Genomic DNA, 499,215 nt, shown 5'->3' with positions numbered 1-499,215 from the left:
GGAAGCTCGTTCCACACAGCTACCACTCTCTGAGTAAAAAAGTTTCCCCTCATGTTACCCCTAAACTTTTGCCCTTTAACTCTCCACTCATGTCCTCTTGTTTAAATCTCCCCCACTCTCAATGGAAAAAGCCTATCCACGTCAACTCTATCTATTCCCCTCATAATTTTAAATACCTCTATTAAGTCACCTCTCAACCTTCTACGCTCCAAAGAATAAAGACCCAACTTGCTCAACCTTTCTCTGTAACTTAGGTAATGAAACCCAGGCAACAGTCTAGTAAATCTTCTCAGTACTCTCTATTTTGTTGACATCTTTCCTATAATTCAGTGACCAAAACTGTACACAATACTCCAAATTTGGCCTCACCAATGCCCTGTACAATTTCAATATTACATCCCAACTCATATTCTCAATGCTCTGATTTATAAAGGCCAGCATACCAAAAGCTTTCTTCACCACCCTATCCACATGAGATTCCAACTTCAGGGAACTATGCACCATTATTCCTAGATCCCTCTTGTCTACTGCATTCTTCAATGCCCTACCATTTACCATGTGTGTCCTATTTTGATTAGTCCTACCAAAATGTAGCACCTCACATTTATCAGCATTAAACTCCATCTGCCATCTTTCAGCCCACTCTTCTAACTGGTCTAAATCTCTTTGCAAGCTTTGAAAACCTACTTCATTATCCACAACTCCACCTATCTTAGTATCATCTGCATACTTGCTGATCCAATTTACCACCCCATCATCCAGATCATTAATGTATATGACAAACAACATTGGACCCAGTACAGATCCCTGAGGCACACCACTAGTCACCAGCCTCCAATCTGACAAACAGTTATCCACCACTACTCTCTGGTGTTTCCCATCCAGCCACTGCTGAATTCATTTTACTACTTCAATACTAATACTTAACTATTGAACCCTCCTAACTAACTTTCCATATGGAACCTTGTCAAGAGTCTTACTGAAGTCCATATAGACAACTGCTTTACCTTCATCAACTTTCCTAGTAACCTCTTCAAAATATTCAATAAGATTTGTCAAACATGACCTTCCACGCACAAATCCATGTTGACTGTTCCTAATCAGACCCTGTCTATCCAGATAATTATATATACCGTCTCTAAGAATACTTTCCATCAATTTACCCACCACTTATGTCAAACTCACAGGCCGATAATTGCTAGGTTTATTCTTAGAACCCTTTTTAAACAATGGAACAACATGAGCAATACGACAATCCTCCAGCACCATCCCCGTTTCTAATGACATTTGAAATATTTCTGTCAGAGCCCCTGCTATTTCCACACTAACTTCCCTCAGGGTCCTAGGAAATATCCTGTCAGGACCCAGACACTTATCCACTTCTATATTCCTTAAAAGCGCCAATACTTCCTCTTCTTTAATCATCATAGTTTCCATAACTATCCTACCTGTTTCCCTTATCATACACAATTCAATATCCTTCTCCTTAGTGAAAACCGAAGAAAATAAATTGTTCAGAATCTCCCCCATCTCTTTTGGCTCCACACATAGCTGTCCACTCTGATTCTCTAAGGGACCAATTTTTTTTATCCCTTACTATCCTTTTGCTATTAATATAATGGTAGAAACCCTTGGAATTTATTTTCACCTTACTTGCCAAAGCAACCTCATATCTTCTTTTAGCTTTTCTAATTTCTTTCTTAAGATTCTTTTTACATTCTTTATATTCCTCGAGCACCTCATTTACTCCATGCTTCCTATATTTATTGCAGATATCTCTCTTCTCCGAACCAAGTTTCCAATATCTCTTGAAAACCATGGCTCTCTCAAACTTTTAACCTTTCCTTTCAACCTAACAGGAACATAAAGATTCTGTGCCCTCAAAATTTCACCTTTAAATGACCACCATTTCTCTATTACATTCCTCCCATAAAACAAATTGTCCCAATCCACTCCTTCTAAATCCTTTCACATCTCCTCAAAGTTAGCCTTTCTCCAATCAAAAATCTCAAGCCTGGGTCCAGTCCTATCCTTCTCCATAATTATATTGAAACTAATAGCATTGTGATCACTGGACCCGAAGTGCTCCCCAACACAAACCTCCGTCACTTGACCTATCTCATTCCCTAAGAGGAGATCCTACACTGCCCCTTCTCCAGTTGGTACCTCTATGCATTGCTGCAAAAAACTATCCTGCACACATTTTACAAACTCCAAACCATCCAGCCTTTTTACATTATGGGCTTCCCAGTCTATGTGTGGAAAATTAAAATCTCCCACAATCACAACCTTGTGCTTACTACAAATATCTGCTATCTCCTTACAAATTTGCTCCTCCAATTCTCATTCCCCATTTGGTCGTCTAATAAGTGTGAATTCTTTAAACCAAGCATCACTTGCTGTGGTCACACCATTGACATACAAGAATTACACAGTGTGCTGAGAGAATTCAAGCAGTGGTGGATGCCCCAAGGCCAAGGGATGTGTCACAGCTGTGGTCCTTTTTAGGATTTGTCAATTACTATAACAGGTTCCTATCAAACTTGGCTTTTGTGCTCTACCCCTTGAACTGAAAACTACAGATCGGAAAGAAATGACAATGGAAAAAGTACTATCAGCTGACTTTCAAGGTGGTAAAAGAAACAGTGACTACAGACACTACACCCACATATTATGATCCACATCATTCTGTGACGCCTCACCTTATAGTATAGGTGCAGTCATGTCACATTATGAGAGATGCAAGTGAATGCCCCATAGCCTTTGCACACGTTCCCTTACAGCTGCAGAGAAAAATTATACACAGATTTATAGAGAGGCCTTGAGTCTGGTTTAGGGTGTAAGAAGTTTCAACCAGCACCTGTATGGGAAAGAGTTTACTCTCATTACTGATCATCGACTACCAGTGTCCATTTTCAATACCCGGAAGGGTGTTCCACTAACATTAGCAGAACAAATGCAGAGATAGGCTCTCTTTCTCGAAGGACACAGAATTCATGGAAATGCTGATGGATTGTCCTGTTTACCTTTGAAAAAGAAATTACCTGAAAAATTACAAAAATAGTCACTCCTTGTGACATATTCTCCCTAATGCAAATCAAAGGTCCCCCTATTAAGGAAGAGATGATCCAAAGTGAAAACAGGAAAAAACCTAACAGGTCTACATGGTGACTCAAAGTGGCTGGAGTTTGCAGCAGAAACCCCAGATCCCCCATTTTTCCAGCAGCAGAATGAACTTGACTTGACGCAGATTGTCTTATGTGGTGATTAAGAGTGTTGTACCATCCAAGCTGAGAGCTAAAGTGCTGGAGGAGCTACATGCCGGTCACCCAGGCATAGTCAAAATGAAAGCATTAGTTCAAAGTTTTGTCTGGTGGCCTTGGATAGATCAGTGAATTGAGCAGTTTGCTGTGCACTGTTTGGGATGCCGACACATCCTGAAGAAAGGTGTCCACAAGGTGTCAGATCTGCTTCCTGCAGTCCCAGCGTTAACTCCTACAGCTGCCACTGTGGAGGCCCCAGAATCCAGCTACACGTCTCAGGAAAGACATTATCCCACAAGAGTGCAAAATCATCCACAGCAATTAAGTCTTGGGCCTAAATGGGTCAATTGAAAATTTACTATACGGTAGATGTGTATATCGTAGTTGTATTTTATAATATACTGTACAAGTTGAGATGCGTTCTATATTGAGTTGGAGGTTTTAGCTAAGCAGGGAGGAGTGATGCATATTTAATATTTCAATAATATTTGAAGAATATTGTAACTATATTGTTTGATTAAACATTCTTTGTTGTTTAAATATTTCATTATTGGTTATATGTAAAAGTACATGAACGGCATACTGTATGTCATTATGCCACCACATCATATGTGTGCTTCCTGCTTATTGTAATAACAAAACTGGACCCCCATTACAGACTCACTCATTTTTTTCTTTCAATTGGGTTTTATGTCTTGGAGTTACAAAACACTGACTGCATCAGAGAAGAGACGACATAATCAAAGACCCCTCCCACCACTTCCACCCTGGACAGTCTCTCTTCTCCCCTTGCATCAGACGGAAGATACAAAAGCCTGAAAATATGTGCCACCACCAGGCCTAAGGACCCTTTCTATCCTTCTATAAGACCATTGAATCATGTATGATAAGATGGACTCTTGACCTCACAATCTACGTCATCATGGCACCTTATTGTCTGCCTATGTTGCACTTCTACTGTAACTGTATTCCTTTATTTACATGCTTTTCCTTGGTACCCTCTCAATGTACTGATGTGATGAAATTATCTGTATGGTTAGCATGCAAAACGAAGTTTTTTCACTGTACATCAGTACACAGGACAATAATAAACCAGTTTACTACTTGGCCGCTTCAAGTATACATAAAGTTAATGCAGTGCTTAACCAGTCTTCAGTTTCCCAGTAAAAGAAAACATAGTGCAGCCAAAGCAGATTAGCAATCGGATGCAAGATTATTTGGCATTTGGCAAATCTGCTAACAAATGCGAGGAGGTCCCTTGTGCTTCTGGTCACTGTTGATACAAAGAGGCACTGGAAGTGTACACTGAGAAATGGTATTGTTTTGACCATTTGACTCAGTTCGATAACCACATCTTCTTCATACTCAAACCTCAGAAGAGAAAATTCTGCAAATTCTGGAAATCTTGAGCAACACATATAAAATGCTGTAGGAAGCCAGCAGCTCAGGCAGCAAACCTCACTGTGTTGCAAGCAAATTCAAATTCTGTTGTTTTCCAACAGTGCTACCAAAATTGCCACAATGACTTCTTTGGTATGTCCTGAGGTCACAGAAACATGCTGTATATATGCAAGTTTTTCCAAACAATGCCTATCCTATTTTTCATTCGAGACCCTGCTTCTTTAGAGGTATTTTCAATGTCCCTTTCACTATCAGTTCTTTGCTGTCAGAAAGGAACAAAGTAAATGACAGAAGTGATGAACAAGGAGAACCAGGTGAAAATTGCTATGAGCTGCTCATAGAAATCATTTAGATTCAAAGTAAGGAACAACGCACTATTGTAAATCATGGGAGAAAATGGATATTTGTAACACTAGTATCTTAAAAATGGTGTTTACCTTTGAAGGCCTAGTCATGATTTCTCAAGATGGAGTCATTATAAAGATACCCAAGGAAAAGCAAAAATCATAAAGATCCTGTTAATAAAATGTATATTGAAATGAATTGAATTGACTTTATTTCTTACATCCTTCATATAAATGAGGAGTAAAAGTCTTTACGTTATGTCTCCGTCTAAATGTGGAATGTGCAATTTATAGTAATTTATAATAAATAGTATGTACAACATTTGGAGACATATAATATGATTAGGAATAGTCAGCATAGCTTTGCCAAAGGCAAGTCGTGCCTTACGAACCTGATTTAATTTTTTGAGGATATGACTAAACACGTTGATGAAGGTAGGCCAGTAGATGTCGTGTATATGGATTTCAGCGAGGCATTTGATAAGGTATCCCATGTAAGAATTATTGAGAAAGTAAGGAAGCATGGGATCCAAGGGGACATTGCTTTGTGGATCCAGAATTGGCTTGCCCACAGAAGGCAAAGAGTGGTTGTAGATGGGTCATATTCTACATGGAGGCCGGTGACCAGTGGTGTGCCTCAGGGATCTGTTCTGGGACCCCTACTCTTCATAATTTTTATAAATGACCTGGATGAGGAAGTGGAGGGTTGGGTAGTAAATTTGCTGATGACACAAAGGTTGGAAGTGTTGTGGATAGTGCGGAGGGCTGTCAAAGGTTTCAGTGGGACATTGATATGATGCAAAACTGGGCTGAAAAATGGCAGATGGAGTTCAACCCAAATAAGTGTGAGGTGGTTCATTTTGGTAGGTCAAATATGATGGCGGAATTTAGTATTAATGGTAAGACTCTTGGCAGTGTGGAGGATCAGAGGGATCTTGGGGTCTGAGTCCATAGGACACTCAAAGCTGCTGCGCAGGTTGACTCTGTGGTTAAGAAGGCATTCGGTGCATTGGCCTTCATCAATCGTGGGATTGAATTTAGGAGCCAAGAGGTAATGTTGCAGCTATATAGGACCCTGGTCAGACACCACATGGAATACTGTGCTCAGTTCTGGTCCCCTCACTACAGGAAAGATGTGGAAACCATAGAAAGGGTGCAGAGGAGATTTACAAAGATGTTACCTGGTTTGGAGGGCATGCCTTATGAGAGTAGGTTGAGTGAACTCGGCCTTTTCTCCTTGGAGCGAGGGCGGATGAGAGGTGACCTGATAGAGGTGTATAAAGTAATGAGAAACATTGATCGTGTGTATAGTCAGAGGCTTTTTCCCAGGACTGAAATGTCTAACACGAGAGGGCACAATTTTTAGGTGCTTGGAAGCAGGTACAGAGGAAATGTCAGGGGTAAGTTTTTTACACAGAGAGTGGTGAATGCATAGAATGGACTGCCGGCGATGTTGGTGGAGGCAGATACAATAGAATCGTTTAAGAGACTTCTGGATAGGTATATGGAGCTTAGAAAAATAGAGGGCTATGGGTATCCCTACGTGAATTCTAAAGTAAGGACATGGACACATCTTTGTGGGCCAAAGGGCCTGTATTGTGCTGTAGGTTTTCTATATTCTATGATTTGGGGGTGTGGGCACGTGGCCAAGTGGTTAAAGCATTCGACTAGCGATCTGAAGGTCGTGAGTTCGAGCCCCAGGCGAGGCAGCGTGTTGTGTCCTTGAGCAAGGCACTTAATCACACAGTGCTCTGCGACGACACTGGTGCCAAGCTGTATGGGTCCTAATGCCCTTCCCTTGGACAACATCGGTGTCGTGGAGAGGGGAGACTTGCAGCATGGGCTGGTCTTCCATATAACCTTGCCCAGGCCTGCGCCCTGGAGGTTGAAGACTTTCCAGGTGCAGATCCATGGTCTCGCAAGACTAACGGATGCCTTTAATGATTTGGGGACCCATACCAAACTTCTTCAACTGCCTGAGGTATATACAGACCATGTAAGATCCTCGGGGATGTGTATGCCGATGAACTTAAAGCTGTTCACCCTGTCAACTCCAGATCCATTGATGTCATAGGGGTTAGTCTATCTCCATTCCTCCAGTAATCCACCTGCTCACATTTCCTACCTATGTCGTTGTTGCCAATATGTACCAAGGCTTCTGGCTGCACACCCTCCCCCTTAAGAATGCCAAGATCCCTTACCCTGACACCTGGGATGCCACATACCATCCAGGTGTCTCCATCACGCCTATAGAATCTGGTCTCTGCTTCTCTGACTATGGAACTCTGTTCCTCTCCTATCACCATTGTAGTCTTCACCTCCCTTCTCTTCTGAGCCACAGCACCAGACCCAGTCGTTGCTGCTCCCTCCCACAGGTCATCCCCCTCAACAGTATCCAATGTGGTATACTTATGGTTGAAGTGAACAGCCACAGTGGTAATCTGAACTGGCTGCCCATTTCTCTTCCTTCTCTTGACAGTCACCCAGTTACCTGCCTCCTGCAACCAAAGGGTAACTACCTCCCTGTAGCGCCTACTTATCACCTCCTTATTCTTCTATATGAGTCAAAGGTCCAGTTCCTTAATATGTCCAGTGAGGAGCTGCAGCTTGGTTCACCTGGTGCAGGTGTGGTTATCCGGGAGGCTGGATGTCTCCCAGAATTTCCACGCCTCACATGCAGAACAAAACACAGCTCCTGGAGCCATTCTCACTGCTCTAACTCTGCCCTAACAGACAAAGAACGAAGAATTAAGAAGGAAAAGAGAAACTTACCAGATGCTTACCTTGCCCAAGCCCGACGAACTAACGCCACTCCAGACACTGGCCCACTCACAATAATAGCCGCTCCAAGAATGGCCACTCCGCTTGCACTTGCTTTATTTTTATTGGCCCTTTCTAATGAATCCTGCTCAGTGATTGGTCACAGTCCAACTCCAAAAAACGGCTGTGAAGTTTTGCCTTTTTAATCCTGAGTGCGAGCCCGATTGAGAAGGGAGCTCCCTTCTCGCGCTCCCACTCAGTGATTGATCACAGTCCAACTCCTACATGGGAACTCAGTCCAAAGATCAGCAGCAAACAAAGGTGGAGTGTCCACAACCAAGGATGATAGTCTCAAAAAAAATGGTTTAGAACAGTGATGAGAGAAAAAACATCTTTCCAGCAGAGGGCCCTGAAGTACATTCAAGATTGAAACTTAAAAGGAAGCAAGAGGTGCTGAGGTAAAAGATCAGCCACGTTCAATGTTTCCTCTAATTTGTAATGACCAGTTTGCACTAAAATCTTGTGACAACAACAAGAGCACACTGAATTTTATATATAGAGGTATTCATTTTAACAGCTAGCAAAACACTATCAATAAAAACATTGATCTCCTATGGTCTTGATTGTTTTCACTTTCGTTCATCTGCACTCTCACAAACCATACGTAGCAGGCCTGTAGCAGGTAATGAAGAATTTGATCGCCAGAACTCTTGCACATCGTCCATATGTGACTTGCTTGCCAAATGACCTTTAAGAAGTCAGATTTCCAAATAGCAGTCCACTTCTTCCCACATGCAAATTCTCCAGCAAATTTTGCATCATGACAGTACACACAGGTAACACCATTTTCTGTATTGTACATAAATATTTTTCGTAGCTGCAGGTTCCTGACCTCATGAGCTTTCGGTATAGCAGTCATTCCGCTTTAAATGAACTAGCAGTTCTTTTGTGCTTTAACGTCCTTTGCTTCTTTGGAATTCAACATAGTGAATCAATAAAGGCATCCGTTAGTCTTGCAAGACCATGGATCTGCGCCTGGAAAGTCTTCACTCTCCTGGGCGCAGGCCTGGGCAAGGTTGTATGAAAGACCAGCAGTTGTCCATGCTGCAAGTCTCCCCTCTCCACGACACCGATGTTGTCCAAGGGAAGGGCATTAGGACCCATACAGCTTGGCACCGGTGTCGTCGCAGAGCACTGTGTGATTAAGTGCCTTGCTCAAAGACACAACATGTTGCCTTGGCTGGGGCTCGAACTCACGACCTTCAGATCGCTAGTCGAATGCCTTAACCACTTGGCCACGTGCCCATAGTGAATCAATAATTTCTTCAATAAAAACAGTATAAATAAGCCATTTCTAAAATCTGCAGTCAAGTCATTGCAAACTCCATGTTATCAACACCATCTATATCAGAAATCGGAAAAGGAAGTGTGATTGTGTACGATTGTGAAATATGCTTAACATGCCAACGAGATAAAGGGTGATAACCTTTTGTGTGCAGTTTAAATTCCTTTGTGCGTTAGCAGCAAGATGTGCACACTTTAGAGGGAACGCTGGCCGTGTTTGTTTTGAATAGTTCAGCAGACACAAGAAGTGAATGCCCTGCTCCTGCTTCTGATTGTCATGTTCGAATACCACTGCAACAAGAAGTGTAGAGGCACCCCCGATTATGATGCTTAAGCAACACGTAGATACGTACAGGGATCAAAACGCTTTAGAAGGATATGGGCCAAATGCAGGCAAATTGGATGAGCTCGGACAGACATTTTGAATAACATCTCTATATATGCACATATGCTACAAAATCCCCATCCCTGCAATGATGGCTCAGATCCCATTTTGTTTGTGGCAATCAATTAGCTAGGCAGCAGAAGCAATGATACAGGGTTTATGACAACGAAGGTTCTGCAGTGACTGATAGCAGAGAGAGCTGTGTGGTGCTCAGAGACTCAAGCTCTGATGAGGCCATCGGAAAGAAACAACCCTCTGTCAGTTCGAAGAAAAGAACAGTTATGCAAATGACACATAGAGATTGAAGTCCATTCCTAAGAGATTGGGGTAGGAGTCTCATTGGCCGGCACCTGTCAAACCCATAGTGTCAGAGAGTAATACATCATGGAAACAGGCACTCTGGCCCAACTGGTGCATGCCATCACAGCACACTCTCTGTTTGTGTATTCAGTCCATAACTCTCCAAGCCTCTCCCCTCCATATACCTATTCAAATGCCTCTGAAATGTTGCTATTGTACCCATCTTGACCACTTTATCTGGAACTCAATGCCCTCTGCGTAAAGAATTGACTTTCTAAAAATCTCCTTTAAATCTTTCTCCTTTCTCCGCTCTTCTACTTTAGGACTCCCCAACCCTAGAGAAAAGAATCAGAATCAGATTTATTATCACTGGCACTTGTCATGAAATTTGTTGTTTTGTGGCCGCAGTACAGAACAAGGCATAAAAATTATTATAAGTTACAAAAATATATAAAAGCACAAAAGACAATAATGAGGTATTGCTCATGGAAACATAGACCATTCAGATGGTGGAGGGGAAAAATCTGTTCTTAAAACGTTGTGTGTTGGTCTTCAGGCTCCTGTACTTGGAAACGCGAAGAGGGCATGTACTGATGGTGAGGGTCCTTACTGATGGATGCCACCCTCTTAAGGCAGAGCCTTTTGAAGATGTTTCAGTAGTGCAGAGGTTTGTGCTGGCTGAGACTACAACTTTCCTGCAGCCTCTTTCAAAGCTGCACATTGGAGCCTCCATACTGGGCAATGATGCAACCAGTCAGAATGCTCTTCACCGTGCATTGTAGAAAAGTGCTCGATTCTTTGCTGACATACTAAAGATCCTTAAACTCTTAATGAAGTAGAGCACTTGACATGCCTTCTTTAAGGTTGCATCAATGTGTTTGGCTGAGGATAACTCCCCTGGGATCGATCTGGAAAGGACTGTCCACCTTATCCACAACCCTCGCGGTTTTATAAACTACTATGAGGTCACCCCTCATTCTCTTGCACTCCAGAGAATATAGGTTCAGCGTGGACAAAGATTCCCCATAACACAGACCCTTTAGTCCTGGCAGCATCCTCGTAAATCTCCTCTGCACCCTCGTAAGCTTGACAATGTCTTTCCTCTAACAGGGTGATGAAAGCTGTCACTTTTTCCCTTTATCGTCTGCCCCTCTGGAACAGATGTCCAGCACAGAGAACGTCAGCCAACATGAGGGTGAGTTGAGTCAAACTTGGCACAAATGGTCTGGGCCAAAATATTACAGCAGATAATTAGTATTGCACAATCCACAGCTTCTGCAAATTTACACTGTAGATAGCACATTATCCAAGAGGAATGTCAAGTATAGTATTAATTCCTCTTCATTTCCTCTGCAATTACAAATCCCATGCCACAGGGGCGTGATACTCCATTTAATTTAGCAGTAATTGGAAGATTACACTTTCTTTATTTTCATGTTGCACTTGTTATGTGCCCGTTATTGATCAAAAGCAAAAGATCAGGAAATTCATTGTAGCTGAGATATAAAACAGTATGTTTGCATTTGCAGTGATCACTGATTATTTGAACATGAAACATACAATGCTACAGCGCTGGAATAGACCCACAACGTCTGTGCCAACCTTGAAGCCAATTTAAAATAATTCCCTGTAAGGCTGCTGGACCAGATAACACCCCAGGCTGAGTAATCAGGGATTGTGCACAACAACCCACTGACATCCTCACTGACATCTTCAATACTTCTCTCATCCAGTCTACTGCTCCCACATGCTTCAAATAAGCCACCATTATCCCTGTACCAAAGAACTCTACACCTTCAGAACTAAACAATACTCTACGGTGGCACTGATGCCATTTGGGAAGTGTTGTGAATGGCTGGTAATGGCACCAACCAAAAACTCCATTCCTCCACATTGGACACTCACCGATATGCTTACCAACAGAACCGCTCTAGGACAGATGCCATAGGATCCGTCATGCACCCAGCCCTGGCACAGCTAGAAAACAAGTTTGCTTACTGTATGTCAGGATGCTCTTTCTGGATTTCAGTATGGCATTCAACACTATTGACCCACAGACCTTGGTAAACAAATTCCAACTCCTCTGTCTAAATAAACCACTGTGTTGGACTTCCTGACCAACAGAACTCAGATAGTCAGAAATATATTTCGTCTCCTTTTCACTTGCACACTGGAAATAATATTAAACAATCTTGAATCTTGTTCCCACTGTACAGATATAGACTTACTTGCAACTTGATGCTCCCAATCTACCTTGTCAAGTTCATAGAATCAGAGTTACAAAATACACGTGGACTAAGATGTTAACTGTCCTGTGCTATCACCAGTGGGATCACCAGTTGATCTGGCACCTGGCTTCAGGAGTTTTGGCCCATTTATGATCAAGACTCCCTCGAGGTGGTGGGCCAGCAGTGCTAAAGCATCACCTCCCACTGGTGAGCTTAAAAACCTGGCATCTGCCTCTATCAGAGTTGTTGGTCACTTCCATCCAACAGATAGTCTGCTCTTCAGGTGTCTATGCAACTACTGAAGGGTTTGCAAAATGTGTACACTGTCTGACTATCTGCCCCTCTGGACGTACTTGGTCCACACCCATGCTGATCCTTTCTCTGCTGCCTCAGCTACAGCCCCGCTGATTGACTTGATTTCTCTTCTAGTGAAGCCAAGGTCACGCAGCCACTTCTGGAAAGTGAACGCAATAAACTGACGGCAGCCTACTTCGAATGGATAGCATGAGACCTTCCACCCTCTGTCTCTGCACTCTGATATAGAAACCTACAGCACATTACAGGCCCTTTGGCCCACAATGATGTGCGGACCATCTACTCTAGAAACTAACTAGAATTACCCCACCACATAGCCCTCTATTTTTCTAAGCTCCATGTACATATCTAAGAGACTCTTAAAAGACCTTACTGTATTATTATATTGAAATTGGTCTTTCCCCAGTTTAAGACTTTTACTCCTGGTCTATCCCTTTCATTTTCTTTAAACACGTTGAAACATACAAAGTTATAGTCACTATCTACCTCCAAACTGCTCCTATGCTGACACTTCCTTCACACCTGATAATGTCAAGACTGTTCCTTCCCATATTGATCTATCTACATCTTGTGTCAAAAGGCTCTCCTGGAGACACCTCAAAAATTCTACCCACTCTGACCATTTAACTCTCAGGCAATCCCAATTAATATTTGGGAAAATGACACATCCCAATTACAGTAACCCTGTTTTTACCACACTTCTCTGATATCGGCCCATATATCTGTTCTTCTATCTCCTGCTGGATGTTGGAAGGGCTCCCAAGAAAGTGACAACACATTTTCTATTCTATCCATAAAGAGCAACAAACAGAACACTGAACGAACCCCGCATCAACCAGCACCTGTAGAGGCAGAAGATGTATGTCAATATTTTGGGCCAAGACCTTGCAATTCATTGAGAGGAAAGAGGAAAGATTGCCTGTATATAGAAATTTTAGTGGAGTGGTGGTGGGGGGTGCAAGTAAGAGATGGAAATAGGTACATTATAGGTGGGTGATGGGCAGATGGAAGCAGGTAGGGGAGGGGATATGGGAGATGTGAACAAGAGAAGTAAATGTGTGTGTGGGAGAATACTAACCAGTATGTGTGTTACCTGAAATTAGAAAATCCAATGTTCATACTGTTAGGTTGTACACAAGCAGAATATGCGATGTCACAAAAAATCTGCTGGAGGAACTCAATGGGTCGAACAGCATCTGTGGGAGGAAAGGATTTAAGATATTATATGAAATACAGTATATAAAATGCTGTTTTTCCAGTTTCCATTTGGTGTCTTTGTAGCAATGCAGAAAGCTGAGGACAGACATGTTGGTGTGGGGGCGGTGGGGGGGGAGCAGAATTAAAATGATAAGCAAACGAAAGCTCAAGATGGCCTCTGAAGACAGAGCATTGGTGCTCTACAAAATGATGGCCTATAGTCTATGCTTGGCTCCATCAATATAGAAGAGGCCACGCTGTGAGTACTGAATGTTCTCAGTCAAGTTGGAAGAGATGCAGGTGAACTTCTTCCTCACCTGGAAGAGCTGTTTAGGTTCCTGGATGGCGGAGGTGAGGTGTGTAGGGACACCTCTTGTGGCTGCAGGGTGAAGTGCTTGGGAATGGAGAGGGTGGTTCCTGCAGAAAGCAGAAAGCTGACAGGGTGGGGGAATGGGAAGATATGACAGGTGGTGGAACATTTTTACAGCTGGCTGAAAGGCAGAGGTGATATTCTAGATGAGGTGTTGGTAGAGTGAAGGGTGAGCACCGAAGGATTCTGTGTCTGGTCTATCTGAGGGAAGGGAGGGCTGAGAGCAGACATGCTGGAAATGGAGGAAACATGTATGAGAGTTCCATCAGCTATAGCAGGGGGAAGCCATTTTGGAAGCCTGGAACTGAAGGCCTCAAATAGAGAACGGATGGAGAAATTGAAAAAAAAGGGATAGCATTCTTACAGGAGATAGGGTGGAAGGAGGTATAGTCACAATAGCTGTGGGAGTCGATTGGTTTAATGGACAGCAGTGCAGACACAGTAGAAGCGTTCCCACGCAGGTCTGGAGTGGAGCTTCAAAAATCCACTCTCTATAAATAAGAGGTACCGTCAGGTGGAGCAATCGTCATGGGAGCAGCCTGAGCCAGAGTAGTAAGGCTTAAGCACATCAGAGCTTCAGTGAGAACAAGTGGAGGTGAGGTAAGTAGGTACATTTATTTCTTATTTCTTTTTCTTATTTATCTCTTGAAAGACAGAGTACAAAGTAAATGGCAGGATACTTGGTAGTGTGGAGGAGCAGAGGGATCTGGGGGTACATGTCCACAGATCCCTGAAAGTTGCCTCACAGGTAGATAGGGTAGTTAAGAAAGCTTATGGGGTGTTAGCTTTCATAAGTTGAGGGATGGAGTTTAAGAGTCGCGATGTAATGATGCAGCTCTATAAAACTCTGGTTAGGCCACACTTGGAGTACTGTGTCCAGTCCTGGTCACCTCACTATAAGAAGGATGTGGAAGCATTGGACAGGATACAGAGGAGATTTACCAGGACGCTGCCTGGTTTAGAGAGTATGCATTATGATCAGAGATTAAGGGAGCTAGGGCTTTACTCTTTGGAGAGAAGGAGGATGAAAGGAGACATGATAGAGGTGTACAAGATAATAAGATGGTTAGCCAGCGCCCCTTCCCCAGGACACCACTGCTCAATACAAGAGGACATGGCCTTAAGGTAAGGGGTGGGAAGTTCAAGGGGGTATTAGAGGAAGGTTTTTTACTCAGAGAGTGGTTGGTGTGTGGAATGCACTGCCTGAGTCAGTGGTGGAGGCAGATACGCTAGCGAAGTTTAAGAGACTACTAGACAGGTATATGGAGGAATTTAAGGTGGGGGCTTATATGGGAGGCAGGGCTTGAGGGTAGGCACAACATTGTGGGCTGAAGGGCCTGTACTGTGCTGTACTATTCTATGTTCTATGTTCTAGAAAAGGGGGTGTGTCTGCAGGGCCAAAGTTATGTTCTGTGTGTCAGATGTGGGATTTCCAGGAGACTTCCAGCCTCCCCAGTGGCGACATCTGCACCAGATCCATCAAGATGCAACTCCTTAGAGACTGTGTTAAGGAACTGGAGCTGCAGCTCGATGACCTTCAACTTGTTAACGGAAAGTGAGGAGGTGATAGACAGGAGCTACAGGGGGTGGTCACCCCAAGGCTACAGGAGACAGATAAATGATTGACTGTCAAGAGAGGGAAGGGGGGACATCAGATAGTGGAGAACACCCCTGTGGTCATCCACCTCAACAATGAGTACTCCATTTTCAGTACCGTTGGGGAGCGTTGACCTACCTGGGGGAAGCAACAGTGCCTGTGCCTCTGGCACTGAGTCTGGCCCTGTGGCTCAGAAGGGTAGGGAAAGGAAGAGGATGGCAGCAGTGATAGGGGACTCTATAGTTAGTGGGACAGACAGGCAATTCTGTGGATGTGAAAAAGAAATGCAGATGGTAATTTGCCTCCTAGGTGCCAGTGTCCGCGATGTTTCTGAACACGTCCACAACATTCTGAAAAGGGAGGGTGAGCAGCCAAAGGTCGTGGTACTTATTGGTACCGATGACATGGGTAGAAAAAGGGAAGAGGTCCTGAAAACGGAATACAGGGATTTAGGAAGAAAGCTGAGAAGCAGAACCTCAAGGGTAGTAATCTCAGGATCGCTGCCTGGGCTACACAACAGTGAGTATAGGAATAGAATGAGGTGGCAGATAAATGCGTGGCTGAAGAATTGGAGCAGGGACAGGGATTCAGATTTCCCGATCATTGGGACCTCTTCTAGGGCAGGTGTGACCAGTACAAAAGGGACAGGTTGCACTTGAATCTGAGGGGGACCAACATCCTTTTGGGCAGGTTTGATAGAACTGTTGGGGGTGATTTAAACTAATATGGCAGGGAGACGGGAACCAGTATGATGGAGCTGAGGATGAGCCAGCAGGTTTACGAGTAGATGATGGGTGTACATGAATGTAACAAAGGACAAGTCAATGACTGGGTACAAATGCAGATGCAGCAAAGAGTTAAATTGTACCATCCAGAGGAAAAATTCAAAAGGGCAAAGAATGCAGGACTGAAGGTGCTGTATTTAAATGCACATAGCACTTGGAATAAGGTGGATGAACTCGTGGCACAATTAGAGATTGGTCAGTATGATGTTGTGGGCATCACTGAGTCGTGGCTGAAAGAAGATCATATTTGGGAGCTTAATATCAAAGGGTATAATTTGTATCGAAAGGACAGGCAGAAAGGCATAGGCGGTGGTGTGGCTCTGTTGGTAAAAGATGGAATTAAATCTTTAGAAAGAGGTGAAATAGGGTCAGAGAATGTTGAATCTTTACAGGTGGAGTTAAGAAACTGCAAGGGTAAAAAACACATTATGGGAATCATATACAGCATAGGCTTTCAAATAGTAGACAAGATATAGGGTTGTGATTGCACTGGGAGCTGGAAAGGGCATGTAATAAGGGTAATGTCACAACTGTGATGGGGGACTTCAATATGCAAGGGGATTGAGAAAATCAGGTTGGTGTCAGATCGCAAGCGGGGGGGTGGAATTTGTTGAGTGACTACGAGATGGCGTTTTAGAGTAGCTTGTGCTTGTGCCTACCTGGGGAAAGGTCATCTTAGTTTGGGTGTTAGGTAATAATCCAGATTTTATGAGGAAGCTTAGGAGGCAGTGATCATAATATGATTGAATTCATACTGCAATTTGAGAGGGACAAGCATAAGTCATATTATCAGTATTTCAATGGAATAAAGGGAATTACAGAGACATGACAGAGGAGCTTGCCCAGGTAGATTGTAGGAGGACACTGGAGGGGATGACGGCAGAGCAGAGGTGGTTGAAGTTTCTGGGAATAGTTCACAAGTCACAGGATAGGTATGTCCCCAAGAAGAACAAGTTATCAAGTGGCAGGGATAGGCAACTGTGGCTGAGAAGGGAAGTTAAGGACTTCATAAAAGCCAAGGAAAGGGCATATAATGTAGCAAAAGTGAGTGGGAAGTTGGATGATTAGGAAGTTTTTAAAATCTATCAAAAGGCAATCTAAAAAGTTATAAGAAGGGAAAAGTTGCAATATGAGGGCAAACTAGCCAATTATGTAAAGCAGGATACTAAAAGTTTTTTTTAGTTATATAAAGAGTAAAAGGCAGGTGAGTGTTAATATTGGATCACTGGAAAATGATGCTGGTGAGGTAGTAATAGGGGAAAAAGAAATGGTGGATGAACTTAATAAGTATGTTGCACCAGTCTTCACTGTGGAAGACACTAACAGTGTGCCAGAGGTCCATGAGTGTCAGGGAGCAGGAGTGAGTGCCATTGCTATTACAAAGGAAAAAGTGCTAGGCAAACTGCAAGGTTTTAGGGTGGATAAGTTACCTGGACCAGATGGACTACATCCTAGAGTTCTGAAACAGGCTGCTAAAGAGATAGCAGATGCATTAGTTATGATCTTTCAAGAATCACTCGGTTCTGGAGGATTGGAAAATTGCAAATATCACTTCACTCTTTTAAGAAGGGCAGAAGGCAAAAGAAAGGACATTGTAAGTCAGATAATGGATGCTTTGGTCATGATCTTTCAGGAATCACCTGATTCTGGTATGGTCCGGAAGGACTGGAAAATGGCAATTGTCACTCCACTTTAAGAAGGGAGAAAGGCAAAAAAAAGGAAATTATAGGCCAGTTAGCCCAAACTCGATGTTTGGGAAAGTGATGGAGTCCATTATTAAGGATGAGGTTTCAGGGTACTTGGAGACTAATGATAAAATAAGTCAAAGTCAGCATGGTTTCTGTAAAGGGAAATCTTGCCTGATGAATCTGTTAGAGTTCTTTGAGGAAGTAACAAGAAGGGTGGATGTCATTTACTTGGATTTTCAGAAGGCATTTGATAAGGTGCCACGCATGAGGCTGCTTAATAAGATAAAATCCCATGCATTATAGGAAAGATACTGACATGGATAGAGGAACGGCTGACAGGCAGGAGGCAGTGAGTGGGAATAAAGGGGGCTTTTTCTGGTTGGCTGCCTGTAACTAGTGGTGTTCCTCAGGGGTCAGTATCGGAACCGCTACTTTTCACATTGTTTTTCAGTGATTTAGATAATGGGATTGATGGCTTTGTAGCAAAGTTTGCAGATGATATGAAAATAAGTGAAAGGGTAGTTAGTGCTGAGGAAGCAATGTGATTGCAGAAGGACTTAGACAAATTGGAAGAATAGGCAAAAAAGTGGCAGATGGAATACAGTCTTAGGAAATGTATGATAAAAAGAACAAACATGCAGACTGTTATCTAAATGGGGAGAAAATTCAAACATCAGAGTACAAAGTGACTTAGGAGTCCTCGTGCAAGACTACGAGAAGGTTAATTAACAGGTTGAGTCTGTGGTAAACAAGGCAAATGCAATGTTGACATTTATTTCAAGGGGAATAGAATATAAAACCAGGGAGATAATGCTGAGGCTTTATAAGACACTAGTCAGGCCACATTTGGAGTATTGTCAACAGTATTGGGCCCCATATCTCAGAAAGGATTTGTTGTCATTGGAGAGGGTCCAGAGGAGGTTCACGAGGATGATTCCAGGGTTGACATATGATGAGCGTTTGACAGCTTTGGGCCTTTACTCACTAGAATTTAGAAGAATGTGGAGGAATCTTATTGAAACCCACCAAATATTGAAAGGACGAGATAAGGTAGAGGTGGAGTAAATGTTTCCAATGGTGGGGTATCCAGAATTAGAGGGCACAGCCTCAGAATTGAAGGGCAACCCTTTAGAACCAAGGTAAGAAGGAAATTTTTAGCCAGAGAGTAGTGAATCTGTGAAATGCTCTGCCACAGACAGCTGTGGCAGCCAAGACCATGGGTATATTTAAAGCAAAAAATTGATAGTTTCCTAGATTATGGTGAGAAGGCAGGTATATAGAGTTGAGTGAGATCCCGGATCATCCATGATGGAATGGTGGAGCAGACTTGATGGGCTGAATGGCCTAATTCTGCTCCTTTGTCTTATGGTCTTATAGAACATGTCAGTTGCAAGCTCTCTACCTTTGTCAACCTCCCCATCTTGTTCCACCTATCACCTGCCAGCCTCTGTCTCACCTGAAACTTCTGTTAGTCTCGATACCTAGTTACCAGTACTGCCATGTTTTTGTAATGGCAACAATAATATATTAATTAAAGCTTTGAACTCATTTACCTTAAAAGTAAGCTCCTTGCATTAAAATAGATGCAATTTAGCTTTGTATTCCCCTCACGTGCGTTTACACTCCTGTTTTCCCAACAGTACTTACTAACCTTTTCTCTTTCAGGTTGAAGTAACACCCCATCTAACCATTACTCAGAGCTCCAATACACACAGCAACATATAATGACATCTTTGTGTTTTCCATTGTGGAAGGCTCAATTGTTGTGTGGCAATATGGGATCCTTGAATGCCAGTAAATCAGGTCCCATCATCAAACAGAATACATGAGAAATGAATAACCTGACATCTATCTTAACTGGATGCAGCTCGCAATCCAGAGCAGCTTTCTGAGCTTTGAGAATGCTCTAAGACTACAGCATGTACTTCATTATGTGGCCACTGACAATTTTTCAGCAAACCAGGTGAAGGTTGCATATTTAGAGAAATCCGTGCCAATTTTCACAGTCAACCTTCTGCTTAGAATTTTGATGGATCTATTTTCACCAGGATTTAGAAAAATGAGAAGCAATTGAGGGTGGAACACCAGAGAGAGTGACACACAAAGTGCAAGAGCAGGGGCTCCCAACCTGGAGAACATGGACCCCTTGGTTGATGGTAGGATCCATGGCATAAAAAAATGGTTGGGAACCCCTGTGCTACAGGAAAATGTCAAGTTGATCCTCAGTGCAATTTTTTCAGAAGCATCAACACATTAGTTTCTTTATAGAAATCATTCAAAAGATGGATTAGTGAATGAACCTTGCTGGTAACATGATTTAGTTTGTGCAATTCCATGCAAGCTTTCCACCTGCATGAATTTTACTTCTGTTAAGCAACTAGTCGGTTCATTATTGAGTACAGCTTTCTTATGGAACATTCTTAGTTTTATCAATTGAGTATGATCCTTTACAACTGTCTGTAGTAAAATCTTCAGGGTTTCTGTCGTATCAAATGGAACAGTGGTGAGGTACTCCCTGCCATTTTCTTGTGGCAAAGGTAGTTTTCAATATGGAATATGGAACAGATATACTTCAAAATATTCAGCAGGTGAGACAGTATCTGTGGACAGCGAATCAGTGTTATTTTATTAGAGTCTATGATGTTTCATCTGAGAAAACCTTCATCAAATGGAAACATTAATTCAAATCATATTTTATCCCTCTTAATCATATCAAATCATATCTTATTAAAATAATTGCTTAAGAAATTGTTTGCTGAAGTCATGTAAATTGCTTCTTCTTTTAGATTCAAGTAAATAACATATTTTAATCTTGATTTATGGCATATTTGTTTAACTCCCATCATAATCAAATCTAACAAGCTACTGAGCCATATAGATCAGATAGAATTTAGTTCAGGATTATAGAGCACCTGCTTAATTGGATAAAATAACCACATTTAATTTGCTAAGTAAATGGACCCAGATATTGCAGTTGTAAATGCACTGAAACTGTCAACATCTGTCATTATTTCACAGTGAAGCAGACAGCAACATCTGGAGTTAGCACATGCACAGTTAATTGTGAAATCCTGAACTTGCTGTCAGTGATTCCCAGCTCAATCTTGCAACTTTCCCCAGCAGAAGAAGGGAAGTCAGCAATTCAATGAGAACTGAAGGAGTTTCACCACTATTCCCACTTGGGTGTGACATTTTCATTTAACACTATCTTACCCTTGATATGTTTGAGTTTTCCAGTGCTATCCCTGAACACTGCTGTGGTATCATCCAGTCCCTTTCTTAATCTGCTTTTCAATTGACTTTATCACAGTTCAAAGTTCAAATTTCAAAGTTCAAAGTAAACCTATTATCAAAGTACATATATGTCACACTTACAACCCTGAGATTCATGTTTGTGGGTATCCTCAATCATAGTGGAATAATAACTATAATAGAACCAATGAAATACCACACCAACTCAGAATTCAACCGGGGTGCAAAAGACAACAAACCATGCAAATACAAAAAGAAAATAAATAAATAAATAAATAAACAAACAATAAATATCGAAAACATGGGATGAAACGTCCTTGAAAGTGAGTCCATTGGTTCTGGGAACATTTCAGTGATGGGGCAAATGAAGATGAATGAAGCTATCCCCTTTAGTTCAAGAGCCTGATGATTGAGGGGTAATAACTATTAGAGCATAAAAAATAGAACACCTACAACACAATACAGGCCCTTCAGCCCACAATGCTGTGCCGAACATGTACTTACTTTAGAAATTACCTCGGGTTACCCATAGCCCTCTAGTTTTCTAGGCTCCATGTACCTATCCAAGAGTCTCTTAAAAGACCCTACTTTATCGCCTCAACCGCCGTCGCTGGCAGCCCATTCCACGCACTCACCACTCTCTGTGTAAAAAAACTCTCTGGTGATGTGGATGGATCTTCAATCAAGTTGTAGATGACTCAGCCAATCATGGCCCTACAACTCTGGACCTCCTGTTTTTAACAAATACAAGTCCAATGTGGCTTGTCAGTTGTTGTATTGCACTGTTGCAAATGTCATTTCCACCAGTGTTACTTTTTCTCCAGTGTATAAGTTCTTAGTTGGATTTCTGAAGCCTTCAGTTCAGTGTCTTTGAAGTGCTTTTAAATCGATGTTATGTAATGACTGAATCAGCCCAGCCAATGTCCGATTCCATTTTAACTAATTTGTCATTCACTTCTGGTGTAAAGCCAGATCGCTTGTCTCCTGTTATTTTTCACATTGTAAATCTCTAGGCTTCGCAGTCCTGAGTCACTCTTATCATTCTCAGATGTTTCATTAACAGCATGCAGATTAGTGCTCTTTTTGAAACTGCAACTTAGCATCTTTTTCTCTTCCCTGGACAGTCCCTTTTATTTTTGTCTGCCTGACACGCTCTTTGTATCTGTCCTACTTTGTTACATTTTCTGCAGGTTTTACCTTTAAATCTACAATGGTCTGGTGTACGTGGGCCACTGCCACAATGGTAACATGATTTGTTTAGCCTGCCAGTTATCTGCTGAGACATTGTAATTTTGTTTACACTCACTTTCATTCCGGACTGTAACTCAATTGTGCCTCTGTTTGCGGTTTCCATTGATACAGTGATTTCAACTGCTCTTTTAATTGTGAGTAGTGCTTCAGTTAGCAGCCATGTTTGAATGCTTGCTTGTAAGTTTTCACAAACTAAGTAATCTCTCAGTGCACCATTAAGCCCATCACTGCACAGACAATGTTCGGACATTCTCTTCAATACAGCCAAGTAAGCTGAAATGGGCTTCCCTTCCTTTTGGTTCCACTTATGAAAGCTAAAGTGTTCTGCAATCAACAATAGTTTTGGTTCTAAATATTCCTGCGTAACTTTCACCATTATCAGTAAAGCTGGTGTGGTTAGAGCAGTCAAACCTCTTAGCAAACTGTATGTTCTTCCACCTTTTGCACTTGGTAACAATGACACTTGCTTTTCATTGGCTTCAAAATACTGCTCGATTCCTTCAGTATACATCACCCGATTATGATGGCTGATTGGTAGGAGGCAGCAAGTAGGAATAAAATGATCCTTTTCTGGTTGGCTGCCAGTGACGTATGAGAAACATTTGATGGCTCTGGACCTGTACTCATTGGAGTTAGAAGAATGAGGGGGATCTCATTGAAACCTATCAAATGTTGAGAGACCTATATAGAGTGGACATAGAGAGGATGTTTCCTGTAGTGGGGAAGTCTAGAACTAAAATACACGCCCTCAGAGTAGAAAGACCTTCCTTTAGAACAGAGATGAGGAGGGATTAGCTTGGCCAGAGAGTGGTGAATCTGTGGAATTCATTGCTACAGATGGCTGTGGAGGCAAATTCATTGGATATATTTAAAGTGGAAGTTGATTGGCTCTTAACTAGGAAGGGTGTCAGAAGTTACAGGAGAATGTGTTTGAGAGGGCTAATAAATCAGCCATGATGGAATGATGGAGCAGACTCGATGGGTCAAATGTCTTATGGTAGAAAGTCAGAGTTGTTTCCCCCCCACCCCAGGGTGAAAATCTCCAGTACTAGAGGATATAACTTTAAGGTGATGTGGGGACAGTTTAAATAAAATTTGCGGAGTATGTTTTTCAGCAGAGAGGGTAGTTGCCTGGAGCACTCTGCCAGGGAAATATTGCAGAAGCAGATAAGATAGCAACATTTGAGATGCATTTAGACAGGCACATGAACAAGCAGAAACAGGAAAGGAGGCATAGAAATCAAGGTCAGGCAGCTGCTTGGCACAATCGTCATGGGCCAAAAGGCCTGTCCTTGTGCTGTATTATTTTACGATCTATGCTCTACCTGAAGTAACTAAATTGCAGAGTATAGAACAAGTCAGCCAAATCACTGAGACTTGTAGAGATAATTTTCCCTGGAATTGACAGAGTAGTAAATGCTGGCCTTGCAATTTACGCTTTCATCCTATATCTAAAAAAATATTAAAAATTAGATGTCATCCAGGACTGGATGTAAAGGTTTATTTTAGCAAAGCCAGGAAATAAGGCCCAGAGTAATGATAATCTTATAACTAAAAGCTGAATATAATTTAGCAAACAGGCTTTTCAGACTTACCAATTTAAGGAAGTGACTGTCATCTAGTGGTACAAAAGTTTACCTGTCTTTAAAACAACAGGAATTCTTAATCAGCAAGTAAGCTGCAACACTAAAAGGGTGAAGGATGTGATCTGTGCATGCCCTTGAAGCAAACAATATGATGAGCTATTTGACTTTTCCTCATTCATACTTCCTTACATTTTTATTTAAATGTAAACTACAAAAAGGCTCTTTTCTTTAGAGGCAAGTCTGAGTTTTGGACACTCTTGGATATCTTTAACACTAAAGTGCTCGATAAACTTAGCATAAAGATAGTTTAGGTCTAGATGCAGTAGGCGTGGAGAGGATGTTTCCTATAATGGGGAGTCTAGGACCAGAGGGCACAGCCTCTGAATACAAGAACGGAAATGAGGAGGAATTTCTTTCGCTGTAAAATTCACTGCCACAGATGACTGTGGAGGCCTAATCATGGGGTATATTTAAAGCAGAGGATGATAGGTTCTTGATTACTAAGCACATCAAAGGTTTCAGGAAGAAGACAGACGAATGGGATTGAGAGGGATAATAAATCAGCCATGATGGAATGGCGGAGCAGACTCAATGGTTCAATTGTCTTAATTCTGCTCATAAATCATATGGTCTTATAAAGAAAAGGGTTCTGTTTATAGGGGATTCAAAACAAGAGGTTTTAGATACGGTAAATTTATTAATAATTTATTTTTAAGGAAGTCGGGATAACTCATATCTCCAAAGAGTGGTTAGAGTACAAAACTTGTTACCACATGAAATACTTGAGACAAATAGCACAGATAGATGCATATTAGGAGAAGCTAGATAAACACAGAGAGGGGAATAAACTGTCATAATTATAGGATTATAAATAAAATAGGACAAGATTTCTAAAATAATCACACCAGTATAGACCAGTTGGATGGAATGATCTGTTACTGTAAAGTAACTTCCATTGAAAAACCATGAAAATTTGTTGAAATTTAGGATGGAAAATACAATGTAATTTTTCTTGTGTTATAATTATTCTCCATGAAGGTTGAGTATATTGATTGGAAAGTACAATATTTGTCATAGAATGTACTTTAGAAACTTATATATGTGAGAAGTGACAAATGTGTTAAAAGTGAAGTATTGATCAAGGTGGAATTGGTTCAAAAATCAACTATGATGGAGCATATATAATTTATGCTCACTAGTCTGGTGATGTCAGTGCTAAGGAATAAAACAGAAAACAATGGAAACACTCAGAAAGTCAGGAAACATTTATGGAAAGAGAAACAGTTAACTTTTCTGGTCTTAGAACCTTCATCAGAATTGGGAAAGAGGAAAACAAGTTAGTTGTTGGTTGTAAGGAAGGTAGGGAAGCAAGGCTTGAATAAAGAGAATGGTGCTGGTGTGATCGTTGGAAGCAGATCATGCTGCTTTGGTCCCGCTGTGTCAAAGTCAAGGTCAAGTTCATTACCATATGCACAAATACATGAACGCACAATGAAAAATATTGCAGGCACGTAGCATCATACAAGCAGCATTCACAAGAAAAACATGAATGGAACACATATTAAACACAATTTTTACAAGGAAGATCACAATTCAAACAAAAACGTTCATTTTGGTATTGCGCAGTTGTGGAACAGGGCCAGTACATCAGTCAGTTGTAACATAGGAATTAAGCAGAACAAAATCACAGGATGACTGGCAGAAATGGCCACTTCTGATGCACAACAGAAAAAAAAAGTGAGGTAACTAAAGTCGGAGTCTGGAATGTGTAATGTGTCTAGACAGAAGATGAATTGTCCCTCAAATTTGCCTTGGGCCTCATAATAGTGCAAGAGGCCAAAGACAGATGTGTCAAAAAGGAATTAAAGTGACAGGCACATGGGAACTTATGGTCACTCTTGCAGACTAGATACATGCACTCCATAATACAGTCACCCAACTTGCATTTGTTTCTCCAGTGTACAGGGAACCACATTGTGAACACTAGATACTGTACACTACATTGGAAGAAATGGAAGTGAGTCACTACTTCACTTCTCTCCTCCTCCCCTCCAGTTTTCTTTTTCCCACAGTACAGCTTAGCCTGTTGGGCATGTCCCATTGCCCTGCTTTAGAAACACATCGTCCAAGCAAAGTAGTACAGCCTTTCTAATTCTGACATAATTTTGTCTCACCCAGTCATGGATGTTTCCTTTGCACTCCCCATAATCTCCCACTTTCTCTATGACAAAGACTGGTATTTTCTCTCCCAATTCTGACTAAGGAAGAGGGGAGCTGAAATGTTTACTCCATTACTCTTTCTACAAGTTATGCCTGACCTGCTGTTCAATCTTCAAGTTCCTAGGTGTAAATATCATCAACAGCTTATCCTGGTCCAATCACATAGATGTTAGGGCAAAGAAGGCACCTCCACTTCCTCAGAAGGCTAAGGAAATTCAACATGTCCCCATTGGTGCTCACCAATTCCTATGGACAATGGAAAGCCTTCTATCTGGATGCATCACCGGTTGGTATGGAAGCTGCTCTGCCCTAGGCTTCAAGAGTGGATGCGTTCCAGTCCATCACATAAAGCAGCTTCCCCTCCATTGACTTCGTCTACACTTCCCACTGACTGCATCAAGAACGAAGAAGAAAACCCTTAACTCCGAGTGGAGTCATTGGGACGCCATCATGACGGCTTTTTTTTTTGCAGGCTTTCTTATTTTTACGAGGCCAAGTTGCTAGCTCGACGTTCAACCCAGCACAGATGGAAAGCGTGCAAGGGAGCCGGCTGGATTTGAACTCAGGAGCTTTTGCTCCAAAGTCCAGCACTAATGCTACTACGCCAGGGGTCCCCAACCTTTTTTGCACCATGGACTGGTTTAATATTGACAATATTCTTGCAGACTGGCCGACTGGGGGCGGGGGGGGGGTGTTAATCACGAGAGGAATATAGGTGATAAGTCAACTATAAGTCACTTACAAGTGGCTAATACGCTCAATTTTGTTTCTAAAAGGGTTTGTCGAATGAATTTAATATTAAACACACAGCGCATATTTTCCTTGCATGAATATGGTGATAAGTCAATTATAAGTCACTTATAAGTCAATAGCATCATAATATTTTAAGTAATGTTTGGATATTAAACACAGCGCATATTTTCCTCGTATGAACATAAGTGCGGGGTGCTTGGACTCAAGATGCCGAAGCAGTTTTGAGGGCTTCATTGCTTCATTAGACAGCTTGTCTCCACGTATCACACACAGGCGGCTTGGAGCATGCAAGTCACCAGTCACAATAAAGCCATACTTTATGTACGACTCGTCGTATTTTCTGTTGAAGGAAGCTTTCTTTTTTTTTGCAGTCTCAGCCTCAGCTGTCTCTGCGTTATCATCATCATTAGGCCTTTTATGTCCCCTACCACCTCTTCCAAAGAAACTCTCAAGCGACGTTTGTTTTTTACTCATCGAATAGTCGTAGGTTAATGACCGACTGATGACCTCGTGTGTGTTCAAGTTCAACAGTGGGCGTGACAGGGAATGAGGAAAGGTGCAGCAGACTCATATCGTTTCATATCGCCAAATCATATCGTTTCCCTGCGGCCCGATGCCGATCTGCGGCCCGGTGGTTGGGGACCACTCCACTATGCCACCAGCCGGTGTCAACAAAGCAGCCAACCTATTCAAGGACCCCACCCACCCCAGACATTCTCTCTTCTGCCCCTTCTTCGGGGCCATTGAGTAAGGAACTGCGGGACGTAGTCCAAGACCCCAACTATTGGAGTATTTTTGCTTTGGTTTATATTACCAAATCTCTTCAACACCAGACTCAGTCAATGGTTCATTGATGTCAAGGGCAATAATTCTCCTGTCACCTCTGTAATTAATCTTAGTCCATATTTGAACCAAGCCTTTAATGATATTTTGAGCTGAAACCCAAATGTGCTACTTGATGAAAGAAAAGGTCTGATGGGCGGCAGGGAGAGAGCAACAGAGCAAAGATTGAAAATACATATTGTCATACATCAACACAGATAGAATGTAGGAAAGTCAACAATGTTGAAAGAAAATGAAAAAGTTTGCAATAGATTAGATACATCGTTAGAGCTTATTCTCAGTAACATGCAGTAACTGGCTTTATTTAAATGTCATCAACTTTCACTGGAATGATAAATTGCTTCTATATCATTAAACCACTTCAGAGCTGAAGGCTTTATTCAGTCAGCACTTCCTGGGCTTCAGTGTCCTTTAAATGTTATTAATATGCTTGGTTTGGGGAATTAATCTAAATTAGTAAAAGGAAATCTTGTTCACTGATGCATTGGACACATTTTTTGTAGCTCTCTAACAATATTTTCTTGACATTGTCATGTCACTTACCACAACACACCAGCGGGATAATTGTTCTGTGATCAGATGACTGTTTCTGTTATGACACCGGATGACATTACAAGAGCCATTGCTGGCAAAGTCAAACCAAGTTTTACACTGAACCTCAAGTTAGAGGTTAGAACAAACTCCATGAAAATTTCACTTGGCCACTAAGTTTTATTAAGCTGGCAATGGGACTAGCTTGGGACATCTGGTCAGCACGGACTGGTTAGGCCGAAGGGCCTGTTTCTGTGATGTACGACTCTGTGACTCTCAAGTTTTAAGCAACCATTCAAAATTGGTGAATTGAATTGAATTGACTTTATTACTTACATCCTTCATATATATGAGTAAAAAATCTTTACGTTACATCTCCATCAAAATGAGCAATGTGCAATTTATAGTAATTTATAATAAATAGTATGTACAACAGGACAGTCAATATAACATAGAAATACAATTGTGTCAGCATGAATTTATCAGTCTGGTGGAAGAAGCTGTTCCAGAGCCTGTTGGTCCTGACTCTTGTGCTGCGGTATCGTTTGCTGGATGGTAGCAGCTAGAAAAGTTTGTAGCTGGGGTGACTCAGGTCCCAAATGATCTTTCAGGCCCTTTTAACACACCTGTCTTTGTAAATGTCCTGAATAGTGGGAAGTTCACAACTACAGGTGCGCTGGGCTGTCCGCACCACTCTCTGCAGAGTCCTGTGATTGAGGGAAGTACAGTTCCCATATCAGGCAGTGATGCAGCCAGTCAGGATGCTCTCAATTGTGCCCCTGTAGAAAGTTCTTAGGATTTGGGGGCCCATACCAAACTTCTTCAACTGTCTGAGGCGGAAGAGGCGCTGTTGTGCCTTTTTCACCGCACAGCCAGTATGTACAGACCACATGAGATCCTTGGTGATGTGTATGCTGAGGAACTTAAAGCTGTTCACCCTCTCAACCCCAGATCCATTGATGTCAATAGGGGTCATTGACGTTAATTGAAAATGAAACAATATCATGTGCTGAAACACACCCAAAATGCTGAAGGAACTCAGCAGGTCAATTCCTGTGTTGAAATCGTGCCTTTTCAAATAGAATGGAAGTCACCATTTTCATGACCCTGTGTAGAATTATAATTCCAAAAAATATTTGTGTTATCAGTAATGGTTGCCCCACTGTGGTCTTAGACAGAGATTCCAAGATTTTGACTGAGCAATGATGTGTGAACAGGAACATACGGTCGAGTCGGAATGGTGTGCAGTCCAGAGATAATGCATTACCTTTCGCCTGGCAACGGGTCCTTCTCAGCAGTGCAGGTTATATGGTGAGGTGGTGATGAAAGATTCTTGACGTGTTGCTATAGACCCTGCAGCTGCTTTGTGGAGTTGGTGGAAGTAATGCTGTGGATTGCCTCACAGACCAGATAAGTTGAAGGGCCGGTTTTGGTGCTGTAGTGTTCTACGACTCCTGGATGGTGATAATGTTACAGCAGAAAAATGACCATCATTTTTAATGCAAAGTTACACTTGAGGTGTAGGGAATTAGTAAAGCCCAGCAAGCAATTATTGTATGAGCAGATTATTGTTAATGACCACACTGAGATTAGCACACTCATATGATTAGCTAGCAAATAATATTTCCCTTATTGTGCCTTGCTCTGTGTTCATTGAGGCCTTTAAAGTCACCACAAACATCTTACATGATTTTCATATATACTTACATCTTCTACATCTTCCACCATCTGCATTATTTCATTTTCTGTTCCCGAGGAAATCTTCTGTTTCTAATTGCTATCCCTGGCATAAACGCAGCATCCATTTTGCTGTGTTAAGGGGATGTAGCAAAGACATGAAATATCTAGCATCAGAGAGTAGCACAGGACAAGGCATATTTGATCACCATGACTGCACCAGTCATGTTGACTATATCATCAGCAGCAGCGATCACTCATAGTCGAGTATGATGGTGGTTGATCTGGTCACTTGTGGGTCTTGAGATGACTGAGGAGGCCAATCCGTGATCCACAAGTCCTATTGCAGAGTTGGCAGGTGTAGGCCATTGAAGTGGTGGTGAATGTATCTGGTTGGGCCTTTCCCAATCTCTCCTTACGTTGAAGCAGCTTAGTCTCAGTGGCCCGATGGAGGTGTTCTTCGAGCTGCGCTGTCCCTCATAGACAGTCCGTCTCCAGCTTTTCCTGTCCTGTGCTAATTTCTCCCATCCATTCAGGCTGATGTGGCACTTCCCCAGGTGGGTCTTGATGTCGTCCTTGAACCGCTTTTTCTGCCCTCCAGGTGTGCACTTTGCACCCTGGAGTTGGCTGAACAGGAGTTGTTCAGGGAGGTGGGAGTCAGGCATACAGATGATCTGGCTAACCCATCACTATTGGTGTTGAGTCATGATTGTGGCTACAGAGTTGATGTTAGCTTCCTCCAGGATGCTGGAGTTGGAATGCCTGTTCTCCTAGCTAACTCTCAGAATCTTTCGGAGATATCTTTGATGGTAAGTTTCTCAGAATCATGTAATCATGTTGACTGTATGACATAGGAACAGAATTAAGCCATTCAGCCCATTGAGTTTCCTCCCCCATTCAATCATAGCTGATTTCTTTTTTAAAGAAAGATTTTAAAGATCATATTTCTTTTTTAAAGAAAGGGGCTTCCCTTCCTCCACCATCAACTCTGCTCTCAAATGTATCTCTCCCATTTCAGGCACATCTGCCCTCACCCCATCCTCCCGCCACCCCACTAGGAGTAGGGTTGCCCTTGTCCTCACCTACCACCCCACCAGCCTCCGGGTCCAACATATTATTCTCCGTAACTTCCGCCACCTCCATCGGGATCCCACCACTCAGCACATTTTTCCCTCCCCCATCGCCCCTGCTTTCCACAGGGATCGCTCCCTACACGACTCCCTTGTCCATTCGTCCCCCCCATCCCTCCCCACCGATCTCCCTCCCGGCACTTATCCTTGTAAGCGGAACAAGTGCTACACATGCCCTTACACTTCCTCCCTCACTACCGTTCAGGCCCCAGACAGTCCTTGCAGGTGAGGCGACACTTCACCTGTGAGTCGGCTGGTGTGATATACTGCGTCCAGTGCTCCCGATGTGGTCTTTTATATATTGGCAAGACCCGATGCAGGCTGGGAGACCATTTCGCTGAACACCTACGCTCTGTCAGCCAGAGAAAGCAGGATCTCCCAGGGGTCATATATTTTAATTCCATGTCCCATTCCCATTCTGATATGTCTATCCACGGCCTCCTCTACTGTCAAGATGAAGCCACACTCAGGTTGGAGGAACAACACCTTATATTCCGTCTGAGTAGCCTCCAACCTGATGGCATGAACATCGACTTCTCTAACTTCCGTTATTGCCCCACCTCCCCTTCATACCCCATCTGTTATTTATTTATCTTTTATTATTTTTTTTCTCTCTCTCCTTTTTCTCCCTCTGTCCCTCTCACTATACTCCTTACCCATCCTCTGGGCTTCCCCCTCCCCCTTTCTTTCTCCCTAGGCCTCCTGTCAGTTCCATTATCCTCTCATATCCCGTTCGCCAATCAACTTTCCAGCTGTCAGCTCCATCCCTCCCCCTCCTGTCTTCTCCTATCATTTCGGATCTCCCCCTCCCCCTCCCACTTTCAAATCTCTTACTATCTCTTCTTTCAGTTAGTGCTGACGAAGGGTCTCGGCCCGAAACGTCAACTGTACTTCTTCCTATAGATGCTGCCTGGCCTGCTGCGTTCACCAGCGATTTTTATGTGTGTTGCTTGAAATTCCAGCATCTGCAGATTTCTTCGTGTTTGCAATCATAGCTGATTTATTTTCTCTCAAATCCCTGAAACCTTTACTGTTCAAGAACCTATCAACATTTGCTTTAAATATACCTAATGACTTAGCAACCACAGCCACCTGTGGCAATGAATTCCACAGATTCACTACCCTCTGGCTAAAGAAATTTCTGTTCTAAAGGGACATATTTGTACACTGAGGCTATACATTCTGGTCCTACATTCCCCCCACTAATGGAAAACTCCTCTCCATAATGATGCCAGTCTAAACTAATCGCATCTGTCTGAACATGCCCTGAACCCCTCTATTCCTCGTCTGTTCACATATCTGTCATAATGCCTCTTAATTGTTGCTTTTGTTGCACTTCTCCTGGCAGTGCATCCTGGCTTAGAGGTTGCATTGGAGCAATGGAAGTTGAGGAACAACCTGATGGAAATGCATAAACTTTTGAGAGCATAAATGGGGTAGATAATCAGGGTCTGTTTCCAGATTAGAAATATCAAATTCTAGAGGGCATAAAAGGAAGGGGAAAGGGGGAAAGTGTAGCTCAGATTTGTGAGGGAAGATTTTCACATGTACTGGTAGGTGCTTGGAATGCACTGCCAGGGGATGTGGTAGAAGCAAAAAAGGCATTTAGACAGACACATAACGAGTTAGGGAATAGAGGTACATTAATGCTCCTAAGGTCTTGCCATTTACTACATATTAAGGTTTCTACATAATTGTATCTATTTCAAATAGTATTACACAAAAATTGTTGATGAATTATTTGACAAGTACGTAAAAAAAGTATTTGTAAGATCTGGTTATTGTTAGAAATAGAAGCAAGAAATGCAATGAAGTACAAAGCATTCTACCAAAATAGTGCAATATTTGTTCTGCATAGTAAGATAGATTATTGCAGAGGCGTTTGCCGTTTAAGGGAAACCATAACAAAATACTTTATTGTAAACCAAACACAGAACATAAAGTGTGGTTAAAAAAAACTTCACATCATCCTGTCATCACGTCAGACCAGCCTCTTAAAGTGAACCCCAACTCATTGTTGGTTGTTGTGAATTATGCATATGTTTCGGCCAATTACATTACACTACACTAGCAATTACTTAGAATGGTTTGTAGAACAGATAAGTGCACTGCTAATCACTGATTCCATTCCTCTACTTAGCTTTCTCCTCTGAATCTGAACAAGACTGCTCACAGTCCTAGTGTCAAGTGATTATTGAAATACTTTTCTCAAAGGATATGTGGCACAAATATAAATGCTTGCCCATTAGCACTGGACTTCATTATATTTAATCTTTCAATTAACTTGTCTAATTATGGAATATTAACAAGTATTTGTTTGACTTAATAAAGGTTCATTTAAAAAATTCTGAAGTAAATTATATTTTGGTAACTAAGTATTCGTATGCTAATGTGTGCATGATAGATAAAACTATGAAAGGTTTTTGCTGAATAAGATTATGTAAAGAGCTCATTATTTCTAAATTCATTAAAATCATTCAACCGAGGCAACAGATGCTTTCAAAAAAATATGGGCACATCTCACCAAGCTTGATTTTGCAATATCTAAGGAGCTTAATTAAATAATACTGCAAAATGGTAACTTTTAACTGTTCCACAAAAGGTATATGTTTTTGCGTGAACAAAGTCACCAGAGAGAGGTACTGGGAGATATGAGGCAGTCTCTTTATTCAACAAAATGAGCTACAGCAAGCATCATATTGAGGCCCCTTTCAGAGCAAGAGGCCTGTTCGACCCAACACCACTCAACATTTTATGTGCTAAAGATCAAAGGAAAATTCTATATTTACAATGCATCTGCAACGCTTCCTTTGAACTACACACAAAATTCACAGCTCCCACTTCACACCTACACCACAGACATTTTAATCAGCGTTGTCTGGTCTTCCCATTAACTGTGATTCACGGCTTTTAGGGACCCATTGTTCAGAGCAGCATTTTAAATTTAATCTACAATCTATATTCAGATTTGAAGACTGGTGGTTGAAGCTAGTTGCTTCAAGTTATTTGCTATATGTGCTAACACCCAGAAGCACCCTAACAGCAGCTGTTCATAATCTGAAATAAAACACTGAAAAGGTGAAATGCTCAGCATGACAGGCAGAATCTGTGGAGAGAGAGAAAGAAAGGAGCAGAGTTATTGTTTCAGATCAAAAACCTTCCCACAGAAACTGGAAAATTAAGAGATAAGCAAGGAGAGGGATGAAGAAAGAACACTGACCAGAATCTCAACTGACTGACCACATAAATATAGTGGATATGGGAGATTATCCTGTGGAGACTGACTCGCGTCCTGACACCCCAGAAACTTTACACCAGCTACCACAAACAAATCAGGGGTGTTGCTTGAATGACAAACAATAACCAAGGATCTCAGCACCACCCAAGACAAACCAATCCACTTGATTGAGTACTCCACAAATCACAGTCCTAATGATTCATTCCCTCCACCATCAGTACACAGTGCACTGTGTACCATCTACAACAAGCACTGCTGCTTCTTGCTTAGGCTACTCTGACAGGAACTTCTAAACCCGAGAAAAAACCTTTACTTCCTTCTTAATTGGCCAATTATCTTAAATTTGTTGTTATTAACTCTGCTGAATAAAGGAAGAAGTTTACCTTTATTTAACTGTGCTAAGACTTAACACAATTTCAAACATTTCTATTAAATCTCTCCCTATCCAATTTAATTCCTCATGTCTCTGTATGTGCTCTTGGCAGCAGTCCATCAAATCTCCTCTGCAGCCTTTCCACGGGTCTAAGATTCTTCTGAAGTGCAGTTGTACAAAATGGGACATCGTTCAGGCCTAATCAGTACTTTATGAATATTTAACTACTTTCTATTCATGAATATACTTGCTGATTTAAACCAAACCTCAGACAGCTTCTTGTGATTCCACAGCTGAGCTAAGCACTATCAGGAGTCTGACAGGAAAGGTTTTCCATTCACATGGGACTTGTATTGCCCCTTTCTATACATCCTTTCATCTGCCTTCAGTTAACTCAGTGGAGGACATGTCTCATTACTCAAAGAATATTCAGTGACAGATTTGTCTCGGGTGCCAGAGATCATGGAATAATTATTGCTGTTGCCATGGTAATGGCGGTTCTAATTTCAGATTTTTGCTTTCAATAATACACAAGTGTATTAGAGACCAAGTTGCATTAGACCATGCATTTTTATTTTGAATGAATAGAATTCAAAGTGACATTCAATAAACAAAATGGTTTAAGTCTAGTTCTTGTTTTTTTTTCTCTCCCTCTATTCTTTGCCAAAATACCATTGGCAACAGGGTGGATATTCTTGAAAGTTTGAAACATGTAAGCAGCACCAATTATACTCTTCCCTGTGTTCATTACTGAAAATGTAAATGAGCAATGTAACATGATATGCTGCTGTCTATTCTACCTTATCATAAGAACATAACTTGATTCACCCAATCAATGTGCAAGTTAAAGTTCCCTATGACAACCACCATTCCATTCTTACATACATTGCATATTTCTTGGTTTATTGCCCATCCCATTGTAATATTTCATTTGGTGGCCTATAGACAACTTCCACCAGTGATTCTTTTCCCTCTACTATTCCTAATCTCCCTAATTCCTATATTCCTAATTACTATTCATTAGGACATTGAAGGGAGAGAGAGTCATTGAGATTAAATTCTTTGGCATTATTTTATCAAAGGACCTGTCCTGGACTCAGTATTCCAGTGTCATCACAAAGGAGGCATGACAGCACCTCTACTGTCTTGGAGGTTTGCACAGATCCAGCATGTCAACCAAAGCTTTAACAAACTTCTGTAGATGCACGGTGGGGAGTACCTTAACTAGTTGCATCATGGTCTGGTAAGGGACACCAATGCCCAAGAATGGAAAAGCTCACAAGATGTAGTGGATGCAGTCCAGTCAATCACAGAGAAAGCCCTTCCTACCATTGAACATACCTGCAAGGAGTGTTACCACAAGAAAGCAGCATCCATCATCAAGGACCCCCACCATCCAGGCCATGTTCGCTTTTCCCTGCTGCCTTTGGGATGGAGTAGAGGGCTCTTAAGTCCCACACCACCACATTCATCCCACCTTCAACCATCAGGCTTCTGAAACACTGTAGATAACTGCACTTACCTCAATGCTGAACTGATTTCACAAACTATAGACTCACTTTCAATGACTCTACAACTCATGCTCTCAGTATTATTTATTTATATTTATTATTGTTTGTACAGTGGATTCCTATTAATTGGGCCACAGTTCATTGGGGCAGATGCTTACTTGAGACAACTCTTGAATAACAAAAACTAATTAAGAAAGTAGCCAGGTTTTCATTTGTTTATTTGCCACTTAATTGGCACAGAGGACTTTCTAACTAGTCTCAGTCATTGCACTTGTGTGGTCATTAGACATTACGCTGTGCTTAGAGCAAACAGTTCTTAAATAGTGTCAGTTGCTTGAGGTTGAGTTCAAAAAGCAGTGGTTTTTGTCACCATTAATTGGTGAGAAATAAGCAGTAAGACAATTCAGAACCGTTTTGCTCACTGTAGTTTCAAGCATTCAGCCTTGGAGATGCCAGAGATGGCTGTTAGATATTGCGGAATGAAGAGTTTTTAAATAGTGTCTGCTATGCGTGCTTGTGTAAAGCACACGTAACTGACACTATTTATCCATTTGGGCTGACAGATGTTGATTCAAAAAGCAATGATTTTTGATCACTTTGTGTTTATTTTGACTTTATGCAGGAAGGAAATGAAAGTAATCCATTATCTAGGCTAGGTGTCTGACTTGATTTTGTTTATTTATAATCAATCAAAAGAACACGAAAGTGATGAATTAGAATATTTTGACAAGAACATGCCTTTCAGCCCAACAAAGCCTGCCAAATTCCTATTCATATAGTGTGTTGAAATAACTATCGAGTTTAGATTTGAAATTCTCTAATGCAGTCGTCCCCAACCTTCGGGCCGCAGACCGATACCGGGCCACGAGAAAAGCCGAAATAAACAAGCTAATTAATTAGGTGCCGCCCGGCACGTAAATGTCGGCCCAGATCAAAGGCAATTGCCAGGCGGCATCTAATTAATTAGCTTGTTTATTTCGGCTTTTTTCTTAAAGATGAGCTGGGTGCGTCCCAGCTACCACTGCACCCCTGCATGCTTCACGGCCCAGTATCGGTCAGGTTGGGGACCACTGCTCTAAGGTACTATTCTCAACTAAACAACCAGCTAGCTTGTTCTATGTGTCCACAACTCACTGTATAAAGAAATGTTTCCTGCTGTTAACCTGAAATTTCTGCTTAATCAGTCTCCACCTACGGCCTCGTGTCCTTGATGATGTTTTCATTTTAGGACAACCACAACGTCTTTGTTGTTTGTCCTTCTTTTTTCATTCCTTGTTCTTGTGACACCTGATAAATAACCATAACCACCAAGTTTTATGCCTCATTCTTGACTTCCAAAGAATCTGCGGATCAATACCACCAGATCCAATAGCACGGACCAGATGGCTGAACGGCTGCCAGTCATGGCCCTCTACCTTAAACCTTCTCTTTAAGTTAGATATGCTTTCTGTCATGCTGATAATGGATAATGATCTTCTGATTTACAATTCATCCAGCAATCAGAGCAAAGAGCGGTCCTTGCCAAGCCATGGCATAAATAAAGAGAGCAATCCAATACATGTGATACTGTGCTGTCAAACTAATCAGGGCTCACACCATTAGCTGATATGAGTTTAACAAACATTATAGGGTTAAAGTGCAAAATAGGATGGAAGTATCAATTATTTTATTTAAAGATACAGTGCGGAACAAGCCCTTCCCGGACAAGCTGCACCACCTGCACCCCCCTGCTGTTTAATACCAGCCTAATCACAGGACAATTTAAAATGACCTATCAACCTACTAATGGGTCGGTATGTCTTTGGACTGTGGGAGGCAATCAGAGCACCTAGATGAAACCAACGCGGTCACGGGGAGAACGTACAAACTCTTTACAGACGGCGCCAGAATTGAACTCCAAATTCCGATGCCCCGAGCTGTAGTAGGGTCACGCTAACCGCTGCCCTACCATCGTGCCCATTATGTCATTATATGATTGGACAAGTAACCCAAAAGCTTCTAATAATTCAGCATGTGGACTAACCATTTGGAAATATGAGTTCAAATCCCCACATGGTAAATGAAACATTTAAATTCAATTAGTTGAATAACTCAGAATAAAAAGCTGTTATCACTCATAATGATCATAAGACTACCAGACTGCTGTAAGAACAACTGGTCAGTACGTGACTCCAAACCCACAGCAACAAATGGTGTCTAGCGCCTCTTTGACAGCAGTGCGATGGGATACATGTTCGAACTACAGTCTCTCTAAGGCAACTTCTCCAGGTCATGTACAAATGTAGAACTTCTGAGTAGTGGAGGAAAAGAAACGCATCCCCCATAAATTCAAGGCAGTTGAGACCAGCCCAGTCTTTCATAACTTCAACACCAGACACCTCCAATTTTCCACTCCCATTCGGACAGGTCAGTTCTGTCTCCTGCCACAAGGAGGCACCCACAGGTTGGAGGAGCAACACCTCATATTCAAAACATTGAGTTCTTTAATTCCTGTAATTTCTCCCTCATCCCTCATCTCCCATTTTCCACTCCATGTCCTGGTTTCCCTCTTAACCCTTCTCTTTTCTTCCCTACTTCTGGTACCCCTCCTCCTCCCCTTTCTCCCACGGTCCACTCTTCACTCCTGTGAGATTCCTTCTGCCTTTTACCGTTACCACCTCCACTTCAACACCCCAGCCATCTACTCTATCACCTGGCTTTACCGATCACCTGCCAGCTTGTGCTCTGTCCCCTCCCCACTCCACCTTACCATCCTGGCTTCTCCCCCTTCCTTTCCAAGTCCTGACGAAGGGTCTCAGCCCAGAATATCAACTGTTTGTTCCCCTCCGTAGAAGCTCAGAATCAGAATTATTATCACCAGCATGTGACGTGAAATTTGTTAACTCAGCTGCCTGACCTGCTGAGTTCCTTCAGCATTTTGTGTGTGTTACTCTGGATTTCCAGCATCTGCAGAATCTCTTGTGTTTAACACAAGACACCCTGTTATTTTATTTTTACAGAAGGTGAACTATTTAGAGTGATCATTTCACTCACCAGCTCACAAGGTACTTCATACCAGTACGCTGTCATTCTTGATCCCAATTATCCTGTTTGCTTTACCTTTCCACCCAACTTTTCCCAAAACTACTACCTTAAATTTAGTATAATTTTGGTCAGCTGCAAAACACAGAATATATTTTATGTTGAGGAGCAAGAGACAAACAGGAAGGTCCTGCCCAGCACCATCCACAGTGAAAATGCTAACACACACCAGGAGAGGGAGACTGTTGCACATCTTTCCATGAGAGTAAAGAAACATTTACATGTATTTGGCATCTTTCACAACCTCCAAATTTCCCGAAGTGCTTTACCTCCAATAGTGCTTTTAAAGCGTGATAAAACAGTGATGTAATCATAGCCAGGCCAATTGTTTTTAATGAATATAGAACATAGAACAGTGCCATACATCACAACAACATGTCCTACAGCCTATAGTGTCTGTACTGAACTTGATGCAGAATTAAGCTAGTTCACTTCTGTCTGCACGTGAGGCATGTCTGCCATACCCTGCATATTCATGTGTCTATCTAATGGCTTCGAAAAAAAACACTATATTATCAGCTTTCACCACTACCCCTGACAGCCTGTCCCAGGCAAATACCGTTCTGTGTTAAATAAAAACTTTGCCCCACACATTTCCCTTTAACTTTCTCCCTCTCACCTTAGACCATAAAACCATAAGATATAGGAGCAGAATTGGGCTATTCAGCCAAGCAAGTCTGCTCCAGCATTCCATCATGTCTGATTTATTATCCCTCTCAACCCCCATGCTCTGCCTTCCCCCATAATCTTTGACACCTGGACTAATCAAGAACCTATCGACTTCTGATTTAAATATACTCGGTGACCTGCCCTCCACAGCCATCTGTGGCACTGAATTCCACAGATTCACCAGCTGCTGCCTGGACAAATTCCTCCTCATCTCTGTTTTAAATGGACATCCCCCTATTGTGTGGCTGTACCCTCATGACCTTGATTCACCACCAAAGGAAACATCCTCTCCATATTCACTCTATCTAGGCCTTTCAATATTTGATATGTTGCAATGAGATTTCTTCACCGGGCCCCCCCCCGTTCTTCTAAACTCCAGTGAGTATGGGCTCAGAGCCATCAAATGCTCCTCATACATTAACCTTTTCATTCCCAGAATCAATCTCATGAACCTCCTCTAGACCCTCTCCAATGCCAGCACATCCTTTCTGAGATGGGCCCAAAACTGTTCACAATACTCCAAGTGTGATCTGAACAATGTCTTATAAAGCCTCAGAATGATATCCTTGTTCTTGTATTCTTGTCCTCTCAAAATGAATCCTAACATTGCATTTGCCTTCCTTACCACCGATTCAACCTGCAAGTTAACCTATAGTAAACCCTGCACACAGACTCCCAAGTTCCTCTGCACCTCTGATCTTTGAATTTTGTCCCCGTTTAGAAAATATTCTACGCCTTAATTCCTTCTATGTAAGTGCATGACCATACATTTCCCTACGCTATATTCTATCTGCCACATTTTTGCCCATTCTCCTAATCTGTCCAATTCCTTCTGCAGACTCCCTGCTTCCTCAATATTACCTGCCCCATCACCTATCTTCATATCACCTGCAAACGACCACAAGGCCAACAATTCCATCATCCAAATCACTGACATATAACGTAAAAAGAAATAGTCCCAACACCGGCTCCTAGTCACCAGCAGCCATTCAGAAAAGGCTCCCTTTATTCCACCCCCCCACCACCCGCCTTGCCTCCTGCCAGTCGGCCTATCTTCTATCCATGCTAGTAAATCCACCTTAAATATACGTCTTCTAGTACTTGAGAATTCTATCCTAGGAAAACAATTCTGATGGTTTAACCTATCATTGCCTCTCATAATTTTATCAATATTCATCAGGTCTCCTCTCAGCCTCAGATACTCCAGGGAAAACAACCCTAGTTTGTCTAATCTCACCCTAAACGCATAATTTCTAATCCAGGCAGCATCCTGGTAAACATCTTATGCACCTTTCCAAAGCATCCACACCATTGCTATTATCTACAGGAGGCTCTGCCTGAAAAGGGAACATCTGTCAATTGTCTCCACCATCTGGGCCATACCACCTTTTCGTAACTACCGTCCGTCAGGACGTATGGATGTCTGAAGTCCCACACCAGAAGAGATACTTCCCTTCAACCACCGAATGTTGATGTGGTTTGTCTGTCATGTCTGACAATGACAGGAAACCTGTGCTGGAGGGTCTTTAAAGTGGAAAAGCCATTGCACTGTGGCACGTCTGCGCTCTCAACCTCAGAAGTCCGGGTACGAACAAATGTCACAAACTGGGGTCTTCCCTGGTTGTAGTGGATGACCATGACGTCTCCTGTGCTTTGTCATGCCCTTCGCTGTCCATGGAGAGTTGCAGAATCATCTTCCTGGCTGTTGTATCTCGCTGAAGATCTCATGCGAGATCTCCATGGACAGCGAAGCTGGAGCTGACTTCACATGCTAGGACAGGCATGTCCCTATTTCACCGGGGTATGATGCGGCCGGCTACCCTCACCCAGCTTAGCCCGCCTGTTGAAGTGGTGTACCGGGGTGTGGCCTCTGTTGCAGCCACCTACTTGGAGCCACAAGTGAGAGCTGAGTGTCCAGTGGGGACCAAAGGTGGGTGAGTTGCCCCAGAGTGGACAGGACAAGCCCCTTCACCAGAGGTGGTACCCCTCCTTGGACACGCCATACACCCCAGTCAGTGCTGAAACAAAAGGCAAAATTCCAAGCACTACAGCTCAGTAACACTTCCATCACTTTGCATGAAAATAGACTTGGTTTATTTGTTTAAATTCTGGTTTCCTAAATAAAATTTGTGTATAGCTGATGTTTAATTCATGTTTTTTTCTTGTGATTCTTCTGCAAGCAAATTTTTCATTGCATCTGTGCATACATGTAGTTGTGGCCTTGACTTTGAGTCTAACAGGGTAACCAGAACAACATACATAAAAAATGCAAAAGCTAAACCTGCAATTTTTAACTAAATAAAGAGCTGACAGAAATTCTGCTTTCTCCCACTCCACATGGAACAGCAGAGGCAATCTCATTCTGTGTTGATGTGATATGGGTGAGAAATTGTCCACTTCATACTTTGCAAATCGGGGTTTAGGAATGAGTGCAGTTACCCTTACCAGATCCATGTGGGTGAAGTTTACCAGTGACCGGATCTCTGGCACCGAGTCTGGCTCCATGGCTTAGAAGGACAGTGGGAGGGTTCGAGAAGCACAGTAGTGATAGGGGATTCCTTAGTTAAAGGAGCAAACAGGAGGTTGGGTGGACATGAAAAGACATCCGGACGGTATATGGATTCCAGGTGTCTCAGATCAGGTCCACAGCATTCCAAAGGGGGAAGGCGAGCAGCCAGAAGTCGTAGTGCATATTGGTACCAATGACATAGGTAAGAAATGGGAGAAGGTCCTAAGGAGAGAATATAGGAGTTGGGTAGAAGGCTGAAAAGTAGCACCTCCAGGGTAGCAATCTCTGGATTGCTGTCTGTGCCATGCACTGGTGACTGGAAGAATAGGATGATTTGGCAGATGAGGCAGGAGTGGCTGAGCTATTGGTGCAGGGGGCAGGGTTTCAGATTTTTGGATCATTTGGATCTCTTCTGGGGAAAGTATGATCTGTAAAAAAAAAGAAAGGGTTATATCTGAACCCGAGGGGAACAAATATCCTTGTGGGAAGGTGTGTTAGAGTTGCTGGTGAGGGTTTAAACTAATCTGGCAGGGGAATGGGAATGATAGGGTTGTGGATGGGGCAGCTGGTGTATACGTAGTGATGAAATGTTTGGAGAGGTTGGTGATGGAACACATCAACCTCTGCCAGAGAAGCGACTTTTGGGTCTGCTCCAATTTGCCTACCAGAGCAACAGGTCCACAGCAGATGCTATTTCATTTGCTCTTCACTCAGCACTGGAACATCTGGACAGCAAAGATGCATACATCAGGATGCTCTTTATCAACTACAGCTCAGCATTCAATACTATCATCCTCTTGAAACTAATCAATAAGCTTCAAGACCTTGGCCTCAGAACCTCCTTGTGCAATTGGATCCTCAATTTTCGCACTTATGTTCAGTTCAATTCTCACATTCAAGTTTGCTGACGACACCACTGTCATAGGACAAACAAAAATGGTGACAGGTCAGCAAACAGGAGGGAGATTGAAAATCTGGCTGAGTGGGGTCATAACAACAACCTCTTACTCAATGTCAGCAAGACCAAGGAACTGATTATTGACTTCAGGAGGAGGAAAACAAAAGTCTATGAGCCAATCCTCATCACAGGATCAGAGGTTCATCTGCTAGAAAATGACGCTGGAAAGATAGTAAAGGGGGATAAAGAAATGGCGGACAAACTTAATAAGTATTTTGTATCAGTTTTCACTGTATGCCAGAAATTCAAGTGTGTCGGAGGGCAGAAGTGAGTGTGGTTGCAATTGAGAATGGAGTGAGGGTGTCACAAAGGGGGGGGGCAGAGAGAGCAAGAGTGGACCCAAATGCAAGACACATCTTGTGAGGTTAATTAAATTTAGTTTATTGTTCGATACCAGGAGAGCAAGGCAGGAGCAGGAATAGCGAACTGGACAAGAACTCAGGACTATGACTAGGCTGGGACTAAGTGTCTGGGCTAGGACTCAGAAACGGATCCCAAAACTAGACAGACATGAAGAGGCTACGGTATGGACTCCGAGCCAGGGACTGGGCAAGGACCCAGTACCTGGGTCTTGCCTTGGGCTCGGACTCCAGCACCAGGCATGGACATGACATGGGCTAGGGAGAGGAGGAACATGGGAACACAGAGACTCGGTCTCGGGGAGCAGGTACATGGAACCATGAACACATACACAAAACACAGAGCTGGGACCTCTCCTTGGTACAGGACATAGGGCCGAGACTCACACACAGAACAGAGAGCCAGAACCCCTCCTTGGGTACTGGACATAGGGCTGGGACTCATGACCTCCCGTGGGGCAATGGCAAGACGGCCTGACTTACCCCACGGAGGCGAGGATGAGACAAGGCAAGACATGACCCCCCCACAGGGCAACGGCAAGACGGCCTGACTTACCCCATGGAGGCCAGGACAAGACAAGACCAACACAAAAGAACACCAGACAGTACCTATCTAGCTCCGGCAATAGAACTAGACTGAGGTGCAGGCAAGGGCTGCAGACGAGGGCTAGAGGGATTCAGACAGGGGGGTAGGACAGGAATCACAGACCGCCAGGGCTAGGATTTGAATCGGAACTTGGAAGCCGCCAGGGCCAGGACTTGACTCGGTACTTGGATGCCGCCAGGGCCAGGACTTGACTCGGTACTTGGAAGCCGCCAGGACCGGGACTTGACTCGGAACTTGGATGCCGCCAGGGCCAGGACTTGACTTGGAGCCTCCGGGTAGTGGCGAGCTCTCGACTCGGCCCGGGAACAGTAGACAGCGGTTCTTGATTCCGTCCGGCAGGTTAACTGACGGACCCACTTCGGTGAGGAAACTTTGCAGGCTTGCTTTGGTGAGGTAACTTGACAGGGTTGCTCCAGTGAGGAGAGGCGAATTACCGGCACTCACTTTGGCGGAGGCTATGCTTGCTCCAGCCAGATGACATTGGCACGCCATACCTTTAGTGAATTTGCAGGCGCTCTCACGCCGAACAGCTGAAAGCCGGAGACTATAAACTACCGGTTCAGCCGAGAGTAAATTGCCTCTAATCACCAAAGCCAAGGGACACCGGAAAACAGGGAACCAAAGGGAAACAGGGAGTCAACAGTCCGGATCGTAACATAAACAAAGTAAATTTAAAGAGAACCCGATCTGGACCATGACAGAGGGGGGGTCTCATTGAAACCTATCAAATATTTAAAGGCCTAGTTAGAGAGGATGTGGAGAGGATGTTTTCTATAGCAGACAACCCACACTGCAAAAACTCATTTCAGGGAGGTAGCACCATCAATTTGCGGGAGACTCCTGGAACTTCTGGGAGAGGTGGGATGTCTGCAATAGAGTAGCTCGTTAGCAGCTAGCCAGCTAGTTTAAATAACATTAGCTATGCTAATGAACGAATGACACCTGTTAAACTCACCTCAACATGTCTTTTACAGTCTTAACCCACCATGGGCAATAGAAAAGTCACTGTTGCAAACAGTGCAGCAAGCAACACTGTCATTATTTTTGACCTCTATTATGCAGGGGTACTCTTTAGGGTCATCTGGGGTGACGTACGTTTTATATTTTCTTTTTTTGGAACACTCTCCCATGGCTCGCTCTCTCGCTCTCTCGCTCTCTCTCACGCTCTCTCTTGCTCTCTCTCTCTCTTTCTCTCTCTCACACTCTCGCACTCTCTCGCTCGCTCTCAAAAAAATTGATTTCTGGAATATTGTATATAATTTACGGGCATCAGGGAGCCACTATTAATATGCGGGAGACTCCCGGAACTTCCGGGAGAGGTGGGATGTCTGCTACAGTGTGTGAGTCTTTGACCAGAGGGCACAGCATAGGTGCCTGATAGTCAGTGCGACAAAAGTTCTGGGAGAAAGCAGGAGAATGAGATTGAGAGGGATAATAAATCAGCCAAGATGGAATAAGGATAGCAAACTCGATGGGCCGGATAGCCTAATTCCGTTCCTCTGTCTCCTGGCCTTATGGTTCTCTGTTCTTAATAATGAATATTCTTTTAGGGGCAAATAAAACCTAATCTCTAAATACATATATGAAGGTAGATGTTGCACTAATCACTAGATACTAGGCGAAGAATATCAATTTCACATGTTAGCTTGGCCAAATGCTAGTTAAACTAAAATGTTTCATATTTGAAGCTTTCCACTGTTTGAGAGTTATCTTAGAATGCTGTTTAGCTGTGACTTTATTCTCTATATTTTTTAAAGAGAAATCAGCATATATACAATGCCATTTGAGTCTCTTACAGAATGGCCCGCAGTGCTTCACACCTAGTGACGTGCTTCTGTGACTTAGTTACTGTTGTGATGTAAGAGTTGTGGACTTCGAAGTATTTATATCAAGTTCCCTGAAAACAGCATTGCAATAATCACTACATATAATAATACTCCGATCATTTGCTTTCCCATTATTCTTAAATCCTGAAGGTTCAGCATCTGGTTCTCTTGGTGCTGTGGGCTCACTTAAGCCCTATTTCCTGGATTTTCTTCAAGCTCCCTAGGTCCCCATTTTCCGTGGAACCTTTAAATTCCCCAGGATCCCAGTTCCCATGCTTGCTTTAAACCCACTCGGGCTTATTTCCATGCTCTGTTTAAACTCACCTATTTCACTGAAAGATTTATTGTAGTACTGTGTTACATCTTACAAAATTGTGCATTGGAGTCTTAATGGAAACAACATCAAATAGTCTGGAACGTCTGCCAGTCTGGAGCAGGATGGATTATCAAAGCTTTTCCGCTAACCTTTTCATTTAGTTCATGGTGGTTGAGGGAGAAACGTTGGCCAGCACAGAAGGATAATTTGAATAAAAGCAGTCAATCTTGGAAATACAAGTCAGCTCAGGTAGCATCAGTTGAGAAACGGTTATTTCAACGACATTCATATAAACATGCAAATTAGGGGTCGGAGATGGTTACTCAGCCCCTCACGTAGCTCTGCCGCTTAGTAAAATTGTGGTTGATCTAATTGTAAACTTAACTCAATAGGTTTCAATAGGTAGATTTAATGTCAGAGAAATGCATACAACATACATCCTGAAATTCTTTTACCCTGACTCCCTGGCTTTTCAAGACCAGATTAGCATAAGGAGTAGGAACAAGAGTAGGCCATTCAGCCCCATGAGTGTGTTCTGTCAACAGGATGATGGCTGGTCTGTCATTCCTCAAGTCCTCTGTCCTGCCTTCCCCATCAGCTTGAACTCCATGATTACAGTAGAAATCCATCTCAGACTTAAATGTGCAAAAGGACTCTACCCCCGCAGGTCCCTGGGACAAGACTCACAAGCTTATGGAAGAAAAATTCTTCCTCATCTTAGTCTTGAATGGAGACTCTTATTCTGGCATTATGCCTTTGATTTTGGACTGTCCCACGAGGGGAAATATCTCTCAGCATTTACCCTGTCCAGCCTCATAAGATCACCTCTCATTCTTCTAAACTCCAATGAGTAGAGACACAACCTGCTTAACCTTTCCTTCCAGGACAACATCGCCCCCACCACCAAAAATTCCAGCAAACCTTCTTGGAACCAGGTGTGGCTTAGGAGCATGGTGGTTAGCATAATGCTTTACAGTGCCAGTGATCAGGTATTGGGATTCAATCCCTGCCGCTGTCTGTGATGAATTTATACCTTCTCCATGTGACCACATCGGTTTCCGGTTTCCTCCCGCAACCCAAAGGTGTACAGGTTAGGATTAGTGAGTTGCGGGCATGCAATGTTGGTGCAAGAAACATGGTGGTATTTATGGGTACCCCAGCACATTCTCAAACTGCTTTGGTCATTGACATAAATGATGCATTTCACTCTATGTTTCAATGTCTTGCTGTACGTGTGAAAAATAAAACTAATCTTTAATTTTTAACATCCTTCCTTAAATACTGAGATCAAAGCTGTTTATAATAGTCCAGACACAAACTCCAGCAAATGAATGAAAACCCCCACTTCATACTCTCCATCCTCTCCTTCACAGTCAGACATCAGGAAGTGAGACTTAATGGTTATATGAGCACCAACAGGCAGATATCAACTGGAGCACCACAGGGCTCGGTTATCTCACCAGTCTTGTTCACACTGTACACAGACAACTGCAGAAGCTCACACCCAGGCACGCAGTACATCAAGTACTCAGATGACACAGTCATCATTGACACCACCAACTCTGATGACCGCATCAACGAGGAAATCAATAAACTTGCCAGATGGTGCACAAACAACTATCTTGACCAGAACTCCAGTAAAACTGAGGAAATGGTAGTGGACCTTAGAAAACAACAGTACACTGGCCCAAACCTGGAGATGAGTAGCCAGTCGACAGAGCGTGTTGGAGAATACAAGTACCCCAGCAGAACCATAAATAACAAAATCGTCTTCAAGACCAATGGTGTTTTGATGCTCTCCAAGTGCCAACAACGGCTATTCTTCCTTCAGAAGATGCGGAAACCTCCGGTCCAGCCATCATAGACATTTTATAAATGCTTCATTGAATCAATATTAACACGATGGCATGGTTCAGAGCAATGAGCAACTATCAGCCTCAGCCCACTCAACAGAATTGTCAGCATAAGTAGTGAAACCCTTGGCTAGGAACAAGAATCACTCAGCAGCATCCATAAGAGACGGACGATGAAGAAGGCACAATTCACAGTAGAGGACATTACACATACACTGCAAACATACTACACTCTCATACCATCTGGATGCTGCAGCAGAAGAGCCTTAGCCAATTTTCTGCCTTCCTCCATTTGCACTCCTCAACACCCAATAATGTGGTAAAAACAGTAAAGACCTTTGACAGAGAAAACAGTCAGTTTTATTATGTGTATTTGAATTTAAATTACATGCTTTAATTTTTAGTATTTATTATCTATTGTGAGTATTTTACATTGTGTCTAACTATATGTAGTGTGGTGTTGTGTGTCTTATGTTCAGTGACGTTCTTACCACTGCATAAGCAAAGTTCCTCATAGAAAATAAAGTGAATTGAATGAGGTATGGTCTTACTCAGTTGCAAAAAGCTTTCCCCACATTTTTACTTCAACCCCCTTGAAATAAAAGCCGGTACTCCACTAATTTCCCCTATTTCCTGCTGTACTTGTGTGGCAGCATTCAGTATATCAGGAACAAGCAGCCCCAAATCCCTTGTGCATTAGCTTTCTGCAATTTTTCTCATTTAAAGTAATACTCTGCTCTTTATTTCTTGCTTCCAAAACAAACAACTTCACATTTTCACATATTATACCCTATTTGCCAATTTCTGCCCACTTGTCTAACCTGCCAATAGTTCCCCATAGATTGTTGCCTTCTCTCGCCAAGTATGTTGTTCACAAATGCAATGACCATACTTCCACTTCTTTCTCTTGTCATTAATATCTATGTAAATGTTTACACCTCCACCAATAATCCCTGAGACATCCAACTGGTCAGAAGTTACCAACCTGAAAATGACCCCCTTATACCTACTATCCGTTTCCATTCCGATTAGTCAACCCCGTCAGCGCCAATAAGTTAACACCAACACCACGAGCTCTTATCTATTGAATTAACCTCTAACAGAACTCCTAATCAAAATATTTTGGAAATTTAAATGAAAAGCATCTATTCACTCCAGTAGAGACTTCCTCAAAAAAAAGAGTGCGACTTTATGACTCTGTACAGCATAGAAACAGGCCTGTTAGTGAAACTCGTCCATGGCAACTAAATTGCTTTCCTGAGCTACTCCCATTTGCTGTCATTTGGGCCACATCCCTCTAAACATTTCCTATTCAGAAACCGGTCTAAATGCCCTTTAGACAATGTAATTGTACCCCACTAATACAGCTCATTCTATATCCCTGCGGTGCTCTGTGTGAGAAATTTGCATCCTCTTTAGTTGCATCTTATTATCTGCCTGGACTGGGCTTTTTCTGCAACTGTAAGATTTTATTCTGCATTCCCTTACTGTATTCCTTGGCACTATCTCAATGCACTGACATGATGAAATGATCATAGGGATGGTGTGCAAATCAAAGATTTCCACTCTACCTCAGCACGTGCTTCTTCTCCTCTGCCATCCAATTCCTAAATGGGCATTGAACACTACCTCACTTTTTTTAATGTATATCTGTTCTTGCACGATTTTTAGTCTATTCAATATATGTATACTGCAACTGATTTACTTATTTATTATTATTATTTTCTTCTAGATTATGTATTGCATTGAATGGCTGCTGCTAAGTTAACAAATTTCACAACACATGCCGATGATAATAAACCTGATTCTGTCATGGTCCGGTCCGTGAAATCCGCATTCCGGTTCACAGTCCGGTCCGTGGACTCAGGACTCCGGGTCATCCAGCTGTCCCTTGTTTTGATTGAGTTAAGCATAGGCACCTGATTCCCATCTTGAGGCTTGGAATATAAGTAGTCTTAGGGTTGAGTGTGGGTTGCTGGTTTGTCTTATCAGTCCCCCTTGGAGCAATCTGTTGATGAAAGGCTAGTAAAACTATTTGTGATCTCTAGGCCTGGTTGGAGGACCACTGCTTCATGGAGCCTTGTTGCCACTTGTTGGAGTAGTCACTATAGTATGGACTTGGCTGTTTCTGTAGCCAGCCAAGGTTACTGGCTGCCCTGAGACTCAGAGCCACCCTGGATTGAGACCTTTTCCGGTCCTTGCCTCTGTTGGGTAAGCCAGGCTGATTGCTGTTACCCTGCAGTTGGGTCTGTCCCTCCCTGTCCCTTGCCTCTGGGGTGAAGTTCTGTGTCCTGCCCAGGAGTAGCTCCAAGAACCCAAGCTGAAAGACCCTAGCCTCTAGACCCCAGCCATGTCCTGTCCTTGCCTGGTTCTGGGGCCTGAGCCTGAGGCAAGACCCAGGTTCTGGGTCTTTGTCCAGTCTCTGGCTTGGAACCCAAGCCCAGGCTCCTAGTGCATAGTTCCTTGTCCGGGTTCCCTGTCTTGTCCATGCCCTAGCGTAAGTCTGCGTTCTTGCTCCAGCTCCTTGTCTGTATCCTGTCATGTCCCTATTCTAGTCAAGTCCTGTTCCTTGTACTTCAGTGTCTGTGTCTTACATTTGAGTCTGTTCTCAGCACCCCATTGTGACAGATTCTGATGTGACAATAACTAATTTTCATATTTACCAATCTGTGCCCCCTAGTTCTAGATATCCTATCCTGGGAAAAAGACTGTGACCAACTGACCATCCACATTATGACCTTAGGCCACCACTTGTTCTTTCACTCTGAGGAAAACTGTCACAGCCTATTCAGTCTCTCCTTATACTTCAAGCCCTCCAGTTCTGGCAACACCCTTTGGAATCTTTCCTGCATTGTCTTTAGCTTAATCATATATTTCCAACAGTATGGCAGCCAGAACTGCACACAATATTCCAAGTTTGATCTCACCAGCTTTCAGTACCACTGAAGCATGATGCCCTGGTGTTTGTTTCAATGCCCCCCAATCTGACAAAGGCAAGTGTGCAAAATACCTCCTTCACCACCTTGTCTAGCTGCATCACCACTTTCAGGGAACTATGTACCTGTTCACCAAGGTCTCATTGTTCAACATCATTCCCCAGGGCGCTGTCATTTACCATGTAAGTTCCACCCCGGCTTCACCTCCCAAACTGCATCAATCCTCACTCACCTGCTTAATTCTATCTGCCATTCTTTTGCCCAGTTTCCTTGTTTTTCTTGTGATCAAGTATCTTCAGGAAGCTCAAATACAAAACATCTACTGATTGCCCTCGATCCACTCTGGTAAAGACTTCCTCAGCAGAACTTCAATAATTTGTCAGACACCATTTCCCCTTCATTAAGCAGTGCTGACTCTGTCTGATTAGATTATAATTTCTCAAGTGTTCTTAAATAATGGTCTTAAAAATCCCAACATAGATATTAGGTTAATTGGCCTATAATTAACACAATTTTCCTCACTACCTTTTTGAATAGGAGTGTCACATTGGCAGTTTTTTAATCATTTGGCATTTCTGCAGAATCAAAGTAGTTTTCAAAGATTACTACAAATTCATCTACTAACTCATTGGTTCTTTCTTTTAGGTGTAAGTTTCTCAGCCGGGAGACTTGTCAGTCTTTCACCCAATAGTTTGCCTATTCCTGTAGTGATGCTGATGATAATTGATTCCTCTCCAGCATTATTCAATGTTAATAAAGTCAAGAACCTATCTCGTATCTAACCTACCTCAGCAAAAAGCAATGGAAAACTACAGACCACCTCTTGTGCTACCACAGAGGTATGATTGTGTCCTTTTTCTGGAATGAGCTCTTATTTTTTTCTTTTTCTCTGTCTCTCTCTGTCTCCTATCTTATATAATATGTATAATTTATATTCTGTGTGTTGACTATACTTACTTGCTGGTGATGCTGTTGTATCAATAAAAGTTTTTCATTGTAGCTTACCTCACTGTATTTGTGCATATGACAAAATTCAAGTTGACAACTTGACTTCATCTACCTCTACCTTAAAAATCTTCAAAGACTCCTTCTCTTGAGGAAAAAGTCTCAAATATGCACAACTAACTGACAGACTGGCCTTCTTGTAGTGAAGGCGAATGATCTGGAGGGAGGCTTGAAGTGTTGGTGCTCATATGTCTTTTTTTGCCACTTTGCTCTGGGACATCAACTGGAAACATTAACTCTGCTTCTCTCTTCAGAGGTACTGTCTGAATTGCTAAGTATTCAAACTGGTTCAACTTAATATCAGAGAATGTACACAGTATACACCCTGAAATTCTTACTCTTTGCAGACATCCACAAAACAAGAAACCCGATCGAATGAATGATAGAAACATCAGGAACCCAAAGACCCCTCCCACCTCCCACCTCCCACCTCCCACCTCCCATCACACAAGTGACAGCAGAGGCAACTACCTCCCTGCCACCCCCTCACCGTGCAAGCAATAGAAAATCCCCCCAAAGAGACTTTGATCCAAAGTCCATCAAACAATGATTCTGGCATTTTGTAATTTGTTCTGAGATTCACAGCTTCAGAAATATTTGGCTTTCGGAGTACAACAGATAACTTCCCACATGTCAATGTGGATCTTATTTACATCCACTTATAAGTGGACAGGCCCTGGTCTACCACCTCACTGGGAGGACGCGATCTAAGTGGAGACTGGAACGAACGTTTGCAGCAATGTGCGAAGCTCTCCTAGGCAGCAGGGAAAGAATGTGGAGTTATCTGTGGCAACAAAGACATACGAGAGCCAACACATCAATCCTCCCTCCAAATCGTCCACCTTCACTAAATTGAATTCATGTGACAAACTCAAAATGCCCCTTCTGAAGTCACTTCATAACAGAGACAGCACCATTCTGTAAACATGCTCAGTCACTGAGCACATGGAAGATGGACAAAGATACATTTCTGGGCAGGATGGGAACTATGAGGTTGGTAATTGCTGGGGAGAGAGAGGAACCACTGGATTGGTGGAACAGATTCAAGAGCTTGTTCTCATGCTTCTGATCTTGTACTACAATCTTGTTTTTCTCTCACTCTCTCCCTCCCTCTCTCTCCCTCTCTCCTCCTCTCTCTCCTTCTCTCTCTCCCTCACCCTCTCTTTTTCCCTCTTTCTCTCTCTCTCACTCCCCCTCTCCCTCTCTCCCTCTCTCCCCTGCCTCAGCAGCCATTTCTCCCAACTCCACTTCCCTTCTTCACCTGGTTCCAGCAATGAACTACCAGACCCTGTCTCTCCCTTCCTCCTCACTTCTTTCAGCTGACCATCTCCTCTCTACACACTCATTCCTGATTCAGGGTCTTCACCCAAAATGTCTGTAACCCCGTAACCTCCACAGACGCTGCTCCTCTCACAGAGTTCTTCCGGCAGTTTGTCGTTGGCTTCATCTTCTGACAGCCTGTAAAACTGCCCACAGGGGCAAAATGTATACCCTGCCTAGGTTTAATAATATTCAGCTCTGCCCACAGGGGCAAAATGTATACCCTGCCTAGGTTTAATAATATTAATTTGGTAATATCATAACCCATGAATTACTTTTACACATGGACATTAGATTTTCAGGAACAAAGTTTTTACTGCCTCTTTGAAAATCTTCACTGTAAAATGTGCCATGGGAACCGGTAATGCCTGGTTTTCCTTTTAAGAACATAAAGACATAATAAATTAGAAGCAGAGGTAAGGCAAGTGGCCCCTCGAACCTGCTCTACAATTTAATATGATCACAGACAATCATGTTGTCTTTCCCAACCAACCTCCATTTCTTCAAAATTGCTTGGTGTCTGAAAGTTTATAGTTTTTTCCATTTTGAATGCATTTGAACAAACACCCAAAGCCCTTTGCAACTGAGAAATCCACAAAGACTCACGCTTGCTGCATAATAACATTTCTATATTCGGGCATAACTGGCTGATCCAAAGCCAGGGGAAGCAGCCTCTTCACAACCCCCCTGTCAATGCCTCCCAGGATCTTGCATGCTCATTCTTCATCATTCCAACATTGATAGTTTTTATTTGTCTCACCTCATGGGACCACCCCACCATTGCTGAAACCAATCCAGTAAATCTATACTAAATTGACTGCAAGGCAAGGATAACATTAACGAGCTTTGGATATGGGAACTGCAAGAACATCAATGGAACCTGCGGAATTCATTGCCACAGGCAGCTGTGGAGGCCAGGTCACTGGCAGTTGACAGGTTCTTGATTAGTCAGAGCGTGAAAGTTTATAGGGAGAAGGCAGGAGAATGTGGTTGAGAGCGAAATGTATCAGCCATGATGGAATGGCAGAGCAGACTCAATGGACCGAATGGCCTAATTCTGCTCCAATGTCTTATGGTCTTATTGTCAAATGAGTATTGTTTCCAACTGCTAGTGAAATTACTTTAACTACGCAATCTCAGTAAGTTGCCTGATGCAAATGTTTGCATAAATATCATAAACTGCTGAACTGGCAATGCAGGACACGGGACTACAGATTCGGAAACGTGAGTTCAGATCCCACCACCAGAGCTTAGGAACTCACCAATTTTGTTTCAGTAAATAAAGCAGAGTCAGCGATGTTTTGTCAATCGTGTTCATTAGATCTGCCCTTTGTGACCCCAGGCACACATCAACGTGTTTGCGAATTATTGGCTCTTTGAACTGCCCCAGCATGCACTTCGGAGCAATTATGGATGAGTAGTTAATACTAGTCTTATTTGCATTCTGCCAATGAACACAAATATATCATGCGGGAAGTACTGAATTATGTCTAGTCTTTGTCAAACTATCTAATGAAGTTAATATTTCTGAACTAACTTCGATGTGGTAGCATGAAGAGTTAACTAGCAGCCAGTGGTAAAACAGCACTGATCAAAGGGTTTGAGTGCTCAAATAATGCTGGAATTTTTACATTCTCAATAATAAAAAAAAATAAAATAAAAAAATTAAAAAAATAATAATTATTATCGAGCTACCAGATGCGCAAAAACTCCATCTATTTGTTCATTTCAATCCTATGTATATATAGATTGTTGTGTTCTATGTTTGAAGGAGACGTGGCTTACTCTCAGCTTGCCAGATAGATATGTTGAGCAGACCCGTAGGCTTTTCGATTCAGAGGATGGATCGAACTGCTGATTCCGAAAAGGCAAAAGGTGGAGGTGTGTGTTTCATGATAAGCTCTCAGTGGTGTTCCAATGTGGCGGTTTGTCAGACTCACGTTCCCCTAACCTTGAACACTTAATGATCAAATATTGTCCGTTCTTTTTTACTCAGGGAATTCTCCTCTGTAATACTGACTGCAGTTTACATACCACCAGTGAGTGACTACAATAAAATGCTTGATGCCGTCTCCAAACAAGAAACGACACATTTCAAGTCACAGTCAGGGATTCAGCCAGGCTGGTTTGAAGAAGACCCAGCTCATTGACCATCAGCATGTAACCTGTAGCACCAGAGGTCCCAACACACTCGACCACTGTTACACTCAGGGAAGGAATGCCTACCATTCCATGCCTAGGCCATGTTTCAGTAAATCTGATCACTTGGCTATCCCCCTCCTACCTGCATACAGGCAGAGGCTAAAGAACAAGGCTCCAGAGATTAGGACAACATAGAGGTGTTCGCGGGAGGCAGAGGAGCGGCTATGGGATTGCTTCGAGTCGGTGGACTGGGCCGTGTTCAAGGACTCAGCAGTGAGTCTGAATGAAACAGATCAACTCCTGCCTGAGAATTAACTTACTGTATTCATTCAGATCCACAGATCAGTTCTTGAACACACGGCCCAATCCACCGACTCGAAGCTATCCCGTAGCCACTCCTTTGCCATGATGTATTTTAATAAATCAGTTGTAGTTGAGTGTGTTCCCACAAAATCATTCAGTCTTCCCCAACAGAAGCCCTGGATGAACCATGAGATCTGCAATCTGCTGAGGGCCAGATCTGTGGCATTCAGGTCTGGAGACCCAGAAAGTTACAAGTATGATCTCCAAAAAACCATCTCACAGGGGAAGTGTCAATTCTGGACTAAACATGAATCAATGAAGGATGCTCAACAGTTGTGGCAGGGCTTGAATATTATCACTTCTTATAAAGTTAAATCAAATAACTTGAAGGCCTTGAACTTCCAGATGAGCTCAATGCCTTCTGTACTCGATTTGACCTTCAAAATGTGGAGAAACTGTCACAAACTCCCACAGACCCCGATGGTCCTGAGATTTAATTCTCTGAGGCCAACATGCAAGCAACCTTAACGAGGACGAACCCATGAAAAGCATCCAGGTCCAATGGGGTACCTGGCCAAGAACTGAAGACCTGTGCTGATCAACTGGCTTCAAGCAGACTTCAATTAAATCAGTGCCTGATAATAATGCGGTAACCTGCCACCCTGCTCAATGACTATCGTCCGGTAGCACTCAAGTCTACGGTGATGAAGTGTTCTGAGAGGTTGGTGATGAAGCATATCAACTCCTGCCTGAGAAATAGCTTGGATCTTCTCCAATTTGCCTATCAGAGCAACAGGTCCACAGCAAATACCATCTCATTTGCTCTTCACTCAACCCTGGAACATCTGGACAGCAAAGATGCATACTTCAGGATGCTCCTTATCAAGTATATTGGCTGAATACACAAGCTGGTGTGGTCTTGTATTAATTCTACTACAACTATTATGGATTTACTGCGTATGCCCACAAGAAAATTAATCTCAGGGTTGTAAATGGTGACATATATGTACTTTGTGTGGGCACGTGGCCAAGTGGTTAAGGCATTAGACTAGCGACCTGAAGGTCGTGAGTTCGAGCCCCAGCTGAGGCAACGTGTTGTGTCCTTGAGCAAGGCACTTAATCACACATTGCTCTGCAACGACACTGGTGCCAAGCTGTACGGGTCCTAATGTCCTTCCCTTGGACAACATTGGTGTCGCGGAGAGGGAGACTTGCAGCATGGGCAACTGCTGGTCTTCCATACAACCTTGCCCAGGCCTGTGCCCTGGAGAGTGAAGACTTTCCAGACACAGATCCATGGTCTCGCAAGACTAACGGATGCCTTTTTATATGTACTTTGATAATACATTTACCTTGAACTTTGAACTATCGCGACTGACAAGGAAAGTCAAAGACAGCATAAAAGCAAAAGAGAGGACATATAATATAACAAAAACAGCAGGAGGTTGGAGGATTGGGAAGCTTTTAAAAACAACAGAAAGCAACTAAGAAGACTATAAAGAGAGAAAAGATGAAAATATGAAGAGAAGTTAGCTAATTAATATAAAAGAGGAGACTACAACATTTTTCAGATATAAAAAGAAGAAAGGAAATTATAAGCTGGTTAGCCTGACATCAGCGGTTGGGGAAATGTTAGAGTCCAATATTAATGTTGAGGTTTTGGTACTTGGAGGCTCATGATAAAGTAAGCTCACATCAGCATAGTTTCCTTAGTGGGAAATTTTCTCTGGCAAATCTGTTGGAATTCTTTGAGGAATTAACAGGCAGGATGGACAAAGGATATTGATTAGTTGGATTTTCAGAAGGCCTTTGACGAGGTGCTGTACATGAGTCTGCTTAACAAGATAAGAACTCATGGTATAACAGAAAAGATACTAACATGAATAGAAAACAACAGGAATTCTGCAGATGCTGGAAATTCAAGCAACACACATCAAAGTTGCTGGTGAACGCAGCAGGCCAGGCAGCATCTGTAGGAAGAGGTGCAGTCGATGTTTCAGGCCGAGACCCTTCGTCAGGACCTGTACTGTGCTGTACTATTCTATGTTCTATGTAAATAGAATAAAGGCATAGAGTATTTTCTAAATGGTGAGAAATTTCAAAAATCAGAGGTGCAAAAGAACATAGGTGTTCTTGTGCAGAATTCCTTAAAGGTTAACTTGCAGGTTGAATGAGTGATAAGGAAGGCAAATCCGATGTTGGCATCCATTTTGAGAGGACTAGAATATCTATTTTATTTAGAGATGCAGCATAGAACCCTGATCCTCCCAGTGCTTTGAGCTGCGCCACCCAGCAACCCATTAATTTAACCCTAGCCTAATTACACCACAAATTATAATGGCCAATTAACTTACTAAATGGTAGGTCTTTGGACTGTGGGAGGAAACGAGAGCATCTGGAGGAAACTATGCAGTTACAGAAAAAACATACAACCGTTCCTACAGGGGGCACCAGAATTGAATTCCAACGTTGCTGTAACAATGTTGAGCTAACCGCTATGCTGCCGGCCGGTGGAGTAGTGGCATCCACACCTGACTTCAAGGAGAGTGGTCCTGTGTTCGAATCTGGCTGGCTCCTTGCACTCTCTCCATCCTTGCTGGGTTGAGCGTTGAGGTAGCAATTTGGCCTAGTAAGAAGCACACTGAAGTGTTGAAGAAACGGCAAGGTTGCCGGCCAATGTGCCACAAGGCACAGAAAGGAACAAAGGCATCAACCACTATGGCGCCCTACAGGAGCAAGGGTGTAATGCTGAGGCTTTGTAAGGCACTGGTGAGACCACACTTGGAGTATTGTGAACAGTTTTGGATCCCTGATCTATAAGAAAAGATCTGCTAGCATTGGAGGGGGTCCAGTGGAGGTTCACAAGAATTATTCCAGGAATGAAAGGGTTAAAGTACGATGAAAATTTGTTGTCTCTGGACCTGCACTCACTGGAGTTTAGAAGAATGAGGGGGAATATCACTAAGGCCTATCGAATTTTGAAAGGCCTATATAGTGTGGATGTGGAGAAGGTGTTTCATATTGTAGGTGAGTCTGTGACCAGAGGCCACAGCCTCAGAATAGAGGAACATCCTTTTAAAGTAGAGATGTGGAGGAATCTATTTAGCGAGAGGGTGGTGAATTTGTGGAATTCATTGCTATGGGTGGCTGTGGAAACCAGGTCATTAAGTATATTTAAAGTGGAGGTTGATAAGTTCTTCAATCGTCAGAATGTAAAGGTTACAGGGAGAAGGCGGGAGAGTGGGGTTGAGAGGGTTAATAAATTTGCCATGTTGGAATGGCAGAGCGGACTCAATGGGCCAAATGGCCTAATTTTGCTCCTATGTTTTATATATATAATTTCAGATCCACCAATGTGGTTTACTGTTAACTGTTCTGTCTGTCAGATACTTTCAACTAGAAGTTTCAGGCAGATAGCCAGGGAAACATTTTTGGGGTGGAAACCTATGCCCTCTACAGGAGACGATATCAGGAAGTCACATCACAAATCCAATCAGAACTTCTGCACTCAAAGCATCAACACTGCCTACTTCTGTAGGAAGTTTCTCTCTTCCTTGCCTATGTGGAAAGTCCTTGCTTTTTAAAAAAATATTGAGTCCATACTCCAGAAGACTCTTTAACACCGCACTCTATTTGTAGAATACTGTAAATTCAGCAGCTGTTTCCACTTGCTCATTTCTTCATTGTCCAAGGCACTGGCTGTTAGTCAGCCACTCTTCCACCAGGTGGCAGCGCAGACAATAAAAATCACAGTCAAGGCCATTAGCTAATGATAAACCCAAGAAAATCTGCAGATACTGGAAATTCTAGAGCAAGGTGCACAAAATGCTGGAGGAACTCAGCAGGTCAGTATTATTAAACCTGATTCTGATTCTTATTCTGGAAATGGGTGGAATTTCAGTTCGAATCGAGGTGGAATGAATTGGAAATGGAGATATTTGTATTTTCTGCTTTCATCCCCAGTTCTGGACTTCACTCCCCGAACTTGATAAAAGGCATTGATAAAGTGGACAGCCAGCAACTTGTTCCCAGGGCAGATATAGCTAATATAAGAGGGCATAATGTTAAGGAGATTGGAAGAGAGTATTGCGGGGGGGGGGAATGTCCGAGGTAAGTTTTTTACACAGAGAGTGGTGATTGTGTGGAACGCACTGCCGGGGTGGCGGCAGAGACAGATACATTGGGGACATTTAAGAGACTCTTGGATAGGCACATGGATGAAAGAAAAATGGATAGATCAGTGGGAGAGAAGGGTTAAATTGATGTTGGGATTGGCATAACATCATGGCCAAAGGGCCTGTGCTGCACTGAACTATTTTATGTCCTACGTTCGACCTCCTCCTTGGTTAAAGATTTTGGCCATCCGTCCTTTTCAAGTCATGTAATTCTGATTGTGTAATAAATGCATTTCATTATGTTAAAGATGCTGATTCCTGTCAAAATGGCAGGAATATAAAAAGTTGTATGTGATGTGCAGAGTTAGGACCAATGTTATTTCAGCCTTGAGTTGACACTTAAGGGGGAAAACATACTCACAGTTGAAACATTATCTCGAGAGGATGTACAGTGACCATAAAAAGTATTCATCCCCGTTTGGAAATTTTCATGTTTTACTGTTTTACAATGTTGAATCACAGTGGATTTAATTTGGTTTTTTTGTCACTGATCAACAGAAAAAGACACATTTGTGTCAAAGTGAAAACAGATCTCTACAAAGTGATTCTAAATTAATTACAAATATAACACATAAAATAATTGATTGCATTAAGTATTCACCACCCCCCCCCCTTTAAAATGACACACCAGATCATCACTGGTGCAGCCAATTGGTTTTAGAAGCCACATAATTAATTAAATGGAGATCACCTGTGTGCAGTCAAGGTGTTTCAATTAATTGTAGTAAAAGTACACCTGTATCTGGAAGGTCTGACTGCTGGTGAGTCAGTATCTTGGCAAAAACTACACCAGGAAGTCAAAAGAACACTCCAAGCAACTCCGTGAAAAGGTTATTGAAAAGCACATGTCAGGAGTTGGGTACAAGAAAATTTCCAAGTTACTGAATATCCCTTGGAGTACGGTTAAGTCAATTATCAAGAAATGGAAAGAATATGGTACAGCTGTAAATCTGCCTACAGCAGGCGATCCTCAAAAACTGAGTGATTGTGCAAGAAGGGGACTAGTGAGGGAGGCCACCAAGAGACCTATGATAACTCTGGAGGAGTTACAAGCTTCAGTAGCTGAGATGGGAGAGAGCGCACATACAATTGTTGCCCGGGTGCTCCACCTGTCACAGCTTTATGGGAGAGTGGCAAAGAGAAAGCCACTGTTGGAAAAAAAATTCATATAAAATCTCGGCTACAGTTTGCCAAAAGGTATGTGGGAAACTCTGAAGTCAACTGAAAGAAGTTTCTAAGGTCTGATGAAACCAAAATTGAGCTTTTTGGTCACCATGGTCACTATGTTTGGTGTAAGGCAAACACTGCACAAGATCAAAAACACACTCTCCCTACCACGAAGCATGGTGGTGGCTGCACCATGCTATGGGGATGCTTCACTGCAGCAGGTCCTGGAAGGCTTGTGAAGGTAGAGAGTCAAATGAATGCAGCAAAATACAGGAAAATCCTGGCGGAAAAGCTGATGCAGTCTACAAGAGAACTGCGACATGGAAGAAGCAGCACACACAAAATGCTGCAGGAACTCAGCAGGCCCTGCAGCATTTATGGGAAAGAGTACGGTTGATGTTTCAGGCCGGGACCCTTTGGCAGAAGATTTGTTTTCCAGCAAGACAATGACCCCAAGCATAAAGCCAAACCTACACAGGAATGGCTTAAAAACAACAAAGTTAATGTCCTAGAGTGGCCAAGTCAGAGTCCAGACCTCAATCCAAATGAGAATTTGTGGCTGGAATTGAAAGGGCTGTTCACTCATGATCCCCATGCAATCTGACAGAGCTTGAGCAGTTTTGTAAAGAAGAATGGGGAAAAATTGCAGTGTTCAGTTGTGCAAAGCTGATAGAGACCGATCCACACAGACTCAAGGCTGTAATTGCTGCCAAAGGTGCATCTACTAAATACTGACTTGAAGGGGGTTCTATATTACACAATCAATTATTTTGTGTTTTGTATTTGTAAATAATTTAAATCACTTTGTAGAGAGCTATTTTCACTTTGACACAAAAGTTCATGATGTCAAAAAAAGCCAAATTAAATCCACTGTGATTCAATGTTGTAAAACAATAAAACATGAAAACTTCTAAGGGGGGGGTGAATACTTTTTATAGGCACTGTAAATAGAGAATGTACTCGATGACTTTCACTGCTCCTGAAGCGAGAAGACACTTCAAACAGGAACTAGAAGAGTGACTGATTGCTCCATATTTTTCTTGTGATCTTTGAAGGACAATTAATGACCTAATAATCAAAAAAACTGTTGCCCTTCTCAAATCTGGGATCAGAGCCAATATTTCACACCATTTGATTGTTTTTAATTGTTTTGATTGTGGTCTGAATAATTTTTGAACTGCTTTTTCTTGATTCAAAAAGGAACATCAGAGCGATTTGCTAGCTGAGGGAGGCTTTATAAATATATTGTCAGCCCACCTAGCCAACATCCCCAATGCAGAGACCCAAATAACACTCAGTCAATTCCCCTGGGCACTGTTGTACAGATTTCTTCTCCCCAAAGTGGATGCTCCTTTCCCAGCCCTGTCACAGCAAGAGGTAACCAGGCAGGTACAGATTAAGGCTTCCAAGAAAAAAAATTGCAGTGACCCCACTGGCTGATGTGAATCTTTGATCAGTGCTTTGGTTCAATGTTGATAAGGGACATTTCAGATGGTCCTACACGAGAGGATCAAAAAGAGCAACTTCCTTTCAACCATTTGGTTGTTGAACTAACTGGCACAACTCTAACCTCAGTATAGCAATGACAAGATCACTTTGTGCTACAATGGATTTATTTAATCTTGTGTTCTTCCTTGTATAATTCATATAATTTATGTTTCCCTTGTAAATATTGTGTGTCTAATGACATGTACCCATCATACAAGTTTTCACAGCCTCTGTGCATATGATAATAAACTCGACTTCAGATTGTTGAATTTGATCACCTTCTTTAATCCCATCTGCTTCGATCACAGCCGAGATCCTTCAATGTGTGCAGCAGGACGTTGGAGATCTTTTACCAGTCTGTTGTAGCGAGTGCAGTCTTCTTTGCCTCTTTATGCTGGGGGAGCAGCATCGGTGCTGGTGATGCAAAAAGACTAAATAAACTCATCAAAAAGGCTGGATCAATTCTTGGCTACAACCCAGACTCTTTTGAGTTAGTGGTGGAGAGGAGGTCACTTAACAAACTGTTATCCATTATGGACAATCTGGCACATCCTCTCCATGACCTACTGAATTAGCAGCGGAGCGCCCTTTCGAACAAACCCATTCAGCTCCACTGTCACAAGGATCGCTACAGAAAATCTTTCCTGCCAAATGCAATGAGCGTATACAACAGCTCATCTCTGTGTGATAGGGGAACACACATCATAGTACAATAGTCTCTGTTTTATTATTCCATCCATTATTATTGCACATTGGTAAATTATTATTGTGTATTTCATTATTCTGTACTTTTCTTATTAGTTAAGTCTGCACACTGCTAAGTGTGTTTTTAAATGTCGCTGCTGTAACAAAAGAATTTCCCATTCAGGATCAATAAAGTATTATTATTATTACACAACGAGGTGAGTCCATTATTTACTACCAATCCTACATGGTCGTTCAGAGATCAGTACAGTGAGGGTGCTTCCACAGAACTACTAGGCAGGAAGAACCAATGATCATGTAAAGAAGGAGAACAGTGTCCATGCTCCTGCTGCTTGGTGGTCAGGAATGTGCACTCGTATTTAAACATGGCTACCTTTGAATGGGGACACAGCGGCTTAACAGCTCCAGGGATAATGGTTCAGTCCCGACACCTGGCATCATCTGTGTGGAGTCTCCACATTTTCCCTGTGACCCCATAGATTTCCTCCAGGTGCTCCAGTTTCTTCCCACAGACAGGTTGGGAGGCTGACTGGCAATTGTAGATTGTCCCAGCTTAGGTAGGTGTTAGAATTTGAGGCAGTTGATTGAAATGTAGTCGCACAAGTAGACATAGCTTGCAGGGAGTTTGTGAGGAAGGATAGGCAGATGATAGAGCAAAGATGCACTCAGTCAGATGGTTTGAGACGTGTCTATTTTAATGCAAGGAGTTTCATAAACAAGGTGGAGAGAGTGTGGATCAATTTGTGGAACTATGACGTTGTGGTCATTACAAAGACTTGGATGTCTTGGGGCAGGAATGGCTGCTGAGTGTGCTGGACTTTAGATGTTTCAAAAAGGACAGGGAGGGAGGCAAAAGAGGTGGGGGAGTGACATAGCTAATTGGGGATAGCCACGGCTATAGAAAAGGAGGAAGTCATGGAAGGATTGTCTACTGAGTCATTGTGGGTGGAAGTCAGAAACAGGTACTGGGTGTTATTTATAGACCACCCAATAGTAACAGGGATATCGAGGAGCAGATAGGGAGGTAGATTCTGGAACAGTGCAATAATAATAGTGTTGTTGTGATGGATATTTTAACTTTCCTAACATTGACTGGCATCTCCTTAAAGCAAGTGGTTTAGATGGGGTGCAGTTTGTTAGGTGTGTTCAGGTTTCCTGATGCAATATCCAACTAGAGGAGAGGCTGTACTTGATCTGGTATTGAGAAATGAACCTAGTCAGGGGTCAGGTCACTCAGTGGGAGAGCATTTTGGAGGCAATGATCACAACTCTATCTCCTATACTATAGCAGTGGAGAGGGATAGGAGCCCACAATTTGGGAAAAGATTTAATTCGGGTAGGGGGAAATATGAGGCTAGTAGGCAGGAACTTGGGAACATAAATTGGAAGCAAATATTCTCAAGGAAATGCACGGCAAAAATGCGGTCAATGTTCAGGGAACATTTGCATAGCGTTCTGCATAGGCATGCTCCACTGAGGCAGGGAAAGGGTGGTAGGATTAAAGAACCATGGTGTGCAAGGATGTAGAAAGTCTCGTCAAGAAAAAAAGAAAAGCTTATGAAAGGTTCAAGAGACTAGGTACCGTTACAGTTCTAGAATATTACAAGGGTGCCAGGAAGGAGCTCAAGAATGAAATTAGGAGAGCTGGAAGGGGCCATGAAAGGACTTAGTGAGCAGGATTAAGGAAAGCTCCAAGGCGTTCTACAAATATGTGAAGAGCAAGAGAGAATAGGACCAATCAGGTGTGATAATGGAAACGTGTGCATGGAGTCAGAGGAGGTAGCAGAGGTACGTAATGAATACTTTGCTTCAGTATTCACCAAAGAAAAGGACTTTGGTAATTGTGGGGATGATGTACAGTGGACTGAAATGCTGGAATGTATAGACATTAAGAAAGAGGACGCGCTGGAGCTTTTGAAAGGTATTAAGTTAGATAAACTGCCGGGACTGTACGAGATACACCCCAGGCTACTGTGGAAAGTAAGGGAGGAGATTGCCGAGCCTCTGGCGATGATCCTTGCATCAATAGGGATGGGAGAAGTACCCAAGGATTGGAAGGTTGCAAACATTGTTCCCTTGTTCAAGAAAGGGTGTAGAGATAACCCAGGAAATTATAGACCAGTGAGTCTTATTTCAGTGGTGGGCAAGTTGTTGGAGAACATCCTGAGAGGCAGGATTTATGAGCATTTGGAGAGACATAATCTGATTAGAGATAGTCAGCATAGCTTTGCCAAGGACACGTCATGCCTTACAAGCCTAATTGAATTCTTTGAGGATGAACAATACATATTAATGAAGGTAGAGCTGTGGATGTAGTGTATGTGGATTTCAGTAAGGCATTTGATAAGGTTCCCCATGCAAAGCCCATTCAGAAAGTAATGAGGCATGGAATCCAAGGAGGCCTTGCTTTATGGATCCAGAATTGGCTTGCCCACACAAGGCAAAGGGTGGTTGTAGATGGTTTGCATTCTGCATGGAGGTTGGTGACCAGTGGTGTTCCACGGAGATTTGTTCCGGGACCACCTCCTTTTTGTGATTTTTATAAATGACCTAGGTAAGGAAGTAGAAGGGTGGGTTAGTAAGTTTGCTGATGACACAAAAGTTCAAGGTGTTGTGGATAGTCTGGAGGGTTGTCAGAGGTTACAGGACATCGATAGGATGCAGAACTGGGCTGAGAATGGGCAGATGGAGTTCAACCCAGGGAAGAGTGAAGTGGTTCATTTCAGTAGATCAGATTTGAAGACAGAATACAATATTAATGTTAAGACTCTTGGCAGTGTGGAGTATCAGCAAGATCTTGGGGTCTGTGTCTATGGGACACTCAAAGCTTCTGAGCCAGTTTGATAGTGTTGTTAAGAAGGCATTCATCAACCATGGGATTGAGTTCAAGAGCCATGAGGTAATGATAAAACTGTATAAGACATTAGTTAGACCCCACTTGGAGTACTGTACTGTGTTCAGTTTTGGTCACCTCACTACAGGAAGGATGTGTATACTATAGAGAGAGTGCAGAGGGGATTTACAAGGATGCTGACTGGATTGGAGAGTGTGCCTTATGAGAATAGGTTGAGTGAAATTGGCCTTTTCTCCTTGGACTGACGGAGGATGAGAAGTGACCTGATAGAGGTGTAAAAGAGGATGAGGGGCATTGATGGTGTGGAGAGGCAGAAAGTTTTACTCAAGGCTGAAATGGCTAACATGAGGGGGCATAGTTTTAAGGTGCTTGAAAGTAGGTACAAGGGGGATGTCAGGGGTAAGTTTTTCACACAGAAAGAATGTGGATGTGTGGAATGCACTGCCAGCGGCAGTGGTGGAAGTGGATACAATAGGGTCTTTTAAGAGCCTCTTAGATAGGTACATGGAGCTTATAAAAATAGAGGACTATGTGCTAGGGAAATTCTAGGCAGTTTGTAGTGTAGGTTACATGGTCGGCACAACATTGTGGGCCGAAGGGCCTGAAATCTGCTGCAGATTTTCTGTGCTCTATGTTCTATGTGGGAAGAAAAGATTACAGGGAAAATCAGTGGGGTGAATGTGATTGTTTCGAGAGCCAGTATAGGGCCGAACTGGCCTTTTCTATATTGTGTGGAAGCATGAAAGGTGGAATACTCGTTTGTGTTTTGTGTGTCTGGCGCTTACTGGGAGCCCATGTCCCTGTTGTACAACAAGTTCCATCACCTCCTGTGCACGCACGTCTCCTTTAGGTCGCAGTTTCATGTCTGGGGGCCGCAGTCAAAATTGCTCAGGTAGGTAAAGACTGTACAACCATAAGACATAGGAGAAGAATTAAGCCGTTTGGCCCATCGAGTCTGTCCCGACATTCCAACATGGCTGATTTATTATCCATCTCAATCCCATTCTCCCACCTTCTCTCCATAAACTTTGATTAATCAAGAATCTATCAACCTCCAGTTTAAATATACCTAGTGACTTGGTCTCCACAGTCATCTGTGGCAAGGAATTTCATGGATTTATCCCCTTCTGTCTAAAGAAATTCCTCCTAAAGGGACATTCTAAATGCAGTCATTTCACTGAAGTATACAGTAGAGAGGGTTCATGTTTAGGATAATGAATGTGGTGCCAATCAGGCAAAGTGCTTGAAGCCTCTAGTCTGCTGCAATACAGAGCGAAGCGAGTTAATTATATTGTGGAACTCCATTCCTTTCTTAAACAGCAACATTGGTGACTGCATTCTGCAATGTGATTATTGTGCAGATTAATGCTTGGATGGCAGCTGTTGGAGTTGTTGGCACAGACTCTCTGGTGAGATGCAGCAACACAAACAGGGTCACAGCGGATGGACAGGAGGCAACGAGCTGGAGTAAGTTGGTGCTGATCCAAATTGAGGATGGATTACAGGTGGTGGCCCCCAGGGGTCAGTGCTGAGCCTGTAATTACCAGGCAGGGCTTGAAGCCAATACAGGCACAGTTTAAGCACACGATTCCCTGACAGTGCGAGAGGTCAATTGTTTTGACCAGAAATCTAAACAGCCCTCTCATAAATACTGTTACCGCAAGAGAAGGTCAGAGGTTGCACACCCACTGCCAGGTGACTTGGCTTCTGCCATCAAGCAGAAGAGGCAACCAGCTGAAAACACGCTCAAGGACAGCTTCTGTCCTGTCATCATAGGGCTACTGGATGGACCCCTGTTACAGTAACATGGACCCTTGACCTCACAATCTACCTTGTCACGGCCTCGCACCTTATCATCTCACTGAACTGCACTTTCTCTGTAACCGTAACACTTTATTCTGCATCCTGTTACTGTCTTTCCCTCATGCTACCTCAACTAATGTGATAAAATTATGTATGGATTGCATGCAAAACTCAGAATTTTGCTGTATCTTGGTACATGAAACAGTAATAAATCAATTACTAATTCTGAAACATCAAAATACTTCCAGCCACAGCAAAGCAGTGTGGTGAAGCACGCTCCCCTTGTGTTAAAGAGGTTAGTCTGGTGTAGATCAGACACGGTGATATTGAGTGGTAGCGGTAGGCTCCCAGAGGTAAGTGGCTACTCTTCGTATTCTGCCAAAGGGTCTTGGCCCAAAAAGTCAACTGTTCACTCTTTTCCATAGATGCTGCCTGGCCTGCTGAGTTCCTCCTGCATTTTGTGTGTGTCGCTTTGGATTTCCAGCATCTGCAGATTTTTCTCTTGCCCGTGACCTCTTATTCACGTGTTCTGCCTGAAGGAACTCCCCCTCACTATGCTCCTGGGGAGGGAGTTGCAGGATTTAGACCCAGCAACAGTGAAAGACTGGTGATACACTCGCACATTAGGATTGTGTGCAAATTGGAGGGGAATCTACAGATAGTGGTGACTCAAGTGTCCCCTGCCCTTGTCCTTCATGGGTTAGAGGTTTTGGGTTTACTAGATGGTGTTGGAGCAGGCTGGCTGAGAAAATGCAGCACATTTTGTAATGGTGAACACTAGAATCACAGTCTGGGACTGTTTAGGACAGCAGCTGGGATGCTTTGTCCTGGATGCAAGTTTCTTGTGAGTTATCGGCACAGCATTTAACCAGGCATTTCATAGCAGTCCAGAAATGTGCTTTGTAAGTCGTGGAAAAGTCTAACAGTGCCAGGAGGCAAGACACTCACCACAGCTTCTAGTCTGCTCTTAATAAATGCCACAGCATTCAACTGGCTCTTTCTGTTGAGTTTCTGGCCACTAGTGTTCCACAGGATATTGATGGCGGGGGGCCCAGCAGGGGTAATAGGTGGTTAAGTTGTCTCTTGTGGAAGATGGCCATTGACTGGCACTTTATCAATGTTACCTGCAACCTGCACGTTACCAGGGTCCTGCTACCTGCTTCATTTGCTGCAGAGTAGTGAATAGCGTTTAACATCGTGTAAACAACAGCGACCCTCCCCACACCTGACCTCTGGAAGCAAGGGAAGGTGTCGATGAAGCAGCTGAACCTGGCTGGGCGTGGGACGCTGCTCTGTGGTGCAGCCAGTAGGGGCCTTTGCCTCTCAGCACCAAAGGCCCAGGTCCCTTGTCTTGTCTCTACGTGGGTTTTCTCAGGGGGTTCTCATTTCCTCCCACACCCCTAAGGTGTCTAGGGCTTTTTTTTAGGTTAAGTGGCTATGGCAAATTGTGTGTAGGTGACTAGCAGATTTTGGGGCTGGGGGTGGTAGGGTGCATTGATGAGTGCATGGGGGAGAATGGGGGAAAAAGCATTTAGTGTTGGGGTGGTTGATGGTTGGCATGGGCTTGGTAGGCCACGGGGCCTGTTTGCATGCAGTACCTTTCCTGCTGTGATGTCCTGGGATTGGGCTGATTGACCACAACAACGGTACAAGGTATGATTCCAGCCATTCGGGTGCTTTTCCTTTGATGGCTGTTGAGGTCAGTTTTTTCCTCCCCCAGAGTGCCTTAATGCCACTCTCAGTCGAATGCTGTCTTAACACCAAAATCTCTTACACGACTTCTCCACGTTTAGAGCTAGGCTATGATAAGGTCCAGAGGCAAATAGTGCTGGCAGAACTCTGACTGTGCCCCAGTGAGCGGGTTGTGGTGAGTAAGTGCCGTTTGATTGCAATGTCAATGGCACCATCCATCACTTTGCTGATGATTGAGAATAAACTGATGGGATTGTCATGAACGGTTCGGATTTTTCTTCTTTTTCTGAATAGAATGCACTTGGGCAATTTTACACATTGAATGATAGATGACGGTGTTGTAACTGTGCTGGAACAGCTTAGCTAAGGTTCAAAGTTCAAAGTAAATTTATTATCAAAGAATGTATTCTGCTTGTTACCATATACTAGCTTAAGATTCATTTACTTTTGGGCATTTACTGGAAAAAAGAAATATAATATAATTTTATGAAAAACTATACATAAACATTCCCCATCTCCTCACCATTCCCCTTTTCCTTTTCCCTCTGTCACCTTATTTCCTTGCCTACCCATCGCCTCCCTCTGATGCTCTCTTTTCTTTCTTCGATGGCCTTTTGTCCTCTCTTATGAGATTCCCCCTTCTCCACCCCGTATCTCTTTCAGCAATCAACTTCCCAACTCTTTACCTCACCCCCCCCCCACCCCCGGTTTCACCTATCACCTTGTGTATCTCCCTCTCCTGCCCCCACCCACCCTCTCACTCTGCTCCTCATCCTGTTTTTCTCCAGTCCTGCTGAAGTCGGTCTGAAACATCGACCGTACTCTTTCCCATAGATGCTACCTGGCCGGCTGGGTTCCTGCAGCATTTTGTGTGTGACGCTTGGACTTCCAGCACCTGCAGATTTTCTCTTGTTCATAAACAGACAAAAGCTGGCAAACACCAACATGCAAAAGAAGAGAAATTGTGTAAATAAAAATAATACTGACTACACGAGTTGTCAGAGAAAGTCCTTGAAAGTGAGTCTGTAGATTGTAGAATCAGTTCGGAGTAGTGGTGGATGAAGTTATCTACCACTCTATGGGAGACTGATGGTTGTAGGGTAACAACCTTTTCTGAACCTGGTAGTGTGGTTGCTAAGACTCCTGTACTTCCTTCCCAATGGTAGTAGTGAGAAAACGGCATGGTCTGGATAGTGGGGGTCTTTGATGAAGGGCACATTTAGTTTTGAAACACAGATCATTATGAGACTACTGAAGAAACCTCCTGGATGATAAGAAGGACACTTGATCTCACAATCCACTTCGTTGTGGCCTTGCGCAGATTGTTCCCCTGCACTGTACCTTCTCTGTAGCTGTAACACGACTGTATCTCTGGTATCGCTTTTCTCTTGTAATACCTCAATAAAATGAAATTATGTGTATGGATGGCATGGAAAACATGAAAAAATTTTCACCGTACCTCAATACATGTGACAATAAACCAATTACAAATTGGTCATATTGTTACAAATACCAACATTAGGCAGTTCACTGTTTCACTGCAGATATTACAATATCCCAACCCCTCCAATATTACTATAGGTACTCACCTGAGAAATTCCCACACACTCATCCTCTTACCACCATTTCTTTAAATTGGGTTATTCAGGTTTCTTGCTTTGTGGCTACCTGTAAGCAGACAAATTTCAAAGTGTATAATTTATATGTTCTTTGAATCTTTGAAAGAAGAATGATTGGTATTGGTTTATTATAGTCACATGTACCATGATACAGTGAGAAGGCTGTCTTGCGTATTGTTCATACAGATCAAATCATTACACAGTGCATTGAGCTAAAGTAAGATAGACCATTAAAAAATGCAGAATAAAATGTAAAAACTACCAAAAGAGTGCAGAACAGATAAGGGATAAAATGCAAGATCATAATGAGACAGCTTGCAAGGCCAAGAGTGCCTTTTATTGTACAATGGGTCTGTTCAGGAGTCTGATAACAATGGGATAGATGCTGTCATAGTCATAGTCATACTTTATTGATCCCAAGGGAAATTGGTTTTCCTTACAGTTTCACCATAAATAATTAAATAGTAATAAAACCATAAATAATTAAATAGTAATATGTAAATTACGCCAGGAAATGTCCAGGACCAGCCTATTGGCTCAGGGTGTCTGACCCTCCAAGGGAGGAGTCCTTGAGCCTGCTTTCAGGCTGTTGTATCTTCTGTCTGATGGGAGAGAATTCTGGAGTTGGTGGAGTCTTTGATTATGCCAACTGCCTTATTAAGGCAGTGAAAAGTGTAGACAGATTCCACAGAGTTGGGTTGGTACAGAGAAGCATCATTTCCTGCAGGTTCCTGATGTTGCTGGGTCTAAATCCAGAAATTACCTTCCAACAATCCTGAAGGAATATCTCCAACAGATGAACTACAGAAGTTCAACAGTGCTGCTCACTACCACCTACTAAATGGTAATCGAGGATGTCCAATAAATGCTCTCTTCATTTCATCAATCGTTATAAAATAACTCAATGGCTTTTCACTTTATAAAACAGTGTAGAGAATAAAGAAGCAACAGTGAAATCAGAGCAAATACTGCTTTAGCCACAGTCAAAGCATTCTGGGCATCTTTAGGATTCCCATTGTAGAAAGGGCACTGTGAATGGAGACATTAGGGGAAAGTTCTCATCATATCCATCCACCAGGAAACCAATTGGATTGCCTGCCTTCACCATCAATTTTATTTTCTTTTAACATCTATCCTTGCTGTTATGAACCCCTAGGGCTACTTCTTTTGGAGCAGAGGGGAAGAACAATCGATAGTTTGCAGCAAGTCCCCGGGGAGTATGTTCCACCAATTACTCGCTCACACACTGAAATGCTGTTTCCACAAATTTGCAGCAAGAAGCATCAATTTGTAGAAGTCCATTGGATGTTTTGCCTAAAGTGATTATCTGTGCTATTTCCTTCAGTGCTATTCAGTGCCACCACAGAGTGCTAGTACTGGGTGGGGGGGGGGGGGGAACAGGAATTCAATGCTGTGTATATCCCCCCTCCCCCCACTGCTTCTAAAAATAAAGGGACTGAAAAAAAAAGTTTCAAACAGTGTTGTCCAATTCTTCAGTGTAAAAACAGGTTCAACTTCAAGAACTTTGTGTGTTACTTAGGTCCTGGTATCTCCAGGTAGCTGAGAGTCATCAGTCAGCCCTTAAGGACAGACACACACAATGCCACCAGCACTCTTCCTGATACTGGAGATGCGCTCCTGAAGGCTGGAATGTAATGCTTGCTTTATTAACCGAGCCCTACAATGTGGTGTACTCTGTTCAAAGTGGCTGTAGCTAAACCTCCAGGATCACAGTCGAGGCAGGAGATTGCCAGGGATGCCCCCACGAGGCTGAGTCCAGCTTGCACATGACCGCCCTTTCAAGATGCTGCAAGTGCATGCGCCAGCACTCTGTTCCTGTGGGTAGACTGGAGAATAGGAGCAGGAAAGTGTCAATGATCCCTTCCAGTGCAGCAGTAATCAGTAGCCTGAGATATACTGTATGACAAGCATCAGCGGATGAAGACTGCAATGACCAAAAGGACATCAGCTGCAGTCTACCATCACTGCAGGACTTGTAGGTGTCCAGGACAAAGAAATGGGCAGGTGAAATCATTGTGAACACTCCCCACCCCGCAAACTGCCTTTTCCAAAAGCACTTTAAACCAACCACTTTTTATAATGCTCTTTACAGTGTAAGTACACGCTTGTATTTATTCCATATCTGTGCTTCTGACTTTATTTTTATATAATTTATTATCTTTTATAATTGTTGAATGTTGTCAGTTTTTGGTGCACATAGTGGCAACACACTCCCCCAAGTTCCTAAAACATATAAATATGTATAGCGATGAAGTTGATCTTTGATCTTTGTCGCACTGGAGGGCGGAGTTACGGAGGTGCCAGGTGTCTGCCTCTCCGAGCTCACCTGCAGAAACAGTTCAAATTCCTCTCTTTAGTGTCTCTTTTTTCCCCTTTTCAAGGTGGTTGGGTTATATCGAGGTCCTGATCTGCAATGGCACTCAAAACTGTTTTTTTTTTAACGCCGGATGAGTTCCCGTTGCTGGAGCTCGCCAGCCGACCATTTTCCGACGTTCTCCAGGTGCGGCTTGAAGTTGGTGCCTCCGGGTTCGGTCCTGTGGACGACTGATTCCGGGATGAGGTTGCTGACCGAGGCGCCACGGGAGAAGGGACTGCGGTGGATGTATGGACAGAGGTCTCTGTAGTCAAGCAAAAACACTCCCTCTTTCTCTGTCTCTCAATAATGGGGGGAGTTTGCGGCCAATTCCTGAGTCGGAGAATCTCGGAATAAAAAAACCACGCAACAGACTAATATTGTAAAAGCGACTGTCAGTCTTTCCTTTCGTTGTGAAATGGGCGATATCTCTCTGTCCCGTGTTAGTGAGAGAGAACGAGAGAGCCTGTGACATGTCCAGTTGTTGGGTAAACAATAGCTTTTGTTGAATGCAGATCATTCTCTCTCTTTGGGTGCCTTGCTGTTGCTTGGTAGATGTTAGGCGCCGACTCATTTTGCTGAAACGGGCGGCAGGGAGGTTGATGCTTGTGCAGGGGAGGGAGGAGAGGGGGCTTTGGGGTTCTAACAGTCATTCTTTCTTTTGCGGTTAGAAACAGAAAACATGGAAACAGAAAACCTACAGCACAATACAGGCCCCTAGGCCCAAAAAACTGTGCGGAACATGTCCTTACCTTAGAAATTCCCAGGCTTACCCATAGCCCTCTATTTTCTAAGCTCCATGTACCCATCCAGGAGTCTCCTAAAAGACCCTATCATTTCCACCTCCACCACCGCCGCCGGCAGCCCATTCCACACACTCACCACTCTCTACATAAAAAACTTACCCCTGACATCTCCTCTGTACCTACTCCCAAGCACCTTAAAACTGTGCCCTCTCTGTTAGCCATTTCAACCCTGGGAAAAAGCCTCTGACTACCCACACGATCAATGCCTCTCATTAACTTGTACACCTCTATCAGGTCACCTCTCACCCTCAGTCGCTCCAAGGAGGTAAGGCCGAGTTCACTCAACCTATTCTCATAAATCATGCTCCCCAATCCAGGCAACATCCTTGTAAATCTTCTCTGCATCCTTTCTATGGTTTCCACGTCCTTCCTGTAGTGAGGCGACCAGAATTGAGCACAGTACTCCAAGTGGGGTCTAACTAGGGTCCTATATAGCTGTAACATTACCTCTCTCGGCTCCTAAACTCAATCCTCTATTGTTTTTTGTAGATGTCTGTTCAGGTTGTATACCATATATATTCTCTGATAATAAACGGAACTATTTGAACCATTGATCTTTAATGGTCCTAAACCCGGGGAGTTTGTGTGACCCAGAGAGTGCAATACCAGCTCATATAGGAGTTTGAATCTGAGGGTGCACGAGGTTACAGATAGCATTGCTCCTCCTGGAAGTATAGATCAGAGCCTGGCTCCCAGTGAAACCTATGGGTGGATGGAATGTTAGATGCTGCACCTCTGTGCTCTAATGTAAAGCCAATAGACATGGTATGTGCCTGGGATCTGTTGGTTTCATGTCTGTGTCATCCATGAAGAAGCGTCAAGCCAATGCTGGACATTGGAAGGGATTCTGGATGCAGCAGAATGTTTGAGATGCAAGTGTGAACAGCCAAATATTATGCATTCTTTATTGATGTAACCAGTTGACTGATCTCCTTAGTCTGTTTGAGCAGCTCAAATCCTGCTGCTCCATACATCTCCTAACTCCTTAAACTCTCTGTGCTAACCTTTGTCTCTTTTTCAACCTTAGTCATTGGCTACAATGTGGATCACAACATCTGGTTGTTTATCTTCTCCTTTCAGAATCTCTGCAGCCAGTTCATGGCATCCTTGATTCTAACACCAGGGAGACAACAGAGTACCCTCCAACCACACCTGCAGCTGCAAAACATGCCAATCAGTTTTAAACATAGAAACATAGAAAATAGGTGCAGGAGTAGGCCATTCGGCCCTTCGAGCCTGCACCGCCATTCAGTACGATCATGGCTGATCATCCAACTCAGAACCCTGCCCCAGCCTTCCCCCCATACCCCCTGATCCCTTTAGCCACAAGGGCCATATCCAACTCCCTCTTAAATATAGCCAATGAACTGGCCTCAACTGTTTCCTGTGGCAGAGAATTCCACAGATTCACCACTCTCTGTGTGAAGAAGTTTTTCCTCATCTCGGTCCTAAAAGGCTTCCCCTTTATCCTCAAACTGTGACCCCTCGTTCTGGACTTCCCCAACATCAGGAACAATCTTCCTACATCTAGCCTGTCCAATGCCTTTAGGATTTTATACGTTTCAATAAGATCCCCCCTCAATCTTCTAGATTCCAGAGAGTATAAGGCTAGTCGATCCAGTCTTTCATCATATGAAAGTCCTGCCATCCCAGGAATCAATCTGGTGAACCTTCTTTGTACTCCCTCTATGGCAAGGATGTCTTTCCTCAGATTAGGGGACCAAAACTGCACACAATACTCCAGGTGTGGTCTCACCAATGCCTTGTACAACTGCAGTAGTACCTCCCTGCTCCTGTACTTGAATCCTCTCGCTATAAATGCCAGCATACCATTTGCCTTTTTCACCGCCTGCTGTACCTGCATGCCCACTTTCAATAACTGGTGTATAATGACACCCAGGTCACGTTGCACCTCCCCTTTTCCTAATCGGCCACCATTCAGATAATAATCTGTTTTCCTGTTCTTGCCACCAAAGTGGATAACCTCACATTTATCCACATTAAATTGCATCTGCCATGAATTTGCCCACTCACCCAACCTATCCAAGTCACCCTGCATCCTCCATTTTCCTGTCAATGGGACCCGTGTTGCTGCAGTTGTACACTCTCTTCCTTCCCCTCCTGTGTAACAGAGCATTCCACTTTGCCACAAACCATTGTCTTTGCCTCAGAATCCATCACCCTCCCATACAGGATTGAGAACTATAATTGTTTGACAAGGCATTGGCTACAAGAGATTCCTTCCTCTACCTAGCTCTTTGTCCTTCAACTTTCTACCTCACTCCCACTCTGACCCGCCTCTCTTTGCTCTCTTACACTATGACAGCAAAGCTCAAGAAACAACAACTTGCTAAGTTAACAAACTTCAATACCTCTGAACTCAACATCCTATTGAGCCTATAACTGGCTATTCCATTTTGTATGGAGACTTTAACTTGTTTTTTGTTCTTTCCATACAACCTATCTGACTTGTTGGGTAGATCCGGCATTCTTTTCTATTTTATATCCGCAGCATTTGCTGCAGTTTGTATTTCACAGTACCAACGTTATTAATTTTCTCTGTCCTTATTCTTCTCCCTCTATTGACTGTCCTTCAGATCAGCTCCAATCGACATGCCTCTGTCACAGGGAGAGAAGAGGCACGCCATGGTGATAGGGGATTTGTTAGGGGAACAGAAACGAAGTTCTGCGGATGTGAACGAGATTCCCAGATGGTATGTTGCCTCCTGGGTACCAGGGTCCAGGACAGCTCGAAGTCCTCAGCATTCTTAATTTTCAGTAGGTGCACTTAATGTCGGAGAAATGTATACAGTATACATCCTGAAATTCTTTTTCTTTGCAGACATCCACAAAAGTATAGGAGTGCCCCAAAGAATGAATGACAGTTCAAACATTAGCACCACAAAGCCCCCACCCCACAAATTGCCCTCCCAGGCATGAGCAGCAGCAAGGTCATGTCCCCGTTTCACAGTGAGGGGGGAGACATAACAACTTGCTGATTTACAATGTTAGAAGTCTGTTGCGTCACACTTTCCGAGCTCTGCACCTGGAGAGTTGGCACCAAAAGGGCACAGCTCTCGGGGCACATGACCCCCAGTAGCTAACCCGCTGCCCCTGATGTTTTGTGTCTTCCCATGACGCTTCAGTCAGGGGCACCAGACTAGAATCAGCACGTCCCCCAAGACACAAAACCCCAAAACCCTGAAGGCGTGCTTGTCTTCCAGACCACTCAGAGGTAACACCAGGTCAGGGTCTTCAAAAGAACCTTGAAAAGGAAAAACAGTTATCAAAGATAGAAATAGAGCTGTTTCCAAAGATACAAGCAAGGGAGTCGCCATTTAGCACCATCTTAACTTCACCCTGCCTTCAGTGCTGTGGTACATGCAGGTACCAATGACATAGGTAGGAAGAGTGACTTCAGGGATTTACGTTCTAAGTTAAAGAGCAGGAACTCCAGGGTTGTGATCTCAGGATTGCTACCTGTGCAACGTGCTCGTGAGGCCAGAACTAGGAAGATTATACAGTTTAACATGTGGCTAAGGAGTTGATGTAGGAAGAACGGCATAAGATTTTTGGGTCATTCTCTTCCAGGGAAGGTGGGACCTGTACAGAAGAGACGGTTTGCAGCTGAACTGGAAGGGAACTAATGTCCTAGTGGGAAGGTTGGCCAGTACTGCATGCGGAGTTGCAAGAGGATGGGAACCAGAATGCCAGAACCGGTTGTGGGTTGTGGAGCAGATGTTGTTCAGCCCAGGACAAAGTCAGGAATCAAAGGGTTGAGCATGTTGCGACTAATGTCCTGAGCTGTGTATATTTCAATGCAAGAACTTTCATAGGAAAGGCAGATGAGCTCAGGGCATGGGTCAACACCCGGAATTATGTTATTGTAGCCATTACTGAGACTTGGTTGCAGGAGGATAGGACTGCGAGCTCAATATTCTGGGGTTCTGTTGTTTTAGACATGACAGAGCAGGAGCGATTAAAGGAAGAGAGGTGGCGTTACTAGTCAGAGAAAATGTCATGGCAGTAGTCAGTCAGGTCAGATTGGAGAACTTGACTAGTCAAGCATCATGAAGACCCTGGAGAGACTTGTTCTGGAGCAGCTCTGGCCTATGGTTAGGCCACACTTAGATCCACTCCAGTTCACCTACCAGCCCCGACTAGGAGTTAAGGATGCCATCGTCTACCTGCTGAAGCGTGTCTACGTCCACCTGGACAAGCCAGCGAGCACTGCGAGGGTCATGTTTTTTGACTTCTCCAGTGCATTCAACACCATCTGCCCTGCTCTGCTGGGGGAGAAGCTGACAGCAATGCAGGTGGATGCTCTCCTGGTGTCATGAATTATTGATTACCTGACTGGCAGACCACAGTACGTGTGCTTGTAACACTGTGTGTCCAACAGAGTGATCAGCAGCACTGGGGCTCCACAGGGGACTGCCTTGCCTCCTTTTCTCTTCACCATCTATACCTTGGACTTCAACTACTGCACAGAGTCTTGCCATCTTCAGAAGTTTTCTGATGACTCTGCCATAGTTGGATGCATCAGCAAGGGAGATGAGGTTGAGTACAGGGCTACGGTGGGAAACTTTGTCACATGGTGTGAGCAGAATTATCTACAGCTTAATGTGAAAAAGACTAAGGAGCTGGTGGTGGACCTGAGGAGGGCTAAGGCACCGGTGACCCGTTTCCAACCAGGGGGTCATTGTGGACATGGTGGAGGATTACAAATACCTGAGGATACGAATTGACAATAAACTGGACCGGTCAAAGAACACTGAGGCTGTCTACAAGAAGCGTCAGAGCCGTCTCTATTTCCTGAGGAGATTAAGGTCCTTTAACATCTGTCGGACGATGCTGAGGATGTTCTACGAGTCTGTGGTGGCTAGTGCTATCATGTTTGCTGTTGTGTGCTGAGGCAGCAGGCTGAGGGTAACAGACACCAACAGAATCAACAAACTCATTCGTAAGGCCAGTGATGTTGTGGGGATGGAACTGGACTCTCTGACGGTGGTGTCTGAAAAGAGGATGCTGTCCAAGTTGCATGCCATCTTGGACAATGTCTCCCATCCACTACATAATGTACTGGTTGGGCACAGGAGTACATTCAGCCAGAGACTCATTCCACTGAGATGCAACACTGAGTGTCATAGGAAGTCATTCCAGCCTGTGGCCATCAAACTTTACAACTCCTCCCTTGGAGGGTCAGACACTCTGAGCCAATAGGCTGGTTCTGGACTTATTTCCATCTGGCATAATTTACATATTATTATTTAATTATTTATGGTTTAATATTGCTATACTTATACTCTATTCTTGGTTGGTGCAACTGTAACGAAACCCAATTTCCCTCGGGATCAATAAAGTATGTCTGTCTATCTATCTATCTATCTATTATAAGTGGAATTGAGAAATAAGAAAGGTGTGACCACGATAATGGGGCTATTTTACAAGGCGCTCAGCAGTCCAAGGGATTTGGAGGAACAAATTTGCAGAGAGATTGCAGACTGTTGCAAGAAACATAAGGTTGTTATAACAGGTGATTTTTAACTTTCCACATTGACTGGGACTCCCATACTGTAAAAGGACTAGATGGGATAGAGTTTGTCAAATGTATCCAGGAAAATTTCCTTCTGTATGTGGAAGTCCCAACCAATGTGCAGTACTTGATGTGCTATTTGGGAATAAGACAGGGCAGCTGACAGAAGTTTGTGTAGGTGAACGCCTTGCACCTAGTGATCACAATGCCGTTAGTTTCAAAGTAAATATGCAAAAAGGTAAGTCAGGGCCGCCGGTTGCTATTTGAAATTGAAGAAAGGTCAGCTTTGATGGTATTAGAAAGGATCTGGCAAGTGTGGATTGGGGCATGCTGTTTTCTGGCAAAAGTGTAGTTGGTAAATGGGAGACCTTCAAAAGTGAAATTTTGAGAGTACAAGGTTTGTATGTGCCTGTTAGAATAAAAGGTAAAGATAGCAGGTGGGGGGATGTCATGTTGAAGTTGTACAAGGCATTAGTGAGGCCTAGTTTGGATTTGTTTGTGCAGCTTTGGTCACCTGCCTACAGGAGAGATGTAAACAGAGGGCAGAGACAATATATAAGGATTTTGCTGCATCTGGAAGACTTGAGTTAAAAAGGAAAGATTGAATAGGTTAGGGCTTTATTCCTTAGAATGTAGAAAATTGAGGGGAGATTTGATTAGGTATGCAAAATTATGATGGTATATATTGGCTAAATGTAAGCAGGCTTTTTCCACTGAGGTTGGGTGAGACTACAACCAGAGATGATGGGTTAAGGATGAAAGGTGAAAAGTTCAAGGGGATCATGAGGGGAAACTTCTTCACTCAGAGGATTGTGAGAGTGTGGAACAAGCTGCCAGCCAATGTGGTGCATGCAAGCTTGATTTCAACATTTAAGAGAAGTTTGGATAAGTACATGGTTAGTAGGGGTATGGCGGGCTATGGTTTGCAGATCAATAGGAGTAGGCAGTTTAAATGGTTTTGCATGTACTAGATGGGCCAAAGGAACTGTTTTGTGCTCTACTTTTCTATGACTCCATGACCTTATCTCAGGCATTGAACATAGAACAGTACAGCACAGGACAGGTGCCAAACGTGATATCTGTTTGTAGTTTATATCCCTCAATTCCTTGCCTGTTCTTGTATACAGTGCCTATAAAAAGTATTCATCCCCTTCGGAAATTTTCATGTTTTATTGTTTTACAACATTGAATCGCAGTGGATTTAATTTGGCTTTTTTTTTGACACTGATCAACAGAAAAAAACTGTTTGTGTCTAAGTGAAAACAGATCTCTACAAAGTGATTTAGATTAATTACAAATATAAAACACAAAATAATTGATTGTATAAGTATTCACCTCCTTTAATATGACACACCAAATCATCACTGGTGCAGCCGATTGGTTTGAGAAGTCAGATGATTAGTTAAATGGCGATCACCTGTGTGCAGTCAATGTGTTTCAATTGACTGTAGTAAAAAATACACCTGTAGCTGGAAGCTCCACAACTGCTCAAGTTGATGTTAACATGTTGGGTTAACGTGAGGGGCAGAGGAATGAGTACCTTGTTAAAAGTGTGTTGGAAGACAGTTGGGAACATCACAAGAAAAGTTTTTAGTTTTGGGTGGCTGGGTTTGCATCATGCTAGGAATATGGGTTTGTTGGATTTTGTAATTTATCACACTATAGCTTTTATAGTAACCCCACTGTGTTATTTTCCAATGGCTTTAGTTGATTTTAGGTTGCATGATTTAATGAAATCCAAGGATCCTGATATGCCTGAAAGTCTGTTGGTTCATCAGTATGTTAAGGGAAATTATTGTGATATGTTAACCATTTTTACTGATGCACCAAAAGATAATTTAACAGGGAATGTTGATGTGGCTGCTTTTGTACCTGAATTACAGTTAACAATAAAGAAACATCTTACTGCAGTGTATACTAAGAAATGGTTGCCATTATTTTGGGCTTACAGTGGGTGGAGGAAATCTGTCCTTGCAAAGTTATAATTTGTTCAGATTCTTTTTTCAGTTTTGACTAGTCTTAAAACAGGCCATTATAGCCGTAGTTCAGATTTACTGCTAGCAGCTCTTGAAACTTTATTTCACACCGAAGGTATTGGTCTGCATGTCTCCTCCTTCTGTGTTCTTGCACATAGAGGTGTTGAAGGAACGAGCAAGTTGATTATTTGGCCAAAAAAACTGTTAAAAGTTCATCTATGGATGCAAATCAGAAGCTAAGTGGTTAGTGGGGCTAAGAATTAAGGGATTATGGCAAGACTTGTGGGATAATGGGCATAAGGGGAGACCCCTTTACAGAATACACAAAACTGCTGGATTGATGGGAGAAGGGGGTAAGACAGGAAGGGAAGGAATTGTATTGACTTGCCGGAGAATTGGGCATTCTATGCTTAATTATTCTTTGTATCTTGTTGGAAAACATCACTCTGGGGTGTGTAGGTGTTGCCATCATTATGAAACAGCTGAACAAATTCTTTCAGGATGTGAAGCATGTAAGGTTGAAAGAAAGCAAATGCAGGCTGCCCCACTGGCTTTGGGGGGTTGACAGGTTTTATTTAAAAGCTTTACTAAGTTATGGAAGTGACTTTAATTCACAATATTGTCTTTCATTATTTAAGATCTATAAGGCTTTTTGGGGTAATTCAGTTTTCATTTGATAAAGAACTAGTAAGGGTTTTATTTCCCAACTCTCTACACCACATTCTAGTCCAGTTGGTGGCGGTAATGTACCTTTAAGTTGGACTGGCAACCACCATTAAAAATCAGAAGAAGAAGAAGGGCCAACTGCTGGTGAGTCAGTATCCTGGCAAAAACTACACTAGGAAGGTAAAAGAACACTCCAAGCAACTCTGTGAAAAGATTATTGAAAAGTACAAGTCAGGAGATGGTAACAACAAATTTCCAAGTCACTGAATATCCCTTGGAATACTGTTAAGTCAATCATCAAGAAATGGGAAGAATATGGCACCACTGTAAATCTGCCTAGAGCAGGCCATCCTCAAAACCTGAGTGACTGTGCAAGAAGGGGGTTAGCAAGGGGGGGGCACCAAGAGACCTGTGACAACACTGGAGGAGTTGCAAGCTTCAGTGGCTGAGATGGGATAGACTGCGGATACAACTTTGCCCGGGTGCTTCACCAGTTGCAGCTTTATGGGAGAGTGACAAAGAGAAAGCCACTGTTCAAAAATATTCGCATGAAATCTCGGCTAGAGTTTGCCAGAAGGGATGTGGGAGACTGAAGTCAGCTGGAAGAAGGTTCTATGGGCTGATTGAAACCAAAACAGAGCTTTTTTGGCCATCAGACTACACGGTATGTTTGGCGTAAGCCAAATACCACACATAATCAAAAACACACCATCCCTCCTGTAAAGCATGCTGGTGGCTATGGGGATGCTTCACTGCAGCGAGCCCTGGTAGACCTGTGAAGGTAGAGGGTAAAATTAATGCAGCAAAATACAGAGAAATCCTGATGCAGTCCACAAGAGAACTGTGACTTGGGAGAAGATTTGTTTTCGAGCCAGACAATAACCCCAAACGTAAAGCCAAAGCTACGCAGGAATGGCTTAAAAGCAACAAAGTTAATGTCCTGGAGTGGCCAATCCAACTGAGAATTTGGGGCTGGACTTGAAAAGTGCTGTTCATTCGTGATCCCCATGAGAGAGCTTGAGCAGATTTGTAAAGAAGAATGGGGGAAAATTGCAATGACCAGATGTGCAAAGCTGATAGAGACCTATCCACACAGACTTAAGGGTATAACTGCTGCTGAAGGTTCACCTACTAAGTACTAACTTGAAGGAGGTGAGTGATTATGCAATGAATAATTTTATGTTTAATAATTGTAATAAATTTAGGCCAATTTGTCAAAATTTGTTTTCACTTTGACCCAAAAGAGTTTTACTGTTGATCAGTATTTTAAAAAAGCCAAATTAAATCCACTGTGATTTGATGTTGTAAAACAATAGAACATGAAAACTTCCAAGGGAGGAGGTGAAGACTTTTTGTAGCCACTGTATGACTAAATGCCTCTTAAACATTGCTATCATATTTACATCCACCACCTACTCTGACAGCACATTTCAGGCACATACCACATATATGAAAAAATCTTTCCTCTTAAAACTCCTTTAAGCTTTCCCTCTCTCACCTGAAACCTATGCCCCCAGTATTTAATGTTTCCTGGGAGAAAGACGGATCTCTTCCAGTCCAGAGAAAGGGTCTTGACCTGAAATGTCGAGTGCCCATTTCCCTCCATAAGCTGCCTGATCCACTGAATTTCTCCAGCGTTTTGTGTGTTGCTCTACGCTTCTCACCACCATTCTTTGCATCACGGTTTTTCTTGGTTTCACCACATTTCAGGCTTTCTCTTCATCTCTCTCCACCCCATCCCCTTCCTAATAACCAGCTTCTTCCCTTACTTTTTCACAGTTCTGATGAAAGGTCGTCAACCTGAAATGTTAACTCTGTTTTCCACTCCGCAGGTGCTGTCTGGCCTGCAGAGTTCTTCCAGCACTTTCTGGTTTTATTTCTATTAGTTATTGCCTTGAAACCAAAGGGATTCTGTTTCATCTCACCTCCATAAATTAGCACTGTCAGCTCAACAGAGCAGAAAGCCTGGAGGACTATAGAATATGCAGAACTGAAACAGAAAGAAATTGGGAACCCAAAGAGAGTTCATGAAAAATATAAACATGAGGAATTCTGCAGATGCTGGAAATTCAAGCAACACACATCAAATTTGCTGGTGAACGCAGCAGGCCAGGCAGCATCTATAGGAAGAGGTACAGTCGACGTTTTGGGCCGAGACCCTTCGTCAGGACTAACGGAAGGAAGAGTGAGTAAGAGATTTGAAGGGGGAGGGGGAGATGCAAAATGACAGGAGAAGACAGGAGGGGGAGGGATGGAGCCAAGAGCTGGACAGGTGATAGGCAAAAGGGATATGAGAGGATCATGGGACCTATAGTCTCAGCTTGCTCCTGCCCCACCGAACTCGTTTCTGCATACCTCGACACGGTTTTATCCCCCCTTGTTCAATCCCTTCCAACCTATGTTCGTGACACTTCTCACGCTCTTAAACTTTTCAATGATTTTAAGTTCCCTGGCCCCCACCGCTTTATTTTCACCATGGATGTCCAGTCCCTATATACTTCCATCCCCCATCAGGAAGGTCTCAAAGCTCTCCGCTTCGTTTTGGATTCCAGACCTAATCAGTTCCCCTCTACCACCACTCTGCTCCGTCTAGCAGAATTAGTCCTTACTCTTAATAATTTCTCCTTTGGCTCCTCCCACTTCCTCCAAACTAAAGGTGTAGCTATGGGCACCCGTATGGGTCCTAGCTATACCTGTCTTTTTGTTGGCTTTGTGGAACAATCTATGTTCCACATCTATTCTGGTATCTGTCCCCAACTTTTCCTTCGCTACATGGACGACTGCATTGGCGCTGCTTCCTGCGTGCATGCTGAGCTCGTTGACTTCATTAACTTTGCCTCCAACTTTCACCCTGCCCTCAAGTTTACCTGGTCCATTTCCGACACCTCCCTCCCCTTTCTAGATCTTTCTGTCTCTGTCTCTGGAGACAGCTTATCCACTGATGTCTACTATAAGCCTACTGACTCTCACAGCTATCTGGACTATTCCTCTTCTCACCGTCTCTTGCAAAAATGCCATCCCCTTCTCGCAATTCCTCCGTCTCTGCTGCATCTGCTCTCAGGATAAGGCTTTTCATTCCAGGACGAGGGAGATGTCCTCCTTTTTTTAAAGAAAGGGGCGTCCCTTCCTTCACCATCAACTCTGCTCTCAAACGCATCTCCCCCATTTCACGCACATCTGCTCTCACTCCATCCTCCCGTCACCCCACTAGGAATAGGGTTCCCCTGGTCCTCACCTACCACCCCACCAGCCTCCGGGTCCAACATATTATTCTCCGTAACTTCCGCCACCTCCAACGGGATCCCACCACTAAGCACATCTTCTCCCCCCGGCTTTCCACAGGGATCGCTCCCTACGCGACTCCCTTGTCCATTCGTTCCCCCCCCCATCCCTCCCCACTGATCTCCCTCCTGGCACTTATCCGTGTAAGCGGAACAAGTGCTACACATGCCCTTACACTTCTTCCCTCACCACCATTCAGGGCCCCAAACAGTCCTTCCAGGCGAGGCGACACTTCACCTGTGAGTCAGCTGGGGTGATATACTGTGTCCGGTGCTCCCGATGTGTCCTTTTATATATTGGCGAGACCCAACGCAGACTGAGAGATCGTTTTGCTGAACACCTACGCTCTGTCCGCCAGAGAAAGCAGGATCTCCCAGTGGCCACATATTTTAATTCCATGTCCCATTCCCATTCTGACATGTCTATCCACGGCCTCCTCTACTGTAAAGATGAAGCCACACTTAGGTTGGAGGAACAACACCTTATATTCCGCCTGGGTAGCCTCCAACCTGATGGCATGAACATTGACTTCTCAAACTTCCGCTAATGCCCCACCTCCTCCTCGTACCCCAACCGTTATTTATTTATATACACACATTCTTTCTCTCTCTCCTTTTTCTCCCTCTGTCCCTCTGCCTATACCCCTTGCCCATCCTCTGGGGTTCCCCCCGTCCCCCTTTTCCTTCTCCCTGGGCCTCCTGTCCCATGATCCTCTCATATCCCTTTTGCCAATCACCTGTCCAGATCTTGGCTCCATCCCTCCCCCTCCCACTTTCAAATCTCTTACTAGCTCTTCCTTCCGTTAGTCCTGACGAAGGGTCTCGGCCCGAAATGTCAACTGTACCTCTTCCTAGAGATGCTACCTGGCCTGCTGCGTTCACCAGCAAATTTGATCATGAAAAATATTGCCAGGTCAAATCAAGATATTAAAAAAAAATAGGTATAGATAAAATCCTTTATTTTGTAATTAACACTATTCTTTGCATTTCTGGTCAGAAGCTAACTGCATTTCATTGGCTTTGTATCTGTACTCGACACAATGACAATAAAGTTGCATCTAATCTAATCTCATCTCATCCTAACCATGGACCTTTTACTCTCCTCCCATTTGGTAGGCGCTACAGGAGCCTCCACTCCCGCACCAGCAGGAACAGGAAGAGCTTCTTCCCTGAGGCTGTGACCCTGCTGAACCTCACATCACAGCGCTAAGCAGTATTGCACCCATATTGTACTGTCTCAGTACTTTTATATTTGTGTGCTGTAGCACTTACTTTTTATTCGCAGTTATTTTGTAAATAACACTATTCTTTGCATTTCTGGTTTGATGCTAGCTGCATTTCATTGACTTTGTATCTGTACTCGGCACAATGACGATAAAGTTGAATCTAATCTAATCTAATATAGAAAAATAGCAGTCAGGCAGTAAAATGTTCCTCCTGCAAGATGTGGAAAGTCAGGGAGCCTCACAATCTCCTTGATGACTACATCTGAGTAAAGCCCACCCAGGTGCAGCTCCTGGTGGACTGGGTCAAGGAAGTGGAGCTGGAGCTGGATGTACTCAGGATCTGGGATTTAGAAAGCAGAATTTCAGGGTGTGCCATCTCAGCATTACTACTCATACCGGTGCTAGTGAGGTGAGGATATCATAAATAAGAATTTTCGTGAGGTGAGGAGATCATAAATAAGAATTTTTGTGAGGTGATCATACGTCAGGTACAGCTTGTGGATCTTTAGGTGACCACCAAGAAAAAGAAGCAGTAGATACAGACAGAACATGACTTCCCTTCAGTAACAGGTGTATCCCTTTGGGTACTGTTGGAAGGATGAACTTTCAGAGGCCAGCCAGGTCAGTGGCACTGAAAGGGAGCAAAGAAAGGAAAGGATGAAGCTAGGCAGGGAATAATGACACGGAACTCAATAGTAACAGGCAAAGGTGGGTGTTCCTGTGGCTGCATTGGAGACTCCAGGATGGTGTTTTGCCTCTCTGGGTCCAGGGTCAAAGATGTCTCGTAGGATATTCTGACATTCAGAGGAGGGTGAATGACCAGAGGTTGTGGTCACACAACATTGGCAGGAACAGGGAAGTGTTCCTGCAAAGGGATTTTGGGGACCTAGCTGGAAAGTTTAGAAAACAGAATTTCAGGGTGTGTAATCTCAGCATTACTACTTATGCCATGTGCTAGTGAGGTGAGAAATAGATATGAAGTGTAGTGGCTAAGGAGATGGTGCAGGAGGAGAGCTTCAGATTTACGGATCATTGGGCCCTCTTCCAGGGCAGGTGGGATTTGTACAAACAAAACAGTTTGCAGCTGAACTGGAGAGGACCAATATCCTCACTGGGAGGTTTGTAGTGCTACTCAGGAGGACTGAAACTAGAGTAGAGAGTGGGAACCTCAGCAGAAGATTTGAGGGTAAAAAAGGTGGTATGATGAGTAAGCAGGCTAATATATTTGGTGGGCTAAAATGTGTTTATTATTGGTGAGGAGGATGAACTTTGAGCTTGGATCAGTACATGGATTTACGATGCTGTTGCCATTTGAGGGACCTGGATGCAGGACCAGCAGCTCAACATTCCAGCATTTCATTGTTTTAAACGTGATAGAGAGGGGAAGTAAAGGAGGAAGAAGGGTGTTGCACTACTGCTAAGGGAAAATTTAACAGCAGAACTCAGAGAGGAGATACCGGAAGGTGCATCCACAGAAGCAATTTGTGTAGTGTTCAGAAATAGGAGAGGTGCAATTACACCAAAAGGATTATGCTGTAGGATCTCAATAGCCAGTGAGTGGCCAAGAACAGATATGTAGACAGATTATGGAAAGGTGCAGAGACAACAGTGTTGTCATGATGAAGGACTTCACTTTTCCCAATATTGACTGGAATTTCCTTAATACAATACGCTTAGATGGGGTGCATCCAAGAAGGGTTCTTGAAATGGTATGTGGAGAGACCAACTAGAGGACAGAACATACTGGACTTGCTTTAGGGAAATGAGCCAAGCCAGGTGACAGACCTGATAATGAGTGAAGATTTTGGAAATAGTGACCACAATGTAATTGTACTCTGACCAGCGACCGACCCAGACATCAGACGTTTGCGAGGAGATGATTTCACTCAGGTCCACTGCCCGAGTAGAAAAAGGCAGCGACGGATCTTAGCAGCGTTATTGAGCTCTGATCAGTGACCAATTAGCATTTGGGACTGAATAGCAAGAGCAAATTAAAGGAAGGCAGGGGCAAGCACAGCAGCCATACTTGGAGTGGACAGAGTTACAGTGGTGATCTTCGAAGCTTCCATCAGAAAGCAAAAAAAGAAAAGTTCTAGGTAGTTTTTTTCTTTTCCCTTCTTTTGGAAGGCTTTTAACAAGGCACCACCAATGAGGCTTTTTACCAAGTTAGGAGCCCATGGTTTTACAGGAAAGTTACTGGCATAGTTAGAGTATTGGCTGATTTCCAACAAGTGGGAATAAAAGGATCCTTTTCTCGTTGGCTGCCAGTTACTAGTGGTGTTCCGCAGGGGTCGGTGTTGGGACCGCTTCCTTTTATGCTGAATATCATTGATTTGGGTGATAGAATAAGTGGATTTGTTGCCAAGTTTTCAGAGGATATAAAGATTGGTGAAGGGGCAGGTAGTGTTGAGGAAACAGGAAGGCTGCAGAAGGACTTGGACAGATGAGGAGAATGGGCAAGAGAATGGCACATGAAATACAATGTTGGAAAATGCATGGTCATGCACTTTGGTAGTAGAAATAAATGTGCAGATTATTTTCTAAACAGGGAGAAAATCCAAAAGTCTGAGATGCAAAGGGACTTGGGAATCCTTGTGCAGAACACCCTAAAGGTTAACTTGCAGGTTGAGTGAATGGTCAAATGATGCACTTATGGAGTACAAAAAATGCAAAAGAATATTTAAGAAAGATGCCAGGAAAGCTAAAATAAGGCATGAGGTTGCTCTAGTGGACAAGGTAAAGGAGAATCCTAAGGAATTCTACAGCTATGTTAAAAGCAAAAGGATTGCAAGGAATAAAAATTGGTCCTCCGGAAGACCAGAATGGTAATCCATGTGTGGAGCTGAAAGAAATAGTGGAGATCTTATCTTTGCACTTCAGAGGGACCAATCATGGTAGGTCCTACACAGTGAAGGGTAGCGCACTGAGGAGTGTCGTAGAACAAAAAGATCTGGAAATACAGGTCTATAGTCCATTAAAAGTGGTGTCACAAGTAAATAGGATCAAAAAGAAAGCTTTTGACACATAAATCAAAGTATTGAGCACTGGAGACGGGATATTATGTTGAAGTTGTGTAAGACATTGGTGGGGCCTAATTTGGAGTATTGTGTACAGTTTTGGTCACCTACCTACGGGAAAGATGTAAATAAGGTTGAAAGAATACAGAGAAAATTCACAAGGATGTTGCCGAGTGTGGAGGACCTGAGTTACAAGGAGAGGTTGAATAGGTTAGGACTGTATTCTTTAGAACGTAGAAGATTGAGAGGAGATTTGATAGAGGTGTACACAATTATGAGGGGTATAGATGGGGTAAATGAAAGCAGGCTTTTTCCACTGAGATTGGGTGGTACTACAGCCAGAGATCATGGGTTAATAGTGAAAGGTTTCTCTCTCCTCATTCTTCTTTTCTTGACCTGTCTCTCGAATTGGCTCCAATTGAAATGACTCTGTCATGCTACTTCAGGCATAGAACATTGAGTACTAGGACCCAGGATCGGGATCTTCAGCTCACGATGCTTGTGCCGACCATAATGCCCATATGTGGTCTGCATCCATCAATCGTTCATCTGTCTCTCTAAATGGCACTTAAGTATTGCTATCATATCTTCTTTCACCACCTCCTCTGGCAGTCCACTTAAGGCACTTCCTACTCACCTTGCCTCACAAGTCTCCTTTAAACCTTGCCCCTCTCTCCTAAAACCTATGCCCTCTAGTATTTGATATTCCTATCCTAAGAGAAAGGCCCTACAGCTAACTACCAATCCTGACAAAGACTCTCAACTTGAAATGTCAAGTGTCCATTTCCCTCCGTGGAAACTGCCTGACCTGTGGAGTTTCTCCAGCGTTTTTTGGTGTTGCTCTACCTCCTCTGTCTATGCTTCTTGCCACCATTCTTTGCATTCAGTTTCTCTTGGTCTCACCGTATTCTAGGCTTTCCCTTTGTTTCTCTCCACCCCAATCTTCTTCTTTATAATTTATCATCTTTTCTTATTTTTTTTCCACAGTTCTAATGAAAGGTTGTCAACCTGAAATGTTAACTCTTATTCTCGCTCCATAGGTGCTGTCTGCCCTGCTGAGTATTTCCAGCACCTCCTGGTTTTATTTCTGTCATGTGTCGCCTGGATACTAAAGGGAATCTGTTTCATGTCACCTCTTAGGAATTAGAGCTGTCAGCTCAACAGCAGAAAGCCCGGAGGAGCACAGAACGGTGCGAAACACTATATATATTAAAAAAAAATCCTTGAGTGCCAGTTCTGTGGGTGAACGGAAGTCAGAGGAGAATGGCCAGACTAGTTCAAGCAGAGAGGAAGATGACAGTGATTCAAATAACTATGCATTACAACTGTGATGTTGTAATTTGAACCAGGTTCGTGGGTCCGGCAAGTGAGACAAGAAATGCATGGATTTCAAATAGGTACATTAATCATTTATTTACAAACACTAAGAATTTGTCCAAGCTTTCACATTCCCCAAGTTACAGACACTACAAAGCTGAATATTCAACAAACATACTCAGCAAAAAGTGCACACAGAGCATACCTTCTCAATGGTCATGTCTTAAACAGAGGAAGAAGAGAGCAAGCCCCTTCCATGTGCTATTTTATATACCCAGGATATTTGAAACTGGACACCAGGCATCTGTCCAATGGGAAAGGCAGCTGCAGCTTCTAAATTAACCAATCATAACAGAAGGGATTTTTGCCAATCAGAATAAGGCATGCCCCCACAGGACGGATGTGCAGAAGAGCATCTCTGAACACACAACCCATCGAACCTTGAAGTGGATGGGTGACATGAGCAGAAGATCACGAACATACACTCAGTGTCCATTTTATTAGAGTCACTACAGGCAGCATGATTCTCAGATACTTTTCAGTAAACTATTACAATTTTCAATGTGCATGGATCCAAAAGAATATAGAACATTACAGCACAGTGCAGGCCCTTCACCCCACAATGTTGTGCTGACCTTTTAACCTATTCCAAGTTTAACCTAACCCTTCATTATTCTATCACCCATGTGTCCATCCAAGAGTTTCTTAAATGTCCAAAAGGAAGAGGGGACTTGGCAATGAAATCAACTTCTTGACTTTAACATTTAAAAATTCATTCTAACATCTCAAACTTTACTATGATTATTTAACTGGGCATTTCTTAATCAAGGTCTATGAAGTATTTGTGCTCAGAGAAGTAAATTGGGTAAATTTTAAGTAAGTGGTCCTGGTACTCTTAGAGGAAGTATCCTATCAGCATTTATCCAATTTTTAAAAACCCTCAGAATCTTATGGAGACACAAACTTCTCAGGGGAGAACAAAAACAATGGGGTTACCAACATGTCAAGAGAATGTGGGGAGTGAAACAATAAGTACTGTTAAGGTCAATAACCATTGATCAGAACTGGAAAAATAACAAAATTAATGAATTTAAGTTGCAGAAGCAATTACTTGGCACCTGTGTACAACGCTCCTTTGGTCGACGTCTTCTGGATGGATCATGGAACCATCTTTTCCGCTTCTTTTATGTCTTTTACATTTGTATCTCCTCTTGAATGTGCTTCTAGAACTGCTGGAGCCTGTGTTTTGTTGTTTGGATATTGTTTGGGTGCTGCAGCACTCTGTGGTCTCCGAAAGGATTCTGGGATGCAGAGGCAGCGTGTGTGAAACTCGTAAGAGGTAAGCTGCAGGACAGAGTGCAGGCCGATATTTGGCTCCATTTCTCTGATTGTTCATGGATTAAAGCGACGAGGGAGATTGAAGCATCAAAGCGAGTGCAGAGGGTGAGCACCGACTGCCTGCCTTTTGATCGGTTGCTCTGTACCAGAGGGGGGAAACCTGCCACTGCTTCCAGAGAGTGTTGCTCAGGTTTTTTCTGCGTTTTGGATGAGGACTTGGACTATAGACTTTTTTTTCAGTCTTACAGTCTTTATAGTCTGCAGTTTTTTTTTTGGCCTGATCTTCTCTTTTTTGTGTGTGGAGGGGGATTTGGGGTTGATGTTTCTGATCTGTTTTTTTATGGGGAAGGGGATTTGGGGGTTGATGTTTCTGAACTTTTTTTATGGGGGGGGATTAGGGGGTTGATGATTGTGCTTGCTTCCTGGCTACCCGGGGAATTGAAGAATTTCAGAGTTGTGTACTTTGTTAATAAATGAACCACTTGAACGTACTTTTGAATAAAACTACAGTGGAGGCAGAAAATAAACTGAAACAGAAAGGCCACGTCTGTTGAAATAGGAACAAAAGGGAAGCAATTATCCAAAACCTTTAAATTAAATATCAACTCCTGGGGACTACAATGCATGGAGGAGGACAGGACCTGCTCTTGGAACTTGCACTAGGTAGCCACTTTATTCAGTACACTTGCTTGTTAATGCAAATATCTAATCAGCCAATCATGTGGCAGCAACTCAATACATAAATCCACATGGTCAAAAGGTTCAGTTGTTATTCAGACTAAACTTCAGATTGGGGAAGAAATGTGATCTAAGTGACTTTGACCATGGAATGATTGTTGGTGCCAGATGGGGTGGTTTGAGCATCTCAGAAATTGCTGATCTCCACGGATTGTCACTCACAACAGTCTCTAGAGTTTACTGTGAATGGTGTGGATAAACATAAAACATCCAGTGAGCGGCAGTTCGATGGGCAAAAATGCCTTGTTAATGAGCGGGATCAGAAGGGAATGGCCAAACTGGCTCAAGCCGACATGATGGCAATGGTCACTCAAATAATGTTGCAATAGTGATGTACAGAAAGGCATTTCTGAATGCACAACATGTCAAACCTTGAAGTAACTGGGCTACAGCAGCAGAAGACACCACCAGATTCAACCCTGTAGCCACTTTATTAGGTACACTGCTATACCTAATAAAGAAACCACTGAGTGTATGTTGGACATTGCTAAAACAATGATGGACTAAGAGTATCAAAGTGGGAGTAGGATAGATATTAGGTACATCATTACATTAGGTGGCTTAGCAAGTTTGCAGATGACACTAAAATTGTAGGATCTGTGTTCACTGTGAAAGACTACCAAAGAATACAGTGGGATATCAATCTGTTGGGCAGAGAAGTAGCAGATGGAGTTGAATCTGGGCAAGTCTGAGGTATTGCACTGTGGGAATCAAATAGAATCAGAAAGTATATAGTTAATAGTAGACGACACAATAGCATTGAGCTGCAGCGGTATCTTAGGGTTCAAGTCCATAGTTCACTGAAAGCACTGTAGTCATGTAAGTCGATAAGGTGGTCTAAAAGGCATGTGGAATTCTTGTCTTCATTGGCAGGGGTGCTTTGTACAAGAGTAAGGAAGCTATATAAAACTTCAGTCAAACCACACTTGGAGTGTTATGTGCATTTCTGGTTGCCCCATAAAAGGAAGGGTGTGGAGGATATAGAAAGGCTGCAGAAGTTCACCAGGATGCTGGTTTGATTAGAGGGTATGAGGTACAAGGACAGGTTGGACAAACTTGAGTTGTTGTCCTTCATCAGAGGCTCAGAGAGCATATATAGATAGTCAGAATCTTTTCTTCAGGGTAGAAAAGTCAAACACCAGAGGACATGCCTTTTAAGGTTGCCGGGGTGGGGGGGGGGAGAGAGGGCAGTTTGAAGGCGATGTGCATGCCAAGATTTTTGCATGATGAGTGATAGGTACCTGGAATGGGTTGACAGGCATGGTCGTGGCACCAGTGAGTTTGGTGGAGTTTGAGGCTTTTAGACACCAGAAGGGAATGGAGGGATATGGGTGGTATATAGGAGGAGGATATTTAGTATAAATTGGCATGAAGACCTAACATAGGTCATGGGAGATGATTGGAAGGCAATCTAAGGGACATGGAGTATAAGTATTCGGATAGACAGGGCTTGATTAGGGTTAGTTAACATAGCTCTGTACATGGTAGGTCCTGTCTAACCAATCTTACAGTTTTTCAGAGTTACTAAGAAGGTTGATGAAAAAAAGGTGAACACATCTACGTGTATTTTAGCAAGGCCTTTGACAAAGGTCCACATGGGAGGCAGATGCAGAAGGTTAAGCTGTTTGGCATTCAGGATGAAGTAGCTAACTGGATCCAATATTGGTTTAGCAAGAGAAAATGGAGAATGGTAGTAGATGGTTGTCTCTCTGACCAGAGGCCTATGACAAGTGGTATGCTGCAAGTACTGGTGCAGTCTCCATCTAACATTAATGACAGATGATAATGTGGTAAACTGGATCAGCAAATTTGCTGAGAATATTGTGTGCAGTTCTGGTCACCTACCTACAGAAAAGATAACAATAAGTTCAAAAGAATGCAGATATACCTAACAAGGATGTTGTCAGGTCTTCAGGACCTGAGTCTTATAGAAAGGTTGAATAGGTTAGGACTTTATTTGCTGGAGTGCAGGAGAATGAGGGAAGATCTTATGAAGGTATACAAAATTATAAAGAGTATAGATAGGGTGAATGCACACAGGCTTTTTCCCTTCAGGTTGGGTGAGATGTGAATTAGAGGCCATAATTTAGAATTAAAGGTGAAATGTTTAAGGGAAATCTGAAAGGAAGCTTCTTCACTCATAGTGTGGGACAAGCTGCCAGTGGATGTGGTAGATGTGGGTTCAATTGTAACGTTTAAGATAAATTTAGATGGGAGGGGTTTGGAGGAAAATAGTCCAGTTGAAGGTAGGGGGGATGAGGCAGAAGATCAAGTCAGTATGGACTAGATGGGCCAAAGGCCTGTTTCTGGGCTGTAGTATTCTGTGACTCTATAAAATTGGCACAACACTGTAGCCTGAAATCCCGTTCAGTGCTGTTCTCTTCTATGTTCCAAATATGTTAAACAAAAGCGCTTTGGAAAGGAAAGAGTGGATTTGCAAACAAAAACACAGAAGAATCTCGGTATGTGTGCCAAGAAATGTGTTAAGTTCTTAGATAAAAGCTTTACATTCATCTTCACAGATAAAAGAGCTAATAAAGGTTTTGACATTAACGATAAAGAAAATGAAGTATTAGAAATGATAAAAATTGAAAGAAAAGGTACATATTAAAGGGTATATCATCTATAAAAGTAGATAAATTAGCAAACATGTAAATGTACCTCCATATTTCTAAGAGTAAGAAAAGAAAATGATTAAGATTTAGCTGTAATTTTCCAATGCTTTTTCATAAAGAGATGAAGCTACAAGACTAACATTTGCTGATATTTTGTATTGTTGTTTAAAATCGGAGCAAAGATAGAACAAGTAACTATAGGGCACAGTCTGTCGGAGGAGTGACAAATCCACGTGTAGAGAGTTGCAGCTTAATCAGCATGAATTTGTTAGGAGAAGGTCATGCCTGACTAACTTAATTGAACCTTTGGAGAAGGTCAATAATCTATCATATAGCTCCAATGTACATTTATGGTTCAAATATTTTGAATGCAGGGCCCTTGCACTACAAGATTTCCACTCCTATAAATTAGAAATAGTGCTAACCTTGTCTAGATCTTCCAGGTTTGGGTTCACATTCAGCCATAATTTTGATCTGGAGTGGGCTGCTGCTGAGAGAGCACATTGTGGGGGAGAGTGTAAAATCTGGCACAGCTTTAGCTGCAGCTGCCACTTAAAAGGTAAAATCAATTTGTTGGAATTAAGACAATCGTAGGCAGCAAGTGAATCACTGGAACGCAATGGCACAGCTGTGCATAAGCTCTAGTGTCCAATTTTTCAGCTGTGGAAATGGGCCAAGTGTAAATTTCTGCATTTGGCTCTGAAGGACAGGCTTCCCAAACGGCAACTGTAGGAACTGCAAGAGGTTAACGCAGCCCAAAAGCAACGTGGATAATGATCAGATAATCTCCATCGGTGATACTCAAGCAGCAAACGTTGGCCAGGGCAACTGGGGATAACTCCCCTACCTTTCACATTTAATGGACCTGGAATCAGATGATGAGGCAGTTTGCTAACCTCAGGTTATCAGCCAAGGATCTTTAGCGTTTCTCTGCGGAAAGAATGTCACAAAGAATTTCCTTTTGTACTGATACTTCATGCAAAAGCACAGACACCTATCAGCTCTCACAAATGTACTGGGCCACACATATCAGAATGACTTAAATAATTGCATTGGTCTTCCTGGAAGAAAAAGATTTGCATTTATAAAGCTTTTTTCACAAGCAAGAGGCATCCCGAATCACTTTGCAGCCTCTGAAGTCACAGTTGCAATCGGGGGAATGCAGCAGTGGGTGTGCACAGAGCGTTCAGCAATGTGGTTGTAGCCAAACCCTCTCTGCATGGAATGTTGACTGGAGGATCAACATTATTCAGGATACTGACGGAAGATGCCCCTACCTTTTTCAGTACATTTGTTTTTGAGATATTTACTTGTCCAGCTGGGATATTCTGAAACTGCAGCACTTTCCTCAATGTGGAGCATCAACCTAGATTTGTACTTTAGTGTCATAGGTAGGAATTGAACACGAGTTACGACTCTAGAAGAGTTCGACAGCCTCACTACCAGCTCCTTGTGTCTGCCCGGTCTGTAGCATTCACGTTGGGAATACAGCACAGAATGAAGCACATTGCATGAATGGGCAGGGCAAGTGACTGGGTAGAAGTAGGTTAGCAAGAATCCGCTGCTCATTGGATCAGTTCATATCCTGCCCAAGTGTCGTGAGGTATGGATTTCACTGGGACTGCCTGTGATTATCACCTCTGGAACTCTGGCTCACTTTTTATGCATCCTCTGGAGACTGAGGTAAGCAAGGCTCCCTGATCCCATTCTAAACACGTTCTTCCAGAGTGCCGTCGAGTGTGCCCTGACCAGATGTATCACCGTCTGGTGTGCTGCAGCGGGTTGTGAGGATTGCCAAGAGAATCCTACCACCCAGGACATGTGCCAGTAGCAGAGACCTCCGCATCATCAAGGACCTCTCCCATCCATCATCTCTTTGACTTCCTACTGTCAGGCAGAAGGTACTGCAGTATATACTACAGTAGGAACTGCAGGGGTAAGACGACCCTGATGGGAGTTGTATACAGACCCCCAAACAGTGGTCTACAAATTGCAACGGGAGATAGAAAATGCATGCCAAAAGGGCAGTGTTGCAATAATTATAGGGGATTTCAATATGCAGCTAGATCGGGAAAATCAGATTGGTGCCAGATTCCAAGCGGGGGAGTTTCTAGAATGCCTAGGAGATGGCTTTTTAGAGTAGCTTGTGGTTGAGTCCACTCGGGGATCAGTTATTCTGGACTGGGTGTTGTGCAATGAGCCAGAATTGATTAGAGTGCTTAAGGTAAAAGAACCCTTAGGGGTGCGTGATCATAATATGATCAAATTCATCCTTAAATTTGAGGAGGAGAAGCTAAGGTCAGATGTATCATTATTACAGTGGAATAAAGGGAATAATAGAGGCATGAGAGAGGAGATGGCCAGAATTGATTGGAAAAGAACACTGGCAGAGATGACAGCAGAGCAACAATGGCTTGAATTTCTGGAAGCAACTCAGAACGCATGGCATAAAAACATCCCAAAGAGGAAGAATATTCTAAAGGAAAGATGACAGAACTGTGGCTTACAGGAGAAGTCAAAACCAACATAAAAGCCAAAGAGAGGGCACATAATACTGCAAAAATTAGTTGGAAGTCAGAACACTGGGAGTACCAACAGAAGGCAACTAAAAAAGTTATTTAAGAAGGTAAAGCTGGAATACAAATGTAAACTAGCCAACAATGTTAAAGAGGATACTAGCAGTTTTTTCAGATATATAAAATGTAAAAGAGGCGAGAGCGGATATTGGACCACTGGAAAACGATGTTGGAAATGTAGTAAGGAGTGACAGGGAAATGATGGACAACCTGAATAAGTATTTTGCATCAGTCTTCACAGTGGAAGACACTAGCAGTATGGTGGAAGTTCTAGGTGTCAGTGAGCCTGAAGTGTGTGAAGTTGCCATAACTAGAGAGATGGTTCTTGGGAAACTGAAAGGTCTGAAGGTAGATAAGTCGCCTGGAGTAGATGGCAGACACCCCAGGGTTCTGAAAGAGGTGGCTGAAGAGATTGTGGAAGCATTAGTAATGATGTTTCAATTATCACTAGATTCTGGAATAGTTCTGGAATACTGGAAAATTGCAAATGTCACTCCACTCTTCAAGAAGGGAGAGAGACAGAAGAAAGGAAACTATAGGCCAATTAGTCCAACCTCAGTGGTTGGGAAGATGTTGAATTCAATTATTAAGAATGAGGTCTCAGGGTACTTGGAGGTATATGATAAAATAAACCATGGTCAGCATGGTTTCCTCAAGTAAAAATCTTGCCTGAGAAATCTGTTGGAATTCTCTGAAGAAATAACAAGCAGGATAGACAATGCAGAATCAGATGATGATGTGTACTTGGATTTTCAGAAGGCCTTTGACAAGGTGCCACACATGAAGCTGCTTAACAAGCTAGGAGCCCATTATATTACAGAAAAGATACTATCATGGATAAAGCAGTGGCTGATTGGCAGGAGGCAAAGAGTGGGAATAAAAGAAGCCTTTTCTGGTTGGCTGCCAGTGACTAGTGGTGTTTCACAGGGGTCTGTGTTGGGACTGATTCTTTTTACATTATATATCAATGATTTGGATGATAGAATTGATGGTATTGTTGCAAAGTTTGCAGATGATATGAAGACAGGTGGAGGGGCAGGTTGTTTTGAGGAATTAGGCTACAGAAGGACTTAGACAGATTAGGAGAATGGGCAAAGAAATAACAGATGAAATACAATGTCGGGAAGTGTATGGTCATGCATTTTGGTACAAGAAATAAAGGGTAGACTATTTTCTAAATGGAGAGAAAATATAAAAAAACTGAGGTGCAAAGGGACTTGAGAGTCCTTGTGCGCCTACAGGTTTAGTTGCAGGTTGAGACCCTAGTGAGGAAGGCAAATCTGATATTAGCATTCATTTCAGGAGGACTAAAATATAAAAGCAAGGATATAATGTTGTGACTTTATAAAGCACTGATGAGGCCTCACTTGGAGTATTGTGAGCAATTTTGGGCCCCTTATCTTAGAAAGGATGTGCTGACATTGGAGAGGGTTCAAAGAATAAAATAGAATAGAACAGTACAGCACATTACAGGCCCTTCAGCCCACAATGTTGTGCCGACCCTCAAACCCTGCCTCCCATATAACCCCCCACCTTAAATTCCTCCATATACCTGTCTAGTAGTCTCTTAAACTTCACTAGTGTATCTGCCTCCACCACTGACTCAGGCAGTGCATTCCACGCACCAACCACTCTCTGAGTAAAAAAACTTCCTCTAATATCCCCCTTGAACTTCCCACCCCTTAACTTAAAGCCATGTCCTCTTGTATTGAGCAGTGGTGCCCTGGGGAAGAGGTGCTGGCTATCCACTCTATCTATTCCTCTTAATATCTTGTATACCTCTATCATGTCTCCTCTCATCCTCCTTCTCTCCAAAGAGTAAAGCCCTAGCTCCCTTAATCTCTGATCATAATGCATACTCTCTAAGCTAGCAGCATCCTGGTAAATCTCCTCCGTTCTCTTTCCAATGCTTCCACATCCTTCGTATAGTGAGGTGACCAGAACTGGACACAGTACTCCAAGTGTGGCCTAACAAGAGTTTTGTAGAGCTACATCATTACATCGCGACTCTTAAACTCTATCCCTCGACTTATGAAACCTAACACCCCATAGGTTTTCTTAACTACCCTATCTACTTGTGAGGCAACTTTCAGGGATCTGTGGACATGTACCCCCAGATCCCTCTGCTCTTCCACACTACCAAGTACCCTGCCATTTACTTTGTACTCTGCCTTGGAGTTTGTCCTTCCAAAGTGTACCACCTCACACTTCTCCGGGTTGAACTCCATCTGCCACTTCTCAGCCCACTTCTGCATCCTATTAATGTCTCTGCAATCTTCAACAATCCTCTACACTATCTACAACACCACCAACCTTTGTGTCGTCTGCAAATTTGCCAACCCACCCTTCTACTCCCACATCCAGGTCGTTAATAAAAATCACGAAAAGTAGAGGTCCCAGAACAGATCCTTGTGGGACACCACTAGTCACAATCCTCCAATCTGAATGTACCCTATCTAAACCCTTGGAACTAATCAGGTGCCAATCAATATTAGGGAAGTTAAAGTCACCCATGATAACAACCCTGTTATTTTTGCATCTTTCTAAAATCTGCCTCCCAATCTGCTCCTCTGTATCTCTGCTGCTACCAGGGGGCCTATAGAATACCCCCAATAGAGTAACTGCTCCCTTCCTGTTCCCAACTTCCACCCATACTGACTTAAAAGAGGATCCTGCTACATTACCCACCCTTTCTGTAGCTGTAATAGTATCCCTGACCAGTAATGCCACCCCTCCTCCCCCTACCCCACCCCCCGTATCCCTTTTAACTGAAATCCAGGAATATTGAGAATCCATTCCTGCCCTGGTGCCAGCCAAGTCTCTGTAATGGCCACTTATTATAGATCCATGTATGTATCCAAGCTCTCAGTTCATCACCTTTGTTCCTGATGCTTCTTGCATTGAGGTACACACACTTCACTTCAGCCCTTCTACCTTACTGTCTTTACACCATTTATTCTGCTTCTCTTTCCTCAAAGCCTCTCTGTATGTTAGATCTGGCTTTACTCCATGCACGTCTTTCACTGCTCTATTGCTTCGGGTCCCATCCCCCTTGCAAATTAGTTTAAACCCTCCCGAACCATGCTAGCAAACCTACCTGCAAGGATATTGCTCCCCCTCGAGTTCAAGTGCAACCCATCCAATCTGTACAGGTCCCTCCTTCCCCAGAAGAGATCCTAATGATCCAAAAATCTAAAACCCTGCTCCCTGCACCAACTCCTCAGCCACACATTCAACTGCCATCTCCTCCAATTCTTACCATCACTATCACATAGCACTGGTAGCAATCCTGAGAACGCCACCCTTGAGGTCCCGTTCTTCAGTCAAGGAGGTTCACAAATATGATTCCAGGACTCAATGGCTTGTCATATTAAGAATGTTTGGCTCTGAGCCTGTATTCACTAGAATTTGGAAGACTGAGGGGTGACCTCATTGAAACCTATCTCATGGTGAAAGGCCTTGATCAAGTGGATGTGGAGAGGATGTTTCCTATGGTGGGCGAGTCTAAAACCAAAGGACACAGCCTCAGACCAGAGGGGTGTATTTTTAGAATGAAGATAAGGAGGAATTTCTTCAGCCAGAGAGTGGTGAATCTGTGAAATTCTTTGCCACAGGCAGCTGTGGAGGTATGTGGGGAGAGGGCAGGAGATCGTGCTGAGAGGAAAATTGGATCAGCCATGATGAAATGATGGAGCAGACTCGATGGGCCAAATGGCCTAATTCTGCTCCCTTATCCTATGGCCTTATAGAGAAAAGGTCTGTTAGGCTGGGTAACAGCATCTTTCCCCAAACAGTGAGGCTTCTGGATACCCTGCTACCACCCACTACACAGTATTTACCACAGCGCCAATTATACTGTGGTATATTTAACTATGTCATGTTTACACTTCATCTGAACTTGTATAACTACAGAATATTTTTATCATATGTTAATATTATTTTAAGTGCTGTATTGGATCTGACTGTTTAACTTTCATTATTATTTTCTTTGCAGTTTAACAATTATCTGCTTGTATTTTAAGTAGTCTTTATATACACAAGAGTTTAATATGCCTCTTGTGACTGTAAAAAGTATGATTCTGGAGCATCTTTGTTCTTTCATTAAGTGAATGAGTACTTTCTTATTGGTTAATTTACTGCAGTATTGAATAAATATTTTCTAATTGGATTATTGTTATCTATGGAATTTTCTTATCTTTTGGTATAAAAGTAGCTGTTTTATGCTAGGGGCCATCCTGAGTTCCTCCCTTCTAATAATAAGACCCCTATCACTGTTCTGTTCCTGTTCCCTTTGTTCTATCAACTGGGAATAAAATGATCATAAAACAACGAGTTTTATGCTTCCTTCCTGACTTCTAAAAGAACCTTGGATTTAAACATCAGAATGCAACAGCTGTATGTGATAAAGGATCTATGATATGCACTTTGATCCAAAGGAACATTGTTTCATTTAACTGGTATACCTACGTAAGGTTGAATATTAATAAACTTGAACTCTGGTCTGAGTGACATAGTTGGTTTGAAGGATTAACTCTGAGAAACAATCTACATTTACTTTGCAACAAGCAGAGGGGCAGGCAATTACAGGAATCGCCACCTTGTTGAAGGAAGGAAGGAGTGGGGCATGCTAATGTGCAGGGACATTTTGAGATTAAGGATTAGTGTTGGAACTTCTGAAAAGTGTTAAGGTCGATAAATCCCAGTATATTGGAAAGGCATAGCCTGCTTAGGGTCAGTCAGCATGGTTTTGAGCACAGCAGGCCATGCCTTACAAACTTGATTGAACTTTTCAAAGAGGTGACAAGGGGTAAGGCAGTGGACGTTATCTGCATGAACTTCAGTAAAGTGTTTGATAGGTTACATCATGGTGGGTTGATTCAAAAGATAAATATGTATAGGATCCAGGGTGAATTGTACTCTTCAATTAAGAAGTGGCTTGACAATATAAGACAGAGTAGGGATGGAAGGCTGTTACTCTGGCTAGAGGTTTGTGACCGATGGTGTTCCACAAGGATCAGTGCTGAGATATCTGTCATTTGTGATATACAGCATACCAATGATTTGAATGAAAATGTTGATGTGTGCATTAGCCAGTTTGCAGATGACACCAAGACTGATGGAGCTCTGGACAGTGTAAAGAACTGTGAAAGAATACAGCAGGATATACACTCATTGGCAGCTACTCAATATATAAAAACATGCAGACATCGTCAAAAGGTTCAGTTGTTGTTCAGGCCAAACATCAGAATGGGGAAGAGATGTGATCTAAGTGACTGAGTGTGGGATGATTCGAGATGCCAGATGGGGTCATCCTCTAGAGCTTACAGAGAATGGTGTGAACATCCCGTGAGCAGTCCAGTGGGTGAAAATGCCCTGTTAATGCAAGAGGTCAGAGGAGAATGGGCAGACTGGTTCAAACTGACAGGAAGGTGACAGTAACTCAAGTAACTACACATTACAACAGTGGCGTGCAGAAGAACATCTCCGAACATGCAGCACATCCAACCTTCTACAGCAGCAGAAGATTACAAACCCACACTCAGTGGCCACTCTTTAGGTGCAGGTAGTAAGAGCTAGTTCTATATGCAGAGTGTTAGGTGCTTGGAATACTTTATCAGGAGCAATGAAATCAAGCAGCTTGCTGGAGCTTGCAGGCTTTTACTTATGAAAGAATATGAATGAATGTGACAGGAATGGCGGGATGAGGATGATACACAAGACAAAGACATTTATTATAAATTGGAATCAAGTTCACAACATTGTGAACTGAATTACCTCTTCAGTGAACTGTTCTAGGTTCTAAGATTCACTATTTACTGAGTAAAGAAATGCTTTGTCCATATTGTGAATGACAGATGTAAAAAAAAACTGCAAAAATCAGACTGCTGTGGAATTCAGTGGGCTGAGCATCATCTGCTGGCGGACAGGTATTGTAAACAGTTTAGACATCCTGATTCAGGGCTTCATCCTAAAATGCTGACAGTTTTAAGACAGCTATTGATAAAAAAAAAATAAGAGTTGTCCTTGCAGGAGTGGGGAAGCATTACATTTAGTTGAGGAAGGAACTGTGGAGAGTAGATTAGGAGCAGGTGTTTTTCAGTAGGTCGTCATCTGGCGGGGAAGTCATTTAAAGGTCAGCCAGTCAGGATGCAGGAGCAACATGATCCTGTGAGAAAGTAAGTTCAGGATGATAAGGTCCAGGAAAATGGATGATGAAAGATGATGCAAATTTATGCAGAAAGAATTTTTTAAAAAGCGTACATAAGCTGATGTGGGACATGACCCTTAAGAAATAAAGAAGGTGCAGAAAACAACTCATCAAGTCAAGTTTATTGTTATTTCGACCGTAAGCTGCTGGTACAGTACACAGTAAAAACGAAACAACGTTCCTCCGGGATCCTGGTGCTGCATGAAACAACACAAAACTACACTAGACTATGTAAAACAACATAAAAACTGCACTAGACTACAGACCTGCACAGGACTACATAAAGTGCACAAAACAGTACAGGGCAGTACAATAATTAATAAACAAGACAACCGGCACAGTAGAGGAGAAATTACAATATAATAATAAATGATGTAGATGTCAGTCTAGACTCTGAGTATTGAGGAGTCTGATGGCTTGGAGGAAGAAACTGTTACATAGTCTGATCGTGACAGCACAAATGCTTCGGTACCTTTTGCCGGATGGCAGGAGGGAGAAGAGTTTGTGTGAGGGGTGCGTGGGATCCTTCACAATACTGTTAGCTTTGTGGGTGCAGCATGTGGTGTAAATGTCTGTAATAGTGGGAAGAGAGACTCCGATGATCTTCTCAGCTGACCTCACCATCCGCTGCAGGGTCTTGTGATGCGAGACAGTGCAATTTCCGAACCAGGCAGTGATGCAGCTGCTGAGGATGCTCTCGATACCTCCTCTGTAGAATGTGGTGAGGATGGGGGCGTGGGAGATGGACTTTTCTCAGCCTTCGCAGAAAGTCAGGGAGTAATTGTTGATGTTCTGGAATATTCTCATGTCTAGGAGGAAATGTCAGATATCTTGAAAAATATTAGGTGGATAAATCCCTTGGGCCTGGTGGAGTCCATCCCAGACTATTGAGAGAGACAGGAGAGATTACTTGATGGAGGTCTTTGTATCCTCTTTAGCCACAGGTGAAGGCGGCTCAGGAGGCTGGAGAATATCCAGTGATCTTCCTTTGTTTAAGAAAGACAATAATGGTAATCCAGCAAATTATAAATTGGTGAGCCTTACATCAGTGGGTCCGAAATTTTTGGAGGAGATTTTTAGGGATAGGGCCTACTCGCAAGACAGATGGAAGTGGTGGTGGGACATTTCTCCAACTAGAGTATGTGACCAGTAATTTCCACAGATGAAAAGTAGGTGGGGAGATTAATAAATTCGCTGATGCTACAAAAATTGGTGGAGTTGTGGTTTGTGAGTACTGTTGTCTAAGGACACAGAAAGTCATAAATTAGTTACCAATACAGGTGGGAAAAATGGCAGCTGGAATTTAATCAGGACAAGTATGTGCTGTTGTACTACAGGAGGTCATAAATAAATGTACAGTATACAGTAAATGGCAAGACCTTTAAGAGCATACAAGGATAGCAGATCCATAAATCCCTGAAAGTGGCAAGTAAATTAGCTGGTAAAGATGATGTACAGAATACTTACCTTCATCAGTCAGGGTATGTCCTGAGCAGCCTTTTGAGGCAGTTTGTAGATAGACCAATGAAGGAGTGTTACTAGATCTTATCTTGAGGAATGCAGCTCATCAAATGAAGGAAGTGTCAGGATCATATTGGAGGTGGTGACTATAACTCCGTATTTTTTAGAATGATTATGGAAAATGACACTGATGGGCCAGAAACAAAGGTTGTAAATACAGAGAAGACCTGGCAAACTCAGACTGGGAGCATCTACTTGCCAGTAGATCTATATCCGCACAATGGAAGCATTCAAAGGAATAGTTTAAGTTCAAGGTCAACATGTTCTTGTCCAGTTAATGCCAGGGTAACAAGTATACTGAACCCAGGATATAAATGGTTGGATAAAGAGAAAAAAAGGAAGTGTATGACAGTTTTTGGGACTAAAGACAGGGAAGACATGACAATACAGTAAAAAGTGTAGGGAGGCAATAAAAAGAAAATTTGGAGGCTAATCGAAGTCATAAAACATCATTACATTAAGATAAATCTGAAGGATATTTAGGGCAAATAACTAACAGGAAAAATAGGAGATGACGTGAACAGTCTGTGTTTTGAGCCAGGAAATATAGCTGAGGTCCCAAACAACTGATATTCACAAAAGGCTCTGGCTGAGATTTTTCAATCTCCTCTGGACACGTGATATCAGATGACTGGAGGACAGCAAACTGATGTGGCTCAACTGGCTCTGCAACCCCCACCCCCACCCCCTACCCCCCAACCTTTCAAGGAAGGCAGCAAAGAAAAACCTGGTAACTGTAGATTTGTATGCCTAGCATCGATGGTAGGGAAAATATACCCAGCAACCTGACCTCCACAGCCACCTGTGGCAACAAATTCCACAGATTCACCCCTCTCTGGCTAAATAAATACCTCTTCATCTCCCTTCTAAACTGATGTTCCTCTATCTTAAGGCAGTGCTCTCAGGTTCACACTTTCACACCATAGGAAACACCCTCTCCACATCCACTCCATCTAAGCCTTCCAACAATCGTGATCCAACCCCCCTCATTTTCCTAAATTCCAGTGTGTAAAGACCCAGAATCAGTCATTCCTCATACGATAACCTCTTCATTCCTGGAATCATTCTTGTGAACTTCCTCTGAACCCTCTCCAATATCAGGACATTCTCTTTGAGATAAGGGGCCAAAAACTGCTCACAATACTCCAAGTGAGGCCTCACCAGTGCCTTATAAAGCCTCAGCATTACATCCTTGTTTTTATATTCTAGTTCTCTCAGAATGAATGCTAACATTGCATCTGCCTTCCTCACCACTGACTCAACCTGCAAATTAACTGCTAGAGGACTCCCACATCCCTTTGCACCTTGGATTTTTGATTTTTCTCCTTGCTTAGAAAATGTGATTTTATTCCTTCTACCAAAGTGCATCGCCATACACTTCCTGACACTGCATTCCACTTGTCACTTTTTTGCCCATTCTCCTAACCTGTCCACGTCCTTCTGCAGACTCCCTGCTTCCTCAACACTACCTACCCCTCAATTCCGTCATCCAAATCATTGATATAAGACATGAAAAGAAGCTCCCTGAACACCGACTCCTGTAGGACACCACTAGTTACCGGCACCCAATCCAAAATGTTCCCTTTATTCCCACTCTTTGCCTCCTGCCAATCAGTAATGCTTTATCTATGCTACGTTTTTTTAACGTAATACCATGGGCTTTTATCTTGTTAAGCAGACCCATGTATGGCACCTTGTCAAAAGTCTTCTGAAAATCCAAGTACATAACATCCACTGGTTCTCCTTTGTCTATCCTGCTTATTATTTTCTCAAAAAATTCTAATAGATTAGTCAGGCAAGAGGTTCCCTTAAGGAAATCATACTGACTTTGGCCTATTTTATCATGCACCTTCAAGTGCCCTGAAACCACATCCTAACAATCGACTCCAACATCTTCCCACTACTGAGGTCAGGCTAACTGGCCTATAATTTCATTTCTTCTGCCCCTCTCCTTTCTTGAAGAGTGGAAGGACATTTGCAATTTTACAGTCCTCTAGAACTATTCCAGAATATAGTGATTCTTGAAAGATTATTACTAATGCCTCTACAATCTCTTCAGCTATCTCTTTCAGAACCCTGGAGTGTAGTCCATCTGGGTCCAGGTGACTTATCTACCTTCAGACCTTTCAGCTTCCCAAGCATCTACAACTGCACTCACTTCTTCCCCTGACACTCTCAAACTTCCACAGTGTAGACTGATGCAAAATATACGTATTCAGTTTATCCGCCATTTCCTTGTCCCCATTACTCCAGCGCCATTTTCCAGTCGTCCAATATCTCTTGCCTTTTTTACTCTTTACATATCTGAGAAAACTCTTAATATTCTCTTTGATATTGTTGGCTAGATTACATTCATATTTTATCTTTACAAACCTCATGGCTTTTTAGTTTCTTTCTGTTGGATTTTAACAGTTGCCCAATCCTCTAACTTGGTACTAATGCCATCTAACGTCATTATACGCCATTTCGTTTGCTTTTATATTGGTTTTGACTTCTGATGTCAGCCATGGTTGTGACATTCTGCTTTTAGACTACTTCGTCTTCTTTGTGATGTATCTATTCTGCGTCTTTCAAATTGCTCCCAGAAACTCCAGCCATTACTGCTATGCCGTCATCTTTGCTACCGTCCCCTACCAATGAACTTTGGCCAGCTCCTCTCTCATGCCTCTGTAATTCCCTTTACTGCACGGTAATACTGAAACATCTGACTCTAGCTTCTTCCTCTCCAATTGCAGGGTGAATTTTATCATATTGTGATTAGTGCCTCTGAGGGCTCCTTTATCTGAAACCTCTCTAATCAAATCCAGTTCATTACACAACACCTAACCCAGAATAGTTGATACTCTAGTGGGCTCAACCACAAGTTGCTCTAAAAAGCCATCTTGTAGGCATTCTACAAATTCTCTCTCTTGGGATCCAGCACCAACCTAATTTTCCCAATCTACCTGCATACTTAAATACCCCATGACTATCGTAACATTGCCCTTTTGACATGACTTTTCTATCTCCTGTTCTTATTTGTAACCCACATCCTGGCTACTGTTTGGAGGCCTGCACATAATTCCCATCAGGGTCTTTTTACCCCTTGCAGTTTCTTAAATCTACCCACAAAATTCTATGTTTTCTGATCATGTGTCACCTCTTTCAAAGGATTTGATTTCATTTTTCATTTACCAACGGAGCCTCACCAACCCTTTGCCTAATTGCCCGTCCCTTCAAATTCAAGGTGTATCCTTAGATATTTACCTCCCAGTTATACTCTGCTTTCAGCCATGATTCAGTGATGCCCATGTTATACCTGCCAATCTCTAACTGTGCTACAAGATCATTTACTTTATTCCGTATACTACATACATTCAAATATAACACCTTCAGTCCTTTATGTCACCCTTTTCACTTTTGTCCCGCTTTTACACTGCAAATCATCCCACTGACTGCAATGTTGCCTTATCATCTGTCCTTCCTGACAATCTCACTGCACACTACCTCTCCTTGTAAAAAAAAAACAACCCTCTCTTCAGCCCTATCACTATTGTTCCGGCCCCTCCTTGCCAAATTAGTTTAAATCCTTCCCAACAGCTCTAGCAAACCTGCCCCCTCGGGTTCAGGTGTAACCTGCTCCTTTTGTACACATCTTACCTACCATAGAAGAGATCCCAATGATCCAGAAATCTGAAACCCTGAGCCCTGCACCAAGTTCTCAGCCATGGACCTCTCTGCCAAATCATCCTATTCTTACCTTCACTGGAATGTAAGAATAGGGTGACTTTTTACCCTGGAGGTCCTGCTTTTCGGTTTTCTATCTTGCTCCCTAAATTCTCTCTTCAGGACCTCCTCGCTTTCCCCACCTAGGTCATTGGCGCCAATATGTACCAAGACCTCTGGCTGCTCACCCTCCCCCTTCAGAATGCCATGGGCACAGTCCGAGATATCCCTGACCTTGGCACCTGGGAAGCAACACATCATCCGTGTGTCTCTAATGCGTCCACAGAATCTTGTGTCTACTCCTCTCGTATTACGACTGCAATCCTTTTCTCCTCCCTTCCCTTCTGAACCACTGTACCTGACTCAGTGCCAGAGACTCTTTTGTAGCAGCTCCCTCCTGGTAGGTCGTGCCCCTCAACAAAGCCGTATATATATTATTGAGGGGAGCGGCCACAGGGGTACTCTGTACTGGCTACATATTTCCCTTCCCTCTCCTGACAGTCACCTGCCTCCTGCAACTTAGGGGTGACTACCTCCCTGTAGTTCCTATCTGTCATTTCCTCAGTTTCCCATTTGAGCTAAAGGTCATTAAGCATGTTCTTTGAAGAGCTGCAGCTCGGTGCACCTGGTGCAGATGTGGGTATACAGGAGGCTAGTAGTCTCCCAGATTTCCCACATCTCACACAAAGAACACAACACAACTCTAACTATGTACTAACAATGAATGAAGATTGAATAAGAAGGAACTTACCAGTTATATACATCAGGCCTGATGACCCAAAGCCTCCCCACTTTAACACTGGTGCACTCCAACAATGGCTGCTCCACTTGTCCCTGCCTTATTTTTATCTGTACTTGCTAATGAATCATGTCCAGACCGTCAAAAAAAGCCAGAATCCTGCGAAAGCTCCTTTATTTAAATCTCTTGCTCCCCGACCTGGTGAGGCCTCCAGTGCTGATTCGACTGCACACCAGAAAAGCAAAAAAGAATTCAAAATTGAATGAAAGCTTTTCAGTTGGGCAGGGAAAACAAGGAATCAGAAACAGAACCCGATTTCTTATCACTAGCACATGGTGTGAAGTTTTGTTGTTCTGCGGTAGCAGTACAGTGCAATATATGAAAATCACTATTACAAAACAAACTGTGCAAAAGATGAATGTTGAGGCCGTGTTCATGGAACACTTACTAAATCTGTTAGCGTAGTTAAAGAAGCTTTTCCTAAAATGCTGAGTGTGGGTTGTTAAGCTCCTGTAGCTCCTCCCTGAGGTAAAGCAGGCATGCTCCAGACATTGAGGGTCTTTAACGGTGGATGCGGCCTTCTTAAGGCATCAACTCTTAAAGGTGTCCTTGATGACATAGGGGGTTGTGCCCTTGATGGAACTGGCTGACTCTACAACCCTCTGCAGCCGTTTGCAATCGTGTGCACTGGAGCTCCGTACCAGGCTGTGATGCAACCAGTCAGAATGCCCTCCGCCATAGGTCCCTAGAAATTTGCAAGAATATTTGGTGACGTACCAAGTCTCCTCTTCCAAGGAAAACAACCTGTACACAGTAAGATAACACAAACAACAAAAGAATGAATAATTAGATCATCTCTTTTGGTATCATATAACGGATACAGCATGAGGCTATTTAACCTACTGGGTCTGTAAATATATAACATAAGAGAAATCCAGTTTGACACTCCCAATTCTTTCAACATGCTTTCAGATATAATCCAGCTCCCTCTGAACAATAAAATTGAATCTGCCTTCAATACTATCCATTGCAGTGCATCCTAGATCCTAACACTTACTAAGTAAAAATATTTTCCTCAGGTTACTATTTTTTTTGCTACTTACTGTCACTCCTTGTCCCCTTGTTCTTGGTTCTTCAAAGTTCAAAGTAAATTTATTATATATATGTCACCATATACTACACGGAAGTTGAAAGTGAGTCTATAGGATGTGGAATCAGTTCAGAGTCAAGCTGAGTGGTTATCCCCCACTGGTTCAGGATGGTTGAAGCTGCATTATCGTCTGGAATGGTGGGGGCTACTGCACAGGATCGAAAGAAGCTGCAGAAAGTTAGTCAGCTCCATCATGGGTACTAGCCTCCATAGTATCCAAGACATCTTCAAGAAGCAGTGCGTCAGAAAGGCGGTGTCCATTATTAAGGACCCCCATCACCCAGGACATGCCCTCTTCTCATTGTTATCATCAGGAGGGAGGTACAGAAGCCTGAAAGTACTTACATATGTGTGCGTGTGTGTGTGTGTGTGTGTGTGTGTGTGTGTGTATATATACACACACACACACTGTAATTGATTTATTTTCTATATTATCATGTATTGCATTGTACTGCTGCTGCTAAGTTAACAAATTTCACGATATATGCCAGTGATGCTAAACCTGATTCTGAACAGTTCATGAACCTGATGGTGTGGGATCTAAAGTTCCTGTACCTCCCTCCAGATGGAAGCAGCGAGAAGAGAGCACGGCCTGGATGGTGGGCATCCTTGACGATGGATGCTGCTTTCATTGTGGTAGCACTCCTTGTAAATGGGTTCAATCCACTGAAGCTGTATCCACTACTTTCTGTAGGCTTTTCCATTTCAGAGTATTGGTGTTTCCAAACCAGGTCGACTTGCAATCAGTCAGGATATTTTCCACTGTGCATCTATAGAAGTTTGTCAAAATTTTAGGTGACTTGCTGAATCTGTGCAAACATCTAAGAAAGTAGAAGCATTGCCATGCTTCTTTGAGACAGTGGATTGAGCGGACGAGACCAATGGAAGGTCCAACAATCAAGAAGGCGGTCTCTGCAAGTGTTGTGGAACGTGTAGAGTAGGACAAGGCACAGAAGATGTCGTGGTCATCCACTGCACCTAGTCCCATCTCCAGTCGTCTCGACTCTTGTCTTGCCACTGGATCCATATGGGAATTGGGAAGAAAGAGTGAGGCTGATGCTGCGCAACTCTCCATCACCTAAATCCAAATCAAGCGCTAGTCTCGCTATCAAGCGCTATCATCATAATGGTGTTGAGCTCTTCATCGACGATGACAACGGATGAACAACTTACATTCTGGTCCTAGGAGAGATCCTCTGATATGGTAACACCAAGGAACTTAATGTTACTGAGCCTATCCATCTCCAATTTCCTAACAAGAACTTGTACATGGACCTTTCTATCTCCCATAGTTAATAATCAGCTCTTTGGTTTTGCTGTTATTGAGTGAGACGTTTCTGTGACACCATTCAACCAGATTTTCAATCTCCCTCCTCTATGCCAATTCATCACCACCTTTGATTCAGCCAAGAGCAGTGGTGTTGTCAGCAAACTTCAATACTGTATGCTATTGGAGCTGTACTCCAATAGGAACCATTTCTCTCTGTCGTTCATGATGTTGCCTGTTTATATCCTTTAAGTTGTCGCCTATATGGATTTCAGGAAGGGTTTTGACGAGGTCCTGTCTGGTACGCTGGTCTGGAAGTTACATCACATGAATTCCAATGTGAGCTAGCTTGGTGGAAAGAGAAAGAGGGGTCATTGTGTTGGGCTAAGGTTCAGATTGGGGACCTGTAACCAGTGGAGTACCAGAGGAATAATGCTGAATCCACTGCTGTTTCTTACTTATATTAATGACTTGGATGACAATGTTGTTAACGTGGTTAGTAGTTTAACTAAATTTGTGGTACAATGGACAGTGAAGAAGGCTATTGAATATTACAGTAGGATCTGGGTAAACTTTGAAGTGGGCCAAGGAATGGTAGATAGAATTTAACATAGAACATAGAATAGTACAGCACAGTACAGGCCCTTCGGCCCACAATGTTGTGCCGACCCTTAAACCCCGCCTCGCATATAACCCCCCCACCTTAAATTACTCCATATACCTGTATAGTAGTCTCTTAAATTTCACTAGTGTATCTGCCTCAACCACTGACTCAGTATACTGCGCATTCCACGCACCAACCACTCTCTGAGTAAAAAACCTTCCTCTAATATCCCCCTTGAACTTCCCACCCCTTAACTTAAAGCCATGTCCTCTTGTATTGAGCAGTGGTGCCCTGGGGAAGAGGCACTGGCTGTCCACTCTATCTATTCCTCTTAATATCTTGTATACCTCTATCATGTCTCCTCTCATCCTCCTTCTCTCCAAAGAGTAAAGCCCTAGCTCCCTTAATCTCTGATCATAATGCATACTCTCTAAACAAGGCAGCATTCTGGTAAATTTCCTCTGTACCCTTTCCAATGCTTCCCACATCCTTCCTATAGTGAGGTGACCAGAAATGGACACAGTACTCCAAGTGTGGCCTAACCAGAGTCTTATAGAGCTGCATCATTACATCGCGACTCTTAAACCCTATCCCTCGACTTCTGAAGGCTAACACCCCATAAGCTTTCTTAACTACCCTATCTACCTGTGAGGCAACTTTCAGGGATCTGTGGACATGTACCCCCAGATCCCTCTGCTCCTCCACACTACCAAGTATCCTGCCATTTACTTTGTACCCTGCCTTGGAGTTTGTCCTTCCAAAGTGTACCACCTCACACTTCTCTGGGTTGAACTCCATCTGCCACTTCTCAGCCCACTTCTGCATCCTATCCAAGTCTCTCTGCAACCTTCTGACATTCCTCTACACTATCCACAACACCACCAAACTTTGTGTCGTCTGCAAACTTGCCAACCTACCCTTCTACCCCCACATCCAGGTCGTTAATAAAAATCACAAAAAGTAGGGGTCCCACAACCGATCCTTGTGGGACACCACTAGTCACAATCCTCCAATCTGAATGTACTCCCTCCCCTATGACCCTCTGCTTTCTGCAGGCAAGCCAATTCTGAATCCACCTGGCGAAACTTCCCTGGATCCCACGCCTTCTGACTTTCTGAATAAGCCTACCGTGTGGAACCTTGTCAAATGCCTTACTAAAATCCATGTAGATCACATCCACTGCACTACCCTCATCTATATGCCTGGTCACCTCCTCAAAGAACTCTATCAGGCTTGTTAAGACACGATCTGCCCTTCACAAAGCCACGCTGACTGTCCCTGATCAGACCATGATTCTCTAAAATGCCCGTAGATCCTATCTCCATGAATATTTTCCAACAGCTTTCCCACCACAGATGTAAGGCTCACTGGTCTATAATTACCTGGACTATCCCTACTACCCTTTTTGAACAAGGGGACAACATTCGCCTCCCTCCAATCCTCTGGTACCATTCCCGTAGAAAACAAGGACATAAAAATCCCAGCCAGAGGCTCAGCAATCTCTTCCCTCACCTCATGGAGCAGCCTGGGGAATATTCTGTCAGGCCCCAGGGACTTATCCGTCCTAATGTATTTTAACAACTCCAACACCTCCTCTCCCTTAATATCAACATGCTTCAGAGCATCAACCTCACTCATATTGTCCTCACCATCATCAAGTTCCCTCTCATTGGTGAATACTGAAGAGAAGTATTAATTGAGGACCTCCCTCACATCCACAGCCTCCACGCACATTTTCCCACCTTTATCTCTAATCAGTCCTACCTTCACTCCTGTCATCCTTTTGTTCTTCACATAATAGAAGAATGCCTTGGGGTTTTCCTTTACCCTACTCGCCAAGGCCTTCTCATGCCCCCTTCTTGCTCTTCTCAACCCCTTCTTAAGCTCCTTTCTTGCTTCCCTATATTCCTCAATAGACCCATCTGGTCCTTGTTTCCTAAACCTCATGTATGCTGCTTTCTTCCACCTGACTAGATTTTCCACCTCACTTGTCACCCATGGTTCCTTCACCCTACCATTCTTTATCTTCCTCACCAGGACAAATTTATCCCTAACATCACGCAAGAGATCTCTAAACATCGACCACATGTCCATAGTACATTTCCCTGCAAAAGCATCATCCCAATTCACACCCGCAAGTTCTAGCCTTATATCCTCATAATTTGCCCTTCCCCAGTTAAAAATTTTCCTGTCCTCTCTGATTCTATCCTTTTCCATGATAATGCTAAAGGCCAGGGAGCGGTGGTCACTGTCCCCCAGATGCTCACCCACTGAGAGATCTGTGACCTGACCTGGTTTACTACCTAGTACTAGATCTAGTATGGTATTCCCCCTAGTTGGCCTGTCAACATACTGTGACAGGAATCCGTCCTGGACACATTTAACAAACTCTGCCCTATCTAAACCCTTGGAACTAATCAGGTGCCAATCAATATTAGGGAAGTTAAAGTCACCCATGATAACAACCCTGTTATTTTTGCACCTTTCTGAAATCTGCCTCCCAATCTGCTCCTCTGTATCTCTGCTGCTACCAGGGGGCCTATAGAATACCCCCAATAGAGTAACTGCTCCCTTCCTGTTCCCAACTTCCACCCATACTGACTCAAAAGAGGATCCTGCCACATTACTCACCCTTTCTGTAGCTGTAATAGTATCCCTGACCAGTAATGCCACCCCTCCTCCCCTTTTTCCCCCCTCTGTATCCCTTTTAAAGCACTGAAATCCAGGAGTATTGAGAATCCATTCCTGCCCTGGTGCCAGCCAAGTCTCTGTAATGGCCACTACATCATAATTCCATGTATGTATCCAAGCTGTCAGTTCATCACCTGTGGTAAACCATGTATATATGTTGTAACTCGGTTACCTGTCTGGACATACACCTCTGCTGACTGCCCCTGTGGCTCCTCTGACTGCCCCTGTGGCTCCTCCCACAGAGTCCTGTATAAAGGTGTTCGCCTTGCCCCTCCCCCTCAGTCCGGGGGCAGATAAAAGCCTTTCAGTATTTTACCAAACCTCAGTCTTTTGGAGTAATTGAAGGTGCTTCAATTTTATTCGCTGTACAATACGACCTCCACAGTGAGTGTCTGCCCCTGGACTGAGGGGGAGGGGCAAGGCGAACACCTTTATACAGGACTCTGTGGGAGGAGCCACAGGGGCAGTCAGCAGAGGTGTATGTCCAGACAGGTAACCGAGTTACAACATATATACATGGTTTACCACATCACCTTTGTTCCTGATGCTTCTTGCATTTAAGTACACGCACTTTAGCCCTTCTACCTTACTATCTTTACACCCTTTATTCTGTTTCTTTTTCCCCAAAGCCTCTTTGTATGTTAGATCTGGCTTTACTCCATGCACTATACTTGCAGTTCTCGCATGACCTTTATCCTCCTCCACCTCACTATCTGCTCTAACACTCTGGTTCCCCTCCCCCTGCAAATCTAGTTTAAACCCCCTGGAGCAGCACTAGCAAACCTTCCTGCAAGGATGTTAGTCCCCCTCCAGTTCAGGTGCAACCCGTCCCGTCGGAACAGGTCCCACCTTCCCTGGAACAAGGCCCAATTGTCCAGAAACATGAAGCCCTCCCTCCTGCACCAACTCCTTGGCCACGTATTTAGCTGCATTATCTTTCTAATTCTAGCCTCACTAGCACGTGGCACGGGTAGCAATCCTGAGACTGCAACCCTGGAGGTCCTGTCCTTCAAATTTGCACCTAACTCCCTAAACTCTCTTTGCAGGACCTCCTCCTTCTTCCTATCCACGTCATTGGTCCCTACATGGACCACGACATCTGGCTGCTCACCCTCCCTCTTAAGAATACTGAGAACTCGATCCGAGATATTGCGGACTCTGGCACTATGGAGGCAACAGACCATCCGGGATTCTCAATCTCTCCCACAGAACTTCTTATCTGTCCCCCTAACTATCGAATCCCCTATCACTACTGCTCTCCTCTTTTCCCTCCTTCCCTTCTGAGCTGAGGGTCCAGTCTCGGTGCCAGAGACGCGACCACTGCAACTTGTTCCTGGTAGGTCGTCCCCATCAACAGTATCCAAAACAGGATACTTATTATTGATGGGAATGGCCACGGGGGTGCTCTGCTCATTCTGTCTATTCCCCTTCCCTCTCCTGACAGGCACCCTGAAACTCCTGTCTATTTCTGCCTCTGCCTCATGAATGATCTAAAGTGCATCCAGCTCAAGTTCCCTAACTCGGTTTGTCAGCAGCTGCAGCTGGATGCACCTTTTACAGGTGTAGTCATCAGGGACAATTGTGCTTGCCCTGACTTCCTACATACTGCAAACTTGGACAATTATAAGGCATTGCATTTTCGCAATGTAAGCTAGGGCCAGACTTATACAGTAAATGATAGGGCACCAGAGAGCATCATAGATCAGAGGGAATATGTACCTATGGGTACATATTGTAGATCCTTGTAAGTGGTGACACAGGTAGATAGGGTGGTGAAGAAGCCATCTGGCACACTTGCCTTCATTGGTCAGGGCACTGAGTAGAGGATTTGGGACATCAAGCTGTAATTGCACAAGACGTTGATGAGACCATACTTGATATTTTGTGCACCGTTCTGTTTATTTGGCTATTAAGCTGAATAAGCCAAATTAAAGTGAGGACATCATTAAGCAGGAAACTGTGCAGGAAACATTCGTAAAGATGTTACCAGAACTGGAGGGCTTGAGTTATGAGAGACTGAGTAGCCTATGACTTTTTTTCTGGAACAAAGGAGGTGGGAGGAGGGAAGAGAGTACATATAATCAAGTGAATGGTCACAAGTCTTCTTCTCAGCATATGGGAGTCCAGAGGACATAAATTTGAGGTGAGAAGGTAAAGATTTAAAAGGGACCAGAGGGGAATGAAGGGGAACATTTACACATAGAGGACGGAGGGTATATGAAATGGGCTGCCAGAGAAAGCGGTAGAGATAGGTGTAATACCTCTATTAGACCTCTGTACCATCTTCCCCATTCCAAGAAGAAAAACCACGGTTTATCCAGCCTATCTACATAACTAAAGGTCTTCATTCCTTGAATCAGTTGGCTAAATTTTTCCTGCACTCTGTCCAATGACATATTTTTCCCAAAACATGGCAGAGGGAGGACTGTTGCCCTTCCACACTAGGGCCTCAGTTTTACGTGCTATTGCCAACAGTACATCACTCAGTTAATATAAGATTAAAGAGAGTCATACAAGAACACATTGCTTCACTAAACCTGAAAGGGTTAAGTAGCATACTTCTAATCCTGAGCCTATCCCTTTTTGTATGCAGCATTTTACATTTAACTCTTACTAGGAGGGTCAAAACAAACAGTGGGCCCATTCGGATTTTTTTCTTCCACTGGAAGCAGTCAAGCTAACTTAACAGTTATCCTGGTAATGTCACTGGTCCTGGTCAGCTTCTGAATGCCCTGTGTTGTGAGAGAAGCTGAACTGGCACAGGATCAAGGCTTGTGAGACTGTAAGACATAGAAGCAGAGATAGGCCATTTTCAGCCCATCAAGTCTGCTCTGCCATTCCATCATGGCTGATTTATTATCCCTCCTAAACACATTCTCCTCTCCTTCTCCCCGTAACCTTTGATGCCATGAACAATCACGAACCTATCAATCTCTGCCTTAAATATACTCGATGACTTGGCCTCCATAGTCATCTGTGGCAATGAATTCCACACACTCATTACCCTCTGGCTAAAGAAATTCCTCCTCATCTCAGTTCTAAATGGACGTCCCACTATTCTGAGACTGTGCCCCCTGGACCTACTCTTCCACCATAGGAAACATTCTCCCCACATCCACGCCATCCATGCATTCCAATATTCAATAGGTTTCAGTGAGATACCCTCTCATTCTTCTAAGCTCCAGCAAGTACAGGCCCAGAGCCATCACATAGTCCTCATATGTTATCCCTTTCATTCCCAAAATCATTCTTGTGAAACTCCTCTGGACTCTCTCCAATGCCAGCATAACTTTTCTTAGATCAGGAGCCCAAAACTGCTCACTATGCTCCAAGTGTGGTCTGACCAATCCCTTATCAAGCTTTAGCATCACATCATTCCTCATATATGCTAGTCCTCTTGAAATGAATGCTAATATTGCCTTTGCTTTCCTTACCACCGACTCAACTTTTAGGGAATACTGCACAAAGATTCCCAAGTCCCTTTGCACCTCCATATTTTGAATTTTGTCCCTGTTTAGAACAGTATAAGTTTAGAATTAAATATCCAGTGGGATCTGATCATATTTTCTCTGCCGTCATTCCCAAATCTCATTCATTAACACCGTTCAGCTAGGTGGAAAACTTGCCCTTCCATGCCTTGAGTCATGCATAAAGGGCGACAAGGGGCAAGAAGGACAGTAATATCTGTGGCCACAAAAGAGAGGAGAGAATTGGAAATAAATAAAGTAAATTATCTCTGAGGAAGAAGCAGTGAAACTGATATAACGAGCTGCATCCTGGACAAAGCAGTAATCATGAAAAAACCCTTTGACATCATTGTCTAACTAATTCCCACCCTGGCTGATAACTGGAAAGTGCCACAAAAGGTGAGCATCAAAACCTTCACTGGCACCAGCCTGGTGAAATTTGTGCAAAGCTGCCTGTTCAGTCGCTCCTGTCACACATGTCAAGCAGCGCTTACTTATTAAATCTAGGGCTCTGAATCATTGGTTGTCAGATCAATAAACTTAATGTGATGATTGTAAATCCTGGGGGAAGCCTGTTTTCGTGTAATGTCTGCATGGCTGTACTAATAGGCATTCTGAAATCAGCAGCAAAGAATACAGAAATATATATACTGTGGCATTATTTATTGATGAATCCAAAGCTGTGCCATTTTATGCCTCTAAATTTTCATTGTGTGCTGCAACCTCATTAACAAACATCTAAAAATAATTTATCACAAAATTAACAGAAATCCTGAAAGTATCTAACAATGACTCATCAAGGCATCAAATACTCAATTGTACATTTTAACCCTGCGTATTAAGAAATTCATTGCATTTGTAAATCTAAAAGTGAAAACAGCAATGCATATTTACTGTTTGAAATCAGGTAGGTACAGAAAACCTTCATTATATGAGGGAGAAGTTTTCTGATTTGCAAGTGTGATTTTTGTAAAGTGCAGGCATTTTGGATTTATACCTGGTAAAAATTTAGTTATATCTGGGGGGGGGGGGGAAATCAAATATAATCGGAAGAAAAATATTAAGGCTATAAATCATTCATGGCAAAACTGAAACCACCATCGAAGGAAACAAAACGATTTTCTGTGCGATACTCTGTGTGATTTAATGGTGAGCTGCTGCCACTCAGCAATGGGTTTGTATAAGGCTGAATAAATTTACTTGTACTGCAGCCTTATTAATCCATATTAATTCCAAATGGTCTAAATGATCCTCCGCACTTACATTTTTCTTCATAAGTCAATGCAGTTTTCTCCATCTTCCTTCCTTGACAGCCGCTCCTTCCTGTCACGTCGTATTAGACTTATCCACACCCTCTTCTAGAAATCTCTATCTTAACCTTGGCATCCTGCCTTCTGAACTAAAAGAGGAGGAACAATGAAAAGGATAGACAAATTAAGCACTAGTATCAGAGACATGTACAGGTAGGCCAAAAAGATCTCCACAATAAATATTCATCTTCTAATTAGTCTTTCTTATTAAATAAAGATGAAGGGTATATTTTGCAGTACTGGTGAAAAGTGATTTGTATCCATTTAACAAATGACAGGTGACGGCCTGAGTGAATTGCACAAATGAGACATAATTATCCCATGGTTCTATATAATGTGATCTGCTTATACAATACATCCAAAAATAATCAGGATTTAACTGACAATTAGAAAAAGTGGATTGAATGACAAATTTCCATTTCACTACAGCTGGATTAATTCCATGTAAAATTAATTTAAAAATTATATCACATTCTGGACAAAAGGTAATAAAGATGTGAGCACAGATAAGAACTGTGGCATCAGAGACAATAGTTCAGACCTTGATGTTAACTTAGGCCTAAATCCTAGACCTTTTTATCTAATAAGATAGTTGCAAGGGGGTGTGGGGTGATGGAAGAATTCAGCTGATCAAGCAGCATCTGTGGAGGCAAAAGGTGTATGTCAACATTTTGAGTCGATACCCTAAGTCAAGACAGTAGGAGTATCTTCACCAGCACTGGTAGGTAGTTCAAACAGGCTCACCATTACTTTGTCACAGTCTGATCGATCTTGCTGCCTAGACAATCTATATCGAGCAATTCACTCAATGGTTGAGAAAGACACAGGAGGAAATACATGAACAATTGAGTTATCAATGCAGTGGCAAGACACTAACTCAAGTTTTCCTAGTCCAGATGAGGCCAGATATCATAAATTCACTGTGTCTGATTCAAGTGAAGTAGCACATCTGACGCCAACTTTTCAATAGCCTTTTGATATTGTGGTGTAAACACCTTGCAAAGTCTGAGGACTACCACAAAGGAGCCTATTGATGCATACAGCACTGTTTGGTTGTCAAAGCAAATTGCAGTGGTGGGTATAGCGGATCTTTCCAGAGCCATCTGTACACGTGACAGACTCTCTAGTGAGAGGTCTGACTGGACCAGTATCAGTATTTACTCAGGAAACTGGCATAGCGTATATGGAAGGAAGGGAAAACAAGGAGTAGTGTCATGGAACATATAGAGATTAAAGAGGAGGAGGTGCTTGCTGCCTTACAGCAAATAAAGGTAGATAAATCCCCCGGGCCTGACATGGTATTTCCTTGGACCTTGAGAAAGACTAGTGTAGAAATTGCAGGGGCCCTGGCAGAAACATTTAAACTGATCCTTAGCCACGGGTGCGGTGCCAGAGGATTGGAGGGTAGCTCATGGTGTTTCATTGTTTAAAAAGGCTCCAAAAGTAAACCAGGTAATTACAGGCTGATGAGCCTGACATCAGTAGTAGGTAAATTATTGGAAGGTGTTCTGAGAGATTGGATATACAAGTACTTGGACAGTCAAGGGCTGATTAAGGATAGTCAGCATGGCTTTGTGTGTGGCAGATCATGTTTAACGAATCTTGTAGAGTTTTTCAAGGAGGTTACCAAGAAATTAGATGAAGGAAAGGCTGTGGATGTTATCTACATGGACTTTAGTAAGGCCTTTGACAAAGTCCCACATCGGAGGTTAGTTCTGAAGGTTCAGACACAAGGTATCCATGGAGAGGTTGTAAACTGGATTCAAAATTGGCTGTGTGGGAGAAGACAGAGAGTGGTAGTGGATGATTGATTCTCAGACTGGAGGCCTGTGACTAGTGGTGTGCCTCAGGGATCTGTGCTGGGACCATTGTTGTTTGTTGCCTAAACCAATGATCTAGATGATAATGTGGTAAATTGGATCAGCAAGTTTGCTGATGGCACTAAGATTGGAGGTGTTGTGGACAGCGAGGAAGGCTTTCAAAGCTTGCAGAGGGATCTGGACCAACTGGAAAAGTGGGCCAGAAAATGGCATATGGAATTTAATGCAGACAAGTGTGAGATGTTGCATTTTGGAAGGACAAATCAAGGTAGGACATACACAGTAAATGGTAGGGTACTGAGGAGTGCAGAGGAACAAAAGGATCTGGGAGTTCAGATGCATAATTCCCTGAAAGTAGCGTCACAGGTAGACAGGGTTATAAAGAAGGCTTTTGGCATCCTGGCATTCATAAATCAAAGCATCGAGTATAGGAGTTGGGATGTTATGGTGAGGTTATATAAGACATTGGTGAGGCAAAACTTGGAGTATTGTGTGCAGTTCTGGTCACCTAACTATAGGAAGGATATCAGTCAGATTGAAAGAGTGCAGAGAAGATTTACTAGGATGTTGCTAGCTGAGTTACAGGGAAAGATTGAACAGGTTAGGACTTTATTCCTTGGAGTGTAGAAGAATGAGGGGGGATTTGAGAGAGGTTTACAAAATTATGAGGGGTATAGACAGAGTAAATGCGATTGGGCTCTTTCCACTTAGATTAGGAGAAGTAAATACGACAGGACACGGCTTTAGGGTGAAAGAGGAAAGGTTTAGGGGGAACTTCTTCACTCAGAGTGGTGGAAGTGTGGAACAAGCTGCCAACTGACGTGGTTAATGCAGGCTCACTCTTAAGTTTTAAGAATAAATTGGATAGATACATGGATGAGAGAGGTCTGGAGGGTTATGGACTGGGTGCAGATCAATAGGACTAGCGGAATAAAGTTTTGGCACAGACTACAAGGGCCAAATGGCCTGTTTTCTGTGCTGTAGTGTTCTATGGTTCTATGGAGTTACAGTCATATTAGGCTCAACTCAGTCTGGTAAGTTCATGCGCACAGGCAGAATAAGGTAACTGCAGAAGAATTAATTAATATCTCTGGAAGCCGATAATGAATAGATGTCAATGGAATTGATCCATTTTAAACAGATAATTGTGAATGTCAATTTTTGGACATGTCTGGGACAGGTTCATAGAGGCTTCACTTAATTGTGCCTAAAATGGAGGTTCACCATTTGAAAACTGAGTTATCATCAGCATAGAAGTGGAATATTTATTACAAATATGTAAATGTAGCACTTCTTTCCCTATAAATTGTACCCTTTATTTTCAACAGTGCTTCTTAGCCCTACAAGCTCATCCATAAATAACTACAAACAACAAGTTAATTGGATCACAATTAACTTTCTATACATACATTCCATACTTCCTTCTGACACAGAAAACTCTTCGACCAATCATGTCTATGCTGATGTGCAGACCAACCCCAATTCCCCCATTTACTGTCCATGTAACCTATTCCCCCACATTCCCATCAATACTTGCCCCAAGTATTACCACGTACTGTATCTATATACAGGGGGGCAATTTAGCCTGCCTTTAACCTATCGACTGGAGGAAACTGGAGCACCTGGAGGAAACACACACAATTACAGGAAGAACGTGCAAGCTTCATAGAGAGAGCAGAGGGGTTGAACCTGGGTCACTGACACCACGCGGCAGCAGTCCTACTAATTGCACCACTGTGCCGCGGTTTCATACTACACATCATCTTACATGCACATTTCGCAACTGTCCCTTGAATTCCCTATCTGAAGCTACTGTAGAAAGCCCCAGCAGAACAAGAACTGAAAACTTTGACAAGCTTCTATAAATGCACAGTGGAGAGCACCCTAACTGGCTGCATCATGGTCAGGTAGGGAAACTCCGATGCCCAAGAAGGGAAAAGGCTACAGAAAGTGGTAGATACGGCTCAGTCCATCACAGGCAAAACCCTCCTCACCAATGAGTATATTTACATGGAGCGCTGCCACAACAAAACAGCATCCATCAAAGACCCCCCTCCCCTTCTCATTACTTCCATCGAGCGGGACATGCAGAAGCTTTGGGTTTCTGCAAGTTCACGAACAGTTATTACCCTACAACCATCAGGCTCCTGAACCCGGTGGATAACTGGACTCGCCATTCCTTTGAACTGATTCCACGACCTATGGGCTCACTTTCAAGAACTCTTTACTACTCGTGTTCTCAGTATTATTTTTATTTGCAGTCCATCGCCTTTTGTACATTGGTTGTCAATTACATTTTTTCATATAATTCTATTGTATTTCTTTTTTTCCTGCAATATGCCTGTAAGAAAATGAATCTCAAGGTAGCATAAGGTAACATATTCATAATTTGATAATAAATTTGCTTCAAATTTTGAAACAATTCACAAAGGGGGTTCATCAGCAGATTCCTCAGAGCAGCTCAAAATGAGCAAAAATTACATGGTTGTTCTTGCATTCAATGTTCTCATTCCGGGGCCTGTTATCATCAGGTTCTCCTTCCCATTGATGCTGAATGTTTGTGAATCTCTTACACATTGGACTATGGTACCTTTGAAATATACGGCCATGAGTTACAAGATTTATATTTACATAATGCACTATTATGTGCTTCATAAATATTTCAAAGCACCTCCAACTACTATATGTAATTTTGAACTTCCATTTCAGGCAGAATTAATTGAAGCATGCTGCTTGAGTGTGACTGGAATACCGTCCACATTTACCAGCAATGTCACATCTGCAGGAGTCAAGTCAGTACATGTACATTCTGATTGCATTGCCCACTCTTGGACCTCAGAACATAGTCTTAGATGGACACTGTTAATGCCCATTTGTACAGTGACCGAGACTGCCACAGTACCTCCCAGCACTCATTGAAACGTATTCTGCAGAAGTCTGAAAATCTACAGATGCTGTAAGTATGTGATAAAACAGAGAATTCTGCAAACTCTCAACAGGTCAGAGAGGTTGCAGAGTACTATAGCACAAAAAACAAAGCCTTTGGCTCAACTGATCCATTCCGGCCACTGCAGTCTCCCTGCTAGTTCGAGTTGCCTGTGTTTGCCCCATTATCCTCCATGCTTCTCCCCTGCATGTACCTATCCAAAGCCCCTTAAAAGTTGCAACTAGACCTGCCTTGACCACTCCCTCTGGCACCTCATTCCAGGTATTGTTGCATTCTGTGTGAAGTAATTCCTCTCGGGTCTCTTTTAAAGCTTTCCTCTCTTAACAATGTCCTCTAGTTTTGGACTCCCCAACCCTGGGGAAAAGACTATAGCTGTCCACCTTATCCATACCCCTCATGATTTTATAAACTTCTTTGAGGTCACTCTCCGCTGCTCCAGGAAAAATGATCCAGCATACCCAAACTCTCCCTGGAACTAACACCTTCCTCTTAAACCTCCTCAGCACTCTCTCCAGCTTAAGTATGTTTTTCCTATAAAAGGGTGACCAAAACTGTAGACAATACTCCAAGTGCAGCCTCAGCAGAGCCTTATATAACTGCAACATAATGCCCCCACTCCCAAACTCGATGCCCCGACCGATGAAGGCCAGCATGCTCCCGCCTTCTTCTACTTGGCTGGTATTGGTGAACTGAGCACAAGAACTCTCAGGTTCCTCTCCTCCACAACACTCACCAGTGCCCTAGTATTCACTGCTTAAGTGCTACCCTGGTTTGACGGCCTAAGATGCATCATTCACGCCTACCTAAGTTGAAATCCTCAGCTATCTTCTTAACTTGCAATTCTTTGTAACCTATCAATGAGACTCCTAATTTTGTATCATCTGTAGATTTACTAATCATGCCATGTACATTCATATCCAAATAATTTACATAAATAATGAATAACAGAAGTCCCAACACTGATCCCCTGGTACACACCATTAATTAGGGGCCTCTGTTCAGAGAATAAATCTTCAACCATCACCCTCTGCTCCTATCATCAAGCTCATTCTGAATCTGCTTCACTGGCTCCCCACGCAACCAAACATTCCAGATCAACCTTGTCAAAGGTCTTACTAAAAACCAGACAGAGAACATCCACTGCCTTACCTTCACCTATTCTCTTAGTTACTTCTTTGAAAAACTCCCAAAAGATTCATCAGACATGACTTCCCATGCACAGAACCAGATTGACTATTCCTGATCAGGCCTCGACTATCCAAGTGATGGTAGATCTTGTCCCTCAGAATTCCCTCCAGTAACTTCCCTACAAGTGAAGTCAGACTCCACTGGCCTGTAGTTCAGTGGCCTATCCTTGTTAACCATCTTGAACAATGCAACAACTTTAACCTATCACCAGTCCCCTAAAACTTCACCAACAGCTAACAATAAATTAACTACAAAACCACCATTATTTCTTCCTTGGCCTCCTACAAGATCTGGGGGTGCACTTGGTCTGGCCCTATTGATATACACACCTTAATGCACTTCAAGGCTGCAAGTACCTTCTTCCTCACAATATGCATCGGATCAAAGACTTCACTACTCGTCCTCATTTCTTTGACATATTCTCATCAGTAAACAGCAAGGAGAAATAGACACTAAAAATCTCAGCCATTTCCTGCAACTCCAGACACAGGTTCCCTGCTGATCTTTAAGCCTCTGCCTAGTCACTCTTTTACTGTTAATATAAGTGAAGAACCTCTTGGGATTATCTTTAACCCTGCCGGCCAGATCCATCTCATAGCCTCCTTTTGCCCTCCTGATTTCCCTCTTAAAACTGCTCTTAAACTTTGTATATTCATTGAGGGATTGATTTGTATCCAGCTATCTAAATATGATGTATGCTTTCTTTTTTCACTCTTCACCCTAACAAGAACATGCTGCACCTGGTCTCTTGTATGATCCTTTTCAAAGCTTCCCACTTGCCAACCTTCCTCTACCTTGAAATAGAGTCACCTAATTGACCCCAGCTAGCTTCTGCTTAATGCCCTCAAAGTTGGCCCTGCTCGAGTTCAGGACTTTGAGCCATGTACCTGTTCCAACTTTTTCCATAACTATTTAGAATTATATCACTGGACCCAAAGTGTTTCCCAACTGTCACTTTAGTTACTTGGCCTGCCTCGTTCTCTAAGAGGAGGCCCAACGTTGCTCCTCTCCAAATGGTTTCCTCTAAATATTGCATGAGGGAACTCTTTTTGATGTACCCCACAAATTCAACCCATCCAGGCTCTTTGCACTCTGTGATCCAGTCAACAGCAGGAAAATTGAAATCTCCCACTAGCACTACCCTACTATTCCCACGAGTGTGTGCTATTCCTCAACATCTGCTCCTCAGGATTCTGCTGACTGTTAGGTGGTTTATAACGTAGCCCTACCAAGGAGACCATTCCCTCCTTATTCCTGAGACCTACCCAAATGGCCTTGTTAGGTGATCCCCCAAGAATACCCTCTCTAAGCACCGCTGATATGTACTCCCTTTTCAAAAAGACAACATTCGCTCCATTCTTACCCGTTCCTCTATCTTGCCTAAAGCATCGGTGCCCCAACACACTGAACAGTCACTCCTGCCCTTCTTGTAGCCACGTTTCCACTATGGCCACAATACCCCAGTCCCTTCAGGAAATTCACACCCTCAGTTAGTCTGCTTTGCCAGTTAAGCTATGTGCATTGAAATACAAAGCCGTGTAGATGCAATTTATATCAGTGGTCCTATATGATCGTTAACTGTAAACATGACTATTCCGATTGCTAGGCTTTGGTTGCTGCGCGTAATCATGTCTTCTCACTGTGCTTGCTTTCTCAAATGCCCCCACCCCCATACCAATCTAGTTGAAATCCTCCCTGCAAACAAAAGCCCATAGTTCGATCTCCATATTAATGAAGTTTATGGAAAAGATGACACCGAACACAAACACAAGAGCTTGAAAGGGAAGAGATTTTCCTGTCTTAAAAAATGCTCAAAATTAACTTGCAAAAGCTCTACTTGTTTATAGAGCTGAACAAGTTATTTCCACTTGTTTGAATTACAAACCTTGGATTAAACAAAATTTGTGACACTTGTGACTTTTGCGCTTGGGAGCTCAACTATTTCTTAATTTGACAAGTCAGACAGATAAATTACCAATCTTCCCATAAACTTAAGTTAGCTGCAATTATGGCATAAATCAGAATCAGGTTTATTACCGTCAGCATGTGTTGTGAAATTTGTTAACTCAGCAGCAACAGTTCAGTGCAGTACATGATAATATAGAAAGAAAACAACTAAATAAGAAAATCAATTACAGTAAGTATATATAAAGTGTATTGAATAGATTAAAATAGTGCAAAAACAGAAATAATATATGTAGTTCGATGTCCATTTAGGAATCGTACGGCAAAGGGAAAGAAACTGTTCCTGAATTGCTGAGTGGGTGCCTTCAGGTTTCTGTATCTCCTTCCTCACAATCAGAATCAGAATCAGAATCAGGTTTATTATCACTGGCATGTGACATGAAATTTGTTAACTTAGCAGCAGCAGTTCAATGCAATACATAATCTAGCAGAGAGAAAAAAAACATATTAATAATAAATAAACAAGTAAATCAATTACGTATGTTGAATAGATTTTTTTAAATGTGCAAGAACAGAAATATTGTATATTTTTTAAAAAGCGAGGTGGTGTCCAAAGCTTCAATGTCCATTTAGGAATCAGGTGGCAGAGGGGAAGAGGCTGTTCCTGAATCGCTGAGTGTGTGCCTTCAGGCTTCTGTACCTTCTACCTGATGGTAACAGTGAGAAGAGGGCATGCTCTGGGTGGTGGGGTCATTACTAATGGACGTTGCCTTTCTGAGGCACCGCTCCTTGAAGACATCTTGGATACTATGAAGACTAGTACCCAAGGTGCAGTTGACTAACTTTACAACTTTTTGTATCTCCTTATCGTCCTGCGCAGTAGCCCCTCCCCATACCAGACAGTGATGCAGCCTGTCAGAATGCTCTCTACGATACATCTATAGAAGTTTTTGAGTGTTTTAGTTGACAAACCAAATCTCTTCAAACTCCTAATGAAATATAGCCACTGTCTTGCCTTCTTTATAGCTGCATTGACGTGTTGAGACCAGGTTAGATCCTCAGAGATCTTGACAACCTGGAACTTGAAATTGCTCAATCTCTTCACCTCTCATCTCCCCATGAGGATTGGTTTGTGTTCCCTCCTCTTACCCTTCCTGAAGTCCACAATCAGCTCTTTTGTCTTACTGACATTGAATCAGTATGTGGAACTTCCAGGATAATGGGCTTGGTTCTCATTATCCTCACATTTGCAGATATACAAATATCCTGGAAGATGGACACATCTGCTGCCAGTGGCTACTTTTGTTGGAATTTACTGTGCATGTTAGATTGGTTTAAGTTCAGGCACATCTAACGTGCAGCCTTAATTCTGAAAGGGCCTGTTACCATGGTGCATCTCTAAAGAAGGAAGTAATGAAAATTACTTTTCTCAAGTCCCCTTAGTTTAGTCAGCAGTGAAGTTATATTGGGGATAAAGCTGGCTGTGGTAGTGTAGGATAGGGGTGGACACCTAACACTTATTTTTTTTTAAATAATTATGACTCATATTTTAACTAAATACCATTTATTTAACAATGGTGGAAAATAACTGAGGTGTCTAGTTCCTGACCAGTGTCTGCCAGTTGAAGACCAACTGAGTTTGGAGCTTTAAGTTTGAGTTTGGTATTGGTGCAGAAATGAACATGTTAGGTAGAAGGCTATCTTGGGTCGAAGGTACTTTCTTTCAGTCAGCAAAACAGTAAGTAATGGGGCTGAGGAGAAAGCTTGTCAGAGTAAGGATCAATGAATACTGTAATGTTAACTTGCACTTTGCCCCTCAATACAAAAATTCTATCTCCAATAACTGTACTGTAGCATTCATCAAATATCTATCTTCTTTCTGAGGTAAATGTCTACACTCTCTTTGCCCTGAACTAACAGGGTTACTAAGACCTACATCAAGGCGGCTCCTGTGAAATAATTACAGTATATCATGAGCTTTCAAACACATAATGAATGATCAGTGATCAAATGCATAAAATAATACCAGATTATTTAGTTATTTTAGTATAATTATCAATTGTTTCTGCAGATACACACAGAGAGCTACAGTGTACTGATATGTACTAAATATTGCACTGTACAGAATCCACTACAATATACTGTGGTGGTTGTGCGTCGATGACAGGAAACCTGTGTGGGTGATTTTTTAAAGTGGAAAAGCAGTTCCACTCTTTTGAGCTGACTTGTCCATTAGTGACAGTAGTGCTTTCTTAACTTTCATTTTTTGGAACTGGGAAGGCCAGAATTTATTGCTCATCCCCAGTGTCCTTGAATAGGTTATGGTAATTGCCTTATTTTACCAAGACAGTCTTTCTGGTGAAGGTACTCCCACATTGCTATTAAGGGAGATCCAGGATTTCTGTCCAGTGATGATGAAGGATTAGTAACAAATTGTCAAATACAGGAAGGTATGCAACTCAGAGAGGAACCCAAAGGATGTGTTGTTCCTATGCAACTGCTGACGTCGTCCTACATGGAGGCAGAAGTCAAGGTTCGGAATAGCCTGGCTGGGCAATTGCAGAGTATTTTGTAGAAGGTACATGCTGTGCAGCAGTAGCGGAATAAATTAATATTTAGGGTGTTTGAGGATGTTGTCGAGAATATTCAGGGTAACATAGACAAAATAAGTAGCATCATTCCTGTCGAGGGGTGGCCAGAATTGAGAATATTCTAAATGTGGCCTCACCAATGTCTTGTACAACATCTATACTCAGTGCACTGACAGATGAAGGCAAACTTCATCTTATGCTTTCTTCACCACTCTGTCTATCTGTGATGCCACTTTCAGGGTACCCAGTTTTTGCACTCATAGGTCCCTCTATTCTACAAAGCTCCCCAGTGCCCCACCATTCTCTGTGAAAGTCCTACCCTTATTTGTCTTCCCAAGATACAACACCTTGCACTTATCTGAATTAAACTCCAGTCTCCATTCCTTGGCCCACTTACCCAGCTGATCATAATCCCACTGTTATTCTTAATAACAATCTTTACCATCTTATTGTCATCTGCAAATTTGCCATACCTTATATATTCTCATTCCAATCATTGATAAACAGCAATGGACTCAGACCAACCACTCAGACCATAAGCCACTTGAAGAGTAATGTTCCATAATCAACCTTTTTTTTCTCATTATCAAGCTAACTATGTATCCAATTAACTAGTGCTCTTTAGATCCCATGTAATCTAACTTTCCAAAGCAGCCTACCATGTGGAACCTATCAAAAGCCTTACTGAAGTCCATATAGAGTACATCTACTGCCTTGCACTCATTGACTTTCTTGGATACTTCTTCAAAAAAAACAGTTAAATTCATAAGATATGATCTCCCACAAACAAAGACATGCTGACGATCCCTAACCAGCCTTGGCTTTTTAAGTACGCTTATATCTTATCCCTCAGAATCCCATCTAACTTACATACCATGAATGTTAAATTTACTGGTCTACGGTTCCCAGGGTTTTCTCTTCAGCTCTTCATAAGTAAAAAGACAATATTAGCTACCCTACAGTCCTCTGGTATCTCTCCTGTGGCTAATGATGATGCATGTATCTCAGCCCCATCAGGGCTCCTGCAGTTCCTCTCTAGCTGCCCTCGGCGTTGCTGGGTACAGAATACTGCATATGATCATCCTCTGGGGATTTATCCACCTTCATACATTTTAAGTTGCTGAGCACCTCCTCTGTTGTAGTTCAGACTATTACCGAGACATCCCCATCAGCCATCTCAGGTACTGAAGTTTTCGTGAATTTCTCCAGTTTTTACTGTGAAGGTCATGCAAAAAAAGAGAAAAGATATTCATTAAAGACCTCACAGATCTACTGCAGCTCCACATATTGGCATCCTATTCTGTCACTCTATCGAGCAAGTTAAGCATAGTTTGCATGCATAAAATCAATGCTGGCTTTCTCTAAGCAATCCACACTAGTCCACTGAATGCAATTCTGTCCTGATTTGTTTTCAGAATTGTTCCCATCAGAGGTTAAATGATCTGGTATGTATTCACTGAATATATTCCCTACCTTTCTTAATGAACAAGGGATTAACATTTGCGATTTTCCAATCTTTAGATACCACCTAGAATTCATTCATGAGTGGAAGGCAATGGCCAGGGCCTCTGCAACTTACTTCCTTTCTTCTCTCAGGAAAATACATTAAGGAAAAGCAGCATGTGGCTGGTCATTGACTTGATCTTAGCATTATTGTAAAAATACTAACACTACTGATCTTGTAATAACAACAATAATAATAATAAATTTAATTCATGTGCCAAAGTATCATGTAAAGTAGAAAATATTTAAGGATGTATTCAAAACTTCCTTGGAAAAAGATGCAATATCACTAACGACTTTTAAGAATTCCCAGTCCATGCTTCTGCAGAATGGAGAAAGTGCATTCAGGGTGTATTGCAAACTTTGTGTCCTTGCATAGGGAGTTCCATAGGAGCATAATTGGTGGAAGGCACACACAACCATTCATTCCACCCTCCACCCCAATCAAGAACCTCCTGCCTCTCCATGGTAGAACCTGCAGTTCCCACATAGGCACCTAGCAACTTCCCAAGCCAGAGTGAAAGCAAGCCATCCTCATACCCAAGAAACTGCCTAAGGAAGAGAATACAAGAGTAACAGTTTAGAGGAAATATGAATAAGTAATTTAAATAATTACAGCTGAGAGCAATTCAGATGCAATGACATTAACCATTAGCCTCATAGGGCTGAAGTGCATACATAATATTAGGTCTATTCCATTACACTTCAATTAGTAAATAGTTAATTAAAAGAAACTTAATCAATGAATTGCTTTCAATTTCACTCTGTTATTTTTGAATATTTTAGTGAATACAGTGTCAGTACAAATTCACCCTAGAATAATTGTTGTCCCCCTAACATTACACACATTCTTCAAGTGAATTCTTTTAATAGATTTCACTCAACAGGACCAGCAGCAAAATTAAAGTGTGGATTCTTAGACCATAAGACATAGGAACAGAATCGAGTCTACTCCACTTTCCATTATGGCTGATTTATTATCCCTCTCAACCTCATTCTCCTGCCTTCTCCCTGTAACCTTTGACACTCTGACTAACAAAAAACCTATCAAACTCCACTTTAAATATACTAAATAACTTGGCCTCCACAGCTGTACATGGCAATGAATTCCACAGATTTACCACCCTCTGTCCAAAGAAATTCCTTCTCATCTCTGTTCTAATTGAACATCCTTCTATTCTGAGGCTCTGCCTTCTGGTCCTAGACTATAGGAAATATCCTCTGCACATCCAATCCTTCTAGGCCTTTCCATATTCGATAGGTTTCAATGAGATTCCCCCCTCATTCTTCTAAACTCCAGTAAGTACAGGCCCAGAACCATCACTCTCTCCTCTTACATTAACCACAACTGTGACATGTCCTTTAGCTTTGGGGCATCCACCACTGCTTGAACTTTCTCAGCACACTTGTGTAATCCTTCTGCTTCAATAATGTAACCACAGTAAGTGATGCTGTTTAAAGAATTCACACTTGTCATGTCATGCTCCGAGCCCATAATCTTCTAATCTTTTTAACAATGTCTTAAGATTTTCGAGGTGCTCCTTGTCATCCTTATTGGAATCAATAATTTCATCCAGGTATCACTGAGTGCCTGGACAGCCTTACAGCACCTGGTCCATAGCCTTCTGTCAGAGTGCAGGCGCAGATGCCACTCCAAAAATAAGCCTATTATAGCCTTAAAGCTCTTTGTGAGTGTTTATGATGAGAAACACTTTGGACTCTTCTTCCATCACCATGTGTAGGTAGTCCTTAGCTGAATCCATTTCCCTGAAGTGTTTTCCTCCAGAAAGTTTTGCAAAGGTATCCTCTATCCTGGGCAGAGGGTATTAAGACAACTGTGCTGCTCCAAAGAGCGCTATATGAGGTCATTCTTACTCTTGACCATTAGGCTCTATAATGAGCCAACCTATAACTGGGGAAGCAATGAACCCCTCCTTTTTTTTTTGAGGTAACTTATTTTTTATTCTTCCTTAGTTCTCTTCTAATATTTGTTTATCTGTGCATTTGTCATACTATTGTGACACTGTAATTTCCTTTGGGATCAATAAAATATCTATCTCTTGATCTCCTTTCAGTACTGGGTTGATGGTAACCTTAAAATCACCACATATCCTGACAGACCAGTCCTCCTGGGCTACTGGGACCACTGGTGTTGCCCATGGGCTCCATCCAACCTTGGAAAGAATTCTGCCACCCTCCATGCAATCTAGCTCACTGGCTGTTTTATCATGGTATAAGAAGCCTGTCAGGCTTTGAAAAACTTTGGTGCGTCATTTTCATTTAACACTATTTTACACTCGATGTATTTGAGTTTTCCAGTGCAACCCATGAACACTGCTGTTGCAATATCCAGTATCTTTCACTTCCATCTGGCTTCACTGCAGGGGATGGAGCATGCAAGTGGTGGATGGATCCCCAATCAAACTGTAGTTGTCTCAGCCACTCACATCCCTACAATGCTGGTCCTCCTGTTTTCACCATATGCAAGCCCAATGTGGCTTGTTAGTTGTTGTATTTCACTGTTACGGGTGACATTCCCATACGAGTTATCTTTTCTCCAGTATAAGTTCTTAGTTGGATATCTGCAAGCTTTAGTTTATTATCTTTGAAATGCCATTCACATTCATTTTGTGGAATGACTGTAACAGCTGAACCAGTGTCTAATTCCATTTTAATTAGTTTGTCATTCACCTCTGGTATAAGCCATACTGAGTCCTGCCGAAGGGTTTCAGCCCGAAACGTCGACTATGCTCCTTCCCCAGATGCTGCCTGGTCTGCTGAGTTCTTCCAGCATTTTGTGTCTGTTGCTTATCTATTAATTTTCACACTGTAAATCTCAAGGCTACACAGTCCTGTATCCCGTCATTATTATCACATTTTTCATCAAAAGTATGCAGATTAGTGCTCCTTTTGAAAATGCAACTTGACTTTTTATCTTTCTCTCCCCTGCACAGTCTATTTATTTTTGTCTGCCTAACATGCTATATGTGTCCTACTTTGTTGCATTTTCTGCAAGTTCTGCCCTTAAATCACCACCACCAGGGGCTCACATACACCATTGATCGGTGTATGTGAGCCCCTGCCATAATGGTAACACAATCTGTTTGGCCAGACAAGCCTCTGTCTAGATACTGCAATTTTATTCACGCTCACTTTGATTCTTGACTGCAACTCAATTGTGATCCTGTCTGCAGTTCCCATTGAAGCAGTGATTTCAACTACTCGTTTAAATGCAAGGTGTGCTTCAGTTAGGATTCATTTTTGAATGCTTTCTTGTAAGATTCTACAAACTAAATGATCTCTTAGTGTATCATTAAACCCATTACTGAATGACAATGCTCAGACGTCTTCAATTCAGCCACTTATGCTGAAATGGACTCCCCTTTCCTTTGATTCCACTTACGGAAACCAAAAACACTCTACAATCAACAATGGCTCCAGTTCCAAATGTTCCTGCATTACTTTGACAATATCAGGAAAGCTCATTTCTGCTGGTTTGTTTGGAGCCGTCAAACTTCAAAACAAAATGTATGCCTTTAAACCCAATGCACTCAGCAAAATTGGTTCTCATTTCTCATTGGCTATTTCAATTGCTTCAAATTATTGTTGAATTAGTTGAGCATACATGAGCCGGTTTAGCCAGCCAGTGGTTAGTGACATCCGCACCGGACTTTGAGGCAAGTGATCCCAGGTTCAAACCCTGCCAGCTCCTTGCACACTTTCCGTCCTGCTTGGGTTAAGCATCAAGCTAGCAAGTTGGCCTCAAAAAACAGGCCAACTTGTTTTTTGATGGCAACATTGCCATCCAATGTGCCATAAGGTGTGGAAAGGAACAAAACGCAAAAAGCCAGTTACCCACCGTGTAATCAAATTCATCAATCTTTCCGGTGTAGCCAGCCATTTCAGACTTTTTTAAAAAATGATTATTATCACCCGGTATTCACTGTTTATGAACCCGTGAATTCTTCTGTTTAAAAACGCAAACAACAGGAAATCTGCAGATGCTGGAAATTCAAGCAACACACATAAAAGTTGCTGGTGAACGCAGCAGGCCAGGCAGCATCTCTAGGAAGAGGTGCAGTCGACGTTTCAGGCCAAGACCCTTCGTCAGGACTATTCTTCTGTTTTCTGACTTGATCGTGTCTTCCTTCCAAAGAACATGTGGAACATTGCTTTTTGTAACTCAACCATCTCTCACTGCATTTTTGTTTTAGATCGAATGTCTCGCTGCGCTTCAATAGGTTAGCAGCCATTTTGGGTTCATTTTAAAAATACCTCTTCGCCAATGTTATGTTTTGTAATTTCAAAACATTAATCTAATTCAAAGGAAGACACAAGAATCTGGAAATGCTTGTCCGAAGTAAAATTTGTGTTTACTTTTAGTGAGGCACTCACGTATCACGTGGTAATGTGATGACGAACGCAATTCATATGTTCATACATATAACTCATAATGAATTATTTAATTGCACAAGAATATTATTTAAATATTAAAGACACAGAGGGTAATGAACAGTCAACATTTTAGGCCAAGGCCTTTCATCAGTCCTGATGAAGGCTCTCAGCCCAAAACGTTGACTGTTTATTCCCGTTCCATTGATGCTGCCTGACTTGCTGAGTTCCTCCAGCATTTTGTATGTGTTGGCCTTGAACCTCTTGACTCCCTAATCAGAAAGAGTCCAGACCCCAACTCTCTAATCACAACAAACCTGGAATGCCTTGCTACTTCAGCCCAGAATTCTGATCCATCAATTGGTACAAGTCCTGGTTTTAACCAGGCTAGTTATAAGCAGCGTAGGCTGGCTTTAATTGAAGCTAGCCACTCGATATAGTGTGCTGAACAGTGGCATGGTTAGCATTGTCAGCACACTGAATGAATGAAGTTAGCACTCAAAGTGAGATTAGCGTGTTTCTATGCTGCAATTGATAGCAGCTGTCTAATTAGACATTGGAAACCACACTTCCATTTTTGGGAGCGATCAAATTTAGCCTCCATTGTTGTTGTATTAACAATGTAATATTGAATTGCATTGGCATCCGCAATCATTTTAAATAACACTACCTACTCCAATTTGCTTCAACACTGTACTTTACAGGCAGAGCTTAAAAGCAAACATTTCATTTTTTGCTTAATTGCATATTATGAAAGTACAGATTAGCATGGCTTTAAAATGTAGGAAATCTACCTCATAAAATTATGTCTAAATCACTGTCAAATTACCATCGCAGTCATTATGCTTTCAAGTCCAATCTGCCATTGTCTTCACTAATGCACCTTGGCAGTACACTTTCACCTCTCCACTGGTCATTTTGAAAATTCAATGCACCACCAGCCTGAAATCTGTCAGCAAATTACAGAACAGTCACTTGCCTCAAGCAATGATCAGTTACAAATTTACGAAGATTGATGTCTACTGAAAAAGAAAGATGTACATGCCTTTGGGATGAGTCAAAGTGTATGCGCATGGTTATCAGTCATGACTGGACCAGCTAATTTCAGATGTGGTTGCAGCTGCTGGAGGTTCCATGCTAAATCCAGCATCTGGGTAGCTAGACCTCAAACTAAAGCTGTGGATGCAATTCTGAGATCAGTGCCCATATAATACCACCAGTCAGTCAGACTTTTCTGAGTGGGTACTTAGTATCATCAGGAGCCCAAATATAGCGGGGTGTGCTCTAAAGAGGACCTGGGCCATAAGTGAAGAGGGCGGAGCATCTCATTGTTATTACATTAAGGACAAGCCAATTGAGCTTGCTCCATCATTCAACGAGACTATGGATGATCCGGTCTAACCTCATTGCCACTGTCCCGCTCTTTTCCCAAATCTCTTGATTCTGTTGTGGTTCAAATGTACGTCAATCTGCACCCCGGATATATTCAATGACTCCCCTCCACCGCTTACTAGGACAGGGAATTCTAGAGTTAGGGCCCTCCTTATCTCCTTAAATGATTGACTCCAATTCTCAAACCACATTTCATTATTCTGGAGATCCACCCAGAGGAAACACTGATGAGATATATGAATATTCCCTTAAATATTTGTCACTGCTGATCTATGGTTTTTAAATCTATCTTCAAAATGCATCTTGATATCATTGTAGTCATCTAGAGGATGGTTACCATTTGCAGACCCAAGTTTCTCACTTTCAAACTGAAAATGAAGTTAAACCATTCTCTGATCTCTTATTGCGAGAAGATCCCTTACTGCAAGATTACTAATTAATCCTAAGTCATTGTATAATTCCAGATATAAAGTATCCTGATCTCTGACAAGAGAAAATCCCCGGATGCTGGAAATCCGAGTGACACACACACAAAATGCCGGAGGGACTCAGCAGACTAGGCAACATTTATGGAAAAAAGTATAGTTTTCCATAGATGCTGAGCTCCTCTAGCACCTTGCGTGTGTTATCCTGATCTCTGTTTGGTTCTCAAAGTACTGCTCTATGAAATCACCACAAATACACATTTATGAACTCATTCTCAAGGTAATCTTTGGTTAATTTTATTTCTCTTAATCTAAAATCACCCAAGATTGTTGCAGTATTTTTCCTATAAGCCACCATTCTTTTTATTAAAATCTGCCACAATATAATTGCTATTATGGGGTACGTTTAAATTTATTATTTTTTCCACCTCCACCCAAGCCTATCCTAAAACTCGATCTTCTGAAGCAATATATTCCTCACCATTGCTGTGATCTCATTGTCTATTAACAGTTACCCACCTCTTTTTCTTTTCTGACTTTCCTTCTGAAATATCACATAGCTCTGGTTTCCAGCCTTGGTCATCTCGCAACATCGGCTACCTTTGTAATGGCTATCAGATCATGTCCATTCTTCTCTATTTATGCAATCAGCTCATCTAACTTGTTGTGAATGCTGCACGCATATTTGATTAAGTAGCATTTTATTTTATCATTTTTCTTCACTCTGATTCTGTATACTTGTGCACTCTTGTGACTGTAAGATCTGCCATTTGAAAATACACTCTGATTAGTGCCCTTTCTCCTTTTTCCTTTCTCTGTGCCTTCCTAAATATCCCAGCACCTGAGGGCCTATCTTCTATTTCCAACCTAGTATTTCTCCGTTGATTCTACCCACAGGGTCCCCATATCCTGCCAAGCTGGTTTAACCACCCTCTAAAGCAAAATTCATTCCAATAATAATTTTTCTTTTACTCAGACTTAACACAGATGGGGAAAACTGGGAGTGATTTCATGTCTACTGCCCCATATAAAATGCAGTCCTCGTGTACTTGCATTTTAAGTAAGAGCAATATATATAGGGGTTTTAAGTTCTTACATTGCAAAGGAAAAAAATGTCAACTACTTTCAGTTACTAGCACTAAAAATGTTATTCATCTTTGCACAAAAGCACTCCATTTTACTTGTATTCAAAGTGAATAGCGATTATAGATAGTTGATTCAGCTGATGCACCAAGGTTAATATCCAGTATATAAAAAAAATGAATACAGCCTTTGAATGTATGAGTGGGACAGCTTGACGGTCAGAATCATAATATGTTATCCAGGTCAAATCAATTGGAAATTAAAATGAAAGATATGATGCTGAAAATGGTGTTTATAGGCATTTCTGTCATAGGAGAATACATTGCTTGGTTTACATGGTTTCTAACCAATGCATATTATATTTTGGGCTTCAATCTATGATGCATCAATTCCTTTTAATGGCTCACTGCAGCTGAACTATCATTCAGATCTATAATTGAATTTTGTCAGCTCTGAAGGTCCATTTGGAAATTCAGGAATGATAGAATGTATATATGTGATTCCTATCTCCCTGAGGCTCATCTGACTACGATACTGATAAGTCTTACCACTCGTGAACATTCCGGAATCAATCCATAATCTTCTCTGAGACAGCTAATCTATTGCAGGCTCTCAAGGAAATGACCAAAATTTACATCAGCAAATTTATGTTAGGAAGGAAATATTCTGATATTTCATTCCTAATCCCTACCTAATCATCCTTCACTGGGAAAGGATATGTGTGCCCCTCCCGGTGGGCATGACCTGACTAGTCTGTGATGCTCATTGTATTTTGCATTTCCCACTGCAGAGGAAATTTGGAGCATAAAATACTGTCCAGAATGCGATAAAAATAGGTACAAAGACACTCAGGTTTCGGAAGCACTGGGTTTAAAGTCACAGAGTCAAAGAGCAGAGAGTGAGCCCTTTGGCCCACTCAACACAATACCCTTCTAAATGAATCCCATTTTCCTACGTTCAGCCTCTAAATCTTGGCTATTTAAGTGCACCTCTTGACTCTTCAGAAATATTGTGAAAGTCTCTGTCTCCAACACCCCTTCAAGGCAACGTCTTCTGCATCCCAACCACCCTCTGAATGAAAAATAAATCTCCTCACATTGCTTTCGAACTTCTGACCCTTACTTCCAATCTATGCCCTCTAATTTCTTACCACAGGACCTCCTCAGGTTAGGAAAGCCCAGCTTATGAACATAGGAGTGTTTGGGAAACTGGCAAGATGGATTTCCCAGCTGCTTTAGAACTGCTGGCATCTTCTACCATCTGGGAGCTCAGCTTGCGGCCACATTCCTGACGTAAACTATCTGGGTCACAAACAGTTCAGAGGAAGGGAACTCTGTTGTAATCTGGGGAGACCTGTATCTATCTTATCTTTACTGTATCTCTATCAGGTCCTACTTCCACCATCCCTGGCCTCCACTGCCTCCAGGAAAACATACCCAGCCTAACCAATCTCTCTTCATAAATGAAATACTCTATCCCAGCAAACATCTCTACATCCTCTCCACTGCGGTCAAGTGTGACCAGAACTGTATAAAGTACTCCAACTGTGGCCTAACCATTTTTTTCTAACATTGTACTATACCTTCTCTGCTCTTACACTCTGTGCTGTATATTTAATTGACTTTATTTCTTACACCCTTCACATACATGAGTAAAAATATCTAAATGTGCAATGTGCAATCATGCTAATTTATAATAAATAGAACAGTCAATGTAACACAGAAATACACTCAAATCAATGTGAGTTAATCAGTCTGATGGCCTGGTGGAGAAGCTGTCCTGGAACCTGTTGGTCCTGATTTTATGCTGCGGTACTGTTTTCCAGATGGTAACAGCTGGAATAGATTGTGGTTGGGGTGACTCGGATCTCCAATGATCCTTCAGGCCCTTTTTTCACACCCGTCTTTGTAAATATCCTGAATCATGGGAAGTTCACAGCTACAGATGCGCTGGGTTGTCCGCACCACTCTCTGCAGAATCCTGCAATTAAGTTCCCATACCCGGCAGTGATGCAGCCAGTCAGGATGCTCTCAAATGTGCTCCTATCGAAAGTTCTTAGGATCTGGACACCCATACCAAACTTCCTCAACTGTCTGAGGTGAAAGAGGCGCTATTGTGCCTTTTTCACCACATGCTAGTGTGTACAGACCACGTGAGGTCCTCAGTGATGTGGATGCCGAGGAAAAGCTATTTACCCTCTCAACCCCAGAGCCATTGATGTCAATAGGGGTTAGTCTGTCTCCATTCCTCCTGTAATCCACAACCAGCTCCTCTGTCTTTGCGACATTGAGGGAGAGGTTGTTTTCTTGACACCACTGTGTTAGACAGATGACTTCTTCCCTGTAGGCCACTTGGTTATTGTTTGAGATTAGCCCAATCAATGCAGTGTCATCGGCAAATTTAATTAGCAAATTAGAGCTGCGGGTGGTGACACAGTCATGGGTATATGGGGAGTAAAGGAGGGACTTAGGACACAGCTCTGAGTGGCTCCTGTGCTGAGAGTCAGAGGGGTGGAGGTGAAGGAGCCCACTCTTACCAACTGCTGGTGATCTGACAGGAAGTCCAGGATCCAGCTGCACAAGGCAGGGTCAAAGCCGAGGTCTCCGAGCTTCCTGTCGAGCCTGGGTGGAATTATGGTATTGAATGCTGAACTGTAGTCCAAGAACAGCATTCCCACGTAACAGCTCTAACTAATGAAAGCATGCATTCCATCTGTCTTCTTTACCACTCTATCTACCTGTGCTGCCATCTTCAGGGATCCTTTGACTTGTACATCAAGGCACTTTGTTCTGCAATACTCCTCGTGGGTGCTTATTTTTATGACTGGAAGTTCATGGCCAGTGGAGTAACACAGGAATCGGTGCTGGGACCCTTGCTACTTTTATACACCTTATTGATTTGGACGTGTATGTATGAGATAACATAAAAATTGTTTCCTTAACTGATGATAAGGAGTGTAGTCGTAACCAACAGGGTGATATAGATTAATTGGTAGAGCAATCAATGTAATCCTGCCAAGAGCGAAGTGATGCACTGTACGATTAATTAGGGTTAGGACATTCACAATGAATTATGTCACCTTCTGCTCCTGTAACCAAGCCAATATTGGATCTAATTTGCCAATTTGCCCATAACCCTGGGGTTTTACCCTTTTGGATAAATTTCCCATATAGGAGCATAAAACCTTGAATCCAGCCAACATAGTTCTCTGGGTCACTGAGGCACACAAGCCTCCACACCATGACAAGGCTGTGGTCCTCTTGGAGGAGATAAGCTGACTATCTTTGATTAATTCCTACCTCACCAATGGTAGATTAGTCTTGTCTCTCAGAATGTTTACTAATTGTTTTTCTACCGCTGGCATTAAACTCACACGCCTGTACTGCCTGCTTTATCCCTTCTATACTCGATGAATAAAGGTACCTCGTTTTGTTCCATACTGCCGGCATCTGCAGAGCCTTGTAAGGAATGGATTTTCGGTTTCCTATGCAGAAAATTTCCAATATTGAATCGATGGAAACACAAGAGACTGTAAATGCTGGAATCTGGAAAAACAGTTCACAGGAGGAAGTGAGCGGGTCAACTAGCACCCATGAAGAGAAAAGAACTTTCCACCTTTCAAGTCAAAACTCCGTATCCTTTCCTTTCACATGTTCGACATATTTAGTTCCTTCAGCAGATAGTTTGTTTCTACGATGGCTCAAATGGTTTCTTTCCATGCTGTAACTATGATTTTATGACCCACAGCCTCATGGTGACTGAGCATAACTTTATAGGCCAGTGCAAGTGAGGACTACCAGAGCAGGTCACGCCTGAATTTCCACGGGCTTACAGGTGTTTCCTTCAAATGAAACCTGTTAAAGTGGATTAAGGTATTCCATATCAACATCCAGTTACCTCCCTATGTGGTAGGAGAGTCAGAATATTGCACAGGAAGATTGTGTCCAGGTTTACTCACACAAATATTGTTGTCTGCCAGCAATATGCTAATAAGGTGTCCTACCTTGGAACCCAATATGGTCAAAGTGGATAAGTTAGGAAGAGTAACGGCAGATGCAATTCCAAGGACAAAGAATGTAGCTTGTGAAATTCCAAGAGTCATCATTTAATCTCACATGAAGGCTTTCCACTTGATCATGGAATTGGTGAAAAGCTGCTACAATTCCAAAAAAACTGTAGAGCTTGCTGCTTTCAGCTGCTCAGGTTCAGGTGCACCTCAACAGAATAAATGAATCCGAAAGCACAAATGAAAGTGATGCAGCTCAGTGCTGTGTCGGCTCTTTGAAATGGATATCTCTATTTCTCCCCTTAAATTTTACCCAAGGCCCACAGATGTTTTTATTTCATAGAACATATTTCAAATAGTTATTCTAATCTCTCTGAGAACTTACGATAGAATCTATTTCCACTGCACTTACATTAAAAAGAAATCTCATTCCTCTGTGTTTCTTTTGCCAGTAACAATCTCCAGTGGAATTGTTTGTCCTTACTTAGCCTGTCAATAACCCTCATAATTGAAACCACTATGTAATCTTCCCTGTTTGGAGAACAACTCCAGAATCAAAAGCCTCTCTGATATATTACTGGTCCATTCTGATTCTCCACAACTTCTTCAAAGTCCAAACGTGCTATGCCCAAAACTACTCAAATCCTCTTCACTGGAGGCCTGATATTTGATTTGTAAAGGCTTAATATAATATCCTCGTGTGTGTACTCCAAATATCCATCTTTAAAAACCAATTCATTGATATGTGAGGCCTTCATGGGTCAGGGTTGACTATGGATGTTGTACCCTGACTGCCTAGATAGGCAAGCCTGGGCAGTACGAGATGAAGAGCAAGCTGTTGCCCATATAGGAAGCTCCCCCTCTCCACAGATCTAATGAACCCAAAGGAACGGCAGAGACCGATACAGTTTGGTAACAGCAGTGTTGTAGGAGTTGCCAGTCAGCATTGAGCTCGACGTAGGACTACCTTAGGGACTCCAGCTCCGAAACTTTCCCTCGGAGTTTACTCCCGAAGCCTTCCCCATGAGTCGGTTTAGCCACAAGGAAGTTTGAGATCAGAGTTTTCTTTCCCCGAAATGAGCTGCCAGCCACAGCTGATGAGCCCCATCTGCCCAAAGTGTCTGGTTTCAAGGCACCAGTAGTCCGCCTTTGCCCATTCTCCTGCCAGTTGAAATGGCTCTGCCAGGCTTAATGGCTACCACACAGGAAGGCCAGGAGATGGACTCGGTGGTCAGAGGTTATTTGAGGCGCATGCCATTGGGAGAATTTAATAGATAGTGGGAGCTTATTTCCATTACCACCCTGGCTATAACAACCTCATGGAACCAATTAATCAATGTACCTACACAGATTTACTTAAATCCCAAGAATCTGCACAAAAGAACTTCACACGTAAATCTATGCTTTAAAGACATACTTTCAAATAAACTAGCTCCAATTAACTAATACTTATTTAAAATAATGCTTGAGGGAGTAGGCTATCAGAAAAAATGTATTAGTTAATTGGAGCTACTTTATATATTGGCACTGCGTTTCAATTTCTCCCATTGGTTCTATGACCACATCAATTGCCAGGGTAACTCTTGTGAGATATCTGTGCTTACTACAATGTGGCCTGACAGTCCTGTTTTATGACTGAGTAAACAATTATAGTAAATATAGCCTGAAAATGTAGTTTTGCTATTGAAATAAGCACTTTACACTCTTCTTTACATAGTGCTTCCTTCTCTATCAGTCACTAATACTTATCTTGTTATTTGCATCAGTCACTGCTTCCAATGCTACTGGTTTTCAGGTAAGGAGCCTCATTAAAATTGTCACAAAACCTTCCTGGTTTTAAATTCCAACCCCTTTGCAATGAAGGCCACCATGCTACTGCTTCTTAATTCCTTGCTAGACCTGCTTGCTGATTATTTGTAATAAACACAATTCTGAAGATGCCGGGAATCTTGAGTAACACACACAAAATGCTGGAGGAACTCAGCAGGTCAGGCAACATCTATGGAGGGAAATAAATAGTTGACATTTCAGGATGAGACCCTTCATCAGGACTGGAAAGGGAAAGGGCAGAAGCCAAAATAAGAATGTGGGGGAAGGGAAAGCAGTACAAGCAGACCAGTTACAGGTGAAACCAGGTGAAGGGGGAGGATCTAAGAAGCTGGGAGATAATGAGGGGAAGTCGGGCAGAAGAAGAAAGAATCAAGTAGGAGAGGACAGTATACCATGGAAGAAAAGGAAGAAGGAGGTATACCAGAGGAAGGTGCTGGTTAGGTGAGAAGAAGGGATGAGAGGGAGAACCAGAATGGGATGAAAAGAGGGCGGGGGGGGATAGAAATTACCTGAAATTAGAGAAATTAACATTTAAGCCATGAGTTTGAAGCCTACCTAGGTGGAATATTAGATTTTGCTCCTACAACCTCAGTGTGCATGAACATGTCGGAAGAGGAACTCAAATTCAATTTGACTTCTCATTCTGATTTCGACACTGCCACGGTAGGACAACCCTCTAACTTCCAGCAATTATTACCCCATCCCTCTTCTCCCTTTTGTATCTAGACCAGAATAAACACAACAGGATTCACTGTAAAATTGAGGAGGCAGAGTGTAACACAGAAAATTTCAAAGCTCGTTTCTCCCTTTAACTCTTCCCTCACCAACCCGCCCCCCCCCATCCCTTTCTCCTCTGTTCACTCTTCCCACTCACTCAAAAATCACTGCCCACCTCCACGGTAAACCTTACATGACCAGAACACATATGTATTGCTAGATCCAAGTCCAATATTACTCTTGCAGAGTGGTAGAGACCTTCAGTCAGGAATGGGGTGGAACTGCTGCAGTCCTGAGATGCCCACAACAAATTTGCCTTGCAGCCTATTAGCTGCAACATTTCTCAGAACATTTCCAAAGATTCCCTAGCCTTTAAACAGGGATTAACCCTTTGCAGAGCTGATGTCCTCTGACTGCGCCTTCTAAAATCTTTCACAGCAATCAATTCTTTGACAACCCCCAAAAGTGTGTTGGTCCAATGCAAGATATGGAAAACCATGTCTTGATGCACAGTTTGTTGTATGCAGTGAGTTAACACTGATAAAAGTGATACCGGATGACACTCTAAACTTGGACAAAGTGACAATTGAGTTTACAGGGTGGCTCCTATCATGCATTTATATGACTTCAAGGATTGAGAATGAGGTCTATTAATGATAGATCTTTACTTTAAATAATGAAAAAGATGTGATTTCTTATACACTGTGGGTACATACATGTACTCGATTCTACTTATTTTTCTGCAGCTCATTACCAATTCAAGCAAAGCCAGTTGAGCCAGTTTACATATTGTGTAAAGCTTGGCAGTTTTAGGTAAGTGCTGACAGGTGGCAAGTTACATTCACGGCAGAAGAGTTTAATCTCTTACACTTGATATCTTCTGTTAAGTCGTCAACCATCAAAATTTTGGGGGTCTCTGCAGGCCAGAAACACCAGGTAGATAAAAAAGTAAGTTAAAAGATGGGTATCTGCAAACAAATGGAAAAGGATAGAATCAGAGAAGACAGGAAAATTTTTAATTGGAGAAGGGCAAATTATGAGGCTATAAGGCTAGAACATGCGGGTGTGAATTGGGATGATGCTTTTGCAGGGAAATGTACTATGGCCATGTGGTCGATGTTTAGGGATCTCTTGCAGGATGTTAGGGATAAATTTGTCCCGGTGAGGAAGATAAAGAATAGTAGGGTGAAGGAACCATTGGTGACAAGTGAGGTGGAAAATCTAGTCAGGTGGAAGAAGGCAGCATATGTGAGGTTTCGGAAGCAAGGATCAGATGGGTCTATTGAGGAATATAGGGTAGCAAGAAAGCAGCTTAAGAAGGGGCTGAGAAGAGTAAGAATGGGGTATAAGAAGGCCTTGGCGAGTAGGGTAAAGGAAAACCCCAAGGCATTCTTCAATTATGTGAAGAACAAAAGGATGACAGGAGTGAAGGTAGGACCGATTAGAAATAAAGGTGGGAAGATGTGCTTGGAGGCTGTGGTCCTCAGTGAATACTTCTGTTCGGTATTCACCAGTGAGAGGGAACTTGATGATGGTGAGGACAATATGGGTAAGGTTGATGTTCTGGAGCATGCTGATATTAAGGGAGGGGAGGTGTTAAAGTTATTAAAATACATTAGGATGGATAAGTCCCCGGGGCCTGACGGAATATTCCCCAGGCTGCTCCACGAGGCGAGGGAAGAGATTGCTGAGCCTCTGGCTAGGATCATTATGTCCTCCTTGTCTACGAGAATGGTACTGGAGGATTGGAGGGAGGCAAATGTTGTCCCCTTGTTCAAAAAGGGTAGTAGGGATAGTCCAGGTAATTATAGACCAATGAGCCTTGCGTCTGTGGTGGGAAAGCTGTTGGAAAAGATTCTTAGAGATAGGATCTACGGGCATTTAGAGAATCATGGTCTGATCAGGGACAGTCAGCATGGCTTTGTGAAGGGCAGATTGTGTCTAACAAGCCTGATAGAATTCTTTGAGGAGGTGACCAGGCATATAGATGAGGGTGGTGCAGTGGATGTGATCTACATGGATTTTAGTAAGGCATTTGACAGGGTTGCACACGGTAGGCTTATTCAGAGAGTCAGAAGACATGGGATCCAGGGAAGTTTGGCCAGGTGGATTCAGAATTGGCTTGCCTGCAGAAGGCAGAGGGTGGTGGTGGAGGGAGTACATTCAGATTGGAGGATTGTGACTAGTGGTGTCCCACAAGGATCTGTTCTGGGACCTCTACTTTTTGTGATTTTTATTAACAACCTGGATGTGGGGGTAGAAGGGTGGGTTGGCAAATTTGCAGACGACACAAAGGTTGGTGGTGGTGTTGTAGATAGTGTAGAGGATTGTCGAAGATTGCAGAGAGACATTCATAGGTTGCAGAAGTGGGCTGAGAAGTGGCAGATGAAGTTCAACCCGGAGAAGTGTGAGGTGGTTCACTTTGGAAGGACAAACTCCAAGGCGGAGAACAAAGTAAATGGCAGGATACTTGGTAGTGTGGAGGAGCAGAGGGATCTGGGGGTACATGTCCACAGATCCCTGAAAGTTGCCTCACAGGTAGATAGGGTAGTTAAGAAAGCTTATGGGTTGTTAGCTTTCATAAGTCGAGGCATAGAATTTAAGAGTCGCGATGTCATGATGCAGCTTTATAAAACTCTGGTTAGGCCACACTTGGAGTACTGTGTCCAGTTCTGGTCACCTCACTATAGGAAGGATGTGCAAGTATTGGAAAGGGTACAGAGGATATCTACCAGGATGCTGCCTGGTTTAGAGAGTCTGGATTATGATCAGAGATTAAGGGAGCTAGGGCTTTACTCTTTGGAGAGAAGGAGGTTGAGAGGAGACATGGTAGAGGCATACAAGATATTAAGAGGAATAGATAGAGTGGATAGTCAGTGCCTCAATACAAGGGGACATGGCTTTAAGGTATGCGGTGGGAAGTTCAAGGGGGATATTAGAGGAAGGTTTTTTACTCAGAGAGTGGTTGGTGCGTGGAATACACTGCCTGAGTCAGTGGTGGAGGCAGATACACTAATGAAATTTAAGAGACTACTAGACAGGTATATGGAGGAATTTAAGGTGGGGGGTTATATGGGAGGCAGGGTTTGCGGGTTGGCACAACACTGTGGGCTGAAGAGCCTGTACTGTGCTGTACTGTTCCATGTTCTAAATGATAATATAAAGTCTTTCTCCTTCTAGAGGGAGCAAATCAGGAGTGTGATAGAATACCCAGAATTTTCCTGAACGAATGCAGCTCCAACAATACTTGAGACAAAGCAGCCACTTGATTCACATCCCATCTACCATACGTGCACTCCCTTCTTCAATAGCTTACCATGGATGCAACAACAATGATTCCTACATCAAGATGGACAAGGCCAACATGTGCATTGGGACACCATGACCTACAGGTTTCCCTCTAACTTTCACACCATCCTGATTTGTAATATATCACTGTCCTTCATCAGAACTGGTTTAAATCTTATCCAACAGCATTTGGGGGCACTTTATCAGAAGCATTGTAGTGTTTCAAGAAAGTGGCTCATGAAAATGTTCTCTGGGCAATTGAGGATGGCAATTTTGGGCCTTATCAAAGATAGACACAATGTGCAAAATGAATAAATTAAATAAAAACAAATATTTGTTTGAATAGACATCATTCTCCTTTAATCCTCCTTTTGCCAGTGATAAAAGTCTGTTATAAAAATTAGCTTATATTTTCTTTGCATTAACTCTTCAAATTATGACACAAATACAGATTTGGTTCAAAAATAGTGAATATACCAACTAGACCAGAAGAAGTAATGAAGCATTTGGAGCACACATTCAGACTTAATGAGCTATAATATGAATCTTCTAATTGGTTTCAGAAGTCCACAAGACATAGGAGAGAATTAGGCCATTGACCCATCATGTCTACTCCACCATTCCTTCATGGCTGATTTATTATCCCTCTCAACCCCATTCTCCTTCCATCTCCCCATAACCTTTGACACCCTTACTAATCAAGAACCTATCAATCTCTGCTTTAAATATACTCAATGACGTGGCCTCCACAGCCATGCGTGGCAATGAATTCCACAGATTCACCACCCTCTGTCCTCCACGACCTGGATCAACATGTTGACATTGTGTGGAGGCTTGTATGCTTCAAGGACTCCATCACCCGATACCAACTCAGGGCCACCTGTGGATGAGATGCCAGAAGAAGACTGACCTCACCCCAGCTCCCGAACGGACAGATTTGCATCTGCCCCTCCTGGGCCATGCCATGTGAAACAACAACAAACCACTCTCTGTCTAAAAGAAATTCATCCACATCTCTGTTCTAAAAGAAAACCCTTACATTCTGAGGCTGTGCCCCCGGTGCTAAGAAACATTCTCTCCATGTCCACTCTCTATGACTTTCTATATTCAATAGGTATCAATGAGACTCCCCCTCCCCCATTCTTCTAAACTCCAGCAAGTATAGACCCAGAGCCATCAAGCATTAACTCTTTCATTCCCAGCATAATTTCATTGTGAACCTCCTCTGGACCCTCTCCAATACTAGCACATCCTTTTTCTGATACTCCTTATTCACAGAAGCAGGAAGCATTTGCAAACCACATTCTCATAATCGTTTTAACCCCAAGAAATGCATAAATCTTCACATTAGCTGAATTGCTTTGTCCCAAAAAAAGGAATAAAGTATTTGCATTTATTAATCAGGTTTAAAAAGTGGGATTCTCACCCTTTGTTACATTGAATCTTCCACTCATTCACTTATTTGGAAATTCAGAACTGGTTGGCCTTCAAAATATAAGAAAACTGATACAATGCTCTCCTGTCAATTTTACCTTTTCGTTAGATTTATGTTTAACTGTGTTTAGCAATGATCTCGAATAATTCTCTTTTGAAGGCATTGTGAATAACATCAGCAAGTATGCTGATGATACTAAGCTGGGTGGCAGTGTGACATGTGATGAGGATGTTAGGAGAATTCAAGGTGACTTGGATAGGCTGGGTGAGTGGGCAGAAACTTGGCAGATGGCGATTAATGTGAATAAGTGTGAGGTTATTCACTTTGGGAGCAAGAACAAAGGCAGATTATTATCTGAACAGTGTGGAGTTAGGTAAGGGAGAAATACAAAGAGATCTAGGAGTACTTGTTCATCAGTCTCTGAAGGTGAATGAGCAAGTGCAGCAGGCAGTGAAGAAGGCTAATGGAATGTTGGCCTTTATTACAAAGGGAATTGAGTACAAGAGCAAGGAAATCCTTTTGCATTTGTATAGGGCTCTGGTGAGACCACACCTGGAGTATTGTGTGCAGTTTTGGTCTCCAGGGTTAAGGAAGGACATCCTGGCTGTGGAGGAGGTGCAGCGTAGGTTCACTAGGTTAATTCCTGGGATGTCCAGACTGTCTTACGCAGAGAGGTTAGAGAGACTGGGCTTGTACACGCTGGAATTAAGGAGATTGAGGGGGGATCTGATTGAGACATATAAGATTATTAAGGGATTGGACAAGATAGAGGCAGGAAATATGTTCCAGATGCTGGGAGAGTTCAGTGCCAGAGGGCATGGTTTAAGAATAAGGGGTAGGTCATTTAGGACAGAGTTGAGGAGGAACTTCTTCTCCCAGAGAGTTGTGGAGGTGTGGAACGCACTGCCTCAGAAGGCAGTGGAGGCCAATTCTCTGGATGCTTTCAAGAAGGAGCTAGATAGGTATCTTATGGATAGGGGAATCAAGGGTTATGGGGACAAGGTAGGAACCGGGTATTGATAGTAGATGATCAGCCATGATCTCAGAATAGCGGTGCAGGCTCGAAGGGCCGAATGGTCTACTTCTGCACCTATTGTCTATTGTCTATTGAAAAGTCTAGGCAAAGGGCCAAAGCACAGGATTTCACCAAAATGTCTAAGAGTAGCACAATAAATTAATGAGTGTTGCCTTAGTGGTATCAAGCTTGGATTTAAGTGAGATAAGTGAGTTCCCTTTTGTGCGAGTCAAAATGGGAAAAAAAAAATCACAGATAATGGAAATCTCAAATAGAAAGACAAAATGCTAGCAGGTCAAGCAGCATCTGTGGAATCAGATTTTCATGCTGAATATATGTTATTCCTTTTCTCTGCACTGCTTATTCACTTTTGTCATTTATAGATATTTATGTCTTTACAAGGTACTGCTGCCACAAAACAAAAGATTTCATGTCATAAAGTGTCAATAAATCTGATTCTTTTATTTTGCTTATTTTTCCTTTCTAATTGTTCCATGTAAGCCATTGACCTGATGATCTATGCAACATATTCCTTTGCCAATCCTTGCCTCAATCCATCAGAGATATTCCCTTGTCCATTCCACCCATCCCCACAAACACCACCTCCCCTGGAACCTAATTTGTTTTCTCCCTTTTTCAGTTTTAACAAAGAGTCTCTGGTCTGTAGCATCTGTAGTTCTAGCCTTTCCCCATTCTCTGCCCATGCAATACTTCTTGACCTCAATGCAGTGAGAAAATACTGAAGTGGTGAAACACAGCATCTTCCTTCAAGTGGTAGAATTCATCACAGTATTCCAAAATGAAGGGTCATTATCTCAACCAGCTGTTAGTATGATATTAACATGATATATGATATCATGAAATAATATCCATTCAATGCATGGTTGGTTAATTATATATTTCTGGGCAGAAAGGGACAGCAACATTCAATAAATGGCTCAAGTTAGTTATTTTATCACTTGAACTGAGCTTGTTCCCCACCCCGGATAATATTCAGACAGGCATCATCATTGGAAATAACTTGGAAAATGTGTAGCTCAAGTGGTTGATGATTGAGTTGAGAACAACTCAACCCAGGCATCATCATTGTTTTAAGCATTCCAACTAACGTGTTAACATGCTAACACTACATGGGGAAAAATAAACAGCTTTTCCGGGAGCTGTAAGTTGTCATTATTAGCCAATCGGAGAAGGAAACAAATCAGATGGCTCAAAGGGCATGGCCGAAAGGCGATTGGTTGCAAGCTGGGTCTGCGACCTGTCACCGCCAATCAACAAGCCATAAACTCGTTCATATAGGTCACTGTTCTGTGAAACATGAACATCACACGAATCCTTAGGGCAGTTGTTTGTGATGGCGCAAACCAATTATTCCCACCTTTGTGTGATTGAAGGCGTCTATACAGAAAACGTTCGGACAGTGCTGCCGGGATAGGCGTTTACAAATGACCTTAGAATTCGAGCAGGACTGTCGGTTCCGGACTTGAACTTCACTTTGAGGAAGGGGCGCTTCCAATGCCCGATCGTGCCTGACATCATTGGAGTGTCATCTGCATTAGAATCCGTGCTGGCTTGGCCCTGGAGAATTTCTGCTAAACCCCACGATTCCGGAGCGCAACACGAGGAATTTCATTGGCTGTGAGCGAACTTGGGCAGTCCCAAGGTTGTAAACATTCGTATTAAATGTCTTTTGAGCTGGCATGTCGGGCAGTCCGCAGGTTAGGAGAATCTAAAGGAAAAGTTTAGTATAAATGTTGTGGGATCATCTTTCTGTCGTGCGACAACTAAAACCGCACGGAAGAGAAACGCGTTGTCTTTTTCACTGCCGACGAGTGTGTGCGAGTCGCTCATCACGTTCGCCTACAGAACAATGGGCGGCAACAAGACCATCATTCATGCGATACCATCACACGTAGCACTTGATCTACAGTGGCATTGTTAAATAATTTGACACTAAGTCACATAAAGTGATCAGTGCTCAAAAGTTATTTGGTGCTTACTCACCGCCCGTTACGCCGCTAGCGTGTAAGGTCAATGAAGGTCCAGCAATGAAGGTCCTCCATCGCGGGCGATCTTCAAGGCTTCCCTCATCGTGCCAGTGACTTCCTTTCTGTTTTCACCACTGTCAGCCATGTGAACCCCGGGTTGAGACTCGGGAATACCGTTGCATTCAAATGTAGAATGATTCTTCATTTACGTTGAGCCAGAGTTGTTAGTCCTGAGCTGAAAGACCAGTGGACCCTGCCCTTTGATCTGTTTGGCATGGGTGATCAAGAGCCGAAATATAAAGCCCTGACTCCAGCCAACATGGTTCTTGGGGTCATCGAGGCATGAAAGCCTCCAAACTAAGACAAGGAGAATTATTTGGTTTTGGTTTGTTATTATCACATACAGCAAGATGCAGCGAAAGGCTTTTGTAAGCATTTGGGTGCAGTCCATACACACGTACATTGAAGGCATGTGAATGAAATAGAATGCAGAGTAGTGTTTCATTTACAGAGAAAATACAGTGCAAGGGCCAGGGTAGGCTAGATCCGGAGGTCAAGAGTTATCTTTCAAAGTATGAGAAGACCTTTCAAGAGTCTGTTAACAGTAGCATAGAAGTTGGACTTGAGTCTGGTGGCATGTGCACTCCAGATTTTGTTTCTTCTGCTTGCCAGGACAAGGGAGAAGAGAGAGTGACTGGGGTGGGAGGGGTCCACAATTATGCTATCTGCTTTCCTGAGGCTGCAGGAAGGGAAGATGAAGTCGATAGAGGTGAGGCTGATTTGTGTGATGGCTGCATTCAGAATTCTCAGCAATTTCTTGTGGTTTTAGGCAGAATAATTGCCAAATTAAGCTAAGATGCATCCATATATTTTTTCAAGGACGTCTAAAAGGCAAATGATAAAGATAGAGGAGTGGAACAGGTTTAGGGAGAGAATGCCAAAGCTTGGACTTCAGCAGGAGAGGACAACCACATTCATGGGGAATAATGCAAACTGGGCTTTACAGGCAGCCACAGTGCTACAGTAATAGAGCTTCAGCTTCAATCTTCCAGTGACTCAGGTTTGATTTTCTCACGGGCAGCTTTTTTAGAGCTGTCGGGGAGGTTTAAATTAATTTGGTGGGGTGGAGGGAACCAGAGGGAAGGGACTCAGGATGGGATCGTTGGTAAAAATGCAAAGATAACATGCAGTCAGTCTGACAGGAAGGGCAGGCAGATGATAGGACAAAACTGCAGCCAGCAGGGTGAATATCAGTGCATTAGGGTAGTAAATACAATACTTGAAGTGGTATATCTCAGTGCACGGAGTATAAGAAATAAGGTGGATGATGGTGTTGCACTATTACAGATTGGTGGGTGTTATGTTGTGGCCATCACAAAATCGTGGCTAAAGGATGGTTGTAGTTGGGAGCTGAATGTCCAAGGTTACACATTGTATTGGAGGGATAGGAAGGTAGGCAGAAGGGGTAGCATGGCTCTGCTGGTAAAGAATTGCATCAAATCAGTAGGATGTGTAATCTAGTGTGACAAAGGATCAGAAGATGTTGAATCCTTGTGGGCTGAGTTAAGAAACTGCAAGGGTAAAAGGACCCTGATGGCAGTTATATATAGACCTCCTAACAGTTGCTGGGATGTAGACCACAGATTACAATGGGAAATTGAAAAGGCATATCAAAAGGGCAATGTTATGATAGTCATGGGAGATTTCAACATGCACATTGATTGGGAAAATCACATTGGTAATTGATGTCAAGAGAGTGAGTTTGTTGAATGCCTAAGAGATGTTTTTTAGACCAGTTTGTCATTGAGCCTACTAGGGGATCAGCTATACTGGATTGGGTGTTTTGTAATGAACTGGAAGCAACTACTGAACTTCAGGTAAAAGAACACTTAGGAGGCAGTGATCACGATATGATTGAGTTCAAGTTGAAAGTTGATAGGGATAAAGTAAAGTCTGATGTAGCAGTATTTCAGTGGAGTATAAAGGAAATAACAGTGGTATGAGAGAGGTGTTGGCCAAAGTAAATTGGAAAGAGATGCTGGCAGGGATGACAGCAGAGCAGCAATGGCATGAGTTTCTGAGAAAGAAGAGGAAGGTTCAGGATAGATATATCCCAAAAATCATTGGATTCTGGCATAGAAAATTGCAAATGTCACTCCACTCTCTAAGAAAGGACGAAGGCAGCAGAAAAGAAATTATAGACCAGTTAGCCTGACCTCAGTGATTGGGAAGATGTTGGAGAATTGTTAAGGATGAGGTTATGGAGTACTTAGTGACACAGGACACATATGACAAAGTCAGCATAGTTTCCTTAAGGGAAAATCTTGCCTGACAAACCTGCTGGAATTCTTTGAGGAGATTACAAGTAGGATAGATAAAGGGGATGCAGTGGATGTTGTATATTTGGACTTCCAGAAGGCCTTTGACAAAGTGTCACACATGAGACTGCTTACCAAGTTAAGAGTGCATGGTATTACAGGAAAGTTACTAGCATGGTTAGAGCACTGGCTGATTGGTTGGAGGCAAACAGTGGGGATAAAAAGGATTCATGTCTGGTTGGCTACCAGTGACCGATGGTGTTCTGCAGGGGTCGGTGTTGGGAATGCTTCTTTTTATGCTGTATATCAATGACTTAGATGATGGAATAGATGGTTTTGTTGTCAGGTTTGCAGATGATACAAAGATTGGTGGAGGAGCAGGTAGTGTTGGGGACACAGGTAGGCTGCAGAAGGACTTAGACAGATTAGGAGAATGGGCAAGAAAGTGACAAATGAAATACAATGTTGGAAAATGCATAGTCATGCACTTTGGTAGAAGAAATAAATGTGCAGACTATTTTGTAAATGGGGAGAAAATCCAAAAATCTGAGATGGAACTTGGGAGTCCTTCTATAGAACACCCTAAAAGGTTAACTTGCAGGTAGAGTCGGTGGTGAGGAAGGCAAATGCAATGTTAACATTCATTTCAAGAGTCTAGAATACAACAGCAGGGATATGATGCGGAGGCTTTTCAGGCACTGGTGAGGCCTCATCTTGAGTATTGTGAACAATTTTGGGCTTTTCATGTGCTTGTATTGGAGGGAGTTCAGAGAGGGTTCACAAGGATGATTCCGGGAATGAAAGGGTTATCATTTGAGGAACATTTGATGGCTCTGGGTCTGTACTTGCTGGAATTCAGAAGGATGAGTGGGGGGATCTCATTGAAACCTTTCAAATGTTGAAAGGCCTAGACAGAGTAGATGTGGAAAGGATGTTTCCCATGGTTGGCAAGTCTAGGACAAGAGGGCTCAGCCTCCAGATAGAGGGGCGTCTAGTTAAAACAGAGATACAAAGAAATTTCTTTGGCCAAAGGGTGGCGAACTTGTGGAATTTATTACCACAGGCAGCTGTGGAGGCTGCATTGTTGGGTGTATTCAAGGCAGAGCTTGATTAATTTCTTGATTGGATGTGGCATCAAAGGTTACAGGGAGAAGGCCGGGAAGTGGGGCTGAGGAGGCAAGAAAAAAGGATCAGCCATGATTGAATAGCAGAGCAGACTCGATGGGCCAAATGGCCTAATTCTGCTATGTCTTATGGTCTGAATGCAATAGAATTTATGAAAAACTATAAACAAACAACTGACATACAACCAATGTACAAAAGATGACAAATTGAGCAAGTAATAAAAAGAAAGTAAAGAAATAAAACTGAGATGGTAAACCATAGAGTTCTTGAAAGTGAGTCTATAGGTTGTGGAGTCCATTCAGCATTGATGCAAGTGAAGTTATCCACGCTGGTTCAGGAACCTGATGGTTGTCGGGTAATAACTGTTCCTGGAAATAGTGGTGTGTGACCTGAAGCTTCTGAACCTGCTGTCCGATGGCATTAGTGAGATGAGAAAGCATGGCCTGGATGATGAGGGTCCCTGACAATGGGCACTCCTTTCTTGTTGCAGTGCTCCTTGTAAATGTCAGATTAGTGCGGGATTGGTGTAGATGGTACTTGACGGTTGGTGCAGATTCTGTAGACTGAACAGCCTGTTTCTAAACTGTATCCAACATGGAAACAGGCTATTTGGCCCAAATGGACTATAGCAAGCATGATGTCTACCTGAGCTAGGCCCCTGGCCTCTTGCAGCCTATGTCGCTCCTTATTCCATATAGCAACCACCCTCTGTGTGAAATGACAACCTTCAGGAACCTCAAATGATTAGAGAAAATTTAGAATTAAAGGAATCAGTGAGGTGGATGAAGGGACATTATTTTTAAGTGACTGACATTCACTCTTCATAACATGTTACTGAAATAGCTGATAAATCTAAACTAGGTGGGGCTGTGTACACAGAAGAAATTGTAAAGGGATTTCAGAGAGATGTGATTATACTGAATCGATGATCAAGATTATGGCATTCAGAATATAATGTGGAAAAAATGTGAGTTCATCCACTTTGTTGGAAAGTGGATGCAATGGAAAAACAGGGATGCAAGGTGAGAGACTGAGTAGTGTTGATGAAAATTTAGAGCTATACAGCATGGGAAAAACCCTTCACCTCATATCCTCCATGCAAACCAAGTTCCTAGTCCTGTATTTGACCCACATGCCTTTCAACCTTTCCTATCCAATGTAACTATCCAAATGTTTTACATGTTGTTATTGTAGCCAGCTCCACCACAAATGGTTCCACATAACTGCCACATTCCAGACACGGTAACAACCTCGTGAAACTTTTCTGAACCTTTTGCAGATTAATGGTGTCTTTCCTACACCCAGATGACAGAACTGCATCCAGTTAAAGAGTGATCTCAGCAATATTTGGTACAGTTGTAACATGAAGTTTCAATTTTTACACAATGTCCTAACGAATGAAGGCAATCATGCCAAATGTCTTTTGCACTGCCCTATCTACCTTTGTCGCAATCTTCAGGGAATTTTGTACTTGTACCCCTAAGTGCCTTTGTTCAATGTCACTCTCCAGGGCCCTGCCACTTACTGTATACGCAACACTTCATGTGTCAAAATTACATCCTGTAGGCCATTCTTTTTCCAATTGGCTAGCTTGCCGTGGATTGCACTTGATCTAATCTTCTAGATCAGTCTACAATCTGGGGTCTTGCTAAAGTCCAAGTAGACACCTGCCCTCATCAATCCTTTTGATCACCTCTTCAAATATTCATCAAATTTGAGACACAATTTCCCATTGCTATTACTAATCAGTTCTTGCCTTTCCAAATGCAGGTTGAAATTCTCAGAATTTCCTCCAGTAGCTTTCCTGCTACTGATGTTAGCTTCACCAGCCTATGGATCACTCGCTTGTCTTCATAAACATTCTTCAATTAAGACACAATAATAACCATCCTCGAGTCTTTCATACCTCAACTGCAGGCAACGGTGATACAAATATCTCTGCTTGGGCTCCAGCAATTTCTTTCCTGGCTTCCCTGAGATACATTTGGTCAAGTCCTGGGGACTTATGCTCTTTAAAACCTCCTCCACTCATTTTCCTTTTGTAATGTGGTTATGGTTCAAAATGTCTAAAGGCACCTAGATGGGCTGCATACATATCACTGAAGGTCAAAGTGCAGTCACACCTTGTGATTTGGAGGGAAAGTGTTGGGTTGCCTTTTATTACAGGAGTTGACTGCATAAGTATTATTACAATTATGTACAATTTTAATGAGACCACACCCAGACCATTATTTACATAGAAAAGATGTACATGCAGAGAAGTACAGTGAACTGGTTCCAAGGATTGTGAATTACCTGAAGACGAGTGATCCAGTAAACTGGGCTTGATTCTCTAGGGCAGGGGTTCACAAATTTTTTTATGCAATGCACCCATACCATTAACCGAGAGGTCCATGGAGCCCAGCTTGGCAACCCCTGCTCTACAGTATATAAAAGTGAGCGGTGATCTTGCTAAAACTTACAAAATTTTTAAAACGGGACAAGAGAGATGTATCTAGTTTATCAATGTCCTTAAGGGAACAACATCTTTTGTTCTTACATGGTTTGGTCAATACCCCAAAACCAAGACAGTATGGTTGATTCATAATTACATAAATGGCTGAGCGAGTCACTCAGTTCAGGGGAATAAGGATATTAAATAAAATGGTGGTCCAGCAGGTGACACCTGCATGTTTTAAAAAAGTACTCTAAAAGTATTAAGTAGTAGCCTGAATCTTGAATTCTAGGTCTAGAAGTTTGTCTCCAACGTAATAAGCTATGCATATTAATCTCACTTTTGAATATCAATTCTGCTGACTCTATTTAATACATATATCAGAGGACTAATTTCTACCCTGTAATCTTCCGGGGGAGGCAACCAGCAAATTGATACACAGTATGGTAACAAGTCTTAACAAATGGACTTGTCATAAACATAGAGAAACTTATATAGTTCATTATTTAAATCTATAATGAAGTAAAAACAATGGTTTAACAGAAGCACCCTGCAGACAAATAATCCCCTATAAAAGTACACCTCTGAAACCTATTTTACCAGCTTTGTCCGAAGTCACATTTGACATACCCAACCAATCTATAAATTTAGTTGAGTGCTAGTCCTACCTATTCAAATAGGAGCTTGTTAAACTTTATACATTAACCTATAGTCGATATAAACAGAATAATGATTGGAAACCTAGTATATAGATTCTTTATAATCCATTCTTCATGTAATGATATTTCAAGGGTTTCAAAGGAACATTTAATGTCAGAGAAATGTATACAATATACATCCTGAAATACTATTTCTTCACAACCATGATATGATTATTACAAAATTTGTGGTTAAAAAAAGAGAAAAGGAAAACATAACTTCATGCATACATCAAAACAGCTGCCAAGGGCATATGAAAGTTATATGCAGAAGAGAACAATGGCAGTAATTCTCAGCAAGTCTCAATTTGCAAGTTACTACTTTTGTAAAACAAAATCAATCATACTGATGTCTGTAAACTTTGTCTGTATGAAAAGCCATTCATCTACAGAGTAGGCTAAAAAAACAGGTTATTTGACACTTCTTCCCAATGATTAATTTAATCATTTGAGAAGCTATTCCATGATGACAAAGACAAACCTAACAAGTACAAAATCCGAAGTATGCAGCAAAGTCACTCAACCAAATGACCAACAAAATATGAAACTACCATTTCATATCCATTTCTGTGGTTTTCTGAGAATTTCTCACAAAAGAATTAGATAAATTTGAAATTGAATGTTCAAAGATTTATATCAAGGAATTGATGAGATTCAGAAAGAACATATTGTTTTTAAATAAGGCATTCAAACAATACATGTGACAGCAGGCCCAGAATTAAGTAACCATGATTGTTATTTAGAGAAGATACAGACTGTTTATTATAAAGAATGTTGTTAGTCAATAATCTATTGAGTCACGAGAAGTCATACAGCACAGGCACAGGCCAATAAAATGGTGGTCCATGCTGAACATATAGCACCCGTCCAGACTATCACATTTACCAGCGCCTTCTGCTTTAGTGATTCAAGACTCATTGTATCTTCGTTACAGGTAATTAGCTAAAAATCTGAACTGTTGTTTTTGAAGTGAGATTTTAAAAATATTCTTAACCCAGAAAGTAAATATAATGATTTTTTGTATGATTACTTTTATTTAAGGGAACTTCTCTTGTTAAGTATTTAAATGGCATATTTAAAGGAATTGAAAAGCAGGATCTGGTTAACAATGGGCAAAGTGATAGCAATGGAAGGTAAAATATGGTTGTATTTTTATATCGCCTTTTACTCTCTTTCAGGAAATGTCAGTAATTTACAATCTGAAATGTAATTGCTAGGTAATATGAGAACTCATCAGGCAATCTGTGCAGAGCAAGCTCCCACAAGGAGCAATATGATCAAATAATCTGTTATTGGGATATTACTTGAGGGATAAATGCAGGCCCGGGTTTCAGTAATAATTGCATTGCTTCATTTCACAAAAAAATGCCTTGAGATCTTCTACAAAAACCTTAGCATTGCATCTGAAAGATGGTAACTCAGATAACAAATCACTTCCTTAGTTCTGCACCAGTTTCAGACTGGATTTCTATGAAGGTAGGCCACAGCAAATGGATGAAGAGCAAAGCAGATTTTGTGCCCAAGGCTCAAAGGCTAATTTTCCTATGTGTCATCCCAATGCTGGCAAACCTAACACACTCCAGTACTCCAAAGCATCTTCCCAGGCCCTTTGGACTTCAAGATCACTGCTCAAGTCTTTGTGTTCCTAGATCCACAGAACCCATTGAGCTCATTGATCCCAAGATCACCATTATTTGTATTCAGCCTCTGGTTTTACTCCTCCCAAACTGCAAGATGCTTTCCCCAGTTATCCTAGGTGGCGTTGTAGTTTGCCTGGTGTATTTTATGTAAGATTACGAAAGACTAAAATAGACCATAAAACCATAAGACATAGGAATAGAAACAAAAACAACAGGAATTCTGCAGATGCTGGAAATTCAAGCAACACACATCAAAGTTGCTGGTGAACGCAGCAGGCCAGGCAGCATCCCTAGGAAGAGGTGCAGTCGACGTTTCAGGCCGAGACCCTTCGTCAGGACTAACTGAAGGAAGAGTGAGTAAGGGATTTGAAAGACATAGGAATAGAATTTGGCCATAGATTCACTACTCTTTAGCTAAAAAAAATTCCTCCTTACCTTTGTTCTAAAAGGTCATCCCTCAGTTTTGAGACTTTGCCCTCTAGTTCTAGATAGCCTCAGCACATCCACCTTATCCAGTCCTTTCAACATTCAGTAGGTTTCAATGAGATCCCCACACATTCTTCTAAATTCCAGTGAGTACAGGCCCAAAACTGCCAAACTCATCTTCAATGTTAACCTCTTCATTCCTGGAATCATCCTCATGAACCTCCTCTGGACTCTCTAAAATGACAACACATCCCTTCTGAGATATGGGGCCCAAAACTGTTGACAATACTCCAAGTGCAGCCTGACTAGTGACTTATAAAGCCTCAGCCTTATCTCCTTATTTTTATATCCTACTCCCCTTGAAATAAATGCCAACATTGCATCTGCCTTCTTTACCACAGACTCAACCTGTAAATTAACCTTCTGGGAGTCTTGCAGGAGGAGGACTAAGTCCCTCTGCACCTCTGATGTTTGAACCTTCTCCCCATTTAGATAATAGTCTGCACTATTGTTCCTTTTATCAAAATGCATTATCATACATTTCCCAACACTATATTCATCTGCCACTTTTTTGTTCATTCTTCCAATTTGTCTGAGTCCTGGGGCAATAGCATTGCTTCCTCAGCACTACCTACCCCTCCACCAACCTTCGTATCATCTGCAAGCTTTGCCACAAAGTCATCAATTCCATTATCCAAATTATTAACAAACAATATGAAAAATAGCAGTCCCAATACTGACCCCTGACTATTCAACAGCATCCAACCAGAAATGACCAGTCTCCCAAACCAGTTCATGCCAGTATTTATGCACCATTTGTGGTACTTCCTCCCTTCTTTCATTTGAGTATTACTCAGTATTCCGATCTCTCTTATATACTAACTAGGCTATCATTAAAAACCTAATTCATCCTCATAGTAGAACGTACCATATTTTCATTACATTTTTGAGTTTAAAAAAATACATTGGAACTCCTATTGTTTTCTTTGCAATGTGGAACTTTCTCACTTACTCTGAAAGACGAGCATTCCTTCTGCCAGTCCTATAAAACACCAAGTTCATCTCTCAGTCATGCAGGTTCCAGGATTAGTATAAATGCTGTGATAGAGTTAGGATCATGCAACACAGTAACAGGCCCACTGCCCAACTGGTCCATCAAAGCTGGTCCACTTACCAGTATTTGGCCCACAACCTTCTAAGTTTTTCCAATCAATGTACCTGTCCAACTATCTTCTAAAAATCATCATTCTACCTGCCCCACCCACTTCATTTGGCAGCTCATTCCACCCACACATCAGCTTTTCCACCTTTTGTGTATAAAAATGCTGCTGCTGAAGTTCAAATATTTTTCCTCTCACCTTAAACCTATGTCCTCTGATTCTTGATTGACCCTACCCATGCCCCTTATGATTTTATAATCTATAAAATCACCTCTCAGTCTCCTACATTCCAAAGAATGTATTCCTAGCCTTAAGTCCTGGAAACATCCTTGTAATTTTTTTCTGCATTCTTTCCAGTTTAATAACACCTTTTCTATAACAGGCTGTTACATTAGTGTTGTGAGCAGTAATATATTTACATTAGTGAAACCCAATTTTGCATGAGTAATAGCATGGATCCCGTTCCTTAAGGTTCTTACAGCCAGGGATGGTAGTGGGGATAAACTCTCACTGCCTATCAGATGTGCCCAATGGCGGGTCTCAAGTAGCCCCTGACAACCACGTCCAGCTACTCACCTTAATGTGGCTTAGCTACTAAGCCCAGAGGAACCATTTCTATTGACAGGAGAAGGAGCAAAGGCAACTAGTGGTGTCTCAAAACCAGCCACTTCAGGCAGAAGGGGCTCATCATTTGTGGTTGGCAGCTCATCTAGGAGAAGCAAACTCGGATCTCAAACATCCACTGCCTTGTTGCTATACCCACTCATGGGGAAAAGCTTCAGGAATACATTTTGAGGAAAAATCTGGAGCTGCAGTCCTAGGGCAGTCCTACATTGAGTTCAACGCTGGCTGGCAATGCCGCTGGTGCCAAACTGTATTGGTGTCTGCCGTTCCTTTAGATTCATCAGCTTGCTCTCCATATTGTACTGCCCTGGCCTGCATATCGATAGCTGGGATGCAACATCCATCCACCGTCCAACCCCACCAACGGAAGGGCCTCAAGCATGGCTCCTTTGCTCATCTTTCTGTGAATCCTACATTCGAACTACAAATTGAGGATCCAATCTATATTCAGTAAGGGATATTTTAAAATACAAACATAATGAATTGAAGCAGAAATAGATCTTTCCACTTGAAGCTTCTTCCACCATTAAACAAGATCTGTCTCAAAAACCATTATCTTCCTCTGTCACTGGAGTCCTTTAATATGCATAAATCTATAGATCTTGCATTGAACACAATCATGACCATACCCTGAGAGGCATTAGAGCAGAAATTCTAAAGTTTCACCACTCTGAGTAAGAAAATGTCTCCTCATCTCAGTCCTACCCCTTTTCTTGGGACTGTGAACGCCGTCTTTTTCCAGTTTGGATTCCTTAGCCAGAGAAAACATTCTGGTAAGCCATTTGCGACAACTTTCATGATACAATAGGCTCCTATCAATTCTCTACTGTAACTCTTAAGATTCAGCTTCATAAATGTGAAGCTTAAAAGTCGGTGTCTGATTTCATCAGATCCACCTTTTAATGTTTATTTTAAATAAAAATGCCCGTAAGAATGTAAAACACTGGAAATAACAGTGGTCAAAATCCCAGCAAGTTGCAATCGCTCACTGCTTCACGTATTTATCCAAAGCGCCCTTAAATTTTTCCACTACCTTGAACAGCTCGTTCCACATTCACCACCCTCTTTGTAACGCAATTAAATCTAATTTGGCCGTTCAACCTCCCACTTCTGTGTTTTTCGATCTTTAAAGCGAAAATCAGAAAATAAAAATCCCCTGACAAAGAAAAAGCCTGGTGTGGAGAGCCCCGAAAATGTTAGTTTCTTTCAAAAGGAAGACTTAAAAAATCCGTGAATGTTATTGCATCATAGAATCGACGGATCTAGGAGGGTGTGGCTAAAGCGCACATTAAGACAAAAGCAGGTCGGTTCCACAAGAAGCCAGATAAAAAGAAACAGTGCGATTGAAACGACAACAATCTCTTCAAAAAAATAGCGGGAGTATTTACCCATTTTTGTTTTAAACCTCAACTTCTGCCATTGAAAGTGAGCTCATCGGCCATGAGCTCTCTACAGGTGATTGGTGACACTCACCAACCAATCACAATGCGCCTATTAGCCATTGCAAAGTTGTTAACCCCAAGTCTTCTGTGGTTGTGTTTTAATCTTGGTGATACCACACGGCCGATTCCCCTACCACCAACCCCCTCCCTCCCTCCTTCCTCCCACCCACCCCCCACCTCCTGGACAGAAAGCTGTGGTGCCAGGTGGGAAGAGCAACGAAACGTTTGCAAACAGCGATCGGGTGGCTGTTTGATATTTGTAAAATAGATTGGCTATATCGCATCTGTTGTTTCTAAAGCACAAGTAATAGCCTTTCTTCTGATAATCGTTTTGGACAGGGCTTGTCAACATCCTCCCTGGATGCAGATTGGTGAGTTTTTTCCTCCCCCCCCTTAAAAATATTCTCACTCGTTATTTGAAGTTATTTTGAAATATTATTTTAATGCAACTTAAACAATTTCTTGGAGGTGAGGTGAAGAAAGGATATATAAATTAACAGCATGGGAAAGATGACGAGTGTATTCCCTTTGCTTTGGTCTCGATTCCGCCCATGCTGTCGCGTCAATCGTGGCGAAAGATAGATAATTGCGAACATTTTCAAGAGAAAAGGGGAAATACAACATTTTATTTGAAAAGAATCCCTTTTAACTAATCCACAATACAGGGAAAATATTTCGGCAGTTTCCAAAATAACTTTATTGGATCGAGTCGGGACTTTTTTTTTGCCTACCCATTCTTCAGATAGAGGTAGCAGACAAAATGAGACACATATGTCTGAGATCAAAATGTGTACGATGCATGGATTTTACAGAAATGTATAAGGGAATATGTAACTGATTAATTTTCTCCCATTCCAAGACGGTGAATGACAAATGTGATCTGCGTTGCACCGGACACACTGTAACTCTTTAATAATGGGTGAGATTGGAAGTGCTGCGAAATTGCTGGCTGCGTTTGGTTTGAGAGGGGGGAGGGGTGGGAAATGACATATTAACTCGCTTTATATTAAGTTACGGCTGGACTAATGGTCGCTGCTCCTCTCTTTTGCAAATCATGTTCCATGTTCCGCGCCATTGGTGGCAGCTCTGGAAAGTCGGGGTGGGGGGAGTAGAGAGCTTATGCTTCTACCCCCCCCTTTTATTTGGGGGGGTGGGGTTAGGAGTTTAGTCGGTTTAATTGGATATTAACACATGTAAAAGTTGGGCGTATTTTCAGATGCATTCGGGCTTTCATTTATTTTTTTATTTACACACGGTGGAAGATTTAACGACGCTTGGATTGTTTGCATTGACTGTTGTTGGTGGCGCTGTTTTGCGCTTATGGGGGACTTTGAATCTAATGTCGATTTGACCAAATTGAAAGGAGAGAAGAGGGGGGGGAGAAAGGGTGGACAAACAAATCATAATATATTGTTTTATTGTACGAGGGGCAGAGGTAGAGGGCTGTGCAAGCAACTACCGTGCATTGCCATGTGCATTTGCCTCGAGATCATTGAACCAGTATTTGAAAAGAATATCTTGCCCTCATCCTTGGCGGGGCCCCTGGTTTAAAACGCACTAGCTGCTTCTGCTGCTTTTCACAAGGGGCGGAGATTTGATAAATTATATCAAACGACACCACTTTCATTTTATTGAGAATCCGGATGGTTCTTTCCTTTCAATGCGCCCACTCCTTACCCCTCTGTTTCCCCCCCCCCCCACACACACACACGATCTCCTTTTGCCAATCTTCACCCATTTCTTTGTAAGTTATTGTAACCTCACTGAGTTTACGATTTTGATAATATACCGCTGGTGATCTAGACGATGTGTCGCTGCAGACAGAAATCAGGTGCCATTTTCCCCCCAAGTTTTTTTTGTGTAATGTGAAAAGTGACGGTGGCGTTAAATGGTCTAAATAAATGGCTGCATTAGTTTTTCTAACGACCTGGAGTTTGTGTCTGATTTTTTTTTAAAAAACGCTCAGTGGGTTTGAATTTTCTGCTTTGTTTGAATTGATTCGTACAGATGATTTTAAGAGTGGATCTTTGAGGCGGAGTTAAAGGTGAACTGATTTAATTGTATCTACAGTAGATGACAGGCAGATCGATGTGTTTCACGAACAGAAACACCCCCACACTGCTAAAAGCCCTGCCACATCGTGAAAATATCATCCAGAGTGCAGTACTCTGGAACTATCCTACACCAACACTAGTACAGAATATCGCAGGGTGCCTGTGAGGCCATTGTTGTGCCACACTTAAAAAGAGCAGTGATTATTCACAGACATATTTGCTGTATTCAGTACAACCAAAAATGACTAGTGACGGGTAGAATTACATCAATCTACAAGATGCTTATCAGAAATGTGACCTAGTCTTGTTCCACCACTATAAAAAGAGACATTTTTGCTTTAAAATTACCAGAACCAATTTTATCATGTAAATTTAGTGGAGTGAGAAATATTTGACAGTATTCATATGGGTACAAATCAAATTGGATCTTTGTTATCCAAGAATTAATTATTCATGATTATTGTTGGATGCTTATGGGTGTCATCATATGTTTTCATTTTTTATTCAAGAATAAACCGAGATTTGCTTCAGAACCGTCTAGAACTAATCAGTTTACTGCAGCAAATTAGGTTGTCTCCTACTCACTTCTAATGTGGTGCAGTCATAAAGCATATTTCTGGCTCTTTCAACCCACCCTTTTGGTGGGGTGGGGGGAGGGAGGGAAGATAATCATTTAGGGAATCAGTGCAGAACATAGACATCTAAATGTGGATTCCTGCATGAAGATATGCAGGACTGACTGCATTCACAACCTCTCTGTCCTTAAGAGTCCGCTGGTTCGTTTATTTATTGGATTTGTATGTAATTTATAATTAGAGGGGAAATCATTTATTTACTGTCCCATCCAGTTTCAATTGACAATACAACTTGCAACTCACACTTACATTTACATGGAATCACCATTGCTATTGCTTTTGTATTTTAACTGGGAAAGGTAAATATTTTAAATGCAAAGTATACATAGTCAATGTATTATTAAAAATTTATATGAGTTGTCTGTTCAGCTTTGATATCTGAATTCATACCCATAGGAGTGGAATTGTCAACTTCTTTATTATATGTTCTGCTCAATCTGATCCAAACTGATCAGCACCTCAACTTCATTGCAGCAAAGGTGGAATTATATACTTCATAAAAGCCCTTGCCACGCAGCACAATTTCTGCTTTGAAAGCTCCATTTACAAGCACTTAGATGAGGGAAAGTTCTAGATTTAGTCCATTCTCTATGTGGAGAAGGTAATTCCTATTTGTATTATTTTGAAGAGACTAGTCCTAATATTGTGTTATTGTGATTGCACTTAACAGAAAAAAATATATCTACCATATCATGTCCTTTCAATATTTAAAACATCTTAATCAAAGCAGCCCCTCATTATTAAATATATAGAAATATCTGCATATACCATTAATTTCAGTACTGTTAAGATCTTTCACTGAATAATGGGCAATTTCCTCATTGCAGATTGTAAGAGTTCTTCTAGAAATTAATTTTGGCATTCATACCCTGTATTAATACACGTAGATGGCATCGCACCAGTGGAGCAAGGATAGAGATAAAGAAATTGAAAGCAGAGAAGATGGGTACTACTGAGATTGCAAAGAATTTACATGCTAATTAAGTAACTAATTTAATTGCATCTAATGCCAAGATATATAAATTGTAAATGATTCATTTCTAAAGGCTAGCCTCATGTAAAGAAAATAATACCATACATTGCAGCCACCATTTTGGTTCTCTACCTGCACCACAAAACTGTTTCAAGGATTAACCATATTAGACACTGCAAATGCCAGGACCTAACACAAGGCAGTGGTTACACCTGTGCATCAAATTTCAGAATAAGATTTAATTTATTTTCCTTGGGTAACATTTATTGTCATATTCTCTTAAACTTCACTATCCTATCCGTTCAAATGCATGAGTGTAAATGCTTTTTCACTTTGCTTTTCTTCTAGAATTTTCATATACCATTGTTCTTACTTTGTTTTATTTTAATGAATCTCTTGTTTTTAGACTTGAAAACTCAAAGTTGGATCACTCTATTCATTCCACCTATTTCAATTTCTATCTTGACACCTTTGAGTATTCAAAGCTGGATCAATCCCATCAATCCCTGGGTGTTAGCTTTTATAGATTATCCATTTTTTTCTGGTGGGGGTGATGTATTGCTAGGAGAGAAGAGAATTAGATTAATATAGCATCCAACCTCCCTGTGATAAATATGAAGAAGGCAAGCCTATTTCATTCGGAATCTGAAGAGATTTGGTATGTCACAAAGGCTCTAGCAAATTTCTAGAGATGTACTGTGGAGAGCATTCTAACTGGTTGCATCATTGTTCTGTCTTCCTTGGTTGCAGTAATTGACCATGACTCCCGTGCCTTGTCATGCCTTTTGCTCTCCACAGAGCGTTGCAGAACAACCTTCTTGGCTGTTGGATCTCATCCGCCCAGTCTGCTGGAGATGACCTTGCATGCTAGCACAGGCGTGTCCCTACCTCACTGGGGTATAAGGTCTGCTAGTACTCTCACATGGTTTAGCCCACATGTCGAAGCAATGTACTGGAGTGTACCCACTGTCGCATTCAGACAGCTCCTTGGAGCCACAGATGATAGCACAAGTACACTACCATGTGTTTTTGATTGACTGTAAAAGAATAAATTCAGCACAGACACCTAGTGTAGATAAAGTACTGCCTTCATCACTGATTTTTGAACACAAATACCTGTGCATGCAGCTAATACTGTCTAAAAATTGTTCATTAGCATGGTGTAATATCTAAAGGCCACACAACTGCACATGATTGATGCTAGTTAGAAACTGATTAGCAACACTTTCCTGCCCCAATTAAGTAGCATGTTGTACTAAATAAATGAAGGGAATCCTAGGTATTTCTTGATTAGTTTTTGTTCTTAAAGAGTTGTCCCAAATAAGTGGCTGCCTTGATTCACTGATGGACCAATTAACTGGAATCACTGTATATCTTATTGAAATTTATAGTATATTTTATGTATTGCACTGTACTGCTGCCCCAAAACAACAAATTTCTGAACATAAGTCATAAAACTGATTCTGCTGCTGAATGCCATGAGTAGGAAACTCTATTTTAATTTTTGCTGTACACCCGTACATACTACCCGATGTGGTGCCTGTATCCCTTGGCTAATTTAGTACAATGTGGGAGGTGGCCATTTTGGCCATTGTCACAGCCAGTTCTTTGAGGGTTATCAAGTTATATTATTTCTTTTCTTCAGAATATTTAAATTTTACAACCGTCACCAATTAACGTTAAAAATTTGTTCCTACCAGTGCAGACAACTATAAATTACTGCATTTAAAAAAGAAAAGGAAGTTATTTGGCTCCTTTTGACTGCTGTACAAATTGGGTATGATCATGGCTGATCTTTTGCCTTCGTGGCACTCTACTGCATGAGCTGTGTATCCCTTGACTCCTTTAATATCCAAAGATTTATTGATCTCTACTATGAATATATTTGCTGACTGAGTCCCCACACCACCTTGTAGATAATTGTAAAGATTCATGGGTGAATAAATTTCTTACCATCTCCATTTTGATTGGGTGATCATTGAGTTTTGAGGATGTGGCCCCTGTTTTGCTGCATCTTAATCATTTATCAACCATGCATTCACTATTTAGAAGTTTTTTTGTTTCAATGAAATTGACTTTCATTCTTCTAAACTCAGGAATTTGTGGGCAGTTTGCTTTATTCCTGCTCATAGCATAAACTCTGCATGACAGGAATCAATTGATGAAACTTTGTAGCACTATCAAAGCCCTTTGTAATTTTCAAGAAGACAGATTTTTTCTTATATTTAAATTCTCTTGAAATAAGGACAAAATATAATTGCACTTAATTACTTGGTGTACCTGCATATTAACTTAAGTGAATCAGGTACGTGGATACCCTGGTCCTTCTGAACATTTAACATATTTTAGTTTTTAAACTTTTAAGAAGAACATCATCTTTCCATTTTACTTATGTCAAAATGGATGAACATCTGTTTTCCCAATTTATATTCCACTTGACACATCCTCATGAAGCCAACTTGAATCCTCTTCAATCCATGCTAGCATCTGATTTAGATCACCAGCAAATTGGACATATTGAACTTGACTCTCCTCATCCAAATATCTGGTTATAGAATATGAAGGGATGGAGCACCAGGAGGAGTTTGTACGTTCTCCCATGTCTGTGTGTGTGTTTCCTCCCACAGTCTAAAGACGTACTGATTGGTAGGTTAATTGGTCATTATAAATTGTCCTGTGATTAGGCTAGGATTAAATCGAGGGATTGTTGGGCGGTGCAGCTCAAGGGCCAGAAGGGCTTCTCGATAAATAAACAAACAATTCTGTGGGGAAAAGGACCGGTACTGTTTTGTACTGTTCTACAGTACGTTAATTCCCACTGGTCACAACCTCCCAATCTCTCATTCCTGTTTGTTGTTTTCAGTTGCTTAGCCAGTCCTCAACCCACACTAATAATCCAAAATCCTGTATGCTCTGACGTTGTGCAGCATCTTATTTAAGGCTTTAAAGTTCACTTATCTCACATACATTGATTTCCTTCTTATCTATTCTGATGGTTACAAACTCAAAAAAAAGCTGATTTGTCAAACATAATTTCCCTTCTATAAAACCTCTGCTCAATCCTGTTATTATCTTAAGAGGCTTGTTATCACTTCCTTAATAGACTATAGCATTTCATCTACTTCTGACGCATCTCTCCACTGAAATGTTTGACAATTATATTTATTTGGTGCCCTTTGGGTTTAAAAAAAAAGAAATGTTTTCTTATTTACTCTTTCAAGACCTCTCCATAACTTGAATGCCTAAATTAAATCTTCTCTTAACCTTTGCTTTAAGGAGAACAATGCCAGTTTTCTTTGTCACATTGTGGAATTGAAGTTCCTTGCTTTTGACATTGTGGTTAACCTCTGCACTATCTCCAACCCCCCACAGGGTGATGGAGAATTGATCTGTTTGCTTGTCCTTTAATAATGTCTCTCAGTTGTACTGCTAAGTGTATGAATGAGGGTGTGTGGCAGGGTTAATGTAATATGATGTTATTCCACTAATTGGGGAAATTCAAAATTGGGGGCAAGATCTTCGGAACATGAAGAATTTCTTATGGGGGTTGTGACTCTTCAGCATTCTTTTCACCAGAGAGTTGTGGATGCTGAGTCATGGACAAGCTGGGATAGACTTATGGAAGATGTGGGAGGAAAGCTAGTGATCAGGTCAGTCATGACTTATTGGAACTATGGAGACCGTAAGCTATAGGAGCAGAATTAGGCCACTTGCTCTGCTCTGCTATTTCATCATGGATAATCTATTTCTCTCTCAGCTCCAGTCTCCTGCCTTCTCTCCATAACTATTAACGCCATGACTGATCAAGAACCTATCAACCTTGCCGTAAAAGTACCCAGTGACTTGGCCTCCACACCCGCCTGTGGCAATGAATTCCACAGATTCACCACCCTCTGGCTGAAGAAATTCCTCCTCTTCATCTCCGTTCTAAATGGAGATAATTAATTCTATATTATATTTCTGTTATAATTCTATTCTATATTCTATTCTTTATTAGTTAATTCTATATTATGAGGCTGTGCCATCTGGTCCTAGGCTCCTCCATCATAGGAAACATCTTCTCCCTGCCCACTCTATCTTGGCATTTCAGCATTCAATAGGTTTCAATGAGACCCCCTCTCATTCTTCTGAATTCCAGGCCCAGAAGTCCAGACCCAGCTCCTTGTATGATGAGCCTTTCAATCCCAGAGTAATTTTCTTGAACCTCCTTAGAACCCTATCCAATGTCAGCACATCCTTTGTTAGATAAGGGGCCCAAAGCTGCTCACAATACTCCAAGTGAGGCCTCACCAGTACCTTATACAGACTCAACATTACTGCCTTGCTTTTATATTCCAGTCCTCTCAAAATGAAGGATGTGGTTCATTTCATCTACTCCCTTGATGTTGGCCTAACTTTCAGGCATAGGATGATAGATGATGGAAGAGAAGAGGAAATATGGTCGCCATTCACTCCTCTGTTTTCGTGGATGGTTGCGAAGAAAAAGCATTTCAGGATGTATATTGTATACATTTCCCTGACATTAAATTGTACCTTTGAACCTTGAACCTTTGAAGCTTAACTGGATCAGCTAAAATTAGTATATCAACAAGAGTAGATCAGAAGGTAAGGTGAGAGGCTCTCCTGATTCCTAAAGTCTTCCAACCGCCCACAGGGCATTTTGGGAGTGTGATGAAATATCATCCATTTGCTCGGATGAGTGTATCTTCAATGACATTCAAGGACTCCATGCCATCCAGGACAAAGCAGCATACTTGACTGATACTTCCTCCACAAAACGCACTACGGTTTCTTAGCAAGGCTAATTCCACACCTAAGAAGGATAGATTCAGCAGGTGCATAGAAACATTCACCTTGTGCAAGTTTTCCTCTCATTCCAGCCCAACCTGGATGCATGTTACTGTGTCTTCGTTATTGTGTCTAAATCCTCAAAATCCCACTCCCACAAGAGTATGGAAGTAATTTCATCAGAAGGGATGGGAACCAGTGTGATTGGTCAGAGGATGAGTCAGTTGATGTACAGGTGGATGTATCTGCTGGGAAGGATAGGCTGTTGATAGGGCAAAATTACAGTAAACAAGATGGGTTGAAGTGTCTCTATTTTAATGCAAGAAGAATCGGGAACAAGGGTGATGAACTTAAAGCATGGGTCTTGGTACAAGGATGTACAATGTTGCACCCATTGTGGAGAATTGGCTGTCTTAAGGGCAGGAATGGCCGCTGGATGTTCTGGGTTTTAGATAGAAAATATAGAAAACCTACAGCACAATACAAGCCCTTCGGCCCACAAAGCTGTGCCGAACATGTCCTTAGAAATTACCTAGGGTTACCCATGGCCCTCTATTTTTCTAAGTTCCATGTACCTATCTAGGAGTCTCTTAAAAGACCCTATCATATCTGCCTCCATCACTGTCGCCGGCAGCCCATTCCACGCACTCACCACTCTCTGCATGAAAAAAACTTACCCCTAATATCTCCACTGTACCTACTTCCAAACACCCAAAAACTGTGCCCTCTCGTGCTAGCTATCTCAGCCCTGGCAAAAGACGTTTCAAAATGGACAAAAAGGAGGTAAAACAGGTGGGGAAATGTCATTGTTAACCAAGGATAGTATCACAGCTGCAGGAAGGGAGAGCATCAAGTTCAAATTCAAGTTTATTGCCATCTGATTGTACAACCAAAAGAAACAACATCCTTTCAGACAATGGTGCACCCACAAAATATATATTGCACATGGCACATAAAACAAAATATTACCACAAATATTAATTAAATATAATTTAAATTTCATGTAGTGCACAGCACGGGTAAACAGTAAACAGCTCACCGTCATAGTGATGAGACCTCGGTGGTGGCAGAGTATTCATTAATCTCACAGCCTGAGGGAAGAAGCTGTTACCCAGTCTGGCAGTCCTAGTCCTGTCTGATCCTGGTGAAGGAATCATTTACTGACTCAGTGTGGGTGGAAGTCCGGAAGGGAGCAATCACTCTATTGGAAGTGTTCTATAGAACTTCAATAGCAACAGAGACACTGAAGAACAGATGGGGAGACAGATTTTGGAAAGGTGCAAGAATAACAGGGTTATTATCATGGGTTCCTAATATTTATTGACACATCCAAAAGGTTTGGATGAGGCAGAATTTGTTAGGTGCGTCCAGGATGGATTCCTGACGCAATATGTAGACAGGCTGTCTCGATGAGAGGCCTTACTGGGTCTGGTGCTAGGCAGTCGGGGTGTCAGATCTCTCAGTGGGTGAATTTCAGTGACCTCAGCTGCCTGGTCTTTACCATGGCCTCGGAGAGAGAGATAGATGGAATGGAGAAGTATTTAATTGGGGGAGGGGGAATTATGCTATTAGGCAGTAACGAAGGAACATAAATTGGGAACGGATGTACTCGGGGAAAAGTGCAATGGAAATGTGGAGGTTGTTTAGGGAGAACTTGCATGAGGTTATGGATAGGTTTGTCCCATTGAGGCAGGGAAAGGATGACAGGATGTGGGAACCCTGGCTGGCAAGAGATGTGGAACATCAATCAAGAGGAAGAAGGAAGATTACTTAAGGTTTAGGAAGCAAGAATCGGACAGTTCTAGGGAGTTATAAGGTAGCCAGGAAAGCTGGAAGGGGACATGAGAAGGCCTTAGCAAGTAGAATTAAGGAAAACCCAAAGGTGTTCTACACAGAGGTGAAGAACAGGAATATGGCTAGACTGAGACTGATCAGGAATAGTAGAAGAAATATGTGCCTGGAGTCGGAGGAGGTAGGGTAAGTCCTTAGTGAATACTTTGCTTTGGTATTCTCCAGTGAGAGGAACCTTGATGTTTCTGAGGAGAGAATAAAACAAGCTGATAGGCTAGAACATGTCAAGCTTAAGGAAGAGGATGTGCTGGAACATTTGAAAAATATTATGATAGATAAGTCCCCGGGTCGGATGGAATACCCACATTACTATGGGAAGCAAGGCAATAGTTTACTGTGCCTTTGGCAATGATCTTTGCATTATCACTGACCACAGGAGTGGTACAGGATAGTTGAAAGGAGGCAAATGTTATTCTTTTGTTCAAGAAAGGAAGAAGGGATAACCCTTGGAATATTAGACAGGTGAGTCTTCAGTGGTGAGCAAATTATTGGAGAAGATTCTAAGAGACAGGATTTATGAGTACTTGGAGAAGCATAATTTGATTAGGGATAGTTAGCATGGCTTTGTGAGCCGGATTGACAAAGCACATTAATGAAGGTAGAACAGTGGATGTGGTGCGTATGGATTTTAGTAAGGCATTTGATAAGGTTCCCCATGGTAGGCTCATTCAGAAAGTCAGAAGGCATGGATTCCAGGGAGACCTGGCTGTGTGGATTCAGAATTAGCTTGCCCACATAAGGCAGAGGGTGGTTGTAGATGGAGCATATTCTGCCTGGAGGTCAGTGACCAGTGGTGTTCTGTAGGATTCCGTCTGGGATCCCTGGTCTTTGTGATTTTTGTAAATGACTTGGATGAGGAAGTAGAAGGATGGATTTGTAAATTTGCGGATGAAATGACATTGGTGGAGTTGTGGATAGTGCGGAGGTTCATCGTGGGTTGCAAATGGAGAATGACGGGAGACAGAGCTGGGAAGGTTGAATTTGAAGGCAGAGTATAGGGTTAATGGCAGGATTCTTATCAGTGTGGTGGAGTTTAGAATCCACATCCATAGATCCCTCAGAGTTGTCATTGAAGTTGATAGGGTTGTTAAGAAAACATAGGTGGTGGTGTGGCTCTGTTGGTAAGAGATGGAATTACATCTTTAGAAAGAGGTGACCGAGTCAGAGAATGTTGAATCTTTGTGGGTGGAGTTAACAGAGAACATAGAATAGTACAGCACAGTACAGGCCCTTCGGCCCACAATGTTGTGCCGACCCTCAAACCCTGCCTCCCATATAAGCCCCCAACTTAAATTCCTCCATATACCTGTCCAGTAGTCTCTTAAACTTCACTAGTGTATCTGCCTCCACCACTGACTCAGGCAGTGCATTCCATGCACCAACGACTCTCTGAGTAAAAAAAACCTTCCTCTAATATCCCCCTTGAACTTCCCACCCCTTAGCTTAAAGCCATGTCCTCCTGTATTGAGCAGTGGTGCCCTGGGGAAGAGGCGCTGGCTATCCACTCTATCAATTCCTCTTATTGTTAAGAAACTGCAAGGGGAAAAAAACCATTATGGGAATCATATGGGCCTCCAAATAGTAGCCAAGATGTGGGGTTGAGATTGCAAAAGGTATGTAACAAGTGTAATGCCACAATTTTAATAGGGAACTTCAACATGCAAGCAGATTGAGAAAATCAGGTTGGTGTCAAATTGCAAGAGGGGGAATTTGTTGAATGCCTATGAGGTAGCTTTTTAGAGCAACTCGTGCTTGAGCCTCCTTGAGGGAAGGCTATCTCAGTGTTGGGTGATAATCCAGATTTTATTAGGGAGCAAAAGTTAAAGGAACCCTTAGGAGGCAGTGATCAGAATATGATCGAATTCATACTGCATTTTGATAGGGAGAAGTATACGTCAGATATATCAGTAGGGCAATGTAATAAGGGGAATTACAGAGGCATGAGAGAGGAGCTTGTCCAAGTGGATTGGAGGGGGCTGACAGCAGAGCAGAGGTGGCTGAAGTTTCTGGGAATAGTTCACAAGGCACAGGATAGATATGTCCTACTAAAGAAGTTGTTCTCAAATGTAGGCACCTGTGGCTGACAGAGGAAGTTAAGGACTACATAAAAGCCAAGGAAAGGACATATAAGGTAGCAAAAGTGAGTGAGAAGTTGGATGATTGGGGTGTTTTTAAAGTCCAACAAAAGGCAATCAAAAAACCTTAAGAAGGGAGAAGATGAAATATGAGGGCAAACTAGCCAATAATATAAAGCAGAATACTAAAGGTATTTTCAGTTATATAAGGAGTAAAATGGAGGTGAGAGGTGATATTGGACCATTGGAAAATGATACTGGTGAGGTAGTGAAGGAGGACAAAGAAATGAAGGATGAATTTAATAAGTACTTGGCATCAGTCTTCACTGTGGAAGACACTAGCAGTGTGCCAGAGGTCCAAGAGTGTCAGGGAGCAGGAGTGAGTGGCATTGCTATTACAAAGGAAAAAGTGCCAGGCACACTGGAAGTCCTTAAGGTGGATAAGTCACTTGGACCATCTGGACTACATCCCAGATTTCTGAAAGAGGTTGCTGAAGAGATAACAAATGCATTAGTTATGATCCTTCAAGAATCACTTGATTCTGGCATGGTCCTGGAGGACTGGAAGATTGCAAATGTCACTCCACCCTTTAAGAAGGAAGGAAGGCAAAAGAAAGGAAATTATAGGCCAGTTAGCCTAACCTCAGTGGTTGGGAAAGTGTTAGAGGCTATTATTAAGGATGAGGTTTTGGGGTACTTGGTGACTAATGATAAAAGGATAATTGCTGTAAAAGGAAATCTTGCCTGACAAATCTGTTAGAGTTCTTCGAGGAAGTAACAAGCAGGGTGGACAGAGGAGAGGCAATGGATGTCATTTACTTAGATTTTTGGAAGACATTTGATAAGGTGCCACACATGAGGCTACTTAAAAAGATAAAATCCTCTAACATTACAGAAAAGATACTAGCATGGATAGAGGAATGGTTGACAGGGAGGAGGCAGTGAGTGGGAATAAACTGGACCTTTTCTGGTTGGCTGCCAGTGACTAGTGGTGTTCCTCAGGGGTCAGTATTGGGACCGCTACTTTTCACATTTTGTCAGTTATTTAGATAATGGAATTTACGGCTTTGTGGCAAAGCTTGCAGATGTTATGAAGATAGTTGGAGGGGTAGGTAGTGCTGAGGAAGGAATATGGCTGCAGAAGCACAGACAAATTGGAAGAACAGGCAAAAATGTGGCAGATGGAATACGGTGCTGCTAAGTGTATGATAATGCATTTTGGTAAAAGAAACAAGTGCAGACTGTTATCCGAATGGGGAGAAAATTTAAACATCAGAGGTGCAAAGGAACTTAGGAGTCATCGTGCAAGACTCCCAGAAGGTTAATTTAGAGTCTGTAGAAGGAAGACAAATGCAATGTTGGCATTCACTTCAGAGGGAATAGAATATAAAGACAAGGAGATAATACTGTGGTTTTATAAGACACTTATCAGACCGCACTTGGAGTATTGTCAACAGTTTGGGTCCCATATCTCAGAAAGGATGTGTTGTCATTGGAGAGAGTCAAAAGGAGGTTCATGAGGATGATTCCAAGAATTAAGGGGTTAACATGTGAGGAGCGTTTGGCAGCTTTGGGCCTGAACTCACTGGAATTTAGAAGAATGCGGGGGGCTCTCATTGAAACTTACCGAATGTTGAAAGGACTAGATAAGGTCGATGTGGAGACGATTTTTCCTATTGTCGGGGTGTCCAGAACTTAAAATTGAGGGCAACCTTTTAGAACGGAGGTAAGGAGGATTTTTTTTCGCCAGAGAGTGGTGAAACTGGAATGCTCTGCCACAGACAGCTGTGGAAGCTAAGATCGTGGGTATATTTAAAGCAAAAATTGATAGTTTCCTGATTGGCCACGGCATCAAAGGTTATGGTGAGAAAGCAGGTGTATGGGGCTGAGTGGAATCTGGGATCAGCCATGATGGAATGACAGCAGACTTGATGGGCTGAATGGCCTAATTCTGCTCCTATGTCATTTGGTCTTGTGGCCTTATATGGTGTGTTGGCCTTCTTTAGTCAGACAACTTAGTTCAAGAGCCACAAGTTAATGGTGCACACTTGGAATATTTTGTTCAGTTCTGATCACTTCATTATAGGAAGGATGGGGAAGCTTTAGAAAAGGTGCAGGGATTTATCAGGATGCTGCCTGGACTAGAAAGCATGTCTTAAGAGGATATTTGGAGAGTGCAAGGGTTGTTTTTCTTTGGAGTGAAGGCAGAGGAGAAGTGACTTAATAGATGTGTACAAGATGAGATGAGGCACAGATGAGTGATTTTTTTTCCCAGCATACAAATGGCTAATACAAGCAAGCATAATTTTAGGTGAATGGGGAAATGTCAGAGTTAAGTATTTTTACAGAGAGTGGTGGGTGCATGGAGTATCTTGCCAAGTTTTGTCATAGAGGCAGAAATATTAGGTGGATTTAAGAAACTCTTACATAGGCTCATGGATGATAGAAAAATGGAGGGCCATGTCATGGGGAAGGGTTAGATTGATCTTAGGGTAGGTTAAAAAGTCAACACCACATTGTGCTGTAATGTTTAATGTTCTTTGTGTGTTTTGAGGACTGCACGGGTTCAAGAAAATGCCTCTTCGCCACCATCACAAAAGCAACTGGTGATAGACAATAAATGCTACCTTTTCCAGCAGCGTCTGTATCTTTAGAAACTGAGCTCTCCAGTAGTTTTGCATATAATCACTCCAGTGAGGAAATGTCAAGTTTATTTTTATTTATAGTTTCTGGGTAAAACCACAGTATGTTTTTACAGTTATCCACATATTCACGTGTAAACCCACCCCACAGAAAACATGAAACAAACACAGAAATTCTAGAAACATGCAAAGGGAGGACATGTGCTCCTTTCATTGTTACCATCAGGAAGGAGGTACAGAAGCCTGAAGGTATACACCCAACGATTCAGGAACAGCTTTCCCTTCCCTTCCCCTCTGCCGTCCAATTTCTAAATTGACATTGAACCCAGGAACACTACCTCACTACTTTATATTTCTTTTTTTCCTTACGTATTTAATTGAACTATTTTTATACTGTAATTCAGTTTTTCCTTAATATTATCATGTATTGCATTGTACTGCTGCCACAAATTTAACAAATTTCACGACATATACCAGTGATATTAAACCTGATTCTGATTTTGCTCTCTTTAGAACTGTAAGTTTGAGCCAGTACTTAGGCAAAACTGGAGAAAAATGGAAAGGAAAAATTCGAATTGTTTAAGTGATCTGCTGTGTTAATTGCCAATAATATAGTATGTGCTGGAGAGGACAATGAAGTCACTCACCTTGCTGATTAATGACAATAACCTCACCGTTTGAAATGGCAAACCATTCTGGAAGTATCATCCTCAGCATCTGATCGTTGTTATTTCATGATATTTTTTGAACTATGTAATTATTGTATAATTAATTCTGGAGCAAATTTCTTTTGTGAATATCTAGATTGGGGATAACTGTCCTGTTGTGAAGTGGGATACCAATTGGGAACAGTTGTAAGAATAGGAAAATTACTTGTGGATATTTGTCCTTGGCTCTCAGAGATGTCCTCTAATTGGAAAGAAAGGCTATGATCTGCTATTAAGAAAAATTAAGACTGGAACAGTGTAATGAACTACCATGTACTTTCTAAACATGCCAGAAGTAAATTTTATGCCTTTAAAAACATCTTGCACAAGAGTAAGGGGTGTTTATAGCAACATAGATTTGGAGCTGCTCTCTATGCTGTCTGATGGTACTGTGCATCTGCATTTCTCCCACCACCCATTCTTGTGAGGGCATAGAATTGTCAAATAGCCCCATACAAGAGATGGTATTAAAATGTGCATTGCAAACCGCCTGATGTAATTCATTTCAGGTAGTAGCTGAACCTACATTTCTTGAAGGACAGTTGTACCACACTTCAACGCACAATTGATTAATTATATTTCCACCAAAACAAAAAACATTCATTAGCTGACCAGTAGAAAACCAGAACAGTTCATCATTTTTCTCTCCTTTCCCTCTACAACCTTCGTGCATGTGTCTATCCCCATTAACACCTAATTTCTTTCAGATAGCAGCCATTCCGCCCTGCAAAAACTCATTTCAGGGCGGTAGCACCATCACTTTGCGGGAGACTCCAGGAATTCCGGGAGAGGTGGGATGTCTGCAACAGAGTAACTCCTTAGCAGCTAGCCAGCTAGTTTAAATAACATTAGCTATGCTAATGAATGAATGACACCTGTCAAACTCACCTCAACATGTCTTTTACAGTCTTAACCCACCACAGGCAATAGAAAAGTCACTATTGCAAACAGTGCAGCGAGCAACACTGTCTTTATTTTTGACCCCTATTAGGCAGGGGTACACTTTAGTGTAGTCTGGGGTGAAGTACGTTTTATATATATTTTTGGAACACTCTGCCATGGTGCGCGCGCGCTCTCTCTCTCTCTATCTCTCTCTCTATCTCTCTCTCTCTCTCAAAAAAATCGATTTCCGAGATATTGTATATAATTTCCGGGCATCTGGGAACCACTATTAATATGCGGGAGACTCCCGGAACTTCCAGGAGAGGTGGGATCTCTGTGATAGTTATCACAAGAATATCAGAATCTAACAAAAGTAAGCACTCCAATTTAATGTCGATGTTTCAGCACAAGTTGATACTCTTGCCACCCAAAAATATTTTTTGCACATCACTGACTTTGTAATTAAGCTTCTTTGTGAACATCATAATGAAATTATTATGTCATTGGACAGATTGTTAAATAGATCTTAATGGGAAATAATTATCAGCTATTTATTCCATAGTTACAATAGAGACAAGTGGTTTAATCCTAAATTTTATTGTTAAGAACATAAACTAAAGAAGTAACTGTGACAGGAAAGATTGAATGCTATAACCTTTAGACTTTCACATGCGTGACGAAGAAATGTGAGTTCTCTTTAAAATTATCTCACTCCGAATGATTTGTGAGATCTTACTGCTTTTCCCTCAGAAAAAATAATGAATGATGCGATAAATCTTGCAGTTAGCACTTGAATCCATTTTGTTTATGCTACTTAAACTGACATAAAAATAAGAAATGATAGATAATTGAAGAAAAATGGGCAAAATTCAACAATGTAAATTTCTAAAATAGTTAAGTGGCAGCTTTCAAAACAACACAGTTCTCACCACTAATACAAAAATCAAATCCGAATCATACTTTTGGAAGTGGGGGGTGGGGGGAGGGGACATAATGGTGGAAGAGTGGCATTTTGGAAACTGTTATCTGAACTTCATGTTACCTCACATACTAACTAATAATATGGCTGGCTGTTCCCTTTAAGTTTGTTTTCTCATGTAATGCATCTAAAACAGGATTCAGTTTATTCCTTTGTCTTAAAAAGGAATCCAGTCTGCTACAAATCATTGCCTGCCTGGGCACAGACACATTTTCTGCTTTCAGATTTCTAAACCAGTTAATAGGATGTTTGTTTTTTTAGAGTAAAAGCACATAGCTTGAGGATTTTTGATTATAAATTGTGGTTTGGCCACTTTATGTTGTAACATTAATTTTTGTGCCATTCTCTTGATACTTCTGTTCTTTAATTAAAAGTTCAAAGGTCAAACTATATTTATTATCGAAGTACATACATGTCACCATATACAACCCTGAGATTCATTTTCTTGTGGGCATTCATGGTAAATACAAGAAACACACTAGAATCAATGAAAGATCGGCCCCGTCAGGGCAGACAAACAATCAATGTGCAAAAGACATCAAACTGTGCGAATAACAAAAAAAAATAAATAAACAAGCAATAAATATTGATAGCATGAGATGAAGAGACCTTGAAAGTGAGTCCGTAGGCTGTGAGAACACCTGGGTGATAGGGTGAATGAAGTTATCCCCTCTGGTTCAAGAGCCTGATCCTGAACCTGGTGGTGTGAGTCCTGAGGCTCCTGCACCTTCTTTTCTGTTGGCAGCAGAGAGGAAGAGAGCATGGCCTGTATGGTGGGGTTCCTTGATGATGGACATTGCTTTCCTGTGACAGTGCTCCTTCTAGATGTACTCGATGATGAGGAGGGCTTTGCCTGTGATGGACTGGGCTGTATCCACTACTTCTTGTAGGATTTTCTGTTCAAGGGCATTGGTGTTTCCATACCATACTGTGACACAGCCAGTCAATATACTTTGCACCACACATCTGTAGGAATTTGTCAAAGTTTTAGATGTCATTCCGAATCTTTGCGTTCTCCTTAGAAGTAGAAGCGCTGCTGAGCTTTCTTCATAATTGCACTTATGTACTGGGCCCAGGACAGGTCATCCGAAATGATAACACCAAGGAATTTAAAGTTGCTGACCCTCTCCACCTCTGATTCCCCAATGAGGACTAGCTCATGGACCTCCAGTTTCCTCCTCCTGAAGCCGATAATCAGCTCCTTGGTCTTGCTGACATTGAGCGAGAGGTTGTTGTGACACCACTCAGCCAAATTTTCAATCTCCCTCCTATATGCTGATTCGACACCAGCTTTGAATCATCAAACAACAGTGGTATTACAGCTGTGCTTAGTCTCACAGTCTTAAGTATAAAGTGAATAGAGCAGGGGGCTAAGCACACACCCTGTGGTGCTGATGGAGATATTGTCAATCTGAACTGACTGGGGTCTGCAAGTGAGAAAATCGAATATTCATTTGCTCAAAGAGGTATTGAGGCCGAGGTCTTGAAACTTATTGATTAGTTTTGAGCAGATCATAGTATTGAATGCTGAGCAGTAGTCAATGAAGAGGATCCTGATACATCTTTGCTGTCCAAATGTTCCAGGTTTGAGTGAAGAACCAATGAAGTGGCATCTACTATTAATTTTTTGTGGTGGTCAGCAAATTGGAGTGGATCCAAGTCATTTCTCAGGCTGGAGTTGATATGTTTCATCACCAACTTCTCAAAGTACTTCATCACAGTGGATGTAAGTGCTACTGGACGATAGTCATTGAGGCAGGTTACCATGTTCTTCTTGGGCACCAGTATAATCAAAGCCAGCTTGAAGCAGATGGCTATCTCAGACTACTGAAGCAAGAGGCTAAAGGAATCGGGTGAACACTCTAGCCAATTGATCAGCACAGATCTTTAGTACTCAGTCAGGTACCTTGTATGGGCCAGGTTGTTTCTGTGAGTTCACCCATGTGAAGGATGCCCTTATGTCAGCCTCAGAGACTAAAATCACGGGGACTGTGGGAGTTCGTGAAGGTGCCTCCATGTTTTGACTGTTCAGCCAAGCATAAAAAACACTGAGCTCATCTGCAAGCGAAGCCTTGTCACCTATGTTGCTTTATTTCACTTTGTAAGAGGTGCTAGTGTTCAAGCCCTGCCCCAGCTGTCAAGAGTCATTCAGTGATTCAAGTTTGGTCTGGAATTGCCACTTCACACGAGAGATGGCTTTCCAGAGATTATACTTGGACCTGTTGTATTTTACATGATTGGCAGACCTGAATGTGACTAATCTGGCCCTCAGATTGCAGGTCTCATGATTCATCCAGGGCTTCTGATTGGAGAAGACTGAATAATATTTTGGAGGCACACTTGTCTACGACTGTGTTCATAAAGTCCATGTCCATACGCTCCAGGCATGCAATAGTTGGCATTCCTAATCATGATATAGCAGTGGCTGAGTGTATTGGGACCCCTGATATCCAGGTGTTATGTAGGGCAGAGATTTCTTCAAACAAGACTGACGAAAGTCCCTGACAATGATTTGAAAGGCGATAGGGTAGGCTTTTCATATCTGCTGATTGCGGCACTCAACGTATTAGGTGCCTGCTTAACATCTCTTTTTGCTGGTGTGTAAACCAGTCAGGGTCACGGAGGAAAGCTCACTTGATAAGTAGAACAGTCAGCACTTAATCTTTAGATGTTCCGGGTCGAAGGAACAAGAGTGTGGCAAGACTGCTATGTCCTAGCACCTCAAAGAGTTTATTATGAAACACAGACGTCCATATTTTGCCTTGTTAGAATCAGCAGTTCAGTCCATACAGTGTATTGAGAACCCCTTGTGTCTTACTGACGTAGCTGGCATGTCTGGAGTAAGACATGTCTCCATGAAACAGAGAACGCAGGAATTCCTCATTTCCCTCCGATACAGCAATCTTGCCCTTGGGTCCTCAATCTTGTTCTCCAGTGACTGTACGTTTGCTGGGTAGAGGAAGTTTCATAGCCCTTCATTTTAGCCTGGGTCAGAGTCCGCCCCTCCACCCTGTTTTTTGACTATGGCGACGTGCCCACGTCTGCTTAAAGCCTGCCTGAAAGTTAAGTCTGCTTAGTCCTTCAGAAGATCGTGAAATTGCTAGTTCTTTAAGACAGTTCAAAAGCACATTACTTAAAGGGAAATTACAGGCTGCAAGTTACAGTGAAGTTAGTTCAAAAGAAGTGTATTTAGAAGTTCTGTAAGCTGTGTGTGACACGTCGCCATGGCTCACCAGCACCATCTTGCCGACAGAATTGAAACTTTATATTGGTTAACCTAATGAAGCAATATCTAGAGAAAAAGCACTGAATTAAGTACTTCGGTACATTTATTTTGTATACCTGACATCTGACTATATGTTGTCATGTTGCTGCTGATAAATAACTAAAAATAAATGATGAGAACACATTTAGATTAGATTAGATTAGATTCAACTTAATTGTCATTGTGCCAAGTACAGATACAAAGCCAATGAAATGCAGTTAGCATCAAACCAGAAATGCAAAGAATAGTGTTATTTACAAAATAACTGCGAATAAAAAGTAAGTCCTACAGCATACAAATATAAAAGTACTGAGACAGTACAATATGGGTGCAATACTGCTTAGCGCTGTGATGTGAGGTTCAGCAGGGTCACAGCCTCAGGGAAGAAACTCTTCCTGTGCCTGCTGGTGCGGGAGCGGAGGCTCCTGTAGCGCCTACCGGATGGGAGGAGAGTAAAAAGTCAATGGTTAGGGTGAGATGCATTTATGCATCTTTTGAAACACAGGGATAAAGAAGGTGTGAAAAGACTAACACATTTGCTACTTGGCATGTAACCATTAAGCCATTGTTTTGAATGGCTATTCTATAGGAGTCCAACAGTCGGCTAAGAATCCATTGTTGTAGTAAAGTTAACTCAAATGTAAGTCCACAATTTTAAAATAATACCATCTTTTTTAAAAAAAATCTGTCTCCAATATTATTGCTTAAACAAAATAATTGCATTAATTTCGCAATCAAGAAACTGACTGACAACATGTACCGGTACCACCGTCCACACTCTGTCCCCTTTGGAGTTAAAGGAGAAGTCCAACCAATATTTCTGGAGGAGTTGCTGCAGCTTAAGTTTCGAGCCCTCTGGCAAGTGACTCAATTCAGAAAAAGCTGAGGGAATTGGAATTGCTTGTATGAGTTTTTTTTGAGAAGACAGCAAAGTAGATTGATGAAGGCAGGGTGGCAAGTGTTGTCTCTATGATCTTTACTGAGCCATTTGACAAAGTTCTGCAGGTGGACTGGTCCAGAAGGTTAAAGCACATGGGATCCAATGCAAACTGGCTCAATGATATTAAAATTAGCTTGATGATGGGAGGCAGAGGGTAGTGGTGGAAGTATTTTTTTTCTGATTAGAGGCCTGTGACTACTGGTGTACCACAGGGATGGTTGCAGGGATCTTTGCTGTTTATGACATCTTGAGTGTGTGAGTGTCAGAGGTAGGACTTAGGAAGTCTTATAGACATTGGACATGCACAGTAAATGATAAGGCACTAATGCTGATCAACAGAGACCCAAGGGTCCAAGTCCATAGTTCCTTGAAAGTGGCAACACACGCCAATAAGGTGGTGAAGAAGGCATCAGTTTGTGCACAGAGATAAGAATTGGGTTGTCATTTTGCAACTATAGAAAACTGATAAGGTCATGCTTGCAATGTTGTGTGTAGCTCTCGTTGCCACACAATAGGAAGGATGTGATTGTACCGGAGAGTGTGCATTGGCGATACACCAGAAAGTTGTTTGGATTAGAGGATTTATGGGACAGATTGGACAGGCTGGGCTTGTTTTCCTTGAAGCAAATGAGACAGAGCTGTGACATAATGGAAGTATATAAGATTATGAGAAGTATAGATTGGGTTGTGGAGGGCATGGGTTTGAGTAAAGTGGAAACAGTTTTAAAGGAAGGTCTTTGAAGAAAATTATTTTTACACAGAGAGTGGTTGATATCTGAAAAGTGCTTCCAGAGGGGGTAGTGGAATTCAGATGTGGGCATTTTGCTGATTATTCCCAAATGCAACTTCATTAATATTTTCTCTATAATGAAACAAACTATGTCAGTTAACATCAGGATTAGAACAGAAGCATGGCCTAATTAAATGATGATGTAGCATTTGAACCATGTAAGCACTAGGTATTGTGTTTCTAAAAGCAAGGAACAAGTCTTCTGTGACCTTCAATTTCAGTTGTGTTTACAACTAACCAGTAATATCTTGCAGGTCATTGTTGATCAGAATCTCAACTGGAACAACCACATCAACAGCGTATTGGAGCAGTAGTGTAAATAATGTTCCCTGTCACTTCCTCTGCTCTTAAAATCTTCTGTCTCCGTCCACCATTGGAACAGATCATGACTAATCTGTGCTTCAATACTAATCTGTCCCTGAGCAATATGCCTTGACTCCCTTGATGATTGTGTATCAATCTCAGTCTTCAAAATTTCAATCGAACTAGCATCCATCGCTATTTAGGCAGCTTTTAAAAAGAAAAACATCTTCCATGTTTAGCCAGATCACTTTTTAAGTTGGCGTCCTTGTCATGGATTTACCCACCAGATTAATTTTTTTCTTGGTATGGCAATTTAAATGAGTCCACCCAGCGCAAGACTTCATTTAGCATTTAACAGTCTGTTAGATGGATCCCTTACTAGTGGGTCCATTTTCACCAACTCTGTAATATATGCTTATTTATCAGCACTTGGGGAAGTGGACTATGATTAAAAGTAGAAAGGTTAAAGGGGAGTTGAGGAAATCTACAGATGTTGTCAGTATCTGGTATTCTCTGCCTAGTAGAAGCAGAAATCCTCAACATATTTCAAAATTGTGAGCATGAGTGTTGTAACCTATAAAACAATGAATGGACTGATAAATAGAAAATGAGGTTAGTGTTGCTTATTCGGTTAGCATGGACAAAATGGGTTGAATGTGCCCGTAGGATGTACTAACAGCAACGTGTCAGAATGAGTGCCAGTATGTTTCAGCCCCATGACCTGTTACTGAGAAGCTTAGAACAATCTTATTGTGTACAAACAATTAACTCTAATTCCCCTTTCATATGATTTTTGACCTGGGTGCATCATTGCGCTAAATTTTGGAATAACCCACTTTTGGAGAAATTTGATCCCCAGGGAATCTAGTTCGAGGCCCGCCTTCTCGGGGAGCTGGGAGTGAGCTATTGATTGTGCTTTGTCCATAACTTGAGGTCAAGAGGTTTTAATCAGTATTTTCTCCTTCCGTTTATTCAACATACCTTGTTGCCCTAAAGAGTGGTGATAGGCCACCTTCTTCATTGTCGTCTTGTTATTCTTTATAGCAGTATCATATAACTGATTTGCTTGCTAGGTTTCCTCATTAACCATTTTGTTGGTGTTATACTTGGAATCTTACTGTTCCATCACCATCCACCATTACCCCTGCCTGACCCTGTGAAACAAGAGAGCTGTATTATATAAGTCTTTGGAGATTGTGAAGCTAATTCAAAACAATCCTGTAAATTTGGAAAATACAGTAAATATAATAGGGTGATAGTTACATTAATTTTATGCTTGTAATGTTGGTTCAAAGCCTTTTTCAAGAAACTGTATTAGGCTAGTTGGATTTCATTGGTATTGAAACAGAAACTGCTCATGGTTGATCAGAGGAGATGCTGTTTTGAAAATACCAGAATGTTCTAGAGAATAAAGCATTCTGTTATTAGACAACCAAGCAGTGTAGTTGGTTTTGGATTGGGTCAACATTAAGCCTGCACAAATACTGTAAACCAAATAGTGGAATTCTGTCCTGCAAACAAGGGCTTTTATCTCATATAAAGCTTTACACTCAGTGCTTTAAACAGCACTTGAAAATGAGTGGCTCATTTATGAGAACTTCTTGTGAAATGCATCTAGAACATGAGATCCTTTTGTAGTATAATGCTTAAAGAATTTAATAGAAAGATATGTTATATCTTAATAGAATTGATAGCTGCTGTACTGTAGTTGTCCACTACCAAGTGATAGTCATTCAATCAGTAGTTTAAAAAAAACAACAGAATACTTGTGAAAGGGCATATAAACCAAAGGAGTTTTGGTTGATTTGTGCTTTTTTTAAAAACATGTTTTTGAAGGATATGGAATTCACTTGCTGAGCCTGCATTTAATTGCTGATACTTCATTTTCTTTGAATGTGATGGTGAGTTTCCTTCTTGAGTACTTGCAGTCCTTGTGTGGTTAAATACATTGTCGTGAGGGAGAGCATTCCTGAATCTTGACCCAACAATAGTGAAGTAGTGGCCACTGAGTGTTCATGGTCTTCTGCTGAAGCAGCACATCCACTTCAAGGTTCGACACGTTGTGCATTCAATGATGCTGTTCTGCACACTGCTATTGTAATATGTTGTTATTTGAGCTACCGCCACCTTCCTGTTAGCTTGAACCACTCCGGCTGTTCTCCTCTGCCCTTTCTCATTAACAAGGCATTTCACCCACGGAACTGACGCTTACTGGATTTTTTTTGTTTTGTTTTTTGTAGCATTCCCTGTAAACTCTAGAGACCTGTGTATGAAAATCCCAGGAGATCAGCAGTTTCTGAGATGCTGAAGCCACCCCATCTGGCACCAACAATTATTCCCTGGTCAAAGTCATATTTCTTCCCCATTCTGATGTTTGGTCTGAACAACAACTGAACCTCTTGACCATATCAACATGCTTTTATGCACTGAGTTGCTGCCACATGATTGGCTGATTAGATACTTCCATTAATGAGCTGGTGTGCAGCTATACCTAATAAAGTGGCCACTGAATGTATTTCCAAAATAGAATGGCGTGCGGCTCGGAGGGCACATTCCAGGTTGTGGTGTTCCCATACTTCACTGGATTGTCCTTCAAGTCGATAGCAATCATGTGTTTGGAAGGTGCTGCATAAGGAGTTTTATTGATTTGTGGCAGCATTCCTACTGTGTGTTGGTGGTGGAGCAATGAATAGTTCTGAATATCGTAATTATCAAAGGGTTGCTATGTGCTGTATGACTAGCAGAACACTGGAAGAAAGACCAGTTAGTCCACCATGTAATTGACGGACGGGGTTTGGGAAGTCAGGGGGTAAGTTATTCTGCTGAATTCCTAGCATCTGACCCTCACTTCTGGCCACATTGTGTATATTGCTACTCCAGTTTGGTTTCTAGTCAATGGTAACCTCCAAGATCTTAGTACTGGAGGATTTGCTGATGCTACTACCATTGCGTGTCAGGAAGTAAAAGCTGGATTTTCTCTTGATAGACGTCATCATTTCCTGGCACTTGTGTGGCTTACTTGCCATCTATCAACCCAGGCTTGGCTATTGTCTCAGTTTTGCAGTATTTAGTTGTGGACTGCTTCATGATCTGAGGAGTCACAGATGGTGCTGAACATTGTGTGATCATCAGCGGTCATCTCTACGAAAGATGGAGCAGGTGACGACAGCTGGGCCGAGGGCACAATCTTGAAGAACTTCTGCAGAGAGGTCCAGTGGCTGAGCTGATTGACTTACAGCCACCACAAACGTTTCCCCTTCTACTAGCTTTGATTTCAACTCGTGGAGGGTATACCTCTGATTCCCGTTGACTCCACTTTGCCCAGAGCTCCTGGTGTCACACTTGATTGAATGCTACCTGCCGTCAAAGGCAGATACGCTCAGTTCACCTCTGGAGTTTGGTTCTTTTGTTTATGTCTGCAGTAAGGCTGTAATGAGGTGACTGTGGTGAGCAGGTTGCTATGAAGCAAGTGTAATTTAATAGCACTGTTGGATGGATTAGGTGGTCCAGTTTTTTCTGGTTGAAATGCAAGAATTTGAGGCCAGGGCAGAGAAGAGAATCAGAAGGCTTATTTTTAGTGGTTCTTGGGTAGGAGCCATGAGGGAAAAAAACTGTGAAAAACATAGTCATTTGTGTACTAGAAAATGAAAAGTGTAGGAGTATTTAAAAACGCAAACACGAGGAAATCTGCAGATGCTGAAATTTCAAGCAACACACATAAAAGTTGCTGGTGAACGCAGCAGGCCAGGCAGCATCTCTAGGAAGAAGTACAGTCAACGTTTTGGACTGGGACCCTTCGTCAGGACTAACTGAAAGAAGAGCTAGTAAGCGATTTGAAAGTGGGAGGGGGACGGGGAGATCTGAAATGATAGGAGAAGACAGGAGGGGGAGAGATGGAGCCAAGAGCTGGACAGTTGATTGGCAAAAGGGATATGAGAGGATCATGGGACAGGAGGCTTAGGGAGAAAGGAAAGGGGGAAGGGGGGAAGCCCAGAGGATGGGCAGGGGGTACAGTGAGAGGGGCAGAGGGAGAAAAAGGAGAGAGAGAGAAAGAATGTGTGTGTATATAAATAAATAACAGATGGGGTACGAGGGGGAGGTGGGGCATTAGCGGAAGTTTGAGAAGTCAAATGTTCATGCCATCAGGTTGGAGGCTACCCAGACGGAATATAAGGTGTTGTTCCTCCAACCTGAGTGTGGCTTCATCTTTACAGTAGAGGAGGCCGTGGATAGACATATCAGAATGGGAATGGGACATGGAATTAAAATGTGTGGCCACTGGGAGATCCTGCTTTCTCTGGCGGACAGAGCGCAGGTGTTCAGCGAAACGATCTCCCAGTCTGCGTCGGGTCTCGCCAATATATAGAAGGCCACATCAGGAGCACCGGACGCAGTATATCACCCCAGCCGACTCACAGTTGAAGCATCGCCTCACCTGGAAGGACTGTCTGGGGCCCTGACTGGTGGTGAGGGAGGAAGTGTAAGGGCACGTGTAGCACTTGTGTAGGAGTATATTCAGTTAGATTGAGTACAGTTATGAAGAAAGATAAAGATAGATCAAGAGTAAAAGTTACAACTTATGGCAAGACCAAAGTTTTGCCAGGCTGAAATGTAAGGCATGAGAGATGGCAGTGAGTGTTCGTGCTAAGTGTGTTTGGGTTAAATGATTGTTGATGTATATACAGGCTAAGATAAGAATTATTTTTAAAGGAGACAACTACCACAAGCACAGTAAACCTCCTTTATTTCCCTTTTGGAGAATGCATGAGAAATTATTGACAGATAAAATGATACTGAAATGTGTGCATTGACTACTTGTTTATAAATTAAAATAGAGAGGATAATAAAAGAGAAATTCCAATTGGAAGACAAAATGGTAGATATCCCATCATCCAGCTAAGAATCATTTTGATTTAGCCCAGAAGTACAATGACAAATTGATTGAACAGCAAATACAACTTTGGACTTTCTGAAATGATGGCTTAACTTGGAGATTACTGTACCAATAGAACCAACTGGAATCAACTTTTACTAGGTTATAAAACTCAATAGCAGAAAAAATGGGGAAAAGAGTAGAAATAGAGGAATAACCTTTGTAATTAAGAGAAAATGAAAGATATAAAGAGACAAACAGTGAAGGACTATTAGACAGTCAAAATTAAGACTGGTATGTACATAGCCCTAATTTCAATTAACAATGTTAACATATAACTGCAGAGAATAACAAAGCTTCTTGCAAAATCGGTAATTACTAATTGATTTATTATTGTTACATGTACTGAGATATAGTGGAAAACTTTGTTTTGCATTTCATCCACGCAGATCTTCAAGACTTAAGTACATAAGGATGACTTGTGTTTTTTTTTACCATTCCTGAGATGGCTGAACAGTCTATTCTGGGATCCAGAAATTCTAAAGGTGGTATGATTTTTGTGACTGGGATGTTGTGACCACTTTCTGTAACTTGCGCCTAGCTTCTGTGTATCCCTCTTATAGAGAGCTAAAGTGCTCATTGACTTCATCAATGTTCCTTTCCTGAATAATTACAGGCCAGGAATAATCTTGAGTTGATGAGGATATTATATTGTTTTCAAGAAAACTTAAAGCACAGTCCTTAGTTTTCCCTCCTGGATATTTCTTCCTGTGATGCAAGTTAGCATTTTAGCAGTTTGGTACTGCGTGTATGAATGGTGTAACCCATAAACTAGACTAGTCTCAGTCCAGTGCTGAGGATGCTGGGCTGCAAGAGGATGCTGAATTTGGTTGACTATTCTTGCTAATCAATTTGTAGCATTTTTATGAGGACGGCTTTGGTTATCCTTTCATGTGCTTTGAGCTGCCGCCTCAAGATCATGTAAGTCTTCAAAGCAGACAGGTATGACCTGCTCTCCTGTATGCTATTTGGTAAACTGTGCTGGGTTTCAATTCTTGATCTGTCAACAACCTCTTCAGTTAGCTCAAGGCTGACTGGTGCAGTGGAGGATTTGTGAATTTTATCATGTTATGAGGTGGCTCCTGAAAAATTTAAAGTGTTTCATCTCTCATCATGAGTCTTGATTGTCAGACAATCTCAAGTTGGGGATGGAGGGCCATTGTTTTCAATATATTTACTCAGGAGTCTAAACCCTGAGGGAAAAATCTGGTGCTGGAATCCCTAAGGCAGTCCTACTTGGAGTTCAATGCTGACTGGCAACTCCTGCGATGCTTCTGGTACCAAACTGTTTTGGTCTCTGCCATTCCATTGGGTTCATCATATGCTTGAAAAAGGGGAGCTTGCTACAGGGGCAACAGCTTGCTCTCCATATTGTACTGCCCAGGCTTGAGTAGCTACGATGCAATATCCATGGTCAACTCTGACTGACTGAGGCCCTCACGCTCTCCCTTCCGTATGCTTTAGTAGTCACTGATAACTTGGAGCTCTGAGTCCAAGCTTCATTTATCTACTGTAATTTGAAGACTGATCTTGGTCCACCAGGGGCACAACAAAGACTGAACAGCTTCCCACTCTTTAATGTTTGAGGTGAGAGACTATAATCCTGTTAGGAAGATGGAGTACAGGGTTGGAGTAAGGATACAGCCTTGCCTGACTTTGATCTGCAAACACGAGGAAATCTGCAGATGCTGGAATTTCAAGCAACACACATAAAAGTTGCTGGTGAACGCAGCAGGCCATCTATAGGAAGAGGTACAATCAACGTTTCGTGCTGAGACCCTTCGTCAGGACTAACTGAAAGAAGAGCTAGTAAGAGATTTGAAAGTGAGAGGGGGAGGGGGAGATCCAAAATGATAGGAGAAGACAGGAGGGGGAGGGATAGAGCCAAGAGCTGGACAGTTGATTGGCAAAAGGGATATGAGAGGATCATGGGACAGGAAGCCTAGGAAGAAAGAAAGGGGGAGGGGGGAGCCCAGGGGATGGGCAATAACGGGTGGGGTACGAGGGGGAGGTGGGGGATTATCGGAAGTTAGAGAAGTCCCTCACTACCATTCAGGGTCCCAGACAGTCCTTCCAGGCGAGGCGACACTTCACTTGTGAGTTGGCTGGGGTGATACACTGCGTCTGGTGCTCCCCATGCGGCTTTCTATATATTGGCGAGACCTGACGCAGACTGGGAGACCGTTTTGCTGAACACCTACGCTCTGTCCGCAAGAGAAAGCAGGATCTCCCAGTGGGCACACATTTTAATTCCACGTCCCATTCCCATTCTAATATATCTATCCACAGCCTTCCCTACTGTAAAGATGAAGCCACGCTCAGGCTGGAGGAACAACACCTTATATTTCGTCTGGGTAGCCTCCAACCTGATGGCATGAACATTGACTTCTCTACCTTCTGTTTCGGTCTCGGCCCGAAACGTCGACTGTACCTCTTCCTATAGATGCTGCTTGACCTTGGTCTGAACTGGGATTGAGTCTGTGGTGGATCTGTTGGGACCGTGGCTTGCTTGTCATTATGTAATGCTGGCATAGTGATGCAGCAGGTAGTGTTGCTGCCTGATAACTACAGTGACCCGGGTTCCTTTTTGACCGGCTAGCATATTTGAGGAAGGGCCATTGACCCAAACCAATGATTGCTTTCTCTTCTGACTGGCTGAATTCTTCCAGTATTTCTCGTGTTAAAATTCTAGCATCTGTAATTGTATCTGTTTTCCAATACTTTGTGTGGAGTTTGCATCCTGTGATTATGTGGGTCCACAGAGGAGAAGTAGGTGGACATGTGAGAAAGAGTAGGTTCTGGTAAATAAGAGGGGGTATGAGACTGGAAGGAAGGTGGGTGTCTCTGGTAGAGTAAAATAAACAATGTAGGAGTTGCAAATTACTAGTAGGTCAGGCTGAGATTTTTTTTAAATGGAGGGTAGAAAGCAGACAAGCTAAGTCATTATCATGGCCAGATGACTGATACAGGCAGAAATCTACTTACATGAAGTTGGGCCTCATTGTAATGGTATAGGAGACTACAGATTGATAGGTAAGTGTGAAAGTGAGATGGAGAGTTAAAGAGGCAGGCAACAGACTGAACACAATTTCTTCACAACACAATCAGCCAATCCACGTTTGTTTTTCCAGTGTAAAGGAGGCCACATTCTGAACATCAAATGAACATACTGCTTGTGAATCGCTGCTTCACGTGGAAAGACTGCTGTGGGCACTGGATATTTTGAATTATTGGAATATGATTTTGAACTTTACTCTGAGTAGTGACTGATGTTTGGAGTAAACTCTTCAGACCCTCCTACCTTTCCTTGCTGCTGGATTTGTTGCCAACTCAAATTCCAGCTTCATTATTAACAGCCAAAGAATTTAAAGGCAAATACATCTGCTGTAGTTGAAGACATTCTCATGCCTTCCCACGTAATAATTTCAGACATAAAGCCTTGTCTACTATTTCCTTATCTGTATTATTTGTAGATACACGTTATTTAATGATTTTAATGGTTTTGAAGCCCTTTAGATTTTGTGGTTCAATATTAGTAAATAGATTAATCACTTAATGACAAAAAACGCCAAAAAATCTTCACCTTGTGTGTTATCCTTATTACTCCACAGACATATGCTTGTGTTGTCTCTTAAGTTCTTTCCTCTCTACTCCGCCTCTGTACTTTCAATCATTCTGCTGCTGGCTGTACCATTTCACCGTCCCGTCACTTTCTCTTGAGGATCTCTCTTCCTTGTCCAGGTTAAACCCAGCGCATGAGAAAATCCAGCTTTCATCCACTGACATTCAATAGCATTGCCATCACTGAACTTCATCCCCCCCCCCACCCCCACACTATTAATACCTTGTGGGTTACTGTTGACTAGAAATTGAACTGGAGTCGCCATTAGCACAAACTGGTTATAAGTGCTGGTCGGAGGTCAGTGAACCTAGCAAGTAACTCGCCTCCTAAGTATCCAAAGCTTCTCCATCTACATGTTTCAAGTCAGGTGTCTGATGGAATAGGTGGGTACAGCTTCAAGAAGCTCAGCACCCTACCCAACACACACCAGCTCACTTCAAAGGCACCCCACCCACAGCCATTCACTGACTCCATCACTAATGGACAGTGACAGCAGCTTGTGCCATCTGCAGGAGTCTCTGCAGCATACCCACCATCTTACAAACCCATGACTACTACCTGCTATAACAACAAAGGCACAGAACCACCACTACTTAGGAGTTGCCCTCCAAGCCACATAGCATCTGTCTTGGAAATATATCACTACTCTATCCCTGTTGTTGAGTAAAAGTTCTGGAAATCTTAACAGAATTGGGGGCTTACTCACACCTCTAGGAATGCAGTGTTACAAAGCAACGGTTCACCATCATTTTCTCAGAGGTAATTAGCTCTGGGCAAGTTAATGCTGACTCATCTGATAAAACCCACATTCCTTGTATGAATATTTATCAAAAAATATATTTTTATTGGTGAATGAGGAGGGTATTAAAGTAATAAAATCACAGACTCTTAAAGTGAAAGGAAACCATTCAGCGTACCCTCTCCATACCCATGACAATGAGCCCTATCCCACCTTCCAACACCAGATATATAGCTCTGTGGGCCACAGCTCCTCAAGCACACGTCCTAGTACTATTTAATTTTGGTGAAGGCTTTGGTCTCCAACATATCTTTAAGCAATACATTTCTTTCTCTTGCCACCATCATGGTTAAGATAATTGTATTTTTCCACCTCTGTTCCCAACCATTCGCTGGATTAATGCTTTGTGACCCTTCTATTGGAAACAGTTCACCTATTTACTTTCAAAGTCCCATCATAATTTTATATGCCTCAATTAAATTTCCTCTTGGCCTATTTTGGTCAAAAGGAGACAACCCTAACAATTCTACTCCTGCCCCTTAGCCGCAGTTTTGGCAGCCTTGGCAAATCTCTGCACCCTCTACAGTATACTGGAATTTTTACTATAGTGTTGTGCCCCGACCTACATGGTTTATAAAACAAACATTTCAGAGAATGAAATAAGCTTTTTTTCCGAAGACAGATCATGTTCTGTCTAAGCCCTTGAAATATAAAAGGGCAGTCTTTGGCTTTCTCTTAGAGCTTACATCTCTTGCCGTTCTGAGGCAGATCAAGTGGCTTGTTTACGGACCACCCGGAGGTTCACAGAAGGTCATTGCTGCTTCCCTTTCCATTCCCATCTTGCACCCACTATGTAATTGAAAGGCATTACTCTGGTGTCTTACCTGCCGACGTATGTTACAATGGTGCCGACGTATATACAAAATGAGTTAAGACAATGACCTGGTATCTGAGCAAACATATTGCAGATTGCAGTAAATATCCTTATTTTTAAATTCATCTCTTTCTTCATTTAATATTATTGCCATGTTTTACACATTGTACATCATTACTGATTTAAAAAGAAATCTTTTTGTTGCATTTCTGTCCCCTGAGCAGTATGTGTGTTCAGGTTGGACACAGTATACAGTATACTGAGATACAGTATTTCACTGGAATACTCTGCAACGTGGTTGCCTGAAGTTGAAGCTAATACTGTCTATGTGCCCTAACCGAGGCTTGGAGTTCATAGCTGCTACTCATTGCATTTAGTTTTTGGGAGACTGGAGATTTGTGAGAGACTAGTACAGACAAGAGATTTGCACAGAGAAGTGTTGCTGAAGCAATAAAAATTAGTGATCCAATTGAATTGCAGAACAGGCAAGAGGGCCTAAATGACTGTTCTAATGCTCCAAAACAAACTGTCAAATGTTTTATAATCGCAGACGCAAAGAGAACAGAGGGAAGAGTAGAGTATTTCAGCCAGGCCTGCCATTAAGATACTACATTACTCATTTCTCAGCATTATATAAGAGCATAGAAAACAGGACTAGGAATAGGCCTTTGGTCTCTGGGGCCTGCCTCACCAGACAATATAACCATGGCTGATCTATGCTGACCTCATTTCCTCTTCTTTGTTAATTCTCGCCTTGAGATTAGAGAGGTGTTAGGTTGATTCAACTTCCTTTTAAAGGTTTTTGGTGAGATTTCAGTTACAATTGTTGTACATCCCATAAAAAGATATTCAGGGAAAACAATCAAGCACAATTTTTATGCATCTTTAGGATAAAATGAGAAGTTGTGGAGAAATGGAATTAGAATATTTAGCTCCCATGAAGAGATGAACTCAATGAGCAACTCTGGTGTAATAGAATTTCTGTGGTTCTTTCAAGTAGCCATGTTTTAGCTTTCTGAACAAAATAAATATCATAAAAAATGAAGCTCAGAATAGGGCCTTCGGCCTATGATGCTGTTTTGAACTAATTAAGCCAATTATACCTAATTCCCTCTGATTGCATGTCCCTCCACTCTCTGTACTTTCATGTGCCTGTCTGAGAGCTGTTTAAATGTCTCCATTAAACAGCCTGCACCACCACCCTGGCAGCACATCCCAGGCACTAACCACTCTGCATTTGATAAAAAAAAGAATCTTCGTATTTATTTGTCTTTCACCTTCCCTCCCTTCATCTTTAGATGCATGTCTTAAATATGGCACTTATTATTCAAAAGTAGCTTTTAATACAAGAAGCTTTTAATAATAGAAATCTAATCTGTGGCATATGTGACTTCTAAGTATATTTTTGATTTTACTGAATTGTAAATTGGTTCAACATTGTCACTGAATAACTTGCATACTATCCATACCGGTGGGGGGGGGGGGTGTATTACAGAGTGCAGAATAAAGAGTTACAGTACAGAGCGAGTGCAGGTAGATAGTAAACTGAAAAGTGACTTCATGGTAGTTGGGGGTCAAGAATCCATCTTGTCATACTAGGGAAGCATTCAATAGTTTTATAACAACGGGGTTGAACCTGGCTGTACATGCCTCCAGGCGTTTGTCTGTTGTGCCAGAAAGGAGGTGGGAGAAAAGAACGTTCGGGGTGGATAGGATCTTTCATTACGCTGGCTCCTTTACTGAGGCAGAGTTCATGGAGGCGGGGCTGGTTTCCCTGATGTGCTGAGCTATGTCGAAACTCTCTGAGGTTCCTTGCAGTCATGGGCGGAGCAATTGCCATTCCAAACTATGATGCATCTGAATAGAATGCTTTATACGGTACATCAATAAAAATAAGTGAGTGCCAAAAGGAACATGCTAAATTTCTTTATTCTCCCAAGGAAGTAGATGCATTGCATGGTGTTCTTGGCCATCGCATCAATGTGGTCGGACAGGTTTTTGCTGATGTTCACTCCGGGGAACTTGAAGCTCTCAACCCTCTAGACTTCAGTACAGTAGATGTGAACCACACCCACTCCTGAAGTCATTGATCAACTCTCGTTTTGCTCACATTGAGGGAAAAGAGTTTGTCATGACACCATGTTACTAGGTGTTGTATCTTCTTCCTGCATTCTGATTCTGCATACTGAACTTAGAGCAAAATCTGGCATCACAGTTGTGAGTGTGTAGGGAGTCCTTTGGGGCACCAGTATTGGGAATATTCATAGCAAAGGTGTTGCTCCCTTTCCCTACTAATTGTGGTCTGTTAATCAGGAAGTCAAGGATCAATTGCAGAGGGTGGTGTTAAGTCCAAGGTTTAAGAGTTTGGAATTGAATTTGCTTGAAATTAAAGTACTAAATGCACAACAAGAGTTAATAAACAATAGTCTAATACAGTGCCTCTGCTCTAAGTGCTCCATTGATGATTGTCAGGCCAGAGAGGTGGCATCAGCTGTGGAACTGTTTTGTTGATAAGTGAATTGCAGTGCATAAAGCTGTCTGGGAGGCTTGAGTTGATGCATGCCATGACCAACTTCTTGAAGCTCTTCGTGATGGTGGATGTCAAAACCAGAAGGCAGTGGTCATTAAGGCGTGTTACCTTGTTTTTCTTGGATACTGTGATAATAGCGATCTTAAAACAGGTGAGAACCTCAGATTGAATTTTATGAGAAATAACACTGAATTAAATAAATTGGACCTTAGTGGTGTTCTTTCAAAATGAATTTGGTTATCCTTTTATCGCTTGTCGAATATCAAAGAGTTTATTGGTACATTACCTGGAAATGCGCATCGCTCAATGATCAAATGATTAAATGATGGGTAATCTTGCTGAAAGTTTATCCCAATAAAAGAGACCCTCAGTAAACGGAGAAAGTGAGCTTCTGTTAGTTACTATTTGGTGGTCGGAGTAGAAAATGCGTTTTTCTAAAAAGTCCACTGATGGTATTGAATAAGTCACTTTACATGTTTCTGGTGGGATCTTTCCAGATGGAGTATCTGTGATCTGACATACTCCAGGGCCCACATTTGAATTACTAAAAGATCAGTTGCATAGTAGTTGGGTATGTTAAAAATTCTCTTTGATCTCTGTTCTCTGGTGTTAAGTGGTTGCTGGAGTGTTCACTGTCGATTTTACTCATTTGGTTTTAATAGAATGAAATATTGTGTTGCCAGATGAACATTTTCTTTTGCTTCAATGCGTACTTAGTGTTAACAACATAAAACTAATTTGCACCCTGTACCTAATCACCCAAATGATCGGTGATTTGTACTGGTACAATCCATTAATAAAACTTTTAACTTCAACAAATTCTGAACATGCAGCCATCTGGTAGAACAGATACCTGATGAATTTGGTCCAGCATTGTGATCTAATGCGTGAGCATCAGTGGTTTAAGAATAGAATATTTTCCACATTATAAAGGTATAATTGTCAATAGACATATTTTATTGCAGATAGGCACCATTTTGTGTTAAATTATAATCTGTGAGTTAATGCTTTCACAAGAAATTTCAGGGAAATTTCACCTGATCTGATTACTTTAAACTGTTGTATACTCTAGGCTAGGGACTTCCAGACACTATGAGCTAGTTATCCTTTTTAGCCTGCACACTTGAAACAAGCTGTAATGTTACAATAATATATTTCCCCTAAACAAATGTGAATGGATGGCAGTATTGCAAAGACTTTCCAATATTAAATTATGTTTTTCCTCATTAGACGGAAACGGGCGAGGCGAGGAAGGTTTGGCATTCATTTTCTGTTGTTATTTGAGGAGAGGGGCAGTATGAATGTGAGGGCAGTTTGTTGTTCTCGGTGTCGGATGTGGGAGGCCCTGGAGTCTCCAAGCCTCCCGGACGTCCACATCTGCGCCAGGTGCATCGAGATGCAGCTCCTAAGGGACCGCGTTACGGAACTGGAGCTGCAGCTCAATGACCTTCATCTGGTCAGGGAGAGTGAGGGTAGAAGCAAAAAGTAGTAAGGAGAAAAGTAAAAGTGGCAGGCCAACAAATCCAGGGCAAGCATCAAAAAGGGCCACTTTTCAACATAATTGTTTAAGGGCTAAGAGAGTTATAAAAGAGCGCCTGAAGGCTTTGTGTGTCAATGCAAGGAGCATTCGTAACAAGGTGGATGAATTGAAAGTGCAGATTGTTATTAATGATTATGATATAGTTGGGATCACAGAGACATGGCTCCAGGGTGACCAAGGATGGGAGCTCAACATTCAGGGATATTCAATATTCAGGAGGGATAGACATGAAAGAAAAGGAGGTGGGGTGGCGTTGCTGGTTAAAGAGGAGATTAACGCAATAGAAAGGAAGGACATAAGCCGGGAAGATGTGGAATCGATATGGGTAGAGCTGCATAACACTAAGGGGCAGAAAATGCTGGTGGGAGTTGTATACAGGCCACCTAACAGTAGTAGTGAGATCGGGGATGGTATTAAACAGGAAATTAGAAATGTGTGCAATAAAGGAACAGCAGTTATAATGGGTGACTTCAATCTACATGTAGATTGGGTGAACCAAATTGGTAAAGGTGCTGAGGAAGAGGATTTCTTGGAATGTATGCGGGATGGTTTTTTGAACCAACATGTCGAGGAACCAACTTGAGAGCAGGCTATTCTGGACTGGGTTTTGAGCAATGAGGAAGGGTTAATTAGCAATCTTGTCGTGAGAGGCCCCTTGGGTAAGAGTGACCATAATATGGTGGAATTCTTCATTAAGATGGAGAATGACATAGTTAATTTAGAAACAAAGGTTCTGAACTTAAAGAGGGGTAACTTTGAAGGTATGAGACCTGAATTAGCTAAGGTAGACTGGCAAATGACACTTAAAGGATTGACGGTGGATATGCAATGGCAAGCATTTAAAGATTGCATGGATGAACTACAATTGTTCATCCCAGTTTGGCAAAAGAATAAATCAAGGAAGGTAGTGCACCCGTGGCTGACAAGAGAAATTAGGGATAGTATCAATTCCAAAGAAGAAGCATACAAATTAGCCAGAAAAAGTGGCTCACCTGAGGACAAGGAGAAATTCAGAGTTCAGCAGAGGAGGACAAAGGACTTAATTAGGAAGGGGAAAAAAGATTATGAGAGAAAACTGGCAGGGAACATAAAAACTGACTGTAAAAACTTTTATAGATATGTAAAAAGGAAAAGTCTGGTGAAGACAAATGTAGGTCCCCTACAGACAGAAACAGGTGAATTGATTATGGAGAGCAAGGACATGGCAGACCAATTGAATAATTACTTTGGTTCTGTCTTCACTAAGGAGGACATAAATAATCTTCCAGAAATAGTAGGGGACAGAGGGTCCAGTGAGATGGAGGAACTGAGCGAAATACATGTTAGTAGGGAAGTGGTGTTAGGTAAATTGAAGGGATTAAAGGCAGATAAATCCCCAGGGCCAGATGGTCTGCATCCCAGAGTGCTTAAGGAAGTAGCCCAAGAAATAGTGGATGCATTAGTGATAATTGTTCAAAACTCTTTAGATTCTGGACTAGCTCCTGAGGATTGGAGGGTGGCTAATGTAACCCCACTTTTTAAAAAAGGAGGGAGAGAGAAACCGGGGAATTATAGACCGGTTAGCCTAACGTCAGTGGTGGGGAAACTGCTGGAGTCAGTTATCAAAGAAGTGATAACAGCACATTTGGAAAGCGGTGAAATCATCGGACAAAGTCAGCATGGATTTGTGAAAGGAAAATCATGTCTGACGAATCTCATAGAATTTTTTGAGGATGTAACTAGTAGAGTGGATAGGGGAGAACCAGTGGATGTGGTATATTTGGATTTTCAAAAGGCTTTTGACAAGGTCCCACACAGGAGATTAGTGTGCAAACTTAAAGCACACAGTATTGGGGGTAAGGTATTGATGTGGATAGAGAATTGGTTAGCAGACAGGAAGCAAAGAGTGGGAATAAACGGGACCTTTTCAGAATGGCAGGCAGTGACTAGTGGGGTACTGCAAGGCTCAGTGCTGGGACCCCAGTTGTTTACAATATATATTAATGACTTGGATGAGGGAATTAAATGCAGCATCTCCAAGTTTGCGGATGACACGAAGCTGGGCGGCAGTGTTAGCTGTGAGGAGGATGCTAAGAGGGTGCAGGGTGACTTGGATAGGTTGGGTGAGTGGGCAAATTCATGGCAGATGCAATTTAATGTGGATAGATGTGAAGTTATCCACTTTGGTGGCAAAAACAGGAAAACAGATTATCTGAATGGTGGCCGATTAGGAAAAGGGGAGGTGCAACGAGACCTGGGTGTCATTATACACCAGTCATTGAAAGTGGGCATGCAGGTACAGCAGGTGGTGAAAAAGGCAAATGGTATGCTGGCATTTATAGCGAGAGGATTCGAGTACAGGAGCAGGGAGGTAGTACTGCAGTTGTACAAGGCCTTGGTGAGACCATACCTGGAGTACTGTGTGCAGTTTTGGTCCCCTAATCTGAGGAAAGACATCCTTGCCATAGAGGGAATACAAAGAAGGTTCACCAGATTGATTCCTGGGATGGCAGGACTTTCATATGAAGAAAGACTGGATGAACTAGACTTGTACTCGTTGGAATTTAGAAGATTGAGGGGGGATCTGATTGAAATGTATAAAATCCTAAAGGGATTGGACAGGCTAGATGCAGGAAGATTGTTCCCGATGTTGGGGAAGTCCAGAACGAGGGATCACGGTTTGAGGATAAAGGCGAAGCCTTTTAGGATTGAGATTAGGAAAAACTTCTTCACACAGAGAGTGGTGAATCTGTGGAATTCTCTGCCACAGGAAACAGTTGAGGCCAGTTCATTGGCTATATTTAAGAGGGAGTTAGATGTGGCCCTTGTGGCTAGGGGGATCAGAGGGTATGGAGGGAAGGCTGGTGCAGGGTTCTGGGTTGGATGATCAGCCATGATCATAATAAATGGCAGTGCAGGCTCGAATGGCCTACTCCTGCACCTATTTTCTATGTTTTCTATGTTCTATTTACTCAATTACTCTCCCCCCCCCTTATAATTTCATTCTATGATGTATTGAAACTACTTGTGGTGCCGTCTCTCTGCCCTTAGCAGACCAAGTGCTGTGTCAGGTGTCTGTTAAAATATACCACAGAATTCTCTGACCTGCACTATACCTCTTGGGTATTGCGATAAATCAGATGACATTACAGTTTTTTTGGAGATTCAATGTGCATCCACTTGGTGCTGTATTTCCCACACTAATCATAACTGGCTTAAGTGTACTTCATTAACTCTGAAGGACAGTAGGATATCCTGAGGTCATAATGATTCCAGAGGTGTGTGAATTTGGCCATGTTGATAAACTGGATTTGTCCTCTTTAGAGTAAGTAATGCTAAGAAGAGATTTAGTAGAGCAGCCAGAGATAATGACTAGCTAAGATCAGCCAAAAAGAGAAGCTGTTCCCATTAGTTGGTGGACTCAACAACCAGAAGACAAGGATTTGGAAGTCTGGTCAAAAGATTCAAAGAAAATGTGAAAAAATCTTCCGTGCATGTAATGCACAAGAAGATCTGGAACTTGCTGCCTGTACAGTTGTGGAAACCATTAGTTGGAGAGCTTTCAATAGGAATTGAGTGGGGGAAATAGTGTTACAGATGTATGGAGAAGAGCAGGCAGAAGAGACTGAGAGGTCGCTGTGCTACTAAGAGTGGTGACACAGTCAGACTGATTGATGAAGAAGGGGTATTGCACATTTGCCTTCACTGGCCAAGGTCAAGTACTAGAATTGGGCCATCTTCTTACAAGATGTTGGTGAGACCACACTTGAAGTATTGCATGCAGTTCTGCTTGTCACACATGTGATTAAGTTGGAGAGGACACAGAAAAGATTCATGAAGTTGTTAATGTGATTGAAGGGTTTGAGTTACAAGGAGAGACTGGATAGGTTGGGACTATGTTCTGTGGAGCAAAAAAAGACTGAGAGTTGACTTTACGGAGGTTTATAAAACCATGACGGGCATAGACAAGGTGGAGGGTCACGTTCTTTTTCCCCAAAAGTATAAAGCAAGAGCACTTAGGTTTAAGGTGATGGGGGAAAGTTTTAAAAGGGACCCAAGGGGCAAGTTTTTCACACAGCAGTTTAATGTAGGTGAACCGCTGATCATCATGTTGGGCCAAAGGGGCTACTTCTGACATGCTATCTGTCTATTTTGCTCTATGACTCCTTTAGAAGATTACATGATCTCTGTGGGCCACATGGTCATGTCCTGTGCCATACTAAGCTCATCAAAGGGCTTTAGTGGATACAGGATTCCACACACTGCAACATGTTTCTATATACAGGATCTCTTAATGTAGTTCTTGGTGGTGGTTCATCTCCTATCTTCAGAATTCGTATATCATCCATTGTTTACTAGCAACAATTAACAAAAATAGCAAAGAAACAAAGGAGAGGACTTTGTCATCATTTTTATCATAGATCTAAGTAAAGGTGTGCAAAGCTTAAAGGGCCTTGAATTGTATGCTTTTAGAAAGCGTTAACACTTGTAATTGGGAAGTTGGTAATTAAATTGATGGATTCATAAATTTGTTTATTATTATCAGGTACTGAGGTGCAGTGAAAAACTTGCCTTCCTTACAATTCATACAGATCAATTAATTACAAGACTAGAACCATAGAACACTACAGCACAGAGAACAGGCCATTTGGCCCTTCTAGTCTATGCCGAAACACTATTCTGCTAGTCCCATTGACCTGCATCCAGTCCATAACCCTCCAGACCTCTCCCATTCATGTACCTATCCAATTTATTCTTAAAACTTAAGGGTGAGCCCACATTTACCACGTCAGATGGCAGCTCGTTCCACATTCCCTCCGCTCTCTGTGAAGAAGCTCCCCCTAATGTTCCCCCTAAACTTTTCCCCTCTCACCCTAAAGCCATGTCCTCTCGTATTTATCTCTCCTAATCTAAGCGGAAAGAGCCTATTCACATGTACTCTGTCTATACGCCTCATAATTTTGTAAACCTCTATCAAATCTCCCCTCATTCTTCTACGCTCCAAGGAATAAAGTCCTAACCTGTTCAGTCTTTCCCTGTAACTCAACTAGCAACATCCTAGTAAATCTTCTCTGCACCCTTTTGATCTGACTGATATCCTTCCTGTAGTTAGGTGACCAGAACTGTACACAATACTCCAAATTTGGCCTCACCAATGTATTATACAACCTCCCCACAACATCCCCACAACTACATTAAGGTAGTTTTGGTAAAACGATGACAGAATGCAGAATAAAGTCAACACCAACTCAGTACTGAAAGTGGATCAGTACCCTCTGCCCAGGATAGAGGATACCTTTGTAAACCTTTCGGAAGGAAAGCACTTCAGTAAAGTGGACTTAGTTGAGAGCTAACTACAGATGGAGATGCAAGAAGAGTCCAAAGTATTTCTCACCATAAACACCCACAAAGGGCTTTATCGCTATAATAGGCTTATTTTTGGAGTAGCATCTGCACTTGCGCTCTGGCAGAAAGCTATGGACCAGGAGCTGCAAGGCTGCCCAGGCACTCAGTGTTACCTGGATGGCATCATTGTTGCTGGTAAGGATGACAAGGAACATCTCCAAAATCTCTGGACAGTGTTAAAAAGATTAGAAGATTATGGGCTCGGAGCACAATGCAACAAGAGTGAATTCTTTAAACCAAGCATCACTTAATATGGTCACATCCTTGACGCACAAGCATTGCACGAGTGTGCTGAGAAAATTCAAGCAGTGGTGGATGCCCCAAGGCCAAAGGACATGTCTCAATTTCAGTCCTTTTTAGGATTTGTCAATTACTACAACAGGTTCCTGCCAAACCTGCCTATTGTGTTCCACCCCTTGAACTCATTACTACAGATCAGGAAGACTTGGCAATGGTCAAAACAGGGTGAGGTGGCTTTCAAGAGGTAAAGGAAATGGTGACGTCAGACACTGTGCTCACACATAATGATCCACATCGTCTGGTGAAGCTTGTCTGTGATGCCTCGCCTTATGGTATAGGTGCAGTCATTAAACATGTTATGAATCAGAATCGGGTATAATATCAGTGGCAGGTGTCATGAAATTTATTAACTTAGCAGCAGCAGTTCTATGCAATACATGATAATATTGGAAAAAAAGTAAATCAATTACCATAAGTATATATCTGTATATTAAATATTTAAATTAAAAATAGTGCAAAGACAGAAATAATAAAAGTGAGGTAGTGTTCATGGGTTCAAAGTCCCATTTAGAAATCAGATGGAAGAAAGGAAGAAGCTGTTCTTGAATAGCTGTGTGTGTGCTTTCAGGCTTCTGTACCTCCTTTCTGAAGGTGATCATGAGAAGAGGGCATGTCCTGGGTGATTGGGGTTTTCTTAATAATAGACGTCACCTTTCTGATGCACCGGTCCCCCACTAACTGCAGCAGCACCAATGCAGAGATGGGCTCTAATTCCTGGAGGACACAACTACAAGATGGAATTCAAGAGGACAACTAATCATGGAAATGCTGATGGATGTCCTGTTTACCCTTGGAAAAGGAAATGCCTGAAAAATTAACAAAATACAACACTCCTCTTGACATATTCTCCCTGATACAAATTGAAAGTCTTCCTACTATGGCAGAGATGATCCAAAGAGAAACCAGAAAAGACCCCACACTGTCTCAAGTCTACAGGGCCACACAAAATGCCTGTAATGTGCAGTGCCCGAATGAACTTGCCCTTGATGGAGGCTTCCTTATTGGGGTCTGAGAGTTGTACCATCCAAGCTGAGAAGTAAATTGTTGGAGGAGCTATATGCTGGACATCTCGGCTTGGTCAAAATGAAAGTGTTGGCTCAACGCTTTGTCTGGTGGCCTGGTATAGATCAGCAGATTGAGTAGCTTGTCATGCACTGTTCAACATACCAAAATGTCCAAAAAATGCCAAGGGCATCTTGGAGAAAGGAGAAGAAAGGTGACCAGAGCCATCAGAACCACTTCCTGCAGTCCCAGAGTCAACTCCTACAACCACCACAGAGGAGGCCCCAGAACCTGAGATGGTTTCACAGCCACAAGTCTCACTTGACATGCAGAATGCACCCCTCTCCCCAATAAAGACATTCGTCCCTCAAGAGTAAGAAATCCTCCACGGCAATTAAATCTCTGGGCCTGAATGGGACAATTTAAAATTTTCTATACTGTGGATACCTATATAGTATTTGCATTATATTGTATTGTGTGTGTGTGTGTGTGTGTGTGTGTGTGTTTGAGGTGCATTCTATATTGAGTTGGAGTTTATAGCTAAGCAGGGAGAAGTGTGTATTTAGTATATGAGTAATATTGTGAATATATTGTTTAAGCAATTTTTGTTGCTTATATAATTCATTTTGAGTCATATATAAAAGTACGTGAATGACATACGTCGTCAATGCCAGCACATTTTATGCACGCATCTCACTTAAAGTAAAAATGAAACTAAGACATTCCCAGCTCCATGTTTCCTTTCAATTACTTTTATGTCTTAGAGTTACAAAATATGACATCCTGAATTTCAACTATCTTCTCTAAAAGATGATCCATGCCAACAAGTACACTCCGGTCTTCTGAAAAACCTGGTGTCCTTGTTCACACAATACCGTTTTGGTCATAAATTCATACTGGTCCATGACTTTATTCATTCATAAGTTGAGGGAAAGGCTGTGAAAGCCAGCATTTAATTCTTATCCCCAGTGTCCTTGTTATGTCCTTGAACTCATTGGTTTACTAGATTAATTTAGAGTTCAGTTGTGGAGTCAGTCACGTTGCTGTAGTTCAATTTAGGCGAGAATGTATACGGACAGCAAATCTCTTTCCCTAAAAGGCATGACAATTTCGGATGGGGTTTTCATGACAATCCAGCTGTGTGGCCATTACTAACATCAGCTTATTATTCCCAAATCAATTTAATGATTTTTGTTGATGGATTCTGTCAATGCTGGAAAACCAGAGAAATGCCCCCCAAAATGGAGGAATTCAGCAGGTCCAGGCAGCGTCTATGGATAGGAATAAACAGTCGATATTTCCAGCTGTGGCCTTTCATGAGGACTGGAGAGAAAGGGGAAGAAGCCAGAATAAGAAGGGGAAGGAGTACTAGGTGGCAGGTGATAGGTGAAACCAAATGAAGGGGAAGGTGGATTGTGGTGGAGAAGGGATGTAGTGAAAATCTTGGAGATAATAGGTGGTAGAGGTAATTGTAAAGAAGAAGGAATCTGAAAGGAGAAGACAGTGGACCATAGGAGAACGGGAAGGAGGAAGGGCAGTAAGGGAAGATGATGGGTAAGTGAGGACAAGAGAAGGGGTAAGAAGAGAACCAGAATGGGGTGTGGAAAAAAGAAGGGGAGGAGGAAGAAATTACTGGAAGTTAGAGAAATGGATGTTAAAACCCAGACCAGCATTTATTGCCCAATGAATTAAATAACTTTATGAGGAGAGACGTTTAGACTTGATCTGCTGCCGTGGGAGATTCAGGGTTGGGAGTGGTGGTGGACATCAAGGTAATTTAGTCACGCCATTTGATTACTTGTCCATTAACATATCCACTGTAACCATATTGAAATGTTAATAGTCAGCTGTGTGTTGACTCAGCATTGAGTGTTTTTAACGCAAATCCTTTGGTGTGTCTATTAAGCTGAATGTCGCTTTAACTTGCAGATTTGTTGGCGTGTAGCCTCTTGCTGCACAAGTCCTTTCATCTGACCCAGAAATGTAACTCTGAAGCGACCTCACCCAGCTGTAATGAGTTTTATTACCAAATGTTATGCACTGCTCTTTTTTAGTGGCAATGAGTCCCTTCCAAAAACTTAGCTCATTTTGGCAAAATATCAGCCAGAAAATACAATCTTACTGGCCCACGGTGCAGAGAGGTTCTTTTTCACCTCTATTTTCTGCTTGGGAATTTTAATTTCTTTTACAGGCATTTCCTCCTTGGAGAAACATCCATAACAAGCTAATAGTGGACACTACCAAACATGGTAGACTGAATTACATGCAAGTTATTGCAATGTTTATGTCAGAATGCATGATTGAATTGCCAGAGAACTAACCTGGCATTATATCAACCATATCAGTGGGATAAATATGCAAATTTAACTCTGTCCATCCTCTGGGAGAAAGGCATGTGGTGAAAAAGTTGTATCTGAATATTTACTGTAGTATAATCAAAAGAAAAATTGGATTTGAGACAAAGTATGAGAGGTGTACTTTAACCACTGAAAAGTCACATGGTAGTAAAATGAACTGAACATCATGCATTCTCTAGCTGGAGTGGCATGTAGAGTGCCTCTTTGCTGAAGATAGAAACATAAAGAGCCATTCTTTGAGTTCAGAGCATATGTTTACTGCCTCCATTTTTCAAGGGAGTTTCCAGCTTCCAAATTCCTGCTTGGTTAAGCATACCTTGCTCCTTTTGGCAGCTTTTCTGAGGAGAATTTATTGCCCTTTAATTTGAATACGGGAGGATGGGTGATGAATTTTTTTAAAGCACAGATACTTAACATTCTAAAACATAGAAAATAATGAAAAGTCAGCAGGTCAGACAGCATCTGTTGAAGGTGATCTACATTTTGGTGGTCTGTCTTCGGGCTGATCGAGCGATCTAGCACTTTTCTGTCTCCGAAGGTTCCACGAGGTGTCGAACAAAGTGTTTGGGCTCAAGGCCAAGAAGCCTGGAGACGGAGTGTGAGCCCATGTTCAACTCCATTTCTTGCTGATCTCACCAATTAAAGCATCAAGGAAGATTGAAATCATCGGGGAAGGCGAGCAAGTGTGCAGCGCTGTCTGCCAGCCTCTTGCTGCTCCCGAAGGAAGGTCCCTGCATTCCAATTCTCTATTTCTCCCTTGATGCTGTTGGAGGATAGTGCTGGATTCTGGGTCCTGGGCAAGGTTTAACCGGCGCAGTGTGTGAATTGGACTCTGTGGTTCACGTTGTGTTGTGTTTCTGATTTCTCTTTTTTTTTGCTAATTTGGACGATTTTGATTAGGGCAGCCTGGAGATGATGAACCGAGCTGAACTGAAAATACTTGAGCTCTTTTACCTTTGTGTTTTATAGTCTGTGTTTCTTGCTCTTTTTGTTTTTGTTGCTGTTTGCATGATTGTTTTTGCACATGGGGGGGTGTTTTTCTTTGAACGGGTTCCATGGTTTTGTTTCGTGGCTGTCCATGGGGAAGACGAAACTCGTGGTTGTTTAGTGTACTTTCAACTTTTGATATAATGTTTTGGGTCCAAGGTCCTTCCTCAGAGCTGGGAAAGAGGGAAGTGGAAATGAAATAATCAACATCACTTCAGGGGCAATGGTGGCTTGCAGAGGACAGCATAGGGATTGTTATCAGTCACCACTGTAATTTAGGTAGTACCTTTTAATATGTTAAATGTCTTGGGAGATTTTTGTAGACGTGTTATAAAACAATATTTTTGTCAAACTATTTGAGGAAAACATTTGCATAGATAATCAAAAAGTTGATTACAGTGGTTAGTTTTTAAAGGATGATTCTAAAGAGAAAGAAAAGTGGAAAGTGAAAGATGTTCCAAAAACGACTTCTAGACTTTCAAGCCCAGGTATCAATCAATGTTGAAGCCGTTTAAATTTCATTCACCTTCTTGAGCTGATTTTCAGGAGCAGTGTAGGTTCTGTGAAGTTTTTCCAGATGTTCTGTTTCCATTTTCAGCAAGCAAAAGAAAATACAAAGATAATACAAAATGGTAAATGTATTTTTCCCCAAACTGGTTTTAAATATAACATATGTAACACATCGTAACATATTTTAAGCAACATTTTGAAAGTAAAATTAAGTGAAAAGTGATTGTATTTAATTTCTGTGGCCGGCATTTTCTTTGATCCCACAGCAGTCAGAACGGAGGATGCCAGACGAGAGCTTTGCGCATTTTTTTTTCGAAGACTGAGGAGTATAACGCTATGATGGAATTGCCAAGAAATCAGTTTTTATGCGTTATGGGCCTCTGTTTCGATTTTTGTCAGTTCTTTTTCAACAATTAGTCAGCTTTTGCTTGTATTTAAGGTTATGATTGGGTTTATGGAACAAAGTACCATATTACTTTGATAATGTGGTATTACCAAAGGAATACCATACTTTGGTTAATTGAGCCATCCATTAATTGGGGCAATTCTTAAAGAACAAAATCAAATCAAGAAAATAGCCAGGATTCCCTTCATTGATTTGGGATACTATGCCACTTAATTGGGACTGGAGGCTGTTGCCAAACAGCTTCTAACTAGTGCCAGTTGCGTGCACTTGTGTGGCCGTTAGATACACTGCCGTGTTTACGGTTGCATGTGCTTCTGCTATTTAAAAAAAAGCAGTGATTTTTGTCACTGATATTTGGCGACACTAAGACAATTGAGAACTGATTTACTCACTGCGGTTTCACACTTTCAGGCTAGGAAATGCCGGAAAATGCCGGCCACTTGTACAGCCATTAGACACTACACCGTGCTTAGAGCATCAGTTGCATGCCCTGATTCAAAAAACGGTATTTTTTGTCATTTTGTTTTTATTTTGAAGGTGTCCAATGTCTGCACTAGGTGTCTGTGCTACTTTTGTTAACTTGCAGTCAATGGTAGCGTACATGGCAAAATACACAGGATGAATTCCTCTGTAATATCGGTAGTATTTTAATTTGTTCTGTATTTCATTTAAATACATAATTTGTTACTCAATTAAATGGTAGTCTGGCACTTTTAAAACCTTTTTAATTATTTCCACGAGACTTCGACTAATTGGGCCAAAATGTACTGGTCCCGATGTGTCTCAACTAACCAGAATCCATTGTGTGTGCTCCAAGCTTCTGATGTCTGGTAGCAAGAGAAACTTAAAATTTGTGGAAATAATAAAAGTAATGCTGTAGACTTGTAAAATGATGCAACAAACACAGAGAAAATGAGGAATCAGATCTTTGAACAATCAGAAATAAAATAGTCTGTGCACAGTAATGTAAGTTACCATTCAGGAAATGCTGATTTCCAGAAGATAAATCATTAAAAACTTTCAGTTTTAGATGCAGGATAGCTTTTAGGAAATGTTATTCAAGATGAGAATATAATCCATTTAATGGGGGCATGACCGTTTTAATTACACTGTCATTGTGAAGAAAAGCATATTTCATTCTGCTGAAAGGAATCTTTGGCAGATAGAATAGCAAACTCTATGAACATCGGAACATTTTTGTTAAAACTGTGAGGTTAAATTGCTATTCCCTGCATTGAAAGTGATATCAAGCTCCCCCTTGCTGCTAAGTGTAGAGAAGACAAAATATAAATATTCTATATTTGAACATTGCTGCCAGTAATAGCTTGGCTTTTATCCCTGAAGTTCTTTCCAAACACAGCATTCTGTCATTAGATGATCTGTGCTCTGAATGTGATTCTAATACTTTAATAAAATATTTTAAGTAAACTTTCATTTTAATGAATTAAATCTGACTGTATGGCAATTCATGGAGAAGGTCGTATCCTATACTTATTGACCACTGTTAAAATCCTTCTCTTGTCAAATCTCTGGCATCAAGTTCTGTTTTAAAAAAAAACTGCAACCAAAATATGTATCCGCAGAAAACACTTTATTTGGCCATATGCAAACAGGAACTTTGGTTTAAACGAGAGTACGAGGGCATCTAAGCTGCATTATATTAAAGTCTTTTAAAGTTAGCAACTTTTGAAAATATTGAATAAACATTTAACAAAGAGGATTCTGTACAAGGCAGATTTTAAAATTCAGAGTGATCAGATTGTGAAACCATTTCCAGTAGCTAATATTCTGCCAGCTGTTAACTATAGCTTGTGTCCTTTTCAAGGCCTAATATAAATTCCTTGAATTGAAATAATGTCAAATTTTATATTGGCCTAGGTTTTGTTCACAGCAACAAAATAATTATTTTTCTATAAACACAAGAGATTCTGCAGATCTGGAAATTCAGAGCAACACACACAATGCTGGACAAGTTCAGCAAGTCAGGCAGCATCTATGGAAATAACTAGTCAATGTTTCGGGCCAAGACGCTTTATCAGGACTGGAAGGGAAGGGGGAAGATGCTAGAATAAAAAAGGTGGAGGGATAAGGGAAGGAGGACCAACTGGAAGGTGATAGGTGAAGCCAGGTGGGGAGAGGGGTGAAGTAAGAAACTGGAAGGTGATAGGTGGAAAAGGGCTGGCGAAGAAGGAATCTGAAGGGAGAGGAGAGTGGACTGTGGGAGAAATGGAAGGAGGAGGGGCACTGGCAAAGGTGATAGGCAGATGAGAAGTAGTAAGAGGCCTGAATGGGAAGTTGAAGAAGACGGAAGGGGTGGGGGAAAATTTACTTTTTTATTCCTTTCTCTTCAACTGGTATATTTTATGATCTTGTCTGCAGATATTGTGATTAACCTTAAATCTAATTCAGTGTGGTACCCTTTCCAGGGAATCTGTGATGAGTAAGAAATAAGGTAGAAGTATTCACATTTCAGATTTAAAGATTGCAAACCAGAAGGCTAAAAAGAATTATATAAAACTGTATTTTAAATGTCTATAAAGTGTTCTAAAATTTGGGAAATACAGATGGAATTAAGGGAGGCAGGTAGTTGTAAAAACTTAATGTTTTTAATTTTGTGAGAATGGAAATAAAAGTCACACTGGTAAAATTATCTTTCCAGGGCAAGAGAAGTTGTTCAGCAATCATCATCATTATTTATGCAATTTAAAAAGGTACCAGTTTCAGTCATTTTAGTGCCTTTGGTGGAATACAAGCGGATAAGAACACAAAATAGCCAGGATTGGCCACCTGGCCCCTCAAGCCTACCCACCCTGCGCTATTCAATATGATTGTGGTTGATCTTCCTTAGGCCTCAACAATGTCTGTGCCAATTCCCTAGCCCTCAGTCCCCTAGATTTTCAAAAATATATCTACCACCTCTTTAGGTACCTCTAATACATAGATAGATAGATATACTTTATTAATCCTGAGGGAAATGACGTAGAACCTACAACTCTCTGGATTAGAGAATCCCAGAGACTCACTGCACTCTGCAAGAAGAAATTTCAGCATACCTCGGTTTTAAATAGCCTGTTATCTTAAATCCATGTCCCCTTGTTCAAGACGGTCTCTAAAATAAAAACATCTTAATATCTACTCTGTCACGCCCCCCCTTGTAGTTTCTTGTCTTTCAATAATATCACCCCTCATTTTGTAAACACTGAGTACACAAAGCTAATGCAATACAGAATGGAATTGAATTGACTGTATTCCTTATATTCTTCACAAACATGAGTAAGAATCTTTACGTTACGTCTCCGTCTAAATGTGCAATGTACAATCATAGTAATTTATAATAAATAGAACAGTCAATGTAACATAGAAATACACTCAAATCAGGGTGAGTTAATCAGTCTGATGGCCTGGTGGAAGAAGCTGTCCTGGAGCCTGTTGGTCCTGGCTTTTATGTTGCGGTACCGTTTCCTGGATGGTAGCAACTGGAATAGATTGTGATTGGGGTGACTCCAGGGCCGGATTAAGGTAGTGCGGGGCCTGTAGCATATGTTATAAAGGAGTCCTAAATTTTAAAAATGCATTTAAGTATTAAAACATAAATTATTTACTTGCATAGTAAAGTATTCAATTTTTTTAATTTGCTATATAGCCAGATAATACGACAAATGTCTGACACTTCAGTAATAGCATTACTTACATGTAGGTATCAATTTCAAATATCAAAAGTAACAAAACTACAATTTAAAAGTTAGATTTTCTAGATTTAGCATGAGCAAATTTGTTGATGATACTGGAAATGTCTATTTCACACAGAAGTTCATGTTCAATGCTCATTAGAGTGAGATTGTTCAATCTGTTTAGACCCATGGTGCTCCTTAGTTCATTTTTAATCCTTTTTAGATTTGAAAATGAACATTCTCCACTGCATTTGGTAACCATGAGTGACAAATAGATTGCCAAGGCATTTTCTACATTTGGAAAACATGGCTCCAAAGAATTGTCAGTTATCAGACGGTACAACTGTAACTCTACAAAGTCTTGTTTGGCACCAATATGAGAAGCAAGATCAGTTTTCAACAGTTCAGTAAACTGCACAAATTCTTCTTCAAGACTTTCTTCCAGATCTTCCGGATATGATTTAATAAGATTTGATGACCTCTTTACGATCTCTTCAGGTGTAAATGACTGTAACTGATGAAGGAATCCAAAAACACCATTCACCTTTGGATAAGCTTTCTGCCTTTTTGACAGGGCAAAAAGCAAGCTGTCAATAATGGCAAGAAATGTTGGCTTTTAAACTTCTGAGAAGGCGTTTGAGATTCAACAAGTTGATCAAGAGTGCTGGAACCACTGAAATCATCATACGTGGAACATAGAATAGTACAGCACAGTACAGGCCCTTCGGCCCACAATGTTGTGCCGACCCTCAAACCCTGCCTCCCATATAAGCCCCCACCTTAAATTCCTCCATATACCTGTCTAGTAGTCTCTTAAACTTCACTAGTGTATCTGCCTCCACCACTGATTCAGGCGATGCATTCCACACACCAACCACTCTCTGAGTAAAAAACCTTCTTCTAATATCCCCCTTGAACTTCCCACCCCTTACCTTAAAGCCATGTCCTCTTGTATTGAGCAGTGGTGCCCTGGGGAAGAGGCACTGGCTATTCACTCTATCTATTCCTGTTATTATCTTGTATACCTCTATCATTTCTCCTTTCATCCTCCTTCTCTCCAAAGAGTAAAGCCCTAGCTCCCTTAAACTTTGATCATAATGCATACTCTCTAATCCTGGTAAGTCTCCTCTGTACCCTTTCCAATGCTTCCACATCCTTCCTATAGTGAGGCGACCAGAACTGGACACAATACTCCAAGTGTGGCCTAACCAGAGTTTTATAGAGCTGCATCATTACATCGCGACTCTTAAACTCTATCCTCGACTTATGAAAGCTAACACCCCATAAGCTTTCTTAACTACCCTATCCACCTGTGAGGCAACTTTCAGCACGGCTTTGCTTGTGTTTTCTTTGAGTTTGCTGTTGATAATCTTCACACTTAGTCAGATCCTTGGCTTTTTGCTCAATGCCTGAAAAAGTAGACCGCATAGCTTGAATATATCCATGCAAGGATTCATAGAGTGCACAAGCTGTGTTCATGTCTTGGCCAGAAGAATGCAAAGAAGCACTGGTCATTTGAAAATGCTCTAATACTTGATCCCACAATATGACCATTATTCCTGTTTCCAACTTCATCATGGTTGAAAATAGTCCATGAGCCTGTTGTCATCCAAGGCTTGTTTTATTGCAGAAAAGCTGTGTGAAAGTGCTTTTGTTGCACCTGCATGAGCTGACCACCTGGTATCTGACATTCTTTTCACAATGGGCAAATGAGCATCGCCATCAGATAGTGCAGCAGAAAGGAGATCCCACCGATAAGTAGAAGCAGAAGAAAATGTGTACAGGCTTTCTACAAATTGAAGGAAAATTAATGCTTCTTGACAACATTCAGCAGCACATTTCAGCTAAGTAGCAGTATCAACAAAGACTAGTGAACAATAACAAATTTATGTGACTGTTGTGGCTATGAGCGTGTGTGGATCACATGCACTCAACAACCAACTAGGAATAGTGTTCTGAAAATTATCTGTTTAGTTACTTATTGAAACTCACTTCAATTGGGAAATACAGGTTGAAACTCACAGTCTAAACCGATCTTGTATATTCCTGAGCTGGTTCAGACTACCTAAAATCAGGGAAAAAACGAGGAATCATGAACTGGGTCACATAAAACTGTTGAGTCACACATCCCTTGTCGCAGGCTCATTGCGGCGGTGCGCCCTGCAGCAGTGTAACGTGGGAGATAGCGCAAAGGACACCACGACACAGCAAGGAGCCAACACATGCCTGCACACACATACCATGCAACATGCAGCTCCCCTGACATGAAAACAACAGCGTTGCCAGATCGTTGTGAGAATACGGTGAGATGCCGATTTCACCAGACTGCAGCTTGCAAGCATTTAGTGCGGGGCCCGTAGCATATGCTACTTTTGCTACTAGGTTAATCCGGCACTGGGTGGCTTAGGACCCAATAATCCTTTGGGCCCTTTTTTCACACCTGTCTTTGTAAATGTCCTGAATTATGGGAAGTTCACAACTACAGATGTGCTGGGCTGTCCACACCACTCTCTGCAGAGTCCTGCGATTAAGGGAGGTACAGTTCCCATACCAGGCAGTGATGCAGCCAGTCAGGATGCTCTCAATTGTGCCCCTGTACAAAGTTCTTAGGATTTGGGGGCCCATACCAAACTTTCTCAACCGTCTGGATATAATTGGCGCTGTTGTGCTTTTTTCACCACACAGCTGGTGTATACAAACCACATGAGGTCCTCAGTGATGTGAATGCCGAGGAACTTAAAGCTGTTCACCCTCTCAACCCCAGATCCATTGATCTCAATAGTGGTTATCCCGTCTCCATTCCTCCTGTGATCCACAGCCAGCTCCTTTGTCTTTGTGACATTGAGGGAGAGGTTGTTTTCTTGACACCACTGTGTCAGAGAGGTGACTTCTTCCCTGTAGGCCACCTTGTTATTGTTTGAGATTAAGCCAATCAATGTAGTGTAATTTCCATTCACCATTTCATAATGAGAACTGCAATAACACTATAGTGGAGGAATAGAGTATTTTTTTAAAATTGAGATATTGGTTATTATTGTCACGTACTGAGGTACAGAGGGAAAAACTTGCATACTGCTCATAGAGATCAAATAATTACAGTGCATTGAGGAAGTACAAGGTACAAACCATAACAGAATGCAGAATGAAGTGCTAGTTAAAGGCAGTGCAGGCAAGTAGATTAAAAGGTGCAAGGTCCTAACGAGATAGATTATGATGCAAAGAGTCCATCTTGTACTAGGGAACCGTTCAATAATCTTATAACAGCAATGGATTTCTGTGTTTAACTGCACAGATTCTGCAGTATCTAGAGAACAATAAAACAGCAAATGCTGGAAATGCAGTAGAAACAAAATACCTTCTATATTTAGCAGGTTAGGCGGCATCTGTGGAGAAAGAAGCAATTAATGTTTCAGGTTATTAGTCCATTATCAGCACTCAAAGTGAGAAAGCAAATCTGTTTTAAGTTGCAAAGTAATGGAGAACAATGGAATATCTGTGATAAGGTGGAGAAAGATTTCCCAGGTATTGCAGTCATTTCAGTGCATCCAAGAGCAGAGAATGATTACTGGGTGATCACTTTGTAGAGCACATCTGTTCTGTCTACAAGGGTGAAACTAAGCTTTCTATTTGCCTGTCACTTTAATTCTTCATTGCTCTTGCATTGTGACCTTTGTCTTTGACCTTATGCAGTGTTCCAATGAAATGCAACATTGTGATGGTACTGTATTGGGTTTGCTGACCATGTAGTTTTAAACTCAAAGACTTTAAGCCCTATCGGATATAAATAGCCACGAGTACTGTAACTACCCAATCTTCAAAGAGTAGATTACTTCCCTGTTTATTCTCCATGGTGAGTTTAGCTGTCAATACACACTGTTGGAGCGGTAAGTCCCCCCCACCCCCCATTCAAAGGAGAAGATACTTCCAGCTAATAAAGTTCATTTATTTACAGGGATACATGTTTAAATCCACACATTCTTAAAACACATTTAAAACTCACAGAGGATTTCGATCTTTAAACATTTCCCAATTACAAACCGTTTCTAAAACACCCACCATTCCTATAAACTCAAAAGATGCAGACAAGCAGGTTGTCTATCACAGAAACCAAAGCTGGAGGAATATATTCTAGTTCTTCCATGTTTCTTGATGTTCCTTACCACATTCCTACTAAGCCTGAACTGCTCTTTCCAGCCACTTGAATGACTTCACAAGCATGTGATATTTTCTCAGATGTCCTTTCAACACAAACTGTTTCATAGCATTTTCAGGACATGGATCTTAGCTAGCTATCATTTGTTACATACCTCAAGGAGATCTTGTGACTTTCTTGTGAGAATGATGTAATGGTCTTTTGGAGGTCAACTGGTGTAATTTTCCCGCCAATGTGAGGTCACGTGATGACATGTTCACCACGGGCATAAAAGGGAAGACCCCTGGTAACGCAGTTAGTTTTCCAGCTAGAACGTTCGTCAGTGTCTCCGTTCCGTTGCATATTTGTTTTATGACGCAGTTTCATTTTTAAAACGGAGTGTTACATTCTATTGTAAGGTACAATAGTGCTGGATTGGCAGTTTACCCATTTCTGCCAGATTTGTTGATGTACCTTTTCAGTAGTATTGGAGAGTGAAGACTTTATCGAAGTACAGGACCTGAAGGATTAAGAGAAGTTGGTATCGTTCGGCAGTTTAACAAAGGATCCACCTTGAGTCTTCGTTGAAGAAGTAGTGACCTGCATCGAAGATAACTCCTGCCAAAAGAACAAGGTAGTTCATGCAGGATTTGCTCGCCAGAAGAAAGGTCAGTTGTTTTAAGCCGTTTATTTCCTTCATCGTGAATCCTTTTGGACAGAACTAGCAGGAAAGTCGCATCTATGAAGAAATCCTTCTCCAGAGAAGTCTCTCCCAATTGAATGTATAAATCTGTTGGACTTTCGAATTTACCATTTTAAGAACTGTATTTGACTTTACCACTTTAAGAACTGTTTTCGCATTTATCGCTTTAAGAACCAGTACCGAGTGGCGATCTGTTGAATGGCCACATAGCAGTTAACTTCCAGTTAAGATTTTTGTTTGTTTTTTTTTATTGTTTATCTGTGTTTAATAAATGTTTGGTAGTTTTTATATAACCTGCCTCGATTGATACTCATTGTTGCCGGTTACGTAACACATTAATACTGTAAAACTAAATTCTTTGGGCACTTAAACATTTGAAAGTATAAACATGTTAGTTATTGATATGCTAAAAGATACCATCCATCTGTTCTACAAGTTTCCTTGAACTAAGCAACTTAAAAGTCAGTGTGCCTGTTTGGAACAACCCACTGTGTTATACTGTACTCTTGAGCAATAATAAGGCAGGTACACTGACTCTTTACAGGCTGGGCATCCTCAAGATACAGAAGAATTTGTAAAGCTGATCTATATATAGTGCTTTTCATTCCCATTTTAAGAACTGAAGACTGACTTCCATATACGACTATGAAGTTAAATAAACTGTTCGTGGAAGTTTACTTATTACTGCTTGTGACCTTTCAAATGGCAGCTGCTATTTAGAAAGCAAGCTTAGCAAACATGAGGTAGAAGCAAATATCTATCACAGTTTAGCTCACGAAATGGCACTTCATCTTCCTTCTAAGCGTCTCAATTCAGAATTCAACTGTTTCAGATAACTGGCCTTTCCAGTGTGCATCAGAACTGGACATCAGTAATGTTTACTCAGCTTTATCTCTGTTCATAGATGCCATCTGATCTGTGTAGTACCAGTATTTTCCTCTATTTTTGATTTATAGTATCATTACTCCCCACTGCTTTCACTCAATTTCTTCTGTTTACAATCCTTTGGACAGATCAGCTTCTATTATCTGTCATTCATCCCCCTATTGCGCTAAGACTTATTGTGATAAGGCCTATTGTGATTTTTATAACTTGGTATCTGCCCTTTTGTACATGTTTCATTTTGCGTCTTCATCCCTCACCTTCTCTGCAACTTAAAACACACGTTTTTCACTTTGCCCGATTCTGACAACAGGCCACTGATCTCAAATGCATCTCTGCAGATGCTTCCTCATGTACTACATTTTGCCAGCATTTTCTGAGACTATTTCACTCTATTATAGAATAGATTACTGACGGACTGACCACAGTTATATCAACAAAATACATAGACAATCGGCAGACTTCAGGAATATGAAGTATCTAAATGACATTTGAATTTTTGCAGTGAACAAATGACCTTTTGAAACAAATCCTAAGTAGTACTGTATGATTTATTTCTTTCTTAAACACCCAGGATTCACCAACCATGTGCTTGAGTGATCATTAAGGAATAATGAATTATGTTCCATAGGCAAAAAGTTCCTTTTAAAGGAATTTTGTTTGTAGTGTAGTGCCTTAATGAATGACTAGAGTCTGAAGTTGTTGGATATTATTTAAGAACCCTAACCCTTAAGCTACTTGTGTTACTACATACATTTGACACTTAATAAATGCAGGTAATTCCTACACCTTGTATGAAACTTTATGATTGACATCTTTGTATTGCTTGCAACTAAGATTAAAAAATCACTGAAATGGATTTCTATTTTTGCAGGTATTTTCTCCACTGTACCCCACCAATAAGCATCATGAAGGAATCTATAACAAGAATTATAAATATGGCCTGGATACTGCACGTTGATATTATGCGAAGCCTTAATAAGACCCCTAAAGGATGCCTGCTTGGTGAGTCTTTATGAAATATTTATGCAAGTGTAAGGTGAATAAAAATATTTATGCCATGCAAGATTTTGCAAAGAGTTAGCAGTGGACATTCATATATTGTGCTCAGCTTTTATTAATACTAAACAGTGCTATATGAGTTTATAACTAAAATTATGTGTGGTTGAAGATTTTCATTCTAATGTGCAAATTATCACTATAATTCATAATCTATGATTTGAATTGATTTGCTCTGTTTTATAAAGTAGTGTAGTTCCCTGCAATGTCATTATTATACTGGCTTGGTAAACTTTTAGTATTGTTATTGCAATTTAGAATCACAAGTTTATCTTAGACGTTTTCACTGGTCTAGTAAGCAAACAGCAAAAATATTGCTTCATATATTGAGTGCTGCTTCACATTTTTTATTGCTGCTTGTCAGTAATCAGTAAAGTCATATCACAAGTGATTGATTTATTATTGTGAATTGATTGTTCTAAAATTAAAGCAGAAGCTGTGTGAAGCTGTGTATGTACTACGAAGATGAAACATTACGTTTCTCACTGGTGTAGTTTCATGGTTGCACACTTGGGTCATACAAATGATAAATGGCAGAATTAACAAATCTGAGCATTAGGTATATATACTGTATATATCTGACCAAACTCTTTTGATTAATCTTACTTATGTTGGTCTGATTAGAGACAGGATTATTGCAACAACAAAGGAAAGAGAGAAATATAAATGCAAACAACAGGAATTCTGCAGATGCTGGAAATTCAAGCAACACACATCAAAGTTGCTGGTGAACGCAGCAGGCCAAGCAGCATCTGTAGGAAGAGGTGCAGTCGACGTTTCAGGCCGAGACCCTTCAGTTAGTCCTGACGAAGGGTCTCGGCCTGAAACGTCGACTGCACCTCTTCCTACAGATGCTGCTTGGCCTGCTGCGTTCACCAGCAACTTTGATGTGTGTTGCAGAGAAATATAAATGATGGGGTGATGAGAATGGATTGAAGTCAGAAGTAATCTTGATTTTTTTTATTTTAAAATCTTGATGTGATCTCAAGATACCCATATTTTTTGCATTATTACAGTTAGAGTTAATGTTTCTGGACTGAACTTTCTAGGAATCCAGTCCAAGCTGTTGTTTGTGCACCATGTGAACCTCCTCCCAGCTGTCTTCTTACTTCAGCAAATCTTTTCCTTTCTCTTGGTGTCTAGTTTCCCCTTAAATATATTTACACTACTTCCCTTAACTGCATTCCATATTTTGCAAATGTGGGTGAAGAACTTCTTATTTAGTAGTCATGCCCTGATGATCTCTTGTTACTTCTTAAGGTTAAACAGCATAGTAGTTTGCTTTAAAATGGGATCTACTGAGAGCCATACAATTTCTTGCAAGAATGTTTTTTTTTCAGTTCTTGAGGATGTTTCTCCAATTCCAAAGTTCACTACCCCAAGAGACTTTCCTGACCAAGTTGATAGGGGTATGTGAATTAGTATTAACTTAGTATTCATCCTTTCCTCAGCATTGATTTATACCTGTACAGTTTCTTGACCAGTGCAATTCTGACACCACGGAGAAGATACCAAGCAAGCCTTAATTCTGGGGATGAGGTAGGAGCTAATATCAATAGCAGGAAAAAAAAAGGAATTGTGATCATAACATCATAAGAATTCCTTCAGCATTTTGTGTGTGTTGCTTTAAATTAGCTATTTTTTTAGGAGGAAAAGCATATGGTAAAAATAGTCATTTGGAAGAGGGCCATTTTCAATGGGATGAGAACAGATCTAGCTTGGTCAAATTTGAATCCAAAATTGGAATGCAAATAGGGGAAACACTTTCAAAGAGGAGAGAGTTCGGGAATTGTTTAAGTACATTCCCACGAGAGAGAAAGATAGATCAAGTCAAGTCAGACCTCCCTGATGATCAAATGGAGAGTAAAATTAAGCTTAAGAAAGGGTTGGTATGACAGGTGGCAGTTGACAGTGTACTAAATTGAGTCCAGAGTTGAGAGATTTATATGGATAGATTGGAGAATCTCTCCTTGGGAAAAGAAGTTTGATAGATTGTGACAAGGGTATTTGAATCATGAGTCTAGTCAGGTCAGGGAGGGAGAAACTGGTCCTATTGGCAAACATTGAATGAAATTGAATGGCCAAAAAAAAGAAAGTGGCATGGGGATAAAGCTTTCCATGCAGAGTGCTTAAAATCATGAATGCCGTGTCAGTGTGTAGACGAGATAAAGTAGGTAAAAAAGAAGATTCATTGTGGCATTCAGAAAGTACTGCATAAATATTTAACAAGAAAGAATGAAAGAAAATTGGAGGACTTCAGGGAGAGAGTGAATGCATGTGATGCTGGATAAATCTGCCATAGAGCCAGCACAAATTTCAGGGGCTGAAATACCTTACTTGCCTTATCCTTTGGTGTATAAAGGAGACCATTCTGCTCCTTGGCCCATTGTCTCTTGATGGAGCTGTCCAATTACTTTCTACTTCCCTGTTTTTTTTCCCCCACTGGGCTCTTGAAAAGATTTTCCAATTCCCTTTTTTCATTTTAAATTTGGTTTTCTTCCAAGGTGAGAAACTCTGCTGTGAGGAAATCCCCAAAATAATTGACAGATATGGACAGACTAAGGGAGTGAGCAAGAAGTTTACAGAAAGAATATAATGTGAAGATCTTTAAGAAGGAAAGAAAAAGTTTTTAAAATAGTAAGGAACTAATAAATGCTGTATCAAAGAATATGGATGCTCTGGTACATTTAGTGTGTTATTAATCAAAGGTAGTACAGCAGGTGATTAGGAAGGTTTTGGAAACAAAACTGGTTTGCAATAGTGAGATTACACTTAAGAGTACTGCATTGGTTGGGTCTCTATTTCCTAGGACGTGGTGGAGGGCAGGTTGACTGTGAGATTCTTGGGATGAAGGTGTGATGTTTGAGAGGATATTGAGCTGAAGTTTGCAAAAATCGGGAGGTGGTGGTGTCTCATTCAAATATATAAGATTGTGAAGCAGGTTGATGGAACAGATACAGGCAGGTGCCTTCCGCTGGTGAGAGTATTTAGAACCATAGATCGAGAGAAGAGATTGTATCTTAGGATGCAGGAAGCTTTGGAATCTGCCTGTGTGAAGATTATGGGCAGGAAGTTGTTCAGGATGTTCAAGACTAAGGTTGATTTTTGTCCTAAATATCACTGGTGAGATCGCTTTGCATAGAGGAGAGAGACTGTCTTTTTATCGCTGGTGAGATCGCTCTGCGACAGAGAGGGAGAATGTTGCCCAGGTTTTCTGCATTTTGGATGTGGACTCAGACTCTGGACTTCCTTTCAGTCCCAGGTTTTTTTTTGTATGCTGTTTTTTTTTTCCCCCGCTCTTTCTCAATTTTTTTGTGTGTATGGACGAGGGGAATTTGGAGGTTGATGTGCTTGTTCCATTTTTTTCTCATTTTTTTGTGCAGGGAGGAGGAATTTGGGGGTTCATGATCATACTGCCTTTCCTTTCTTGGTTTCATGGCTATCTGGAGAAGAAGAATTTCAGAGCTGTATACTTTGGCAATAAATTAACCTTTGAAATATTGAAGAATGTTGAGGGATAGTGGGATCAACAGAAATGGACTTGAAGACGTGGTTTGGGTATGATCTTAGTAATTGTCTAACCATATGGGTTCTTCTGATACTGGTGCTCCTCATTCTTGTTGCCGCTGATAGCAATAAGACAAAGTGACTTCTAATTAAAGTACTAACTATACCATTCAAATATACAAGCATATCTTTGAAATAGAAAGCATAAAATGTGGGCTTTAACAAAGCACCTTCCAAGAGGACCATAACGTCAAATGTTATGAGTGCAGAGAGAATGGAGCAGAGGGCGAGACATGTATCTTCAAGGTGCGCCTGGGTTGATTGCCAGCGAGGAGGTGTCATTACTGATCCACACTGATTGTAGTCTCCCAATAAGGTAGCCAGGAATCTGTGTCTATAAAAATAAATGGCAGTGGGATTGGGTCTCAGGGCGGAATGTCCAGAACACAATCTCAATAGTTCAGTAAACACACAAGATTCTTAATGTTACTGTAAGAACCACATATTGCACATTGTGGAGGATACAGAAAATCCAGCATGATGAAGAGAGATCTCTATTACTACATTCCAATTAATATTGCATGGTGATGTTCTTCAGTAGACTCATTCACTACAATGGGAAAGTAAACTTTTTATACTAGATCATTATCAGGGAGGTAATAGGATTATATATTGTGACAAGTTGTGACTGTTTCTTTCCTACTGCAGTACAAAGTCAAGGGATCTACATTTCTGTATGCTGACTCAGCCAGTACTAATGTACTTACAGTATTTACAAAGAGAATCAGAGCCCTCTACAGGTAGTACAAGTGCACTGCATCTTCAGTTATACAAGTTTTCTATTCCAGTAAATTCAATTGCTATTTTGTTGAAAATGTGAAGTTTCTGTAGACGTGGGGTTTATTGTATTTAACCATCTGGGGCATTTTCATTCATTTAACACCCCCATGAAACAACACTCAAGCTTATATAAACACGAGAAAGTCTGCAGATGCTGGAAATCCAAAGCAACACACAAAATGTGAGAGGAACTCATCGGGTCTGGCAGCATATTTGGAAATGAATAAACAGTCGATGTTTTGGGCCCCAACCCTTCTTCAGGATTGGAAAAAAGGGGGTAAGACACCAGAATAGAAAGGTGGGGGGGGGGGAGGGAAGGAGGATCGCTAGGAGGTGATAGGTGAAGCCAGGTGGGTAAGAAAGATAAAGGGCTGGAGAGAAAGGAATCTGATAGGAGAGAGTGGACCACAGGAGAAAGGAAAGGAGAGGGGACCCAGGGAGAGGTGATAAGCAGGTGAGAAGAGGTAAAAGGCCAGAGTGGGGAATAGAAGAGGGGAGGGGGAGAGTAATTTTTTTTTAAACCAGAAGGAGAAATCAGCATAACTACTAATGTTTGATATGAGTTTGCATGGATCTTTTTAACATTTATAATCTACTAAATATTTAATTAAAATTAAATATTTTAATAAATCATGAAAAAATCTACAGTTGAAAATCTCTAATATAAGCAGAAATTGCTGGAAACACTCATTGCTGCAGGTATTATGCTGTCTGTATTTTCAGGAATTTCTGTTTTTATTTCTAGTCTAATGAATTTTGGCCAAGATGTCAAGATTCTGATTTGGTGATTAAGATATTCTCTCATTTGGTATTGTTTGAATAGATAATTCAAATAATGCCAAATGAAAGAATATCTTAATAATATCAACAAGCAACTTGAAAAAAAATTACCCTGGATATTGGCATGATCTCAAGTGGATTAATGTTGCTCATGCAGAATTACAAAGCTACCAAATTTGATGAATTCCAGCCCGTTAGACAAGTAGATCAGAGGTGCAAAATGTTAATTTACAGACAGTGCAGATATCAGAACTGTATCCTAACCACAACAAAGAAAAATGCAGCATCAGGACCCAGATGAAGTTTATAACCAATCAGATAATAGTAACATTAAGTCATTAGGAACATTCTGAACATTTCGTACAATTCAACCTGTTGATTCTACACTAATTTACCTTTATTACAGGCCAGGCATTGTGCAACTGTCAGCTTTAGTAATTTAGGTTCAATACTGATCTCCAATATGACGGAGCATTTGCATTTTCTTCCTGTGACTGAGTGAGTTTTCCTAGGTGCTCCATTTTCCTCCCACTTCCCAAAGATGAACTTGGTTAATGGCTACCAAAAGGTACCTGAAGTGAAAGTGGCAGGTTGGGAATTTGCAGGAAATAGTGAATAGTCATGCCTGAGTCCATAGGGAAACAAGCAGGAAAGTGGGATTGTTTTGAGAACTGACAACAGAATCATAAATGAATTTTGAAATGAATCCTCTTGCCTCTTGGTTACTTACTATATGCACAGTAAATGGGGTTAATTTACTTTTCCCTTTTGTGAAATGTAGTTGGGACAGATTATTTCTGTAAATTAGTTCTATCTGTTCTAGTACCAAAGGAAAAATTGGATATTCCAAATGGCCTCAAATCCTGAATCTTTTTAGAAAAAAATCAGGAACATTTAATAGAATCCAAGAGTTGTACCATCCCATCTTGTTCTTCACAACTTAGCAACTGAGTTTGTCTGCATTTCACCAAATCTGCCTAAGTTTTTCCTATCCATGTTGAATTTGTATCAGCTGCTACCACTTTCTCTGGCCATTTATTCCAAATACCCACTACTTCAGTGTGAAAAAATTTGCCCAGTGTTCCCCTTTCACTTTAAGCCTGTAGCTCTAGAATTCCGTACCCCTTTGGAGGTGGTGCTGGGGAGGTTGTGGAGGAGACTGACTATCTCTCCTATCTATGCTCTATGCCCTCATAATTTTTATAAACCTCTATCCCCTCAGCCTCCTATGCTCCAAGGTAAACAATCGCAATCTCTCCAGTCTGTCTGTATAATTCAATCTCACCAAAACAAGCAACATACTTGCAGATCTTTTTTTTTTGCACACACTCCAACTCAATTATATCCTTCCTAGAGCATGGTGACCAGAACTGCACACAATACTCCACGTGCAGTCTCTATAACATAATGTCCTAATTCCTGTACTCAGTGCTTCAGGTTGTTATTTATTGATTTCGGGTATGAACAAGTTCAAGTTTGAGTCAGCGATGATTGTGTAATCCTCCAAAGAGGAATAACCTGTTTTAAGAATAATACAAGTCGTAATTTGGTTTAGATAGTTTAAAAATTGTGTGCACTTAAGCACTGCAATCGTATATTTATTGGGTTATGCATATTGTGATTCAGTTTTATTTCAGAAAAACAGCTAAAAATAAAACTTTGATTGTAAATGTCTATTGGTTGGAGGAACACCACCTTCTATTCCATCTGTGTAGCCTCCAACCTGATGACATGAACATTGATCTCTTCAACTTCCCATCATGGTCCCACTGCCCTCTCCTTTACAATTCCCCATCCCCTTTTCTCTCTCACCTTATCTCCTTGCCTGCCCATTGCCTCCCTCTGGTGCTCCTCCCCATTTTTTCCATGGCCTTTTGTTCTCCTCTGTCGGACTCACCCTTCTCCAGCCCTGTATCTCTTTCATCGATCAATTTCCCAGCTCTTTACTTCATCCATCTCCCCCCCCCCCAGTTTCTTCTATCACCTCATCTTTCTCTCTCCCCCCCACAACATTTTAAATCTACTCCTCATCTTTCTTTCTCCTGTCCTGCCAAAGTGTCTCAGCCCGAAACAACTACTATTTTTGTCCATAAATGCCGCCAGACCTGCTGAGTTCTTCCAGCATTTTGTGTGTGTGGCTTGGATTTCCAGCATCTGCAGATTTTCTCTTGTTTGTGATTATATATTGTTGTTAAAATGAGAACCAAATAAAAATAGAGATATGAAAGACTACAAATGCTGGAAATCTGGACCTTTGAGAAATATCGGAGGACCTTTGAGTTAAGTAGCAACTATGGAGGGAAATAGACAGTTGGCATTTCGGATTGATACCCTGCATCAGCACTTGAAAGAAAGAGGGAGATAGTATAAAAGCTGGGAAAAGAGGTGGACCATGTGTTGGTTGGTGATAGATGGACTTAGGTGAGATAGGTTGATAGGCAGGTGGGGAGAAGGAGAGTGATACAAGAAGCTGGAAGGTGATAGGTGGAAGTGAGAAAGGGCTGAAGAAGGTGGAATCTGACAGGAGAGTCAGGAGAGTTCAGTGGACCATGGAATAAAGAAGGTGATGGGAACCAGCGGGCGGGGGGAAGAGGTAATGGGGCCAGTGGGAGCTAAATGGAGGAGGGATCAGAGGAGAAGTATGAGGGGCCAACCCCGAAGTATTCCTTAGTATTTAACATGTGAATGAATTGGTGTTGTTTATTGCACCAAGCATTCGCAGCATTGCCTGCTCTACATCAGTGAGACCCAATGCAAATTGGGGTATTGCAATGTCTGCCGTAACAGCCAGAATCTCCTGGTGGTCAACTATTTTAATTCCACTTCCCATCCACACCAACATGTCTGTTATCAGCCTCCTCTACTTTCAAGTTAAGGACAATCTCCAACGTGAAGGCATGTACATTGATTTCTCTGACTTCCAATAACTACTCCCCTCTGATTACCCTCTTTTATTTCCACCATTCTGATCTTTATGGAAGTAACAAAAATAATAGAAATGCTCGGCTAATCAGTCAATGACGGTAGAAAGAGAAACGATGTTTTCGATCAATGACTCTTCATCGTAAATGGAAAATTGTAGAGAAGATTTAACTTCTCCAGTTTTGATGAAGGTTCTTCACTTTGTTTTCCTCTTTGCATGGGTTACCTAATCTGCCAAGCATTCATGGCGCATTCAGCTTTTGATTCCAATTTCCAGCACCTATACTTTTTAAAGGAGTCAAAGTACGTTTATTATCAAAGAATGTAAGCAGTACACAACTCTAAGATTTCTCCAAACAGCCACAAAACAAAGAACGATAGAACCTGTTCAAAGTAAAGACATCAAACCCCTCCCCCACTCTCAAAAAATTGCACAAATGACAACAAATTTTTAAAAATTCAAATGAAAACACAGAAAATAAAACATAAAATCAAAAGGCATATTTTTGGTTCATCTCAGTGTTCATTATCTGCAGGCCACCCCATTCAAAAATTGCACAGAAATAGCAACAGAAAAAGGAGTGAACAGAAAATAGAACAAATCATAACATCCAGTCTACAAACCAGGTCAATTAAACCTTGCTCCTGCACCATCCTCAAACAGCATTGGGGCGGGGGGGTGGAGAGAGAGAGAGAGAGAGAGAGAGATCACTCGAACACAAGGACTTTCCCTCGGGAGCAGTGAGCGAGAGACCACCACATTCCTCCTGCAGCAGTGAGCAAGAGGCTGGTAGATGGCGCTGAACACCCGCTCGCCTTCTGTACTTGCGTCGATGCACTCTTCCTCGGTGCATTAATGGGCGAAAGGTGACTTTGATCAGCAAATTTGTTGATGATGCAAAGATTGGAGGTGTAGTGGACAGTGAGGAAAGATTTCAAAGCTTGCAGAGGGATTTGGACCAGCTGAAAAAATGGGCTGTAAAATGGCAGATGGAGTTTAATACAGACAAGTGTGAGGTATTGCTCTTTGGAAGGACAAACCAAAGTACATGGCAGGGCACTGAGGGGCGCAGTAGAACTGAGGGATCTGGGAATACAGAAGCAAACTTCCCTAAAAGTGGCGTCACAGGTAGATAGGGTTGTAAAGAGAGCTTTTGGTACATTGGCCTTTATAAATCAAAGTATTGAGTATAAGAGTTGGAATGTTATGGTGAGGTTGTATAAGGCATTGATGAAGCCGAATTTGGAGTATTGTGTACAGTTTTGGTCACCAAATTACGGGAAGGATATTAATAAGGTTGAAAGAGTGCAGAGAAGGTTTACAAGGATGTTGCTGGGACTCGAGAAGCAGATACAGAGAAAGGTTGAGTAAGTTAGGACTTTATTCCCTGGAGTGTAGAACAATGAGGGGAGATTTGATTGAGGTATATAAAATTATGATGGGTATAGATAGAATGAATGCAAGCAGGCTATTTCCACTGAAGCTAGGGGAGAAAAAAAACCAGAGGACATGGGTTAAGGGTGAAGGGCGAAAAGTTTAAGGGAACATTAGGGAAGGCTTCTTCACACAGAGAGTGGTGGGAGTGTGGAATGAGCTGCCAGATGAAATGGTAAATGCGGGCTCACTTTTAACATTTAAGAAAAACTTGGACAGGTACATGGATGAGAAGTGCATGGAGGGATATGGTCCGTGTGCAGGTCAGTGGGACTAGGCAGAAAAATGGTTCGGCACAGCCAAGAAGGGCCAAAAGGCCTCTTTCTGTGCTGTAATGTTCTATGGTTCTATGATTCTAGGTGAAGTCGATCATGGGCTCAGGCCCCATCTCCAGGCTTTCTGGCTCCCATGCCACACTTTTGCTTACGGCTTCTTGGAAAATGCACTACCAAAATGTAGCTAACAGGTTCCAAGAGTAGCAGAACCACATCTAAAATAAGAAGATGATGTAAAGGAATTACTTTGTGACCCATCTTGAGGATGTTGTGCTTGGTAGCCATCTTTGGTAACTTCAATTAATAGAAAACCTACTTTGCTACTGATGATAAAGACTATTTAGATTAGATTAGATTAGATTCAACTTTATTGTCATTGTGCTGAGTACAGATAAAAAGCCAATGAAATGCAGTTAGCATCTGACCAGAAATGCAAAGAATAGTGCTATTTACAAAATAACTGTGAATAAAAAGTAGGTGCTACAGCACACAAATATAAAAGTACTGAGATAGTACAATATGGGTGCAATACTGCTTAGTGCTGTGATGTGAGGTTCAGCAGGGTCACAGCCTCAGGAAGGAAGCTCTTCCTGTGCCTGCTGGTGCAGGAGTGGAGGCTCCTGTTGTGCCTAACGGATGGGAGGAGAGTAAAAAGTCCATGGTTAGGGTGAGATGCATCCTTGATAATGCTTTTCGCCCTGCCCAGACAGCGTTTATGGTAGATGTTCTCAGTGGGGGGCAATTGGGTGCCGATAATCCGCTGGGCAGTTTTCACCACACGCTGGAGTGCTTTGCGGTCCGATATGGGACAATTGCCATACCACACTGAGATGCAGTTGGTGAGTATGCTCTCAATGGTACAGCGGTAAAAGTCCGTCAGTATCCTGGGACAGAGGTGAGCTTTCTTGATGATCCGCAGGAAATAAAGGCGCTGTTGTGCCTTTTTGATCAGGATGGAGGAGTTCGGGAACCAGGTGAGATCCTCGGAAATGTGGACACCAAGGAATTTGAAGCTTGATACACGCTCCAGTAAGCTCCGTTGATGTAGATGGGGACGTGAGTGTGGCTGTGAGAAGGTTGTAACTGGTTGCCTAGAGAAGTTGCCTTGCTATGTTCCAGGCCTGATCTATTGCATCCCCTAATCACTGGAAATGTATGAAAATGAATAAATCTGTTAACTGGACCTTGATCACCAGAGAAGAGCAAACAAAAATTTCAACTATACTGTTCATTTCATAGTTGACCACAATCCTGTATTAGGTTTATTGCTTCGTTGTTTCAATTATTTGAACAGATTCAGTATAATTTTTTGTCTATCTGGAGCATACCAATTCAACATGGAAATGTACCAATATTGGTTTCAGCTATTTGTTAGCTGTAAGGGCAATGTTATATGTAATGTTAAAATAATATATACTGTATGTATATATAAAATCAAATTAGCAGCCAATTTGCTTGCCTGTGAATGTTGCTTCCTTCAAAACACATGGTATCACTTGTTGCTACCAAAGTGTGTCAAAATTTCCACATCTAAATGGTGGAACTTTAAACCAAAAGCTTGAGTGCTTGTATTAAAGTCTACCATGTCCATAAATCTGGATATTTGATTTCAGCATAAAACTGTGGCCCAAATAGATAATGATAGTTACACACACAAAATGCTGGAGAAACTTAGCAGATCAGGCAGCATCTATGAAGGGTAATAAAGGAGTCAACCTTTTGGGCTGAAATCTTTCATCAGGACTGGTAAGGAAGTGGAAGAAGCCAAAATAAGAGGAGGGGGAAGGGGAAGGAGTACAAGGTGGCAGCTGATAGGTGAAGCCAGGTGAAAGGGAAAAGAGGTGGGTGGGTGAGGGAAGATGAGTGAGAAGTATGGAGGTGATGGGTGGAAAAGGTAGAGGGCTGAAGAAGGAGAAATCTGGTCCACGAGAGAAAGGAAAGGAGACACCAGAGGGAGGTGATAGGCAGGTGAGGAGAAGAGATGGGGTAAGAGGGGAGCCAGAATGGGGAATAGGGGAGAAGAGAGAAATTACCAGAAGTCATGGAAATCAGTGTTCATGCTGTCAGATTGGAGGCTACCCAAACGGAATAGAATTAATGATTGCATCAGGCAACTGCTTAATGAGCCCAACATGTCAATGGTTCTCCCCCACCTGGCATCTTCTCTCTTCTTTTCCAGTCTTGATGAAGTGTCTCAGCCCAAGATGTGGACTGTTTATTCATTTCCACAAAAGCTGCCTGACCTGCTGAGTTCCTGCAGAATTTTGTGTGTGTTGCTTATCGGCCTAAATGTGCAACTTGGTAGCAATTTCAGATGGCCTCAATTGTTGACTGTTTTTGTCAGTGCTGTCCGAACCACACTCCAAGATTGGACCAAGACAAGGTCAGGGTCAAAGTGTGAATAAGCTGTCTGCTGAACTTGTGCCAGGCTCAGACAGTTGAATACAGAGGAATGGCTGTAAGGGTTCTAAGTAAAAATGAGGTAATTTATTGTTTTAATTGATTTTATTTGTATTTTAAATACAGTGGATTCTGGTTAATCAGGGCCATTGGTTAATCGGTGCAGTCATTTATTTCAGACAACTCTAAAGAACAAAAATTAATTGAGAAAATGGCCGGGATACCTTTCATTTTTTTGGGACACTATGCTATTTAGTTGGAACAGGAGACTGTTAAAAACAGTTTCTAGCTAGCATTAGTCACGTGCACTTGTGTAGCCGTTAGACACTACACCGTGCTTAGAGTGAACAGTTTTTAAATAGCATCATTTACGTATGTTTGTGTTCAAAAAGCAATGATTTTAGTCACTGATAGTTGGCGAGAAATAAGCAGTAAGTCGATACGGAACTATTCTGTTCACTATGGTTTCAAGCATTCAGGCTTGCAAGATGCGAGAAATGGCCGGGAGAGAAATTGAAACGATTTCACTTCTTCAGCAAGTTAGGAACTACAAAGAATTTGAGGGTATCAACATCATACAATTGTCAAAAGCATTGTATGAAGGCAGTCCATTATCTGCACTAGGTGTCTGTGTTAATTTTCATTTACGGTCAATCAAAAGAACACAGCAGCGTGCAATTCTTCCATTGATTACTGTTAGGAACTAATACACAGCTTTATAATACTGCAGTATACTGGTAGTGTTCTAATTTGTTCAGTATTTTGTTTAAAAACATAATTTGGTACTCAGGTAAAATTAATTTTTGTGTTTATCCCTTTTTAACAGTTTCCATGAACTTTGGATAATTGAGGCAGCTGCTTAATTGGACCAAAATGTATTGGTCCCATTGTGTCCCAATTAACCAAAATGTAATGTATTCTTTTATTTTGCAATTTTTGATTTTTAATATATATAATTTTTTTTTAACTTGGGGTTATTCGAAGTCCTGAACAGCTTTGGTAGTCAGTTATGTCTTTAAAGATTGTCTTAGCTGGCAATTTTTTTGTAAATACATTTTGTTCTGTTTGGTACACATGATAGTGTTCATCTAACTTCCTCTCATCATCCATGGCCTTGCAATTTTGAATTGTGATGATTTTGAGCTGACGTTTGATGCTGAATGTTATGTTGAAAGGAGTGTGGTTAGCTCGATGATGGCAAATTAAAATTCATTTGGATCTGTTCTGACTTGAAAAGGACCAGTGGATGAGTGGAATTGTAAGGACATTACTCTTAGTAAGGAAATCATAAGCAAGACAATAAAGTCTAGTTGAAGGGTTTCAAATCGGAATGTAAATTATCCATTTCCCTCTACAGATACACTGAGTTCCCCCAGATTTGTGCTCCAGATTCCAGCATCTGCAATCTCAAAATTCAAAATAAGTTTTGTTAGAGTACATGTATCTCACCACATACAACCTTGAGATTCTCTTTCCTGCAGGTATACTCAGAAAATATATAGAATATACTCGTATAGAACTGTAATCTCCTGTCTCTGGGCAATAAAGTTTGATTGTTTTGCTACAAATATTTGAGCCTCTTTTGATATATTTAAAATCCACAATACATCTAATACAATTGTTCATAGACATCTGATTAATTTGTTGTAGGCATTATAAAAATAAGGTACTGTTCTGGATGCTAGTAGCTTTTCTTGGTAATCAGTTAAGGTATACATCGTCAAGATTATATAAAGAATTCCAAACGTCACAGAGGAAAGGCATTCTATTTATCCTACAAAGGTCTTCTTTGGTTAAAAACCCTGTGGGGCTCAGTGGACTTGGGGTGCATCACTGATTGTAGAAAACCTACTGCTAACACTATATTCAAAATTATCCTAATTATCCATGTTTTCAAAACCATAGTTTAATAAATTTTGAGCTAAAGTTTAGGTGTTTGTGATGTACATTGGAAATCAAGTAAATTTTGGAAATTATTTATTTTGTGCAGAAGAGGGCCCAAATAATCATTATTCAGCTTTATTTTTTCTGCCAGTCCTAGCAGTAGTTTTAGAAATAACATTAGTGTTCCAAGTGGCTGGCCTGCAAGTCTTCCAAAGCTGCTGCAATAATCCAAACCTTTAATCCATGAGAAGAAGTGGAATTGCTGCTATCAGCTTTATTAATAAAATACGGAAGAAATTTTGGATCTGTATGTTAAGTTTTCTTAGATTGCAGATATTAATTATGAATGTCTGCGTATGATATTTTGGCATAAGATCTTACATACAGTACACAGAATAGGCACCTTAATAGCCACATTTTAAAAGGAAAGTAAAACTTGTTCCTTGCTGCTGATGAGGAATCCTGCTTACATAGGACGTGAGCCACGATGCCATGCTATATTTTTGTAGCCTTATTTCAAATGTAGTTTTTGACTGAAGTTTCCTCCTGCAAACACAAAGTTAGTGAAGTATTTAAAGGATTGAAATTGGGTTCTTTAACTGCAACTGGCCTTCATTAAGAAAACTGGCTTTAAGATTAGCTTCAGTAACAAAAGTAGCCATTCTGTACTTTGCTTAAGGAGAGCCTTATTAATCAACTTCATCTAGTTGGAAAGCTTTACAAAACAAACTTAGCAAACACTGGAAATCTAAGATAAAGCAAATAGCAACTCGGCCAATAAGGCAGCATCTCTGGAAAGAGATATGAGGTTAATGTTTCGGGTCAAAGACCTCTTCAGAACTGGAAAACAACCAATGGACTCAGTTTCAAGGTCTTTTCATCTCATGCTATCGATATTTGTTGCTTGCTTATTATTATTATTATTGTTAATAATTTATTTTGCATTCTGGTTGAACACTCTGGGTGGTTTTTCATTGATTCTGTTATGGCTATTCTATAGATTTATTGAGTACGCTCACAAGTAAATGAATTTCGAGGTTGTATATTGTGACGTGTATGTACTTTGATAATAAATTTACATTGAACAAATCAGTTTTAATTTGCAGAGAAGGTAGGATTGCTATGGATAGAACAAAGGGTGTATCAGTGAAAAGGTGAAGTCACGGTTCACCCTCTTATGATAATGGGAAGAGTTAAGAGAGGATCGGAACATGAAACTAAAGTAATGAAATTGGAAAGTAAGAATACAATCAAAGGAATACAGACAGCTATAGCACATGCCCTTGTAGGTCAGGCTATACTAATGCTAAGCAAAGAATTGAGCCAATATTACAGAGGGATTTCTTAACACAAAATTATTTATTTTCACATGGAAAGTTAGATTGAATATGCTACTTACCAATGTAAAAGTTTTCGTAGGATTTATCAAAATAAGTTAGTGAAGTTCAACTGAAAACAACACCATTTTATTCGTTTGTCAGTACCAACCACAGATTGATGAATCAGAATTGGGTTTATTATCACTGACATATTTCATGAAATTTGTTGTTTTGCAGCAGCAGTACAGTAGAAATATAAAATATACTATAAATTACAATAAGAACTTGGAGTATTGTGTGCAGCTCTGGTCACCTACTGACAGGAAAGGTATCAATAAGATTGAAAGAGTGCAGAGAAAATTTACAAGATTGTTGCCAGGACTTGAGGGCCTGAGTTACAGGGAAAGGTTGAATAGATTAGAACTTTATTACTAGAAAAATAGAGGGCTTATGGGTAAGCCGAGGAAGTTCTAAGTTAAGGACATGCTTGGCACAGCTTTGTGGGCCGAAGGGCCTGTATTGTGCTGTAGGTTTTCTATGGTTATTCCCTAGAGCAAAAGAGAGTGAGGGGAGATTCGATAGTGGTATACAAAATTACGAGGGGGATAGACAGAGTAAATGCGAGCAGGCTTTTTCAGCTGAGGTTGGGTGAGATTAGGAGTCATGGGTTAAGGGTGAAAGATGAAATGTTTAAGGGGAACATGAGGGAGAGAGAGTTCTTCACTTAGAGGGTGGTGAGAGTGTGGATCAAACTGCCAACGGAACTGGTGGATGCAGGTTTGATTTCAAAATTTAAAATAAATATTATATAGGTTCATGGGTGGGAAAGATATGGTGGCACAGGTACGAGTCGATGGGACTAGGCAGTGTAGCAGGTCGGAATGGAGTAGATTCGTCAAAGGCAAAAAGAGAACAAAAAATCGCTCAATTTTTAAGTAAGACGCTCTTATTCGTAGATTGTTGGTGGTGCCTTGTGATTTAAAAGTAGGCTGATGGATTTCCCTCTCTTCCTCTTTCTAGAGCACATGAAAAATTAGGTATTAAATTTCAATTTTTGTTTGTTAATTGATAATTAGTAACACTTTGAAAGGTAATTAAAATGGATTATAGTATTTGTAATAGCAGTTCAAAAAGTTTGTAAGAGTTATAAATAGTGCTAAGAGTTAGTGTCTAGTTTTTATGTAGTGTGCTGTGGAAAATTTGATATAAAGTCAACATCAGTACAAAACTGAGTCTCGGTAGTTAAATTCTTCCACAGAATAACCACTGGATCGATTTCACTCATCATATATTTTGCACCAGTATATTTTGAAGAGGATTTGAATGTCATCTTGTGGCTTTTAGGCTCTTTTTGTTTTCATTGGTGCAATTAAATTTTTAATATAAAGGACAATATTTTATCATACAGCACAGAACTCTTCAATCCACCTCAGACTGATCATGATGCCCATTTATGTTAATACAATTTTCCTGCATGAGGGCATATCCCTCTATTTTTCAAGTACCTGTCTAAATGTTTTTTTAAAAGTTGTAATTGTACCTGTCTCTACCACCACCTTTGGCAGCTTGGTCCCTCTAAATACCATCCTCTGATGAGAAAAATCTTGAATCGCCTTTTAATTTCTCCCCTATCTCCTCAGACCTCTGCCCTCTAGTTTTGGACTCCCTACCTTGGAGTAAAAGAGAGTCTAATTATCTATGCTGTCTATATCCGCCATCATCTTATAAACCTCCTTAAGGTCATCTATCAGCCTTCTGTGCACCAATAAGAACAAAACCAACCTATCAATCTCTCCATGTAACTAAACCCCTCCATTCCAGGCAACATCTTTCTGAATCTTTAATACTACCACATTCTTCAGCTTTCATATTATGATCACTGCTTCCCAAGGATTCCTTTACCTTGAGCTCCCTAATCAGATTTAGTTCATTACACAACACCCCATCCAGAATTGCCTATCCTAGTGGGCTCAACCACAAGCTGGTTTAAAAAGCTATCTTATGGGCACTCCACAAATTCCCTCTCTTGGGGTCCAGCACCAATCTGATTTTCCCAATGTACCTGCATATTGAAATCTCCCCCGCTCCCCCTGCCGACTAATGTAACATTGCCCTTATTATGTCTTTTCTACTTCCCATTGAAATTTATATCTCACATCTTGGCTACTGTTCAGGGGCCTGGTATATAACTCCCATCGGGGCCTTTTTACCCTTGCAATTTCTTAGCTCTATCCACAAGGAATTTGCACTTTCTGATCCGATGTCACTTCTTTCTAAGGATTTGATTTCATTTTTTCCAACAGAGCCACCTACACCCTCTGTCTACTTGCCTGTCCTTTCAGTACAAGTAGTATTTTTGGATGTTAAGCTCCCAACTATGATCATGTTTCAGACACATTGCAGCAAGTTAAAATAAATAAATAAATAATATAGTTTTGACTATCAGTTCTAATTTCATCGTATTTTCCTGACTTGGGTAATTCTTAATTTGAAGGAGGAAAATCGTTTTTTCCCAAATAGCCACTTGTAAGCTGATATATTTGATTTTTGGTAAAGAATCTGGAGCATGAAGTGCACATTAGTGTGTGATATCAGAGTAGCAAACTTAGTTTGAGTTGTTTCATTTGTCACAGAAACTTGTGATTGCCAAGGTTGTTTGGTGGTATTATTAAAAGAAATATTAATGGTATAAAAATGCAAATCCCCCACAATAATAATTAAGTTGTTTTTCATAATTAATAGTCGATGTCTGATTCCACACAGTACGATTTATTAGAAAGTGATGGAATTTGTTTAAATGAAACAAGCAGGCACAGGCTACCTGGCCCCTCAAAGCTTGCCATGTGTCCCAGACCTCAGTTATTACATCCCATCTTCCCGTAACCCTTAATTTGCTGTTCCTGTTATAAACTTTTATGAATCTCAAATAAAGCCTTATAGGAGAATGTAATTGTTCAAGTTCTGAATTAACAGCAGTAAGTTAGGCAAATAGTATTACAAACTTGGAAAGTTTCAAGCGGTTCCCAGGTTGTGTAAGGTTTGAGTGCTGTCCGTAAGCTAGTTTCTCTGCAAGTCAGAAATCTTCGTTTTCCAAAGTAATCCATGTTGTATTGTTCTAGATACACTTGCTAATAATTATTTTAATTTTATTAATCACCCTATCACTACCCATAATTCGACTAATAGAATGTATGCTGTGTCTAGTCATTAATGAACGCAGGTTCCAACATCTCTGTGAAATGCAGTTGTTAAGTTGGAAATGTGGTCATGAACTGAGTTCCCACCAGGCAGAAGGTGGCTGCAGGATCCATGAGCTCCATCTCACCAGTGTCCCAGGCATGTATTTGTATGTCCCAGCTGTACATAAATTGGGGAGCACCTGTGACATGAAGCACATCATTAAAACTAAGTTTATAAAAATACTTTATGCAAATCATCCCTTTTTTTAAGCTTGAAGTGTTAGTTCGGGCATTATGGTTTTGGATCAATATTATGTTTTAGACACGAGATGTGGGATGAATACAAGTTGTATCTATGCTGCTAGGTTTTTATTGTGCACACCTTTATTATGTTGTTTGAAATGCTGGCTCACCAGTTCCAAGAACAAGCCGTGCAGGAAGCAGCGAGATTGTTTACTCCAGGCTTGCGCAATGCCCATGACATATTACAACCTGCCCATTGAGTTTTGAACTGTAGTGTTGATTGTAAAAGACATGTGACACTTCCCTTTTCCAACAGACCATAAAAATATACGTTGTAAGAGAAGAAGCGACTTCTCCGCGAGCATTGTAGAGGGCGCTGGTGGCAACAGCTACTCAGAAACCTGCTGTAACTGAGGGCGTCCATGTTGTGGCGTAGTTGAATTAAGTTAAAACAGAGGGGTTGTCAAGTTTTTTTTTGGTTTGGAAGAACCCCTGCCACCATGCATCCCAAATCTAAGCCGAAGTAGAAATAAAAATCAACCCCGCAACCCTCGGCGGACTGCTGGTGTGGTGGGAAAGGAGATTGGTGTTGTGTGAGGAGGGGTTGCTCCTTCAAGTCCTACGCCGATACGCGGCAGATCGGACGACCGGCCGCTTTCGGCTGGATCCCGCCGCGCCGGAGTCGCGAGCTGCGGGCGGTTGACTGGCGGCGCGGTGCGCGCGCAGCGGGGCCGAGCCTCGTCTCCGCCTCTGTGCATTGTGGGATGGCTGGACTTTAATGACCGCCATGTTGGCCATGGCGTATTGAAGCCGACAAAAGGAACCCAAACGGACCCGGGGCGAAAAAACGCCTTTCTTCCGCTTACAACCCCGCTTTCTCTTCACGGAATGGAACTAGGACCTCCAGACTCTCATCCATGATAGGTTCCAGGCGGCTCCGTGTATGTTTTACTGGGTATAGGCGTCAACATTTCATCGGCTGTTGAAAAAAAGCGCATCTTATATATATATTTATATATTTCCTTCCACCATCACCGATTCCCCCCCTCCCCTTTCCCCACCACCCCCTCCTCCCTCCCGCGGTGGTGTTTGGGTTTGTAATTCGCCGCGAATACGCACACACAAACCGAGGGAGAGCCGAGAATAATGAGCAAACTGTCGTTTCGGGCAAGGGCGCTCGATGCATCGAAACCCCTGCCCGTGTATCGGTGCGAGGACTTGCCGGATCTGCACGAATATGCCTCAATCAACCGAGCCGTGCCCCAGATGCCTACGGGGATGGAGAAGGAGGAGGAATCGGTAGGTAGACGGCGAAGATCGCGGTGTTCTGCGTGTCTTTTGTGTGTCTGTGTGTTTTTATATCATTCCCCCCGGTCGGCTTGTTGTGTCTGGGGTGTGTGCTGTGTGTGCGCAGCTTGCGCGGCCGCCATTACACGGCTCTCGCTCGCTTCCTCCCAAACATGGGGCCGGGCCGCGGAGACGCAGGCGGCCCCGGAACCACCCACATTCCTCATTCCTCGGCTCTGGAAATCGGTGCCAGCCAGCCTGCTGCTCTGCCCATGGGCTCTGGGGGGCGGCCAGAGTCCATTCATTGACGGGGTCCCGTTTGTTTTGTTTGGTTTTTGTTTTCGCGGAGAAGAGAGATTTGTTTTTTTTCACCTCTTGGAGTACAAAAGGTCACGTGATTGTTCAGGGGCAGCCATTTTGTTGTTTCTCCGTGTCTCTGGGTTGGGCGCGAGCGGCGGCAGTGGCCGCTCTGGGCAGCAGGGTGGCGCTAGAGAGCGCGGCTCCGGCTGGAGGGGGTTGCGGCTCTCCGGGGCTGGGGGGTGTGCGTGTGCGTTTCAGAAACTCCGCTCTCATGCATGCAGGCTTCGTGCTGCTGTTACGGCTTGCACCAATATCTTACGGTCTTGTGAAGCGTTTGAGTGCTGGCAGGCACGATCGTGGAAGGATATTGTTTTTATCTCGACACGTGCGCGAGTTATGGCATACTGCAGTTGTACGTTAGTGTATGCCCAGAGATTTTAAACTCTCATTAAACTTTGTAATTTTTTGCTCAAGTTTTGTAGAGTAGTTAATATGGGACGTTGACGGACTGGCAATAGTTGTCTTGCATTAATGTTTCTAAATGAAAGTTGTGTAATATTCAATAGTGTATTTTCCTCAAACGTTGCAGTGGAATTTGTTGCAGTCCTAGAATTTGTACTGTTTTGGTGCGAAGAGGCCACATATTCCAGTTATTACAGAATTAAAATTATTCAGTATACACTCTAATCGAAATCCGAAAATATATATATTCAGGGAGCTAAAGCAGTATGAAACTGTTGGTTACGGCTGATGTTCCAGCTTTAAGAATTGTATACTGATATTATTGATTTGGCAACTTGTCTCCTCACTCTCCCACCCGCCCCCCTTTACCTTAGTATTTGTTTGAAAGTATCTTGTTGGACTAATCACTGGTACCGCCCATACCGTTGTGAGTTTCTCAACTCCTGTTATCACTGTGCAGTTTATATGTTCTCAACACGCAACTGCCTTTGTAAGGAACTTCAGCACGGAAATAGGTCCTTTGGGCAACTGAATCTGCGCTGCCCATCAAATTCACTAATCTGGCCCGAACTCGATATTGCCTTCAACTCCCCTCATTCTACCCACTTGGGGCACTTAACCAACCGGCCTGCAACTCACTGGGATGTGAGAGTGTTCAAAGTCAGCAACATTGAAGGTGGTGATTAAACCTGGATGGGTCTGCAGCTTTGGGGAGAGTGATTTTTAGGGTATTTTCATAGATGAAATGCAAATTATGTAATATTTCATTGATCAATTTAAATAGAACCTATGGCTTTAATAGATAGGTGTGTATGTTGGAAAACCATGGATCATGTCTGAGACTAAACCTTTAGCTAAAAGGGGTGCATTTTAACCATTGCCCTGGAAGTTACATGTTCTTTATACAGTTTTTTTTAAATGTGAGCGAAATATAAACATGAGAAAGTTTACAGATGCTGGGAATCCAAAGCAACACACAATGCTGGAGGAAAAATTTTGGCCTACTGGGTTTGAAATTCTATATAAACTTTGTATGTCCATTTGCTTTAGTGTTTGAAATCTGGTATGCAGCTTTCACTTTCAGAGTGCCTCCACATTTTTTCACAACCAAAGGAATTATCTTTGAAATATTAATAAATTACCTTAATCATCCAAATGACATGTAAACTGTAGTTTTAATTAATCTGAGGGAGCCTTTGGAAACAAATGCCATTGGACACTTAACAGGGAATCAAAGGGTGGTAGCACACTTCAAAGGCTATGATCAGGTTTGATGCATTCAGCTGTTGTTTTAGTGTGGGAATGGTGCAGTGACACTTTCTTTCAGATAAGATGTTAAACTGAAGTTCTACCTATCTCTTGGATTAATGATTTTTGTGGCTGTATTTGGAAAAGACTAGTGGAGTTAACCCAGTATTATTAGTTTTGTCATCTTTGTATAGAGGTTATGAGATGAGTTAGTTACCTTAGGGCAGTTAACATTGTGGTTGCCACACTGGACAATTGATAAAAGTGTATGTTGTGCTTCTGACTTGGGCAAGTATGGTGCTATTGAGCCAGTGGTAGAGTATTTCAAAGAATGATTGAAACTGTTTGCCAATATGTTGAAATTGGCATTCAAGTATTGGACAACCATACAGCACATAAACAGATCATTTTGGGTCACCTTGTCCATGCTAACTGTATCTATCCCTCTATTCCTTTTCTAACTAAGTACCCATTCAAACATGTTTTATCTGTTGTATCTGTTTCTATTACCTCCTCTGCCATATTCAGATTTTCATGACTCAATGGGGGGGGGGGCGGGGAATAGCCCTTGTATCTCCTTAAATTTCTCCCCCTCACGTTAAACTATAGCCACTAGTTTTAGATTCGTCTGCTCTAGTTAAATGTTCTGACTGAATATCCTATCTTTGGCCATCATAAGTTTTAAAACTGCTAAGGTCACCATTTGGCCTCCTACGTTTTAGTGAGATTAAATTTGACCTTTTTTGCTTGGCACCATAACCTTCCATTCTGGGCAATGTCCTGGTGAATCTTTTTGACACTGTTGTTACCACATCCATCCTGTAGTATGGTCTGATCAAAGTTTTCTACAACTGCAACATGACATCCCAACCACTGTTACTCGGTCCTTGGCCTATGAAGGCAAGCTTGCCGAACACTGCCTTGACAATCCTGTGCATCTCTGTTGCTGCTTTCAGGAGATTGAGTTCTCTCTGTACATTGTTGCTCCTGAGGCCCTTGCTATCTACATGATGTGTAATATTTAATATATTCTATTAGTATTTCACCTTCCCAAATGCCAATTACATTTTTTCCTGTTTTATGGGAAATTGCCAATAAATCTGTTGTACGTGAATTGTATTTCATTTGAAAAGTACAAATTAAGCATGCTAATTACTCGAATTGATTTCTAAAATCTTTAATTTATGCTTTCAGCTCTCTATGTAAATTGATATGATAGGTTGGTCCATTTTGTCGACCAGTATTCTGTTATAGGTGAAGCAAAGCATATACCACCAAGCTCAAGGATAGCTTTAGTTCCATGGTTATTAGACTCTTGATCTCTGAATCTACCTTGTCTTGACCCTTGCACCTTACTAGCTTCTCACTGTAACTAGTTACATGTGACAATAATAAGTGTAATATTTATTATTAGAGCTTAATTTCTTAGGAAAAATATGTTTGTAACACTACCTCATTTAAAAAAATAGATACTGAATTATCTTCTGTCAAATATAATTAAGTGATGCTATTTCATGAGTGCTATAATCCAAGGAGTTTGATTTTGGTGCATTTATAAAGTTTTTCATGGTAAGTTGTAGTTCATTTAGGGATGCACTAAGCAGAGATCCAACTTTGGCTTCATTAAATTAAAATATTCCCAATATAATAGAGGTGGCTGAATATATTGATTCAGAATGTAATGCTTTTGTACTTGGGCAATATAATATCAGCACAGCAGCTGATGGGTGAGATTAGTAGAAATCTGTTCAGATTCTGGAGCAGTGTCTTCTTGTGATTATTTCTGTTCTGTGTGTGAATGAAAAGTTTGGAAATATCTCAGATTCATACATGGTTCAAATATTTATTTAAGGATATCCAAAATATGAATTGTAATTTAAAATGTGCACTTCAAAAATCAACTTAAAATAGCTGACACTTTTAGTAGAAATGCTGCATCAGGATCTGAATTGTTCAAGAATTTTGACTATCCTTCCACCACCCTCACCAACAGATGCTTATCAAACCAATGGATTCCTCCAGCAAGTTGTTACTCCATATTTCAGCATCTGCAATCTTGTCTCCCCTCCCTTTTATACTTGGATAATAAGAGTTTCAGAAATCAGAGCAGGATAGGCTATCTGGCCCTTCGAGACTTCTCCACTTTTTGATACAATTGTGGCTGATCTGGTCATCTATTCAGTTCTACCTAGATGTGTTTAGCCTATAACCCTTAATTCCCATGGCAGCTAAAAACCTCTGTAACTGTCTCGTAAATATATTTAATGAGATGGCCTCTACTGCTTCCTTAGGTAGCGAGTTCCACAGATTCACTGTTTTCTGGGAAAAGCCGTTTCTCCTCATCTCCATCCTAAATCTATTCCCCTGAATCTCGAAGCTATGTTTCCTCAGTCTCATTTACTAGTGGAAACAACTTCCCTGTCTCTATCTTATTTAACCCTTTCATAATTTTATGTTTCTGTAAAATCCCCCTCTGTCTTAAGAAATCTAGCGAGTATACTCCCAGGCAGCTCAATCTCTTCTTAATCTTTCCCTTCATCTCTAGAATCAACTTGGTGAACCTCCTCTGCAATGCCTCCAAAGCCAGTATATTTTTCCTTAAGGAGACCAGAACTGCACACCAGTGCTTCAGGCATGATGTCACCAGTACCCTATACAGTTGCTTCACAACTTTCCTGCGCTTAAGTTCAATTCCTCTAGCAATGATGACCAACATAGCGTTGGTCTTCATTATTTCTTTAGGCAGAACGTATTGAATCTGTGGAATTCATTGACACAGATGGCTTTGCAGACCAGGTATATTTAAAGCAGAGTTTGATAGGTTATGGGAGAAGGCAGGAGAATGGGGTTGAGAGGATAATAATCATCCATGATAGAATGGCAGAGCAGATGGGACAAATGGTCTAATTTTGGTCCCATGTCTTATAAACGGCACATAATATTCTAAACTGCTCTCGCCAAGGATCTTTACAATTTTAGCAAGAATGCTTGTTCCTTATCCTCTACCCTTAAGAATCAGCAGACCATTTGACTTCTGAAATGCTTGTTATGCTTGTTTTTAGTTACTTGTGCACAAGAGCACCCATGTATATTTGCTCATCAATACTTCACAACCTGATGCCATTTAAGTAATGTGCTGTTTTTAATCTTGGCAATCTTAACATTTATATTATATTGCAGCTCCTTTGGCTCAATCTAGCTAAATTACCCTGAGACTTCTCTGCATTTTCTGTCATTCACACTTCTGCTCCAGTTTAGCTTCATTGATACATGAACAGATGAGGTCCAAGCACTGATTCCTGTAGTACAGGCGACCTTCACTAATCCGACTACCTGTAATCCAGTTCCTTCCATAACCCGGTGCTGATTATGCTTAATGTGATCCTTCTGTAATTCTGCATTCACTAATCCGGCACTCCTCAGGTCCCAATGATGCCGGATTAGTGAAGGTCGACCTGTACGTCATTAGGTAACCATCTGCCACTCCAAAGAAAGATCAGTTCATTCAAGTCATCCAATTTGCAATCCATGTCAATGCATTACCCCAAAAACCAGAAAACTCCTTGGGGTTTGTCAAATACAATCCATATACACTTTGTAAACCCTATAGTGGTCTCGAGCATTTCACTTATTACTGACACTAGGGTCGTTGCACAGTGGTTTCTAGTTTTCTTTCTCCCATTTTTTTAAAATTGCAGGTTTATAGTTGCCTCCCTCCAGTCCAGTGGAGCTATTCACTAATGTACAGAATTCTGGTATGGTAGTTTAGTTTATCATATGCGTGGATGCAATGTAATTTCTTGTTGGCATAAACCCCTTGGAGTGACCAGGATCCACAGTAATAAGGAATATAACAATAAATACAATAACAAGTGAAGTCAGCTGGAAGGTGCAAAGAATGTCCAAAGCATCCACTAATTCTACAGCTACTTCTTTGGGTACGCTAGGTGTAGATCAGTCTTCAGGGAATTGTGGGCTTTTAAGGCCTTTTTTTTCATTGTTTTCTTACTGGTACTAATTATTTTAGTTCGTAGGCTCCATTAGATGCTTGGTTCCTTAACATCTGATCACTTACTAGAACCCCTTTTGAGAAGAATAAACAAAAGCATGTTTTAATTGATCTGCCATTTCCTATTCACAATTATAATGGTTTATGACTGTAGGGAATCTACACCAAATGTTTTAATTCTTTCATATATTTATAGTTAAGCAAGCTTGTGGTGGAAGACCTTGCAACACACATCAAAGTTGCTGGTGAATGCAGCAGGCCAGGCAGCATCTCTAGGAAGAGGTACAGTCGACGTTTCAGGCCGAGACCTGAAACGTCGACTGTACCTCTTCCTAGAGATGCTGCTTGGCCTGCAGCAACTCTGATGTGTGTTGCTTGAATTTCCAGCATCTGCAGTGTTCTTGTTGTTTGCGGTGGAAGACCTTTGTGTTTTTGTTGTATAGTCAAGAGTCTAAGCAGTAGCTTCTACATTGGTTTGGGGGGGCGGGGTTGCTGTTAGTGAGAATGTTGAAAATGTGGCTTTCAGATTATATGTGTTTATTTTAAAAAATAACTGGTGCAATTTAGTACATAAAGTAACTGCTGATGGAACTTTTTAGCCACAGATGAGATTCAATTATAGCTGGCAGCCATTTAAATTAGAATGATGACCTTTTCAGCATTTTAATCACTGCACTGATCATGTGGAATTGGATATTTTAGAAATGTCTGCTTGAGAGAATTTTTGACTTTTAGTTCTGCTAGAAGTTGTGGAGGGGGGAGGTGTCAGGAGACAAAAATTGTCAGGTTTACCGAGGATAATTCTGTAATGGAAAACTCTGATTACGCTAGTTTTGTGAATCTTTGATTTTATGAACCAAGTGCAATAGGAGCCAAGTATATGCATTAGGCATTGAGGGGATGTTCAGAGAGACCTTAGGGTTCAAGTCCATAGCTCTCTGAAAGTGTCTGCACGTGTTTTTTTTGGGGGGGGGGGTTAAAGAAGGCATATGGCATGCCTGCTTTTATTAGGGTTTTGAGATTGTGTTGTGATGTTGCAGCGTTATGAAATTCTGGTTAGGCTGCATCTGGAGTATTACATTAATTTCTGGTAGCCCCAAGACTAGAAGCATGTGCAGGCTTTGGAGAGGGTATAGAAAAAGTTTCAGGATGCTGCCTGAATTGAGGACATGTATTTATAAGGAGAGATTGAACAAACGGGTTATTTTCTCTGCTCGAGATCAGATAGAAGTTTGAGATTGATAGACATGGATAGGCAGCTAGTTCTTACTTCCCTGAGTTCAAAGTCATGTTATATCACTATTCTACCATGAGATTAATATTAGTGCATTCACCATAGAACAGAGGAATGCGATAGAATGAATTAAAACTATACTACACAGGTTGATAAACAACTGATGTGCAAAAAGACAAACTGCAAATACAATTGCAAGATAAAGTTTGAACCCTTTGCAGTTAACTGGTTTTCTGCATTAATTACTCAAAATGTGGTCTGATCTTCATCACAATAATAGAGAAACACAATCTGACTAAACAACACACAAACAATTGTACTTTTCATGTCTTTTATTGAACACATTGTTTAATCATTCACAGTCCAGGCTGGAAAAAGTATGCAAACCTTTGTATTTAACAATTAGTAGAACCCCCTTTAGGAGCAATAACCTCCATGAAACATTTCCTGTAGCTGATGATCAGACTTGCAGAGTGGTGAAGAAGAATTTTAGACCATTCCCCCATGCAAAACACTTTTTTAGTTTATCACTATTTCTGGGATACCTCAATATTTCTGAACGGCCCTCTTCAGGTCATGCCACAGCATCTCAATTAGGTTAAGGTCTGGACTCTGATTTGGCCATTTCAAAATACAAATTTTCTATTTTTTAAAACCATTCTGTAGTTGATTTAGTCATGTGTTTCAGATCATTGTCTTGTTGCATCATGCATCATCCATCTTTTAAGCTTCAGGTGACAAACTGCTCTGCTGATACTCTCCTATGGAATGACTTGGTACAGTTTTGAATTCATTCAACGATTGCAAACTGTTCAGTCTCTGAGGCAGCAAAGCAGCCCCAAACCATTATGCTCCTTCCACCATGCTTCAGTTAGGGTGAGGTTTTGATGTTGATGCGCATTGCCCTTTTTCCTCCAAAAGTTCAACTTTTGTCTCATCTGTCCACCAAACATTGTGCCAGAAGCATTGTGGAACATCCAGGTGGCCTTTTGCAAACTTGATGTGCAGCAGTGCTTTTTTTTTTGGAGAGCGGTGGTTTCCTCCATGGTGTCCTTCCACAACACCATTCTTGTTCCATTCTATACTGGACACATGAATAGAGACTTTGGCAAGTTCTAGAGATTTCTGCAGGTCTTTTGCTATTACCCTTGGGTTCCTTTTCACCACCTTCAGCATTGCGTGTGCTTTTGGTGTGATCTTTGCAGGACACCCATTCGTGGGGAGAGTAGCAATAGTACTGAGCTTCCTCCATTTGTAGACAGTTTGTCTTACTGTAGACTGGTGAACACTCAGGTCTTTAGAAATTTTTTAGCCTTTTCCAGCTTCATGCATTTCTGTAATTCTTCTAAGGTCCTCTGAAAGTTGTTTTGATCAAGGCATGGTGCACATAAACAGATCTTGATAAGAGAAGGCTCTGTCAGTGATCTGACTTCGTTTTTTTATATAGGGCAGGGCACCTCAACAGCCCACACCTTCAATCTCATCTCATTGATTGGAATACCTGACTCCAAATAACTTTTGTAGAAGGCATTACCCAGTGGTTCCCATACTTTTTTTGAACCTAGACTGTGATTGCTTAAATGGTGTACTTCATATTGACAAGAAGTAGTGCAATTGTTTGTTATTGGTTGGGGCAGATTTTGTTTGTCTATTTTTGTGACTTGCATGAAGATCAGACCATATTTTATGAGTAATTAATGCAAAGAGTTCACAAACTTTTTCTTGCAACTGTACAGTAACAAATAAAACTGACACCATGAGTTGTAGAACCCATGAAAGTAAGGCAGTATTTAATTAATTGATGCTGGTTCAGAAACCTGATGTTGTGGGACCTAATGCCTCTGACACTGTCCACTGTGCATCTACTGTAGAGAGGTTTGTCAAAGTTTTAGATGGCATGCCGAATGTGTGCAAACCTAGGAAAGTAGAGGCATTGTCATGCTGTTGGAATATCTAATACCAGAGGCCATGTACTTAAGGGGAGAGGCAGCAAGTTAAAAGGGGATGTGTGAGGCAAGTTTTTTTACACAGATTGATAGATTTCTGGAATAGGCTGCCTGGGGTGGTGGGGGAAAATATGACGGGCTTTTAGATAGGCATATGAATCTGCAGAGAATGGAGGGATACGGATGTTGTGTAGGTAGGAGGAAATAGTTCAATTGGGCGTTTTAACTTGGCTCAAAATCGTGGGCATAAAGGCCTGTTCCTCTGCACTGTTCTATTTTCTATAACAATTATTTAAAAATCTGTTCAGTCATATAGTAGACGGGTTTCACTTTGCTTCCAAAAGGATGCATTATGTAAATCTACCTGAAGTTACAATTTCTTACTGTGTTGCCGCATTCCCACCTTCTGCCAATTTTTATACCATATTTGTAACCCTCCAGATAATAGTGTTTGATATCACTGAATCATTGAAGTACACACTAACTGCAGATCTGAGAATTGTTTGATTCCATGAGAAATATAACATCCTACAGCTAAGGAAACCTGAGCCACACCCATGATTCTGGAGGAATTCATCAGAATAGGCGGCATCTGTGGAAATGACTAAACTGTCAACGTTTCAGATTGAGACCCTTCATCAGGTCTGGGGAAAAAAGGGGAAGGGTTATAAGCTGGAAAGTGGTAGGTGGGGGAGGAGTGAAGTAATAAAATGGGAGGTTATGAGTGAAAAGGTAAAACGTTGGAGTAGAAGGGAGAAGAGAGTGAAACGTAGGAGAAAGGGAGGAGCAAGGGCACTAGGGGAGATGATAGATGAAGAGAAAAGGTAAAGAGGGCAGAGTGGGGAACTTGAAGAAGATGGAAGGAGGAAGAAATAATACTGGAAGTTGCAGAAATCGATGTTCATGCCATCAGGTTGAAGGCTACCCAAACGGAATATGAAGTGTTGCTCCTCCAAACTGAGTGCCCTCATTGTAGCTGTAGAGGAGGCCATAAACAAATATGTGGGAATGGGGTTTGGAATTAAGATGGTTGCCTACCAGAAATCCTGCTTTTTGTAGATGGAGCAAAGGCACTCTACAGAGCAATTCCCAATCTATTGTCTGGTCTCAACAATGTAATGGATGCATCAGGAGCACTAGATACAGTAGACAATCACAACAGATTTGCAGGTGAAGTGTTGTCTCATCTCAGGACTGTTTGGGGCCCTAAATGGAATTGAGGTAGGGGGAGATGAATGGCAGGTGTAGCACTTCGACTTGCAGATGTATGTCTCAGGAGGGAGATTAGTGGATAGGGGCGAATGGACAAGGCATCACAGGGAGTAATTCCTGTGGAGAGTGGGTGGAGGTAAGGATGTGTTTGGTGATTGGGTCCTGTTGAAGATGGCGTAAGTTGCAATGATGTGATAGATGCAGAGGCTCATATGGTGGTGGGGACCAGAGGAACTCTATCCCTGTTGAGGTGGTGGAATGATGAGGTAAGAGCAGATATCTGGGAAATGGAGATGCAGATGAAGGCAGCATCAATGGTGCAGGAAAGGAAACTCTGTTCTTTGTAGGAGAATATCTATAATGCCATGGAAAGGAAAGCCTCATTCTTGGAACAGATGCATTGAAGATCAAGGAGCTGAGGAAAAATGAATGGCATTTTAACAGGAGACGGTGGGAAGAGTCATGGTCAAGATAGCCGTTCGAGTGATGGGTTTATAAAAGATATTGGTAGACAGTTTGTCTCCAGAGAGGAGACAAAGATCAAGAAAGGGAAGAGAAGTGTCAGAAATGCTTTCAACCCTGAACGGCTGCCTTCACCTCCAGGTTGAGGCCTTTCTCAGTGCCACTGAGGCCCTGGGCTCCTCTTCCCCGACCATTACATCCTTTGCCCCACCTTCTGGCTCCCCCCTTCCTTTACAGTCCTGATGAAGGGTCTCGGGTCAAAACATTGACTGTTATTCATTTCCCTAGATGCTGCCTGATTGATCTGCTGAGTTCCTCTAGCATTTTGTATGTTGCTCTGCATTTCTAGCATCTGCAGCATCTCTTGTGTTCATATAGTTAAGGAAGCCTTACTGCAGGGTCAGTTCTTTGAAACAGCTATCCAGGTCATTTAGACCATCCAGCTTCCCTCTGTCTCATTCCTGTCAAACAGTAAGATTAGTACCTTTAAATATAAATAATTTGGCGTGCTGTGTATTTTCTGTTTTCAACCATTTGGTGTTCTGTTTATTGAACAGCCCTGTTGCTTTTACCTTTCTTGAAAATTAATATTGAAATTATTTAATCTTTCTGTAGTCCTCCTTTACCATTCTGTACCTTCTTTTACCATTCTCAACCAGATGAGGAAGCAAGTTCAAAGGGGATGTGCATTGGCAAGTTTTTTTTAAGTGGGTTTCTGGAATATTCTGCTAGGCCAGGCATGGTAATGGAGGCATTTGAGAGGACGTACAGTGTCTTGGAAAAGTATACAGCCCCTGACCCTCTTGTTCATATAACTGAATATTGCAACCAGGAATTTTGATCAATTTAACTGGGAATTTTTATTTGTGAATTACATGCTCCTTTTTTACAGTAGAGCTTAAAAAAAAAAGGGCACTTTGTAAAGCATGAAAAACTTAAGGAGTCAGAAGCTCCAAAGTATTCATCCCCCTTTTCTTAGCACTTTGAAAAGGGCTACATTTTGCAGCTATTACTGCCAGTAGTCATTTTGAATAAGTCTCCATTAGCTTTGCACAGCAAGATTTGCCCATTCTTTGCAAAATTTTCAAGCGGTGCAAGGTTAGTTGGGGAGCAGCAGTGGACAGCAATCTTGAGGTCTTGCCAAGGAAGTTCAATCAGATTAAGGTCAGAAATCTGGACCACTCAAGGACATCATTTTCTTCATTTGAAGCCACTCCATGGTTGCTCTGGCAGTGTGCTTTGGGTTGTTGTCCTGCTGAAAGGCAAACATCCTCCCCAGTTTAAGCTTTCAGGCAGAGGCTAGCAGGTTTTTATCCAGGATCTCTCCACCATATTTTACAGTAGGGATGCACAGTGTTAGAATTAAGCCACACGTTCAGCTTAGTGTTGAGACCAAAATGTTCCTCTTTAGTCTCCTCACCATAAGTCATGTACTTCATCTCCAGTTGCAGCCACTGACTTCTGCAGCTCACCCAGACTGACAGTAGGCATCACAGTGGCCTCTTGTTACAAGCACCATTCTTTGGCTACTGAGTTTAGAAGAGCAGGCAGTGTGGCTGTGGTTTCATTTTTTCCCCCCACTTTTTTTACGATGGACTGCACTGAGCTTCAAGGAAGGTTCAGTGCCTTTGAGGTGGTCTTGTACCCTTCCCTGGATTTGTACTTCTGTATGATCATTTCTCTGACTTGAATGCTCTTCTGCCTCATGTCGGTTTGGTCTATTTGTAAATGTAACTTTGCTAGATAAATAACGACAGCACAAAAAGATGGTTACTTTTCACCCGTTTATTTCTTCGAGCTCAGCCAGCGAGTGAACTTGGACCCAACATCAGGGAAAGAACCTTTCTCATCTCCCTGGGCGGTTCTACATTCACTGCTCAATGTCAGAATCGTCAGAAGTTATAAGGCCACCAATGCAAAAGAACAATCAGTTTGATGACCATTCCGGTCAAGTCAATGGACTATTGATACAAAAGTACAATCAATTTGTTAAACACTCCAGCCACCTTAAATAAAAAGAGAATGTCCTACCTGGTTTGTTGGAACCACAACTTAATGACAAAGATAAGAACACCCGTCAAATTTATGCTTTAATTAAGAAAGGAATGTTCTGTCTAATTTCCCTTTTTGTCAGAATCAAAAGGTGTGAAAAACCCAGAGACATCTATGTAGATCTGGGCGAACTTTAACCCTTATCTTGCTCCAAAGAAAGCAGCTGTGAGACATTATTCAAACACACTGCAGTCACAGACATAGTCAGTACTGAATCCATTGTTTACAGGAATCTTGAGAATCCCCCATTCCTTTAAACTTTATGATATTGAAAATCTCCCATACTATTGGACCTTACTGGTGGGGGTGGGGGAGGAAGGTGGGTGGATATTTATTCCTATGAGTTCATTAAAAATGGGTGATCCTCCAATTTTATACATTAACAAATAGGATGAGTTGGTAAGGTAATACAATTTTTGTACCTGAGGAAAGTTAGTCATAATTATGAAGGGGGCGAATACTTTTTCAGCCTCAAGTTTTGGTTTTTAATTTTTTTAGTAAATTTTTGACAGGTTTTTGAATATTTCTTTTGATTAAATATGTTGCACAATGTTTTGTAGATTTACCTTAAAAAGATATTAGTTCTTATCAGAGTGGAAGCTTAATTAATAGACAATAAGTCCAGGTGAATATTCTATAAATTTGTAGGGATTCTTGTTACAATATAACATGAGGATCATAATGGATCAGAGTACTGTGCTCAGTTCTGGTCACTTCATTACAGCAAAGATGTGGATGCTATAACGAGAGTGCAGAGGCGATTTACAAGGATGCCTGGATTGAAGAGCCTGCCTTATGAGAATAGGTTGAGTGAATTTGGCCTTTCTCCTTGGAGCGACGGAGGACGAGAGATGACCTGCTAGAGGTGTATAAGATGATGAGAGGCATTGATCCTGTGGATAGCCAGAGGCTTTTTCCCGGGTCTGAAATGGCTAACACAAGGGGGCATAGTTTTAAGGTGCTTGGAAGTAAGTAGAAAAGGGGGTGTCAGAGGTAAGTTTTTCACACAGAATGTTGGGTGCTTGGGATGCACTGCCAGTGAAGCTGGTAGAGGCGGATACAATAGGGTGTTTTAAGAGTCTCTTGGGTACATGGAGCTAGAAAAATAGAGGGCTATGCAGTAGAGAAATTTTAGGCAGCTTCTGGAGTAGGTTACATGGTCGGCACAACATTGTGGGCCGAAGGGCCTGTAATGTGCTCTAGATTTTCTGTGTTTTGTGTTCTGTGGTATACGTCCTGAAGCTCTCAAAGTATGTGAACAGAAGAGCAGAAAGTGAAGTTGTTCTGTTGAAGCCATATTAAATCAGTTTGTAATTTAAGGTTCTGCTAATAGTTCTGAAATATAAAGAGAAAATGCTGGAAATACTCTTCAGGTCAGTTAGCACCTTTTGCTTAGCACTCAAACACATAAGTGATGTAAATGAAATATAACTTTGTATGACATTTATTTGAAGGGTGAAGTATTTAAAACGTGGAATCACAAAGTTATCGTCTTTGTGGGTGGGAAAAGAGTACCAAAGCACTTGGTTAAGAATTGTTTTTGTATAATAAGAAAACCATTTCAGTGACCACACAATGACTTGTACATTTACTTAGTCACTGTGAGCGTGCTAAATTTTCTAGCTAGCCTTACGCATAAACTCTTGAGTAACAAGTTACAGTACCTTCCTTTGATACCTGTCTATTGTTGTTGGTGTTGATTGAACATATATTTATTAGAAACTGGTAAATGGTAAAATGGGTACCTATGTGTTTAAATTTTAAAATGGTAACATAATCACCAAACATTTGTTCAAAGTTAGTAATGTATAAAATTGTGAAGTTGCCAGCTAACATGTCGCAACAGTGTAATAAAACAATCCAATCTGCATGAATTCAGAAGCAACAATCTCACTTTTTTGTGCTATGCCTCCAGTGGGTAGATGTTTAATTAAATTGAAAATGAATGGAAGGTGGATCAATTTGTTCAAAGCCAGTGGAATGCAGACAAGAAGCTATTAGACATGGGAAAGCTTAAACGTTTGAAAGTTTCAGCTTGTTTGTTCTATGATGTTTCAAGTGTAAAACTAGTTGTTAAAGATTAGTATATGGGGAAAAAGCAGTAGAAAGGATATCTTATGACAAAGAAAATGGCCATTTGACCCATGATAATTCCCAGAGAGCAAAAGTATGTACTTTGGGGGAGGGGAAGTAAGCAATTGGAATTTAAGTAATTGTAATTCCAATTCAAGGGCAAAATAAAAACATTTTTAAGAAAGATTTGGTAGAAAATTAACAAATTAGGTAAGATTTCAAAATTAAGTTCAGAATAAATTTAAAATACTAATGTTACCATTAGCTACTTTGAGATTCATATTCTTGCAGACATTTACAGGGAAAAAGAAATGCAAAGTTCAAAGTAAATTTGTTATCCAAGTACATATGTGTCACCATATTCAACCCTCAGGTTCATTTTCTTGTGGGCATACTCAATAAATCTGTAATAGAATAATAAGCAGAATAAATCTGTGAAAGACTGTGCCAATGTGAACATTCAGCCAGTTGCAAAAGAAAACAAATTGCAATAACAAAAAAGAAAGAAAGAATAAATAAATAACCATAACGTGAGCTGAAGAATCATTGAAAGTGAGATCATCAGTTGTAGCGGGGGTGTACCTGGATGACTTATCTGAATGGAGCACCAACACAGAGGCTATGTACAAGAATGGCTAGAGTCGCCTGTCCTTCACATGTTCTACTAGTCTGATGTTGCCAGTACAATCTTCTATGCAGTGGTGTGCTGGGGAAATGGCATCAACACAGGTGATGTCGACAGGCTCAATAAATTGATTAGAAAGGCTGTCTCTGTTTTAGGAAACAAATTGGGCACACTGGAGACTGTGGTAACACAAAGGACCCTAAGGGAAATCATGACAATGCTGGGCAATGTTTATCACCCTCTACATGCCACCTTGGCTGAACGGAGAAGCACATTTAGTAATAAACTACGACAAGTGTGCTGCTCTAAAGAGCACTTTGAGGTCATTCTTACCCTTGGCCATTAGGCTGTATAATGAGTCAACCTATAGCTAAGGAAGTGATGACCTCCTGCTGTTTGAGGTAACTTGTTTTATTCTTTCTTGCTTCTCTTCTAATATTTGTATATGTGTGCAGTTGTAATTCTATTGTGACACTGTAATTTCCTTTGGGATCAATAAATTATTTATCTATCTTACTAGAGATGCATATTTCTTTGAGGAGGTGACACTTGTAGTACTATGTCGGACGATGAACTTGCCTCGTTGACAGTGCAGAGAAGGTTAGCTAGATTGATTTCTTGTAATGAAGAGCTTGTCTTGAAAGGAAAAAAAATCAAATCTAATGAGCCAAAAATCTCTGGAGTTGAAGTATGAAAGCTGATTTTGTTGTAATACACAAAATGGATTCTATGGATTAAATTACATATGGAGGAGTCCTAAACCAGGGGAATTCTCAAAGGGCAATGCTTCATTGAGATAGATGAATTGCGGAGAAGTGAGCTCTTGGAATTCTTATCCCAGAATGGTTTGGTTGCTGAGTTATTTGGTATATTCAAAGCTGTACAAAATTAAAGCTGTGATCTCATTGGATGAAGAACTGTTTTGAGAGGCTGTTCAGCCTGCTTCTGCTAAATAAAACATAGAATACTATAGCACAGGAACAGATCCTTTGGCCCACTGTATGTCTGCCAACAGGGATCTGTAGTCTTCTATTCCCTGTCTAACTGCCTCTTAAATGTTGCTATCATATCTGACTCTCCTGTCATCTCTAGAGGTGTGTTCCAAACGCATACCATTCTGTGTGTGTGCGGGGAGGGAGAAAAAAACTTGCATTGCCAATCTCCTTCAAACTTTTCCCCTCTCTCCTTAAACCTATCCCTTTAGTATTTGATTTTTAAAAAATGTATTGCAAGACTTGTTTCCGCAGCTTTATCACATACCCTTTGATTATGTGTGAAGTTGTCAACTGCTATGCAATAAGAATTAGTTTTTTAAAAAATTTGGGCATAATTGAAATTTTGGTATGTGTAAACTGAGAAAAGATATAGGATATGTTCTCCAAAATAGGTTAATAATTTGAAAGAAAAGATTGTACATCTCATTTCATTGTACATGAACCTATGTTGCAAGATTATATGATATATATTGGAAATTCATAGAAGGTCAAGAATTTGTATGTCAGACACCCTCATTTCACTCCATTGTATTTTGCGAAGCATGTAGCCTCTGCTGTGAGACAGAATCTTAAACTTCATTTGCTGGTATGAAAATGTTGAAGGATAATTTGGCTGTTGGTAAAGAAAACTCTCATTTTTATTCAAATGAAGTTATGCAGAATTTGCAAAGTCCTGCTCTTACTGAAACAAAATCAATTACTACGTAATGCTAGAATGGAGGACTTTCTACTCTTTCCATATAGATGTAAAATTTCATCTAATTTTTCTAGTATTGTGTTCAGAAACTAGTTTTAAAGCCAGTAGATTCTCTTGCAAAATAAGTTTATATAGCTTAAAGAGATTTTGCTGCAATTATATGGGGCTTTGGTGGGACAGTAATTAGAATATTGTGTGCAATTTTGGTCTCAAACATAAATACAACAGAATATAGCATCTAAACAAATAAACCCAACAGAAAAGTAAAATAGTTGTCAAATGCTGAGGATTGGTACTGTTGATATTTGGAATGCTGTGGCAATTTTGTCATTGTGTTAATTCTAAATACAGATTGATTTCTGGATATGAAGGAAATGATGCCAGGAATCTGCTGAAAAATGCTGTTGAAGCAGAAGATAAGCAAGCTATGGTAGCGTAGTGTTAGTGTAACACTATTATAGTCCGGGGCATCAGGTTTCAGAGTTCAATTCCGATGTCATCTGAAAGGAGTTTATATGTTCTCCCCGTGGAATGCATGGGTTTTTTCCAGGTCCTCCAGTTTCTTCCTTCGGTTCTAAGTTGAACTGATTAGTCAGTTAATTGGTGATTGAATTTTCCTGTGATTAGGCTAGGGTTATATCAGGGGTTGCTAGGCAGTGTGGTGGGAAGGGCAGAAAGACCTATTTCGAGCTGTATATCTAAAATAAAATTTTAAAATAATCTTGATGAATGATAAAACTTATTTCAAGAGTCATTGGCTTTGAATTGACTTGTGAATTTTTGGAAGTTGTATTTTGTGCAGTGACTCAAATATTTGTGATCCAGCACAAATGAATAGTAATATTCCGGTATCCATTTATGCAGATTTGTATATAACAACTTAGAGGTGACTTTCAGTGCTTGAACTTGAGGCTAATCTTTAATGGGTTTCCTGTTTGCATGTAAATTGTTTTGGGTTAGGTTATTGTGTTGGGCTAGGTTACTGCACAATCAGAAAATCAGTTTTGCTTTTTAGATGTGAGTGCCTCATTGGAACTTAATTTGTTAGACCCATTGGCATGTAGCTAATTTTAAAATCAATTAAACTGATCTCTACCGATACACTAAGTGTATGAATACATTAAAAAATCAAGAAGCCCCATAAAATGCATTTGCATCATAGGATACTACTATGCCCATTGCACTTGTGCAATCTGATCTTGACGGCAATTCAGAAAGAACAAATTCCCTACTTTTTCCTCTTTCTCTCGGGCATTGCCAAATCATGACAGCATGCTACTACGTTCTGCTTGTGTCACTTGATGCATGAAGAATTTCTTCTCTTCTCAGTCCTAAATGTAGCACCCCTTATTCAGAGACTATACCCCTTGTTCTAGAAGCCTCAGCAGAAAAATCATACACCATGCCATCATATTTCTAAGTTTGCTGTTGATATTAAATTTGGTGAGTTTGTCATTACTGTGGTGTATGTAAAGAAATTTCAAGAAGATGTGGGGAAGCTGAACAAAATGAAATGAACATGGCAGAATGGTATAAAATGAGAAATTGGGTAGTGTTGTTCAAGGAGATCCTTGTATGTCTACAAGAGGGTTTGATAGTCAAACTAGATGTCCTAATGCAAATGCATTGGACCTTCACAAGACAGTGCTTGGAATATTGCATACTGTTCTAGTCTCAATACCTGAAGCAAAGATGTGCCTGACAAAAAGAATGCAGTGAAGATTCAATAGACTGGTTCTTGGTACAGGTTTCCCCGCTATCCGAAGGTAGAGCGTTCCTATGAAACGGTTCGTAAGCAGGAATGTCGTAAAGTGAATAAGCAATTACCATTTATTAATGTGGGAAAAAATTTTGAGAATTCCCACCAGACCCAAAAAGTAACCTACAAAATCATGCCAAATAACACATTAAAACCTAAAATAACAGTAACATATAGTAAAAGCAGGAAGGATATGATAAATACACAGCCTATATAAAGTAGAAATACTTTTCTGCAGCACTGTCTAGTGCAGCGAAAATCTCGCGGAAGTGCGGCACAAGCGCTCTTGGCAGAAACACTCTCTCCAGTAACCTTTAAGCTCTGAAGCTGCCAAATCATACCAAATAACACATGAAAATACACAGCCTATATAAAGAAGAAATAATGTATGTACAGTGTAGTATCACTTACCGGAATTGGGAAGACTCCAAAAAATTGCAGTTTTGTTACATTTAAACACTTGTATGAATAACCACCTGACGCAATCGCCTCTGATCTGGTCCGACATTTACATGCCAAGCGGCACCTAATTAATTAGCTTGTTTATTTCAGCTTTTTTCTTAAAGATGTACTGGGTGCATCCCGGCCACCGCTGTACCCCTGCATGCTTCGCAGCAATATGTCGGTCTGCGGCCCAGAGGTTGGGGACCACTGCTTAAACTATGAAGCTGCCCTCGCCTCAGAAACGGATCAAACCACCCATGACTACCTTTAAATTCCACTTTCGCAACACTTTCATCACCATCGTCCAGTGCTTTCTGTTTTAGCTTATTAAAAAGACTGACTGATTTCTCCTTAAGTATAAGAAAACTTAATGGAACACCATGCTTTGTACACCCATCAATCCACTCGAGCAATAGACTTTCCATTTTATCCATTATTGGATGCCGTCTAAGAGAGACCACTTTGCTACAAGCAGAACCAAGAGTAACATCGGCAGCTTTCAAAATTCTTTCTCTCTGTGTATAAATAGTGCAAATGGTGGACGCAGGCAAGTTCAACACACGGGCAATGTCCTTATTTTGTTCACCACGATTGAAACGCTTAATTATGTCTAGTTTTACGCTAAGTGTAACACCCTTACAAGCTCTTTTAGGCTTTTCGGATACATTAGAACTCATCTTGCTAATGGATGCACAAAAAATCGAGATAAAGCACGTGTTTAAGCAATGCCAGCTAGAATGCCGTTCCGGAGGAGGAGCTTGGCTGTTCAGGCACAAGCTGCCTTTTTTCGTAACAGTGAAAACACCTTCTGTTAGCGAGAACAGGTAACTAATGTAGGTCTTTCGTAACAGCAAGGTGTCATAAAGGAAATGTTCGGAAAACGGGGGCCACCTGTAGAGAGCTGGAAAATGACAGAGGCACAAGATCAGCCACAATCTTGATGAATGGCAGAGCAGGCTCAAATGGCCAGATGACCTACTCTTGCTCCTATTTCTTGTGTTCTATTTTGTGGCCTAACCTGGGGATATGTGGAAAGAACAGAATTAATGATACTTGACAGGCTAGATGCAGGAAGGATGTTTTCCCTGAGATGAATCCAAGTCCAGGGCATTTAGTTTGAGAACAGGAGCTTTAAAACAGAGATTGAAATTAATTTCTTCACTTGAAGAGTGATCAGCATTTGGTATTCTCCACTTTGAGCAAATGTGGGAGCTCAGTTATAAAGTTGATTCAAACTTGGCGTCACAGGTTATTGGGAAATAGATCACGGATACAGGAATAGTGCCTGAAAACTGTTTTGAGAATAACAGTAATTCTGAGAAATAGCAGAGCAAGCCCGTGGGCTTGTGTTCTTCTGCTTGACAACCACCTCAAGGACTGTGTTCTTCAGCCATCAATGACACAGCATCTATGGAGGAAAACAAACAATCCTGAAGAAAGGTCTTGGCCCAAATATCAACTGAATATTTCCATCATAGTTGCTGAGATCCCCCAGCATTTTGAGTGTTCCTCCGTTCCTCCACCCCCCCCCCCCCCCCCGGCCCCAGGAGACCTCTTATCTGTCATGCTGATACAAAATACTTGACAAATCCCGACACCAATATACTTTTTTTTTACTGTTTCAGTTCATAAAATACCATCAAACTTCATCTTGTCTATTCCTTCTTGCACATCTATTTTATATTTTCTGCATTTCATCATCAAAACCTTGGTGCTCTTAATTTAATTTTCCCATTCGCAAACAAGAGGAAATCTGCAAATGCTGGAAATCCAAGCAAGCAACAGACACAAGATGCTGAAGAAACTCAGCAAGCCAGGCAGCAGCCGCAGAAAAGGGTAAACGGTCGACGTTTTAGGACCCAGGTGTGTTTTTTTATGGCAATGTTAGAAACACTTTTTCTTTGATCCACTTCCATCCTTAAGCTCTTTTGGAATCTACTTCATTGTTGGGATTAACTGCTCTAAAGGGGCCTATATTGGTAGGTATTACTTTATAAATGCTGGCCATTATTGTTCACTGTAATTTTTGAATAGTTTCCCTAACAACTACAGCCAACTTTTCATGCCTTATTCAGATTTAAATTCATACTGAACTGAAAACACTTAGAAATTTCTATTGTGACCATTCTATCTGAAGGCTTGTTTACTATGAGATCACCAATGTAACCTTGCTCATTAGAATGCCCCATAAGGCTGTACCCTCAGTGTCAGTGGCCTACTCACAATGGCATGGTCAGATTCTGCTTTAACTTCATCTGCACGTGGCACCTCTGTAGTTAATCAACTTGCTGGAAGGAGTTAGTCTAGTGGCATGGTGTCATTCAGTTCATAACACACAGAATTGGTATGACCCTCATAAGATGCAGAATTTTGTACCTGAAATATCTGTATTGCCTGTGGTTCTTTTATTAGTTCCCTTTTTTGATGCAGTATTTCTTTCAATGCAATGAAAGATCTTTTCATTTACAAACATCACTGAGTTTCTCTGGGGATTATCCAGTCCTTTTTCTAAAGATATTATTTCCTTCACCACTCCTTGCAAAAGGCTGCATAATTTCCTATCTACACCTACTGTACCTTCTCTAATTCGGACAGAATTTACTCTAAAGCTGTGGTGCATATTCGGATGACTGATCGTTCTAGGGTAAAAATGGTTCCTTTGAACATGTCTTGTCAAATCTTAACCTAACCTGCAATCTGTTACTTTCTCTGAACAGATTCTGATGAAAGGTTGTTCTCTTGGAATGTTAACTCATTTTCTCCAACACAGTTCAGAATCAGAATGAGTTATTGTCTGGCTTATAATTTTAAGCATATTCAGTTTATTTCTGTTCTTTATCCTTATTGTTTGCTTTATCTGAGTCATTACACATTTAGAATTTGAACTGTAGTTTCTTAAATGTATGTTATTAATATATCTTTTAAACTGTGTTCCGAACTTGAGTGGTAACTAAAACACTTATTCCTGTTGCATTCTGTCCTGAAGCCAATTCCATTGCTAAGAGTTTCCCTATTAAATGTATGCCCTTTAGTTTTGTTATCGTCTGTGATGCTACCAGAACTTTTTGAAGTCTAGATACATCAGATCAAATTCATTAGCTGTAAGTTTATCTGTTTCTTATCAGAAATGAGTTAATTAGTGAAGTTTTAACTTTCAGCAAATCTTTGCTATCTTTGATTCACCCAAATGCTTCCATGTCACCACTTCTGGTTTTTGCCCAGTACTGAAATTGGGACCTTTATTTGCGAGGATTATATATCATTCTTCCTTTATTCGAATGGTTAGCAACCTAGGGAATGCTGTATCTGAACTGTGACCTTTGTATTTTGAGCATTGATGTTTTAAACAGCCCCTTTTTTTCTAAATTGCCATTGATAGTAAATGCGATAGTGTAGTGGTTAGCATGAATCTATACAGCTCAGGGCATCAGAGTTCAATTCTAACCTCATCTGTACGGAGTCTGTATGTCCTCCCTCTGGAATGTGTAGGCTTTTTCCGGTTGCTGCGGTTTCCTCCCACAGTCCAGGGACATACTAGTTAGTAGCTTAATTGGTCATTGTAAATTGTCCCATGAATTACGTAGGGTTAAATTGGGGGTGGGGCATCTTGGGCAGCACAGCTCAAAGGGCTGGAAGGGCCTATTTAATGCTGTATTTCTACGTAAAATAAGTCTCAAGTCTATACTTAATGATAGTACTTTGTCATACATGTTATTGATTTGAATAAGAACATGGGTTGCATGATCAGTAACTTTGCAAGTGACACCAAAATTGGTAGCATACTGTGCAGTGAAGCAAGTTGTTTTAAATTAATTAGATCAATTGGGAAAATGAGCAAAAGAATGGCAGCTGGAGACAAGTTTGAAATAATACATTTTGAGAAGTTAAACACAGTAAATGGGGAGTGTTGTAGAACTGAGGCTCAGGGGTAAAAGTACATAGTGTGTCGCCACTTTCAGGGAACTATCAACACATAATTAGTGTAGAAATTGGTATTTGATAGTCAGGTAGGACTTAGTGGGCCTATTTCTGTGTTGTATGTCTTGATTCCACTGTGGAAAATGAATTCATGGACTATTTAAGAGATCGTTTGCTGGAGCAGAATGAGGAACTTAGATGGCAGACTATTTGACATCAAATATAGTGCATTGAGCAAGGTTACATTGGTGATGTCCTAATAAGTCTTTGGGTACAATGGTTACAGTTGAATTTTGGATTAAGATTTATAAGTGATTTCAGTATAGTCTGAAACTGGGGTTTTAAATCTGAATAAGGCACATGAAAGGTTTAAGCGAGTTGGGCTGTAGTTCGGGAAACTGTTTAAAAATCACAGTGAACAATAATGGCCTGCATTTATAGAAACTAATATTCTACTAAAATAGGTTCTGTTACAGCAGTTAATTCCAACAGAAAATAGATTCCTAGAGAGTTTAAGGATGGAATTAGATCAAAGAAAAAGTGTTGGAACATTGCCAAAAAAAAACCTGGGGACTGGGAAAATTAAATTCACTGAACACCAAAGTTTTGATGATGAAATGCAGAAAATATAACAGATATGCAAGAAGAAATAGATAAGATGAAGTGTTGGTCTTTTATGGACTGAAAGAGTGTGGGGATTTAATAAGTATTTGTATCTGCATGACAGATAATAGATCACTGGGGGGAGGGGTGGAGAGGAAGAATGCTCAAACTGTGGAGGATCTCAGCAGGTCATACAGGATCCATAGATGGAAATGAACAGTTGGTATTTCAGGCCATGACCCTTAAGGATTATTCGTTTCCCTCCATAGATGCTGCTGGGCCTGTTGAGTTCCTCCAGCATTTGTGTATTACTCAAGATTTCCACCATCTGCAGAATCTTTTGTGATATCTCCTGGGAAAACTGGAGAACTACAAATTGAAAGTAAATCAGGAAATTCAGAGAAAGCACTTTTGATTTTAGAAATAAGTATTGGCATAACTAAAGGATGCAATTTTTTTTTTTAAATAGAGACTAGATATCCTGCAGCCTTATGTTTAAAAGAGGCAGTTGAAAAGATTGTGGAGCTATTATTCATGACCTTTCAAGAATCATTAGATTCTGGAATGGCTCCCAAAGACTGGAAAATTACAAAGTCACTCTATTCTGTAAGAAGGGTAGGAGGCAGAAGAAAGGAAGTTATAGTCCAGTTAACCTGATGTCAGTGGTTGGTGTTGTGTATTTAATATTTCAGAAGTATTTGAGAAATGTTAATGTATTGTTTAAACATTCTTGTTCCTTTAAATAAATAATTACAGGTTATATGTGAAAATAAGTGACTTGTGTATGTCATGGCGCTACCACGCATACGTGTGCATCTCACTTAAAGTAAAAATGAAGAGTATGAATTCTCCAGGTCTTCCCTTTTTTTAATTGCAATTAATTTAATGTTTTGGAGTTATAACAGTGGTGATGAGGTATTTTTAAAACGACCCTGAGATGACTACTTATCTGTTGAACTGCAGCAAGACTTTCGAGTTTTAAAAAAGCACAGCGAGAAACAGTCAAGTTTGTTTTCAAAAAAGCACAGCATGGGTTTTTCTTTGATACAGCACATTTTCAGCACAAAAGGAAAGATCAAGTTTTTTTTTAAAGCAGAAGATGGAATAATTCACAGGTTCATAAACTGTGTGTATCGTGTGATAACCATTTTTTAAAAAGAGCAGAAATGGCTGGCTACATCAGAAAGATTTGTGCGTTTGATTATACAACAGGTATCTGGATATCATATACTGAGGGATTCGAGCAGTATTTTGAAGCAAATGTAATGGCCAATGAGAAGTGAGTTAGCAATTTTGCCTCTAAAGGCACACAGTTTGCTTAGAGGTTTGACTGCTCCAACTAAACCAGCTGAAATTAGCTTTGCTAATATAGTGAAAGTAATGCAGGTACACTTAGAAACAAAGCAATTGTTGATTAAAGATTGCTTTAGGTTTTATAGTGGAATCAAAAGGAAGGGGCGGTCAATTTTAGCATACATGGCTGAATTGAAGAGGTTATGTGAGCATTCAGTTCAATAACAGGCTTGATGATACACTGAGAAATTGTTTAGTTTGTGGAATCTTACAAGAAAGCATTCAAAACAGCTCCTAAGTGAAGCACAACTTGCATTTTAAAGCGCAGTTGAAATGACTGTATCAATGGAAACAGCAGACAGAGATGCAATTGAGTTGCAGTCAGAAATGAAAATAGTGTGAACAAAATGTTAGTGTCTAAACAGACACCAGTCTAACCAAACAAATCGTGCTACCATTGTGGCGGGGCTTTCATGACCAATCCAAGTTTAAAGGTGATACTCTTAAATAAGAGAATAGAAAATAGTATAAAGTAGGACACATACTAAGAGTATGCCGGGCAGATAAAAGTAAATAGATTAAAAAATCAAGTTGCATTTTCAAAAAGAACGCTAATCTGCTTGCTGTGATGAAAAATCTAATGGTGAGAATGAAGCTGGATTGGATAGCTTTGAGATTTACAATGTGAAAACTTACAATAGACAAGCAATATAGCTTGTACTAGAAGCGAACAACAAATTAAACTGGAGTTAGACACTGGCTTAGCTATTTCAGTCATTCTACAAATGATGCATTGACAGACTGAGAACAGCATTTCAAAGATAATGAACTGAAGCCTGCAGTTATCCAGCTAAGAAATTGTGTTGGAGAAAAGATCATTCCTATGGGACTTGCATTCATAACAGTGAAATACAGCAACCAACAAGCCACATTGAGCTTTTATATGGTAAAAACAGGAAGGCCAGCATTGTGGGGCGTAATTGGGTGCAACTTGATTGGAGATTCATTCACCATTTGCATGCCACAACCTCCGTAATAGTCAACTGAAAGCAAATTTAAAAAGGTACTGTTCGGTGCCAAAACTGTTTCCATGCTGTACACCATGAGCTATTGCCCAACAGAAGGTAAACAGATATTGGCGCTAACCTCAGTATCTTGGTTGGAAAGCATATTGGTCAAAGGGAGGTCCTTGCTGATCAGAGAAATTGTGAAAGTAAGGAAAGCAGTGTAAGTAGCATATCTGAGAAACCTGCTGATAGGTTATTTCAGCAGTTACTTGCAAAATGTGGCTTGGTTTTAAGCTGAAATAGAGTTCAAGGAACTTCAAGAAAGTTCCAAGCAATTGGTTTTTGTGAGTATAAAGAACCAGAATCTACTGTGTGTGCATTAAGATTATTGCATGACAATTATCAGGATACAAGATCAACACAGATAAAACCCAACTACTTTCATATAACTATAGCCCACCAAGAGAAATTGAAAGTAGATATCCTTGGGCATGGCAAATGGATTCTGTCAAATATTTGGGCATCATTATGCCAAAAGATTTGGCAAAATTATCAGAATGCAATTATCAGCGCATATATGTGTGTGTATGTGTGTGTGTGTGTGTGTATGTGTATATATGTATGTATGTGTGTATGTATATATATATATATATATATATATATATATATATAATGTGTATACACACACACACACACACACACACACACACACACACACACACACACACACACACACACACACACACACACACACACACACACACACCCTTTTCCTAATTCCTTTTCTTGGTCTCAGTTCAAGGATCTATTAAAATGAATATACTGCCCAGACTATATCTCTTTCTGACCCTACCAATAGAAATTAACCAAAATCAATTCAATGAATGGAACAAGATGCTATCAAGATATATATGGCAAGGTAAAAGGCCTAGCGTTCGTCTAAAAACTTTGCAATTAGCCAAGGAAAATGGGGGGGGGGGGGGCCTACCTTCTCTTAGAGATTACTATTTTGCAGCACATTTGAGAACTGTGATACGCTGGTACAACCCATCATATGACGCTCAATGGAAAAACATTGAGGAGAGGATACTTTCCATTCCCATACAGGCAATTTTGGCTGATAACCTACAAAGTTACATAAATACTATTGATAACCCATGGGTGAAATGGACCCTTAAAATATGGAAAGCTATTATAAAAGAATATAAACTAGAGAGAGACATTGCAATTCTTAAATGGTGTGCATATGACTCGGATTTTACGCCGAATAAACTCGAGATTTAAGGACTGGACAGCTAAAGGAATAACAGCTATTTGCAATATAATGAAAGAAGGAACACTGTTCAGTTTTGAAATGCTCAAAGAGAAACAATTATTAGAAAAACAAGACTTTTATAGGTATTTACAGATGCGACAGTATGTTAATAGAACGGTTAAAAAGGTAACCAAGGCAAGTACACGTCTGATAGAGCTATTTAGAAAAGCGTATTTCTAAAAGCAGACAACGGTAGTAGAATAATTTCAAGCGTGTATAGGAGTTTGTCAAATCTTAAAACACATTCGACTTCATACATTAAAACAAAATGGGAGAAGGAAGGAGGGATAATAATATGAGGAAGACTGGACAGTATGGAGGTATCAATGGAAGTGTACCAGTTCACAGAAATGGAGGGAGTTTGGGTGGAAAAACTTGATAAGATATTTTATTACACCCTATCAGAAATCCCATTATGATAATAACCTCCCTGCTTGCCGGAGAAATTGTGGAAATCAAAATGCAAACCATTATCATATTTTCTGGGAATGCCCCGTTATCAAAGACTATTGGAGTGGGATACATAATGCCCTACGAGACATCTTTAAATGTGAAATACCCTTAGAAAGTAAGACCATATATTATGGGTTTATACCTCAATGGTTGAAAAGAGATAAATATTTAATGAATATACTGCTGGCGGCTGGTAAAAAGACCCTTACCAGGAAATGGTTATCACGAGAGCCCAACTTTAAATGTATGGATGGAAATTACAATGGACATTTACAAAATGGAGAAGATAACAGCATCTGTTAATCATAAGTTGGAACAATTTGATTGATACTGGGAAAAATGGTTTAACTGCATAACACCTCATAGGCCTGATTTTATTCTCACAAGTCAATGAATATGCTGTTTTAAAAAAAAAATCACTCCCTACTTTGTACATAGTTTTCTTCTTTTGATCTTTCTTTCCTCTCCTTTCTATAAGTATATTCCTCAGATAAATACTATGTGGAGATTTGTGACAAATATGACTATGATATATATGTAATCTGAAATGCATCTTATGGAAATGTTTGATCATGAACTTCAATAAAAAAAAATAAATTACAAAAAAGTTTACTGCATGAACTTCGTGGGATACAAAAAGTTGCTTGTAAGAGTAGATGCAAAGAACAAAGCCCAGCTAGATGAATGGAAGGCCCAAAATAATGGAGTCAGTGGAGACAAGAAAAGAGGATTTGTCAGATGATGTGCATGGGGAAACCAAGAGGAGAGATCAAATAAAGGGTGCAATAGAAGGATTAGTAAGAGATTGCTCCAGTGAACTAAATGCACCTTCCCAAGATCAAGATGCACATCCTAGAAAGAGGATAACATGAAGTGCTATGGAAATGTAAGAGGGTAAACAAGACATAGCAAATTCAGAGATACTAAAAAGGAAGGTGAGAAAAAGACAAGTAGTTGAAAAGTAGAGAAGCGATAGAAAGAATGTGAGAAAGAAAAGCGTGATAGAAAGAAGAAATGTGAGAAAGAAAAAGCAGGATAAAGAGAAGATGAAAAGAAGCCAGAAGCAAGATTGAAGTAGATCCCAGAGCTGTCAGAACCACTTTCTGCGGTCTTGAAGTGAACTCCTACAACCACCATGGAACAGGCCCCAGAACCTGAGATTGTTTTCACAGCCACAAGTCTTGCCTACCAAATAGTGACATCCCATCAGTGGAGACTTATCCCACAAGAGCCAGAAATGTACCAAGTGTTGAGTATTTATTATTTCAGTAGTAGTTGAGTAATGTTGTAAATATATTGTTTGATTTTGCTTATTCAGGACATCAAAGTTTGTGTGAAGAAGGCAAGAGAATGTGTATAAAGCAGCCATGTTGGAATGGCAGAGCGGACTCGATGGGCCAAGTGGCCTAATTCTGCAACTTTGTCTTAAGGTTGAACAAAGGTGTTGATGTAGAGCAACTGTCTGCCACTACCATACTGAGTATGGTACTGCTAATGTGTGATTTCAATTGTAATTGTGAATGCACAAACAATTCATATTTGAAATTTAAACTACTATTGTATTGATCTCTTAAAATTAAAAGCGCATTCTAGAATGAAAGCACTCAAGTAGTGTCTGTGGAAGAAGAGAAATGGAGAGTAGTTTGAACAGATGACTCTCCTGAAATCTCACTGTTCACTCTACCCCTGAGCTGGAGAGTTTATCGGTTTCCGTTTTCCTTTATCCTTTAGATTAATGGTTGCTATTGTGGGATAGAACCACAACATTTAAGTAGCTGATGTTTTCATTTTTTTAGTGTGTAGCTGGGGAAATACTTTTGAGATTCCTTTGAGTAAATGGAGGAAATTTCCTCTGCTTGTACCTTTTATCTTAAAGTATAACCACCGGGGTACCTCATGGTATTTGCAGAGATGTGTTTGTAGGTTCGTGTTTAGTTTCTTTTGCAATGATTATGAATTACTCAGAGCCAAAGGGACTTTGAAAAACTGCATGAAGTATAGATAGTTTTGTCATATTCTGTCATATTAAATATTAAGCTAAAGCAGTATGTTGTAATTGAGTAGGCTTTATTTTGCTTCTAGTTCTGTTAATGTTTCTAATTTCTTAACATCTTCAATTTAATTTTTTACAATCAATTTAGAAAGGAGATGAAGAAGAGTTTCTTTAGCCAGAGTGGTGAATCTGTGGAATTTGTTGCCACAGACAGCTGTGAAGGTCAAGTCTTCATATTTAAGGCATGGTTGATAAGATTCTTGATTGGTCAGGGCATGGACAGGGAGGGAGCTGGAAGGTGAAGGCAGGGATTGGGACTGAAAGGAAAATGGATCAGCCATGATGAAATTGTGGAGCAGACTCAATGGGCCAAATGATCTAATTCTGCTCCTATATTTTATGGTCTTAATTCTGATTGAAAATTTAAATTAAAATAATTTACCTGTCTCCAATGCTCTCAATTGTGACCTTAGTACTTACCAAATTATGTGGTTAAGTAGTGCTGAAAATATACTGAAAAAGCATGTACTAGCAGGAGGATCGCATAATGAACCACATGCTGAGAATCATGACTATATTATTGTACATCAGAATTAATTTGAATTTTATTCATATGGTATGGAATGATTTGAAATGAACACTATAGAACAGTTTTGTGTTGTAGTTTTTTAAGGTAAGGTTCTATAAATGAATGCTTTAAATATAAGAGCATTAAAAAATAACTGGGAATACGAAATGGGTTCACAAGCATGTCCTACAGTTTAATATGTCTAGTATGCTCCAGATCTCATTCTTTATGATTGTTCTAAGAGAAATTAATCAAAGTAATTTTGCAGTAGATGGGGGAGGGAGTAGGCTAATTGCGAGATACTTTTTAGTAATTTGCTATTCGATCAAAGGGATGTTTTGAGAGTGTTTCTGGGATGGTGGCAGGTATTGGGAAGTTTAAATGCATAATTATGTAATGTAAACCTTAGAGACTGTAGTGAAGCAAGGGTTATGAGATAGCCCAGAAGAATGAACTTCAGTGGGAGTTTAACAGAGACTAATGGGGTATTAGGAATGTATTTCAATTTCCTGTGGGTGGGAATGTTGTGTAAAAATAGAGTAGAATCTAAATGCCTTAAATTTTATGTGACCATGAATAAAGTTTGTGGTCATCAAAGGTTCTGGACAAGATCCCCTTTGAGAATGTTGCAGCAGTGGTATGGGTGACCTTCCAGTATTTGAGATGAGGAAATTAATGAGCTGTTTGAATTAGAGGAATAATCCAAGTGTGTACACATAACCAGGAGTTAATTCATGAAAACATAATTTGACCACTGCAGATACATGGTATCTGGGCAGCAGCGCTAGCAGGTACCTAAACCATTCACAGTTTTTAAATCGGCTTTGTAAAATTAAAATTTTGAACAGGTTAGAATTCTAAGTTTTAAACGGTTTCCAGTTAGTAAATTTTTTATGCTTTATTGGGCAATGTACCTAATTGCAAGATAGCAAAGGTGGCATAATATAAAACTAGCCACATTGATGGGCACAGTGGAAAATTCTGATCTCTGGCAATTAAAAGATGCAACAAATTAATGCGTTTTCAATAGATTTTCTTGTTAGCAGTGAAATGTAAGATGGCATTTGGGAAGAATTTAGCTTGGTTTACCATCAGCCATTGTGAATTACATTGAATTTTGTCACTAGTTCAGACTATCATTTACCTACTCAAGTAAATTATCTTTAGCATTAAGCAGAAGTAGCAGCCCGTTGATAATAATAGTACACAGAGCATTGTTACTAGAGCTGATTTATGACTGGTGGTATGCTGTTAAAATTCATTCAGATTGTAACTTGGGATTTCTTTACACTAATATCTTGGGCTAAATGTTTACAAAATGCCAATCTATATTTTGGGAAAAGTCAGGGCAAGAGCAGAGAAGGGCCATGTACCTCCTCCTTACTATGTTACAATTTAGTGAGATTATCTGAATGTTTCCTTCATAACCTTGCTGCTATAAAATCTGTGTGTGAATAACAACAGTTTTCGAATTCTGAGTAGATACAGCTCTCCAACATACAGCATTCCAAATATTCACAATTCTTGACTGACATGAGAATCTGCAGAAGCCGAAAATTCTGCCCCAACACACAATCCTGGAAGAACTCAGCACATTAGACAGCATATACAGAGGGAAATAAGCAGGCAACATTTTGGGCTGATGCCTTGCATCAGGACTCTTAACTGCAGTTTCTTTGCCATGAATAGTTGCATTAATCCCAGATTTACTGTTTTGGGGAAGTGGTTAATGCTATGATATCCAAATTGTGAGGTACACTTAAAATCAGTGTTTAATATATAAATTTGGTTAGGCCACACTTGGAATATTGTGTACAGTTCTGTTTGCCCCCATTACAGGAAGGATGTGGATTACCAGCATGTGCTGTAAGAAGTTGGTCTAACAGGTTGTTTTCTTTGAAGTGTAGGAAGCTGAGTAGAGCCCTGGCAAAAGTTCATAATTGAGAGGTGTATTTAGGATTGTCGGGCAAAATTTTGTTCTTAGGGCAGAAACAGCAAGTACTAGAGAAGTGCATTTAAGAGGGGAAATGTTTAAAGGAAATATGATGAGCAAGTTTTTGTTTATGCAGTGGTGAGTGCCTGGGAAGGGCAGTCAGGAGTTGTGGTGGAAACAGATCAGGTTTTAAGAAGCTGTTAGACATACGAATGTGCAGTGAATGGAGAGGCATGTACAGCCCCAAGAGATTAATTAGAACTCTTCTGTGCAGGCATTGTGAGCTTAAGAGTCTGTTCCTGTGCTACACACACAAAATGCTGGAAGAACTCAGCGGGGCAGGCAGCACCTGTGGAAAAGAGTACAGTTGGCGTTTCAGGCTGAGACCCTTCAGGATGGTAGAACAAAAGATGAAAATTCTGCATTCTAGATATTGTAATGAGATTGTTGAAAGAATATTTATTCTCATTATTCTACTGCAGCTAGTGGCTCTGGGATTGACCAGACATCCTTAGAAATTTGGGAGAAACTTAAGGTGGAGGATGCAGAGACGTATAATTCTGCTGTTTTACTAAGAATACTTGTGAATATTATCCCATCTCCTGTTACTTCCATACTTACAATGCCATTCTTGAGTTCCTAACTTGCAGTATTTGCCAGTTCATTGCTCCCTTGTCCCTTGACAAATCAAGCTTATCTATTATCTCAGAAATGCATTGAGATTTTCTTTACCATTCAATTGAAACACTAAATTTAAAACCTTTGCCATAAAGTTGTTATACAGCTTTGTCTATTGTCAAATATCGCCTTTTATTCATTATATTCCTTTCTCACTTTTTATTCTGGGGTTTTCATTGCCTTTTTGAAACCTCTAAACCCTATTGCATTTCAAATGTCATTACATTTGCCTTTTTACAACCCCCTTAGTATTATTTCAATAAACTTTTTGTATCTGTTTTCTTATATCAGTGATTGTCTCCTTTTGTTCGCTTTTATATTGTAAAACAAAACATAAAATATAAATGCTGAAGGTGTACTACAAACTGACTTTTGTATTATTGGTTATGGTGTTTCACAATTTTATATCCAAAGAGTGACTCTGGCTTCACCTTTTGAGCTGCTTCTTGACAGTGGCACAGAACGTATGATTAAAAATCTGGAGTGAATGTTTTTACTGAACCAAAACCTCACCAGCAGATTTTTTTTTTGCTTTGCTTTACTTATCCACTGGCCTATCCTCAAACAAATTTGTAAGATAAGACCTGTCCCACACAAAGCCATGCAGTTTATCAATAATAAGTTCACACTTTTCCAAATGTGAGTAAATTTTGTTTCAAACTGATATTTTGAGGAAAGCAGGTTACTTGAACTCATCAGATTTGAATTGAGCTTACTGAAACTGTATTTTGGGAGAGATATTCTGCATTTGCTTTTGTATAAAGCAATTGTGAAGTAACTTCTTAGTCTAGATTTGAGGAGCAGGAAATGTTCTTTTCCAGTTGAACAAATGTTTGTGCACCAACTTTCTCCACTTAGTATACAAATTGAACTCATTAGATATATTGGAAACTGTATCTGCTATCCCCTTGTCATAATCATACACATCAATGATAGTAATCAGATTAACTGAATCAGCGTAAGCTTGATCAAATTGTACTTTCTCTCCATTGAGATTTCCCAGTCTTCCAGTTTCCTGCTACTTTTTGTGGCTTTGTGTGCATGAGCTTTCAGATGATGCATTCTTTTAAACTCATCCTAGTAATGATTTCCTTGGGAAATGGTATCTGACATCCAGTTGTTCAAACCCCATGTCTCGCTGTCAGAGTCCATGTTTGTTTTGGAGTCCCATGAGACTGCCCATTTGCCAGTCTGGCAGGATTGGTGCGCCAAACTGTCATTAACATACAATGTAGAAAATTCTTCTGAGATGCTGAGTTATCTATCAGGATGAAGGTTCCTGCTGATTTGAGATGCTGATCATAGCCAGGAAAGCAAATAGATGGTGAAACAGTCTTCTGGAATGAAAATTATAGGTTCCGGAGGTTCTATTAGTAACTGTAGCCAGACTATCCTCAATGTTTCTTCATCCCATTTTGTTTATTATCCTGCTCTGATTGAAATTATGAATTTGACTGTTTTACTCACTTTGCCTCATTAAAATTGTGGGAGAAAATTGTAATAGATGTTTATTAGAGGACCATGTGCTCTACTTTCAGTTGTTTGTTTTAACCTTGTTTTAATTATTATACAGTAAAATGTGAATACTGGGCCAAAGGCAAACACGAGGAAATCTGCAGATGCTGGAATTTAAAGCAACACACATAAAAATTGTTGGTGAATGCAGCATGCAGCAGGCCAGGCAACATCTATAGGAAGAGGTAGAGTCAACGTTTCGGGCTGAGACCCTTCGTCCTCTTCCTATAGATGCTGCCTGGCCTACCACGTTCACCAGCAATTTTTATGTGTGTTACTGGGCCAAAGGACTCATTTTACCCAATAATTTTAAAAGCAACCAATAGAAATTGGAGTAACCATTCTGCTCCTCACCCCACTGCATGATCATTGGTGACCTGAAGCTTCTACACCACTTTCTTGTACTGAGCTGCCTTTGCTTAGTTCATTTAATGTCCAATGGTCAATTTTTCTTTATCCAATGCAGAAGGAGGTTCATTCAGCCCACTAAAGTGGATAACCTCACATTTGGTATATCCTTGTTTGTTTATATCCTCTGCAGACTTCTGTTCTATATATCTTACTGTACATACTATTTATTACAGGTTACTATAATTTGCACATTCACATAGAGGCATGACATAAAGATTTTTACTCATGTATGTGAAAGGTGTAAGAAATAAAGTCAATTCAATTCAAGTCTCAATATATTACAATTTTCACCACCAACCAGCTTTGATATACCTGCAAACTTTTGATATATTAATAATTTTTCAAATAATTATTACAGATTATGAATAGCTGAGAACCTGCCACCAGCAACTGCCACAGCCTGCTAGTCACAACTTCCCTGCCCAAAACGCATTTGTATTCCTGTTCCCCAACAGATTATATTTTTGTGCATCTGTGCTGATATATTAGCCTCGATTCCTTCGATAGAATTTGTTTAAACTTGTACATGCTTTCAGCAAGCTTTTGATATCTTTTTACAACTTAATATTGACTATTATTCCCAATACTATTATGTCCTAGCTGCTGTTTAATTGAAGGTTCTGGTATTTTGTTTGTTCACTCATTGGATTCTCAAATGTGATAACTTAGGAAACCATTTCAACCTCTGAGAGATAAAAGGCTCCTGTTGTCAACAGATTTGACAATATCTGAGTAGATGTTTGGTGAGAGGAGGAGAAAAGGTGGTAGGAATATTGATATTGTCAATATCACACCCATTAATGGCACTAGAAGAGACTGAGTTGGAGAGGGTGGACCTAAATTGATCAGGATTTCTGAATTTGGGAAATAGCACCAGCCGAAAGAGCTAGGTTGGCCTCTGCTCGCTATTATTTGCCCTCTCTCATTTGAAAGTTTATTTTACTGATATGTAATAAAACTGGGCGTTAATCAGAATCAGGTTTAATCTCACTGGCACATGTCATGAAATTTGTTTTGCAGCGGCAATACATTGCAGAACATGATAAAATTATAAATTGTAATAACGTGTGTGTGTGAGGGGGGGGGGGAAATACTGAGGTTTGTGGGTTCATTGTCCATTCAGTAATCTTATGATGGAGGGATACAGCTTATTTTTGAAATGTTCAGTATGTGCCTTCAGGCTCCTGTGCCACTACCTTGATGGCAACAATGAGAAAAGGGTACATCCTGGGTGCAAGGTGTCCTTAATGACAGATGCTGCTTTGTTGAAGCATCGTCTTTTGAAGGTGTCTTGGGTGCTGGGGAAACTAGTGCCCATGAGTACAACTTCCTGCAGCTTTTTCGGATCCTGTGCAGTGGTCCCTCTGTACCAGATGGCGATGCAACCAATTAGAATGCTCACCACAGTACATTAATTTGCAAATGCCTTTGGTGATATATCAGTTCTTCTTAAACTCCTTAAAAAAAAATAAATATATCTATATAGCTGTTGTTGCGCCTTCTTTGTAATTGCATTAATATGTTGGGCCTAGGATAGATCCTCAGATGTTGATACCCAGAAACTTGAAACTGCTCACCCTTACCACTTCTGGTCCACAGGAGTAACATCCATTCATCTGGAAAGCTTTACCTCATACGATCAAAGAAAGCCCTAAGTGTGGCAGGTTATTGGAGATTTTTTTTGTGTTTTCTGCAGAACTGTTTTGGAATCACTAAGTAAGTTACAGTTGTCAGGTTACCATGGGCTTCTGTATTGTCTGATGGAATCACTAGTTTTTGTTTACTAGTTTTTGCATGCATTTCAGTACCTCATTCATAGTTTATCCATGTAACCAGTTTAAAGATTCTTTAATATAGGGTTAATTCAACATGCAGATCACTTGCCATTGAGGATCTTCAAATTGAAAGATTAACTGTATTCCTTACATGCAGATGTAGCATGATTTGAGTATAGTAAGGTCAACTAATTTTATGTTCATCTACTTGTTCTTAAATAATGTCTCATAAGTATGCTTATATTGTCTCCATATTAAGTGCTGCTTTTCAGTTTAAAAAAAGGGCATCCGTTAGTCTTGTGAGACCATGGATCTGCACCTGGAAAGTCTTCAGTCTCCAGGGCACAGGCCTGGGCAAGGTTGTATGGAAGACCAGCAGTTGCCCATGCTGTAAGTCTTCCCTCTCCACTACACCAATGTTCTCCAAGGGAAGGGCATTAGGACCCATACAGCTTGGCACCAGTGTCATTGCAGAGCAATGTGTGATTAAGTGCCTTGCTCAAGGACACAACACGTTGCCTGGGCTGGGACTCGAACTCACGACCTTCTGGTCACTAGTCCAGTGCCTTAACCACTTGGCAACGTGCCCACACTAATAATGCTTTTCAATAGTGCAATCAATAAATACAAAGGTAAACTGCTGAAAATGCTCAAATCATGCCGCATCTGTGTGGAAGAAAAACAGTTAATCTTTCAAGTTGAAGGTCCTTAATCAGAACTCTGAAGGAGCTGATAAAAAATTAAAATAGTAGGCAACAGAAAACTCATTTATCCATGCAGACTGAGTAAACATTCTCCACACTGTGCATTTGGTTTCAGCAATGTATAGATCATATTGTGAGTTCAAAATGCAATATACTGGTTTGGAATAGAATAAAATCATTTATCAGCTTGTATTAGTTTAGATACTTTGTCCAAATTATTTCTTTTAGTCATCCAGAATTTTATCCTAAAAGGCAACTGAAGTAAGCCCTATTTTAAAAATAAGAACAGGGTTTTGGTCTTAAAGCAGATCATGTGCAGTTTATTAAGAAAACTTAGTGCTGCCAAATTTCCTTATGTTTGCAGTTGGTATTTTTGTCTTATGGAGATATTCACTGCTATTAGCTTTTGGCAATGGTTCAGGTAGAAATATAATTTAAACATTGGGTTTAGTGATTGTTTGAAGTAGATACAGGTGCAAAGGGGCACCACGTAAAGGCTATTTGTAGAACAACTATAGCATTGGTATATTAGAATAATCACATATCCTATGGTTATGCAGCAGGTCCTGCAAACTTTGTGCCACTGTGAAGGACATCCAGTTTATGAAGTTCAGAGCTGTGATCTGACGTCAAGGGTCTTTATACTTCAGGACCTAAATAATGCCAGAGTGATGCCACTTATGCAGAATGTTCCTTCGCACCTCTAATCCCAGAAGTGATGCTGTAATCATAGCATTGAATTTCCATGGCCTGTCTTAGTTTTGGACCATATTTTGTGTAATTGTGGCTAACTAATCCATCAGTTTTGAAAGGAAATGCTCAGATCTTGGTGTTATTTCTGGATGATTACCAACTACGAACAAAAATGCATCCAATCCAGAAGGGGGTTGTTACATGATAGCTATGCCCTCGTTAAACAGCAGTAGGTACCAAGAGCTCATCAGAAATGTTGCAACTTTGCAAGACACCACAAATTCTGTATTTCTGTCACCTTCCTAATAACGGAAATACATAATATGTATGCTCTGCTGAAGGGGGATCCAATTAGCTAGAAGGAAGCCAGTGGCTTCACAGATCTCAAACCACTCTGCCCTATTCTCATGAAGGATTATGCCTTTCAAAACATTAAAACACATGTGCTTTTGTCATTGCTGCAAGCCAGGGAATCAATATTGTTTATCATGCTATGTATGTTTGTTACTTGCAGGAAGATGATAAAAATACATGTTCTGTAATTCCCTGGTATGTCTTTATTCTGTTCTATTTGGTACTCTTGAGGTCAGAAAGTCACAAATGGTGCCAGTTCAAAGTAAGTTTATTTGCAAAGTACATATATATCACCATATAATACCCTAAGATTAATTTTCTTGAGCTCTTTCTTTACTTCAGCTCACACATACAGACTCTCCTGAAAATCAAGTTTCACTTTGAAGTGGCCTAGAGCTCTTATTTATGAATCTTTAACAAAACAGATTTTTAAAAACATTTTTAAGATTGTGTTGTCTTGGGTAGATACCTTACCTCAAATGTACAGTGTTTTGATAACTATCAGCTGTTGTGTTTTATGCTTTTTAAAGTTATAAAATGTCTATATAGTTTCATTGGTGTGTCTCTCTTACATTTTTATTTGAACCATCTGATTAGACAACAAATTATGTAGCTTTGTTGTGGGTGACACAGTTAGTAGGGTAAGTGCCTCAGTTTACCCCGGTCCAGGTTAAATCTTGTCTCTATGAAGATTCCACATTCTCCTTTTGACTACATGAATTTTCTTCATGTACTCTTTGCTCCCAGATCCCAAAAATGTGCTGGTTGGTAGGGTCTTGATGTGCAGAATTAACCCTCCATTTGCCTCGACAGATACTGCTTGTCCCACTGGTTTCCCTTCAGTTTGTTTTTTGTCGGTTGATAAGCTAGTTGGCTAGTATAAATTGTCCGTAGTGTGTTGATGTGTTGTAGAATCTGGGGGAAGATAATGGGAATGTCAGAACAAAAATGGATTAGAGTAGGAATAGTTTATTTTCAAATATGAGATTTTCAGTATAGACTTGGTGGGTCAGATGTTTGTTTCTGCACAGACTTTTATGGGATGGTTCATTATTGGTTATTTTGAATACGGAGATGTCTAAAGCTGCTACTTTTATCTATGTGTTAAGACATTTTAAATGAATCTGGAATGGTTTGAAACGTTCTGGGGGAAATAGACTACCTTTCAGAACTTAAGTTGATACTCAAAAATACATTTTCTGATTTTTTTAAATTCAAAATAATAATTAATAAATAAGCAATAAATACCAAGAACTTGAGAAGAAGAGTCCTTGAAAGTGATTCCATAGGTTGTAGGAGCATTTCAATGATTGGGTGAGTGTAGTTATCCCCTTTGTTTCAGAAGCCTGATGCTTGAGGGTTAATAACTGTTCCTGAACCTGGTGGTGAGTCCTGAAGCTCCTGTACACCTTCCTGATGGCAGCAATGGAAAGAGAGCATGTCCTGTAATGGGGGGGGTCCATTAATGGAGTGTAGACCAATTACTGGCTTAGAGGGTCTTGCAGGTGATGATTCCATAAGACATGGGAGCAGAATTGGACCATTTAGCCCTTCAAGTCTGCTCTAATAACACTGCTACCTTCACAAGTGGATGCTGAAGTGAATGGCACAGTGGCTGTTCCAGCGCTTCCGCCCAGCAACCCCACAACCCTGATTCATTCGTAAAGCCAGTGACGTTGTGGGGATGGAACTGGACTCTGGTGTCTGAAAAGAGGATGCTATCTAAGTTGCATGCCATCTTGGTCAATGTCTCCCATCCACTACCTAATATACTGGGTGGGCACAGGAGTACATTCAGCCAGAGACTCATTCCTCCGAGATGCAGCACTGAGCGTCATAGGAAGTCATTCCTGCCTGTGGCCATCAAACTTTACAACTCCTCCCTTGGAGGGTCAGACATCCTGAGCCAGTAGGCTGGTCCTGGACTTAATTTAATAATTTACTGGCATAATTTACATATTACTATTTAACTATTTATGGTTCTATTACTATTTATTATTTATAGAGCAACTGTAACAAAAACCAATTTTCCCCCGGGATTAATGAAGTATGACTATGACTATTAACCTTAACTAATCGTGGGACAATTTACAATGACCAATAAACCTAGTAAATCTGGACTGTGGGAGAAAACCAACACATTCCATAGTGTAGACTTACAGACTCCTTACAGAGAATGTGAGGATTGAACTTTAAACTCTAGGACACTCCAAGCTCCAATAGCACCACACTATCTGCTGTGTTTTCCTGGGACCCACCTACCCTCCCCCACTCTTTCACCCCACACACATAGATACACACACGTTATATGTAATATGCTTTCCATACCATGTAATTGGCATTTGATTACTCCAACAGTGCCAGCTGATGCAGGGGATCTTGCTAGATTACCAGCACATAGTGCGTTCTTAAAGAATGGCAGTAATGTTCCCAGGACTGTTCCAATTTGAAAACTGAGACTGCTTGTAATGAATCATTACTAAGCAGGTTACTAATGTAGTTGCAGTGCCTTTTGCAGATACTATACTCTGCTTATTGTAGCCAGTGGTGGAAGGAATGAGTGTTAATATTGAGCTGTGAAAGAGCTGCTATTAAAGTTAACTATTCATGTAGTCACAGTGGAACCAACACTGGATGCCATTTTACCAAGTAGCATCTGAATAATACATTCCTTCGAAAGATTTGATGGAGCCTCAATTTACATTGGATTTGACAGGTAAATACAACACCAGGACCTTGGAGACTCAAGTCACCGGTTAGCAGCTGTTTTTTCCTTTTGGGAAGTTCATGTCTATTCTTTGCTCTTGGGCAAAGAATTTTCTGTGCAATACCATAATTAGGAGCAGATTAGAGCACAGCTGCCCTGCCATTTCATTGTGGCTGATCCAATTTTTCTCTCAGCCCTAAATCTCTTGCCTTCTCCCTGTGGACCAAAGAGCAAAATACCAGAGGTGAGGTGAGAGTGATAGCCCTTGACATCAAGGCAGCATTTGACCGAGTATGGCATCGAGGTGCCCTAGCTAAAATGGAATCAATGGGAATTGGGGCGAAAACCCCCCACTGGGTGGAAGCACACCTGACACAAAGGAAGATGGTTGTGGTGGTTGGAGGTCAATCATCTCATCCTCATGACATCACTGCAGGAATTCCTCAGGGAAGTGTCCGAGGAGCAAGCATCTTCAGCTGCTTTATCAATGACCTTCCTTCCGTCATAAGGTCAGAACTGGGGATGTTTGCAAGTGATTGCACAATGTTCTGCACCATTTGTGATGATTCGGATAGTGAAGCAGTTCATACCCAAATACAGCAGGACCCGGACAATATCTAGGCTTGGGCTGACAAGTGACAAGTAACATTAGAGTCATGCAAGTGCCAGGCAATGACCATCTCCTACAAGAGATGCTCTAACCATTGTCCCTTGACATTCAGAGGCATCGCCCTACTTATTAGCATTTTAAAGGTTACCATTGATGAACAGAAAGTCTAGCCATATATAGCCATAGAGCAGAATCAAAGGCTAGGAATCCTGTGGTGTGTAACTCACCACCTGACTCTACAAAGCCTGTCCACCATCTACAAAGCTCAGGTCAGGAGTGTAATGGAATACTTGACACCATCCAGTACAAGGCAGCCCACTTGATTGGTACCCCTTCCACAAGCATCCAGTCCCTCCACCATTGAACAGTTGCAGCAGTGTGCACTGCAACAACACACCAGTGTTTCTAAGACAGCACCTTACAGACCCACAACCACTACTGCCTAGAAGGACAAGAACAGCAGATACCTAGGAACACCACTTGGAAATCCCCCTGCAAGTTGCTCACCATCCTGAGTTGGAAACATATGGCCATTCCTTCATTATCACTGGGTCAAAATCATGGAATTCCCTCCCTAACAGCACTGTGGGTATACCTACACCTCAGGGACTGCAGCAGTTCAAGAAAGCAGCTCATCATCTCCCTCTCAAGGGCAACTAGGGATGGACAACAAATGTTGCCTTAGCTGGCGACACCCACATCCCGTAAATGAATAAGTATGCATGATGACTTGACCTTCACAGCTGCATGTGGCAAAGAATTCTACAGATTCACCACTCTCTGGCTAAAGAAATTCCTCATTTCTGTTTTAAAGGATACTCCTGTTTTCTGAGGCTATGTCCTCCGGTCTTAGACTCTTCCACCATAGGAAATATCCTCTTCCCATCCACTCTGTCAAAGCCTTTCACCATTTCATAGGTCTCAATGAGGTCACCCCTCATTCTAAATTGTAGTGAATACAGGCCCAGAGCCATCAAATGCTCAAATACATGCCAATTGACTTTTCATAAGTTGCTATCTAGACTTAAACACCAAAACCACTTCCTGCAAAGCATCACCCTGTAAGTGTTGGTAATCTAGTTTCTAAGTCATAGAAATTTATGATATAGGAAGAGACCATCCTCATAGATTTCCAGAATATTATTTTCTTTGTTTAGATTTTTTAAATGATTGGGTTTTCCCTCTGTCACTCCCCACTTTCAAGCAGCTTCATCCAGGCTTCCATCGCTAGTTAACAAAAAATTTCCTTGATTATCATTTAACTTAAATATGTGCCCCTTAGTTAATTTCCTATTCCTGATCCAATCACAATGTCACGGAGGTCAAGAAAGCTCATCAACCCTTCTATTCCTCAGGAGGCTAAAGAAGTTCAGAATGTCCTCATCAACTCTTACCCAATTTTATTGATGTACCATGGAATAAATTCTGTCTGGATATAAAACAGCTTGGTATGGCAACTGCCATACCAAGCTCAGCGCATTACAAGAACAAGCCTTCCCTCTATAGACTATATATTTTAGAGATACAATGTGGAACAAGCTCTTCTGGCCCAGCGAGCTGCACCACCCAGCAACCCACTCATTTAATCATACCCACAGGACAATTTACAATGACTTCTGGCTACCTCTGTAAAACAGCTTAATCAAAGACCTGACCCAGCCTGTCATTCTCTCCTCTTCCCATCGGTACAAACCTGAAAACGCGTATCACCAAGACTCAAGGAAAGCTCGTATTCCACTTCTATTAGACTTTTGAATGGACCTCTTGTACGATAAAATGGACTCTTGACTTCACAATCTATGTCGTTAAAATCTTGCACTTTATTCTGCAATGTTATTGTTTTACTTTAATCTAGCTAACTGCACTGTGTAATGATTTGATCTGTATAAACACTGTGCAAGACAAACTTTTCATTGTATCTTGGTACATTTGACAGTAATAAATGCATACCAATATTTGTTCATGGTAATAGGGCTATTCGGTACTCAGTTTTTCAGAATCAGGTTTATTATCACTGGCATGTGACGTGAAATTTGTTAACTTAGCAGCAGCAGTTCAATGCAATCTATATACTACTAAAACTTCCATGCTCTGTCCATTTGTCTGTTTGTGACCTCCAGTTAGTGCAAACGGTGCATTACAGCGGCACTTTTTTTGGCTAAGTCGAATTAAAATGCGCTAACTTACAGAATGCAGGCAAAGTTCAGGGTTATATATTCGTATAAAATTGTTCATTCGCCAAAATAAACAGGCTCCCTTTTGGCCCGAGACCCGATCGGCCATCATGGAAATTGGGATGTGACAGCCCGACGCATGTGCACAGCCAGCCTCAGCAGCGACACCTACGGAAGAAAAAGGGCAGGGCAGCTCTATTTTGCGGGTCACATTCTGCTAATCACCATCAGCATGTGCAGGATTGGGACAGAACTAACTGCCACCCATCGATAAGAGATAATTAAATGTTATTGTAATGACATACTTCGAGACACCCATTAAAACCTTTGCTGCAGTCAAAAGACAGTGGTGACTATAACACGTCCATTTAGGGGAGTGCCAGCCACGTCATCAAGAATAATCGGCATCCTTTGGTGTTACTGCTTAGTATCTTCTATCCAGCATTAGGGTAAAAAAAAATGGTCAGCTTAGTTATGCTGTGTGGAAAGGGAAGGGGGACATTATGGTCGAGAGATGACGTCAAACGTCATCGGGAAATGGCAAGGAGAGGGAGAGAACAAGAATCGATGAGGCCAGGGCTGCACGACTCCAGGATCAAAGAGTCAGGACAAAAAAAGATGAGAAGAAGAGACAGAGGAGGAGAGGCATGCATGCCTCCAGGATCGGAGGCAAACAACAAACAGCAGAAGAGATGAAGAGACGGGGGATGAAAGGGCTGCATGTCTCCAGAATGACGGGAGGCACAAGGGTGGCAGATAAACCAGAAATAATGCCATCAAAAGTGTCCTTCGTTAAATGAGGAGCGGCTATGTTTGCTTTACTACGTGTCGTTCTTCTTTAATAAACTGAGGTTTTCTACTTCAGTTTTCAAAGCAAAGCGATACCAGTAGCATCCTGGTCACATCAGACTGCACTACCCTTCTCTCAAAGGGTGCCCCAACGGGTCACCCCGTTGTTTAGTACATAATATAGAAGAGGAAAATAAATAAATAAGTAAATCAATAACAGCATATGTATATTGAATAGATTAAAAACTGCAGAAAATAGAAATACTGTATATTTTAAAAAGTGAGGTAGTGTCTAAGGGTTCAATGTCCATTTAGGAATCGGATGACAGAGGGGAAGAAGCTGTTCCTGAATCGCTGAGTGTGTGCCTTCAAGTTTCTGTACTTCCTACCTGATGGTAACAGTGAGAAAAGGGCATGCCCTGGGTGCTGGAGGTCCTTAATGGATGCTGCCTTTCTGAGACACCATTCCCTGAAGATGTCCCAGGTACTTGTAGGCCAAGATGGAGCTGACTAGATTTACAACCCTTTTGCAGCTTCTTTTGGCCCTGTGTAGTAGCCCCTACCCATACCAGACAGTAATGCAGCCTGTCAGAGTGCTCTCCACAGTACAACTATAGAAGTCTTTGAGTGTATTTGCTGACATGCCAAATCTCTTCAAACTCCTAATGAAGTATATCTAATATCTTGCCTTCTTTATAACCACATTGATATGTTGGGACCAGGTTAGATCCTCAGAGATCTTGACATCCAGGAGCTTGAATCTGCTCACTCTGTCCACTTCTGATCCCTCTGAGGATTGGTATGTGTTCCTTCGTCTTACCCTTTCTGAAGTCCACAATCAGCTCTTTCGTCTTACACCATTCCACTAGTTGACATATCTCACTCCTGTATGCCCTCTCGTCACCACCTGAGATTCTACCAACAATGGTTGTATCATCAGCAAATTTATAGATGGTATTTGAGCTTTGCCTAGCCGCACAGTCGTGTATATAGAGAGTAGAGCAGTGGGCTAAGCACACCCCCCCGAGCTGGTCCAGTGTTGATCGTCAATGAGGAGGAGATGTTATCACCAATCTGCACAGATTGTGGTTTTCCGGTTCGGAAGTCTGGGATCCAATTGCAGAGGGAGGTACAAAGGCCCAGGTTCTACAACTTCTCAATCAAGATTGTGGAAATGATGGTATTAAATGCTGAGCTATAGTCGATGAACAGCATCCTGACATGGGTGTTTGTGTTGTCCAGGTGGTCTAAAGCCATGTGGAGAGCCACTGAGATTGCATCTGTCATTGAGCTATTGTGACGATAGGCAAATTGCAATGGGTCCAGGTCCTTGCTGAGGCAGGAGTTCAGTCTAGTCATGACCGACCTCTCAAAGCATTTCATCACTATCGATGTGAGCACCACTAGGCAATAGTCATTAAGGCAGCTCATATCATTCTGCAAATAATGACAAATTAAATAACTGTTCAACAATCTGAGATAAAGTTCTACAAATATAATCATTTTCTATAGTTCAAACACATGCTTCTCAAAAATATTTGGTTTCTTAATCCTAGTCTATATTTTATATAATTGGAGCACCTGGGGAAAGTTATTTTGCATCAAATAAGAGCTGAGTGATTGCCTGTATATAATATAATTTCTGACTGCAGTGCATTAAGGCTTAAATACAGTGTATTCCAGTCAATTGGAACACATCAGGGCCAGTACATTTTGACCCATTTAAGCAACTGTGGTTTCATGAAAATGTTTGTTTATTTATTTGGAAGATGTGCAGAATAGGCTCTTCCGGCCCTTTGGATTGTGCCACCAGCAACCCCGATTTAGCTCTAGCCAAATCCTGGGACTATTTTACAATGACCAATTAACCTACTAACAAGTACCTCTTTGGACTGTGGGAGAAAACTCACGCAGTCCATAGGGAGAATATACAAGCTACTTAGAAGATGCCGGAGTTGAGCTCTGAACTCCGGCTGAAGCTGTATCAGTATTGCACTAAGCGCTATGCTGCCGTGGTGCCCTTTTTTAATAGTTAAAAATGTACTTTTTTTAAAAAACACACACTGCTATTTAACTGAATAACAAATTATGTAAATAAATGAAATACAGAACAGATTAGAACACTACTAATGTTACAGTACTGTAAGATTTTTAGTTCCTAATGGTTGGAGGAATTCATCCAGTGTACACTGCCATGTTCTTCTGATTAACTGTAAACGAGCAAAATCAGCACAGACATCTAGTGCAGGTAATGGGCTGCCTTCATTATTGCCTTCCTGCATGATGTGGTGTCATTATCCAACAATAAATTTCGTGGCATTCTTTGTCGTCACTAGCCCAAGCTTAGATGTGTCATCTTCATCATTTTCCTCATCTTATACTTCCCACCTTGGTGTTTTGATACAATGCTTTCAATGATTGCATCCTCCAAAAATTCTTATTTTCATTGTAACATTCAAGATGATTGTCAATACCTGCAAATTCTTCATATTTCCTAACTTCAAGTAGTGAAACTTGATTCATTTTCAGATTTAGATCTTGGTACCCCAGTTACCTGTCAGTGGGTGAGTAGTGTTATCTGGATGACTATTAGTCATTGCTTTTTGAATTTGCATCCTTCAGTGCAAGCACATGCAAATGATGTGAGTTAGAAATTGTTCGGCAACATTCTCCTGTCCCAATTAAGTGGCATAGTGTCCCAAATAAATGAAGGGAATACCAGCTGTTTTCTCAGTTTTTGTTCTTTTAAGAATTGGCCCAAATAAGTGGTGACCCAATCCTTCAGATTCCACTGGACATCCATTAATTTCAGATTGGTAGTGGATGTTATTGCAGGGAAATTTTGAATCTTACATATGTTATGCAAGCATGGAGCAACTAAAGCCGTTCTGTGATCTTCTACTCAGAGCAATGCGTAAATTAATGTCAGGTTTGCTGTCTGTACAGCAACTCTGATATCCAGTTAATACTCAGTTCTTTTTTTATAGTAATAAAATTTTCCCAGACTAATGCAACACACACAGAGTTGGAGGAACTCAGCAGTTCAGGCAGTGCTTGTGGAAAGGAATGAACAGTTAACGGTTATAAGGCCAAGACCTTTTATCTAGGATATTTATTGATTTCATGTTAGTTTATGCTATTGCAGAGAATTATGCAAGCAAGGGGCAATTAAAGATGCTGTAATCTACACAGAATCCTGACCTCCAGTGCTAACCGTGCATAGTTGTTCCTCTGACAGCATGGGGTTCCCTAGAGTGCTGCAGTTCCATCCCATATCCCAAAGAATTGGTAGATTATTTAGCCCCTGTAAAGAGTATGTAGGTAAGTGGCAGAATCTGGGTAAAGTTGATCGGAATGTGGAGAGAATAAAGTGGGTGCTTGATGGTCAGTGCAGACTCTATAGGCCAAAGAATCTTTTTCCATGTTGTATACTTAAATCAATAAGGCTAAATACTTCTGAGAAACTTGAGATTGAATTTACTTGTATAACCTATATACTAAATAAAGATTTAGCTGTAGAACTTCATAAATTTTTTTGCTTTTTTTTATATGAATGGCTTGATCATTCAGCAGGCTTCTTTGATGAGCAACCAAGAGAGACTGTTTTGTTCCAAATTTTTAATTTATGTTGTATTCTGAATTTCTATTTTGCACTACGTTATGAGGATGCTGATGCTTTGGCATTTCTCATTCCTGACTACTGTTCAATGACCTCTGCTGGATTAGTATATGCAACACTGTCAGTTGAATCAATAAGGTATATTCTCTGAGTCATGTCCTAGGGGCAGGATGGCAATGTTTCTATGAGATAACATTTCAGTGAGCAACCAATGCCTGCAGGATGTGGGAAAATTTTCTTTTTTTTAACATTTATATATGCAAACAATAATTACTCAGAGGCCTGCCTGATAAAAGATATGTTAGCTGTATGTTTATTATTCATATTCAAGCTATGGTTTTATTCACTTACTGTATTGTGCATTTTTCTTTTAATAATTTCTCCCTTCTGCATGCAATCCAAAAATAAAGTTAGTTAATGTTTTGCTGCAGATTTTGGCAGCATGGACAGGCTCAGTTATTTTTCCAGAAATCCTTAGTTCAGTTGAATATTTGATGATTAGCATTGAAAGCAAGGTTTTAAATGCTAGTGCAAATTTTGAGACTGAAAGACTTTGAATTATAATTAAAAATGCTGCAAATGGAAGTGATTGTGCTTTAATGTATTTTCTTGTTCTCTTCAGGAGCATCATCTTCAGCGGGCTATTTCAGCACAACAGGTTTATGGAGAGAAACGGGATAATATGGTTATTCCTGTTCCAGAGGCGGAAAGCAATATTGCCTACTATGAATCTGTCTACAGTGGAGAGTTCAAGATGCCAAAGCAGCTTATTCACATACAGCGTGAGTATGAAATTTAAAGAATATAATGTTTGCATCTGTGTTAGCTGTAACAGCAGTTGAAACCTGATGAATCTCTCCACTTTTTCCATGTAACTCGAGACTAGTACATACTGGAGCACTTTTACAAGTTACCTTTCTTCACATTTTGTTTTGCTCTTTCAGTGTAAAGTTCCTTTCTCCTGTTTTACTTGGGACATAAGAAAAGTGTGATCTTGTAACTCTGGCTCAGAATCTTGTATTAAGCATTAATGTTCAAGAATCTCAACCTCTGTTTCAAATAAACTGAACCTCCACTATCCCCTTGAGTAGAACATTGCAGAGATTTACCACCTCCAGGAGCAGATTTTTTTCCCTGCACTGTGTCCTGAATGGTCAACTCGTCAATTGTTTTTTTTTATTTCCTTGTGACCAAGGAGGAGGCTATTTGGCTTATGAAGGCAATGTTAGATATCAGCAATACCTTTCCCAAATTATTTTTCCTCTGACATTCTCTCTCACATACACATCAACCCCACCTTGATTCTCCTACCACCCAGTTATGCTGGGGCGGGGGGGGTGGGGTGGTCATTAAGTGTTCAATTTACCTGTAAGCCAGCACCCAAGGGAAGCATACAATAACAGGAACAACATGTAAACTCCACTCAAAGCACTGGAAGTCTGGATTGACTTGAGTGCTAGAGCTGTGAGGCAGCACATTGTGCCACTGCTTCTTGACACTGTGATACTGTGATACATGTCTCAAGACCAGTTGCCAAACAAAATATTGTTTCCATTTCAACCCTATCAACCCCAACAGGAATTTTATACTTTAAATAATACACCTGCTATCTTACAAAGGCCACTTAAAAATTGCCTATATGCTTTTCTATCCATTTTTCAGTCTATGGAAATGTATTACCCATCTGCACCATGTGATGTAATTTTGGTTGATTTTTTTTTTCTCTTGTTTGACCCCTTTATTGAAGGCTTACTATAAATCCATTTACACTACATTCACAGGTTCTAATTAAACTTCAGAAGAACACTAATACATTCAGCAAACACAATTTCCCTTGCATATTTCCATCGTAAGCCTGTTTCAAGTACCCTGTTTGCTTTGATTTTTCACCACCTCTATTTGTGACCAGTAAAACATACTATTTATCAGAAGCTGAGGGATTAGCAAAGGGACCCAGGTGGACTTTCTATACATTATAAATGCTGACATACAGGTGTTACATGGGATTAGGTGGACCAGTGCTATTTCACCCTTTATAATTAGGTTTAATTTCAAGAGTAACAAAGTTTTACTGCAGTTATACAATGCCTTGGTGAGACAAAGTCTGGCATATTTTGCATATTTGATTTCCTTATTGAATGAATATATTAGCCATGGAGGTAGTAAAGATTTACTGAACTGCTTCTAGGAATTGATTTTCAGAACACAATGCTGGAAAAGTTCAGATCACACAGTATCAGTGGAGGGTAATAAGCAGTCAATGTTTCAGGTTTTTCAGTCAGAGTAGACTCTGGCTGTATTTTCTAGAGTTTACAAGATTGAAATTTACAAAACTTAAAAAGCTTGAAAGACTAGATGCAGTAAGGATGCTTTACTTGGGGAGTCTAAGACAAGGAAAATAGTTTATGGCTGTTTGGAAATCTAAAATCTGCCCTTTTCTATTGACACAATAATGCCAAAGACAAAAATAAACATCTAAAGCATAACTTATATAAAAAATCTAGGGTGCCTAAGGTTTGCACAGCACTGCATAACATAAAAAGGAGTGTTCTAAACACCCAACTCCTGTGGGACACCATTAGTCACCAGCAGCCAGCCAGAACAGACTCCTTACATTCACACTGTTTGCCACCTGCCAGTGAGTCTATATTCTGTCTGCTGGTATCTTTCCTGAAATACCTTGGGCTCTTGTTAAGCAGCCTCATGTTTGGCACTTTGTCAAAGGTTTCTGAAAATCCAAGTGCACAACATCCACCGATTCTCCTTTATCTGTCCTTGTTATTTCCTCAAAGAATTCCAACTGATTTATCAGGCAAGATTCCCCCTTTATGAAACCATGCTGACTTTGGCCTATTTTATCATTTTCCCAACCATGGAGGTCAGGCTGACTGGCTTATAATTTCAATTCTTCTGCCTCTCTCCCTTCTCAAAGAGTGGAATGGAGTGGTGTTTCCGATTTTTCACTCCTCCGGAACTGTGCCCCCAGAATCTAGTAGTTCTTGAAAGAACATTACCAATTCCTTCGCAATCTCCCCAGGCACTTTTTTCAGAACCCTGGGGTGTAATACATCTGGTCCAGGTGACTTATCCACCTTCAGATCATTCAGCTTCCCAGGCACCTTCTCTCTTCTGTCCCATGACATTCTCAAACCTCCAGCATAATATTAGTGCTGTCCACCATGAAGACGGGTGCATATTACTTAATTCATCTGCCATGTCCTTGTCCCTCATTACTACCTCTCTAGCATCTTTTTCCAGCAGTTGGATATCTATGCTTGCCTCTCTCACTCTTTATATATCTGGGGAAAGAAACTTCCAATATCCTCTTTGATATTATAGTCTAGCTTACCTTTGTATTTCATCTTTTGCTTCGGGATTGTCGACTCAGACCATGAAAGGCCTGCGTTGGGCATTTTCATTGCCTTACAAGGTGCAGATTGGAAGTTTGTGTGGGGCGCCACTCCTCACACAGAGAGAACAATGTGTGATTAAGTGCCTTGCTCAAGGACCCAAACAGGCTGCCACAGCTGAGGTTTGCTTCCTTATGGTTTTATTAGTTGCCTTCTGTTTTAAAAGCTTCCCAATCCTCTAATTTTTGCTCTATTATATGCCCTCTTCTGCTTTCATGTTTTTGACTTCCCTGTCAGCCCCGATGGCGTCATCCTCCCTTTAGAATCTACTACTACTTGGAGCTGTTTCTGTTCTGTGCCTTCCAAGTTGCTCCCAGAATCTCCAGCCATTGTAGTTCTGCCATCATCCCTACTAGTGTTCTTTTCTAATCAATTTTGGCTAGCTCCTCTCTGATGCCTCTGTAATTCCCTTTATAAATAAATAATAAAGGCATCCGTTAGTCTTGCGAGACCATGGATCTGTGCCTGGAAAGTCTTAACTCTCCAGGGCGCAGGCCTGGGCAAGGTTGTATGGAAGACCAGCTGTTGTCCATGCTGCAAGTCTCCCCTCTCCACGACAGCAATGTTGTCCAAGGGAAGGGCATTGGGACCCATACAGCTTGGCACCAGTGTCATCGCAGAGCAACTTGTGATTAAGTGCCTTGCTCAAGGACACAACATGTTCAGGTCGCTAGTCCAATACCTTAACCACTTGGCCATGTGCCCACACAATTCCCTTTATTCCACTATAAAACTGATATAATTCTGTTTTTAGTTTCTCAGTCTATCATATTATGATCTGTCCCCTAAGGGTCCTTTACCTTGAGCTCCCTAATCAAATTTGGTTCATTATACAACACCAAATCCTGAATAGCCTTTCCCTAATGCATTCAAATATAACACCTTTAGTCCTGTATTTGTCACTTTTTTGATATTGTCCCATGTTACACTGCAATTCAGCGCAATAACTGCAATTTTGTCCTATCATCTGACAGACTCACTACTCACTGCATACTGCATCTAGTTGAAATCAGTTGCTCCATCTCATCCCTATCACTCTAGTTCCTGTCCCCCCACCACTTTAATGTAATCCCTTCCCAGCAGCTTCAGCAAACTTGCCCACAAGGATATTGGTTGGTCTCCCTTGGATTTAAGTGTAACATGTCCCTTTTGTACCCAGAAGTGATCCCAATGATCCAGAAATCTGAAACCCTGCCCCCAGCCCCCTGCAACAGTTCCCCAGCTATGCATTCATATGTCAAATCATCCTATTCTTGTCCTCACTGCCATGTAGCACAGGCAGCAATCTAGAGATTACTACCTTCGAGGTATTGCTCTTCAACTTCCTATCCAACTCCCTGAATTCTCCAGGGCTTCCTCCCTTTTCCTACCTATGTCATTGGTGGCAGTACGTACCAAGACAGCTGGCTGCTTACTCTTCAGAATGCCGTGGACCTAATCTGAGACATCCCTGACCTTGGCACATGGGAGGTGACGTACCATCCAGGTGTCTCTCACATCCACAGAATCTTGTCTACTTCTAACTGTGGAACCCTCTATCACGACCGGAGTCCTCTTCTCCCCACTTCTGAGTCACGGTGCCAGAGCCCCAGTTGCAGCGTCTCCGCTCAGCAGTATCCAAAGTTATCTACTTATTGAGGGGAACGGCCACAGGGATACTCTGCACTGGCTGCCCATTTCTTTTCTCTTCCTGACAGTCACCCAGGTACTCCCCTCCTGAATTTAGGGGTGACTACTTCCCTGTAGCTCCTATCTATCACCTCAATTTTGCGTATGAGCCGAAGGTCATCGAGCTGCAGCTCGGTGCACCTGGTGCGTATGTGGTTATCTAGGAGGCTGGTGGTCTTTCAGAATTCCCACATCTCATATAAAGAACACAACATAGCCCTTGGAGCTATTCTCAATGCACTTACTGACAAAGAATGCAGAAGAAGAAAATTACCAGAAACTAACTTCATCCAAGCCTTTTGAGTCAGAGCATCCCCATTCGAACACTGATCCACTCACACAATGGCTACTCCACTTGCCCCTGCCTTATTGCGAATGAATCACGACTCAATTGGGCTACTGGAAAAAGTCAAAAGCCTCCAAATGCTCCTTTTTAAATCGCTTGCCCTGACTTGTGTGTAGCCTCCTCTCAATTAGGCTGTCGGAAAAATCTATACATATTATGAACGATTTTACTGTATTTTTAAGCACAAATGCATACTAATTTTGAGTGCATGAATATTATTTATATTTTTCTACCAAAAATTTACCAGTGAGTGAGTTATTGCACATAATAGCACTGTAAATCAGCTATGGTTACCATTTTTGAGCTTCATGATAAAATTCTGTACCCTTGTCATTAATTTCAGTGCCATCCATAGTCTTTACCGTAGATTGAGCCAGATTGATTATGTCTTTACTGGTTTCTTATTTTAATTTAGGGATGTGAATGTTTCTGGAAAGGCCAGTGCTCATTCTATTGGCCTTCTGTTGGAAACTTCGCAATGTTCATAATGGAAGTGCTTCTACAATATTGCTGGTTTATGAAACTTTGAACTATCAATAGTGAAATCTGGATGAGGGAAGCTGAGAAATGCAAGTTTTCTCTTGAATGATTGGTTTGTGGTGCTGCTGAGTAGCTTACAGTTGCAGGATTTTTCTTGGGTTTATAGATCTGTTGTACACTGTAATGGAAAACATGCTTCCTGCTCAAAGTATATACTGTTAAATGGCAATAATAAATTTCACTGTATATTTTTGATTTATTAAATTAAACTTAAAATTATTTGGAATTCAACTATTCCCAAGAGCTGTCCTGCCCCAGTGGGCCACCCTGCTGCAACCAGCAGAAGGAAGAATTTTATGTTTTTACTGGTGAATGGTGAATAAGAGACATCTTGGGAATCAAAGTTGGCGGTGAAAACATCAATAATTTCAAATATGCAGATGACACTGTGCTAATTGCAAGTAAGGAGGAAGAACTACAAAACTTAATTGATAGAATAGTTGAAGACAGTGCAGAAATGGGTCTATGTATCAATTGCAAAAAGACAATGTATGGTGATATCCAAAAAGCAGGAGAATCCTATCTGCAGTCTGAGAATAAACGGGGAAGACATAAAACAAGTACAGAATTTAGGAAGCTGGGTGACATCAGATGGCAGGTGCGACTTGGACATCAAGAGAAGAATAGGGATGGCAAAAGACACCTTTACGAGAATGAAGAGTGTACTGACCAATACTAAACTAGGCATGACAACCTGCCTCAGAGTACTGGAATGTTACGTTTATCCAGTTATGTTATATGGTTCAGAATGATGGACAAAATCTAGTAACAGGAAACGAGTTGTAGCAGCAGAGATGCGGTTTTTGAGGAGGATGCAATGAATATCTAACGAGGATATCATGAACAGAGCAAACACAGAAAGAAATGTATGAGATCATGAAATGGTAATGTAACTTCATTGGACATGTGATTAGGAAAGTGGAGTTAGAATGCACGGTAATTATGGGAAAGACTGAAGGAAGAAAGCAAGAGGAAGACAAAGACAAATGATGATGGAGACAGAGCCAGAGAACTGGAAATGAATACCAATGAATTGGTCCACTTGACCTGAAACAGGAGTGTGTGGGCCATGGCAGTCAAAACTCAAACTGGGCACGGCACCTGATGATGATGATGACTGGTGAATGGAGTCAGAAACGGACGAAATTATCCAGGGTTCCTACTGCACAGTTTTGTAAGTAATACATTAATGATAGGCAAAATGTGAGAATCTTTTACAGAAGTGTTACTGGTATCCAATAGCATTGGACTGGTTTAGGATAGATTTATGAAAGGGAAATTTTGCTGACAAATTGGTGTATTTAGATTTATTCAAGGAATAAATAAAGGTAATTAAGTGGAAGTGGTGTGTTTGGACTCTCCAAAGGCCTTTGGTAATGTGCTGCATAAGAGCCTATTAAACAAAATCAAAGGACTTTGGAGTATATACTGATGTAGCTAGAAGACTTAGTTAGCAGACTAAACAATTAAGGATTAAGGAAGTGACATCTACCATACTGAGGTCAGGTGGCCATTCTCAGACACCTCATACCTAACCCTTAAAGACCCCATTCTGGACCATCAGTAAATTGTCTGCAACACCATCACTAACTTCATCAACTCTGGGGAAAACTCTCATCCACTGCCACCAACTCATTGTTCTCTTACCCCACACTACTTGTACATCCTACCTAAGATCCACAAACCTGACTGTCCGGGTAGGCTCATTGTCTCTGGCTGCTCCTGCCCCACTGTACTTGTGTCATCATATCTTCTATCTCCCTTGACTCAGTCCCTCCCCACCTACATCTGTGACTCTTCTCATGCTCCAGGCCTCCTCACTAACTTTCAATTCCATGACTACCTCATTTTCACCATGGATGTCCAGTCCAGTCAGTTCTCTCTCCCCCCCCCCCCCCCCCGATCGAGAAGGCCTCAAAGCTTTCTGCTTTTTCCTGTGTAACAGAATCAACCAGTTCCCACCACCATCCTCCATCTAGTAGAACTGGTCCTCACCCTCAATAGTTTTTCCTTCAGCTTTTCCTACTCTCTCTAGACTCAAGAGGTAGCCATGGGTCCCTGCTATGCCTGCCTTTATGTTGGCAACATAAAACAGTCCATGTTCCAAAGCTGCCCTGGTAATGCTCCCCGACTCTTCCTCCGCTACATTGGCAACTGCATTGGAACTGCTTTATTCACCCATGCTGAGCTCTCAATTTCATCAATTTTGCCTCCAACTTTCCCCGACACCCCGCTCCTCTCTCTGTCTCTGCCACCCTCCATCTCTGGAGACAAACTATTGACATCTTTTCTAAATCTACCAGTTTCCACAGTTATCTGAACTGTACCTCATCCACCTAGTCTCCTGTAAAAATGCTATTCTCAGTTCCTTCATCTCCACCGCGTCTGTTCCCAGGATGTGGCTTTTCTTTCCAGGACATGAGAGATATCCTCCTCCTCCAAATAATAGGGTTTCCCTTCCTCCACCATTGATACCTCCCTCACCTGCAACTCCTCCATTTCTCAAATATCCACGCTCATGCCATCTTTCCACCACCTTAACAGTGACAGAGTTCCTCTTTGTCATTGCCTACCATACCATGAGCCTTTTCATCCAACACATCATTCTCCACAATTTCCGCAGTCTTCGAGAATATTCTACCACCAAACATCCCTTTAAACCCGGCCCCCCCCACCTTTTTTGCTTTCTGCAGAGATCGCTTCCTCAGTGATTCCCTTATCCATATGTCCCTCCCCACTCTTCTCCTTCCCTGCACTTATCCTTACATATTTATCTCCTCCTTTGCTTCTATTCAGGGCCTCAAACAGTCCTTTCAGGTGAAGCAGTACTTCACCTGTGAATCTATTGGGGTCGTCAGTTGTGTCTGATGCTCCCACTGCAGTCGCCTCTGCATTGGGAAGTCGTACAGTTGCAAGAAAAAGTTTGTGAACCCTTTGCAATTACCTGGTTTTCTGCATTAATTACTGAAAGTGTGGTCTAATCTTCATCGAAGTCACAATAATAGACAAACACAATCTGCCTAAACTAATGACACACAAACAATTGTACTACTTGTCAATACTGAGTATGCCATTTGAACAATCACAGTCTAGATTCAAAAAAGTATGTGAACCTCTGGAGTATTGCCTTCTACAAAAGCTATTTGGAGTCAGGTGTTCCAGTCAATGAGATGAGATTGTAGATATGCCCTGCCCTGTTTTTTCAAAAAAGGGCACAAAGCCAGGTACTGCCAGAGCCTGATCTTCACAAGAAAAACCTGTTTATGTGCACTATGCTGCGATCAAAACAACTTTCAGAGGACCCTAGAAGAAGAATTGTAGAAATGCATGAATCTGGAAAAGGTTACTAAAGCATTTCTAAAGATCTGAAAGTTCATCGGTCCACAGTAAGAGAAATTTTCTACAAATGGAGTAAGTTCAGTACTGTTGCTACTCTCCCTAGGAGTGGATGTCCTTCAGAGATCACACCAAGAGCACAATATGCAATGCTGAAGGAGGTGAAAAAGAACCTAAGGGTAACAGCAAAAGACCTGAAGAAATCTCTGGAACTTTCCAAAGTCTCTATTCATGTGTCCACTACAAGAAAAACACTGAACAAGAATGGTGTTCATGGAAGCACACCATGGAAGAGGCCACTGCTCTCCAAAAAAAGCATTGCTGCACATCTCAAATTTGCAAAAGACCATCTTGATGTTCTACAATGCTTCTGGGACAATGTTCTGTGGACAGATGAGAGAAAGGTTGAACTACTCGGCAGAAATGCACACCACTATGCCTAGCGGAAAAAGGGCACTGCACACCAATACCAAAATCTTGCCCCAATTGTGGAGCATCGTGGCTTGGAGTTGCTTGCTGCTTCAGGGTAAGGAGAGCTTGCAATTGTTGAGGAAACAATGAACTCAAAACGGTATCTGGGCACTTTACAGGAGAATGTCAGGGTAGTGGTCCGTCGCCTGAAGTTTAATAGAAGTTGGATGATGCAACAAGACAATGATCTGAAACATAAGAGAAAGAAAAAGGAGAAAATTTGTATTTTGGAATGGCCAAGTCCAGATCTTAACCTAATTAAGGTACTGTGGCATGACCTGAAGAAGGCTGTTCATGTAAGGTACCCCAGAAATATTGATGAATTGAAAAAGTTTTGTATAGAGGAGTGGCCTAAAATTCTTCCCAGCTGTTGTGCAAGTCTGATCAGCAGCTACAGGAAACGTTTGATGGAGGCTGTAGCTCCTCTACCAGTTATTAAATACAAGTGTTCACATACTACTTCCAGCCTGAACGGTGAATGATTAATTAATGTGTTCAATAAAGACATGAAAAGTACATTTGTTTCTGTGTTATTAATTTAGACAGATTGTATTTGTCTATTATTGTGACTTGGATGAAGATCAGACCACATTTTATGAGTAATTACTGCAGAAAACCAGGTAATTGCAAAAGGTTCACAAACTTCTTGCAACTGTAAATTGGGGGACCATTTCATCGAGCACCTGCACTCCATTCGCTAAAGTGGAACTTCCCCGTGGCCAAACGTTTTAATTCCGATTCCTGTTCCAACATGATTGCACAATGAGGCCACCCTCAGTGGAGGAGCAATGCCTAATGTGCTGTCAGGATAGCCTCCAACCTGATTGCATGAATATCAATTTCTTCTGGTTTTAAAAAAAATTTCCTCCTCCTCCCCTCTTCTATTCCCCACTGTGGCCTCCTTCCCCCTGCCCCACACCTTTTTATTCTGGTATCCTCCTCCTTCCTTTTCAGTCCTGAAAAGGGTCTTGACCCGAAAAGACTGCTCTTAGATGCTGCCTGACCTGCTGAGTTCCTGCATTTTGTGTGTATGTTGCTTTGGGTTTCCAGCATCTTCAGAATTTCTCGTCTTTATAATTAAGCATGATTGTCATTTGTGGTTATGACTGGTAGGTCTCTGATATTCAGGTCCAAAGTGTTCACAAAGTCTTTCAGTAACTTGGATGAGAGAATTTGGTAGTTTTTATCCAAATTTACTGCTGATTTTTAAAAAAACTGAGTGCCAGATTACAGGGAGACTTGAAAGGAATAGAGACAGACCGAGTGAACGAGCAAGGATATGTCAGGTTGATTATCATATGCAAAAATGTGAGGTCATTCAGTTTGATAGAAAAATGGGGAGTAGGTTTTCAGCTGGTAATGCTCTGAGGGACCTAAGTATCATTGAAAATTTCATGAAGGTACCTCAAACAATTAGAAATGCAAGTAGATTGAGTGCAAGTGGCACTGCAATTTCAGAGCGTCCGGTAATGACTGAAGATGTAATATTGTATAGTGGTGTGGTCTTCCTGCTGGATTGTAGCTCACAATCACTGGATTGATTCATATGAAGCTTGATTTCTCATATGAGTAATTAAGAGAATGGGCCTATAGTTTTCATGTTCCAAAGAACTAGAGGTAATCCCAATGAAACATTAAGGAAATTCTGTGACTCTAAAAGGCAGATGCAGGGACAACAGTTTTCCTATCTGTGAAGTCTGGAATGAAGGGCCAGAGTCTTAAAAGACTGGTTGATTATGAGTGGGGGAAACAATCTGGTTGAAATATTATGCATCATTGTTTCTTTCAAGCTGCTACTTGAAGTATAACTGTTGCTTTAGTTTTTTTACAGCTTAAATGAGCATTAGATGAGGGAAGAAAATACATAGCACATTGAAGTAAAGAGTTTGTTTTTAGCTTTATTTGTAGCTTTGTATTATAGGATGTATGTATAATTGTTAAGAATGAACACGTCAACATTTTATTTCATTAATATTGGACATGCAACATTACATTAATTAAATAATCCAATATGGCTGTGGTCAGTGGCTTCAAAGTAATATTGTGTGTAATTCAACAACCTCTAAAGAAAAATATCTTAAATGAGCAAATAGCAAAAAAAAACTTTTCCTACATTAAAATGAGCTGAACTTGTTTTTGATCACCGAATTGGTGGATAGTGCACCACTTTTTAAATTAGTGTATTGAGAATTCAAACTTATATTTTGTGCTCTGTGTTTTGTGCTCTAATTAAGAAAGCTTATCGAGTGTTAGCTTTCATAAGTCGAGGGATAGAGTTTAAGAGTCACAGGGTAATGATGCAGCTCTATAAAACTCTGGTTAGGCCACATTTGGAGTACTGTGTCCAGTTCTGGTCGCCTCACTATAGGAAGGATGTGGAAGCATTGGAAAGGGTACAGAGGAGATTTACCAGGATGCTGCCTGGTTTGGAGAGTATGCATTATGATTAGAGATAAAGGGAGCTAGGCTTTACTGTTTGGAGAGGAGGAGGATGAGAGGAGACATGATAGAGGTATACAAGATATTAAGAGGAATAGATGGAGTGAACAGCCAGCATCTTTTCCCCAGGATACCATTGCTCAATACAAGGGGACATGGCTTTAAGTTAAAGGGTGGGAAGTTCAAGGGGGATATTAGAGGAAGGTTTTTTTTACTCAGAGTGGTTGGTGTGTGAAATGCACTGCCTGAGTCAGTGGTCGAGGCAGATACACTAGTGAAATTTAAGAGACTACTAGACAGGTATATGGAGGAATTTAAGGTGGGGGGTTATAGGGGAGGCAGGGTTTAAGGGTCGGCACAACATTGTGGGCCGAAGGGCCTGTACTGTGCTGTACTGTTCTATGTTTTATTTATTTAGAGATCAGACAGCATTTTGGGGCAGGAAACAAATTTGTTCACTCTGTGGTAAATCGTAATTCAAATAGTACGAGACTGAGTTAATTCTGTTGGTGTGTAAAATAAATAAAGGAATTTCTATTCTTTTCAAAATTTGTAGCATAACTCCTGTCACCCCATCTGCATTTATAATTCTCACTTTTCCATCTTACACGTATGCTTGTGTCCTGGTAGCTTTACTGCAATTTGGATCCTTAAAATGTCACCAGTTTTATAATGCTTTTTTGTGGGATCTTGTTTTTTGTTTTGCGACATGATTTACAAAACTAGATGGTTGACTCCAACCATATTATCATAATACCCTGTGACTTAAAGATTTGTTTATAGTATGCTGTCCTTTAGTGTTGGTCTTCCTAGTGTACAAACATTACCTTGCATATTTTTTGATTCCACACTTTTTTAGCCAAGTTTTTTGTTGTCCTAAAGTAAACAATCCTCATCATTCTTTACAAGGTGCCAAAACTTGTTGCATAACACCTGTCACCCCATCTACATTTATAAAAATTGAAGAGGATCGTGGGTTTGCAACTGGTTATACTGCAAACTACTGCAAGTTCTCTTCCTGTCTGAGGGTACGTCCACACTACGCTGGATAATTTTGAAAATGAAGCTTTTTCTCTTCGTTTTGCCCTCCCGTCCACACTGAGCCAGCGTTTTCAGCCCCCGAAAACGGAGATTTTCGAAAACACTCTCCAGAGTGAATAAATCTGAAAACGCTTAATGTCCGGCGTAGTGTGTACGGGGTAAATGGAGAGATTTTAAAACGTTGTCATGACAACACCACAACAACAATGTTTTTTTCTGTTTCTGCTTGGTACTGCGCAAGCTGTTATAACGCGCAGTCGGTGTGAACGGCGTGAGAGTTAAATTGTAAAGTGAGCTTTTTGACTGTTTAAAAACGCTGTCATGATGTGCCGGAACAGATGTTCGTTGTTTTCTTGAATGCCACCACCTAACAATTTCAGAACAGACAGCAACGAGACTGAAGCCAGAACAGTTATGTACTCACGAAAAACTTTGACCCATAGCTTACTGAATAAATAAGTATACTCACTTCGCTCTGTTTTCTGTCCTTGCTTGTATGAAGGTGGTTTACCTATTTATGCAAGTACTTCTCTGACAATAGATGTGTAAAAGCCTAATGTAACATTGTATGGAAATACAAGATAACACCGATGCAGACACTTAACAAGGTGCTTTATTAATGCAACAGAGTTAGTCAGTTTTTCAATGTTCGTTGTCAGCCGGGTCATACTGTCCATGAACTCCATATGCTCCAGTATTTTTTTTAGTTTTAAGTCCTCCTGCGCGAGAGCCAACAGCAATTCCTTTTAAGTTTCTCTACTCTGTAACTGGACAAACACGCACCAAGTATACTGTTTTCTCTTCGCTTGTTTTCTGTGTGTCCTGCGCATGCCCAGTAGGAGGATATTCGCCCAAATATCCGTCTAATGTGGACGCCTGTCGTTTTTACTCGAAACCGGCATTTTCAAAATTATCCGGCGTAGTGTGGACGTAGCCTAAAACATATATTCACTGCATTCTTTGTTTACCCCATCATTCCATTGACTTTCTGTCTACCTAACACATAATCAGTACTGCTTTTTCATCTTTGTTTCATTTGGCAAACTAGGATAAAATTCTAGCTGGGTCAGATGTATTGCCATCATTAAGAATATTGTTATTTATAGAGTATTACCTGCATTCATTGCTATTGTCGATCTGCCTCTCTACCATAGGACTTTAGGTTCAGATCCATTGTACGTTCCAATGAGACAGGGAAAGGATGGTAGGGTACAGGAACCATAGTATACAGAGGCTGTTGAAAATCTAGTCAAGAAGAAAAGAAAAGTTTGCGAAAGGTTCAAAAAACAAGGTAATGATAGCGATCTAGAAAGTTTTAAGGCTAGCAGGAAGGAGCTTGAGAATGAAATTAGGAGAGACAAGGGGTCATGAGAAGGCCTTGGCAGGCAGGATTAAGGAAACCCCCAAGGCATTCTTCAAATATGTGAAGAGCAAGAGGATAAGATGTGAGAGAATAGGACCAATTAAGTGTGACAGTGGAAAAGTGTATAGAACCAGAGGAGATAGCAGAGGTACTTAATGAATGCTTTGCTTCAGTTTTCACTACAGAAAAGGATCTTGGCGGTTGTAGGGATGACTTACAGTAGACTGAAAAGCTTGAGCATATAGATTTTTTGAAAGATTATGTGCTGGAGCTTTTGGAAAGCATCAAGTTGGATAAGTCTCTGGGACCGGACAAGATGTACCCCAGGGTACTGTGGGAGGCGAGGAAGGAGATTGCTAAGCCTCTGGCAATGATCTCTGCATCATCAATGGGGACAGGAGAGGTTGTGGATGTTGTTCCCTTATTCAAGAAAGGGCGTAGAGATAGCCCAGGAAATTATAGACCAATGAGTCTTACTTCAATGGTTGGTAAGTTGATGGAAAAGATCCTGAGAGGCAGGATTTGTGAACATTTGGAGAGGCATAATGTGATTAGGAATAGTTAGCATGGATTTGTCAAAGGCAGGTCGTGCTTTACGAGCCTGATTGAATTTTTTGAGGATGTGACTAAACAAGTTGATGAAGGTAGAGCAGTAGATGTAGCGTACATGGATTTCAACAAGGCATTTGGTAAGGTACCCCACGCAAGGCATATTGAGAAAGTAAGGAGGCATGGGATCCAAGGGGACATTGCTTTGTGGATCCAGAATTGGCTTGCCCACAGAAGGCAAAGAGTGGTTGTAGACGAGTCATATTGTGCATGGAGGTCGGTGACCAGTGGTGTGCCTCGGATCTGTTCTGGGACCCTTTCTCTTCATGATTCTTATAAATGATTGGATGAGGAAGTAGAGGGATGGGTTCGTAAATTTGCTGATGACGCAAAGGTTGGGGGTGTTGTGGATAGTGTGAGGGACTGTCAGAGTTTACAGCGGGACATTGATAAGATGCACAACTGGGCTGAGAAGTGGCAGATGGAGTTCAACCCAGGTAAGTGTGAGGTGGTTCTTTTTGGTAGGTCAGATATGGTGGCAGAATATAGTAAGAATGGTGGTAGAATATGGTGGTAAGACTCTTGGCAGTGTGGAGGATCAGAAGGATCTTGGGGTCTGAGTTCATAGGACACTCAAAGCTGCTATGCAGGTTGACTCTGTGGATAAGAAGGCATAGGGTGCATTGGCCTTCATCAACCTTTGGTTTAGGAGCCAAGAGGTAATGTTGCAACTCTGTAGGATCCTGGTCAGACCCTACTTGGAGTACTGTGCTCAGTTCTGGTCGCCTCACTACAGGAAAGATGTGGAAACCATAGAAAGGGTGCAGAGGAGATTTAAAAGGATGTTGCTTGGTTTGGGTAGCATGCCTTATGAGAATAGATAGTGAACTCAACCTTTTCACCTTGGAGCGACAGTGGATGAGAGGTGACCTGATAGGTGTCGAAGATGATGAGGTTTTGATCATATGGATAGTTAGAGGCTTTTTCCCAGGGATGAAATGGCTATCATGAGAGGGCACAGTTTTAAGGTGCTTGAAAGTAGGTACAGTGGAGATGTTAGGGGTAAGTTTTTTTATACAGAGAGTGGTGAGTGCGTGGAATGGGCTACTGGCGACAGTGGCGAAGGCAGATATAATAGGGTCTTTTAAGAGATTCCTGGATAGGCACCTGGAACTTAGAAAAATAGAGGGCTATGTGTAACCCTAGATACTTTCTAAAGTAAGTACTCGTTCGGCACAGTATTGTGGGCCGAAGGGCCTGTATTGTGCTGTAGGTTTTCTATGGTTTCTATGTTGGAACCAGGGAATAACTATTAAACATAGTTTACTTTAAAATTACCTACTTTTTATTAGCAAGCTTACGGCACTTCGTTGATCTATGGAGTCCCGCTCATAGAGCGTGGATGTCTATAACCAGGTGAGCCTTGAGCACTCTCTGGGGCTGCTTGTTAAACATTTGTTATCGCGTACATATTCTGATTGTTGCCAGGCATCCTTGATTATTGGTTACACAAAGCAACTTTCTCATGCACATTCACTCCTTTGTTCCCTGCATCTGGCTCACGGTTAGTTACCGTGCAACATTACTTACCAAGCTGCAAATGTCAGTTAGATTTTAGCCCTTTTAATTCTTTGTATAATTTCTCACTATCACTAGTCCTTATGCTCTCAATCATCAAGCATGATTCAAAGAACTGAATTCCAGGCGGACTTTTGGCTTCGTATGTTGTGTCTTGGGATACAAAACCAAAATACAGTTGTGATGCAAACAACAGGAATTCTGCAGATGCTGGAAGTTCAAGCAACACACATCAAAGTTGCTGGTGAACGCAGCAGGCCAGGTAGCAGTTGTGATCTTGGAAAATTAGTGCTCTTCTGTTTGGTCCATTTGTTAAATTTTTACAATTGAATCTGAAGTTTTGTCTAATTTATGGTACTGTCATTGGTCATCTGTGAATGACGGCGGTCATCTTCTGCAGTATTTTACCTGATTTCACTGGAAATAAGCTAAGCCGAGAGGCTGGTATTTTCTGTTAGTATTACAATCTTGTGCTGAGCTCTCTTTTCATTGTATTTCTCAGTGTTTTAACACAATGTTATAAGTCATAATATTGGTTGTAGTAGTGTTTCCATGCACCAGAAGCTCGAGTTCTCCTCACTGATAGATGATATGTGCAGTTTCTGGGCTCCTTATTTTAGAAAAGATATACTGACGGAGAGGGTTCAGAGAAGATTCATGAGAATGATTCCAGGAATGAAAGGGTTACTGTATGAGGAAAGTCTGGCAGTTCTTGGGGTATATTCCCTGGAGTTCAGGAGAATGAGGGGTGAACTCATAGAAACATTCTGAATGTTAAAAGGCCTGAACAGATTAAATGTGGCAAAGTTATTTCCCATGGTATGGGAGTCCAGGACAAGAGGGCACGACTTCAGGATTGAAGGACATCCATTTAGAACAGAGATGTAGAGAAATTACTTTAGTCAGAGGGTGATAAATCTGTGGTATTTGTTGCCACAAGTGGCTGTGGAGGCCAAGCCATTGGGTATATTTAAGGCAGAGATAGATAGGTTTTTGATTAGCCAGGGTATCAAAGGGTATAGGGAGTAGGCAGGGGATTGGGGGTGACTGGAAGAATTGGATCAGCCCATGATTGAATGGCGTAGCAGACTCGATGGCCGAATGGCCTACTTCTGCTATATCTTATGGGTTTGGGAAGTATCCTGGGCCACTAATAATGTTGCATTTTGAAGATGGTGCATACTGCAGCAATGTACATTGATGTAGGTAAATTATATTTCATCCGTTGGATGGGGTCTCACATGTGCTGCTTTATCCACGGTTGTGTAAAAGTGTTTCACACTCTTGACTTGTGCCTTGTGGATAGCCCAAAAGGATTTGCAATGCAATTGCTTGTTGCTGTACCAACCCAGCCATTGAGCTACTCTTCTGACCAAGTATTAATGCCTGGTTAAAAGTAATCCACAAGATATTGAATGTGGAGAATGCTGATAGTAATGCTATTGAATGTGAAAGGTTGGATGAAAGTCTTGTTGAAGATGGTCATTCTTGTCACTTGTGTGACTTGAATGTTACTTGTCTCTTATTGGTCCATGCCTGAATGTTGTCTTGGTCTTGCTGCATGCAGGCATGGGCTGCGTCATGTCCTGAGGATCTGCGAATGGAATTGAACATAGTGGAATCATCATCGAACGTCCACACTGTTGACCTTGTGGAACAAAGGTCATTAGTGAAACAGCTGAAGATGGTTGGGCTTAGGATACTAAGAAGCTCCTGCAGTGATGTCCTGGGGTTAGGATGATCTCCAACAACAGCAGGCATCTTCCTTTGTGCAAGGTATGACTCCAACCATTGGAGTGTTTTGTCCCTGATGCCCACTAACTTCAGTTTTCCAGGATTCGTTGATGTAACCTCACTCAAATAGTGCTTTGATGTTAGGGGCAGACATTCTTGCCTCATCTCTGAAATTCAGCTCTTTGGTCCTTGAATATCATTTGACAATGAGTAATGATTTTGTCCTTTGTTGAAGAGGACATGCTTAGGCAATTTTCTACATTGACAGCCTGCCAGTATAATTGTACTAGAACAGCTTGACAAGAGAAACCGCTAATCCTGATGTGTGGGTCATCAGTACTTTGTCCAGATGTGATATGTAGTTCCATAGCTTTTGTTCCTCTAGTGCTGGAGATCTCAAGAGGAAACAGATAAAGTTGTGAATGCCACAAGCTCTTCTTTGGTGCTTGCATGCTTTACTTCACCATTGTTGATAGGAATATTCTTGGATTCAGAGCCTCCCTGTTAGCTGTTTTCTTGTCTACCATCTTATGCAAATAAATATGGTAGGATTGCAGAACTTCAGTCAATCTGAAGTCCTTGCAGATTTGTCATAGTCATACTTTATTGATCCCGGGGGAAATTGATTTTTGTTACAGTTGCACCATAAATAATTAAATAGTAATAAAACCATAATTAATAGTAATATGTAAATTATGCCAGGAAATAAGTCCAGGACCAGCCTATTGGCTCAGGGTGTCTGACCCTCCAAGGGAGGAGTTGTAAAGTTTGATGGCCACAGGCAGGAATGACTTCTTATGACGCTCTGTGTTGCATCTCGGTGGAATGAGTCTCTGGCTGAATGTACTCCTGTGCCCAACCAGTACATTATGTAGTGGATGGGAGACATTGTCCAAGATGGCATGCAACTTGGTGCTTGGATCCTTGCTGCTTAGAATCCTGTGCTTACTACAATTTCACTGAATTGGCACTTTTTGGGATGTTTAATTGATTCCCTGACTTGATTGTAACAGTGGAATGATGGGTGTGATGGAAGGGAAGTTGCAGATTATGGTGGTATTCTGATGCTGTTAGTGTTTGGAGACCTGATGCCCTGCGACTTGGGGTCTGGAGACAGGTTATAATGAGGAATTATATACAGAATAAAAAGGATTAAAACCTGACTGTCTTGTTTGCAGCTTGACTAGTTGCACTGAGAATAATATTGCAAGATAATTAATCACGCCTTACTAAACTGCTAACCGTAGGGTTGCTTGAGAGACAGATGCAAGGAACAAAGGAGTACTTGTTGCATGAGACAGGTGCTTTGTGTAACCACTAATCAAGGATGTCTGGCAATGATCAGAGTACTATGTGATAATGAATGTTTAACCAGCAGTCCCGAACAGTGCTTGCTGCCCACTTGGTAATAGATACCCAGGCTCCATGAGCAGGACACTGTACGTCAATTCAGTGAAGCAAGCTTGCTACTAAACAGTATGTAATCTTAAGTAAACCGTGTTAGACAATTATTCCCTTGGTCTGAACCTAAAGTCCTCTAGTAGAGAGGCAGATCAACAACAAGGTTATTCTTTCTGTCCTCAATCTACTGGCCTTGAAGTGGAACAGGGTACCCCTAGGAATTATAGTGGAACGTGGCATGTTTTCTGTGTGATTAGATGTTAGTTTTTCCCATTTTGTGCAGCAGTTTGTGAAGAGGCTCTGCATTGTCTAAATTTGATGGTGACTGGTCTTTTCGGTCTTTTTCACACTCTTCAGTGGTTTCCAATGACATTTCAGAGTGCAGTTGAAGCTATTGTGTCTTGAAGCTGTTATATACCACAGTCCAGTAGTTCTGTTCAAATCACAAACAAGAGAGGACCTGCAGGTGCTGAAAATCCAAGCAACACACCCAGAATGCTGAAGGAACTCAGCAGGACAGGCAACATCTATGTAAAAAAGATGCTGCCTGGCCTGCTGAGTTACTTCAGCATTTTGTGTATGTTGCCCGTAGTTCTGTTATCATAATTGTGAATGACAGGTTTCGTTTTGGGAATTGAACTCTTTTTTTTGATTGTTTGCTTAAGCCACCATCCGATGGATAAAACTGAAGACCCACTGAAGTACTGAAACCAAGATCTGAGCAGGCATTGAGTTCAGCAGTACTGCACTATTTAGGTCAAGCTGAATCTTGTGAATTGCCATGTCAAGTCTATTTTTGACATGGCAATCTTGTAGTATTTAGGCATTCTGAGTTTCCAAGAAATCACTTTAGGGAGCACTAATAACAAGAGACTAAATCAAAACATTTAGTTTTAGGGAGGTAGTTTGATACCTGATGTGTAAAATCATTTGGAATTTATATGGGTTTATATAAAACTTAAGTTTGTGCATTAAAATGAACAGCCATAGCTGTAGATAACTACAAGTTTACTTCTGTCAGAATTGGCTATTATAAATCAGATTATTTTATTTTGGCTTTGTAACTTCTTAGTAAACTGAGGAAAGAAAGTTCTTGCATTGTGCATTTCTGTGCCAGCTACAGCAAAGCTAACTATGTAAAGCTCCCTCTACTGCATCAATATGGCAATTTTACTATTGGCATTTACCATTTTTGCAATCTTAATTGAATGTTAACCTCCCTGCAGTCACTTGCCATTGTTGGAGCTGCCAAGTGTTGTTTGATATAAATCTTTAAGTAGGTACTGCTGTCTTCATCTTCTGAAATGATTCCTCAGTGCTCAACCTTAATTTGTGGGAGAACAGAAGATAGCGATCAGGAAAGTTCGTAGCATAAATCTGATGACGTACGACTTTATGGAGTCATTGTGTTGATTCCTGTCTGTGTATATGCCACCTTTTGTGAGTTCTGCAGGAAAGTAGAATAGGGTGTAGCCAAGGTTAGTGAAAGAATATAGTACTCATATTTGATTCCGAGGAATTTGCAATTAGCACATCAGAATTTTGATGGAGTTTTCAAGGCCCAAAAATTGCCATCAGGTAGCCTATTTTAAAGTAGTTATTGAATGACTTGTTCAAAAGGCTGATATTGCTGGAGGTTTAGTTCAGAGGACAAACTAATAAGGATGGCAGATTCTGAATAATCCTGATATACAAGATGCTTTTTAAAGTCATTCTGGGTGGTTCTGTAGTTTACACGTCTGCTGAATTTGCCACTGTACTATTGTACACTTGATTGCCTGAGCCTTAATTTTGGCACATCTGAATTTGAACCTTTTGTCCGTTGTTTAAATTTATTTCTTAAAAAATTAAGGGAAAATATTTGGCTTTTTTTTTAACCAGCCAGATCAGATCTTTTAACTTCATTCATGTACCCAAGTGCACCAACTAAACATCTTGACTTTTCTCCATTGAATGTGATACTGGTCTGACTTTCTTTCCCCCACTTTCCCCCCCCCCCCCCACCACCACCACTGCCACTACCACCCCAGCTCGCACTGCTGCCCCTTCATTCCATTTTTCTCCTACTGGTAATATCACAACTGGCAGTCATTTACAGTGGCATGCAAAAGTTTGGGCACCCCTGGTCCAAATTTGTTACTGTTAATATCTAAGCGAGTAAATGATGACCTGAATTCCAACAGGCATTAAGTTAAAGATGACACATTTCTTTAATATTTTAAGCAAGGTAACTTTTGTATTCCATCTTTTACAGTTTCAAAATAACAAAGAAGGAAAAGGGCCCAAAGCAAAAGTTTGGGTACCCTGCATGGTCAGTACTTAGTAACAACCCCTTTGGCAAGTATCAGAGCTTGTAAATGCTTTCTGTAGCCAGCTAAGAGTTTTTCAATTCTTGTTTGGGGATTTTCGCCCATTCTTCCTTGCAAAAGGCTTCTTGTTCTGTCAGATTCTTGGGCCATCTTGCATGCACTGCTCTTTTGAGGTGAATCCGCAAATTTTCAATGATGTTTACATCAGGGGACTGTGAGGGCCATGGCAAAACCTTCAGCTTGCGCCTCTTGAGGTAGTCCATTGTGGATTTTGAGGTGTGTTTAGGAACATTATCCTGTTGTAGAAGCCATCCTCTTTTCATCTTTGGCTTTTTTACAGATGGTGTGATGTTTGCTTCCAGAATTTGCTGGTATTTAATTGAATTCATTCCTCCCTCTACCAGTGAACTGTTCCCCATACCACCGGCTGCAACACAAGCCCAAAGCATGATCAATCCACCCCTGTGCTTAACGCTTGGAGAGGGGTTCTTTTCATGAAATTCTGCACCCTTTTTCCTCCAAACATACCTTTGCTCATTGTGGCCAAAAAGTTCTATTTTAACTTCATCAGTCCACAGGACTTGTTTCCAAAATGCATCAGTCTTGTTTAGATGTTCCTTTGCAAACTTCTGACGACTCTTCCATGAAGGTCATATTTGTGCAGGTGTCACTGCACAGTGGAACAGTGCACCACCAGTCCAGAGACTGTTAAATCTTCCTGAAGGTCTTTTGCAGTCAAATGGGGGTTTTGATTTGCCTTTCTTGCAATCCTACAAGCAGTTCTCTCAGAAAGTTTTCTTGGGCGTCAAAACCTCAACTTGACCTCCACCATCCCTGTTACCTGCCATTTCTTAATTACATTACGAACTGAGGAAACAGCTATCTGAAAACAGTTTGCTATCTTGTTATTGCCTTCTCCTGCTTTGTGGGCATCATTTATTTTAATTTTCAGAGTGCTAGGCAGTTGCTTAGAAGAGCCCATGGCTGCTGATTGTTGGGACAAGGTTTGGGGAGTCAGGGTATTTATAAAGCTTTGAAATTTGCATTACCTGGCCTTTCCTAATGATGACTGAGAACAAACCATAGCCCTGACAAGCTAATTAAGGTCTGAGACCTTGGTAAAAGTTATCTGAGAGCTCAAATCTCTTGGGGTGCCCAAACTTTTGCATGGTGCTCCTTACCTTTTTTTTTCCACTCTAAAATTGTACAGAACAAAAATAATACACTAATTTTGCTTAAAGTGTTGAAAACAATGTTTCATCTTTAACTTTGACTTTTGGAGATCAGTTCATTTTCTATTCACTTAACTATTCACAGTAACAGAAATTTTGAGCGGGGTGCCCAAACTTCTGCATGCCACTGTATATACTGAACTAAGTAATGAGTTCCTGTTGTGAACAGTCCATAATGTAAGAACTTCATAATTTGTAGAATGTTTTCTCTGGAGTGAATTAAATAAATGAAAATCAATATGGCTAATTAGTCATGTATGCTTAATGTTACAATATTCTGTTTATCCATATTTGTTTATTCCAACACAGTATTCCAGCTATCAGGTCCATGTCAACTTCTGCATACAGAGTAATGTCATCATTCCCATTTCACCATTCCCTAGTAACTTTACAATTTGCTCTATTTCACATGATTGCTGTGGTTTCTCCCCCCCCCAAAAAAAAAGGCTACACCTGGGCTAACTTTGACTATCCATTTCATCTGTCTTCATGTCTTTTGTATAAGGAATTACTCAGAGACATTCCTTGTGATAAGTTTATGCAAGAAGAATGGAGAGATGAGTGTTCCTTTTAATATTTTCTCAGAAGTCCATTTTGATTCTTAAGCTCTAAGCAAAACCATTTTTATATAGTCATACCATATTGTTGTCGGGTAGCATTACAACTTGGGTTCTACTTAACGGTTTATTTTTCTAGCTCTATGCTGCATTTCCTACTGTTTAGTTTTATCAAAAGGAGTTTATTGGGCTTCGAAGTTTTGCTCTTTCTCTGCTTTCAAACTGATCAGTTGTATTTCCTAAAAGATTCAGTTCTCAACATTGTTTGGTACAGAGTGAACATAAACAAATTTTTATTGTTGAATGGCTGAAATAATTCAAATGTGTTTTAAATTGAATACTGCTTTCTTTTAAGTGTAGCTGAAAATCTGGTCTTGCAGGTAATAGCTGCATTTAAGGTTAAGCTACTATAACAGGCAAAATAAGGATTGACAGGGGAATGAGATAAAAATTGAAATTCAACACTCCATGTAGCTCCTGGGACTGGTTGCATCCCCTCTTGATATTTTACTTTATTGTGCAATGTCAACTATGAGCGTCCTCTTGAAATTTTAAAGGTTAATCAAGAGCTATCAGTGTGCATTTTTCAAATTGCATTTGGCAAATATTTTCATTTAAGTGGCTGCAAGTACAGAATGAAGATGATGACATGTACATTGAATTTCTGATAGGATACGTAATTAACTTTTGGTTAGTAGAATGATATTTTCCAATGATGTAAGGTCACAAAGCTAAAGGGGAATGGCAATTGTTTTTTCTTAACAAAAGTATTTTTGAAAGTAGAAATGCAAATAAAAAGGAAATATGATTTTGTAATTTAATGGCACACGGTAGGACTTAGAAATGAATAAGTTTGTAGAAATTTTTGGTAGGCTGTTGACTAGCTTGAGCACACTGAAGTTATAGATATGACACTATAGAAAAAATGTGAAAATCGTTAACAATTAGAAGTCAATTGTCCAGTTTGGTTCACCTTCTAACCTCAGGGCTTTGGGGTTCTTCTACCTTTGCTCTCTATATTACTTAAACTGGTAGGAATGTCATTAAATCATAAACGCATTAAAGTCTACAGATGCTGGAAATCCAAAGCAACATACACAAAATGCTTGAGGAACTCAGCAGGTCAGGCAGCATGAGTAAACAGTCAATGTTTTGGGACGAGACCCTTCTTCAGGATTGTCAGTAGTATTAAAAAGAAAATAGTTCTTGATAAATTGGTTTTCATTTCAGAGTACCAAAGGGTATACTGCAGAAATGTCTTCAGTGGGAGAAGTTCAGCCTGGTGAGCCCTACATAACAAGCCAGTTACAAACTATCAGTGGGATTAAACAAATTCAGCATGGATTCCTGAAAAGAAAATCATGCTTAATAAATCTGGATTTCTTTTGAGGATGTAACTGAGAGAATGGATGAGGGAATGGATGTAGTAAACTTGTATTTTCAGAAAGATTATGATAAAGTCCTACATAATGACTATCTGTAAAATTAAATCACATGTTAATATGGTAATGCATTGGCAAGGACTGAAAATAGATTGAGACAGGAAAGAGAATAGGAATAACTCCATCCCTTTGCAGTAGTGAGCCGCAGTTTGATATTGTGGGGATTGTTATTCATAATATTTAGACTTAATTGAAGGAACGAATGATATTTTTAAGTTTGTGGGTAACACTAAAATGGGATTTTGAATTGCAAGGAGCCTGACAAAGAAGCTACAGACAAGTTACACTGACTGGCATATGCAGTGTAACATGGATAAACACAAAGTATAATGTTAAATTAGGATATGTTGATACACAGAGACGTGTAGTCACTGAAAGCAACTGGATAGAAAGGTAAATGGCAAGAGGGTTTGAGTACAGAACAAAGGTTCGCTGCAATTACATAGGATCTTGGTGAGACCACACTTTAAATACCATGTATTTGTCAAAAAAAGTGTATCAAAGGCTCATCGAGCCAATTCCTTGGTTAGCTGTATTGTTATGTGAGGAGTAATCAAGGCAGCTAAGTTTGTATTCAGTAGTGCTTCAAAGAATGACAAGCAATCTAATTGATGGGCCAAATGGCCCAAACCGCCTCCTGTGTCTTATGGAAACTTTTAAAAATTCTGTTGACTGAATGTGTAGATGTCTCCCTGGCTGATGCGTTTAGAGCAAGAACTGATAATTCCAAATTACAGGGTTGGCGAACCTGTGAGATGTGCGAAAGATTTTGTTGGCATGCTGTTTGCAATGCCACTTCTTTAAACCCCACCCATAATAAAAAGATACATTATGATTATTTTTACTGCTAAATAAAGCAACAAATGACTTTTTTTTTACAACCTGAGGGCAATGAGATTAATATTACTAAATTTTGAACAGATTTTCTGAAATGCTTCATTTATTTCTAATTATCTCTTATGCTTATTAATAGTAAAGCAATAAATAGACATAAGTAAGCAACAGGGCTCATCCCTTTTTTGTAAAGTCCATAATTATTGTTACTAATTCATTAATCATTGATAATCTCTACTCAAAATTACCATGGCACATGAGAATTTTTTTTAGAAGATTATCACCAGTTCAGGCGCACATCTCTTAAAAGGTTTGCCACCTCTCTGAAGTACAGGACTGTTGATTTTAAAAAGTCATTGCTGAGAGAATCACAGTCAGATTTAATATCACTGTCGTATATGACATGAAATTTGTTGTTTTGCATCAACAGTGCTGTGCAAAGATATAATAATGCTATAGATTATAAAAATACATAATACAAAAAACCATATAGCCATATAACAATTACAGCACGAAACAGGCCATCTTGGCCCTTCTAGTCCGTGCGGAACGCTTACTCTCACCTAGTCCCATCTACCTGCACTCAGCCCATAACCCTCTATTCCTTTCCTGTCCATATACCTATCCAATTTTTTTTAATGACAAAATCGAACCTGCCTGTACCACTTCTACTGGAAGCTCATTCCACACAGCTACCACTCTTGAGTAAAGAAGTTCCCCCTTGTGTTACCACTAAACTTTTGCCCCTTAACTCTCAACTTATGCCCTCTTGTTTGAATCTCCCCTATTCTCAATGGAAAAAGCCTGTCCACATCAACTCTGTCTATCCCCCTCATAATTTTAAACACCTCTATCAAGTCCCCCCTCAACCTTCTACGCTCCAAAGAATAAAGACCTAACTTGTTCAACCTTTCTCTGTAACTTAAGTGCTGAAACCCAGGCAACATTCTAGTAAATCTCCTCTGTACTCTCTCTATTTTGTTGACATCTTTCCTATAATTCGGTGACCAAAACTGCACACAATGCTCCAAATTTGGCCTCACCAATGCCTTGTACAATTTCAATATTACATCCCAACTCCTATACTCAATGCTCTGGTTTTTAAGGGCCAGCATACCAAAAGCTTTCTTCACCAACCTATCCACATGAGATTTCACCTTCAGGGAACTATGCACCGTTATTCCTCAATGCCCTACCATTTACCATGTATGTCCTATTTTGATTAGTCCTACCAAAATGTAGCATCTCACACTTATCAGCATTAAACTCCATCTGCCATATTTCAGCCCACTCTTCTAACTGGCCCAAATATCTCTGCAAGCTTTGAAAACCTTCTTCATTATCCATAACACCACCTATCTTAGTATCATCTGCATACTTACAAATCCAATTTACCACCCCATCATCCAGATCATTAATGTATATGACAAACAACATTGGACCCAGTACAGATCCCTGAGGCACACCACTAGTTACTGGCCTCCAACCTGACAAACAGTTATCCACCACTACTCTCTGGCATCTCCCATCCAGCCACTGTTGAACCCATTTGACTACTTCAATATTAATACCTAACGATTGAACCTTCCTAACTAACCTGCCGTGTGGAACCTTGTCAAAGGCCTTACTGAAGTCCATATAGACAACAACCACCGCTCAAAACAAGTTAGTATTCATGGGTTCATGGGCCATTCAGAAATCTTATGACAGGAAGTAGGCTGTTTCTGAATCATTGAGCGTGGGTCTTTGTTGCATCTCTTGTTTATTGATAGAACTATCCACTCCCCCGTTCTTTCCCCAGAATCCTGCAACTTAGTTTGAAACTTAGGGTGAATTCCTTTTTGGACATTCTTTTTGGATGTACTTCCAGTACTGTTTTAAGCAGTGCATCAAGATCTTTTATTTCTGATTATTTGCTTTGTGTTGGTGTTCTGAGATTCAGTATAATGCAAAAAAAAAAGTGAAGTTCAAATTAACTTCATTGTGCTGAAGGGAGTGAAAAAGAGCTGTAATAAAAAACTTTTAAAATAGCTTTCACTTTCTGTTATAGAGAAGGGTTAGCTTTGCAAATTGAAGAATGAAAATTTGGGCAAAAAGGCATGCACCATATGCTGTTGATAAATAAGCTATATTAAGTGCTAATTCCAAAAATATAAAATGATGCTCTTAATATTAATTAGTAATGCACTGTCACTTAAAATCCGTATTGTATAGCTTGTGGGTGGGTGTCTTTGAGGTTCTGTTATTACTATTCATTCTTTGGAGTCTCTTGTTTCGTGAATGTCTCTGCGAAGAGTAAGAATTTCAAATGGTATACTATATACAGTCTGATGTTAAATTGAACAATTTGGATAGAGACAGTTAAATCACTGTGATTTAATGTTGGGGTTCAATAAAGATCCATCCTAATGTCAGCATTCTTCTGGTCCAAAAAAAAGTGAAAGATAATTCTTTATGATAAAAAAGAAAATACTGGGACAACTTGGTATGTCAGGCAGCATTTCTACAAAGTGTGTTTAATGATGTAGGTCTTGAGATCCTTTTACAGGACTGACAGAGAAAAAACAAGGTAGTCCAGGTAGCAGGAAAGTGTAGGGAAGGCAATGGATGGAAAAAAGAATTTCTGTTGTGGTCCAATAATGTAGCCTTTATGGGGCAGTTAACCATCTCTACAGCATCTGTTTTCAGTGTGCAGCTTTCCATTTTAGAACATCTAAGATGTCCTCCATTTTTCCCTTCCACCACCATTGATCCTGCACCCTCACTCCATCCTCCTGCAATTATAATAGGAATATGTTTCCCCTTATCATTAACTATCACCCCATGACCTTCCATATCCAGCACATAATTCTCCATAATTTCTGCCCACAATGGGGTCCAATCATCTTCTCCTCCTCTTCCTACGCCCCCCCCCCCCCCAAGCTTGCCACTTTCTGTGGGGATCGCTGTCTACATGACTCCTTTGTCCATTTGTCCCTCACCACAATTCAGGGCCCAAACAGTCCTTCCTGGAGAAGGAGCACTTAAACCTGCAGGTCTACTGTGTCCATTACTCCCAAGGCTGCCTCCTCTACATCGGTAAAACTTTATGTAAATTAACATACTTGACATAGATTACTCTGTCAAAAAAGGTGGGATTTCCCATCGCTACCCATATTAATTCAACCTCTCGTTTCCATTCTGACATGTCTGTCCATGGCCACCTGGTATTCTGTCTGGGTCACCCCCAATCTGATGACATGAGTGTTAATCTCTTTGCCTTCTGGTGAATTCTCCCCCTCCATCCTCTCTCTTTTCCCTTTCCCCATTGGGTTTTCTCCTCACACCCCCTTCTCACCTGCGCATCACCATCCTCTGGTTCCCCTCCTTCCCTTTCTCCATGGTCCACTGTCTTCTCCTGTCAGATTCTTTTCTCAACCCTTTACCTTCCATCTATCATCTCCCAGCTTCTTACTTTGCGCACACACACACATCTTCCCCCTTACCTGGTTTCCCCCATCACCTGCCAGCTGATACTCTGTCTCTCCTTGTGCTGTCCCCCTCCCTCCTTCCCCCATTTTATTCTGCTTCTGCCCCCTTCCTTTTTCGTCTTGATAATAAAGGGTTTCAGACCAAAAAGTCAACTGTTTATTCCTCTCCATAGTTGCTGCCAGACTTGCTGAGCTTCTCAGCAGTTTGTGCATGTTGCTTAGATGCTGGAAATTTTGTAGAATCTCATGTTTATAATTTGAAGCTCCTTTTTAAATTCGGTTTGTTCCACCCATTGCCCTCACCTCACATTTGCTACCTATTCCAACTTTTTTCTCTTTATCGTTTTTGATGGTGTCTCAGACTTGATACATTAACTGTTTATCCTTCCCTTAATGCCATCTAACCTAGTTTCTGTTTATAGTATTTTTTTTAAAGAGTTATCGCCTTTTTGCTTTTCACATCAGTAATAGCAATTCATTTTGCATGCCAAATGAGTGGTTCTGTTTAAGAAGCATTTCCAATATATACTCCAGAAATTAAATGTACAAAGAGCTTGTTCGTTCCTAATTTGAATTTTAGCTTTGTCAATGTAACTTGAAATGTAACTTTGTCATCTTTAATTCAGCTTTCAGCTTGGATGCTGAGCAACCAGACTATGATATGGACTCGGATGATGAAGCATTTGTGAATAAATTAAAGAAGAAAATGGACATCACTCCTTTACAATTTGAGGAGATGATTGATCGACTAGAAAAGGGCAGTGGTCAGCAGGTAAGAAAATGTATTTACTTCATCTGGCTGCATTTATGATGGCTTTGTAGTACTTCAATACAACATGCTTTTTGATGAATTTTTGGTATGCACTGGTAAATGTTGATTTATGATGCATGTATAATTTTGTCTTGTGGTCACGTAATTGATTAAAGTTCAAAAGTAAATTTACTATAAAAGTACATTTGTGTCACCATATAAAACCCTGAGATTCATTTTATTGCGGGCAATCACAGTAATTACACAAAACAATAGTATCAGAGAAAGACCACAACTAATAGGATGGAAAAACAACCAATGTGCAAAAGACTACACACTTTGTGAATACAAAACAAAAGAAGAAAAAATAATTATTATAATAAATATTGAGAACATGAAATGAAGAGTCCTAGAAAGTGAGTCCATAGCTTGTGGGAACGGGTAAGTGATGGGGCAAGTGAAGTTGAGTGAAGTAATCCCCTCTGGTTCAAGAGCCTGATGGTTGAGGGGTAAAACTGTTCCTGAACCTGGTAGTGTGGGTCCTGAGGCTCTCTTACCACCTTCCGGATGGATGCTGCTTTCCGACGACAGTGCCTTGTGCTGATGTGTTCAGTTGTGGAGAGGCCTTTATTGTGATGGGCTGGGTAGTATCTGCTATTTTTTGTTGGCTTTTCCATTCAAGGGCATTGGTGTTTCCATACCAGACCATGATGCAACCAGTCAGTATCCTCTCCACCGCATCAATAGAAGTTTGCCACTTTTACATGACATAATACAGAGGAGCAAACTTGGAATTCAGCCCATTAAATCTGCTCCGCCAGTTCATAATGCCTGATTTATTGTCCCCCTCAGTCTCATTCTGCCTTCTGTCTATAACCTTTGACACCTTTTAATTAAGAGTCAATCAACCTCTGTTTTAAATATACCCAGTTTCCTGGTCTCCACAGCCATCTGTGGTAATGAATTCCACAGATTCATTTCTCTCTGTCTGAAGAAATTCCTCCTCATCAACGTTTGAAATGGACATCCCTGTATTCTGAGGCTGTGCCCTCTGGTCCTAAACTCGCCCACTATTTATTGGAAACACCCCCTCCCCATTCTAAACTCCAGCGAATACTGGCCCTAAGCCATCAAATGCTCCTCCCACATTAACCCTTTCATTAGCAGAATTATTCTCGTGAACTGCCTCTGGACATCCTTCAATGAGAACACATCCTTTCTTAGATAAGGGACCCAAAACTGCTAACGATATTCCAAATGTAGTCAGACCAAATGCCTTTATAAAGCTTCAGCATTACATCTTTGCTCTTAAATTTCAGATCTCTCTAAATGAATGCTAACATTGCATTTGCCTTCCTTACCACTGACCCATCTTACGGTCTTATTAACCCAACTTGTAAGTTAACCTTCAGGGACTCCTGCACGAAGCCTCACAAATCCCATTGCACTTTTGATTTTTTGAATTTTCTCTCCAGTTTAAAAACAATCTATGCCTTTAGTCCTACCAAAGTGCATGACCATGCACTTCCCTACACCATATTCCATCTGCCACTTCTTTGCCTATTCTCCCAATCTATCCAAGTCCTGCAGACCTGCTCCTGCTTCAACACTAACTGCCCCTCCACCTATATTGGGATTGTTCACAAACTTGGCCACAAAGCAATCAATTCCATCATCTAGATCGGCGTTTTACTTGATAAGTAATTGAAACGCTCATGCAGATCACCATTAGTTACAGGTAACCAACCAGAAAAGGCCTTTTTTCCACTCTTTGTCTCCTGGCAATCAGCCACTCTTCTTTCCATGCTAGTACCTTTCCTGTAATACCATGGGTAGTTATCTTGTTAAAACAGCTTTATGTGCGATACCTTGTCAAAAACCTTCTGAAAATACAAGTAAACAACATCCACTGACTCTCCTTTGTCTATCTTGCCTGTTATTTCCTCCAAGAATTTAAACAGATTTGTCAAGCAGGCTTTCCCTTTAAGGAAAACCATGCTGGCTTTGCGTACTTTATCATGTGCCTCCAACTACCCTGAAACCTCATCCTTAATGGATTCCAACATCTTCCAACATGATTCCAACATATTAGTCAAGCTAACTGACCTAAAGTTTCCTTTCTTCAGTTTGCCTCCCTCCCTGAAAGAGTGGAGTGACATTTGTAGTTTACCAATCTTCTGCAGCCATTTCAGAGGTGATTCTTGAACGATCATTACTAATGTCTCCACAATCTCTTTAGCTACCTCTTTCAGAACCCTGGTGTGTAGTCCTTATGGTCCAGGTGACTTAACGACCTTCAGACCTTTGAGCTTCCCAAGCACCTTCTCCTTAGAAATAGCAACTACACTCACTTCTGTTTCCTGACACTCAAATTTCTGCCTTCCACAGTGAAAACTGGTACGAAATACTTAAGTTCAACTGCCATTTCTTTGTCCCCGATTACTAACTCTTAGCATCATTTTCCAATGGTCCAGTGTCCACTCTTGCCTCTCTCAAGATGTATGAAAATATTTTCTGTCCTTATGGCTGTTTTAGTTGCCTTCTGTTGGTTTTAAGAATCTTCCTAATCATATAACTTGCTGCTAATTTTTCGTACATTACATGCCCTTTCTTTTCCTTTGGTGCTGACTTTGGCTTCCCTTTCCAGCCATGGTTCCTCATCCTCCATTTAGAATACTATTTCATCTTTGAGATATATCTATCATCTCCTTGATCTTGCTGACGTTGGGTGGTGGTTGTTATAGCACCACTTAGCCAAACTTTCAGTATGCTGATTCGCATCACCATTGATTTTGCCAGCAACAGTGGAGTCTTTGGCAAACATGAATATGACATTGGAGGTGTGTTTAGCCTCTCAGTTATATGTATTAAGTGAGTAGAGTAGGGGGCTGCTTGCAGAGCCTTGTGCACCTGTGCTGATGCATATATTACTTTCTAGCTTCGATGGGTGTTCTTGTTTCATTTTAGCATAAAGTTGCATAAAGTCTGATGTTTGAATTTGATTAGTGTATCTCAAATTTTAATTATCTTGTTAGTTGGTAACTCTCCAGGAAGCAAAGTTGCTATTGAAAGAGGACGACGATCTGATCTGGGAAGTGTACGAGTATTGGATTCGGAAAAGGAAAAGCTGTCGAGGTTGTTCACTTATTCCAACAGTAAAACAGGAAAAGCGGGATGGTTCCAGTACCAATGATCCTTACGTGGCATTCCGAAGAAGAACTGAGAAGATGCAAACTCGAAAGGTTTGTGAGATCTGACATATGAATCTTAACTATGATTTTGGAGAAGTCCAGTCCTTTTATTCTTTGAGTCTCTATTCGTATGACCAATGTTGCATGAAATATGTGAACAAATTTTAGTTCTGGTTAAATACATGAAAATAAGTAATTACTCTTGCATGGGCAGTATTAAGCATTACCACTTTGTAGTTGCAAGATATTAATGTTGATTACTGTCTTAAGTTTTAAAATGACATACGTACATTACTTTGTGCTAGTGCAAAGGAAAACTTTGGTTGACTTATTGTCATATTTTGTACTTTAGAGAAGGCTAAAGTTTGCTCCATTGCTTAATTTCTTCTGCATTTCTGTAAAGTTCCTTGGGTTGGAATCCGGGTAAACATAAAATAAATCTTAAGGCAAAAAAGAGAAAATAATATAACTTTTATTTCAATAAACAAAACAAATGGATTTTTGTATTTTGCAGAATCGTAAAAATGATGAGGCTTCATATGAAAAGATGCTGAAGTTGCGAAGGGATCTTAGTCGAGCTGTAACAATCTTGGAGATGATTAAACGAAGAGAAAAAAGCAAAAGAGAATTGTTGCATCTAACGTTAGAAATTGTTGAGAAAAGGTACATACAATCAATGTTTATTTGCACATATTATTTTGAGGGGTTGTGCCCACATAGCTCCTAAAATTAGTGAAATTTATATACAGGAAATGTTTTCCTTAAATATGACATGTTGTATAGAATACAATAGAATGTTATTGTCATTGCTCAAAACAACGAGAATGCGGTGCTACTTCAGTCCATGCAAAACAGGTATTTACAATGCATGCAGTACGGCCTAATAAAAAAAAGCCATGTTTACATGCAGCAAGTGATATTGATAGCCATAACTTTCAAAGGCCTTTGGCAAGCCAGGTTGTAGCATTATTCAGCTGCACAACAGCCCTCAGGAAGAAGCTGTTTTTCAATCATACTACCTTGGCTAAGATGTTTCAGTATTTCCTGTCAGGTGGCAGGAGATCGAACAGACAGTGTCCAGGATGGAAAGGGTCTTTAATGATCTTACGAGCATGCTGTAGGCATCGAGAGTTGTAAATTGTCTCCAGGTCTGATAGTTGAGTCCCAGTGATGTGCTGAGCCATCCTAACCACCTGTTGGAATGCTTTGTGACCTGTCTTGCTGTGGCTGGAGATGGAGAATGTATAGAGATAGTTATATGGTTGTGGTTTCAATTTAATGTTATGCTAAAAATGTTGCTGTATTTTTTTAACGTGTACCACTACCATAATTTATAGATGGAAATGTACAAAAATGGTTTGGAGATATCAAAGCTACAGCTGTACAAATTGTGAAAAGAAACTATTAATAAAGCCACAGAGTTTCATATACTCCCTTTTTAGGCAACTTTCCTTTCCTGTCTCTCGACTTCGAAGTTGCATTGTGTATTATTAATTTAGTTTATTCACAGCTGACAAAGATATTGTGCTTTTATTTTGTTATGTTCTCCAAATTGAAATTGTTTTCATGCTTTTAGGCACAGTCTGGGTGATTTCAGTGGAGAAATTTTATCAGAGGTCATGGCACAGCGGCAGCATGTGAAGCCTACATACACAGTGCCCATCACTCCAATATCTAATAGCAATCAGTTTAAACATCAAGAGTTTATGGAGATTAAGGAATTTAAAGTTAATAAGGTAAGAACTTTGTCATTGCATATATAAATAATATAATGTTTTGTAATACACGACAAGCTAACCTATCTCTATAAGCATCTCTCAATATCAACTACACAGTTAAGATGAATGTTAATCATTTGTTTCTGGGGCGTACCGGCACTGAAAGTGGATCTAAGTTTGTATCTGACATTGGAAATAATTGAGAAAGGGTAAATACACTTTCTGTAAAAATAGGGGACAAGCTCTCCTTTACAATCACCCTGAGCACCGGTGTCCCACAAGGCTGTGTACTCAGCCCCCTGCTGTACTCACTGTACACCCATGATTATGTAGCCAAGTTTCCATTGAAATTCAATATATAAGTTTGCTGATGACACCACAATTGTAGGCCGTATCTCGGGTAATGATGAGCTTGAGTACAGAGAGGGAATTAAGAACCTGGTGGCATGGTGCGAAGGCAATAACCTATCCCTCAACATCAAGAAGACGAAGGAATTGGTTGTTGACTTCAGAAGGATTAGTGGACCGCAGGACCCCATTTACATCGGTGGTGCGCAAGTGGAACAGGTGAAAAGCTTCAGGTTCCTCGGGATCAATATCACAAATGACCTGACTTGGTCCAACCAAGCAGAGTCCACTGCCAAGAAGGCCCACCAGCGCCTTTACTTCCTGAGAAAACTAAAGAAATTTGGCCTGTCCCCTAAAACCCTCACTAATTTTTATAGACGCACCGTAGAACGCATTCTTCTAGGGTGCATCACAACCTGGTATGGAAGTTGTCCTGTCCAAGACCGGAAGGAGCTGCAGAAGATCATGAACACAGCCCAGCACATCACACAAACCAGTCTTCCATCCTTGGACTCACTTTACACTGCACGCTGTCGGAGCAGTGCTGCCAGGATAATCAAGGACACGACCCACCCAGCCAACACACTTTTCGTTCTCTTCCCTCCGGGAGAAGGCTCAGGAGCTTGAAGACACGTACAGCCAGATTTGGGAACAGCTTCTTTCCAACTGTGATACGACTGCTGAACGGATCCCGACCCAGATCTGGGCCATACCCTCCAAATATCCGGACCTGCTTCTCGGTTTTTTTGCACTAGAATACTTTCCATTTTCCTATTTTCTATTTATGATTTATAATTTAAATTTTTAATATATACTATCGATTTGTAATCCAGGGAGCGGGAAGCACAGAATCAAATATCACTGTGATGATTGTACATTCGAGTATCAATTGTTTGGCAACTATAAAGTATACACTCATTGACATGTTAATTTGTATATTTTGTTTCTATTCATTTGGTTGGTTTCATCCATGTGTCAGTGAGCTGTACATGTGTATTCAGCAGTAGTTACAGAAGAAAATCCTGACTGTTGCATTTTTACTTGTATCAGTAAATATTAATTACATGCTAACAATTAGATTATAAAATTTTAAACATTCTATGCTAATTATGTTGCAGCAGGAGAACGTGGAGATTGTACGACCCAAGAGGAAGTATGAAAAGAAAAAACACAAAATCTCGCAACCAATTGCTGCTGCACCCCAGCAATCAAGCCCTGCTGCACTGCCAGTCTTTAATGCAAAGGATATAAACCAGTATGACTTTCCCAGCTCTGATGAAGAGCCCTTCTCACAGGTCTGTATTGTGCTTCTTATTCAAATAATTCAAGGTCAGTTTCAGTGTCTGATGCAGTAATGGACTACGTTTAATTCCATCAAATTTAAGTGAGGGTGTGTAGTTGTAATTCAAAGCACGGTCTTACAATTTGTGCTTCTATGGCTCTAAGTTTATAAAGTAAAATATCTCATAGAATCCTTGGTTCTGAATACATCCACCAGCAATGATTCCATTATAAATGTGGATGGAGAGACTATTCTACACACAAGATTGGTTAATGGTGAATATTTTTCCTCATGATTCACAAGAAGAATCACAACAAATTCTTGGATTAAGAAATGAGGGGTCAGAGCTACTAGTTATAGTAACGGTGCAGGAATGTTAGTGTGGATTGTGGATCACATTAGTTCACATAATAAAAGATTAATGGGAATAAATGTAACAGTAAAGGTTGAAAATGAAGTAACATGAAGTTGAGGGGTGAAGGAAAAGCAGATTTTTTTTAAAATAGCTTTATTTGTCACATGTATATCAAAACACAGTGAAATGCTTTTTTTGTGTCAACAACGAACACAGTCTGAATATGATTTGGTGACAGCTCGCAAGTGTCGCTATGTTTCTGGCGCCAGTCTCCATGCCCACCACTTAATTAACCTTTGCTAATCTGTGCATCTTTGCCACGGGGAGAGCATACAAAGTCCTTACGGACAGTGACAGGCATTGAACTCCGATCACTGATTGCTGGCTCTGTAATAGTGTTGTACTTACCACTGCATTACTGTAGGCTGCTATTAAATGCTATGAAATAAGAGGAGAGAAAAACAAACCTATCATGAGACAATGAGAGAGAGAGAGGTATTGGAGTGCGCATTGAAAAAGAACTGGAATGAAATTGTAGTGTGGGGAAGATTTATTGTTAAGCCATTAGGGGAAGTTTGGGAACAGGCTAGAGGGAAAAGAGTGTAAGAAGAGAAACTGAGGATAGGGAAAGATCATGTATGCGGAAGCTAAGGAACTGTTAAAATATAGGGAGAACAGAAAATATTGATATTCCACAAAATTGTAATATGGTCAATTGAGCATTATTAAGGGAGGTTGATAAAGGTCAGCACAACATCATGAGTCAAAGAGCCCACACTTTTTTGTATGTCCTATGTATATTGATGGTGTTAGTTTTGTTTTAAGAAGCTTGGTAATAAGCCATTGTGTCTAATGTTAAGTAGAGGTATATTCACAAACTTGCTGGTTCTGAAGACTAAAGCAATTTATTAGCCAGGGGCTTAACAGAACGGCAAAGTTATTTCCCATGGTAGGGGATTCTCAGACAAGAGGGCACAATTTCAGGATTGAAGGAAGTCCTTTTAGAACTGAGATGCGGAGAAACTACTTCAGTCAGAGGATGGTAGATCTGTGGAATTTGTTGCCACGAGTGGCTGTGGAGGCCAAGTCATTGGGTGTATTTAAGGCAGAGATAGGTTCTTGATTAGCCAGGGCATCAGAGGGTATGGGAAGAAGGCAGGGGAGTAGGGATGACAGGAAGAATTGGATCAGCCTATGATTGAATGGCGGAGCAGACTCAGTGGGCCGAATGGCCTACTTCTCCTATGTCTTATGGAATATGGAAATCAGTACATTTAATGATTAAGAACTAGCCTGAAGTAATGTGGAAAAAGGCCACGGTAAACCGATACAGTAATACAGTGAAGTAGAAGATAACACTTGGGAGAAATAGTCATTACCTTGGTCTATTGGACAGAATTTACAATTTTGTGCTTTTTCCTTTTGACAAAGGTCCATTCTGCATCTTCAGAAGCAGAGGAAGAGAATGATCCAGATGGTCCTTTCGCTTTCCGAAGGAAAGCAGGGTGTCAGTACTATTCTGTAAGTGCCAAAAAATTGGATGCTGCCTTGGGTAGACCTTTATTCAGATTAACTTCGTTTTGCTTGAAACGTCATGTTACATTTAGTGGTTATGGTTCAATTGACAACAATTTAAGCAAGAAGCACAGATTTTCTTGGATCAATATATTGGGTTTCTACAGTCTTACACGATTTCAGTACCATGGCCTTTTTTTTTTCCTGAGCATGTTTTCTGTTTTATCTATCAATACTTAATTGATACTAATACGTTGAACCTTCGATAAATCCAGTTGCTGATGCTAACTTCATAGACTCAGTTTTGTTATACTATATGGGTAATTAAATTACAGCTTTTACTTTTGAACTTGCATAGCCCTGTAATAACTAAATGCATCCTTAAATTATTACATAAGCAAATTGCACTGCAACATTATTACATTTTACTACAGTGCCTTTGTCCATTCATCATGCTTTAATTACTGTGCTGTAATGTAAATTACTTAAAGTGATCTGGTATGTGTCTGCTGGGAGCAAGTAAAGCAGGCAAGTTGAGTAATACAGTAATTATTAAACAGTTGCATTGTTTATTAAAGCTTTTGGTCACTGTACGTAAGTGTAAATCTCAGCAAATCTTTCTAGGTAAATTTGTCCTGATTATTTGAAATTACTATTCATAAAATTGCTATAAATTACCATTAATCAGAATAAAAAATAAATAAATTTGAAGTAACTACAAATCAAATAAAGCTGCATGTAGCATTTTTTTAAGAGAGCACATTGTACCTTTTAGAATAGTGATTTTGCTACCCAGCTTGGCTTTCTCATTAACATTAGGAATTGATGGGAAAAACATTTACTTATTTCATACAGCAGTTTTTATAGTAAAAAGCTTGTTTGTATTTGAGAACAGTGAAAGTGTCAAATTTATTGCTTTTCAAATGTTCACAAAACCAAAGTTTCAATTTAATTTAAAGAATCATATTTGATGTCATGATTGAGCAGTCTCAGAACAAGACAAAATTTTTTGTTACCCATCTTTTATGTTTAATCAGTGGAAAATCTTTGAAGATGAAAATATTTAATGCAGTGTTTAAGAGTGGAGATATTTTGCACAAAACTTCAAACTACGTTTAAATCTGAAATTATTTGGAAAAATAGCCTGTATTTGTTTTACGTGACTTCATGATTGGTGCAGTAGGGCAGCTTAAGTACAGTTGAGATGAAAACGGGTTAGTGGGTGGGAAGTTGAATGCAATGATTTAAAGTAGGTTAACCATATTTTGTAATGCATTCTGAATGATTATAATAGCTCTGATTTTTCACAAGCCACTTTATTGAGAGGACTTTTTCCATTGAAGTTGTGTATGCACTATATAATTTAGAAGATTATTAATTTTAGGGTTTATTTAAATAAAATATTCCTTATTATACCTTCTAACTTTTTTACAAAAATAGTAATTGTGTTCACAGACCAGTGCTCATTGTTGCTCCTCCCCACACCTCGTGGCGCATCGGGCGGCAGCCTTGCTGTTTCTTTAGCATTTCTTTGTGTTTTTTTTTGTGGGCTGAGTTGCTAGCTGAATGCTCAGATGGAATGAGTGCAAGGGGCTGGCCACATTCAGACCCAGGACCACTTGCCTCCAAGTCCAGTGTGGATGTCACTACACCACCAGCTGGCTACCAGTGCTTGTAGCTTTGGAGAACTAAAAAGCAATCCATAATATATTTGTGTTTGACGTAAAGGAATTACACAAACATTCGGTATTCTGTCTATTGTAACAGGAAACCATCCAAAATGAGTTATTGAACTGAAAACTAGAAGCCACGCAGTATTAAAACATAGAAATTTTTGCATTGCTGGGCAAGTGTCATTTCTTAACCTATCTTATTGCACACTGGGTTAATTTGTTTTCTTTCTTGCAGCCTCGCTTGGACCAAACAGGCAATTGGCCTTGGTGTAGTCCAGAAGAAGGAGGATTAGGAGATGTTCGTTATAGATACTGCCTCACTACACTGACTGTTCCCAGGAGGTGTATTGGTTTTGCACGGAGGCGTGTTGGTCGAGGTGGAAGGTACGTAAAACACGTGTTTATTTTAATTTTTTAAGAGAAGTTCATGCTTTAATGCATGATAAAATTAAATATATAGCAATTTATTTAGCGTTTAAGTTAAGTTGGCAGGCGGGTGGGCACTGGAGTGATAGAGCTGAGGATGGGGCAATTGGTATACAAGTCAATGCAGTGTGTAGTGAAACTGAGGATGGATAGGCAGATGATAGGGTAAAATTGCAGTCAGTGAGATGAGGTGAAGTGTAAAATGGGAGCAAGATTGAAAAAGGTGATGAATACAGGACTGAAGATGTTGAATGTGCATCTACTGTACTGAGCAAGTCTTAGGCACCCTAGATTTTTTAATAAATTTTGTTTTGGATGTTATTCTTTGTCTTCTGCATTAGTGTGTCAGTAGAAAAGAGCAAATTTTAGATTTTGAAGCATTCATTTTCCAAAAAATTAAGTGTTGAGAATTTTTTTGTATTTTTTTATAAAAGGTAACTTTTTAAGTAATAGAGCACTTCTCAAATGAAAACTTGATTCCTTGGTAGGTATGTAGGCTAGTGCATGCCAAAACAAAGATGAGGGACAGTGCTAATCAATGACACAATGAGTTGAATGCACTAAACTGGACAACTGAAACAGAAATGGGTGTAGAAAGACTCAAACTGGGCAAAGTAGAACCAAACTAATAAGTGAGGGTGTGGCAGATGTGCAGTTTAACTTTCAAATCATCAGTTCTTACACTATAGCAAGAGTGAGCATAATAATAAGGCACAAGGTGGTCATCCTACACCAGCAAAGTCTCTCCCAAGCAGAAATTTCATGTCAGGCAGGAGTTTCAAGATATGCTGTCCAATCTCTTCTAAAATAGCACCTAGAAACCAAGGTTGAAGATCAGAAACAGTGGTTGGCCATAGTGCAGCAGACAAGTGATACATCGAACTGGCATCCTTCTAAATCAGAAGTTGTTCAGCACTGCTTTGAGCTCTGAATTCACAGAAACCACTGGAACCCAAGTAGACACCTCTATAGTCTAGAGAAGTCTTGTCAGAAGTAGCCTTCATGGAAGAACAGCTGCCAAAGCCATTTCTCCGAGGTGGAAACAAAGCTAAGAGACTCACTTGTGAACAAGAACACAAGCACTGGGATGCAGAATAATGGCAGCAAGTGCTTTAGACTGACAAGTCAAAATTTTCAAGTAGGAGGCGGTTTGTCCATAGAAGAACTGGAGAGCACTACATGGATGAATGTTTGCAGCCAGCAGTGAAGTATGGTGGAGGTTCCATGCAAGTTTAGGACTGCATTTCTGCAAATGGAGTTGATGATCTGACCAGAATTAATGGAATCCTCAATACTCAGAAGTAGAAGCAGATTCCTATCCATCGTGCAGTACCATCAGGGAGGTATCTGACTGATCCAAGTTTCATTCTGCAGCAGGACAATGAATCCAAACACAGCCAAGGTCATAAGGAACTATCTTCAGCGAAAAAAAGAATAAATTCTGCATCAGATGGTACTCCATCCACAGAGCCATGATCTCAATATCATTGAGGTTGTCTGGGATTACCTGGAGAGACGGAAGCGAGCAAGACAGCCAATGTCTGCAGAAGAACTGTGGCAAGATGTTTCGAACAACCTACCAGGCAATTTTCTTATAAAACTGCACAACCGTGTATTTGAAAGAATTGTTACAATTTTAAAGGCAAAGGATGGTCACACTAAATATTGATTTGTTTTAGTTTTTTTTACTGTTTACTGCTCTTTATGATTTTTTTGATATTTAGAAACTTCATTATTTTTGAAAACATCTTTGCTTTACTGAATTTTTTTTACATATGCCTGAGACCTTTGCACAGTGCTGTAGTATATGGAATAAGGTTGATGATCTTGTGGCATAGATAGAGATTGGTAGTTATGATGATGTGGGCATTACTGAGATGTGGCTGAAAGAAGATCATGGTTGGGAGTTTTAACATCCAAGGATACATCTGGTATCAAAAGGACAGGCAAGTGGGCAGAATGGGTGGCTGTATTGGTTTAAAATCTTTATATCAGGGGTTTCAACATTTTTTATGCCATGGGCCTCTACCATTAACCGAGGGGTCTGTGGACCCCAGGTTGGGAACCCCTGCCTTAGAAAGAAATGTGACATAGGATCAGAAGATATAGAATCCTTGTAGGTAGAGTTAAGAAACTGCAAGGGTAAAAAGATCCTGATGGGAGCTAAATACAGGCTTTCAAATAGTAGCTAGGATGTGAGATATAAATTTCAACAGGAAAAGAGAAACGGCATGTAAAAAGGACAGTATTGTGATGGGCATGGGGGAATTCAATGTGCAGGTATACTGGGAAAATCAGGATGATGCTGGATCCTGAGAGAGAGAATTTGTAGAATGCCTAATACAATGCCTTTTTAACTTGTGGTTGAGCCCACTAGGTGAAAGGCAGTTCTGGACTGGGTGTTGTGTAATTAACCAGATTTGATTAGGGAGCTTAAGGTAAGGGAACCCTTGGGAGACAGTGATCATAACATGATAGAATTCACCCTGCAGTTTGAGAGTGGAGTAAAGGGAATTACAGGGGTAAGAGAGGAGCTGGCCAAAGTTGATTGGAATGAGACACTCACAGGGATAACAGCAGAACTGCAGTGTCTGGAATTCCAGGGAGCAATTCGGAAGGTACAGGAATCCCAAAGATGAAGTATTTTCTAAAGGGAGGATGAGGCGACTGGGTGACATGGGAAGTTGAAGGCAGCATAAAAACAAAAGAGGGGGTATATAATTTAGGAAAAGTTAGTGGGAAGTTGAAGGATTGGGAAGCTTTTAGAAACCAACAGAAGGCAACTTAAAGAAAAACTTAATTGTGATGGTAACAAGTCTTGTAACAATATAAGAGGATGCTAAATGATTTTTCAGATATAGAAAGAGTAAAAGGGAGGTGAGAGAACAGCTGGAAAATGATGGAGAGGTATAATGGGGGGGACAAAGAAATAGGGACAAACTTCTGCACCAGTCTTCACTGTGGAAAGCTGAAAGGTCTGCGGGTAGATGGGCCACATTGACTACATGCTAGGGTTCTGAACGATGTGGCTGAGGAGATTGTGGAGACATTAATACTAATTTTCAAGAATCACTAGATTCTGGAATGCCTCCGGAGGACTTTAAAATTGCAAATGTCTCTCCATTCTTTGAGAAGGGAGGCAGAAGAAAGGAAATTATAGGCCAGTTATCCTGACTTAAATGGTTGGGATGGTAGGGTCCATGATTAAGGGCGAAGATTCGGCATGCTTGATAAGGAGTGCCAAAGTCAGCATGGTTTGCTTAGGAGAAATCTTGCCTGACAAATTTGTTGGAATTCTTTGAGGGAATAACAGGCAGGATAGACAAAGAGTCTGTGGATGTTTATTTAGATTTTCAGAAGGCCTTTGACAAGATGCCGCACATGAAGCTGCTTGGCAAGATAAAAGCCCATGGTATTACAGGAAAGATACTGGTGTGGATGGAAAATTGGCTGATTGGCAGGAGGCAAGGAGTCATAATAAAGTTTTTTTTTCTGGTTGGTTGTCAGTGACTAGTAGTGTTCTGCAGTGGCCTATATTGGGACCAGTTCTTTTCACGTTATACTGTATGTCAACGACTTGGTTGACGGAATTGATGGCTTTGTGGCCAAGTTTGTAGACAAAATAAAGGTGGTGGGGCAGGTAATGTTGAGGAAGCAGGGAGAATGGACAAAAGTAGCAAATGGAATATAGTGTAGTGGAGTGTATGGGCATATATTTTAGTAGAAGGAATAAAGGCATAGACTATTTTCTAAATGGGCAGAAGATTCAAAAATCAAAGGTGCAAAGGGACTTGGGAGTCCTTGTGTAGGACTCTAAAAAATTAATATATGGGTTGAGTTGATGTTAAGGAAGGCAAGTGCAATGTTACCATTCATTACAAAAGGACTGGAATATAAAAGCAAGGATATAATGGTGAGGCTTTATAAGGCATTGGTTAGACTGCACTTGGAATATTGTGAACTGTTTTAGACCCTTATCTAAGAAAAGATGTGCTGGCGTTGGAGAGGGTCTTGGGGAGGGTCATGAAAATGATTCTGGAAATCAAGGGTTAATGTATGAGTGTTTCATGGCACTGGGCCTGTACTTGCTGGAGTTTAGAAGAAGGGGAGGGGGATGTCATTGAAATCTAATGAATATTGAAAGATCTAGAGTGGATGCGGAAAGGATGTTTCTTATAGTGAATGAGTTTATACCGGGCGCACAGCCTCAGAATAGAGAGACATCCATTTAGAACAGAGATGAGAAGGGATTTCTTTAGTCAGAGGGTGGTGAATCTGAAATTCGCTGCCATGGGCAGCTGTGGAGGTGAATTCATTGTTTATGTTTAAAGCGGAGGTTGATAGGTTCTTGGTTAGTTAGGGTGTCAAAGTTTACAGGGAGAAGGCAGAGAATGGGGCTGAGTGGCCTAACTATGCTCCATGTCTTATGGTTTCATCAGAGCAGTAGATCCATAAATTCAGTTAAATTCACAGTGCAGTTGTTGCCAGTATTTAATAATATATCAAGTTTACAAAACAAATAAACAACTCCTAGCTATAGGAATATATGTGATTGGAGAATCAGGAAAAATAGAAGTCTTATGGTAAAATTTAATTGCGGAATATCAACATACAACTGTAAATATTGTGCCTTAATTATCCTTTCTATGGCAGATGACATTGTGGTATCATTCATAAAGTATTTTCTGATGGAGTAGGGAAGTCTTTTCTGTTTATATGCCAAGATTCGTAAGCCTTACTGATTTCCTGATGTAATTTTGCAATCAAAGTTAACAAATTTCACGACACATGCCAGTGATAATAAATCTGATTCTGATTCGAACTTAGTTAAGAGGGAAAGTGCAACTTATCAATAGAATTGAACTGGAAAACAGTTGATTTGGCGTAAAATCCTACATGAATTAATATCTATCATATAATTAGGTATTGTAGGTTACTTAAGTTAGAGAGCTATGTTTTTTGACTCGCTGCAGTGAATTCTTGAGAAAATTTGCATGAACTGGGAAAACTTGAAGTTTACTGATGCTTTCCTTTCTTCTGTTGTAGAATTTTGTTGGATCGAGCGCACACAGGAAACGACACTCTTCTTCATCAGTTGGATCCTGAGATACTCTCTACCCCGTCCCATTCTCCATTTAACGAATTTGCCAATACCTCACAAATAAATACCTCGGATCATCCTTCTAGAGACCTCACTCAGATTCTAGCAAACATTAAGGCATGCCGATGGCGGCATTTCAGGCCCCGGTCACCAAATCTTCAGGACAATGATGGTGATGAACTCTCCACCCGAAAGCTGTATCGGGGTGTAAATCGAATCGTAACAGCACAACTTGGGACCCAGCCATGTAGTACCTCTGTCTCCAGCAAAAGCAGTGGCACTGGTTCAACACAGAATAGTGGTACGTGCTGTGATTACTCAAACAGTAATTTAATCAATAAAAATGTGCAATTCTGGAGCATGATATTACATTATCTTGGGAAAGCAATGGCTGGTTTAACCACAAATCTTTTATTTAGCCTACTTCAGAAGATGCCAATAAAGTTGTATGTGCATATAAATTGACTACCACTACTTGGAAGTTTGAACATGTTTTACACGTGACAGCGCATTAAGAAGATGTGTGTATGAGAATACTGAATGAACTATAAACTGAAAATCTTTCTGTTATCTTTCGCTTATCTATTTCTTGGCTTTAAAGCACATGGAAATTAAATTTTAGGTATTTTTAAAAATTTAAATGATGATTAATGCTATCCTCTGAGTTGTCTGCTAGGTTTAAACCATGCACTGAAGCAGCAGAAATCAATTAAACTTTTCCCCTGATGCAATCCACCCTTAAACTTTCTTTTTGTCATCTTTCTTTTAATGATTAATATGTTGCTTAAATAAAATGAAGGAAACCTTTGTTGAAGGATCATCTAACTTGTTCATAAAAATGCAAGATGATTCGTATTTTCAACATTACAAAATGCAGAATACCCTGGATGTGGATTGTTTAGTTAATAATAGTCACTGAAAGCCTTTTCCTAGTATTGTGGAAACAGCCAAATAGATACATTGTTGAACCAATGAGACATCTATGAGAATATTATCAAGTTATGATGGGAGAAGTTATGTGCTATGCGTGTCTTGAGAATGTGACTCAAATGGATTAGAAGATAGGAAATTTCAATTTTGTGTATTGTCATCAAGAATCTGAAATCCAGAATTTTACATCAGATTGACCCATGCTCAAATCCAGCCCACTAAGAAGATGAGCATTCTCTCTGGTTTGCACATTCTGCACTTTCTCATGGGCTTATACCATTGACTGCTATTTAGGAACTTCTTACAGGAAATAATTGTTCGTGGCTGTGCAATAAAAATAATTTAATGGCTGGGACTCGGGTGTATTTTTTAGCAAAGTATGGGAAACGTTATTTCTAGCAACTGTCTGACATCAGTGATTCAAATGTAATTTTTTGAAGTTTTTCTCTTAAAATTTTTTAAGTTAACCACTCTACCCTTGGGTTATGTGGAATAAAGTATAATCATCAAAATATTTACCCCCCAGATGAGAGATTAAGGCTTTGCTTAGCGTTGCATTAGTAAAAAGAGATCATCCTGTGATCTGGGGTTCATATTTCTTTAGGATGAAGGGGGATTGAGAAGACCTGAGACTTCTAACAATCATTATGAATGAGGTAGGGGAAACCAAGTACTAGCAAATTGGAATCTTCCAAAGACGTGGTCCACATTGCAAAAAGAATGATGAAAGAAATGTGAGAACCTTCTGACCCATAAATTTATCTTCATTTCTGTAAGAAATAACTAGTTATCCACAATCTATAAATTATATATGCCATAATAATGAAGGAACTAGGAACAGGAAGTAAGAGATCATGCTTGTGTTTTTAAAGAAGCATTTGACTCTTGTGTAAGAAAGCTAAATTAGGTAGAAGTGTTAGAGGAACATGGTAGTGTGGGAAAAGTACTCAATACTGCACTGAAGGGCCTTTTTAATTGAATTAATCAAGGGTTAACTCCTAAATTGCAGAGGTGGGAATAAAGATAGGACCAGAGAAAATGTTAAGAGGCTTTTAAAATGAAGGATTTTGATGGAGTAAATAGGGAAAAATTCTGCCTCATCAGGAGAGAGAGAGAAGGGAAGTGTGTTTCAATATTTCAGGAAGATGCCAAGGTGTGGGGAGAAACGTGTGATAGTTTTTATTTGTTTGATGTTGCTAAGCATTTATAGTCCAAGCTTAATTACTGTTGAAGGCAGTGGAGAGCTGCCACCTTGTATAGCTGCAGTCATCTAGTGAAGGAGTTACCATTGTGCTATGAAATATATTCCAGGATTTAAATACAGTGCTAATGAAGAATTAACAATGTAAGTTTAAAATTTTGTCATTTGGATTGGAATTTGCCTGTTGTGCCTTGTCCCTGGTGTAGGGTGAGGAGCAACAGCATGGAATATCATAAAAGCTTCTAACTTTCTACATTTTTGTAGTTTTATTGTTTAAACAATATTGGTGTTTTTGTATAAACTTTTCAAATTATCAGTTGGTTCATTGGTTTGGGTCATGGTCATATTTACAAGATATACAGGCAGCAAATCTAACTTATCATTGGAGATGTGACCCTGCTGACAAGGCCAGTATTTATTGCCCATCCCTTATTGTCCTCGAGTGTGGTATTCTTGAACTGCTACAGTAAATTGGATGAATTTGCTCCCATGGTATTTTTGGAGGCAGTGTAAAAGGGTTTGAACCCAGCAACAAAGGAAGAATAGTGTGTACCTTGGAAGGACAGACATCTGCTGCCCTTGCCCTTGTTGGTGGTAGAGGTCACAAGTATGAATAGTGCTATTTAAGTTGTTAGGTAGCATTACTGCACTTCAGAAATGACATACTCTGTAATGTAGAGTTGGGTGTAGTTAGTTCCTTGGGTAGTGTATCTGGTCCCAAACAAGTATGATGCTTTGTTCAGTGCAGCATTAAGCTTCTTGTATGTCATTTGGGTTGTATTCAATTGGGCAGGTGGAGAATATTCCATCATGCTCCTGACTTGTCCCTAGGTGATCGTAGAAAGTCTTTAGAATGTGAGGTGAGTCGCCTACTGAGATACTTGCCCTGTTCCTATTCCTTTAACCACAGTATTTTTGTAGCTGGTACCGTTGAATTCTTTTGTCACTGTTAAACCCTAGAATGTTTTTGGTAATGTCAGAGTTGAAGGTTAGACTCTCGCTTGTTGGAGAATGATCACTGCCTAGTTGGCACTACCTTTTTTGCCTTTCATTAATTGCATAATGGAAGGGGAAGAAATGTCAACATTGCAATAGAGGTTTAATTCTGTAATTCTTGTATACCAAAGGAAATCAATATTTACATCAGTGCTCTTAGAATAAGTACACATTGAAGCCAGGACTTGCATGGCTGATTTGTTACATGTTTTTAGGGGTAGTGAATAAACAGTGAAGTTTTACCATTTACTTTAAATTTCAATACTGATGGGGTCCTAGACCCTGCCCTGTCGATCTAAAATTCCAATGGAATGTTAAACCAAATTTCATCTACAGGTGGCTGATTATTAATAATCCTGCTTTCAAGAGCAGAAAAGTCATCCTTAAATTCTGGCCCAATGTTTATCTCCACCAACAATGTTGTTTCTGAGAGCCTGTGTATTTCGTACATTACAAGCAGTGCCTACACTGAGTGCTTTATGGATTGTAAAGCTCTTTGCAGTATTGTTTTCTAAGCAGCAGTAATTAACTAGATTTAATTCCAAAACATTCAGCTGAACATTTGCAATTTTGTAATCAAAGGCGAAGAAAATAAAAGCTGAAGTAGAATTTTGTGAAGAGTTTATAAATCATTTCTGAAGTAATTGATGTTCCTAAACCCAAGAATACTGCAGCAGGAAGTTTGTTACACATATTCAATGCAGTTTCATTTCAGAAAGAGAATGGCTAATAGTCTAGAATGCAGGATATCCACAAGAAAATGTATAAAATAAGATTTTAAACTTGGATGGCATCACTGAAGTTTGCAATTGTCAAATTAATTCTGAAATAAAGTTAAATGACATTCTGAATTTTCATGACTGTGGCCAGAGACCATGGGGATTTACAGTTGGTATACAAAGATTTTCCAGATTCCTGTGTTCTAACAATAACTGAAGAAATTGTTGGAAAAAGCTGCACCTCCTTAACTATTGTCCTTAACTATTTATGGGTTTATTTTAATGCATGAAGCACCATAACTTATCAATACAAAATGTGCTATTTCTATTTCAAATTAAGAAAATTGCTATAAATTACTAACTCTAATTTGGAGTACTTGATTTTGCTTTCTCAATTCCATTTTGTGAAATACATTACCCATGATCAGGTTTGCTGTAAATTGGTGCAACTTCCCTCAACTGGAATCTGAAATTAGGCAAGGTGAAACTGTTGTCCCATCTTGGAACATGATTATATTCCATTAATCAAAAATATGTTTTTTGTTTTTATTCCTTTTTAATGTGAGTATTTTAATTGCATTAAAAGCTTGAGCTGGGAATTGAGATGACATTCTTTTGAGTAAAATGTGATATTTGTTTGCAGATTATTGTGAATACTAATGCCTTCGTAACTCACCTGAAAAGGTGTGTGGTGTGCGGCATTTTAACTTCACCAGAAAGACCAGTGTTTTTTGTCAATCCCTAAAAAGATGTGGGTTTGTCTTAAACTTTGCAATTCTTCTCGTGAAGGTATTTTCATAGTTGCAGAATTTGAATTTGTCAGTGATTGTGTTCAAATTTGGTGTGCTGTTTAGAAGAGTATTTCTTGCATTTCTTGTTAGCCCTGAAGGTAGAGGCTGTAGATCTGACAGGTGCTCTCAAAGTTGCCTTGGTGAATTTTAGCTGTACATTTTATAGGTGACTCTGTGCTTGTCATTGAGAAAATTTTTAGTATAGTGTTGTGCCCTAGTTTTTTGGAGTTCAGACAAATGAGTATTCCATCTCAATTGTATGTGATTATGATACAGAAGGTAACTTTTTTTAAAAAAATACTTTCGAGGGATGTGGGCTTTAGGCTAAGCCAGCATTTAATTGTCTATCTCTGGCCCTTGAGATGGTGATGGTCGTGAACTGCTATCTTGAATCAGAATTTTGCTGGAACAGCTGTAAATGAACAGTGATATATTTCCAAGTCCAGGTTGTCAGTAGCTTAAGCAACTTCTGGGTGGCAATGTTCTTATACTGTTAAGCCTCTGGACCCCCTCCAATGCCAGCACATCCTTTCTGAAATAACTGCTCACAATACTCCAAATGCAGCCTTATAAAGTCTCAGCATTATATCCTTTTATATTCTAGTTCTTTCAAAATGAATGCTAACATTTGAATTTGCTTTCTTTACTACTGACTCAACCTGCAAGTTGACCTTTAGGGAATTGTGCAGTAAGACTCTTAAGTTCCTCTGCACCTCCAATTTCTGAATTTGCTCCCTGATTAGAAAATATTGTACACCTTTATTCCTTCTACCACATTGCATGGCTATACACTTCACTACACTGTAGTGGTAGTTCATGAGCTTGAATTTTTCCATGATTATAACTGAGTCCTCATTACAGGGTTATTAGTGTCTGGAAATTTTGTTGTGAGCACATCTTTTTGAACAGGAAGGAATCCACCAGCAGAGAGGCATGTGATAAGTTGAAATTTTTGTGTATTTGTAAGGTGCTATTCTGCTGTATGTTTGTGTTCTAGTTAAAATAGTGATTAGTGGATTTTGGGAAATTTGTTCTCAATGGAATGAAATAGTGAGGGCTAAAATTTCAAAGGAAGGATATACAAGAACAACGGGTCCTTCAAGAATTTTCTTTCTTACAGAGGCAATTTAGCACAGTATATTATAATTGCTGAACTGTTTCTATGCCAGTGTGTCATTCATGGCAGCCTTCGGGAAAATTTCTGAAGTAGGGTGAAGGAAGAGTAAAAGGGTAAGGAACATGGGAGAGTAACAAAGCCTTCTGGGTATTTCAGAAAGATGCAGTGGGAAACAATTGTTTATCATTAGTATTAGCAAAGTGTTTTTTCAAGCATTGCAAAATGTTGGTTAGTAATTTTGCACTATTTTGGTATTGAAAAGTGGGAGAGGTATCACTCGAGGCTTTATAGAAAGGCATAGTAGCCCGAAAGGAAAGCCGTTTAACAATGCTTGGGAAACAAAGATTCAAGTCTTTACCTCGGTTGCCAGACTTTTTCGAATCAATGGATGACAATATATTAACCTTGACTTAGGTTAAAGTATTATTCTCACCAATTGATCAGTACCCACTTATCTAATTTTAGGATAGTTACTGAAGTTGTGATTAGTTGGTTTACTGTTCACAACAAAGTCAAAGGTACTCAATTTGTCAGCCCAAAATTAGAATATTCAAGTACAGAGATGAGATGTTGGTTTTGTTTTTACTGTGTATTTGGGTTTTTTTCTTAATTTATAGATAATGTTTTGTGAGCTATTACAAACTAGTAATGACCGATTTATAAATATTTGGTACTAACATTAAGTATTAAGTGTTCATTTAGTTGGATAAGAAAATTCTCTATGCTGCTTAATAACTTACGAATGTTAGAGCTAGTAATTTTTGGCTTTAAGTATTAGCTTTGAAGGAATAAGCTGCCTATGCACAGACTATATATTCCTCTATTTCAATATTCTGGTTTAGTTTAAGGCTCGTTTGTTGTGCATGAAGTTTATATTTCCCAGGTTTGGGGGTGAACTTGGACTTGTTAGCAAATATTGCTTTTTGTATAGAGAATGCAAACAACAGGAATTCTGCAGATGCTGGAAATTCAAGCAGCACACATAAAAGTTGCTGGTGAACGCAGCAGGCCAGGCAGCATCTCTTGGAAGAGGTGCAGTCGACGTTTCAGGCCGAGACCCTTCGTCAGGACTAACTGAAGGAAAAGCTTACTCACTGTTCCTTCAGTTAGTCCTGACGAAGGGTCTCGGCCTGAAACCTCGACTGCACCTCTTCCTAGAGATGCTGCCTGGCCTGCTGCGTTCACCAGCAACTTTTATGTGTGTTGTTTTGTATAGAGAGTTGGGTTCTGAGTATCTGTACTCATTGAGATTTGTATTTGTCATGCCTCCAATTCAAATTCTGTACTAGTTTGTAATTTGTCCAGTTCTGAACCTTTCATCAAACTTTATGCTTTTTACCAAATTGATCAGTCTCAAGGCATCTTTGATTTTTCTCTCCCAAACTTTTGATTGACTCATGCTAGAATTACTGGTATAATTGGATACCTTGAACTATTCAACAGGACATCTTGTATATTCAGTTTATCATTTTAGTCAAATATGAGCTTAGATTCTGTCTGACTGCTAACTGAACACTTCAGATTTTAACCATGCCTAATAAATGCTTCCAAACATGATATAGTTTACACTTTTCATTTATCTACTTGGAACGTATCAGGAGCATTCAGTGATGGTAATTGCTCATCGCTTTTGCCATAATTGCTTAGAATGCTCAACTGCAAAAGTCTTAGTATTTTTTCATATTTAAAGTCAATGTTCTGGTGTATTTACATATAGTTTTAAAGAAATATCAAGTGAAAAAGCATTATGTAATTAATGAAATAAGCATAATGTAAATAAAATTGTATAGCTCATGAATATGCATTATTAATAGGAAATCAAGCAGAATAATTGAAACCTATCGAATGGTGAAAGACCTTGATGGAGTGGATGTGGAGAGGATGTTTTCTATGGTGTGAGAGTGTAGGACCAGAGGAGGCAGCCTTAGAATAGAAGAGCGTCCTTTTAGAACGGAGATGAGGAATTTCTTCAGCCAGAGAGTGGTGAATCTGTGGAAATTTTTGCCACAGGCAGCTGTGGAGGCCAAGTCTTTATGTATATTTAAGGCAGAGGTTGATAGATTCTTGATTGGCCAGGGCATGAAGGGATACAGGGAGAAGGCAGGAAATTGGGCCTGGTTGGAAGAATGGATTAACCATGATGAAATAGCGGAGCAGACTCAATGGGCCAAAATGACCTAATTCTGTTATTGTATCTTATGGTGTTATGATTTAATGTGGAATAGAGAACTCAAAAAAAGAGAAAAGATTTAAAGGAGTTTTACAAGCCAAGTACAATGTGGTATGTGCCTGGAATGCATTGCCAGGAGAAGTAATAGAAAAGTGTTTAAGAAGCACTTAGGCAGAGGATAGGGGAATAAAGACCATGTGCGAGCCGTTGGGATTAGTTTAAATTTGCCTCATTTTCAACACAGGTATTGTGGGCCAAAAGGACCTTCTGTGCTGTGCTGTGCTGTACTGTTCTGTGTTTACTAACTTTTAAAAAGGAATGTAAAGTCCTTAAAATTTTGAAATCTATGATACTGAAATGATATTAGCAACATGAACTCAGAAGTGGTTGAGAAATAGAGGATAGTAGTGAATGGTTGCTCTTCAGTCTGGAGAGCAGGTATGCAGTTGTATCCCCCAATGATGAAAATGGTAATCAGGCAGATATAAATAAACTGAAATGGCTAACATATAGAGGGTGTGAAATGAACTGACACAACAATCTGCTGGAGAATCTCTGGGTTGAATATGATCTGTGAGAGGAAAGAAATTGTCATTGTTTCAGGTCAATATTTCTTTCTACGGATGCTGCTCAACCCACTGAGTTCCTCCAGCATATCTTTATTGTTCTGGATCCCAGTATCCGTCTCCTCTGACTTCATGAAATGAGCTAAATGCTCTTGGGAGGCAAATGAGTGGTAATATAGATGTGGTTTTGAAGGACTTGCAGGAATATGGGATATTGTGGTCAGGGGTGTATAACGGAATTGAACCCTTCGGTACTCCACATCCATGCCAACTTTTTGCTGTCTGCATTATGACCATGTCTATCTAAATGCTTCTTAAATACAACAATTGAATCTGAATCCACCACCATCTCTGGCAGCATGCTTCAGATATCAACCACTCTGTTTAAAACAAAAACTTGCCAATAATGTCCCCTTTAAATCTCCTACCTGTTACTTTAAAACTATGATATCTCTACTCAGGTTAAAAGATTTTGACTTTCCATCCTAGCTAAGCCTCTCATAATTTTATACTTCTGCCTTCCCCCAGAACTAAAGTGCTGCTATTCAGTCAGATCCTATTGTATCTGCCCTGCACTCTCCCCAGCACACAGATATGCATTCTACACTTTATAGATAGACATACAGTGAAAATACCAGGAAGTTATAGTAAAGCCAGAATTTGGTAATGTGAGTGCCACTTGATGGAAGAAAGAGGTTTGCATAGAATTGCTTCTCAGTCATGTGGCGACTGGAGAAACATATTCTTCTCAGAGCAGATAGATTGAAGAGGGACCTGAAAATTGAACAACATTGATAAATGGCCATTATCAGAACACTTTAGGATCAATTCATCTCAGGTTTCCAGCCAAGCACAGGTACTGATTTTAACCAACATTTCGATGACAAACTCTGCCATCTTCATCAGAGATGATGCCTGGGCATCCCATCTACAGGATTCCCTATGAATGCGGAGCAGTGTATGTCAAAACCCACATCAAGTAGTACAGGAGGTGTATCCATTTGGGTTACCCAGAGAAATAGGCAGCAGCAGAACATTGCATTTGCAGTGGCCATAGGATTGACTTCACACAAAACTATTGTGCCACACCAGTGGCTTTTGGGATTGCCTGGTGAAGCCAATGAAATAAAACTAGAGGAGAATAATTTTAACAAAGATGAAGATCTCGCTCTAAGTAAGAACTGGAATTCGATTGTAAACAAGGTGAGCGAAATTCATGTTGGATGAGAACTAACTAATCAGGAGGGACGTACAATGGCAGTATAAATACCACCAGACTAGACATACCCAGGCATCATCCCTGATGAAGATGGCAGTCTGTGATCAAAACAGTTACCAAGTGGAAGCCCAACAAGACTTTATTCATCATGTGTGGTGGGAAAGTATGAGATAATTTTTCACATTTTAAATTTTTACCAAAATTACGGGGAAGAATTTTTTTTATTTGCACTGTTATTTAATAACTGAAGATATCATCAAACTTGCTCTTTGGGTAACTTGCATTATTGGCAACCCTCTTTTCTCAATAACTTCTCAAAAGAAAAATGAGTTGAACCTCCTGTGTTTGAAGAAAGATCTCCAACCTGAAACTCTGATTCTCTTTCTCTTTCCACAGATGTGGACAGACTTGAGTATTTTTACCATTTGTTTTTGTTTTAAATTTTAGCCTCTTTTTTTTACTTCCAATCTCTTGATGCTAAGGTTTCCTATTTTCATTTAATGTGCTGAATATCAACTGTTTATTAACCATGCTTTCCTCCCATTAATTTCTATCACCTTTATCTTGTTGCTTTCTTCCACCACATTAGATTTTTCTCCAGTGCTTGTGCTATTACCATTGTGCTTATACCACTTTCCGATTCCCACGTCAAACTGCTTTTCTTTCCTTCCATTTTGCTTACTATTTTATTAACTCCACTGCACCTCAAAATTGCTTTTTATTTTCTTTTCCCCTACCCTCCTAACTGCCTAATAATCTTGGGTACTTTAGCTAGTTGGTATGCTCTGATCCAAATCTAGTTATTAAGGGTGTGTGTACTCTTTCCTGATGAGATGCAAGGGTAGAGATCCTTCATAACTCTCTTCCAGTAAAGAATGATAAGTTAGGCCATCCTATAAAAGTTCAAGATACAATAAAAGTAGAGATCAAAGTTAAAATAAAACCTTTTTTTTATTGTGAATAAGCATTGACTTTTAAATGATATGAACATTTGACCATCATTGCTTTTTTAAAAAATCTAGTCTCTTAAAGCAAATTTAACATTCTGCTGAGTCAAAATTCAAGAATTTATTTCCAAATAAATCATCAGTCAGTGATAAAAGTATACACCACTGTGGTCAATGTTATTTATTCGCTTTAAATATGTACAATGGCAGGACTTAGTTGCTGCAACTGCTTTCCATATATTATCTTAATTGGTTGGTCAGGAAAACACACTTTCTCAGTAATTGATATCACTTAGAGATAGAGTTAGAGGATAAGAGCTTAATGATGCATACTTGTGTTAATAAGGTGATAATAACAATTGATTTGCCCAATATTGCTGTCTTGAGTTAATGGTTTAAAGATATTGTAGCTGTTGGATGTACTTAATGACATTTCACTGGATGTTGCAGTATTATGGTATTGGTCCTGCAGTAAGTTAGTGACCTCAGTGTGAGGAGACTTATTTTTCAATCATAAGATGTGAGTGATGAATTGGAGAGCTGTAAGTCCCTTTGGACTGAATGGCTTGCTGCATGTTTGTTGTGCATATACAGCAGATGCAGATTGTCTTGGATCTTGGAGCAGGTGGGGTTTTACAACAATTTTAGTTGTATGGTCTTTATTACTGTTTCTACCCATTTCTTTTCAGATTTAAATTTGAGAGAGGCGTTGAATTCTTTTGATGGTCTTGGGTGTTTAGAATTCTTCACCACAGAACAGTGGAGGCTGAATTGTGATACATATTGTTCTGGGCGGCATGCAAAACAAAAGCTTTTCACTGTATCTCAATGCCCATGCCAATAATAAATCTATTAGGAGCAAAATGGGCTCTTTTGGTCTACAAGAGAATCTAAAGAATACAAGGAACCAACAGGAAAGTGGAGCTGTCAGGATCAGATTAGCCCTGATAATGAACGATAAAGCAGAAATTGTTAGTTGTGAGGGAACATGTAGCATTTCCTCATATTACTTGTTTTAATCTTTTATGTATTTCAACATAACATGAGACTTCTGATTATGTCCACTGGATCTGTCATAGTTTCAGAGTAACTATTAAATCCAGAATATGCATCACCAGATAGCATATTTCTGTGTCCCTGTCTCTTGCTGTTGTCTCCCTTTCTCTAGCCATTTCTAAGTGATTTGTTTATTCATTTCCTTTTATCAAGGAATAATAACCAATTTAAAAACAGATGGCTGAAGTGTATTTAATTATCCCTTCGGAATATCTAAAACTAATACTACTGTTCTGGAGTTCAGAATTTGATAATCACCTTAATTTCTCTTGTTTTCTCTAAAAGTGAAAGAGTATTAGATTTGTAAATGTTTTGAAACATGCTTTGTTTCAGAGGCAAGATTGCTTAAACACAGACTGCATCCAAAACTCAACTTGGACATTGTCTCCACAAATAATACTGTGTTATCTTAAACCTTTTGTTTTTAAGTAGTATTTTAAACCAGTATTTAGTGTTGAGATAGACAGATATGAACAGTTTTGTGGCAATTTCAAACCATTAGAATTCCAATAAGCAGGAGGTAGCAAAATTTAAATACTAGGAATTCACGGAATCAAAAATATTTAGTTTCCCCACATGTATTTTGATAAATATTGATTTTGATGAGCTGTTTGTTCTGTTGCCAAGATCTATTTTCAGATGTAGATTTTCTGTGGTTAACAAGAGTTCGCTGCATATTTTTGGGATGGCTAAAGTCTTATTCTCAACACTTAAATATCTGTCTATTAAATATTAAGGAATTGAAGAGGGAAATCCTGTGGGGGTTTTTTGGCATGGAATTTGACACTGCACTGGAATTGAAACCCTGTGGTTTATTCCTGTTCTCCAGAGTACAGTCAGCACTAAAGAGATAATTGTACATCAGCCCTAAAGCTGTAGCAAAAAAAACTCGTGTTTGTTGCATTTGCTCTGTTTTCTGTGAAATCAAAGGAAAATGTGAGCCATGTTCTATCTGACAACCATTCCTTGCAGGGTGGAAACTGACCTTGCAATCACATTGAGAACCCATCAACAATATTAGTTTAGAGATGAATCATTTGTGTTTCTTGCTATTTGGCACTTTTATCCATTCATGCATAAACGTACACCATGATAACATGACATCACTTTGGTAATCATTTGAGCATTTTGTATATATTAAACATTTCTAGATTCAAACATTAAGAAAAACCTTAGTGCAGCAGTCATAACTCGCGGCAGCAGCAAAGTAACTGCATCTGCATGAGAATTAGAAGATGCTCTTATTTAAATATAATAGAATGTGTCATTAAGGTGTCCATTAATAATGCTCTTGAGCAAAGTGAGAACTGGAAATTTGGATAGTTTGTTAAAAGTTTCATATATTAGTCTGCATGTGTCAGGAATAAATTCTGCACATTTGGGCCCACTTCTGAGGTGAATGGACTAGGTGATGGTTTGGATTGAGCACTGTTAGTCAAAATAATACAGCATGGAGAGGGCCTTTCCCTCCAACTTCCATGCTGACCCTGGTACCTGACAAATTTGAGTTTATTGTCATCTGCACAAGTATGCACAGGTGCAATGAAAAGTGTACTTGCAGCAACAAGTAATCAATTCCATTTAAAAACGCAAATGCAAGATAATCTGCAGATGCTGGAATTTCAGGCATTACACATAAAAGTTGCTGGTGAATGCAGCAGGCCAGGCAGCATCTATAGGAAGAGGTACAGTTGACGTTTCGAGCCGAGACCCTTCATCATCAGGATGGAGGGTCTCGGCCGAAACGTCGACTGTACCTCTTCCTATAGATGCTGCCTGGCCTGCTGCATTCACCAGCAACTTTTATGTGTGTTGCAATCATTTCCATTTGCCTGCATTTGGCTCATATCCCTCTAAACTGCTGCTATCTATAGGGAACTCATGGCTTCATTTATGCTGTCTGAAGAGTTGAGCACTTTACTGCTATTAGAGAACATTTATTGATAATTTAGTCAGTATTTTTAATCTGGAAGTTTTATTGATCATCTTTTATACTCCTGAATAATGTACTCAATCATTTTTCTACTAAAAAGTGCCAGTAAACTGCCTTTGACAGAGTCAGTTCATTCAAAGAAAAATTTCCAAAGCTTTTTTCCCAACCACAGATGAAATTCATGTACAAAAGAGATTCCTACTTCCATCTGTGTACATCGTGCACAGTACTCACCAGACTCACAATTGAGATCAATCCAACTGGTCTCGACTAACTGTAACCATGACTGTGCTAGAAAAGAAATGTAGTGTGATAGGTAGTTGCTAGTGCCAAGGCAGAGGTTCATGATTCTGTTTGGGAATATTCCTGTTAAAATCTGAACGTACGTACAGTAAATAGGATGATACATTTTGTAAGAATGGTGTGATATAGAATATCATTCAGTTCAAGAAGCTGCATCTTTAAAACAGCCAGGTTTATTATTTAATAACTAGCCATGGGTCCGATTAGAATCTAAGCTTGTTCTTTTTGAAAAAGGAGGTATTTCCTCCTTTTGTACATAAAATGTTAGCATAAGTGAGTAATTGAAGCAGTAATCTCTTTAACCAATCAAAGGTTCTCAGGCCCTTCAGCCCACCATGTCCGTGCTAACCTTTTATCCATCTTCCCATTTTTCCCCCATTATATTATTTTAAAATTATTTATTGATTGATAGTGCAGTTGGCCCTTCTGACCCTTCAAGCCACACCGTACCTAGCAACCCCACAATTCCAATTAACCCTAACCTAATCACAGGGCAGTTTACAGTGACTAATTAACCTCCCTGGTACATCTTTGGAATGCAGGAACAAACTAGAGCAGCCAAGGAAAACCCATTCATTCCACAGGGAGGACACGCAGAGATTCCTTGCAGAATGATGCCGAAATTGAACTCTGAACTCTGCAAGCTGTAATACTGTTCAGCTAACTGCTACGCTACCATTGCCACTGTGGCAATAGGCTTGTATTCTTTTATGCCTTGCCTAGTTATCTTTTTTAAATGCTTAAATGTACTAATTACCCAATTCTTCCATCAATGCTGATGGTGCATTCCTGATTTCAACCAAGAAGAACTTATCTCTTACATTCACTTTAGAACTCTTTCCTCTCTCTTTAAAGCTGTGCCTCTTTTTTTTAATACCCCTACCACGGGAAGAAGATCATGCCTTTCTTACTGTAGTTTTGTACAACTGCATCTGGCCTCAGTCGTTTTCATTCCATGAAAGTCAAGCCCAGCCCATCAGTCTCTACTCCATTACTGTTCTTCCAATCCAGGCAGCATTTTAGTAAATCCTAACCTGTCCAGTACAAACATGTACTTCATGTGACAACTAGAAATGCATACAGTATCACACATAAAAGTTGCTGGTGAACGCAGCAGGCCAGGCAGCATCTCTAGGAAGAGGTGCAGTCGACGTTTCAGGCCGAGACCTGACGAAGGGTCTCGGCCTGAAACGTCGACTGCACCTCTACCTAGAGATGCTGCCTGGCCTGCTGCGTTCACCAGCAACTTTTATGTGTGTTGCTTGAATTTCCAGCATCTGCAGAATTCCTGTTGAATGCATACAGTATGCTAAGTGCAGCCTAACCAATGTTGTATAATGTTGCAACATACTGTACCAACTGTTGTATCTTGTGCCCCAGCCTATGAAGGCGAGCATGCCAAGTACTACCTTACCATTTTCCACCCATTGCCACTTTCAGCGACATGTGGACGTGGGACCTTGTGTTTCTCTCTTCAGTGTTCCTCAATGCCCTACCATTTACTGTACATGTCCTACCCACTACTTGACTTGACAAAATGCAACATGTCACATTTGTCAGCAATAAATTCTATTTTGCAGTGCTCAGGACTATTTTCTATTTTCTATCTGATCCATAACTGCTGCTAATGCAGCTATGCATACTATTAATTTTCATGGCATCCACAAACTTGTTAATCGTACCTTCTTTATATCTAAATCGTTAAAATGTATCGCAAACAGCGAAGGTCTTAGTACAGATCCTTGTACACCCCTAGTCGCAGGCTTGGAATTTAAAAAATCCTTCCATTGCTACCCTCTGCCTTGAAACCTTGAAGACACTTTTAGCATGGACTAGATGTACCACAGGCCTGTTTCTGTGCTGCAGTGTTCTATGGCTATGACACTTGAAAACGGATTATCAAAAAGTCATTGTTATAGATGCATTGACATTTAGGTGACATATCTTCATCTTGAGGCTACAAATTAGAGCTTTGGTAACTGAAAGCAAGTCGGCCGTTGATGAAGCAGTTCAATCAAGTATGGTCTGGAAGTTTGAACAAAAATACATGGATCTCAGTGGATCATGGGGCTGGGAAGATTACCAGAAACTGGTGAGACTGTGTGGACAGATGGGTCTTGAGGAATAAGATTTTAAATTTAATGTATTGCTTAACTGGGAGTTAGAATAAAGACCAGAAATTCACAAGTCTAGTGGTAACAGGCATTAATGAGTGTTTCAGTAGTGTGCCACTTAAGAATACAATTATAATAAAACTAACAGCTCATGCAGTTTAGCTTGTTATATATACACTGATTTGGCAATAATTAAGTTAGAACATAAATCAGTTTATGTACTGAGGCAGAGTGGAAAAACTTGCATGCCATCCATACAGATCAATTCATTACAACAGTGCATTGAGGTTGCACAAGATAAAATAATAAGAGTGCAGAATAAAGAGTTACAATACAGAAAAAGTACAGCACTGGTAAACATGCAAAACCATAACAAGATAGATTGTGACATTAGAGTTCATCTTATCATACAGGGAACCATTTATTAGTCTTAGAATAGTGCGATAGGCTCTGTCCTTGAGCTTGCTGTTGCATACTTTTAGGCTTTTGTATTTTCTGCCTGATTGGAGGGAGTTGGAGAGATCATCAATGGAGAGTGGGCTCCTGGATACTGGCTGCTTTATTAAGAAGCAAAAAGTGTAGATAGAGGCCATGGAGAGGAGGAAGTACAGACTGACCTCTGTCCACATCTCCGTACAGTTTCTTGTGGTCATAGCCAAAACAGTTGGCAAATCTGGCTGTGATGCATCTGGATAGGACGCTTTCTATGATTCACAGATTTAAAAATTGCTGAGTGTCAAAGGGAATATGCCAAATTTCTGTAATCACCTGATGAAGTAAGAGGTGCTGGTGAGCTTTCTTGGCTGTAGTGTCAGCATGGTTGGATCAGGATAGGCTATTTGATCTTTGGAGCTTGAAGCTCTTAACTCTGACTTCAGCACTATTGATGTAAACAGGAGTATGTGTGCCACCCCTTTCTGAAGCCAATGACCAGTTCTTTTGTTTTGCTGGCATTGAGAAAAAGATTGTTGTCATGACTCCATTGTCACTTGACTCTCCATCTCCTTCCTGTACTCTTGCATTGCTATTTTAGATACGGTACACTGTGGTAGTGTCACTTGCAAACTTGTAGTTGGAGCTAAAGCAGAACCTAGCCACACAGTCGTGAGTGTACAGGAATTAGAGTAGGGGGCTGAGGACAATGTTTTGGGCACCAGTGCTGAAGGTAATTGAGCAGAGGTGTTGCCTTCTATCTTTACTGATTATGGTCTGTTGGTCAGGTTTACGTTTGGAATTATAGTATTGAAGGTGGAGTTGTAGTCAGTAATAAAAACAAGTTAACATAAGTGTCTTTATTGTCGAGATGCTCCAGAAATGAGTGTAGGGCCAGAGAAATATTTGCCATAGACCTGTTTCGGTGATAAGCGAATTGCAGTGCATAGAGGGATAGTGCTACAAGATCCCTCTTGAATGAGGAACAAACATCTTGTGCTTTTTGTGAGTGGGTAGAAAGCCAATCCCAGTTCTCTGCATTTTAATGAGTTGTTAAATGATGCATAAAATACAACTGAATTCTAATGACTCGAAGTGCTACTCTTTTACTTTGTTTAGAATGATGTCATCTGCATGACTGTAATCTTAACAGCAAATTCAAGGTGACTATTTACATTTCCTCAGCTTCCTTTTTAATGCACAGTATTTACATTAATTCAAACAATTTACTCAAAAAATGATGTTAGGTTGTTGAGCTTTAAAGCTGAGAATGGCAAGAACTTGATGATTAACGTCTCAAAAATTTGAAGGATGGCCTTTTAAGTCATATTTTATCAGGTTCTTAGATTGTGGATTGGTGATAGTAAAGGTGGCCCCGCTATTTAAGGAAGGAAAGAAATTATGGTGGGGGGGAATGCTGGGATTTATGATAAATAATGTGTTAATAAGACACCTTGAAAAGAGTAATAAGATTGATTAGAATTGGCATTAATTTTTTAGAATATGGATTAGAGGTGATAAGAAGGAACCAGTAGATGTGTATTTAGGATTTCAGGAATATTTTCAATAAGTCAAACACAGGAGGCTGGTTAACGAGGTTAAAGCACATAGAGTTGGGAGGAATATACTTAAAGAGAATTGAAAATGGTTAAGAATAGGAGTAAATGGATCATTCTGGGGTTGAGTTATGACCAGAGAGATGCTTTGAGGAATGAAGGGTCGAGGAGGAAAGAAATTATTCATGGTCTATATTATTGATTTAGCTGATACTAAACTAGATGGAATTTTGAGAAATGGTATTGTTTTCCTGACTGAGGAACTTTGCACCAGGAAGCATGCTTTGGGAACAAGAAAAGTCTTAAGGCTGAAATGAGGTGAAATTTCTTCACTTCGTGAATCTATGGAATTCTGTATCCTGGTCATGGAAGCAATCGTGTTCATTTAAAACAAGTGGATAGATCCCTCGATATTAAATGAATTGGGGGATATGGGGAAAATGCTGAAAAATAGTACAAAGGTAGATTAGACAAGTACGAAAAGTTCATATGTTGGAACTCCTATTTTATGATCCCATAACATCCTAAATTGATTACTCCTAACTTGATGAGAACTAACTGATGGGGTTTTATATTTACTCAGTAACTTGTATGAAGGTCATTCTAATCAGCAGGTTTTTAATGTGTGTTTCTTGTCTTAGTGTTCTCTTACCCTACTCTCCAGAATATTTAATGCCCATTTCATAATCAGATGTGTGAATTAAATCTAGTTGTACAGAGATGACAGGTTAATTTGCTAAATCACTTTGGGAAAAACTATCCTGGTAAACATATCAAAGCAATATTTACAACCTAAGTGTTGATTCTGGTGCAGTTATGTGTAGAATTCGATGTATCTGAAAGTGGCAAACGCTTCTTACGTCAGTTTTACTTTTGCATCAAATTTGCCTTAATAAATTGATTTGTGTTCAGCATTTACAGCAGAACAATACCAGCAACATCAACAGCAACTAGTACTGATGCAGCAACAACAACTTGCACAGATTCAGCAGCAGCTAGCACATAGTAATTCAGGCTCCAATTCTTCACAGGTAAGCACTGTTCAATTAAATATTACTTTAACAGCTGTGTGACTTTGTTACTTTTTTAAAAAGTATACTTTAAATACGGTATCATAACAAAAACCTATTGGTACACATGATTTTTAAGATTGATATCTTTATTATACAAAACTTTGAAGGAAATTGTGTCAAGGCGAATTATCAACAGAGAAATACAGAAACTCAGGTTTGATTGGCAATTGAAATCATTGGATTGATGCATAATCAGTTTTTAATTCACTACTGTGGCAAGATTGAAGAAGTTATGTTTTCAGGATTAGAACTGTCACTTAAAAATTTTTAATTAAAATGAACTGTTTTGCTAGGCAATGAACAGTGTATAAATTAATATTTTGGAAGACTTTGTGCATATTCTTATACAAGTGGGGCAATAGCTGCAGCTATCAGCAATGTTATTTTTGACTGTGAGCTCAATGCTGCCAAAAAAAAAAGTTGCCTGTTGAAGCAATGGAAAATGTTCAGCAAAGGTCATCTCAGAACACCCTGTCATCATTTCTAAGATCTTTGAATATTAAATGAAATTAGACAGCAACCATATGATCATAATTACTTAGTTCTCCATAAATTTCATTGAATACAAACAATAGAAATATTTCTGAAGTGATCTATTTAAAAATCAATTATTTGTTGCTTACAATAATATTTCTGATTTATTGGATAATTTCTTTATTCTTATACAACAGGGTTCTGTTTCAAAAACATTGGATTCAGTCAGCGCACAATTTGCAGCCTCGGCTTTAATGACATCCGAACAATTGATGGCATTCAAAGCAAAGGAGGAGGCAGTGCTTGGAATCAATGGTGTCCTCCAAGCCTCAGGTAAATCTAGATAGTCACAAAATGAAATACTTTTGGAGGTGAATGGGGAGAAAGACCATATTTTCAGAAATGTAAAGGAATATGTTATTAAAGTTTACATTGTAGAGAATTTGTTATTCATTCTCATCCAGCCTTTTTGACTATATTGAGTAACTTTTTTTAAATACAGTTGCTATATTTGTGGCAATGTGGAGAAAAATTTCAAGCTCATTGCTGTGGTTGGCACAGTAGTGTAGCAGTCAGCACAACACTTCACAGCCACAATCAGTGATTGAGGTTCAATTCCTGCCACTGTCTGTAAGGAATTTTATGTTCAGCCGGTGACTACAAGTTTCCTCCAGGCACTATGGTTTCCTTCCACGCTCCAAAAATATACATATATGGGCATCTTGTGTTGCGCTTGAAGCACTTCTTCAGATTGTGTTGGTTGGAGATACAAGTGATACATTTCACTGTTTCAATTTATGTGTGACAAATGAAGCTAAACATTATAAGGGTGAGACTAATTGTTCTCCATTTACTTACATATAAACAATATAGCAACCTGTGTTGGAGTATAATTTAATGTCCCAAAAATTTTGCACTTTCAGCTGACAAAAATAAAGCACTGACCAGCAGGCAAGTTTGGTTAGAGGCTAAACATATTGACTTGAATCTTGCCCATTTAGCCTAAAGAACACTTCACAAAGTTGCTGTTAAATTACAGCCAACTGAAGGCATGTTTAACAACTGATGCTATTCATACCTTCAGCTAATTACAGCCATTTTTTTTAAAGCTCACTGATTTCATTCATATTTTAATTTTTAAGAGCAGCTTATTTTCATTTCTGTAATGGTATATACCCTGTATAATGTTTGAACAGTATTTAAATTAGTTTTCCATCCCAACTTTAGACATCTGATTTAAAGATGGAAGATCAGCAGACATATACTATAAAATTGCTACTTAAAGATTTGTGAATTGGAACTGTTATTGTTTGAAAAAAGCAAGCAGGTAACCAGAAAACCTGCGGAGTTCCTACAGCATTTTGTGTGTTGCTCTGAATTTCTAGCATCTGCAAAATCTCTTGTGGAAATCATGCTATGCAGCCATAACCCTTTTAAATGTAGGCTTAGTATTTTATCTTGGGGGTTTGGGGAATTGCATGTTAGAGATGTTCATTGACAAATGCTCTGAGAAAACAATAATCACATTTCTGGAGGAGCCCAGTCTTTGAACCTTTCCGAGTATTATCGGTTTTGAATGTGACAAAGTTTTTTAAAGCCTTTCCTTAATACTTCGACAAGGCAGAACAAATGTGATTGGGACTTTGTTGTGTTACTTGATATATTTGCTTGCTTTAACCTTCTGTGGCACATATTCCTTTAGTGTGCAATAAAATTGATGAAATATGAACTTGTTGGTCATAATGCCTTCCCAAATGCAAATGCACCAACATTAATTCAGATCATTTCACTGATTGTTTCTTGCCCTGATCTCAAGATCATGCAAGTGTTCTAATTCTGTTTTATTTTTACTATTCACAGGATCGTACAAGGGCTTACACCTCACGAGTACCACACCTACAGCACTTGTGCAAACCAGTCAATCGTCATCATCAGCAGCAGGTTCAGCCTTACTGCCTTCCTGCAGCAACACACAGACAGCAACTTCCCATAGTGCACTGAGTCACCATGGAAATACTACGAACTCAAGTCCTCAGGTTTTGCTTGGCAACAGCCTTCGCATAGGTGTACCCAGCTCAGTAGCTGCTGTTAATTCTGTCACCAGTCTGAATGCACGTCATATACCACGAACTTTAAATAATGTTCCAACAGCTGCCTTAAAACTGGCTTCAGCAGCAAATTGTCAGATGCCCAAGGTTACAGGCTCCACATCCATGGACGGAGTACCAAGGTAAGCTGTATTCTCAAAGTTAATAGTTGTAATTTAATATTCAAGATTTGGTTTCAAGTTGGCTCAGTTTTTACAAGAAAAAGTATGCCCTTAGCAGCTTGTTTCCATGTGTGCTGTAGTAAAGATTAATTGTCTGGATGGTAACTTTTTACATTCAAGCACTCTCTCCATCTAGCGTTGCCTAAAGCTGATAGTGGGTCGGGTGGGGAGGGGCAGATAAATATGTGAAACCAGTGGGATCTATTAAAGGTAAGAAATTCTAAAAGTCTTTAGTTATAATAATTCCCCTCTACAAATACTGTATATTTAATTTATAGATTACTGATAATGCAGTCCTTTCACAAATTGGAGTCATAGTTTCAGCCTGTCACCCAGTTGCAACATTCCTCATAATACCCAAATTCACAGAAAATGCAATCTGCTCCTTTAATGGAATGCATTTAATTGCAAGAATGATCTCCATTTGATTGTGATTAATCATTGTCCCATTTCTATTGCTTCTGTGTACTGGTCTCAACCATGTGCTTGAAAACACTACTTGCTACAGAAATTGATGTTGGGCTCAAATAATCATGGAGGAAAAATTTGTGCCAGTTCCCCATAAACCATGAGTTCTTTGATTTGTCAGGTATTCATATATCTCCACTTTAAACATAGCTGGCCTTCACAATGCTTGAAGCAGAGTATTCAAGTGATTCGGTATCCTCTGTCAGCAGAAGTTTCTGTGCCCCTCAATTTTAAACGACTAGCCTTATTTTGCAACTATGACCCCTTTCTTAACTCTCCCACCGGCGAAAATACCTCAACGTCTACCCTGTCAAGCCCACATATCTTTTATGTTTGAATACAGTCATTCTTCTAAACTGCAAGAAATATAGACCCAAGCTGTTCAGCCTTTCTTTCTAGGACAATCCCCTTTCCCAGGAATTAGTCTAGTGAATCTCCTTTGGGTTGCCTCCAATGCTACAGTATCCTATTTTTAGTTAAATGGACCAAAGCTGTACATAGTATTCTGGGTGTGGCCTGTACGACTGAACAAGACCACTCTATTCTTAAAACTCTAATTTCTTCACTATATAGGCTGATATACCATTTTGCTATTTGTTGAATATGCCTGCTAACATTTTATGATTTATATACTGGAATACTAGGATGCCTCTGACCTTTGCCCTCTAGAACTTGTGCATCCAGGATGACCTGCACAAAGTACTAAAGATGTACCAGCACTTACTAAACCATACCCTAATGAATATCACCAGCTTTGGGAATAAGTGATGTGGTGGAAGAGAAATAGTAGAAAAAAGCACTCGTATGATTCAGTTGTTTTTATCCATACGATATAGGGAACAGACTCAGACCATTTGGCCCATCAAGCTTTCCCTATCTTTCCATTATGGCTGATTTATTACGCCTCAACCCTATTCTCTTGCCTTCCGCCCATAACCTTTCACACCCTTGCTAATCAACGACCTATCAGCCTCCTTTTTAAATAATACCCAATGATTGGCCTCCACAGCTGCCTGTGGCAATGAATTCCACAGTCATCACCCTCTAGTTAAAGAAATTCCTCCTAATTTTTGTCGTAAAGGGACATCCCTCTATTCTGAGGCTGTGCCTTTCAGTCCTAGATTCCCCTATTATATGAAACATCCTTTTCACATTAACTCTAACTCGGCCTTTCAATATTCGATAAGTTTAAATGAGAACCCCCTTGTTCTTTTAAACTCCAGTGAGTACAGATCCAGAGCAATCCCAAAAGACCCCTTTTACCTCTGATTTCTGAATTTGCTCCCTGTTTAGAAAATAATCTATGCCTTTATTCCTTATGCCAAATTACTTGACCATACATTTCCTTCCCTACACTATATTCTATCTTCCTCTTATTTGCCCTCTCTCCTAAACTGACCCAAGTCCTCTGGAGACACACTGCTTCCTGAATACTACCTGCCCCTCTACCTATCTTTGTATCATCCGCAAATTTGGCCACAATGCCATTCATTCCATAATCCAAATCATTGTAACGTTTAAAGAAGTGGTCCCAACACAGACCCCTTCAGAACACAGGTAGTCACCAGAAAAGGCGCACTTTATTCCCACTCTTTGCCTGCTGCTAGTCAGCCAATCTACTACCTATGCTAGTGTTTTTCCTGTAATACCATGGGCTGTTGACTTGTTTAGCAGCCTTGTGTGGAACATTGTCAAAGGCCTTGGAAAATCCAAGTAAACAACATCCTTTGGCTATCCTGCCTATTATTTCCTCAAAGAATTCCAACAGATTTGTCGGACAGTATATCTTCTGAAGGAAATAATGCTGACATTGGCCTATTTCATATTGGATCTGAACCACTGAAGTCAGGCTAATTGACCTATAATTTATTTTCTTTTGCCTCAACCCCTTCTTAAATACCAAAGTGACATTTGCAATTTTCCGGTCCTCTGGAAACCTTTTCAGAATCTAATGATTCTTGAAAGATCACTACTAATGCCTCCACAATCTCTTCAGTTACCTCTTTCAGAATCCTGGAGTACAGTCCGTCTGGTTGAGGTGACTTAACTGCCTTCAGACCTTGCAGTTTCCTAAACATCTCCTCAGTAATAGCAATTACACTCACTTCTGCTTCCTGACAGTCTTGAATTTCTGGCATACTGCTAGTGTCAGTGAAGACTGACACGAAATACTTAGTAAGTCATCCACCTTGCCCCCCCCCCACCATTACTACCTCTCTAGTGTCATTTTCCAGTGGTCCAATATCCACTCTCACCTCTCTTGGATATCTGGGGAAAAAAATACTTTTGGTGCCCTCATTATTATTATTATTATTATTATTGGCTAGCTTACCTTCATATTTCTAAGTTTAGTAGTATCTGATTAGGATTGGTGATAGTGAGTTGCTTCATAAAACTACTTTTATGACATCAAAAATAATCTTTACAAAGCAATGAAATATCTCCAGATTATGTGAAAGGCATTTATTCATTCATTTGGGAAATCAACCAAATGAATTAGATAGGCCTAATAAAGCTGTTCAGTATTTAAAATTACTGAACAGCTTGATGTAGTTTGTTTAAATATTAAGCTTACCTTTGAAACAGAATTTTGTATTATAGCTTCCCCTTTATATACATATTAAGAGTTTGACATCATCTTTGATCCTTTCAACGCATTTTATGCAGCAAATGCAATGACATTGTAGCCTTATACTTCTTGTAAAAGATGACAATGATGCAAAAAAAAAATTTCTTAATTGGATCTGCCATTCCCAAAATATTTTTGAATAGGTTACTTTGTGGAAATTGAATCCCATTTAGGGAAAAATGGAGGACTGTAATAGTAATGGCATTATTTTTGATCGGTACCCTTTCTTAAAATGCCATGGGTCAGTGAGGATTTGATAAACTTGCTTTAAGAAAGTGATGAACCCAAAAGTATATTGTCACCAAAACTCAACATTTAAGTGAGAAGAAACCTCTTCCCACACAGGTTCTGAAAATTTGATATTGGTCATAATTCTTTATTGGTTTGAATTTTTCTACAAAGGGTACTGATGATGACTCACTCTTTAAACATCACACCTGCAGGAAGTGTCTCTCCATAAACACGTCACTGGCTCTGCAATTCAAAGCGCCATAGAGGCGTGATGTTGCCACCCAGAAGGTGAAATAGGAGTCATAAATGGAGACTTTACTACAGCACATCGGGAAACTTTATGGGTAGGAGCAGGAGGTTGGGAGGCAAGTAAAGTGCTTTTGTTTTTTTGAAATATTTTTTAAGTGAGCAGTTGGATCATTTCCCTTTTTCAGAGGAAAAGGTTGTTTTCATTTTTAAATCTTTATAGTTGTCGTAGATTCAGAAATACAATTTGACATAAAAGCCCATTAAATTTATAGCTCATTTTGGAAATTTGAAGACCATGATCCAGTAAGTCTTATGATTTTCTATTTTGGTATGAAGATGTATCCATGGTTGTACCTTAAAGCATGAATATTCCTATCTTTTAGATGTTTGTGTAACTGATTACTAAGTGCTTTAGTCTTGCATTGCTTCAGACACAAAACAGTGCAACTAAATAAAATATCAAGATCATTGAAAATCTATGTATAATGTGGTTAGCAATAAGTTACTTAAAGAAAACTTGTTGTCTGCAGTATACCAAGATGGAACACAAAATGGAAATTCCTTCAAGAAAGATTTAGAAAGAATAATTGTCTCCACCCTGTGTATATTTTTGTGCATTCCCTCATTTATAATGAAACAAATATGCAGAATAGGTAAATTATTTAATAAAAATGTAAACCGGTGAAAGCAGAATGGATGGAAAACATCTGGAGAGGTTACACTGTGATACAGTTCATATCCAAATCAATAGATCACTATGTAGCTAAGGTTGGTGTTATAAAATCAAGTTGTCTTCTGCAGTTATTCAGTGCATATTTAGGTTGAGCAATGGAGACAATACAGGCAGCTTTTCCTAAATTGACCTATCAGGATATTTTCCCCATCTCAAGATAATGTGATAAGGGGCTTCATATAGGTGAGACAATGGGGTCGGGATATGTTAGATAGAGCAGTAAAATACTGATCTGTCAAAGATTCATGCATATGTTTGCTTTGTGACAATCAGAATCTAATGAAGTCCTGTTATATTTAATATTTTGACATAATTTTAAGGTTCAAGAGAGTCTAAGCTGTTTATTTGGCAATTCTTTTGCTAAGGTATTATGTACACTTTGGAAGATTTATGATAAATGATTTATTAATGGTATTATGCTGTTGGATGCTGTCAATATTATTGACAGCATCCAACAGCAACCCTAAAGTGGATTTTAAGTAATTTATAATGTATTGATTCAGATTTCATTACATAAGAACTAGGATTAGGAGCAAGCATGGACCATCTGGGCTTTTAAGCATATTTTGCCATTCATCAAGATCATGCTCCTATACCTCAGTGCCTTTTTTTTTTGCACGTTCTATATCCATGGATTTCCTTAATCAGGAGACTATTGATTTGTTGAATGAATCCAGTTACTGAGGATCCACGGTCCTCCTAAGGTTACAAAGATTCAGCATCCTCTGAACAAATTTCTCCTTGCCTTAATCCTAAATGAACCATCATATTGTGAGTTGACCCCTGATTGTAGATTGCCTAACAGGAAAAATATCATCCCTGCATCTACCCTGCCAAACTCTCTAGGAATCCTATGTTCTGAAGAGAATTGACGTACAGTGTACTCGCTCATGCAATCCTCCCATGGCAGGTGATAGTGCATCCTGACGACTGAATTGATGAAATTAGTGCAACTGTTCTGGTTTCTTCATTGCTGACGCAGTTTACATGGGAGTATCTAAATCCAATTTTCATGATGTCCATTAATCAAATATAGGGTGTAACCAGTTACACTTCAAATTAACCAGGAGATAAAATCCATCTGTCAGTCACAATCAGCTACTGTTTTTGAGTCCTGAAAAGGCCCTCTAAAGAGGAAAAAGTTACAAACTCCTTGAGAAATTCAGTGGGTCAAGGAGCAACTGTGTTGTTAAAGAAATTGTCATTGCCCTGCACCAGGATGGATTTCAACCCTAAACATCAAAAATTCCTTCCCCTTCCATCCCCCACCGAACCTCCTGAGTTCCTCCAGCAATTTGCTGTTTGCTCCACATTCCAGCATCAATTTTTTTGTGTGTCACCCTCTAGAAAAAGTAGAATTGAATTGGAAAATTTCCCATGTGTATTACCATTATGGTTATAAAACTTGGCATTTTTCATCAGCAACAGACCTTACCTCACCTTGTGTACAAATATTGTAAGCCTTCATGGTTCATTATTAATTGAAGTTGAAAAGCAAAGTATGTTTGTAAAAAGCTCCATTTGTAGATGACGATTGACTTCAAGGAATTCTGTGTTGGGATAACTGATTATACAACCACTGGGTCCAAGTCCATTTTGCAAATACAGTACAGCACATTTTTGATTATTGTCCTCTTGTGTTACTAAATCTAATTGTGCTCAAATCCTTGCAATGGTATATAGATTAACTTTATAGAATAAGCCGCTGTTAGCTTTAGCCTTCAAATTATGTTTCATCTGTCTTTAGATTACCAGTTTAGTTTTATTTATCTTATGTGTGGAGAGGAACTATAAATGGATAGAAGATCCTAAAAAGATGCAAAAGTCAGTTGATGTTTGACTTGATACTAAAGTAGTAGCAAAGTTACATGAAAAAAAGAGGAAGGTATCACAAATCACTGATGTGAATGTGTTGTGGATCGGGTGGTTAATTTGCAAACAGTGATATCTGGTCAGTAGAGTCGTGAAAAAGCTTGAATGCAAATTAAGGACACAAAATCTTGTGTTGGTGCATAATGTCAGATAGAGAAAGGCATTTTAAAATGAATTATTGCTAGCAATCTAAACTTGGAAACATTTCATGAAAACTTGGGTTTTTGGGTCTGTTCAGTTCATTGTGTTAATTTTTTTAGTTTATAAACAGAGCAGTGACTAATGATGTGTATCTCTCTTCTCCAGGGAAAACCATGACACAGAAAAGCCAGCACTAAACAGTATAGCAGACAATACAGTGGCAATGGAAGTAACGTAGTGTCCACAAAGAAAGCTGCAGCCTTGGGAACTCATTTAAGTGCTATGCATCAATAGCGTTTGTGAATGCAAGGGATGGCAGAATGCAGCACATTGTTTCCATGGCAGCTCTGGGGACTTGATGGCATTGCACATCTCATGCTTTTTTTTTTGTTACTGTTGTTAATAGGAATTGACATCTGTAAATTATGATACAGCAATTATCTGTACAGTACTACATATTTGTAATACACTTGTATATATGTTACTTGAATACTGAACTGTTCATTCGTGATGCTTTGCACTTGAAAGAGAAAACAAAATTGCAACCAGTAAGAGTGTGAGATGTGAGAGATCTATAGAGATGAAGTGTCATCACATCATGTGCATGGTGCGGAACCTGCTGTTTTATCTATTTATTGTGCTGTGTTTACAGTTTTGTACACTGTACCTTCATTGGTTCCTGTGCTGTAGTAAATGTGTTAGGTAGCTGTGGACTCCTTGGTATTTTGTAAATGGTAAACATACTTGGTTCCCCTCTGGGTCCCTGAGTTTCTGTGTATCATGTAAAAATGGTGACATACATACAGATTTGAAAATTAAGGCATCGGTTTGTAAATGGGGATGGAACTACTTCTTGGAGACATAGGGATCTTCCACTTATATTTGTTCTAACGCAAGTAACAAGCTGGAAATGAAGTCACATTTTTTTCAGAAGCAGAGAAGCTTCTGCAAAATTATTTTAGCACTAATTATTTTCTATGCTGCTTAGATTTTTTTTGCTCATTTGAGTTTAAATGAATTGAACCTCCTTCAAACAAATCTGAGCTGTATCAGAGTTTCCCTTGCTTTTTCATAATTCATCGTTTTATTTTTGTATCTGTTAAAGTTGTAAATTTCTTGGTTGATTTTGTGCTCCTGTACACAGACTTCATTCTTCACTTGTTCATGTCAAAAAAAAGAGAAGAAACAAAAAGGAGATAAGGGAGATGAATGCAGTAGTTGCTGTACGTGTATCATCATTCCAGTTTCTGAAACAGCCAGCTTTTACTTTCAGATTCTTGTGAAGGCTGTAAGGCCAGAACCACGATATCGGGTGCCTTCCTTTGGAAATAATAGACCTCTCTTCTGTGAAGAGATTGGTACTTAACAGACTACTACTAGTGCTTTGTCAGTACCTGAGTCTGAATGCCCAGTCCAATGGCATATTTATCCTCAAGGTTTTTAATCCCACCTGGAATTGTGACAGAACTCTCACAAAATAAACCCAGGGCATTACATGTTGACCAACAGCTGTGTTTTTTTTTAAATTTTGTATCGTGTGTTGGAGTTATTTTTCTTGCTACATTAGAAAGAAAAGTAATTTGTGTATTTACAGTATTTTGTAATTGAAGCATTATGAAATGTGAGCTCTCACCATTTTACCATGCTGGTAAGTTAGACTTAAAAAAAAAAATCTGGGGGGATATTATGTGGCTGGTAATGCATTGAGGAGGTAACTTATTGGACCACTTCATAAATAACTTAAGTTTATAGCATACATCTTTTCAAGACCTAATGCTTATATTGAAACAAAGTAAATTGATCCTTGTTGAATTTCAGTAATTACTTTGTTCTGCTTATTTTTATTTTACTACTTTATTGCACAATTAGATCATTGGAAAATAATTGCCTCTTAGTCATTGCTTTGTCTGACCAGTGCAGTAATGACAACATTGTTCCTCAGATGTGAAGCAACTGCTTACCAATAAGATGTTACTGTCTTTCTGAGGATTCAAAGCCTAAAGACACTTCCTTTTCAGAAAGTTGTGTCATTGTACTTCCAGTTTGACATGGTAAACTTCGTAAATACATAATTTTACATTTTCTTTGCCCAAAAGAAAACAGATTTTTAAGCACTTCACAGTTGGTGGTTCTAAAAATAATTTCTTAATTTGGGCTTTTTAAACAATTTGTTCCATTATCAACAACAGTGAGAACAAACATAAATTAAGTGACTGCTTTGCAAAGCACTTGTGCTATGTCCACTCTGGCCATCTTGAACTGTCATTGACATGTCATTTCAACCCCACCAGCTTGTCTGTCCTTGGCCTTCTCACGGACAGGATGAGGCCAAATGGAAACTACCTCATATTCTGCCTGTGTAGTATGAATATCAAATTACTTAACTTTGGGTAAACTTGTACCTCCTGTATACCTTTCTCCTTCTGATCCATCCAGGTCTTGCCAGCCCCATCATACCATCTTCACCCCCCCTGCCCCCCCCATCAGTTACTTCCTCCTTCATCTGGTTCTATCTGTTCATCATGCAAACGTATAATCCATTGCCTTTCCCTTACTTTGTTCTATTACTTAGCAGAATCTGGTCTCCATATCACTCTTCAGCTTGCCTCCATCTCCCACTGTGCTGCATCTGCCCATCTGGTTCCACTATTGCCTACCAGCACTGTCTCTCTCTCTTCCCCCAACCTCTTTATTCTGTCTATCTCCCCTCTACACTCTCAGCCCTAATGAAGGGTCTCGACCTGTAATGACAACTGTGCTACCTCGAAAGATGCTGCTTGATCTCCTTGAATTCCTCAAGCAGTTTGGATTTTGCTCCAGATTGCAACATCTTCAATCTCTTGTATCAATCTTTATTTCAAAATTAGTATTTAACATTTTGGTTCTTCAGATTGAGGCTTGCCCAAAAGGGGCGAAACTAATCATATATTCGGCAGCAGGTAGTATACCAGCTCTATTTTTATCATTTCCTTGAATTATTATTGGATTGTTCCTTGCATTCGTTATTCAAGATACTGATCGATTTTGGCTTCCAACGTTGTTCAACTCTGAAAGGTATGAGTATCTTCCTAACCAATCCTATAAATAACCATAGCAACATTTATATTCTTTAAGTGCATAAACTCAGATTCTAATTGTATACGGTTTTCAATAATTTATCATAAGAGTAAGCATTTTACTTCCAGTATCAAAATTAGTGCACAGTGAGAAACTGAACTTTATAAGAAAAAATTCATGTTTTAATCGTAAAGCAAGGCAGCAACTGGATTAAAATCCATACATCATATACATCATTGAAAGATTCAGCACAAGGAGGGACATTTTGGCCCATTATGCCTCTACTGTATTTTTTACGGTGATATTCTGTAGACCCATGCCTTTAAGTAAAATCAGTTCACTTTTCACCATTTTAATTCATCTTTTTTCTGTAATTCTCATTACTCCATGCATTGCAGCTAAAATCCTGAAAAATAAGTAAATAAATCCGCTTCTTGTCAACTCCTGTTATTTGCTGATCCCTTTTGGAATCCTCTGATTTCTGATGCTTCTGCAATTGGGAACTATTTCTCATTTATCAAAACTCTTCAAGATCTTGAATGCATAGTAAGTCCTAAGAAAATCAACTCCTGACTTCCCTAGTTCTTCTACTGAATCTTTTTTGCATTTCTGAAAAAGCCTTGACCTTTCTCCTAGTATGAAAAGGCTCAGAATTGGCTATAGAGCTGCAACCAGGGCCTAATCAGTGTTTTGTATGAGCCTTAGCATAAATTCCTTACCTTAGCATTTTTATTTGTATAAAGCCAAGTATAATGTGTACCCCCTTTGATTTATCCAGCCACCTTCTTAAAAAAAAACATTCAAATGATGTATTCAGGCATCTAAGAATTTTTTTCACCTCCAAAATTGTACCATTTTAGTTTTTGTGCTTAATATTAAAGTACATACATTTCATCTGCCACTTTCCTATCTGTTTAACTATCATAAAACTCCCAGCAGTTAGAAATTCTCCATTCTCCTGAAGTAAAGTCCAACATATCCGAGCCCTTATTAATCTATCAAACAGCAGTGGTTCCAAATCAGATATATGGGACAACCTACCATACAACATTCCTTTAAGATGAAAAATATGCTCATCATTACTACTTTCTGTATTTAAGCTAATTTCATATTCACACACTCGTGCTTCTCATCACACTTGTTTCAAATTGTGTTAGCGCATAAGTCAGTACTTTAATTCAAAGTTTTCATTATTAATAAGATAACACAATCAAATAAATGCTGCCTTTCTCAACCCCATTTTGGCTTTCATTTGTTAATATGTTGTATTTCCAAAAATATATATATTGTCTTTGAAGTTCTCCTTTCAATGATGTTGAACTGATTTGCCTGTATTTTTTAGACTCAACCTTACTGAGTGCATAGTGTGATATTTGCAGATTCTTGATATTTTGTCATTATCTAAATTCAAGCAACCCACAGGTGCTTGAATTTTATGCGGAATGGCGGGTGTCTGGAATGCAATGCCTGGCTGGTAGTGGAAGCAAATATGATAGAGGTATTTAAAGTATCCTCTTAGATGAGCATGTAATGCCGAGCATGGAGGGATACAGACCTTGGGTAATTATTTTCATAATTAGTTCAGCACAACATTGTAGCTGTGAAGGGCTTTATCCTGTATAGTATTGTACTGTATTCTATTTTCTGGATCTAATATATCTGGACTACTTCCTTCCTCTACACTAAAAGTAATTCTCATGCATCTGTTTTCTCTTTTCTGCAATAAATCTAAACTTAAGTGATCTTTTTCCAAAATATAACCTAACTAAAGCAAGTTCCATTTTCCTAATTTATTCCCCAAAACCACATCTTAACATTTTCTTGTTTGTGTGGGAACCTAGTGATTTAAAGTTATTTTTGTATCTACTCCAAGAATTATTCTTCCCTGTTGAAGGGGTCGACTACTTTTTTCCATAGATGCTGCCTGGCCTGTCGAGTTCCTGCAGCATTGTGTGTGTGTTGCTTGAATTTCCAGCATCTGCAGATTTTCTCTTGTTTGTGATTATTCTTCCCTTCTTGTTCTGCCATATATCTCATTCTATGTTGTTCAATTTATTTCTGCAATATTTGGCATCCTGTATTTGGCATCCTGTAGTATATACTATCAATGGCTAGTTACTGTTCCTGATCCTAATTAAATCACATTAAGCATGCTTTTCCTGCCTTTAACTGTACTGGAAATATTGAAAAGAATAGCAGCACCACATTTTCTTTCCTTACTGCATTTTAACCAGAAACAAAGTAAATTTCTCCTGTTTCAGTCATTGTTTTGCCACAAAATAATCCACTTCTTTCCATATACCTACAACTTGCCAAGCATATTCAATATTTTGGCATCTGTTTACATCTTTCTCATGTGTCAATGTCTGCTCTTGCCACATTTCTCCTTCTGTATTTCAATAACTGGACCCACTATTGCATATATTCTTTGTATCACAGATCTTAGAGTTATATATAGAATATCTATAAATCCCTCACCAGCTCTTAAAACTGGATCTTGAACTTTTCTTGTCTACAAAAAACATAAAGGAAGCCCAGTGTTGTGCCAACCTCTTAACCTATTCCAAGATTATTCTAATGCTTCCCTCCCAATAGCCCTCCATTTTTATTTCATTAATGTTTTCTACATTGTTTCTCACATACAGTATGATTATTTCTAATGTACATCCCTGCCCAGTCCCTCCAAAAAATGCATTTACACAGTAATAATTCTTTCTGGGGTTAGAGAATTCCCAAAATTGATGCTACAAGTTCAGGACAATTCAATTTTGTAAGCTTATCTGCCCCCAGTACAGTCATTTACCCAATTACTGTATAGCATCTGGTCTGCACACCCACAAAATGTTCTTGGTTCTGAAAATTGGCTTCCAGCATTTTTCCATAAGGAATTTTGCCTTTCCCTATCCTGCAGAAAAAAATGCCTATTATTCCCATGAATACTACAGAGCTGAACTCTTGGAATTACCACTCCACAAACTTATCAGTTTCGGAAGTTCCTTGTAATGACTTTAGTCTCTCAAAAGTGGTAGCCTTGAGTGCAGATAATGCCATTCAGAATTGTCCAGGAATTTACTACATGATACAATCACAGTCAAGATCAGTATTTCCCTATTACTATGTTAATTATGTGTGTATGGCAGATTTTCAATTTGCAGTTCAAATCCTTTTGATTGTTTTCTCGGCCTAGTAAATGTTAATATTATACCCTTCAACTGGATGAATTATTCATTATTTGCTGTTGCCCCTTAAATCACTTAGCATCACCTTCACCCTTTGCCGAGTTCCATAGCTGTTCTGCTTAGTAAGACACTATCTAGCAGATTCAAGACAGCTCTATTTTTACCCACTGTGCTCACAAATCTGAGAAATAGTGGTATGTCTCATTTAGTATAGGTGGGGAAAACTGGTAATTTGTGATTCAGGCATTATCTATAGCATATGGTTTTTTAAAGTATTTCTGCTGATTTTGCATTTTGGGAAGATGCTTGCTTCGGATATTGCCTTGATTCTATTAACTACCCAGACATTTTTCATTTTCAAAAAGGGAGTCTAAGCAGCTGCATTTCTACCATGACAAAAAAGAGTAAAGATTTGGGAAGTAGTCATGAATCTTGGATGTACACTAAATGGTGCAGTCCTGGTATAATACTGAAGAACAGAAGAATCATAATGTACAAATCCAAGGATCCTTGAAGGTGGCAGTGTAAGCGTATATCATTGTCAAGAAAGATTATGGTTCTTTATTAATTAGTACATGGAATAAAAGAGGGGGGAGGTCTGTCTCCAAATTTATAAAGCATTGGTCTGACCTTCGCTGGAGTATCACATATTATTCTGGTCATCACCTAAGAAAGTTGTTTGCACTAGAGTGGGTGCAGAGTGGATATCAGAATGTTACTTGAGATGGAATGTTCCAGTTACATGAAGAGGCAGGTCCAGATGAAATGTCTCAACCCAAAATCTTGACTTTTCATATCCCTCCACTGATGTTCCCTGACTTTCTGAGTTAATTCAGCCATTTTTTTTAATGAGAAGCTCCAATCAGAAACACACATAACTAGAGGAAAGTGATTTGGAGGGAATGTGAAGGGAACCTTTTTCACCCTGAGAGTGGAGAATACTTAGTATTCTCAGTGCTTGAGAGCTGTGGTAGATTCACTAACAGTGTAACTAATGTTACATGACCATTACCTTACTGCTGTTTGTTGCAGCTTTGTGTATAAAGTAAGTTTTTCTACAAAACTGCAGTGAGTACACTTCAAAGGTAATTCATTAATTAGTTCATAAGTTGTGAATTGCATTGTGTAAATATAATTCTTTGAGACAATGAAGAAATGAATGGAGGTGCACAGTGCCATATGGAGAAATGAGATATCAGGATTGCTAAGGTTAGAAGTTGGCATGCTGAGGCCGTGGAGGGACTTTGTACAGTCTCAAATTTGATACGTTTTGGGGGTAGGTTATATGCAAGTGATGGGTTAACAGGAATGGGTGTAGTGAAAGCACTGCTCCTGCATGGATTCAGTACTCCAGGTTTGATACTAACTTCATGTCTTGTGTGGAATTTGCACATTCTTCCCATAACCATGTGGGTTTCCTCTCTGCATTCTCGTTTCCCTCACTCATTTCATTGGTGAGTTGGTAGGTTAGATAACTTCTGTAAATTTCAGTGTAGGTCAATGACAGAAAAAAAAAATCAGGAGTTTGTGGGCATATGAAAGAAGGTGAGTTGCAGGGCTGCAGGTGAATAAGGCATGGGTGTGGAACAGGAGGCATACAGCATGGAGTCATACAGCACAGCCTTTCTACCCAACTTGTCCATGCCAAACAAGGTAACTATCTGAGCTAATCTAATTTGCACCTGTTCAAATGTCTTTCAAATGCTGTTAATTGTACCCACTTGAATTACTTCCTCTGGCCCCTCATTACAAAGAAAACTGATGAGTGTGTTTGTTCAGATCCAAAGGGTGGCTTTCATAATCAATAATGAAGGAATATGTGCTACATGTTGTAGAGACATGGTAGTATTGAATGAAGTGAAATTTAGCTCATCTGAGAGAGGAGGAGGAGAGTCTGGCCAAGTGGCATTGTCAAATCTTGAGTTGATTGCAGCCAGGTGATAATTAGATGGGCTATGACCAAGACCATATTATTTGTGATAGAGCATCATACATGAAAGCAAGGTCTACGGAAGTTAAGAATGTTATCCAGGAGGGATATTGATTCAGGATTGAGGGTACGGCCAGTTTAGCTATGTGTGGATAAATTCATTCACCACTGCACTAAATTGATTGTGCAACCTAGAGATTCATTTTCAAAGTCTCCTTACAACTCATGTTCTCAGTTTTATTTTTTATTTGCACAGTTTGTCTTTTGCATGTTGGTTGGTTGTCATTCTTTATAAATATATAGTTCTGTCTTGGACCTTGTGTTTCTAGCTTTTCAGCATTTACAAATAACTTCTATCCGGTTCAAATAGAATTTTTTTTTGTATAATGAAATCAAGTTGTCCATTTACATTTTTTTTAACAATTCTTCCATCAAAACAGCTTAAGACTTACTATCTTTATGAAAGATCCCACCAAACTTTAGATAAGTGAGTTTCTATCTCATAAGTCAAGTCATCGTTACCTGATGTTATGGTGCCACCAATCACATCCTACCAGCTTGAGCACTTCCCTAACAACTAGACAGTACAGTGGGGAACAGTAAATTCTCTAATTAGGCCAATAATTTTCCTTCAATTCCATGAGTTCTTGTTGGATTAAGGGAGATTTCTATATAAACAAACTACTGAAGTACTGTATAAGAACTGAAATGGGGCACATCCATTCCAAAACTTCTTTTCTCAAGCTCGTAATCAAAATTAGTGGATCAACTGCCTAATTAAACTGAGCCAACAATATGGCATTGTTTTTCAAACATCTTTTGGAAAAAAAAGGAAATTGTATTATTTGATGTACTGTAGTTAAGAGTAATAGCTACTTGCTATCACATTCATGTAGGTAGAAAAGATTTTACAAAAAAAAAAATCAGTAATTTTAGTGTTCGTCACCACCTGTGAATAACCCAGTTTCAAGTAATGGAGCACATTTCCCATGCTGTCTTTAAACTCACAGGAATCCTGGTTCCTTTGTCTTCCAGAAAAAAACTATAATAGTGTGTAATATCCTAAGGAGAATTAAAAATAGTTTGTGGAATTAATAACATCCAATAGCCAGGAAAACCTGTCAGGCTGCCACCAGCAAAGTTCTGAGTGAACAGGATTATTGGAGTGTACTGTATTAGATTTCTGTAGTATTTTTCTTTGTAGTGTTTACACTGAGTTTATTACGTCCACTTTCAAAGTTTCTGCTTTTTGAACCAAAAGAACAATTATATTTTTACAGCCTCCTTGAAGGATTGCAGTTAGCTGTTACTTCAATCGAAAAGCAAAGCATTTTTTTAAAAAAACTTAAGGTGCAGAAAGTCTGGAATAAAAATAGGAGATTCTGGAAATAATCAGCAACTTCAGCATCAATGCAGAGTGAAACAAGAAACTGCAGATGTTGGAATATGATGCAACAAGTGATGGAAGTCAGGCAACTGTGGAAGGAAATGGACAGTCGACTTTTCAGGTTGATGTGCTCCGACTGGACTGAAAGAGAAGAGGTAACCAGTATAAAGGGGTGAAGGGGTGGGTGGTTCCAGACAAGGAGGAATGACATGCAGATGGAGGTGAAGAGTGGAAACAGCAACGGAGGCTAGGAGGTAATAAGTGGAGGAGGCAACAAAGGGCTGCAAATAACGGAATCTGACGGGAAAGTGGGATGGAACATGGAATCAAATGAGGAAGTTGGAAAGCAGATGTTAACAGTAAATGGTGTGGGTGCTAGAGGGAGGAATGTGTGGGTCATGGGCAGATGGAGCAGGTGGAGAAGAGAAAAGAAACAGGGTGACGGAGGTTGGGTGTGCATAGAAAGTAGATAAGGGGAGAAAAGACAGGTCGAGCAGTTTACCTGAAACTGGAAAACACAATGGTTTGTATGTGGAATAGAAGGTGTTGCTCTTCTAGCTTACATTTGGCCACACCCCGGCAGTGGTGATCAGGTTCGATGAAGGATCATCAACCTGAAATATTAACTTGATTTCTCCCTGCTGACCCATTATCTCCAGCACCATATTTGATTTTTTTTTTTACTTTATTCAACTGATCATAGAATCTTGATTTGGACTGAACATAAATTGTGTGAAGATTCTATAACATTCTGGATGACGTAAACTGAGGAAACAAATACAATCGAGCAGAAATCCCACCACAATATTTTCCTTTTAGAAATTCTTAAAAATTCCTTTCAAGTATGTATGCTGTTCAGCCACTGAGCCATCTCCTACTGCTTGGCTGCTTACAGTAATAGTGGTTGTGCTGTTTCAAAGCTAGCTGTGTGATGTGACTCTTTAGCAGGTGAGATAGCCTGGAATTAAGTGGAAGTAAAATAATTTGATATTTTTAATAAAGTCATCAGTATTTATAGATTATCTCCATCATTATGATGAGTTTAAAGTAAATTTATTATCATAGTACATATGCCAGCTTATACAACCCTAAGATTCATTTCCTTGTGGACCTTCACAGTAAATACAAGAAACACAATAAAATCAATGAAAGACTGCACCCAACAGAATGGGTGGGCAAACCAATTTGCAAAAAAAAGGACTGCAAATACAAAAAGAAAGAAAAAACATTAGAATAAATAATATTGAGAATATACGATGAAGAGTTGGACCGTAAGACAGGGGAGCAGAGTTGGCCATCTGGCCCATTGAGTCTACTCCACCATTCAATCAGGGCTGATCCTTTTCAACTCCTCCTCCACCCCAGTTCCCGGCCCTTCTTCCCGTAACCTTTGATGCCATGTCCATTCAAGAGCCTATCAATCTCTGCCTGAAATACACCCAACGACCTGGCCTCCACAGCTGCATGCAGCAACAAATTCCACAAATTCACCACCCTTTGGCCAAATAAATTTCTCCACATCTGTTTTGAAAGGACGCCCCTTTATCCTGAGTCTGTGCCCTCTTGTCCTAGACTCTCCCACCATGGGAAATATCCTTTCCACATCTACTCTGTCTAGGCTTTTCAACATTCGAAAGGTTTCAATGAGATTCCCCTTCATCCTTCTGAATTCCAGCAAGTACAGACCCAGAGCCATCAAATGTTCCTCGTATGGACTACTACTTGGAGGTTAGAAGAATGAAGGGGGACTTCATAGAAACATTTTGAATGTTGAAAGGCATGGACAGATTGGATGTGGCAAAGTTGTTTCCCGTGGTGGGAGAGTCTAGTACAAGAGGGCATGGCTTAAGGATTGAAGGATGCCCATTCAGAACAGAGATACGAAGAAATTTTTTTAGCTAGAAGGTGGTGAATCTGTGGAATTTGTTGCCACAGGTGGCAGTGGAGGTCAAGTCATTGGGTGTATTTAAGGCAGAGATTGATAGGTATCTGAGTAGCCAGGGCATCAAAGGTTATGGTGAGAAGGCGGCGGAGTGGGACTAAATGGGAGAATGGATCAGCTCATGATAAAATGGCGGAGCAGACTCAATGGGCCGAATGGCTGACTTCTGCTCCGTTGTCTTATGGTCTTATATGATAACCCTTTCATTCCTGAATCATCTTCGTGAACCTCATCTGAACCCTCCAATACCAGCAAAGTTGTGGGAACAGTTCAGTGATGGGGTGAGTGAAGTTATCCTCTGTTTCAAAAGCCTGTTGGTTGAAGGGTAATAACTGTTGTTGATCATGGCGGTGTGGGTTCTGATGGTCCTGTAGCACCTTCCTGATGGCAGCAGCGAGAGGAGAGCATGGCCTGGATGCTGGTGGGGGATGATGGATGCCGCTCTCCTGTGACAGCACTCTGTGTAGGTATGCCCAATGGTGGGGAGGGCTCAACCCATCATACTTTCTGTAGGTTTTTCCCTTCAAAGGCATTGCTGTTTCCATACCAGGCAGGGATGGAGTCCAGTCAGTATACTCTCCACCACACATCTACTGAAGTTTGTCAAAGTTGTAGATGACATGTCAAATCTTTGCAAACTTAATAGAAAAAGGCACTTTCATTTCTTCTTTGTAATGGCAATTACATGCTGGACCCAGGACAGATCCTCTGAAATGATAATACCAAGGAATTTAAAGTTGTTTATCTGCTTCACCTCTTATCAACCAATGAGGACTGGTTCATGGACCTTCAATTTTCTCCTTCTGAAGTTAATAATCAACTCCTTGGTCTTGCTGACATTGAGTGAGACCTAGTTGTTATGGCACCACTCAGCCAGATTCTCAATCTCCCTCCTCTAAGGTGATTCAAGGCCACCTTAGATTTGACCAATGACAGTGGTGTCTCCAGCAAACTTAAATATGGCATTGGAAATGTAGCCTCAGCACCATAAGTATAAAGTAAATAGAGCAGGGGGCAATGCACACAGCCGTGTGTTGCACTTGTGCTGATGGTGACTGTGGAGGAAATGTTGCCAATCTGAATTGACTGGGGCCTGCAAGTGACAAAATCAAGGACCCAATTCCACAAGGAGGTATTGAGGCCTAGGTCTTGAAGCTTAAGTTTCGAGAGGATAGTACTGAATGATGCGTCGTCATCAATGACAAACATCCTGATGTATGCACCTTCACTGTCCCGATGTTCCAAGGTTGAGTGAAGAGCCAATGAAATGGCATCTACTATTGACCTGATGTGGTTGTAGGCAAATTGGACTGGACCCAGTTTGTTTCATCACCAACCTCTCAAAGCACTTCTTCACAGTGTATTTAAGTGCCAGGAGGCAACAGTCATTGAGGCAGGTTACTGCATTCTTCTTGGGCACCAATATAATTGAAACCGGCTTGAAGCAAGTGCGTATCTCAGACTGCCAAAGTGAGAGGTTAAAGATATCAGTGAATACTCTAGCCAGTTGATCAGCAGAGGTCTTTAGTACTCTGCCAGGTACCCCATCTGGGCCAGATGCTTTCTGTCCATTCACCCACCTGAAGGATGCTTTCACATCAGCCTCAGACTGAAAGCGTAGGATCACCAGGGGCTGTGGGAGTTGGTGAAGAAAGACGCATGCACGTGCACACACACCATGTCAGAGAGGACCTGAATAGGGAAATAGTACTGGCTAATGGCACGTTCATTCAACTGAACACAACTGAAAAGTTGCATAGGGATTGGCTATGACTTTTAAATGCACAGGTCTGCTGTATTTAATTGGGAAGGTATTAGCATAACAGCAAAGCTAAAAGTCTGTCAGTAATTCATATTACCTTGTAGTGATCAAATATCTACAACATTCTATCAGGATACAGTCCATATGGAAAACCTGAGAGTGCTGTTATTGATGGTGTATAACCTAATACTGTAACTTCATTAAGTGCCTGCAGCTTAATGTTTTTTCTGAAGTAACAGGAAAGGAATTAAGGTAATGGTTTTGCCTCAGAAAAAAAGCAAATCAGTAACTGTTAGTAACTTCCTTGTTTCTCCATAGAACATTACAGCACAATACAGACTCTCCCGAACACCATGTTGTTCCAACTTTTTACATTTTAGATCAATCGAACCCTTCTTCTGACACAGCCTTTTTTTATTATCCATATGCCTATCCAAGAGTGTCTGAAATACCTAATGTATTTGCCTCTACCACCACCCCTGGGAGTGCGTTCCACCATTCTGTGTTTTTTTTTTCAAAAAAAACCTCCTCTAATGATCTCCCTATACTTTCCTGCAGTCACCTTAAAATTATGTTCCTTTGTGTTAGTCATTTCTGCCCTGGAAGAAGGTCTCTGGCTGTCCACGATCTTGTACACCTCTACCAAGTCACCCTTTATCCTCTGCTTCAAAAAGAAAAACCCTAGTTCACTAGTTCACTCAGCCTATCCTCACATGCATTCTGATCCTGGCAAATCTCCTTTGTGCCCTCTCTAAATCTTTCCTATAATGAAGTGACCAGAGCTGAACACAATATTCAAAATGTGGTATAACAAAACTGCAACCTGACCTCACAGGTCTTGAACTCAATCCCTTCGACTACTGAAGGCCAACACCACATGCCCTTGTGTATACAGTCTCATATGGTCTTTTGTTCATGGTCATTAAATCTATTCCATACACTTTGATCCCTCTTGTTAATCAAGGCCAGAGCTACACTAGGGCTTAGCAAGAGAAATAGCTTTAACCTATCAATGAGGAGCTAACATGAATTTTAACAGGTTTGAAGAAGTGAGTAAATAATTTTAGTGTTGCTCTGAACATTTTTCCAATTTAAAAAAAACAAAAGTGCTCCAAAATAGGTAAAAGATAATGCCACAGTCTGTCTAAGAGCTATAAGGAAGGAATGTGCATACCAAACTCATTTCTTGAAGTGATATGATTACCAAGACAACAGCGAATACTACAAGACTTTCCTTCTTTGTCCAAAAGACATGCTGGTCAGTAGGTTAATTAGATGCTGTTAATTGCAGGTGAATGTTAGAATTGGGGGCGGGGAGGGGAAAACTGATGGAGAATGTGAGGAAAATAAAATATGACTGATGCAGAGTTGGAGTAGATATTTGCTTGATAATCACAGAATTCAATGGGCCAAAGCACTCTTCTTTGTGGCCCTATGACATTCTAAACCAACAATAAATGTAAAGGGCCAGGAGGAAGAGGACAAACAATCTTGCGAATTGCTGCAGAAAGTGATTGCTGCATGGTTATATGGTTAAAGTATTACATGAACAGAAAGGATGAAAGATCATTGTCAGGCCTGTGATCCTTGAGTCAGTGGTAAAGAAAGAACTGAAGGAAATTCTGGTTCCTAAGGTTATCATAGCTGGGGGAGGGGATTATTGGGGATAAGATCCCATTGTACTTTAAATGCTCCCAATGGTGTGAGTCTCAAATAGCCTCTGACAACCAAGTCCAGCTCCTGGCCTTCATGAGTGGTTTAGTTACTAAGCCCAGCAGAACCATTTCTACTGACAGAAGATGAGGCAAAGGCAGGTTAATGGCACCTTAAAACCAATTGCACAGCTCCAATACCATAATTAAGTTTGCTAATGACACCACTGTTGTTGGCCAAATCAAAGATGGTGAGATATTTATTTATATTTAACACACCGACACACATACCTACCCACCCGTGTGGTGCCACAACAACAACAACCTCTCACTGAATGTCAGCAAGACCAAGGAGATGATTTATTGACTTCAGAGGAAGGAAATTGGAGATCCATAAGTCAGTGCTCATCGGGGGAAACAGTGAGGAGAGGGTTAGCAACTTTAAGTTCCTCGGTGTTATCATTTCAGAGGACCTGGCCTGGGCCCAGCATACAAGTGCATCTACAAAAAAAGCAGGGCTGTGGAGGCTAAGCCATTGGATGTATTTAAGGCAGAGATAGATAGGTTCTTGATTAGCCAGGGCATCAAAGGGTATGGGGAGAAGGCAGGGGAGTGGGGATGACTAGAAGAATTGGATCAGCCCATGATCGAACGGTGGAGCAGACTTGATGGGCCAAATAGCCTATTTCTGCTCCTGTATCTTATGGTCTTACATCATTAGAAGTTTGCAAAGATTTGGCAGGACATATAAAACTTTGACAAATTTCTATAAATGGAGCATATACTGAGTGGCTGCATCACAGCCTGATCTGGAAACACAGTGCCCTTGAACAGAAAATCCTACAAAACATAGTGAATATAACCCAGTCCATCACCAAGTATAAAAATATGGAGGGTTGTCACAGGAAAGCAGCACCCATCAGCGGAGACCCTCACCACCCAGGTCATGCTCTCTTCTTGCTGCTGCCATTAGGAAGAAGGTACAGGAGCCTCAAATTCTCACCACCAGGTTCAAAAACAGTTATTACTCCTCAACCATCACGTTCTTGAACCAAAGGGAATGACTTCACTCAACTTCTCTTGCTCCATCACTGAACTATTCCTACAAGGTATGGGCTCCCTTTCATGGACTCATCTCATGCTCTCAATATTTGTTGATTATTTTTTTTTCTTTTTGTATTTGCAAAGTTTGTCGTCGTTTGCATGCTGGCTGTCTGCCTGTTGGGTGTGGTCTTCTATTGATTCTATTATGGTTATTGGATTTATTGAGTATGCCTGCAAGAAAATGAATCTCTAGGCTGTATATGGTGACATATACAGTATCTACTTTGATAACTTTCTTTAAGCTTTGAAATAGGGCTTGTCAGCCATGGTTGGCAGCTCAAAAAGAGAGGGAAAATAATCTCAAACCTCTGCCATTTTGCAACTATACCCACTCATTTGCAAGGCTTCAGGTGTAAGCCCTGAGGAAAAATTTGGAGCTGGAATCCCTCAGGCAATCCTACATTAAGAACAATACTTACTGGCAACACCTGTAACATCACTAGTGCCAAACTGTATCAATCTCTGCTGTTCCTTTGGCTTTATCACCCCTCGAGCGGACCGCCTTGTTGCAGGAAAACAAGCCCAGGGCTCCCACTGATTCAGCGATATTGGTGTGTTGTAATGATTTTATATGTTCTTACGGGGAAAATATGCGCTGTGTGTTTAATATCCAAACGTTACTTAAAATGTTATGATGCTATTGGCTTACTTATATAACCATATAACAATTACAGCACGGAAACAGGCCATCTCTACCCTTCTAGTCCGTGCCAAACGCCACTCTCACCTAGTCCCACTGACCTGCATTCAGCCCACAACCCTCCATTTCTTTCCTGTCCATATACCTATCCAATTTTTCTTTAAATGATAATATCGAACCTGCCTCTACCACTTCTACTGGAAGTTCGTTCAACACTTCAAGCTCCCCGTCCTCCCCTGATAATTGACTTATCACTATATTCATGCGAGGAAAATATGCGGGATGTGTTTAATATTAAATTCATTAGATAAACCCTTTTAGAAACAAAATTGAGTGAATTAGCCACTTATCACCGATATTCCAGTCATGATTAACACCGCCCACCCCCCCACACACAGAATCGCCAAAAACGATTTGCCAAAAGAAAATCGGCAGGTATACACATGCGCAATGGTGCCCGCGCAAGGCTTCATGGTCATTGTAGTCTTTCTCTGGGTAAACACAACATATTTGACTACTACTCTTGGCCATTGGCAACCCTACCCCCTGCCCCCTGCCCCCCGGGTCCGCTGGTCCGCAAGAATATTGTCAATATTAAACTGGTCCACAGAGCAAAAAAGGTTGGGGACCCCTGCAGTAGAGAATTGTCTACAGTTATACATACCACAGAGACTGCTGCAAAGACCCATGTTGTTTGGTAATTTATGGTGTTGTGGAAAGCCATGAAGCTTGTCTAAGGCTAGATCAGGATATAGATCAGATGGAAAATTGGCTAGAGTGTCAGTAGATACCTTTACAATAAAATTCTCTGAGATGATGTATTTGGTATCATCAGCTAGATGTAGGATCTATACAATAAATGAAAGGACCTTACAGAGTTCTGTTAAATAGAATGACTTGGGGGTTCAGGTCCACAGTTTTCTGACAGTGGTGACACAATTGAAAAAAGTCATGAAAAGCTATGTGCATGCTTACCTTCATTGATCAGTGTATACAGTATATAGGAAGGGGGTGATGTGTTGCAACTTTACAAAACACTGATTGGCCGCACTTGGTACATTGAGGCCAGTTCTATAATTGGGCAGTAAACACTATAAAATAGGACAACATTAATTTCTGAAAGGCACAAAACTTGCTGGAAATCTGAAATAAAAACAGAAAGTGGTGGGAATACCCAGCAGGTTGGGCAGTATCTGCAGAGAGAAACAGGTTTACTGTTTCAGGTCAATGCCCTTTCATCCAAACCATTAGTAAACAGACACTTATTTAGATGGGGAAAGAATTCAAAATGCAGAAATGCAAAGAGACTTGGGAGTTCTTGTGCAAGATACCCTAAAGGTTAACCTGCAGGTTGAGTCAGTTGTGAAGAAGGCAAATGTAATGTTGGCATTCATTTCTAGAGGTATAGAATAAAAGAGCAGGGATGTGATGTTGAGGCTCCATAAGGCACTCGTGAGACCACACGGAGTACTGTGTGCAGTTTTGGGCTCCTTATTTTAGAAAGGATATACTGACATTGGAAAGGGTTCAGAGAAGATTCACGAGAATGATTCCAGGAATGAGAGGGTTACCGTAGGAGGAATGTCTGGCAGCTCTTGGGCTGTATTCCCTGGAGTTCAGGAGGATGAGGGGGGAATCTCATAGAAACATTCCAAATGTTAAAATGTCTGAGCAGATTAGATATGGCAAAGTTTTTTCCCATGGTAGGGGAGTCTAGGACAAGAGGGCATGACTTCAGGATTGAAGGATGTCCATTTAGAACTGAGATGCGGAGAAATTACTTTAGTCAGAGGGTGGTAAATCTGTGGAATTTGTTGCCACGAGCGGCTGTGGAGGCCAAGTCATTGGGAGTATTTAGGGCAGAGATAGATAGGTTCTTGATTAGCCAGGGCATCAAAGGCTATGGGGTGAAAGCAGGGGAGTGGGGATAACTGGATGAAGTGGATCAGCCCATGATTGAATGGCGAAGCAGACTCGATGGGCCGAATAGCCTACTTCTCCTAAATCTTATGGTCTTATTAATCCTGTGTTTCCCTCCAACTTCTATTGAGCCAGATCAACCTAGAAATTTAGAAATGCTAGGAAGAAATAAAATATGTATTTACTTGGGATGAACAGGCTCTCCAAATCTCAATACAGATTAAGAGAAAGTGGCAAATGAAATACAATGTTGGAAAATACATGGTTGTGCACTTTGGTAGCAGAAATAAACGGGGTGACTATTTTCTAAATGAAGAGAAAACCCAGCAATCTGAGATGCAGAGGGACTTAGGAGTCCTTGGGCAGAACACCCTGCAAGTTAACTTGCAGGTTGAGTTGGTGGTGAGGAAGGCAAGTGCAATGTTAGCATTCATTTCAAGAGGTCTAGAATACAAGAGCAAGGATGTGATGCTGAGGCTTTATAAGGCACAGGTGAGGCCTCACTTTGAATATTGTGAACAGTTTTGGACCCCTCATCTTAGAAAAGATGTGCTGGCATTGGAGAGGGTCCACAGGAGGTTCACAAGGATGATTCCAGAAATGAAAAGGTTATCATATGAGGAACGTTTGATGGCTCTGGATCTGTACTTGCTGGAATTCAGAAGCAAGAGTGGGGGATCTCATTGAAACCTTTCGAATGTTGAAAGGCCCAGACAGAGTGGATGTGGAAAGGCTGTTTCCCATGGTGGGAGAGTCTAGGATACGAGGGCACAGCCTCAGGATAGAGGGGCACCCATTTAAAACACAGATGCGGAGAAATTTCTTTAGCCAAAGGGTGGTGAATTTGTGGCCACAGGCAGCTGTGGAGGCCAGGTCGTTGGATGTACTTAAGGCAGAGATTGAAAGGTTCTTGATGGCATCAAAGGTTAAGGGGAGAAGGCCAGGATCTGGGGTTGAGGAGGAGATAGAAAAAAAAGGATCAGCCATGACTGAATGAGGGAGCAGACTTGGTGGGCCAGATGGCCTAATTTGCTCTTATGTCTTTAGCCTTATGGACAACTATACTCAAATGGGCACGGTCACACATCTTACGCCAGCTATGGCTGGTGTAAAATGAAGTGGTTATATGCTCTTTGGACCCATTCTCTCTCTGCAGCACACATGTACTCTGTAAATACTGTGGGTTTAATGCTCCAGTGGCAGACCAAGTGCACAAGCATAGAACTGCTGTTCAGACAGTATAATGCAGCCATTCCAGTTCAATTAAAATGAGGTGAGGAGAGTGAAAGATAAAATGTCTAATTTTGAGGTTGTCTCAAGCCTATCTCTCCCTATTTTAACATGAACTACCATGGAGCGAAGATTTGGACCACGGTAATGTGACCTATGGTTTGCCAAGTTCATTTTGAATTAATTTTGTCATTATGTGGATCAAGTTGCACTCACTTCTGCCTGTACTTGACCCTGTGTCTTTATAGCAACAAATGGTGAAAATACTTAACAGATCAGGGAGCATCTATAGGGAGAGAAAGTAATTTAATGTTTCGGGTCATTAATATTTCGTGAGAGCCCAGTAGTTGCAATAGTTGTATAATTTGACAACATGTTAAAATGGGTATAGTTGTTTCACCTTTTAAACTCAGTGTATATGTTTTGTGTTTATTCCCTGAAGATGTAAGAAACAAGATAAAGGATTCAGCATAAAATGAAATCAGACAAACCATAAATGTTTCATAAACTTTTAAACCCAGGGTAATATCCTTAAGATGCTTCATAAATATTATAGACAGGCTTTGAAACACATGTTATGACTAGATTTAGCATCAGAAATACAATGTTGTTATCAAAGCTCACAGTTACTGGAGTGGACAGCAATTGGAGCACCAACACATGGGTAGTTACAGAAGTCAAGAAGACAGAAGAAATCAGTAAATGCTTTACTCCTGCAGAAGTTTAACTGCTTTCCTATCTCAGAAAAATATGTGTGCAATTGTATGTACTGAATGTGCATAAGGCAAAGGTGTACAGTGAGAGAGGGAAACATGCATGATGCCTTCTGCTATTCTCTGGTGGCACCATTGTTGTGTATTTAATATCTCAATAATATTGTAAATAAATCATTTGGTTAAGCACACTTCATTTAAATAATTCATTGAGTTATATGTAAAAGTATGTGAATGGCATATGTCAGCATGCTGTATGTGCCTCACTTAAAGTAAAAGTGAATGTACATGATGAGTTACCTCCTAGCTACATGTTTTTTTCTTTTAATTAGTTATGTTTTGGAGTTGCAAAACACAACAGTAGAGATGAGAAAGTTTTAAAAATGAACCCGAAAAGACCACTTACTTTTGGAAGTGGAGCAAGATGTTCAAGTATTTTTTTTTAAAAACACAGCATTTTTTTTTGCTTGCAAAGCAATAGAGGCATCGTTTTTTAAAGGCAGAAAATGGGCAACTGTATGGGTTCATAAACAATAAGTACCAGGTGATATATCATAAATTTAAAACCAAGAAGAAATTGCTGATTGCATCAGAAAGACAGGTGTATTTGATTGCACAAGAGACAATTGGATATTGTTTACTGTGTAAGTTAAGCAGCACCCTGAAGCACATAAAATAGCCAATGAGAAGCAAGTGCAAATTTTGCTGAGTGCAAAATTGGGTTTAAAGGCATATAGTTTGCTTAGAAGTTTAACTGCTCCAACCAAATCAGTTGAAAAGAGCTTTGCTGTTATTGTGAAAGCAATGAAGGAACATTTAGAAATAAGAACACGGCTCTTGCAGAACAATTTAGATTTTGTAAGTGGAATCAAAAAGAAGGGGAGTCCTTTTCAGCATATATGGCCGAATTGAGGAAGTTGCGCATTATCAGTTCACTGATGGGCTAAATGATGCACTGAAAGATAGTTTAGTTAGTGGAATCTTGCAAGAAAGCATTCAAAAATGACCTTTATGTGAAGCACAACTCACATTTAAAGGAGCAGCTGAAATCACTGTATCAATGGAAATATGAGACAGAGATGCAATTGAGTTGCAGTCTGGAAAGAAAGTGAGACTGAACAAAATTGCAACAACTAAACAGAAACCGCCTGGCAGAACAAATTGTGTTACCATTGTAGCAGGGGCTCACATACACAGATCAAACAGGACAACTATTGAACTGCTGAGTTCCTCCAGCATATTATGTGTGTTACACAGATCAATGTCGGGCAGAAGAAAAACAGTTTAAAAAGTCAAACTGCAGTTTCAAAATTAGCACTAATCTGCATGCTGTTGATGAAAAATCGGATAATGACCCTAATGAGTGACATAGGACTGATGCTGGAGGAACTCAGCAGGCCAGGCAGCATCTAGGAAAAGATTACAGACAATGTTTTGGGCCAAAATCCTTCGCAACGTCACACCCAAATTTTGCAAAGCCTGTCCTGTTCCTTCTACCATCAGTGATAAACTAGCCAGTGAGCTAGATGACATAGAGGTTGAAGGAATTCTTGCAAGGTTGAATGGAGCCCATGGGCAACACCAGTGGTCCCAGTAGCCAAGAAGAATGGGTCTGTGGTGATTTTAAGATTACCATTAACTCAGTATTGAAAGTAGATCAGTACCCTTTGCCCAGGATAAAGGACATCTTTGCAAACCTTTCTGGGGGAAAACACTTCAGCAAAGTGGAATTAGCTGAGGCCTACCTACAGATGGAGAAGGAAAAAGAGTCCAATGTGACTCTCAACATAAACACACTCAAAGGGCTTTATTGCTACAATAGGCTTATTTTTGGAGTGGTATCTGCACCCGCACTCTGGCAGCAAGCTATGGATCAGGTGCTGCAGGACTGCCCAGGCACTCAGTAACTCTGTCATTGTTATGGTAAGAATGACAAGGGACATCTCCAAAATCTCAAGTCAGTGTTAAAAAAGGTTGCTGTACTCACTCGTTATGATCCACATGGTCCAGTGAAGCTTGCCACACACTGTTCTGGAGGCCAACATGCCCAGAAGAAAGGTATCCAAAACTGCTAGAGCAACTTCCTGCGGTCCCAGAGTCAGCTCCTCCAACTACCATAGAGGAGCTGAGTGTTTCACCACCATGGCTCGCACGCCAAGCAGAATGACCCCACCCTGTTAGGAAAGACATTATCCCACAAGAGTTAGAAAACCTCCACAGTGATTAAATCTTTAGGCTGAATAAGGCAAGTTAAAATTCCCTATGTTGTGGTAGTCTGTGTAGTTGTATTACATAGTAAACTGTATAAATTATTGAGATGCATTCTATATTTATTGAGTTGGAATTTATAGCTAAGCAAGGAGTGATGTATATTTAATATTTGAGTAATATTGTAAATATTTGTTCAAGCATTCTTCATTGAAAAAATTCATTACAGGTTATATGTAAAAGTACATGAATGGCATACGTCATCATACCTCACTTAAAGTAAAAATGAATGTGTAGGAGTTATCTCCCGGCTCCACAATTTCTCTTTTAATTGGTTTTTATGTTTTGGAGTTACAAAACATAACAAGCATGAAATATTTTGTATTAGAGCTGAAGGAGAATAACTTCCATTTACTGATATCAAAGTAGATGAATCATCACTGAAGTCCTGAATTTATATATATCTTCTCCAAACCAACATTTGCCTGCAGGCTCCACCTTTTTATATTCACATTAACCCCACAGTACAGATGAGAGGTTTCAAACTGAAACATCGGTTGTCCATTTCTCTCCATAGATGCTGCCTGACCCATTGAGTGGCTCCAGCATTTTGCGTTTTGCTCTAGATTCCAACATCGGCAGTCTCTTGTGTCTCCAGTTACAGATACAGTGCAATTCTGGAAAAGGAGCTTAGGAACAATTATTACCCTGTCCAATCTAATCAGGATAAAGTTTCCCCTGGCTCTGATGGTCTGAGAACCAGCAAAATTACAGGAGAATGGTACCATCCATACGTTAAGCATAGAACGTAGAACAAACACTTCAGCACAGGACCGGCCTTTCAGGCCACCATGTTTTAATGTACCCCAAGATCAATCTAATCTATTATCCAGGTGTCTACCTAAGTGTTTCTTAAATGTTGCTAATGGAGCTCCCTTTACCACCACCCCCTGGCAGAGCGTTCACCATTTCTTCCCTGGGAAAAAGTCTCTGGCTGTAAACTCAATCTATGCCTCATACCTTGTACACCTCGATCAAGTCAAGGGGAGTTGTTATCAATACCTCTCAGTTTAAGATTTTACAGGGTGAAATGACTAGTGGGACAGAGGAAGAGTCAAATACTGTATTCGCCTCAAATAAGTTTCAAACCGTATGGATTTAGTGAGAAAAAATGTAGGTGATAAAAGAACCCAACAAAAAAGGTTATGGGAGATTCCACACACTGAAACAGCTTTAAATAGAGTGATACAGTACTGTGCAAATAAATATTCATGTAATGCAAATGGAGTTCAACCCAGATAAGTGTGAGGTGGTTCATTTTGGTAGGTCAAATATGATGGCAGAATACAGCATTAATGGCAAGACGCTTGGCAGTGTGGAGGATCAGAGAGATCTTGGAGTCTGAGTCCATAGGACACTCAAAGCTGCTCCACAGGTTGTCTCTGTGGCTAAGAAGGCATACGGTGCATTGGCCTTCATCAATCATTGGATTGAGTTTAAGAGCCGAGAGGTAATGTTGCAGCTATATAGGACCCTGGTCGGACCCCACTTGGAGTACTGTACTCAATTCTGGTTACCTCACTACAGGAAGGATGTGGAACCCATAGAAAGGGTGCAGAGGAGATTTACAAGGATGTTGCCTGGATTGGCAAGCATGCCTTATGAGAATAGGTTAAGTGAACTTGGCCTTTTCTCCTGGGAGCGACAGAGAATGAGAGGTGACCTGATAGAGGTGTACAAGATAATGAGAGGCATTGATCGTGTGGATAGTCACAGGCTTTTTCCCAGAGTTGAAATGGTTAGCACAATAGGGCACAGTTTTAAGGTGCTTGGAAGTAGGTACAGAGGAGATGTCAGGGGTAAATTTTTTTATGCAAAGAGTGGTGAGCGCATGGAATGGGCTGCTGGCGGCAGTGGGTGAAGGTGGAAACGACAGGGTCTTTTAAGAAACTCCTGGATGGATACATGGAGCTTAGAAAAATAGAGGGACATGGGTAAGCCTAGGTAGTTCTAAGGTAAGGACATGTTTGGCATAGCTTTGGGGGCCGAACGGCCTGTATTGTGCTGTAGGTTTTCTATGTTTCTATATATCATAGACATATACCCAAGACTTTCGCACAGTACTGGGTACTGTAATAGTTTTGTATTGCACTGTACTTCTGCCATTTTTTTTAAAGTTAATTTTATGACATATGTGAGTGATGATAAACCTGATTTTGATATGGGTCTCTATTGTGGACTGAGAGTGGGAAAGCGGCAGGGAGAGGGGAATCATCGTTGGGAAAAGGCAAAGGGAGAGGGAAAGGAGTGGAAAGCACCAGAGAGACATTCTGTAATGTTAAATAAACCAATTGTTTGGAATCAAATCACCTTCTCTAGTGTTTCTGGGCTGGGTTTGTCTGCACCCACACCACTGCCTGCCCCGGCCTTCCTTATCTGCCACCCTCACCATTCCCAACTTCCTTTGCTCCCACCAGATTTACAAACTCGCTCTCTCTCTGCTCCACGTTGACATATATGTGTGTGTGTGTGTAGAGAGAAAGCTAGGGTGCCTAGGACTTTTACTCAGTACTGCATAAGTGGATATGACAAGATGTGCTGTCAATTAATTCCAAGCTGACAGTCATAGAGAAATCCAGGCATTCTTATGTCAGGTGACTATTGCCATTTTTGGTGAATAGTAAGTTCATTCACCTTGCCAGGGAGTACGTCAGAATTGCTGACCTCTCCAAAGCACAGGGTCCAATTAATCATGCCCACCTTGTAGTAAGTGCTCCTACAGTCACCGCTGTATTGGAGGTCATCTGAGCCACATATGGTCAGATATAATGCCCTGTACATCATTGCAAATGGAAGCTGCTACATTACATTTGTCGAATCCCAAGAGTTGTGAAATTGCTTCCCCCAGGGAAGTCTTGAACAATTTAAAGTGCTTTGAAGTGTTAAATCTTAATCTGTTTTCCCAGTCATGTGCCCTTTTTCAGTGGGAGGAAACCCAATCCTGAATTGCATTGATATGAAAAAGGCCAGATAAATCTACTCCAAACAGTATTGCTGTTTCCTAGCAATGAAGATCTTAATCTGCACAGTTTTACTCCTCAGTAACTGGGCAACTCTTCCCTTTAATTATGAGATTAATATTGCCCGCACCTGAATCAAAAAACAGGAAAAGCTTCCTTCGGAATAAATGTTTCCAAGCTCCACTATTGATGTGTTTCAATGATTTGGCAAGTTTTTAAATCTTCCTTTCAAACAATATTTACTTTAGGCAGTTGAAATTTTATACATAAAGATAGTAATTTCAAACTCTGATGTAGGTGTTATAATGGAAACTTTTCCATCAACAGATTTATCTTAAAACCACTCTGCCAACAAGAAAAAATACAAAATCCTATAAATCTGTGATGCTGCCTGGCCTGCTGAGTTCCTCCAACATTTTATGTGTGTTGCTTGGATTTCCAGCATCTGCAGATTTTTTCTTGTTTTTAAAGCCTATAAATCTATTCTAATTCTCACTGTCCATTGTAAATTAGTGAACTGGGGCCATTTTTAAGGCTCACCAGTTAAAGAATGCTTTTACTGAAGTGAGAACCTACGGCAGGGACACCAATATTTTCCAGCGTTCCAGTATGGGCAAGATTACAACAGCTCTGATGATTACCCCTGTAGTGACTAATTGACCTAGTCAGGAAATATTGTGAAAGCCTGTAGATATTCAATCATGCAGTAATCTGTTATCATCCTCCAGCAGCCAAATTATATTTTCCCTGAACTATTTACCCAAGTCCATTTTATAAACTGTAATTCTGATCTTGCTTTTGCTGGAACGTACTACTCCTTCCCTTTTTTCGATAAAGTTGTCGCAGAGATTAAATGCTCCCTTTTATGGTTATCAAAACTTCAGACTGAAACAAACCTCTGCAGGACAAGGCTCAGAATTGCCAACACTTAAACAGTGACCTTTAACCATTCTCCAAAATTTCCCATCTCATGAAACGTGGAACTGGAATTAAAATGGATTGTTCACTCACAAACAGAGCCATTTTATCAAATCCCTCCTGAATATCTCAACAGGGCCAGATCCATGCCGTAGATTGTCCACAAATTCACAGAGAATCAGGCTTCTCTGCAGAACATTGGGCACATGAGCAACTAAATTGGTGAATTAATATATTTAAGTCAAGGTTCATGGCTGTAGAACCAGACTCTCATGTTAGGCTGCTCCAGCATAATAAATGTGTCCAGTGACTCATAGAATCCACAAAGAAGATGAATCTTTATTGTTTCTTTGTTTCATTTATGGGACTGGCACAGTATTGCCAAGGACAGCATCTTTTCCCAAACCCCAACTACCCTTGAACAATGTAGTTTGCCGGATAATTAAGTACTAATCACTCTGTGTTGTGGGTGATATAGGGCCTGAGTGGATGTTAACGAATCAGTGGATTGTTAGCACAATCCGGTGGTTTCACGGTTGCTCTCACTGGTACATCTCAAACTGCCGAGGTAGGATTTCAACTCCTGTCACCTACTAAAAAGGAGCTTGAGGAAATCTGGCATGTCACCAAAGATTAGACAATTTCTGTAGACCAACCACGGAGAGCATTTTGACTGGCTGCATCACACCTGGTATGCAGGCTCCAATACACAGGATCAAAAGAAGGTTACAGATTCAGCCAGCTCCCTCACAGGCGTAAGCCTCCCCACCATCAACGACATCTTACCAGTCCCTGTAAATTAACTAGTGTGTTACCTAAAGGGCTCAGCATCTAACAACAATCATGCTTGGTCAATTTTCAGTATCTTGGGTGCTTTTCTTTATGTTTAACTACTGGAAGTAACTTTTATTTGTATAAGGGAGATATTGCTGCATTTGTCTGGGAGTCATCTGAGAGACCAGTGTTTCCCAGAACCCAATCAATTGGAGGAGCAGAAAGAAGATCAGGCATGCTATTAGGAAGGCCCAAATGTTCAACATCTCACTCATGACCATTCTTCATGGACCTTTTTTGCCATCTTCAAGATACCAACAGCTTCATAATCCTTGTCTTCATTCTTAATCAAGACCTTCTGATTACTTTGCTTTCGTTCATTTTGTCTTCACTCCATTCTACTCCAAGTATAAACATCTCAAATTTAAATCAAAGAACTACTAATTTATTAAACAAAGCCATTCTACAGATATCCAATAGTCATCAATTAGCTGTGTGTGCGCCTTGAGGGTCTGACTTCTGTCTTTTACTTACACTCATGCTCATACAAAATGTTTCCCAGTAGTCATGGCTTGAAGGATGAAAAGATGTTTTGTTCTTTATTTGTTCATTGCCCAGTTAGATGACAAGAAGAGTGGAAAATGCAATCAGTAGGATGCTGCAGTGGTGGTGTGCTGGACACAAACCAGATAGAGGTTGATGGAACAAATCCTTTGCGTCTCATGATTACAACAGCTTTCTGGTTGAAGTATCTGGCTGGGGTTAATCAGAATAGCAGAAGCTAGAGAGTGATGGTAGATGGCATTCTCCCTGATTGTAGACCTGTGACTAGAGGTGTGCTGCAGAGATTGAGCTGTGACCATTGTTGTTTATTAGGAATATTCATGATTTACATGATAATGTGGTGAACTGGAGCAGCAAATTTGCAGAAAACGCCAAGATTGGGGGTGTAGTGGAGAGCAAGGAAGGTTACCAAAGCTTTCAAGGTGATCTCGACCAGATGGGAAAATAGGCCGAAAAATGACAGATGGGATTTAATGCAGACAAGTGTGAGTTGTTGTACATTGACAGAGCAGACCAGAGTGAAATTTACAAAGTGGATGGTAGGATACTGAGGTGTGTGCGGTTTGTGGATTGGCCTCTAATTCACGTAGGATGTGTTTCTAGTTTTTCTGGTCACTTTTTTTTGCTAGTCTGGGCGATTTCAAATTGGGGCGGCCTGCTGCTAATGAACACTGAGCTGAACTGAGATAGGCCTCTTGATTTTGTGTTTCATATTCTGTTTTCTTGCTTGCTTTTTTTGTTGCTGTTTGTGTGATTTGTGTCTTTTTGCACTTGGGGGGGGTTGATGTTTTTTCTTTGAAGGGGCTTGATGGTTCTTCTTTGTCTCATGGTTGTCTGTGGGAAGACAAATCTCAGAGTTGCATACTGCATTATCACTTAGAAGTTAATTGTACTTTGAATCATTTGAACAAAGGGACCTGGGAATACAGATCTATAGCTCCTTGAAAGTGGCATCATGGGTAGATAGGGTACTAGAGAGCTTAATGGCACATTGGCCTTCATAAATCAGGGCAGTGAATACAGAAGCTGGGATGCTGTGTTGAATTGTACAAGTTGGTGAGGCTAAATTTAGATTATCGTCTGCAGTTCTGGTCACATTCTAACAGGAAGAAAGTTATAAAGCTTAAGAGAGTGCAGAGAAAATTTAAAACTGAGGCCTGAGGATCTGAGTTACAGAAATGGGGTGATTTGTTCGGGACGTGATTCCCCGGAGTATCTGAGTACGAGGGGAGATTTTACAGCCCTTAAATTATGAGGGGTATGGATAGGGAGAATGCATGCAGGCTTTTTTCTCCTCAGGGGGGTTGAGATGAGAACTGGAGGTCATAGGTTTAGGGTGAAAGGTGGAATTGTAACAGTCATAGGGTCATAGAACACTACTGCACAGAAGTAGGCCCTTCAGCCCAAATAGTCTGTGCTGATCCATTAATCTGCCTAGTTCCAACAACCTGTACTCAGACCATAGCCCTCCATACCCCTACCATCCATGTAACCATATAACAATTACAGCACGGAAACAGGCCATCTCGGCCCTTCAAGTCCGTGCCGAACTCTTACTCTCACCTAGTCCCACCGACCTGCACTCAGCCCATAACCCTCCATTCCTTTCCTGTCCATATAGCTGTCCAATTTAACTTATACAGTTATCGCACAGCACAGTACAAACTAATACAACATATTGCAAGAGCATATACAAATATTAAATTCCACTCCATTATTAAAATTACAAAGTACATCGCAAGTTTAACATCTGGAAAGACAATCGGCAATTACATCATCTTTGCCTTTAATGCGAGTTATCATGGAGGTCATACTCTTGCAAAATCAAACTCCAATTCAGCAACCTTCTATTTTTGTTTTTCAACTTACTTAAGAACACCAATGAATTATATCAAATTTCTCTTAAAATGTTGAAATCAACCTTGCATTTACCACTCGCGCTGGCAGCTCATTCCACACTCGCACGACCACCTGAGTGAAGAAGATCCCTTTCATGTTCCCCTTAAACTTTCACCTTTCACCCTTAACCCATGTCCTGTAGTTGTAATCTCACCAAACCTCGGTGGAAAAAACCTGTTTGCATTTACCCTATCTATATCCCTCACAAGTCTGTATATCTCTATCAAAGGGCCCATCAGTGTTCTATGTTCCAGGTTATGATGGTGAAAGTTCTGGATGACAGCGACGAGTCGGAGGCCTTCCCAGTGACAAATGGCGTCAAACAAGGCTGCGTTCTTGCCCCGACTCTGTTCGGTATGGTATTCTCAGCCATGCTGACAGATGCCTTCCATAACTACGAAGAAGGAATCCACGTCAGATACAGGACTGACGGCTGGTTGTTCAATCTTAGGTGCCTGCAGGCAGTTACAAAGGTGCGAGAGACTGTCATCAGAGACTTGTTGTTTGCTGATGACTGTGCACTCAATGCCAGCACAGAGCAGGAGATGCAGCGTGAAATGGACTGCTTCTCACAAGCCTGCGACAACTTCGGTCTCACTATCAGCACCAAAAAGACCGAAGTTATGCACCAGCCTGCCCCAGGAAAGCCATACCAGGAGCCGCGCATCACGGTGAAGGGCCAGAACCTCCAGGCAGTCGACAACTTCACCTACCTGGGCGGCATACTCTCTCGCGCAGTGAACATAGACGCTGAGGTCAACAATAGGATTGCCAAAGCCAGCGCCGCCTTTGGGAGACTCTGTGAGAACGTCTGGGAGCGGAGAGGACTCAGCCTTACCACCAAGCTGAAGGTCTACTGTGCAGTGGTCCTTACCACCCTCCTTTACGCCAGCGAGACCTGGACTGTCTACAGCAGACACGCTAAACAGCTCAACCACTTTCACCTGAGCTGTCTCCGCAGACTCCGCCACATCAGGTGTTAGGACAAAGTCCCCGACACGGAAATCCTGGAACGAGCTGGGCTCTGCAGCGTCTACACCCTCCTGCTGAAAGCCCAAGCCAGGTGGGCTGGACATGTGGTCAGAATGCCAGACAGCCGATTGCCTAAGCAACCTCTGTACGGAGAACTGTGTCAGGGCAAGCGCTCAGTCGGGGGGCAGAAGAAACGTTATAAAGACTGCCTCAAAGCATCCCTCAAAGGCCTGGGTGTCGACATCAACACGTGGGAGAAGCTTGCCCTCGACTGTCCAGCTTGGCGCAGCAAGATCACCACAGGAGCCCGTGCAGCTGAAGTCAGGCGCATCATCGAGGCGCAACGAAAGCGTGCTGTGCGCAAGGCCCGAGCAGCATCCACTGCCACGACAGCACCCACCCACTTGTGTCCCACATGTGGGCGAGCCTTCAGGGCCCGAATTGGCTTCATCAGTCACCTCTAGACCCACAGCCACCAATCTCCCATTTGACTTTGAAGCCATGGTCATCTTCGACTACGAAGGATGAACAACAACAAACATGTTCCAGGGAATAAAGTGCTAACCTATTCAACCTTTCTCCATAACTCATGTCCTCAAGTCCTGGTAACATCCTTGTCAATCTTCTCTGCACAGTTTCAATCTTGTTTACATCTTTCCTGTAGATAGGTGACCAGAACTACACACAGTACTCCAAATTAGGCCTCACCAACATCTTATACAATTTCAACATAACATCCCATCTCTTGTACTCAACACACTGTTTTATGAAGGCCAATGTGTCAAAAGATTTGTATAGAAAACTATCTCCCTGTGATGCCACTTTCAAGGACTTGTATATCTGTACTCCCAGATCCCTCTGTTCTTCCGCACTCCCCAGTGCCCCACCGTGCAAGACTGACCCTTGCTGGTCCTCCCAAAGTGAAACACCTCACACTAGTTAAATTTCATCTGCCATTTTTCAGCCCATTTTTCCAGCTGGTCCTGTTCCTGCTGCAAGCTCTGATCTTCCTCACTGTCTATCACACCCCCAGTCTTGGTGTCATTGCAAATTTGCTGATCCAGTTTACCACGTTACCATCCAAATCATTGATACAGATGACAAACAACAAAGGACCCAGCACCGATCCCTGCAGCACACCACTAGCTGCAGGCCTCCAGTCAGAGATGTAACTATCTAAAACATGAGCTGCCAGCAGACGAAGCAGATGTGGGTTCAGTTATAATATTTAACAGAAGTTTGGATAGATACATGGATGAGTGGGGTATGGAGGGCAATGGTCCAAGTGCAAGTAGATGGGACTAGGCAGAAAACCAAGCGGGCACACACTCGATGGAACAAAAGGTCTGATTCTGTGCTCTACTACTCTCGGGAGAGGTCAGAATACTCACGCCCCAGTCATTTCCCCTCTCCTGTTGGGCAGGAGATACAAAGCCTGGGAGCAGGGCCACCAGCCTTAAGGACAGCTTCTGCCCCCTGTTATCAAACTCTTTAATAGACCTCTCATATACTAAAAGGTGGCCATGAACTCTCCCAATTTACCTCATCATGGTCCTTGCACGTTACTTGTCTACCTGCACTGCACTCTCTGTGCAAATGCATCACTTTATTCTGCACTCTGCTTTCTTTTTACTACGTCGATATAATTATGTATGGCAAGAACTGTCTGGATGCATCTCAGTACATGTGATGATGGTAAACCAGTACAGGATTCCATAAAGTGAGTTTGGTTTCCTAATAACAAGCGGGCGAGAAAGCTCCCACCTCCACCCCCCACACTCTACACAGCACATTTTCATGGCAATGTTGCAGTTTTATAATTTATTCTCATTGTTCCACAGCCTGTACCCATGAAATCATTTGTCAGCATCAGCCATACTGACCTGCAGTACAAATGAGAAGCAACTCCCACTTTCAGCAGGTCAGAGGGGTGCAAGTTTGCACATCCCCCTGCTGTTGTATTAAACGTTGCTCTTCAGTTTACACCACAATATCAGCTCAAAGATAAGAGCAGTGTCTGAAATGACAGGGAGTATGATCTGCGATTTCACCTCCCGTCTCACTGAATCCTTTGACAAGTGCACACTGGGTAGAATTGTGGAAGCTTACTGAACTTGCACAGATTTATTGCAAAAGCCCTCCACTTCATTTCAGAGAAGAGCTCTTTCCCCATTATCCTGACACTTTTACTCCCTTGGGTATCTGTCCAAATCCTTACTGTAACAGCAGAGCTCTATCGCCCTTTCAGGCAGCGAATCCTGATCAGAAACACTCCGGAAATTGAAGCTGCCCTTGCCTGCGTGCAGCAAGCCTAGACAGCGCTCAGACGGGTTGAAAGGTGGCAAGAAAAATACTCGTCAGAGAAGCTCCAGATCATGAACACCTTCTCTAGGGGAGTGTAAAAAAAAGAACCTAGCCACCCAGCCTTGATATTGAACATTATTGCAAAATTCCTCACCACCAACTTGCTACAGTTCATCACTGACCAGAAACTTAACTGGGCTAGATACATAACCCTATAATCTTGGAGGCAGACTGAATCCCGGGTATCATACAGTCATCAAGCAATACAGAACAGATTTAAGCCCTTCAACCCAACCAGTCTATGCTAGCAATGTTATCCACCCAGCTCGTCCCAATTTCTTGCATTAGGCTCATAAGCCCTACCCTACATGTACCTAGCCAATTGCTTCTTAAATGATACAATTTTACCTGCCCCAGCCACTTCCTCCTGGCAATTCACCACCCTCTGTGTTTTTTAAAAAAAGTTGCTCCTCAGATCCCTATTAACTCTTTTCCTTCTCATCCTAAACCTATGCCTCCTAGTTTTGGACTGCCCTACCCTGGCGAAAAGACTGCTATCATTCCCTTGGCAAGGGGGCATGACTTTAAGATGATTTGAAGGAAAGTATAGGGAAGTGTCAGAAATAAGTTTGTTTGTTTGTTTTACACAGAGTGCGGCAGAGGTGGTGGTACAGGCAGACTGATAGGGGCATTAAGAGACTCTTAGATAGGCACATGGATGAAGGAAAAATGAAAGGCTATGTGTGAGGAAAGCGTTAGATTGATCTCAGAGTAGGTTAAAAGGCTGGCACAACGTTGTGGGTTTTATTGTGCTGTACTTTCCTATGTTTTATGTTCTTAACTAAGCCTTTTATAATGTTAAAATGTAAGGTTGCCCTTCATTTCCCTACATTGCAAGGAATAAGGACCAAGCCTGGCCAACTGCTTCCTACATCTCAGGTCATCTTTCCTGGCAACATCCTCGTAAATCTTTTCTGCACTATTTCCAGTTTGACCTTGTCTTTCCAATAACAGGGTGACAAACAGTAAACAGTACTCTAAGTGCAGCTTCGCCAACCACTTGTACAATCGCAGTATAATGCTCCAACTCTATATTCAATGTACAATCGCAGTATAATGCTCCAACTCTATATTCAATGTACAATCGCAGTATAATGCTCCAACTCTATATTCAATGTACAATCACAGTATAATGCTCCAACTCTATATTCAATGTACAATCGCAGTATAATGCTCCCACTTTCTATTCAATGCCCCAACTGATGAAGGCAGCGTTCCAAATGTCTTTTTTCACCACTACATGTGACACTGCTTTCGATGAACTATCCACTTGTACTCCCAGGTCCCTCTCATCCCTTGCGCCCACTGGTGCCTTACCATTTATACTACACTGATTTGACTTCTTAAAATACATCACTTCACACTTACCTATACTGAAATCTATTCACCATTCTTCAACCCACTTCCCTAACTGATCCAAATCCCCCTGTAATACACAATAATTTCCTTCACTATCAACAACACCACCTAATTTTGGGTCATCTGCAAATTAACTGATCAAACCTTGTGCATTCGCTTCTAACTTATTTATATAAACAAAAGGTCCCAATGCTGACTCTGTGGTAATCCACAAGTGACCCCTACTAGGCATTGGCATCCTCTCCATTACATTAACCATTCATTCTATCCATCGCTGGCACACCATGGCACTGCTGTATGCCATGTACAAGAATTATGCAATTTAGCTATTTCAATCACACCTCAGGGTGGGAGCCATTTGAAAACTGCTAGACTCGTCGGGAGTGAGTCACCGTTTGAGCCAATAAAAAGAAAGGGGGTGTAAGAAGAGTGGCTACTGTTGGAGTGGGTACTGTTGTTGGGGGTGGGGGGAGCATGACCTACCGGGGAGAAGCCACAACTATCAAGTCTTTGGCACTGAGTCTGGCTTCGTGCCTCAGAAGGGAAGGGGAGAAGACAGGCGAGCTACAGTGAAAGGGGATTCGTTACTTAGAGGAACAGAAAGGAAATTCTGTGGACGAGAGCGAGATTCCTGCATGGAAATTTGCCTCCCAAGAGCCAGGGTCGGGGACATTTCGGATCAAGTCCACAGCATTCTTAAGCGAAAGGGTGAGCAGCCAGAGGTTTGTGGTCCACGTCGGTACCAATGACATGGGTACGGTGGGTGACAAGGTCCTGCAAAGTGAGTTCAGGGAGATAGGTGCGAAGTTAAATCACAGGGCCTCAGGAATTGCGATCCCAAGATTGCTATCTGTGCCACATGCAAATGAGGACAGAAATAGGAGGGCAGTTGGTGTAGGAGGGAGGACATAAGATTTTTGGATCATTGGGCTCTCTTCCAGGGAAGGTGGAACCTGTACAGAAGAGACAGTTTGCACCTGAACTAGAAGGGGACTAATATGCTAGCAGGAAAGTTTGCTAGTGCTATACAGGTTGGGGGGGCGGGGCTTAAACCAGAGTTGGGATGGGAACCAGAGCACCGGGACAGAAAATGGTGCGGATGTGGAGAAAGATTTTGTTAAGCATTCATTAAAAAGTCCAGAATCAAAAGGTTGAGGATGGTGGGACTAATGTTCTGAGCTGTGTATTTTTCAATGCAAGGAGTATCGTAGGAAAGGCAGATGAGCCTGGGACATGGATCAGCAATTGGAACTATGACACTATAGCTATTAATTAGTTTTGGTTGCAGGAGGTGATCGGTGCTCTGGGATTCCGTTGTTTTAGACGTGACAGAGCATGAGGAACTAAAGGGGGAGGGGTGGCATTACTCGCCTCGTTTTTGAGCCCACCACACTACCACTACCACTGGAATGTTATGTTGAAATTGTAGAGGACATTGGTGAAGCTTAACCTGGAGTATTGGGTCCAGTTTTGGTCACCTACCTACAGGAAAGATATAAATAAGATTGAAAGATTGCAGCGAAAGGGATGTTGTCAGGACTTGAGGACATGAGTTATAGAAAAAGGTTATAGGTTAGGACTTTATTCTCCCTAGTGTTCAGAAGATTGAGGGGAGATTTGATAGAGGTATAGAAAATTATGAGGGTAAATGCAAGTAGGCCTTTTTTCCTTTGAGATTGGGTGAGACTACAACTGAAGATCATTGGTCAAGGATGATCACTCAGAGGGTAGTGCGAGTGGGAAACGATAATGCCAACGTAAGTGGTGAATGCAGGTTTGATTGCAACATTTAAGAAAAGTTTGGATAAATACATTGATGGGATGGGTTTGGAGGGTTGTGATCCAGGTGCTAGGGACTAGACAGAATATATTTTGGCATGAACTAGATGGGCCGAAGTGCTTGCTTCTGTGCTGCAGTGCTCTCTGACTCCAAAATCAGCAACCACCACAACCAAGGACGTGTGCACCATGCACATGGGAACATCACCAGCAACAGTCTCCCTTCCAACTCGCACAGTGGGCCGTGTGGTGCCGTGTTGCTCTTTCCTCATGATCACTCCTTCCCGTACAACACTGTGAGATCACCTTCACCAGGAGGATCACAGCGGTTCCAGAAAGTGGCTCACCACCATTTTCTCAAAGATAAATGAAGGCCCACATACCAGAGTCTCTTATCATATTTGACCTTAATTTTTATGACCACTATTTATAAACTTCACAGTTTGTTCAAAATCTATATTCTCGTTATCCCTTTTTTTTTTGCTGGTCCTCCAGATATCTGATCTCCAGTCAGTGGTAGGACAATTCAGCTACATGGACGTTGAAAATTATATACTGTATGCCTACAGTATAATAACTTGCCTATCAACCTACGCAGAGAACAATGCCATCTTCTCCAGCTTTTCCACATACTGGAATCTCTTCTTACATTTGACCTCAATTTTTATTTTGAGATAGAGCTCTTCTGGTCCAGTGAGTCCACGCTGCCCAATTTCACCCAAGTGATCTACTGAATCCATGTCTCTTTGGGATCTGGGAGAAAACTGGACCAGCCAGAGGAAACCCACGTGGCCACTGGCACTGTAAAGTGTAATGCTAATAGTTCAGGACACTACGGCGTAAGAATGACATGGAGGATTAAAGTCACAGGCAAAAGGAAACTCGGGGTCACCCCCTGTGGACTGAGCACAAGTGCTTTGCAAATTGGTCACCTCAGTCATGGTTGGCTTCTTCTATGCAAAGGAGACCATACTGTAAACACCGAATGCAGTGTTATGGATAGGAGGAATTAGATGAGTTTCCTCTTCATCTGGAAGGACTGATGGGCCTTTAGTTGGTGGGATGTTGTGCCTCAAGATACACTCCATGGGCTCACCCTTCTGAAGGATGCTTTCACATCAGCCTCAGATGGGACTCACAGGGTCGTCATGGGCTCTGGAAGTTCATGAAAGTGTCTCCATGTTTTGTTTGGTCAAAGCAAGCATAAAAGGCAACAAACTCATCTGGTAGTTGCCTCCTCTGCCGTTTGTTTTTACATTGTAGGCAGTGATAGTACTCAAGCCCTGCCACAGGTGTCAAGCATCCTTTTGTGATTCAAGTTTGGTCCAGAATTGCCACCTCACAAGTGAGATGGCTTTCTGGAGACCGTACATTTCACTCGGTCCTCAGCAGACTGTGAATCTCTTGGTTCATCCAAAGCTTCTGGTTGGGGAAGACTGAATGATTTTGTGGGGAAACACTTGTCCATGACTGAGTTTATAAAGTCTGTGACAATCGTGGCAGATTCATACAGATTCTCAGATGAACCCTTGAAAATGACCCAGTTCTCTGGCCCAAAGCAATGCAGTTCCTGCAATCTTTACCATCAGAAGGGGCAGTAGACACACAGAAACAACACTACTAGAACACTCCCCTCCAAATCACACACAATCCTCTCCTCACTTGGAAATACAATCAGAGGCCACATTATTACAGACCTCCTGTACCTAATACAGTCACCAGTGAGTGTACCTTCCTGGTCCTCTGCCCATCCACTTCAAGTTTAACATGTTGTGCATTCAGGGATACTCTTCTGAACACCACTGTTGTAGCACATGGTTATTTGAATTATTAACGCCTTCCTGCCAGCTTGAGCCAGTCTGGTTATTCTCCTCTGACTTCTCTCGTTTACAGAGCATTTTCGCCCTCAGAACTGCCACTCTCTGCACTTCTATTTTTGCACCATTCTCTATAAACACTAGAGACTGTTATGCATGAAAATTCCAAGAGATCAGCAGTTTCTGAGATACTCAAACCATCCCTTCTGGCACCAACAATCATTCCAAAGTCAAAGTCACTTCTCTTCCCCATTCTGATGTTTGGTCTGAACAACAACTGAACTTTTTGACCTTGCCTGCATACTTCGATGCATCAAGTTACTCCCACATGATTGGCTGATTAGATATTTGCGTTAACGAGCAGGTGTACAGGTGACCACTGCGTTCATCTCACTGATCCTTCACCATCACTATGTGTGAATTCTGGAAATCCCTACCTCATTTCCACACCTTCATATGGAGGTGTCACACAAAGCAGGAAACCTGGCTCAATGTTAACTCCAGGGATATTAGATAAATCTCTGACCTGCCAGCTGAGGGGGCATGGATCCCATTTCAATCACCCCCAATACTTGGAGGGGCTTTATATTAAACCAAAATAGGACCTCTGCTGCATCATCTGCTTACACCCTCAATTTTGCTTCAAAGCTAAATTTTCATTGGAACAGGTTTGTTTTGAATTATTGTTGAATTCAATGGGGACTGCACACTTTTTCCTTGTTAAATTTAAGTGTAATTACCACACATTGCTAAATGAATAGAGAAACATCAGGAAAAGGAATTTGTGGAACATATTCCTGTCTGACCAAGGGTCTCAGATCTGAAGTGTTTGATTCTTTATCGTTCCACAGGTTCCGTCTGACCTCTTTAGCATTTCAGCATTTTCAGTTTTTATAGAACACAGAAAATGTACAGCACATTACAGGCCCTTCGGCCCACAATGTTGTGCCGACCATGTAACCTACTCTAGAAGCTGCCTTGAATTTCCCTTCCACACAGCCCTCTATTTTTCTAAGCTCCATGTACCCATCAAAGAGTCTCTTAAAAGACCCAATTGTATCCGCCTCTACCATCTTTGCTGGCAGTGCATTCCACACCCACCACACTCTTGTGAAAAACTTACCTCTGACATCCCCCTTGTACCTTCTTCCAAGCACCCTAAAACTCAGCCCTGGGAAAAAGCCTCTGGCTATCCACATGACCAATGCCTCTCATCATCTTATACACCTCTATCAGGTCACCTCTCATCCTCCGTCGCTCCAAGGAGAAAAGGCCAAGTTCACTCAAACTATGCTCATAAGGCAAACCCCCCAATCCAGGCAACATCCTTGTAAATCTCCTCTGCACTTTCTCTATAGTATCCTTCCTGCAGTGAGGTGACCAGAACCGAACACAGTACTCTAAGTGGGATCTGACGAAGGTCTAATTTCAGACTTCCAGCACCTTCAGCTTTTTAAAATTTACATTACTGGTTCATAAAGCAATAAAAAATAGAATCAAGTTTCTAGTTTTGTCAAAGAGTTATGGTATGTGAAAAGAAAGAAGTCATAGTACAATTATGCAAAACGTTAGTTCAGAACTCGTGTTGCATATTGTGTTTACCTTCAGCCAATTCTATTTCATGAAAGCTGTGTGCAGAAAGTTCAACGGCTATTGAAATAGTGACATCTGAGGTGAGTATGACAATAGACTCTGAATGAAAAGAACAAAGGTTTTAGTCTGAGCTGTTAAAATAATAAAGAGAATGAACAAGGTGGAATCATAAAGTTATGCCGCACAGAAACAGGCCCTTCAGCCCACAACATGCTTGCCAGCCTTTTTCTCCCCTGGCAGCACTTTCTGGATTACCACCATTCTCTGTGTAACTTAACCCTCACATTCCCTATAAACCTACTTCTTCAAAACTGATACCTACGCCTTCTCGCTTTTGATGTCCCTAGAACAGAAATGAACTTTGACTACCTACCCTCCCTATTCCTCTTGTAATCTACATTCAGCCATCAGGTTACCCTCAGTCCCACCCTGCCTCCTCTGCGCCAAAAGAAAACAAGCCCAACCTATCCAATCTCTTCCCATAGCTAATGTCCTCCAACATTCTAATGAATAAATCTCTTCTGCACTCTATGTAGCACATCCTCACCCATCCTTCCTACAGAGTCGTGGCTAGAACTGTACATAATACTCCAAGAGTGGCCAAACCTGCATTTTGTAAAGTTACAGCATAATGCTTCAAATCTTATAACATTTATGACATAGAACGTGGGTTTTTCGGCCCATATGTTTTGCTGACCTTTTAACCTAGTCCAAGATCAATCTAACGTTTCCCTCCTACATAGCCCCCCATTTTAAAAAATTCTTGTCCCTATCTAAGGGTCTCTCCAATGTCCCTAATGCATCTGCCCGACCACCACCCCTGACAGCAATAGCAGTAGGCAGATACATTAGCCTGTCAAGATTAACTTCCACTTACTAACGCTCTGTCCAGATTTCCATCTCAATGGTATCCTGCTGCATGCTCGGACAACCTTCGGCAAGGATACAGACCGAAACACTTCCAATTTTCATGTCATCCACAAACGTGTTAATCATCCCTCCAATACTAACATCCATGTCATTAATATATATCAAAACAACAAAAGCCCCAGCACCAAGATCTGTACACCCTTCGTCTCAGCCTCTAATCTGAAAAACATCACTACCTCCTGCCTCCTGCCTTTATCTTCTGGACCAGTCTACCATGCGGAACCCTGTCAAACGCCATACTGAAGTTCCATACAGCCAATGACTACTGTCCTGCCTTCTTCCAGCTCCTTTGCTACCTCCTCAAAAAACTCAATCAAATTAGAGTGACAGGACAAAGCCATGCTGACTATTCCTGATCAGTCACTACCTTTCCAAACGTACAGAAATCCTGTCCCTCAGAATTTTCTTCAGTGTCTTTCTACTACTGATATGTGGTTCGCTGGCTTGTAGTTACTTATTCCTGGTGTCCCTCTTAACTAAAGACACAATGCCGGCTATTCTCCAGTCACCTGTGCCTAATGAATGTACAAAAATCTTTGTCAGTGCCTGAGAGATCTCCTCCCTAGTTTCTTATAGAATGCAGGGATAAATCTGATCCGGCCCTGAGGACTCATCCACTCTTACGAGTGCCAAGACATTAACACCGTCGCCGTCATACTGCTGATATGTTATAGACCATCAGCACACCCTTCTCTGAACTCACTTTCCTTCATGCCCATGTGGATGAGAAGCATTCATTTAGGGCTGTGCTGACATCCCCTGGATCCACACATGCATTATCTTTTGCTCCCCCAGAACAGCTTTACTGGAGCTCCTGATATACTGATGGAATGACTTAACTGCCAAGGATATTTCATGGCCTCTTTTTGCCCTCTTAATTTCTCTCTGACAAATAGCCTCTGACAATCAAGTCCAGCTTCTGGCTTTCACATCTGGCTTAGCTAAGCCCTTTGCGGAACCATTTCTACTGACAGGAGAAGGTGCAAAGGCGGGTTACTGGCACCTTAAAACCTGTCGCTTTGGGAAGGTGGGGCTCGTCGGCTGTGGCTGGCAGTTCGTCTAGGAGAAGTAAAACTGATCTCAAACCTCTGTGTCTTATGTCTATACCCACTCACGGGGAAGACCTGGGAAGTAAATCCCAAGGGAAAAATCCGGAGCTGGAGTCCCTACATTGAGTTCAATGCTAACTGGCAACTCCAGGGACGCTGCTGGTACCGAACTGTATCGGTCTCTACTGTTCCTTTGTGTTTGTCAGACACGTGGAGAGAGGGAGCTTGCTCTCCACATTGTACTGTACTGCCCAGGCTGGCGTATCTAGACAGCTAAGATGCAATATCCACAGTCGACCCTGACCAATGGAGGCCTCACTAAATTTCTCTCTCAAATACTCTGCAACACCCTCAATATTCCTGAAGGATTGATTGTAGCTACCAATACCCATCATTTGCTTTCTTTTTATCTGATCAAACCTTCAATATCTTCGTCATTCTAGATTACCCACTCTTTGCATTTTAACCTTACCAGAACATCATGGCCCTGAACTCTTGCTAACTCTCCTTTACGAGGGGCAATTGACAAATTCGTGGCCTAAGGTGGAAGGAGTCAATTTTAGAAAACCTAGCACATTTATTTTTCAACATAGTCCCCTCCTACATGTACACACTTAATCCAGCAGTCGTGGAGCATACGGATCTTGGACCTCCAGAAAGTGTCCACAGCAGGGGTGATTGATATGTTTATAGCCTAAGGTAGAAGGAGATGAGTTATACAGCTCTCATTACATGCGCATGTAGGCCAGCTCCTTGAGTGATTATGCAGAAAGTTTGAAGTTAATAACTCATCAAGTGTGATTGATAAGTTCATGGCCAAAGGTAGAAGGAGATGAGTTATTAACCAAACTTTCCACATAATCACTCAAAGAGTTGAACTGCACATGCATGTAACGAGAGTTGTATAACTCATCTTCTTCTACCTTAGACCACGAACTTATCAATCACCCCTGCTGTGGACACTTTCTGCAGGTCCAAGATCTGGATGCTCCATGACCGCTGGACTAAGTGTGTAAATGTAGGAGGGGACTATGTTGAAAAATAAATGTGCTAGGTTTTCTAAAATTGACTCCTTCTACCTCAGGCTACGAACTTATCAACCATCCCTCGCAAAACACTTCTACTTTTCAGATGTCTTACCCACAGGTATCGACTTCTGCCTGGTCCTGTCTTGCACTGTAGTGGCAAAAATAAATCAAACTTAAAGGTGACAGTACAAAAAAGTAAATCAGCTCCTGCGTGTTTTTAATTCCTGTTCAGAAATGGATTTATGAACATGAATGAAAGATGTGAAAAGCCTGTTGGTGTTTGTAAGATCCAGATAAGCATATTAATAATGAACTGATACAACAGTAAGCACATTACTCATGTCTGACTCTGAGTTATGAAACTAAATTAACAAAAGTTCATAAAATTATGAAAGGCATTGATAGATCAGCCAGATCCATCTTTTTCCCCAGTGCTGAAATGTCTAATAATAAAGGTCATGTGTTTAAGATGAGAGGGGAAAAGTTCAAAGGAAGCACACGAGGCTTTTTTAAGCAGAGAACGGTGGCTCCCTGGAAGGGTCTGTGATAGTGGAGTCAGATACGATGGAGACTGAGGTGGAACCAAGGGTCACAGTCTCAAAATGAGAGCAATGGTCTTTCACAGCTGAGATAAGAAGAAATTTCTTCAAATTTCAAAATGTATTTTCAAAGTACATGTATGTCATCATATACAACCCTGAGATTCATTTTCTCGCAGACATCCTCAATAAATCCATACTAGAATAATGACCATAACAGAATCAAAGAAAGACCGCACCAACTTGGGCATTCAGACAGTGTGTAAAACACAACAAATGGTGCAAATACAGAAAGAAAGAAATAATAATAAATTAGCAATAAATATTGAGAACATAAGATGAAGAGTCCTTGAAAGTGAGTCACATAAACAAAATGCTGGAGGAACTCAGTAGGCCAGGCAACATCTATGGAAAAGAGAACAGTCAACGTTTCAGGTCGAGACCCTTCACAGTCCATAGGTTGTGGGAAGGGTTCAGTGATGGGCAAGTGAAGTTGAGTGAGGTTATCCCATTTGGTTCAAGGGCCTGATGGTTGGGGGTAATAACGGTTCCTGAACCTGGTGGTGAGAGTCCTCAGACTCCTGCACGTTCTTCCTGATGGCAGCAGTGAGAAGAGAGCATGACCTGGATGTGGCAGCCCTTGATAATGGATGCTGCTTTCCTGCAACAACACTTTATGTAGATGCGTTCAATGCTGGGGAGGGCTTTACCCGTGATGGACTGGCCCGTATCCACTACTTTTTGTTAAGAATTTCCATTTAAGGGCATTGGTTTTTTCTATATCTGCCTGTGATGCAGCCAGTCAACATAGTCTCCACAACACACCTACAGAAGTTCATTAAAGTTTTAGATGTCGTGTCGAATCTTCACAAACTCCTAAGGAAGTAGAGGCACTGCCGTGCTTTCTCCGTAAATGTACTTGTGTGCGGGGCCTATGACAGGTCCTCCAAAATAATAACACTATGAAATTTAAAGTTGCTACCCTCTCCACCTCTAATCTTCCAGTGAGGACTGGCTCATGAACCTCTGGTTTCCTCCTTCTGAAGTCAATAATCAGCTCATTGGTCTTGCTGAATTTGAGTAAGAGGCACCACTCAGCCAGATTTTCAGTCTCCCTCCTAAATGCTGATTCATCGCCATCTTCGATTCAGCCAGCAACAGTGGTGTCATCAGCAAACCTGAAAATGGCATTGGAGCTGTGCTTAGCCTCACAGTCATAGGTGTAAAGCGAGTAGAGCAGGGAAATAAGCATACAACCTTGTGGTTCACCTGAGCTGATGGAGATTGTGGAGGAGATGTTGTTGCCAATCCAAACTGACTGGGGTCTGCAATTGAGGAAATAAAGGATCCAATTGTATAAGGAGGTATTGAGGCCAGGGTGTTGAAGCTTATTGATTAGTTTTGTGGGGATGATGGTATCGAGTGCCAAGCAGAGTGTCCTGATCTATGCATCTGCTGTCCAGATGTTCCAGGGTTGAGTGCAGACAGTCTTTAAAAAGGTCCATCCAACTGGGCTTTGGATATTCAGTGGCTGGATATAAGGTTAATACTGTAGATTGATAGATTTTTAGGTGTTGAAGAAATCAAGGAATTTGGGGGTTAATGCAGAGGAGTAGTGCTGAGGTAGAAGATCAGCCAAAAACCTATTTACAGGCAGGGCAGGTTGAATAGCCTACCTTTAATTCTATTTCTTCTATCCTTATGATCCAGGAATAAAAGGAATGAATCATTAGATCCTGAGATCTCTCCCAGCCTTGGCAGAATACTTTCACCTCTTCCAGCTTGTAAAATGTAGGTACCTGCGGAGCACTATCATTAGGGTAGGTGGTATGAGGTTGTTTGATTTAAACTAGGTGAGTTGGCTCTGGGAGAGCAACACACATCAGTAATGTACAGAAATTGTTGTAATACCAATTTCAAGTCGGCCTCTGAACCCCCCCAAAATGCCCACAACCGATTTCTACCCTCTTACTTCCAGCTAAATTGCACAATTCATCTGAAGCTCCTGGTCTCAGCAGTATTCCCAAACACAAGTGGAGTCGGAATGATCCGCCTGCAGCTATAAGTAGATATCATTAGCACAGAGAGCTCTCGACTCACCATGGAATGGCAAGGGGTTTTAATGGAGATTTAATAGGGGACATTGTGGGCTTCTGGAACATACTGTATATATAATTGCTATGTCATTAATTAAGGAGGACTCTTTAAAGAATTTGCCAGCATTCTGGGACATTTAAACACAGTGAGATTACTTACAATTCGAAATAAATGCAGAGTCACAATTCAATTATAATTTCCTTTCCCTCACTGGAAATTGTCCAAATTCAGTGTGAAATGTGGTGGTTCACATTGAATAAAGTTTGGCACCTTCCCCAGCACTCTCAGCCGATGTTCAGTGCTGGCCAGGAGGAGAGTAAAATTCCACAGGATAGATGTTGTTGAGACAATGAATCACTCTAATTGTTCTGTTCTTTGCTTTAAAGAGGAGTATCCAAACTATGCCTCACAGGCCAAATATCACAAGTGGTGACTCCTGTCTTCCACCAGATGATCTGTGTGATGGAATTTCCTCTCCGCAGAGGAAATGAGTTAGGGAGAGGATTGTGTAGGGTGGGACACTGTTGGTCCTGGAAGATACTGGACGGAATAAGATAACAATCGAAGGTATGTTGGACTGGTGATGGATATGCGTCTGCAGATGATGATGGGGACTGAGGACAGAGTAAGGTTAGAGTCATACAGCACGGAAAGAAGTCCTTCAGCCCATCTAGTCTGTGCCAGTCTGGTCTTCTGCCTAGTCCCACCTACCTGCACCTGGACCATCGCTCTTCATACCCTTTTCATTCATGTATCTATTGAACCCTCTTAAGTATTACAGTTGAACTTCCATTGGCAAATTTTCAATGCTCACACAACCCCTTTGAGTGAAGAGGCTTGTGGACCGTAGGTAAAAGAAGGTATCTAATGGAGAATGATGAAAGCCCTTAACACACCAGCAGCTGGCCCAGAGGCATGATGATTTATTATTTTTTTTTTTACAAACAAACAAATTCTTCAACCTTCTTTGCATCAATGTATGGTGTTTGACATCACTGTGTGATGTGCCCATTGACCTACAAATTGTGCTACATTGGACTTTGTTTTCTTTTGTTCCAGCTGTGTTACGTCTTCTATAATATTAAGACCATTAAAGGCATCCGTTAGTCTTGCAAGACCATGGATCTGCACCTGGAAAGTCTTCACTCTCCAAGGCGCAGGCCTGGGTAAGGTTGTATGGAAGACCGGCAGTTGCCCATGCTGCAAGTCTCCCCTCTCCATGACACCAATGTTGTCCAAGGGAAGGGCATTAGGACCCATACAAACTCATTTGTAAGGCCAGTGATGTTGTGGGGATGGAACTGGACTCTCTGACGGTGGTGTCTGAAAAGAGGAGGCTGTCCAAGTTGCATGCCATCTTGGACAATGTCTCCCATCCACTACATAATGTACTGGTTGGGCACAGGAGTACATTCAGCCAGAGACTCATTCCACTGAGATGCAACATAGAGCGTCATAAGGAGTCATTCCTGCCTGTGGCCATCAAACTTTACAACTCCTCCCTTGGAGGGTCAGACAGCCTGAGCCAATAGGCTGGTCCTGGACTTATTTTCTGGCATACTTTACATATTACTATTTAACTATTTATGGTTTTATTACTACTTAATTATTTATGGTGCAACTGTAACGAAAACCAATTTCCCCCGGAATCAATAAAATATGACTATGACTATACAGCTTGGCACCAGTGTCGTCACAGAGCAATGTGTGATTAAGTGCCTTGCTCAAGGACACAACACATTGCCTCGGCTGGGGCTCGAACGCACAACCTTCAGGTTGCTAGTCCAATGCCTTAACCACTTGGCCACGTGCCCACACATTAAGCCCATAAGACCATAAGATACAGGAGCAGAATTAGGCTATTTGGCCCATCAAGATTGATCTGTAGTTTCATCATGGCCGATCCATTTTTCCTCTTAACCTCAATCTCCTGCCTTCCTCCCAAATCCCTTCATGACTAGACCAGACCAATCGAGAACCTATCAACCTCTGCCTTCAATACACAGAAAGACTTGGCTTCCACAGGCTGTGGCAAAGAATTCCACAGATTCACCACTCTCTGGCTAAAGAAATTCCTCATTTCCGTTCTAAAAGGATGCCCCTCTATTCTGAGGCTGTGTCCTCTGGTCTTAGACTCTCCCACCATAGGAAACATCCTCTCCACATCCACTCCATCAAGTCCTTTCACCATTCGATATGTTTCGATGAGGTCACCCCTCATTCTGCTGTATTCTAGTAAATGCAGGCCCAGAGCCATCAAACGCTCCTCATATGACAAGCCATTGTATGATTTATGTTGCTAATTTATGTTTTTCTTGTGAATGCTGTGTGCCTATGATGCTGCTACAAGCAAGTTTTCTCATCACACCTGTGCATTCACGTACTTGCGCACGCGCCAATAAACTCAACCTTGACTTTGACCTCATGCTCTTGCATGTCACCCAGCAACAATTCTGGCCCAAGGTCCTCTGCACTGAGCTGGGATTTGCCTTCTACAAAGTCTGGATACCCCATGGCTTAAATTACATGTTTGATTAGTTTGCTATAACTCCATCATTTAATTGTTAGACACTGCATTCTGGAATTTCTTCATAATTTTTTACTCCTTTTCACATTAAATACATTCCCTCAATACAGCTCTTCCTCAGGTCCAGCAACACTTATGTCCCTACCGCTCCCCTCCCCATTACAAACAACTCACTGCACACCTAATAGGGTACAAAAACAGAGAAAGGGTCTTTGACCATGATAAGTAATAATGAACATGGAAGACCCATTCTATTGTGCATTTTACCTTGGGCTGAAATGCAAGACACCTGACATTCAGAACACGACATCTTTGTCTCCGAGATTTTTTACTATAAGCATTGTAACAATTCTTTTGCTTAAAATAATTCGTTTTCCCTTAATTAATTTGCCATTAAATCTTTTGCATGGATATCTTTTCTTCCCCTCTCCCTCCTCTGACCCATGTTACGTCAGAGTGATTTGTAGAGAGATGTAATGGGTCAGTAACACATTACAGGTCGCCACTGTACTCAGTCAGTAGTAGATAGAATCAGGTTTCTTATCACTTGTAAGTGTCATGAAATCTGTTGTTTTGTGGCAGCAGTAGAGTGCAATACACACAAAAAAAGTACACGTCACATCTGTAGTGCAAAGCAGCGAGCAAAAATATTGAGGTAGTGTTCATGGTCAATTCAGAAGTTTGACGGCGGAGAGGAAGAAGCTGTTTGTAAAAGATTGAATGTGCATCCTCAAGCTCCTGTACCTCCTCCCCGTTGGTAGCGATGATCACAGGGTACTGGGTCAGTAGTGGACGATGTTGGGCTTCATTGCCCCTGGTCAGCAATGGTTTATTTAGAGACACAGCGCAGAAAAGGCCCTTTCGGACCAGTGAGCCGCACCATCCAGCGACCCACCCAGTCTCAGAACAATAACTGATTACCCAAAAACCCAGTACATCTTGGAATGCGGGAAGAATCCTACAAGGTTACGGGGAGAACATGCAGATGGCGCCAGAAATGAACTCCAAACTCCGACGCCCCGAGCTGTTGTGCCAACTGCTACGATACTGTGGCGCCCTAACGTGTAATACTGGACACAATGCTGGGTCAGTAATTGACACTGTAATAGGTCAGTAATGGGCACTGTAATGGGCCAAGTCTCGGGACAATTGGCAGTTGGTTCAGAATATGGAGTAGGGTCACTTTTCCATTAACAGTTCACTCCCAAATTTCAGGAAAAAAATTATTGTATCTCATGTTTTTTTTTGGGCTTGTTTCTAATTGATGATCTTAAAACTAATCAGTTTTTTACCTTTATATCAGCAGTAGATATGACTGTCAGTATCTCACAGCATCAGCTGAGCTGTTCATGAGGGTTTCCTCATGGCGTACACGACCGCCAAATGCTGGAGATGTTTCCAGTGTTATACGTTTCCTGCTAACAGCTCATCTAAATCATTTAAAGCACGCCCTTTCCCATTCCATCCACAACCCTGCCATCCTCCCCTTCTCAGCTCCCCTCCCCTCCATCACAGAGAGCGGCCAGGCTACCAACAGGATTGTGACAGAGTGTTCTTAACCAGTACGGTGCAGGATGCAGCAAGTGGCTAAGCTCGTGCTACCTGAAAAACTGCAGAGTACCTGCTTGTGATCCGGCTCACTGCCATCTCTAGGCTCTACTTTCACAGCCAACGTTAACCAACAGCATACTTGTAAGAAAAGATACTGGAGAATGTACCAGCAATAATGTACGTCAGCTGTCAGACATCGTTGTTAAATACTCACAGGAAAACAACTGAACAGAAATGACATATTGCTGCAATTCTAAAACCCACGAGAATGTTTCTATCCATCAACATAACATCCAGCTACAACGGATTTTTCTGTAGGTTATGAGTTCTGGTCATCTCCCTTTGGTGGGAGTCCTGGACTATGCTCCTTCTGTTCCTCTTTGTTTGAAGTGGAGCAAATATTTCTGTTGAAAGTGGATACTTTTCACTTTAGACCATAAGACAAAGGAGCAGAAGTTGGCCATTCGGCCCATTGAGTCTGCTCCACCATTTTATCATGAGCTGATCCATTCTCCCATTTAGTCCCACTCCGCTGCCTTCTCACCATAACCTTTGAAGTCCTGACTACTCAGATACCTATCAATCTCTGCCTTAAACACACCCAATGACTTGGCCTCCACTGTTCATAGATTCACCACCCTCTGGCTAAAAAAAATTCTTCACATTTCTGTTCTAAATTGGCGCCCTTCAATCCTTAAGTCATGCCCTCTCGTACTAGACTCCCCCATCATGGGAAACAACTTTGCCACATCCACTCTGTCCATTCCCTTCAACATTCCAAATGTTTCTATGAAGTCTCCCCTTTGTGCCTTAAACTCTAGCACCATTTTAGCCATTGTTTTTAATAACATACCTTGGCTACAGAACAGATGAAAACTGACTATTGATGAATAGTTATAGTCATATTTGATGTTTATCTGCAGCATCAGCATTTTTGGCCTGTACCCAACCACCTTTATTATTTGCTTTTTGCTGCTTTAAATTATTGCACCAATGACTATCAGCAAGTAATCCACTGTTACGATGTTCAAATTTAAGTTAAATATATTTTGTTAATGCATTCATAAATTTATGTTGCTTGACATTTTTACACAGTTGCTTTACATCTTGTCACATTTACCTTCTCTCTGGTCAACCTTCCATTGAGAATGTGGGTGGTGTGAGTGTGGAATGAGTTGCCAGCACAAGTGGTGCATGCAAGCTCAATTTCAACGTTTAAGAAGTTTGGATAGGTACATGGAGGGCTGTGGTCCCGGAGCAGGTCAATGGGAGTAGGCAGTTTAAATGGTTTAGGCATGGACTAGATGGGCCGAAGGGTCTGTTCCATTCTGTACTTCTCCATGACTTTTTTAGTTGCCTTCCTGCTATTGAAACTCACAGTATCAAACTCATGTCTGTTCAGATATAATACAGTAACAAAGCAGATAAGTGTCTAGAATTAAGTTAAACTGCTCAGTTATCTAGTCAGGTATTTTATGTCTGTTGTTAATCTCCTTCTGTTACACACAACAAAAGATGTCTTTTGTTTTGCGTTTGTTCAATCCACTCAGTGGTCAGTTTATTTGGTACACCCGCTTGTTAATGTAAATATCTAATCAGCCAATAATGTGGCAGCAGCAATGCGTAAAAGCAACCAGACAAGGTCAAGAGGTTCAGTTCTTGCCCAGACCAAACAACAGAATGATGAAGAAACGTGATCTAAGTGACTTTGACTGTGGAATCCTTGTTGTGCTATATGAGATAATTCGTGTATTTCAGAAATTGCTGATCTCCTGGAAATTTTCACACACAACAGTCCCTAGAGTTTACAGAGAACGGTGCGATAAACAAAAAAAATCCAGCGAGTAGCAGTTCTGTGGGCGAAAATGGCTTGTTAATGGGAGAGTTTAAAGGAGAATGGCCGGACTGGTTCCAGTTGACAGTAACTCAGTAACCACACATTACACAGGGGTGTGCAGGAGTGTCTCTGAATACACAACACGTCCAACCTCGAAGTGGGTGGGCTACAGAAACAGGAGAACACAAACGTACACTTAGTACACAGGGCGTACTTAGTAAACTGGCTACTGAGCGTGAATCAAACATAATCAAGCAATGAAGTACTTGCATATTGATGGCTGGAATACAATGAAATAATAAGCAACACTCACAACACGCTGGAGGAACTCGACAAACACAAGGAAATCTGCAGATGCTGGAATTTCAAGCAACACACGTCAAAGTTGCTGGTGAACGCAGCAGGCCAGGCAGCATCTCTAGGAAGAGGTACAGTCGACGTTTCGGGCCGAGACCTTTCGTCAGGACTAACTGAAAGAAGAACTAGTAAGAGATTTGAGAGTGGGAGGGGGAGATCTGAAATGATGGGAGAAGACAGGAGGGGGAGGGATGGAGCCAAGAGCTGGACAGGTGATTGGCAAAGGGGATATGAGAGGATCATGAGACAGGAGGACCAGGGAGAAGGAAAAGGGGGAGGAGGAGGGGCAGACTGGGAGATCGCTTTGCTGAACACCTACGCTCTGCCTGCCAGAGAAGGCAGGATCTCCCAGTGGCCACACATTTTAATTCCACATCCCATTCCCATTCTGATATGTCTATCCACAGCCTCCTCTACTGTAAAGGTGAAACCACACTCAGGTTGGAGGAACAACACCTTATATTCCGTCTGGGTAGCCTCCAACCTGATGGCATGAACATTGACCTCTCAAACTTCCGCTAATGCCCCACCTCCCCCTCGTACCCCATCCATTATTTATTTATATCCACACATTCTTTTTCTCTCTCTCCTTTTTCTCCTTCTGTCCCCCTCACTATACCCTTGCCCATCCTCTGGGCTTTCCTCCCCCCCCTTTTCTTTCTCCCTAGGCCTCCTGTCCCATGATCCTCTCATATCCCTTTTGCCAATCACCTGTCCCCCTCTTGGCTCCATCCCTCCCCCTCCTGTCTTCTCCTATCATTTTGGATCTCCCCCTCCCCTTCCCACTTTCAAATCTCTTACTAACTCATCCTTCAGTTAGTCCTGACAAAGGGTCTCGGCCCGAAATGTCGACTGTACCTCTTCCTAGAGATGCTGCCTGGCCTGCTGCGTTCACCAGCAACTTTTATATGTGTTGGAGGAACCCAGCAGGTCGGGCAGCATCTGTGGAAACGACCAGACAACGTTTCGGGCCGGAACCCTTCATCAGGACTGAAGAGGGAAGGGGCAGAGGCCCTATAAAGAAGGTGGGGGAGGGTGGGAAGGAGAAGGCTGGTAGGTTCCAGGTGAAAAACCAGTAAGGGGAAAGATAAAGGGGTGGGGGAGGGGAAGCAGGTATAGGATAGGCAGGAAAGGTGAAGAAGGAATAGGGGAAAGCACAATGGGTAGTAGGAGGATGTGAGTGTTGCTTTGACCCCAGCATCTGCAGAGTATTTTGTGTTAATGAAATAATAAAAAGCCCTGATACAAGCAATGTATACAACAAACAAATATTTTTTAACTACTAAAAATAAAGATGGCTTATTCCTGTTCCTGGTTTAATTACTATTTCATCTATGAAATCATTGAGAACAATTTGCTGTCAGATGCACAATTCTCCCTCTCTGCAGATTTAAATGTAATTGCAGGGATAAAAGTTGGTTTGCACTTGATTGGATTCTTGTCCCTCTCACACACCTAGTAAGGATTCCACACAGACAAATCTAAAGATTTATAAGTAATTTTGTTTTGATTGTTAACATTAGGTGGTCTCTAAGATAATTACATGAAACAACAATTCCATTTGGAACGTGCTGTAAATATTCTCATCCAAATTTAGCTTGTTGAATTTTATTACCTTTGCTCTGGTAAAGCACATTAGACTTTCAAATGCATGCACGTGTTAGAGGAAAATCCTTGAATGACTTAGCACACTACGGCAAATCATTCAGACTAAAGGCTGATTTATACTTCTGCGTCAAATTGACGCCGTACGTACGGCGTTGCTGCAAACCCTACGCAGAGCCTATGCAGATCCCTACGCCGTAGCCAGACGTGCACCTCTCCCAAAATGTAACTGCGTGTCGCGGCAACGCAGACCGCAACAACTGTGATTGGTCCGCTTGGTAGCATCACATTTCCTCCTATGCTGCAATAGCTTCCCATTGGGCAACTGAAGGGCAGGGAAGGAACTCTGGCTGCAATGCTTTCCATGCAGCTTTACATTTCACTTTTATGAAAAAAGACGCTTGCTTTAAACTTGTTTACCCTGAGAAAGACTACCATGACCACGAAGTCTTGCACGGGCAGGTGTGTGCGCATGCACGACCTGCCCGAATTGCAGAGCGATGCAGACACACCAACGCACAAGTATAAATGCTCACAATGCACGTAGGCTACGGCGTCCATTTGACGCACAAGTATAAATCAGCCTTAAATCTGAAGAAGACTCATTTACACTTTCTTTGTCTATCTGCACTGCATCTTCTCTGTAACCGTACCACTGCGCCATTTCCTTTGTGTATTCCTGATGGAATGACCTGACTACATCACATGCAACAAAAGTTTTTTTCCCCCACTACGTCTTGGCACATGTGACGGTAATAAACCAATTACCAATCTGCATTCAACTTGACTATCTTCTGAATCTGTGTTTTCTGGCCAAGCTTCTGGAATGGTAAGGAAATGTGACTTTTTTCTCCAGTCCTGATGAAAGGTCTTGGGCCTAAATCCACAGACCCTGCCTGGCACGGGTAGGAAAACACTGTGAGATGATTATGACATCTTAGATCCAGACTTCCATTGGATCCTATTACAGGAGCTATTGTTGTTTTAATTCATTTCCATAAAATACTAAGAATACCCAAACAAATTAATTGAAGAACAGAATACACGACAATAGAAACATTTGTTACCTATCTCAGGAAAGCAGACAACAATCAAAGATCCATCCCATCCAAGACATCTTCTCTTCTCCATTCTTCCATCCGGTAGGAGATACAAAAGCTCAGGGGCACCATCTATTATAAAAGTCTTGAACACATCTCTTGTAAGCTAAAGATGAACTCTCCACCTTACAATGTACTCTGCCATGATCCTTGACCCTTCGTGATCAACTTGTATTGCACTTTGTAACTGTAACGTTGCATATTCTGCATTGACCAATCTGCCGAGTTCCTTCAGGATTTTGTGTGTTGTTCTGCATTCTGTTCTTGTCCAACCTCAAAGTATTCATGTTTAGAAATTTCTATGCACAGCTTGCAAAACAAACTTTAAAAAAAATTGTATCTCCACAATAATCAGTACCAAAAAGACAACATATCAAATTGTTTCCTCAATTGTGCAGGAACAAGGTGATCCACACCAAAATGGCATTAGATAAACCTCCAGTTTAGCACCAGGTCAAGGAATCACCTAAGGTTTATCCATGGTTATTCTCAGACCTAATGATAGTTAGTTGTTTAATAGCACCTAGTTTGGAATATGTCACCTCTTACATTACCAGGCTCCCATCCATCCATGCGATCTTCTATATACTGTAAGTTAATGTTTTCTAAAGAAGCAATCAGACAAAGTTGTAAAGTTACAATTGTTTATTGAAACTTGGAGTTATTGTTTGAGATACTGAAATATTGAATGAAATAATGAGAGGACAAGGTTAATTGCTTTAGTAAACAAGGTCAGTGTACAGTCATTCAGTTCCAGCTGCTTGCTGATTACAGATTTAAAATTGACATCATTATCAGACACTGTTATCAATTTTATGAGATTAGTGCAGGATTAGACTCCTGAGACAGTTACAAGATAACAGCATTAGCCGGCTGGTCTATTTAGAAACATAGAAACATAGAAAATAGGTGCAGGAGTAGGCCATTCAGCCCTTCGAGCCTGCACCGCCATTTATTATGATCATGGCTGATCATCCAACTCAGAACACCGCCCCAGCCTTCCCTCCATACCCCCTGACTCCCGTAGCCACAAGGGCCATATCTAACTCCCTCTTAAATATAGCCAATGAACTGGCCTCAACTGTTTCCTGTGGCAGAGAATTCCACAGATTCACCACTCTCTGTGTGAAGAAGTTTTTCCTAATCTCGGTCCTAAAAGGCTTCCCCCTTATCCTCAAACTGTGACCCCTCGTTCTGGACTTCCCCAACATCGGGAACAATCTTCCTGCATCTAGCCTGTCCAATCCCTTTAGGATCTTATACGTTTCAATCAGATCCCCCCTCAATCTTTTAAATTCCAACGAGTACAAGCCCAGTTCATCCAGTCTTTCTTCATATGAAAGTCCTGCCATCCCAGGAATCAATCTGGTGAACCTTCTTTGTACTCCCTCTATGGCAAGGATGTCTTTCCTCAGATTAGGGGACCAAAACTGCACACAATACTCCAGGTGTGGTCTCACCAAGGCCTTGTACAACTGCAGCAGTACCTCCCTGCTCCTGTACTCGAATCCTCTCGCTATAAATGCCAGCATACCATTCGCCTTTTTCACCGCCTGCTGTACCTGCATGCCCACTTTCAATGACTGGTGTATAATGACACCCAGGTCTCGTTGCACCTCCCCTTTTCCTAATCGGCCACCATTCAGATAATAATCTGTTTTCCTATTTTTGCCACCAAAGTGGATAACTTCACATTTATCCACATTAAATTGCATCTGCCATGAATTTGCCCACTCACCCAACCTATCCAAGTCACCCTGCATCCTCTTAGCATCCTCCTCACAGCTAACACTGCCACCCAGCTTCGTGTCATTCGCAAACTTGGAGATGCTGCATTTAATTCCCTCATCCAAGTCATTAATATATATTGTAAACAACTGGGGTCCCAGCACTGAGCCTTGCGGTACCCCACTAGTCACCGCCTGCCATTCTGAAAAGGTCCCGTTTATTCCCACTCTTTGCTTCCTGTCTGCTAACCAACTCTCCAACCACACCAATACCTTACCCCCAATACCGTGTGCTTTAAGTTTTCACACTAATCCCCTGTGCGGGACCTTGTCAAAAGCCTTCTGAAAATCCAAATATACCACATCCACTGGTTCTCCCCTATCCACTCTACTGGTTACATCCTCAAAAAATTCTATGAGATTCGTCAGACATGATTTTCCTTTCACAAATCCATGCTGACTTTGTCCGATCATTTCACTGCTTTCCAAATGTGCTGTTATCACATCCTTGATAACTGACTCCAGTAGTTTCCCCACCACCGACGTTAGGCTAACCGGTCTATAATTCCCCGGTTTCTCTCTCCCTCCTTTTTTAAAAAGTGGAGTTACATTAGCCACCCTCCAATCCTCAGGAACTAGTCCAGAATCTAACGAGTTTTGAAAAATTATCACTAATGCATCCACTATTTCTTGGGCTACTTCCTTAAGCACCCTGGGATGCAGACCATCTGGCCCTGGGGATTTATCTGCCTTCAATCCCTTCAATTTACCTAACACCACTTCCCTACTAACATGTATTTCGCTCAGTTCCTCCATCTCACTGGACCCTCTGTCCCCTACTATTTCTGGAAGATTATTTATGTCCTCCTTAGTGAAGACAGAACCAAAGTAATTATTCAATTGGTCTGCCATGTCCTTGCTCCCCATAATCAATTCACCTGTTTCTGTCTGCAGGGGACCTACATTTGTCTTTACTTATTTGTAAAGATTAAAGTTTATATGTCTTGTACTTAAATATTTCCAGAATTTATAGATCCTAGTTTCCTTGAGCTGAGGTAAGTGACCTCATTTCTTTGATATTTCCTCACAAGATAGTGTCAGCCTTCCAATAAACATTGAACTCCTGGCTGAAAAGTTCAATCCAGTCACTCTGTGTTCCTAGATAAGTTCATCTTCCAAATTCCAAACTTTCTTGAGCAGGGAAACTTGTACATTTAATTGAAGAAACTGTGTGTGTCTAACTGGCTGGTGTATCCAATCTTGACTTTTGTAAAGTCAAAGATTGTCAGTAAAAGATTTACTTTTCATCTTTGTAGAAACCTCTTTGCAAACATTAAGCAGAAACCCTTCAAACTTTCATCACAAAAATTATTAAAAGGACCTGAGTTACACTAAGTCTTTGTGTGTGGTTTTTCATTGACTCTATCATATTGTTTAGTTCTATTGTGAATCAAGAAAGTGAATTTCAAGGTAGTAGATAGCGACGTATGCATACTTTGATAATAAATTTACTTTGAACAACTCAGAAGCAGACAAAGTAAAGGACTATTATATATATCCCCTATTTCCAAAGCAATCTCCTTAATCCTATTGACCAGCTTGAGTGGGATGTGTCTTAGAATCCAGACCTTCTGATGTCAATTACCTGTAACCCGATGGCTCAGCTGATGGTTGTCCTGTCAGTGAAACACTGCCATCTAGCCACATCTTCCTGCATGACCTACTTCTAGTTTTCAGGCCGTTCCTAATAAAGACTGTTCTCTCTCAATACCTGTGATCTTGATAAATCGTATTATATGTCTGTGGCCATTTTATTAGGTACCCCCTGGACCTAATAAAGTGGCCAATGAATGTTCGTGGCCTTCTGCTACAGTAGCCTATCCCCTTCAACTTTTGACATCTTGTGCATTCAGAGATGCTCTTCTGCACACCACTGTTGTAATGGTAGTCATTTGAGTTACTGTTGCCTTCCTGTCAGCTTGAACCATTCTGTCCATTCTCCTTTGACCTCTCTCATTAACAAGGCGTTTTCATCCACAGAACTGCCACTCATTGGATGTTTTTTTTTGGCATCACTTTTTGTAAACTCTACAGATCGTGTGTGTAAAAATCCCAGGATATCAGCAGTTTCTGAGATAATCAGACCACCCCATCTGGCACCAACGATCATGGTCAAAGGCACTTAGATCACATTTCTTCCCTATTCTGGTGTTTAGTCTGAACAACAACTGAACCTCTTGACCATGTCTGCATCATTTTATGCATTGGGTTGCTGCCACATGATTGGCTGATTAGATATTTGCATTCATGAGCAAGTGTACAGGTGTACCTAATAAAGAGGAAACCGAGTGTATTCTTGGTTTCCAACTTACAAGTTAATAATAGCTAGATTCTTTTAATTCTTTAATGATGCTTACCTACACGCCTTGTAGACCAACCAAGAGCAACTAGGTGCTAAGTTCTCAACCTTAACAGCAGGAAACTAACAAATTGCCAAGCCATTCCTGAACCAGTTCTCTAGTTTTTATTTTTTTTTGGGTTCCAAGATGCATTTTGTGACAATTGCCTGTTCTAACACAGAGCTGATCTGAATATTCCCAGACTCTTTTGATTTTATATTCTATGTTTTCGCCCTTTTTTTGCTGTTTTTTTTCGCGCGATTTGTTTATTTTGGTGTTTGGGGGTTTTTGAAGTTTTTCTTTGAATGGGTTCCATGGTTTTCTTTCTTTCGCGGCTATCTCTGGGGAAGATGAATGTCAGGCTTATATACTGTATACATACTTTGATAATGCTCTATGCTCTACACACTCGTCACACATGACTGCACCCCCATCTACACCTCCTACTCCATAATTAAATTTGCAGACGATACCACAGTGGTTGGCCTGATCTCGGACGAGGATGAAACAGCCAACAGGCTTGAGGTGGATCATACTACGGAGTGGTGTAAGGACAGCGACCTGGTCCTTAACACTTCCAAAACAAAAGAGATGATCACTGGCTTCAGGAGATCAAAGGGCAGAGTACACACCCCCCCCCATATACATGGAAAGGTAGTGGAAAGTGTGGAAAACCTGAAGTTCCTTGGAGTTATGTTGTCAAAACAGCTGACATGGACCACCAACACCTTGCTGCTTGTAAAAAAGGCACAACAAAGACTCTTCTCCCTCAGAAAGCTGAAACAGGCCAAACTCCCACAAAAGCTGTTGCTTAACTTCTACAGAAGCACAATTGAAACTATCCTGACCAACAGCGCCACAGTGTGGTATGCCAGCTGCACAGCCACTGAGCGACAAGACCTGCATCGCGTGGTGAAGGCAGCCCAGTGAATTGTCAGAATGGAGCTCCCAGGACTGGACACCATCTATTCCAGCAGACTCAGGAGGAAAACAATCAGCATAACCCGAGACACCACACACCCCGGCCACTCCCTGTCTGAGCCGCTGTCGTCCAGCAAAAGGTCAGGCCACTAAAAGCCAGAACAAATAGACTGAGGAACAGCTTCTATCCCAGAGCTGTGGCCTCCATCACACCACTCCCACAGAACAATGACTGAAACTGTGAGCACACACAAGGACTCAAATACTTGCACTAACGGCACTTGGTGCATTACTGTGATATTCTGGTGCTGCTGCAACTTATTTTCTGTTACTTATCTACTTAATACTGTTTTTCTATTACTGTCTTGTTTTTATTTACCACTTTATTTACAAACATAATTGCCTGAGAGGAAGCCAAACAGAGTTTCATTGTACCCATGTATAATGATAATAAAAATCATTCAATTCAATAATAAAAGTACTTTGAATGGGAGTTGTCCCTGTAGGAGGAGGAGAGCGATTGGAGGGATGTCAGGTAGGTTGGGTGATAACAGGGATCAGATCAGAATCAGGTTTATTATCATCAGCAGGTGACATGAAATTTGTTAACTTAGCAGCAGCAGTTCAATGCAATACATAATATAGAAGAGAAAAATAAATAAATAAAATAAAAATAATAATAATAATTAAACAAGTACAGTAAATCAATTACAGTATGTGTAGCTTGAATAGATTAAAAAATGTGCAAAAAACAGAAATACTGTATATTGAAAAAGTGAGGTGGTGTTCAAGGGTTCAATGTCCATTTAGGAATCGGATGGCAGAGGGGAAGAAGCTGTTCCTGAGTCGCTGAGTGTGTGCCTTCAGGCTTCTGTACCTCCTACCTGATGGTAACAGTGAGAAAAGTGCATGCCCTGGGTGCTGGAGGTCCTTAATAATGGACACTACTTTTCTGAGAGAAAGCTCCCTAAAGATGTCCTGGACACTTCGTAGGCTAGTACCCAAGATGGAGCTGACTAGATTTACAACCCTCTGCAGCTTCTTTTGGTCCTGTGCAGCAGCCCTCCATACCAGACAGTGATGCAGCCTGTCAGAGTGCTCTCCACAGTACAACTATAGAAGTTTTTGAGTGTATTTGTTGACATGCCAAATCTCTTCAAGCTCCTAATGAAGTATAGCCACTGTCTTGCCTTCTTTATAACTACATCGATATGTTGGGACCAGGTGAGATCCTCAGAGATCTTGAAACCAAGGAACTCGAAACTGCTCACTCTCTCCACTTCTGATCCCTCTGAGGATTGGTATGTGTTCCTTCCTCTTAGCTTTCCTGAAATCCACAATCAGCTCTTTCTTCTTACACCACTCCACTAGTTGGCAAATCTCACTCCTGTATGCCCTCTTGTCACCACCTGAGATTCTACCAACAATGGTTGTATCATCAGCAAATTTATAGATGGTATGTGAGCTATGCCTAGCCACACAGTCATGTGTATAAAGAGAGTAGAGCAGTGGGCTAAGCGCACACCCCTGAGGTGCGTCAGTGTTGATCGTCAGCGAGGAGGAGATGTTATCACCAATCCGCAAAGATTGTGGTCTTCCAGTTAGGAAGTCTAGGATCCAATTGCTGAGGGAGATACAGAGGCCCAGGTTCTGCAACCACTTCTCAATCAGGATCGTGGGAATGATGGTATTAAATGCTGAGCTATAGCCGATGGACAGCATCCTGACATAGGTGTTTGTGTTGTCCAGGCGGTCTAAAGCCATCTGGAGAGCCATTGAGATTGTGTCTGCTGTTGACCTGTTGTGGCGATAGGCAAATTGCAATGGGTCCAGGTCCTTGCTGAGGCAGGAGTTCAGTCTAGTCATGACCAACCTCTCCAAGCATTTCATCACTATCGATGTGAGTGCTACTGGGTGATAGCCATTAAGGCAGCTCAAATTATTCCTCTTAGGCACTGGTATAATTGTTGCCTTTTTGAAGCAAGTGGGAACTTGCTGTCAACATCACAAGATCAGAAGCTACAGTGGGGCTTGGAGAGAGAAGCAGTTCATGCAGCCACTGCAGCAAACAAGTTTACACGGGACACCAAGGCTAAGTTAGGCTGCAACTCCAACTGGACCCACTGCTAAACTCTTCCACGAGTACCGAGCCACAAATTAATCCTGAGCTTGTATACTTTTCAATATTCAATTGGGGTCCTTGTCAAGACAAGAGAATCAACTTTTCATAGCCTTTGTAATGCAAGTGCTGAACTCCTCACTGTCTTAAGTAAACAAACTTATCCATCCCACCAGTACCAAACTTTTGAACGAACCTCTCTTGTATAATATGAACTTTTGACCTCACAATCTACTTCATTATAATCTTGCAATTTATTTTTTTTTGCCTGTACTGGGACATGAGAGAGAGCTGTAGCCTTTACACTTTATTCTATTTTACTTTATTCAAATTCAGTGATCTGTATAAACAACATACGAGACAAATGTTTCACTGTATCTTGGCTCATGTGACAATTACGAACCAATACCAAATGGTTCACTGCCATTAGAGTGTCAGGATGCCTATAGTACTCTGCAGTGACCCCATGTGGCAGTTATGTTTATTACAGCCTCTGGGTTTTATGCTGGGTGCTCTCAGTTTTGGCATCACCAGCACTCCTGTACGTGACCTGAGATGACCGCTAAAATCTGGAGCGAATTCTTTACTGCGTAATATTTGGTTATATCATAGGATGACTCAGAGACCTTAATCAACAAGCCAGCAATGTAAGTTAACCCTGCTGTCATTTGGCTTTCAGCAGAAGAAAAAACAAGCAGAAACGTTCGAGTGTTGTAGTTAAACAGTACGGAAAAAGTCCCTTCAGACCCACTCATCCGTGCCAACCAAACTGCCTACCCCGGCAAAATCCCATCTGCCTACATTTAGCCCATATTCCTCTAAACTAATCGATAAACTTCAAGACTTTGGCCTCAATACCTCCTTGTACAATTGAATCCCTAATTTCCTCACTTGCAGACTCTCCTTTAAGGATTTTCATCTCATGTTCTCAATATTTATTGCTTATTTATTTAGTTTTTTTCGCTTTATATTTGCACAGTTTGTTGCCTTTTGCACGCTGGTTGAGTGCCCAAGTTGGTGTGGTCTTTCATTGATTCTATTGTATCAGAATCAGGTTTAATATCACCAGCATACGTCATGAAATTTGTTAACTTTATGGCGGCAGTACAATGCAATACATAAAGTGTGTATATATTAAATATTTAAATTAAATAATAGTGCAAAATTATAAATAAAATGTAGTGAGGTAATGCTCATGGGTTCAACGTCCATTGAGAAATTAGGTGACAGAGGGGAAGGAGCTGTTCCTGAATCACTGAATGAGTGCCTTTGGGCTCCTGTATCTCTGTCCTGATGGTAACAATGAGAACAAATCAATGGATTATTGAGTATGCCCACAAGAAAATGAATCTCAGGGTTGAGTATGGTGACATTCAAGTATTTTGATAATAAATTTACTTTGAACCTCTCATGGATATGCTGCATCTATTGGTCTAAATATCTTATAAACATGGTGATTGTACCCACCGCTACCACTTCCCCTGGTAATTGCTTCCATAAACCCTTCACACTCTGTGTGAGAAACTTGCCCCTCAAGTCATTTTACATCTTTCTAGTCTCATGTTAAACATATGCCCTCTAGTTTTAGATTCCCCTACCCTGGGGAAAAGTCTGTGACCATCCACCTTATCTATACTCCTCATGATTTTATAGACCTTCATAAGGTCACCCCCTCTGCCTCCTGCACTCTGGCGAGAAAAGTTCCAGCCTATTCAGTCTCTTCTTACAACCCCGACTGATTTCTCTGTCCTTACCCCAAGGTTTTGAGCATTCCTGAATCAGATGTGATTGCTTAAAAGACTTACAGAGATATTTCCTGGAATCTTAAACTAAGATTAGCTTTGGTTTTTTTAAGTGGGTTTTTTTTCAGCTCTCGGAGATCAAAGATTTTATGGCTGGGGTGGAAGGTGTGTATATTCTGAAGCACAGGATGTGTTAGAAAAATCAGAATGGCCAGGGGCTCTTTAGCAATCTACTAGAACTCATATGCCTAGCTAGAACACTTATTAACAGCCTCCATCTTCACTAAAACTACCTACACAGGCCTGTTCCATATGGGTTTACTTCACACTAGGCACGGAACTTACTGATAGAGTCTTGGTAATATTTAAAAGGGTTCAGAGGGAAACTTTTTCCACACCGAAGGTGGTGGGTAAATGGAATGAACTACCAGAGGCAAGTACAATTACAGCACTCAAGACATTTCGTCAGGTACTTGGGCAGGAAAGCTTTAGAGGGATATGGACTAAACGCAGAGAAGTGGAACTAAGTCAAACAGACTTAATTGGTTGGCATGGATGAATTGGGCTGACGGGCCTGTTTCATTGCAGTACCACTTTATGACTATATTTCAACAAAAATTATTTTTGTTTCCTACAGCATTTCTAACTTGGTAAGTATTGCCTTCACTACAGTGTAGAATGTTGAGATAACACTGTGATTTGGTGCATATTTAATCAAATCTAAATATAAAGTGTAAATCAGTACTGTATCATTAGACCAGTTTTTGATTAAATCCCTGGAGCATGATAACTGTAAACTATCCAATCCTCTGTCATTTATTGTTGTTCCACAATGGAAACAATTCTGTGGTACCATGTGGAGGTGGGTCCGAGCCAAACATAATGCAGAAGTTTAGCCCCATGTTGTGTGGGTACAAAGAATCACATCTGCCAACATGGCTTTTAATTGCGACTAGCAATCTGAATTTAATGAAGCAAAATGAACAGAGAGACAAACTTGTTGTTATCTGTTAATTTGCGAAACATAATTAAGCACATTAACAGGCCCACTGAACAGTACTTTAATCTCAAATGATAATCAAGCATTTGAAGCAAAAAAACTGCAGATGCTGTACATCCACAGCAGAAACAGGGAGCGCTGGAAGTACTCAGCAGGTCAAACAGCATCAGTAGAGAGAGATCTAGTCCACGGATCTTTCCTCAGAACTGGGGGGAAAAAAACACAGGGAAATAAGCCTGTTTGGTTCCAGTGAAGGGGAGGGCCGGGGAGAAATGGACAGAAGGTCTTTCATAGGGTGCAGATCAAAGTAAGAAATACTTTTAAAATCAGCATACAGAAAAGAAAAATAAGAAACAAATTGAAACAGAAAGGCATAGGCGTATTATTGTAAGTTTAAGCGTGCTTATCTGAAATAGTTAAATTCAATGTCGATATAAGTCTCGGGGGTTAACGGTGCCAAATCGAAGAGGACGTGCTATTCTTCGGGCTTACGTTGAACGTCATTGACGAGGTGTCGCAGTCTGAAGACAGAGAGGTCGGAATGAGAGTGGGGTGAAGAATTAAAGGACAGGAGATTGGAAGTTAAGGGTCACTTTTGTAATTTAAATGGAGACGTTCTGTTGGCTTTTCCAATTATAAAAAGAGCATACAGGGAGCACCCAAAGGAAAAGAAATGGATAAGATTGGTAGAGATCTTAAGTGGTAAGATTGGTTGGTGGGAAGGGGATAAATAAGAGGGCCAGTGCTGCATCTCCAGCAATTGTAATGGAAATGTTGAGAAGTTGGTGGAATGGAAAAATTAAATTGGGAACTGCAGAGGGACCATTCTGATTGAAATGCTGAAAGTGGTAAATCATATCGGGCATAAATTGCAGAAGGTGATCTATTGAAAGGGAGACTGATGGAGTAGAAAAAAGGCCAAGAGAAAAACAATCTATGTTCTAGATTGTGAATTGGAGGTGGGGGGAAGGGCTGGTGAGAGCACAAGTGCAGGAAATAGAGGAGAGGTGTTTGGGAACCTGTCAACTACAGTAGAGAGAAAGCCATGGCTAAGGATGAAAGAAAACATTTTAAAGGCACAGATATTACAGCAGATACAATAGAGATGGATTAACCAGGAGAATGGAAGTTGTTTCCACTGGTAGGTAAGGTTAGAACTAGGGGACCTAGCCTCAAGATTCAGGGGAGTAGATTTAGGACAGCAATGAGGAGGAACTGCTTTTCCCAGAAAGTGGTGAATCTGTGGAATTCTCTGCCCAATGAAGCAGTGGAGGCTACCTCAGTAAATATATTTAAGACAAGGTTGGATAGATTTTTGCATAGTAGGGGAATTAAGGGTTTATGAGAAAAGGCTGGCAGATGGAGAGGAGTCCATGGTCAGATCAGCCATGGTCTTATTGAATGGCGGAGCAGGCTCGACAGGCCAGATGGCCGACTCCTGCTCCTATTTCTTATGTTCTTATGTTTTTGGGATCTTGGTATTTACCCTATCCCCTGAGATACAGACAGAGATATCAAGAAAGAGAAGTGAAGGGTCAGAAATGTGAAAGAGAGATCAGATGGAAATTTGGGATAATGACATTTTTGAGATCTATACATGCGAAGGATGTAGCACAATTGCAGTACTCAATATAATGGACAGAGGATTAAGGGAGAAGACCAGGAAAAGAACTAAGCAAAAGCTTTTCACATATTAAAAAGGAGATGGGCATACCTTGCGCCCGTGCAAGATCCCATAGCTTCCTCTTTGAGTTGGAGAAAGTGAACAGAGTTGAAGGGAGTGTTCAGTGTGAGACAAAATTCAGCCCAGTGATGGAGACTGATGGTGGAAGGGGCTGGTTGCATCCCTGTTCAAGGAAGTACTGAAGGGCTGTGAGAAGATTCCAGTGTGGGGTGGAGGAGTAGAACACTTGGACATCCTTGGTGAAGATGAGCCAGTTGGGGGCCAGTGGTGGATGTCATGGATGTAAGGGAGTGGACAAGGAACAGGAGAAAAGAGTCAAGAATCAGAATCAGAATCAGAATCAAAATTAGGTGTCATATTACTGACATTATATTGTGAATACAGTGTAACAAATGAAAACTATAATTTACAATAAGAAATGCAGTCAGTGGTCACTTTATTACCTGGACACCTGCTCATTAATGCAAATATCTAATCAGCCAATCATGTGTGACTCAACTCAATGCATAAAAGCAAGCTGACATGGTCAACAGGTTCAGTTGTTGTTCAGTCCAAACATCAGAATGGGGAAGCAATGCAATATACATGACTTTGACTGTGGAATAATTGTTGGTGCCAGATGGGGTGATTTGAGTATTTCTGAAACTGATCTCCTGAGAATTTCAGGCACAAGGGCCTCTAGAGTTTACAGAGAATAGTGGAAAAGAAGAAAAAAAACAGCCAGTGAAGGCAGTTCTGTGGACAAAAATGCTTTGTTAATGAGAGAGAGGTCAGAGGAGAATGATGGGGATCCTGAATGATGGACGTGGCCTTTATTGAGAAAGTAAGGAGGCATGAGATCCAAGGCATGGGACACATTGCCCTTTGAAGTTGTCCTCAATGCTGAGAAGGATAAGGCGCATGATGGAACTGGTGAGTTTGCAACCTTCTGCAGCCTTTTCTGATCATGTGCAGGGACGCTCCCTGCCAGTTAAGTTAGCAAAAAGTTAATTTTGTGAGGCCAGGGTGAAAAATATAGGTCTACCAGGACATTCTTCCAGTGTGATTCTTGGGGAGGAAATACAAGCTGGCTGTAAGGTGTTAGAGGGAATATACAGCTGGAGGCTGTGGAGGGCAGTTCTACATAAATAATAATTACAGAATCATAGAAATGTAGAACACAGAACCTGCTTCCTCCATACCGACTGTGACGCCCAACTATACTAGTTTCATTTGCCTGTATTAGGCCCCTCACAGTTTCCTTTCAAAATACCTGACAAAATGGCCTTTAGGCAGACATCCCACCTCTCCCGGAAGTTCCGGGAGTCTCCCGCATATTGATAGTGGCTCCCTGATGCCCGCAAATTATATACAATATCCTGGAAATCGATTTTTTTTTGAGAGCGAGCAAGCAAGCGAGAGAGAGGCAGCGCGCGGGAGAATGCGAGAGTGCGCAAGAGAGAGAGAGAGCGAGAGTGAGCGAGCGCACGGGAAAGAGAAAGGGAGTGCGAGAGAGCGCACGAGGGAGCGAGAGCGCGAGAGCAAGCACCATGGCAGAGCGTTCCAAAAAAAGAAAATATAAAACGTATGTCACCCCAGACTACACTAAAGAGTACCCCTGCCTAATAGGGGTCAAAAATAATGACAGCGTTGCTCATTGCACTGTTTGCAACAGTGACTTTTCTATTGCCCATGGTGGGTTAAGACTGTAAAAGACATGCTGAGGTGAGTTTAACAGGTGTCATTCATTCATTAGCATAGCTAACGTTATTTAAGCTAGCTGGCTAACTGCTAACAAGCTACTCTATTGCAGACTTCCCACCTCTCCCGGAAGTTCCGGGAGTCTCCTGCAAATTGATGGTGCTACCTCCCTGAAATGAGTTTTTGCAGGGTGGCATGTCTGTTTAGGTGTTCGAGAAACATAGAAAACCTACAGCACAATATAGGCCCTTTGGCCTACAAAGCTGTGCCGAACATGTCCCTACCTTAGAAATTACCGAGGGTTACCCGTAGCCCTTTATTTTTCTAAGCTCCATGTACCTATCCAGGAGTCTCTTAAAAGACCCTATTGTGTCCACCTCCACCACCATCGCCGGCAGCCCATTTCACGCACTCACCACTCTCTGCGTAAAAAACTTACCCCTGAGATCTCCTCTGTACCTACTTCTAAGCACCTTAAAACTGTGCCTTCTCGTGCTAGTCATTTCAGCCCTGGGAAAAAGCCCCTGACTATCCACACGATCAATGCCTCTCATCATCTTATACACCTCTATCAAGTCACCTCTCATCCTCCATCGCTCCAAGGAGAAAAGGCCGAGTTCACATAAGGCATGCCCCCAAATCCAGACAACATCCTTGTAAATCTCCTCTGCACCCTATGGTTTCCACATCCTTCCTGTAGTGAGGCGACTAGAACTGAGCACAGTACTCCATGTGGGGTCTGACCAGGGTCCTATATACTGTAGCTGCAACATTATCTCTCAGCTCCTAAACTCATTGCCATGACTGATGAAGGCCAATGCACCGAATGCCTTCTTAACCACAGAGTCAACCTGCGCAGCAGCTTTGAGTGTCCTATGGACACAAACCCCAAGATCGTTCTGCTCCTCCACACTGCCAAGAGTCTTACCATTAACACTATATTATGCCTTCATATTTGACCTACCAAAATGAACCACCTCACACTTATCTGGGTTGATCTCTATCTGACACTTCTCAGCCCAGTTTTGCATCCTATCAATGTCCCGCTGTAACCTCTGACAGCCCTCCAAACTATCCACAACACCCCCAACCTTTGTGTCATCAGCAAACTTACTAACCCATCCCTCCACTTCCTCATCCAGGTCATTTATAAAAGTCACAAAGAGTAGAGGTCCCAGAACAGATCCCTGAGGCACACCACTGGTCACTGACCTCCATGCAGAATATGACCTGTCTACAACCACTCTTTGCATTCTGTGGGCAAGCCAATTCTGGATCCACAAAGCAATGTCCTCTTGGATCCCATGCCTCCTTACTTTCTCAATAAGCCTTGCATGGGGTACCTTATCAAATGCCTTGCTGAAATCCATATACACTACATCTACTACTCTACCTCTATCAATATGTTTAATCACAGCCTCAAAAAATTCAATCAGGCTCGTAAGGCATGACCTGCCTTTGACAAAGCCATGCTGACTACTCCTAATCATATTATGCCTCTCCAAATGTTCATAAATCCTGTCTCTCAGGATCTTTTCTGTCAACTAACCAATCACTGAAGTAAGACTCACTGGTCTATAATTTCCTGGGCTATCTCTACTTCCTTTCTTGAACAACGGAACAATATCCGCAACCCTCCAATCCTCCGGAACTTCTCCTCTCCCCATTGATGATGCAAAGATCATTGTCAGAGGCTCAGCAATCTCCTCTCTCGCCTTCCACAGTAGCCAGAGGTTCATCTCTTCCAGTCCCGGTGACTTATCTAACTTGATGCTTTCAAAAAGCTCCAGCACATCTTCTTTCTTAATATCTACGTGCTCAAGCATTTTACTCCGCAGTAAGTCATCCCTATGATCACCAAGATCCTTTTCCGTAGTGAATACTGAAGCAAATTACTCAATGAGTACCTCTGCTATCTTCTCCGGTTCCATACACACTTTTCCACTGTCACACTTGATTGGTCCTATTCTCTCACATCTTATCCTCTTGCTCTTCACAAACTTTTAGAATGCCTTGGGGTTTTCCTTAATCCTGTCCACTAAGGCCATCTCATGGTCCCTTCTGGTTCTTCTAATTTCATTCTTAAGCTTCTTCCTGCCAGCCTAATAATCTTCTAGATCTCTAATATTACCTAGTTTTTTGAACCTTTCGTAAACTTTTCTTTTCTTCTTGACTCGATTTTCAACAGTCTTTGTACCTACCATCCTTTCCCTGTCTTATTGGAACGTACCTACGCAGAACTCCACGCAAATTTCCCCTGAACATTTGCCACATTTCTTCTATACATTTCCCTGAGAACATCTGTTCCCAATTTATGCTTCCAAGTTCCTGCCTGATAGCCTCATATTTCCCCTTACCCCAATTAAACCCTTTCCTAACCTGTCTGTTCCTATCCCTCTCCAATGCTATGGTAAAGGAGATAGAATTGTGATGACTATCTCCAAAATGCTCTCCCACTGAGAGATCTGACAACTGACCAGGTTCATTTTCCAATACCAGATCAAGTACAGCCTCTTCTTTTGTAGGCTTATCTAGATATTGTGTCAATAAACCTTCCTGAACACACATAACAAACTCCACCCCATCTAAACCCCTCACTCTAGGGAAATGCCAATTAATATTTGGGAAATTAGAATCTTCCACCAATACAACCTTGTTATTATTACACCTTTCCAGAGTCTGAGCGGGAGAAGATGGCGGCGCACCTGCGTGTGCGCAGCCCTCCGGTGAAAAATGATATCGTATCTGTTAAATAGGGGCCGTGGACAATTCTGATTTGATGGAGACGGATGTGAAAGCACAGAGAAACATCTGGAGAAATTTCTGAAACGCCTGTTCACTGCTGTCATTACTGTGTGGTCGGGAATCTTTCGGAGGGTAGGCCTCAAAATCCCCGGCCTTGCCTGCTTTTGGCGACCAAGGAGGTCGAATCGTTCGGACAGAGATGGCGCTCAGTACTCGGTGTCAGAGAGCTGATCAGAGCTTGAAATTTTCAGATGACTCAGAGTCAGATTGTGGTCAGCATGGCAGGGAGAGTTTTTCTTCCTTCTCCCATCTGCGTGAGATGTGGGACATTTGAGAAACTTTGAACTTTACTGTGCTCATGGACTGTTCTTCTTCAAGTTATGGTATTTTTGCACTGTTTGTAACTAAATGTTATAATTATACGGTTTTGTCAGTTTTTTCAGTCTTGGTCTGTCCTGTGGTTTGTGATATCACACCAGAGGAAATATTGTATCATTTCTTAGTGCATGTATTACTAAATGACAATAAAAGAGGACTGCGTGTGTTCATAATCTGTCTGCTCCTCGATGTCCCTGTTACTATTGGGTGGTCCATAAAAAACACCCAGTAGAATTATTGACCCCTTCCTGTTCCTAACTTCCACCCACAGAGACTCCATAGGCAATCTTTCTTTTCTTCCTCCTTTTCTGCAGCCGTGACACTATCTCTGATCAACAGTGCCACGCCCCCACCTCTCTTGCCTCCCTCCCTGTCCTTTCTGAAACATCTAAAGCCTCTTTCCAGTCTTACTGCTTCCTACGCTTTGTGCATCCGTTCTTAAGAAACATATCGCAGGTGCATTTAGCGCAGACTAAGGCTCTGACTTTCACAGGATCCTGCTCTGACATGGAAGCTCCCTCATCAACGTGTGGATTAAACAGAAAATGCTGGAAGCCCTCCGCAGGCCAGGCAAGCTGCTCAACAAACGGTTGAAGACCTTTGTCAGAACTGGGGTGGAGAGAAAGTCATTGACCTGAAACGTTATCCCTGCTTTTCCCTCCACCGATACAATGAGATTTTCCAGAACTTCTTTTTTTGTTTGATTTTTGGATTTCAGGCATTGGCGGTTTTACTTTTTGCTTTTCATTAAATGGTTTGAGAGACGATCGTAAAACGGAACTTGAAACTCCATACAGGGTTGAACATGGCATCAAGGTCGTGGAATGTTTGTTTGATTTTGAAGGAAATGTGGTAAGTTCACACTTCCCAAAGAGCAGAAGCACTGCATCATCCATAATCTGATTTTGACAAACAAAGGATAACAGTGATTCCCAAAACTACCACCACATTTCATTGCTGTAAAAAGCAATGGGAGATATTGTGTATCTGAATGCAAGCTCACTACATCTCTTTGAAGGAGCAAATAAGGTGTCCGAGATAATTACACAAAAAAAAAGGCCTATCAACCCAACTTGTCCATGCTGACCAAGAGGCCTACTTGATCTAGTCCTATTTCCTTGCATTTGGCCCACATCGTTCCTATCTGTGTACCCATCTAAATGTCTTTCAAGTGCAATTGTACCTACCTCTACCACCTCCTCTGGCAGCCTTTTACATAATTCACCACTATCTGTGTGAAAAGATGCCTTTTCAATCTTTCCTGTCTCATAGACCTATGTCCTCTAATTTTGGATACCCCTACCCTGGGAAAAAGACTCTGACCTATCACTTCATCGATGCCCTTTGTGATTTTTATTTATTTATTTCGAGGTACAGCACATCCTGGTCCAACAAGCCGCATTGCCCAATTACACCCACTAACCCTTACGTTGGAATGTGGGAGGAAACTGGAGCACGTGGAGGAAACCCACGCGGTCATGGGGAGAACATGCAAATTCCTTACAGACAGTGGCAAGAATTGAGCCCAGGTCACTGGCGCTGTAACAGTGTTATGCTAACCACTATGCTACCATCCCGCCCTATAGGTTATACATGTCTATAAGGTGACCCACGCTCCATGGGAAGAAGAACCCCAGCCTATCCAAACTCTCCCTACAGCTCACTCTCTGCATTCTGGGTAACATCCTTTTGAATCTTTTCTGCACCTTTTCCAGCTTCGTTCCTATCCCTCACTGACTAGAATTGATCACAATATTCTAAGTGCAGTCTCACCAACATCTTGTACAGTTGTAATATGACTACATACTAACCGTTACTAGTCTACTGTGTAATGCTTTTATACTTAGTGTGGTCTTTTTTTGTTTCTTTTTCATTGTGTTCTTCATGCTTACTGTGTTTTTTATGCTGCATCGAATCTGGAGTAACAATAATTTTGTTCTCCTTTAACCACAAGTACTAAAGAATGACAATAAACAACCTCGAACATGATATCGCATCTCCTGTCCTCAGTGTCCTGACCAATGCAGGCCAGCATGCCAAAGCCCTTCTTCAAAACCCTGTCTACTGTGGCATGCCAGTGGGAAGCTAGATGTGAATTGAACACAATGCTACAGGCAGGCAGCCCGCAGTGAAGGCAAATGTGAATTGGAGGGTTAAACTGAGCCAGCTGTGAGAGGGACAGCACTGACTCTATAGGCGAGATAGACTGGAATAAGAGGAGAGTGGACAAAAAATGTGCTGAAGGAGAACGAAACCAAAACCGAATTATCTTCCAGTTTCAGAAAAGATCCTCAACCTGAATGGAAACTCTGTTCCTCTCCCTGCAGATGTTGCCTGACCTGCAGAATATCTCCGTACACTGTTTAAATTTTAGACCCACAATGGTTTGCTTTTTAAAGGTTTATGAAATTGCTGCTTGTCATGAAGCCACAAGTAAAGTCCGGCCGAAGGGTCTCGGCCTGAAGTGTTGACTGTACTCTTTCCCACAGATGCTGCCTGGCCTGCTGAGTTCCTCCAGCATTTTGTGTGTGTTGCTTGGATTTCCAGCGTCTGCAGATTTTCTCTTGTTTGTGAAAAGGATAGTCATGGTCGTGTAGCCACGGCTATAAATAATATCACTGGTGACTTTAACCAGGGAGTCTTCAGTGCCCTTCTGAATCCAGACTGGATGGTTTGAGGAGGAATGAACACCAGACAGAGTAGTGATGAAACTTTGGAGAGATGAGGCCATTTAAATATAGAGTGGGCCAGTGCAGTGTAAGACAGCTGGCAGCTGGGTGGAAAGATTTCAAGGAAGCAGATGATGCTCCATACATTTATTTGTAAGTCAATCACAAGCTGTTTTCAGCTCCATCCTGACAGTTAAAGTCAAAAATGGCTGAGCAAGGAGCAACATTTCTCAGTGAAATGCAGTTCGACACATTTATCACTGGCAACTAAGAAACTTTTTCAATAAGAGGGCAATGACCTGAGTCTTTAAATGTGCTTCTCACTCCACAGATACTGCTCCAAACACTAGGTATTTCCAGAATTATATATATATAAACTGGGTTTTAATTTATCATGGTACTTTGCTGTTTGAAAGAATTTTACATAACTTTACAAACTCTTAGCTAAAGAATTACAAGAACAGTTACTGCAAGGGTTGGGCAGGTTGTTGTTTTGAGTAAAATAGAGAATATAGAACATTACAGCACAGTACAGGCCCTTCAGCCCACAATGTTGTGCTGAACTTTTTACCTACTCCAAGATCAATCTGTCCCTTCCTCTCACACAGCCATCCATCCATCTGCAGAGTCTCCTCTATGTCCCTAATGCCATTACCCATCTGCCATTACCCATGGCAATTCATTTCACAGTCTGTTCAATAAATACACCACTCTCACTCTGTAAAAAAAACTCACCTCTATACTTATCTCCAATCACCTTAAAATTATCCCCCCCCCCTCAAATTAGCCATTTCAACCCTGGGAAAAAGCCTCTGGCTGTCCACTCATTCTGTCTTTTTTCATCTTGTACAGCTCTGTCAAATCACCTGTGTCATCCTCCTAAAACCTCCTCCAAGTCTGCAGAAAATGATATAAAACTGAGGCAATCCAGAAGCTATACTGAGCTATTATACTCCTCTGCCCTATTCCTGAATGTACAGTAACTTTACATTAAATGTATCTTGGGTATGTTTCAGCCAAAAAAATAAAGCAATTATAACCCTGTTGTAAAGCGAGATTTTTGTAACTTACCCTTTTCATTACATCTTTATAATATCTCCAACGCTGTAACGTACAGCAATATGATAACAAACTCACTTAGCAGAATGCAAATGACCTCGGAATTAGATTACAGTATCAATAAAGTGAGAAATGTTGGACAGAATGCTGGAGAACTACACTGCTCCCCTCAGAAAGGTGACTTGCTATGCGTAATGTTTGCTTGGGAAGGAAAACAAGGTTTCAGTGCGGGCCATCCACAGGTTAGAAACGCCTGACTTACAGACACCCGTACGTACACACAAGCTCCCATAATATTGTTACATTCACCAGTCTAGCAAATGTACCTACATCCGTTCCTACAAGCAGCTGAACTAATTTCCTCTCTCCCTCCACCTTTATCTTTCCTATCCGTCTCACGTGCTCTTGATGCCGTTTATTATAATACTACGGTTACCTCACCGAGTGTTTTTTTTTGGTGTATTTTCCGACTTATGAACAAAATCAGCTCATGGACTTCTGTAACAGCGGAATTAGTTTGTTACCCAAGGACAGCCTCTCATCCGTAAGCCAGCACCACTGGCAACGCAGTTGGCCTGCTCTACTTCCTTAAGCATAGAAAAGTTATAATCTTCAAGTTTTGAGGGCAGTGTGGCCACTGGGCACTGGGTTATTTATACGCACTAGTAACACACCAGTAAAAACAGCTTTGGTACTGCAACATGTTAATTTAAAATGCCAAAAAGGATTAACATCACATAAGTATACAATTTACCTCTTGCTTAATCTATTGTGAATCAAAGATCAAATTGTATGTGGAAACAAATAGCATTCAAAGTCCCAAATCTACTTTTCCTGCCTGTTTCCAAAAACCAGGTAAATATCAGAGTCATAGAAAATGCAAATTAAACATTATTATATGCACATAAGAAAAAGAAGACAACTAATTGGAAAGTGTAAAGAAATCCCCACAGCAATTGTAAACACTGTGTGCACCCCCACCAACTTGTACTAAACACTAAAAAGAAAGCCAGGTATTGCAGACTGTGGCAATTAAATACAACCTCATTCAGTAATTAATTAATAATATACATTGCAACTTACTTGAACACCGCTTCTTAATTAGCCAGCATGAAAAAACCTGTCCATTAATTAATCTTAGATTATAGATGAGAGCAACACTGCTGATCTTCTGTAACTGGACTTCGAACTCAACGAGAAAACCAAAGTCAGTCATATGGCTTAAGTTTACAACGGGAAGAACTCTTCTGCCATCTCGTGGCTAAGGTAGAAATTGCAACACTCCGAAAATTAACAGAACGTATTAATTTTTAATGAGCACTTTTAAGATCTGCTCAAAGTACATATTTTTCACAAAGCAACAGACAGATTAATTGGTCTAGTTTTCTAAACGTTTTTATTATTTATATATGTCTTTAAAAATTAACAACTTTTTGTGGCTGAATTGGAACAACCATTTTTAGTCCGGTTTAAGGTTAGTTAGTCAGACAAATGCTCTGGAGCCGGGGGGCCAAACTTTTTTTTGCCGTGGACCCTTACCATCGACTGAGGGGTCCACGGACCCCAGGTTGGGAGGCCCTGCTGACGTGCATCTCTGTAACATCTCGCTATCAAAATTGTCTGGGTCCCACAAAGTTGTTATTGCGTTATGAGGGCAGCCAATCACGCTCTGCAGAACTCCTATAGTGATGGGAACTGATTTATGATTGTCACAGGTACAAAGATACAGTGAAAAGCTTTTGTTTGCATGGCATCTTCACAGATCATTCCACACATTGAGATAGTACACCAGGTTAAAAACTGCAGTATACCATTACACTGCAGTGCAGTGCACGCAGACAAATAGAGTACAAAGCTCATTATGAGCTATATTGAGTGATCATTCCCATACAAGAATTAATCTTTATCAGACAAGAGTCCTATAATAGGGGGATAGAAACTGCCTTGAGTTTGATGGCATATGTTTTCAAGCTTGTGTATCTTCTGCCCAATGAAAGTGAGGAACAGACAGGAAGATCTGAGTAGGAGGGGTCCTTGAGAGTGCTGGTTTCTTTCCTGAGGCAGCAGAAAGAGTAGACAGAGTCAGTAGAGGGGAGGATGGTTCACATGATAGACTGAGCAGCGTTTACAAGTCTCTGCAGTTTCTTGCAGTTTTGGGCTGAGCTGTTGCCATACCAAGCTGGGAAGCCTCTGGACGAGATGTGTCTTACACTGGTGAAGGTCGCTGGGGAAAAACATTAGTACTTCATGTGATTCAGTGGTCATACACAGTTCAGGAACAATTCAAATCCTTCCACATTTTTCATGGAAGGCCAGGGCCAAAGATTCACAACCACCTTGGTGAAAAGCAGTTCCCATCTCAGCCATGTCTGGTCAGCTGCTTGTCTTTGAGCATGTGACCACTGGTTCTATACCTTGCAGGCTGTGGGGAATAATATCATATAAATCACATGAGCATACAAGCTGTGAGTCTGGAGCAAGAGTCAGCCACTCTGCCAAGCTCCAAGGGCTTATCATTGGTTATTTTTCCCCCCAGACATTATTCTTTATGCTTTCATTCCACGTTTTCCTCTAAGCTGTGTCACTGTTGTGCCTTAAAATGGCTTGTTTGCATATCCACGAAGAATTCCAAAAATCCAAGCGGTAATTTGGGAAATCCTGTAAATCCCTTTGGAAGGGGAGCTCTTGGCTGCCATGAAGCCAATCTGACTTCATCGCCGGGAAGGTCTGGAGGAGCAATTTGAATTGAAGTGCATTTTTAGCAATGTTTTTAAGCATTCCCTTTGTTCCCTTTTGGTGTGCCGTGATTCTATTTTTCGTTCAAAGTTTGAGGAGACTTTATATGTCACCAAAGACTTGCAAGTTTCTACAGATGTACCGTGGAGAGCATTCTAACTGGTTGCATCATCATCTGGTATGGGGGTGGGGTGGGGTAGCCATCGCACAGAATCAGAAAAAGCAGTAGAAAGTTGCAAACTCAGCCAGCTACGTCATGGGTCCTAGCCTCCCCAGCATCAAGGATACCTTCAAAAGGCCATGCCTCGAAAAGGTGGCGTCCATCATTTAGGAGTTCCATCGCCCTCTTCTCATTGCTGCCAACAAGAGCCTGAAGATACACACTCTTTTCCTCTACCATCAGATTTCCGAATGGACAATGAACCTCACTTTTCTTTCTTTTTTTGCACTAGTTATTTAATTTATTTTTAATGTATTTCTTATTGCAATTTCTAGTTCTTTATTATTATGTAATACAATGAACTGCTGCTGCAAAAACAACAAATTTCATGACATATGCCAGTGACCCGATTTTGATTCTGAGTTTTGGAGAAGTAGGGAATGGTCATAGAAAGGAACGTGACCGTTGTATGACCAATGATGTTTAGCTTTGTGTAGACTTGGCTTTAGAAAAGTTGCACTTTGCAATTTTCATCCAAGATTGGTTTACCCTGGAGTTGGTGGGTGGCAGGATAATTGAAGCATGGGTTAGGGGGTGGGGGGGGGGGAAATGGACGACAGAACTCAATGGACACGTGAGAAGATTATAGGTAAGAAAATGCAAATAATGGGTTGCTCCAAAGTCAGGAAAGACTCACTGGGTGAAATAGTCTTCTTTACCCTTTTGAAACTAAAAGGGGAAGAAAACGAGAAATGCACAGCCAAAAACACACGGCTTTAATGTTCAGTAGGAAATCTGATTTCTTCTTCTAAATTTTCCCTTTTTCTTCCTTAACCATCTGTAGACACAATGTTCCCTGTTTAATTGTGGTGGCAAAGAAGACTGTCTTGGGTCAATAGTAGAATTAATACTGGGCTGAAATTTAAAAGAGAGGGATATTGTGTGCTACAAAACAGCACGAAGAGCTAAGCAGAGAAAACATTAACAGAAAGTAGAAAAGAAAACAGCAAAGCTTTTATAAAAGTACAGACAGTGAAGTAATAGTTAATCAGAGTGTAGGGCTGCTCAGAAATGGATAGCTTAATTATTGATGCTATTTTAGCAGAGATAGTAAATAAATATATTGCACAAGTTTCTAAAAAATTGTGTAAATGTCTATGTTCTTGAAGATGAAGAAAGTGTTCTTGTCCAAAAAGAATTAGTACTGAAAAATAAGCAGTATTCAATGCAAATGTATTGCCAGGTCCTGAAAACACATTTATTGTAAGTCAGACTGGAGAAACCCAAGCCATGCTTCATCAATTTTCAATCTTTTTAACAAAGCAGATTGTCTGTTGGGGTATGAGAGAATATTTAGATTTCTTAACAGTCTATCAACCCAGAAGTACTGCCTCATAATATGGCTTTTGGACTTCTTGTTTATTCTTATTGTAACTTACAGTACTTTTTATTATGTCTTGAACTGTATTGCTGCCGCAAAACAACGAATTTCATGTCAAATGTCAGCGATGATAATAAACCTGATTTATTAAGCGCTTTCTTCTCACTGCTGCCATCTAGAGGAAGTTCAGGAACCTTCGGTCCCACACTACCCGGTTTAGGAACAGTTATTACCCTTCCTTCAACCATCAGCCTCCTGAACCATCGTGGATAACTTCACTCACCTCGACACTGAACTGATTCCATAACCTATGCACTCTCCTTGAAGGACTCATGCTCTCTGCATGCATGCAACTACTGCATGTTTCTATTTATTTATTGTATTTGTACAGTTTGTCTTGCTTTGCACATTGGTTGTTTGTCAGTCTTTGTGTGTAGTTTTTTTTGTTCTGTTTGCATTTTTGTTCTACTGTGAATAGCTGCAAGAACTGACTTGTGCACTTTGATAGTCAATTTAGTTTGAATTTTGAACTTTGACAGGGTTGTCTGCAGTGAAGGGAACAAGCAGCACACAGCACACAGCACACAACAAATTACCATTTTAAGTGCATTAAGGGTACATAAGAATGCGCATATACATATAATATTTGTACTTAAAGTGGCTCTCCAAATGCAGTCTAATTTGCATCTATAGATCAATCAGTGTGACTTTCAATGATTCATAAGCAAAACATGCAGACTTGCAAATTGCATTCTACAATCTCAGTAGAGTTTTTGAAGTATCCTGTTGGAAATGTAAATGATGCACTTTCCAGTCAGTAGCAAAGATCCAGACTGATTTTCTTTTCCCTTCTCCTCATCCAAAGCTAAATGTGCCCCTCACTTGAGCCATAGCAAAGATCAGCAAATATGGTAAATTCATCAAGAAAGCAATAGCCAATGCAATCCAAGGGAAAGAAGCATTTGATTACAAAACTGGTTCATAATGGGTCAATGGGTGTCAGTGTAGAGTGGGGTTCCACAAGAATCAGTGTTAGGGTGTTGACCTACATGACAAATATTCATGATTTTGACTTAATCATGATAAAAATTTTGTGAGTGGCACCAAAGTTGGCACTGGTTGATAGTCATAAAAACAGATTTAGGCTCTAGGAAAGAATCTGAAAGCATGCAGAGGCAGAAACTCTAACCACATTTTATAGGTAGGACGAGAAATTCATATTTTTCTTATGACATAATGACCAATCAAATATATGCCAATGCATACATTAACTATATCGTATATGTACCAGTGCATACATTAGCTATATCTGATATGTGTCAGTGCATACATTAAATACATCAGATATGTGCCAGTGCATACATTAATTATATCAGGTATGTGCCAATGCATACATACATCAATGGGGACGGGAGAGGTTCTGGAGGATTGGAGGGTTGCAGATATTCTTCCATTATCCAAGAAAGGGAGTAGAGATAGCCCAGGAAATTATAGACCAATGAATCATACTTCAGTGGTTGGTAAGTTGATGGAGAAGATCCTGAGAGGCAGGATTTATGAAAATTTGGAGAGGTATATTATGATTAGGAATAGTCAGCATGGTATTGTGAAAGGCAGGTCATGCCTTACAAGCCTGATTGAATATTTTGAGGATGTGACTAAACACGTTGATGATGGTAGAGCAGTAGATGTAGTGTATATGGATTTCAGCAAAGCATTTGAGAAGGTACTCTATGCAAGGCTTATTGAGAAAGTAAGAAGGCATGGGATCCAAGGGGACATTGCTTTGTGGATCCAGAATTGGCTTGCCCACAGAATGCAAAGAGTGGTTGTAGACGGGCCATATTCTGCATGGAGGTTGGTCACCAGTGGTGTGCCTCAGGGATCTGTTCTGGGACCCTTACTCTTCATGATTTTTATAAATGATCTGGATGAAGAAGTGGAGGGATGGGTTAGTAAATTTGCTGATGACACAAAGATTGGAGGTATTGTGGATAGTGTGGAGGGCTGTCAGAGGTTACAGTGGGACATTGATAGGATGCAAAAATGGGCTGAGAAGTGGCAGATGGAGTTCAACGCAGATGAGTGTGAGGTGCTTCATTTTGGTAGGTGTGATATGATGACAGAATATAGTATTAATGGTAAGACTCTTGGCACCGTGGAGGATCAGAGGGATCTTGGGGTCTGAGTCCATAGGACACTCAAGGCTGCTGCGCAGGTTGACTCTGTGGTTAAGAAAGCATATGGTGCATTGGCCTCCATCAATCATGGGATTGAGTTTAGGAGCCGAGAGGTAATGTTACAGCTATATAGGACCCTGGTGAGACCCCACTTGAAGTACTATGCTCAGTTCTGGTTGCCTCACTATAGGAAGGATGTGGAAACCATAGAAAGGGTGAAAACAATAGAAAGGGTGCAGTGGAGATTTACAAGGATGTTGCCTGGATTGGGGAGCATGCCTTATGAGAATAGGTTGAGTGAACTTGACCTTTTCTCCTTGGAGCAACGGAGGATGAGAGGTGACCTGATAGGGGTGTATAAGATGATGAGAGGCATTGATTGTGTGGATAGTCAGAGACTTTTTCCCAGGGCTGAAATGGCTAGCATGAGAGGGCACAGTTTTAAGGTGCTTGGAAGTAGGTACAGAGGAGATAGCAAGGGTAAGTGTTTTACACAGAGAGTGGTGAGTGTGTGGAATGGGTTGCCGGCAACGGTGGTGGAGGCGGAAATGATAGGGTCTTTTAAGAGACTCCTGGACAGGTATATGGAACTCAGAAAACTAGAGGGCTATGGGTAACCCTAGGTAATTTCTCAGGTAAGGACATGTTCGGCATAGCTTTGTGGGCTGAAGGGCCTGTATTGTGCTGTAGGTTTTCTACGTTTCTATGTTCTATGTTTCTAACTATATCAGTTATGTACCAATGCATACATTATCTACATCGGGTATGTGCCAGTGCATACATTAACTACGTTGGATATGTGCCAGTGCGTACATTAAGTATATCGGATATGTGCCAGTGCATATATTAACTACATATTCCCTGCAACTCCCTCCAGATTTTGCTACCAGGGCAACTTACAGTGGCTAATCTACCTGCCAACCTGTGCATCTTTGGATGTGGAAGGAAACCGGAGTACAGGTCACAGGAAACATCTGAAAAACTTCACCCAGATAGCTCTGGGGGTCATAATTAGACTCAGTATACTGGAGCTAAGAGGCAGTAACTCTTCTAGCTGTACCCTGTGCTACCCATCGAAGAATTGTAACCCACAAAGCTACTGATTAAGAGCTGGGAAATGGAAGCAAGGTATATAGATCCATCTTTTCCTAGCACAGAACAATGAACTAAACATCTTCCTTCTGTGTTTTAAATGTCTGTGATTATAATTTTATGAGAACAACCTCAGTCCTTTTCAGTATATACATGTTAATTATACATTTCCAAACCCTGACCTATTCCAAGAGAGAATTAAGAATTCTTAATCCACTTTTCTTCCATGAAATCCTAGGAGGCAGGAATAAAACAATACAGTTTCAAGTGGCAGTATTAGAAACTGTTTTGGTTAAATCCTCCTCAGTTCCAAAAATGTACCCCCCCAAACATTGTATTTATGAAATATTACCCACATTGTCACCCAGCATCAATCACAGTTGCTGATTTTATTTGCAAAACATTACCTACTTTTCTCAAGGGATGCTGTTGATAACTTCCTTGCATGGCATGGTATGTGAGTACATTGGGCCTATTAGGATATGTGATTCAGTCCAAATGTTATCCATCTGCTTCTATTTTCAAAAGCCCTACAGATGATTTCCACTTCTATATATTCCATAGATAATATTAAATTACCCTTTGAAACTTTCAATTGAACATCTTAGAGAAGTACATTAATATTTTATCCATAACACCCACCAACCTATTTAGTACAGAGTATTGATTGCATTATGGAATACAATACTATTAAAGTGTAACAAAATCATTGAACAAGAATCTAAGTTGTTCCCACTCCAATAGCTAATATGGAGATTTAATATGACTGCTTGATTGCACAGTTTGTGAAGCAGTATTCTGAATATGCTCAACAGAAAAGACAAGAACAAATGGGTCAACAATTTGACATAAAGTGAGATATTACTTTGCACAGTGGTTTAGTTATTGAACATTCTTGAATAAAATTTTTAAAATAAATACACTTTGAGACATTCTATTGATACAGCTCTTGGATTTATTGTGTATTTAATATCTGAGAAACATTGTAAGACATTGTTTGATTAAGCATTCTTTGCTTACATAATTCAATACAGGTTATATGTAAAAGTATGTGAATGGCATACGTCATCACGCCACTACGTGAGAACGTCAGAAGTACGCTTCTCACTAAAAGTAAAAATGAAGTTTCAACGCATCTCTCGGGCTTCCTTTCTTTTCTTTTCATTAGTTTTATGTTTTTGAGTTACAAATCATAACAGGGATGATGAGGAAGTTTTAAACAAATCTGCAGCATGGCACTCAGGTTTTAAAAAGAAGTGCAACACTTTTGTTTCTTCACAAGGGTAAGAAAAAGACGGTCGAGTTAAAAACAGCAGGAAACAGACAAAAACACAAGGTCACAAAACAGTGAGTACTAGGTGATAATAATCAACATTTTAAAAAGGAGCAGAAATGGCTGGCTACATCAGAAAGATCGATGTGTTCAATTGCACAAAAGTTAACTGGATATTGTATATAGAGCAAATTAAGCAATATTTGAAGCAAATGGAATGGTCAATGAAAAACAAGTGCCAGTTTTGATGAGTGTATTTGGTGAAAAAGCATACAACAAAACCAGCCAAATTGAGTTTTGCTAATATCGTAAAAGTAATGCAAGAACATTTAGAACCGAAACCATTGTTAATTGCAGAACACCTTGGGTTTCACAAGTGGAATTAAAAGGAAGGGGAGTCCATTTTAGCTTACGTGGCTGAATTGAAGAGATTGTCTGAGCATCGTCAGTTCAGTAGCTGGCTTAATGAAGCACAACAAAAAGCAGTTGAAATTGCTGTATTGATGCAAACAGCAGATGGAGGAGCAATTGAGTTGCAATCAGGAATGAAAGGGAACATGAATGTAATTGCAACATCTAAATAGAAACCAGCTTGACCAAACAAATTGTGTTACCTTTGTATTCAGGGGTTCACAAACATCAGACCAATGCAGGTTTAAAAGTGAAACTTGCAGACAATGCAACAAAGTAGGACACATAGAAAGAGCATGCTGGGTAGACAAAAAGAAATGGACTGCACATGATAAAGAAAAAAATTAAAACGTCAAGTTGCAGCTTCAAAAAGAACACTGATCTACATGCTGTTGATGAAAAATCGCATAATGATGAGAATGACTCAGGACTGAGTAGCCTTCAGACTTAAAATGTGAAAGCTAACTAGAGACAAGCAATATGGCTTACACTAGAAGTGAATGGTAAATTAATTCAAATGGAATTGGACACTGGCTCAGCTGTTTCAGTTTTTATACAAAATGAGTTTGAATGGCATTTTAAAGATATTGAACCAAAGCCTGCAGATATCCAACTAAGAACATATACTGGAGAAAAGATGAAGAGAGCCCTGCTGGCAGCCGATGGGATAACATCTTTTTGAACTTGCTCCTACCTTATCTATCTTTTTGTTTCCTACCAGTTTTTCGAAACCTTATTATAAATCTCAATATTGCCCTATTATGTCTTTGAGAAAGACTAAAGCCTCTGCAAAAGAAAAATAAGATGATTCTCCAACCACTTTGGAATCAATTGGAGATTCCCTTAAAAAGCAAAGGACAGAACTTTCTGAGGAATTTCAACATCTTAATGTCAAGTTGGCCACTATTCAACAAACTCTAATCGAACATGATAAGCGAATTAAGGAACTTTGTCGATACTGGAAACAGGCTTAGAAGACATGAGTAAGCTCTGCAAAAAATTATCATTATCTATGAAAAATTAACAAAGAAGATTACCAACCTGGAAAGCAGAGGCAGAAGGAACAATCTATGTATTCTGGATCTTGAAGAATTAATTGATGGTGCCCGCCCCAAGGAGTTCTTTGCAAACTTTCTGAAACAGCTATTCCCTGATTTATTACCGTCTGTGCCTAAGTTGGACCGCGCCCACCGGTCACTGGCCCTGAAGTCAAATTCGGGAGAGCGACCTAGGTTGATTATTCTGTGTTTTCATGAGTTTCATACTAAGGCGCTTTTAATCCGTCATACCCGTTGAGTAGGAATGATCGATTACAATGGGAAGATGATCAGATTTGTGGAAGATTATACACCGGAGGTTATGGTTGAACGTGCCAAGTTATGTTGCTGCTTTATGACGAAGGGTTTAAGCCCTCCCTTTGCTTCCCAGCATGTCTTAGAATCGTTCAGAAAAATGGTGTGCAGAAATGGCTGGGATCGATTGAACACGCGCAGAAGTTTTTGAAAGCAGAAGATTAATTGTGTTATAGCTCTTACAAGAGCAATTATCTTATTAATGTTGGATAGAATAAGGTTTTAATAAACTTACTTTTTGACCGTTTATATATCCTGCTTTTTGATTTTTTTTATTACTTTACTCTTTTTTTGAGGTTTTTCTATATATATATTGGATTTCTGATCTAAGTTTATTTTGTCTGTTTTCTCTTGGTAGGAATATAATAACCTAGAATGATTGGAGTTTTGCCAGCAGGATTTCTTTGGGAGGGTTGTCTTTAGGGTTTAGCATGCCGACTGCCCTTTGGCCAGCTTTTTGGCTTTGGGGGGGAGGGGTTTCTTTTTTCTTTTTTCTCTGGAAGCTGGGTTGGATCACTATCCAAATTTTCTGTTTGAGTACCTTATTTTATGGTTCATTCTCTGGTTCTAATAATTTATGGTCAGATCTTTTAACTCTTCTGTTAATTAGTATATATCTAATGTTTCTTTTACTAACCAATTTTAGTCAGTTTTCAGGATATAAATTGAACTTACATAAGAGTGAATTGTTTCCTTTAAATAATTTGATACCAACCAATATTAACCTTCCTTTTAAAATTGTAAGAAAACAATTTACATATTTGAGTGTAACAATCACTAAGAATTATAAAGATCTATTCAAAGAAAATTTTCTAACCTTAATGAATTATGTGAAAAAGACACTTACTAATTGGTCGCCTCTCTCTTTATCATTGATTGGTCAAATTAATTCTATTAAAATGAATATTTTACCTAAATTTATATACTTTTTTCAAGCCATACCTGTTTTTATTCCTAAGTCTTTTTTTGATTCTTTAGATTCGATTCTTTCTTCCTATATATGGAAGAACAGAAAACCCCGAAAAAATAAAGCTCAGCTTCAAAAAATTAAAAAGAATGGAGGCCTTGCTCTATCCAATATTAGGTTATATTATTGGGGAATTAACATACGAAATCTTACGTTCTGGTTATATTATATTAATCGTGAGGATTGTCCAATAGGGGTCTTTTTGGAAGCCAACTCTGTTATGAAATTTTCTATTATTTCTCTTCGCGGATCCTCTCTTCCTTTATCTTTAAATAAATTAACTGACAGTTTGGTGGTTAAACACACTTTGAGGATCTGACTACAGTTTAGAAAACATTTTGGTTTATTGAGATTTTCTCTTTCTAGTCCTATTTTTTCTAATTTTTTTAAAACAATCTAGGACCGATCTGTTTTTTAGAGAATGGGATAGATTAGGCATTAAACAATTTCAGGATCTGTTGTTGCAGGGAATCTTTCTTCTTTTGAGCAGCTTTCAGTGAAATATAACTTATCAAATACCCACTTCTTTTGATATCTACAGATTAGAGATTTTTAAAGATCTAAACTACATATATTTCCTACCAGCCCGGATAAGAACATAATCGATGTAATTTCTAATTTGAAACCTGTTGATAATGGCTCAATATCTTATATTTATGGTCTGTTGTTGGGACTGAGAATGGCTCCTTTAGACAAAATTAAAAAAAGATTGGGAAAAGGATTTACAGACTTCATTATCTGATGAGACCTGGAGGGCTATTTTCAAAATGGTTAATTCTTCATCATTATGTGCTCGTCATTCCCTCCTACAATTTAAAGTGGTACATAGGACTCAAATGTCTAAAGACAAGATCTCTCGTTTTTTTGCAGATATATCTCCTTATTGTGACAGATGTAATAATGGAGAGGCTTCATTAATTCATATGTTTTGGTCATGTTCGAGCCTTGAAAAATATTGGAAAGATGTATTCCGAACTTTTTCTGTACTTTTCAGAGTTAATTTTAAGCCCAGTCCTTTGACTGCCTTATTTGGTATTGTTGAGGAAAGAGCTATAATTTTGGAGCCTTCTCATTTGCGGGTACTGGCTTTTATTTCTCTTATGGCTAGGAGGGTGAACTTGCTTAAAAGGAAGGAGGTTGCCCCCCCCTACACATGCTCAATGGTTATGCGATGTTATGTCATGTTTAAATTTAGAGAAGATTCGTTGTTCGATTTCTGATTCTAATCAAGATTTTTGAATGTTATGGGGACCCTTTCAGAACTATTTTGAAAATTTTTGAATTGTTATTGTTATTAAAATATAGATCTGGGCTATTATTATAAAACACTGTATGGTAAAGTACTCTTCTTTTTTTCTTTTGTTTTTTTTTTAACCAACCAGCTTTGGCTTGGTAGTGGGTGTAGATTTCTTTTATAATATAATTAACCATATTATTGTATTTCATAATTCAATTTATTTTATTTGATTGATCATGAATATGGGATACTGTGATTGTATCAGTGTGATTTATATATAGTGCATTTGGTGCGACCTTATTTTGATTTATAATAAGTATCCTTATGAATTCTGTATTTGAGTATGTGAAATTTAATAAAAATATTGGAAAAAAGGAAGAAAGGAAGAAAGATAACCCCTGTGGGAATGACATTCATAGCAGTGAAATGCAACAGCCAACAAGCCACATTGGTTTTGTATGTGGTAAAAACAGCTGGGCCACTATTGTGGGGCAGTGAGTGGCTGAGACAACTATAATTTGATTGGAGATCCATCCAGCCTTTGCATGCCACATCCCTGCAATAGAGTCAACTGAAAACAAATTAAGAAAGGTACTGAATAATGCCACGACATTGTTCAAGGATTGCTTTGCAAAAATCAAATATATCAAGGGTAAAATAGTGGTAAATGAAAACGACACACCTAAGTTATAAAAAGTCCTTCCAGGTCCTTATACCATCCGTGATAAAGTACTGAGTGAGCCAAATCACATGGAGGCTGAAGGAATTCCTTCCAAGGTTGAATGGAACCCATTGGCAAAGCCTGTGGTCCCAGTAGCCAGGAAGTATGGGTCTGTCAGGATGTGTGGTGACTGTAAGGTCACTATCAACCCAGCACTGAAAGTAGATCAATACCCTCTGGCCTTTCTGGAGGAAAACACTTCAGCAAAGTGGACTTAGCTGAGACCTGGAAGGAGATGGAATAACAGTACAAAGTGGTCCCCATCATAAACACTCATAAATGGCTTAATTGCTATAATAGGTTTATTTTTGGAGTGGCATCTGCACTTGCACTCTGGCGGAAAGCTATTGGACCAGGTGCTGCACGGCTGCTCAGGCACTCAGTGTTACCTGGATGACATCGTTGTTGCTGGTAAGGATGACAAGGAACATCTCCAAAATCTCAAGACAATGTTAAGAACATCCGAAGATTACGAGCTCAGAGCCCTGATGCAATAAGTATGAATTCCTTAAACCAAGCATCACTTACTGTCATTGATGCACAAGGATTACACAAGTGTGCTGAGAAAGATCAAGCAGTGGTGGATGCCCCAAGGCCAAAGGATGTGTCACAGTTGCAGTCCTTTTTAGGATTTGTCAATTACTACAACAGGTTCCTACCAAACCTGGCTACTGTGCTCCACCCTTGAACTCATTACTACAGATCAGGAAGAAATGGCAAAGGTCAAAGCAGTATGAAGTGGCTTTACAAAAGGCAAAGAATTGATTACATCAGACCTGCACTCACATATTATGATCCACACCATCCAGTGAAGCTTGTCTGTGACGCCACACCTTATGATGTAGGTGCAGTCAAGTCACACGTTATGAGAGATGGAAGTGAACACCCCAGGGCCTTTCACTCAGATTCCCTTACTGCTGCAGAGAAAAATTACACACAGATTGACAGAGAGACCTTGAGTCTGGTTTGGGGTGTAAAACGTTCCAACCAGTACTTCTATGAGACAGAGTTTACCCTCATTACTGATCGTCAACCACTGGTGTCCATTTTCAATCCAGAGAAGGGTGTTCCATGAACAGCTGCAGATGGGTTTTGTTTCAACAGCTGCAAGATCAAATTCAGGAGGATGACTAATCATGGAAATGCTGGTGGGTTGTCCTGTTGACCCTTAGAAAATTTACAGAAGAGGACAATCCTCTTGACATATTCTCCATGATGTAAATTGAGAGTCGCCCTATTATGGTAAAGATAATCCAAAGGGAAACCAGGAAAGACTGTATACTGTCTCAGGTCTACATGATCACCCAAGCAGGATGGGATGTGCAGCAGAAATTCCAGTTCCTCTGTTTTTATCAGTGCCAGGATGAACTTGCCCATCATGGAAGTTGTCTTATTTGTACCATCCAAGCTAAGCTTTAGTGCTGGAGGACAGACATCCAGGCATGTCATCAAAAACCTTGGTAAACTTCTAAAGATGGGTGGTGGAAAGTGTGCTGACAGGCTGCAGTATGGCCTTTTATGGGAATACCAATGCCTTTTAGTGGAAACTCCTGCAAAATGTAGTGGATTCAGCCCAGTACATCACGGGTAAAGCTCTCCTGACTATTCAGCACATCTACATAAAATGTTGCTGTAGAAAAGCAGCATACATCTTCAAGGATCTTCACCACCCAGGCCATGCTCTTTTCTCGCTGCTGCCATCAGGTAGAAAGTACAAGAGCCTCAGGACTTGCACCACCAGCATCAAGAACTGTTACTACTCCTCAACTATCAGGCTCTTGAACAAAAGGGGATAACTACACTCATCCTACTTCTGGTGTTCCCACAACTCCCACTTTAAGGACTGTTTATATTGCTATTTTATGCTCGTTTTTTATTGCTATTTATTTAGTGTATAGGTGCACTGTGATCCAGAGCAACATCGTTTTGTTTATATACAATCAGATGACAATAAATTTGAACTGTTCCCAAGGTATAGGATTCTAAAATCAGAGAGCACAGGGGAAAGATTTACAGGGGACCTGACAAGCAAGTTTTTTCCCTCAGAGGTAGTGATAGGTAAAGGGAACAAGCTGCCAGAGAAATGGTAAAGGCAGATACTATTACAATGATTTAAAGACATTTGGACAGATTCACCGATAGGAAAGGTACTGGCCAAATGCAGACAAGTGGAACTAAGTAACTCAGGACAATAGCATGGACAATTTGGACCAGTGGGCCTACTCCTTGTTGTATACTTCTATAACCTTGACACCCATTTCTAATTTTAAAACTTTCAGTAGATTTGTGATTGCACAGTTACTTTCAATTTCTCAATGAATAAAAATCTTCACATCTTCTGGTCTCTTTACCTAAAAAGAAGTATACTTGCTCTAGAGGCAGCATAGCAAAATTTCACCAAACTAGTTCTTGAGATCCTCCAAGAGGCCACAACTTTATTGTGGTTTGGAGGCTTGACCATCTCATACCGCAAGGCCCTGCAGCGGATAGTGAGGTCAGCTGAGAAGATCATCGGGGTCTCTCTTCACGCTATTATGGACATTTACACCACACACTGCATCCATAAAGCAAACAGCATTATGAAGGACCCCACACAACCCTCATACAAACTCTTCTCCCTGCCAAAGACAGCAAAGTATTCGGGGTCTCACGACCAGATATGTAACAGTTTCTTCCCCCAAGACATCAGACTCCTCAATACCCAGAGCCTGGACTGACACCAATCTATTGCCTTCTACTGTGCCTATTGTCTTGTTTATTATTTATTGTAGTGCCTGCACTGTTTTGTGTACTTCATGTAGTCCTGGATAGGTCTGTAGTCTAGTGTAGTTTTTGTGTTTTTTCTTACGTAGTTCAGTGTAGTTTTTGTATTGTTTCATGTAGCACCATGGTCCTGGAAAACGTTGTCTCATTTCTACTAAGTTCTGTACCAGCAGTTATGGTTGAAATTAAAATAAAAAGTGACTTGACTTGACTTGTATGCCTCAATGACCCAGAGCTATGCTGGCTGGAGTTGGGAGTTGGTGCTTTATACCTTTGCTCTTGGTAGGATCACTCATGCCAAACAGGTCAAAGGTAGAAACCTGACTAAGAGTGGTCCACTGGTCCTCCAGGTTTTGGGGTTCATCTCAGGGCTAACGACCCTGATTGGTAAAACAAAACTGTTACAGAAACAGCAATGAAAAATCCTTCTACATCTTAGTGGCAAAGGACGGACAGAGATGAAGAATCTTCATTACTGCCCTAAACAGCTATACAGATAGTAGGTTTCTAGGGTAGCAAGTTTATCATATGAAGAAAATACTATTTGTTAGAGTTCGGAAAATTGAAAGGAGACATAACTGAAATATATCAAATTAGAATCAGGCTTGAAATCACTGGCATATGTTGTGAAATACGTTGCTTTGTGGCAGAAGTACATCATAAAAGACTATAAATTACAATAAGAAATATATATGTTTATAAAATTAGTAGTGCAAAAAGAAAGCAAAAGTGAAATAGTGTACATGGGCTTATTGTCTATTCAGAAATCTGATTGTGGTGTGGAAGAAGCTATTCCTAAAACGTTGATTGTCTGTCTTCAGGCTCCTGTACCTCCTGCCTGATAGTAGCAATGAGAATAGGGAATGATCAGAGGGCTCAGAAAGTTTGATGCAAAGAGGATGTTCTGACTCACCAAGAGTCTACAACCAGTGCTCAATCTCAAAATTAGGGGGCAGGCCGCTTTAGGTTTCAGCCAGACGTAAGTCACTCAGGCCAAAAACCTTGGCATGTTCTACTCCAGGAGGCTGCAAAGACTCAGCCATTGATTACATGCATAAGAGATAATAGATTTCCAAGTATTAGAGCAATCAGGAATTATGGGTATAGGACAGAAAACGCTGAAGTTGAAACAATTGTAATCTTGTTGAATGGAACTGAAGAATCAACAAAATGACCTATAATTAAATCAAGAAAACAAGGAACAAGGAACCTGCTTCCCTAAATTATACAGTCACGTTAAAAAGATTGGAAGTAAACCAAGTTTTTTAATATATAAAAGCTTTCACTGTAACCCAAGTTTGGCAAAACAGTTAGGATGGCGTGAAGGTTGTAAATCTAATCAGCTCCATCTTAGGTACTAGCCTACAAAGTACCCAGGACATCTTTAGGGAGCAGTGTCTCAGAAAAGCAGCATTCAAGACCTCCAGCACTCAGGGCATGCCCTTTTCTCTCTGTTACCATCAGGTAGGAGATACAGAAGCCTGAAGGCACACACTCAGTGATTCAGGAACAGCTTCTTCCCCTCTGCGATCTGATTCCTAAATGGACATTGAATCTTTGGACACTACCTCATTTTTTTTAATAAACTTTTTTTTTCTCTGCTAGATTATGTATCGCATTGAACTGCTGCTGTTAAGCTAACAAATTTCACGTCACATGCCACCACGTCATAAGTGTATGCCTCACTAAAAGTAAAAATGAAGTTTACATGTATCCCTTAGGCTCCCTTATTTTTCTTTTGATTAGTTTTAATGTTTGGAGATGTGAAACATAACAGATACCATACACACCCCTGTAGGTTATTGCTTTCAACAATTCTCCACTTGCAGTATGATCAATCTTTATCACAATACCTTGGGAAGGTGTCAAGCCATATTCTAATGCTTGGCTATTGGTAAGTTTGATATGCAGTTACCCAATCTCACCCACATCCTACCAGCTGAGGAAGATATATAGTACAGAAACAGTAAAAAGTGTGGGAGAAAAAAAATCTGCTTTTGTGCTGTTTAGTTAACTGCATTAAGGCCATCTAGTAAATCTTGATACATTTGTAGGATGGCTGTTAAGTAAACATAGGTTAATTCTAATCATTAGACATTAATTCAGTTCTAATAGCCTTTCTATAGATGTCAGACACCACCACCAGTTAATGTCTGGATAATTAGATAGTTAAGTCTCAGATCACACTTTTCCTCATACACTTATCAGCTTTACTAATTAATCTACTTGAAACCTCGAAGTGTTAGATTGCTCATCGTTAGCCAGTTCCACGTTCTAAAGGGTTTAATTGTTAGCATCAGACTGCTGTTTCATGATAATTCCGAGAAGAGGGAATTGTACATATTATATAAAATCTCAAGAACCTTGCAAAAGCTTGCAATGTCAGCCTTTTGCCATTCCTTCAGAAGCCCTCTTGGGGTTGGTGGTAGGACAGCTCCTTGAAGGCCTGTGCAATGTCAGCAGCGAAAGGTTTATTAAGCAGACGTGGATATGTCCTGCTGTGCTGCTGTTGACGTGCTTGCCTTGATTTTTATGCAAGGGTCTCCAGGGAGACAGTGGAATTTTAAGATCTGCGTGTCAGTTTCTTTTGTAGTAATCCCCCTGGAATTGTAGTTAAGGAGACAATGGTTTTTGCTATGGAAACGGCAAGAACATTTTGTTCTAATCATAGGATAATTTCCACACGTACAACAATTTCCATCCGTACTCACTGAAATAAATAATAAACGTTAACACCGGTAGACCAAGCAAATCACTAACTCGAGGAGGTGTATTCAGTACGTCAGGGCAGAAGTGTCTCTGTATCGTTGTGCAAGTGCTCGCGTTTTATTACTGGGCCCACAAGCTACCGCATTTGCTGTTAAGTTTGCTTTGTTACTAAGTGAAAAGAAGTTTGTGATTTAAGTATTTGTGGATTACAATAAATGCTCAGCTTTCATCTATTTAACCTTCATGGTTACCAACACAGACGACAAGATGTTTAAATCATTACTTCTCCAGCTAATCATTTTTCCAGCGAATTTGACCTTGCAGACAACCCACAGGCAAGCTTATGCTTTTCTTTTAAACACGAATTTGAAGAGCAATGGGACAAAGATAATTCCACTGCTAACGAAGTATTATGTGCCGCTTACGGAAGGGATGTTAACCCTTCCTGTGTTCATGAGACTTACGGCCTTGAGGTGCTTCGGGCAAAGTTTACGCTCTGCAGATCCCACAAACACAGTAATCGACTTCAAACATTCTAACAATGGTAGAACCTTAAGAGTTATGGGCGACTTACATTTTTTTAAAATTCGAGACCCATTTGTCTTCATGTACCTGAATGTACTTACCGCGCGCGCACAAACCCTCGGTGAAAACATTTTATTAAAAAATCAGATTTCTTCAATTTACTGTTACATGTATTGATCCAGGTATGTTTTATTTACAGGACTGCTCTATGGTGAGTTGGTTGCTTTCCGCTGAAGTAGCAGTGTGGGTACTACAATTAACTTTAGGGTCCTAGGACAAGAGGAAAGTATATACCGTGCTTGTAAAAAGTATTCACCCTTGTGGAAATTGTCATATTTTATTGTTTTACAACATAGAATCACAGTGGATTTAATTTGGCTTTTTTTGACACTGATCAACAGAAAAATATTTTATCTTGTCAAAATGAAAACTGATCTCTACAAAGTGATCTAAATGAATTACAAATATAAAACAAAAAAAATTGATTGCAGTTATATAGGAGCTGGCCAGACCCCACTTGGAGTACTGAGCACAACTCTGGTCACCCCACTGCAGGAAGGACGTGGAAAACATAGAAAGGGTGCAGAGGAGATTTACAAGGATGTTGCCTGGATTGGGGAGCATGCCTTATGAGAATAGACAATAGGTGCATGAGTAGGCCATTTGGCCCTTCGAGCCAGGACTAACATTCACTGTGATCATGGCTGACACTTAAAGGATTGACGGTGGATATGCAATGGCAAGCATTTAAAGGTCGCATGGATGAACTACAACAATTGTTCATCCCAGTTTGGCAAAAGAATAAATCAAGGAAGGTAGTGCACCCGTGGCTGACAAGAGAAATTAGGGATAGTATCAATTCCAAAGAAGAAGCATACAAATTAGCCAGAAAAAGTGGCTCACCTGAAGGCTGGGAGAAATTCAGAGTTCAGCAGAGGAGGACAAAGGGCTTAATTAGGAAGGGGAAAAAAGATTATGAGAGAAAACTGGCAGGGAACATAAAAACTGACTGTAAAAGCTTTTATAGATATGTAAAAAGGAAAAGACTGGTAAAGACAAATGTAGGTCCCCGACAGACAGAAACAGGTGAATTGATTATGGGGAGCAAGGACATGGCAGACCAATTGAATAATTACTTTGGTTCTGTCTTCACTAAGGAGGACATAAATAATATTCCAGAAATAGTAGGGGACAGAGGGTCCAGTGAGATGGAGGAACTGAGCGAAATACATGTTAGTAGGGAAGTGGTGTTAGGTAAATTGAAGGGATTGAAGGCAGATAAATCCCCAGGGCCAGATGATCTGCATCCTAGAGTGCTTAAGGAAGTAGCCCAAGAAATAGTGGATGCATTAGTGATAATTTTTCAAGACTCGTTAGATTCTAGACTAGTTCCTGAGGATTGGAGGGTGGCTAATGTAACCCCACTTTTTAAAAAAGGAGGGAGAGAGAAACCGGGGAATTATAGACTGGTTAGCCTAACGTCGGTGGTGGGGAAACTGCTGGAGTCAGTTATCAAAGATGTGATAACAGCACATTTGGAAAGCGGTGAAATCATCGGACAAAGTCAGCATGGATTTGTGAAAGGAAAATCATGTCTGACGAATCTCATAGAATTTTTTGAGGATGTAACTAGTAGAGTGGATAGGGGAGAACCAGTGGATGTGGTATATTTGGATTTTCAAAAGGCTTTTGACAAGGTCCCACACAGGAGATTAGTGTGCAAACTTAAAGCACACGGTATTGGGGGTAAGGTATTGATGTGGATGGAGAATTGGTTAGCAGACAGGAAGCAAAGAGTGGGAATAAACAGGACCTTTTCAGAATGGCAGGCAGTGACTAGTGGGGTACCGCAAGGCTCAGTGCTGGGACCCCAGTTGTTTACAATATATATTAATGACTTGGATGAGGGAATTAAATGCAGCTTCTCCAAGTTTGCGGATGACACGAAGCTGGGTGGCAGTGTTAGCTGTGAGGAGGATGCTAAGAGGATGCAGAGTGACATGGATAGGTTGGGCGAGTGGGCAAATTCATGGCAGATGCAATTTAATGTGGATAAATGTGAAGTTATCCACTTTGGTGGCAAAAATAGGAAAATAGATTATTATCTGAATGGTGGCCGATTAGGAAAAGGGGAGGTGCAACTAGAGCTGGGTGTCATTATACACCAGTCATTGAAAGTGGGTATGCAGGTACAGCAGGCGGTGAAAAAGGCGAATGGTATGCTGGCATTTATAGCGAGAGGATTCGAGTACAGGAGCAGGGAGGTACTACTGCAGTTGTACAAGGCCTTGGTGAGACCACACCTGGAGTATTGTGTGCAGTTTTGGTCCCCTAATCTGAGGAAAGACATCCTTGCCATAGAGGGAGTACAAAGAAGGTTTACCAGATTGATTCCTGGGATGGCAGGACTTTCATATGAAGAAAGACTGGATGAACTGGGCTTGTACTCGTTGGAATTTAGAAGATTGAGGGGGGATCTGATTGAAAAGTATAAAATCCTAAAGGGATTGGACAGGCTAGATGCAGGAAGATTGTTCCCGATGTTGGGGAAGTCCAGAACAAGGGGTCACAGTTTGAGGATAAAGGGGAAGCCTTTTAGGACCGAGATTAGGAAAAACTTCTTCACACAAAGAGTGGTGAATCTGTGGAATTCTCTGCCACAGGAAACAGTTGAGGCCAGTTCATTGGCTATATTTAAGAGGGAGTTAGATATGGCCCTTGTGGCTACGGGGATCAGAGGGTATGGAGGGAAGGCTGGGGCGGGGTTCTGAGTTGGATGATCAGCCATGATCATAATAAATGGCGGTGCAGGCTCGAAGGGCCGAATGGCCTATTCCTGCACCTATTTTTCTATGTTTCATCCACTATCAGTATCCAGTTCCTGCCTTATCCCCATAACCTTTGATTCCACTATCTTTAAGAGCTCTATCCATCTCTTTCTTGAAAGCATCCAGAGATTTGGCCTCCACAGCCTTCTGGGGAAGAGCATTCCATATATCCACCACTCTCTGGGTGAAACAGTTTTCCTCGACTTCATTCTAAATGGCCTGACCCTAATTCTTAAACTGTGGCCCCTGGTTCTGGACTCACCCATCAGTGGGAACATGCTTCCTGCCTGCAGAGTGTCCAATCCTTTAATAATCTTATATGTTTCAATAAGATCCCCTCTCAGCCTTCTAAATTCCAGAGTATACAAGCCCAGTCACTCCAATCTTTTGACATATGACAGTCCCGCCATCCCGGGAATTAACCTTGTGAACCTACGCTGCACTCCCTCAATAGCAAGAATGTCCTTCCTCAAATTTGGAGACCAAAACTGCACACAGTACTCCAGGTGTGGTCTCACCAGGGCCCGGTACAGCTGCAGAAGGACCTCTTTGCTCTTGTACTCAATTCCCCTTGTATGAAGGCCAGCATGCCATTAGCTTTTTTCACTGCCTGCTGTACTTGCATGCTTGCTTTCAGTGACTGATGTACAAGAACACCTAGATCTTGTTGTGCTTCCCCTTTTCCTAACTTGACTCCATTTAGATGATAATCTGCCTTCCCGTTCTTACCACCAAAGTGGATAACCTCACATTTATCCACATTAAACTGCATCTGCCATGCATCTGCCCACTCACCCAGCCTGTCCAAGTCACCCTGCGTTCTCATAACATCCTCCTCACATCTCACACTGCCTCCCAGCTTTGTGTCATGGGCAAATTTGTTAATGTTACTTTTAATTCCCTCATCTAAATCATTAATATATATTGTAAACAGCTGCGGTCCCAGCACTGAACCCTACGGTACCCCACTGGTCACCGCCTGCCATTCTGAAAGGGACCCATTAATCGCTACTCTTTGTTTTCTATCAGCCAGCCAATTTTCAATCCATGTCAGTACTCTGCCCCCAGTACCATGTGCCCTAATTTTGCCCACTAATCTCCTATGTGGGACTTTATCAAAGGCTTTCTGAAAGTCCAGGTACACTACATCCACTGGCTCTCCCTTGTCCATTTTCATAGTTACATCCTCAAAAAATTCCAGAAGATTAGTCAAGCACCATTTCCCCTTCGTAAATCCATGCTGACTTGGACCAATCCTGTTACTGCTATCCAGATGTGTCATAATTTCATCTTTTATAATTGACTCCAGCATCTTTCCCACCACCGACGTCAGGCTAACCGGTCTATAATTCCCTGTTTTCTCTCTTCCTCCCTTCTTGAAGAAAGGGACAACATTAGCCACCCTCCAATCCACAGGAACTGATCCTGAATCTATAGAACATTGGAAAATGATTACCAATACATCCACGATTTCTAAAGCCACCTCCTTAAGTACCCTGGGATGCAGACCATCAGGTCCCAGGGACTTATCAGCCTTCAGACCCAACAGCCTATCCAGCACCATTTCCTGCCTAATATAAATTTCCTTCAATTCATCCAATAGGTTGAGTGAACTTAGCCTTTTCTCCTTGGAGTGACAGAGGACAAGAGGTGACCTGATAGAGTTGTACGAGATGATGAGAGGCATTGATCGTGTGGATAGTCAGAAGCTTTTTTCCAGGGCTGGAATGGCTAGCACAAGAGGGCATAGTTTTAAGGTGCTTGGGAGTAGGTACAGAGGAGATGTCAGGGGTAAGTTTTTTTACGTAGAGAGTGGTGAGTGTGTGGAATGGATTGCCGGCAGCGGTGGTGGAGGCGGAAACGATAGGGTCTTTTAGGAGACTCCTGGAAAGGTACATGGAGCTTAGAAAATAGAGGGCTATGGGTAATCCTAGGTAAGCCTAAGGTAAGGACATGTTCAGCACAGCTTTGTATTGCGCTGTAGGTTTTCTATGTTTCTAAGTATTCACCCCCTTCAAGTCAGTATTTAGTAGGTGCATCTTTGGCAGCCTTGAGTTTGTGTGGATAAGTCCCTATCAGCTTTGCACTTCTGGACATGGAAATTTTTCCCCATTTTTCTTTACAAAACTGCTCAAGCTTTGTCAGGTTGCATGGGGATCATGAGTAAACAGTCCTTTTCAAGTCCAGCCATAAATTCTCAATCAGATTAAGGTTGAGATTCTGACGGCCACTTCATTGTTTTTAAGCCATTCCTGTGTAGCTTTGGCTTTATGATTGGGGTCATTGTCTTGCTGGAAAAGAAATCTTCTCCCAAGATGCAGTTCTCTTGCAGACTGCATCAGGTTTTCCTCCAGAATTTCCCAGTATTTTGCTACATTCATTTTATCTTCTACTTCACAAGCCTTCCAGGGCCTGCTGCAGTGAAGCATCCCCACAGCATGACGCAGCCACCACCATGCTTCACGGTAGTGATGGTGTGTTTTTGAGGATGTGTGGTGTTTGTCTTGCGCCAAACATAGCATTTAGTCTAATGGCCAAAAAGCTCAATTTTGGTTTCATCAGACCATAGAACCTTCTTCCAGCTGAGAGTCTAACACATACCGTCTGGCAAACTCTAGCCGACATTTCATGTGAATTTGGCTTTCCCTTTGTCACTCTCCCATAAAGCTGCAACTTTGTTGTATGCGCAGACTCTCCCATCTCAGCCACTGAAGCTTGTGACTCCTCCAGAGTTGCTTCCCTCACTAGCACCCTTGCACAGTTACTCAGTTTTTAAGGATGGCCTGCTCTCAGCAGATTTACAGCTTTGTCATATTATTTCCATTTCTTGATGTTTGACTTAACTGTACTCCAAGGGATATTCAGTGACATGGAGATTTTCTTGTATCCATCTCCTGACCTTTGCTTTACAAGAACCTTTTCGTGGGGTTGCTTGGAGTGTTCTTTTGTTTTCATGGTGTAGTTTTCACCAGGATACTGACTCACCGGCAGTTGGAGCCTCCAGGTGTAAACAGGTGTATTTTTACTACAATCAATTGAAATACCTTAACTGCATACAGATCTCCATTTAATTAATTATGTGACTTCTAAAATCAATTGGCTGCACCAGTGATGATCTTGTGTGCCACTTTAAAGGGGGATAAATACTTGTGCAATCAATTATTTTGCATTTTATATTTGTAATAAATTTAGATCTCTTTGTAGGGATCTCTTTTCACTTTGATATGAAATAGTCTTTTTCTGTTGGTCAGTCAAAAAAGCCAAATTAAATTGCTGTTAATCAATGTTATAAAACAATAAAATGTGAAAACTTCCAAGGGTGATGAATATTTTTTTATAGGCACTGTAAAAGATGCTGTTTCCAGCCCTGATTTGAGTGCAGACGTTTAATTGGTCTGAATATTGAAAGACTTGAGCTCACTGCAGCCCGTGTTGAAAACCAACTGATGTAAAAGTGGGATTTCCGCTTGTGTCCTACCTTAGTGGAAAAACTTGCATTTGCAAACTACTATCGAGAGAAGGTTATTGGAAAGCAATTTACAGCCAATGTGATATATCTACTATTTTATACAGGAAAAATAGTATCCACTTGTATACACACATGCTCTCGCAATGTTATAACAGGGTGCATTTTAGATGTTGGAAGATGAATATTGGCCATTACACTCTGAAGTGTAAAGTGCTGAATCTTCAAACTAACCTGTGATGTTCACTTAGAGAAATGATGATGTGATAGAGATGTCCTCCAAGGCACACACCATAAAGATTGTGAGCATTCCAGTGTGCAGAATTGTCTATTGGTAAATTTACTGAAGCTTGGTGCAGATGATGTAAAGGCTTTGTGAGAAATTACTACAGTCCAGCTCTCAGTGCACTATTGAATCTTGAGTGACAGACTCTCAGACATGTAATGGCTGTTTTGCTTAAGCAGGAAACAAAAGTGGCATTGATGTATTATGAAAATAATATATTGATTTGATGGCACAATGAATGTAAAGAAAGACCTGTAACCAATTATATTGCATCTCGTGCCTAGATTTATCACGTATAAAGTACTTTCTTAACATAAATGAAAACAATAGCTCAGGAGTTGAAAGTGTGAAACAAGCGCCAAAGGTCTGAATGAACGGCAACAAAAATTTTCAATATGTGTGGTCAAACTCACGTTCGGCCACGATCCTCCACTCTTATTCAATGCCCGACACCAACAACAATCTCTATTTACACTCATTCCTTTTAGTAGAGATGGTAGTCCACACCATTCCAAACTTCTGACAGTGCAAGGATTACATCTGAATTCCTCCACTTACCTGTGCTGCCAGTCAAGCATAGAATCCAAATACATTACACAAGAATCACTAAGATCACACTGCTGCCTTGCAGTTCAAGGTTGCATGTTGCCTTGCCAGTAAAGGTAAGATGGCAGGAGCCAGCTGTACCTACATTAAGGGAAGCCCATGGAGGGCTAAGCGATGCACAATGGAGCATCTGTGGTCATGGCACTCCGAAACCAATGAAGATGACATTTCTTAACCTCTTTTTCACACCCATCTTCATCCTCATGATATAGTCTCTCCCGATTGACAGCTTTATTATATTTTTATTTGCTCTGCCCCCAACATAACTCTAATCTGTGTCTTTCATCTTCCATGTAGTCTGGAACATCAGTCTCCCAGGAAGTGATGTAAGAATACAAAGAAAGCAATGTTGAAGGTCTTTCATAGAATTGTTACAGCACTGAAGGGGGCAATTTGGTCCATCAAATCTGTGTTGGATCTGATTATACCAAGCCTGTCAACTTATTCACCTCCTTGTTCCCCACAGCCCTGAAATTATTGCACCTCAATGGCCATAGTAGGCCAAAATGCCCACTTCCATGCTGTATGACTCTATGAATCAAGGGCCCCTCAGTTCCCTCAGTTTCCACCACCCCTAAAGCTGATGGGTTCCAGATCTTAGTTACTCTCTGAATAAAACAAAAATGTGCCTCCATTTTGCATAGCAAGGCACGAGCTCAAATAGTGACACTGTGTAGTTTTGGGATTAGTTTAGAGGTGGATCTGCCAATGGTGAGTCAGTGTGAGCAATTGGCCTGGAGCTAGGGTGGGAGGAAAGGGAAGCCAGTTCCTCAGAGATTAAGGCTGTACATGAATTCTAGTGCAGAGCACTTGGATAAGGGCATAGAGGGGACAGCCTACAGGAAAATGTTGGTGAGGGAGGAGGTGAAGGGACTTGTCCTGCAATTGGCACAACTGCTACATATACCCCTTCACCTCTTCCCTCACCACCATTCATGGCCCCAAACAGTCCTTCCAGGCGAGGCGAGACTTCACCTCTGAGTTTGTTGGAGTCATCAATTGTATCTGGTTCTCCCAGAGTAGAGACCTCTACATTGGTGAGACCTGATGTAGATTGGGGTCCACTTTGCTGAGCACCTTGGATCCATCTGCCACAGCAGATGTAATTTCCTAGTGGCCAGCCATTTCAATTTGACTTTCCATTCCCATTCCAAGATGTTGGTCCATGATCTCCTCTATTTCCACAATGAGGCCACTCTCAGTTTGGAGGAGGAACACCTCATAGTCCATCTGGGTAGCCTCCAACTTGATAACATGAACATTAGTTTCTCAACTTCTGGTAATTTCTCCTCCTGCCCTTCTCTTTTTCCATTCCCCATTCTGGCTCCCCACTTACCCCTTCCCTTTTTCTCACCTGCCCATCACCTCCCTCTGGTGCCTGTCCTCCTGGCCTTTCTTCTCTCCATGATCCACTCACCCCTCCAGTCAGATTTTGTTCTTCTGTCCTTTACCTTTTCCACTTATCATCTCCCAGCTTTTCACTTCGACCCACCTACTTTCCCTTTACCTGATTTGTACTGCTTCCCCTCCCCCCCACCACCACCTTCTTATTCTGGCTTCTGCCCCCTTCATTTCCAGTCTTGAAATAGTGTCTCAGTCCGAAATGTTGGCTATTTATTCTCCTCCATAAATGGTGCTTGGCCTGGTGAGTTCTTTTCACAAAACGATAAAAGTTTATTTACATCACATATACACAAGGTGCAGACTTTCAATATTTACAAGACAGTAAGTATACTCAGGTTAAAATATGAACAGTCAATACCCCAGGGGTGCCACCACTCCTGGAAGTCCCCCACTGTATCCATTGCGACCACGTGCTCCCTCTCCAAGGACAGCCGGGCATGAACGTATCCTCGGAAAAGGGGCAGGCAGTTGGTCCGGGCAGTGCCCTCCACTTTCCGCCATCTAGACCCGCGAATGGCCACTTTGGCCAGGCCCAGGAGCAAACCCACCAGGAGTTTCTCCAGCATCATGTTTGTTGTTCTAGACTTCCAGCATCTACAGAATCTCTTGTGTCGCAGAAAAATGTTGATGGGTATGCAGATAAAATGATTTGCTTTAGTACACTTACCTAAAAATAGATGGAATATTAAAATGTACAATAGATCAGCAAATCTTGCACAAGGTTTTGCACGGATATTGAAACAGTAACACTGTTTTGTTTGGCTGCATTCATATCTGGTTGAATGATAATTTAGTTTGAATTTGAGCCCATCTTTTCCAGCATAAAGTGATGGAAGCTCTATTGGCATAGCTATAGAGTCAGCCATGATGCAGTATTTATGTTTCAGTTTCCACTGCAATGCAAAGAGAAGCCTCCAGCTACAAGTGTTCAGAGAGACTGTAACAGTTTATGAGGATCGTTGAGATGCTGCGCCAAGAGGACAGCAGTGGCTCAGTGGTAATCCTTTCCCAGAGTCTGAACTCTCACACTCTCACCATTCCGCTAATGACCTTGCTGTTGTTTGTCATTCAGCCAATCCAGTTTTCTATCACTCCAGATGAGGAGGTGTTAATCAAAACAGGGTGTATTTCATAGAGAAATGCTTGTGATCCAGTCTGCAGTCTCTGCTGCAAGCCAACAGTACTCCATCATACACAAAGTGCTTGAGGAACTCAGCAGGCCAGGCAGCATCAATGGGAAAAAAGTACAGTCGATATTTTGGGCCATCATCTATGCTACCACCCAACTTTGCTCTTTAGAATATCACTAAGATGTGAAAAGAACATAGAACACAGGGTACTCAAGAGATGCAGAAGGATAACAGTATGGCTGCTGTGGAAAGTCAGAATGAAACTTAGTGACTTTGTTTTATTTTTATTTAGAGATACAGCACATTAACAGGCCTTTCTGGATGATGAACCCATGATGCCCAATTATATCCATTAGCCTACTAACCTATACATCTTTGGGATGAGGGAGGAAAGTGGAGCATCCAGGGGAAATCCCGCAGTTATGGGGAGAATGTACAAACTTCTTACAGACAGTCGTAGGAAATGAACCCGGGTCACTGGTGCTGTAGTAGCATTATACTAACTGTCTTTCTCTTTTCCCTCCTCTTCCTCTTCCTGTTAGGCCCAGGAACTGCAGGGTTTCTGCAGAATGGCCCAGGTAGCAAAGCCTCCATTGAGGTATATCTGATAGATAATGCTGATGGTGTGGCATCATGGCTTTTATGGTGGGCATGCTCCCCATCTGCATTCTGAGTCAGCAAGCAAAGTTCTTGTTGCTCAGTGACAACCATCTGAATTGTGGTGAAGCATTGACGGTGCTAAAGAATGCATAAAAAGCAAAAGACTGCAAGCTGAATACTCTGTACCAAACTTTCAAAATACACGGCAGTGGAATTCCTTCAGTAAGCTTAGACACAGCACAGTAAATGGAACTAAAAGAAAACTATTGATGCTGCAAACAACAGGAATTCTGCAGATGCTGGAAATTCAAAGTTGCTGGTGAATCTTTTACTAACTCTTCCTTCAGTTAGTCCTGACGAAGGGTCTCAGCCTGAAACGTCGACTGTACCTCTTCCTAGAGATGCTGCCTGGCCTGCTGCGTTCACCAGCAACTTTGATGTGTGTATTGATGCTGCGATTCTGAAATAAAAACGGAAAATGCGGGAGCATTCAGCATGTCAGGAAGCATCTATGGAAAGAGTAAAAGGTCCCAGAATCAGATTAAGAAAAAAAAGGAAACAATTTAGTATTTAGGAGCAGAGAAAGTGGAGAAGGTTGGGTAGAAAAGAGGGAATAGCTTTGAGAGGGTGAGACCAAATAAGATAATGTGGTACAAAGACCAGCAGTTATAATCCTACACGTATCCTATTTTACGCTCCTATCACTAACTCCACCCCCCCCCCCCCGCCGATTCTACCACTTATCTACATACAAGGGACAACTAATTTATTAACCTGCATGACTAGGGTCTTCTAAAATGGGATCCTGTGAAACTATTTACTTAAGCCTATCACCCTTACTGGGACATAGGGCACTGACAGAAGTTTGCTGGAGTCCTCTATCCTGGGCCAGTCTCTCAAGTTGTTTCCAGGCATAGCCCATCTTCAAATATCCTTCCTCTCCCAGGGATGAGGTCTTTGGAGCTTCTGTTAGCATTATTGTAGCTCTGGGTTCTACAAGATGGGGTTGCTAGTTCCATGCCCAACCCTTCTCCTTTCACAACCAGGCTTGGGACCAGCCTCGGCAGAGTTCTTGTGAAATTAGCCGTGCTCTGTATCTTACAGGACCAGCTGACTCCAAGCCTCTTTAAATACCACAAAAACTAATGATGGAAGCAGCTTGCCAAAAGGGAATTGACTCCAAGTGGAGAGTAGTATCAAAAGCAGCAGGTATGATGCCCATGGGCTGATGTGAATCTGTTGTGGTATATGTATTCTAAACAACCAAAGCAGGGACTTGCATGAGATTGAGGCAAATTAACCTTCCTGCTTTGTTTTGGGTCAACTACAAGATGCCAGGAGACTGCTGACACAAACAAACATTAGCCAATTTAAATCCTTTTTCAGATAATGAATACTTCTGCAGCCCCAAGCATGCCCTTCATAGTTTCTGCTTTTATGGTACACTGGAGAATGCAATAATGTTTGGAATTTTTTAAGATGTGGCCAAGAACACTTACTCAAAAATGACGGATTTTTGTCTGCCCGTTTCTGGGAAATTAGTCCAATAAGTATATTATGATAACCTGTGGGATCTTAAAATGGTCCGTAATCGCATATTCACATCTGATCTCACTTCTGTACCTGCGGCCCCTCTCAAGCAGCAGGTAGTTATTTTTCTCCTTTAAACATCTAATTGGTGAAGGCTTAGTTTGCAGACCACTGCGGAAACTGTTTTGATAAAATTGAGCTGTAGAAATGCTACCTAAAAGAAATGCTGAGGTAAGAGTATATTTCTGTGCAGATCCTGGGATGTGTTTAGGAGTGATCCCTTCTGTGGCTCACCCTCAGGGTTACTGCTCCTTTGCCTGTGACTCCTCTGATGTTCGCATTCCATATACAAGTTCTCAGGCTAAGCCGGAGAGAGCTGCATGTTTCACCCAGAGGATATTACTTCCAAGGCAGTGGAGATACATGAAAGTCTGAAGACCAGAAGCAGCTTTTGAAAGAGTGGGCAATCCTGGAAAGTGATTTACAGCAGACTCAGGGAGGAAGATTGATTCCTGGAAGTGCTCTGTTGATTTTCTGAAATGACTATATTTTAACTTGAAGTTGATTGTTACCAAGTTTAATCATACAATCATACTTTATACTTCATCTCTTGAAGAAGTCAATTTTTATTTACATTTGTAATGTGTTGAAAACAATGGTTTGAGTACAAACAATGTTTTTTTCTCCAAAGTAATCTATAGATTTATTTTAATTTTATGGGATGAATCTTAAACATTAAATACAATCTTTTTTTCATTTATTTTAGAAGTAAACTGTCCATTGCATTTGTGATTTAAAAAAAAACTTCGTGAATTTTCAATGTCCAAGTCTTTGCCATGATCCAAATGAATGGGGCTGTTATCCCATCCTATCTGAAACAAACAAGAGAGATCGATGTTTGTTGAGGTACTGTATTGTTCTGTTTTACCCCTAAATTTCAAATATCACTTCAGAAATTAACTATAATTTTTCTTGCAAGATCATTTTCTCCCTGGGCCTGTTCAAATTTCAAAATGCCAAATTCCAAATTCTATAAATGAGAGCTTATTAAATGAAATGTGGCATTTAACATTTTGTATTCCTTATTAGAATTTAAAAGCAATACATTAGTTTAGATGCCATGGCAACCTTTCAAAGTAAAACTGATTCCATGGTTGATAATAAATGCAGGAATGTGTTACATTCAGGTTAACTGTAATGATTCCCATCTCCCAACTTTCAGCAGCACCTCAAGGGACCACTTTGGGGAAATAGGCCGCAAGGTTAGCTGGGAGCTCAGTACAGCGGTTATAGGAATGCACATCACATTTAAAATGTGCTTGCCTCATTGGTGTATAGTTTAGCCTGCACTGGTACCAGCATATTAATCTGCAGGAGTAGCCCACATGTTGGTGGAGGAACTTAATGGGTCAGCAGCAAATATGGAGAGAAATGGACATCTGGCCTTCCTCCAGCATCTTACCTGTTGCTCCATATTCCAGCATTTGCAGTTTTTTGTATCTCTACCAATTCACTGTTTCATCCATAAAGGAGTGTGGTCCTTCCGTTAGAATCAGAATCTGATTTAATACCACCAGTATATATCACGAAATTTGTTAACTTTGTAGCAGCAGTACAATGCAATACATGATAAATAGAGAAAAAAGAATTACAGTAATTATGTATGTCTGAGGCCTCCATTGATCAGAGTTGACCATGGATGTTGCATCCTAGCTGTTTGGATACACAAGCCTGGGCAGTACAATATGGAGAGCTAGCTGTTGCCCATGTAGCAGGTTGCCTATCTCCACGCAACTAATGAACCCAAAGGAAAGGCAGAGTCTGATACAGTTTGGTACCAGCAGCATCGCTGGAGTTTCCAGTCAGCATTGAACTCAATGTAGGACTGCCTTGGTGACTCCAGTTCCGGATTTTTCCCTTGGGCTTTACTCCTGAAGCCTTCCCCATGAGTGGGTGTTGCTGCAAGGCAGCAAAGCTTTGAAATCAGTTTTTCTTCTCCTAGGTGAGCTGCCAACCATGGCTAATAAGCCCCATCTGTCCAAAGCGACTGGTTTTAAGGTGCCAGTAACCCACCTTTGCTCTTCTCCTGTCAGTCGAAATGGTTCCGCTGGGTTTAGTAGCTAAGCCACACGTGAAGGCCAGAAGCTGGACTCGGTTGTCAGAGGCTATTTGAGGCACATGACATTAGGAGCATTCAATAGGTAGTGGGAGCTTGTCCCCATTACCACCCCTGGCTATAACAACCTTAAGGAACTTATAAATATATAAATTTTATATTAAATAGTTAAGTTAAGATAGGTGGTTCAAAAAAACAAATAAAAAAATTGAGGTAGTGGATGGCGAAGGGGAAGAAGTTGTTCCTGAATTGCTGAGTGTGTGCCTTCAGGCTCCTGTACCTCCTACCTGATGGTAGCAATGAGAAGAGGGCATGTCTGGGATGATGGGGGTCCTTAATGATGGACATCCCCTCCCTGATGCACCACTCCTGGAAGATGTCTTGGATACTATGGAGACTGGTATCCATGACGGAGCTGACTTTATCCTGTGCAGTAGCTCTCCATGCTCTCCACGGTACACCTGTAGGAGCTTTCGTGTTAGTAGCTGCGGCCAGATAGAAATCTATAAATAAAACTTTAGTTTGTAAAGCAAAAGAAATAAGTGATTTGTCCAGTTGGCCCCCTATGTTCGGGTCCTTTGCTTTTTAACTCATAGCTCTTTTTTCCTTTGCTGCAGTACACTTTTTATTTGTCAGTTATTTCATTCATTTTTGCTCACTTTGACAGTCAATGTTCCAAACAGAATAACTCCTGGACTTCAAACATGAGGAAATCTGCAGACGTTGGAATTTCAAGCAACACACATCAAAGTTGCTGGTGAATGCAGCAGGCCAGGCAGCATCTCTAGGAAGAGGTATAGTTGACGTTTCGGGCCGAGACCCTTTGTCAGGACTTCCCCTGGATTTCTCCCTCTGTGAACCAAACTTTTCACCTTCATCCCGATTGGGTCAATATCCCTCTTACCCAGCTTATCTAGAACCTGGATGGAATTAATATAAAGTCATGGAGTCACAGTGACCTACAGTACAGGAACTGGCCCTTTGGCCCATCATACCCATACTGATCCTTTTGTCCATCTAAACTAATCCCATTTGCTAACGTTAGACCGAGATCCTTTTATGATTTTCCTATTAAATGTCTTTTCAACGTAATGATTACATCTGACTCATCCACCTCCTCTGGCAGCAATTTCCTAATATCAACTATTCTCAGTGTACCTCACAGGTAGATAGGGTAGTTAAGAAAGCTTATGGGGTGTTAGCTTTCATAAGTCGAGGGATAGAGTTTAAGAGTCGCGATGTAATGATGCAGCTCTATAAAACTCTGGTTAGGCCACACTTGGAGTACTGTGACCAGTTCTGGTCACCTCACTATAGGAAGGATGTGGAAGCATTGGAAAGGGTACAGAGGAGATTTACCAGGATGCTGCCTGGTTTAGAGAGTATGCATTATGATCAGAGATTGAGGGAGCTAGGGCTTTACTCTTTGGAGAGAAGGAGGATGAGGGGAGACATGATAGAGGTATACAAGATATTAAGAGGAATAGATAGAGTGGACAGCCAGCGCCTCTTCCCCAGGACACCACTGCTCAATACAAGAGGACATGGCTTTAAGGTAAGGGGTGGGAAGTTCAAGGGGGATATTAGAGGAAGGTTTTTTACTCAGAGAGTGGTTGGTGCATGGAATGCACTGCTTGAGTCAGTGGTGGAGGCAGATACACTAGTGAAATTTAAGAGACTACTGGACAGGTATATGGAGGAATTTAAGGTGGGGGGGGTTACATGGGAGGCAGGGTTTAAGAGTCGTCACAACATTGTGGGCTGAAGGGCCTGTACTCTGCTGTACTATTCTATGTTCTGTGTCCTATGTTCTAAAACTATTCCCTCAAATGCCTTTTAAAACTCCTTCCAGGACTGCCGGTATTCATAACATTGTCATAGAGTCACACAGCATAGAAACAGACCTTCCAGCTCATCGAATCTGGTTCCAAAATCATTCAGTTACAGAAATCCCACTTTTATTCACCCTACATTCTAATCAACTACCCAAATTCTACAACTATCACTACATGTCCCTGCACATTAGAGACAATTTACAATGGACTATAATCACCACAGGCAGCTGGCATCAATCTTGGAACAGAGGCGAATCACCACAAATGCTCTCCCACAAACATCGGCAGGAAATGTCCATATCACACGATTAGTACCAGCAGGCCAACCTCCAGAGCACCATATAACATCAAAAGATGTAAGCATTCTGCAGGTTGCTCGGGATTGGAAAATGGATGTGGACTTGGGAAAAAAAGCTTGTGTTTCCCCCAGACATCGCAGCTACAGCACCCTGGCCAGACATGGTCCTGTGGTCCACAACAGCCAAGCTGGCATATGTTGTGGAGTTGACAGTACCATGGAAAGAAGGTGTCGAAGAAGCTTGAGAGCAAAAAGATCAAGTACTCTGAACTGGCAACTGAAGCGGCCCAGAATGGCTGGAAGACCAAGATTTTCCCTGTAGAAGTGGGATGCAGGGGATTCGTTGCTACATCTATCACCAGTCTATTGAAGAAGATGGGGGTGAGGGGGTCACTCCCTCCAACAAGCAATCAAGTCCTTGTCAAACTCAGCAGAAGAAAGCAGCAACTGGATTTGGATTAGAAGGAAAGACAACAACTGGGCTGCAAGATGAAGACAGGAGGGTATGGAACTGAGGGCGTGTATCTGGGGCGCCAGGTAGCACCATTGAGCCCTCTGGAGATATCGTGGGCTTATCAACGAAATGTCAGAGAAGGAGGGTGCCCACCTGATGACCTCAATGACGTACCTACCCTCCCTCCTTGTCACCACTCCAAGCCCACTGCCAACATCGAGAGTGCCAACTTACCATAGGGAGTGAAACGTCAAGTCCTAGTAGCTCTACTGACACACATCTTTGGAATGTGGGAGGAAACTGGATTAGCTGGAGGAAATCTATGTGGAGAACATGCTAACTTCATACAGACCCCATCAGCAGCCAGAAATGAACCTGAATCATTGGAATCCTGAAGCAGCTACCTGTGTTATTGTGCGTCAATATCTATATTAAATGAAAAAGAAAATACGGGAAACATCCAGCAGGCCAGGCAGCATCTATAAAGAGAGAAATCAGGTTAATATAATGTCTCTTTCCTCAGATACAGCCTGATCTGCAGAGTGTTTACAATATTTTCTGTTTTTATTACAGATTTCCAACATCGGCTGTTTTTTGATTTTCACTTAATATTTTATGATGTTTGTTGCGGGTATGTTCATTGTGAATTTAGATTATGAAGACACGTAGTCCTCTTTTATTGTCATTTAACAATGTGTGCATTAAGAAATGATACAATATTTCCTCCGGTGTGATATAACAAAACACAGGACAGACCAAGACTGAAAAAACTGACAAAACCACATAATTATAACATATAGTTACGAAGTGCAACAATACCATAACTAGATGAAGAAGTCCATGAGCACAGTAAAAGTTCAAAGTCTCTCAAATGTCCCACATGTCATGCAGACAGGAGAAGGAAGAACTCTCCCTGTCATGCCGACCACAGTCCGACTCCGAGTCATCCGAAAACTTTGAACTCTGATCAGCTCTCCGACACCGAGTAGTGAGCGCCATCTCTGTCTGAATGATTCAACCTCAACCTCGGTCGCCAACGGCAGTACATAATTCATACATAATTCGTGCATCCAGCTGCAGCTCCTAACAAACCGCGTTAGGGAACTGGAGCAGGAGCTGGATGACCTCCGGATCATTCAGGAGAATGAGGAGATTATAGATAGTAGCTTCAGGGAGGTAATTATGCCAGAGGAGCAGTGCACCGGTAATTAGGTTACCGTCAGGTGAGGGAAGTGGAAAGGGCAGGCAGAGCAGGGTTCCCCTGTGGCTATTCCCCTCAACAATAAGTATACCGATTTGGATACTGTTAGGCGGGATGACTTACCTGAGACAAGCTGCGGCAGCCGGATCTCTGGCACTGAGTCTGGTTCTGCAGTGCAGAAGGGAGGGCGGAAGAAGAGGAGAGCGGTAGTGATAGGGGACTCGATAGTTAGAGGTACAGAAAGGAGGTTCTGTGGTCGTGACAGAGATTCTCAAATGGTTTGTTGCCTCCTGGGTGCCAGGGTCAGAGATGTCTCTGATTGCGTGCACAGCATTCTGAAGTGGGAGGGTGATCAGCCAGATGTCATGGCGCACATCAGTACCAATGACTTAGGAAGAAAGAGTGAGGAGGTCCTGAAGAGTGAGTATAGAGAGATTGGTAGGAAGTTAAAAAGCAGGATCTCGAGGGTGGTAGTCTCAGGATTGCTCCCTGTGCCACGTGCCAGTGGGGGTAAGAACAGGATGCTCTGGCAGATGAACACGTGGCTGGTGTAGGGGGCAGGGTTTCAGATTTCAGGATCATTAGGACCTCTTCTGGGGCTGGTGGGACCTGTACAAGAGGGACAGGTTACACCTGAACTACAAGGGGACAAATATCCTTGCAGGGAAGTTTGTTAGTGCTTTTGGGGAGGGTTTAAAGTAGATTTTCTGGGAGATGGGAACCAGAGTGCCAGAGCAGGTAGTGGAGCAGGGGTGAGAATAAATGATGTTAAAAGTTCATGCAAAGTAACAAATAGAAGGGTTGTGTGTTGTGGTAGTAATCTTCTGAGGTGTGTCTATTTCAATGCAAGGAGTATTGTGGGGAAGGCTGACGCGCAGAGGGCGTGGATTGACACATGGAGTTACGACATTATAGCCATTAGTGAAACAGGAGGGGCAGGACTGGCAGCTTAATGTTCCAGGGTTCTGATATTTCAGATGTGACAGAGGCAGAGGAATGAAGGGTGGGGGTGTGGTATTGCTAATCAGGGAAAATGTTACAGCAGTGCTCAGGCCGGACAGATTAGAGGGCTTGACTGCCGAGGCCATATGGGTGGAGCTGAGAAACAGGACAGGTATGACCACATTAATGGGGTTGTATTATAGACCACCCAATAGTCAATGAGAATTGGAGGAGCAAATCTGCAGAGACATAGCAGACAACTGCAGAAAACATAAAGTTGTGATACTAGGGGATTTTAATTTTCCACATATTGATTGGGATTTCCATACTGTTAGGGATCTAGATGGTTTAGAGTTTGCAAAATGTGTTCAGGAAAGTTTTCTAAATCAATATATAGAGGGACCAACTAGAGAGGATGCAATATTAGATCTCCTATTAGGAAATGAGTTAGGACAGGAGATGGAAGTGTGTGTAGGGGAACACTTTGGTTCCAGTGATCATAACACCATTACTTTCAACTTGATCATGGATAAAGATAGATCTGGTCCTAGGGTTGAGGTTCGAAACTGGAAAAAGGCCAAATTTGAAGAAATGAGAAAGGATCTAAAAGGCGTGGATTGGGACAGGTTGTTCTCTGGCAAGAATGTGATTGGTAAGTGGGAGGCCTTCAAAGGAAAAATTTTGAGAGTGCAGAGTTTGTATGTTCCTGTCAGGATTAAAGGCAAAGTGAATAAGAATAAGGAACCTTCGTTCTCAAGGGATATTGGAACTCCGATAAAGAAGAAGAGAGAGATGTATGACATGTATAGGAAACAGGGAGCAAATAGGTGCTTGAGGAGTATAAAAAGTGCAAAAAAAATTTAAGAAAGAAATCAGGAGGGCTAAAAGACGACATGAGGTTTCTTTGGCAGTCAGGGTGAAGGATAATCCAAAGAGCTTCTACAGTTATATTAAGAGCAAAAGAATAGTAAGGGATAAAATTGGTCCTCTTGAAGATCAGAGAGGTTGGCTATGTATGGAAACAAAAGAAGTGGGGGAGATCTTAAATGGGTTTTTTGCGTCTGTATTTACTAAGGAAACTGGCATGGAGTCAATGGAAATGAGGCAAACAAATAGTGAGGTCATGGAATCTATACAGATTGAAGAGGAGGAGGTGCTTGCTATCTTGAGGCAAATCAGAGTAGATAAATCCCCAGGACCTGACAGGGTATTCCCTTGGATCTTGAAGGAGACTAGTGTTGAAATTGCAGGGGCCCTGGCAGATATATTTAAAATGTCGGTATCTACAGGTGAGGTGCCGGAAGATTGGAGGATAGCTCATGTTGTTCTGTTATTTAAAAAAGACTCTAAAAGTAATCTGGGAAATTACAGGCTGGTAAGTTTTATCGTTGGTAGTAGGTAAATTATTGGAAGGAGTACTAAAAGATAGGATCTACAAGTATTTGGACAGACAGGGACTTATTAGGGAGAGTCAACATGGCTTTGTGCGTGGTAGGTCACGTTTAACCAATCTATTAGAGTTTTTTGAGGAGGTTACCAGGAAAGTGGATGAAGGGAAGGCAGTGGATGTTGTCTACATGGACCTCAGTAAGGCCTTTGACAAGGTCCCGCATGGGAGGTTAGTTTGGAAGATTCAGTCGCTAGGTATACATGGAGAGGTAGTAAATTGGATCAATGGAAGAAGCCAGAGAGTGGTAGTGGAGGATTGCTTCTGTCAGTGGAGGTCTGTGACTAGTGGTGTGCCACAGGGATCAGTGCTGGGTCCTTTGTTATTTGTCATCTATATCAATGGTCTGGATGATAATGTGATAAATTAGATCAGCAAATTTGCTGATGATACAAAGACTGGAGATGTTGTGGACAGTGAGGAATGTTTTCAAAGCTTGCCCAGGGATTTAGACCAGCTGGAAAAATGGGCTGAAAAATGGCAGATGGAGTTTAATACAGATAAGTGTGAGGTATTGCACTTTGGAAGGACAAACCAAGATAGAACATACAAGGTAAATGGTAGGGCACTGAGGAGTGCAGTAGAACAGAGGGATCTGGGAATACAGATACAAAATTCCCTAAAAGTGGCGTCACAGGTAGATAGGGTCGTAAAGAGAGCTTTTGGTACATTGGCCTTTATAAATCAAAGTATTGAGTATAAGAGTTGGAATGTTATGGTGAGGCTGTACAAGGCATTGGTGAGGCTGAATTTGGAATATTGTGTACAGTTTTGGTCACCAAATTACAGGAAGGATATTAATAAGGTTGAAAGAGTGCAGAGAAGGTTTACAAGGATGTTGCTGGAACTGGAGAAACTGAGTTACAGAGAAAGTTGAATATTTTAGGACTTTATTCCCTGGAGCGTAGAAGAATGAGGGGAGATTTGATTGAGGTATATAAAATTATGATGGGTATAGAGTGAATGCAAGCAGGCATTTTCCACTGAGGCTAAGGGAGAAAAAAACCAGAGGACACTGGTTAAGGGTGAAGGGGGGAAAGTTTAAAGGGAACATTAAGGGGGGCTTCTTCACACAGAGAGTGGTGGGAGTGTGGAATGAGCTGCCAGATGAAGTGGTAAATGCGGGCTCACTTTTAACATTTAAGAAAAACTTGGACAGGTACATGGATGAGAGGTGTATGGAGGGATATGGTCCAGGTGCAGGTCAGTGGGACTAGGCAGAAAAATGGTTCGGCACAGCCAAGAAGGGCCAAAAGGCCTGTTTCTGTGCTGTAATGTTCTATGGTTCTATGGTTCTATAAGGCAGACATATAGATTGTTAGGATGTATTAGCCTTCTTTTTTGTATGGCAACTATAATCTTGACTGTCAGGAACATCGCAATATCATACCAGGAACAAGACTGCAGAGAACCACTCACTTTTTTTGCAAAGGACATTGACTCCACCATGCAATGACGTATCAGTTGGCATGTTCCAGTTGGCATTTTCTGCTTCAAATCCTTGCACCCGATATTGGCGAAGCAATTAATTGCATTTCCATTACTAGTTCATGATAAATTGAACCCACGAGATTTCTATTAGTAAACACCAATGTATGCAGGAACTGGAAAGGATATAGATTTTAAAAGATGCACTGTAGGTGCTTTTTTTTTTAAACAGACTGACATCACACTGCATTAAATGGTCGATCTTATAGAATCACAGATAATTCCTTCATGCTCCAACATGATGAAATTTGGGATTATGATCTGCCACTCACTTAGGACATGAGTGCAGATGTGGGAGGCCTAACAGGAGTCAAAGACCTGTAATTTCTCATGAAAATTTATGAGGAGGATGTATAAATGCTGGAAACATAAAACTGAGTGTGCAGCAGTTGATATATTAGGGTTACAATTCATTTGTCTCTGTCGTGCAGCCACAATTGGACAGTGTCAATAGATACTATTGGCTGATCTGTGTATTTTTCCCACACGCTTCAAAAAATGAGGACTGAGCTTCTCAATTCCTTGGACTTTCAAAGTTCACAAAAAATGCCCAAGAAAAAGAAAATATATTATCAAAATTATTAGGGAAGTAAAAAAAAAGGATCTGCCAGTCAGCCCTTTTGAGCCTGTTCTGCCATTTGATATGATTCAAATTCAATACCTATTCCAGCCTTTTCCCCATATTTTTAAATTTTACTAACCCCATGATCAATATCTAATTTATTCTTGAATATATTTAATGATTTGGCATTAACTGCCTCCTGTGATAGAGAACTTCACGTGGCCACAACTCTTTGGTAGACAAATTTTCTCCAAATCTGAATCTTAAGACGTTCACCCATTATCTTCAGACATAGACCCTGATCTTAAACTCTCCAACTATTGTAAACATCCTTCCTGCATTCATAATGATTTTTCAAACTTCTACAGACGAACTATGGAAAGTGTCATGACAGAACCTGCAGAGTGGTAAACGATAGTCATTCCATCACAGGTTCATCACTTCCTTCCACCCAAGCCATCTTCACAGTGAGTTGCTTCAGGAAGGCTACCAGCATCACCAAAGGTGCCTGACACCCCAGCCATTCCCTTTTCTCTCTTCTACGGTCTAGGAAAAGATACAGGAGATCGAGAGCCTGGTCGTCCAAACTTAATATCAGCTTTTCATTCCCCCCCCCCCCATTATAATCAAACTTCTGAACCTATCACCTCTTTCCCATCCCTTTTGCAGTGGTGCTGCAACTTTCTCAAGCACCAAACTCTACCTCTCTTGGTTATTCTGTTATTGTCAGTTTAGTAGTCCTTTCGGCACAACTTCACACTGTGCTACACCATTTGCACCATTCTGTTGATTGGCATTTGTCGCTGATTTATTGTATTTGTTATTGCTATGTATACTGTTTTCCCTCTGAGCTTTAAGTAGACGTGGAATTTCATTGCACCCTCATGAATATGGCAATACCTGAATATGAACAAGGATATCAGATCTTGTTTTGCCTCTTCCTTTCCCAAACCATTGTCATCCAAAATAATAATATTCCTTCCCATTATTGTTGCCAAAGTGGAAAACCTCACTTTTATCCATATTTTACTGCACTTGTTAATTATCTGCCCCCTACCCCAATCTGTCTAAATCAGCCTGGAGTTTCTCTGCATTTTCCTTAAGGCTCACCCTCCTACTCAGTTTTCTACCATCCATGAACTTGGAGGTATTACATGGTCATCCAAATTATTAATACACACAGCTGCAGTCCCTGTGGTGTCCCACTAATCACTGCCTGCCACTTAAGAAAAGACCCACGTATTCCTACTTTGTTTCCTATTGCCAACCAGTTCTTAATGCAGATCAGTATTTTACCCATTATCACACCTGTTTTAACTTTGCACACTAAAAACTCTAAAGGTTAGAGTTATCACACCTGCTTTAACTTTGCACATTCAAAACTCTAAAGGTTTTGTATGTAACAACTCTAAAGGTTAGGGTTAGGGGTAGGGTTGAGGGAATGGGGATGAGAGGGGTAATGGTAGGGAGAGAAGGGGGGGGGCTTGGTGGGGAAGGTATTTGCCTGGCCTGCTTGGGGAGTGGTTGTACTGGGGTGCCATATTGCTGGAATGGGGAGGGAAGCCTCTTGAGTTGGTCTGCTTTAGGGGATCTATAATGGGGGATGTACGGAGCTGTGTGAGTTCAAAGAGGGCATACCTTCCTTGCCTTGTGTAATTTTCAGTGATCCCTTTTGTATCTGGGCGTGTGGAAGTCCCCAGTCTGGATCAAATTAACAGAGAACGTCGTCCTACTGTCAATTCTCGAATTTTGTAGATCCAATCAGTATTTTTAGGCTGGCTTACTTTAGACTATTTGAGGAGTAGGTTTATTTTATAGGCTTAGTTTCAACCATTTGGGGAGTAGGTTTTGTTTAAAGGCCTAGTTATTAGGCTTAGTTTAGACTGAAGTAGGTTTGGTGACTATGTTTGTAATGTTTCAATTCATTTCCTCTCTGCTCTTTTTCTTTGAAGGTTTGGCCAGTTCATGTTAGCTTCCAGGCCCAGGACCCCCAAAGACTAGATCCCATGATGCTATTGTCCACTTTCTGGAAGTTCAAATAGTGTACATCCATTGGCTCTCCCTCATTTACTCTGCTAGTTACGTCCCCAAAAAATTTCAGTAGATTTGTAAAGCATGAGTTCCCTTTCACAAATTCATTTAGATTTGTCCAATCGTCACTCTTCTCTGAGTGAAGCGTTTTTTTACAAATTTTATAATGGATTTTAACATTTTGTCCATCTTCGATGCCATGTTATCTTCTAGCCAAAAGTTTCTAAGTAAGTTATACTAATCCATTCTCTTTTGCAGCAGTTGTTTTCTCAGGGCACTTGAACATCATCTCCAAAGCTCTTGGCCTTTACTAAAGGCTAAACATGTGATAGCACTACCTGCAGGAAGTTCCCTGCCCATAGCATTCTGCATAGAAAACAGAACTCTGTTCTTTCATCACTGCTGAATCAAATTACTTACTCAACAACTCAGTGGAAATGCCTTTATCAATTCAAGAAAGTGGCTTACTTTAGGGGTGACTAGTAAAGGTTAGAAGCCTTGACAGAATTACCACCATTCTGCAAATTACACTTCCAGTTGCAGCAACAAAAACCCATGGAACGCAGATACAAATACTTCTGAGGTAATTTAGTTGTGTGATAATAGACGATTTTATGTGCATAAATCAGAGATCTTCTGAGTCACAATACTGGCTATCATAAAATTATTCTGGAATGTTGTTCAAGCCACATAAACTGCCACCTTCAGGGATCACCTGTCAATCACCTGTCCAGCTCTTGGCTCCATCCCTCCCCCTCCTGTCTTCTCCTATCATTTTGGATCTCCCCCTCCCCCTCCCACTTTCAAATCTCTTACTAGCTCTCCCTTCAGTTAGTCCTGAGGGTCACAACATTATGAATACCAAATGCAGTACACTATATTGGAAGAAGGACAAGGGATAAATGCCTCACCTGGAAGGACTGATTGGACTCTTGGAAATAACTGCTAGTTGCAAAGGGTGAGGGAGTTGCAAAGAAAACGATCCAGTTGAAAGACTGGAAAGAGGTGTGTGTGTGTGGTGGGGGGGGGTGACAGTGGAGAACGTGTGTCTGGTGGTAAATGGTGGGGGGGGGGTGACAGTGGAGAACATGTGTCTGGTGGTAAATGGTGGGGGGGGGTGACAGTGGAGAACATGTGTCTGGTGGTAAATGGTGGGTGGTGACAGTGGAGAACGTGTGTCTGGTGGAAAATGGTGGGGGGGGTGACAGTGGAGAACATGAGTCTGGTGGTAAATGGTGGGGGGGGTGACAGTGGAGAACATGTGTCTGGTGGTAAATGGTGGGGGGGGTGACAGTGGAGAACATGTGTCTGGTGGTAAATGGTGGGGGGGTGACAGTGGAGAACGTGTGTCTGGTGGTAACTGGTGGGAGGGGGTGACAGTGGAGAACATGTGTCTGGTGGTAAATGGTGGGGGGGGTGACAGTGGAGAACATGTGTCTGGTGGTAAATGGTGGGGGGGTGACAGTGGAGAACATGTGTCTGGTGGTAAATGGTGGGGGGGGTGACAGTGGTGAACATGTGTCTGGTGGTAACTGGTGGGGGGGTGACAGTGGAGAACATGTGTCTGGTGGTAAATGGGGGGGTGACAGTGGAGAACATGTGTCTGGTGGTAAATGGTGGGGGGGGTGACAGTGGAGAACGTGTGTCTGGTGGTAACTGGTGGGGGGGGTGACAGTGGAGAACATGTGTCTGGTGGTAAAAACTTATTGGAATATGACATTATTTTTCAGTTCTCAGGTGTCCAGTTTGTAGTTGACATTTATTACAGCAATGACAAAAAGAACCATCAGCTGTTCAGATCCTTGCACAGAATTCCATCTCAAACACTCATCAATAAAGGAAAATTGCAAGATATGCCTCTTTGATATCTAATGGAGGTATCCCTGAGGAGATTAAAGAAGCCTTCATCAATTTGAAGCACTCAGCGATACTTGGCAACTACTTAGAACATCTGAAGAATGCCGAAGAAAGCAATTACCTACAGCAGCCACTTAAACAAGCTGAGGAAACTATTTCCTGATATCAGTGCCAAATTTTCCTGTGCCTTTTAACAAGAAAAAAATAAAACTAGAACAGTAACAACATAAGGAATGCAATCCAGATGAACTTGTTTATATTACTGGACCATCATCCCAAGGACCAGATATTGAAGCTTATTGACCTGAATTCAATTCTCATCATGACAGTCGGAGAATTAAAATGTGTTAATTAAATGGGGAATAGTAAAAGATTGACAAAACTGTGAAAGGAGACCTGAAATTTGGAAGCAGCTTCATGCAGACCTGCAGCATATAAAGGTTAGTTTCTGAAATAACATCTAGTTGACATCAATTTCCAGGATTTCCCTGGAATACCCAACCCATGCTTGAGGAGAAATACCACATTTTCTGTCTGGACTTGTTTCAGCCCTACTCAATGTTGAATTCTTTCAACTTTAGATAACTACCTACCAACATTTTGGCTCAGTTACATAAAAGATTAATCTGATCTCAGCGACCATATTAGGTTTAATCTATGAGAGAAACTTACTTTGTTCCATCTATTACCCTGTTTTTTTCTATTTTCACCTTCTTTCCCAGTGATAAAGGGTCCAAGATTGAAAGATTAACAGTTTCATTTTTTTCTGACCCTCTGAGTGCTTCCTACAAATTCTGTTCATATTTTCTTTGATCTGCAATCTCTTCAATTTGTTCAGTGGGTCGAGCTTTTTGTTTATTTTAGAAATACAGCACAGAATAAGCCCTTCCAGCCCTTTGAGTCACACTGCCCAGCAACCCCTGACAACCCAATTTAACCCTAACCTAATTGCAGGACAATTTACATAGCCAATTAACCTATCTGGCACATCCTTGGACTGTAGGAGGAAACTGGAGGACTCAGAAACCCACGCATTCCATATGGTGGACGTGCAGAGACTCCTTATAGAGGACACTGTGATCAAACCCCATCAATGATCCATTTAGTGCACTTACAGCATCTACTAATGGAATGCCTTTATTTTCACTTAGACTGTCTTTCAAAGTGGCCCCTAACATCTGCGTTGTTCATTAATACTCAAGGGCAGCCTAACAATATAAATAGAGTCATAGTCTCTACTGCATAGAAACAGACCCTTTGGCCCACCTAGTCTGTGCTGAACCATTAATCTGCCTAGCCACATCAACCCACACCTGGACTGTAGCCCTCCATTCCCCTCTCACTCTTGTACCCATCCAAATTTCTCTTCAATGTTGAAATTGAACCCGCACTTCCCTTCTCTACTGGCAGCTCATTCCACACTCTCACCACCCTCTGAGTGAAGAAAATCCCCCTCATGTTCCCCTTAAACTTTTCACCTTTCACCCATGACCTCTAGTTGTAGTCTCACCCAACCTCAGTGGAAAAAGCCTGCTAGCATTTACCCTATGTATACTCAAAAGTTTGTATACCTCTATCAAACATCCTGCTCATTCATTTACACTCCAGGGAATAAAGTTCAAATCTATTCAACCTTTCCCATAATGCTCAAGTCCTCAAGTACCAACAACATCCTTGTAAATTTTCCCTTCATTCTTTCAATCTCGTTGACGTCTTTCCTGTAGGTAGGTGACCAACACTGCACACAATGCACCAAATTAGGCCTCACCAATTTCTTACACAACTTCAACATAACATCCCAACTCCTGTACTCAATACTTTGATTTGCAAACTCCAATGTGCCAGATGCTTTCTTTAGAATTCTATCTACCTGAATAATGGATTTGTATTCCCAGATCCCTCCATTCTACCATGCTCCTCACTGTCCAAGTGTTCTCCATGAAAGTCCTACCATGGTTGTTTTTCCAAAGTGCAATAGCTCACACTTGTCTGCATTAAATTTCATCTGTCATTTTTCCAGCTGATCCAGATCCCACTGCAGGTTTTGATAGACTTCCTCGCTATCCACTACACCCCTAATCTTGGTGTCATCTGCAAATTTGCTGCACTAGTTTACCACATTATCATCCTGATCTTTGATATAGATACAAACAACAATTAACTTAGCACTGATCCCTGGGCTCACCACTAGTCACAGACATCCAGTCAGAGAAGTAATCATCTATTGCATTCTCTGGCTTCTCCTACAAAGTTAATGTGTAATCCAAACTGCTACCTCATCTTGAATACCAAATGACTGAACTTTCTTGACTAAGCTCCTACATGGGACCTTGTCATATGCCTTGCAAAATCCATGTAGACATCATTCATTGCCTTATATTCACCAACTTTCCTGGTAACTTCCTTGAAAACTCTAAAAACTCAAATGCCTTTTGATCGGATTGATTCTATTATTTTGTCTTTTATTTGGAATAATAAAAGACCAAGAATTAGTAAACGTCTTTTACAAAAATTGAAAAAGGATGGAGGTCTTGCTTTGCCTAATCTAAGAATGTATTATTGGGCTGTTAATGTGCGATATATGTCTTTTTGGTTATACTGGGTTGATAAGAGTGATCGGCCAATTTGGGTAGATCTGCAACTGAAAGTTGTAAAATAGTTTTATTTAACCTCGTTATTGGGAGCTCCTTTACCTATGCAATTAGTTAAAGTTATTAATTTAAACCTATATCCTGTGATTAAGTATTCTTTACAAATTTGGCTCCAATTCCGCAATTTTTTTAATCTTAAAAAATTTAAACTTTGTACTTTAATTTACCAAAATTACTTTTTTACACCTTCTTTGAGTGATCCAATTTTTTTACTTTGGAAAAGTAAAGGTATTAATTCTTTTTTGGATTTATTTAAAGAAGATAGATTGATGTCTTTTGAACAATTAATTGATAAATATTCTCTTTCATACTCACACTTACTGCAAAAACTTAAAGTTAGACATTTTTTACAAAAATATTTAAGTAATTTTCCTTACATATTGGAGGCAGACCTGTTAGATACTATTATGAGTATGAATCCTTTGATTAAGGGTTCTTTTGGAAGAATTTATAATTTATTATTACAATGGGATAAGCGTCCTTTATCTAAGATTAAACAGGATTGGGAAAAGGAACTTAATTTGACTTTTATGACGGAGGGTTGGATGCGGATATTGAAGTTGGTTAACTCTTCTTCAATTTGTGCTAGTCATTCATTGATTCAATTTAAAATTGTACATCGTTATCATTTGACAAAGGAGAGACTTTCTAGAATCTTTTCTAATGTTGATAGTCTTGTGATAGATGTAAAACTGAGGTAGCTACACTGACACATATGTTTTGGTCTTGTTCTATATTGGAACAGTTCTGGAAGTCAGTTTTTTCAACAATTTCTAAAGCACTTAAAATTAATTTACAACCTAATAAATTAACTGTGCTTTTTGGAATAATTCCTCAAAATATTCATGGTATTTCTGTGTCTGACCAACATGTTATTGCATTTGTTACATTGATAGCTAGGAGGGCCATTTTGTTGAAGTGGAAGGATACATCAGCTCCCACTTTGTCACAATGGTTCTCTCAAGTGATGCTATGTCTTAGTTTGGAGAAAATTAGAAGTCGAACCTTTGAATCTTTATTTGATTTTGAGAAAAGATGGGGCTCACTTGCTCGTTATTATCATTTGAGTTAATTGATATAATTTTTTCACGATCTAATTGTAAATTTTTTAGTATACTTTCTTGCTGGCGGTTTGATGTTTATTTTTAGAAGCTTTTTGTATGACGCATGACTCCGGGGTTGTACACCTAATGGGTTCTTTTTTTTTTCCTCTCACTTTTCTGCTTAGTAGGTTTTTTTGTTATCACAAAATTTTTTTTTCAATCTTAAGATAATGGTTTTTTTGAGGCATTGTAAGTGTTGTTACTTCAATGCACTCATGTTATTTTTCCTGTATAATATAACAATAAAAAAGATTTGAAAAGAAAGAAAACTTCAATGCCATGTGGACTATCCCTAATCAGTCCCTGTCTACTTAATCTAGCCAGTCCCTTAGAATACCTTCCAAAAACTTACCCATTACTGATATCAGGTTCACTGGCCTATAATTTCCTCGCTTATTTTTAAGGCCTTTCTTAAGCAAAGGAACGTTAGCTATTCTCTAATCCTCTAGCATCTCACCCATAGATACGGATATTTTGAATACCTCTGCTTGGATCCTTGCAATTCCTACACTAGCTTCCCACAGGGTCCGGGGGAAACCTTGTCAGGCCCTGGGGATTTATCAACCCAAATTTGCCCCAAGACAGCAAACACCACCTCCTCTGTAATCTATATATGGTCCAAGACTTCACTGCTGCTTTGCCTCACTTCCATAGACACTGTACCTGCCTCCTGAGTAAATACAGATGCAAAAAATCCTTTTAAGATTTTCTCCATCTCATTTGGCTCCATGCATAGATATCCACTCTGATCTTACGGAGGCCCAATTTTGTCTGTTGCTATCCTTTTGCTCTTAATATAGAATCTGTACAAGCTCTTGGGATTCTCCTTCACCTTGTCTGTCGGAGCAAATTGACATTACATTTTACTGATAGGCTCATTTCAATATTGAAATATTTGATCAGTGAACTTTTAGGGCGGTGGACTTTCCTTCAATTTCACAGCTACAAGATATGACAAAAACAAAATTGACATCAGATCAAATGAATCCCAAAGAGCTAAGTGAGGGTTTGCATCAAAACGCCTACTTTCTCAGTACTTCCAGATTTTTAAACTATTCTCCAGAGCTACAACAGTCCGAGAACATAACCTTCTACTCATGAACCCCAGTACAGTTAAATGTTGGGGGAAGGGGAGTTTTCATTTCAGGCATATTTGATAGTCTGAATCCAAACTGCACACAAAATTGAAATTTTCTGAAGTTCAATGGTTCTATTTAATACAAGAGAATGTATACAGTATACAACCTGAAATTCTTACTCTTTGCAGCCATCCATGGAACAGAAAAAAACCCCAAAGAATGAATGACAGAAAAACGTTAGGTAACTCAGCATCAGTGAAAATCCCAGGGAAACGAACAAAGAGTGGAAAATGGATATTTGATCATTATAAATCAACAGACCTAACATCATGCTTAATACACACCCTCAACTTGAAGTCTCATTTGGTTTGTTAAAAGGAGATTGTAGCCACTCCTCAAATAGACATTCATCAACAATGAAAACAAATGCGCTATTTATCTGGTTATTTTCCAATCATCCTCCAAGTATAGGAAGAATTCATAAACCCATGATTTATTTAAGTGTTACCACAGAGCATTTAATATATTAAAAGCCTGGCACAACTCTGCAATGTAATCTTGCTGGAACATTTCTATTTTGGTCATGCTTTTCTTTTACAGAATTTCCATCTGTCTGCTATGTCTGCCTGCATCAAAGAAGCATACCACAATTCTATTTACATCTGATTACATCCTCTCAGATCCACATAAAAGCATGGTCACACTGTAGCAGTATTTTCCACAGAGGCACCTATTTGAGACAGGATAACAAGTTCACCTGAACTTTTCTGAATTGAATGACTACCTTTCATTATCTAGACATGCTATAAAGGGGCCTTATTAAGGAATAATTCTAACAAAAGAAATAAGCCATCTCTTTCAGAAGTAAAAAAGTATTTGTATAGAGACAGGAACTTTGATACTGATAACCCAAGATATGGAAAGTTACTAGAAAAAAGTAGTTTTATGGAGTTGTTATGATATGCACCAGACTGTGCCAGCTTTCAGGGTTTAGATGCTCTGATTCTCCCGAGTATGGATAGCTAGCACGATCTCTTTAAATATTCTGGCCCACTCCACTAATTGGTGGCCATGTTTTGGCGTCAGGATTTTAATATTTAAAGAGCACCTGAACTCAGGTTTGGTGCTCAATCGTCAGTTCTACTTCGGATTCTCATCTAGTGTCTAGTTTAGAACCCTGTCCTCGTCTCAGTCTTGTATCGTATTTTGATTCTAGTTTTGGATACTTCAGCTCTTGGGTCCTTTCCGTCCTCGCCTAAGTCTCTTGTCACAGTACAATTGAGCCTACTATGGACCCAGTGGGGTATTGCAGCCTCCCGGCAGCTGTGGCCAGCCACAGTGAGAAAATTTCAAGACAGAGCCATGCACCAACTGTTGAAAGGAGGAAGCTAGAGTCGCTCGGGAGAGGCTGTCGGTCACACTGCGGAGTCAGTCCATATACCAACACCATAAGACCATAAGCCATTCCACCATGGCTGATCCCAGATACCAATCAATCCCATACACTTGCCTTCTCGCCATATCCTTTGATGCCCTGACCAATCAGGAAACGATCAACTTCCGCCTTAAATATACCCATGGACTTGGGCCTCCACCACAGTCTGTGGCAGAGCATTCCACAGATTGACCACTCTCTGGTGAAAAAATTTCCTCCTTACCTTTGTTCTAAAAGGTTGCCTCTCAATTTTGAGGCTGTGCCCTCTAGTTCTGGATACCCCCACCATAGGAAAATCCTCTCCACATCCACCCTGTCTAGTTCTTTCACATTCAGTAGGTTTCAATGAGATCCCCCGCATTCTTCTAAATTCCAGTGAGTGCAGGCCCAAAGCTGCCAAACACTCCTCATATGTTAACCCCTTCGTTCCCAGAACCATCCCTGTGAATGTGAAAGTAGCAGTCCCAATACCGACCCCTGAGGAAACCAGATATACTGGCAGCCAACCAGAAAAGGCCCCCTTTATTCCCACTCGCTAGCTCCTGGCTGTCAGCCATTCCTCTATCCATGCCAATATCTTTCCCGTAACACCACAGGATTTTATCTTGTTAATCAGCCTCATGTGTGGCACCTTATCAAATGCCTTCTTATAATGCAAGTAAGTGACACCAACTACCTGTCCTTTATCCACTCTGCTTGTTACTTCCTCAAAGAACTCTAACAGATTTGTCAGGCAAGATTTCCCTTCACAGAAACCATGCTGACTTTGACTTATTTTATCATTAGTCTTCAAGTACCCTGAAATATCATCCTTAATAATAGACTCCAACACTTTCCCAACCAACCACTGAGGTTAGGCGAACCGGCTGGAGAGATTCATCAGTGACCCAGGTTCTTGCCATGGCTTCCTCACCTCGTGTTCATTGGTGTTTGAACTATCCTAGTTTCCCAAGGAGTGCGTTGTAATGATCTTTCAAGAAGCACAAGATTCTGAATAGTTCTGGAAGACTGGAAAATTGCAAATGTCACTCCACTGTTCAAGAAGGGAAGGAGGCAGAAGAAAGGAAACTACAGTTAGTCTGACCTCAGTGGTTGCGAAGATGTTGGAGTTGATTATTAAGGACGAGGTCTTAGAATACTTGGACACACATGATAAAATTGGCCATGGTCAACAGGGTTTCCTCAAGTGAAAATCTTGCCTGACAAATCTGTTGGAATTCTCTGAAGAAATAACAAGCAGGATAGACAATGGAGAATTGGTTGATGATGTGAACTTGGATTTCAGAAAGCTTTTGACTACACATGAGGCTGTTTAACAAGCTAGGAGCCTATGGTATTACAGGAAAGATTCTAGCATGGATAAAGCAGTGGCTGATTGGCAGGAGGCAAAGAGTGGTAACAAAGGGAGCCTTTTCTGGCTGGCTACCAGTGACTAGTGGTGTTCCAAAGAGGTCTGTGTTGGGACCAATTCTTTTTATGTTATATGTCAAAGATTTGGATGATGGAATTGATGCCTTTGTTACAAAGTTTGCAGACGATATGAAGATAGGTGGAAAGGCAGGTAGTTTTGAGAAAGTAGCGAGGGTACCGAAGGACTTAGACAGATTAGAAGAATGAGCAAAGCAATGGCAGATGAAATTCAATGTCAGAAGTGTATGGTCATGCACTTTGGTAGAAGAAATGCCAACTATTTTCTAAATGGAGAGAAAATACAAAAAAACTGAGGTGCAAAGGGACCTGGGAGTCCTTGTGCAGGATTCCCTGAACGTTATTTTACAGGTTGAGTCTGTGGTGAGGAAGGCAAATGCAAAGTTAGCATTCATTTCAAGAGAACTAGAATATAAAAGCAAGGATGTAATGTTGAGACTTTATAAAGCACTAATGAGGCCTCACTTGGAGTAATGTGAGCAGTTTTGGACCCCTTATCTTAGAAAGGATGCGCTAAAACTGTTGAGGATTCAAAGGACGTTTACAAAAATTATTCCAGGATTGCATGGTTTATCATATGAAGAGCGTTTGATAGCTCTGGGCCTGTATTTGCTGGAATTCAGAAGCCTATTAAAACCTATCAAATGGTGGAAGGCCTTGATAAGAGTAGACATGCAGGGGATGTTTCCTATGGTGGGCACGCCTAAGATCAGAGGACACAGCTTCAGAATAAAGGCACGGCCTTTTGGAATGGTGTTGAGGAGGAATTTCTTTAGCCAGAGTGGTGAATCTGTGGAATTCTTTACCAAAGGCAGCTGTGGAGGCCAAATATTTATGTATGCTTAAGGAAGAGGTTGATAGATTCTTGATTGTTCAGGGCATGAAGGGATACGGAGAGAAGGCAGGAGAGTCGGGCTGAGAAGAAAATTGAATCAGCCATGATGAAATGCCCTTCAGCCTTGCTAACATGCCAGCAGTGTTCCGGGACTTTATAAATAATGTGCTCCGTTGTCTACTTGGATGACATCCTAATATTTTTCAAATTCTATGGAGGAGCACATCACTCATGTCAGAGATATCTTAAAAAGGTTTCTAGATCATAGATTTTATGTCCAGCTGGAAAAATCTGAATTTCACGTAACCACAGTTTCATTTTGGGTTTTTATCATCTCTAATGGCAATCTTAAAATGGACCTTACTAAGGCACAGGCAGTCAGAGATTGGCCACAATCATCCAGTGTGAAATAAGTCCAACGATTTCCGGGATTTGCCAACTTCTACAGAAAGTTCATCAGGAACTTCAGCTCAGTGGTGGCCCGCTGACAGTACTAACTAAGAGATCCTCGGGCCCTTTTGTTTGGACTACCAAAGCAGAGGCTGCTTTTGCAGAGCTCGAACAGCTGTTCACGACAGCTTCTATTTTGGGCTTGCCTAACTCAGACCTTCCTTTTGTAGTGCAGGTGGTTGCCTTGGACTTCATAGTGGGTGCCATTTTATCTCAACTGACACCTTCAGACAATAAGTTACACCCACATGTATTCTTCACTAGGCATCTATCCCCGGTGCAGGTGAACGACGATATCCGGTATAGAGAGCTGCTCGCAGTCAAGTTGGCATTGGAGGAATTGTGTTACTGGCTTGAGGGGGCCAAGAACCCTTTTATTGTATGGACAGACTACAAAAACTTGGCTCATATTCAGGAGCCAAGAGACTGAATTCCAGTGAGGCCTGGTCATCTCTTTTCCTTAACCAATTCAATTTTGTTCTGACCTGTTGATCAGGGTCAAAGAATCTAAAACCAAATGCCTTGTCTCGTCAATTCAGGGAAACCAAGAGAGAGTAAGAGCCTACTACCTTTTTGCCCCAAGCTAAGGTGATAGCACTCATTCATTGGGGAATCGATGCCCTTGTTCACAAGGCACAGGTGCAAGGGGAGATTCCCAAGAACAGTCCTTTGGATTGTCAGTTCATCTCGTTTGGTTAGATCTGAGGTACATCAATGCTCACCTGGGAGTCACCAGAACCCTCAAGTTCATTAAGAGGAGATACTGGTGGCCTGGAGAGCCTCAGGAAGTCCGACAATACGTGCAAGGACGCAAGGAGTGAGCCTGGAACAAGGAGCCCCACGCCCAACTTCAGGGGGGGTCCTTCAACCCATACCTGTTCCGGACAGATCATGGGCACACATCTCCATGGACTTTGTCATGGGTCTTCTGCCTTTCAAGGGGAAGAGCATTAACATGGTAATTGTGGATCGCCTCTCTTGAAAGCCTGGAAACTCATAGCATTGGACATCAATTCTGGTGAAGACAGCTGATACTGTCTTTCATCTGGTCTTCAGGATCCACGGATTTCCAGTGGATATTATCCACAATTTGTGTCACCTTTTTGGAAGGTGTTCTGTATATCGATCGGGGTTACAGTGAGCCCTACTTCTGGATTTCAGCCACAGTCCAACGGTCAGACGGAGTGAGTGAACCAGAATGTGGAGCAAACCCTGAGATGCCTGGCTGCCCTCAGGAAAACCAGATAACTGGTGTGATCATTTGATGTGGGCTGAGGTCACCCACAACACACTACATAATTCTGCGTAAGCGATGTCCCCATTTGAATGCCAACCTGGGTATTGTCCGCCACTCTTCCCTGAGCAGGAGGCCAGGGTTGGGGGTT

General features: G+C 41.1%; 1 protein-coding gene and 2 long non-coding RNA genes across 14 annotated transcripts; 1 reads left to right on the top strand and 2 right to left on the bottom strand.

Moving 5' to 3' along the window:
- Positions 1-105,520: 105,520 nt before the first annotated feature.
- Positions 105,521-167,273, bottom strand: LOC140195519 (uncharacterized). 10 transcript variants are annotated; one of them, XR_011885499.1, is made up of 6 exons: positions 167,196-167,269; positions 144,527-144,648; positions 133,418-133,523; positions 121,811-121,946; positions 111,817-112,172; positions 105,521-106,389 (listed from the first exon to the last, which is right to left on the bottom strand). It is a non-coding gene; the product is annotated as an uncharacterized lncRNA (long non-coding RNA). The 10 variants fall into 10 exon arrangements; XR_011885505.1 differs by lacking the exon at positions 133,418-133,523; XR_011885498.1 differs by lacking the exon at positions 144,527-144,648 and having other exon boundaries at positions 167,196-167,265.
- Positions 167,274-167,435: 162 nt separating this feature from the next.
- Positions 167,436-369,225, top strand: LOC140195516 (enhancer of polycomb homolog 1-like). 3 transcript variants are annotated; one of them, XM_072253972.1, is made up of 15 exons: positions 167,436-167,620; positions 225,581-225,711; positions 295,089-295,248; positions 324,813-324,958; positions 327,973-328,179; positions 328,643-328,791; positions 329,705-329,864; positions 331,313-331,489; positions 333,263-333,352; positions 335,255-335,403; positions 340,492-340,847; positions 359,509-359,627; positions 360,341-360,476; positions 362,004-362,373; positions 368,901-369,225. In XM_072253972.1, exons 3-15 carry the CDS (start codon positions 295,149-295,151, stop codon positions 368,971-368,973), a joined length of 2,232 nt encoding a protein of 743 aa, XP_072110073.1. In that variant the 5' UTR covers positions 167,436-167,620; positions 225,581-225,711; positions 295,089-295,148; the 3' UTR covers positions 368,974-369,225. The 3 variants fall into 3 exon arrangements, with proteins under 3 accessions (XP_072110073.1, XP_072110072.1, XP_072110074.1); XM_072253971.1 differs by lacking the exons at positions 167,436-167,620; positions 225,581-225,711 and adding an exon at positions 245,020-245,848; XM_072253973.1 differs by lacking the exons at positions 167,436-167,620; positions 225,581-225,711; positions 295,089-295,248 and adding an exon at positions 312,815-312,983.
- On the bottom strand, positions 328,488-444,431 carry LOC140195517 (uncharacterized). Its single transcript, XR_011885497.1, has 4 exons — positions 444,345-444,431; positions 391,239-391,425; positions 329,148-329,355; positions 328,488-328,568 (listed from the first exon to the last, which is right to left on the bottom strand). It is a non-coding gene; the product is annotated as an uncharacterized lncRNA (long non-coding RNA).
- Between the last annotated feature and the right edge of the window lie 54,784 nt (positions 444,432-499,215).

Source organism: Mobula birostris, chromosome 3 (genome assembly GCF_030028105.1).
Source record: "Mobula birostris isolate sMobBir1 chromosome 3, sMobBir1.hap1, whole genome shotgun sequence".
Lineage (NCBI taxonomy): Eukaryota > Metazoa > Chordata > Chondrichthyes > Myliobatiformes > Myliobatidae > Mobula > Mobula birostris.
Note: the sequence above shows the minus strand (reverse complement) of the source record. Positions and strands in the feature narration are given on the sequence as shown.

Coding starts and splice junctions, on each gene's coding strand:
- LOC140195516 (XM_072253971.1), top strand. CDS start 245,696: ATGAGCAAACTGTCGTTTCGGGCAAGGGCGCTCGATGCATCGAAACCC. Junction 331,490..333,262: donor ATGAAGAGCCCTTCTCACAG/GTCTGTATTGTG, acceptor CTTTTGACAAAG/GTCCATTCTGCATCTTCAGA. Junction 333,353..335,254: donor CAGGGTGTCAGTACTATTCT/GTAAGTGCCAAA, acceptor TCTTTCTTGCAG/CCTCGCTTGGACCAAACAGG.